Below are 496,499 nucleotides of genomic sequence, written 5' to 3' on the forward strand. Positions count from 1 at the left end.
ATATTCAGAACGGTACTAGACAAGGCTGCCCGTTGTCGACCCTATTATATGTTTTAGTTATTGAGCATTTGGCTAAGGCTATCCGAGTTAATGACAGTATCTCAGGGATTCAGGTTGGAAACTCTAACCATAAAACGGCCCTATTTGCCGACGACATCCTCCTCTTCGTCTCTAACCCAGTCGTCTCTTTTCCAGTGCTTATGAAGGAGTTCGAATCCTTCGGGGATTTAAGTAACTTCAAAATTAATTACTCCAAAACTGAGGTCCTAAACATTTCTCTATCTTCTTCCGTGGTGGCTTCCTTGAAGCGGGCCTTCCCCTTTAGATGGCAACAGGATCAGATTTCATATCTCGGGGTGAACCTCACCTCGGATCCTCTTCAATTATTTTCTTTGAACCATCAGGTCATTTTGAACAGGGTGGGATCCCTTCTGGAGTCTTACGGCCCATTGAGGCTGTCGTGGCTTGGTAGGATTCAGGTGGTTTAGATGGATATCCTGCCGAGATTTCTTTATATCTTTCAGGCGATTCCCATTTGGCCGCATAAATCGTTTTTTATTAAAATACAGTCCTTGATTTCCCGTTTTATCTGGAAGGGGAAAACACCGAGGGTGAGTTACAAGGTTTTATCTAGGCCACGCCAGTTTGGTGGGGTGGGTCTACCCAACCTCCGAAACTATTGCAGGGCGGCCATATTAGTTCGCCTCTTGGACTGGAAATATTAAATTAAATTTAAAAAATGGGTAGAGTTGGAACAAGAATGGTCCGATTTGCCTCTTCATTATCTTCAGTGGATCCCAAAGCAATATGCTCTTCAACGGGGGAGATTTTCCTTCCTAACCTCAGAGGCTATGAGGGCATGGCACTGCAGTGGTGTGAAGGGGTCCGCTCCTCTTGGGGCCAGCCTTCTTACACCTATTTTTTGCAACCCGGCATTTCCTCCGGGCATTCACAGGAAAGCCTTCATGGGATGGAAATACGAGGATGACATACGGGTTGGTGATATCTTACAGCGTGGCGAGATTCCCACCCTCTGTTCCCTCCAAACCCAATCTCCCTCCACTAAACTTCTTTGGTGGGAGTACTTGCAGGTCCTGTCCTTCCTGGCCTCTTTGAATTTGCCAAGGGGTTCGAACTGTAGACTCTCTCCCTTGGAACTGTTGTTTGCCAGTGGAGACGCCCCGAGCAGGGGAATCTCTTCCCTCTACTCAATTTTTTCAACACCTGACTCTGACGCAAGGCTCTATTTCCAGTCTGCTTGGGAGAAGGATTTAGGGCGGACTTTGTCGGATGAGGAATGGGAGCGTTGCTTCCTGATGAACCATAAACTCCCAAGTTCCAGTGAGGCCTCGGAGAAGGGGTATAAACTGCAATATAGGTGGTACCTCACACCTGACAGGTTACACAAATTTTCTCCCTCAATTTCAAACTGCTGCTGGAGGTGTGGAAATGGCATTGGCTCCCTTTTGCATATCTGGTGGGGCTGCCCCTTGATTAGAACATTCTGGGACCAAGTGTTCCGAAATTATGGTTTGATCACAGGCAAGCACATCACCGGTACTCCGGAGATGGCATTGCTCTCCATGATTCCCGGTTCGGTGGGATCTCAAAAAAAGGACATCCTTAAATTTTGCCTAGCGGCTGCTAGGACGGTGATCCCCCGCCGATGGCGAGACCCGGTTCCCCCCAATGTTGTGAAGTGGTTTTCAGAATTTGAAACCATCTTTAGGATGGAGGAAATTGATGCAGACCTTTCACAGACAAGGGTCTCCTTTTTAGGTATCTGGACTGAATGGATTCTATTTAAAGATTCTGCTCGTTTCCCTGACCTGTTTACCTGAATACACCTGTCTATTCTACAGTCGATTACTAAGCTACTCTTCTTTTCTTTTCGTGTTCTCATTTTATATTTCTTTTCTTGAGCCCCACCTACGTGGGCTCCCCCCTCTATTTCCTCCTCTTTCTATCTCCCCCCTGGGTGAGCTGTTCACCTTCCACCAGCTCGGTGTGATGGGTCTGTACCATGATTTACCAGTTACTTTTATAATGTTACTATTTGCGTGCATGTCTCGCTCTAGGGGACATGGGCGAACTGATTTTAGGTATGCTTTCTTTTATTCACGGTAATGAAAGTCCTCGCCTGTTGCGGGGGCAAGGAGTTATTGCTTATATGTTAAAGTTACCGTTTTTTTTTTTCTTTCTTTTATGTAAGATTTATGCAAGGTTTGTGAACGAGTGTTTTTTGTGTTACTCTTCTCGAATTGTATATTATAAGAAAAAGTACTTTGATCATTGTCGTAGTTTTCAACTACTGTTTTTCTTGTAAAATTCTCTGCTCTTTAATAAAAATATATTTACCCAAAAAAAAAAAAATGATGGAGAATTGACCCCATAACTGAGCGTATTTACACCATTGTATAATAATTGGGAATATCCCTTTAAAAAAATAAAAAGCAATATCTGCAGATTTTTACCTTATTTTTCCCCCTACGGTTGGACTTTTTTTTTCAATTTTTGCAAGGTTGTTTCCACCAATTTCTCCCATCGGGAAACAATGTACAGTCTGAGTTATGTCAACGCTGCAGTTTTTTTACTTGAAACCAGAGGTTCCTCCAGGTCACCAATAAGCTGCAACCTTACAAAGGAAGATAGACTTTTCAATGACTATCCAATAATATGGAAAATCTGATGGTTCAGAACCTGTCCGGTCCCTTTTAGGCTGCATTCATTTATATCTTCAGTTTTAAAGCTGAAGTCTTAAACAGGTAAAGTTTTACTTTTATTCTACTTCCACTTATGTAGCAAATATTTTATATGTATCTGCCTGAAATCGGCTGGGCAAGGAGTACGGCAAGCTGGAAAGCCCCCAAGGCAAATGTTAGGATTTGTTTCAGCTTTGTGGTATTGTGCTTTGGGGTAGTGTGGTGCCACCTGCATGTCATTTTTCCTTACTGCAGTTTTCTGAAAATTAATGTTTAAAATGTATTTTGGGATCACATCATGGATGTGTGGTTTGTTTGCCTATTTTCTTGCTGAAGGGGGCAAGTTTACCTTTCATTTGTGTGTGGGTGCAGTATGAACAGAGATAAAAAGAAATCACCGAAAGAGTGTTTTGAAATAATATAGAAGGATTGTGCAGTAGCTGCTTTTTTTTAATTTATATTTTCTGTTTCATGGGCCCTAGTAGAGAGGAATTTTTATTGGACAAGTAATAAAAAGAGTATTTTTATCACATTTTTTCACAATTAATTCTAGGACTTGATCACACATATGCCAGATTCTCATCCACATACCCTCATTTGTATACTCCAGAATGTGGACCACGCAAATGTTCTTGAAAAAAGGTCAATTTTTACAATTAATTCCAGGACTAAGTTACTCACATAAACATTTTTGACCATTCAACTTAATTTGACTGTTTTTACGACTATGTCTTGCCACACAAAAATTTTGTTTTAATTTATATTACTTATATATTATTTATATTGGTGACATGGGCATGATCATTTTATTGGAGGATCTCTAATGAGTCTGTTCTGTACTTCCACACTATGGGATTTACTGCATGATTCTTACTGAACCTCTTGGTTGTTTTGTACACATAGCGGTCCCTACCTTTGTGGGAGGTAGCCTACTATGGTGTACCACGTCTATTGGCACATTCGTCCCTCATATAGGAAATTATGGAGCTAAACGGAAGTTGTACGACCAGTCTCTTTTAAAGATAAACCTGTCATTCTAGCCCTGCTGGTCAACAAACTCCGCTTTGCCACATAGCTAGATGCATTTTCCTCCACATTTTGAACATATTGCGTTTTATTCTAGTACAGTTTACTCTTCCTGCTATAACATACGCAATTGCGGGACAACTGTTATAATCAGCAAATGTGATTAATAATTCTTTAAAGGATTTTCTTGTTCGGTAGCTCATTGTCTCTAAGCTTTGAACGGGTCCTGGAATTCCATCATTTTTACCATAAACACCAAATGGTGCACCATCTATTATTATAGACACAGCCGTGTGTCCAGTACTCACATTGGTGCCATATTGGATGAACACCTGAAAAGCTAAAATTTGAGGTGTTCCTCAGAACGTACAAAAAAGATTGATTAAAGTGACAGTGAAAACAATGCAAATTGCAAATTTTCAAACTTGTGTTGCATCAATTGCATAAAAATCGTAGTATCAAGCTACTCACTATCCCCTAGATAAATACGTTAGAGGGTATAATTTTTAAAAAAAAGACATAAAAAAGACATATAAGGGGGATTTCTGTTGCTCTTGAATCACATAGCAAATATGACAATCTATTCCAAATAGAGCAAAATTTGTGTTCCAATATTTACTTTGTACCCCTTCTGTTCCCCACCTTGCCATTTGTTCAAACCAAACTTTTTGACTATATGTGGGGTATCATCGCTCTTGTAAGAATGTGGGTGGCAAATTTGAGTCCACTTTTTGGTTTTACATTTTGCAGAAGTGAAAAATTTTGGCTAAAGCAAGACTTTTGTGAAAAAAAAATGAACTTTTTCAATATGACAACCTATAAGTTTATCAAATTTTGTGTCCTACCTGTGGGTTCAAAATGCTCACTATACCCCTATATAAAATCCTTGAGGGGTGTAGTTTCCAAAATGAGGTCAGTTGTGGCGGGTTTCTGCTGTTTAGGCACCTTGGGGGTCCTGCAAATGTGACATGGTGCCTGCTGTCTCTTTCAGACTAATTTGTGTTCCAAAATTCAAATATTGCTCCTTCCCCTGCGAGTCCTGCCGTTTGTCCAAACAGAACTTTGCCACGGGGGTACAACGTGGCAAAGATCGTGTCAGGATCTGGTGAGCCCTTCCAATGGCAAAGAAAGAGAATAGTGTATCCTTGACAAACTTTGCATTCAGCTGGGTATCAAAAAAGTCAAAAGGATTGCAACCCTCTGCTTTCGCAGGAACTCCTACTATCCATATATTATTTTACCAAAGCCTGTCCTCCAGGTCAGAACTTGTTGAAGATTACATTAATATTCTGTATACCTCTCCAAAGATCTTTTTACATTTAGGGCAACTTATCTTCTATAATGCTGACCTTCAAGCTCAGTGACTCTGTTGTTAGTTCTCTATATTGATATTGCAACACCAAGAAGCTAAAGTTGTAGAAATATAGAAATTACTGGATGAATAGACATGTAAATGATATGCAAGTTTAGAAAAATATGCAAACAAAATTTTAAAAATACTTCAATTTATTCAGTATTGAATATGAGCGCCATGCACTGAAATATTAATTACGATTTGCCAATAAAGGAAACTGATCCATAACTAAAGACAGTTACAAATTTACTTTTAAAATGAACTTTTAATTAAACTAATTTTTAACCGTCTTTAGTTAGGGATCAGTTGCCTTCATTGGCAAATCATAATTAATGTTAACGCCCTACGCTGACTGTGTGAACTGCAATTTTGTCTGTATGCACAGAAATACACACATACACTTACATGTGCTGGCGGGCCATCAATGAAGTTATTAATGGTTGTCTGAGGAATGTATGCTGAATGTACTTGGACATGCAAGTCATCAAAATCCTCTACTGACAGCTGCCTTTGGAATTGCCAACCAATGACATCCCAGATGTCCTTAAAGAGGTGGTCTAGACTTGGAGTTCAAGTCTACAGTCACTTTATGTGACTACAGATTTGTGAATCCTCACAGTGCATGCTGTCAAGATTCTCAATTGCTGCTGCTTCATTTGACCTTACATCAATATAACAGCTCTTCCTCTTCTGGTCTGTACTTTTGATGGAGTATGACTGCCAACATCATGCTGGTTAACAGCTGGCTCCCCACTGTTAGGCAGCTGGGAGGCCAGATATCAATCAGCATGAAAATGGCACTAAATCCTCATCTACACAGTAGAAAAGTAGCTACTTAGTCAACATGTCAGAAGAAGCCGTAGATGTGCAGGCAGGAGCCGTGTGTGATCACTGTGCCAGCCGAGATCAGCACTGGACACAACAGGCATGGAGGGAGCAACCACCTGCCTGTAAGCTCTTAGGCCCATAGGAAAACAATAAAATAGTCCCGGATAACTCCTTTAAGTATAGACTCCTGTTCAGAGTTGTAATCTGGCCCTAGGCTTGGAGGCTAGCTTGATAATTCAGTCACTTATATTCATTCCAAGTCCTATGACAGCCTTGCAGTGTTATCTCGAATGTCTTAATAATATGACTTCAGCCATGATAAATCTGTCATCAGCTCCTCTCACAAATGAATTCTTGTAGTGGTTAGATTGCTTCTTGTCTGTGCACCAAAGCTGTTCTAGAAGTCACGCTATGAAATCTCGATATTTTATATACCGTATTCATTATATATATTCTTGGGGTTCACGCTCTCAGGTAGCTGATTGGATACACGTGACACAGGGCTTTGTCCATCATAAATTTTACAGCTACAAAACGACAACAGCCTTCCTTCAGTATCAATGGATAACATAAACAGCCCTTTTCTTTTTGCTTGTAGTTTTCCATATTACCAGAGTAACCACAAAATCTGGTGCGATTCCCTTTTCTGAGGTATGCCAACTGTGAGCTGGAATGGAAATGAAACGTCAAAACTGGCAGGATTCAGTATGAACAGGTTAGTTCCAATGTTTTGTCCAATTGCTGATTCATGGAACAGAATGGGAGAATGGATACACCGATTTTGAAGTACACATGTAGTGAATTAACTAATCAATGCATCACAATGGGCAAATAAGTAAAAGAGAAATAAAGTGAAAATATGTCTTCTGCCAGGAACTTAATTTGTGCGACCTATCGAATCTGGCTGTTTATCAGACATGTACTAAAATATTTCTGCATTATGCAGCCGAGATAAAAGGTGGGGAAGGATACAACTGTTTGTGAAGAGTTGTTCTCGAAGAGCGAGGACATATCTTCATCTAAAGCATTATTCTGCAAGATGACATAGCTGCTTCTAAAAGGTAAATCTGCACTTGAAAGAAATGGCCTCTCAAGGGTTACACAGAGTCTCTCACTACATACAGCAAGCAGCAGAAGCAATGAAAATAATGCTGCACAGGTTGTACCCATGTTGCCTTTTCTAGCTTATTTCTGCTGCACATCATTAAATTAGAAAGGATTTATTTTTACTTTTTCTAATTACGGTATTTATATTTGAGAAATGCTTCTCATTTTAGTTTTCATTTACTTCTTTAAATCCTCCTGGTCCTTTTTGTGTCTTTTTTTTCAGAAAGGTATGCAGGCCAAGGGAATACTTATAAACACTCATGCACTTTTGTATTGATACAATAAAAATATAATAAAATGCCAATAAAATATTGTAAAAAAAACTGCTCGTGAAGCATTCATTGCTAGGAAAACACGCACAGTAATGTTGTGAGGTCTGGGAAAAGATACAAGTACCATAATCCTCAGTCAAAAATAGGAGAAAAAGGAGCAAACTGATTACATCTGGTAAAAATAGTCATATAACTTTATTAATTCGTAGAAAAGATAAAACATCTCAACAGTACATAAAGAGCCATAAACAATGCAGATTGCTATATACCCCACCCCTCACCTATCACCACCTCACATTGCACATGAGTCCCTGAAAAAATAACAAAGGTCCAAAGACCATAACCCTGAGGGAGCAGTGCATCCAAAAGTGGACACCTGGAGGTCAGCATGCATCCATAAAGTGACTAAGGATAAAGTAACACCTGTCTATCTTTCATATAAAGTGCGGAAGTAACAAGCAAAAGGTGCAATGCTTACCAGCAGATGAGTGGGAACAAGGGGTCGGATGGAGGGTCCCGACGCACGTTTCGCGGCTACTTGGGGCCGCTTTCTCAAAGGAGTATACCTCAGGCCCTTACAGGACCTTCAAATAACCCGGTGAACTTGGTCACATGACCAAATGTGGCCAATCAGGATGGCTTTCGTCTGCACATGCGCACTGCGGCCGCCAGGTCCTGGAGTGCGGGTAAGGCGTCATGGAAAGTGCGCACGCGCCGGGGAAAGATCCACCATAAAGACGCCCACCCGCAGACAGCAAACGGCAAGTCACAGCGCGATGCGCACAACCATCCAAACATTCAAGTGAGCAACAGCCAGAATGGCAAACAGAGGAACCACCACATATGATATGACATCACAGATAACATTAACAGATGGCAAATATTCAGTTCATCCGCAATCGCTGTGGTCGCTGTGCTTTTCCCATATAACATAATGGAAGTCCAGGGTCATTTTCTGGTCCAAAGGAAGGGTTGGATAAAGAAGTATAAAAAAGCGCTATAGATCAGCAGAATCACAACCACTAGATAAACAAAAAGACAATCATATTAAAATAAAATTAAAAACACGAAAACACATCTGCAGGGTTAATAGACATGGGGGCATGTGGGAACAGGAGGCTGAAGAGCCAAGAGATATGTATTGGGAACACTATAAAAAAGGGGCAAAACTCAAAGATTCATTGAGACCTTTCGGTGTCATGGTATCTAGTTGGACAATACACCTTGTCTCAATTTGTGCGAGGAGTTTTTTATTGTCACCTCCTCTTATGCCCAAGTGAAGGGCATCGATCCCCCTCACCTTCAAAATTCTTACGTCACCATTGTGATATAATTTAAAGTGACAGGGGATTGTTTTCAACTCCGAAATATCGGACACTGTCTTGGCCGCGCCAATGTCCCGCACATGCTCACGCACCCGTATTCTCAGTTCTCTTGTGGTAAGACCCACGTATATCTTGGGGCATGAACAAGTGGCGTAATAACAATATTAGAAGTACCACAAGAAATACGTTGTCTGATTTTAAATTCCTTTGACCCATCTGATGAGACAAAGGAAGAGCAGCGTAGAACATTGGCGCAGGCAAGACAGTGCCCACATGAAAAAGATCCAACCTGAGGACCACTAGTGCCAAAGGGATTGCATGGAGCTGGAACGTAGTGGCTCCTAACCAGTAAGTCACCAAGATTTTTGGATTTTTTGGGAGTCATCAGGGGAGAGTTACCCAGGGAGGCCCTCAGGGTGGAATCAGCCCCCAAGATGGGCCAGTGTTTATTAAGAATAGCACGCATACTGTGCCATTCATGGTTGTAGGTGGAGATGAACCGGATTTGTCCATTGCCACCCACAACCTTACACCTCTTCACTGGATGTAACAAACTATTACGTGAGGTTTTCCTTGCATGATCATACCCAGTTTTGACACATCTGTGACTATAGCCACGGGCCAAAAAACGTTGTTTAAGGTCCGAGGCCTGTACCTCAAATTTGGAGTCAGTGGAACATATTCGTCGCATCCTAAGGAACTGTCCGACCGGGACGGCTCTCACTGTGGACGGATGATGAGCTGAAGAAGCGTGTAGCAAAGAATTAACAGAGGTAGACTTCCTAAATACGTCCGTCTGGATGCGCCTTTCACCATCAACCTCAAGACGGACGTCCAGAAAGTCAACCCTCCTCTCATCAAAAGTATATGTAAGTCGAATGTTAAAGGTATTGTCATTTAACATCCTCATAAAATCCTCAAGCTGACAGGCCAGCCCGTCCCACAACAAAATGATGTCATCAATATAGCGGTACCAGCACAGCACATGGGAGACGGTCGGTGGGCCCCCATCGCCGAAAATACGTCTCTCCCAGGCGCCTAGGAAGAGATTTGCATACGAGGGTGCACAGGCCGCCCCCATGGCTGTGCCCCGCTTCTGCAGATAAAAATTGTCTTTAAAGACAAAAAAGTTGTGGGACAGGACATAGCTCAGCAGCTTGAAGATCAAACCTGTTATGATCTGGTGACCTTGGAGCCGCATGAAAACTTTCTCTGGAGTCGGTAGAACCTGTACTGACCGCAAATCCTGAACTAACACCGCAACTAGAAGTAGCTGTGGGGTGTGCCTAACAAACCCTAGACACCTCGACACAGCCGGAGGACTAAATACCCCTATAGATTGAAATAGGAATGCTATCTTGCCTCAGAGCAGACCCCCAAAGGATAGTCAGCCCCCCACGAATAATGACTGTGAGTAGGAGAAGAATAGACACACGCAGGTAGAAAACAGGATTTAGCAAAAGAGGCCACTCTAGCTAAATAGGAAAGGATAGGACAGATTACTAGGCGGTCAGTATTAAAACCCTTCCAAAAATATCCACAACAGATAATACAAAAAGTTCCACAATCTAACTAAAGACATGGAATGTATATCTGCCACTCCAGAGAATCCAACAAGACTGAGAAAATACTGACACAATCTAAGCTGGACAAGAAAACACAAAGAATAGCACTGAATTGTGAAGCACACAGCATGTGTGAAACAGGAAAAAAAAACAGACACTTATCTTTGCTGATTTGGCAGAAAGGCAGGAGGAACCAGGCAGAGGTCCTACACCTCCCAACAACAATTGACAACTGGCAAGGACTAATGAATCCTGCACACCTAAATACCCCAGTCAGAACTGCAATCAGCAGACACACCTGACCAGGACTGCAACCCAGGGACAACTGCATTACCACCTACTACCACCGGAGGGAACCCAAAAGCAGAATTCACAACAGTACCCTCCCCTTGAGGAGGGGTCACCGAACCCTCACCAGCGCCCCCAGGCCGATCAGGACGAGCCAGATGAAAGGCACGGACCAGATCAGCAGCATGGACATCAGTAGCAAAAACCCAAGAATTATCCTCCTGGCCATAACCCTTCCATTTGACAAGGTACTGAAGCCTCCGCCTCGAAAAACGAGAATCCAAAATCTTCTCAACCACATACTCCAACTCCCCATCAACCAAAACAGGGGCCGGAGGATCAACAGAGGGAACAACGGGCACCACATATTTCCGCAATAAAGATCTATGGAAGACATTATGGATAGCAAAAGAGGCCGGAAGCGCCAATCGAAAAGACACCGGATTAATAATCTCAGAAATCCTATAAGGACCAATAAACCGAGGCTTAAACTTAGGGGAAGAGACCTTCATAGGAACATGACGGGAAGACAACCAAACCAAATCCCCAACCCGAAGCCGGGAACCAACACACCGACAACGGTTAGCAAAACGTTGAGCCTCCTCCTGAGACAACACCAAATTGTCCACCACATGAGCCCAAATCTGCTGCAACCTATCAACCACAGAATCCACACCAGGACAGTCAGAAGGCTCAACCTGCCCAGAAGAAAAATGAGGATGAAAACCAAAATTACAAAAAAAAGGCGAAACCAAAGTAGCCGAACTAGCCCGATTATTAAGGGCAAACTCGGCCAATGGCAAAAATGCCACCCAATCATCCTGATCGGCAGACACAAAGCATCTCAAATAAGTCTCCAAAGTCTGATTAGTTCGCTCGGTCTGGCCAGTTGTACTGTTATGATCTGGTGACCTTGGAGCCGCATGAAAACTTTCTCTGGAGTCGGTGGAACCTGTACTGACCGCAAATCCTGAACTAACACCGCAACTAGAAGTAGCCGTGGGGTGTGCCTAACAAACCCTAGACACTTCGACACAGCCGGAAGACTAAATACCCCTATAGATGGAAGTAGGAATGCTATCTTGCCTCAGAGCAGACCCCCAAAGGATAGGCAGCCCCCCACGAATAATGACTGTGAGTAGGAGAAGAATAGACACACGCAGGTAGAAAACAGGATTTAGCAAAAGAGGCCACTCTAGCTAAATAGGAAAGGATAGGACAGATTACTAGGTGGTCAGTATTAAAACCCTTCCAAAAATATCCACAACAGATAATACAAAAAGTTCCACAATCTAACTAAAGACATGGAATGTATATCTGCCACTCCAGAGAATCCAACAAGACTGAGAAAATACTGACACAATCTAAGCTGGACAAGCAAACACAAAGAATAGCACTGAATTGTGAAGCACACAGCATGTGTGCCACAGGGAAAAAGAACCAGACACTTATCTTTGCTGATTTGGCAGAAAGGCAGGAGGAACCAGGCAGAGGTCCTACACCTCCCAACAACAATTGACAACTGGCAAGGACTAATGAATCCTGCACACCTAAATACCCCAGTCAGAACTGCAATCAGCAGACACACCTGACCAGGACTGCAACCCAGGGACAACTGCATTACCACCTACTACCACCGGAGGGAACCCAAAAGCAGAATTCACAACACAGATCACATAGAGAGCCGTCCAGGTCGGAGGCCCCCAGGAAGAGATGAACAGCCTCCAGACCCTGGGCATGATCGATGCAAGTATAAAGGCTCTCGACGTCAATGGTGACGAGGAGAGTATTGGTGTCCACAAGGATGCCATGAACCCGTTTCAGGGCGTCCGCCGTGTCACGGATATGGGAAGGCAGTAATTCCACAAGTGGTTTTAAATGGAAATAAACTGACATACAAAATCACAAATGTTCCCTATTCCGGACACGATATCACGACCCCGGGAGGTCGAGGGCATCCTTGTGGATTTTTGGCAGCAAATAAAACATTGGTACCTTTGGGGACCTAACCATCAATCCATCAAAAACTCTCTTAGTACCATAATCCTGTGTGATAAAAAGGCTGCCTAATTGCTGATTAAAGTGCAGTGCACAACTTTCACTTGTGGCGAGTGCCTGTTTGCAAATGATGAGTGATGTTTTATTTTATTTAAATTTGTATTGACACAATATAGAGAAGATATAGACAATAGAGAACATTTTCTTGGTCTGCACAGTCTCTGCAATGTCTTTCACGTAAATTTGGCTATGGTGTTGTAGTATATGCTAGCCAACTTTCAGAAAACATCACATATCAGTTTTCAAGATATGTTATTTTCCTTGCAAAAAATATAGAATATATTGCTCAATGTTGTTTTTACTGATGTTAATGTAAAATGACAGCGAGCGGTAGCCATGACCGAACTGCTGTCTCATTACGGCCTGAGACTTTACAGGAAAACCGTGTCCCAGTCCCAATGTGCTGTCCAGTGTGGGGTGCATCGCAGTCACGTGTATGCCACAGTCCTCCACTGCTTCCAGGCCTCAATCTTCCAGAGCTGCCGCACATAACTCAGAGGACACGCAGTTCGTATTACCCAACAAAAGTTTATTGGACAGTTCTTCTACAGTTTATAAACAGTATATATGTTACACTCATGTATTACCTCTACATTAATCAGGCACCATACATTACCACAATACATTACACAAGATATACAAAATACACATAACACTATATACATGACGTGATTGGTGACTTCAGGAGTAGGAACGCGTTAGTACAGTCCACCACCCTTACACTTAGAATTATTGCTAACATATATTAACATATTATACCATCATGTGTAATAGTCTCTCTGCATACTACATGAGTTTGTGTTCAACTCGCCCTGTAATCCTCCATATTAGGCCTTATTCACACGTCAGTATTTGGTCAGTATTTTGCATCAGTGTTTGTATGCCAAAACCAGGAGTGGAACTTACAGAGAAAAGCTATCATTGAAAGATTGATATATGTTTTCTGCTTTGGATATGCAAATTGCCTCTTCTGAGAAAAAGAGGACTTAACTCTATAGCGCCACCTGTTGGAAGTAGCGATCCTACAAGTCGCAATCAACCCTTTAACGTGTGGTGCAATATGCCAAATCAGTATTTCAATTCGCAGACACGGTGTTGTGCTTTGGAGACACTCTTGGTTTTGGCCTAGAAATACTGATGTATGAATAAAGCCTTAGGATGATGCAAACAATGGTTGCTGCATTTCCCAAGTAAATTACTTCAATGTCTCAGTACTAATTGTGCTGAAGGCTGAAATCTGCAATACAGGTGACCATATTCTTAACCATGGACTGCCTGACTCTAGGACATTAATTCCACTGGTGGAGAAATCCTGCTAGATGAGTGAGTCTTGTGCTATCCTAGTCTATGGAGTTGTCACACAGGGCTGTCCACACAAAATAGAGAAGATATGACTGATATTGTTCCAAGTGTCGGATCAAAATAGCCAATGCAAATCTATGGGACCGTGATATAAATGGATAACATTTTCATGCCATATGTGTGCTCTCTCTTTATGGACTGTTTAGGGAGAAGCTTTTTTTTCTCCATCTGAGAAAAACTGATGAAACTCTGACCAAAATCTTATGGTAAAAACTGACACTGAACAACCCCCGATGAAGCTCTCATAATATTGATGAAACTTGTACCAATTTCTTATATGAGAAAATCCGTGGTATCTTAATGAGCTCTTAGACTGGATTCACATTTTTGTGCACCGTGGGTTTTTTATGTGTTTTTTGAGCCGAGATGTATTTTAGCCCTTCACGGTTTTTGAGCTGTAGTACATGTTTTTATAAAAAGGCAGTATGTCAATTCTTGTAGAGAATGTGCACACGTATTTTTTAGGGCTGCGGATTTTTCCGCAACGGTTTTTTGAAATCCACAGGTAAAAGGCACTGCGTTTTACCTGCGGATTTACCGAGGATTTACCGCGGTTTTTATGTGGAATTTGTGCGGATTCCACCTGCGGTTTTACACCTGCGGATTCCTATTGTGGAGCAGGTGTAAACTGCAGTGGAATCCGCACAAAGAATTGACATGCTGCGGAATGTAAATTGCAGCGTTTCCGCGCGTTTTTTTTCGCAGCATGGGCACTGCGGATTGCGTTTTCCATAGGTTTACATTGTACTGCAAACGCATGGAAAGCTGCTGCGGACCCACAGCTGCAGATCCGCTGCGGATATGCAGCAAAATCGCTACGTGTTAACATAGCCATAGGGTATGTTTCCACGTTCAGGAAATGCTGCGTGTTTGACGCTGCGCAGAGCCGCAGCGTCAAACACGCAGCGTCCAGTTGTTACTGCATAGTGGAGGGGATTTTATGAAATCCCGTCTCCACTATGCGTGGTAACACGCACCCAGCGGCCCTGCGATTCCGGACATGCGGCGCGTCTTTTAAGATCGCAGCATGTCTGTTTACCTTGCGGCGACGCTGCGCCGCCGCATGGTAAAACACAGGGCCCTATGTATGGGGTGCGATGATGTGTGCAATGAACACATCCGGCATAATCGCGTCACAGAAGGGGGCGGAGCTTAGCGCCGAGCGGGTTTGCTGCTCTGTCCAAACCGCCGGCCATCCTGAAGGTGGACACGTACCCTCAGGGTATGTGTCCACGTTCAGGATTACCTCAGGATTTGGTAAGGATTTTCTGCAGGTAAAATCCTGACCAAATCTGCACCTGAGGTCACTGGCAGGTCACCTGCGTTGTCCTTGCGTTGTTTCAGCAATGTAAGGACATGCTGCGTTCTTAAAAGACGCGCCGCATGTGCGTTTTCGCGGGACTGCCGCATGCGTTTTTTACTGCATAGTGGAGACGGGATTTCATTTAATCCTCTCCACTATGCTTTAACATCTGGACGCTGCGTTTTTGACGCTGTGGCTCAACGCTGCGTCAAAAACGCAGCGTTTCCTGAACGTGGAAACATACCCTTAGAGTTTTCTTGCTGCTTTTTTACCTATTCAATTGACTACATAAAAAATACAAGTTTTTGACACTTTTTTTAATGCATGCAGCATTAATCCTGCCAACACTGCATTTTTCATGCAAATAAACACTGCAAAAAAGAACCATATGAGCATACCCTCAAGCTGTCCAATTGGAGTCAGGTGACTCACAGCCAATCTGTTTATCGCGGTCCATACAGAAAGTGAAAAACATGGATTTTGAGTCCAGCCTTATGTGGACACGATCGCAATTGTTAAAAAAAAGGGCTTTTACATACTTTCACAAAATGAGCACGATTTATCATACATTTATATGGTTTTAGCTTCAACAAGTGAAAACACCAGAACTTCAGCATTTGGTCAGTATTTTACCTCAGTATGTGTAAGCCAAAACCAGGAGTGGAACAATCAGAGGAAAAGTATAATAGAAACACATCACCACTTCAGTATTTATCACCCACCCCTGGTTTTGGCTTATACATACTGAGGTAAAATACTGACCAAATACTGATAGTGTGCATGTGGTCTTATTGTCCAAAGTCAGCAGCTGATTCCACCTTTCAAAATAGTTAGAAATGGGAAGGATCTTCCCTAGAATCATTGGGTGTAATCTTGACATGTTTTATCATGCAATAAGGGTATATATAATCCCATTTTAGGAGAAAGCCACTTTTACTGGATACAAAGGGTACAAATTCCACATTAGGGCGCGTAAGCTATATCTCCCTACAACTATTACAGCTGCTATTTCAATATACAGGGTGATATTTGGTAATATGAATAATGTAAGATGGGATCGCGGATGTGAGGGCAAAAATTTCAAAGTGTTAAATCAAATGAGTTGGAGAAAAACAAAGGTTGGACTAAAGAATAACATCAAATACAATAAGAATGACAATAACAATGAGAATGGGCAAAATATAGAAAAAAACCTGGCAAGAGGATGGGATAGTAAGTAGGAATAGGGTAAGAGATAACAATAGGATGGTTACTAACACAACTGTGAGGCACCCCCTAGTTGTTGGTGTTGCGCACCTATGGGGAAGTGATTTTATACTTCAAAGGCCGTTCTTATGCTGTGACATTCTCTGGCTTAGCAATGGTACAATTGGGAACAACATTTTAAAACTGCACATATATTTAGCGATTAATAATTGGCGATTGTAAAGTATAAAAATGGCGTATTCATGACTGTATATTTAGTTCACATTTTTTATCAAGTAGAGATTCCAGTCCCTTCCTATTAGCACTGAAGTGGAGAGTGATAAGGAAATATTTTGGGAGCCATGGTGTACACATTTTATCACAAGTGATTAGGGAAAACAATTTCTCTGTTCCATTAGGTCATTTATCAACAATGTACCAACAATCAAGTGAAGAGACAAGCATGAGCCAAAAAACACGTCCCTATAACATGTATGCTTAGTGTCACCAATCTACACCCACCAGACTAATATAGCATCACATGAGAGGTCCTTGGACTCGCTGACCTTGGAGACCTCATATAAAAGGTAGACCTCATCCTGCACGGGGCACTGAATCAATCACTTGACAGGGTATGTAATAATCATTACACTTCCTTGAAATGGCTTATAATAATGCATAATGTATATATTTAGTTATTTTTTACATGTATTATAGTCAATATCATAAAAAAAGGTTTGTTTTATATTTGTAGTGGCTGATTTTGTATATCACATCAAGCTGTCAAGATGATGGACATGTCAGATTTCGGGGAGGCAGCTCCCTTTCTGAGGAAGAGTGAGAAGGAGTTAATGGTGCAGCAGACTGTGGCTTTCGATGGCAAGTAGATTTTATATATTTTAGGATTTACAGTGAGAGCAGAGACATTTTATATTTTATTTTTATTTCATAAATCAACGCATTTCATCAGTTACAGCTTTTTTATTTTGCTGTCAACAAAACTGCATGAAAGCTTGTTTTATTCTTCCTCTTTTGGGGTGCGGGGGGTTTGTTGTGGGAGGAACGGCAGTTTGGGGACAAGATAAGGATAAACTAATTATTTTTACATGTATGGAATAAGAAAAAGTCATCATTATTCTATAACACATTAATATGGTAATATCTTTGCAGAATAAAGGCATGCTTTAAGGAAAAAAAAATATGTCGCCACTTTCGAAAAACAAATATTTTCTCATTGTTCTATTGTATATGAAAGCAAAGGAGAACTTGTTTTTTTTTTTGCAGAATGTTATAGTTTTTATTAGTATCATGATGGGTTACATGAAGTTTATTGATTGGTCGTATTTTTTTTTGTATTTTCAATATTCATCAATAAAAACAAATTGGACATAGTTTATTGGTTCACTTTAATCATGTCTTTGTAATTATGTCGGTACTAAGTCTAAAAGTTGGTTTACTATTTAAGAAATATATATATATTTTTAATGGGTTTTCTGTGGTCAGAACGCTGCAATTAGAATGTAGTAAAACTATTGTTCCTACAGTACATCACAGTAGTTGCATTTTTTTTAGATTTGGCAGTTGTTCTCTGGAGGGATTTTTTTGTTTGAAAGATCAGGAAAATGTTTAATTAGATTAATATTTATTTTCTAGCTGTATTCACGACCAATTTTTTTTTTTCAAATATTTTTATTTATTCAATGCTGCCTTATAGCTACTGTACTTAGTGCCAACAGGTTCCACAGCACTTTAAAAATCAGGGTACATATTCAGATGCAAATCACAAACATCTGAGGGACAGCTTCTGATAATAACACACTACATAATCGTATTTCCAAGTTTTATTTGTATTTTCTGATCAAGTTTTCTGATAAGTACAGTAAGATACATGCTGGAGATGATCGAATCTGCTAAGATTCTAATTCCAGATTTCAGGCAAATTCGAAAGAGGATGCACAAATGGTTCAGCAAGATGTTGACCGTAGCTGGCTGCCATTTTGCTGAATTCAAGCAAAACAAATTGCAAAAAAATCCATATTCTGGGGAATGCTAATTTCTGTAAAAGTTGAGAATTTCCATTCCACTCAAATTTGCTTATCTCCAGTGAAAGGTTTTCTTTTGAAGATTACAGGCATAGCTGGACAGTAGTGCAGTAACAGAGAAGATGCTGAGATCTTTGGTCAGATTCAGACGACTGTACGTGGACTGAACTCGGTTTAGTCTAGTCATACGCTGTTCAGTTGTAGCTTACTGTATCTGTAGAGAATTAAGCCGAGGTTCTGTTTCCTGAAGGAGAGAAAAGAGTCTGAGGTTAAAACATTTCTGCCCTATGAAGCATATGCTGGATCATGTACTATGACGTGTATTAATGCGGCACAAAGAGGTAAAGGGAAAAATGATTAGAGAATCAGTTGTTGTTATACACATAAACAATAAAAAATTAATTCATACATATGAGAAGACAGTAACCAGAAGTGGTCAGAGGGCTGCATTGCCTTTATTTGCATCAATTATATCATAGGGTTGCACATTCTTTATAGGGGTTCTCGGAGAAATGTAATAAAATAAATAAATAATACACATTTAAATACCGTTTTTCTCAATACCTTTATTTAGCAAAAATCCATGATTTACCTACTGCAATCTGTCAGTATTTTAAAGATGGCAACTTCCATCAACCACAGCTTGTCCTAGATTTCAGAGCACACGTAGTAGGACAGGCTGTTTGAAAAACATTTCTTCACTTATTAAGTAAATTAGGTTACTTGCGGCTTCTCATTGCGTTTTTGGGCGCATTTCTTCTCATGCGTTTTTGATGCTGCAATTTTTGACTCTTTTTGGTATGTCATGTTTTAAACAAAGCTGCTTTATTTTGAATATGTCCTGGTATTTGGCTTTGATAAAACTTTATTGATATACTAATGTGGAGATTACATTTTGTTTTTGATGCATTTCCGCTGCAGGAACTCACTAAAAATACATGTGCATTTTTTACCGGTGTCGATCAATACACATGCGAGGCCGTGCCCATCAAGTCAGAATGTGGCCAGGAGTATGCATATCGCACACAAGCGGTCACACACCCACCGCTCCCTGTGCCCGCACCAAAGGGTCCTCACAGCGCATAGTGCGCAGTGTAAGGATCTGCAGTCACATAGAGTGATATAGTGTGACTGCAGACTTGTAGTTTAAGATTGGACAACCCTTTTAACTTCCATCTTTAAAATAAAAATGCTACCATTCATTATAATCCTGTTTGAGATCACTGCAGTCTCAGCTCCTAACCAAATCTAAGAAGTGATCTCTGCAAAATGGGAAATGTCAATCTATTGTGCAGAAGGTGTCTAAAATAAACATTTTAAACAATAGTAATGGTATTTTCCAAACATCCCCCATGTACAATAGATAGTTGTTGGTATAACGAACAGCAGAATGTTTGGACTGACAGCTATCTCCCCCAAGTCCCCCATACACAGGAATGCTCAGCCAAGCACTCCTCTGGTAGTGGCTTCAACCTCGGGGAATAAAAGGATCAGTGATCTAAATTCTGATGGGCTGGATCCTTCTGTTCCCTGACATCATCTGTCTGGGGCCAGTAGGGAGGTTCTCATACATGTTACAATGTCGGCCAACTCTGAGGATTTCAGCATGTTCAACCAAGATTAGTCTAGTGTGTATGGGGGCTTAATAATGATTTCCCCAGTGCTTTTGACAATCTAGTTAGCAGAAATGGTTGAAAAATCTGCACTCATCCTCTCTTCTGGTTTGTCAGCTGTATTAGAGAACAGGACAACTGACCCGCAGTTATAAAATTGTCTGAGCAGCTGCAATTCTTTTGCAGCATCACAATGTGGAGTAAAAAACCCCAGAAAATTCATGTTGAAGGCAGCAGAAAGCAGTGCAGCTCGGAGAACACATGCTGTGTCACGCGGTCATAATGCTGGATATAAATGAAAAAAAAAAAAATGAAATATATTGTAACTATGCACTTTACATGTTTATTGTAACAGGAAAAAAGAAATGTTGGATTCCTGATGAAAAGGAAGCCTATCTGGAAGCTGAGATCAAAGAGACGGGTGGAGGAAAAGTGACTGTTGAACTGGCAGATGGAAAGGTGAAATATACCGTATTGTTCTTAGTACATTAAATAGAATGAGACATAGAAATAAATAGACACACTTAAAGGGTTTCACCAGTTTGGTCCTGAAGTGAACGTCTAAAGAGAATCTGTTACAAGGATTTTGCTACACCATCTGAACACATCATAGTGTAGGGGCAGAGACCCTGACTCCAGTGATGTCACTTACTAAGCTGCATGCTCATGTTTTAATGTTGAAATTAACCTACCCTTAAAATTATAGACTGTTCACGTCTTTGTCAGTGGGCAAACTTACAAAATCAGCAAGGGATCAAATACTTATTTCCTTCACTATATGGTCCCCTCATCCCCATCCTGGTATGCATAGCCCCCTCATCCCCATCCTAGTATGCATAGCCCCCTCATCCTTATCCTGGTATGCAGGGCCCCCATCTCCGTTCTAGTATGCATGGCCACATCCTTATTCTGGTATGACTGGCCCTCATCCTCATCCTGTTATGTATGGCCCCCATCAGAAAAACACTAAAAAGAAAAAAAACTTAAACCACTATACTTCATACACTCCAACGCCCCCTCGCAGCATCTTGTTCTGATGCCAACAGCTGCTTTATGCTTGCAAGCAGCCCAATGCAGTGACGTCATGCGCTGCTTACAAGCTGAGGACTGCTGCCAAAATACTTAAGTAGCGGGGACACAAGAAAGCCCGGTAGCTGCAGGAAACCAACTGCTGCGGCTAACAGCGTGTCCGCTATTGAAGAGAAATGAATATTCTCTGTCGTCCACTCCCTGGGGCGTGGAATGCAGAGAATATTCATTTCTCCTAAGCAGTGGGTACAGGAGTTAGCAACAGCCACTGGCTCCTGCCTCCTGTGACCCATTTCTCCGCCACTGCCGCTCCCCCACCACCCCACTACAGCCAGAGCTGTGAGCCAGAATACATCCGTACTATAAGATGCACCCCCATTTTCTTACACATTTTTGGAGGAAAACGGTGCATCTTATAGTCCAAAAATACAGTATATTATAGTTTTCTCCTTGAATTTTTCAGTGAATCAGCCATTACAACAGCATGTGGCAGAGAGCTCCATAATCTCACTGCTCTCACAGTAAAGTCCCTTTAACACCTACTGTGGATGTTCACAGACCAAGAATTTTCTGTGCATACAGTATGAATGTAAAAATACACATACATGGGAAATAGTAGCCCTGGATCAGTTTTGTCATGCATGGCATACATGGCAATAACATTAGAAGCACAGTTCTTTGCATAACTCTATGTGCCAAGCCATTTTCCAGGATCTATGTGCAAATTTGACACAGACATTTTGCTTTGCAAACTTTTAAAAAATATATATTTTATGGGGTAAATCTGAATCCCGGACTGCTTTGGTACCTGCAATGCATTTTTCCATATACGAGTTGTGTCATACAGATATTTTGTCAGTATTTTTGTATGCAAGGAAAGTAAGAAATTCAAGTTACTGGTTTCTCCTTTTTAGTCGGTGATTGTAAAGGAAGGAGATGTTCAGCAGATGAATCCTCCAAAGTTTGACATGATTGAAGACATGGCCATGCTGACACATCTGAATGAAGCCTCAGTGCTATTTAATCTGAAGAAACGCTATGCTAACTGGATGATCTATGTAAGCCCAATCATTGCTATCTACTGTATTGTTGATTAGTCGCATTTCAGGTCCTCAAACATTTTATCTTTTCTGCATTTAAATACAAAACCTTCATTTTAAATTTTACATTTTAGATTGATTTTAACATGTTGAAGCGGTTTTATTACAGGAGGTTCTTTTTTATTTATTTATTTTTTTTACTATGTTAGTTTCTAACTACCTGCCTATTCTACCTTGCACCGGCTCGGTCACTGATGCTCCTGCCAGCATTTTAGCTGCTCCACGTCTACAGGGCTGCTCTGTCAACAGGACATGATTGCAAATAACAGGCTCCCTGCAGTTAGGCAGCGGGGAGCCAGCTGTCAATCAGCAAGATGTCAGCAGTCACACTTTCGACAGAGCACAAGAGAAGTCACTGCTCAGTTGATGTGATGTCAGCTGAAGCCACTGCATCGCCGGCAGGAGTGGTCTGTAGTGATGAGCGAGTATATTCGTTGCTCGGGTTTCCCCAAGCACGCTCAGGTGGTCTCCGAGTATTTGTGGCTGCTTGGAGATTTAGTTTTCCTTGCCGTAGCTGCATGATTTGAGGCTGTTAGACAGCTTGATTACATGTGGGGGTTCCCTAGCAACCAGGTAACCCCCACATGTACTCAGCCTGGCTAGCAGCTGTAAATCATGCAGCTACGTCAACAAAAACTAAATCTCCGAGAAGTCACAAATACTCGGAGAATACCCAAGCGTGCTCGGGGAAACCCGAGTAACGAGTATACTCGCTCATCACTAGTGGTCTGTGACCACTCTGTGCCGGCAGAAATCGGTGCTGGGCACAACTGGCAGGAAGTTAGCAACTACCTGCCTGTAAGTTCTTAGGACCACAATTAAAAAAAATGACCTGGATAACCCTTTTACCTGCTATTATACCATAATTATCACTTATAATATACATATTATTTATTTTATTGTTTCCTTACATCATTATTTTCTTTAAAGCTTTACTTAGGATTGTGTTTATTAAAATATTTTATTCCAATATTTTAATGATAAGTAGATGTAATAATTATCATCATCATTTTTTTTTGTCTAAATTTCAGACCTATTCAGGCCTTTTTTGTGTAACTGTGAATCCATACAAATGGCTTCCCGTCTATAAAACTGAAGTTGTTTCTGCCTATAAGGGCAAGAGACGTTCGGAGGCCCCTCCTCATATCTTTTCCATTGCTGACAATGCTTACCATGACATGTTGCGCAGTAAGTAGCATTTTACCTTTGTACTTAGTAAGTTCTAGTGACCTATATCTTAAACTGGTAAATGTTTGGGGGTCATTGCAAATTTTGTGAGATTTATGGGGAATAATAACAATACATGCAGCGCTATTCTTCCAATCCAATCATCAGCCATCACTAATGTATATGATGCACTCCTTTATAAGTCATTGGGATCCTTCAGGTGCCAATAATATCTGTCATACTATGGATTCAATACTGCCTAAAGGTTACCATTATAAACTACGATGGTGCGTTATTTTGCCTTGCTTTTCTGCACAATAATAGAATCTATTTTTAGTAATCCGTTACTAAAAGCGTAAGGTGAGATCTATAAATGATAATGTCCCTCAGTCATGACATAATTATTCTCCCAACCCACCTATACAATAGAATATTCTCAATTTTAGAATTTCCCGGTATTGGACCACTTTTCAGATAACGATATAGGCAGCTTATTCTCTTGTGAAAAGCCATGCTAAAACATAAATTTGCAACAATGTTGTATCCACATGCTGGGAATAAGTTGATATATAAAACCTATGCAGTAAAAACAAGTCATTAGCACATATTTTATGTAATTATAAGCATCTTTTGTCTCTTAGATCGGGAAAACCAGTCAATGCTGATCACGTAAGTAGGCTGTATATCTAGATTATCTGTCTATCTTTAAAAAAAAACTGGACTTTCCCAGCCAGCACTCCGTACCTCATATGCACTAAGTAGCCACTGTAATATGAGCTCCCTCTGACCCTTCTACTAATGGAGCTTTTTATTTTGTAAAGGGAACCTGTCACCAGTTTTGTGACATAGCAGCTAAAAATATCACCTTATTCAGCGTCTGCTATGCATTCCCTAAATCCTTATATAACCCCCTGAGTCCCCTTGTATACTCCCAAAAAACCTTTTTAATTTCTCCCGTTCTGTTTGGTAATCTTCTCAGTCCGGTCCGATGGGCGTGGTTTCGGGGCTCTACATCACTCCCATCGGCTTCTGCTCACCGTCCTACTTCATGGATGTGTGACATCTCGCGCCTGCTCAGAAATATTGCGCTTCGCACGTGTGCAGTATACTTTGCCCAACTGCGGGCAAAGCCAAAAATCATAAGTGTCATGCGCCGACACATGCACTTCCGTCTCAAGATTACCATACAGAACGGGAGAAATTAAAAAGGTTTTTTGGGAGTATACAAGGGGAGTTAGGGGGTTATATAAGGATTTAGGGAATACATAACAGACGCTGAATAAGGTGATATTTTTAGCTGCTATGTCACAAAACTGGTGCATGGCAATGTGCATTGTTATCCATGTTGGGAGGATGGCAAGCAGAAGCCAGGGGAGGGATGCAGAGGCTCGAAACCTCTGTTGAGGGCAGAGCAAAGTACTGCAGTGCTCAGGCAGTAAGAAAGGTCTGAGAGGCCCGGCCATTCCTTTTGTAGGTAATAAGATGACAGTCATCCCGGTCAGTGGAGAGTCATTTTCGCCCTCTGCCGGTCTGTAGCTTTGTTGTCCCCAATGTCTGCTGCTTGACCTTGTTGTAATGGCTGCCGTCTTAGAAATATTAAGGATGGAGGCAACATGATGCTCACTGTGTCCCTCTGCTAGTAAAGCCAGAATTGAGGCCTTCTTTTCCTCACTCAAGACTTTTCTTTTCAACTCCTGTGGCACGGTTAAAAGTTATTTTTTCATTCCTATTACTTTTGGGATATTACTAGCACTTGTTTTGCCAACCAGCTTGTCCTATTGCAAGAGGATTGTGAACACCACAGCAGTGTTTTTTATACTTTCCCTCCTTAAATAAGATTTGGTTCAGGTGATCACCTAATCAGAAGCACATTAAGTAGAATGAGGTGTACTCTGGTTGGAATTCAACTGACTCTGGAATGGACTGGCTGTCAGACATGTAGAGAAGCTGAATTTTATAAAACTGTGCAGTGGTCTCTTAATTTTTGCCAGAGCTGTATTTGGAGGATTGGTCTTTGATTGGGGTTTGGTACTGTTAACTCCTTGCTGGTGCTGCAGCTATGTCTATCTATCTATCTATCTATCTATCTATCTATCTATCTATCTATCTATCTACCTATCTATCTGCTTATCACCCATCTAACTAATTATTAATAATCTATTGTAGGTATATAACCAAACCATCCCACCATACTTACCACATAATCATAGCACTGTCTTTGCGTTCTCTGCATGTATTTATGGTTTTGTAATTACCACTTTATTCTCACCTGTATTTTAGTGGAGAATCCGGTGCTGGTAAGACTGTCAACACGAAGCGTGTAATTCAGTACTTTGCCACAGTAGCTGCAATTGGTGACGTTTCTGGTAAAAAGAATGTAAGTGTTGGTTTAGCTATTGTTATTTCATGTCTGCTAATCATCAGTTTATAGAATACTGCAAATGGTTGATTTATAATGCAATATTTACCCCTTTACTGTTTTGCCGTTTGGCTGTTGCACTTTGTGGTTATCATTCTTGCATTTAACACATGTTCATGTGAAGCGCCCCCACTGCCGCAGGGCCGAGGGGTACCCGGTACCGGGCCTCTGAGTCTCTGCTTCTGGGGTTGTCACGGCGGCTAGGCCCCGGTCCGTGACCCTGCCGTGGGGCGCACAGTGAATGATAGGTGTGGATGTTGGTGGTGCAGTTGTGGGGGTGCAGGTCGCGGTAAATAACGAGGACACCAGGTTGCAGTCTCTTTACCTCTTTACTGGAGATCTCTGAGTCCTCAGTCCAGAATATGGTTCACCAGGCTGCGCAAGTCGGGCCGGTCAAATGGCACCTACAGAGTTCACTTCACAGGTGGAAATCGGTGCCTTCCTTCTTAGCGCTATGTGTTGTAGTCCTTCCCTGCTATGCTTACGGAAAGTACCCCACAACCGTTGTGTCTGTTTCTCGTGTTCCCTCACAACTCGATTAACTGATCTTCTGCTAATCTTCCGTCCCTTCCTGATGTTACAGTTAGAACGGCACCCGTTTGTCGGGTAGGCCTGGAGTTCTTCCGGGACCCTAGAGATGCCTCTCTCCCGCAATTGCCTCCCAAGACTTCATAGGTGATTTAGGTGAGACAGCCCGCCTGAGACTGACTGTCCTGCGGCTGTTTAGAGTATTGCTTGAAGCTCTCTGATGAAATACTCCCTCGGCGTTCCGGCCACCGGTAATGCGCCTCAGTAGGGTGTTGCTCCGGTCTTACAGCATGACCCCTACTGGTATTCTCCTATTGCTTGATCTCGTTTCTCACTCAGCACAATCTATCTCGCTTCTAGTCCTTTCTTGGGTCCCGCCGCTTCCTGGAGCTGGCGCGGACCCGTTACGTTCTTTTTCAATGCCAAGCCTCTGTCAGGATCCCACCCCTGACGGAGACCCTACTGTCTCTTCCTCCACAACACCCTCTGCCACCAGGTGTTGCTTCGTTCAATCCAGTCAGCTTTCTCTCCTAACTTCCTGCCTGACCCCCAGTTTACCCACTATGGTGGGGAGTGGCCTAATGAATAGAACGCTTAGCTCCCCCCGGAGGCCCAGCTGTGAAATCTATTGGTGTCTGTGATACCTGATCAGATGAACTCCTTCAGTGCCATCGGACGCACCGTAGCTCCCCATAGTGGCGGAGCCACAGTACTGCAACGACCAGGACTCTGGGGCGCTGCACTCCCCCCTGGTTAAACACAGTACTCCGGGACTGGGAAGAAAACAACAATACAAGTTAGCAAAAAGACATACAGTTTCGTTGAGTGTAATAACAATAAGTATACTTGAACAGGCTTCCCTTTATGGGAGGTGAGAACACTTAAACGTTACAAACATGGTTAACATTATAAGTTACAGGTTATAAATAACTCCTGTTACCCAACCGGGTATTCTACTAAGTGCAAAATTGTTGAACAATAATTTAACTTTGCCTTTAAGGACATACACTCTTTATCCACTAAAGACCTTCCTATAATCACATTATAAGGTATTTTAACTTTTACATTCTCCTACTTTGGATCTGCAGGACCGCCTGTCCTATCGGCACCAGACCTACTGCCTCTCCTTTCTATTACAGGACCGCCCCGTTCAGCCAGGGCCTACTGCCTTTTCAACTACTATACACAGTATAGAACATAACATTACTTTCAGTTTTAAGAGCACTGAGCCATCTCTACATGACTCCTATGAGGACTCAGGGTTTACCTTCTATCCTAACTATCTATCAACATTATCAAGCATTTTCTTCTGAACATTAAGCCTTCTCATTATCTTTCTTTCTATCATGCATGCTGGACACCACGTCTATCCCTACGGGTCCACTGCATCCTTCTTCTATCTTTCACCTTTTTCTTCTCAAATAACATCATTAACATTTCTTCACAATTAACCAATTGAACACATATAACTTTTCTCGTACAACATTATCATCACTTTTCTCTTCATCAACGTTATTGCTACTTGTCTTAAGCAATATTACTATCAAAATGCGGCAAATGAACATCCCCTTTAAGAGGGGATCAAGTCTTTCTGAGGTAGCTCGTCTTCTCAGACTACCAGTCCATGCTCAGCAAAGGTTCCAGTGCGGTATCTTCGCAAAGAGTCTTTAAATAAAACCAGTAGGGAGCGCCTTTAATAAGGTGCAAACTATTTACAAAAAGTTCGGATCATGCACTGTTCATGATTTCACAGTTTTAGAAGTAACGTAGAAAAATAGAAATTAACCAAAAACAATAGGGATCCCGGGTCAACAAAGGGATCCCTTTAGGAGTTTACCCGGAGCGGGTTTAGCAGGACAACATGAAAGCAGTAAAACAGTAACTATTTACAAGTAAGAAAGAACAGTAAAATCTTACTGTGGTGGTCTCCGATCTGGCCTCACCAGGCCAACGGATCGCACTGGTGAGCCAGGAAGCGGTTCCGGTCCCAGCAGTGATAAAATCCCTCGCCGGGAGGCCCTTCTCACTGGCAGGTGCACACGTTCCTCCGGGGCACGGCGAGGCCGGGCTTCTCGAGGTTCTGCGGGGCCGGGCTCGGCTGCTTTCCCCACGGGATCATCTTCTTCCGGTGTTCCGGCAGCAGCCTGGAGGGCAATGCATCGCTGCACGCCTCGCGCCATCCAGCCAGCCTCTCCCGTAGCCCTCCTCCATCTGGTGTAAGTCACCGCATCACCTGGCTCCAGGTCGCGGGGAAATCTTCCGCTGCAGGGCTCCACCTCCTCCCGATCCACATGAATTTGTAGCGGCTCCCCGATTTCCTGGATAACCCCGCGCCCATATCGGGGGTTGAAGGAGACCACTACACCCCAGTGGGACATCGGGATCTCCGCAGCTCTGACCAAGTCAATCGATGCTGCAGGCTGGGGCCGGTTCCGCCATGCTGTCATCAGACGCCGCAGATGTTCGGCGTCCGGCAAGATCTTCAGGTCCGGCGTCTGTAGCGTACCTTCAGCCGCGGCCAGGCGGGAAGGAACAGGGGACACTGGGGACAAACGGATCTCCGTGGGCTGGCCTAGCCGAGTAAGCACGCGGGCATCAGCCTCCAGCCGGCGGGCTAGCTGTCGGGCCTCGGCTGCAGCCACACACTCCTCAGACAGCGGCAAAGGGGGTCGGCCCATCGGTGGTTCCGTAAGGGTCAGATCCCGCAGCGTCGGCGCTTCTGGGGCTGTGTCGGGTTGCGCAGCCTCAGGCCGGATCGGGTCAGTCCCACGCGGGGTTCCTGGTGTCGCCATCTTTGCCTTCTCTCCAATGTCCTCTTCCCGCGGTCCATGTCCATGTCCATGGTCTCCACCCTCCAAACAGGATCAGGAGGCGGACCTCGTCCGTTGACGGACACGTCCTCAGGACCAGGAAATGTTTAGACTGGGCGGCCAATGCCCTTCGCGCTCTCTAGCTTGTCTACGCCCATTCCACGCCCCTCTTCTTCTCCTGCGCTCTCCTCAGCGCTGCAATGGCAGCGGATTTTGGCGGCAAGTGGCGCAGCACACAGTCTTTGCAATAAAGTACAGTCCAAGCACAGTACATCACAGTTCCAAGGCACACATGACCTGATTCTTCAGGCTTAAGTAGATCCTGTTCGTGACGCCAAATTGAAGCGCCCCCACTGCCGCAGGGCCGAGGGGTACCCGGTACCGGGCCTCTGAGTCTCTGCTTCTGGGGTTGTCACGGCGGCTAGGCCCCGGTCCGTGACCCTGCCGTGGGGCTCACAGTGAATGATAGATGTGGATGTTGGTGGTGCAGTTGTGGGGGTGCAGGTCGCGGTAAATAACGAGGACACCAGGTTGCAGTCTCTTTACCTCTTTACTGGAGATCTCTGAGTCCTCAGTCCAGAATATGGTTCACCAGGCTGCGCAAGTCCGGCCGGTCCAATGGCACCTACAGAGTTCACTTCACAGGTGGAAATCGGTGCCTTCCTTCTTAGCGCTATGTGTTGTAGTCCTTCCCTGCTATGCTTACGGAAAGTACCCCACAACCGTTGTGTCTGTTTCTCGTGTTCCCTCACAACTCGATTAACTGATCTTCTGCTAATCTTCCGTCCCTTCCTGATGTTACAGTTAGAACGGCACCCGTTTGTCGGGTAGGCCTGGAGTTCTTCCGGGACCCTAGAGACGCCTCTCTCCCGCAATTGCCTCCCAAGACTTCATAGGTGATTTAGGTGAGACAGCCCGCCTGAGACTGACTGTCCTGCCGCTGTTTAGAGTATTGCTTGAAGCTCTCTGATGAAATACTCCCTCGGCGTTCCGGCCACCGGTAATGCGCCTCAGTAGGGTGTTGCTCCGGTCTTACAGCATGACCCCTACTGGTATTCTCCTATTGCTTGATCTCGTTTCTCACTCAGCACAATCTATCTCGCTTCTAGTCCTTTCTTGGGTCCCGCCGCTTCCCGGAGCTGGCGCGGACCCGTTACGTTCTTTTTCAATGCCAAGCCTCTGTCAGGATCCCACCCCTGACGGAGACCCTACTGTCTCTTCCTCCACAACACCCTCTGCCACCAGGTGTTGCTTCGTTCAATCCAGTCAGCTTTCTCTCCTAACTTCCTGCCTGACCCCCAGTTTACCCACTATGGTGGGGAGTGGCCTAATGAATAGAACCCTTAGCTCCCCCCGGAGGCCCAGCTGTGAAATCTATTGGTGTCTGTGATACCTGATCAGAGGAACTCCTTCAGTGCCATCGGACGCACCTTAGCTCCCCATAGTGGCGGAGCCACAGTACTGCAACGACCAGGACTCTGGGGCGCTGCACATGTATCAAGTAAAGCTGATATATTAGTAAAAAAAAAATCAAAGGACATTTTCTATGGGGTTAATGATTTTATCAGTTTTGATTAGAAAGCAATACAATTGTACACAGTGAAACCAGTAAAACTATGTGCAGGGACCCTGTGAGATGGTACTACTTAGTCCTTACAGATTTGTTCTACTCTATGTGCCATTGTATAGTGATTTCTTGAAGTACCATTTCCTTTTCTTAGATGCATTGCTTCCAGAATCTCACATGAGCTAGAATGTGGCACCAATGTTTTTGTCACAGATTCTTACAGGGGACAAACCTTTGTATATCCATATCAGAGGGAAATGGGAGTGTAGGATAGGTCCAGACCAGGATAAGGGTGCTGTATGATGGATTTCTATAACTTCACTCTGTGGTATGGTCATGTGTATAAACCCTAGGATGTTTCAAGGTCAGAATGTAAAATAATAATTATATGTATTTGGCACAAAACTTGACTTTTATTTTGGTTAGTCTATTTGCAGTAATGAGCATGATACAAATGCTATGTCCGCTATAGGCCTGCCAATATCTATTTGAAGCTTAAATGGGTTGTCTGGGCACCTAGTATTGATGACGTTTCCCCAGAAATACAGTCATGGCCGAAAGTGTTGGCACCCTTGAAATTGTTCCAGAAACTGAAGTATTTCTCCTAGAAAATGATTGCAATGACACATGTTTTGTTATACACATGTTTATTTATTTTTTGTGTATTGGAACATACGGTAATTTCTCACAAAATCCCAAAAATGGTCTGGACAAAATTGTTGGTACCCTCAGCTTAATATTTGGTTGCACATCCTTTGAAATAAATACAATCAATCGCTTCCTATAACCATCAACAAGTTTCTTACACCTCTCAACTGAAATTTTGGACCACTAATTTTTTTAAAACAGCTTCAGGTTTCTCATATTTCTCTTCTCTCAACAACAGAGTCAACTTCTACCCTTTTTTATCTGGTTTCTGTTGTGATTGTTTACCATCAAATTTTGAAAAGTTGCTAACAATTGTGTCCGGCTCATTTTGGGGTTTTTGTATGACATGATGTCCAGTTTGCCTTTTTTTTTCTCTCTCTCTTTTTTTTATTGTTCCTGTACACACAAAGGAAATAAACATGTGTATAACAAAACATGTAATTGCAATAATTTTCTGGAAGAAATACTTCTTTTTTGGAACAATTTCAAGGGTGCCAACACTTTTGGCCATGACTGTAGGTCATCAATATTAGACATTCAGCACCCCCATCAATTAGTTGTCATTAGGTATAGCAATTGTCGGATGTAAACATTGAAAGGAGCTGAATAGTGCAACTCTGCTCAATATGTGCCGGCAGCTGCCGAGAGCTGCACATCAGCTCATATTCTCTTGAAACTGCTGGACTAGATGCTGATCTGCAGTTTGCTACTTGGAGCTGTGTGATTGGAGCTGTGCTGTTCAGCTTCGGTTACAGTTAATATCAAACATCCTACCGCTGCCAAAGCTAATAACTGCAGATCAGTGCCAGACCACCACCAATCTGATATTGATAACCTATCCTATAGAAAGGCCATCAATATTAGATGCCCGTACAACCACTCTAACTTGATATAATTCAGTATTCAAGTGTGCATGTGTTACAGACATATGATCAGGCACATTATGTGAAGTATTGATTTGATTTGAACTAAACAAAATATTTGACTTTTTGATTACAGCAACCAGCAACAAAGACCGGGGTAAGTAGAAAAACTTGACTTCAAAAATTAACAGATTTGAGTTTTGAAAACTACAAGCTTTACATATACATACACACAAAAACTAACTGATACTGATAGATTTAGATTTATGAAAATGACAGACTTTACATATACAACCACGTACTTTAGAGCTACTTTTTAACCAGTTAATGAAATCTGGCATTGATTGAATAATATGTGTTTTGTAGAAAATTTCACAACCCCTTTTGAAAAGTACATAGTGGTGCACACACAACTGCAAGGTGCAATTTCCAAACTTGACCAGTGTCTCTCTATAAGGCATACTTTACAACTATAGATACTGGCAAGTTGGCATTGACAAAAAAATGACATTTCTATCATTCGCATATTCAAGACAAATATATAGAAAAAAAATATCTGCTCATATAATCAACACAACGAATATGTATAGTAATTCTATGGGGGTTGTTGTATAATAGGGAACACTGGAAGATCAAATCATCCAGGCAAATCCTGCCCTAGAAGCCTTTGGGAATGCCAAGACTCTGAGAAATGACAACTCTTCTCGTTTTGTAAGTTTCTCTTTGTTTTTTGTTAAAACCTTCCTAGAAAATTCTATAGATATACTGTAAACTTGTTTTCTATTATAATTGTTATATCTAAGAACTGTCTGGTCAGAAATATTACCTTATATCTGGCAGTATGTATTGCAAGCAGTGTCATTTAATTGAATTAATCCTTATGCATGCAACCCTGGGCCGTCTCATTCCAGTTTCCCCGACCTACAACTGAGATTGACAGTTGAACTGCATTTTGGAACACCCTAGATATAAAAAGGGGGTAGTTTCAAATGACATGTTTCTGAGATATTATAAAATTGGCAACAGTTAAAACCAAAGGACAGATTCCCACCTTATTGTTATGTAAAACAGCCACAACTCTCTGGATGCGTAGAGCCTAGGTGATCAGATTGGCTACATTAGAGCACCACTCCGAGTCCAAAGTTTTTTTTATTGCAGAGTTGGAGTGGTGCCACTAATCTAAGTTCCCTGACCCTAGTCTCATACTCAACAGCCACCGTCTTGCTCTGTTATCAGTGCCGTTCCAGTCAGTCTCCATCAGTCTGTGACCTGCCGGATCGCTCCAGTGTTTGCTGGGCAATCAGAAGTCACAGCTCAATGTAAGTTTATGTGAACCAGAATGAGGCCTTCAGACTTGCATTGAGAGCTTGTGACGGTTACCGCTGACTTTCTTTTAGTCAGAAATAGCGGTCACAAGCTGGCGGCGCGGTACCAGAGCAGTGCTGGGAAAAGTTGAAGACAGCGGCTGGTAAGCATAATACTAGGGTCAAGAAATGAAAATGAGTAGTACTCAAGTGGTGCTCTAATTCAACTGAAACCTCTTCCCACTGTCACTCCATCAGTCGATAAATAAGACAGTATACATTTTCTATATGTCCGCAACAATACAGAAGAGCCACTCCTATTGTTTTATGACTTTTTTTTCTATGGGGTTTGGAATTTTTTGGACCCATATTGCCAGAGTCTAACAACCAGAGTGCAGTATGTCGCAGCAAGCAAAGTATATTTCCCTAATCTGCTTGCATTGACAGACAGTAACTCTTTCCCCCAAGGTAACTGTGAAGGAAGAACTGTTCAGGTCATAAATGTATTTGTTTGTTTTTTCCAAGTATAAGACATCACAAATGCAATACATCAGATAAATGTGCTCCTCTTCCCACAGTTGCCTAATTGCCATATTTTTCCAATCTAATAGCAATGCTTGGTCGAGGCAATTTTAAAACATGGGAAATTTCAAGATATGGTGATTACATGGTCAAATCCAATTCGATTACTGGGAATGATGAGAAAAAGATTAGAACAGTCAACCAAACAGGAGATACACTTTTAGTAAATTACCATTCTATTGCTTATTAATAATAAAAAAAAAAGCGCAAACATTTAATTAAACTCTTTTTCAGGGTAAATTCATCCGAATCCATTTTGGTACAACTGGCAAGTTGTCTTCTGCTGATATTGAAATTTGTAAGTTTACAATGCCTTCAGGGTCAGTCTGTACACTATTGTACCCTTATATCACATGCTACTTATTTTTATACTAGAACCCTAAAAACCTGAATTCTCCCTCCCCCATTAAAAACGCACTTTTCCTAAATTCTAGAAAAAAGCATCATGCCAAAATAAACGCATTGCCTGGAGACATTCCACGTCTTCTCCCGGATCCTCCCCAACTTCGGCCATTTTGGCAAAACTGCAATAACTTAAGTGAAAACGCAAAAGATCAGAACATTTTTGCAACTTTTCAAATTCTTTTACTCCAGTTTTCTGGTACAAATACCATGAAGAATTGGTGTCATGACATTTATCTTAATGACTGGAAAACGGAATATTAAAAAAAGCGTATAGGATTTAACTGTTCTTCAAGATAATGTTGCCATAATACATGTAATTCTTCTAAACCATTTAAAGAGAACTTGTTTGTGCTTTTATTTTCCCTACCCTTCTTCCAAGATTCATAACTTTTTTATTTCTTTTATTTACTTATTTATTTATTTTTGGCTGACAAATCCATGTGAGGGCTTTTTTGTGGGACTAGTTGTACTTTTGTATGACACCATCCATTTGATCATACGGTTTACTGGAAAATGTGAAAAAAAAATCCAAGTGAAGTGAAATTGCAAAAAATGCAATTCCACAATTGTTTTTGGGTTTTGCTTTGTCAGTGTTCATTCTACAGTCGCAATGACCTGTAGATATGATTTTCCATTTTAGTACGATTACGACAATACCAAACTTGCATATTTTTTATTTAAGTGGAGAATAAAAATTCTGAAATTCATAAAACAAACAAAAATTAGCTTGAGTCGTCATTTTTCCAAACATTTTTATTGTTCGGTTGATGGAGCTGTGTTAGAGCTCATTTTTTGCGCAGTGAGCTGTTGTTTTTATTGAGACTATGTTTTTGTGGATACAATGCTTTGTACATCTTTATGCATTTTGTTTGTGGAGTTGCGACAACCAAAAACCCACAATTCTAGCATTTTGATATTTTTTCTCATTAGTTTTTACAGATCTAGTTAAATAGTTTTATATTTTCATAGATCAGACTTTTCTGAACAAATATGTGTATTTTTGATGTTTTACCTCTCTTTATTGTTAACCGGGGTAAAACGGGGTGATGCAAATTTTTATGTGTTTTTTTTAGTTATTTTAAAACTATTTCCTTCCATGGGTCCCTGCCATCGTGTCACAGGGAAGCCTATGGCCGCCTGAGCCGACGCCTAGGCCGGATGGCAGCGCTTAAATTAAGAGGATAACAGATCGGCGGGCATGCTGATCACCACTGTTAGCGGCAGATGTCTCCCTCTGCTTCTCATTTAGCTCAAAAGTCCCTGACATGCTCCAAGACGGATATATCCATCATGTGGCATTAAAGGGTTAATTAAGTTAGTATTATTCATCAAAATTGCTGCAAAAATGTTAGTTGTGGTTTTTGTAACGTTTTTCACTTACGGTACTCATTACTTTCTATGGGTGAAAAAACTGCAAAAAAAATGCTGAAAAAATTGACATGGTACAGAATAACAAAACTCTGCAGTTCTCAAATTCAGGAAGGAGAAAAAACAAGCGTGTGTTTGAGATTTCTGAAATCTCATAAGTGTTGCTGGTTTTGTAAAATTCAGCTTTTAATTTGCATTAAAAAAGGTCTGCAAAAACGTTGCATGTGAACATGGCCCAAATATGAAACCATAAATAATAAACAGCTTAGCAGCATCTGATATCATTTCTGCATTTTATACATATACTTATGGCAAGATAAATTGTTACAATTTAACAAAATATATTTTCAGATCTACTGGAAAAATCCAGAGTCATTTTTCAACAGCCAGGAGAACGAAGCTATCACATCTTTTATCAGATAACCAGTGGGAAAATGAGTGAGCTACTAGGTGAGATACGATTTCTAAAACAGCACAACAGACCACCACAGCTAAATCATAACATATGACTACAGCGAGATTGTTTATTGGAAGTGTAAAGAATTAGCAAATAATACAAGTGCACACATAGATTTTACTAGCTTTAAATTCACAGCAGAATAATACATGTTTTTGCATTGAGACTGATCTGATCTCATGGGAATAATTTGTCCCCTGCACACCTGGCAGATTTGCTAAATTTTTGCAAAATCAATGCAAATTGTTACTTGTAAGTTGTTCACCAGATTTGATTTGATGTGGAATTGCCACAGACTTCATCCTATGGTGAGAATTGATGAACGGATGGTTTGGGGTTTGAATTAATTGAAAATTGAATGTTCCTTATTATGTTCTGGGGTCTGTCCAGCCAGAGTGTACAAAATGCTGCCCCTGCTGCTCGCTTCATTCTGCCTTTTGTAAGGTTGCAGCACACATCGTGACATCACAAAGTCACAAACTTATGACACACAGTGACCCCCAAAGCCTGATCACAGCTGTAAGTCCTGATCTATAGTGAAAAGCTTGGAAATGCGGCTTGTAACGGTAGAAAGAACATACAGTTGGCCGCAAGCAGCAGGGCTGCCGTAGTGGTGAGCTGTGAGGGTTTTTTCCAGACCTTAAATGGTCCACTAAAATGGCGGCCAGAGATTTCTTTTTTTGTCAAATCAAATTGCAAAGTATTCAACTTTGTGTACAACTGCGAATTTCAGGGAATTTGACTCAATCTCAATCCTCTCGGGGTCGATCCATTCATATCTAATGGCTCTATTCACTTGTATTCACTATTCACTCATATCTTTTTTTGTATTTTAATGCTAGAGCTTTCTATTGTTTATGTGTTGTAGATATGCTGTTAGTGACCACAAACCCTTACGATTTCCACTTTAGCTCACAAGGGGTTGTTACAGTGGACAACTTAGATGATTGTGAGGAATTAGTTGCAACTGATGTAAGTATTCACTATCCAAATTCTAGAAGTTTACAAAAGTTGAGTTCGAAACTATCGCTTTGTGATCTGAAATGAGTCTTGAAATACGGCCTTATCTTTGTGTATATATTTCCATAGCAAGCGTTTGATATATTGGGATTTATTCCGGAAGAGAAGTATGGAGCCTACAAACTGACAGGAGCCATAATGCATTTTGGAAATATGAAATTTAAACAGAAACAAAGGGAAGAACAAGCAGAGGCTGATGGCACTGAAAGTAAGATCAAAGGGGAACATCAATGTATTTATAGGATTTGCATGCTGATCACTGGAGGTCCAACAAGCTGTGACCCCAGTGATCCACAGAACTGTCTTAAGTGGACCTGAGGTGCACATACTCAACATCCGTTCCAAACATTGTTATTAGGACTGCTGAAAACAGAGTGATGTACTTGGCTTTCTCTAGTAGTCCAATAGACAATGAATGATACAGAAGCACTGCTCCATTCATGACAAAGCTCTGAAGACCGCCTAAACAACTATTTTTTCTGCAATTTTGGCTAATGATTTAAGTGTATACACCACAAGTACGGTTAACGTGTTATTCCCAAAAGAGCGAGTTAATCCTTATGCGAATTGCTGATCGCTGGCGGACAGTTTAACTATTCATATTTACTCACTGAAATGAATAGCCAAAATAGCAGCAAATAAAATAGTTTTTTTTAAGGGTGGTCTCTAAAATCTGATTTCCAGTATACTGTATATAGGGTATAAATGAATTGAGAACATGCAAAAGAAAAATCTATTCTGGCCTATAGAAATGTCATGCCACATTGCTTGGTTAAAATGGTAGGCTAAGAGTGGAGAAAGTGACAACTTGCTGTAGGAAATGTTATAAAATAAAGAACACTAATATCACTTAGTTGTTGCAGAAATGGTTTTCCAAGTCACAGGATATATCCAAAAGAAAATTCCTTAAAAACAACTTCATTATTAAATTAAAAACATGACAACATTTTGGCCATAAATGGCCTATTTCAAGACAAACACTAAAAAACAGAACCAACTGTAGGAAAATATTATAAAATAAAAAATAAAACCTTTGCTCAACTGTGAAAGTCCCTGTGACTGCAGGGCCGAAACTGCATCGTTCTCCATCAGTCTTTATTTTCCTAGAGTGATGATATCACATACACAAATCTCCAATAAGATTTCTGCAACAAACCACTAACTTCAGCAGCGGTAACAACATGATGGCAAGTGACTGCTAAGAGACAGTTCACACACATACAATGCTCTCCGCTGAGTTCTGTAATCCCCAGAAAGCAGGAGTCCAATGAAAATCCCACTGCAGAGCTCAGTACAGAGCACTGTATTATGTGCGAACCTAGCCTTAGGACTTGTGCAGATGACCGTAGTTTTGTTCCGAGTGCGATCTGTCAAAACATTGAATGGAACCAATGTTATTCAATGAGCGGTGCATGAGTACAATGTTTTCTTCGGATTCAGTGGTCTGAGGAAAAAATTTGCCTCAAAACATCGGTTGGCACTCACCAATTCATGTCTTTGGGTCCGTGAAAAACATTGGACAACACTCGGATGACACGGACTGACTGAATGGAGAAGATGGAGAAAATTATTTTTTTTAATACTCCACGTCCAAGAAAAACGGGTCCCACTCTGATCAGAGTCTAATCAGAGTGCGATTAGCATAATCAGACCATTTTTCTCAGATGTCCATAGGCTGGTGATTTGCTGAAGCAGTCACATGCTAGTATGGCACATCATCGCAGCTGGAAAAAAAAGACCAGAGGGCACAACCATGGTGGAGAGGGATTTACCTAGCATTGTTTTTTTGTATTTTAGTTTATAGCATTTCCTGCAGATAGTTCAATTTCTTTAAAGGGGATATCCAGGACTTAAAAAAGGCATGTAGTTGTTAACAGTGGCAATTACCCGTCTTTTGTTCCTGGCACTGGTTATTGACCGCTCCTGCCAGAGATTCAGACGCTCCCTGTCAACAGATCAGCAGTTTCTCTTCCAGTTGACAGGGCGGGACTACTGGTGTCATGCTGATTGACAGCCAGTTACCCCCAATTAGGCAGCGGAGAGACGGCTGTCAATCAGCATAACACCAGTAGTCCCGCCCTGTCAACAGGAAAAGAAACTGACGCTCTGTTGAAGTGAAGTCAATGGAAGTCTGTGACTGGAGAATGACACTGGGCACAACAGCAACAACCCACATGTTAGGTTATTCTGAATTCAGTGACCATGTGAGAGCCAGTGGGCAAATATACATGTCAAAAATGCATATAATGGCCAAAAATAGTATTATTCCCATGTGCGCGCATATTAAATCTGATCCAAAAAAAGTAAATAATTGTAAACAATCTGTGATTTGGACCATGGCTTACTTTGGAAATAAGAAGCGACATGTTTGGTCTGGTTCATAATGATATTGTAACAATGTGCGGGTGTCTTTCATTTATATTAGATACAGATAAGGCTGCTTATTTGATGGGCATCAGTTCCTCTGACTTGGTGAAGGGGCTACTGCATCCCCGAGTGAAAGTGGGGAATGAGTATGTGACCAAAGGACAAACTGTAGAACAGGTAAGACCACCTAACTAAGTGGTAAACATACATGATCTATACCATACATTTTACTTAAATACATGTATTTTTCACACAAAAAAATAAATTTGCAATTGGGCTTCATTAAAAATGATGCACCGTTTGCCTTCTGTAGCCTGTGTGCTGCTCTGTCTATTGCTGGCTGCACAATCAATTTGAAGGGTTTTCTGGTTTTGGAAATCGCTGTCCTCCAGCTGCATCTTACTCTCCGTCCCTGGAGTCTCAGCTGCTGCTCCAGGTGTCTGTTACTGACTACAGTGCTGATGTCACGTCGACATCACTGCAATCAGTGAACTCAGTGGCTCTGAACGGCTCATGCTACCAAATCTGAGCAGAGCTCACTGATTGGATGCAGCGATATGGACATGACATCAGCAATACAAACAATGAGAGATATCGTGAGCAGCGGCGGAGACTCAGCGCTGGAAACAGGGTAGGTGAGTAAAGTATTATCTGTTTATTTAACATAAAAACTGCAGCTGAAGGACAGGCATTTTTAAGAACTGTTACCTCTTTGGCCACATTCACACTTACCAGTATTTGGTCAGTATTTTACATCAGTATATAAGCCAAAATCAAGAATGGAACAATCAGAAGAAAAGTATGATAGAAACACGTCACCACTACTGGATTTATCACCCACTCCTGGTTTTGGCTTACATATACTGATGCACAATACTGACCAAATACTGAACGTGTGAATGTGGCCTTTAACTGATAATCCATCAGTGAGCCATTCTGAAGGGAGAGTTTATAACTGTTTTTTTTCTTCTTATGAGTGTGACGGGGTGTACGGCAGAGCAAGAAGGGACAACAGGCCGAGGGACGATCCAACGAGATTTATTAAAGCAGGGAGCATACAACATCAAATATCCATAATGTCCTTCAAGTCCACGAGAAGTCCACAATGAGTCCAAGTAAAGAAACAGATCTGGAGGTGCTTTCCAGTAATCCCGCACCTGATAAACGAAACAATAGTCCTTCCACGAGTCCAACAGATTCACCACAATCACACGGATACCGATTGCTTCCTCAGACAGCTTCAGTTCCTTCTCTTCCAGTATCCAAAACACAACTGGCTAGTGTTAAGGCTGCGACCACAAACGTGGCCAAGCCGACACCTCCACGTCGCCAGACCATGACGACGTGGGCGAGCGTCCCAAAAAGGAACGTAATGTGGACTCACTGGACCACATAGAGTAACCTGGACCTACCCAGACTAGGAAAGGGCAGCGAGCAGGGTCTGTGGCAGCTGAACATGATGTCAATATGCAGAACTAGACTGCACCGCACAACTTCAGGTATGAAGAAACAAAGTTTACTTAAATGACAGCACAGTACATAACAAAACATAATGATGTCAGGATCCCGATTCCACATGTCAAGGAAGGGTACACGACTCAGACGTCAGACGATGGCAGGAGTCATCACGGGTTGATGCAGTCCAGGTTCATCTGGCATGGGCATACTAGGACGGCCTCTCTCTCAGGCCTCAGGCGTAGCACAGGCTCAGCAGGAGAACATCAGACACCGATCCCAGAAGGACGTCTTCACTGGGTGAACCGCGGGACATCAGGATCACAGGTGGGACATCAGGATCACAGGTGGGACATCAGGATCACAGGTGGGACATCAGGATCACAGGCGGGACATCAGGATCACAGGCGGGACATCAGGATCACAGGCGGGACATCAGGATCACAGGCGGGACATCAGGACCACAGGCGGGACATCAGGACCACAGGCGGGACATCAGGACCACAGGCGGGACATCAGGATCACAGGCGGGACATCAGGATCACAGGCGGGACATCAGGATCACAGGCGGGACATCAGGACCACAGGCCTAGATGGACGTCTGACGATGGCAGGAGTCATCACGGGTTGATGCAGTCCAGGGTCATCTGGCACGGGCATACTAGGACGGCCTCTCTCTCAGGCCTCAGGCGTAGCACAGGCTCAGCAGGAGAACATCAGACACCGATCCCAGAAGGACGTCATCTCAGGGTGGACCTCAGGACACAGGCAGGACATCTGGACACGGGCAGGACATCTGGACACGGGCAGGACATCTGGACACGGGCAGGACATCTGGACACGGGCAGGACATCTGGACACGGGCGTGGCAGCCCAGGTCATCGGCTGGGACACTGGCGTGGCAGCCCAGGAATCAGGAAATCGGACAACGAAAGGACATCGGGAATACCGGAAAGACATCTGGGACACTGGCGTGGCAGCCCAGGTCATCGGCTGGGACACTGGCGTGGCAGCCCAGGAATCAGGAAATCGGACACCGGAAGGACATCGGGAATACCGGAAAGACATCTGGGACACTGGTGTGGCAGCCCAGGTCATCGGCTGGGACACTGGCGTGGCAGCCCAGGAATCAGGACATCGGACACCGGAAAGACATCAGACACAGGCTGGACATCAGGAATACCGGAAAGACATCTGGGACACTGGCATGGCAGCCCAGGTCATCGGCTGGGACACGGATGGCACCGGACCAGGTAGCAGAGGTCATCAGGTTCGTAACTATGGCCGTCAGGCTCCGGGCATCAGACCTAGGAAGGAACTCAAGCGTGATGGTGCTAGCTCCGCTGGACTGGAACTGGGCCAGACGGGGTTAGCACCGCATGGAAGGCTGAGCACAGAATAGTAAGAGCTCAGCAAGAACACCGAACTCCATCTTTAAATGATGAGCCCGGAAAGTTCAGTCACTGGGTGCGGGGTGTCAGACACAATGGGACTTCAGAAACATAACACAGACAGGTTCAGACAGGATCAGGTACTGGATATGCAGCCTCCAGGATAGGCGGATCTGGGTACTCTGCCCCAGAACAGGCGGGTAAACAAGACACAAACGGATCTGGATATACAGCCTCCAGGATAGGCGGATCTGGGTACTCAGCCCCCAGAACAGGCGAGAGACAGGTATCAGATATCCCAGAACATACTGCAGACAGAAAGGGAGCTGGATACCTCACAAGGCAAGACACAGAAACACAATGCAATGCTCTGGCAATGCCCAGCAGCAAAGAGGAAGTTTATATAGGAGCTGCTCCTCAGCAATAGGCTGAGGAAGCAACACAGGTGCACACTCAAACCCTGATAAAAGCAGGGTAGGTGTGGCCGCGCGCACCCTAAGCACAAACAGAAACCATTACAGCACTGACAGCACAGGAACTGTGGCTTAGGGCACCTGGCAGCGGCTGCTAGCCTGGACACACGCGGAAAGCCATGCACCAGCTGCAGAGGACCTCGCAAGCCGTGGCTAGCTTCCAAGCAGCAGCCAGGGACCGCACATGCGAGTGGCCATGCAGCAGAGCAAAGTCATCACAGCACATGTACAGCTACGCAGCGGTGGCAGGGAACTGAGCAGCATCCATACAGGTAACAGACAACAGTATCCCTGCACATTAGGGGGAGAGGAGCAAGGGTTAAAGCAGAGACATGCAAAAGTAACGCCGAAGAAACAAGGTATAAACCCAGCGGCGTTACAGCTAGATCACACATGGGTCTCTTGTCTGTGCTTCTGGGATCTGCCCATGAAGGGGGTAGGGGGTCACACCTTCTATTCAATGGTTGTGTCCACCAGAAGATTCTAGACTGGTCGGCTCCACTAAAGGTACCGTCACACTAAACGACTTACCAACAATCACGACCAGCGATACGACCTGGCCGTGATCGTTGGTAAGTCGTTGTGTGGTCGCTGGGGAGCTGTCACACAGACAGCTCTCTCCAGCAACCAACGATCAGGGGAAGTCCCCCTGCAGCATCCGGGTAACCAGGGTAAACATCGGATTACTAAGTGCAGGGCCGCACTTAGTAACCCAATATTTACCCTGGTTACCATTGTAAAAGTAAAAAAAAAAACACTACATACTCACATTCTGATGTCTGTCAAGTCCCCCGCCGGCATCCACAGGGTTAAAACTGCTTTCAGCAAGAGCGCTGCTGCCGAGAGCTTCCCTGCACTGAATGTGTCAGCGCCGGCATTAACAGCGCTGACGTCACCGCTGTGCTCTGCTTTACGGCCGGCGTTGACACATTCAGTGCAGGGAAGCTGCCGAAAGCAGTTTTAACCCTGTGGACGCCGGCGGGGGACGTGACAGACATCAGAATGTGAGTATGTAGTGTTTTGGGTTTTTTTTACTTTTACAATGGTAACCAGGGTAAATATCGGGTTACTAAGCGCAGCCCTGCACTTAGTAACCCGATGTTTACCCTGGTTACAAGTGAACACGTCGCTGGATCGGTGTCACACACGACGATCCAGCGATGACAGCGGGTCATCAGCGACGAAATAAAGTTCTGGACTTCTAGCTCCGACCAGCGATATCACAGCGGGATCCCGATCGCTGCTGCGTGTCAAACACAACGAGATCGCCATCCAGGACACTGCAACGTCACGGATCATTATCGTTCTCGTTGCAAAGTTGTTCAGTGTGACGGTACCTTTAGTCTATCTAGTATGTACATTTGACTAGCCACCTGCTGTGAGGAAGAATGGCTATTCTTCACTAGTGGTGTTGACAAAGCTTAATTACATTATAGCTTAAGGCCCCGTCTCACATAGCGAGATCGCTAGCGAGATCGCTGCTGAGTCACAAGTTTTGTGACGCAACAGCGACCTCAGTAGCGATCTCGCTATGTGTGACATGTACCAGCGACCCGGCCCCTGCTGTGAGATCGCTGGTCGTGTCGGAATGGCCTGGACCTTTTTTTGGTCGTTGAGGTCCCGCTGATATCGCTGAATCGGTGTGTGTGACACGGATTCAGCGATGTCTTCACTGGTAACCAGGGTAAACATCGGGTTACTAAGCGCAGGGCCGCGCTTAGTAACCCGATGTTTACCCTGGTTACCAGCGTAAAAGTAAAAAAAAACAAACAGTACATACTTACATTCCGCTGTCTGTCCCCTGGCGCTGTGCTTCTCTGCACTGTGAGCGCCGGCCGGAAAACACAGCACAGCGGTGACGTCACCGCTCTGCTTTCCGGCCGCTGTGCTTACACAGTGCAGAGAAGCAGAACGCCGGGGGACAGACAGCGGAAGGTAAGTATGTACTGTTTGTTTTTTTTTACTTTTACGCTGGTAACCAGGGTAAACATCGGGTTACTAAGCGCGGCCCTGCGCTTAGTAACCCGATGTTTACCCTGGTTACCTGGGACCTCGGCATCGTTGGTCGCTGGAGAGCGGTCTGTGTGACAGCTCCCCAGCGACCACACAGCGACAAAACAGCGACGCTGCAGCGATCAGCATCGTTGTCTGTATCGCTGCAGCGTCGCTGTGTGTGACGGGGCCTTTAGGGCTGCAAGTATTGGGGGAAGGAGACATATTGTTACAGGTGAACTCCCAGCACAAGAAAATACATAAATTACAGCTAATAGAAACCAGAGAGCAGTTACATACATCAAATGGCATATTATTCAAATACAGGACAGGGCAAAAGTACATATCATGACAATGAGCTCCTCTCAATTGATTTATGACCACATGACAGTTAAGCTTTTGGTCAAAAATCAATTGAGAGGAGCTAGGAATAAAGAAGATAACTGTCCTTCCTTCTGCTCACTGATAAACTCTTAATTAACTCCTTCCGTACCCATCAATAGGCAGTGCAACTATAAAAGTAAACGGTGCAAAATGTTTAATGAAACCAAAATGCAAAAATGATTTTTAGCCCCAAACATTTTTTTAACCAATTTTTTACCCCAAAAATGTCCCCAAAAAGGTCTTCATATCCTATAAGTGGACTGTAGTTATTTTTCTATCATAATTACCCGTGCTAATCTCAAAATGTGAATTTTTGAAGACCTAGAAGAGTACATTATAGCAACTTATGTTATGTCAATCTTCTTTTTATCTAAATTTGTAAAATATATTTTGTTTATTTTTTTTATTACATATTCATAGCAGTTCATTATTATTGTTTAGAGCTTTAAGATAATAATGTGAGCACTTGCAGCCACGGCTAGAAGAAATTTATGCACGTACTTCATTGGACCCAATAATCAAACACTATGCAAAGCTTTCTGTAGTGGTGGCTGCAGGCTATTGAAAAAAAGCACTCCGAGTGAAAATTGTATCTACTAATATGTATTTGATGTGGTAGTGTAGGTGTATTAAAGGGAACTTGTCACCAGAAAAAAAGCTATTAACCTGCAGATATGGGGTTAATCTGCAGATTAATAGCGTTATTAAACTGCCTGGCACTTGGCACTGCCAGACACTGCAGGGAAAAAAGAACATTATCCCCCCCTGGCAGCGTTCCGGTTTCAGTCACAGGTATAGCGGTGGCTGTAACCACGCCCCGACTCGGTACCGTTGCTAAACTTCCTTTAAATCAAATGTCTTTGTGTTTATATTACTTTTCATTGGAATCTGGGGCCCAAAATTCTAAAACAAATTGCTTCATACCCTATCCCTCCCCCACAAAATTTGACAGCATCTAACACATCCAAATTCCTCCATCAGACCGCTCCAGAATAGAGTGTTTTACACCAGGAGAAGAAGCTTTGTTCTGTAGAATGACTCCTTTTGGCATACATATGTTCATTCATACTGACCACTTTAACAATTTTTCCCATGCTGTTCTTTGCTGGTTTACTTATGGCAATAAAAATTATTAGCCCTTTAATGTTTCTTTTTCTCATAGGTTGTTTATGCAGTTGGTGCATTGGCCAAAGGCATATATGACCGAATGTTTAAGTGGCTCGTGATCCGTATAAACAAAACTCTGGACACAAAGTTACCCAGGCAGTTCTTCATCGGTGTGCTTGACATTGCTGGATTTGAAATTTTTGATGTAAGTCATATATTCCAAGAATGCTCATTTTCAAACAATCTAGCCCTAGTGTATACTAAGGGGGGATTAGCTGGACACTTTGAATATAGCATCTGAGAAAGCAACTGTGGCTAAGGGTGTTTAAAAAATACAATTTTACTAATGGTATGATCCAGTTTTTTTATTTAACTAATTATCTGAAAATAAGCCCACTAATGAGTGATGTAAATTTAGACTAGTCCAAAAATGAACCATATTCATCATTTCGTATATGGCAATGTCATAACTTTGGTGCATTTTAAGCCTAAATTGACATTGTTCAACTATTACACAAGATTAATAAATCAGTCCCTAAGTAGATGGATCATGGACTGTCTCATGCCGGGTTCAGACCGCCATACTGTGACTGTCTCTATGTGCAGCACTGTAACACTAATTGGTAAAAGTACCAATTCCTGGTTTAAAAACAACAGTATCACTGTGCTTAATTGGCCAGCAAACTCGCCTGACCTTAGCTCCATAGAGAATCTATAGGGTATTGTCAAGAGGAAGATGAGAGACCCCAGATCCAATAATGCAGACGAGCTGAAGGCTGCTGTCAAAGCAACCTGGGCTTCCATAACACCTCAGCAGGGCCACAGACTGATCACCTCCATGCCACGCTGCATTGATGCAGTAATTGATGCAAAAGGAGCCCTGACCAAGTATTGAGTGCATTTATTGAATATACATTTCAGTAGGCCAACATTTTGGATTTTAAAATCATTTTTTCAAGCTGGTGTTATAAAATATTCTAATTTACTGAGATAATGACTTTTGGGTTTTCATTGACTGTAAGCCATAATCATCAACATTAACACAAATAAACACTTGATATAGATCACTCTGCTTTTAATGACTCTATATAATATATGAGATTCACTTTTTGTGTTGAAGAACTGAAATAAATTAACTTTTTGATGATATTCTAATTTTGTGAGATGCACCTGTACGTGTTCTATTCCTGACAATTGTCTCTTCAGAGAGGAAGAGGACTAGAACTCTAGTGCCACCTATTGGAAGTAGTAATACTAAAAGTCAATATCGACTCTCTAACGAGCTTTGCCACGTGACTAAAGGTACCTTCACACTAAGCGACGCTGCAACGATACAGACAACGATGCCGATCGCTGCAGCGTCGCTGTTTGGTCGCTGGAGAGCTGTCACACAGACAGCTCTCCAGCGACCAACGATGCCGAGGTCCCCGGGTAACCAGGGTAAACATCGGGTTGCTAAGCGCAGGGCCGCGCTTAGTAACCCGATGTTTACCCTGGTTACCAGTGTAAAATGTAAAAAAACAAACAGTACATACTCACCTTTGCATCCCCCGGCGTCCGCTTCCTGCACTGACTGTGAGTGCTGGCCCTAACAGCAGAGCGGTGACGTCACCGCTGTGCTGTGCTTTCACTTTACGGCCGGCACTCAGTCAGTGCAGGAAGCGGACGCCGGGGGACTCGAAGGTGAGTATGTACTGTTTGTTTTTTTACATTTTACACTGGTAACCAGGGTAAACATCGGGTTACTAAGCGCGGCCCTGCGCTTAGTAACCTGATATTTACCCTGGTTACCATTGTAAAACATCGCTGGTATCGTTGCTTTTGCTGTCAAACACAACGATACACGCCGGTCTGACGACCAAATAAAGTTCTGAACTTTAACCAACGACCAGCGATATCACAGCGGGATCCTGATCGCTGCTGCCTGTCAAACTCAACAATATCGCTAGCCAGGACGCTGCAACGTCACGGATCGCTAGCGATATCGTTTAGTGTGAAGGTACCTTTAGAATAAAAGGAGCATTGCAAGTCTGAAAAGTCACCTCACCTTGGCATGTCAGGCTTGTCATGTCACTCTCCACAAGGAGAAACGTTACCCCCCCTATACGAGTGTAAGGGCCTTGAATCAATATACGCACTTCATTACTTGTTAAATAGTATGGCTCCCTTTCATATCGCAATTCCATAATATGTCAGTAGGTCAACTGAATCCTCTAATATCAGCATTAGCATGCTCGCTATACTTACTTGTGTAACTATACAAGGAGAATCCAATTGTTTGTATTTATGCAGTTTAACAGCTTCGAACAACTTTGCATCAATTTCACAAATGAAAAGCTGCAACAGTTTTTCAACCATCACATGTTCGTGTTGGAACAAGAGGAATATAAGAAAGAAGGTATTGACTGGGAGTTCATCGACTTTGGACTTGACTTACAGGCCTGCATTGACCTGATTGAAAAGGTAATGATTGTATTTTATAAATTCACATTCTATTAAAGTATCAATACTTGATATCAATTCCTTATTCTATGTTATATTTTTTGTATTCATTGGTTGCATATACAATATTAACCCATTTGATATCTCTCATGTGATAGCCCATGGGGATTATGTCAATCCTTGAAGAGGAGTGCATGTTTCCTAAGGCTACAGACATGACATTTAAAGCTAAGCTTTATGATAATCATCTTGGAAAATCACCTAATTTGCAAAAGCCGAGACCTGACAAGAAGAGAAAATATGAGGCGCATTTTGAGCTTGTACACTATGCTGGAGTGGTAAGTAGCCCCGAGTAATAGTCTACACGATAAATATCTGCACGTGTTATGGCATCATACCACTATATTATATATACATTACAAATATTATTTGTTTTTCACATGTAGGTTCCTTATAATATTAGTGGTTGGCTGGAAAAAAATAAGGATCCACTTAATGAAACAGTGGTGCAACTCTTCCAGAAGTCATCCAACAAACTTCTGGGCTGTCTGTTTGAAAACTACATCAGCTCAGACAGTGGTTAGTACCCTTACACATGTCTACTTGCTGCTAATAGGGAGCTCAAATGGCCTATGTGCAAAACTTAAAGGGGTTATTCCAGAATCTATGAAGTTTTTTTTCAAGCTCCTTGTCTCTTAATAATAGTAATAATAATAATAATAATAATAATAATAATAATAATAATAATATATGTAATAACCAAAGCCTTCACTAGCTAATTATTTTTTAATTTTTTTCTGGCTCCATGTCCTCCATAATTGTGTCCCTCTGCTCATTGTGAAGTGGGCGGTCCTTCAGTGCTGCTCATGTGACCACTGTAAAGTACAATTCCCACAAACCTCTGCTTCTTCTCCAGGCACCCTGATCTCCCCCTTTCACAGATAACACTAGCTACTCCTCTAAACGCTCTTTTAGGGCCACCGAGGCAGAGCTGATAAGAGGAGACATGGTGCTGTGCACAGTTTCTAATAATATATCAATACAAGTAATTCTTGTCTGCCCCACCACGTTTCTATTCCTCTGTCCTCCAATTCTGTTTTTTTTAGTTAAATACCCACTGTTTGACAACTTCTAGCTCCAAAACCTGTCTTTGTTGCCCATAGCAAGCAATCACAGTGCAGCTTTCATTTTACTGGAACTGTTTAAAAAATGAAAGCTAAGCTCTGGTTGGTTGCTGTGGGCAGCAGACAGTATAGATAAAAGTTCTGGTGTATTTATAGTAAGGAGGTGTCCATTATAATAATTAAGGACACAAATACTTATGCTTTTAATGAGAAATAAGAGGGGTAGTGGCTTGTACGTCCGTGCTTGTATGGCTTTATCTATCACACAGACAAGCAGCGCAGTCTGAGAGGAGGGGAGCTGATCCTCTTTTGACAAGTGTCCATGCCCACCTTGTGCAGTGAGGACTGTGCAATCGCGCAGAGGATGCTTACTATATAGGACTAGCAGATATCTACTGAGCAAGTGCGACCGGCCATGAAACAACTACAGGACATATCCATGGGCACCCAGATAGGGGAAATCCTCTGGTATGCAGATTTTCAGGCTGTGATATCAGGATCAGCTAACATTTTTGGAAACTAATTTAATTTGAAAACTTTATTTTATCATTTTACGCTAGTGAGCTATGACTGATATTGCATGAATAATTTTAAAATTAAGAATATACTGTAGCTGCATGCTGTGCTATTCAAAAGTAAAATCCTACTTCATTGCAGATGTTATTGAAAAGATAGCGTACAATTTTTTCAATTTTTTAACCTTCTGCTCTAGATGTCTGGTATAGTTCCAACAAATATAGTATTAAGTACATAAGTGCAGATTACTATTATACTTGTTCTTGAATTCACTGTTTTATTCAATATTCACAGCTGATCAAGGTGGGGAAAAGAAACGCAAGAAGGGAGCTTCATTCCAAACTGTGTCCTCCATGCACAAAGTAATTTTTTTTCACACTCCTAGCTTTCTGTAGAGTACAATATGGTATATTGTTATTATGCTGAATAACAGAACATATATCTATGAATCATAAGAATTGGAATTTTTTGTTACCCTACAGCTGTTCCTGACGCCGCTCTGGTTCTGTGCCGCCATCTTGTGACTGCCACTCCTGACCGACCGTACAGTTATAAGCTCTCAGTGCAAGTCTTATAAGGGTCTCTTTATCATAGACTTACATTGAATTGTGACTTTCGGATCGCTCCAGCAAACACTGGAGAGATCTGGCAGGTACAAACGGATTAAGACAGACAAGAGCGGTGCCGACAGATAAAGACAGCAGCTGGTGAATATAAGGCTAGGGTCAGGGAACTTAGATTAGTAGCACTACTCCAGTGCTGCAATAAAAAAACACTTGAGTGGTGCTTTAATTAAAGAGACAGGAAACGCTGAAAAGGAAGGAAGGTGATTGCCCCACCAACAAGGTTATATGAACAGGGCACTTGCAATTCTAAAGATCTATAGGGGGTCTTCAGAGAAAGGCTCTTCTCCCTTTGTTGTGTGCCCAGGGTGGAGACAGTCACTCATGAGCAGTCTAGGAACCTGTACAGGAAATAATGATCTACATGGCAGGAACCAGTTATACCTTTGAGGGTGGATGAATGGCTTCCATGTAGACAAAACAACATTGTTATTGTTTAGTGAAACTTTAAGTACTTTCTACATCTACATATTTTCCTCTGTTATAGTTCTTATTATAAAGGCATAAAAATAATTCCATTAGAGTCATCAACTCATTTTATTAGTAACATAAATTGTCTTTTGCTTTAGGAAAATCTGAACAAATTGATGACCAATCTTAGATCAACAGCTCCACATTTTGTGCGCTGCATCATTCCTAATGAAACGAAGACTCCAGGTAATTTCGCACATCATTTAGAGCCTTGTGTCAATATTTCAAATAATGCTTTAGTGATATGAATACACGCTGTATTTTATGCTAGGTGCTATGGACCCATACCTGGTGCTTCATCAACTCCGCTGCAATGGTGTCTTAGAGGGAATACGTATTTGCCGCAAAGGCTTTCCAAACAGGGTTTTGTATGCTGACTTCAAACAGAGGTATGTTATCAGTCATAGAGAATTCCTTATGTTAGCTAATTAACTACCAATAATCATGATGGGAATATAGATTCCTCAGATTATTATAGTAGATGAAGTCAGATATTTATCAACTAAATATAAATCCTCTTTTGTGGAGTATAGAAGCAGTGCCTTATATCATCTGTTTCAGTTCAGCAGCACAAAGAATACATAATTAAAACTCAATCACAAAAGTAAAAACTGTTATCCTGGTTAAAATAGGATCAGGGTATTCAAAACAACTTTATAAATGACTAAATTTGGCCGGAAAATATTCAGATTTGAGAGTCCTAAATATTTTTCTATCTACAGGCTAACACGGTACAAAGATATATATCTTTTTGTATCTAAATTTGGCAAGAAAACTAGTAATTTTTCAATAAAGGTGTTATCCATTATTTTAAAATTGATGGCACGTTTTCTGCATGGGCCAACAATATTAGATCAGTGGGAATCCAACTTGGCACCCCAAGTGATTTTCTGTTTGAAGGGGGTGCAGGTTCACGTGCACCAATTTCTTTATTGTTCACATTTGGTCTCGGCTTAGCTCATATTAGCACATGATCTACTTTTTGTGGTACCTGTGTTTGGCAATGCAGCATTATCCCACCTCTTCATTTTTATTTTTTTGTTCCAAGCTCCATAAAAGCTATAAATATCCCCAATTTAATCACAACTTTCTAATTTGTTTTTACAGGTACCGTATTCTGAATCCTAGTGCCATCCCAGAGGACAAATTTGTGGACAGCAGGAAAGCCTCTGAAAAACTCTTGGGAACTTTGGACATTGATCACACACAGTATCGTTTTGGGCATACCAAGGTTAATATTACATTAACTTATTAATATGTAGTCTAAGAATTTATAGTATTAATAAGTATTTTTGCTGGTGATTCTCAAATTAAAAGTATTTTCTAGGACTTTAATATTGATGGCCCATGTAACTGCTAGACCATTAATATTAGATTGTGTAGGTGGCGAGTGTTGGAAAACAACCAATTAGTTTGCTTCTTCTGACTGGAGGTGCACAGTGTAGTGGCTGTTCTCAGGTTTTGTAGTTCGGCTCCTATTGATGTCAATGGGTGCTGAGCTGCAGTGTCCACTTCAAAATGTCTCACCCCCACCAAGGTAATGTTGAGGACTTTTCCTGAAGAAAGGTCATCAATATTTTCACCTTGCACAACCATTGCAATATTTGTATTAAAACACATAATTTACTTGAAAAAATGAAATTTCGCATTTTAACGGCAAAAGTAATCTCCTTCATAGAGAACTCTAAAGTTAGCTCAGTTCTTTTGAATAATATAATAGGTTTTACATAGGGCTTACTCCTAGAAGTGATGGAATAATTTCTTTGAAATGGCACAATAATAGACTTCTTGATGTTAGCAATATTACAAGAAATAAAATGTTGTGATTATCAAGTCTGTCCTTCCTATTAATGTCTAAAATGGTGTGGTAATGTTCCAGCCAGATAAAAACATACCATGCCACTACAAGGCTTCCTCACCGTTTTTCATTGTTCACAGCCCTGCAGCAGTGGCATCCTGGTTACAACACATAGCCATTTTTGACAATCAATTTTCTTAGAGGAAATGCTGACATAGATGACACTAGAATGCTGCAGCCAGTGATTGGTTGCAGTGGTCACAAGTTGTAGACAGGACATCACTGCTGCAGCACTTTCACAAATGACCAACAAGGAGTCAGTACATGAGCTGAAGGGCCTTCAACAGGTAGGTAATTTGGATTTTTTTTTACATTTAAGCATTTCAAACTTTTTCTCCACATTTCAGGGACAATGAAAAGCCCGTAAAAAGAGGTTATTGCACCACATTCATTATACAAGAGTATAATCTCCTAAATGTTGTGCTCTTATCATCAGGTGTTCTTCATAATAGAGAAAATTGTAACATACTTTTATGTGCACTAGGTATTTTTCAAGGCTGGTCTCCTTGGACATCTTGAAGAGATGCGAGATGAAAGATTAGCTAAAATTCTCACACTGATTCAGTCAAGAGCCCGGGGAAAACTAATGAGGATTGAATTCCAAAAGATTCTTGAAAGAAGGTAAATTAAAATTAGCAAAAGAAAAATTAATGCAAATTAAAAACTGATTTTTCTTATCTAACCTGAACTTACGATAAAGCTTGAGTTAATATTCCAGATCATATATGCCATCTATGTTTCAAGAGTTTAAGTAATCTAAATTACCTTAAAGTAAATTGAATCATAAGTCCATACCTGGATAATTACTGTTGCTTAACAGAAATTTACATTATAAAAGTGTACCTTAAAATGCAATCAGATAATGTAAGCCAGCCCTAATCTTGATATAATTGTCAGCTGCTATCCCCACCAACTCGATCACTGATGTGCACACTTGTTTTGGCTTACCATGGATGTTTTCCTCAATGGAAAGAGAGGAAAAAGCCACTGTTAAAATTCAATATGATCATTCTGATTATTCTTTCCTCTAGATCTGCTGTCAAGAGACAATTTGGAAACCCCTATACACATAAGATAGTCATATAAATCCAGACTTACCGTAATCAGCAGGTTTAGCTAGTTTTATCTAAGAGGTGTCAAAAGCTGTAATTTTAGTTGACAGTCATACTTATACAACAGTTTTAGTCACTTTTATTTAAAGCGTTACTAAACATTTGTTCTTATTTAATTAAACTCCAGCCTTTGCAATGTTAGGATTTTTTTTAAATTTGCTTCATAATCATTACCTTATTTTGCATTCATCTCTCCCAGTCAATAAAAAGAATAAAATAATAAAGAATAATTACATGTTTAAGTTTTTTTTATACTTTGTTGGCACTTTAAATGTCTGTGGATTTGTGGGGGTCCATATCTGGAGAACTGCACCAATTGCTCAAAAGACGGCTGAGAAGTGTGCAGCTTCAGAGGCAAAAGTGCACAGAAAATGCTGAAGTCAGGGCACATAGAGTACGGAATCAATGGAAAGTTATAGGATTTATATTGAATCAATACTCCATTCTGTACACTCAGGTAGGGGGTGTGCGCTCCTGCTTCCCGAGTTGCACAGTTCTGAACCATTTTTTGAGCTATTGGTGGGGGTCTCAGGATCCTGAACTCAGCATTTTCTGTAGGCAATAAAGTCCCTACAAAATACAAAAAAAAAACAGTTAAAGGGAACCTGTCAGCAGTTTTGGCCGATATAAGATACAGCCATCACCTTTCAGGGCTTATCTACAGCATTCTATAATGGTGTGTATCTGCCCCAACCTGACCTGGAAGAACTAAAAAATAAGTTTTATTATACTCACCTCCGGTGAGTCCGGTCAGATCCGATAGGTGTTGCTGGTCTTGGTCCAACTCCTCCCATCTTCTTATGATCGCCACCCTCCTGCTTGCTTCATGTGGATAAGAAGATGGGAGGCGTCGGACCAAGACCAGTAAACAGTAAAGACCAGTGACACCCATCGGACCGTATCATTCCCTGGTGAGTATCATAAAACTTATTTTTCAGTTCTTCCAGGTCGGGTTGGGGCTTATATACAGCATTATAGAATGCTGTGTATAAGCCCTGAAAGGTGATGGACGTATGTTATATCAGCCAAACCTGGTGACAGGTTCACTTTAAATGTTTAATCTAAGAAAAAATATTTAATTACTGACAATTCGAGGTACAAAGTAAATCTTCATAGAAATTACAAAACCACTGAAACTGTTAGTGTCTACTAAATATGGTAATAAGAAAGTATATTTTATTTCTTAGGGATGCACTGCTTGTTATCCAGTGGAACATTCGTGCTTTCATGACTGTTAAAAACTGGCCTTGGATGAAGCTCTTCTTCAAGATTAAGCCTTTGTTGAAGTCTGCAGAAACAGAGAAGGAAATGGCAAACATGAAAGAAGAGTTCCTCAAGCTAAAGGAAGCTCTGGAAAAATCAGAAGCCAGGAGAAAAGAACTGGAGGAAAAACAAGTCACATTAGTACAGGAGAAGAATGATCTAACACTTCAGCTGCAAGCGGTGAGAATGAATAAAAGCCTGAACATAAATAATTATGAAACACATTGATGCATCCTGCAACTGTCTTTATTACACATTAGTAATGAGCGAATGTGCTTGGATAAGGTGTTATCGGAGCACGCTCGTGTGCTAACCGAGTGACTTCAGCGTGCTCAAAAAATATGTTTGACTTCCCGCAGCTGCATGTCTCGCGGCTGTTCGACAGCCACAACACATGCAGGGATTGCCTGTTTTTGTTTGTGAAAATACAGAAAGTATTGATATGCTGCATCTGGGGATGCTTCAGCAAGGCTGGAATTGGGCAGGTTAATCTTTGAGAAGGACGTATGAATCAAGCCACATACAAGGTTATCCTGGAAAAACAGTTGACTCCTGCTCAGGCAATGTTTCCCAACTCTGAGGACTGGTTTTTCCAGCAGGACATTGCGCCATGCCACACAGCTTGGTCAAACAAGGTGTGGATGAAGGACCACCACATCAAATCCCTGTCATGGGCAGCCCAATCTCCAGACCTGAACCCCACTGAAAACCTTTGGAATGTAATCAAGAGGAAGATGGATAGTCACAAGCCATCAAACAAAGAAGAACTGCTTACATTTTTGTACCAGGAGTGGCATAAGGTCACCCAAAAGCAGTGTGAAAGACTGATGGAAAGCATGCTAAAACTCATTAAAGCTGTGATTAAAAATTATGGTTATTCCACAAAATATTGATTTCTGAACTCTTCCTGAGTTAAAACATTAGTACTGTTGTTTCTAAATGATTGTGAACTTGTTTTTTTTTTTTTGCATTATTTGAGGTCTGCAAGCAATGCAATTTCTCATTTTTAGAAAAAAAATACAAAATGTATTGCTTGGAACTTCGGAGACATGTTGTCAGTAGCTTATAGAATAAAAGAGCAACTTAAATAAAAACATTACAACAAAAACATACCTACAAAGAGAAAAATCCGACAAACTGAAAGTTTTGCAGTGGTCTCTTAATTTTTTACCAGAGCTATATATATATATATATATATATATATATATATATATATATATATATATATATATATATATATATATATATATATACATACCGTATGTATATATATATATATATATATATATATATATATTCACATTACACGCAATCTGTGATACATTTGTCATCCTAATTAAAAAATATATATCTTTACCTATCATTTCATGTTAGGGATTTATACTATATCAAAACACCAAATGTCAGAAGGTCAATCATACAGTAATAAAATATAAGTAGTAGTTTAGTATTGAACCTAACTTGTGTAAGTTCATTTGATTTTGAAATATCTCCCCATAGGAACAAGACACTCTGGCTGATGCTGAGGAAAGATGTGACCTGTTAATTAAAACTAAGATTCAAATGGAAGCCAAAATTAAGGATCTCACCGAGCGTATAGAAGATGAAGAAGAAATGAACTCAGAACTCACATCTAAGAAAAGAAAACTAGAAGATGAATGTTCAGAACTTAAGAAAGACATTGACGATCTAGAAATAACATTAGCTAAAGCAGAAAAGGAAAAACATGCAACAGAGAATAAGGTAAATGGGGTATTCTGTTTTTGTGATAGCTTATGAAATCTGATGAAAAATGCAATAAAGGTCATAATGTTAACAGCGTAATGTGTGTGTAATAACAGGTTCCTATGGCAAGCATTATTTCTTTTCCACTCATTTCCAGGTTAAAAACTTAACAGAAGAAATGGCAACTTTAGATGATACTATTGCCAAGTTAACGAAGGAGAAAAAAGCTTTACAAGAGGCACATCAGCAAACTCTGGATGATCTCCAAGCAGAAGAAGACAAAGTCAACAGTCTGACCAAACTCAAAACGAAGCTGGAACAGCAAGTAGATGATGTAAGATCGGATATTTTTAACTTTTTATATTTGTTTTTAGCGATTTTAATACAAAATCTGTAAGCAGAAGACATGTAGCAAGAAGTGTTTATACAGTCCAGTGACCATCATTGGGTCAACATGTAAATTAGACAAATTTGATTATTTTGCCATTTTTTTTTTGTTTAAACTGCAATATTGTTAGAGAACTGTTTGCTATGAAGCTGTTACTTACAGCCATATGAAATAGATAGAGTACGTGAATTAAACAGTAAACCCAATACACAATCACTATGTTGTTTTCTTTTTTGTAGCTTGAGGGTTCCTTAGAACAGGAGAAGAAAGTAAGAATGGATCTCGAAAGAGCAAAACGCAAGCTTGAGGGAGATTTGAAGCTGACACAAGAGAGTCTTATGGATGCCGAAAATGATAAGCAGCAGATGGAGGAGAAACTAAAAAAGTGAGCTTAGGATTCCATTAGAGGAAGCCTATTAACTAAATGAAAGTCCCATTGGAAAACCTTCCCAATTAGTCCAAATTCAATCCTTCATTATTGAAAAAAAAATAGTACCGATGCCAGTCATAAAACGTGCAGATGGCAGTCATCCTGTAAAAACATTTATATGTTTAACTTAATATGCCATTTTTCCAACGGTAAAATGTGGTCCTGATTCATCAAGGTGTTTACGTCAGATCTTTGCCATAAAACATCTTAAAATGTCAACTCAGAGTCATGTAAAAATGTAGCGCCTTTTGGTACATTTATGCTAGTACCAACTAGCTTCACCAAAGTTGGAGCAATTGCAGTCGGATGAGGCTTGGCAAAGGCCGCCCGGTAAATTAATCAAAAGTTACACTACTTTATGGCATAACTTACGTCAGAAATGTACTCTTGTCCGTGGCTTGAGTAACTTGTCTGGCAGAGGTGAACAATGGTTAGTTATACAATGTGCCTAATTCATTAAGTGGCAAGGACCTCATCTCCCTCCAGTGCTCCCAATATTAAGACCAGCATGCACAATGCCAGTCTTAATGAATCTGGCCCGATATGTATACTATTCTATGTCAAACATAGATTTTTTAGGAGTTATAAAAATGTAGCCAAGAGCAGGGAATTTCATATTAAAAGAAAAAAAAATTATCCCCAAATCTTCAGTTTCCCGACACTTCAGCACCAGTGGTCCCTTGCCATCTCTGCATACATACTGCAGCAATCTAAAGCTGTACATCATTTATGCGACTGCTGCAGCCAATCATTGGCATCAGCGGTAATGTCAGCATGTATTCAGGAAAATAGCATATACTAGCAGGGACAACTGGAGTGCAGGTACGACACTGGTGGGGAATTGAAAACGTGAGTACAATTTTGATTAATTTTAACCATTCTTTGCTATTACCTACATTTCTATAAATTATGTAAAAATGTTTTTAAGGTAATTTTTCTTTTGTTATAGCTATATGTTATTATTTTCTAATTTTTGGTTTTAATAGGAAAGAATTTGAAATCAATCAGATGTCTTCTAAAATTGAAGATGAACAAGCCATTATAACCCAACTTCAGAAGAAAATAAAGGAACTTCAGGTAAGTAAAGTACTATTAATTACAAGTACTTTCATAAATGGCCAGACTAATCCATTGATAGGTAATAGCTTAATATAAGCATACATTTGTGTGTTTGCATATTATAATACCATTGGTTGTCTAGTTGACTATAAATGCCATGCAAAATTCAATTTGATTAATGTTTAGTTTATAGACAAAGGTAAGAATGGTATGGAACAAGTAATATAGCAAATATGATGCAGGTTAGCAAAATGCTGTAGACAAAAAGAAAATGGAATTGTAGTGATATTTGGCATTTCAGGCTCGAATAGAAGAGCTAGAAGAGGAACTGGAAGCTGAACGGGCAGCACGTGCAAAGGTAGAAAAGCAGAGGTCAGATCTCACAAGGGAGTTGGAAGAGTTAAGTGAAAGACTAGAAGAGGCTGGTGGAGCAACATCTGCCCAGTTGGAAATGAATAAGAAACGAGAAGCAGAGTACCTGAAACTACGCCGAGATCTAGAAGAAGCCACTTTGCATCATGAAGCTACTTCGGCAGCTCTAAGAAAGAAACATGCAGATGCCGTCTCAGAACTAGGAGAACAAATTGACAATCTTCAAAGAGTGAAGCAAAAACTGGAGAAGGAAAAGAGCGAACTCAGGATGGAGGCGGATGATCTGTCTTCAAATATGGAGCAACTAGTCAAATCTAAGGTGTGTTTTAGAAAATGCAACATATTATTTTACCTGTTAAAAATGCTTGCATTTTTGTAAAAAAATTTATTTACATAAAACAGAATTTTTTATTTTTTTTTCATAGTATGATATATTAACATAACTTATTAGTTTAGTGGATGCCAAGCATTAGACTCATTTAAATGCTATAGAATGAGTGTGTTGTCTGCAAATTGCCTGGCAATATTAGGGTATGTGCACATCATGTCTTTTAGATGCCACAATACCCTTTTAATTTTTCAAGCAGAAAACACTTAAGTAAAATGCCAGCGATATTTTTTTAAAATTATTTTTGTGGCGGTTTTGCTGCCAATGTCTTTTTTTTTACTTTATATATATAGACGCAGACCTGATGAAGAATGGTCAGTACACTTCTTTTAGCCACTTTGCAGCTTTGGAAGCAAACAGCGGTTAAAAGAAGTACAAAAAGACTAAACAAAGGTATAGCAAGTGGTTTTACATTGTTATCCATTTGTTCATTCCTATTGGAGTTTTTCTTTTCAGCTCTTTTTCAGGTGAGTTCCAGGCACAAAGCATCTGAAAAAGTACACATACCTTTAATGTGGCCCTCAGAATAAAATATGTCGGGTCAAGGGCATTAGATTCATTATGACCCAAATGTGTTATTTTTTTAAAGATCTGAACCAATTGTTTCTGTAAAAGTTCTGTATCCTGATAAAGTATATGTCTATAGTGAACTGTCTCAATACAAGAATGCTTGACTATGTGACTATATTTTAGGGTATATCAGAAAAACTGTGCCGCACTTATGAAGACCAGCTTAATGAAGCAAAAGCTAAGTTGGACGAAATGACCCGTCAATTAAATGACCTCACCACTCACAGAGGAAAACTTCAAGCTGAAAATGGTGCCCGTGACTTTTTGTACCATTAACATTAATAAAAGTAGCATATGGTTATAGGTAGTATAAAGCTATTGCCATTGTATATACAGTTAGGTCCATATATATTTGGACAGAGACAACATTTTTCTCATTTTGGTTATAGACATTACCACAATGAATTTTAAACAAAACAATTCAGATGCAGTTGAAGTTCAGACTTTTAGCTTTCATTTGGGGGTATCCATATTAAAATTGGATGAAGAGTTTAGGAGTTTCAGCTCCTTAACCTGTGCCACCCTGTTTTTAAAGGGACCAAAAATAATTGGACAATTGACTCCAAGGCTATTTCATGGACAGGTGTGGGCAATCCCTTCATTATGTCATTCTCAATTAAGCAGATAAAAGGCCTGAAGTTGATTTGAGGTGTGGTGCTTGCATTTGGAAGGTTTTCCTATGAAGTAAACATGCGGTCAAAAGCGCTCTCCATGCAGGTGAAACAAGCCATCCTTAAGCTCTGAAAACAGAAAAAACCCATCCGAGAAATTGCTACAATATTAGGAGTGGCAAAATGTACAGTTTGGTACATCCTGAGAAAGAAAGAAAGCACTGGTGAACTCATCAATGCAAAAAGACCTGGGCGCCCACGGAAGACAACAGCGGTGGATGATCGCAGAATAATCTCCATGGTGAAGAGAAACCCCTTCACAACAGCCAACCAAGTGAACAGAACTCTCCAGGAGGTAGGGGTATCAATATCCAAATCTACCATAAAGAGAAGACTGCATGAAAGTAAATACAGAGGGTTCACTGCACGGTGCAAGCCACTCATAAGTGTCAAAAATAAAAAGGCTAGACTGGAATTTGCTAAAAAACATCTAAAAAAGCCAGCACAGTTCTGGAAGAACATTCTATGGACAGATGAAACCAAGATCAACCTCTACCAGAATGATGGAAAGAGAAAAGTATGTTGAAGGCGTGGTACAGCTCATGATCCAAAGCATACCACCTCATCTGTAAAACACAGCGGAGGCAGTGTGATGGCTTGGGCATGCATGGCTGCCAGTGGCACTGGGTCACTAGTGTTTATTGATGATGTGACACAGGACAGAAGCAGCAGAATGAATTCTGAGGTATTCAGAACCATACTGTGTGCTCAGATCCAGCCAAATGCAGCCAAACTGATTGGTCGTCGTTTCATACTACAGATGGACAATGGCCCAAAACATAAAGCCAAAGCAACCCAGGAGTTTATTAAAGCAAAGAAGTGGAATATTATTGAATGGCCAAGTCAGTCACCTGATCTCAACCCAATTGAGCATGCATTTTACTTGTTAAAGACTAAACTTCAGACAGAAAGGCCCACAAACAAACAGCAACTGAAAACCACCGCAGTCAAGGCCTGGCAGAGCATCAAAAAGGAGGAAACACAGCGTCTGGTGATGTCCATGAGTTCAAGACTTCAGGCAGTCATTCCAAACGAAGGGTTTTCAGCCAAGTATTAAAAATGAACATTTTATTTAAAATTATTGAATCTGTCCAATTACTTTTGGTCCCTTTAAAAACAGGGTGGCACATATTAAGGAACTGAAACTCCTAAACCCTTCATCCAATTTTAATGTGGATACCCTCAAATGAAAGCTGAAAGTCTGAACTTCAACTGCATCTGAATTGTTTTGTTTAAAATTCATTGTGGTAATGTCTATAACCAAAATGAGAAAAATGTTGTCTCTGTCCAAATATATATGGACCTAACTGTAAATCAGCCAATATCTATGTCATTCAGTGAGTAGGGAGAATAATATGGTGTTGTAAGCAACGCAAAACATTTTCCATAAATGTTCATAAGATGTTCTCTACCTATATTTCAGATAGAAAAAGATTAGATGCAGAAATAAAAGTTTGCAGGCAATGTACTAGTGCAAATGTCACTAGAACACAATTTGATTGCTGACATTTAATATATTTGTCTCATAAATGTTAAAAACAGGGGAATTTTCGAGACTTCTTGAAGAGAAGGAATCTTTAATAAGTCAGCTGTCCAGAGGAAAATCTTCATTTACTCAACAGATAGAAGAGCTTAAAAAACAACTTGAAGAAGAAACAAAGGTAATGTAGTTTTGTATTGCAATGCTTCAGCTACAAGATGACGTCTACATGGTTTAGATCACCCACATTTCTTCTACTACCGGTAGATAACAATGGAATTGTGGTGCTACCGTCAGGCAATACTGTAAACACTTGGCGCTTTGTGAAAATGCCGCTCACCATTTTAGAGCTGTAGGATTCTTCATGCAATCTTGCATCAAAGTGTAAATGAAAAAAATAAAGCAGAGAAATTCAATTTTGTGTCTATCTGTCTGACCCAACCAGAAACAGAGACCCACAACACTTAAAGTGAACTTGTCATGTTGAAAATCATTGGTTGTTATAAAACAGGCGGTGCCGCTTAGATTGATATACATTTTCAGTAAAACTTGCATTATGTTCATTGAAATTCCTGGTGTTAGTATTTATATGGGTCCAGTGGGTGGTCCTATTCAGTGATTGATGGTCTTCCCTGTATGCCTATGAATGCAGACATACCCGTCAATCACTGAGCACGGCCTCCAACAGGACCTATATGCATACAAACAACAAAGTATAATGAATCTTTTCCATCAAACCTATCTATAATTCTGCTCAGCTTCTTCTTCTCTATATCATGATATCCATAGATTCAGACAGTATGTACAATGTGACAGGTTCCCTTCAAAAATACAAGCCTGTAATGTCCAGACTTCATGCATGACACTAATTCTGACATCTACATGCGCAGGTCTTACACCATTTGGCTCATAGAATAAGTAAATGTTCTGCTCAGGGCTGATTACTTGTGTAACTGTACATGTTCTCTCTCTTTAATTCAAATTAAACACACACTCGTGCCTAAATGCGACAATAGAGAAGCATGGAAAAAAATTCCCTGGGGGACAATACAGCGGCAGCCATGTAGTAGTAGGTTGCTATCATATTCTGTTTCTTCTCCCAGCCATTCAAAATGTTCATGTTGTCCCTCAGCTTCAGATTAGTGGCCTTATAGACTATCTATGGCAAATGTTCCAAATCATGACATTAGGCATTCATACTGTAATACATTAATTTTGTTCCTCAGGCCAAAAACGCACTGGCTCATGCTCTTCAGTCTGCCAGACATGATTGCGATCTTCTCCGCGAACAATTTGATGAAGAACAAGAAGCTAAAGCCGAGCTCCAGAGAAGTCTGTCCAAATGCAATGCCGAGGTGGCTTTATGGAGGAATAAATATGAAACAGACGCTATTCAGAGGACAGAGGAGCTGGAAGAGGCAAAGTAAGATTCCTAAGTACTGTGCACTTTTTATAAGTGAGTAAAACCTGTTGGGCGCAGTCAGTGTTCGTCTTGTGACAGAACCGGCATTATGTGGAGATTTGAACACAGTCTTAATTGTAAAGGCCATAGCAAAAGAAAGCAATATTTCTCATTTATATTTGTATGTACTTTATGTGATTGCTTTTAAATGTTTTCATAGAAAAAAATTAGCTACAAGGCTCCAGGAGGCTGAAGAGGCCGTTGAAGCTGCTAATGCTAAGTGTGCTTCTCTAGAGAAGACCAAACATCGCCTGCAGAGTGAGCTGGAAGACATGATGATTGATCTGGAAAGGTCCAATGCTGCTGCTGCTGCCATGGACAAGAAGCAGCGCAATTTTGACAAGATTATATCTGACTGGAAACAGAAGTATGAGGAGGCCCAGGCTGAGCTTGAAGGCTCACAGAAGGAGGCCCGCAGCTTGAGCACTGAACTGTTTAAGTTAAAGAATGCCTATGAGGAAGTGCTGGATATCTTAGAAACCGTGAAGAGGGAAAATAAGAATCTGCAAGGTTTGTGATTTATATTAAAAAATCTATATCTAATATTTAAAGTGTTCCCCCATAGTAGTGAAATTCCCAAACCATGGTGTCACTAGAGCAGTCTGGGAATTGGTAATTGTAGATTAATTCAGAGGGGACCGGGAAGTGGTTGATCTGTTGCTGGCATCAAGTAGGAAGAGCACCAAGAAAAAAAATCGATCTGCAATCAGACAAATATTATTTAGTGGGGCAGTGCAGATGATTTTTTTTTCACTGACCAAATCTACGTGTGAAAAAAAAAATGACAGAATGCACTAGTTTATTCCATGTGTGAGATGAGACTCGTCCTTTCAATTCTATTGGTGCACAAATAAAAAAACAATCTGATTCCATAGAGCGTAACAGTATAGCACCCATTTTTTACGGATAAATTGCAAATTCTGAACATAGGAATCTGTAAATCGTCTTGTAAATCTACTATATAATTGTCTAAGGGTCACTTCCGTCTTTCTGTCTGTCTGTCTGTCTGTAATGGAAATCCCAAGTGGCAAAACAGCCACGACCAATCAGCAACGAGCACAGTCCGGCGGCAAAATGGCCGCTCCTTCCTCCCCGCAGTCAGTGCCCGCTCCATAATCCCCTCCAGTCAGCGCTCACACAGGGTTAATGGCAGCGTTAACGGACCACGTTATGCCGCGGTGTAACGCACTCCGTTAATGCAGCTATTAACCCTGTGTGACCAACTTTGTACTATTGATGCTGCGTTTACAGCATCAATAGCAAAAAAGTCTAATGTTACAAATAATAATAATAAAAAAAAAAGGTTATTCTCACCTTCCAACGTTGCACGCTGTCCTCGGCAGTGCAAGCGGCAGGTTCTGGTGCCAAGGATGCTATGCGAGAAGGACCTGCCATGATGTCACGTTCATGTGACCGCAATGTCATAAAAGGTCCTGCGCTCATACCAACCCTGGGACCGGAAGCTGCCGCGTGCACCGCACACAGGCGCCAGGACTTCAAGGGGCCTTCGGAAGGTGAGTATATGTTTATTTTTTATTTTAAGTCTTTTTTAACCATGCATATAGTGCCTACATTGCTATATACTACGTGGGCTGTGTTACATACTGCGTGGGCTCTGTTATATACTACATCTCTGTGCTATATACTATGTCGCTGGGCAATATACAACGTGACTGTCCAATATACTACGTAGCTGTGCAATATACTATGTGGCTGTGTCGGTTCTGTTATATACTACGTCGACTGTGCAATACACTACGTGGCTCTGTTATATACTACATGGCTGTGCAATATACTACGTAGCTATGCAATATAATGCCTCTACAATATACTACGTGGCTATGTTACATACTATGTGGCTCTGCTATATACTACGTCGCTGACCAATATACTACATAGCTGTGCAATACACTACGTGACTGTGTTATATACTACGTGGCTGTGCAATATACTACATGGCTCTACAATATAGTACGTACGTGGCTATGTTATATACTACGTGGCTCTGCTATATACTACGTGGCTGACCAATATACTACATGCCTGTGCAATACACTACGTAGCTGTGCAATACACTACGTGGCTATGTTATATACTATGTGGCTGTGTAATATACGTAGCTCTGCTATATACTACTTACGCTGTGTTACATACTATGTAGCTCTGTTATATGCTACGTAGCTATGTTATATACTACGTCGGTTGTGTTATATACTACGTCACTGTGCAATATAGTATGTAGTCTGTGCTATATACTACCTACATATTCTAGAATACCCGATATGTTGGAATCGGGCCACCATCTAGTTATTAATAGTTGCTGTTTTAAAAAAATGGATTGCTTACAGACAGATTGCAGTTTTCTGGATGAAACTTTGATGATTTAATTTATACGGTTGTGTGAATCTAGCCTTAATGTGATATCTACCTATTGTGAGCTAATAATTGCCTACACAGATTTCCCATACAGCTTGTAAAAAGCTTTCATCTCAATTTAGACTGCTTAAATAGTTATAAATATAACTATAAAGTATACCTTTTGCAAAAAAAGCTTATGCAAACTCTGCAGTTTATAGAAAATATTCAGTATAATCTGTGATTTATTCATTTAAAGCTCTGCTTTTTCTTGGATGTTGGGTCCAGTGGGCGGTCCTATCAATGACTGACAGCTATATCTATATGCAAACATATCCAAAAATAGCTTTTAGTCACTTATAGGACCGTCCACTGGACCCAAAATCCCAGAAAAACAGATTATTAATTGATGGAAACACAGGTTAATCTGAATCTTTTCTCATAAAACTTTACATCATATTACTCAGCTCTCCTTGCTCTGTGCCTTAAGATTGGACTGCAATTTCATGGTGAGGGGTCCCCTTTAAATAATTAAAAAAAAATACATAGATGTAATCGTACTCATGTGAAGAATCATGTTGCCAAGTAATTTTTGATGGTAAAATGAACACTAATAAACCCAAAACACAAAAGCAGAATTGCATTTTTATTTTGCCATTTCACGGCACTTGGATTTTTCCCCCCCTATTCTAGTACATTATATGGTAAAATTAATGGTATAATTAAAAATTACCGCTGATTCTGCAAAAAACAATTCCTCATACAACTATGTCAACAGGAAAATAAAAAAAGGTATTTTTTTTGGCCACGAGGGAAGAAGTTAACTGCAGGAGCTAAAAATGTCTCTCTATTACATTAAATGGTAATGTCTAGGCTGTAACCTATAGATATTTGATTTTCAGAGGAGATTTCTGATTTGACTGACCAAGTCAGTGAAGGCAATAAGAATTTGCATGAAGTAGAGAAAGTGAAGAAACAAGTAGAACAAGAGAAGTCAGAGGTTCAGGTGGCCTTGGAGGAAGCTGAGGTGAGGACAAGCCATACTATATACATATGTGTAATTGTGTTATATACTGTGTGCCATATGAGGAATTGATTGGTTGTCGGACAATATGATTCTCTGGTATCATGACGGAATGATTTGTACTGTATGTTATATAGAGCATCTAACCCACTGATTGTATAGCCTGTGAGAGCTATTGGTTAAAGGCTAATGGCCTATGCTGGATTAAATGGGTCTCACCATGAACAAAAGTTCATTTTAGTCAATAGATCTTGGAATAATAATAATTTCCACAATAGGATGTGTTTAAATAAAATGTTCCTGTGCTGAGATAATCTTATAGATGTTCCCCTGCTGTGTTCTGTGCAATGGATGTGCCTGACCGTACAGGGACATGGTCAATGAAAAAGAAGCAACACGGCACTTGTACTAATCAGTATAAGTGCTCAAGTAGGGTATCCAACTCAGGAATCCAAAATAAGAAAAAAACTTGGCACTCAAGAAGAATTTTAGTGTAAAGAAGAAGATCCTTTAACCCCTTAACGACCGCCGATACGCCTTTTAACGGCGGCCGCTAAGGGTACTTAAACCACAGCGCCATTAATTAACGGCGCTGTGGAAAAAGTGAATAGCGCCCCCCAGAGTCGGATTTTCTCTGGGGTCTCAGTTGCCGAGGGTAGCCGAGACCCCAGAGAACATGATTCGGGGGGGTTTTACCGACCCCCGAGTTGCGATCGCCGGTAATTAACCGTTTACCGGCGGTCGCAACAAAAAAACCAACGCGATTTGCCATTTAATTTCTCTGTCCTCCGATGTGATCGCACATCGGAGGACAGAGAAATAGGGTTCCCGATCGCCCCCAATAGCCCCCCAATACTCACCTATCTCCCTCGGTGCTCCTCGTGGCTCCCGATGGGCGCTGCCATCTTTTTTCCGGGGAAAAAATGGTGGGCGCATGCGCAGTGCGCCCGCCGCCCGGCACCCGGAAGATCTTTGGGGTCTCGGCTGCCGGGGGTAGCCGAGACTCCAAAGAACATGATCGGGGTCGGTTTTTACCGACCCCTGTTTTGCGATCGCCGGTAATTAACTGTTTACCGGCGACCGCAAAAAAAAAAGCAATCTGTAATTCTCTGTCCTCTGATGTGATCGCACATCAGAGGACAGAGAAATAGGGGGATTCGGGGACCCTATCATACTCACCCGGTGTCCCTGGGTCCTCCTGCGTCTCCTCCTGCCGGCCGGCTTTTTCCTCGGGAAAGAAAATGGCGGGCTCATGCGCAGTGCGCCCGCCATCTGCTGCCATCTGCCGGCCGGCAGGAGAGACGAGTTGGGGCTAAAATTAGGTTTAGGGTTAGGGCTAGGGTTGGGGCTAAATTTAGGGTTAGGGTTGGGGCTAAATTTAGGGCTAGGGTTAGGGCTAGGGTTAGGGATAGGCTTAGACTACTTTCACACTAGCGTTTTTTGGCTTCCGTCGCAATGAGTCGTTGGAGAAAAAACGCATCCTGAAAAAGTGCTTGCAGGATGCGTTTTTTCTCCATTGACTTGCATTAGCGACGCATTGCGACGGATTGCCACACGTCGCATCCGTCGTGCGACGGATGCGTCGTGCTTTGGCGGACCGTCGGCACAAAAAAAGCTACATGTAACTTTTTTGTGCGACGTGTCCGCCATTTCTGACCGTGCATGCGCGGCCGGAACTCCGCCCCCGCCTCCCCGCACCTCACAATGGGGCAGCGGATGCGTTGAAAAAACAGCATCCGCTGCACCCGTTGTGCGGCGCTTACAATGCTAGCATCGGTACGTCGGCCAGACACACTGCGATGGGCCGAGTACGACACTAGTGTGAAAGTAGCCTTAGGCTTCTTTCACACTTGCGTCGGTACGGGGCGGTCGCAATGCGTTGGCCCGACGTACCGACGCACGTTGTGAAAATTGTGCACAACGTGGGCAGCGGATGCAGTTTTTCAATGCATCCGCTGCCCAGTCTATGTCCTGGGGAGGAGGGGGCAGAGTTACGGCCACGCATGCGCGGAAATGGCGGACGCGACGTACAAAAAAAAGGTTACATTGAACTTTTTTTGTGACGACGGTCCGCCAAAACACAACGGATCCAGTGCACGATGGACGCGACGTGTGGCCATCCGTTGGTAATACAAGTCTATGGGCAAAAAAGGCATCCTGTGGGCATATTTGCAGGATCCGTTTTTTGTCCAAAACGACGGATTGCGACGGATGCCACACGACGCAAGTGTGAAAGTAGCCTTAGGGTTGGGGCTAAATTTAGGGTTAGGGTTAGGGCTAAAGTTAGGGTTAGGGCTAGGGTTGGGGCTAAAATTAGGGTTAGGGTTGGGGCTAAAGTTATGGTTAGGGTTGGGGCTAAAGTTAGGGTTAGAGTTGGGATTAGGGTTAGGGTTTGGATTAGGGTTGGTATTAGGGTTACGTTTGGGATTAGGGTTGGGATTAGGGTTACGTTTGGGATTAGGGTTGGGATTAGGGATAGGGTTGGGATTAGGGTTAAGGTTAGGGTTGGGATTAGGGTTAGGGGTGTTTTGGGATTAGGGTTAGGTTTGAGGTTAGGGTTGAGATTAGGGTTAGGGGTGTGTTGGATTTAGGTTTTTGATTAGGGTTATGGTTAGGGTTGAGATTAGGGCTGTTTTGGGGTTAGGGTTGTGATTATCTTTAGGGTTGTGATTAGGATTATGGATCGGGTTGAGATTAGGGTTAGGGGTGTGTTGGAGTTAGGGTTGGAGTTAGAATTGGGGGGTTTCCACTGTTTAGGTACATCAGGGGGTCTCCAAACACGACAGCCAATTTTGCGCTAAAAAAGTCAAATGGTGCTCCCTCCCTTCTGAGCTCTGCCGTGCGCCCAAACAGTGGTTTACCCCCACATGTAGGGCATCAGCGTACTTGGAATAAATTGGACAACAACTTTTGGGGTCCAATTTCTCCTGTTACCCTTGTGAAAATAAAAACTTGGGGGCTAAAAATCTTTTTGTGGGAAAAAAAAATATTTTTTTATTTTCACTACTCTGCATTATAAACTTCTGTGAAGCACTTGAGCATTCAAAGTTCTCACCACATATCTAGATAAGTTCCTTAGGGGGTCTATTTTCCAAGATGGGGTCACTTGTTGGGGGTTTCTACTGTTTAGGTACATTAGGGGTCTGCAAACGCAACATAACGCCCGCAGACAATTCTATCAAAGTCTGCATTCCAAAACGGCGCTCCTTCCCTTCCGAGCTCAGCCATGCACCCAAACAGTGGTTTACCCCCACATATGGGGTACCAGAATGCTCAGGACAAATTGGACAACAACTTTTGGGGTCCAATTTCTCTTGTTACTCTTGTGAAAATAAAAACTTGGGGGCTAAAAAAATCTTTTTTGTTAAAAAAAATATATTTTTTTATTTTCACGACTCTGCATTATAAACTTCTGTGATGCACTTGGGCATTCAAAGTTCTCACTACACATATAGATAAGTTCCATGGGGGGTCTAGTTTCCAAAATGGGGTCACTTTTGGGGGGTTTCTACTGTTTAGGCACATCAGGGGCTCTCCAAACGCGACATGGCGTCCGATCTCAATTCCAGTCAATTTTGCATTGAAAAGTCAAATGGCGCTCCTTTGCTTCCGAGCTCAGCCATGCGCCCAAACAGTGGTTTACCCCCACATATGGGGTGTCGGCTTACTCAGGACAAATTGTATAACAACTTCTGGGGTCCATTTTCTCTTGTTACCCTTGGTAAAATAAAAATTTGGAGGCAAAAAGATCATTTTTGTAGAAAAAATGCGGTTTTTTATTTTCACGGCTCTACGTTATAAACTTCTGTGAAGCACCTGGGGGTTTAAAGTGCTCACCACACATCTAGATAAGTTCCTTAAGGGGTCTAGTTTCCAAAATGGTGTCATTTGTGGGGGGTTTCCACTGTTTAGGCACATCAGCGGCTCTCCAAACGTGACATGGCGTCCGATCTCAATTCCAGCCAATTCTACATTGAAAAAGTAAAACGACACTCCTTCACTTCCAAGCTCTGCGGTGCGCCCAAACAGTGGTTTACCCCCACGTATGGGGTATCGACGTACTCAGGAGAAATTGCACAACAACTTTTGTGGTCTAATTTCTCCTGTTACCCTTGTAAAAATAGAAATTTGGGGGCAAAAAGATCATTTTTGTAGAAAAAATGCGATTTTTTATTTTCACGGCTCTACGTTATAAACTTCTGTGAAGCACTTGGGAGTTCAAAGTGCTCACCACACATCTATATAAGTTCCTTAAGGGGTCTAGTTTCCAAAATGGTATCACTTGTGGGGGGTTTCCACTGTTTAGGCACATCAGGGGCTCTCCAAACGCGACATGGCATCCGATCTCAATTCCAGCCAATTCTACATTGAAAAAGTAAAACGACACTCCTTCTCTTCCAAGCTCTGCGGTGTGCCCAAACAGTGGTTTACCTCCACATATGGGGTATCGGCGTACTCAGGAGAAATTGCACAACAACTTTTGTGGTCTAATTTCTCCTGTTACCCTTCTGAAAATAAAAATTTGGAGGCAAAAAGATCATTTTTGTAGAAAAAATGCGATTTTTTTATTTTCACGGCTCTATGTTATAAACTTCTGTGAAGCACCTGGGGGTTTAAAGTGCTCACCACACATCTAGATAAGTTCGTTAAGGGGTTTAGTTTCCAAAATGGTGTCACTTGTGGGGGGTTTCCACTGTTTAGGTACATTAGGGGCTCTCCAAACGCGACATGGCGTCCGATCTCAATTCCAGCCAATTCTGCATTGAAACAGTCAAACGGTGCTCCTTCACTTCCAAGCTCTGCGGTGCGCCCAAACAGTGGTTTACCTACACATGTGGGGTATCGGCGTACTGAGGAGAAATTGCACAACAAAATTTGTGGTTAAATTTCTGTTTTTACACTTGTGAAAAATAAAAAAAATGGTTCTGAAGTAAAATGTTTGCAAAAAAAAGTTAAATGTTCATTTTTTTCTTCCACATTGTTTCAGTTCCTGTGACGTACGTAAAGGGTTAATAAACTTCTTGAATGTGGTTTTGAGCAGCTTGAGGGGTGCAGTTTTTAGAATGGTGTCACACTTGGTTATTTTCTATCATATAGACCCCTCAAAATGACTTCAAAGGTGATGTGGTCCCTAAAAAAAACATGGTGTTGTAAAAATGAGAAATTGCTGGTCAACTTTTAACCCTTATAACTCCCTAACAAAAAAAAAATTTGTTTCCAAAATTGTGCTGATGTAAAGTAGACATGTGGGAAATTTTATTTATTAACTATTTTTCGTGACATATCTCTCTGATTTAAGGGCATAAAAATACAAAGTTTGAAAATTGCAAAATTTTCGCCATATTTCCATTTTTTTCATAAATAATCACAAGTAATATCGAAGAAATGTTACCACTAACTTGAAGTACAATATGTCACGAAAAAACAATCTCAGAATCAGCGGGATCCGAATAAAGCGTTCAAGAGTTATAACCTCTTAAAGTGACAGTGGTCAGAATTGTAAAAATTGGCTCGGTCATTAAAGGGACACTGTCACCTGAATTTGGAGGGAACAATCTTTAGACCTAGGGTCGGGGTTTTCGGCAAGGCAAGATAGCCTTGTGCAGGCATGTACTACGGAGGACAGAGAATGAACTTCAATCCAACATTGCAGCCAGCATGCAGCCGGCGGGTAAGGAAAGGGTGCATCAAACACCCGAAAACCCCGCCCCTAGGTCTAAAGATTGTTCCCTCCAAATTCAGGTGACAGTGTCCCTTTAAGTACCAAATTGGCTCTGTCACTAAGGGGTTAATGTGCATCCACAAAGATATAGGTTTGAACGTTTTCGGTCCACATCTAGACCTTCATCAGAACAATTTCACTGGATGCAATGGGAGATCGTGTGGATGTCAGCGCTCATAGAGGCGCGTCTCTGGGCAGGAGGGGGGAAAAAATAGTGTACAGACATTATAGCACGGAACCACAAATGATTTTTTATTTGAAGTAAAATATTGTTTAAAATAAGGCAGGTTAATGTTTTCCTCCACAAAAAGAATCAGCTGCGATCCCCTGCAGTCCTGTCTGTATACTCTTTTGCTTCCTCCCCTGGCCAGGAGCTGTGGTATGATCAGCCATGTCCCTGTACGGTCAGACACAGCCATTACACAGCACACAGCAGGGGCACAGTTATAGATTATCTCAGCACAGGGACATTTTTTTAAACCCATCCCATAGAGGACATTATTATTATTCCAACAATCTATTGATTAAATGCAACTTTTGTTTGTGGGAAAACCACTGTAAAGTAATAAAATTTGATGTTACCTTCCCCAGTACAGCGCTGCCTCTGTGCTGCTACCAGTTTCTGTTTACTTGTTGCAGTGCTGAAATCACAACGGAAGCACATATCACTGCTGCAGCCAATCATTGTGCTTAGCACAAAGCTCCACAAGAATGAGAGATTCACATGTGGCTCCAGTGGAAAATTCAGTGCCCACCCATGACATATCTCATATACAGTATACAATAACACACTGCTTATATATTGGGGAATACAAAAGGAAAAAGTGTCAAACACCATTTAAAAATGACATGTTGGTAAAAAGTGCATGTGGGCTTTATATGAATTAAGCCCTCAATTCATCAAGACTGCTGATTTGTACAGAAGCCTTGATGAATAGTGCACTGGAGTGAGATGTGATAGAATTCATTAAGAGTCATTTGACTCTTAAAGGGAATTTGTCAGCAGGATTTAATCCCCTCTCCAAACTATTTATATGTGCATCAAACACAAGCTCAGCAATACCTTTAAATTACAAGTCTGTTCCTAGGTTACTGAGAAATCAGTTTGAATTGATATACAAATGAAGCTGAAGAGCTATTGTGATCTGAAGCTTCTGTCACTCCAGCTCTATTCTCCACTTAGCACCACGTCCTTCTGTTTGTTTGAAAGGCAAAATGCTGTGTAGGAGCCATCAGTCAAGCAGGGCAGGTAATAGAGCTCGAGTGACAGAGGCTCTCATATATCCACTTACATTCATACATCTACAGACTAATTTACATATCATTTCAAACTCTGATTTCACAGTAACAGAGGAAGGGACTGGCCATGTAAAGATATTGCTGGACTTGTCTTTTAAGGCGCTACATGCACATATGAATAATTTGGGGATTGCTGCTGTGTGCCATTTTAGTAGCATAAATTATGCCCCCTCCTGCCTAAGCCCTGCTCTGCATTCAAAAAGATACTGGGGCTGGCATAAAAACCACAACTTTTTTTTTGTACAACCATGAGTTGCGCAAAAAAAAAAATTAAATTTCAAACAGATTTTTCCAACAACTATTTGGTGATTCGGTGGATTATATTTTTCTGTATAAGCATTCAAAAAAAGTTTATATATGATTTTTCCCCATTCTTATAAGGGCGCCCTTGAACATGAAGAAAGCAAAACCCTCAGGTTCCAGCTAGAAGTATCTCAAATAAAAGCAGATTTTGAAAGAAAACTGTCAGAAAAAGAAGAAGAGACGGAAAATATAAGGTATCATCTGCAGACGTGGCCACTGTCCTGTGACTCTTGTGTGTACACGAAAACTAAAGATCCCCCCTTATACTTAATCTCAATCGGCAGTTCTCTATTGTGGGACCACCGGTCTCATGTATGAAGTCTGGTGCAGGCAGGTACTTGAGTGATTGCTTGCCATAGCTTTTATTTTCAGACCTGAATTTCGGAAATCTGACTGGTTTATACGGCAAATACCTGTAGTACTTACTTAGCAATCATTTTCATGCGTGAGCCCCCATCTGCCCCCATCTGTCACCGATTTATATGTCAATGGATTCGCGTTTTACAGTATTAATTCTCACTGGACCAAATTTCACGCCTAAAGAGATTATTATCTGGTCCTGTCTTATTTAGAGCAAACAACCTTCATAGTACAAATTTTGCTGAACGCTGAACCTTGAAGATTGCATATGGTAAATAGTCAGTTTCACAGAGACTCTGTCATACAGCACATATATTTAGGAGGAGCTGTCATTTCTCCTGACATGTCTAATTTTAGTAAATATCTGGGTGAAATTTGCTTAATGTGCCAATTTAAGCTTAAAGGAAATCTGCCACCAGGTTTTTGTCATTTGATCTAAGAGCAGCATAATGTAGGGACAAAGACTCTGATTCCAGTGATGTGTTACTTTCTGGGCTGTTTGGTATAGTTTTTATCAAATCACTGTTTTATCAGCAGGATATTACCACTATAGGACTAGTAAGCCTGTTACCAGGTAGTCCTCCATATTCATCAGCTCTGTATAACCCTTCCCCCACTACTGATGGGCAGTTTTCTGTCTATGAACAGTATATACAAAAAGCTGCCAATCTGTGGTGTGAGCAGGGTTCTATAGAGCTCAGCATTCAGAGAACTGCTAGATCTGCAGCAGATAAGACAGAGATTTCATCAGAACTGCAGCATCAGCCCAGTAAGTGATATATAGCTGGAATTGGGGTCTGCACCCCTACAGCATGCTCTCAGATTGGGTACCAAAAACCACTGATAGATTCCTTTTATATGTTTAAATGTGCAGAAGTGCAATTTATTGCCTCTCAGTTAATGTTGGCACATCTACTAGCACCAGAACCAATTTGCTGCAATTGAAGGCATTAGTGATGGGAAATCTGCCTGTCCTTGTGAGGCCTGTCCCTCTGCAGCTGATCTCATTTTCCAGATACATTAGAAAAATGGTGAGATGTGTGAAAAATAACAAATTGCTGTGCAAATATACTATGCGCCATCATTAGCAAATTGTCATCACCATAAAAGTAGAATTCCTTGATGATTTCCCCCCTCTTGCTATGTTGTTCCTGTTATTCCTCTTAAATATTTATAACTAAATTGACAAGTAGGTGTTACCATTCTTCTTATCAAAGAACATGGTGTGAACATTCCTAGTTCTGGCAATGTAAAACTGTCTAGATACCAAAGTAATCATTCTTACATTCACTTCTCATGTATTTAACAAAAACCAGGAGAAACCAACAGCGTATCATTGAGTCACTGCAGTCTAACTTGGATTCAGAAGCGAAAAGTAGAAACGAGGCAGTCCGACTTAAGAAAAAAATGGAAGGAGACCTGAATGAAATGGAAATTCAGTTAAGTCATGCAACTCGACAAGCTACTGAGGCGACAAAATCCATGCGGAACCTACAGGCACAGATGAAGGTATGTGGCGTGGGAATAGCAGAGTTCAGCTAAATGTGTCAGGAGACAATATGGTTTGATATACTAGTGATAGGTATATATCTTTTCTGAATAGATGAAATACTTCTCAAATGAAACTGAGATTAATACAGATTACTACAGATGGGCAATACGTAAAGGACTTGCCCACCATTTGGAAACCCCTTCTTAAATGCCGTTTTCCACCATGTAAAATGTAAAAAGACAGGTTCTCACCCGCCTGGCTGTCTGCCGTTCCAGTGATGTTGGTGCTAGGTCTGATGGTGCTGGCCTGACATTGTTATGCTACGTGAGCACTGCAGCAAATCAACGGACACGCATGGGCTACAGCTTTCACACTTTCCTCGGACATCTGAGTTTTATCCTAGGAAAGTGTGAGCGCTTCATCCTGTCAGCATTTGCTGATTAGCTGTACAGTTCACATGGCGCAATAATATCACGTTAGAGCCAGCAGACACATTGGTCCGTGTGCTGTTCGAGTGTGGTTCATTTTCCAAACAGACAACTTGGGCACTGAAGGTACTTTTGTGTAAATGTATCATACAAATCTTCAGAATGTTGTAAGAAGGTAGAAGTTTTGCCCACGTTCCCCTTGAAGACACGTGTATTAATGTAATGTGATGTAAGCTTAGTGATGCATGTTATTAGTCGTAGAGTAGTGTGCTGCCCAGCACTAGATAGATATAACATGGAGAGACAAAGTTAATGTTTGGAACTAGCCCAGAGTGTGAGGGGCTAAAGTGAAGGGACAGCGGTAGCGCCCCATAACGAAAGTCCACACACCCAGCCAGGACCCCCATTTTCCTGTAGAGTGCCGGGGCGCAGAATACGAGCACCTTACCTACGGCTACCACCCCGCGCCACGTTACAGTGTAATAGTCAAAAGAATAAAAGAGGTTTGGTATAGTGTTAGCCTGTAGAAAAAATAATGCTATCAGTGTGAAAAACAAGATAATCCTGCAGTTATGATATCTTTTAATGGCTAAAAAAGATAAAATACCATACCTCAGAGGTCCTGGAAGCTTGCTTAGTAACATCATTTATTTTATACAAGATTACCGGTATCTTGTTTTTCACATTGAGAGCATTAGTGTAATGGTCGAGTCTGGGCTGCAAAAACGGATGAGAGTCACATGCTGTGAGTCACATGGATCAGGGACACTGTTTGTAAAACTGATATGTATATGGAGCGATGAAACATGATGGGTGCTGTCTGAGAAAAAAATAAATAGCACTTGGACCCGTCACATGAGGTGTAAATGTTCCCAAAACCCATAAGATCGCGCTGGTTATCACAAGACCTAGAAGTTGAGATTAAAGAGTGCTGCACTTACTGTGTATATATATATTACAACTATTGGTTTATATATGTGTATACACTGGTTGTTGTTATATAAATATTAGGTAGATCACTCAGTCTCAGTGTTTATGAATCTTACAATGACTTATGGGACAGACTGAAATGTGTCCTATACTTTTTTCATAACAGTTTTTATATGGTACAGGACACATTTTTGCCTTTTCCACAAGCCATTCACAAGTCAACAGTATTCTATACCTATACTATATGACTACGGGCAGCTGACTGATCCAAAAGTGCCACAAGCAGCAGAGCGCCATCCACTGCTAGCTAGTTAGCAAAGAATGGCACAAAAGCAACTGGTACATTCCATCAATTGTGTTTTTAGTGTTTACAAAATCACTAAGGAGCTAAAACTTGTCTACGGTTCATGGTTTCATTTCTTATATTAATTCTAACATTTTTGCCTATTGATTGAATTTTTGATTCTTGTCTAAGTCTATTTAATAGGCTTAGTAATCAGTCATGTGATGTCTTTAGGATTATCAAGTCCAGCTAGATGATTCGATACATCTTACTGAGGACCTTAAGGAACAGGCCGCAGTCAGTGAGAGAAGGAGCTTTCTGCTGCAAGCTGAGCTTGATGAACTGAGGGCAGCTCTGGACCAAACTGAACGTGCCAGAAAACTGGCAGAGCAGGAACTTCTAGAAGCTACCGAAAGGGTCAACTTGCTTCATTCACAGGTCACCAATTCATGTTCTTCAACAAATTATTTGATGTTATGTTCTACTGAAAATTATTATATTATATATTCTAAGAAATTCCAGAGGAGATAACAATAATTTAGAATTTTTACCTAATTTAAATAGCATTTTTAAACATTAGTAGCCATGTTACATGTGTGTGAAGCCTATAAAGCACTGAAGATTGGATTGTATTCCATATTCTAATAAGTATGTATTTACAGAATACCAGCCTCATTAATCAGAAGAAAAAGCTGGAAACTGATTTAACTCATATGCAGAACGAAGTTGAGGAGTCCATTCAAGAATGCAGAAATGCAGAAGATAAAGCTAAGAAGGCTATAACTGACGTGAGTCTACCCTTACAAATATGTACATATATATATATATATATATATATATATGTATCCACATTTTGCAGTGAATTATAGGGGTGAATAGAAAGTAAAAGAACTTGCCAATGTCATTGTTCTGTTTTGGAATTACAAAACATAGTCTATCGTGAATTCTTGAGTTATGGATTGATTTCTGACTGTAGTCTGTATTGTGTTTTATGTATATTTAGGCTGCCATGATGGCAGAAGAGCTCAAGAAAGAACAAGATACCAGTTCTCACTTGGAGAGGATGAAGAAAAACATGGAGCAGACTATTAAGGATTTACAGAAGAGACTGGATGAAGCAGAACAGATTGCACTCAAAGGGGGCAAGAAGCAAATTCAAAAACTTGAGTCACGGGTATAGACAGATTTGCATTTACACATTTAAGTATTATATTTTAGGAAAGTTCTGAACCTTAAAATACCTTCTGTCTTAGATACGTGAATTGGAAAATGAACTGGAAACAGAACAGCGCCACAATTCCGAGTCACTGAAAGGATTCCGCAAGTTTGAGCGCCGCATCAAGGAGCTAACATATCAGGTATTGTAAATTGCATAAATTGAGAGAAATTAAAGATAGGTACATTTTAGCTTTATTGCAAAAAAAAAATAAAGTGTGTTTTTTAAATATAAAAGGGTAAATAGTTTTTGGGGTTATGCACGTATTGACAAAGCTAATAGTGCGCTTTGGTTTTAATGGGCCTTATTATATTTCAATATAAAGCTTGTCTTAGACCAGTGATGGGCAACCTTTTGAGCTCGGTGTGTCAAAATTCGCCAAAAAACCGAGCATAACTTGGGTGGTGTGTCACCTTGATAAAAAAACATAATTTTGCGACATGTATAGTTTAAATAACAAATATGTATAATTAGAATTAACTTACCTGCTTAGTGACTTCTTTGTTCATCTGTCAGTTGGTTTCTTTTGTTGGTCTTGCTATTATTTAACTTGTGTGGGGTGCCGTGAACTAAGATAAGTGAGGGGGAGGGGGAATTCTTCCAGTGATGGCGAACCTGTGGCACTCCAGCTGTTGCAAAACTACAATTCCCATCATGTCTTTACAGCCAAAGCCTTTGCTTTGAATGGCCAGCCATGACGGGAATTGTAGTTTTGCAACAGCTGGACTGCCACAGGTTCGCCATCACTGATGCCTCCCTCTCACTTATCTCAGTAATGGCCAATGACACCCCACAGTTCACTGGATGATGGTTGCTGTAGTAGTCACAGGGCCTCCAGACAGCAATCACAGGGCCTGAGTCCAGACAGCAATCACAGGGCCTGAGTCCAGACAGCAATCACAGGGCCTGAGTCCAGACAGCAATCACAGGGCCTGAGTCCAGACAGCTATCACAGGGCCTGAGTCCAGACAGCTATCACAGGGCCTGAGTCCAGACAGCAATCACAGGGCCTGAGTCCAGACAGCTATCACAGGGCCTGAGTCCAGACAGCTATCACAGGGCCTGAGTCCAGACAGCTATCACAGGGCCTGAGTCCAGACAGCTATCACAGGGCCTGAGTCCAGACAGCTATCACAGGGCCTGAGTCCAGACAGCAATCACAGGGCCTGAGTCCAGACAGCAATCACAGGGCCTGAGTCCAGACAGCTATCACAGGGCCTGAGTCCAGACAGCTATCACAGGGCCTGAGTCCAGACAGCTATCACAGGGCCTGAGTCCAGACAGCTATCACAGGGCCTGAGTCCAGACAGCAATCACAGGGCCTGAGTCCAGACAGCTATCACAGGGCCTGAGTCCAGACAGCTATCACAGGGCCTCCAGACAGCTATCACAGGGCCTGAGTCCAGACAGCAATCACAGGGCCTGAGTCCAGACAGCTATCACAGGGCCTGAGTCCAGACAGCTATCACAGGGCCTGAGTCCAGACAGCAATCACAGGGCCTGAGTCCAGACAGCTATCACAGGGCCTGAGTCCAGACAGCTATCACAGGGCCTCCAGACAGCTATCTCCTCAGGCCTCAGAAGTGCAGCCTGGGACTTCTGGTCGGTGCAGCCTGGGACTTCTGGCCGGCGCAGCAGGGAGCAGGGAGCAGCGCAATGTCGCCCAAACAACACAGATCCGACGCAGAGGCCTGGGACTTCCGGGAGCTGCGCCTGGCCTACCGGAAGTCCCAGGCCTAGACGCTCTGCACCGGAGCTCTGTTGTTTGGACCCACAGACCTCCTGCATGGCATCCGATCCGATAAAAAATCGGATCGGATGCCATTGTTTAGTATTCCGATACCGCAAGTATCGGGTATCGGCCGATATTTGCTGTATCGGAATTCCGATACCGAGATCCGATACTTTTGTGGTATCGAGTATCGGTATCGAAACAACATTAATGTGTGTAAAATAAAGAATTAAAATAAAAAATATTGCTATACTCACCTCTCCGACGCAGCCTGGACGTCCGCGAGGGAACCGGCAGCGTTGTTTGCTTAAAAATCGCGGTTTTCCTTCCTTACTTGAAGTCCCGGCTTGTGATTGGTTGCGTGCCGCCCATGTGACCGAGACGCGACCAATCACAGCAAGCCGTGACGTAATTTTAGGTCCTTCAGGATTTTAAAATTACGTTCCAGCGTTGTGATTGGTTGCGTGCGGTCACATGGGCGACGCAACCAATCACAACGCCGGAACGTAATTTTAAAATCCTGAAGGACCTAAAATTACGTCACGGCTTGCTGTGATTGGTCGCGTCTCGGTCACATGGGCGGCACTCAACCAATCACAAGCCGGGACTTCAAGTAAGGAAGGAAAACCGCGATTTTTAAGCAAACAACGCTGCCGGTTCCCTCGCGGACGTCCAGGCTGCGTCGGAGAGGTGAGTATAGCAATATTTTTTATTTTAATTCTTTATTTTACATATTAATATGGTTCCCAGGGCCTGAAGGAGAGTTTCCTCTCCTTCAGACCCTGGGAAAGAAGCAATTTCTATGGGGCCGCGGCCGGCGGCCGGCGTGTCACTGAAAATGACTACGCGTGTCAGCACTGACACGCGTGTCATAGGTTCGCCATCACTGTCTTAGACTATAGACTGCTGTGGATAATCTAGTTTACAGGGGGTGTTATGGCCCCCATACACTTTAGATTACAGTTGATGCAAATGACCAGTTTCAACCAAAATGATAACTTATCAGAGAAAACACATGATTGTATTACCCAACTGATCACAGACCATCATCGATTGAAATGAAGTCGGCTGACACATAGCTCATTAGAAGATAGATTGCCTGTCCATGAACGATCATTTTTTGAAAGAATATTCCTTGAAGGATCGTTCTTTTATTGTCCATTGTCACTAAATATGTATGGCCAGGCTGAACAGCTGTAACGGGCAATATAGACTAAAATTTGTATGGCTGATTTAGCATTATGATCGTTGAATGATTGTTCAAACAGCAACATACTTAATCTAATATGTATGGAGCCTTCATGCTAGGGTCTGTTCTGAAGGTAAAAATAAATTGAGAGCAGAAGTAGGTGGTGTGAGCACGCATTATGTATTGTCTAGATTAGTATATTTATGCTTGCCAAAACATGAAATATTTCCGTATTGTTGTACCTTTTCTTCCCCCCGAAGGCAGAGGAAGACAAGAAAAATCTAATTCGTATGCAAGACTTGACTGATAAATTACAGCTAAAAGTCAAGAGTTACAAGCATCAAGCTGAAGAGGCTGTAAGTAAACCTTGTACGGTTAATGTAAAAGCAATAAAAAAGCCATCAAATAATGTAGGATATTGAACTGGAGTCCAAAAGTGTGATAATTGCTGAGTGTAACAGTGCTGTAGAGCTGGGACTAGCTGGAGACTTTTTGTATTGTATCTGTCCAAGCGTGATGCAATTAGAAAGATGTACAAAAATCTCCATGTGGCTCCAGTCCAGAAGTAAGGGTTTCTGAAAAGATATGTACACATGTAGCATATTGGTTGCCAAAATCTCTGTAACTGTACAAACATTATTATTATTTATTTATATAGTGCCTACATATTCCGCTGCACTTTGCAGACAATACTAAGAGGCTCACAATCTGAACCCCTTATCAGTATGTGTTTGGAGTATGGGACATAACCAGAGTATCCAAAGTAAACCCATACAAACTTCCTGTAGATGCTTCCTCTTGGTGAACATAGGACAGCAGAGCGGCAAAGCGACAGTGCTAACCACTGAGCCCCTGTGCTGCCCCCTTGAATGGGGTATGTAAAAATATACTGTATGTACAATGCACAATTTGTACAAACAACCCAATTCAGATGCATGGAAACCTGTCACATGTAAACATATTTTTATTAGTGATCAGCGAATATACTCGTTACTCGAGATTTCTCGAGCACGCTCGGGTGTCCTCTGAGTATTTGTAGGTGCTCGGAGATTTAGTTTTCCTTGCAGCAGCTGAATGATTTACAGCTACTAGCCTGCTTGATTACATGTGGGGATTCCCTAGCAACCAGGCAACCCCCACATGTACTTATGCTGGCTAACAGATGTAAATCATTCAGCTGCGGCGATGAAAACTAAATCTCCGAGCACTAAAAAATACTCGGAGGACACCCGAGCGTGCTCGGGAAATCTCGAGTAACGAGTATATTCGCTCATCACTAATGTTTGTTCATATATTTCCTCTAAAGACTAAAGCCCCTTATGTTAAACTATGCTTATTACTATTTTGGAATGGTAGAATAATTCACTGTCTTTCAAAGGAACAACAAGCCAATCAGTACCTGACCAAATACAAGAAACTGCAGCATGAACTGGATGACGCCCAAGAGCGGGCTGATATAGCCGAATCACAAGTTAATAAACTGAGGAGCAAATCAAGAGATGGTGGGAAGGTGAGATGTCATCCACTGGTCACTGTGGCTTATTGGTATAACCATGCATGTACATGATTTCTGGTGACCGAACTACATGCATGAAGACTATATACACCATTGCATATCCTGTTAATATTTCATTTAAGTTGAGAAACCTGTAATGTGAAAACACGACTAATTGATAATATTTAAATATATATTAGCATATTCACGAATATGCTAATTTATATTAAAATGTTATCAATTAGTCGTGTTTCACATTATAGGTTTCTCATTTCCAATGGTCAGGCGACAACTAGTATTAAATTATATATGCTACTTTAAGTTGTTTGACATCATTTCTATTTTTATTAAAGTAATATTTTACTCTCTTGAAATTCATGTACCTATTTATTTCTAATCAATTAATTGTTGAACCTAATAACATATTTGAACACAATTGTACTTATATTGCGACAATCAATGAAAACTCTTATATCCAGTTTTATATACACATTGCGTATTTTATCTCTAGGTGCGTGAAGAGGAATGAACAGAAGACGTGTGAGGCTGCACTTTCCGAAACATTGAAGCAATTTATCCTGATGCTGAAAAGCGACATAAGCATGCGACTACATAAAATAAATCTTAGCACATAAATGTATCTTTTATTGTCATTTTTTCTTGCTTTATAACATGCAGAAATCTGTAAGATTTGGTCCTTTCCTCATAATCATAATGATTATTGTTTATTGTAAGAGCAAAAAAAGGTCAATGACATTAAAAAAATATCATTTTTATTCAATATTAAAATCTAAAAAAAAATAAAAATCACATTAGTAAATAGGAATGAGACCAAATAAAAAGTTCCGAAAACATAAACAATCACAATAAACAGTAGGTGCAAAATGAAAGGCAACAAAAAACGTAAACTCCTGGGCAATAAAACATCAGAACAGAGTAAAAACGCTAATAAATGCCAATCACAGCTCACTGACTGACCTCAGAGATGAATACTGCAGCCGTTTTAGGAGAAAAAGTATTACATATCTGATCATCTTATTTGTTTTCATATACTAAAGAAGTCTACAAAATGTGGCTCAATATCAATTCATTTTTGCCCAGAGATGATGCCACAGATGACTTCTAGTGCCTAGAGATCACCATAGTGGACATAATAGGAAATATTCTTAGGAGACCTCTCCTAAACACTGTAAGAATAACAGACAATGATATATTCTGTCCACCTCCTACATGGCTTTAAAGGTCACTTAAAAGGCAGTGCACAGGGTAGTCAGATATTACAAGTTGTAATGTGGGAAAAAGGGGGTGGGGAAAAAAGAAAGAAAATAAAAAAGTGCAAAAATCATCACTAAAAAAAAGGAAAAAAAAGTAGATATATTGAGTAAAAAAAAAATTATCGGTTGTCATGTCATGCCAGGGCAACATGGAAGATGGGTGAACATGAGAAAGCCTATTCGATCCATAATGTCAAGGTCTGAACAAATTTGTCATGTTTAATAAAATGCTGAACTTGACTTCTTGTAGAACAAATTGTGTCTTCCAAGAATGCGCAACAATCTGTTTTTCAGCCAAAAGTAAGAAGTTGAACTTGTGCACGAGTGAGGTCTGCAATGTCGTAATGTAGGATGAACTAGGGATCATGTCATAATATGACATTAAAGAAAGTTTGTATAATACCATAGAATCTAAACTAATCTGGATAGTTTAGGACATGTTCACCAAGTTTTAGCATGGCTATGTGCACACATAGCGGTTTTACCGCGGATCTGCAGCTTTTTTGCAGCTGCCATTGCGTTTACAGTTACATGTAAACCCTATGGAAACCGCAATCCGCTGTGCACATGCTGCGGGAAAAACCGTGCAGAAACGCAGCGGTTTATATTCCGCAGCATGTCACTTCTTTTGTGCAGAATCGCGGCGATTCTGCACACATAGGAATGCATTGATCCGCTTACTTCCCGCATGGGGCTGTGCCCACGATGCGGGAAGTAAGCGGATAATGTGCGGATGGTACCCGGGGTGGAGGAGAGGAGACTCTCCTCCAGGCCCTGGCAACCATATTTGTGTCAAAAAAAATAATTAAAATAAAAAATAATGCTATACTCACCTCTCAGCGCTGCACGCGGCCGTCCGGTCTCAGTTGCTGTGCGAGCAGGGACTGCGGTGACGTCGCGGTCACATTCTCGCACAGCATCTTTGGAACCGGACCGCCGCGTGCAGCGCCGAGGAGATCGGGACGTCAGAGGGTGAGTATATAACCATGTTTTAATTATTTTTAACATTACTATTGATGCTGCATATTGCTGCATATGCAGCATCAATAGTATAGGAGTAATCCCGCAGCGGAAACCGCAAAACAAACCGCGATAATTCTGCAGGGATAACTGCAGCGGTTTTGCCTTGCAGATTTATCAAATCCGCTGCGGGAGAACCCGCAGAGGACGCCGCAAAGTGTGAACATGGCCTTATATTTTCACACAGCAACTATTTTTCTGGAATAATCTGGTTCAGGTATATGATGACCCCGTCACATGACCAGCCCGGGGCCCTGGCTACCCTTAATCCACCCCTGTAAACAACTGATGATATAGTACGATCGTATAAACACCTGACGACATAGTATGGTTGTATAAACACCTGGTGGCATAGCACGGTCTTACAAACACATTTTTGATAATACTTTTATTACATCAGCTGAATTGTCCACTGTCAGTATCCGAGTACAACAGCCTAATTAATATACACCCTCCCTTTAATAAAAGCATAAGACATCTTCTATTTGTACGCTCCGCACAGCTGAGCTATACTGCTATCCATTACACCCTGCACCTCGCACTCCATATGTATTCCACTGCCAGCACCAAACATGGCGGCGCATGCCGAGTCACCTGACACAGGGAGAGTCGCGCTGCATGACGTCATCGCGCGGTTGCCTAGAGAAGAAGGTAACGATAGCTGATGCGCTGGCAGAGAGAAGCGGAGGCTGCGGTGTCATTACCGGCTGTCACCGAGCTCGGTGGGTCCCACTTCTGCCCTTAGTGTATGTTCTCCTGTGGCCGGGGATTCTCACTGGGCGCTTCCTCTATAGCTGCTATAGATCGCACTGTGTCACCTGTAGTAAAGGGGCTTGTAGCGAGATGGATCCCGGTGTGCACAGTCTCTACCGTAGTACAGAAACATTTAAAGGGAACGTGTCAGTGTGGCAGCCTCCGGGTGTGTCCCCATCAGTCACTGGCACATTAGTAGTGGGGCCGTAGTCCGTTACTGCAGCGATATGTGACACAGATGCGATCCCTCACAGCCCGTCCCCATTACCCTCTCCCTGACACGGCTGATGTTGTTTCTGCACTTTTTTCTTCTCCCGTTCTTCCAAAAACCATCACCCTTCTATTTCTCCTTCATCAGCCATATGAGGGATTGTTTGTTGCTGGACTGGGTGTAGTTTTGAGTGACACCATCCAATTTAGCATCTAATGTCCTAGAAAATTCCATGTACCGTATGTCACATGCAAGCTAAGGGACATTAGATGCTCTAAGGGGTTAAATTAGGGTTACACGGGACTGTGGTGGTGACCCGATGATTGCAGTATGATCACATGATGACACTATGTGACCGCAGTGCAGCCATTGCCATCAGTCGATATTTCCGAGCAGCGATTTAGCTGTCGATTTGCAGACACGTTCAGATGTTTTGTGTCGCAGGTCACAGTGTGACCCCGGCGCTAACTATCATTAGATGCAATCCTGACCTTCATGATCCTGTGTAGCCCCAAATTAAACATCCGTGTAGGTCAGACGTAATTTCATCTCACATGTGACCCATCTATGATTGTACAGCCAGACGCAGCTCTAATATTGGCAAGTCCCAGACAGCACGCTCATAAAGTCATTCCAACCCCAAATCAGACTTACCCCGTCTTCCCCTCCTCAGCTCCAGACCTGTAGAATATCATGTGTACATGTCAGTAAGTTCTGCGGTGCCTCCCATGGGTTTATGGGTCTCACTGGTACTTGCCATGACACTGTGGCAATTGGCCATTAAGCCTGTGCGGATTGTTCTGTTCTCAGCCGCTTAGCAGTAGCCACAATGCTGGCAGAACATCTGATTGTGTCTCTCACAAACACCTCACCTCCCTGCCGGGTTGCAGAAGTGGTCGCCATTTTATCCTCCTCCCTGTCTGGTTGGACTGCTGGAAGCAGTGTGCAGGGACAATTACTGGGGTAGCGAGGCTTCAGGGAGCCACAGTGGGGAGAAGGGTTAGATTGGGTCTCCATTGGAAGCTCCAGGCCGGGCTGGTGGGAACTATGGGAACACATAAACCGCCTCAATAGTGTGAATAGTGCCAAGGCCTGTCACATCCAGACTCCTATGGCAGCCATGACTAGAATCAGCTGACAATAACATGGAGGGTAGGTTCAATGCCAAGGCCTGCCACATCCAGGCTCCTATGGCAGCCATGACTAGAATCAGCTCACAATAACATGGAGGGTAGGTTCAATGCCAAGGCCTGCCACATCCAGGCTCCTATGGCAGCCATGACTAGAATGAGCTGACAATAACATGGAGGGCGGTTCAATGCCAAGGCCTGCCACATCCAGGCTCCTATGGCAGCCATGACTAGAATCAGCTGACAATAACATGGAGGGTGGTTCAATGCCAAGGCCTGCCACATCCAGGCTCCTATGGCAGCCTTGACTAGAATCAGCTGACAATAACATGGAGGGCGGTTCAATGCCAAGGCCTGCCACATCCAGGCTCCTATGGCAGCCATGACTAGAATCAGCTCACAATAACATGGAGGGTAGGTTCAATGCCAAGTCCTGCCACATCTAGGCTCCTATGGCAGCCATGACTAGAATCAGCTGACAATAACATGGAGGGCGGTTCATTGCCAAGGCCTGCCACATCCAGGCTCCTATAGCAGCCATGACTAGAATCAGCTGACAATAACATGGAGGGTGGTTCAATGCCAAGGCCTGCCACATCCAGGCTCCTATGGCAGCCATGACTAGAATCAGCTGACAATAACATGGAGGGCGGTTCATTGCCAAGGACTGCCACATCCAGACTCCTATGGCAGCCATGACTAGAATCAGCTGACAATAACATGGAGGGCGGTTCAATGCCAAGGCCTGCCACATCCAGGCTCCTATGGCAGCCATGACTAGAATCAGCTGACAATAACATGGAGGGCGGTTCATTGCCAAGGCCTGCCACATCCAGGCTCCTATGGCAGCCATGACTAGAATCAGCTCACAATAACATGGAGGGCAGTTCATTGCCAAGGCCTGCCACATCCAGGCTCCTATGGCAGCCATGACTAGAATCAGCTGACAATAACATGGAGGGCGGTTCAATGCCAAGGCCTGCCACATCCAGGCTCCTATGGCAGCCATGACTAGAATCAGCTGACAATAACATGGAGGGCAGTTCATTGCCAAGGCCTGCCACATCCAGACTCCTATGGCAGCCATGACTAGAATCAGCTGACAGTAACATGGAGGGCGGTTCATTGCCAAGGCCTGCCACATCCAGACTCCTATGGCAGCCATGACTAGAATCAGCTGACAGTAACATGGAGGGCGATTTATGTGACTATGGGCCACTGGGAGCCTCATCCACCGAGCGGCCTCCTACCATATGTGCCGTATATACGGGTGCTGAGAGCAGATCTCTGGGACACCACACAGTTTCCTCATCGCTAGACATGGCCGACACACAAAGGAGCCCCTGTGCCAGCAATTTCCATAAGTAAACTATGGGAACTATCACTTTTATGTATTTTTATCTTCAGGGCATTGACCAGGGACTCGCGGTTTATACCATAATTTCAAGTAAACCGTCTGTGGAGTTCTCATTGAAATGACTGAAGATGGAAGGAGAGTGGAGGAAGAGGAGCGCGGCCCTGGAGCCGCCTTCCAGGTTTTCATCCTCATGGAGGATTTACTGGAGAAATTGAAGCTGCTTGATTATGAAGAGGATTTACTAAGGAAGCACAATATGAGGCCGATATCCCGGTAAGTGTGCAGTAGACATATTGGCCAGCCTTCACTTTAATGTTTGAGTGTCGCTTTCTAACACCAAAGTTCACCCCTCTCCTAAAGAAGTTTCTGATTGGTCACTCTACACCCCTGTAAGCTTTTTAACCTCTTCACGACAATTGACGAATATTTGTTATATGTCGTGTCCCTGATTGTGATGCGGGCTCCGACGCTGAGCCCGCATCTTTCCCCGCACACGACAGCTGATTTAATCAACTGTCATATGCTTTTCTCTGCCGCGGGTGGATCAGAGCACCACCCTCAGCTGTTCAACCAGTTAAATCCCGCATTCATTCTCTGACAGGTCTGCAGAAGACCCCCGTGCCGATACACCTGTGTGTGTATAGATAGATGTATAGATAGATATCTTCTGATAAAAAATAGAAATAAACTCAAAGACGAAGCAAGTATTTATTTATAAAAAAGACAATGGCTAAATCGCTCTATCTACAGGGTGGGTCATTTGTATGGATACACCTGGGTGGGCCATTTATAAAGTTGAATCCAAAATGCCAACTTCAAAGTGGCCCCCATGATCACCACCCATCTTGAAAAGTTTTTCCCCTCCCATATACTATTGTGCCACAAACAGGAAGTTGATATCACCACCCATTCCCATTTTATTTAGGTGTATCCATATAAATGGCCCACCCTGTACAATCATAGATGTGATTGTTTCATTGTTAATTAAAGTCTATATAAACAACCTGCATGGTAAGAGAGAAAAAGAGAGAGAGGAGACCAAGGGAGGCCCATTTGTTTCGCCACTGTGTGGCTTCTTCAGGCGCAGAGATGGCTATCTACCCCAACCATGAGCTGGTTATACTATAGTTACGCTGTGTTGTGACTGTAGGGACATGTACAAGTTTGCTAAGCATACCCACTTTTTAAAATGGTACCAGGACTGTCGTTCACAAAGTTTCGGGCCTCCTTGCCATATTGTATTGTCGGCTGTGGTCTGTGCGTGGCTGCAGCATAATGTGTTTTCTAATGTTCTCTTCATAGGTTATATTTCGCAATGCCGACCAACCCCGGGGAGCAGTTCTACATGTTTAGCACTCTCGCCGCTTGGCTTATAAATAAAGCTGGACGCTATTTTGAGCAACCCCAAGAATACGATGATCCAAATGCTGTCATTTCCAAAATCCTTACAGAGCTGCGTTCATTTGTAGGTTTCATGGTGTTTTCTTATGTGGATTTGTTGGGTGTAAATCAGCATTCAGAAGTGGTGATGGTATATTTTGATTTCCTAAGGGTGGCACCGCGGATTTTCCTCCCTCTAAGCTGAAGGCAGGCTGTGGAGAACAAGTCTGCTATGTTCTTGACTTCCTAGCAGAAAACGCCTTAAAGCATATAGACTTTACATGGAAGAGGTAAGTTTGTCTTAGTGTCTCCCAGCTTACTAACCTATACTCACCCTCCCCTGGTCCTGTTCAGTCTCCCCCCGTTTCTCCCAGTGCAGCGCTGACATCACATCGACAGCGCTGCAGCCAATAACTGAGCTCGGCAGCTCTGCCCAAGTTGATGCCATGAGCCACTGAGTGCACTCCATGAGCTCAACGCTGTGAACACTAAGACACTGGGAGACAACAAATGTATAAACCAGCAATTTGAAAATGTTTTGCTTTTGGATCATTTCAGACCAACCTACCCGTCAGACGAACTGGAAGAAGAAGTTGTAGCAGAAGACGATGCAGAGTTAACAATAAATAAGGTTGAAGATGAAATTGTGGTAGGTTCTGCCCTCTTAGTGCTATTCACACTTTTGCTTGGCATGTCATGGGTATGGCAACAAATTAATATTTTCTTATTATTTTTTTTTTAGGAAGAAGATTCGGACAATGATGAGGAGCAGTTCATAGATTTAAATGCCCTGAAGGCACAAACTAGCAAAGTGGTAAGTACTATTATTTTATATTCTGAGAAGTATGTCATCAGTGGTTAGCTGCCTATATGCTTCTGCTGTACTGATGTCTTGCCCACATCGGTGCTGAGAAACCTTTAAAGCGCCGCTCCAGTCTTTGGTTTTGATTCTTTTGTTAGGCAGTGTTGCTGAATGTAGATACATACTCACCGGTCAGCTTCTTCATCTGTTTTGAGCCCTAGTCTAGTCGCTTCCTCACAAAGTAACGGCTTTTTTTTTCCACTGTGTTCCAGAAGTCATTTTTCTCAATACAACTCTATGGGACTCAGAACAAGGCTACAAAGTGTCATTCTGAATTCCCATAGACTTGCATTGGGAAGATTTACAAAAGTGACGTCTACGTCAAACAATAGCCGCTGTATGATTTGGCCGGCCACCACTGGAGTCATTTGGTTTCTGGGACGGGGCTGAAGACGGGTGAAGACTGCTCTTGGTGACCATACGTGATCCCTAACACAGGGATAAAGAAAAAGCACTTAAAGTTTGGTCACAGTGTAATTATACCTAAACATTATTTTGAAAAATCATTGTTTTATTTACCTGTAATATTGGAAATTATAGGACGTGAACTTATTGCTTTTTATGAATAAAACTGACTATTCTGGTTTTAACACTTTTTTTTTTTTTTAATCTAAAGTCTTTGACCCGGTAAGAGCACATTGGTAATCCTGATATGTCTCTTTTAGTAACTAATTATATTTCATATATTACCCCTTTACGACCATTGATGTGTAGGTACATCATCGGTCGTGTCTCCGCCTTTGATGCGGGCTCCGACGCCGGGCCTGCATCTTTCCCCGCACTTGATGGCTGATTTAATCAGCCATCAAGTGCCTCTAACAGCCGCGGGTGGATCTCTGAGCCACCCATGGCTGTTAGCCAATTAAATGCTGCTGTCAATCAATGACAGCGGCATTTAACATGCACTGTCCAGAAACGCATCTCAAGTCCCACCCATTTCCTAACCTGTCATGTGATCGCGAATCACCGATGCGTTGGCATGCCAGCCGGGGATCTGCAGAAGACCTGCGTGTCTGTCATTATGAATCTCGTATGAACGCTGCCTCATTGTGTTTTTTTGCTACACATAGTAGTGCTGGGGCAGTGCTATGTATAGCACAAGCGATCGGATGGTCGCGGCTTTAAGTCTCTTAAGGGGACTATTGCAGTCAGTAAAAAGTAAAAAAAAAATACAAGTTCAAATCACCCCCCTTTTGAAAATAAAACCGTTTAAAAAATAAAAAATACCTTTTTGGTATCACTGCGTTCAGAAATATTTGACCTAGCAAAATATAAAGTAAATTAATCCAATAGGTAAATGGCGTAATGAGAAAAAAAAATGGAAAAAATGGAAATGCCAGAATTACGGTTTTTGGGCCTCTGCAACATTGCAGCATAATGCCATAAAAGGCAATCAAAACTTTATATGTATCCCAAAATATTATCAATAAAAACGTCAGCTGAAGGGGCAAAACATAAGCCATCAACCATCCCCAGATGCCAAAAAATGGAGACGCTATAGGTCTTGGAAAATGGCGACATTAGCAAATTTATTTATTTTTCTTAGAAACTTCAGATTATTTTTTCATCACTTAAATAAAAAAGAATCTATACATGTTTGGTATCTGCGAACTCTTAATGACCTGGAGAATCATAATGGCAGGTCAGTTTTAGCATTTAGTGAACATGGTAAGTAAAATACCCAAAAAACCATTGTGATATTGCACTTTTTTTGCTCTTGGAATTTTTTTCCCATTTCCAGCACACTATATGGTAAAATTAATGGTGTCATTCAAAAGTACAACTTGTCCAGCAAAAAATAAGCCCTCATACGGCCATATTGATGGAAAAATAAAAAGTTATGGCTCTGGAAATGGAAAATCGCAAGGTCATGTATGGCGGATGTTGCTTGCGTGTGAATGGGGCGGAAAAAAAACCCTGATAAAGTAATTAAAAAAGTTTTAAACTATGTCCAAACAAATAAACAGTTTGAATTACCTCCCAATACAGAAATTAAAACATATACCGTATTTTTCGGATTATAAGATCCACTTTTTTCCCCCCAAATTTGGGGGGAAAATGGGGGTGCGTCTTATAATGTGGCTATATCTTCCCGGCCGTGGTGGGGCAGGGTCCCAGGGTCGCTGCTGGAGGAGGCAAGAGTGGAGCGTTTCTGCAGGCTGGGATGAGGGGGTATTCGGATGTGCAGCGCGCCGCTGTGGGTGTTCGGTTCTGCGGGGGACTCTGCCGACATTTTGTGAAAGCCCAGAGCCCCCGCAGTTACATGGTTTCCTATGCGGTGGAATCTTGGGAGATGAGTGCTGAGATCTCATCTTATTAAAATAAAGTTTTTTTTTCCTATTATTCTCCTCAAAATTTGGTGTGCGTCTTATAATCCGCAAAATACGGTACATATATTTGTTATTGCCACTTTTGCAAAATTCTGATTAATGAAAATCTCAAATTAATTAACCTATTCAGTAAGTGCTGGAAAAAAATCAAGATGCTGAATCAATTCAAATACAGCAATACAGCGATTTTCCAGCAGTATTACACATTGCTTGTTTCTATAGCCATACTTTGCACATAAACTGACCGACATACAATGTCACCGCACAGTATGCGTTTCTCCGCACTGTAGAGTAATTACATCTTCTCTTTCTCAGATCACCGGTGAATCCTCTAAGCCGGGAGAGATTTTGGAATCCAATACTGATGCAGCAGAGTGGTACCTGGAAGTGGAGCGGGTCCTTCCTCAGCTAAAGGTCACGGTCAGAACTGACAATAAGGTGAGCCGTTAGGGATGGACACTGGTTTGTTAATCATCTGTGCGTAAATTGTTGGAAGGGCTGAAATATTTTAGTTTTTTAATTTTAGGACTGGAGAGCTCATGTGGATCAAATGCATCAACACAAAGATGGCATGGAGACATCCTTAAGTGAGACTAAGGTGAGATTGGCTCGGCAGAGAATCTTTAGGCAAAACTAATAGGAAGGCAGCATGGCTCAAAGCTGGGATCAGAGGCTTTGGAGTTTTCAGAGAGGGGCTGTCGGAAATGTAACAGTCCTTTCTTATACAGTCGGCTTACGTAGCCTGCAGAAGGTTTTTTTTTAACTATAAAATAATACATTATTATGCTGTATGAAGATCTCTCTGTTAAATAGATGAGAGCCATTCCAATCCCTGACACATGGGTTCCAATGTCCTTGTTCCTCTTCACCAGTGTTAACCTATAGATCCTTCATAACTTTGTGTACCATGAACACTTTTTATCAGTATGGGTATTACACATGAAATGAGGCTGGATGATGTTGCTTCAGAGATTCAGAAGTTTCCTAAACCTCCTGGTGATAGCGCGTGGCCTAACACACACACCAGAATAAAGTCCTTTAATTGAAAGAATGACAGACACCTTTAAAAAATCTTAATTATACCATACTTACAGAATCGCCCATTCCAGTGACGCAATTGTCCCCTTCAAAAGAATTAAAATAAAAAACAATCCTGTCCGTCGTTCTGTCCATGCCATAATCCATGTCTGGGGATAAATAGTTTTCCAGGACGTCCCTACTGACAGCACATTGGAGGACGTCCTCCTCCTCCTTCCAGGGACAGGAAACACACGAGAGTTTAAATATCCGGCTCCACCCTCTAATCCTCAGTGTTTTTCCTGTCCCTGCATGGAGGGACACACGTAGAGAAGCAGCAGCTTACCGAGCTCAGGGGGATCGAGCGGTCCTCCAATCCTTCCCCCTGTCAAGCGGCTCAGGGTCGAAACTCCCCGGAGGGGAGTCCCTCTACCCCAGAGGCCCGGAGCGGGACGATGCTCCGGGAGTGAACCGCTCCCCCCGTTGGGGGGCTCTCGGTTCAGGACGCGGCGGCGATCCAGGCAGCCTCCATCCGGCAGAACGCGCGGTCAGGAGACGCTACAGCCAGTCGGCACTTCCGGGTTCTGGGGAGCCGCGTCACTTCCGGTCTCAGGAGCCGGTGAAACGTCACTTCCGGTGGCGTTCTATGAACGGGGAACAGACGCTCCAGACTGGAGAACGCTGTCAGAGCGGTCGCTTCTGCGTTAGCGTCCAGCACCTGCATCAGGAGTGGTACCGTCTGCATCTGGAACCGGCTATGGAGGACAGAAACGACGAGGAAGGGGTAAGCCTGCCCTGGGCAGTATACCCTTTGTACTATCTAAGCTCCTCGCTCCCTCTAGCCTATTACTCCCTATCTTATACCGTATAGGATAAGGGAAACCCCGCTGCTCCCCCTGCCACGACTAAAAAATCTGGGAAGGCCACAATGAAGAGCATCAGATGTCCTGTATGCCATATTATTTTAGAAGAAAACAACCGCACTCAAAATGTAGATTTGCGTCATAAGTGTAAAGAGTTTAATGGGGACACCACAGTGATACAATCAATTGTTCAAGTATTGCAGAGGTAGGTATTGTAGAGGTAACGTTTCGACCCTTACGTGGGCCTTTGTCAAACCTCACTGACCTTCAGGAAGGAAGAGAAGAGAGCAACGCGGAACGCGATGGCTCCAATGAAACAGGAAAACTTAGAAAATCCGGAACGGCACGGATAAAGGGTAAAGTCCCTGGAAGAGCTGTGGGTCCAACGTCCAGGAGTGGCGGCAAGGGTGTGACCTTTATCCGTGCCGTTCCGGATTTTCTAAGTTTTCCTGTTTCATTGGAGCCATCGCGTTCCGCGTTGCTCTCTTCTCTTCCTTCCTGAAGGTCAGTGAGGTTTGACAAAGGCCCACGTAAGGGTCGAAACGTTACCTCTACAATACCTACCTCTGCAATACTTGAACAATTGATTGTATCACTGTGGTGTCCCCATTAAACTCTTTACACTTATGACGCAAATCTACATTTTGAGTGCGGTTGTTTTCTTCTAAAGTTATCCCTCCGGGTTCAACCAGCACCTACCATACGACTTCCAGAGTGCACGTCTTGTTTCTTTATTGCTGTATGCCATATTAAACTCCCAGACTCCCATGGCAAGACGCTCTGTGCCACCTGTACGTCTAAAGTTATGAACGACGAGCAGTCATCAATGTTCTCCGAGATGAGATCCCTTATACGGGAAGAGGTGCAGGCTTCTATATCTAGCCTTTCGCATTCTCGGCCTGCCAGTCCCATAACCGGTCGCAAGCGCGCCAGGAAGGAGGAAGTCCAGGGGGAGCCAGAATATTCTTCTGATGAAGGTTCCGAACTTAGGGATTCACTATCAGAAGAGGAAGGTGAAATTCCCGTAGAAAACCAGGACAGAGCCAGGAAGTATCTCTTCCAGTCTGAGGAGACAGACGAACTTGTCCAGGCTGTTAGGAATACGATGCAGATCGAGGATACTGCTAAACCACAGTCCAGGCAGGACTTGATGTTCGGGGGACTCGTGGCACGAAACCTGACTGTGTTTCCCATTAGTGATCATATCAAGGCTATGGTCATAGAAGAATGGAAGGAGGCCGAGCGCCGATTAGTGCTTTCTCGTGACTTCAAAAGCCGCCTGCCGTTCGATCCGGAGGAAGTCAAGCTATGGGAAGAGATCCCAAAAATTGACGTTCCCGTAGCAAAGGTCACTAAAAAGACTGCGATACCCTTCGAAGACTCCTCCAGTCTTCGTGACCCTATGGATAGGAAGGACGACATCCTCCTTAAAAGGGCCTGGGAATCTTCTGCAGCTTTGATTAGAACGAACATAGCAGCCACTTCGGTGGCCAGGTCTATGTACTTATGGATGGGGAAGTTAGAAGAGCAGTTATCCAATAAGACACCCAGAGCTGATATTCTGCACTCCTTTCCTATAATGAAGTCCGCAATGGCCTTCTTATCTGATATGACGGCTGAATCTGTCAGATTTTCAGCCCGTAATAGCTCACTATCTAATGCAGCTAGGAGGGCGGTCTGGCTTAGGTCATGGTCTGGTGACAATGCTTCCAAATCCAAACTCTGCTCTATTCCATTTTCAGGACAGAGGGTGTTTGGACCGGCTTTGGACTCTATCCTCGAGTCAGCGTCCGATAAAAAGAAAGGTTTTCCGGAGGACAAACCTAAGCGTCCACAGCCCTTTCGGAGAGGTTTCTTCTCCAGAAAGCAGTTCGATCCTAAAAATCAGGGTCGGTCCAGCAGGGGATCCTACAGAGGCTCCCGTGGACAGAATAATAGGAACAGAGCTTCTTTCTTTAGCCCATCCTATAAAAATAAATCTCTATGACGCCACTCACATTGGGGGGAGGCTCCGTATGTTCACAGGAAATTGGGCCCAGATTACTCAGAATCAGTGGATTCTCAGTACTGTTTCCGAAGGTTACAGCATAGAACTTTACTCACCTCCCCCAGAAAGATACATTACACCTACGGCAGTCAAACCAGATTCGGCTATACTAAAGGACTTACAGGACATGCTCAGGACAGAAGTAATAATTCCTGTCCCTCAGTCAGAGTTGGGGAAAGGCCACTACTCTTCCCTGTTCACGGTCACGCGGCCATCAGGCGACACCCGCACAATAATAAATCTAAAGCCTTTGAATGCATGGGTGAGATACAGAAGGTTCCGCATGGAATCCATTCGGTCAGCAATTCCGCTTATAAACCAAAATGCGGTCATGTGCACTATCGACCTAAAAAGGGCCTATTACCAGGTCCCAGTACATCCCTCATCTCAGAAACTGCTGAGATTTGCCGTAGCTCTGCCCACCCGGACCTGCCACTATCAGTTTCAGGGCCTTCCCTTCGGTCTGGCTTCCGCTCCTCGCATTTTTACCAAACTTGTATCAGAGATGGTGGCCTTCCTAAGGAAACAAGGCATCATAATAATCCCGTACTTGGACGATTTCCTGCTTGTGGCAGATTCCGTAAAGCTCCTGGAAGATCACCGAGAGCGGACTATCGCACTGATGGAGCATCTCGGCTGGGTACTGAACCGGCAGAAATCCGACCTTCTACCAGAGCGGAAGAAAACCTTCCTGGGTGTGTAACTAGATTCCAGACGCAGAATATCGTTACTACCCGGTGCCAAGAGGAAGATAATTCAGACTCAGGTCCGGTATCTATTGGAACATCGAGTTACCATAAGAATGGCTATGAAGGTTTTAGGTCTTATGACGGCCTGCATACCATCCGTCAGGTGGGCGCAGTCTCACACAAGACACCTACAGAAACAGATCTTATCAGCTTGGGATCGCCGCCAGTCTTCCCTAGAAGCTCCTCTGAGATTGAACAATCTAACGAGAAGATCTCTCGTCTGGTGGACACGTTCGGAGAACTTAGAGGTGGGAGTCCTATGGGTCACCCATCCTTACGTAGTTATCACTACGGACGCCAGCGCCTGGGGCTGGGGAGCTCATCTGCAGGGCCGAATCTTGCAAGGCAAGTGGCCAGAAAGCATAAGAAGCAGATCATCCAACTTCAGAGAGCTCTACGCTGTATGGCAAGCACTAAAGCACAATCAGTCCATACTCTCGGACCAGCACGTAAGAATATTCTCCGACAATGTAACAACAGTTTCATTCCTGAACCATCAGGGAGGTACCAATTATCAACCACTGCAGGATCTAGCAGAGATGATCTTCAGGTGGGCAGAGGACAACGTTCTATCCATTACAGCTATCCATCTGGAAGGATCCCAAAATGTGATAGCAGATTACCTAAGCAGACGAAATCTGTGCCCAACAGAGTGGGAACTGGAACAAAGCATCTTCCAAGAATTATGTCGCAGATGGGGAACCCCCAACATCGACCTATTCGCGAACAGGAGGAACGCGAAGACCCCAAGGTTCTTCTCCCTGAACCCCTCGGACCTTCCAGAAAGGGTAGATGCCCTGAGTCAGCAGTGGAACCAACCGCTGTCATATGCATTCCCACCCCTGGCACTAATTCCAGCCGTACTTCGGAAGATCAAGGAAGATCGGGCTATGGTCATCTTAATCGTCCCGTTTTGGCCGAGACGAAGCTGGTTTCCGGTGTTGGGGTCGTTAGCAGCCGACAACCCAGTCGAATTACCCATCAAGGGGAGAGTCATCCATCAAGGTCCAGTGTATCACCCAGACCCAAGCAGACTCCGTCTTTCAGCCTGGATCCTGAAAGGGACATCCTGAGGTCCAAAGGATTGTCTGGCCAAGTCATCTCTACCATCCAGGGTAGTAGAAGACCCGTTACCTCAGCCATTTACCAGAAGATCTGGAAGCGTTTTTGTTTAGAAGGTGGCAGGTCCAATGCGGTATCAGGTTCCCTGGACATCCCTGGTATCTTGGACTTCTTACAAAAAGGGTTTAACCTGGGCCTCCGACCCAGCACACTGAAAGTCCAGGTGTCTGCGCTAAGCTCATTTCTGGACTACCCTTTGGCATCTCACCCATGGATAATAAGGTTTATTCGGGCCACTCAGAGAATGCGTCCCACTATTCGGCAGCTTTCCCCATCCTGGGACCTTAACTTGGTTCTTAGGGCACTATGTAAAGGTGTTTATTCTTCCGGGGATAGTATGCCTATTTCTACTCTCACTCGTAAAACCGCGTTTTTAGTGGCGATAACTACAGCCAAGAGGGTGGGAGAGATTCAGGCTCTATGTATCAGAGATCCTTATCTGCAGATCAGGGATGACAGTCTAATTCTCAGATTAGATCCAGCCTTTATCCCAAAAGTAGCCTCTATTAAAAATAGGAATCAGGAAGTAATTCTCCCTTCATTTTGTAATAACCCTGCTAACGAGAAAGAGAGGGCCCTCCACTCATTAGACGTTAGGCAAGGGGTTCTAGATTACCTAAGTGCTACAGATTCTTGGCGTACTGATCCAAACCTTTTTGTTCTGTTTGGGGGAAAGAATAAGGGGAAGAAGGCTTCTAAGGCCTCAATTTCTCGTTTGATCACCGAAGTGATCACAGACGCCTATCGGTCAGAAGGTATGCCCCCTCCTATAGGCTTAAAAGCCCACTCTACCCGTGGGGTGTCCGCCTCCTGGGCGGAGCGTGCAGGAGCTTCTGTAGAACAGATCTGTAATGCCGCAACATGGTCCAGGGCTGACACTTTTTGTAGACACTATAAACTTGACGTTACATCCGGTCAGCACACGGCTTTTGGGAGGAAAGTCCTCCAAGCAGTAATCCCACCCTGAGGAGGTCCTTTGGTACTCTCCAATGTGCTGTCAGTAGGGACGTCCTGGAAAATCGGTATTAGTCTTACCGGTAATTATGTTTCCAGGAGTCCATACTGACAGCACCGGTAGTTCCCCCCCCCCGTTCATGTAATATTCTCAAGTATATTCGGATTTTGCCTATATACTATTTGTATTATAATTCTGTCATTAAAGATATTTTATTTGCATGATTCCATGATTGGTTCTTGCTACAACACTGAGGATTAGAGGGTGGAGCCGGATATTTAAACTCTCGTGTGTTTCCTGTCCCTGGAAGGAGGAGGAGGACGTCCTCCAATGTGCTGTCAGTATGGACTCCTGGAAACATAATTACCGGTAAGACTAATACCGATTTTCAACCTGGATGGTGCCAAGATGTGACCATCCAGGTTGAGAACCACTGGTGAATGAGCTGCATCAGTGAACAACAGTGGTCTCTGGATTGTAAGCTAGGGCAGGTGTTTCTGCTTATTGCAGCTCTATTAGCTATTTAGGTGTGTAGGATCCATCAATCCCTGCCAGTTGTCCATTGTATCTTGGAGGGATTGCATCTCTGTCTGGCTTCACTTGCCCTGCTGTCATTTCAGCTAAGATAAGTGTCTGGTTTTTGTTCTCTGTAGCACGCATGCAGTGTGCTTTTATGTGCAGTGCAATCTATTGTGTTTTTGTCCAGCTTAGACTTTGTTTGGATTTTTCTGTCATGCTGGATTCTTTGGAGATGCAGATATACATCATATGTCTTTAGTTAGATGTAGTAGATAGTATATTCTGCTGTGGATTTTTCTAGAGTTTTAATACTGACCGCTTAGTACTCTGTCCTATCCTTTTCTATTTTAGCTAGAAGTGCCTCTTTTGCTAAACTCTGTCTTTTCTGCCTGTGTACGGATTTCCTCTTAAACTCACAGTCAATATTTGTGGGGGGCTGCCTATCCTTTGGGGCTCTGCTCTGAGGCAAGATAGGATTTCCCATTTCCATCTTTAGGGGTATTTAGTCCTCCGGCTGTGTCGAGGTGTCTAGGCCATGTTAGGTACATCCCACGGCTACTTCTAGTTGCGGTGTCAGTATTAGGATTGTGGTCAGTTCAGGTACCACCTACTCCAGAGATAGTCCCATGCGGCTCCAGGGTCACCGGATCATAACAGTACAACTGGCCAACAATGAGTTAAATGCATCTCAGAAGAAGGGAAGAAAAGTGCTGAGACATTTTTTTTTCTGTAGTCTGTTTTGTCTTTCCTTCCCTCTTTACCTCTGGGTGACTGAAGAGCTGTGTGCTAGCATGGATGTTCAGGGATTGGCTTCTCGTGTAGACCAGCTGGCTGCTAGGGTACAGGGTATTTCCGATTATATTGTTCAGACTCCGATTTTAGAGCCTAGGATTCCTACTCCTGATTTATTTTTTGGGGACAGGTCTAAATTTTTGAGTTTTAAAAATAACTTTTGCTCTGAAACCTCGTTCTTCTGGTGATTCCATTCAGCAGGTAAAAATTGTCATCTCCCTGCTGCGTGGCAATCCTCAGGATTGGGCATTTTCCCTGAAATCTGGGAATCCTGCCTTGCTTAATGTAGAAGCTTTTTTTCAGGCTCTAGGGTTATTGTATGATGAACCAAATTCTGTGGATCATGCTGAGAAGACCTTGTTGACCCTGTTTCAGGGTCAAGAAGCGGCAGAATTGTATTGTCAGAAATTTAGAAAATGGTCTGTGCTGACTAAGTGGAATGAGGATGCTCTGGCGGCAATTTTCAGAAAGGGTCTTTCTGAATCTGTTAACCCCTTCCCGACATGCGCCGTACTAGTACTGCGCTGCCGGCACTGCATTACTGACAGCCGCAGTACTAGTACGGCGCCCCGATCACCGCGGTCTCGCGCTGAGCGCCGCGGGGATCGGGTGCGGGTGTCAGCTGTATATGACAGCTGACACCCCGCAGCAATGCCCACAATCGGCGCTATCGCCGATCGCGGGCATTTAACCCCTCTGATGCCGCTGTCAATAGTGACAGCGGCATAGAGGGGGATTGCGCAGGGACGGGGGCTCCCTGCGCTCTCCCACCGGAGCAACGCGATGAGATCGCGCTGCTCCGGTGACCTGGAAGGAGTCCCCGGATCCAAGATGGCCGCGGGACTCCTTCCGGGTCATGAGATGACCCTGCTTGCTGGCGTCTGTTGAGAATTCCTCATAGCAGGCGCCGGCAAGCCTCTGGAACGTGCCTGTCAGATCGATGATCTGACAGAGTGCTGTGCACACTGTCAGATCACCGATCTGTGATGTCCCCTCCTGGGACAAAGTAAAAAAGTAAAAAAAAAAATTTTCCACATGTGTAAAAAAAAAAAAAAAAAATTCCTAATTAAATTTAAAAAAAAAAAAAAAAAAAAAAAATTCCCATAAATACATTTCTTTATCTAAATAAAAAAAAAATCACACAATAAAAGTACACATATTTAGTATCGCCGCGTCCGTAACGACCCCACCTATAAAACTATATCACTAGTTAACCCCTTCAGTGAACACCGTAAAAAAAAAAAAAAAAAAAAAAACAAGGCAAAAAACAACGCTTTATTCTCATACCGCCAAACAAAAAGTGGAATAACACGCGATCAAAAAGACAGATATAAATAAGCATGGTACCGCTGAAAACGTCATCTTGTCCCGCAAAAAAAAAGCCGCCATACAGCATCATCAGCAGAAAAATAAAAAAGTTATAGCTCTCAGAATAAAGCGATGCAAAAACAATTATTTTTTTATATAAAATAGTTTTTATTGTGTAAAAGCGCCAAAACATAAAAAAATTACATAAATGAGGTATCGCTGTAATCGTACTGACCCAAAGAATAAAACTGCTTTATCCTTTTTACCAAACGCGGAACGGTATAAACGCCCCCCCCTAAAAGAATTTCAGGAATTGCTGATTTTTGTTCATTCCGCCTCCCAAAAATCGGAATAAAAAGCGATCAAAAAATGTCATGTACCCGAAAATGGTACCAATAAAAACGTCAACTCGTCCCGCAAAAAACAAGATCTCACATGACTCTGTGGACCAAAATATGGAAAAATTATAGCTCTCAAAATGTGGTGATGCAAAAACTATTTTTTGCAATAAAAAGCGTCTTTTAGTGTGTGATGGCTGCCAACCATAAAAATCCGCCCAAAAAACGCTATAAAAGTAAATCAAATCCCCCTTCATCACCCCCTTAGTTAGGGAAAAATAATACAATTTGAAAAAATATATTTATTTCCATTTTCCCGTTAGGCTACTTTCACACTAGCGTCGGTACGGGGCCGTCGCTCTGCGTCGGCCCGACATACCGACGCATACTGTGCAAGCGCCGCACAACGGGGGCAGCAGATGCTGTTTTTCACGCATCCGCTGCCCCATTGTGAGGTGCGGGGAGGTGGGGGCGGAGTTCCAACCGCGCATGCGCGGTCGGAAATGGTGGACCGTCGGCACAAAAAAAGTTACATGTAACGTTTTTTGCTGCCGGCGGTCCGCCACAACACGACGCAACCGTCGCACGACGCTTGCGACGTGTGTCAATATGTCGCTAATGTTAGTCTATGGGGAAAAAACGCATCCTGCAGATGACTTTGCAGGATGCGTTTTTTCGCCAAAACGACGCATTGCGACGTATGCAAAAAAATGCTAGTGTGAAAGTAGCGCTAGGGTTAGGACTAGGGTTAGGGTTGGGGTTAGGGCTAGGGTTAGGGCTGGGATTAGGGTTGGGGTTAGGGTTTCAGTTAGAATTGAGGAGTTTTCACTGTTTAGGCACATCAGGGGTTCTCCAAACGCGACATGGCGTCCGATCTCAACGCGTTTGTTTGCGTTAAAAACGCATGCGTTTTTATAGAAAAAAACCAGAACACACTGAAAAGTCACCCACCACCATCAAGGTGATAAAGGGATCCAAACCCTAACCCTACCCCTAAACTCACCCCTAACCGTTTAATGAACATTTTCTGACAGTCATAGTGCCACGTATTTCAGTGCCACGTATTTCAGTGCCACGATATTTCAGTGCCACGTATTTAAGTGCCACGATATTTCAGTGAAATACGTGGCACTGAAATATCGTGGCATTTACGTGAAATACGTGGCACTTATATACGTGGCACTTATATACGAGGCACTTATATACGTGGCATTCAGTGCCACGTTATTTCAGTGCCACGATATTTCAGTGCCACGATATTTCAGTGCCACGTATTTCAGTGCCACGTCTTTCAGTGCCACGATATTTCAGTGCCACGTATTTAAGTGCCACGATATTTCAGTGAAATACGTGGCACTGAAATATCGTGGCATTTACGTGAAATACGTGGCACTTATATACGTGGCACTTATATACGTGGCACTTATATACGTGGCACTTATATATGTGACACTTATATACGTGGCACTTATATATGTGGCCACTGAAATATCGTGGCACTTATATACGTATATACGTATATAAACGTATTTCAGTGCCACGTATTTCAGTGCCACGTATTTCAGGTTAGGGTTAGGGGTAGGGTTAGGGTTTTTTGTTTTTTTCTCGTTTTCTTGTGTTTTTCTATAAAAACGCATGCGCCTAAAAAACGCATGCGTTTTACCGCGTTTACATGCGTTTTTTCACACAAGCGTTTTTTAAAAAAACGCATGCAGATAAAAACGCAAGTGTGAAACCAGCCTTACCCTTGGGAAAATAAAAACGTGGGGGCTAAAATATAATTTTCGTGGAAAAAAATATATTTTTTATTTTCACGGCTCTGCGTTATAAACTGTAGTGAAACACTTGGGGGTTCAAAGTTCTCACAACACATCTAGATAAGTTCCGTGGGGGGTCTAGTTTCCAATATGGGGTCACTTGTGGGGGGTTTCTACTGTTTAGGTACATCAGGGGCTCTGCAAATGCAACATGACACCTGCAGACCAATCCATCTAAGTCTGCATTTCAAACTGCGCTCCTTCCCTTCCGAGCTCTGCCGTGCGCACAAACAGTGGTTCCCCCTCATATATGGGGTATCAGCGTACTCAGGACAAATTGGACAACAACTTTTGTTGTCCAATTTCTCCTGTTACCCTTGGGAAAATAAAAACGTGGGGGCTAAAATATAATTTTCGTGGAAAAAAAAATATTTTTTATTTTCACGGCTCTGCGTGATAAACTGTAGTGAAACACTTGTTGGTTCAAAGTTCTCACAACACATCTAGATAAGTTCCGTGGGGGGTCTAGTTTCCAATATGGGGTCACTTGTGGGGGGTTTCTACTGTTTAGGTACATCAGGGGCTCTGCAAATGCAACATGACACCTGCAGACCAATCCATCTAAGTCTGCATTTCAAACGGCGCTCCTTCCCTTCCGAGCGCTGCCGTGCGCCCAAACAGTGGTTCCCCCCAATGTATGGGGTATCAGCGTACTCAGGACAAATTGGACAATAAATTTTGTGGTCCAATTTCTCCTGTTACCCTTGGGAAAAAAAAATTGCGGGCTAAAACATCATTTAGTGGAAAGAAAAAATGATTTTTTAATTTTCACAGCGCTACATTCTAAACTTTAGTGAAACAATTGGGGGTTCAAAGTGCTCACCACACATCTAGATTAGTTCCTTAGAGGGTCTACTTTCCAAAATGGTGTCACTTGTGGGGGTTTCCACTGTTTAGGCACGTCAGGGGCTCTCCAAACATGACATGGGTTCCGATCTCAATTCCAGCCAATTTTGCATTGAAAAGTCAAATGGCGCTCCTTCCCTTCCGAGCTCTGCCATGCGCCCAAACAGTGGTTTATCCCCATATATGAAGTATCAGCGTACTCAGGACAAATTGCACAACAACTTTTGGGGTCCAATTTATCCTGCTACCCTTGGGAAAATAAAAAATTTGGGGCAAAAAGATCATTTTTTGTGAAAATTAATATATTTTTTTTACGGCTCTACATTATAAACTTCTGTGAAGCACTTGGAGGTTCAAAGTGCTCACCACACATCTAGATTAGTTCCTTAGAGGGTCTACTTTCCAAAATGGTGTCACTTGTGGGGGTTTCCACTGTTTAGGCACGTCAGGGGCTCTCCAAACATGACATGGGTTCCGATCTCAATTCCAGCCAATTTTGCATTGAAAAGTCAAATGGCGCTCCTTCCCTTCCGAGCTCTGCCATGCGCCCAAACAGTGGTTTATCCCCATATATGAAGTATCAGCGTACTCAGGATAAATTGCACAACAACTTTTGGGGTCCAATTTATCCTGCTACCCTTGGGAAAATAAAAAATTTGGGGCAAAAAGATAATTTTTTGTGAAAATTAATATTAATTTTTTTTTACGGCTCTACATTATAAACTTCTGTGAAGCACTTGGAGGTTCAAAGTGCTCACCACACATCTAGATTAGTTCCTTAGAGGGTCTACTTTCCAAAATGGTGTCAATTGTGGGGGTTTCCACTGTTTAGGCACGTCAGGGGCTCTCCAAACATGACATGGGTTCCGATCTCAATTCCAGCCAATTTTGCATTGAAAAGTCAAATGGCGCTCCTTCCCTTCCGAGCTCTGCCATGCGCCCAAACAGTGGTTTATCCCCATATATGAAGTATCAGCGTACTCAGGACAAATTGCACAACAACTTTTGGGGTCCAATTTATCCTGCTACCCTTGGGAAAATAAAAAATTTGGGGCAAAAAGATAATTTTTTGTGAAAATTAATATTAATTTTTTTTTTACGGCTCTACATTATAAACTTCTGTGAAGCACTTGGAGGTTCAAAGTGCTCACCACACATCTAGATTAGTTCCTTAGAGGGTCTACTTTCCAAAATGGTGTCACTTGTGGGGGTTTCCACTGTTTAGGCACGTCAGGGGCTCTCCAAACACGACATGGGTTCCGATCTCAATTCCAGCCAATTTTGCATTGAAAAGTCAAATGGCGCTCCTTCCCTTCCGAGCTCTGCCATGTGCCCAATCAATGGTTTACCCCAACATGTGGGGTATCGGCGTACTCAGGACAAATTGTACAACGACTTTTTTGGTCCAATTTTTCCTGTTACCCTTGGTAAAATAAAACAAATTGGATCTGAAGTAAGAATTTTGTGAAAAAAAAGTTAAATGTTCAATTTTTTTTTAAACATTCCAAAAATTCCTGTGAAGCACCTGAAGGGTTAATAAACTTTTTGAATGTGGTTTTGAGTACCTTGAGGGGTGCAGTTTTTAGAATGGTGTCACTTTTGGGCATTTTCTGTCATATAGACCCCTCAAAGTCACTTCAAGTGTGAGGTGGTCCGTAAAAAAAATGGTTTTGCAAATTTTGTTGCAAAAATGAGAAATCGCTGGTCAACTTTTAACCCTTATAACTCCCTAACAAAAAAAAATTATGTTTCCAAAATTGTGCTGATGTAAAGCAGACATGTGGGAAATGTTGTTTATTAACTATATTATGTGATATAACTCTCTAATTTAAGGGCATAAAAACGAACAATTTGAAAATTGCGAAATTTTCATAATTTTCGACAAATTTTTGTTTTTTTCACAAATAAATGCAAGTCATATCGAAGAAGTTTTACCACTATCATAAAGTACAATATGTCACGAGAAAACAGTCTCAGAATCACCAGGATCCGTTGAAGCGTTTCAGAGTTATGACCTCATAAAGTGACAGTGGTCAGAATTGTAAAAATTGGCCGTGTCAGTTAGGTGAAAACAGGCTTCGGGGTGAAGGGGTTAAAGATGTTATGGTGGGGTTTCCCACGCCTATTGGTCTGAGCGATTCTATGTCTCTGGCCATTCAGATTGATCGGCGCCTGCGTGAGCGCAGAGCTGTGCGCGCTGTGGCGTTGTCCTCAGAGCAGACACCTGAGCCTATGCAGTGCGATAGGATTCTGTCTGGAGCGGAACAACGGGGATTCAGACGTCAGAATGGGTTGTGTTTTTACTGTGGTGATGCTTCTCATGTCATTTCGGTCTGCCCTAAGCGTACTAAGAGGATCGCTAGTTCAGTTACCATTGGTACCGTACAACCTAAATTTCTGTTATCTGTGACATTGATCTGCTCATTGTCGTCATTTTCTGTCATGGCGTTTGTAGATTCTGGCGCCGCTTTGAACTTAATGGACTTTGAATTTGCTAGATGTTGTGGTTTCCGCTTGCAGTCTTTGGAGAACCCTATTCCTTTAAGGGACATTGATGCTACACCTTTGGCTAAAAATAAACCCCAGTTTTGGACACAGGTGACCATGTGTATGGCGCCAGCCCATCGGGAGGATTGTCGCTTTCTGGTGTTGCATAATTTGCATGATGCTATTGTGCTGGGTTTTCCATGGTTGCAGGTACATAATCCGGTGTTGGATTGGAAATCTATGTCTGTGACTAGTTGGGGTTGTCAGGGAGCTCATGATGACGTTCCTTTGACGTCAATCTCCTCTTCCCCCTCTTCTGAAATTCCAGAGTTCTTGTCTGATTTTCAGGATGTGTTCGATGAGCCCAAGTCCAGTTCCCTTCCACCGCACAGAGACTGTGATTGTGCTATTGACTTGATTCCAGGTTGTAAGTTTCCTAAGGGCCGACTTTTCAACCTGTCTGTGCCTGAACATACCGCCATGCGAAGTTATATTAAGGAATCTTTGGAGAAAGGGCATATTCGGCCATCTTCTTCACCATTGGGAGCGGGATTTTTTTTTGTTGCCAAGAAGGATGGCTCCTTGAGACCCTGTATCGATTATCGCCTCTTGAATAAGATTACGGTCAAATTTCAATACCCTTTGCCTTTGCTTTCCGATTTGTTTGCTAGGATTAAGGGGGCTAGTTGGTTTACTAAGATTGACCTTCGAGGAGCATATAATCTTGTTCGTATTAAGCAGGGTGATGAATGGAAAACTGCGTTTAATATGCCCGAGGGCCATTTTGAATACCTTGTGATGCCTTTCGGGCTCTCTAATTCTCCATCTGTTTTTCAGTCCTTCATGCATGATATCTTCCGGAATTATCTTGATAAATTCATGATTGTATATTTGGATGACATTTTGATTTTTTCCGATGATTGGGAGTCTCATGTGAAAAAGGTCAGGATGGTATTTCAGATCCTTCGTGATAATGCTTTATTTGTGAAGGGGTCTAAGTGTCTCTTTGGAGTGCAGAAGGTTTCTTTTTTGGGCTTTATTTTTTCTCCCTCATCTATAGAGATCGATCCGGTTAAGGTTCAGGCCATTCATGATTGGATTCAGCCCACGTCCGTGAAGAGTCTTCAGAAATTTTTGGGCTTTGCTAATTTCTATCGCCGTTTCATTGCTAACTTCTCCAGTGTGGTTAAACCCCTGACCGATTTGACGAAAAAGGGCGCTGATGTGACGAATTGGTCCTCTGCGGCTGTCTCTGCCTTTCAGGAGCTTAAACGCCGATTCACTTCTGCCCCGGTGTTGCGTCAGCCAGATGTTTCTCTTCCATTTCAGGTTGAGGTTGACGCTTCTGAGATTGGGGCAGGGGCTGTTTTGTCTCAGGGGAATTCTGATGGTTCCTTGATGAAACCATGTGCCTTCTTTTCCCGAAAGTTTTCGCCTGCTGAACGTAATTATGATGTCGGCAATCGGGAATTGTTGGCTATGAAGTGGGCGTTCGAGGAATGGCGACATTGGCTTGAGGGAGCCAAGCACCGTATTGTGGTCTTGACCGATCATAAAAATCTGATTTACCTCGAGTCTGCCAAGCGGCTGAATCCTAGACAGGCTCAATGGTCTTTGTTTTTCTCCCGTTTTGATTTCATGGTCTCATATCTTCCGGGTTCTAAGAATATTAAGGCTGATGCCCTCTCTAGGAGCTTTTTGCCTGATTCTCCAGAGGTCCTTGAACCGGTCGGCATTCTAAAGGAAGGGGTGGTCCTTTCTGCCATCTCCCCTGATTTGCGACGGGTTCTTCAGGAATTTCAGGCTGACAAACCTGACCGCTGTTCAGTGGGGAAACTGTTCGTTCCTGATAAATGGACTAGTAGAGTGATTTCGGAGGTTCATTGTTCTGTGTTGGCTGGTCATCCTGGTATTTTTGGTACAAGAGATTTGGTTGGTAGGTCTTTTTGGTGGCCTTTTTTGTCGTGGGATGTGCGTTCTTTTGTGCAGTCCTGTGGGACTTGTGCGCGGGCTAAGCCTTGTTGTTCCCGTGCTAGTGGGTTGCTTTTGCCTTTGCCGGTCCCTGAGAGGCCTTGGACGCATATTTCTATGGATTTTATTTCAGACCTTCCGGTTTCCCAGAGGATGTCGGTTATCTGGGTGGTTTGTGACCGGTTTTCTAAGATGGTTCATTTGGTGCCTTTGCCTAAGTTGCCTTCCTCTTCTGATTTGGTTCCATTGTTTTTTCAGCATGTGGTTCGTTTGCATGGTATTCCGGAGAATATTGTGTCCGACAGAGGTTCCCAGTTTGTTTCTAGGTTTTGGCGAGCCTTTTGTGCTAGGCTGGGCATTGATTTGTCTTTTTCTTCCGCATTTCATCCTCAGACAAATGGCCAAACCGAGCGAACTAATCAGACTTTGGAAACTTATTTGAGATGGTTCGTGTCTGCTGATCAGGATGATTGGCCTCTCCTATGTATAGCACTCATGCTCTGTTCACATTGCTTAACAGTACAGATCCATTCAGTCCCACCATCCAACACAAGAGACGCTCTCACAAATCACTTAACCATCTGCTCACTCTTTCTATCCTCCTTCTCCTAGTTGCTGGAGACATCTCTCCGAACCCCGGCCCCCCATGTTATAGCCAGTCAAACCTCCCAACTGCTACACCCAGAAACCCCTCTAACCTTATTAATATTCCATGCATGCCTTCTGTCTCTTTCAATTGTGCTCTTTGGAATTCTCGCTCTGTGTGTAATAAACTCTCCTTCATTCATGACTTCTTCCTTTCTAACTCTCTTAATCTCCTGGCTCTTACTGAAACCTGGATCCAGCAGTCAGACACCACCGCTGCTGCTGCTCTCTCATTTGGTGGACTACACTTTTCTCATACCCCAAGATCAGACAACAGAGCAGGTGGAGGCGTTGGTCTGCTCCTTTCACCCAAATGTACCTTCCAAGTTATCCCCCAAGTACCCTCACTTGTATTCCCTTCCTTTGAGGTCCATGCTGTCAGATTCTACGTCCCCTTCTCCATGCGAGTGGCGGTGGTGTATCGTCCTCCCGGCCCCTCTCACCAGTTCCTGGATCATTTTGCCACCTGGCTTCCACACTTTCTCTCTTATGACACCCCCACCCTCATCATGGGTGATTTCAATATCCCAATTGCTTCTCCCCTCTCCCCATCTGCTTCTCACCTTTTATCTCTAACCTCCTCTTTCGGCCTCTCGCAGCATACTAACTCTCCAACACATGATGATGGAAACTCCCTTGATTTGGTCTTCTCCCGGCTTTGCTCACTGGATGATTTCACAAACTCCCCTCTCCCGCTCTCTGACCACAACCTTCTTTCATTCTCTATCAAGAACTGCCATCCCGCTCAGGTCATCCCCACTTTCCACACTTATAGAAACATACAGGCCATTAACACCCAGAAACTTATGAAGAACTTGCAGTCTTCATTGGCCCCAATCTCCTCCATCTCTTGTCCTGATTCTGCTCTGAAGCATTACAATGAAACCCTGCAAAGTGCCCTGGAAGAAGCTGCACCTCCTATACATAGAACAACTCGGCACAGACGGCGACAACCGTGGCACACGCTGCAAACACGTTTCCTGCAGCGGTGCTCCAGGTGCGCCGAACGTCTGTGGAGAAAATCTAATCTGCCCGAAGATTTCATCCATTATAAGTTCATGTTAAAAACATACAACTCTGCCCTTCACCTCTCCAAACAAACCTATTTCAACACCCTCATCACCTCGCTGTCCAATAACCCTAAACGTCTCTTTGACACTTTCCGGTCCCTACTCAACCCAAGAGAGCAGGCCCCAACCACAGATCTCCACGCTGACGATCTGGCCAATTACTTCAAAGAAAAAATTGACCACATTCGACAGGAAATCATTTCCCAATCTCTTCATACCAAGCACTGTCCTCCCTCCCCCACTGCATCTAGTTCACTCTCTGACTTTGAACCAGTTACAGAAGAAGAAGTAAGCAGGCTCCTTGCATCTTCTCGCCCGACCACTTGCACCAGCGACCCCATTCCGTCGCATCTCCTCCAGTCCCTTTCCCCGGCTGTCACCTCTCACCTAACAAAAATATTCAACCTTTCCCTCACTTCCGGTATTTTTCCCTCCTCATTTAAGCATGCCATCATACATCCACTACTTAAAAAGCCCTCCCTCGATCAAAATTGTGCCGCTAATTATAGACCTGTCTCTAATCTTCCCTTCATCTCTAAACTCCTGGAACGCCTGGTCCACTCCCGTCTTACCCGCTATCTCTCAGATAATTCTCTTCTCGACCCTCTTCAATCTGGTTTCCGCTCTTTACACTCTACTGAAACTGCCCTCACTAAAGTCTCTAATGACCTACTAACAGCTAAATCTAATGGTCACTATTCCATGCTAATTCTCTTGGATCTCTCCGCAGCATTCGACACTGTGGATCATCAGCTCCTCCTCACTATGCTCCGCTCCATCGGCCTCAAGGACACCGTTCTCTCTTGGTTCTCCTCCTATCTCTCTGGCCGATCCTTCACTGTTTGTTTTGCTGGTTCCTCCTCCTCTCACCTTCCCCTTACTGTTGGGGTTCCTCAAGGATCAGTCCTAGGCCCCCTCCTCTTCTCTTTGTATACTGCCCCTATTGGACAAACAATCAGTAGATTTGGTTTCCAGTACCATCTCTATGCTGACGACACCCAATTATATACCTCTTCTCCTGTTATCACGCCGACCTTTTTAGAAAACACCAGTGATTGTCTTACCGCTGTCTCTAACATCATGTCCTCCCTCTATCTGAAACTGAACCTGTCAAAAACTGAACTCCTCGTGTTCTCTCCCTCTACAAACCTACCTTTGCCCGACATTGCCATCTCTGTGTGCGGTTCCACCATTACTCCAAAGCAACATGCCCGCTGCCTTGGAGTCATCCTTGATTCCGAGCTTTCATTCACCCCCCACATCCGATCACTGGCTCGCTCTTCTTATCTGCATCTCAAAAACATTTCCAGAATTCGCCCTTTTCTTACTTTCGACTCTGCAAAAACTCTTACTGTCTCACTTATTCATTCTCGTCTGGACTATTGTAACTCTCTACTAATTGGCCTACCTTTTACCAGACTCTCCCCGCTCCAATCTGTCCTGAATGCTGCTGCCAGGATCATATTCCTCGCCAACCGTTACACCGATGCCTCTACCTTGTGCCAGTCATTACACTGGCTACCCATCCAATCCAGAATCCAGTACAAAACTACTACCCTCATCCACAAAGCACTCCATGGCTCAGCACCACCCTACATCTCCTCTCTGGTCTCAGTCTACCAACCTACCCGTGCCCTCCGCTCTGCTAATGACCTCAGGTTAGCATCCTCAATAATCAGAACCTCCCACTCCCGTCTCCAAGACTTTACACGTGCGGCGCCGATTCTTTGGAATGCACTACCTAGGTTAATACAATTAATCCCCAATCCCCACAGTTTTAAGCGTGCACTAAAAACTCATTTGTTCAGATTGGCCTACCGCCTCAACGCATTAACCTAATTATCCCTGTGTGGCCTATTAATAAAAAACAACAACATAATCACGTTCCTCCATCATGTTCTCATACACTTTATGCAGTTAATAGCCTCTGTGTCTGTACTGTTACATACTTAGGCTGATAACTGGTTCATGCAGCTTTACATGAACACCCGAGCCTTACACTATGGCTGGTCCAAATAACTAAAGCAATTGTTACCATCCACCTCTTGTGTCTCCCCTTTTCCTCATAGATTGTAAGCTTGCGAGCAGCAGGGCCCTCATTCCTCCTGGTATCTGTTTTGAACTGTGATTTCTGTTATGCTGTAATGTCTGTTGTCTGTATAAGTCCCCTCTATAAGTTGTAAAGCGCTGCGGAATATGTTGGCGCTATATAAATAAAATTATTATTATTATTATTATTATTATTATTATGATGATTGGGTGGCTTTCTTGCCATTGGCCGAGTTTGCCCTTAATAACCGGGCTAGTTCAGCTACCTTGGTTTCGCCCTTCTTTTGTAATTTTGGTTTTCATCCTCGTTTTTTTCTTCAGGGCAGGTTGAGCCTTCTGATTGTCCTGGTGTGGATTCTGTGGTTGACAGGTTGCAGCAAATTTGGGCTCATGTGGTGGACAATTTGGTGTTGTCTCAGGAGGAGGCGCAACGTTTTGCTAATCGTCGTCGGTGTGTTGGTTCCCGGCTTCGGGTTGGGGACTTGGTCTGGTTGTCTTCCCGTCATGTTCCTATGAAGGTTTCTTCCTCTAAGTTTAAGCCTCGGTTTATTGGTCCTTATAGGATTTCTGAGATTATCAATCCGGTTTCTTTTCGTTTGGCCCTTCCGGCATCTTTTGCCATCCATAATGTTTTCCATAGATCTTTATTGCGGAAATATGTGATGCCCGTTCTTCCCTCTGTTGATCCTCCGGCTCCTGTGTTGGTTGATGGGGAGTTGGAGTATGTGGTTGAGAAGATTTTGGATTCTCGTTTTTCGAGACGGAAGCTTCAGTACCTTGTCAAATGGAAGGGTTACGGCCAGGAGGATAATTCTTGGGTTTTTGCCTCTGATGTCCATGCTGCTGATTTGGTTCGGACCTTTCATCTGGCTCGTCCTGATCGGCCTGGGGCTCTGGTGAGGGTTCGGTGACCCCTCTTCAAGGGGGGGGTACTGTTGTGAATTCTGCTCTTGGGCTCCCTCCGGTGGTTGTTAGTGGTAGTGCAGTGGTCTCTGGATTGTAAGCTAGGGCAGGTGTTTCTGCTTATTGCAGCTCTATTAGCTATTTAGGTGTGTAGGATCCATCAATCCCTGCCAGTTGTCCATTGTATCTTGGAGGGATTGCATCTCTGTCTGGCTCCACTTGCCCTGCTGTCATTTCAGCTAAGATAAGTGTCTGGTTTTTGTTCTCTGTAGCACGCATGCAGTGTGCTTTTATGTGCAGTGCAATCTATTGTGTTTTTGTCCAGCTTAGACTTTGTTTGGATTTTTCTGTCATGCTGGATTCTTTGGAGATGCAGATATACATCCTATGTCTTTAGTTAGATGTAGTAGATAGTATATTCTGCTGTGGATTTTTCTAGAGTTTTAATACTGACCGCTTAGTACTCTGTCCTATCCTTTTCTATTTTAGCTAGAAGTGCCTCTTTTGCTAAACTCTGTCTTTTTCTGCCTGTGTACGGATTTCCTCTTAAACTCACAGTCAATATTTGTGGGGGGCTGCCTATCCTTTGGGGCTCTGCTCTGAGGCAAAATAGGATTTCCCCTTTTCCATCTTTAGGGGTATTTAGTCCTCCGGCTGTGTTGAGGTGTCTAGGCCATGTTAGGTACATCCCACGGCTACTTCTAGTTGCGGTGTCAGTATTAGGATTGCGGTCAATACAGGTACCACCTACTCCAGAGATAGTCACATGCGGCTCCAGGGTCACCGTATCATAACAAGTGACGTCATCGAAGTTACTGCCGGTCACTGAGGCTGCGTTCCCAGCCGGACTGAATTGCGGAGACCTCGGTGAGATCCTCGCTAGCACCATGAGAAAGTCTCACTGTGCAGAAGCGAGTTCACCGCAGTTCAAATTCACGACAGTAAAATTTTTCCAGTGAACTGCGGTGAACTCGCCTCTGCACCGTGTGAGCTGCTCAGTGTCTCTGCTGAATGACAGGTTGTATGGTCACATTATGCAACCATCTATGCATTATTCATGCCATCTAGATTGAGAGACCATTTTGCTCCTCACACTGAGGAATCTGTTACTACATTTGTTACTACTGGAGGTTATGTCTGTCACTGCATAATACCCCCTCTAACCTGGGCAACTTCCCCTGATGAACCCCCTGAACAGGGGAGGAAACGGGTTGGGAAGAGTTAGGGAAACACATTTCCAGGGTGGCTACATTTGCCAAGGGTATCACTCTAACAGGCTCATATTTGGGTACTGCCCTTGTGAGGGCGGGAGTTTTTTCACACAGGGCACGACAGGGAAAGTAGGTCCTGTCCCCTCTCCCCCCTCTGTTGTATTTTCTTCTCCCCATGATTAAAAGTTTCACGGATCCTGAGGCCACAGGAACCTTCAGAAAATCGAGAGGCAACAAATGGGTGAGATCGTGCCATTTTTTTTAAATGCACTGGTAATCATGAGCACTGTTCTCAATTGATTGATTTTAAACAAATTTATTCCTTTTAGGTATGCATATTAAAGGTTAAGTTTTAAGAATAATTTCTGTCTATGCTGAAGTATATGCCATCTAGATGCAGCAGTTACAGACTGTGAGGTTGCATCCTGCTGTCCTTGACTTTTCTGCAGCAGAAACGCTACAAAAGATGATACCTGCGTTTTTGCAGCGTTTTTTAACCACCCATTCAAGTCAATGGGTGGAAAAACGCTGAAAGAAGTGACATGCTCTATGTCCAAACAGCCAAGCAAAGCACAAAATACTGATGACAAAAAACAATGTATGTGCAGGAGATTTCTGAAATCTCACAGGTTTTGCTGGTACTGTAAAAAGCCGCTGAAAATTAGCATAAAAAAGGCAGCAAAAATGCCTAGTGTGAACATAGCCTTAATCTGTACTTAAAAAGCAGGGCTAGACCCAGCTGAAACAAACACAACAAACACAAAATATAACATTTCTGGATGTCCACTTGCTAATCAGAGAGTGGACATGCACGAACCAAGTGAAATAAATGTTTTAGATCTGATCCAGCCCAAGCATGAAGAAATCATCCTTCCTGGATTCTCGTGGGGGCTTGTATCAGATGGGGGAGTTGTCTACCCTTGTCATGTCCCATTCATATGCTCCCGCCCTGACAAGGGCAGTACCCAAGTGTGAAGCTAAATAGAACCCCACAGAAAAATAACATATAGTTCCCGCCCAACGCGTTTCTGCCCTAGTTTTAAGGTGTCATCGGAAGTGGACAAATGGGGAACAAATTAGAGGGTACCATATTACATTAAGATGCCGGGATGGATTTCAATTTCCGGAGGGCACATAATAAATAAGATTATGCCTTTGTGGCAGAGTCCTCTGGTGTGGGGTACTCCCATTCGGTGTGTAGAATGCTGCATCACCTGCCTAATAATGGAGAGGAGCCCTTAATGAAGGGCTCGCTGGATTACAATGCGCCACATTCATTGAGAGGCTCCCACTAGCTAACAAATTTGTTTGATTCACTTACTTTGTGGTGTGCCCCAGAAAAGTTTCTCCAGTCAGAGATTCGAGTAACATTTCTTGCTCAAAAAAACACCTCCATTTTAGCTGAATTTGAGGGGCGAGCCATTTTGGCAGAGCTGCTTCAAAGTGAGATGAAAATGGCAAAAGTTACAAAATTCTTGTACAAAAATTGTGAGATTTGTCAAAGCTTTTTACACCACAAAAGAGATGAGATGGAGTATGCTGACAAAATGTTGCAGATGTGACTATTATCTTCATGTACATATTAATCTCTCTCTTAAGGATTTGTGTTTTGTAATATTGAGTCTCGGGTTACAATAAAGTGTGTGTATTTGCCTCCCCAAATTTAGCACTGATCTGTACGTGACTCCTATAATGCTTTTTCTTATATGGAAGTTGATTGTGTATAATATCGGGTTGATATTGTATCGCCTGCAGACTTTTCCAGTATAGTAAAACCATTTATTGGTTCCTGCTTACATTGTGTTTCCAGGGACATCTGGACAAGCTTCATAGTGAAGTGAGCAAGACGTTGGAGAAGGTGGGCAGTCGTGAGAAGTATATCAACAGCCAGCTAGACCCCTTGATCCAAGAATATCGAGCTGCACAAGCCCAACTGAGTGAGGTAATACTAATAGTTTATTAAATGAGTTATTACCGTATATACTCGCGTATAAGCCAACCCCCCCCTAATTTTGCCCAAAAAAACTGGGAAAATTTAATGACTCGAGTATACGCCTAGGGTGGAAAATGCAGCAGCTACTGGTAAATTTCAAAAATAAAAATAGGTACCAATAAAAGTAAAATTAATTGAGACATCAGTAGGTTAAATGTTTTTGAATATCCATATTGAATCAGGAGCCCCATATAATGCTCCATACAGTTCATGATGGCCCCATAAGATGCTCCATACAAAATACGCCCCATATAAGGCTAGGGTCACATTGCGTTAGGGCAATCCATTTAGCGCTAGCGGATTGCGCTAACGCAATGTCTTTTTCGGGGTCGCGTTAAACGTCCCCGCTAGCGCAGATCCCCGATCTGCGAGAGCGGGGAACGGACCTCGGGCGCGCCGCGGACGCTGCAAGCAGCGTCTGAGGCGCGCTACAACAGACCGGCACATCGCTAGCGCGTGCCGAAAATGACACGCGCTAGCAATGCGCTTTAACATTGCGGGCAATGGGAGCGCTAACGGACGCGGTGCACGGCGTTAATTTCCCCGTGCAACGCTGTCCGTTAGCGCTCAGCCATAAACGCAATGTGACCCTAGCCTTATGCTCCAAACAGTTTATGATGGACTCCATAAGATGCTCCATATTAAAATATGCCCCATATAATGCTGCACAAATGCTGATTATGGCCCCATAAGATGCTCCATAGACACATTTGCCCCATATAATGCTGCACATGGCCCCACAAGATGCTCCATAGAGATATTTGCCCCATATGATGCTGCACATGGCCCCATACAGATATTTGCCCCATATAATGCTGCACATGGCCCCATAGGATGCTCCATACAGATATTTGCCCCATATAATGCTGCACATGGCCCCATAAGATGCTCCATACAGATATTTGCCCCATATAATGCTGCACATGGCCCCATAAGATGCTCCATACAGATATTTGCCCCATATGATGCTGCACATGGCCCCATACAGATATTTGCCCCATATAATGCTGCACAGGGCCCCATAAGATGCTCCATACAGATATTTGCCCCATATAATGCTGCACATGGCCCCATAAGATGCTCCATACAGATATTTGCCCCATATAATGCTGCACATGGCCCCATAAGATGCCCCATACAGATATTTGCCCCATATGCTGTTGCTGCGATTAAAAAAAATTAAAAATTACATACTCAACTCTCAGGCCCCCGGCACTTGCTATATTCACCTGCTTCCCCGTTCTAGCGCCGACCGCCGCTGTGTCTTCCCCGTCTTCTGCACTGACTGTTCAGGCAGAGGGCGGCATGCACACTAATCGCGTCATCGCGCCCTCTGACCTGAGCGTCACTGCAGAGGACGGGGAAGACGGAGCGGAGCCGACGGTGGAACGGCAAGCAGGTGAATATCGCGCACTGCCCCCCGTCATACTCACCTGCTCTTGGTGTTGTCCCTTCACGTCTGTTCCCCGACGCCAGCAGCTTCTTCCTGTAGTGAGCGGTCACATGGTACCGCTCATTACAGTAATGTATATGCGGCTCTACCCCTATGGGAGTCCATATTCATTGCTGTAATGAGCGGTACCATGTGACCGCTCACTACAGGAAGAAGGTGCCGGGGAACCAGGGACGTGCAGGGACCGCGCCAGGAGCAGGTGAGTACAATTACACAGCTGCCGCTCCCCCTCCCCTGCCGGCCCCTGGGTATGACTCGAGTATAAGCCGAGAGGGGCAATTTCAGCCTAAAAAAATGGGCTGAAATTCTCTGCTTATACTCGAGTATATATACGGTAATTCTTCATTACCCTGGCCTGAGAAGAACCTTTCACCTGTTTGAGCATGTTAAACTGGCTGTATCATGGAATAGTGGCTGTAGAGCTGAATAAATATAGTTTTATTTATTTAGTTTTTCCTCTCTGTTGCAGATATATTAACTTGTAAAGTTTAGATTTGTAATAAGCTCAACGGAAATAGTGTGGAAGGAAAGGCAATAATGCAGTGCTTTGTCTCATTGCAAACACATCTAGCAGCTCTTCCTCTCATTGTGCTGTCATCTAATGTGAACTGCCCCTCCAACCCCCATAGTGACTGCCATGAGATGAAAGCTGAAAAATTGTTAGTAATCACACTCAGCTCTGCTCCTGACACTTTGTAATCACACACAGCTCAGCAGTGAGATCAATGAGGAAAGCATACCGTCATTCATTACATGTCTCACACTGAAAACCCTGTTCTAAGCTATTGCAGTGGCATGTTCTTTTATCCCCAGTATATTGCTGCCTGCTTATGATTGGTCGCCCATATACAGGTGAAGAAGTACACATCTCCAGTAAAAACCCTGTTCGGCAGATTATAAATTATAATCTAAACTTTACAAGCTAATTTCTCTGCAACAGAGATGAGAACATTTTTTGTCAGCTCTGCAGATACTATTCTATGATGTGTGCAGTTACATGTTCAAATTGATAAAGCATTCTTTTATTAACATTTTACTAATTATTTTGTTTTTCCAACAAATTGTATTGATTTTATAAATTTAATAGAGGTAAAGGGTAAGGGGAAAAAAAAGGTGAAAAGAAAAGACAGGTGTGTGTGTGTGTGTATATATATATATATATATATATATATATATACAGTATATATATATATATATTATACTGTAGCTTACACAAACCTAATATAACTGTCGCTTCTCGATAAAAATGTAAGTACGTTGTATGATGTATATAAGGGCCTGTCCTGTCTGGAATCACCTAAAGGTGATCCTAGGACTTTGTGGGGGCAAAGTACGGTTCATTTACAAGCCACAATTGAGGAATAAATGGAAAACCGCTTTTCTAGGAACTTGAATAATAAAGTTACCGACTTCAATAAATGTTGATTGTAGTATTTTTAACTTGGGACATAGGTTTGATTTGGACATAGAAAGGAGACCAGGAGAGCCCACGGAGGAAACTATGCCGGCACATTTCAGGAAGTCAACTCCTTCCGTTGGAGAAGAAATAGTAATCAGTTTAGATGCAAATTTAATTTGTAGCGTAGAGAACTGAGTCCAATTGTAGGGTATTCTGGCTTTTAGAAGCTCAGGTGTAGTGGATTGAAATAATTTCCGCTCTTGCAGAGTTTCTTTATGTAGGTCTTTAAAAAAGGTTAAATGATTATACGGAGAAGAGAGGAATCTTGGCTCTTTTGATATACCCAATAGTGTGTTTCTTACCCAGTTGGGGTAAAATGAGACAATAACATCTGTAGCAACATCAGATGGAACAGCAGATGGCCTGCGTACGCTAAAGGCCTTTTCAATTAAGTTTTCCCCTTTGGCGTTAGAAATTAGATGAGAAATTAGCGAAGAAATGTAATCCCTTAACTGGAAGTTTTGGACCGACTTCGAAATCCCACTGATCTTCACATTGTTTTTCCTTTTGAAATCTTCCAAATTAGCTAGACTGTTTCTGAAGGAAGTAATATCCTTCTGGATGTTTTCCAATGAATCTGAGATTGTAGGGAGATCCTGCATTCCTTTAGTGTGTGAAGTTTCGTAAATTTTGTATGAGGAATTCTTTCTGTGACATCGGAAGATCTGTTAGATGCCCCTTTAATATTTGAGAGTGTAGCATCAGCTATGTGCAAAAAAGTATCTTTAAAAAGTTTCTTGATGAAAGTCTCTGATGCCTTAGCTATATTCAAATGCATAGAATCTACTAATTCTGTTTCGCTTTCAGAAGATATTTTTGAGTTGTCATCTTTAATAGAATCTTTTCTTAGAATATTCACCGATAATAAAAGGGCCTTGCACATGTTGATCATGAAATTTTCTGATGGATGATCCTCAGTGGCTCGTATATTGTCTATTACTGAATTATGAGAAGCGCATTTCCCTTCTAGTTCTGTTTGTACCAATTTTCCAGAATCATTTTTTTGTGGAAATTCTCCTATGGTTTCGGAATTTTCACAACTTTTTGAATCTTCTGCGGAAGGAAATGAATATGAATATAAGGATGAGATATCATCGGGACCAATGTCGTCGGATGAATAACCACCTATATAACCAAAAGAATCCATCTCTTCAAAAAATTACTCAGAGTGAATACTCTCCAAATGTCCCAATAAGTTGAGGGACCCATTTGATTGATCCAAATTATTTTCTAAATCTTTATGAGATAAAATATATTCATCTTTGGAGAAGGTATTTATTGTTTCTTTAGCATATTTAGGAGAGCAGGAAGTTACATTGGGAAACATCCCTTTAATTTTCTCCAAATTGTAGTCTCTGGTAATATGTATGGAATTAGAAAGGGTATCTTCTCCTGGTAAATAACCTAGTTGCAAACTTGCATCATTCCCATTAGGTAGACGTTTGGCCCCGTTTAACCGTAGTTTAGTCATGTGTCCTTTAGTAGTGTTCTAGCTCAATATATTAGGTGGTTGATGAGGAATTTTGGATTTAAGTATTGGTATTCTGCTTATCTTATCAGATGGTCAGCGAGAAGTGTCATTCCTGAGAACCTTTCTCTGCTTTCCTTCATTTTGTGTAAACAAGATAACCTTCCCCTCTGGGACCTGCTGTATATGATGAGCCTCTGAGGATTCTCTCATTATCCTGTCAGAATGGAATTCCTTTGACAGGCTTCGCTGCTTTGCAGCACTCCCTTCCCCCTTTATAGCAGGAGTCTTCACTACAGATGTGGACAGGTCTTCTTAGATCTATAAGGCTTTGATACCTTTGGGTTTTGGCAGTGATCCAATTTATGAGGTAAATGTCCAGTCACTTTTACCTCAGGGGAGCTCAGGCCTCCATTAGGCTTCCCTCTGGTACCTCCCGGTCTCGGCAAAGGAAATTTTTTTTTATGTGTCATCTTTTATTTTTTTATTTCTCAGTCCAGGCATATTCTTACAGGTTTTAGGACCAAGTATACCCCAAATAAGTAAGCTGAAGTATCTGAAAATAGGGGATTATCAGGAGCTATGCAGAAGCACGTCCGCTCCTGTCCCCTGCAAACCACGCCCCCCTTTACTTATTATTTTGTCTCCTCGAAAGTTAGCAGCCATAACTTAAAAAAAAAAAAAAATACATTTTTATTCTTGCACTGTCATGACTGTGTTGGACCTTGCTTTATGTAGGAGAAATTGTTTTTTTTAGGGTTGTTAGCCAAGGATATGACCCACTCTTGCTATAGATCAGGAGCAGGCAGAGGCCGTGAACTTAAAATGGTACAGGACTAAATTCTATGACCAAGCGTCATAAATTTATGGCACTTGGTCTTCATTAGGTTAAAGGTATTGTGATTAAAAAAAAATATATTATCTTTGTAGAACTGGGAAGTATCAATAGATTTTATGAACACAATATTTAGTAAGGTATGCATAACAATGTAGGGGTTGCATTAAAATGATTATCTACAATTTTGGTTCCCTGGAATATTATGGGCAGCAGTCTGTATACCTTGCATACCGTCTGGCTCCAGATTAGTGTACTATGTGGATTAATTTTTAGCACTGAGTGTATTCTACTGCATCACACTGTTGACTTGTGCAGTCTGTGATCTATCAGTATACCCAAGTCTTTTTCACACATGTTGCTGCTTAGTTCTATTCTTCCCATTCTGTAGATGTAATTTTCATTTTTCTTGCCCAGATGTAGAATCTTGCATTCCCCCCTGTTAAATACCATTCTGTTAAGGTACCTTCACACGAAACGACTTTGTAACGATATCGCTAGCGATCCGTGACGTTGCAGCGTCCTCGCTAGCGATATCGTTTCGTTTGACACGCAGCAGCGATCAGGATCCTGCTGTGATGTCGCTGGTCGCTAAATAAAGTCCAGAACTTTATTTGGTCGTCCGATCGCCGTGTATCGTTGTGTTTGAAAGCAAAAGCAACGATACCAGCGATGTTTTACACTGGTAACCAGGGTAAACATCGGGTTACCAAGCGCAGGGCCACGCTTAGTAACCCGATGTTTACCCTGGTTACCAGCGTAAAAGTAAAAAAAAAAAAACAGTACATACTCACCTGCGCGTCCCCCAGCGTCTGCTTCCTGACACTTACTGAGCGCCGGCCCTAAAGTGAAAGTGAAAGCACAGCGGTGACGTCACCGCTGTGCTGTTAGGGCCGGAGCTCAGTCAGTGTCAGGAAGCAGACGCTGGGGGACGCGCAGGTGAGTATGTACTGTTTGTTTTTTTTACTTTTACGCTGGTAACCAGGGTAAACATCGGGTTACTAAGCGCGGCCCTGCGCTTAGCAACCCGATGTTTACCCTGGTTACCCGGGGACCTCGGCATCGTTGGTCGCTGGAGAGCGGTCTGTGTGACAGCTCCCCAGCGATCAAACAGCGACGCTCCAGCGATCGGCATCGTTGTCGCTATCGCTGCAGCGTTGCTTCGTGTGAAGGTACCTTTAGTCGCTGCCCATTGTTCAAGCTTATCTAGATATCTAGATCCTTCCAGAATCCTTTCTCTGTCTTCTCTGTCTTAGCCATCCCTCCTAGACATCATTCTGCCCAATGCTCAGCACAGAGTTCTGTTCAAGTCAATCACTACATGATCGCACAGTATTCAGACACATTTGAATAGATCTACTGGAACTAGGGGTTATCAGGAAATGCTAAAATATAAGGCCAACATATATAGTGGAGTTACAGTACGGCATGAAGATCTTCAAATCTTCCTCTACTTTATATTAAGAAAATGACTTTGTGCAAAATTGCCATGGTCACTCCTTCATTACATGGAAAGCTGGATTGCATTTAATGTGTTCACTTCTTCTTTTTACTTTCATAGTTAAAAGAGCAACACCAGCAAGTAACTGAAAAGGTAACGGAAAAGACAAGAATTCTGTCTGAGGTAAGCACTTCAAATTGGGGCGGTGTATATATACAAACACTTTCTGGAAGCTTTTATTTTTTTTTTTACATAACTGCACAATGAGATTATAATATATAAAATCTCATTGTACAGATCTGTAAAAATAAAAAAAAAGCTTCCAGAAAATATTTGTATGTGGTCAGTTCATTTATATCAGGCTGAGCTGTGATCACTTGGCAGTACAGGCCCAAATCCTGAGACATTTATTTCAATTTTCATCAAATACAGGGCTGTCAGTTATATTGTGGATATAATCCATCATCCTCATTACTGCCTACACTTTATGTTGCTTACAAATTGGTAGTTACGTTTTCATGTATGGACATTGTTAGGAATGGTGATTTGGAGCCTTACAAATCTGGAAATGTTGACTTGAGGGTGACAGTGCTGCTGACAGATATTGGGCATAAAGTCAATATCATCTGACACTCATACATTATATATTTGTTCATATGTTATAGCCAAATGCGCAAAGTCAAGGCTATAGTGGATAATCCACTTGGACACCCCCCAGCATATATTTCCTACAAGAAACACGGAGTCATGGACCATAAACATTTAGATCACCAAAATTTATTAACGTACAACAAAACAGGGCAGGATACATTACATTATTATAAAAAAGTCAAAAAGAGTGATGACACACGTGTTCTGTTACAACTGTACATATCTGCATTGTACAAGCCGACTGTGGATTAAATAATAAAGTGCAAGTGCATAAAGGATGAGGCTATATATACAATAGATCAAATATATCTGCCAGGTATGTAACACATATGCTAGTTTGTTATTAATCGTGAGAATCAGATATATAGACATAGATATGCAGAATGTGTTACAAGATGTAATGGGGAGAGAGACAATATTAATCAAAGGGGGACACCTTACCCATCATGAACCTGTGTGGACCTGTACTGCCAGCTACTAACCTATATAGTTACAGTATGTTTGTTGTGTTTCCCCCTTCCTGATTTCCTATTCTTTTGCATGTTTGTCACACTTAAATGTTTCATATCACCAAACAAATTTAACAGAAGAAAACACAAAATGCAGTTTTTTAAATGAAGGTATTTATTATAAAGGGAAAAAGAAATCCAAACCTGCAGGGCCCTGTGTGAAAAAGTGATTGCCCCCTAAACCTAATAACTGGTTGGGCCACCCTTAGCAGCAACAACAGCAATCCAGTGTTTATGGACCATGACTCCGTGTCTCTGTGATATTGGGTGTGGAATTTTAAGAACTCCTATCTATGCCCAGAAGTAGCATTGTAGCCAAAAAAAGTCAAATATAAAATAGGTCAATGGCCAAACTCATCTGTGCTAAAAAATAGGAAAATGTGAAATATGTGAAGTGTGAATAGCATACTGGCTTATGAACTTAATGAACAAACACATGAGATTTTTAGCACAAGATTTGCAAAAATTGTGAGCCCATTCACCAAAACGTCAAGGTAATCTCAGATCGAATGGGTAACTACACTGACTGTCTGGTGTGAACACTTACCTATGGTTTCTGAGCTGAATGCCTAATGTGAACACTTACTTGTGGCTAATGAAAGGGTAAAGCCATTTATATAGGAGGCTCAGAACCAATAGTGTTGAGATGTAATTAAAACATGGAGAAGGGCAGGACGTTCAAGTCAGAAAATAATATATAGTAAATAGATCAACTGACCGAACAATATATATATATATATAAATAGTTTGTAGCCAAAAAAAGTCAAATATAAAATAGGTCAATGGCCAAACTCATCTGTGCTAAAAAATAGGAAAATGTGAAATATGTGAAGTGTGAATAGCATACTGGCTTATGAACTTAATGAACAAACACATGCTAAAAATCTCATGTGTTTGTTCATTAAGTTCATAAGCCAGTATGCTATTCACACTTCACATATTTCACATTTTCCTATTTTTTAGCACAGATGAGTTTGGCCATTGACCTATTTTACAGAAGTAGCATTGTACATGTGTCAATTGCCCACCTACCTTTAAAGCTTAGGAGCTGACGTCTAGTGTTACACATTGAACTCTGTAATAGGACAGTTTGGAGAATATTCTTTACCGTGCCAACTGCTGGTCGCCATTACATTAAGGTTTAAATCCATTTCTATCAGAGATTTTGAGCTGTCTATCAGAAAAACAACTCCAACACCTATAAAGGTATAATAATTACTGAGTTTTGACCCATAAATTAGATGTTGATAAATGTGGAGATTCGTTTTAAGTTATTATACTTTCCTTTCCTGTACACTAATGACATGTATATTAATAGATCTACTAGCATGTCTGTTTTTAATGTTTTTTGTAACAAATTTCAAACACATCACTTTGAGTGAAGGCCAAGAAAGAAGGAGAATATTATGCTGTAAAAACACACCTCTATTATAACTGTTCCCTGTTCTCCCTTCCTAAATTTTCTTGAGACTCTGGTCGCTTGTATCGCCTGTTTACAAAGTCTGCATGTACTCAATAGCACTTTGTTTCTGTACTTGTACACTTACTGGCTGGGGACTGGGTCGTGCTGTGTTATTTGAATGCGCTATTTCTCAGATTCATTGGGGCACACAAGAAACATGAGATATATGCTGCCACCTGGAGGATGACACTGAGGCTATGTTCACACTTTGCGGTTTTTGCTGCGGATCCGCAGCGGATTTGCCGCTGCGGATCCGCAGCAGTTTTCCATGCAGGGTACAGTACAATGTTACCCTATGGAAAACAAAAATCGCTGTGCCCACTTTGCGGTTTTCCGCTGGAAAATCCGCGCGGATTTTCTGCGGAAAAAAAGAAGTAGCATGTCAATTCTTTCTGCGGATTCCGCAGCGGTTTTCCACCTGCACCAATAGGAAAGTGCAGTTGGAAAACCGCAGTGGAATCCGCAGTAGAAACCGCACAAAAAAACGCAGTGAAAACCACTGCGGTTTTGCACTGCGGTTTTTGCAAATCCGCAGCGGAAAAATCCGCAGCTAATTCCGCAAAGTGTGAACAAGCCCTAAGAATACATCTTGGAAAAAAGCTGATTTCTCCCCAACAGCCTACACCTGGCCATCTGACACCCAGGTATTCCATTTAGATTGGTGTCACGTTTGAAGCAGACACAGGTCTGAGTTTTAGGCCTGTCTTTGCCTTGGATTTATTAGGTTAGGAATTAATCTCTCTTTTTTCCCACTGTAGCACAGATTACAGATCGGAATGGTACTGTTCTATTTCATCCCACAGAGCAGCGTGCAGAACGGCCTGTAAGTGGTCAGCCTGTATCCTCTCTCATCGCTATAGCAGGACTTTGTACCTTGACACAGCTGGTGATTAAGGCTACTTTCACACTAGCGTCGTTTGGCCTCCGTCGCAATGCGTCGTTTTGGAGAAAAAACGCATCCTGCAAAAGTGCTTGCAGGATGCTTTTTTTCTCCATTGACTTGCATTAGCGACGCATTGCAACGGATTGCCACACGTCGCATCCGTCGTGCGACGGATGCGTCGTGCTTTGGCGGACCGTCGGCACAAAAAAACGCTACGTTTTTTTGTGCCGACGGTCCGCCATTTCCGACCGCGCATGCGCAGCCAGAACTCCACCCCCTCCTACCCGGACCTTACAATGGGGCAGCGGATGCGTTGAAAAAATGCATCCGCTGCCCCCGTTGTGCGGCGCTTGCACAGTATGCGTCGGTACGTCGGGCCGACGCAATGCGACGGCCCCATACCGACGCTAGTGTGAAAGTAGCCTAAGTATCTTGGTCCTTTTGTATTTTAACTCCTGTCTGCTCCATAATATAGCATGTTACATGAGGAAAAGATGGAGTCTGGACTTCCAGACGCTTAGCCACAGGATTAAACCTCTTCAGGACAGTTAAATATGTCCTTTGCTGTGGTCCTTCCTTGTGCTTGCTTCCTTCTGCCCGCGTTCCAGCATTGTTCTGGCATGTGGGCCCTGGCTGGACACTTGTATAGATGCCCTCTCCTAAAGTCACGGATCTTTCTGCATACTGACGCGGTCCCCTCTCCTCCCCTGGGTCTATAGTAGGTTTGTTGGGTCCTCATGACGGGGTCTTTCTTTCCCCTATCGGGTGTTAACTCAAGTTGGTGCTGCATTCTCGGGGCTTCCAGCAGAGCTGGGATTCTAATTGAGTCCCCAGGTTTCCTGTGGCATAGCCGGCTCTGACAGCCACAGCCCCCTTCACTGGCCAATAAGAGCGGTCAACGAGCTCTCATCAGCCATTCAGAGCAGCCGACAAACTCCCTTCAGCCGGCCAATCAGAGCGGTCATAGGGCTCCTGCCTGGTGGAAGCTCCGCTTCTTTTGTTTCTTGTGGACTGATTGGTACAATTTTCCTGGATTGTTTTACTGGGGCTTTTTGCAGTGGATGCTGGCAATGCCTCCTTGGCTCTCCACTTCATCAATCAGCAGTCAAGGCTGCATCAGTCGGCTATTGGGCTGCACTTTCACGGACCCCTGCCGACTTTCGGAGGCACCTCACCACTGGCATCTCCACAGTTGCCATCTGGCCTATCTGCAGGCAAACCTGCACTCAATCTCTGGGCTCCATTATGGTCTGTTCTCGGGCACCATCCGTCAGGAAGACAAGGAGCCTCTCTACAGTTGCTGCCTGGGCTCAGTTTGGCCTCCCCAGGCAGCCATACAGTCTCAGCTCACACCACTGGTCATCTGCAACGAAGTATAATCTCAATCTTGGAACAAGTCGGCTGTTGGTTGGCCAGGCGACTAACACTAGCGATAACCCATCAACTCTATCGCTCCTATCAGGTTCCAACCTAATAAAGATTGTGTTTGCCAGCCTACTCTAGTTAGCCTCATGTAAGCACAGGTTTCCATCGGTTTAATCTGTGGTGATTTACATTGCTGCCACCCACCTCTGTTGACGCGTAATCAGGAGCCGCACATATTGAGAGCGCACCTCCCCTCCTAAGGCCATGTGCCCACGCTGTGGATTCCGCTGCGGAATTTTCCGCAGCGGACTTGATAAATCCGCAGTGCAAAGCCGCTGCGGTTTTTACTGCGGATTTATCGCGGTTTCTAGTGCGGTTTCCTCTGCTGGTTTTCGCCTGCAGATTTCTATTGGAGCAGGTGGAAACCCGCAGCGGAATCCGCACAAACAATTGACATGCTGCGGAATATAAATCGCTGCGTTTCCGTGCGTTTTTTTCCGCAGCATGTGCACTGCGGATTTAGTTTCCCATAGGTTTACATTGTACTGTAACCTTATGGGAAACCGCTGCGGACCCGCAGCTGCGGAAACGCTGCGGTTCCGCAGCGAAATCCGCAGCGTGTGCACATACCCTAAATGTGCCATAGCTCTGCCTCAGTCGGAGGTTACGTTTGTCAGGGTGTCCTTGTTCATAGTTATGGTTGTGAAGCATCTAACAATTTCCTCACTGTCCCTGGTACTCTGACCACCTCCCAGAATCAGTCAGACCCACCAAGTGAGGCCGTATAGCCAGGCAAAGCCCTCATAGGACCCTGCAACCCAGATGCTTCTCTCACTACCTCAGACCTACCAGCTGACCCCTCGCAACTCAGCGAATCTCGCAGAGGACCACATCCACATGTGACTCTGACCACTTTCTAGAGCAAGTCAGATCCTATAGATAACACATGACATCCAAACGTATTCTGTAGGTGAACCTGCAAACTGGATGCTATTTGACCACCTCCCACAGCAGGTAAGTTGGCGCATTGCATCTAGCAGAAACCACTTTGTTGGTCAGTTTGCATATACGTACCAGTGGTTACTCTTACCTTGTCACCCACTCAGACCCCTTAGTAGGGTGTATTTCACAGGTAATTGACAGGTTTCTGACCTCATTCTAGGTGAGAGTCAGGCCTATTGAGACCTCTCAGTTTGGTGAGGCCGCAGACTTCTGTGCATTTCAGCTACAAACTTTTTCCCTGACAGAGACCTTTTAGTATAGTGCATTCATGGATCATTTCAGGTAGCTTTGCTCCAGCATCTCGTGCTGAACGAGGATAGCTCGTCTTTGGTTATTGTTTCCAACCTTTAGCAGGAACATTTCCTTTAATTCTAGAGATAGGAGTTCCTGCCTCACTCAGCTAGTCTTTTTTTAGTTTGCCATGGGGACACTGGCAGGTCACACTCGTATAGCGTTCTTCAGACAGTAGGAGTCATTTGTATGTGGTATCTTAGACCATTGAATAGATACAGTGGTATTGATACCCCTTAAGCCGTAGTCGGGTCACATTATAACCTTTTCATAGTCTGACCTTCTTGCCAGTGGGCTGCACTTTTTTCAGAGAGCCCCCAGATTTTCTACCCTTGAGGATTCCTTTTCCCTGGGGAGAGCGCCGCTTTAGACCCATTGAATGGCTACTAAAGTCTCATCTTTAGGTGTTTAGTTGTATCGTTATGATCTCTCTGTCGCAAGGGTGGCCTCCATGTTATCCTAGCTTTTTTCACTTACGGTCCTTGATGGCTTTTTCCAGTGATTTTGCATCGCTGATAGGCTTTTTGGGAGGCCATCTCCTCCACTAGCCATTCGGCTGGTAGTTGTTGGGTGAGGGCGAAGTTCAAGGCTCTTCTAGACTCCAGGGGAACATTGGTTTTTCACTATCAGGACAGGATTCTTCTTCCCCAGCTTCGTCTGAAATTTTAGAATGCCTGCTAAGCTCAGGATTTTGCAGATTAAATCCAGAATTTGCGGTTATTCATTGCAAATGTCCACGGGCTCCACATATAGCGTCCAGATAGACCTATAGGAACAGTCTCAATTCCTACCCGACTTCTTGGTCACTTAATTTACTGGCAGGACTGTTGGGTCATCAGGTTGGAAGGCTTAGGGCCTTTCTGCCCTCATCCGAGGATTAAGTATCATTGACCTTAGATGTCACGTTTCTACCATTTCATTTTAGAAAGGCTCATATTCCCATTCCCCATGATAGCACCATGGAGAGAGCCCAATCTTTGAAGAAGACCCTAAGACTCCCCTGTGCTGCCAATAAAGAGTGAAGATTACCTGGATTGAGGTCCCAGCAGAGCGGTGTCCAGGGCGGATGTAGCAGCCGATGTTCGGGGACATCTTCCCAGGAGCTCGGCTGGACCAGGCTTGTTACATCCCTTGGAGCCGGCGGAAGAGGACCGATGTCAGTTCCGGGGACACAGTCTGGTATGGCACGATGCTTCCCCCGAACCCAGCTGAAGTCATATCCGGTGATGCAGTGCATCGCCGGGAGCTGGCATAGTGATGCATTCTGGGGGCACGGCCTGGTATGGCATGATGCTTCCCCACAATGGAGTTGGGCGTCTTCTGGGGCACAGTCTGAAATTGCATGGTGCACTCCCAGCAACAAAACTGCAGCAGCAATAGATCCAGGGTTAAGATCCAATCCCTACTCCCGGCTCGACCCGGGAGGGGTACAGGATAAAATCCTCTTCCCACCTCTGAACCATGCTGTGGGAGGTATTCCAGATGGAGGACGTCAACCAGCCAGGGGAACCTTCGAAGCAACCCCTCTGACCTCGGTAGTCCACCATCAGGTGAGGTGAGTAAGGGTTGAATCCCAGGAGAAAAGCCTTTCTAAGTGCCTGTATTTTTCTTTTACCTGGATGTTTCATAGGACAGGCTTAGGAAAGCGCAATCTAAAACCAAGTACAAGGAATGTGCTTTATGCAGGAATAGATATGCAGCCACCTACACTAAAAGACTATGTAAGGAGAGCATTGAGAAAACCCTGACAGAAAAATCCCCTTCCCTGAATAGTATGAGACACATGATTAGGGACCCGTCGGAAGATATAAGTAAATTAGTGAAGGCTGTCAGAGTAACCATGAAAGTTGAGGAAATTAGGGAACGAAGATCCATACGGTATCTGATGTTCGGGGGGCTAGAGGTTAGAAAACATAGATGCTTTCCTCTACATGAGAACATAGCCTCACTGATTAAGGAGTGGAAAAAACCTGACGGAAAGACTGTCACCCCAAAGCAGATTCAGAGAAAGTGTCTATTTGAAACAGGGGATTCAGAAATATGGGATAAAGTGCCCAGGGTTGATGTGCAGTGTGTAAGGTGTCCCGCAATATGGCAGTTCCGTTTGACGATGCAGGACTGCTTAAGAACCGCATGATGGGAAAGCAGGGAGCTTTCAGAAAAGAGCCTGGGAATCCGGGGCCGCAACATTTAAACCAAATATAGCTGCCACATGTACTGCAAGATCCCTACGCGTGTGTAGCTTAGCCAGCTGTAAGAACAAATTAGAAATAAATGGCCAAGGGATCAATTACTTGCTAGTTTACCAAACATAGCAAAGGTGGCAGATTTTCTGGCAGATGCCTCGGCGGATGCTGTCCAACTAACAGCGCGGGCCTGTGCCTTTTAAATTCAGCTAGAAGGGCCCTCTGGCTAAAAAATTGGATTGGGGACTTCTACTCTTAATCCATACTCTGTGGTATTCCCTTTGAAGGGGGATACCTCTTTGTGTCATCGCTGGACGAGATCCTCGATTAAAAGCATCCAAGAAAGCTTTTCCTCAGACCAGTGCCTCAAAATTTAAGAGACCCTTTCGTCCATCAAGGAAAGGGACTCCTAAACAAAGAGACAGAAGATGGAAGGAATACAGAAATAAAAGAAAAACCTCACAAGATCGTTTTTTATCTGTGTTCCCAAAAAATATCGGGGATAAAATGATGCCAGTTTCCAGGTACGTAGAAGGCACTCCGCTTTCCACTTACCAGTTTCTTCCTGACTGGTAAAGGATTTTCCTGAGCTCTTGGATATTAGGCACCATACATGAGGGGCTAAAACTAGAATTCCTCTCTCACCCCACCCCAGAAAGATATGTGAAGGCTACAAGAAAGATTTAAAACATGTTTTAAAAACACTTCTCTTTAGACAGGCCTATCACCTCACTTCACTAATCTAACTCTTTCCTATTCCTTTGTAATCTCTGTATTGTCTGAAGAGGTCCCCAATTAATTGTAAAGTTCTGAGTATGTTGGTGCTATAGAAATAAAATTATTATTCAACTAATTAAGAGATGTAATTGTAATGCAAAATGATAACTAGTTCTATATTTCTTTTAAGCTAAATGAAGAGTTAGAAAAAGTAAAGCAAGAAATTGAAGAAAAAGGCAGCAGCATTACAGACGGCGGTAAGTGTGCGTGAGCATGATTGACATGTCCACTTCTGATTTTTTGTGATGACATTGCAAATATAATTGAGGAGAGTGATTCACTGGGATAGATTTTTTCATGTTAGCAGGCTAGTAATCCCTGTATGAAGACCACTCATGGCTTGCAAATGTTAAGAATGTGTGACAGTTTAGTGTTACACAAGTAATTTATTGTTAATGGTGTATAATGTTGTTTTATGTGTCGTATCACAAGACGTTTGAAGTGAGTTGATTCCTAGGCTATGTTCGCATGTTGCGTTTTTGCTGCGTTTTTTTTCTGCAGGCTAAAACCTGCTCTCTTGGTAGTAAAGAAGCTTGCTTACAAAAAGAAGGTTTTGCTCCATTTTTTGCTGCATATTTGCTGTGTTTTTGTTGTCTCTTTTTCACACTGATAATGTTTAGTGCACCCCCCCAAAAAAACATGATGCAACTTCCTTAAAGGTTTTTGCACCAAAAATGCTGCAAAACCTGATAACTGCGGGTTTTTTTGTTGAAAAAATGCTGCAAAAACACTGAAAGAAGTGAAATGCTGCAGTTTTCCAAATCAATCAAGAACAAAAAAAACAATGTGTGTACATGAGATTTCTGGAATCTCATAGCCTTTGCTGTTACTGTAAAATGCAGCTTAAGATGTGCATTTTAAAAGCAGTAAAAACGCATTGAATGAACATAGCCTTACACCCTCCCATAAACCTGTATATTAGTCGAGAAAATGTATAAGATAGGTTTACCTATGTATTGTTCAAGATTTGCTTTAATGCGCTGATATGGATGGTTCACATGTTGTGTTTTTGGCTTTTTGCCGCGGAGAAAAACGCTGTGTTTTACAGTAAAGTAAATGAGATTTCTGATATCTTATTCATCTATTACATACTTTTTCTTTGCAGATTTCACTCATCAAAGCTTTTTGTTTTTTAAATCTGCAGCATTTCATTTTTTCAGCAGTTTTGTAGTGTTTTTCATCCATTTAGATGAATGAGGAAAGAAAATGCATCAAAAACTCGAAACTCATAAAATATGTAAGTTTTTGCTATCAACACTCTGGCATGCCCATAATCGTATACTACATTGCTCAGATAAATAAAGGGAACACTTAAAGGGAACCTGTCACCTGAATTTGGCGGGACCAGTTTTGGGTCATATGGGCGGGGGTTTTGGGTGTTTGATTCACCCTTTCCTTACCCGCTGGCTGCATGCTGGCCGCAATATTGGATTGAAGTTCATTCTCTGTCCTCCGGAGTACACGCCACCGCAAGGCAATATTGCCTTGCGCAAGCGTGTACTCCGGAGGACAGAGAATGAACTTCAATCCAATATTGCGGCCAGCATGCAGCCAGCGGGTAAGGAAAGGGTGAATCAAACACCCCAAAACCCCGCCCATATGACCCAAAACTGGTCCCGCCAAATTCAGGTGACAGGTTCCCTTTAAACAACAGAATATAACTCCAAGTAAATCAAACTTCTGTGAAATCAAACTGTCCACTTAGGAAGCAACACTGACAATCAATTTCACATGCTGTTGTGCTAATGGAATAGACAACAGATGGAGATTATTGGCAATTATCAAGACACATTCAATAAAGGAGTGGTTCTGCAGGTGAGGACCACAGACCACATCTCAGTACCAATGCTTTCTGGCTAATGTTTTGGTCACTGTTGAATATTGGTTGTGCTTTCACACTCGTTGTAGCATGAGACGGACTCTACAACCCACACAAGTGGCTCAGGTAGTGCAGCTCATCCAGGATGGTACATCAATGCGAGCTGTGGGAAAAAGGTTTGCTGTATCTGTCAGCGTAGTGTCCAGAGGCTGGAGGCACTACCAGGAGACACGCCAGTACACCTGGAGAAGTGGAGGGGGCCATAGGAGGGCAACAACCCAGCAGCAGGACCGCTACCTCAGCCTTTGTGCAAGGAGGAACAGAAGGAGCACTGCCAGAGCCCTGCAAAATGACCTCAAGCAGGCCACAAATGTGCATGTATTTGCACAAACGGTTAGAAATCGACTCCATGAGGATGGTCTGAGTGCCAGACATCCACACATGGAGGTTGTGCTCACAGCCAACACCATGCAGAACGCTTTCCATTTGCCACAGAACACCAGGATTGGCAAATTCACCACTGGTGTCCTGTGCTCTTCACAGATGAAAGCAGGTTCACACTGAGCACATGTGACAGACGTGACCGAGTCTGGAGACGACGTGGAGTGCGAGCTGCTGCCTGCAACATCCTTCAGCATGACCAGTGTGGCAGTGGGTCCGTAATGGTGTGGGGTGGCATTTATTTGGAGGGTCGCACAGCCCTCCATGTGCTCGCCAGAGGTAGCCTGACTGCCATTAGGTACCGAGATGAGATCCTCAGACCCCTTGTGAGAAGATATGCTGGTGCGGTTGGCCCTGGGTTCCTCCTAATGCAGGACAATGCCAGACCTCATGTGGCTGGAGTGTGTCAGCAGTTCCTGCAAGATGAAGGCATTGAAGCTATGGACTGGCCCGCCCGTTCCCCAGACCTGAATCCGATTGAACACATCTGGAACATCATGTCTCGCTCCATCCACCAATGTCACGTTGCACCACAGACTGTCCAGGAGTTGGCGGACATTTTAGTCCAGGTCTGGGAGGAGATCCCTCAGGAGACCATCCGCCGCCTCATCAGGAGCATGCCCAGGCATTGTAGGGAGGTCATACAGGCACATGGAGGCCACACACACTACTGAGCATCATTTCCTTGTCTTGAGGAATTTCCACTGAAGTTGGATCAGCCTGTAATTGGATTTGGAATCCCACTCAAAATCAAAGTGGAAAATCCAGACTTCCATTGGTTAATAAATTTTATTTCCATTGATGATTTTTGTGTGATTTTGTTGTCAGCACATTCAACTTTGTACAGAACAAAGTATTCAATAATAATATTTCATTCATTCAGATTTAGGATGTGTTATTTGAGTGTTCCCTTTATTTTTTTGAGCAGTGTATAATCCAGATGGGCAGTACCAGGAGCTATAGTGTATACAGGTCCTTCTCAAAAAATTAGCATATAGTGTTACATTTCATTATTTACCATAATGTAATGATTACAATTAAACTTTCATATATTATAGATTCATTATCCACCAACTGAAATTTGTCAGGTCTTTTATTGTTTTAATACTGATGATTTTGGCATACAACTCCTGAAAACCCAAAAAACCTGTCTCAATAAATTAGCATATTTCACCCGTCGAATCAAATAAAAGTGTTTTTTAATAACAAACAAAAAAACCATCAAATAATAATGTTCAGTTATGCACTCAATACTTGGTCGGGAATCCTTTGGCAGAAATGACTGCTTCAATGCGGCGTGGCATGGAGGCAATCAGCCTGTGACACTGCTGAGATGTTATGGAGGCCCAGGATGCTTCAATAGCGGCCTTAAGCTCATCCAGAGTGTTGGGTCTTGCGTCTCTCAACTTTCTCTTCACAATATCCCACAGATTCTCTATGGGGTTCAGGTCAGGAGAGTTGGCAGGCCAATTGAGCACAGTAATACCATGGTCAGTAAACCATTTACCAGTGGTTTTGGCACTGTGAGCAGGTGCCAGGTCGTGCTGAAAAATGAAATCTTCATCTCCATAAAGCATTTCAGCCGATGGAAGCATGAAGTGCTCCAAAATCTCCTGATAGCTAGCTGCATTGACCCTGCCCTTGATGAAACACAGTGGACCAACACCAGCAGCTGACATGGCACCCCACACCATCACTGACTGTGGGTACTTGACACTGGACTTCAGGCATTTTGGCATTTCCTTCTCCCCAGTCTTCCTCCAGACTCTGGCACCTTGATTTCCGAATGACATGCAAAATTTGCTTTCATCAGAAAAAAGTACTTGGGACCACTTAGCAACAGTCCAGTGCTGCTTCTCTGTAGCCCAGGTCAGGCGCTTCTGCCGCTGTTAGCCCATTTCCTGCACACGCCTGTGCACGGTGGCTCTGGATGTTTCCACACCAGACTCAGTCCACTGCTTCCTCAGGTTCCCCAAGGTCTGGAATCGGTCCTTCTCCACAATCTTCCTCAGGGTCCGGTCACCTCTTCTCGTTGTACAGCGTTTTCTGCCACATTGTTTCCTTCCAACAGACTTACCATTGAGGTGCCTTGATACAGCACTCTGGGAACAGCCTATTTGTTGAGAAATTTCTTTCTGGGTCTTACCCTCTTGCTTGAGGGTGTCAATGATGGCCTTCTTGACATCTGTCAGGTCGCTAGTCTTACCCATGATGGGGGTTTTGAGTAATGAACCAGGCAGGGAGTTTATAAAAAGCCTCAGGTATCTTTTGCATGTGTTTAGAGTTAATTAGTTGATTCAGAAGATTAGGGTAATAGGTCGTTTAGAGAACCTTTTCTTGATATGCTAATTTATTGAGACAGGTTTTTTGGGTTTTCAGGAGTTGTATGCCAAAATCATCAGTATTAAAACAATAAAAGACCTGACAAATTTCAGTTGGTGGATAATGAATCTATAATATATGAAAGTTTAATTGTAATCATTACATTATGGTAAATAATGAAATTTAACACTATATGCTAATTTTTTGAGAAGGACCTGTATATGACCAAATAGATGGATGGTCTGGTAAGCGGTGGAAAAGACTTCAAAAGAGGTCTTTGTTATTGGGGTATAAAAGGAGTTGTCTGGGACCCAAAATCATATTTCACATTTCTCACTTTTAGGCATTATTTTTAATTTATAGTGATTAAAAATTCCCTACAGTTCCCAAAATACAAGCGCTTCCAGGATCTTCAGTTTCTTGTATCCCATGATTTTGTCAGCATGAATCAGGTTCACTTTCAGGGACATAAAGCACCCTGTATACATACAGGGACAGAAAGCACCCTGTATACATACAGGGACAGAAAGCATCCTATATACATACAGGGACAGAAAGCACCCTATATACATTTGTTGCTATGGTAAGTGCAGTCTGTTGCTACCTGTTATCAGCCATTTCACACCAGGATGCCTGTAGTAGTCTTTATTGCAATTACTGACCGATTTCTGCCCCATTGATGATTGTATCTTTTATATATGTCCAGTTTCACACTCTTGTAGAAACATGTTGCAGTGAGCAGTTTTATTAGCTGCATTTTCATAAGTTCAGGTGCTCAGGGTTGACTGCAGATTATCGTACTACGTTTTTGTGTCCCGGTGAACGATGTTGGTTGTACCAGCTCCATTTGTGTTTGTGAATCTTATATCGTAAGAACATGAAGCATTAAAGAATAGGACTTTTCTGACATGTCTGTTGTAGAGAAGATGTGGCAAGCGGCCCTGTGCCATCTGCTGAGTCCAGACATGTGACCGCTGCTGCCAATCGATGGCCTCAGTGGTGACTCATTGGTCCTCCAAGCAGGCAGTGCTTCTACACCATACAGGAAGTGAGGAGACCGGTGGGGGCTCAGGTAGTGTAGGGACTCGTGCGGCTGGGAATCAGTAAGGTGAATATAATTTATTTTAGTGTTTTACTGCAATTTGAGAGGCTTTTTAGCAACAACCCCATTATTAGGGACATTCTCCAGCTATAACACAGTTAAAACAATAGAATGAACAAAGTATTTAAAAAAAATTAAACTTTAATAAATAAATCATACAATAAATAAACTTACATAAATTTAACAACTTAACATTAACATATTCTTTGAATCGGATCTGATGTGCAGTACCCAGGGGAACCACTAAGTGGTGTGTAGGAGCAGAGCTGGGTTTCCCCATACACTATTTGCATCCGGTAGCTGGCGGACCTGGTGACAGCTGATTAGTGGGTTGCTGGTTGTTGGATCCCCTGCAGTCTATTATTGATGATTGAGGTGTACGAAGAGTAGATCATCAGTATCCTAGTAGTGCAAAACATCTTTAATCATTAACTTTTTCTTTGCAGCCCCACTTGTGAAGATGAAGCAAGCCTTAACAAAGCTCAAGCAGGAGAACGTACAAATGGACATTAGGATTGGGGTGGTGGAGAATACGCTGCTTCAGTCAAAGCTGAAAGAAAAATCAAACATGACGAGGGACATGCACGCTGCAGTAATGCCAGAATCTTCCATTGGGGACTATTAATTGCGACAAGGCTCTGTACACTTATGTATATACCATATATTTATACAGATAATTGCACTTCTTTTCCCCAGGCAGGTCTCCTTACAGGTCCGTTATTTTCTGTGATGTCCGGCTATGTACCTCCCCTCCCCACCTCCAAAATGAAAATACAGCAGCAGGTTTTGTGTATATCACAAGGCTCCAATGGACGATGTGTATATGATGATGTTCTACCCTAAAGTACCTACTAGTACATATGCGCTAGGTACACAGTGCACTTGTTCCCATGTCGGCCACGACATTGCCCATAATACGAATGCCGGGGCATCCGTCGACCATAGGGACCCTGTGCTTTCCTTTACAGTATGCAAACGCTTATGCAGGCGCATCCCGGCCAGGCAGAAGCCAACAGAACAGACTTTTGGCCACCGTCTACTGTATGGGGGCCTGTGGCGTGTTCCAAACCTATACTGTAAGCTGGGTGCACAGACACTGTATATACCTGGTCCTAGGTACCGAATAGCAGAGAGGTGAAGCCTTATTCAGAAATACTATCCTGCTTTCTTTTCTGTTTTTTTTGGAGGGTTTTAGAAAGTGTATTTGGTGTAATCATTTCATTTTGAACGTCATTTTGTAAGTGTTGATAATAAATCAATTTTATTTAATGTCTGAATAAAATATTCTCTTTTTAATGTAACCAAAATACAGTGAGTTTCTTTAGATATCTGTACTTAAAGTGACGCTCTACCCTGAGGCTAAAAAATGACTGCATTTCTCATGTATAGTCACCCTACCTGGTGCCACCTACGTAGACTTCCCACTGCACTCCTCATGGCACTGTGGAGCCATTTTAGAGGTAGGAGGAATTGAGGGAGGATCTGAGCAGAAGAGGCTGAGGGAGGGAAACGACAACAGGTAGGGGGAATATATATGAGACAAACATGCTCATTTTTCAGCCCCAGGGTGGAGGGATGCTTTAAAGGGGGCCTCCTTCTGTAGCTTACCCCAAGACAAATCAACATGGGGGATTCTAGCTTATGATAGGTGGGTGTGTGCTAAACAAGGGGCTTCCCAAAATCCGCAGATTCTCTGTATTGATGTTTTATGTTATACATATCTCTGACCCGGACAGGCTTTGCTGTACAAATTTAGTTGTGTATAGAAACCTACATGAATAAGGTCACTGGCCACCTGGACCGTGAGTAGCGAGACTCAACCCTGGACCATGGGTAGCGAGACTCAACCCTGGACCGTGAGTAGCGAGACTCAACTCTGGACCGTGGGTAGCGAGACTCAACCCTGGACCGTGAGTAGTGAGACTCAACTCTGGACCGTGAGTAGCGAGACTCAATTCTGGACCATGAGTAGCGAGACTCAACCCTGGACCATGAGTAGCGAGACTCAACTCTGGACCATGAGTAGCGAGACTCAACCCTGGACCATGAGTAGCGAGACTCAACCCTGGACCATGAGTAGCGAGACTCAACTCTGGACCATGAGTAGCGAGACTCAACTCTGGACCATGAGTAGCGAGACTCAACCCTGGACCATGAGTAGCGAGACTCAACCCTGGACCATGAGTAGCGAGACTCAACCCTGGACCATGAGTAGCGAGACTCAACCCTGGACCATGAGTAGCGAGACTCAACCCTGGACCATGAGTAGCGAGACTCAACCCTGGATCATGAGTAGCGAGACTCAACAATATTTTTCTTTTTTTTGCCTTGGATTTCATGAAGTTTGTATACAGTATTAAGCTCTTCCCATAGGCACACCAAGCGTTCCTTTCTTCAGAAGGTCATTATTCGCTAGGAAGTCCATGGATATGAACCGTATGTGTGAAAAGTTTATACCTCTCATTAATTCCATATACCACGATCGTAGGTAAACCTCCCAAGCTAAAGTCATACACAAATCCATGGGGTATAGATAACAATGTGGCTATACATGCTACATTCTGCAAGAAATGTGTAATGTGCCTTTAAAGCAAAAGCTCTAACATTGTTGGTCTTTTGTCAAAAGGAAAATAAAACTGGTTATAAACTGGATATAATGCAGCGTTTACAACTAGTCATGTTGGCTACAGAAATGTAATTAATTGGAATCTTAATATCCACATATCTCATTCATTTTTTGTTGTAAATTATAATGACTTTGTAAGGTGGGCAAGGCTAGGTCATGCCCAACCCATGCCCACATTTCAAAAAGTTGGCAGAGCTGGTCACGACTGGTGCAAGACTGAAAGTTATACAATATCAAGATGCAAGAAAAAAAAATTTGCGACATTTAAAGCAGTTTTATGCCAGAAGACATAAGTGATTGGTGAATCAGGACCTTAGATTCTATTTCTACATAAATGCGAATTGAACTCCGTTTTGAAGAGCCATTTTGTCACACTCATCTCAGTCATGGGATTTGATATTCCCTCTCGCCTCAAGATACAGAGTTTGTTTTATTAGAAATGTATTATTTTTCTGTCAAGTTGGCTGTGTGGCGGCTTGACCATATTTTCCAGTTGTACCATTTTAAGTTACATATAATTTGTTTTTCTTATACAAAGGGAATAATAATAATTTTATTTCTGTAGCGCCAACATATTCCGCAGCGCTTTACATTATAGAGGGGACTTGTACAGACAATAACAGACATTACAGAATAACAATAATCACATAAATCAACAGATACCAAGAGGAGCGAGAGCCCTGCTCACAAGCTTACAATCTATGAGGAAATAGGGGTGACGCCAAGGGTGGATGGTAAAAAGTGCTTGTATTGTATGGTCCAGCCATCAATATGATAGATATTGTATACACATACCGCTGCATTCAGGATGGATTGGAGAGATGAGAGTTTAGTGAGAGCGAGACCGAACAGTAGAGGGTTGCAATAGTCCAGACGGGAATGAATAAGAGCAACAGTAAGAGTTTTTGTAGAGTCAAAGCTAAGAAAAGGTTGAATTTTTGAAATATTTTTGAGATGTGGGTGACCTGAGCGAGTAACAGATCAGATGAAGGGAATTAATTAAATATCTGAATCAAATATGACCCCAAGACAGCGGGCTTGTTGCTGGGGAGTAATGATAGAACCACACACGGAAATGGCAATGTTGGGCATAGGTAGGTTAGTAGAGGGAGAGAACACGAGGAGTTCAGTTTTTGACATATTTAGTTTTAGATAGTATGTGGACATAATTAGAGACAGTAGTAAGACAATCACTGGTGTCATGTAATAATTCAGGCGTGATGTCAGGAGAAGAAGTGTATACCAGCATAGAGATGGTACTGGAAACCAAATCTACTGATTATTTATCCAATAGGGGCAGTATACAAGGAGAAGAGGAGGGGGCCTAGGACTGATCCTTGAGGAACCCCAACAGTGAGGAGTAAAGAAGAGATGCTGGTGGTCCACAGTGTTGGATGCTGCAGAGATCCAGGAGAATTAGCATGGAGTAGTGACCATTAGATTTAGCTGTTAGTAGATCATTAGAGACTTTAGTGAGGGCAGATTCAGTAGAGTGTAAAGAGCAGAAACCGGCTTGTAAGAGGGTCGAGAAGAACGTGATCTGAGAGATAGTGGATGAGACGGGAGTGGAATACAAAAAACAGTAATTAAATTATATCTACTGTGTGGCCTAAATATCATTTTACCTTTAGTGTAGGAGAAGTAATATTCTTTAATAAAACCTTTTTGGCTCTGTTCAACAAATCATTTGGGGAGAGTATGAAAAGTAATAATTTCAATAGTTTTTTTACATCATTCACTGCCATTCATATCAATATACAGGTACTTATCGTTTACCATATATGTGGTTTTAAAATATAGGTATGTATGTATTTTTACTTACAAAACCACTTTTTTATTATGCCTTTTAAATATTTAACAGACTTTGTCTCTCTAGCCTTGTCACAGTACATCCATGGGATGACGCAGGAACAGAAGCTGTGCTTGCACATCTGCAACAAGGTGACATCTGACACCTTGTTACAGCAGTCAGAATTGGAGGTATTCAACATGTAATCTTTTTAAAGGAATCTGTCACATCGTGTTTGTTGTCCTTTCTGAGAGCAACATTATGTAGAGCAGAGACAATAATTCCAGTGATGTATCACTTACTAGGATGTTTGCTGTAGTTTTGATAAAATCCCTTTTTTATCTGCTGCAGATCCAGCAGTGCTCTTCTGAATGTGGAGCTCTGTATAACCCCGCCCACAGCACTGAGCATAGTTTGAAAGCTGCCAATCGGTGGTGGGGATAGGCTTCTATAAAACTCATGAATATGGAAGCCTACATGGAAGTATATTTACAGGTTCTCTAGTGATAATCTCCTGCTGATAAATCAGTGATTGTGTCAAAACCACAAGAAGCAGCCTAGTGATACATCCCTGGAATCAGGGTCCCTTTCTCTACATTATGCTGCTCTCAGATTAGGTGGCAAAAATCTGGTGGCAGATTCCCTTTAAGGCCCCTATACATATTAGACTACAACCAGGACTACATCCAAGAAAAACACAGCTTTTGCTGTGAACATTCATACAGGATATCTGTCAGGAATCAGCCCCATTACCCTTCGTATAGAGAAGGACACAGACAGCAGAGTCCCCTGGGCAAAATTTGAGTATGGCCCCTCTCATTTCCAACAGCTCATCACATAAAGTACATAACTATTTCTCTCTAACAATCCACCAGTACTCATGAGCGATGAAGTTTAACAGCTCGTGTCCCCAACGAGTAATCTAACTGATGGTAGGAAACTGCTTTAGCGATTGACAATGGGCCCCCCTAACCTACTGGTTACAATATTATTGATCCTCTCCTTGTAGAGGATGCTGCTGTTCTAGATATATTGTTGGATTCATTGTGCTGTTCATTTGTCTTTTCCTACAGCACTGGAAGCAGCTATCGAGCCCATAAGCAACTATAAGGATCACCACCAGAAGTCCTGCAACGACGCCGATCCACACTGCCCAGTGATGTGTTTCTGGAAGAAAAAAATATGACAACAATTATCAAATTGTTAATAAACAATGTGAATTAATAATACCAATGATTAAACCCAAAAATAAGACCTGTAGAGGAAGCAAAAATGCAAACACCATAATGTAATAAATATTATACAAAGGTATGAAATAGTAAGTATAAAAAATATTCTTTATTAAAGGGGGAGGGGGGGGCATGGCTGGGCATGTAGCAGGGCGTACGCGGTGAGTAGCTCTGCCGGTATATGGACTTTTATCCCTCTTACCGGGGGATTTTGAGCTCCTGTACTGGGTGCAACACTGGAGAAAAATCTGCTGCTTGTCTGGAGTCGGAAAGGACCAAAGTCCTGCATGATATGGCAGGACAGGAGCCAGAAGCAAGCGGCCCAGGCGGGAACTGCGAGCCAATATGGTGCCACAGCGGGCCCTGCCACAGTGACAGAGGACGCTAAGCGTCTAGACATTGTGGTGTGCCTGGAGCAGTATGCCAGGATGCCTACAACCAGGGGAAGCCATCTAAACTCTGGACTGGCTCCCAGCCCTGCCAGTGGGTCGCACAATGAGGCTGCTCCACCCCAAGATAAGAGCAGCGCCATGCTGATGGGCATCCTCCCCAGTGCCCATATTGATTTTTCTGATGTGACTGTGTCTGAGGGGATCTTTGATAATGTGTGAGAAGCTGCAGAACCAGGGGGAAATTTGTTAATTGTTTAATGGTGAATCTCTGGAATTATATGCAATTGGCCATATATTGCAAGATGCAATAGAGAATGTGCTTTGAAATATACAGTTGAACGTAACAATGGAGGGGCAAGTTAATCTGGTTTCATGGAATGAAAAACAGGCCTTGGATTTATGTAAATGTTTCAGAGATCGTGGCTATGGCAAAAAGAATAATTTGTCGCTCCTATCAGAGAGCGTATCGAAGTGAAAGGAGAGTACTCTTAAGGTACCTTCACACTAAGCGACGCTGCAGCGATACAGACAACGATGCCGATCGCTGCAGCGTCGCTGTTTAGTCGTTGTTTGGTCGCTGGAGAGCTGTCACACAGACGGCTCTCCAGCGACCAACGATGCCGAAGTCCCCTGGTAACCAGGGTAAACATCGGGTTACTAAGCGCAGGGCCGCGCTTAGTAACCCGATGTTTACCCTGGTTACCATTGTAAAAGTAAAAAAAAAACACATACTCACATTCCGGTGCCCGGCGTCCGCTTCCCTGCACTCCTCCTGCATCCTGTGTCAGCGCCGAACATCTCTGGCATCTCCCACAGAGCAGAGCGGTGACATCACCGCTCTGCTTTACGGCCGGCACTTACACAGGATGCAGGAGGAGTGCAGGGAAGAGGACGCCGGGCACCGGAATGTGAGTATGTAGTGTTTTTTTTACATTTACAATGGTAACCAGGGTAAACATAGGGTTACTAAGCGCGGCCCTGCGCTTAGTAACTCGATGTTTACCCTGGTTACCAGTGAAGACATCGCTGGATCGGTGTCACACACACCGATTCAGCGATGTCAGCGGGAGATCCAGCGATGAAATAAAGTTCTGGACTTTCAGCAACGACCAGCGATCTCACAGCAGGATCCTGATCGCTGCTGCCTGTCAAACACAACGATATCGCTAGCCAGGACGCTGCAACGTCACAGATCGCTAGCGATATCGTTGTAAAGTCGCTTAGTGTGAAGGTACCTTTACAAAAACAGAGAATGGAGAAAGGAACAGACCAGGTATGTTGTAATTCTAGGAGTGATGAGATCAGGCGAGCGATTACTAAACATTAGCCGATTCTAACAACTGATAATACAATTTCCACGTTTATTGGGAAAACCCCTACAATTACATTAAGGAAATCACATAACTTTAAGGACCAACTTGTTCATAGTTATCACAAAGGTGTTGGCCCAAAATTAATTTTTGGGTCCAAGGGTCCCAAATGGAGTTGTACTAAATGTGGCAAGTGTGTAGCCTGCCAGAATATTAGGAATACAACAGAGTTCACAAATTCAAGGAAGGACATAATGTAACAAATTACACATACCATTACTTGTACCACTAAGGCGGTAGTATATCATGCTACCTGCCCTTGTGGGCTTATTTATATTGGTACTAGATGGCAGCCCGATTCTAAAGAATCGGGAGTCTAGAATCCATATATACTTTATTTATTCAAATGTAAGAATAATACAATTAATAAATAATAGTAAGAAAGAACAAAAAATGGCTGCACTCACCAGCTCTTGACAATTCTTGTTATTTAAGGTACAGTTACACAGGATCCATGAACATGCTTATGAGGGGAGTGATGAAAGACATCAGACAACAACTTTGCGTGTTGTGGCAAATGCCACAACAACGGTTCTTTGCTTAAGAACAATAATGTAAATAATAAATAATATGTATCAATAACTATGTATATTGGTATGTTCTTTCTTGGCACAAATTGCAGGAAGTAGTATTCTAGGCAATTATATATTAGATGGGCATTTCCTGAAGGAAATACATGGTGCTTGAACAGCGCTACCAGCTTTACAGCAGCACTTTTCACACACGGGACTGGGGGGCGCGCTTACTTTTGCACCCGGGGCCGGGGGTGCACTTACTTTTGCACCCGGGGGCGCACTTACTTTTGCACCCGGGGGCGCACTTACTTTTGGGGCCGCACTTACTTTTGGTGGGTGGGGACCCTCGGCCTCCAATTTGGTGGGCGGGGACCCTCGGCCTCCGATTTGGTGGGCGGGGCCCCTCGGCCTCCGATTTGGTGGGTGGGGTCCCTCGGCCTCCGATTTGGTGTGCAGGGACCCTCGGCCTCCGCTTTGGTGGGCGGGGCCCCTCGGCCTTCGATTTGGTGGGCGGGGCCCCTCGGCCTCCGATTTGGTTGGTGTGGACCCTCGGCCTCCGATTTGGTGGGCGGGGACCCTCGGCCTCCGATTTGGTGGGCGGGGACCCTCGGCCTCCGATTTGGTTGGCGGGGCCCCTCGGCCTCCGATTTGGTTGGCGGGGCCCCTTATCCTCCGATTTGGTGGGCAGGGACTCTCGGCCTCCGATTTGGTGGGTGGGGACCCTCGGCCTCCGATTTGGTGGGCGGGGCCCCTCGGCCTCCGATTTGGTTGGCGGGGCCCCTCGGCCTCCGATTTGGTGGGCGGGGACCCTCGGCCTCCGATTTGGTGGGCGGGGCCCCTCGGCCTCCGATTTGGTTGGTGGGGACCCTCGGCCTCCGATTTGGTGGGCGGGGACCCTCGGCCTCCGATTTGGTGGGCGGGGACCCTCGGCCTCCGATTTGGTGGGCGGGGACCCTCGGCCTCCGATTTGGTGGGCGGGGCCCCTCGGCCTCCGATTTGGTGGGCGGGGACCCTCGGCCTCCGATTTGGTGGGCGGGGACCCTCGGCCTCCGATGTCGTGGGCGGGGCCCCTCGGCCTCCGCTTTGGTGGGCGGGGCCAGGCCCCTCGGCCTCCGCTTTGGTGGGCGGGGCCGCTCGGCCTTCGATTTGGTGGGCGGGGCTCCTCGGCCTCCGATTTGGTTGGCGAAGCCCCTCGGCCTCCGATTTGGTTGGCGGGGCCCCTCGGCCTCCGATTTGGTGGGCGGGGCCCCTTATCCTCCGATTTGGTGTGCAGGGACCCTCGGCCTCCGCTTTGGTGGGCGGGGCCGCTCGGCCTTCGATTTGGTGGGCGGGGCTCCTCGGCCTCCGATTTGGTTGGTGTGGACCCTCGGCCTCCGATTTGGTGGGCGGGGACCCTCGGCCTCCGATTTGGTGGGCGGGGACCCTCGGCCTCCGATTTGGTTGGCGGGGCCCCTCGCCCTCCGATTTGGTTGGCGGGGCCCCTTATCCTCCGATTTGGTGGGCGGGGACTCTCGGCCTCCGATTTGGTGGGTGGGGACCCTCGGCCTCCGATTTGGTGGGCGGGGCCCCTCGGCCTCCGATTTGGTTGGCGGGGCCCCTCGGCCTCCGATTTGGTGGGCGGGGACCCTCGGCCTCCGATTTGGTGGACGGGGACCCTCGGCCTCCGATTTGGTGGGCGGGGCCCCTCGGCCTCCGATTTGGTGGGCGGGGACCCTCGGCCTCCGATTTGGTGGGCGGGGACCCTCGGCCTCCGATTTGGTGGGCGGGGACCCTCGGCCTCCGATGTGGTGGGCGGGGCCCCTCGGCCTCCGCTTTGGTGGGCGGGGCCAGGCCCCTCGGCCTCCGCTTTGGTGGGCGGGGCCGCTCGGCCTTCGATTTGGTTGGCGAAGCCCCTCGGCCTCTGATGTGGTGGGCGGGGCCCCTCGGCCTCTGATGTGGTGGGCGGGGCCCCTCGGCCTCCGATGTGGTGGGCGGGGCCGCTCGGCCTTCGATTTGGTGGGCGGGGCTCCTCGGCCTCCGAATTCGTGGGCGGGTACCCCACCAAATCGGAGGCCGAGGGACCCCACCCACCAAATCGGAGGCCGAGGGTCCCCGCCCACTAAATCGGAGGCCGAGGGTCCCCGCCCACCAAATTGGAGGCTGAGGGGCCCCGCCCACCAAATCGGAGGCCGAGGGGCCCCGCCCACCAAAGCGGAGGCCGAGGGTCCCCGACCACCAAATCGGAGGCCGAGGGTCCCCGCCCACCAAATCGGAGGCCGAGGGTCCCCGCCCACCAAATCGGAGGCCGAGGGTCCCCGCCCACCAAATCGGAGGCCGAGGGTCCCCGCCCACCAAATCGGAGGCCGAGGGGCCCCGCCCACCAAATCGGAGGCCGAGAGTACCCGCCCACGAATTCGGAGGCCTAGGGGCCCCGCCAACCAAATCGGAGGCCGAGGAGCCCCGCCCACCAAATCGAAGGCCGAGCGGCCCCGCCGACCAAAGCGGAGGCCGAGGGTCCCTTCACACCAAATCGGAGGATAAGGGGCCCCGCCCACCAAATCGGAGGCCGAGGGGCCCCGCCAACCAAATCGGAGGCCGAGGGGCTTCGCCAACCAAATCGGAGGCCGAGGAGCCCCGCCCACCAAATCGAAGGCCGAGCGGCCCCGCCCACCAAAGCGGAGGCCGAGGGGCCTGGCCCCGCCCACCAAAGCGGAGGCCGAGGGGCCCCGCCCACCACATCTGAGGCCGAGGGTCCCCGCCCACCACATCGGAGGCCGAGGGTCCCCGCCCACCAAATCGGAGGCCGAGGGGCCGCGCCCACCAAATTGGAGGCCGAGGGTCCCCGCCCACCAAATTGGCTCCTCGGCCTTTGATTTGGTTGGCGGGGCCCTTCGGCCTCCGATTTGGTTGGCGGGGCCCCTCGGCCTCCGATTTGGTGTGTGCTCTGCCTGGGGCCACTGTGCTCTGCCTGGGGCCCCACATGCTGCCTGGGGCCCCTGTGCTCTGCCTGGGGCCCCATATGCTGCCTGGGGCCCCTGTGCTCTGCCTGGGGCCCCATATGCTGCCTGGGGCCCCTGTGCTCTGCCTGGGGCCCCATATGCTGCCTGGGGCCCCTGTGCTCTGCCTGGGGCCCCTGTGCTCTGCCTGGGGCCCCATGTTCTGCCTGGGGCCCCTGTGCTCTGCCTGGGGCCACTGTGCTCTGCCTGGGGCCCCATGTTCTGCCTGGGGCCACTGTGCTCTGCCTGGGGCCCCATAAGCTGCCTGGGGCCCCTGTGCTCTGCCTGGGGCCCCATATGCTGCCTGGGGCCCCTGTGCTCTGCCTGGGGCCCCATATGCTGCCTGGGGCCCCTGTGCTCTGCCTGGGGCCCCTGTGCTCTGCCTGGGGCCCCATGTTCTGCCTGGGGCCCCTGTGCTCTGCCTGGGGCCACTGTGCTCTGCCTGGGGCCCCATGTTCTGCCTGGGGCCACTGTGCTCTGCCTGGGGCCCCATAAGCTGCCTGGGGCCCCTGTGCTCTGCCTGGGACCACTGTGCTCTGCCTGGGGCCCCATATGCTGCCTGGGGCCCCTGTGCTCTGCCTGGGGCCACTGTGCTCTGCCTGGGGCCCCATATGCTGCCTGGGGCCACTGTGCTCTGCCTGGGGCCCCATATGCTGCCTGGGGCCCCTGTGCTCTGCCTGGGGGCCCCATATGCTGCCTGGGGCCCCTGTGCTCTGCCTGGGGCCCCTGTGCTCTGCCTGGGGCCACTGTGCTCTGCCTGGGGCCCCATATGCTGCCTGGGGCCCCTGTGCTCTGCCTGGGGCCCCATATGCTACCTGGGGCCCCTGTGCTCTGCCTGGGGCCCCTGTGCTCTGCCTGGGGCCCCATATGCTGCCTGGGGCCCCATATGCTGCCTGGGGCCCCTGTGCTCTGCCTGGGGCCCCATGTTCTGCCTGGGGCCCCTGTGCTCTGCCTGGGGCCCCTGTGCTCTGCCTGGGGCCCCATATGCTGCCTGGGGCCCCTGTGCTCTGCCTGGGGCCACTGTGCTCTGCCTGGGGCCCCATAGGCTGCCTGGGGCCCCTGTGCTCTGCCTGGGACCACTGTGCTCTGCCTGGGGCCCCATATGCTGCCTGGGGCCCCTGTGCTCTGCCAGGGGCCACTGTGCTCTGCCTGGGGCCCCATATGCTGCCTGGGGCCCCTGTGCTCTGCCTGGGTGTAGGACACTGGTGACGTCACTTATCTCCGGACATTAGCTCCGGACATTAGCTCCGGACATTAGCTCCGGACAAAGCCACGGAAGTTGGCACAAATTGCAGGAAGTAGTATTCTAGGCAATTATATATTAGGTGACCACACGGGAACTTAGTAGGGGAGTCCGCAAACATATACTGGACATCGAGGGTGCGATGACTGAAGATGACCTCCAGAAACTCAAACCAATTTCACGACACTTTAAGGGCTTGTTCACACGATCCTTTTTTTGCTGCGGTTTTTTTCAGGTCCTGATTTGGAAAACCCGCAGTGCAAAACTGCACTGCTGATTTTCCTGCTTTTTCTTCTGCGGATAATTTACCATTATCATAAAGTATAATGTGTCATGAAAAAACAGTCTCAAAATCACTAGGATTTGTTGAAGGGTTGCAGAGTTATTACCACTTAAAGTGACACTGGTCAGATTTCAAAAATTTGGCTCCGTCACTAAGGGGTTAAAACCCTTAGACTATAAGAATGTGATATTTTAACTTCAAGAAACACGTGTGACACCTGAAAGTGCTCAGTCGCTGAGCAAATGGTGGGGAGATCCATCGTTTTATGCTACCTATAGATCCCACGCCAGAGGCTTCAGTATATTTATTCACTAAAATATTTCCTTTTCATGAAAAATCCTGGATAGACCCGTAGTGTAGATTTATTTGTTTAGAGTGCTTACTGTTTGTGGTCCGGGTGTGTATTGGGGCAGTGTATGTTCCACCGCCATTCACAGTGAAAATTGTACAAAGGCCTGTTTCTTACTGAGTTCCAATCTATTCCGATTGTTATGATGGGAGATTTCAATACTTATCTTAACCTGACACTAGATAAATATCATGGAGACACAGTGAGTAGGGAGGGGAGAGAGACAACTCTGGGTAAGATATTGGGGGAATTGCAATGGTATGACATTTGCATTAAATTTCCAACATCACGCCAATATTCTTGTTTTTTGGCCTCTCACTCCTTTCTGTCGAGAATTGACTTGGCTAAATGAAATCAGTTCTTGCTGCCATTGGTGGAAAATGTAGAACATCTTACAAGACTGTTATCGTGCCATTCCCCTCTGCGATTAGTCCTTAGCGTCCTTCCAGCAGTTAATAAATCTTGGACAATGTGTAAGCTCAACCTTTATTGCTTGGCTGTATTGAGAGATAAGGCAGGTCTGTGGGAAAAACTAAATAACTTTTTCCAGAATAATAATGGCTCTGCTTCCCCACTAAAAGTCTGGGACACGATGAAAGCTTTCCTAAGGGGTATTCTTATTAAAGAAATTTCTTGTATTAAATCAAAGAGTAGGGAGTTATAGGTAGATGAGGGAGAAAAGTGTAGAATCTCCCACTCAGGAGCACAAAGAAACTTGGGTGGGGGCACAAAACTTACTAAATAACCATCTTCTTGAACAAGCGGAAAATAAGAGGTTCTTTATTAAACAGAATTATTACACAGAAGGGGAAAGTGTGGGACATCTTGCTATGGTGGCTATAGCACAGCAGGGCTCCCCAGTTATATCCGCAATTAAACGGAGGATGGGTCCATGATCGCTGCTTTAAAATGATATTGTGGGTGAATTTTTTCCAATTTTTTAATCATTTATATTCATCTAAGTTTTGCAAGACACCGAGGACTATTGATAGTTACCATGGCCTTTTGTCATTGCCACAGTTAACTTTAGTTCAAAGAGGCCCTGGATTCCCCACTTTCAGTAGAAGAGGCTCTGAATACTTTTCAACCAAATGACGCCGTGGGTACTGATGGTCTCCCAGTTGAATTAAGGATTTGAGCTCCGTATTATTGCTCCAACTGCTGGAGGTCTTCTGGGTGTCCCTGGAGACGGGTAGACTAGCTACCTCAATGTGTGAAACTGCAATAGTTCTGATTCAAATACAGGGGATGGATCTTGTCTATAATGACTGCTATAGACCTAGCTCGTTGTTACAGGTTGATGTTAAGATTTTAGCTTAGATACTGGCACTGAGGCTAAAGTTATTACATTCCTGGTTCATGAGGATCAGATGGGCTTTATGCCAGTCAAGTCTACTTCTATAAATATAAGATGTCTGCTTCGTAATCTACAGATAGTCATTGAGTGTTGTAGAGCGTGCAGTGCTTGACACCAACAGTGTCGAGTGGGAGTACCTTTGGGCAGTAATGAGGGGCATAGGGTTTGGGGAAAACTTCATGGCCTGGGCCATATTATTATATGCTAATCCGTGTACGCAGATTAAAGCTAACTGGGCTGTGTCAAGACACTTTAAATTAAGTAGGGGGACGAGGCAGGGGTGTCCTTTGTCCCCTCTGTCATTTGCATTGGCCTTGGAGCCACTGGCTATTAAACTCCAGGCTAGCAGGTACATTGAGGGTTTTGTCTTCCAGCCTGTGGACCAAGAGATCGCATTATATGTGGATGATTTTCTTTTGTTCCTTGGTGATACGAAGGACTCTTCAGTCAATGCCAAGCTATGATTGATGAATTTGGTGATTTTTCAAGACTGCGTATTAACTGGGAAAAATCTATCCTTTTGTTGTTAGATCTCTCTCGGGCGTCCAAGGTGGAACAGACATGGTTGAGAGTGGGGAAGGAGTTTAAGTATCTGGGTATTCAGATATCCGCTAATGTTTTTTCTTTCATACTCCTGAACGTAGATCCATTATATACAAAATTTCAGAAAAAGATTAACACTTGGTGCAATTTACCTCTCTCAGTAATGGGGCGCACAAATCTAGTAAAAAGTGGTGTTGATGCCGCAATTGTTATATATAGTTCATAATACTCCAATATGGCTCCCCCTGAAATACTTCTTTAAATTTAAGCCATGATTAGGGAGTTAAAAAGGTATAGCCCAAATCAAGTATTTGCTTCTACGTTTGGAGGAAGGGGTATAAAGATACCACAGGGCTGTGCATAAATATCACAAAATATGGGAAGCTTGGAGAAATTACCACGGAATGTCTATATTATTCTCATTGGGCTGAATTGTATGTATATTTTAATACCTGTTCCACCTCCTGTTGAGTCACATAGGTGTACGAAAATGCTTTATACATACAGTATATTTTTTTACAGATCTGTTTTCATGGGGGTGCATAATGAGGTTGACTTAACACAACTTTCTGTTAATCTTTACTTCTTTATTTTCTGTATCTACTGATTGTAATGATGGTCTGTTTCATGTATGGTGGGATTGTAAACTATACAGAGATGAGTAAGGGGGGACTTGCTTGCTTTTGTTGTATTATTAAAATAAAATCTTAATAATAAGTTATCCGATTAAAAAAAAGGTATCTATTAAAAAGAAGATACCGATATTTGTAAAAAGAAGATACCGATATTTGTAAAAACTAAGTCATCACAGAAAGTAAATGCAGCAGCATGCTGCTTCATGTTGTAACACTGAACTTTTGGGTCCGAGACGCCATTGTCCATGGCTGGTTGTGACACCAGGTGAGATTGATCACTCGTACAATAGTACTGGGTTGATTAGCGCTGTTACCAGTCAGCCACTGGTGTTTGTGCATCTGATTGTGTTACACTGAAGACTGCATGCTACAAATTATATATATTTACTGTATATGTATTTAATGCAGCAAAGTGGTGCAACCGTGCTGGGGATCGTTTGTGATGGATATATGGTGATTGATTTTGGCAAAACAAAATGTACATATTTACACAGCAGGGGTGCACTGTGTGGGGTAATATAACCTGGGGTGGGCCAACTAAAGAGTCATTCTCAAAAAAAAGATAATATACACTTTTCAAAGAATAGAAGGTAAATTGCTGATTGGTGGGGGTCTGCCCATTGGGACCCCCAACAATCCTAAAAAACCTGAGGAATAAGTCTGATGACTTTGAAATGTGTAGATATTAAAACTGCATTGCTTGATCCCTTGTGTGTCATGGATCCTTCTTGTGGGATTCTACCAGCAACACAGAAAAATCCTCAATAGTCCATTTCAGTTGCTCTTGGTTTTTATGACCCGTGGATCTGCTGCAGGTGATTATTTTATTATTATTTATTTATATAGCACCATTGATTCCATGGTGCTGTACATGAGAAGGGGTTACATACAAATTACAGATATCACTTACAGTAAACAAACTAACAATGACAGACTGATACAGAGGGGCGAGGACCCTGCCCTTGCAGGCTTACATTCTACAGGATTATGGGGAAGGAGACAGTAGGTTGAGGGTTGCAGGAGCTCCGGTGTTGGTGAGGCGGTAGCTTCGGTAGTGATGAGGAGGCCGCGGGGTCAGTGCAGGCTGTAGGCTTTCCTGAAGAGATGGGTTTTCAGGTTCCCTCTGAAGGATCCGAATGTGGTTGATAGTCGGACGTGTTGGGGCAGAGAGTTCCAGAGGATGGGGGATATACGGGAGAAGTCTTGGAGGCGATTGGATGAGGAGCGAATAAGTGTGGAGGAGAGAAGGAGGTCTTGGGAGGACCGGAGATTACGTGAGGGAAGATATCGGGAGATTAGTTCAGAGATATATGGAGGAGACAGGTTATGGATGGCTTTGTAGGTCAGTATTAGTAATATGAACTGAATACGCTGAGGGAATGGGAGCCAGTGAAGAGATTTGCAGAGGGGGGAAGCGGAGGAGTAGCGAGGAGAGAGATGGATTAGTCGGGCAGCAGAGTTAAGGATGGACTGGAGAGGTGCAAGGGTGTTAGCAGGGAGGCTGCAGAAAAGGATGTTGCAGTAGTCAAGGCGGGAGATGATGAGGGCATGCACAATAATTTTAGTAGATTGAAGGTTGAGGAAAGGAGATATTTTTGAGCTGGAGGCGACAGGAGATGGGAAGAGCTTGGATGTGCGGTTTGAAGGACAGGGCAGAGTCGAAGGTTACTCCGAGGCAGCGGACTTCCGGCACGGGGGAAAGCATGATGTCATTGATTGCGATAGATAGGTCAGGTAAGGAAGATCTGTGGGATGGAGGAAAGATGATGAGTTCAGATTTGTCCACATTGAGTTTGAGGAAGCGAGAGGAGAAGAAGGAAGATATGGCTGATGGGCACTCTGGGATTCTGGACAGCAGAGCAGTGACGTCTGGGCCAGAAAGGTAGATCTGAGTGTCATCAGCATAGAGGTGGTACTGGAATCCATGGGACTTTATGAGTTGTCCCAGGCCATGTGTATAGATTGAGAAGAGTAGGGGTCCTAGAACAGAACCTTCGGGGACTCCAACAGAGAGAAGGTGGGATGAGGAGGTGGTGTGGGAGTGGGAGACCCTGAATGTGCGGTTGGAAAGGTAAGAGGCGATCCAGGATAGGGCGAGGTCTTTGATGCCAAAGGAAGAGAGGATCTGTAGTATGGGGCAGTGGTCAACTGTGTCGAAAGCAGATGACAGGTCTAGAAGGAGAAGTACAGAGTATTGTCCAGTAGCTTTGGTGGTAAGTAGGTCGTTAGTGATTTTGGTCAGGGCAGTCTCAGTTGAGTGATGGGGCGGAAACCAGATTGTAGATTGTCGAACAACAAGTTAGATGAGAGGTGGGAGGAAAGTTTAGCACTGCAAATGTGTTGGTACCTGCTCAACTGGTAAAGTTGTGCACTAATTAGACCTTTACAAAAGTTTTCTCCCTCAGAAAATTTTGAGAGTTCCTGATAGATTGTTTTCATGCTGATTTCAGAAATGAAGGTTTTTGAGAAATGATGCGAAACATTATAATATTGTGTTATAATTCTACAAACTCATATATGAACTTTTTCTGAAACAGTATATTCATAATTTTCCACTGAAATAACATAAATTGCTGATCTATACATATGCAAGTACTTATTATGTGAATTCTGCGCAGGCACAGTGAATCATTCAGCTGACCGTGTGCGGAGCATGCCACATCTCCAGGGCAGGGGAGGAAGCAAAAGAGAATACTGACATTACAGCAGGGGATCACAGAGGATTTCTTTCGTCAGGTATTCACTGACTGTTTTTAACTCCTTTACCCCACATCATTGGCAACAGCAGGGCACTGATCTCTGAACAGCTCGTGGACAACATGCTCACAGTATATCATTTGATGAAATGCAATATGTCACTAAAAATGCATTTTCTACATTCTCACTTGGACTTTTTTCCAGCCAATCTTGGTGCCGTTAGCGATGAACATGGTGAAAGATTTCACCAAGACATTGCGCTGATGGAGAAAAGGTACCAGGGAAAGTGGAGTACGTCAATGCTGGCTGACTATTGCTGGAATCTTATTCGAGAAGCATGTGATATGGATTATAAAACGAAAGTCGACTGCAAAACACTTTTGAAGAATTGCTTTTGCTACTGACATAGAGGCACATGTATGTAGTGTGTCGGATGTCATAATGTAGACTATAACTGTTGTTTCTTAACCTCTTACTGCCAGCTGATGGAATAGTACATCAGCTGGCAGTATCCCCCGCTTTGAGGTGGGCTCCGGCAGTGAGCCCATCTGAAAGCCGCGGCATGTCAGCTGTTTTTAACAGCTGACGTGCCCGCTATAGGCACGAGCTGAACCACCCACACCTATTAAGTGGTTAAATGCTGCTGTCAAACTCTGACAGCGGGCATTTAAATGCACTTCCAGATGCCGGTCCGGAAATACACGCAGCGACGACCCCAGTCACTTGATCGGGGGTCATCGCTGCGTTGCCATCACAAACAGAGATCTCCTCGAAACCTCTATAGTTGTTGATGGCAGATTGCTATGAGCGCCACCCTGTGGTCGGCGCTCATAGCAAGCCTGTAATTCTGCTGCATAGAGGTGATCTGAGCATCACCTCTATGTAGCAGAGGAGATCGCGCTATGGCAGATCCTAGCCTCCTATGGAGGCTATTGGAGCATGCCAAAAGTAAGAAAAAGTGTTTAAAAATATAAAAAAAAAAAAAAGCATAAAAGATTCAAATCACCCCCCTTTCGCCCCAATCAAAATAATTAATATTAATTTTATTTCTCAATTATTTTAATGTGTTTATACAGTAGAAGACATTATCTGACACTATGACTTACAGTTACCCCTGAGGAAGCCACAGAGCAGGTGGCGATACGTGTAGCGTCTTTTCGTCATCTTATAATTTTTTGCCTCAACTCACAAGTTCCCTTATACATGTGCTTTGCCGTTTCATTTATCATGGTAGTTACCATTATGGTCATAGGCACCGAACCATGCTTTTAGAGTGTGTTGTGCACTGATACATATACAATTCTATATAATAAAGCTTAGTTATACATTTGTTGTATTTGATTTGGTAACTTGATATGTCAAAGTATTTTTTTATTATTTCATACTGATTTGGATTCCATTGTACATGGATTGTGTATTGAATAATAAGTAAAATCCTTACCAGAAGTAGTAAGATACAGAGTATCCTATAATACTATTTCTCCCTAGATATTGTATTTTGACATTTGTATTTGGGCAAATGGCAAGGCTCAGAAGAGAGAGCCCACCATTTGGCTTTTGGTGCTTAAGCTAAGTGCGCACGTTGCGGAATTGCCGTGGGTATATCGCATGCGGAATTGGCATGCGTATTCCCGCTAAACACTAGCGTTTTGCAAGCGTAATTAGCTTGCAGAATGCTAGCGTTTTCCAAGTGTTCTGTAGCATCGCTTGGACAACTGATTGACAGGTTGGTCACACTTGTCAAACACTGTTTGACAAGTGTGACCAACTTTTTACTATTGATGCAGCCTATGCAGCATCAATATTAAAAAGATCTAATGTTAAAAATAATAAAATAAAATAAAAAAAAATGGTTATTATCACCTTCCGACGTCACCCGATCTCCTCAGCGGTGCACGCGGCAGCTAGGATGCTGTGTGCGAAGGACCGCGACGTCATCCCAGATCCTTCGCACACAGCACCCCGGGGAACTGAAGGCGCCGCGTGCACCGCTGAGAGGTGGGAGGACTTCGGGGGCCATCAGAAGGTACGTAAATATATCACAATTTTTTATTTTATTTCTTTTTTTTTTAACAATTATATGGTGCCCAGTCCGTGGAGGAGAGTCTCCTCTCCTCCACCCTGGGTACCATCCGCACATGATCTGCTTACTTCCCGCATGGTGGGCATAGCCCCATGCGGGAAGTAAGCGGATCAATGCATTCTAATGTGTGCGGAATCCCTGCGATTCTGCAAATTAATGAACATACTGCTTTTTTCCCGGAATGTGTTTCCGCTCAGGGAAAAAACGCAGCATGTGTATACAAAATGCAGATTGCATTATTTTAATAGTATGCTTATTGTGAGCGGTTTTTTTTGCGTTTTTATAGCAAAAAAACGTGAAAAATCCGGAACGTATGCACCCAGCCTTACAGTTTTCTGTAGTAGTTAGTAAGCACCATTTGTAGAGACGCTAAGCTACCAAAACAGAAGTCCCAAAAACATGGCCCCGTTTTAAAAATTACACTCATGGAATTGATATACTGGTGTAGTGACTATTTTGACGCCACTGGCGTTTCCAGAAATTAGTGCACAGTGGGTGTTGAAGATAGAGAATTACAAATATGCCTTTTAAGTGTGCAATGTCTAGGGCTTCTCTTATTGAGAAAGGTCATCAATTTTTATTAGTTGTGGTCCCCCACGATCAACTGAAATCTGCTCCGGTAACTGACTAAACTAAGTGATTAACAGCAGCCCAGTACTTTCCTTGATAACTGCAGCCCAGCACTGCAGTACTTTTACTTAAATGGGAGATTTAAATTAGATTTGGTTTGGGTGTGTGTATTTTACTGGGTTTTTTTTTTAACTACCGTATATTACTTTTACAGTGTCTTTGAGCTTTTTTTTTGCGAGATGATTTGAAGTTTTTACTGGTGGACTTTGGGGGTGCCAAAACCACGAGTGGGAGAAAAATACAGAAGTGGTGACGTGTTTCAAATAAACTTTTCCTCTGATTGTTTTTCTCCAAGTTTTAACTTACAAATACTGAGGTAAAAATACTGACCAAATAACGTGTGAACGAGGTCTAATACAGGAAGAGATGACACACAGATATATACTATATACAGCGGAGATGACATACAGGTATATACTATATACAGGAGGAGATGACATTCAGGTATATACTATATACAGGAGGAGGTGACACACAGGTATATAGTGTATACAGGAGGAGATGACACACAGGTATATACTATATATAGGAGGAGATGACATACAGGTATATGCTATATACAGGAGCAGATGACACAGACACATACTATATACAGGAGGAGATGACACACAGGTATATACTACATACAGGAGGAGATGACATACAGGTATATACTATATACAGGAGCAGATGACACACAGGTATAAACTATATACAGGAGGAGATGACATACAGGTATATACTATATACAGGAGTAGATGACATACAGGTATAAACTATATACAGGGGATATGACATGCAGGTACATACTATATATAGGAGAAGATGACACACATGTATATACTATATACAGGAGGAGATGACATACAGGTATATACTATATACAGGGGAGATGACATACAGGTATATACTATATATAGGAGGAGATGACATACAGGTATATACTATATACAGGAGGAGATGACATACAGGTATATATAGGGGAGATGACATACAGGTATATACTATATACAGGAGGAGATGACATACAGGTATATATAGGGGAGATGACATACAGGTATATACTATATACAGGAGATGACACAGATATATACTATATACAGGGGAGATGACAAACAGGTATTTACTGAGGGGGAAATGACAGGTGTGAGGTCAAAATGACAGGTGTTAGGGGGGAAGATGTGAGGGGAAAATGAGAGGCGTGAGGTGCTATAACTAACCACAGTTAGTTACTATGCCCGGGCAACGTCGGGCTCTTCTGCTAGTACTATATATATTTTTTTTCTTTTCTTTTTAACCCCTTCACCCCGAAGCCTGTGTTCACTTTCCTGACCAGGCCAATTTTTACAATTCTCTACAATGTCATTTTGTGAGGTCAGAACTCTTTAACGCTTCAGTGAATCACACTTATTCTGAGAATGTTTTCTACTGACATATTATACTTCATGATAGTGGTAAAATTTCTTTGATATGACTTGCGTTTATTTGTGAAAAGGATCGGAAAATTGGTGAAAAAAATTTGAAAATTTAGCAATTTTCAAACTTTTAATTTTTATGTCCCTAAATCAGAGTCATATCGCACAAAATAATTAATAAATAACATTTCCCACGTGTCTACTTTAGATCAGCACAATATTTGAAACAATTTTTTTTGTTAACAAGTTATAAGGGTGGATCAGCGAGTTCTCATTTTTACAACAAGATTTGCAAAATCAATTTTTTAAGGACCACCTCACATTTGACGGTACTTTGAGGGGCCTATATGACAGAAAATACCCAAAAGTAACACCATTATAAAAAATGCACCCCTTAAGATACTCAAAACCATATACAAGAAGTTTATTAACCCTTTAGGTGCTTCACATGAATTAATGCAATGTAGAAGGAAAAAGTAAACTTTTACTTTTCTTTCACAAAAATTTTCCTTTAGACCTAATTTTTTTTTACTTTTGCAAAGGTAACAGGAGAAAATGGACCTTACAGTTTGTTGTGCAATTTCTCCTGAGTACACCAATACCCGATATGTGGTGGAAAACAATAATTTGGGTGCACTGGAGGGCTTGAAAGGAAAGGAGCGCTATTTGACTTTTTTAATGCAAAATTTGCTGGAATAATTAGTGGACTCCGTGTCGCGTTTGGAGAGCCCCTGATGTGCCTAAACAGTGGAAACTAGACCCCTTATGGAATTTATCTAGATGTATATTGAACATCTTTAACCCCCAGGTGCGTCACAGAAGTTTAGAACGTTAAGCCCCAAAAATTAAAAAAAATCGCATTTTTCCCACAAAAATCTTTTTTTAGCTACAAATTTTGTATTTTCACAAGGATTACAGGATAAAATGGACCCCAAACTTTGTTGTACAATGTCTGCTGAGTTCACCGATACCAAATGTGTGGTGGAAAACTACTTTTGATGCATAGTGCAAAGCTCAGAAGAAACACCATATTACAGTGCCAATTTTGCTGCATTTGTTTGAGGGTGCCATGTTACATTGGCAAAGGCCCTGAGGTGCCAACACCGCAGAACCCCCTATAAGTGACCCCATTTTACAAACTAAACCTCTCAATTAATTCATCTAGAATTGTAATGATTATATATTTTACAGGTGTGTCACAGAGTTTTATACCATTGGGCAGTGAAGTAAAAAATGTTTACATTTTTACCACCAAGATTGTGTGTTAGCTCCAAGTTTAAAATTTTCATACTGGGAAATGGGTAAAAATGGCACCACAATTTGTCCCACAATTTCTGCTGAATATAGAGATTCCGCATATGTGGCTGTACAGTTCTGCTTTGCCATACGGAGAGACTCAGGAGGGACTGAGCACTATTTGCCTCCTGGAGGCAGATTTCCCTAGAATAGTTTTCCCCCTCAATTGACCCCATTTTGGAAATGATAACCTATTGGGAATTTATCTAAAGATGTAGTGACAATTTTGACTCCATGGGTGTTTTCCAGAAACAAACAGCAGTGGATGTTGTGGAGTGAAAATTGCAAACTTCCGTTGTAGTGACCAGTATGCTATAGTGACCAATACCTTTAGCCCTGCTCATGCTTCTGGAGACACGCACCTGTATACAGTGGGGCAAAAAAGTATTTAGTCAGCCAGCAATAGTGCAAGTTCCACCACTTAAAAGGATGAGAGGCGTCTGTAATTTACATCATAGGTAGACCTCAACTATGGGAGACAAACTGAGAAAAAAAAATCCAGAAAATCACATTGTCTGGTTTTTTATCATTTTATTTGCATATTATGGTGGAAAATAAGTATTTGGTCAGAAACAAACAATCAAGATTTCTGGCTCTCACAGACCTGTAACTTCTTCTTTAAGAGTCTCCTCTTTCCTCCACTCATTACCTGTAGTAATGGCACCTGTTTAAACTTGTTATCAGTATAAAAAGACACCTGTGCACACCCTCAAACAGTCTGACTCCAAACTCCACTATGGTGAAGACCAAAGAGCTGTCAAAGGACACCAGAAACAAAATTGTAGCCCTGCACCAGGCTGGGAAGACTGAATCTGCAATAGCCAACCAGCTTGGAGTGAAGAAATCAACAGTGGGAGCAATAATTAGAAAATGGAAGATATACAAGACCACTGATAAACTCCCTCGATCTGGGGCTCCATGCAAAATCCCACCCCGTGGGGTCAGAATGATCACAAGAACGGTGAGCAAAAATCCCAGAACCACGCGGGGGGACCTAGTGAATGAACTGCAGAGAGCTGGGACCAATGTAACAAGGCCTACCATAAGTAACACACTACGCCACCATGGACTCAGATCCTGCAGTGCCAGACGTGTCCCACTGCTTAAGCCAGTACATGTCCGGGCCCGTCTGAAGTTTGCTAGAGAGCATTTGGATGATACAGAGGAGTTTTGGGAGAATGTCCTATGGTCTGATGAAACCAAACTGGAACTGTTTGGTAGAAACGCAACTTGTCGTGTTTGGAGGAAAAAGAATACTGAGTTGCATCCATCAAACACCATACCTACTGTAAAGCATGGTGGTGGAAACATCATGCTTTGGGGCTGTTTCTCTGCAAAGGGGCCAGGACGACTGATCTGGGTACATGAAAGAATGAATGGGGCCATGTATCGTGAGATTTTGAGTGCAAACCTCCTTCCATCAGCAAGGGCATTGAAGATGAAACGTGGCTGGGTCTTTCAACATGACAATGATCCAAAGCACACCGCCAGGGCAACAAAGGAGTTGCTTCGTAAGAAGCATTTCAAGGTCCTGGAGTGGCCTAGCCAGTCTCCAGATCTCAACCCTATAGAAAACCTTTGGAGGGAGTTGAAAGTCCGTGTTGCCAAGCGAAAAGCCAAAAACATCACTGCTCTAGAGGAGATCTGCATGGAGGAATGGGCCAACATACCAACAACAGTGTGTGGCAACCTTGTGAAGACTTACAGAAAACGTTTGACCTCTGTCATTGCCAACAAAGGATATATTACAAAGTATTGAGATGAAATTTTGTTTCTGACCAAATACTTATTTTCCACCATAATATGCAAATACAATGATAAAAAACCAGACAATGTGATTTTCTGGATTTTTTTTTCTCAGTTTGTCTCCCATAGTTGAGGTCTACCTATGATGTAAATTACAGATGCCTCTCATCTTTTTAAGTGGTGGAACTTGCACTATTGCTGACTGACTAAATACTTTTTTGCCCCACTGTATTAGGCAGACTCTCATCATTTCAGAAATGCCAAACGTGGGCACTAAATGTGGTTTAGGCACACTAGGGCTCAGAAGGGAGGGGGAACATTTGGATTTGGGAGTGGAGAATTTGCTGAATTTCTTTTTGGGTTTAGGGGGGCAAGGAGCCATTTATCTTTTCTAGAGCCTTTATGCTACCAGTAACGTGGAAGCCCACTATATTTCTATTAACAGATGACAGATCTGAGTGAGGGCTTGATTTTTTTTGTAAATTAAGTTGAAGCTTTTATTGGGATCATTTTTCATAACGTTTGGGATCATATTTATCCGGCACTCTATGCTGAGCACTTACAGGTGCATCTCAGAAAATTAGAATATCATCAAAAAGTTAATTTACTTCAGTTCTTCAATATAAAAAGTGAAATTCATATGTTAGATAGTCATTACAAATAGAGTGATATATTTCAAGTGTTTATTTCTGTTAATGTTGATGATTATGGCTTACAGCCAATGAAAACCCAAAAGTCATTATCTCAGTAAACTACAGCGATACAGGAAGCTGGGTTCCCTCTGCAGCTTATTCGGTAAGCTGCGATTACAGCTGCAAGTCGCTTGGGGTATGTCTATCAGTTTTGTACATCGAGAGACTGAAATTCTTGCCCATTCTTCCTTGGCAAACAGCTTTAGCTCAGTGAGGTTGATGGAGATCATTTGTGATCAGCAGTTTTCAGCTTTTTCCACAGATTCTCGATTGGATTGAGGTATGGGCTTTGACTTGGCCATTCTAACACCTGGATATGTTTATTTGTGAACCATTCCATTGTAGATTTTGCTTTATGTTTGGGATCATTGTCTTGTTGGAAGACAAATCTCCGTCCCAGTCTCAGGTCTTTTGCAGATTCCAACAGGTTTTCTTCAAGAATGGTCCTGTATTTGGCTCCATCCATCTTCCCATCAATTTTAACCGTCTTCCCTGTCCCTGCTGAAGAAAAGCAGGCCCAAACCATGATGCTGCCACCACCATGTTTGACAGTGGGGATGGTGTGTGACAGTGGGGATGGTGTGTTCAAGGTGATGAGCTGTGTTGCCTTTACGCCAAACATATCTTTGGCATTGTTGCCTAAAAGTTAGATTTTGGTTTCATCTGACCAGAGCACCTTCTTCCACATGTTTGGTGTGTCTCCCAGGTGGCTTGTTGCAAACTTTAAATCACACTTTTTATGGATATCTTTGAGAAATGGCTTTCTTCTTGCCACTCTTCTATAAAGGCCAGATTTGTGCAGTGTACGACTGATTGTTGTCCTATGGACAGACTGTCCCACCTCAGCTGTAGATCTCTGCAGTTCATTCAGAGTGATCATGGGCCTCTTGGCTGCATCTCTGATCAGTCTTCTCCTTGTTTGAGATGAAAGTTTAGAGGGACGGCTGGGTCTTGGTAGATTTGCAGTGGTATGATCCTCCTTCCATTTCAATATGATCGCTTGCACAGTGCTCCTTGGGATGTAGTGACGGAGCCAAATTTTTGAAATCTGACTAGTGTTACTTTATGGAGTAATAACTCTGCAACGCTTCATCAAATCCCAGTGATTTTCAGACTGTTTTTTCGTGACACATTATACTTTATGACAATGGTAAATTTAGGTCGATATGTTTTGTGTTTATTTATAAAAAATATCAAAAGTTTGAGATAAATGTTAAAAAATTAGCAATTTTCAAAATTTGAATAATTATCCCTTTAATCCAGATAGTCATACCACAGGAAACCATTAATAAATAACATTTCCCACATGTCGCCTTTACATCAGCACCATTGGTAAAATGTTATTTTATTTTGTTAGCATTTTAGGAGGTTTAAAAATGTAGCAGCAATTTTTCATTTTTTCAAGGGACGTCACAAAATTTATTTTTTTAGGGACTTATCCATGTTTGAAGTGACTTTAGGGGTCTCATATATTGGGAAACCCCCAACGTGATACCATTTTAAAAACAGCACCCCCTGAAATATTGAAAACTGCTGTCAGGTACTTTATTAACCCTTCAGGTGCTTTACAGGAATTAATGCAAAGTGGTATGACAGAAATGAAAATGTGTATTTTTACCACCTAAATGCCTCTAACTTCTGAACAGAATACTACAGCCGTCAGACTCTAAGGCCGCTATTTGGTCGTGAATTGCAATTGCAAACATCAGGGCCACACAATCATGATCTGAGGGCACCAATTTGGATAAAGAGGAAGCCCACACACTCTGTTATCCATTTATAATGATATAGTCACTATTGACAGCAGCATCTAAGGGGTTAAACAGATTTGGACAGTGCAAACACTGATCGTGGCTGATGCAGCAAGTTGTCAGCTATAGTGTACAGTGGACAGCTGCTGGATTGTCACCTGTATGGGGAGGCTATGCTCTTATATCTCAGGTCAGTTAAAAGACGTATTGGCTGTCACTAAGGGTTAAAGTTTTGCAAATCATTTTGTATCCAAATCCGGCTTTAAACTTCTCCACAACAGTATCACGGATCTGCCTGTTGTGTTCCTTGGTCTTCATGATGCTCTCTGTGCTTCAAACAGAACCCTGAGACTATCACAGAGCAGGTGCATTGATACGGAGACTTGATTACACACAGGTGGATTATATTTATCATCATTCGGCATTTAGGACAAGATTGAATCATTCAGAGATCCACAATGAACTTCTGGAGTGAGTTTGCTGCACTGAAAGTAAAGGGGCCAAATAATATTGCACGCCCCACTTTTCAGTTTTTGAATTTCCACAAAAATATAACCCTTTCATGACATGCGTCATACTATTACTGCGCATGCCTTGTCACCCCCTTTGATGTGGGCTCCGGCGTTGAGCCCACATCAAACTCGCGACATGTCATCTGTTTTGTACAGCTGTCATGTGCGCGCAATAGCGGCGGGTGAAATCGCTATTCACCCGCCGCTATTAACCTGTTAAATGCCGCTGTCAAACGCAGACAGCGGCATTTAGCTACCGCTTCCGGCCGGGCAGCCGGAAATGAGCGCATCGCCGACCCCTGTCACATGATCGGGGGTCGGCGATGCATCAGGATGGTAACCATAGATGTCCTTGAGACCTCTATGGTTACTGATGCCGGCCTGCTGTGAGCGCCCCCTGTGGTCGGCGCTCACAGCACACCTGCATTTCAGCTACATAGCAGCGATCTAATGATTGCTGCTATGTAGCAGAGCCGATCAGGCTATGCCAGCTTCTAGCCTCCCATGGAGGCTATTGAAGCATGGCACAAGTAAAAAAAAAAAAATGTTTTTAAAAATATGAAAAAAATATAAAAGTTTAAATCGCCCCCCTTTCGCCCCATCCTAAATAAAACAATAAAAAAAAACCTACACATATTTGGTATCGCCGCGTTCAGAATCGCCCGATCCATCAATAAAAAAAGTATTAACCTGATCGCTAAACAGCGTAGCGAGAAAAAAATCCGAAACGCCAGAATTACGTTTTTTCGGTCGCCGCAACGTTTTTAATGATACCATTTCGGTGCAGATACGTTCTTTTGATCGCCCACATCAGAGTTTACCTCAAAAGTGAAAAGTGTTTTTCACTTTTGAGGTAAACTCTGATGTCCCTATTAAGTTGCGGTTCACCCATTGCATTTTGATAAATTATAGCTACTTAATTGCACCTTGGTGCATTGTAGCACCTCTGGTCATCGTTGTAGTCATTTATAATTGACATTGCTATTTCGAGTGGATCGCGATTTTCTAGTTCAGCAATCCTCTCTTCCACTATTTCAAATTCCCTCATCATTGTGAAGGCTCTTGCGAGTGGGTTAATTGCTTTCATTTTCTCTCCAAGAGATGATAGCAGTGCTGGGAGGCACTTTTTTTTGCTTGACTTTTTGTACTTAATGCTTCTTCACAGTCCAAGATATAAATCTGGGCAAACTTGGGAGTACTACCCACAGCAGGATGCAATGGGGCAGTTCTGTGGTAAATTTGTCCATGAATTCGAAAACAGTATGGACCATGCCCAGGAGGTGGCGCTACTTGTGCTCCCATTGATGCCAAAGCAAGCGAGCTATTGTATTGCCTTATATTAGCCATAAAGTTATTGGAGTGCTGATGCTCTCCTTTCATCAACTTGACTAATTGATCATCCATACTGTTCAAATCAGCTTTCTTCACAAAAAGTGTGATGCAATGACATATTCCCATATGGGGTCAGTGGATGGACAATAAATTTGACAACTCCAATGCCCTAAGTGTGCAACATCAAGGAATTGGTGACATTCATCTACCATCCATACCAGTGGATCAAGATCGACAAGAAAAACTCACCCTGTTGCAGTACTATGCATACAGGTTTGCCATTCGTGATGAGTTCAATCCCCTTTTAAATGCTGGGAAGTTGACGCAACAATTTATCGTTGACAGTTACGTCAAAATTGAATCCGACAGGATAGAATATATAAAACAAAATCAAAAGGCATTACGCGTTGACAGTTATGCCGGTGTTATGAATCACATCCATAATGCTGCATTACACCAAGGGCTAAAATCTGGGACACCAGTAATTTTACCATCCACTTTCATTGAAAGCCCAAGAACTATGCAGCAAAATTAACAAGACGCCGTGACAATTGTCCAAAAATTCGGAAATCCAGATCTTTTTGTTACGATGACCTGTAACCCAAAGTGGAAAGAAGTTACTGAAAACTTAGAACTATGGCAAAGGCCAGAGTTCAGACCAGATTTGGTTGTACAAGTATTTAAAATCAAACTCCAAGCCGTGCTTAACGAGATTTTGAAAAAACACATTTTTGGCCGTGTAGTTGCCTATGTGCATGTAATAGAATTTCAAAAGCGTGGACTACCACACGCTCACATGCTCTTAATCCTCGGAGAGGAAGATAAACAGAGGGACAAATAAATAATTGACGAATTGGTCTCTGCTGAAATCCCAAATGAGACAGCAAATCCAAAACTGCATGAGGCAGTGATGAAGCATATGATTCATGGCCCATGTGGCGAATATCAACCCGGTGCTATATGCATGACAGATGGTCAATGCGCAAAAAAATTCCCAAAGGAATTTAATACAGAGATAAACCCCAATGTTGAAATGTTGATGGTTATCCACAGTACCGTCGACACAATACTGGGAAAACCAGATGAGGAACGCGAGAAATCGACAATAGATGGGTAGTTCCATACAACCTTTATTTATTACCCAAGTACAATTGCCATATCAATGTTGAGATATGTGCTTCAATAAAAAGTGTTAAATATCTTTTCAAATATGTATACAAAAGACATGACTGTGCAAATATCAAGTTTGATACATTAAACTGGAATGAACCAGCCATGTACCTAGATTCTCGGTATATAAGCGCCCCTGAGAGCATGTGGAGAATCAGAAAAAATAAAATACATGATGCTTCACATACCATTAAAAGGCTTGCTGTTCACCTTGAAAACATGCAGCAAGTGTTTTTCAAAGATGGTAATGTGGATATGGTCATTTCAGACTCAAAAGCTTCTACTCTGCAGGCTTATTTTGATCTAAACAGAATTGACGCTTCCCCCCATCAGTATTTGTACAGTGAAATCCCTGAACACTATGTCTGGGATAGAAAAGCTGTACTAGAAGGATGGAAAAAACAATGGGCTCAATTTGGGAAAACTATTGCCCAAATGTATACAGTCTCTTTAACAAATGGTGAGCAGTATTACCTAAGACTCCTTTTACTTCACGTAAGAGGAGCAAAGTCTTATGCTGACTTAAGGACTGTCAATGGAGTCGTACATGACGCGTATAAAAATACGAGCATTGATCTTCATCTTTTGGAAGACGATTCCCAATGGGAAGACGGTATAACAGATGCAATCACTTTCCAAATGCCCTACCAACTTCGCAAATTATTTGCTATAATTTGTGTATATGGGGAACCAGCTAAACCATTGGAATTATGGCAAAAATATAAAACCAAATTTATGGAGGATTACACCAGGTGGTATACTCCAGAAATTGCTGAGCAACTGGCTCTTCGTGATATTAATGAAGTGCTCTTAAGCAATAAAAAGTCCTGTGCTGACTACGGATTGCCAACTCCAGTAAATGTTCCAGATGAAATACTGAACCAACTGAATTATGCTGTAATAAAGCAGGAGGCCGAGCAATTGAAAGCTATGCTTAATGAAGCTCAGAAATCAGCGTTCGATGCAATTATGCAAGCAGTCAATGCTGCATCACAGCCAGACGACACTAGCTCACACTGTTTTTTTCTGGGTGGCCCAGGAGGCAGTGGGAAGACATTTTTGTACAACTGCTTGCACAAGACACTACAAGCAGAAAAGAAGTCTATTTGCTCAGTAGCCTCCACTGGATTGGCGGCTACATTACTACAAAACGGTAGCACCTACCATTCCAAGTTTGGCCTTGGAATTACAACAAATGAGACCACAGTGTGAAAAATTAAGCCAACCTCACTTCAAGCAAAGAGCTTAGGGAGTCATCTGTTGTTATTTGGGATGAAGTAACAATAACTCCCTGTTTTAATATGAACGCTGTGGAGAATTTGTTCCAAGAAATATGTGGAAAAAAAAGACCATTTGGTGGAAAAGTTTTCATAAACGGTGATGATTTTCGTCAAACCCTACCAATAGTGGAAGGTGGAAAAAGAGCCCAAATTGTACAGTCCACCATTAAATACTCAAAATCCTGGAATCAGTTTTCACGGTTCCAGTTACAACAGAATATGAGAACGTCTCAGGATGAAGTTGAGTACAACTCATGGTTACTGAAACTTGGCAATGGAGAGTTGTCAAATGTATATGGTCTACCAGAAGACACAATTGAAATCCAAAATTATTTTATTGAGGAGGGTGATTTAATTACAGCAATTTTTGGCGACTCAATTGAGATTACCGATGCAACGGTAGAAGCAATTGCCAATAAAGCAATTTTTATGCCATTGAATGATGACGTTCACGCCTTGAATGACAAAATTCTTAGTCAAGTTCAAGGTGAACACTCAACATATCGCTCGGTGGACACAATTGCTGAAGAGGAGGGTGTGATTCCCACAGATTACCCTGTAGAGTTTCTTAACTCTTTGAATCCCACTGGGATGCCTCCTCATGAACTAAAGCTGAAACCAGGAGCTGTAATTATGCTCCTGCGTAATCTTAACAGAAAGTGTGGCCTTTGTAATGGCACAAGGCTTTATGTGAAAAGCTTAAAAGCAAACGTTATTCATGTCATTGCTTTAAATGGAAAAGCAAAGGGTCAGACAGTTCTTATTCCAATAATTGACCTGATTTCCAAAGATATAAACTTGCCAGTCCAGATGCAAGGACGTCAATTTCCTGTCATGTTGGCTTTTGCAATGACCATCAATAAATCTCAGGTACAGTCCTTGGATATTGTAGGAATTTATTTGCTTCTCCCAGTGTTTTCACACGGGCAGTTATATGTGGCTTTCTCCAGGGGAAGGAAAAGCCAACAAATAAGAGTCAAAATATTTGAGACACAGAAGCAAGGTAAACTTATTCCTAACAGTGACAAATGGTTTAGTGTCAACTGTGTGTACAAAGAAGTCTTTTATTAAGCTTTTTAACAATTGTAAAAGCCAAAAAATGTACACAAAAGCGGGACTAACTCCTAGCCGCGGTCTACGGACCAAACATTGGGCATGGGCAGGGCCTTGGGGGCAGATCCCAAGTGCGCTCAACCATGTGAAATAGCTTACACTCAGGAACATTGAGGAATAGTGCTATCGGATAGCTCTACCCGTTCATTTCCTTTAGGAATAGGGCTATGGGATAGCTCTACCCTTTCACTTTCTTCATGGATAGCGCTATCGGATAGCTCTACCCGAACACTATTAACTATAGATCTTTTTCATAGACAAGGTAGGAGTGGCAGGAGAGGTACACCAGGTATTTTTGTTTGCTATTAGTCTGCACATATGCCAGTCTGGTGTGTGGGTACACCAAATTGCGTGCCTCTTAATCACCGCTCACGCCCGAAGGGCGCGCAATCACTTGTTAAATCTTGTTGTCAATCCCTGACAGTGGGATTTAACACGTGCCAGCTGGACTCACGTCATTGATCCCGCACATCAGCACCCCTGTCACGTGATCACGGGGCGCCAATAGGTTGTTATTATAGCCAGGGGTCTGCTGATGACCTTCGTGCCTGTCATTACGAGTCCCCCCCGAACGCATATGAAAAAAAGCAACAAGTATTGCCACATTAAAAATAAAACAATTAAAAAAAACCACACTTATTTAGTATTGCTGAGTTTAGAAATCTTTGATCTATCAAAATATAAAATAAATTAGATTGATAAACGAGGTATCGAGAAAAAAAACACTGTACAACATTGCAGGGGTGAAGGGGTTAAACTGTCAATTTGAGCTTTCTTTATTATGTACAGGCATATTCTACACTGAATCTGCCCTCTGATAAATTAATCAGTTATTTGTTTGATGCACACGTTATATGCGAGTGTGGATTACTGCTTTACTCTTAAGAAGACAATGGAAAGCTTACCTGTCTTTGCAGTGATGTTAACGCGAGTCATTTCTATGCTCACTTTCTCTTCTGTTTTAATTAAGCAGATATAGAGGCCATTATCTTTTGCACTAAGCCTGGATATATTCAGGTTGTGTTCTTCATAGACTACTTTGGTTTTATAAGCTGTAGATATATTAGTCCGTGAATTGTTCATTGTGGCTATTAGCACTTCATTTGTTTCTTGAGAAAAATTCCATTCCGTATAGAAATCAGTGTCTGCATCTTCACAAAACGTACATCCACATGTAACACTGTCATCCTTCCTTTTGATAGACTCTAAAATTCAAGAGGAAATATAATTACAATGTAACTGTTAATTGCCACAAAACAATTTTAAGAGTTATCCTCATGTTGTCTCTTGAGCAGCACTCAGTTTTAGAGGCTGTGTACCTTGATGGTCTCTGTGTTGGAAGGTACTGTGAGTGGACCAGATTCCTGAATAGCACATAGAGAGACCATGTAATCCCTCACAGAGTCTGTGACGGCACTGCGTTGAGGAAGCTACGGACCTTCTGAGGGTCTGGACTGTCGGGAGTGCCCTTGTCCCAAGGCATCAGATGAGATGGTGATCCCAGTAAGGCAGCATCCCTAGAAGCCAGGACTGACGAGGAGTCAGCTTGTGGAGCAAGAGCTCCTGTAAGGTAACTCTAGACAAGGCGGTTATAGTAAGGGCAGACAAGTATCTGCCATTGGAACAGACTGTTGGTGCTTGTGATGTTCTGTGAATGTTAATGAACTGTGCGGTCACCCACTGGACGAAGTGAGGTCCAGCGTGCTTAGAGACTGCAACCTACTGTCGTGTGTCGTCGAGTAAAGTTGTGAGAGACGTTGGCATGGTGTGCAGTCACCCACCGTAACTGGACAAAGAGAAGTCCGGCATGTTTAGGGACCGTGATTCAAAGCCGTATACTACGAAGTGCTATGGACTTTGTGAGGTCTGTGATGTGTAACATGGCCTAAAGAGGTTTATGAGTTCCATAATAAACCCCATAGACTTTTTGAGTGATAAAAATGTGCCTGTGTGCTTTCATCCCGTTGCCGAGCGAGTGTCCCCCAACACATGCAGTAAGCACTGTCTTACACCCCATAATCCAAGCTATTTTCTAATATAATTGCTTTCCAAATTCCCTACCGTCTCCTAACTACACTATCTAACTGCTTTTGTATTTTTTTTCCTATTTCCTCTCTGATGACGATTCATTGAGTATTACAGTGCATGCTGGGATAAACAAATGAAGCATCATCATGGGGGCAAAGGCTGCCGTCACTGTCACAGCCCCTGCCCCCTCCCTGCTCTGTCCTCGAGTGTTCCCCTTGTGCAGTGTCTCTCCCCCTGTGCGATGAGTGCACCATCAGGTCTGTTGTCGGCTTATATGAATTGTAATAAGCTGGCAGCAGAGCTATACTAGGTTTAAGCCACATAGCGCTTGTAACGCCGCTGCCAGAATTCCAGCATGGCTCCCCTTCCCCCTCCATGCTGTTACGCCGGTCTACTCATCCAGAATTAGTTTGAACGGAGTCCTAGTCCTATCTTTTTCTGTGTACCTGACCCTTGGGGTCAGCAGCTGCAGTATCAGTGACTGCCCGGGGCTACCTGCAGCCAAGCCTGACTCTACCATCAGGAACTTCAGTGAACACCTGGTAGCCGCTTAGCTATGCCCCTTCTTGTTAAGCCTGGCCCCATGACATAGTGGGTCCATGAAACCACATACGCCACCTTCGTGTGTAGCAAAGCTTAGATATATAGTTTTTGAATTTACATACCCAAGCCAAGATTTGTAAGATGTGTACCATTGAATATTCCAGGGAAGCTAATTATCATATAATCATGTAATTGTGTGTATGTCCTCACTTAGGTTGCCAGGTTGTCCTGGACCCGTTGAAGCGTTCACTGCACGAAATGGCCGTTGTCCATCTGCACTCTCCCTGCATGCCTCCCTGACCCGCAAATCATGTCAATGATGTAAAAAGAGGTTGGATGTAAGACATGAACACTTCTGAGCATTTTGTCTTTTTCTTTTTTTTGCTATGGTTTATTTAATGATTGACTAAACTATTATAAATCACGGGTGCAAAGAGATATTCTCATCACAGAAAGATATGGTAGAGGATATGCTAGTTATAGAATCATAGAATGGTAGAGTTTGAAGGGACCTCCTGGGTCATCTGGTCCAACACCCTGCTCAAAGCAGGATTCACTAATCATCCCAGATAGATGTCTGTCCAGCCTAGTTATCTAGCTATATACCTGACAGATGCAGATTTTACCTATCCCCATAACAGGGGGACCTGTCACATTCAAACTACTGCCATGGCTGCTGTGAATAGAGAGTTATTATATATGCCTACATTTACTTACTATAGGAGTGCCAAGTATAAAAGTGATCAGAGCTGCAAACGCCCAAATTCCAGACAGTCTCAATACCAGTTGAAATAAGGAATCAGGGTAACCCCCATTGTGGAGATAGGTATGGGTCCCTCAAATGGCACCTGCAGCTCTCATATTTAGGCCATACCCTCTGGATAAGGCATACATATCTGTGATGAGGATACAGCTTAGGATTCAGTTCGCAAGTGATCAGGCAGCACAAATCAACATTTTTTTAATATGTTATACATCTTACAAATATTAACCTGTGTGGGAAAATCGCTATTTACAGCTAACAAAAGATATGAAGACATACAGTTGAAGCAACATAGAAAAAGGATTTCACAATGCAGAAAGTTGACATTCATTAATGCTGTAGGCAAAATAAAGATGAAAGCAAATCTTACCCTTTGTTGTCCAGGTCCCTGTCCAGCTGCTTTGTACAGTGGAGTGGTCAACAGTGCACTGATATTTCATACTATTATTTCGGACAGGATAGGTGCTATGAGTGCTTTCATCTTCTTGAACCTTTAGGTCATCTTCATACCACTTTATTATAAAGCCTTCCGAAAAAGGGGCAGTAACAGTGCATGTGAGATTTATCCGATCATTATCATCCCGATTATATTCCATTGTGTGTTGAACATCTGTAAGACATATGATATTACTACTGCATGCGACCCTTGGACAAAACCGCTCAAAGCCCCCTGTGGTTTTCACATTGCATTTTTTGCAGTGGAAAGAATGATAATTGTAGACTATAAGGGCTCATTTCCACATGCGAGTCACACGTCCGTATCTCGCATGTGGAAACCAAGCTCTGGCGCCGGCACTCAGGAGCGGAGCTGTGCGGCTCCATGTGTTCCTACGCGGCCGCACGCTCCGCTCCTGAGTGCCGGCTCCACAGCTTGGTTTCCACATGCGAGATACGGACGTGTGACTCGCATGTGGAAATGAGCCCTTAATGTGATTAATAAACAGTGACCCTGAGGCTAGAGATGTCTGCTGTTCTTGGAATGATCCTATGAGAAGTTTGTGGCTTCCAAAATAAGTTGTTAGTGCGTTCTAAGGCCCCCTACACACGTTCAGGAATTGATGCAGAAAATTCCTGTGAAAATCCGGACATTTCTGCCGGATTTCCGCATGAAAACCGCATGCGTTTTTTAGCGCGGTTTTTGCGCGGTTTTGACGTGGTTTTGACGCGGTTTTTCCCTGACATTTCCCAATGCATTAGACAGTGGGAAAACCGCGAAAAAAACGCAAAATTAATGAGCATGTTCATTATTTTTCCGCAATGCGTTTTTCATGCGGAAAAACACACATGATGTGCACAGAAATTGCGGATTTCATTAAAAATGATAGGATGCTTAATGTATGCAGATTATTTGCGGTTTTATAGCGTTTTTATAGCGCAAAAACGCTAAAAAAACGCAAATAATCTGCAACGTGTGCACATAGCCTAAGAGTTTTTTTGGGGGGGAAACTTGTGTTTAAAACTATGGCCCGAATGATCAAGACCAGCATTGTTCTTGATGAGGGAGTGTGGCGGAGTTGAAGGCATCTAATTAAAAGATGCATGCCTCTTAAAGGTGGTGTGCACCTCCAGACACCTCACAAGAAATCTTATACCAGTCACAGGTACACCACATCTTGTCAGGATGTCACCACACTGTTCTGTCTTCATTCTGCCCCAACTCTGCACATTTTTGGGAATCTGACCGAGACTGGCTTGAAAACACCAAAAGTCTTAAAAGTTTTGTTCACTTTAAAAGGGAACCTGTCATGTTCTATAATGCTATTAACCTAATGCAGGGTTAATTTGCAGGTTAATAGCGTTATCAAGGTTCCCAGCTGCTGTACTGAAAGCGGGGCATAGCACCCGTGAGGAAATGAACTTTATTTCTACCGAGATCCAATAACTAGTACAAATTCAAACCAGTATTATAGAGGTTGTGTATCCACTGAAACAGCCCAAAACCTATAAATTTGATGCACAACTGAGATTTTAGAAAATAGTTTTTATTTAATTATAAGGCATAACAAAGAAAAAGACTAAAGGGAAAAAACAAACAGGTGGAAAAAACGTGCAAGGGAGTACGGGATAAGTATATGCACCAATAAAGTATTAACAAACACCAATGATAAAATCCAGTGATATAGGGAGCATCTTATGGGGCCAGTGATATAGGGAGTATCTTATGGGGCCAGTAATATAGGGAGCATCTTATGGGGCCAGTGACATAGGGAGCATCTTATGGGGCCAGTGATATAGGGAGCATCTTATGGGGCCAGTAATATAGGGAGCATCTTATGGGGCCAGTGATGTATGGAGCATCCTATGGGGCCAGTAATATAGGGAGCATCTTATGGGGCCAGTGATATAGGAAGTGGAGCACCCCCACTACCACAGGGCCGAGGGGCACCCGGTACCGGGCCTCTGTGTCTCGGTTCTGGGGTTGTCACGGTGGCTAGGCCCGGTCCGTGACCCTGCTGAGGGGTGTCCAGTGGAAGTTGCCAATGTGCAGATGTTGTGGTGTGGTGTAGGTCGCGGTGAATAAAGAGGACACCAGGTTGCAGTCTCTTTACTGAAGGCTTCAGGATCCTCAGTCCGGAATACGGTCAACCGGGCTACCTGAGTCCGGCTGGTCCGATGGCACCTCCAGAGTTCCCTTTGCAGGTGGAAATCTGTGCCTACCTTCTAGCGCTTGTGTGTTGCAGTCCTTCCCTGCTGTGCTTACGGGATAGTCCTCACAACTGTTGTGTCTGTTTCTGAAGTTCCCTCACAACTCGATTATGATGTTCTTCTTCGTCCCCCCAGATGCTATGGCTAGGACGCACCCGTATGACGGGTAGGCTCGGAGGTCTTCCGGGACCCTAGAGTCGCCCCTCTCCAAATGTTGCCCCCTGTTGTCTGCTTAGGTGATGTTGGTTGAGACAGCCCGCCTATAACTGACTGTCCTGCCATAGGTTTGAAGTAAGGCCTGGAGCTCTATACTTTCTCGGCGTTTCCAGCCACCGGCTGCGCGCCTCAGTAGGATGTTGCCTCATCTTACAGCACGACTCCTACTGGTGTTTCTCCTTGTTGTGTTGATCTCGTTTCTCACTCAGCACTATAAACCTCGCTTCTTGTCCTTTCTTGGGGTACCGCCGCAATGACGTGCAGGCGCGGTCCCGTAACGTTCTTTCTGTTTGCTAGGCCTCTGTCAGGATCCCACCCCTGACAGGGACCCCACTGAATCTTCCCCTGCAACACCCTCTGCCACAGGATGTTGCCTGGTTCCAACCCAGTCAGCTTCTGTCTAACTTCCTATCTAACCCCCAGTTTTACCAGACTGTGAGGAGTGGCCTAATCATAGTACCCTTAGCTCCCCCTGGAGGCCAGAACGTGAAGTGTATTGGTGTCTGTGATACCTGGTCAGGTGAACTCCTTCAGTGCCATCAGACGTACCATAGCCCCCCTTAGTGGCGGAGCATCAGTACTGCAACGACCAGGACTCTGGGGCTCTGCACTCCCCCCCGGTTAAATCCAGTACTCCTGGACTGGGAAGAAAACAACAATACATGTTAGCAAAAAGACATACAATTTTTGGAAATGCAACAATAAGTAAATTTGAACAGAGCTTCCCTTTATGGGAGGTGAGGACACTTGAACGTTACAAACATGGTTAAATATTTTAAATAACATACTATAAATAACTTATCTTACCCAACCGGGTATTCTACTTAGTGCAATTTCTGAACAATAATTTAACATTGCCTTTAAGGACGTATGAGCTGAATCCACTAAAGACCTTCTTATAAAACGCTATAAGGCTAATCAACTTTTCTTCATTTTCCATCTTTACATCTGCAGGACCGCCTGTCTATCTGCCCCAGACCTACTGCCTCTCGCTCTGTTGCAGGACCGCCCCATTCCTCATCCGGGCCTACTGCCTTTCTGCTACTATACACAGTATAGAACTTATCAACCTTCTCTCAGTTTAGGATCGCTGAGCCATCTCTGTACGGCTCCTAGGAGGACTCACCAACTAACCCCATATGGGTTCACTTCCTGTCCTCATTCTCTAACACATTATTAAGCATTTCTTACAATTAACTAGCTAGCTACATATAACTTCGACATGTAAGCATCATTCAACTTTAAGTGCTATTGGTGAATGTCCCTTAAGAGGGGACCAAGTCTCTCGGAGGTAGTGCAACTTCTCAAGCTGCAAGTTCGTATTCAGCAAGGACTCCAGTGCTGTTTCCAAGAGCAGTTTCTTCGCAAAGAGTCCTTTTCTTTGTAAAACCAGTAGAGGGCACCTTTAAGAAGGTGCAACTATGTACAATAAGTTTGTAATCATGCAGTGTTCATTATCCAGCAGTTCTTTTCAACAATGATGAACGAGAAACAAAAACAAAAGCAAAAGTAGGGATCCCGGGTAAACTAAGGGATCCCTTTAAGAGTTAACCCTAGTCGGGTTTAAAGCAGCAAAAAGCAGGGAAACAAACAGTTAACTATTTACATATCCATGGCATCGAGGTTTACTCTCGCTCTGGCGGCCGTAGCTCCGCATAGACCTCGATCGGCAAGGTGATCGGCGAGATCGGGGCCTTTAAGAAGAGCTCCATACCCGTGGCCCGATCCCAGGGTGTAAGGCGCCGGAGTCTATAGGTCCCAGGGAGAGGGGGCACCGCGACAGGGCCTATCAGCAGGTCCTCTGCTGTCGAGGCAGGGTCGTTCTTCATACCTGCTTCAGATGCGGTCCCTCCAGTGCCGATCTGCTCCGTCTCCACTGGGATCTGGAACGCTGGTTGCAGGGCCTTGCGCTGCAGCGTTGTCATCTCCATTTGCAGCATCTCGCTTTCCGGCAGGGCCTTGCTTTCTGGCTTCGGAGCGCTGGAAGTTCTTTCCTGTTCCGGACCAGACGAGGCTGCCGACAGACGTCTGGTGAGGCTCCCGATGAAGGTCTTCTTCCACCCGGCCTCAGTGTTCAGCTGCGTCCACCGGAGTTGGTCGCTGAGCTCATCCACCCCGGCCTGCAGGAAGTCAGTATCAGCGGTGGAGGCCTGGTCACGGTGTCCCTCCGGGTAGCTGGGGGAGTCCTCTGCTCCGACCCCACGCTCCGGTTCCGAGCAGCTCGCCATAGCGTCCTCCACGTGGTTCGCTTCTTGTTCCTCGTCCTTTTCCCGCTCTCTCCTTCGTGGGCGGTTTCGCTTTCTTTGTCTCTGCCCACCATTGAGGATCAGGAGGTGGATCTTGGCTGCTGACGGACACGTCCTCAAGGGGCCGAAATATTTAGACTGGGCGGCCATTGTCTTTCGCGCTCTTCAGCTTGTTCACGCCCACTTCCACGCCCTTCTTCTTCTCCTGCACTCCTCGTGGCGCTGTAATGGCGGCGGTTTTGACGGGAATCGGCAATGCACAGTCTTCGCAATAAGTCACAGTTCAAGCACAATAAATCACAGTTCCAAGGCACATATGACCTGATTCTTCAGGCTTAAGTAGATCCTGTTCGTGACGCCAAGTTGGAGCGCCCCCACTACCGCAGGGCCGAGGGGCACCCGGTACCGGGCCTCTGTGTCTCGGTTCTGGGGTTGTCACGGTGGCTAGGCCCGGTCCGTGACCCTGCTGAGGGGCGTCCAGTGGAAGTTGCCAATGTGCAGATGTTGTGGGGAGGTGTAGGACGCGGTGAATAACGAGGACACCAGGTTGCAGTCTCTTTACCTCTTTACTGAAGGCTTCAGGATCCTCAGTCCGGAATACGGTCAACCGGGCTACCTGAGTCCGGCCGGTCCGATGGCACCTCCAGAGTTCCCTTTGCAGGTGGAAATCTGTGCCTACCTTCTAGCGCTTGTGTGTTGCAGTCCTTCCCTGCTGTGCTTACGGGATATTCCTCACAACTGTTGTGTCTGTTTCTGAAGTTCCCTCACAACTCCATTATGTTCTTCTTCGTCCCCCCAGATGCTATGGCTAGGACGCACCCGTATGACGGGTAGGCTCGGAGGTCTTCCGGGACCCTAGAGTCGCCCCTCTCCAAATGTTGCCCCCTGTGTCTGCTTAGGTGATGTTGGTTGAGACAGCCCGCCTATAACTGACTGTCCTGCCGTAGGTTTGAAGTAAGGCCTGGAGCTCTATACTTCCTCGGCGTTTCTGGCCACCGGCTGCGCGCCTCAGTAGGATGTTGCCTCGTCTTACAGCACGACTCCTACTGGTGTTTCTCCTTGTTGCGTTGATCTCGTTTCTCACTCAGCACAATAAACCTCGCTTCTTGTCCTTTCTTGGGGTACCACCGCAATGACGTGCAGGCGCGGTCCCGTAACGTTCTTTCTGTTCGCTAGGCCTCTGTCAGGATCCCACCCCTGACAGGGACCCCCCTGAATCTTCCCCTGCAACACCCTCTACCACAGGATGTTGCCTGGTTCCAACCCAGTCAGCTTCTGTCTAACTTCCTATCTAACCCCCAGTTTTACCAGACTGTGAGGAGTGGCCTAATCATAGTACCCTTAGCTCCCCCTGGAGGCCAGACCGTGAAGTGTATTGGTGTCTGTGATACCTGGTCAGGTGAACTCCTTCAGTGCCATCAGACGTACCATAGCCCCCCTTAGCGGCGGAGCATCAGTACTGCAACGACCAGGACTCTGGGGCGCTGCAGAAGCATCTTATGGGGCCAGTGATATAGGGAGCATCTTAAGGGGCCAGTGATATAGGGAGCATCTTATGGGGCCAGTGATATAGGGAGCATCTTATGGGGCCAGTGATATAGGGAGCATCCTATGGGGCCAGTGATATAGGGAGCATCTTATGGGGCCAGTGATATAGGGAGCATCCTATGGTGCCAGTGATATAGGGAGCATCTTATGGGGCCAGTGATATAGGGAGCATCTTATGGGGCCAGTGATATAGGGAGCATCTTATGGGGCCAATTGTATAGGGAGCATCTTATGGGACCAATTTAATAGGGAGCATCTTATGGGGCCAATTGTATAGGGAGCATCTTATGGGGCCAATTCAATAGGGAGCATCTTATGGGGCCAATTCTATAGGGAGCATCTTATGGGGCCAATTTAATATGGAGCATCTTATGGGGCCAATTCCATATGGAGCAGTATATGGGGCCAATTCCATATGGAGCAGTATATGGGGCCAATTCCATATGGAGCAGTATATGGGGCCAATTCCATATGGAGCAGTATATGGGGCCAATTCCATATGGAGCAGTATATGGGGCCAATTCCATATGGAGCAGTATATGGGGCCAATTCCATATGGAGCAGTATATGGGGCCAATTACATATGGAGCAGTATATGGGGCCAATAATACATGAAGCATCTTATGGGACTGTTAAAGGGTATTGACTTTTAAGATTGCTACTTCCAATAGGTGGCACTAGAGTTCAATTTGCATAACAATAATGTAAAATACATAAGGATAGAGTGAAAGCGAAAATCTACATGTTATTATTTGTGCCTTCTCTAGGTTTTTCTATGATTATCTGCATTGTGGCTCTCGACCAACTTTCATAGCGGAATGTGGCTCTCAAGGTAAGAAAGGTTGGGGACCCCTGACATACAGTATAAGGTGCCTGAATATAGTAATAAAGTGTGGAGCGCCCCCAGACGCAGGGCCGGGGGGTACTCGGTACCGGGCCTCTCTGTCTCGGTCCTGGGGTGGTCACAGTGGCTAGACCCGGTCCGTGACCCTGCTAAGGGGCGACCAATGAAAGATGAGATGATGATGCGTGGTGCAAGGTACGATGAATAACGAGGACACAGGGTTGCAGTCTCTTTACCTCTTTACTGAAGGCTTCAGGATCCGCAATCCAGAGCACTGCTAACAGGGCTGGCTGAGACCGGCCGGTCCGAAGGCACATCCAGAGTTTCCTTTGCAGGTGGAAATCAGTGCCTACCTTCTAGCGCCTTTGTGTTGTAGTACCTCCCTGCTGAGCACCACGGGATAGTCCTCACAACTGTTGTGTCTGTTTCTGATGTTCTTTCTCACAACTATCGTTTCTGTTCTGATGTTCTTCTCTGTCCCCCAGATGATATGGCTAGGACGCACCCGTATGACGGGTAGGCCTGGAGTTATTCTGAGACCCTAGAGACGCTCCTGATTGATTTAGGTGAGACAGCCAACCTATAATTAACTGTCCTGCCGCTGTTTGAAGTAATGCTTGGAGCCCAATACTTCCTCGGCGTTCCGGCCACCGGCTACGCGCCTCAGTAGGATGTTGCCACGATCTTAAGGCACGACTCCTATTGGTTCTATTCTCCTTTGTGCTGTGATCTCGTTTCTCACTTCTCCACAATAAACCTCGCTTGGTGTCCTTTCTTAGGATGCCACCGCAACGGGTGCAGGCGCGGCTCCGTAACGTTCTGTCCTTTTCGCTAGGCTGCTGTCAGGATCCCACCCCTGACAGAGACCCCCCTGAATCTTCCCCGCAACACCCTCTGCCACAGGATGTTGCCTGGGCAAAACCCAGTCAGCTTCTCTCTAACTTCCTATCCAACCCCCAGTTTTACCAGATTCTGAGGAGTGGCCTAATACATAGAACCCTTTGCTCCCCCTGGTGGCCAGAGTGTGAAGTGTAATGTGTGACTGTGATACCTGGTCAGGTGAACTCCTTTAGTGCCATCAGATGTACCATCACTCCCCTTAGTGGCGGAGCGTCAGTGCTGCAACGACTAGGACTCTGGGGCGCTGCAAGTGCATATGCAAGAAATAAGCAGCAGTATACTGGCCGACAGAGGGACCTCGCAGCAGCCGGCACCTGCCTGAGCTTTGACGAGGGGAATAGTGTGCAATGTCTGCAGCCATGCCTGCATGACTGAAAGCCGGTGGCTCTTGATAAAAATAAAGTTAATTTTCTCTCAAGTGCTGCCCTTTTAGTACAGCAGCTGGGTGCCTTATTAATGCTATTATGTGGCAGATTATGCTAATATCTGCAGGTTAATAGTAGTGTTGAGCGATACCTTCCGATATGCAAAGGTATCGGTATCGGATTGGATCGGCCGATATCCAAAAAATATCAGATATCGCCGATACCGATACCCGATACCAATGCATATCAATGGGACACAAAATATCGGAATGGTTCCCAGGGTCTGAAGGAGAGGAAACTCTCCTTCAGGCCCTGGGATACATATTCATGTATAAAATAAAGAATATAAAAAAAAATATTGATATACTCACCCCTCCGACGGCCCCGGCTCTCACCGGTCCAAGTGTCTGCCTCCGTTCCTAAGAATGCAGGGAGTGAAGGACCTGCGATGACGTCGCGGCTTGTGATTGGTCGCGTGACCGCTCATGTGACCGCTCACGCGACCAATCACAAGCCGCAACGTCATCGAAGGTCCTTCACTCCCTGCATTCTTAGGAACGGAGGCACCGCTAAGGTCCAGGGTCCGCCGGAGGAGTGAGTATATCAATATTTTTTATTTTTATTATTTATGTTTTACATGAATATGGATCCCAGGGCCTGAAGGAGAGTCTCCTCTCCTCCAGACCCTGGGAACCATACGCACCGCACACTTCCGATTCCGATTTCCGATATCACAAAAATATCGGAACTCGGTATCGGAATTCCGATACAGCAAATATCGGCCGATACCCGATATTTGCAGTATCGGAATGCTCAACACTAGTGTTGAGCATTCCGATACTGCAAGTATCGGGTATCGGCCGATACTTGCTGTATCGGAATTTCCGATACCGAGATCCGATATTTTTGTGATATCGGGTATCGGTATCGAAACAACATTAATTTAAAAATGTGTAAAAGAAAGAATTAAAATAAAAAATATCGCTATACTCACCTCTCCGACGCAGCCTGGACCTCAGCGAAGGAACCGGCAGCGTTGTTTGTTTAAAATTCGCGCTTTTACTTGGTTACGTGAATTCCCGGCTTGTGATTGGTCGGGGCGGCCATGTTGCCGGGACGCGGACCAATCACAGCAAGCCGTGACGAAATTACGTCACGGCTTGCTGTGATTGGTCCGCGTCCCGGCAACATGGCCGCCCTGACCAATCACAAGCCGGGAATTCACGTAACCAAGTAAAAGCGCGAATTTTAAACAAACAACGCTGCCGGTTCCCTCGCTGAGGTCCCGGCTGCGTCGGAGAGGTGAGTATAGCGATATTTTTTATTTTAATTCTTTCTTTTACACATTTATATGGTTCCCAGGGCCTGAAGGAGAGTTTCCTCTCCTTCAGACCCTGGGAACCATCAGGGATACCGTCCGATACATGAGTCCCATTGACTTGTATTGGTATCGGGTATCGGTATCGGATTGGATCCGATACTTTGCCGGTATCGGCCGATACTTTCCGATACCGATACTTTCAAGTATCGGACGGTATCGCTCAACACTACTCAACACTAGTTAATAGCATTATTGGACATGACAGGTTCCCTTTAATAAAACACTAATCCCTCAACACCAAATAAGTAGAATCAAAAAGTAAATGGAATAAACGACTAGTATTCACAATGCGGAGAACATATGCAAAATTAATTAAAGGGATCCTGGCACCTTATAAACCCTTCCCATCACCTTGTAAAGCATGTAAATGGGATTGTTGCAACCCGAGACTCCCATTGGGATGGCACCAAACCTAATGCTCATTAATAGTGATGAGCGAATATACTCGTTACTTGAGATTTCTAGAGCATGCTCTCGGGGGTCCTCCGAGTATTTTTTAGTGCTCAGAGATTTAGTTTTTCTTGCCGCAGCTGAATGATTTACATCTGTTAGCCAGCATAAGTACATGTGGGGATACCCTAGCAACCAGGCAACCCCCACATGTACGTGCTCGAGAAATCTCACGTAACGAGTATATTCGCTCATCACTACTAGACATTACAAAGTACAATTCTATTGATCACACATGTGCTATCTAAAGTCTGAGCGCTGTACACGTGGAAATCAGATAGCAGATGGACAGCACAAGCGCCAATGCGCGTAAATGTGGCAGTACACATGAATGTTTTTAAAAAAGCGCAGCATGGGGAACATTTTTTTTTGCAACATGAACTAATGTATATTTTCTGACATGGAATGGTTCTTCTTACCTATAACTTGCAAAATTGTGTTATTTTCCATATTTCCTGCCTTTGTCCCCACGTAACATTTATACATATTTTCATCATTTTTCCTCAAGTTTCTTATTTGTAGAGAGGCATTTCCTTTACTTATTTCATCCAGAAACAGCCATGTTCTGTTGGCATAGCTTTTGTCTTGGTCTTCCAGTTGGTCTGTAGTCCTAAAATATGAATGCACATTTTTGCTGTCTCTAGTGTTCCAATGAATGACCACATCCTCCCCAGGTTTAAAAGTACACGGCAAGATGACATTTCTGTTTTGTTCACCTAAAATCGCACCTGTTATATATGAAAAGGACACATTGTTAAAGAAAGACACAAGCAGTTTTTTTGCACATAAAACACAAAGTTCTAGTTGCGGAATTTGTTTCATATGATTACAGTTGCATCCATACATTATTATCTCTTACATTATGAGTTGCAGTGTGAAGTGACCACCATCGCTAATTTCTTGTGAACTACAGGATTACATTATCATTAGTGAAACTGACAGAATGTCTGTTTGTTGAATCCCCATATCTGTTGAGGCTGCAGCCGCAGGGACTCGAACATAATATATGAGCCTGACCACAAGCTCAGATAACACCTGAGCATGCTCGGATAAGACGTTATCCGAGCATGTTCACTCATCACCAATTATCATCTAGTATATCCATTTTGGCCACTCGTTATCCATTTCTCTCTATCCCCCCTCTACCCTTCTTATATCTCACTAGATGGTGGCCCAATTCCAACGCATCGGGTATTCTAGACTATGTGGACTGACAGAACTTGTTCAGTAAACGTGAGTGAACTATGTGGCACTGTGACTGACAGAACTTGTTAAGTAAACGTGAGTGAACTATGTGGCACTATGACTGACAGAACTTGTTCAGTAAACGTGACTGAACTACGTGGCACTGTGACTGACAGAACTTGTTCAGTAAACGTGAAAGAACTATGTGGCACTGTGACTGACAGAACTTGTTCAGTAAACGTGAGTGAACTACATGGCATTGTGACTGACAGAACTTGTTCAGTAAACGTGAGTGAACTATGTGGCACTGTGACTGACAGAACTTGTTCAGTAAATGTGAATGAACTATGTGGCACTGTGACTGACAGAACTTGTTCAGCAAACGTGAGTGAACTACGTGGCATTGTGACTGACAGAACTTGTTCAGTAAACGTGAGTGAACTATGTGGCACTGTGACTGACAAAACTTGCTCAGTAAACGTGACTGAACTACATCACACTGTGACTGACACACTGTGACTGCGCCTGTCACTGATTGGTCGTGAGCTGACCAATCAGCGATGCGGGATTTCCATTACAGACAAACAGACACTTAGACGATTATATACTGTATATAGACTAGATGGTGGCCCGATTCTAATGCATCGGGTATTCTAGAATATGTATGTAGTTTATTTATGAAGATGTAAGAATAATGCAATGAATACACAGGATTTTCCAGGTAAAATATATACATTATCAGTGAAGTGTTGTTTAAATCCCGCGTCAATATCACTGATTGGTCGTGGCCAATCAGCGCAGCGGGGTTTAAATCCCGCGCCAATATCACTGATTGGTCGCGGCCGGGCGCAACCAATCAGCGAAGCGTGGTTCAAATCCCACGCCAATTCGCGGCCGGACTGCGCCTGCACAGCCACATAGTATATTGCACAGCCAACGTAGTATATAGCACAGCCATGTAGTATATTGCACAGCCACATAGTATATTGCACAGCCACGTAGTATATAGCACAGCCACATAGCATATAACACAGCCACGTAGTATATTGCACAGCCACGTAGTATATTGCACAGCCACATAGTATATAACACAGCCCACATAGTATATAACACAGCCCACATAGTATATAATACAGCCCATGTAGTATATAACACAGCCCACGTAGTATATCGCACAGCCCACGTAGTATATAACACAGCCCACGTAGTATGTAGCACAGCCCAGGTAGTATATAGCACAGCCCACGCAGTATATAACACAGCCACGTAGTATATAGCATGTTGGCACCATATCCTTGTTAAAAAAAAAGAATTAAAATAAAAAATAGTTATATACTCACCTTCCGGCGGCCCCCGTATCTAGCCCAGGCGTTTAGCGATGCTCCCGCCAGATCTGTTCCCAGTGATGCTTTGCAGCAATAACCCGTGATGATGTAGCGGTCTCGCAGGGCATTACTGGGAACGCTAGCTGCCGGCAGCATCGCGAGCATCAGGATAGCTTCGGGGGACGCCGGAAGGTGAGAATAGCATGATTTTTTATTTTTTGTTATTTTTAACATTATATCTTTTTACTATTGATGCTGCATAGGCAGCATCAATAGTAAAAAGTGAAGCGGTGTTTAAATCCCGCCGGGCGCGACCAATCAGCGACGTGGGATTTCCGTTACAGACAGACAAACATATTGCATATTTCCCATAAGGGATGGGGGCAGTGTTCTGGATCACTGCGTTGAGAAACACGTGATGGTGTCTCCGCAGTGTTGGATGTTTTGGTCTCCCCGAGGTCATTCATCTGTTCCTTCACAGACAGACAAACAGACGGAAATGGACCTTAGAGGATTATATAGATTATGTCTCCCATAGAGCTGAAAATATAATTTCTGATTTATGTAAGGGCTCATATAGATGTAATAATTGGATCATGTTCCTCATTTTAAAAGACAACGGCCAATACTAATTTGCGTTTTTTTAAGCCACTTTTCTATTTGGTCTTGTGTTATTAACTGCTTTTTTTGGCTGCAAATTCATCAAAATGGTGCACGTGATTCACGAATTTAAACTTGTTTTGTGAATTCTGGCACCAAAAGTCACAATTTGGTGCGAAAAGAGGCAAAGTGTGCCAAAGCAGTAGCATACTTGGAAATACAAAAGACAGGAACTGGAGTGAAATTGAGAAATTTTGTGACATTTTAAAAAGTCGCAATTGATGAATCAGAGAAAAACATCTCAAATTGCTAACTCAGTCCACAAAGTGGAAAACATAAAAAAAAAGTGAGCACATCTAATATATAAAGCTGAATGTGTGTGTGTATGTGTGTGTATGTCTGGGATTGGCATCTGCACCGTCGCAGCTACAGCCACAACATTTTGCACAGTCACATGTCTGGACCCCGAGAGCGTCATAGGCTATGTTGTGAGGCGAAATTTTAACCCCGCGCATTCCAATTCACCAAACAATTTTGCCCCTATCTACATAATGGGGAAAAAGTGAAAGGAAAAGTGTTGGAGGCAAATTGACAGCTGCCAGATGTGAACAAGGGGGACTTAAAGAGTGAGAGCGATGGCGCCAAAGAGTGTATACCGTACAGTTGCTAAGGTGGGGTATGAACATACACATAAAATGCGTCACACACTACCACGTGCTTGAACACATATATCACCCTCAATACACATTTCACCACACATACACCAACCTCACCACACAAAAGTCGCCGCTCAAAACTCACCACGCGCAAAACTCGCCACATGCAAAACTAGGCTCACGCAAAACTCGCCACATGTACAAAACTCACCTCATGGAAAACTCGCCACACGCAAAACTTGCACATGCGGAAAAATTGCCACATGCAGAAAAGTTGCAACACATGCAAAAGTTGCCTCACACAAAACTTGCACATACTCAAAATGCACCACACATAAAGCTCGCTACGCGCAAAACTCGCCATGCGCAAAACTTGCTGCACACAACTTGCTACACTAACCTGTCACATGCAACTAGACACGCAAAAAGTTGCTACACGCATGTCGCCACACAAAACTCATCTCACAAAAGTCGCTACATGCATGTCGCCACACGTGTCATGATTCTCAATGGCGAGAGAACATAGCCCAGCATATATGAGAACTAGCTCTTGGAAGATGGAAACTATACTGACCATGAACTAAACCTGCCGCACAACTAGAAGTGGCCGGGTAGCATGCCTACGTTTTTTTTATCCCTAGATGCCCAGCGCCAGCCGGAGAACTACCTAATCCTAGCAGAGGAAAAGACAGTCCTGGCTCACCTCTAGAGAAATTTTCCCAAAAGGCAGACAGAGGCCCCCACATATATTGGCGGTGATTTTAGATGAAATGACAAACGTAGTATGAAAATAGGTTTAGCAAAATCGAGGTCCGCTTACTAGATAGCATGAAGACAGAAAGGGCACTTTCATGGTCAGCAGAAAACCCTATAAAAACACCATCCAGAAATTACTTTAAGACTCTAGCATTAACTCATAACACCAGAGTGGCAATTTCCGCTCACAAGAGCTTTCCAGACACAGTAACGAAACAGCAGCTGTGAACAGGAACAAAATGCAAAAACACACAAGGACAAAAGTCCAACTTAGCTGGGAGTTGTCTAGTAGCAGGAACATGCACAGAAAGGCTACTGATTACATTGTTGACCGGCATGAAACTGACAGAGGAGCAAGGTTATATAGCGACTCCCACATCCTGATAGGAGCAGGTGAACAGAGGGGATGATGCACACAAGTTAAATTCCACAAGTGGCCACCGGGGGAGCCCAGAATCCAATTTCACAACAGTACCCCCCCCTCAAGGAGGGGGCACCGAACCCTCACCAGAACCACCAGGGCGATCAGGATGAGCCCTATGAAAGGCACGGACAAGATCGGAGGCATGAACATCAGAGGCAGTGACCCAAGAATTATCCTCCTGACCGTATCCCTTCCATTTGACCAGATACTGGAGTTTCCGTCTGGAAACACGAGAGTCCAAGATCTTTTCCACAACGTACTCCAACTCACCCTCAACCAACACCGGAGCAGGAGGCTCAACGGAAGGCACAGCTGGTACCTCATACCTGCGCAACAATGACCGATGAAAAACATTATGAATCGAAAAGGATGCAGGGAGGTCCAAACGGAAGGACACAGGGTTAAGAATCTCCAATATCTTGTACGGGCCGATGAACCGAGGCTTAAACTTAGGAGAAGAGACCCTCATAGGGACAAAATGAGAAGACAACCACACCAAGTCCCCAACACAAAGCCGAGGACCAACACGACGACGGCGGTTGGCAAAAAGCTGAGTCTTCTCCTGGGACAACTTCAAATTGTCCACCACCTGCCCCCAAATCTGATGCAACCTCTCCACCACAGCATCCACTCCAGGACAATCCGAAGATTCCACTTGACCGGAGGAAAATCGAGGATGAAACCCCGAATTACAGAAAAACGGGGACACCAAGGTGGCAGAGCTGGCCCGATTATTGAGGGCGAACTCCGCCAAAGGCAAAAAAGCAACCCAATTATCCTGATCCGCAGACACAAAACACCTCAAATATGTCTCCAAGGTCTGATTAGTCCGCTCGGTCTGACCATTAGTCTGAGGATGGAAAGCAGACGAAAAAGACAAATCTATGCCCATCCTAGCACAGAATGCCCGCCAAAATCTAGACACGAATTGGGTCCCTCTGTCAGAAACGATATTCTCCGGAATACCATGTAAACGAACAACATTTTGAAAAAACAGAGGAACCAACTCGGAAGAAGAAGGCAACTTAGGCAAGGGAACCAGATGGACCATCTTAGAGAAACGGTCACACACCACCCAGATGACAGACATCTTCTGAGAAACAGGCAGATCCGAAATAAAATCCATCGAGATGTGCGTCCAAGGCCTCTTCGGGATAGGCAAGGGTAACAACAATCCACTAGCCCGAGAACAACAAGGCTTGGCCCGAGCACAAACGTCACAAGACTGCACAAAGCCTCGCACATCTCGTGACAGGGAAGGCCACCAGAAGGACCTTGCCACCAAATCCCTGGTACCAAAGATTCCAGGATGACCTGCCAACGCAGAAGAATGAACCTCAGAGATGACTCTACTGGTCCAATCATCAGGAACAAACAGTCTACCAGGTGGGCAACGATCAGGTCTATCCGCCTGAAACTCCTGCAAGGCCCGCCGCAGGTCTGGAGAAACGGCAGACAATATCACTCCATCTTTAAGGATACCTGTGGGCTCAGAATTACCAGGGGAGTCAGGCTCAAAACTCCTAGAAAGGGCATCCGCCTTAACATTCTTAGAACCCGGTAGGTAAGACACCACAAAATTAAACCGAGAGAAAAACAACGACCAGCGCGCTTGTCTAGGATTCAGGCGCCTGGCAGACTCAAGGTAAATTAAATTTTTGTGGTCAGTCAATACCACCACCTGATGTCTGGCCCCCTCAAGCCAGTGACGCCACTCCTCAAAAGCCCACTTCATGGCCAAAAGCTCCCGATTCCCAATATCATAATTCCGCTCGGCGGGCGAAAATTTACGGGAAAAAAAAGCACAAGGTCTCATCACGGAGCAGTCGGAACTTCTCTGCGACAACACCGCCCCAGCTCCGATTTCAGAAGCGTCGACCTCAACCTGAAAAGGAAGAGCAACATCAGGCTGACGCAACACTGGGGCGGAAGAAAAGCGGCGCTTGAGCTCCCGAAAGGCCTCCACAGCATCAGGGGACCAATCAGCAACATCAGCACCCTTCTTAGTCAAATCAGTCAATGGTTTTACAACATCAGAAAAACCAGCAATAAATCGACGATAAAAGTTAGCAAAGCCCAAAAATTTCTGAAGACTCTTAAGAGAAGAGGGTTGCGTCCAATCACCAATAGCCTGAACCTTGACAGGATCCATCTCGATGGAAGAGGGGGAAAAAATAGATCCCAAGAAGGAAATCTTCTGAACCCCAAAAACACACTTAGAACCCTTCACACACAAGGAATTAGACCGCAAAACCTGAAAAACCCTCCTGACCTGCTGGACATGAGAGTCCCAGTCATCCGAAAAAATCAGAATATCATCCAGATACACAATCATAAATTTATCCAAATAATCGCGGAAAATGTCATGCATAAAGGACTGGAAGACTGAAGGGGCATTTGAAAGACCAAAAGGCATCACCAAATACTCAAAATGGCCCTCGGGCGTATTAAATGCGGTTTTCCACTCATCCCCCTGCTTGATTCGCACCAAATTATACGCCCCACGGAGATCAATCTTAGAGAACCACTTGGCCCCCTTTATACGAGCAAACAAATCAGTAAGCAGTGGTAACGGATATTGATATTTAACCGTGATTTTATTCAAAAGTCGATAATCAATACACGGCCTCAAAGAGCCGTCTTTCTTAGACACAAAGAAAAAAACGGCTCCTAAGGGAGATGACGAAGGACGAATATGTCCCTTTTCCAAGGACTCCTTTATATATTCTCGCATAGCAGCGTGTTCAGGCACAGACAGATTAAATAAACGACCCTTAGGGTATTTACTACCCGGGATCAAGTCTATGGCACAATCGCACTCCCGGTGCGGAGGTAGTGAACCAACCTTGGGTTCTTCAAAAACGTCACGAAAGTCAGACAAGAATTCAGGAATCTCAGAGGGAATAGATGATGAAATGGAAACCAAAGGTACGTCCCCATGAGTTCCTTTACATCCCCAGCTTAACACAGACATAGCTCTCCAGTCGAGGACTGGGTTATGAGATTGCAGCCATGGCAATCCCAGCACCAAAACATCATGTAGATTATACAGCACCAGAAAGCGAATAACCTCCTGGTGATCCGGATTAACACGCATAGTCACTTGTGTCCAGTATTGTGGTTTATTACTAGCCAATGGGGTGGAGTCAATCCCTTTCAGAGGTATCGGAGCCTCCAATGGCTCCAAATCATACCCACAGAGTTTGGCAAAGGACCAATCCATAAGACTCAAAGCAGCGCCAGAGTCGACATAGGCGTCCGCGGTAATAGATGACAAAGAACAAATCAGGGTCACAGATAGAATAAACTTAGACTGTAAAGTGCTAATTGAAACAGACTTGTCAGGCTTCTTAGTACGCTTAAAGCATGCTGATATAACATGAGTTGAATCACCACAATAGAAGCACAACCCATTTTTTCGTCTAAAATTCTGCCGCTCGCTTCTGGACAGAATTCTATCACATTGCATATTTTCTGGCGTTTTCTCAGTAGACACCGCCAAATGGTGCACAGGTTTGCGCTCCCGCAGACGCCTATCGATCTGAATAGCCATCGTCATGGACTCATTCAGACTCGCAGGCACAGGGAACCCCACCATAACATCCTTAATGGCATCAGAGAGACCTTCTCTGAAAATCGCCGCCAGGGCGCACTCATTCCACTGAGTAAGCACAGACCATTTGCGGAATTTTTGGCAGTATATTTCAGCTTCATCTTGCCCCTGAGACAAGGACATCAAGGCCTTTTCCGCCTGAAGCTCTAAATGAGGTTCCTCTTAAAGCAACCCCAAGGCCAGAAAAAACGCATCCACATTGAGCAACGCAGGATCCCCTGGTGCCAATGCAAAAGCCCAGTCTTGAGGGTCGCCCCGGAGCAAGGAAATTACAATCCTGACCTGCTGTGCAGGGTCTCCGGCAGAGCGAGACTTCAGGGACAAAAACAATTTGCAATTATTTTTAAAATTTTGAAAGTGAGATCTATTCCCCGAGAAGAATTCAGGCAAAGGAATTCTAGGCTCAGACATAGGTGCATGAACAACAAAATCTTGCAAATTTTGTACCTTTGTGGCGAGATTATTCAAACCTGTAGCTACACTCTGAAGATCCATTTGAAACAGGTGAACACAGAGCCATTCAAGGATTAGAAGGAGAGGAAGAGAGGAAGGCTGCAGTATAGGCAGACTAGCAAGAGATTCAATTAAGAGCACACTCAGAACTAGAGGGAAAAAAAAAAAAATTGTAACAGACTTCTTTTTTCTCTCCTTTCTCAGCCAGTAATTTAACCCTTTTTTGGGCCGGTCAAACTGTCATGATTCTCAATGGCGAGAGAACATAGCCCAGCATATATGAGAACTAGCTCTTGGAAGATGGAAACTATACTGACCATGAACTAAACCTGCCGCACAACTAGAAGTGGCCGGGTAGCATGCCTACGTTTTTTTTATCCCTAGATGCCCAGCGCCAGCCGGAGAACTACCTAATCCTAGCAGAGGAAAAGACAGTCCTGGCTCACCTCTAGAGAAATTTTCCCAAAAGGCAGACAGAGGCCCCCACATATATTGGCGGTGATTTTAGATGAAATGACAAACGTAGTATGAAAATAGGTTTAGCAAAATCGAGGTCCGCTTACTAGATAGCATGAAGACAGAAAGGGCACTTTCATGGTCAGCAGAAAACCCTATAAAAACACCATCCAGAAATTACTTTAAGACTCTAGCATTAACTCATAACACCAGAGTGGCAATTTCCGCTCACAAGAGCTTTCCAGACACAGTAACGAAACAGCAGCTGTGAACAGGAACAAAATGCAAAAACACACAAGGACAAAAGTCCAACTTAGCTGGGAGTTGTCTAGTAGCAGGAACATGCACAGAAAGGCTACTGATTACATTGTTGACCGGCATGAAACTGACAGAGGAGCAAGGTTATATAGCGACTCCCACATCCTGATAGGAGCAGGTGAACAGAGGGGATGATGCACACAAGTTAAATTCCACAAGTGGCCACCGGGGGAGCCCAGAATCCAATTTCACAACACACACGCAACTCAACACACACTACTTGACACATGAAACTTGCCCTAAAAGACACACAAGTCTGGTATTATCCTTCAAAAATAAAAATCTGATTAATAAGCAGACAAACTACAAGAGCAACAAATGTACCATATAGGAGATACGGCAGCTGTCAGTCTGTCAGTCACATGACCTGTCTATTATGTGTATGTGTGAGCTAATATATACTGCCGGGGGGGTGCTTCCTGTTGGCTGGGGATTTATCAGGCTGCCAATTTAGCTTACAAATACTGAGGTAAAAATACTGACCAAATAACGTGTGAATGCGGTCTAATACAGGAGGAGATGACATACAGATATATACTATATATAGGGGAGGTGACACACAGATATATTCTATATACAGGAGAGATGACACACAGGTATATACTATATACAGGAGAGATGACACACAGGTATATACTATATACAGGAGGAGATGACACACAGGTATATACTATATACAGGAGGAGATGACACACACATATATACTATATACAGGAGGAGATGACACACTGGTATATACTATATACAGGGGAGATGACATACAGGTACATACTATATACAGGGAGATGACACACAGGTATATACTATATACAGGGGGGATGACACAGGTATATACTATATACAGGAGGAGATGACACACAGGTATATACTATATACAGGAGGAGATGACACACAGGTATATACTATATACAGGGGAGATGACACACGCATATATACTATATACAGGGGAGATGACATACAGGTATATACTATATACAGGAGATGACACACACATATATACTGTATACAGGGGAGATGACACATTGGTTTATACTATATACAGGAGGAGATGACACACTGGTATATACTATATACAGGGGAGATGACATACAGGTACATACTATATACAGGGAGATGACACACAGGTATATACTATATACAGGGGAGATGACACAGGTATATACTATATACAGGAGGAGATGACACACAGGTATATACTATATACAGGAGGAGATGACACACAGGTATATACTATATACAGGGGAGATGACACACGCATATATACTATATACAGGGGAGATGACATACAGGTATATACTATATACAGGAGATGACACACACATATATACTGTATACAGGGGAGATGACACATTGGTTTATACTATATACAGGAGGAGATGACACACTGGTATATACTATATACAGGGGAGATGACATACAGGTACATACTATATACAGGGGAGATGACACACAGGTATATACTATATACAGGGGAGATGACACACAGGTATATACTATATACAGGGGAGATGACACACAGGTATATACTATATACAGGAGGGGATGAAATACAGGTACATACTATATACAGGGGAGATGACACACAGATATATACTATATACAGGAGGAGATGACACACAGATATATACTATATACAGGAGCAGATGACACACAGGTATATACTATATACAGGAGGAGATGACTTACAGGTATATACTATATACAGGAGGAGATGACACACAGGTATATACTATATACAGGAGGAGATGACACACAGGTATATACTATATACAGGAGCAGATGACACGCAGGTATATACTATATACAGGAGGAGATGACACACGTATATACTATATACAGGAGATGATATACAGGTATATACTATATAAAAGAGGAGATGACACATAGGAATATAGAGGAAGAGATGACATACAGCATGTATATACTATATACAGGGGAGATGACATACAGGTATATACTATATACAGGAGATGACATACAGGTATATACTATATATAGGAGGAGATGACATACAGGTATATACTATATACAGGAGGAGATGACACATAGGTATATACAATACTGGAGGAGATGACATACAGCAGGTATATACTATTTACAGGGGAGATGACATACAGGTATATACTATATACAGGAGATGACATACAGGTGTATACTATATATAAGGGAGATTACAAACATGTATATACTGAGGGGAAAATGAGAGGTGTGAGGTGAAAATGAGGGGTGTGAGGTCAAAATGAAAAGATGTGAGTGCAAAATGAGAGGAGTGAGGAAAAATAGTGGAGTGATCGGAAAATGACAGATGTGAGTTCGAAATGACAAGTGTTAGGGGGAATGAGAGGAGTGAGGGGGAAAATAAAAGGAGTGAGGGTGAAAATTAGAGGTGTAAGGGAGAAAATTAGAGATGTGAGGGGGAAAATGAGAGGCGTGATGGGAAAATAAGAGAAGTGAGGTGCTATGACTAACCACAGATATTTACTATGCCCAGGCAACGCCAGGCTTTTCAGCTAGTATAAAATAGACTTCAATAAAGGCGCAAAGAGAAAAATGAATTGGGTGCTACTCACAAAACAGGCACAAAACACATAACACTAGACAAAAAACAGACATAAAGACAATGATAAATAGGTGACAAGGTCTAAATATTTCTGACTCGTTTGTTTGATATAGTTCTACTTTTCTAGTAGATTTAGCGCACATTTTTTCACTTTTACAATGGGTATTAAAGGGAACCTCTCATGTACCCATACCCTCCAACCCAGCGACATTCACCTATGTGTATAACATAATTCAGTTAAATAAATGCTTTAAAAAAACATTTATAATTACCCCGTTTCATATGCTAATGAGGGCTTTGACTAGTCGATGGGCATTAGTTGCCCCAGACTAGTCAGCCCTCTTTTCATGTTATCATGCCCCTGTGGAGTGATAACATAGTTTGCTCAAGCTGCGTCATCATCACCATATCATGCAAATCTAGCCCATGTACATTGCTTATTTTGGCAGCATCAATGCATTTCTGAAGCCCGGTGTACGCTTCCCGACTTCAGAGTGGCATTACACATGACCAAAAGTTCAGAAGATGGTCAGCTCATGCAATTTATATTGTCACTAGACTGTGGCCCGATTCTAACGCATCGGGTATTCTAGCATATGCATGTCCCCGTAGTATATGGACAATGATGATTCCAGAATTCGCGGCAGACTGTGCCCGTCGCTGATTGGTCGAGGCAACCTTTATGACATCATCGTCACCATGGCAACCATTATGACATCTACGTCGATACTGTGCCCGTCGCTGATTGGTCGAGGCCTGGCGGCCTCGACCAATCAGAGACGCGGGAATTCCATTATGACATCATCGTCGACATGCTGTGCCCGTCTCTGATTGGTCGAGGCCTGGCGGCCTCGACCAATCAGAGACGCGGGATTTCCAGGACAGACAGACAGACAGACAGAAAGACATTCTAATGCATCGGGTATTCTAGAATATGCATGTCCCCGTAGTATGTGATTCGCGGCAGACTGTGCCCGTCGCTGATTGGTCGAGGCAACCTTTATGACATCATCGTCGCCATGGCAACCATTATGACATCATCGTCGCCATGCTGTGCCCATCTCTGATTGGTCGAGGCCGCCCGACAAACCGTCGACCACTCCATATAAGGTATGGTCTACAAACCGCCGACCACTCCATATAAGGTATGGTCTACAAACCGCCGACCACTCCATATAAGGTATGGTCTACAAACCGCCGACCACTCCATATAAGGTATGGTCTACAAACCGCCGACCACTCCATATAAGGTATCCTGTTTGTAGACCATACCTTATATGGAGTGATTTCCAGGACAGACAGACAGACAGACAGACAGACAGACAGAAAGACAGACAGACAGACAGACAGACAGACAGACAGACAGACAGACAGACGGAAAAACCCTTAGACAATTATATATATAGATGCCCACAGAGGCATGATAACATGGAAAGAGGGGTGGCTAGTCTGTGGAAACTAACGCCCCATCGACTAGTCAAAGCCCTCATTAGCATAGGAAAAGCAAAGGTTATAAATGCTGTTTTTAAAGCATTTAACTGAATTCTCATATACAGGGCTGGTTAGGCAGGAATCATACATAGGTGAATGCTGCTGGGTTGGAGGGCATGGGGGACCTGATAGGTTCCCTTTAAGACAAAAAGTGCTGTATAATTTATTGATCAATTTATCTTGTGCACTGCAGTACCGCATATGTGGTCGTATAGTACTGTTATAGAACGTTTATAAAAATCTCATGTACTTTTAGGTCAAATTTATTCAGATATATGGAAAATTCTGAAAGGTTCACAATCTTTCAAGCACCATTTTATATGAATGGACAGTACAGCAAAGGCTTTAAAATGGCCTCTTTAAACCTAGACCTATAATCATGACAAGGTGCATCCTCAATGTCTAAAGGAAAGAAGGTTTAAAGAGGACCTATCACTTGGTCAAAAAATTGAGTTAAAGGGGTTGTCCCACAAACGGAAGGTCCTTTTAATCAATAGATCTTGGAATTATAATAACTTCCACAATTGGATGTGTTTAAATAAAATGTTCCTGTGCTGAGATAATCTTATAAATGTGCCCCTGATGTGTACTGTGTAGTAGTTGTGTCTGACCGTACATTGACATAATCTGAACACACCACATCTCCTGGGCAGGGGAGGAAGCAAAAGAGTATACAGACATTATAGCAGGGGATCACAGCTGATTCTTTTTGCAAGGTAAAACATTTCACTGCATGTTTTTAAACTAAGTTTTATTTCAAAGAAAGACTCATCTGTGATTCCCTGCTGTAATATCTGTATAGTCTTTTGCTTCTCCCCCCTGCCCAGGAGATGTGGTATAATCAGACCATGTCCCTGTATGGAGAGACACAGCTATTACACAGTACACAGCAGGGGCACATATAAAAGATTATCTCAGCACAGGAACATTTTTTTAAAACACATCCAATTGTGGACGTTACTATTTCAAGATCTGTTGCATAAAATTAACTTTTGTTCAAGAGAAAACCCCTTTAAATTGTATCCCCCAAGCTCCTCTGATTCTATCTCGCTTTTCCTTTTTATGCTGCATCACTCCATTGCAGAGATATTCACATTTGTTTCTTCTGGAGCACGCTATGTGAAATCTCTGCTTGCAGTACAAATTAGTGTTTCTTCACAGACTTTTCTGGGGGCATGTGCTTTTTACTCCTCCCTCCCAGACACTGCCAAACAGAGCAGTCTCAGGCCACGTTCCCACAAAGCGCTTTGGTTAGTTTTTGATGATTCAGAAGTTCTGCACCATTTCTGCACCCATTAAGTAAAATAGGTTACTTGCATTTTTTTGAAAATATGCAGTATAAAAAATAGACCAAAAAGTTATTATGGGAACATAGCCTCAAACGCTGTTCACCTATGACTGGCAATATCTGAAAAGAAAACTGTGAAGAACCGCCCATTTGAACTGCAATCAGAGATTTCACATACAGCGAAGAAACAAATGTGAATGGAGTGACAGTGTAAAAACTGAAAAGAACAGTAGAATCAGGAGCTTAGAGATTTTTATGATGTATTTAGCTTTTTAATATTTCATTTTTTTGAGCAAGCAGATTTTTATCCATCCTTTTTATCCATCACTACAAATAGTAATTCTATACTGTAAGAGCAATGAGACTAAGTAACTTCTCATTTTGTGAGTCTATTCCAGGGGTGCACAACTCCAGTTTTCTTAGTATTGCACAGCAACTTTTGCAGGACTAGTTGATGCTTTCGTACCATTTTCAGGCACATGACATTTTTTGATCACTTTCTATTCTGATTTTTGGGAGGCAGAATGAACAAAAAACAGCAATTCAGGATTTTTTTTTTTATTTATGCAGTTCTGGGTATGGTAAAATTAATAAGGCAGTTTTACCCTTCGGGTCAGTACGATTAGAGCAATACCTCTTTTATATTCTTTTATGTTTTGGTCCTTTTACACAATAAAAACTGTTTTATAGAAAAAATAATTATTTTTGCATCTCTTTATTCTGAGAGCTATAACTTTTTTTATTTTTCAGCTGAAGGAGCTGTATGGCACATTTTTGTGGGTATTATGTTTATTTATATCTGTCTTCTTGTTTTTTTATGGTGCTCACTAAAGGGGTTAACTACTGGGACAGTTCTATAGGTTGGTTTGTTGTGGATGCGGAGATACCAAATATGTGTACTTATTGTGTTTTGTTTTTTATATACAAATATTTATTCATAGATACAATATCTTTTTTTTTTTTTTTTTAAACTATTTTTACAATTATTACAAAAAATTGTTACTTTCTTTTTACTTCTTTACTTTGTCCACTATGGGACTATCATTTTTTGCAGGCTGATCGCTTGTACAGCATGGGGATGCAGCAGCATCTCCATGCTGTATAAACTGCTAGCTCTGCACTGACAGAGAAACTAGCTCTGGTGACCTGATCCTGTTATGGATGTGTGTGTTAACTTGTTTAAATTTTTTTGGTTCTTGGAGAAACACTATTTTGGTGTTGTCTGTTGACTTTGTTTTATCCTGAGGAGCACACTCCAGTACAAGGTCTACAACATCATCCTATCACGTACATAGCAAGCCCCCTTTCACCTCCATCAGCACAAAAATAAAAAGTTATAGTTCTTGTAATTTGGTGGAGCAAAAACAATTTTTTTTGTATAAAACTTTTATTGTGTAAAAGTAGCAAAACTTATATAAATGTAGTATTATTGTAATCATATTGACCTGAAGAATAGCTGTCATCACTTTTACCACAAAGTAAATAGTATAAATAAAATAATTTTTTAATTGTTATTCTTGGTTCAATCTGCTTCACAAAACTCAGAATAGAAAGCGATCAAAAATGTTATGGCCTCAAAATGGTACCAATAAAAACTTCAACTCTTCCAGCAAAAAAAATGTCCACACATGACTGTCAGCAGAAAAATAGAAAAAATTACAGCTCTTAAAATATGGGGATTGAAAACTTTTTTTTATAATAAAAAAGCATTTTTTAGTGTGTGATAGCAAAACCTAAAAAGCTGATATAAATTTGGTATAGCTGTAATCATACAGCCCCACAGCATAAAGCCGTCTTATCACTTATTCTGCACTGTGAACTGGAAAGAAAAAGTAGCTTTGGAACAACTGTTGATTTATTCATTCTGCCTCTCAAAGATTGCAATAACATGCTCAGTTCACATTTATCCTGTGATCTATGCTGACCACCTATAACAAGTGTTGAGCGATACCTTCCGATATTCAAAAGTATCGGTATCGGATTGGATCGGCCGATATCCAAAAAATATCGGATATCGGATACCGATACCCGATACCAATACAAGTCAATGGGACACAAATATCGGAAGCTATCCTGGATGGTTCCCAGGGTCTGAAGGAGAGGAAACTCTCCTTCAGGCCCTGGGATCCATATTCATGTAAAAAATAAAGAATAAAAATAAAAAATATGGATATACTCACCCCTCTGACGGACCCTGGCTCTCACCAGTACAAGCGTCTGCCTCCGTTCCTAAGAATGCAGTGAGTGAAGGACCTTCGATGACGTCGCAGTCACATGAGCAGTCACGCGACCAATCACAAGACCGCGACGTCATCGCAGGTCCTACACTCACTGCATTCTTAGGAACGGAGGCTGCCGCTTGCACCGCTGAGGTCCAGGGTCCATCGGAGGGGTGAGTATATCCATATTTTTTATTTTTATTCTTTATTTTTTACATGAATATGGATCCCAGGGCCTGAAGGAGAGTCTCCTCTCCTCCAGACCCTGGGAACCATACGCACTGCACACGCCTGGGAACTTATAGGAACTTCCGATTCCGATTTCCGATATCACAAAAATATCGGAACATGGTATCGGAATTCCGATAAAGCGAATATCGTCCGATACCCGATATTTGCAGTATCGGAATGCTCAACACTACCTATAACGAGTTTCCATCTAAATCTCTGAAAAACATGATTCAGACAAAACCTGTTATGGGGTTGCTTTGCTGCATCTGGCACAGGGTATCTTGAATCTATGCAATATATAGTGCAACTCAAGACTATCAAGGCATTCTGGAGTGCTGCCTAGTGTGAAAAAGCTTGTTCTGAGAAGCAGGTCATGGGTCCTCCAATCTACAGGATAATGACCCAAAACACACTGCTGAAAACATCCAAGAATGGCTAAGCATAAAGCATTGGATTTTTCTGAAGTGGCCTTCTATGAGCTCTGATCTAAATCCTGTTGAACATGTGTGGAAGGAGCAGTAGCATGCAGTCTGGAGAAGGCAACCTTTGCAAATGCGACTGCCAGAACAGTTTGTTCATCAGGAATGGGCCAAAATACCTGTGGACAGTTGCAGAAGGCTCATTCTGAGTTACAGAAATTATTTATTTGCAGCTATTGTCTCAAAATCTTGTGCCATTCCCATTAGTTTTTTTACATTTTCTGTTGAACCAAAATTCAAAAGCAATGACTGATCTTTATTAGCTGATATTCAGTAAATTGAAAATTGCTTTTGTCAGTTTCGTCAGTTTCGAGTGCATTCAGTCAACAGTGTAGGTTTTTCTTACTTTAACAGAAGGGTAACAACAATTTTGTCCACGTCTGTAGACTGGGGAGGGGGGTTTCTACTATTCTAGCATATAGGGACTCTGGATAGGTCACCAGTGTCTGATCGGTGGCGGTGCAACACCCTGCACCCCTGCCGATCAGCTCTCTCTGTGTTGGTGGCAGTTGGAACTGCTCAGTTTCGGAGCTGCACAGCAGAGGGGGATGTTCAGTACTCTCCTGCAGTCACTATACACTAGATGGAGTAGTGCTGTGCAGCTCCATAACTGAGCAGTTCTGTCCGCCGTCATCAAGAACAGCTGATTGGCAGGTGTGCAGGATGTCCTATTCTAAGAACAAGTCATCAATGTTAAAGTAGTGGACTACTCTTTAACCCCTTCATGACCCAGCCTATTTTGGCCTTAATGACCTGGCCATTTTTTGCAATTCTGACCAGTGTCCCTTTATGAGGTAATAACTCAGGAACGCTTCAACGGATCCTAGCGATTCTGAGAATGTTTTTTCGTGACATATTGGGCTTCATGTTAGAGGTAAATTTAGGTCGATAATTTCTGAGTTTATTTGTGAAAAAAATGGAAATTTGGTGAAAATTTTGAAAATTTTGCAATTTTCACATTTTCAATTTTTATTCTGTTAAACCAGAGAGTTATGTGACACAAAATAGTTAATAAATAACATTTCCCACATGTCTACTTTACATCAGAACAATTTTGGAAACAAATTTTTTTTTTGCTAGGAAGTTATAAGGGTTAAAATTTGACCAGTGATTTCTCATTTTTACAACAAAATTTACAAAACCATTTTTTTTAGGGACCACCTCACATTTGAAGTCATTTTGAGGGTTCTATATGGCTGAAAATACCCAAAAGTGACACCATTCTAAAAACTGCACCCCTCAAGGTGCTCAAAACCACATTCAAGAAGTTTATTAACCCTTCAGGTGTTTCACAGCAGCAGAAGCAACATGGAAGTAAAAAATGAACATTTAACTTTTTAGTCACAAAAATGATCTTTTAGCAACAATTTTTTTATTTTCCCAAGGGTAAAAGGAGAAACTGGACCACGAACGTTGTTGTCCAATTTGTCCTGAGTACGCTGATACCTCATATGTGGAGGTAAACCACTGTTTGGGCGCACGGCAGGGCTCGGAAGGGAAGGAGCGCCATTTGACTTTTTGAATGAAAAATTGGCTCCAATCTTTAGCGGACACCATGTCGCGTTTGGAGAGCCCCCGTGTGCCTAAACATTGGAGCTCCCCCACAAGTGACCCCATTTTGGAAACTAGACCCCCCAAGGATCTTATCTAGAAGCATAGTGAGCACTTTAAACCCCCAGGTGCTTCACAAATTGATCCGTAAAAATGAAAAAGTACTTTTTTTTCCCCAAAAAATTATTTTAGCCTCAATTTTTTCATTTTCACATGGGCAACAGGATAAAATGGATCCTAAAATTTGTTGGACAATTTCTCCTGAGTACACCAATACCTCACATGTGGGGGTAAACCACTGTTTGGGCACATGGTAAGGCTCGGAAGGGAAGGATCGCCATTTGACTTTTTGAATGAAAAATTATCTCCATCGCTAGCGGACACCATGTCACGTTTGGAGAGCCCCTGTGTGCCTAAACATTGGAGCTCCCCCACAAGTGACCCCATTTTGGAAACTAGACCCCCCAAGGAACTTATCTAGAAGCATAGTGAGCACTTTAAACCCTCAGGTGCTTCACAAATTGATCCGTAAAAATGAAAAAGTACTTTCCTTTAGCATCAATTTTTTCATTTTCACATGGGCAACAGGATAAAATGGATCCTAAAATTTAGGAGAAATTGGACCCCAAATGTTGTTGTCCAGTTTGTCCTGAGTACGATGATACCCCATATGTGGGGGTAAACCACTGTTTGGGCGCACGGCAGGGCTCGGAAGGGAAGGCATGCCATTTGGCTTTTTGAATGGAAAATTAGCTCCAATCATTAGCGGACACCATGTCGCGTTTGGAGAGCCCCTGTGTGCCTAAACATTGGAGCTCCCCCACAAGTGACCCCATTTTGGAAACTAGACCTCCCAAGGAACTAATCTAGATGTGTGGTGAGCACTTTGAACCCCCAAGTGCTTCACAGAAGTTTATAACGCAGAGCCATGAAAATTAAAAATAATTTTTCTTTTCTCAAAAATGATTTTTTAGCCCACAATTTTTTATTTTCCCAAGGGTAACAGGAGAAATTGGACCCCAAAAGTTGTTGTCCAGTTTCTCCTAAGTACGCTGATACCCCATATGTGGGGGTAAACCACTGTTTTGGCACACGTCGGGGTTCGGAAGGGAAGTAGTGACGTTTTGAAATGCAGACTTTGATGGAATGCTCTGCGGGTGTCAGGTTGCATTTGCAGAGCCCCTGATGTGCCTAAACAGTAGGAGCTCCCCACAATTGACCCCATTTTGGAAACTAGACCCCCAAGGGAACTTATCTAGATGTGTGGTGAGCACTTTGAACCCCCAAGTGCTTCACAGAAGTTTATAACGCAGAGCCGTGAAAATAATAAATGTGTTTCCTTTCCTCAAAAATATTTTTTTAGCCCAGAATTTTTAAATTTTCCCAAGGGTAACAGGAGAAATTTGACCCCAAAAGTTGTTGACCAGTTTCTCCTGAGTATGCTGATACCCCATATGTGGGGGTAAACCACTGTTTGGGCAGATGCCGGGGCTCGGAAGGGAAGTAGTGACGTTTTGGAATGCAGACTTTGATGGATTGGTCTGCAGGCATCATGTAACGTTTGCAGAGCCCCTGATGTGCCTAAACAGTAGAAACCCCCCACAAGTGACCCCATTTTGGAAACTAGACCCCCCAAGGAACTTATCTAGATGTGTGGTGAGCACGTTCAACCCCCAAGTGCTTTACAGAAGTTTACAACGCAGAGCCGTGAAAATAAAAAATAATTTTTCTTTCCTCAAAAAAGATGTTTTAGCAAGCAATTTTTTATTTTCACAAGAATAACAGGAGAAATTGGACCCCAATATTTGTTGCCCAGTTTGTTGTGAGTATGCTGATACCCCATATGTGGGGGTAAACCACTGTTTGGGCGCACGTCAGGGCTCAGAAGGGAAGCAGTGACATTTGAAATGCAGACTTTGATGGAATGGTCTGCGGGCATCACGTTGCATTTGCAGAGCCCCTGATGTGCCTAAACAGTAGAAACACCCCACAAGTGACCCCATTTTGGAAACTAGACCCCCCAAGGAACTTATCTAGATGTGTGGTGAGCACTTTGAACCCACAAATTCTTCACAGAAGTTTATAACGCAGAGCCGTGAAAATAAAAAATAATTGTTCTTTCCTCAAAAATTATGTTTTAGCAAGTAATTTTTTATTTTTGCAAGGGTAACAGGGGAAATTGGACCACAACAGTTGTTGCCCAGTTTGTCCTGAGTACGCTGGTACCCCATATGTGGGGGTAAACCACTGTTTGGGCGCACGTCGGGGCTTGGAAGGGAGGGAGCACCATTTGGCTTTTTGCACGCAGTGGAAACCCCTCAATTCTAACTTCAACACTAACCCCAACACACCCCTAACCCTAATCCCAACTGTAGCCCTAACCCTAATCACAACCCTAACCCCAACACACCCCTAACCACAACCCTAACCCCAACACACCAGTAACCCTAATCCCAACCCTAACCCTAATCCTAACCCTAATCCCAACCCTAACCACAACTGTAACCCCAACACACTCCTAACCCTATCCGTAACCCTAACCACAAGCCTAATCTTAACCCTATTTCCAACCCAAGCCCTAATTCCAACCCTAACTCTATTTCCAACCCTAACCCTAAGGCTATGTGCCCACGTTGCGGATTCGTGTGAGATTTTTCCGCACGATTTTTGAAAAATCTGCAGGTAAAAGGCACTGCGTTTTACCTGCAGATTTACAGCGGATTTCCTGTGTTTTTTTGTGCGGATTCCTATTGAGGAACAGGTGTAAAACGCTGCTGAATCCGCACAAAGAATTGACATGCTGCGGAAAATACAACGCAGCATTTCCGCACGGAATTTTCCGCACCATGGGCACAGTGGATTTGGTTTTCCATAGGTGTACATGGTACTGTAAACCTGATGGAAAACTGCTACGAATTCGCAGCGGCCAATCCGCTGCGGATCCGCGGCCAATCCGCTGCGGATCTGCGGCCAATCTGCTGCGGATCCGTGGCCAATCCGCTGCGGATCCGCAGCCAAATCCGCACTGTGTGCACATGCCCTAACCCTAACCCTACCCCTAACCCTACCCCTAACCCTAACCCTAGTTCTAACCCTAACCCTAGTGGAAAAAGAAAAAAAAATATTTTCTTTTTTTTATTATTGTCCCTACCTATGGGGGTGATAAAGGGGGGGATCATTTACTATTTTTTTTATTTTGATCACTGTGATAGGTTTTATCACAGTGATCAAATTATATCTGGAACGAATCTGCCGGCCGGCAGATTTGGCGGGCGCACTGCGCATGCGCCCGCCATTTTGGAAGATGGCGGCGCCCATGGAGAAGACGGATGGACACCGGGAGCCTCGGTAAGTATAAGGGGGTGGAGATCGGGGCATGGGGGGGCGTCGGAGCACGGGGGGTGGCATAGGAGCACGGGGGGAGCGAACAGGAGGACGGGGGAGCGGAGCACAAGACGGAGGGGAGCGGACCACAGATCGGTGGCTTGGGGGGGCGATCGGTGGTGTGTGGTGGGGGGTCACATCAGTGTTTTCAGCCATGGCCGATGATATTGCAGCATTGGCCATGGCTGGATTGTAATATTTCACCAGTTTTTTAGGTGAAATATTACAAATCGCTCTGATTGCCAGTTTCACTTTCAACAGCCAATCAGAGCGATCGTAGCCACGGGGGGGTGAAGCCACCCCCCCTGGGCTGAAGCACCACTCCCCCTGTCCCTGCAGATCGGGTGAAATTGGAGTTAACCCTTTCACCCGATCTGCAGGGACGCGATCATTCCATGACGCCACATAGGCGTCATGGGTCGGATTGGCACGGGTTTTCATGACGCCTATGTGGCGTCAAAGGTCGGGAAGGGGTTAAGCAAGCGTGTAACTTCACCCAATGGACAAACGTTTTGCTCATGCATCAGATGATTCCCAGCTTGTTTGTGTAATGCTTGGTGACTTTGTCGGGGCTTACGTCTGAACCCCTGCAACACAGAATTCTGTAATATGTTCTGACGGGGCCATTGACTATAATGATGCAGATGAAGTCATCATGTACTCCGTTGAACATTATTTTCGTCCACACACGCCTAGTTGAGGCATGCGGCAAGATGATCAAGGAGGCGTCTGACTGGTTCTAAATTTATTTTTGCAGCAGGACAACAAACCCAAAGATAGCCAATGTATTTAAAGAGATTGTCCACACTTGGAACAAAAGTCTGCATTCACTATATGTGACTGCCGAATTGTGACAGTTTCTGGTGTGCATGCTATTACTATTCCTTGATGCAAGAAAGTGGTTATGTGATTTGTATACCTAGGGATACGTGCTGACTAGATGTATTCAGCTTCTCTCAATAAAAGTGAATGGAGAGAAGCCATCTGAATCTAGTAAGCACGTGACAGAAAGCATGTAAAGGTACCGTCACATTAAGCGACGCTGCAGCGATAACGACAACGATGCCGATCGCTGCAGCGTCGCTGTTTGATCGCTGGAGAGCTGTCACACAGACCGCTCTCCAGCGATCAACGATGCCGAGGTCCCCTGGTAACCAGGGTAAACATCGGGTAACTAAGCGCAGGGCCGCGCTTAGTAACCCGATGTTTACCCTGGTTACCAGCGTAAAATGTAAAAAAAACAAACAGCACATACTTACATTCACGTCCCCCTGCGTCCACTTCCTGACTGACTGAGCGCCGTACAGTGAGAGCAGAGCGGTGACGTCACCGCTGTGCTGCTTTCACTTTCACTTTGCGGCGCTGAGTCAGAGGAGGAAGCAGACTGCAGGGGACGCAATGTGAGTATGTGCTGTTTGTTTTTTTTACATTTTACGCTGGTAACCAGGGTAAACATCGGGTTACTAAGCGCGGCCCCGCGCTTAGTTACCCGATGTTTACCCTGGTTACCAGTGTAAAATATCGCTGGTATCGTTGCATTTGGTGTCAAACACAACGATACACGCCGGTCTGACGACCAAATAAAGTTCTGGACTTTATTCAGCGACCAGCGACATCACAGCAGGATCCTGATCGCTGCTGCGTGTCAAACTAAACGATATCGCTAGCGAGGACGCTGCAACGTCACGGATCGCTAGCGATATCGTTATAAAGTCGTTTAGTGTGACGGTACCTTAAATCACATACATGAGGTCAAGTAATTACCAGCTCGCACTGTGAATACTGGGGAATTCTGATAGTGTGCGCACCACACACTATACAATTTGGCAGTCTGCAGTCACATAAAGTCTACGTCAAAAAGGGGTATTTGGCCAAAAGTGATGTACGACACAGCACACTGTGCCTCCTTGTGCATCAGTACTGTGAATGGGCTGTCGCTCAGTACATTCTGAATCCTGTTTTGTTATGGACATAAGCCCCGATGGAGCCAATGAACATATAGACTCATATATGTTATGTTAAAATAGCCTTACTAAACTTTTGGGACATTGTTCTAATTGTTTTATCCCTTTCATTCTGAGTTGATTGGTGGAGATCCGGGTCCTGAGACTCCGACCAATCTGTTCAGAATAAAAGAACATAATACATATTAAAAAAAATCTAACAAAATTTAACGGTACTCTTTAAATGTTCAACCACTCCATATTTCTTTCCCATTTACAAGGAAGTTGCAGGCTTTTATGATGCAAGGGTATTTGTCGGCGGTGACCTGCCATTGCAATTGATCACTGTAATAAACTTGAAACGATAATTTTAGGGTCCCTGTGCTGTTTATAGTACATGAACAAAGACAAAGACTATAAAAATACAGCCGTCTAAACGAGGCCTATATACAGTATCTGCCGAACAAATGTTTGACTAAACTCACAAATACTATAGATAACTGCCGGCTAAACAGTTGATAAACCATCGTTCAGCTGACAGCTATCTCAGTCATTGATCCCATTACACAGTAGCGCTCGCTTTGCCGAGCGCTCCCGTGTTCCCTATGAGACAGCCACTGCCAAACTTGTCTGGTGGCAGCCTCTCTCTTACAGGGCCTCTGTCAGCACTGAATGACTGTTCAAACCAAGTACAGGTGCTCGGTGCATCATGGCGGAGCCAGTCATTTATGTGCACCTTCCCACCTGCTTGTTTTCCCTCTGTCTCTGCCCTTCTCTGGGGCACTGGGCCCCATAGAGTAGGATGGATGTATTCATACATCTGTTAAGTTACGGATCCATGTTTGAGATCCGTATGACTTAAAGCAGGTCCTATTCTGATCCAATTTGCAAATTAGATTTGGATATTGAAGTCTATAGGGAGCTGTGAAACACAGATTCAAATTGGATGGCTTCTGCTTTGCATCTGTGTCATACAGATCTGTTGCTTAGTTTATAAACTTGAATAAAAACGTGATCTTCCAAGGGTTTTGTATTGGCTGGAAGCGAGCACCTCTTCAGTGAAAAAAATAAATAAATAAAAACGGAAGAAAAAAAATAGAAGCAACTAGGATGATAACTGAGAAAAAAATCAGTCCGTTTCTCTCGAACTGTAACAAATAGATGTGTGAAACGGTCATCAGTCTCTTGACGAGCACGTTACCAACGGTATGTTTGGCTTGCTCACCTTAGTCTATTGTGTGTGGAGACCTTAACATCTAAAGGGAATGGGTACTTTTAGGCATCATTCAATGTGTTTAAACACATACATGTAAAAATGGTACTGGTGCCATGTGCCTGTTTTTACCATCAGTGTCATCGGTGGTTTTCACAGATGGATAAATAAATTACAAAGCTTATCCTTTTCTTTCCAATGCTAATCACAGACAGCACACGGACTGTAAACGGACTGTACGCTGATGATATCTGTGTGCTGTATGTGTTTTTTTCTGGACCATTAGACTTGTGTTAGCACTTTTCATACGTTATACTGTAAAAAAACAGACATGTCTCTGTGAGTTTTGTACGAGCACACAGTCTGTGAAAAATAACATGGCTATGTGAACTGCCTCATAGACTATAATGGGTACCTGCTTTATCCGTGAAAAAAACAGATAGAACCTATAGGTGTAACACTGATGGCTGCATGAGGTCTTAGTCTGACTTAACAAGTAAGGAGCGTGACCACTTAAAGTGCCTAGGGCAGCATGAACACCAAATACCCTGGGTGTCAATATGCTCACTGCATTCCTAGATTAATTAATTAATTAATGGTTGTAGTTTGAAAATGAAGGTCACTTATGGGGGGGTTTCTACTGTTATGGCACCCCAGAGTCTTTGCCAATGTGACATGGCACCCAAAAACCATTCCAGTAAAGTTAACACTCCAATGGGGAGCTGCTTCCCTTCTAAACTTTGCCCTGTGCCTGAAAAGTATTTTCTGACCACATTTGGGGTATTGGTATACTTAGGGAAAGAGCATAACAAATTTTGAGGTCCATATTATCCATTTAGTCCTTTTGTAAATTAAAAACTTGAGGCTAAAATATTGTAGTGGAAAAAAATGTGATTTTCATTTCCACAGCCCAATGATATACAGTTACATTAATCAGCTGTGGGTTTAAAATGCTCATAATACCCTTAGATGAATTCCTTGAGAAGAGTAGTTTCCATGATGGGGTCACATGGTGTCTGCAATCTATTCTAGCAAAAATTGCGCTAAAAAGTCAAATGGCGTTCCTTCCATTCTGAGCCCTGCGATATGCACAAACAAGAATTTCCAACCAAATATGAGATATTTGAGTACTCAGGAGAAAAAGGACCCACAATCTATTGTGTAAAATCTCTTGTTTCCACTGTGAAAATGTGAAATTTGGGGCTAAAGCAATATTTTTGTGGTAAAAAACATCATATTTAAAATTCATGATCCAATTATATAAAATTCTGTAAAGCACCTCTAGGTTTAGGACAATCATCACACCCATCAATGAATTCCTTGAGGTATATAACTTCTAAATTTGGGTCACATGTGGAATTCTGCCTTTTTGGCACCTCTGGGGATCTGAAAATGCAACATGACATCCACAATCTATTCCAACCAAATTTACACTGCAAAAATCATACAGTGCTTCTTCTCTTCTACTGTGTGCCCAAACAGTAGTTTCCAACCACATATAGGGTATCGGTGTACTTCTTAAAAACTGCACAACAAATTATGTGGTCTTTTTCTCCTTTTACACTTGTAAAAGTAGGATTAAAGCAGGGCTTGGGAACCTCAGGACCGTGGGCCATTTATGGCCCTCGATGACCTTTAATCCAGCCCCTGAGCAGATTCCCAGGGACCACAGTGCTTGGGACTGCAGCTGTTTTATTGACAGACGCATTCCCACCAATTTATTTTGCTCTGTGAGAAGGTGCATGCAGTGATCACTGCTGAAGGCTGAGACGTGTGCAATGAAAGGTTACGTCCTGATGTGCAATGAAAGGTTACGTCCTGACACCAGTGCCAGCGTCAGGACATTCTTTGTAGGTGGAGTTAGCAAGCAATTTGTATGGCCCCTGAAGGATGGTATAAATATCCAAATGGCCCTTGGCAGAAAAAAAGATTCCCCACCCATGGGTTAAAGCTTCATTTTAGTTAAAAAAAAATGTCATTATTATTTATTTTTCCAGTTTCCATTAATTCCAGTGAAACACCTAAGCGGGTCTTGTTTGTGTTTTTTATGACTTATAGGTCCCTCAAAGTCACTTCAAAAGTGGATGTCTATAAAAATATAGCTTTTGTAAATGTAATTTTTTAAAAATTAAAACTTTCTGCTATTTTTTTTAACCCTTCTAACATCCTAACAATTTATTTTCAAAAATGATGCTAATTTTCAGTAGACAATTGGTAAATGTTAAAAAACGAAGTAGAAAGCACTGGCGCTCCTGATAGTTCCTAGTGGGGGAACAAAATTGCTGAATGTAGAGTGCTGCTGGTGATTGTGATAGGTTCTGTGTAGACCTGTAAAGTATATCAAATGAAAAAAAGTGGTATTCACCTGCGCTGTCTACAAAAACGAACAATAAAATGAAAAATAGATGATTAAATGAATAAGAGAGCACTTACTTAATGAGTAATCATTGGTTATGCAGTGGATGTTGTAATAGGTCCTTAAAGTACTACCAGAATCTTAGAGGAATGAGAAAAAAAAAAGTGTAAATGTTTGTATTGGTGAATGTAGTGAGACTAAATAGATTTATAATATATACTCACTCAGATATTAAATGGAAATGTGCAATGAAGAGACGTGATCCCTGTGTATCTGCAATTGATGCGGGTATTGTGATGACCACGGTTGCTTAGTCTTCAGAGGTTTATAGTAGATGCCCCTGCTTAAATAAATGTACAACCTTTATATAGGTATGGTTTTAAATAAATGCGGTCTAGTTTTCCCAGTACACAATAAACTTACTGCTGGTGGGAATAGCGCAGGATTCCATTAGGTTAAGGTACTAAGATGACCGTCAGGTGCTGGCTGACAAGGATTACTGTGATTAGAATTGATTGCCCATATGTTGAGATGAGGAGAAATGCTCCCCTAGTATGTTGGAGCACTAATATGCCACAATTGCTATGTGCAGGGTTTAACCCTGATGAAGAGGGCCAGAGCCCTTGCAACGCGTTGGTTGGCTGACTAGCTATACTAGCACACCTGTCCTCTTTAGCCCCGTAGCGTGGTGACGTCACCAGTAGCTCCGCCCACCCTCTCCGCCCGCTACCTCAGCGCTGCATCCGGCCGGGGCGGTCGCGTGGCTTCTGCCGCCACTCTCTCCTTAACCCACCGCTCTGCCATAGGGGTACACCTAGCGGTGGCTCAGACTGTACTCAGTACAGCATATTTTATGTGCACATAGCAATTGTGGCATATTAGTGCTCCAACATACTAGAGGAGCATTTCTCCTCATCTCAACATATGGGCAATCAATTCTAATCACAGTAATCCTTGTCAACCAGCACCTGACGGTCATCTTAGTACCTTAACCTAACGGAATCCTGCGCTACTCCCACCAGCAGTAAGTTTATTGTGTACTGGGAAAACTAGACCACATTTATTTAAAACCATACCTATAAATTTTGTACATTTATTTAAGCAGGGGCATCTACTATAAACCTCTGAAAATTAAGCAACCGTGGTCATCACAATACCCGCATCAATTGCAAATACACAGGAATCACTTCTCTTCATTGCACACTTCCATTTAATATCTGAGTGAGTATATATTATAAATCTATTTAGTCTCACTATATTCACCAATACAAACATTTACACATTTTTGTTTTCTCATTCCCCTAAGATTCTGGTAGTACTTTAAGGACCTATTGCAACATCCACTGTATAACCAATTGGTAAATGTTATTTATTTTGTGTGGTAAGACTGTTTTATCCCCTTCCCTCTGAAACCTTGTTTTACCTTCTGCACCAGTGCAAATTTAATTTTTCAATTATGACCAGTGTTACTTTATGTGGTAATAATTCTGGAATGCTTCAACATATCCCAGTGATTTTGAGATTGTTTTTTCCTGACATATTCTACTTCAAGATAGTAGTAAAGTTAGGTAGATATGATTTGCGTTTTTTATGAAAATATTGAAAATTAGACGAAAAGAAAAATTCTAAATTTTTGAACTTTTAATTTTCATGCCCCCAAAACAAGTAATAAATAACATTTACCACATGTTTACTTTATGTCACTATCATTTTTTAAATATTTTTGTTAGGAAATTGGAGTTAAACAATTAGCAGCAATTCATCTTTTTTTCCAAGAAAATATACAAATACTATTTTTTAGTGGCAACTTTATTTTTGAAATTACTTTGAGAGCTCTCTGTCATAAAATCCTCAAGCAAGACGCTATTGTAAAAACGTCAACCTTCACGGCATTCAAAACCAAATTCAGGAAGTTTCTTAGCCCTTCAGGTGCTTCATAGGAATAACAGCCAAGTTGAAGAAAATAATTAAAAATTACATTTTTTCACTAAAATGTTGTTTTAGCTCCAAATTTTTCATTTTCACAAGGGTAACGGGAATAATTAACCTTCCAGTTTTTTGTGAAGTTTCTCCTGAATACGCTAGGATGCCTCAAGGTATGGTACAGTATAATGAGCCACATGAAGGGAAAAACTACCTTTTGGGCACATGGCAGGGTTCAAAATGGAATGATTACTAAAAGAGGCGCTATGGTGCTAACACAGCAGAACAAAACCCAAATGTGACACCATTTTGGAAACTTCACTCCTCAAGGAATTTATGAAAGGGTGTGGTGAGCATCTTGAACACATAGGTGCTTCACAGAATTTTAAAAACATTGGACTGTTTTATCCACAATAATATTGCCTTAGCCCAAAGTTTTTCATTTAAAAAAGGATAACATGAGAAAATTAACTGCACAACTTTTGTGTAATTTCTCCTGAGTATACCGATGCCCCATATGTGGTTGGAATCTACAGATTGGGTATACAACAGGGCTCAGAAGGGAAAGAGCTCTATTTGACTTTTCAAGTGCAGATTTTGCCAGAAAAGACTGTGGACACCTTATCACATTTGAAGAGCCCCAATGTATCACAACAGCAGAAACTTCCTACAAGTCACCCTATTTTGGAAACTACACCCCTCAAGGAATTTATTTGTGGTTGTGGTGAATATTTTGAACTCATAGGTGTTTCACAGAATTTTAAAACATTACCTTTTTTTTTTCCACATAAATGTTGCATTATTCCCCCATTTTTCATTTTCACAGGGGCAACAGGAGAAATTGAACCTCCCAATTTGTTGTATAATTTCTCCGGAGTTCACAGATGCCCAATATTTTTGGGAAAACTACTGTTTGGGGACATTTCAGGGCTTGAAAGGGAAGGATTGCCATTTGATTTTTCGAGTGCAAATTTGGCAGGAATGGACTGCGGGTACCATCTCATATTTGAAGAGCCGCTGACGAGACAAAACAGCGGAAACCCCCTCAAGTGACCCTATTTTGTAAACTACAACTCTTTAAGAATTAGTCTAGGGGTGTACTGAGCATTTCAAAACCAGAGATAATTCACAGAATTGTGTAACATTGGGCTGTGGAAATGAAACATTTTTTTTTCCAATAAAATGCTGTTTTAGCTCCAAGTTTTTAATTTTCAAAGGGCTATTTGGAGAAAATTGATTACATAATTTGTTATGCAATATCTCCTGAGTATGCTAATGCCCTATATTTGGTCAAGTACAGTGCAAAACTGTAAAGGGAAGGTGCGCCATAATGGTGTGCAGATATGGCGGGAATAGTTTGTGAATCCCATTTCACACTGGCAGAGCACTTGAGATGCCAAAACAGCAGAATCCTCCATAAGTCAATCCATTTTATAAACTACATCCTTCAATGAATTCATCTAGGGGTACAGTGAGCATATTGACACCACAGGTGTGTCACAAAATGTTAGAATATTGGGCAGTGAAAACTATTTTTTTTATTTTTACCACTAAAATGTTGTTTTAGACTCAAGTTTTTAATTTTCAAAGGGGCTAATAGGAGAAAATGGACCACATTATTTGTTACACAGTTTCTCCTGAGTACACCCACCCAAGGAGAAGGACTTGGGGATACTGATAAACTTATCTGGAGCAGTCAGTGCCAGGCAGCAGCTGCCAAAGCAATCAGAATCATGGGGTGCATTAAAAGAGGTCTCGATTTTTCATGATGAGAGCATACTGCCTCTGTACAAATCCCTGGTTAGACCGCACATGGAGTACTGCGTACAGTTTTGGGCACCGGTGCTCAGGAAAGATATAATAGAACTATAGCGAGTACAAAGGAGGGCAACAAAATTAATAAAGGGGTTGGGGGAACTACAATACCCAGAGAAATTAGCAAAATTAGGATTATTTAGTCTAGAAAAAAGACGACTGAGGGGCGATCTAATAACCATGTATAAGTATATAAGGGGACAATACAAATATCTCTCCAAGGATCTGTTGATACCAAGCAAGGTGACAGTCATAAAGGGGGCATTCTCTGCAATGGGAGGAGAGAAGGTTTTTCCACCAACATAGAAGAGGAATCTTTACTGTAAGGGAAGTGAGAATCTGGAATTCCTTGCCTGAGGAGGTGGTGATGGCGAACTCACTCGAGGGGTTCAAGAGAGGCCTGGATGTCTTCCTGGAGTGTAACAATATTGTATTTTACAGTTATTAGGTTCTTTAGAAAGACGTAGAGGTGGGGATTTATCCTGATGGAATATAGGCTGAACTGGATGGACAAATGTCTTTTTTCGGCCTTCCTAAGTATGTTACACCAATACTTGTATGTTGTAAAAATCAACTTTTTATGCATAGTGCAAAGCTGAAAGGGAAGGAGTGCTTTATTGAAATACTGATTTTGCTGGAATGGTTTCCAGGTGTCATGTCACATTGGCATAGTCCCCGAGATGCCAGAACAGCAGAACCCTCTACAAGGGACCCCATTTTATAAACTGCACCCTTCAATGAATATATCTAGTGATGTAATAAGCATATTGATACCACAGGTGTATCACAGAATTTTATACCATTGGGTCATGATGAAATAATTACATTTTTTTCACAAAAATACTGTCTTAGCCACAGAGTTTTCATTTTCACAAGGGAAATGGTTAAAGGTTACCTCAATTTGTGACACAATGTCTCCTGAATTTGGCAATACTCCTGATGTGGCTGTTTGGCTATACAGCAAGGCTTAGGAGAGAAGGAGTGCTATTTAACTATTGTGGCCTAGATTTTCTTAGAATAGTTTGCAAACTCCATTTGCAGAGCCCTTAAGTGCTAGAACACCAGAAACTACATCAAATGACCCCATATTGGAATTTACACCCCTCTGGGAATTCATCTGCGGTTGTAGTGACTATTTTTTTTCCAGAAATAAACATGCAATGAAAGATGCAGAATGAAAATGCAAATACACTACTGTAGTGCCCAATACATTGTAGTGCCCAATATATTATGCCCACCTTGTAGTTCATGAACGATGTACCGATAAATTAGGCAGACTTTCCTCACTACAATAATGCCAAATGTGGACATCAGAAGGAGGGAGGTAAATGGGTTTGGAAGTGCAGATATAACTGTTTTTTTTTTTTTGGTGGGAGCCATGTCGCATTTCCAGAGCCTTTGTGCTACCAGTAATGGGGAAATCCCCTATATACAGTGGGGCAAAAAAGTATTTAGTCATTCAGCAATAGTGCAAGTTCCACCACTTAAAAAGATGAGAGGCGTCTGTAATTTACATCATAGGTAGACCTCAACTATGGGAGACAAACTGAGAAAAAAAAATACAGAAAATCACATTGTCTGTTTTTTTATCATTTTATTTGCATATTATGGTGGAAAATAAGTATTTGGTCAGAAACAAAATTTCATCTCAATACTTTGTAATATATCCTTTGTTGGCAATGACAGAGGTCAAACGTTTCCTGTAAGTCTTCACAAGGTTGCCACACACTGTTGTTGGTATGTTGGCCCATTCCTCCATGCAGATCTCCTCTAGAGCAGTGATGTTTTTGGCTTTTCGCTTGGCAACACGGACTTTCAACTCCCTCCAAAGGTTTTCTATAGGGTTGAGATCTGGAGACTGGCTAGGCCACTCCAGGACCTTGAAATGCTTCTTACGAAGCCACTCCTTCGTTGCCCTGGCGGTGTGCTTTGGATCATTGTCATGTTGAAAGACCCAGCCACGTTTCATCTTCAATGCCCTTGCTGATGGAAGGAGGTTTGCACTCAAAATCTCACGATACATGGCCCCATTCATTCTTTCATGTACCCGGATCAGTCGTCCTGGCCCCTTTGCAGAGAAACAGCCCCAAAGCATGATGTTTCCACCACCATGCTTTACAGTAGGTATGGAGTTTGATGGATGCAACTCAGTATTCTTTTTCCTCCAAACATGACAAGTTGTGTTTCTACCAAACAGTTCCAGTTTGGTTTCATCAGACCATAGGACATTCTCCCAAAACTCCTCTGGATCATCCAAATGCTCTCTAGCAAACTTCAGACGGGCCCGGACATGTACTGGCTTAAGCAGTGGGACACGTCTGGCACTGCAGGATCTGAGTCCATGGTGGCGTAGTGTGTTACTTATGGTAGGCCTTGTTACATTGGTCCCAGCTCTCTGCAGTTCATTCACTAGGTCCCCCCGCGTGGTTCTGGGATTTTTGCTCACCGTTCTTGTGATCATTCTGACCCCACGGGGTGTGATTTTGCGTGGAGCCCCAGATCGAGGGAGATTATCAGTGGTCTTGAATGTCTTCCATTTTCTAATTATTGCTCCCACTCTTGATTTCTTCACTCCAAGCTGGTTGGCTATTGCAGATTCAGTCTTCCCAGCCTGGTGCAGGGCTACAATTTTGTTTCTGGTGTCCTTTGACAGCTCTTTGGTCTTCACCATAGTGGAGTTTGGAGTCAGACTGTTTGAGGGTGTGCACAGGTGTCTTTTTATACTGATAACAAGTTTAAACAGGTGCCATTACTACAGGTAATGAGTGGAGGAAAGAGGAGACTCTTAAAGAAGAAGTTACAGGTCTGTGAGAGCCAGAAATCTTGATTGTTTGTTTCTGACCAAATACTTATTTTCCACCATAATATGCAAATAAAATGATAAAAAAACAGACAATGTGATTTTCTGGATTTTTTTTTCTCCGTTTGTCTCCCATAGTTGAGGTCTACCTATGATGTAAATTACAGACGCCTCTCATCTTTTTAAGTGGTGGAACTTGCACTATTGCTGAATGACTAAATACTTTTTTGCCCCACTGTACATGTTAACAGATGACGGATCTGAACAGAGACTTATTTTTTGTTTGTTTTGTTGAAGCATGGTGGCATTTAGGGGTACTGAACATTTTGTATCAGCACTCATTTATTAATTTATCCTGTGCTAGATCTACGCTGAGCACTTTAGAGGTTTCCATCTAAATATCTGAAATACGTGATTCAGATGAAACACCTGATGGATCCATTCACTATAATGAGGCAGCAGAGTTACTCCAGACTCCGTTTAACTTTTGTTCAGTGGTTTCTGGCTTTTCGGAGGTACACAAAACTGTGGCGAACCTCGCTTTTTGGCATGCCTAAAAAGATGGACATTGCAGGATCATACATCAGATAGAGTCCAAAATGACTCCGCCTACCTCTTTATAGGGAATGATCTGTTGAGAATTTTGTATGAACCACATATTTCAGAGATTTACACAGAAACGCTGATGTTTCGCTTTCACTTAAGCCGAGTTCCTGGATTATGTGCCCTCATTATTACCATGATGTAACTGTACGTCAATTTGCTGGAACCCCTTTCCGATCGTAACATCATATGTGATAAAGGGGTTAAGAACCTAAAATGTAATACTTTGAAAACGCAAAAACATGTTTCAAACTTTAGTACTGACATGAACTAAAATGTTTGTCATGAAAAAACATTCTCAGAATCTCTGGAATATGTTGAAGCATTACAAAGTTATTACCATATAAAATGAAATACGTCAGATTTGAAAAATAAGTCTATGTCTTTAAAGCCAAAAGTGTCTCGGTACTTACAGGGTTACATTAAAGATTTAGGTTGAGATTCACCCAGTAATGAAGCAGGTATTGGCTTCTGGATTCCTAAATACCTCTTGACAAAATCTCAAGTCACACACTTAAGACAAACCAGACTTTAGTCAAAACATTCACAAGCTTATTCACTCGCTTTTTCAGATACTTTTCCTTAGCTGCAGTGCAGACCACAACTGAATGCAATATTTGTAATTAGTAATGTCCTAGAAAACTCAGATTTTCATGATACATATTGAGTCTCCCAGCCAGGGCAGTGGGGTACTCATTACAGGTCCGGTCTCAAGGGAGATGTCACGGTGGCTGCGACCCGGTCCATGGCCCTGGGGGTCAACGTTAAAGGGGGACGGTCTTTAAAGGGGAAAATGTTTATAAGTCTGTCGTGACCCCCACCTGTGGTGTTCGGTCAGTAGTGGGATTGACGCTGCACTGAAGGGGTCCCCTGGGGGATGTTGCGGCAGCACGGGTATTACACTTCCCACAGGTGAAGCGGGGTCCCCAGGGGTCCTATGGTGTGAGGTGTGGATAGTATTTGCCCGTGAATAAATGGAGGAGGCAAGTTGTAAGTCTTCACCTGGTTTACTGCAGATGGTAGGCAACAGTCCAAGGCACCAGCAACAGGTACATTAGGAGTCCAGGCAGTCCATAAACAAGTGGAATCCCCTTGGCAGGTCAGGTTGGAGGCCTTCCACTCTGCGCTTGATGTGTCTGAGGTCCCTGCTGCCACTAAGTGCTCCAAACAAGGTCCTAGTAGTTTCCCCTGTCCTGGGATAGGTACCTGTATGGTAGGCAGCTTGAGCTGTCCCTTCTGGGGGTCTCCGCACAGTGACTTCAGGCTCCAGGGTGCTGTTGTACCACAGGTGCAAATAGGCAATGTCCGTGTAATCCTATGCCCTCCGGTTCTGCTCTGTGTCTTAGAATTCCACAAAAGCCTCGGGCTCCCGGTACCCGGTTTCTGCGCACTGACTCATTGGAGGCCTACTCGTAGCCTCCTTGAGTCCTGTATCGCCTCTCTGCTCCCTTCCTGTCTGTCCTCGCTCACAAACTGTCTGTACAACTGAACTAGCTCCTCCTCCAAACCAGGATCTTTATCCAGAGAAGCTGCCCTTAAACAGGGTTTTGAGCTCCCCCTCCTGGCCTGGATTTGGAAGGTGCTGTGTGTGTGATAACCTGCCAAAGGGATTCTCGCTTGTCTCCAGGCATAGCGCTACCCTCCCCGAGAGGAAGGCAGCACTACTGTGGTACCCGAACTCCTGGGGTGCCACAATATCACTTCAATACAACATGAAAAAAGTAATCTCTGAGATACCGTTGTAATCACAAAGAGATAAGATCTATGAAGTAGTATTAAAATATCAAAGATTATTTTAAATAATTAAACACAGAAATAAAATAAACAATATAAAACATGGAGTTCGTATATTGAGGGACACTACAAATGCTTGGGCAAAAGCTCATCAAATCGACTACCATACATAGCAAAGCATTGAAAAAAATAGAATAATGTCATGCCGATGCATATGGATGAAAGGAGCCCTCCCATTAAAGTATTAGTTATCCAAAGTCTTAATATAAAGATAATCTCCCAAACAGCCCCATTAAACCTAACAGTAATGGTTTACTCCATGTAAGTGGTATAAATACCTTCAATAGGGAGATCACTGCTGCTGGGATATGTCAGACTGCTTGTCACCCTTCCAAGCAGCATGTCTCTGCGTGGACATGCAGCTTGGAGGGAGGGACATTGACCATCAGTAAGAGGTACTCCATTTTTCCATACAGTTTCTTTTACATCTGCTTTTTATTTATTTGAAATGATCTTTGATATTTTAATATCACTTCTTTGATTTTTTCTTATTTCCTTGTGATTACAATGGTACCTCAGACATTAGTTTTTTCATGAATGCAATATTTGCAAAGTCAAAGTTCTTTATTCATTTTGTTTCCCCACCATTCACAAATATAATAAATAACATGAAAAATGTATAATTTGGGTTGTTCCGGGCATGATGTTATCAATTACGTTAGGTACATTTTAAAAATATTTAGAATTGAGAGTCCTCAGTGGTTGATACCTTTTAATGGCTAACTGAAGTTAAGTACATTTTTAAATCTTTATGTATTTAAGCCCTTTTTTACATTTTAAATTTTTTTTGTGTGCAGCTATCAAACCAATAAAGTCGCACTCTGTAGTACTAAAGCATGTAAATATGAAATATATGAAATATGAATAGCATTACTGCTCTAGATAATAAGAAAAGATGGAGAAACTTTGTACATAATTTGGCCAATTCATGCATGTCCAGCAACCAAGAACAAGGCGATCTCTGGTTTGCTGGGACCCTGACTAATGTGAATACCTCTATTAGGTTACAACTTGAATTTATGGGTAGGTAGGATCCTACTACAATTAAAACCGCCACAGGCTGGAATGCGGTGTGCTCGGTCAGAGGGCTGATACACAAATAACAATTTTACAAATTGTCATTTGTTATTAGTTATTTGTTTATATTCTAAAAGTAAAAAAAAATGTTTACTTTTTAGTTGATGGTATTTTACAGTGACTTTTTTTCATTGGACAAGATGTTTTTATTGGTATTATTTTGCGGTACATGTGATTTTTCTATAGTACTTAGGTAATTGCATTTTTTTCAGAAGGCGCTGTGACTAAATCCCTGCAATTCTGGCTTAGATTTTTTTTTCTATTTTTATTATATACAGTGTTCACTGTGTTGGATAAATGGCAAACTAATTTTATAGTTTAGGTCATTACGGACATAGTGAAGCCAAAAAAGGTATAGATGTTTTTACTTTAATAAAAGCAACTTAAAATAGGTAAAGGAAATGAGGCAATTTACTTTTTTTTGTGTGGCGGGTATATGTGATGTTGGGCTCACTTTTTACACATTTTCACCATTCTCTTTTTACATCCAAGGGTCGATTGTGCCAATTTGTGAAGCCTCTGAGCATATACATGATCATTATTCTATAACAACCTATTGGACTCTGGCATGTTTCTTACCTATAACCTGCAAACTTATTTCCTGTTCCGTACGGCCTGCCTTTGTCGACACATAGCAATTATATGTATTTTCATCACTTTTCTTCAAGTTTCTTATTTGTAGAGAGGCATTTCCTTCACTTATTTCATTCAGAAAAAGCGAAGTTCTTCCGTCATAGCTTTTGTCTTGGTTTTCCAGTTGATCTGTATTCCGAAAATATGAATGTACTGTTTTGCTGTCTCTAGTAATCCAATGAATGACCACACCCTCCTCAGGTTTAAAAGAACACGGCAAGATGACATCTTTGTTTTGTTCACCTAAAATTGCACCTGTAAAACATATAATTGTGGAATACTAATTTAGAAAAATGTTCGGAACATGGTTCAACATCTCCTATTAATATAAACAAGATATAGCTAATAGAAAGCTTTTTTGAATAAAGGATTGTATTATTTTCATTTTTCATAGTTTTAGGAGTTTAAAGTCAAGGCTACAGTACTCATAGCCTCCATTCATTTCTCTTGCCTACACATGGATATTTTGCATGTCAAAAACCCTTCCCCTTTAATCATTGCAGCATTATTGGCTAAAACAAGCATTGAAGGATTACCTGCCAGATTCAACACCCCAGGTGATTACTTCACAACAACAGTCAATCCAGCATAATAGATTAGGCATTGTGAGCTTTTTTCTGGCTGGCATTCACTGTATTTTCCTTCATTTCTCCAGTGGCTGATGTTTTAGTCTTCTCTTGATTCCCCATTTGACACCATGTTCTTTCTCCCTGATTTTAGGATAAAGTCACGCTGTACCAGAACACTATCACAGCATTGTCTTTGTAGGCACGTTATATCTGCTTCACGGCACTTCTAGTTGTCAAGGAGAATATGTTCCATATCACCGACCAATAAGGAGCACGTATATCCTTTTTCACCACAATATCCTTTTTCTCACCTTCCATTAGTTATGGGACTCAATACTGTACATTTGTATAAACCTGGTCCCGTGGGACTTTATGTATGCTGCTGCAACCACCTTTATGTTGCTGCTAGTCATATTATCATATATCCTTTGGACCTAATTGTAACATTATAGATGTTTTTTGCACGTTGTAATTATTTTACACATCTATGGATATTATTTACTTTTTGTTTCCTTTGCTTAAAAAATTGTATTAGTTTTGTACTAGATAAATTCACTTGCTCTGAGGAAGGTCCATGTAGGACCGAAAACGTTTAGCAACTGATTTGTTTATCTGGATGTGAAATAAATAACCTTCATCTTTCTTCAAAAATGAGTGCCAAGTTTATCTACTTATTTGACTGAACGGGCTGGAGACCCTACTTGAGCACCTATACCCAGTTTTTTAGAGAGTGCCGTGTATTTTCATATACGCCATATAAAGGCCAATCAGATTAGTTCATTGGTTCAACGTCCCATCTCCACAATCTACTACCTATAACCTGTATTATAACCATATTATACAGCACTCTGTACTTACAATTGCTCACTTTGCCTTTCTACCCAGCTAATACTTCTCTTTTTTTCTTTTCTCTGCTCTATGTAGAAACAGAAAGTCTCTTTTACCTGCATGAGTCATTCCCCTCTTCAACTCTTTTTCTAGCTGCTCCACTCACCCCCCCCCTCCCGCCATGGACATTTGCAGTGACGACTCATGAAGTGAAAAGAGAATTCCCTTTTCTAGATAGTGCTCGGAAGGATTCGGTTAGTTTGTTTTTAATAACATGATGTCATAAACCTAATAGAAGAGAAGTATTAACTGGGTAGAAGGGCAAAATGTGCAATTGTAACTACACAGTGCTATATAATTTGATGATATATTAGCGAATACAAATTTTGATAAAAGCACTGCTTTAAGCAGAAAATTATCTTCTGTGTGATGATATACTATGATGGGCGTAGCTTTGATAACTTACAGAAAAATTGCAGACTCACCAATTTTTACCAGTGGTAAATCACATTCTTGTAGTCAGATTACTGCCCACTTCCAGTGCAGCCATTGGAGAATCCTCACAGTGAGTGATGTGAGGATTCGCAAGTTTGCAGTCACATAGAGTGACGGTAGACTTATAGTCTAAGGCCGGACAACCCCTTTAATAAACTTGGCCTGTCTTAATCCTTTTAACCCTTAACATACGTCAATACGCAATAAATTGTTGGCCAGCAAGGGGTCTTATTCTAAACCGCCGTTTTAAAATGGCGGTGAGAAATAAGTAAATTGCACCCCCAAGCGGGAAAAAATCCAGTGAGTGACAGCTGTATATGACAGCTGACACCCTGTGGCATCAACTCCAACCAGCTTTGGAACCAATCAGAGCAAATTAACCACTGCCACTCTTAATGGTGGCAGCAACATCTAAGTGGTTAAAAAGGGGCTAAAACTCCCCCTTTAACACTATAATAATAATAATAATAATAATAATAATCTTTATTTATATAGCGCCAACATATTCCGCAGCGCTTTACAGTTTAACAGTTTCAAACACAACAGTCATAGGTAACAACGTTAACAATACAGTAATAAAGCAAAATAAGACAAAATAAGACGACCCTGCTCGTGAGAGCTTACAATCTACAATGAGGTGGGGGAGATACAAAGTACAGGTGTGTATTTACAATGATGTATTTACAATGATGGTCCAGCCATCTTCAGGGGGTGGGGGGTAGATGGAGATAGAGAATGGGCTAAACACACACAAATATAAAATGACTTTGATTAGGGAACATGATAGGCCGCTCTGAACAAGTGTGTTTTGAGCGAGCTCCTAAAACTATGCAAGTTGTGGATGGTCCTAATATCTTGAGGTAGAGCATTCCAGAGGATTGGCACAGCACGGGAGAAGTCTTGGAGTCGGGAGTGGGAGGTACGGATTAGTGCAGAGGTTAGTCGAAAGTCGTTTGCAGAGCGCAGTGGTCGGCTAGGCCGATAGACAGAAATGAGGGAGGAGATATAAGGGGGTGCCGCACTGTGGAGAGCTTTGTGGGTGAGAAGAAGTACTTTGAATTGTATCCTGTAATGAATGGGCAGCCAGTGTAACGACTGGCGAAAAGCAGACACGTCTGAGTAACGATTAGCCAGATGGACGAACGACCCTAGCTGCCGCATTAAGGATAGACTGGAGAGGGGAAAGTCGCGTGAGGGGGAGGCCAATTAATAGAGCATTGCAGTAGTCCAGGCGGGAGTGGATTAGGGCGACAGTGAGAGTTTTTGTTGTCTCCATGGTGAGAAAAGGGTGGATTCTAGAGATGTTCTTTAGGTGTAAGCGGCACGAGCGGGCAAGAGATTGTATGTGGGAGGTGAAGGAGAGATCGGAGTCAAACATAACACCCAGACAGCGTGCCTGCTGCCGGGGTGTTATTATGGTGCCACCCACGGAGAGGGAAATGTCAGATTTAGGGAGGTTAGTAGAAGGCGGGAGCAGAAGAAGTTCAGTTTTGGAGAGGATGAGTTTCAGATAGAGAGCGGACATGATGTTGGAGACTGCAGACAGACAGTCAGTGGCGTTCTGTAGTACAGTGGGGGTAAGGTCAGGGGATGACGTGTATAGTTGTGTGTCGTCAGCATAAAGATGGTACTGAAAGTCAAATCTGCTGATGGTCTGTCCAATTGGGGCTGTGTAGAGGGAGAAGAGAAGGGGACCAAGGACTGAGCCCTGAGGTACCCCAACAGTGAGAAGAAGAGGAGATGAAGTGGAGCCAGAGAACAGAACACTGAAGGAGCGTTCAGAAAGGTAGGAGGAGAACCAGGAGAGAGCAGTGTCCTTAATGCCTAGTGACTGGAGCCTAGAGAGTAGGAGAGGGTGGTCAACAGTGTCAAGAGCTGCAGAGAGGTCAAGGAGAATGAGCAGAGAGTGGTCACCATTACATTTTGCTGTCAGAAGGTCATTGGTCACCTTGATGAGTGCAGTTTCTGTCGAATGTAGGGGGCGGAAACCAGACTGTGAAGGGTCTAGGAGGGAATGAGGGAGAGGTAACGGGTAAGGCGGGAGCAGATCAGGCGCTCCAGGAGTTTTGAGATGAAGGGGAGATTGGAGACCGGTCTGTAGTTTTTTGTGCATGATGGGTCAAGGGTGGGGTTTTTTAGTAATGGAGTAATGATAGAGTGTTTGAAGGAGGAGGGGAAAATGCCAGAGGAGAGGGAGAGATTAAAAATTGTAGTTAGGTGAGTTGTGACGACTGGAGAGAGAGACTGGAGGAGGTGTGAGGGAATGGGGTCGGTGGTGCATGTAGTCGGACGAGATGAAGAGAGGAGCTTGGAGACTTCTTCTTCTGTGATGGGATCGAATGTGGAGAGTGAGCCGGGGGAGATGCAGGGAGGGATGGGAGTCATTGCACTTGGTGTCTGGGAGCGGATTTCCTGATGGATATTGTCTATTTTCTCTATAAAGTGGGAGGCCAGGTCATCAGCACAAATGTCTGTGATAGTGTCTTGTGCTTTTGGCCTGAGGAGGGAGTGAAAGGTGTTAAAAAGTTTCTTGGGGTTGTTGGATAGTGAGGAGATCAGGGTGGTGTAGTAGGTCTGTTTGGGGAGGTGAAGGGCAGAGTTATAGGTTCTTAACATAAATTTGAAGCGGATGAAGTCTTCTGGTCTGCGAGTTTTCCTCCATAAACGTTCAGCACACCTAGAGCATCGCTGGAGAAATCGGGTTTGCGATGTGAGCCAGGGCTGTTTCACTCTGTGTTTGGAGGTTCTGAGGGTGAGGGGAGCTACTTGGTCTAGGGTGCTTCTAAGAGTGGCGTTGTAGTGATGTACAGCCAGATCAGGACAGGAAAAAGAAGAGATTGGGGAAAAGGATGAGTGTAAGGAGTCTGAAAGTGTATGAGGGTTAATGGCTTGTAGATTTCTGAATGTGTGATAGGTAGGAGAGTGCTGGGGTAGGCGAGGAATTGTGAGTGTGAAGGAGAGAATGTTGTGGTCAGAGAGGGGAAGCGGTGAGTTATCTAGGTAGGAGATTAAACAGAGCCGGACAAAGACCAGGTCCAGGGTGTTACCGTCTTTGTGTGTCTCAGAGGTTGAGAGCTGTGAGAGGCCTAGAGAAGTGGTTCGTGATAGAAGCTGGGATGCAGATGTGGAAGTGGGGCTGTTAATGGGAATGTTGAAGTCTCCCAGGATAAGGGTTGGTAGTTCTGAGGACATGAAGTGCGGCAGCCAGGCTGAGAAGTGGTCCAGGAAGTGTGTGGGTGAGCCTGGGGGCCGGTATATGGCCGCTACTCTGAGGGAGAGGGGACAGAAGAGCCTGATGGTGTGGACCTCAAAAGAAGGGAATGAGAGTGATGGAACTGGGGGTATAACCTGGAACGTGCATTGTGGGGACAAGAGTATGCCGACTCCACCACCAGGTCTGTTTGTGGGTCTTGGGGAATGGGAGAATTGAAGGCCACCATGGGAAATGGCAGCAGGGGAGACAGTGTCACAGTCCTGGATCCAGGTTTCAGTGAGGGCCAACAGATTTAGAGAGTTGTTCAGAAAGTAGTTGTGCAGGAAAGGAAGCTTGTTACATACAGACCGTGGATTCCAAAGGGCACAATTGAAAGGGAGAGATGAGGGAGTGCAAGTAATATTAATAAGGTTAGTATGGTTTTGATATGAGGTAGGGTAGCGGTTGAGGTTGGGGGATGGGGGCCGGGGTTTGGGGAGATGTCCCCTGAAATCAGAAGGAGTAAGAAGATAAAAAGCAAGTAGTTTTTGGAAGTGTATGAAGTTTTTTTGTGCAGTGTGTTTGAGTCGATAGTTTGCTGAGAGACCTTGCTTATAGTTGAGTCTAACAGCCAGTGTCAGTGGCACACTGAGAGGTGCTGCAGTGTATGAAACCAACAAAGTAAAAAAATATTAATGTCCCATAGTGGGACTAAGGGTACCGTCACACAGTGCAATTTTGATCGCTACAACGACACGATTCGTGACGTTCCAGCGATGCCAGGGGTGGGATTCAGCCGGTACGACCCGGTACGGGGCAGCCGTTTACTAAAATTTCTATCTGCCAGCGTTCCGGTAATTGAAAATGCCATTTTCAATTACCGGAACGCTGGCAGATAGAAATTTTCAAAATGGTTACCACTGGCAGTGGCGTAGGAAGGGGGGGGCGGGGGGGCGGGCCGCCCCGGGCGGCACAATGCGGGGGGCGGCACAATACGGGGGGCGGGTCGCCGGCGGCGCAGAATTTACCTGTCCGCATCTCGGCTTCAGAAAAATGGCCGCCGCAATCTCCATCTGCGCATGCGCGGCATCCCGCGGCCATTTTCCTGAAGCCCCGGTCAGCAGAGCACTCCACCTGCGCACGCGCGGCCTCAGGAAGATGGCCGCCCCCACCGATAACCAGAGAGAGCAGGATCGCGGTCAGGTAAGCAGAACTTTTTTTTTATTTTTTTTTTTATTGAGAGCGGCGATCGGGGGGGCCCAGGGCAGAAAGCTGGACACAGGGGGTCAGAAAGCTGGAAACAGGGGGTCAGAAAGCTGGACGCTGGGGCAGAACGATGGACGCTGGGGCAGAACGCTGGACGCTGGGGCTGAAAGCTGGACGCTGGGGCAGAAAGCTGGACACTGGGGCAGAAAGCTGGACACAGGGGGGCAGAAAGCTGGACACAGGGGCAGAAAGCTGGACACAGGGGCAGAAAGCTGGACACAGGGGCAGAAAGCTGGACGCTGGGGTCAGAACGATGGACGCTGGGGTCAGAACGCTGGACGCTGGGGCAGAACGCTGGACGCTGGGGCAGAACGCTGGACGCTGGGGCAGAACGCTGGACGCTGGGGCAGAACGCTGGACGCGGGGGCAGAACGCTGGACGCTGGGGCAGAACGCTGGACACGGGGGCAGAACGCTGGACGCTGGGGCAGAACGCTGGACGCTGGGGCAGAACGCTGGACGCTGGGGCAGAACGCTGGACGCTGGGGCAGAACGCTGGACACGGGGGCAGAACGCTGGACACGGGGGCAGAAAGCTGGACACAGGGGGGCAGAAAGCTGGACACAGGGGCAGAAAGCTGGACACAGGGGCAGAAAGCTGGACACTGGGGTCAGAACGATGGACGCTGGGGCTGAACGCTGGACGCTGGGGCAGAACGCTGGACGCTGGGGCAGAACGCTGGACGCGGGGGCAGAACGCTGGACACGGGGGCAGAAAGCTGGACACGGGGGCAGAAAGCTGGACACGGGGGCAGATAGCTGGACACGGGGGCAGAACGCTGGACACGGGGGCAGAAAGCTGGACACTGGGGCAGAAAGCTGGACACAGGGGGTCAGAAAGCTGGACACGGAGTCAGAAAGCTGGACGCTGGGGCAGAACGATGGACGCTGGGGCAGAAAGCTGGACGCTGGGGCAGAAAGCTGGACACGGGGGCAGAAAGCTGGACACGGGGGCAGAAAGCTGGACACAGGGGGGCAGAAAGCTGGACACGGGGGTAGAAAGCTGGACACAGGGGCAGATTGCTGGACACGGGCAGAATGGAGAAACGGGGCATGATTGGAGACACAGGGGGCAGGATGACAGACATGGCGGCATGACTGGAGACACTGGAGGCAGGATTGGAGACAGATGGGGCAGGATCATGGGGCAGGATGGATACGATGGAGACAGATGGGGCAGGATGGGAAGATCATATGGGGCAGGATGGATACTCATTAGGGCAGGATGGGAGAACATATGGCTGACGCCAGGAATGAGACACACAGGGGCTAGGATGGCGAATATTATTACCATAGGGGGCTAATTAAGGGATATTATTACTGCAGTGATGTATTTATTTTATTTTTTGAGTACACTGTTTTAAATGGAGGGGCGGTCCTATTACTGTGTAGAGTGATACTATGTCGCCTTCTTCGTGTGGTGTAATGTAAAAGTTGGGAAAATTAAGTAATGTGTTCTGCAAGTGGAACTCGAGATAACTGTGTTATTTCCTGCAGAGACGAGTCCTGGCTGGATGAAGTGATGGCGGTCTGTGCGGGATGAAAGATGAAGGACTTCACCTAGAGACGTCACTGGTGAGTCAGTGTGTTACCTATACACTGACACTATACACTGTATACTATATACAGAGCTCCTGTGTATAATGTCACTGGTGATCACTGTATTACCCATACACTATATACAGAGCTCCTGTGTATAATGTCACTGGTGATCACTGGATTACCTGCACACAGACACTGCATACTAAGTACAGATCTCCTGTGTATAATGGCACTTATGGTGATAGTATTGTGGGGGTTTTTTTTATTATTGATCAGTACTATAGTATTCAGTCACTATGTGGTGGTAATATGTGGTCTGGTCATGATGTTTTGGTATTTGTTCCTTGTATTTGATATTATTCGATTACTGTGGTGGTAATATGTCATCTGGTCATGGTGTGGCGGTATTTGTGCCTTGTAGATAGTATTATAGAGGGGGGGGGCGCCCTGTAGCCTCCCCCTGGGCCCTGCAGCCCCAAGTCCCCACCAGCCTCCCCCTGGGCCCTGCAGCCCTCTAGCCTCCCCCTGGGCCCTGCAGCCCCAAGTCCCCACTAGCCTCCCCTTGGGCCCTGCAGCCCTGTAGCCTCCCCCTGGGCCCTGCAGCCCCAAGTCCCCACCAGCCTCCCCCTGGGCCCTGCAGCCCTCTAGCCTCCCCCTGGGCCCTGCAGCCCCAAGTCCCCACTAGCCTCCCCCTGGGCCCTGCAGCCCTGTAGCCTCCCCCTGGGCCCTGCAGCCCCAAGTCCCCACCAGCCTCCCCCTGGGCCCTGCAGCCCTCTAGCCTCCCCCTGGGCCCTGCAGCCCCAAGTCCCCACTAGCCTCCCCCTGGGCCCTGCAGCCCCCAGTCCCACTAGCCTCCTGCTGGACTCTGTAGCCTCCCCCCTGGGCCCTGCAGCCCCCAGTCCCACTAGCCTCCCGCTGGACTCTGTAGCCTCCCTCCTGGGCCCTGCAGCACCCAGTCCCCACTAGCCTCCTCCTTTGCCCTGCAGCCCTCTAGCCTTCCCTGGGCCCTGTTGGATGTGGCAGCCAGTCATGGACTATATAGGAGGGAGAAGCTGATGTGTATATGACACGATCGTGTTCATATAGACATCACAGTGCCCCTAACACTTTCTCTCTTATTTTTAGCTACCAGCTGAAGCTGCTGGCTAGAAACACAGTGGATGCCACGTTGACATCATGGAAGACTCCTCAAGGTTTGTTTGGTCCTTGAATAATGTATAGAGAAATGCAGAGCTGTAGTACACAACCCGTATAACACCCCTCTCCCATATACAGTATCAGCGCCCTGTTCTTTGGTGCTAGCATTCTTAGAATTATAAAATTGTAGAGTTGGAAGGGACCTCAAGGGCCATCGGGTCCAACCCCCTGCGAATGCAGGTTTACCTAAGGGCAGGCGCACACGGACGATTTTGCTGCGATTATACGGTGCGTATAATCGCAGCAAAGCGGCTGTCAAACCTGCCCTGCGAGTGGGTCTGAGAGTGCTGGAGGGAGCGCATACCTGCGCTCCTCTTCAAAGCCCGGAGTCGACCGCAAGTGTCCTGAACGGGACTCAAAGAGGCAGCATCGCGCTGCCTCTCTGAGTCCCGTTTAGGACACCTGCGGTCGGGGCGGGCTCTGTAACAGGAATGACTTTAATACCGTATGTCACAACGTATTCTTGTAATTAAGGGAGACAAACTGCTTCCAAAAATATGAATCGTGCCACTGGGCGTGGCTTATTAGTATGGGCGGGGTTATTGAAAATGGGCGTGGCCAAAATTACGGCCGCCGCGACTAAGAGGACCTGTTGTTAAAAATTTGAATCCCACCCCTGAGCGATGCATTTACGATATCGCTGTGTCTGACACGCTACTGCGATCCGGATCCCCGCTGAGAATCGTACGTCGTAGCAGATCGTTTGAAACTTTCTTTCGTCGTCTAGTGTCCCGCTGTGGCGGCATGATTGCATTGTGTGACACAGGTTGTATACGATGTGCGCACAGTAACCAACGGCTTCTACATCGCAAATACGTCATGAAATTATCGCTCCAGCGCCGTGTATTGCAACATGTGACCGCAGTATACGACGCTGGAGCGATACTTATACGACGCTGCAACGTCACGAATCGTGCCGTTGTAGCGATGAAAATGGCACTGTGTGACGGTACCCTAAGGCTGGAGTCACACTGCCGAATTTCTCGTGGGATAATTGCATGGCACTGCACAGACTGGCCGGCACCTCTCCTGACCTGAGCATGACAGCGTGATTGATTACTATGCAGCTGTCAAGCTCAGGTCAGGAGAGCCGACAGCCAGTGCAGTTTTACGATGCGATTCTCACATGAGAAATACAGCAGTGTGTCTCTACCCTAATAGAAAAAGTAACAAAATACGAAAAAAAGTAAAAAAAAAAAAAACAACAAATCACGAAAACTTTTTTCTCCACTAAAAACACAGCTTTGTGGTAAAACAAAAATAAACAAAAATCTGTACAAATAACTAGTATCGCCGAATTCAGACCGACCTGATTTATAAAACTGTCTTGTTATTTATTCTGTATGGCGAACACTGTAAAAAATTAATAATAACACACTAAAAATGTAGCTTTTCATGAAACTGGCCCACAAAAAATGTAATAAAAAGCTATCAAAAATCACCTGTGAAAAAAATGGTATAAATGAACATGCCAAATCATCCCATAAATAAACTAGGTTTAATATGGCTTGTTCAGCAACTAATAAAAAAAGTTACAGCTCTCAGACTATAGTGATGAAAAAAACAAATTAATTTTTATAAAATATTGTTTTTAGTATTTAAAAATAGCAAAGCCTAAAAGACTATATAAAAACTATGCAAATCTAGCATTGCAATAATCTCACTTTTACCGCACGGTGATCTGAGTAAAAAAAAACAACAAAAAAAACCTGAAATAATTATTAAGAGATAAAAAAAACGTATATACCCCAAAACAGTACTCCACAAAACTTCAACTCATCTAGCAAAAAATAAGCCCTCGCACTGCTCTGGTTGACAAAAAAATTAAAAAAGTTAAAGCTCTCAGAATATGGAGACAAAAAAACTATTTTTTAATGAAAGGAATATTTAGCATGTGATAGTAGCAAAACCTAAAAACTATATTAATCTGCTATAGTTGTAATTGAATTGACTCGAAGAATACAGCCATTACTAATACCGCAAGGTGAACTGGTTAAAAAAAACCCTATTCTTGTACTGTGATATATTTGTTCATTCTACCTCCCAAATGTCAGAATAAAGCTTGGTTGACATTTACCCTGTGCTCTCAGCTGAGCTCTTAAATTGGGGTTTCCATGTAAATCCCAAAAAACATGATTCAGGCAAAACCCCTGATGGAACCACTCATGATAATGAGGCAGGTGGAGTCACTTTGGACTCCGTGTGGTCTATGTTCCAGTGATGTCCAAGCATTTTAAGTGTCTTTTTAGCACACAAGTTTGGTCTACCACTGTTTTGTGCAAGTCTAAAAAGATGGATACCACCGGAGAAGATGCCAAACGAAGTCCAAAATGACTCCATCTGCCTCATTAGATTTTCACGGAAACCCTGTCGTAAGTGCTCAGCATAGAACACAAGAATGTGATCCTAGAACCGATTTTAAAAATGTTTTGTACCCCAAAATGTTACAAATAAAAACCCTAAATAATCTCGTACAAAACCAGCCCCCACTCAGGTCCATCATTTGTTACTGGAATTATAGGGGGGTACGTTACTGGTAGAATAAAGGCTCTGGAATGTGATATGGCTCCTACCACCTCAAGTAAAATCCAGTCAAATCTGCATTCCCAAATACAAATGCCTCCTTCTTTCTGAGCCCCATTATACCTAAATTGTAGTAAGTGCCACATATTTGGCATTATTGTAGCGGGGAGATCCCAATTAACAATTTAATTTGCAGGGTGCTTGTCGTTAGAAGCACAGGCTGGGCACAATGTATAGGCATATTTGCAATTCTTACAAAAAAACAATGGTGGTGAAGTTACAAAACAGTTACTGCAGAAGTAGATTAATTCATTGAGAGGTGCAATTTCTAAAATGGGGTCAGTTTTAGTGTTTTTCTGTTGTTCTGGCACCTTAACCCCTTTCTGACCTCGAATGGGATAGTACGTCCGAGGTCAGATACCCCGCTTTGATGCAGGGCTCCAGGCCCCGATCATGTGCCCGCAATAGCGGCGGGTGAAATCGCGATTCACCCGCCGCTATTGTCAAACGCAGATAGCGGTATTTAATCGGCGCTTCTGGCCGGGCGGCCGGAAATGAGAGCATCGCCGACCCCGTCACATGATCGAGGGGTCAGCGATGCTTCTGTATAGTAACCATAGAGGTCCTTGAGACCTCTATCGTTACTGATCCCCGGTAGCTGTGAGCGCCACCCTGTGGTCGGCGCTTATAGCACACCTGCATTTCTGCTGCATAGCAGAGATCTGATGATCACTGCTATGTAGCAGTGCCGATCGCGTTGTGCCAGCTTCTAGCCTCCCATGGAGGCTATTGAAGCATGGCAAAAGTAAAAAAAAAAGTAAAAAAAATGTGAAAAAAATAAAAAAAATATAAAAGTTTAAATCACCTTCCTTTCGCCCCATTCAAAATAAATCAATAAAAAAAATCAAACCTGCACATATTTGGTATCGCCGCGTTCAGAATTGCCCGATCTATCAATAAAAAGAAAGTATTAACCTGATCGCTAAACAGCGTAGCGATAAAAAAATTTGAAACGCCAGAATTAACTTTTTTGGGTCGTCGTGACATTGCATTAAAATGCAATAACAGGCGATCAAAAGAACGTATCTGCACCGAAATGGTATCATTAAAAACGTCAGCTCGGCTCGCAAAAAATAAGCCCTCAACCGACCCAAGATCATGAAAAATGGAGATGCTACGGGTATCGGAATATGGCCCAATTTATTTTTTTTTTTAGCAAAGTTTGGAATTTTTTTTCACCACTTAGATAAACAATAACCTAGTCATGTTAGGTGTCTATAAACTCATACTGACCTGGAGAATCATAATGGCAGGTCAGTTTTAGCATTTAGTGAACCTAGCAAAAAAGCCAAACAAAAAACAAGTGTGGGACTGCACTTTTTTTGCAATTTCACCGCACTTGGAATTTTTTTCCCGTTTTCTAGTACATGACATGCTAAAACCAATGATGTCGTTCAAAAGTACAACTTGTTTCACAAAAAATAAGCCCTCACATGGCCATATTGATGGAAAAATAAAAAAGTTATGGCTCTGGGAAGGAGGGGAGCGAAAAACAAACATGGAAAAACCTAAAATCCCAAGGTCATGAAGGGGTTAAGGGCCCTGCAAATGTGACCCGCAAACTATTCTAGCAAAATCTGTGCTCCAAAAGCCAAAAATTGCACCTTCCCTGATGTGTCGCCAAACATAAGTTTCTGATGACATATAGGGCATCACCGCATTCGGGAGAAATTGTGCAATAAATTGTGGGATCCGGTTTCACCTGTTAAGCCTGGTAAAACTGGCAAATTTTCAGCTAATAAAAAATACATTTTTACCACTAAAATTTTATATTTCCATGCCCCAATATAACAAAATTCTGTGAGGAACCTGTGGGTTCAAAATACTCTCTACATCACTAGATGAATTCTTCAAGCAGTGAAGTCTCCAATATGCGGTTACTTGGGGAGTTTTATGCTGATCTGACACCTCAGGGGCTCAGCTAATGAAGTCCACAATCTATTCAAACACAATCTGCATTCTAAAAGCCAAGTAGAACTCCTTCCTTTCCGATTCATACCGAGCTCCCATACAGTAGTGTACAACCACATATTGGGTACTGCCACATTCGGTAAGTATTGCATAAAAAATGGTCCTGTCCATGTTTTCCTATAGCCCCTTGTACGAATTAAAACTTTGAGGCACAGACATAGACCACAGTTGCGGTTGAAACGCGTTGCTTTTTCTCGTTGTTACTATGCCTAGTGCCATGCTATTTTTAGCAATTACTAAATAAAAAAATAAAACTTTTAAAATTGTCCTGGAGCTGGAACATATTCTTACTTTTTTGTTGTTACACGTGTGATCAGAAGGGAGTTCCGTGCACCTGGAGGATTCAAGTTGGTGAGCTGACCTCTCTCCCCTTCCATTATGTACTTGAACTTTCCAGTAAAGTTGAACTTTTTATAAGGACCCAGGTTTCCCCTGATGTGTGTGCCGCATATCCTGGACTTAAGGACGTGGATGGAGCGCAGGCCTAAGGCCTGGAAGTGAGTACAATGCAGGGTACACAGTACAACACTAATGGACTGTGACACTGTGGGATGCCAGGATGTGGAGAAGCAGCAGCTTGCCCACGGCTACCGCCCTGGGCACCTTACACTAGACTCAAGTCCCTTACCATCCTTCCTTAACTTGTATAGGTACTGAATAGGAGAGCTGACTCATTGGAAGAAGGCCTGTCAGTACTTTTTGTAGTGACCCGGTCCAAACTGTGTATGTCCCTTTAAGTAACCCTGGACTGTGAGTAGCTGCTTTACACTGCAACTCACTCCTAAGTTATTCTTTCACTGTTATACGGTTTAAATGAATCCAAAACTCACTAATCTCATATATTACTCGGGTATGTGTTTCAGTGTTCTATTAAGTGCATTTTTCACCATTTGCTGATGAAATGCATGATTTATATTATTCTCAATGTACGATCTCACACAGACTTGGGTATAGATCTTATTGGTCAGTGACCCTGTCACCAAGACTCAAAAGGAAGAGCTACCTACAGTCTCTGTCTAGACAAGACTGAGATCTGGAAAGTTCCCAAGGAGTCTGGTACAAGATGTGACCCAGAGCAGACCTCATGTGAGGGGTCCCCTCACCCCCTCCAGGCTCCATGCCTGTAGGTTCATCCTTCTCTTCATCTTATTCATCTCAAGACTTACAGCCAGGCCTAATGCCTAGGATTCTACTCCTGGCTTCTACAGCCAAGAAGGCTAAAGACTTTTATTTTTTTTTCCCTGGGTTTTGCGCTGTCTAGATTTACCTGTGCTTGTTCAGCATTAGGTCACACTGAAGTGCAGAAGAACCTATTGCCCTGTGTATTGAGGAAATTGAGGGTCTCCCCCGCCTCACTGCAAATTATCCGTTATTTACTTCAATTATATTTCTGCACAGACCGTGACAAACTGTGAAATGGATACTCTGTCAGCCTCTAAGTGTAAACTGTATTTGCCGTGGACTACCTACGAGAGACTGTTCCATATTTGTTCCAAGTTATATTTCCCGTTCCTGCTGAAGTAAAAGCAACTGTTATCCCTGCTCATCCAAGCTCATAAGAAGAAAAGGAGAAAGATGACTAATCTGTTGAGCAAAACTAACAACATATCTGCATCCCATGTTAGCCATATCATACCTGCCAGTATTGTGAACTAATGTGGCTAAAGATTATATATATATATATATATATATATATATATATATATATATATATATATATTGGGACGTATTGCACAGAAATGTGTGTAAACATGTCTGCAAGTGTAGAAATACTAGAGATGTTCGAACATTGACAAGCAAAAGGTATGTATACGTCTTTTCCTTCAACTCTACCCACAGGTACTTGATTGGGTTGTGGTCTGGAGTCATTGGGAGCCAATTCAGCACCTCAAATTCATTCTAAAATAACTATTTCAGCGCCAATCTTGATGTATGATTTGAGTGGTTGCCCTGCTGGAACACTATGTCGTCCTTTTCAGACCCATAGTACTCGAGTGTACGAAGTAACTCATTTTGTAGGAAACTAATATATAGCTCAGCATTGAGATCACTATCAATTCTTGTCAAGTATCCAAGCCTTTGGCTGTTAAACAACCCCATATCATAAGACTTCCTCCGCCGAACTTGACAGTTCCTTCAATTTCTTGATCTGTTAACACCTTTTTCCCATTTTCTTCCAGACTCATTTACACTAGTGATGAGAGAGTGTGCTTGTAACTCTGTTTTTCCAAGCATGCTAGGGTGGTGTCTGAGTATTTATGGCGTGCTCGAAGATTATGTTTGAGTCACAGCAGCTGCATGATTTGCGGCTGCTTGATAGCCTGAATACATGTGGGGATTGCCTGTTTGTTAGAGAATCCCCACATGTATTCAGTACACCATAAATACTCAGAGACCACCCAAGCATGCTCGGAAAACCCGAGTAACGAGCACACTCGCTCATCACTAATTTACACCCATCAGAGCCTAGTCTATTGACTTTTGTCTCATCACTCCAAATCACTTGTTTTCAATCTTATACTGTCCACTTTTCTTACTTTTTTGCAAAAAACTGACACTTCTATTGAATTCGAGAACTCTTCAGGCCATTATTCCAGACTTCTGTAACATGCATTGCACGGTGCTTGTATGGACATCTGTGATCTCACTATTATGAGGCATACAAGACACCTCCACTGCCAAGTTTGTCGAGCCAGAAGTGATAGACCTTGTGATTAGCCAAATTGTTGACTGATATTTTGCCTTGACGTCTACCTCTTGGCTTTTGAATGGACAGACAGACTTATTTTCATATTCTTCCAACTGTCATGGCACTCACATGATGCAATTTGGCAATTTTCTCATTTTCGATGAGCTGGGTGATGCAGTTTCTCTTTTATTGGGAAATTTTCTTCATAGCTACGTCTCAATTCGAACAAGTGATCTTTCGCTTTGGAATCAACTTAATAACATACTGAGCTATTAGGAAATGTGAGAACAGGTTGCAATTTGTAGTATATAGGAAGCAATAAAAATTCCACCACCAGGAGCAAAACAGTAGCAATGCAGTTACCTGACAAGAATCTGCATAACTAATCATATTCAAAATAGTTGCAGGTCAAAATTATATATGAGATGGCCAAGATGATTGCCTATAAAATGATGGTAGTGCATTATTCGAAGAAGTAGCGGATGGTGAAATATGGAGCCTGAAGGTCAAAAGTTCAAAACATGGTTTCTCTTGTTCTCTTGTGCTAGTCTGTGTAAGGCCAGTCTCACACGTCCAGATAATTCCGGTACCGGAAAAATCGGTACCGGAGTTATCCGTGTCCGTGTGCTCACGTGGCACATCAGTGTGACACACGTGCGGCAGCCGTGTGCCGCCTGTGTGCCGACTGAGGACCACACGGACCGTGCAGGAGACAGCGCTAGAGTTAAGCACTGTCCCCTGCTTTTGGTGCTGAAGCCGGCATTCATTCCTTCTCCCCAGCAGCATTCGCTGGAGAGAAAGAATGAAAAATCAAGGGTTTTTTTTGTGTTTAAAATAAAGTTCGTGGTTACCTCCCGCCTCCCACCCCCTGTGCGCCCACCCGCTTGCATTAAAATACTCACCCAGCTCCCGCGATGTCTCCTCTCAGCGCCGGCAGCTTGTCCTGTTTGAGCGGTCATGTGGTACCGCTCATTACAGTGATGAATATGCGGCTCCACCCCTATGGGAGGTGGAGGTAACCACGAACTTTATTTTAAACACAAAAAAAAATAAAAACTTGATTTTTCATTCCTTCTCTCCAGCGAATGCTGCTGGGGAGAAGGAATGAATGCCAGCTTCAGCACCAAAAGCAGGGGACAGCGCTTAACTCTAGCGCTGTTTCTCCTGCGGCGGTACGTGCACACGGAGGAGAGAGCACACTGTTCTCCGTGTGCACATGTGTGGGACGCTTTGCGGACCGTGCTGCGGGGAAACGTAGACATGTCTCCGTGTAAAAGCATGCCCGAGTGTAGAAATAAAATGTACATGAAATGAAGTTGGGATCAAATATAACACTCAGCGCACTTGTCGCTGACATTTGAGGTGATAAAATACAAACTGATAATATGATATTATAACTAAGAATTGCTAAAGCTCCTAACTTCTCTTCTTCATTAGCCTTGCACCCATCAATTGGTGCCCAGGTATGGTTAAAAGTATAAACTTGTTATTCTTGATTACATAAAACCTCATTAGAATATTTAACCAATCAGATACATAATTAACCTGAACATTTATGAATCTAAAGGAGGTGAATTTTGATATTTAATATATCATCTATGCACTTACCGTGAATGACTGTGCAGCCCCAAAAAATCTGAACTAAGAAAATCATTGCAAACATTCAGTAGACCTCCAATCCTTGTAACCTTTGGTCCTTCACTCCCTTAGATCTTCTTTTGTGTGACATACTGAAAACAAAACACAATAATCCCCATAAGATGAATAAATATTAATATCTAAATAGCTTCAAATAAGAATATTAGTGAGAAGACAAATGTCAGTGACTATTGCATCCTGGACGACTTGATGAATAAATAGTTTTTAGGTGCTTGATTTATTTAGCCCTACTCAGATATCACTTACTGGAAATAACATTCTAAGAATATCACCATGTGTGCGAGATATTTATTAGTGGGTATGTATTATAGAAAATCTCTATTAGCAACAAAGGACCCATATATCAACCACACTAAAGGGCTAAACTCTTTTATTATATTACAACAAAAGAAAGTAGGAAGAACACCTACAGAGTATACTTATCTGTTTAAAAAAATGCTTTATTGACTTGATACATACATAGACAAAAAAATAAGGAAACGGAGGCTGCTAAGCACACATGCAGAGAAACATAGGTATATGCAAGAGGTGAAAGGACATGAAAAGTGTAGCATTAGTATGGCATAGTCCCCTAAATATATTGTGATTAATTGGTTAAAACTTTCCAACACATATATGCAGCAGAAGAGGAGCTATAGTAACGGCATTTAAACGTACATGTGACTGTCACCAGCTGTCTGCAGCGTTCCCACCACCCCAATGCACGTTTTGTTAACTCTTCAGCAGGAGCCGTGATGTTCCCCTGCATGTGTGTTCAAAGTGTTTCTTTCTCCACTTTTCAGCCAGTTCTTTTTTTTTATCAGAGTCAACAGCTGGTCAAATCTGTCAACATTTCGGTCCTCAGATAAGGATCAAATAACATCTGCTGCCTTAAAAGACATTTATGAATAGCTGAGAAGGAAAGGAAGGAGCTGGTGAGAAAAACAAACAGAGACACAAGAGGAAACTGCTGAGGCTTTCAGTGCAGAAGTAAAAACTGCTAAAAATACGTCCTATAATGGCCAATATGGTCAGGTGTTCCCCATATTCACATACATAATTCATTCTGCCTAACAAAAATCGGAATGAAAAGCGATCAAAAAATGTCATGTGCCCAAAAATGGTACCAATAAAAACGTCAACTCTTCCTGCAAAAAACAAGACATCACATGACTTTGTGCACCAAAATATGGAAAAATTATAGCACTCAGAATGTGGTAACGCAAAAAATATTTTTTGCAATAAAAAGCATCTTTTAGTGTGTGACAGCTGCCAAACATAAAAACCCGCTATAAAACCCACTATAAATAGTAAATCAAACCCCCCTTTATCACCGCCTTAGTTAGGGAAAAAAAATAAAATTTAAAAAATGTATTTATTTCCATTTTCCCATTAGGGTAATGGTTAGGGTTGGGGCTAAAGTTAAGGTTGGGGCTAAAGTTAGGGTTGGTGCTAAAGTTAGGGTTAGGGTTGGGGCTAAAGTTAGGGTTAGGGTTGGGGCTAAAGTTAGGGTTGGGGCTAAAGTTAGGGTTGGGGCTAAAGTTAGTGTTAGGGTTGGGGCTAGAGTTGCAGTTTGGATTGCATTTACAGTTGGGTTACGGGTGTGTCAGGGTTAGGGGTATGGTTAGGGTTGGGATTAGGGTTAGGGATATGTTGGGGTTAGGGGTGTGTTGGGGTTGGGATTGGGGTTATGGGTGTGCTGGGGTTAGAGGTGTGGTTAGGGTTGGGATTAGGGTTAGGGGTGTTTTGGGGTTAGGGGTGTGTTGGGGTTAAGGGTGTGGTTAAGGTTGGGATTGGGGTTAGGGGTATGTTGGGGTTAGGGTTGGAGTTAGAATTGGGAGGTTTCCACTGTTTAGGCACACCAGGGGCTTTGCAAACGCAACATGATGTCCGATCTCAATCCATACAATTCTGCTTTGAAAAAGTAAAGCAGTGCTCCTTCACTTCTGAGCTCAGCCGTGCGCCCAAACAGTGATTTACCCAAACATATGGGTATCAGCGTACTCAGTACAAATTGGACAATTGGGGTTCAATTTCTCCTGTTACCCTTGGGAAAATGCAAAACTGCAGGCTAAAAAATCATTTTAGTGAAAAAAAAAGGATTTTTTAGTTTCACGGCTCTGCTTTATAAACTTTAGTAAAACACTTGCGGGTTCAAAGTTCTCGCAACACATCTATATAAGTTCCTTGGAGGGGTCTAGTTTCCAATATGGGGTCACTTGTGGGGGGTTTCTACTGTTTAGCTACATCAGGCACTCTGCAAACGCAACGTGATGCCCGCAGACCATTCCATCAAAGTCTGCATTCCAAAATGCCACTTCTTCCCTTCCGAGCTCTGCCATGAGCCCAAATAGTAGTTTTCTCTCACATATGGCGTATCAGCGTACTCAGGACAAATTGGACAACAACTTTTGGGGTCCAATTTCTCCTCTTACCCTTGGGAAAATACAAAACTGGGGGCTAAAAAATCATTTTTGTGGAAAAAAATTTTTTTTTTTAATTTCACGGCTCTACATTATAAACTTCTGTAAAGCACTTGGGGGTTCAAAGTGCTCACCACACATCTAGATAAGTTCCTTAGGGGGTCTACTTTTCAAAATGGTGTCACTTTTGGGGGGTTTCCACTGTTTAGGCACATCAAGGGCTCTCCAAACAAGACGTGGCGTCCTATCTCAATTCCAGCCAATGTTGCATTGAAAAGTCAAACGGCTCTCCTTCTCTTCTGAGCTCTGCCATGAGCCCAAACAGTGGTTTACTCCCACATATGGGGTATCAGCGTACTCAGGACAAATTGCACAAAAACTTTTGGGGTCCAATTTCTCCGGTTACCCTTGGTAAAATAAAACAAATTGAATGTGAAGTAAATTTTTTGTGAAAAAAAGTTAAATGTTCATTTTTTTTAAAACATTCCAAAAATTCCTGTGAAACACCTGAACAGTTAATAAACTTCTTGAATGTGGTGTTGAGCACCTTGAGGGGTGCAGTTTTTAGAATGGTGTCACACTTGGGTATTTTCTATGATATAGACCCCTCAAAGTGACTTTTAAATGTGATGTGGTCCCTAAAAAAAAATGGTGTTGTAAAAATGAGAAATTGCTGGTCCAATTTTCACCCTTATAATTCCCTAACAAAAAAACATTTTGGTTCCAAAATTGTGCTGATGTAAAGTAGACATGTGGAAAATGTTACTTATTATTAAGTATTTTGTGTGACATATCTCTGTGATTTAAGGGCATGAAAATTCAAAATTGGAAAATTGCGAAATTTTCAACATTTTCGCCAAATTTCCATTTTTTTTCACAAATAAACTCAAGTAATATCAAAGAAATTTTACCACTAACATGAAGTACAATATGTCACGAGAAAACAATGTCAGAATCACCGGGATCCATGGAAGCGTTCCAGAGTTATAACCTCATAAGGCCGGCCTCACACTAGCGAGTTTTACGGACGTATGAGCGCATAAACTACGTCCGTAAAATTCGCATTACACACGGCCCAATGAATCTCTATGGCCCAGCTCATATCTGCCATATATTACGCATCCGTAATATACGGTCTTGTACGGCCGTAGAAAATCGCAGCATGCTGCGTTTGTCACCGTATTGCGCAAAAAAATCGCCAATGAAAGTCTATGGGGGCAAGAAAAATATGGATTCCACACGGACCAGCAGTGTGACTTGCGAGAAATACGCAGCGGTGTTAGTGAAAAGCCGGTAATTCAATTGCCGGCTTTTCATTTCTCCTTCCCAAACCCGACAGGATATGAGACATGGTTTACATACAGTAAACCATCTCATATCCTTTTTTTTTTTGCATATTCCACACTACTAATGTTAGTAGTGTGTATGTGCAAAATTTGGGTGCTGTAGCTGCTAAAATAAAGGGTTAAATGGCGGAAAAAATTGGCGTGGGCTCCTGCGCAATTTTCTCCGCCAGAGTGGTAAAGCCAGTGACTGAGGGAGACGCGGGATTTCCATTATGACATCATCATCGCCATGCTGTGCCCGTCGCTGATTGGTCGAGGCCTGGCGGCCTCGACCAATCAGACGCGGGATTTCCAGCACAGACAGACAGACAGACAGACGGAAAAACCCTTAGACAATTATATATATAGACTAGACTGTGGCCCGATTCTAATGCATCGGGTATTCTAGAATATGCATGTCCCCGTAGTATATGGACAATGATGATTCCAGAATTCGCGGCAGACTGTGCCCGTCGCTGATTGGTCGAGGCAACCTTTATGACATCATCGTCGCCATGGCAACTATTATGACATCTACGTCGATACTGTGCCCGTCGCTGATTGGTCGAGGCGAATTCGCGGCAGACTGTGCCCGTCGCTGATTGGTCGAGGCAACCTTTATGACATCATCGTCGCCATGGCAACCATTATGACATCTACGTCGATACTGTGCCCGTTGCTGATTGGTCGAGGCGAATTCGCGGCAGACTGTGCCCGTCAATGATGATTCCAGAATTCGCGGCAGACTGTGCCCGTCGCTGCTTGGTCGAGGCAACCTTTATGACATCATCATCGCCATGGCAACCATTATGACATCCACGTTGATACTGTGCCCGTCGCTGATTGGTCGAGGCCGCTGTGCCCGTCGCTGATTGGTCGAGGCCTGGCGGCCTCGACCAATCAGAGACGCGGGATTTCCAGGACAGTCAGACAGACAGACAGACAGACAGACGGAAAAACCCTTAGACAATTATATATATACTAGACTGTGGCCCGATTCTAATGCATCGGGTATTCTAGAATATGCATGTCCCCGTAGTATATGGACAATGATGATTCCAGAATTCGCGGCAGACTCCAGATTCCAGATTCCAGGACAGACAGACAGACAGACGGAAAAACCCTTAGACAATTATATATATATATATATATATATATATATATATACTGTATTTTCTGGCGTATAAGACTACTTTTTAACCCCTGAAAATCTTCTTAAAAGTCGGGGGTCGTCTTATACGCCGGGTGCCGTCTTGTACGCCGAGTGCAGACACCAATGTGTATATGGTGGGTGGGGGGGAGTGGTCCTGATGACGAAGAGGGGGCGTCTCACAGGAAAGTGTGAGTGGAGTGTCCCCCATTACCTCATTGTAGCTGCAGCATGGGGTCTCTGTGCTGGGGAGAGGCGGCAGCTGCTGCTCCTCTTTGTGCCGCATGGGTGCTGTGCTGTGGGGCGGTGGCCGCCGCCGCTCCCCAGCACCCCACACTGCAGCTACAATGAGGTAATGGGGGATACTCCACTCACACTTTCCTGTGAGATGCCCCCTCTTCGTCATCAGGACCACTCCCCCCCAAAAGGCACATTAGTCACCGGCCCTATAAGACGACATACGGCGTATAAGAAGACCCCCGACTTTTAAGAAGATTTTATATTTTAACTGGAAAAGTTGGAGGGTCGTCTTATACGCCCAGTCGTCTTATATGCCGGAAAATACGGTATATATATATATATATATATATATATATATATATATACTGTATATATGTTTTAACGAACATTTGAGCACATAAATCCATTAGATGTCGGTTTTGCAAGCCTACGAGAAAATATCGCAGTACGGATGCCATACGGATTACATACGGAGGATGCCATGCGCAAAATACGCTGACACACCCTGCCTACGGATGACATACAGACCACTATTTTGGGGACTTTTCTGCGTATTACGGCCGTAATAAACGGACCGTATTTACATACGCTGAGTGTGAGGCCGGCCTAAAAGGACAGTGGTCAGAGTTGTAAAAATTGGCCCAGTTATTAAGGTGCAAACCACCCTTGGGAGTAAAGGGGATAAAGAGAAAAATCAGACAAACAGAACATTTTTCCATGGTCTCTTAATTTTTGCCACAGCTGTATATATAAAAAGTTTAAATCACCCCCCCCTTCGCCATATTTAAAATAAAACCATTAAAAAAAACATACACATATTTGGTATCGCTGTGTTCAGAATCGCCCGATCAATAAAAAAAAAGCATTAACCTGATCGCCAAAAGGAGTAGCGAGAAAAAAGTAAAAACGCCAGAATTATGTTTTTTTGGTCGCTGCGACATTGCATTAAAATGCAACAGCGGGCGATCAAAAGATCATATCTGCACCAAAATTGTATCAATAGAAACGTCAGCTCGGCACACAAAAAATAAGCCCTCACCGAACCCATGATCACAAAAAATGGAAACGCTACGGGTCTCGGAAAATGGCACTTTTTTTTTTTTTTTTTTTTTAACAAACTTTGAAATTTTTTTTCACCACTTAAATAAAAAAAGAACCTAGACATATTTGGTGTCTATGAACTCGTAATGACCTGGAGAATCATAATGGCAGGTCAGTTTTAGCATTTGGTGAACACAGTAAAAAAAAAAGTTTAAACAAAGTTGTGGAATTGCACTTTTTTTGCAATTTCACCGCACTTGGAATTTTTTTCCCCATTTTTGAGTACACGATATGGTAAACGAATTGGGTTGTTCAAAAGTACAACTGGTCCTGAAAAAAACAAGCCCTCACATGGCCATATTGATGGAAAAATATGGCTCTGGGAAGAAGGTGAGCGAAACAAATGCAAAAATGAAAAAGCGCAGGGTCTCTAAGGGGTTAAAAAAATCATAGAATGTGGTTTTTATTTTATCTTCTGTCACTCACAGTTGAAGTGTGCTTACTATAAAAAAAAATTCAGATCACTCTATTCTTTGTAGGTGGGAAAACTTGCAAAATTTTCAGTGTATCAAATACTTATTTTCCCCACTGTACCATTTCTCACAATACCGTGGGAGAGGTATATAGTGCAATATAGCCTTGCAATAAGATTTTTGTGGGGCTCATAACATGGAAATTGGGCAGTGAAAAGAGTTTTTTTCCACGTTGTACTCAATTTGCTGTCACGTTTCACTTACACTTGCTATTCTTTATTTTCACATACAAGGTAGTCAGCAATAATTCATGTCACATTGAGTGCTCGAGCTTGCTATTAAACGTAAATGGAAAACCCACTTGCCTCTTTCTTAAGACGCCTTTTGTTTATGTCTCCTCCCTTTTTCAGTGGTTTTACTACATTTATACTCAAACTTCGTCTCTTTAGGGTATGTGTCCACGTGCCGTTTTACATCAGGAATAGCAGCGGATTGAACGCTGCGTGGAGCCGCAGCGTTCAATCCGCAGCGTCCAGATATTACAGCATAGTGGAGGGGATTTTATGAAATCCCGTCTCCAATATGCGTGGTAACACGCACCCGGCGGCCCTGCGATTACGGACATGCGGCGCGTCTTTTTAGATCGCAGCATGTCCGTGTACCTTGCGGCGACGCTGCGCCGCCGCAAGGTAAATCACAGGGTCCTATGTGTGGGGTGCGATGATGCCGGATGTGTGCAATGAACACATCCGGCATCATCGCGTCTCCAGAAGGGGACGGGGCTTTGGGCGGAGCAAGTTTGCCGCTCTGTCCAAACCGCCGGCCATCCTGGAAAGTGGACACATACCCTAAGAATTTACTATGTGAAAATTCACCACACATTTCTCAATTAAATTTGTATACCATTGCTAAGAATGAAAAAAAAAACACAATGAAAGGGTTTGTAAGTCAAGTTATAAAGTCTATTAATTTTCTATTACTATTTTTTATTGAGCATTTCATGTAGGTTCAGCACCTAAAATAAATCAATAATCACTGACCTACTACTAAGTAAAATATCACATTCCATTCCTCCTATTTTACTATAAACATTTGAGATAGAACATGTTTTTTCCTTAATATTGTCCATATGAATCATCAATTTGTCACATGGCTGTTAGCAGAAATCTGTATGGTATCCCATTTAAACTATTATCAGAAAACATAAAAGTTGCCTAAAGTTCCTTTGCAACTCTTGGTTACTGCGATGGAAACCTTTACTTTTTATTTGTTCCAGAATTACCTGAAGACGTAGAAAATGGCGAACAATACATATCTCAGAGACAATTTAGCTGATAAGGGGCTTGGGAGACTGACTCCTATAGATCCACAGGTGTCTATGTCTGTTGGTACAAATTACACAGATGCAAAGGCTGTTTACTGTGTAGTACTTGTTCTCCTGCCCCCCAATCTAAAAATATAGGAAGACTTTTGGAGGTAAAAAATACAGATATTTATTATACGCACACAGGCAGGAATTAATCAGGTCTATTAACCCCTTCACCCCCAAGGGTGGTTTGCACGTTAATGACCAGGCCAATTTTTACAATTCTGACCACTGTCCCTTTATGAGGTTATAACTCTGGAACTCTTCAACGGATCTTGGCGATTCTGACACTGTTTTCTCGTGACATATTGTACTTCATGTTAGTGGTAAAATTTATTCGATATAACTTGCGTTTATTTGTGAAAAAAATGGAAATTTGGCGCAAATTTAGAAAATTTCGCAATTTTCCAACTTTCAATTTTTATGCCCTTAAATCACAGAGATATGTCACGCAAAATACTTAATAAGTAACATTCCCCACATGTCTACTTTACATCAGCACAATTTTGGAACCAAAATTTTTTTTTGTTAGGGAGTTATAAGGGTTAAAAGTTGACCAGAAATTTCTCATTATACAACACCATTTTTTTTTAGGGACCACATCTCATTTGAAGTCATTTTGAGGGGTCTATATGATAGAAAATACCCAAGTGTGACACCATTCTAAGGCCGGCGTCACACTGGTGAGTTTTACGGATGTAAGAGCGCAGAAACTACGTCCGTAAAACTCGCATAACATACGGCACAATTATTCTCAATGGGGCTGCTCCTATCAGCCGTATATTACGGTTCAGTATTATACGGCTTTCTACGGCCGTACAAAATCGCAGCATGCTGCGTTTGTCAGCGTATTGCGCAAAAAAATCGCCAATGAAAGTCTATGGGGGCGAGAAAAATACGGATTCCACACGGACCAGCAGTGTGACTTGCGAGAAATACGCAGCGGTGTTAGTGAAAAGTCGGGAATTCAATTGCCGGTTTTTCATTTCTCCTTCACAAACCCGACAGGATATGAGACATGGTTTACATACAGTAAACCATCTCATATCCCCTTTTTTTTTGCATATTCCACACTACTAATGTTAGTAGTGTGTATGTGCAAAATTTGGGTGCTGTAGCTGCTAAAATAAAGGGTTAAATGGCGGAAAAAATTGGCGTGGGCTCCCGCGCAATTTTCTCCGCCAGAATGGTCAAGCCAGTGACTGAGGGCAGATATTAATAGCCAGGAGAGGGTCCATGGTTATTGGCCCCCCCGTGGCTAAAAACATCTGCCCCCAGCCACCCCAGAAAAGTCACATCTGGAAGATGCGCCTATTCTGGCACTTGGCCACTCTCTTCCCACTCCCTGTAGCCGTGGGATATGGGGTAATGAAGGGTTAATGTCACCTTGCTATTGTAAGGTGACATTAAGCCAGATTAATAATGGAGAGGTGTCAATTATGACACCTATCCATTATTAATCCAATTGTCTGAAAGGGTTAGAAAACACACACACATGATTTAAAAGTATTTTAATGAAAGAAACACAGCGGTTGTTTTAATAATTTATTGCTCTCTCAATCCATTTGCAGGCCCTCGCTTGGCAAAATAATAAACGCACAAGATACATACCCTCAGCTGAACCGTCACGTCCCACGAAGTAATCCATCTGAAGGGGTTAAAATATTTTACAAGCAGGAGCCCTGCTAATGCAGCTGTGCTCCGTGCCTGTAATCCCCGGCGAATGAATGTATGACCTATATTTCCTTCAGTCGCGGTGAAGCGCCCCCTGGTGGATGTCCTCATATGACCTGGAGCGTGGGAAAAAGTTCCCAGGCTGCAGTTCATGAGAACATCCAGCAGGGGCGCATCACCGCGACTCAATGTAAGTACAGATCCAGCTTTCCTTTCAGCACCCGGGGGATTACAGACACGAGCGAGTGGTTTATCGCAGCTCGTGCCTGTAATATTAGTTAACCCCTTCAGATGGATTACCTCGTTGGACGTGATCGGACATCAGAAGGTATGTATATTGTGTGTTTATTATTTTGCCAAGCGAGGGCCTGGAAATGGATTGAGAGAGCAATAAATTATTAAAACAACCGCTGTGTTTATTTCATTAAAATACTTTTAAATCATGTGTGTGTGTGTTTTAACCCTTTCAGACAATTGGATTAATAATGGATAGGTGTCATAATTGACGCCTCTCCATTATTAATCTGGCTTAATGTCACCTTACAATAGCAAGGTGGCATTAACCCTTCATTACCCCATATCCCACCGCTACAGGGAGTGGGAAGAGAGTGGCCAAGTGCCAGAATAGGCGCATCTTCCAGATGTGACTTTTCTGGGGTGGCTGGGGGCAGATGTTTGTAGCCTGGGGGGGCCAATAACCATGGACCCTCTCCTGGCTATTAATATCTGCCGTCAGTCACTGGCTTTCCCACTCTGGCGGAGAAAATTGCGCGGGAGCCCACGCCAATTTTTTCCGCCATTTAACCCTTTATTTTAGCAGCTACAGCGCTGAAATTTTGCACATACACACTACTAACATTAGTAGTGTGGAATATGCAAAAAAAAAAGGGGATATGAGATGGTTTACTGTATGTAAACCATGTCTCATATCCTGTCGGGTTTGTGCAGGAGAAATGAAAAGCCGGCAATTGAATTACCGACTTTTCACAGATATCGCGCTGAATGAAATCTAAATACAGAATATATATATATATGTGTCTCAATGACATATATATATATATATATATATATATATATATATACTGTATATATGTTTTAACGAACATTTGAGCACATAAATCCATTAGATGTCGGTTTTGCAAGCCTGCGAGAAAATCTCGCAGTACGGATGCCATACGGATTACATACGGAGGATGCCATGCGCAAAATACGCTGACACACCCTGACTACGGATCACTATTTTGGGAACATTTCTCCGTGTTACGGCCGTATTACGGCCGTAAAATACGGACCGTATTGTCTTACGCCGAGTGTGACGCCGGCCTAAAAACTGCACCCCTCAAGGTGCTCAAAAACACATTCAAGAAGTTTATTAACCCTTCAGGTGTTTCACAGGAATTTTTGGAATGTTTAAATAAAAACGAACATTTAACTTTTTTTCACATAAAATTTATTTCAGCTCCAATTTGTTTTATTTTACCAAGGGTAACAGGAGAAAATGGACCCCAAAAGTTGTTGTACAATTTGTCCTGAGTACGCTGATAACCAATATGTGGGGGTAAACCACTGTTTGGGCTCATGGCAGAGCTCGGAAGGGAAGGAGCGCCATTTGACTTTTCAATGCAAAATTGACTGGAATTGAGATGGGACGCCATGTTGGGTTTGGAGAGCCCCTCATGTGCCTAAACATTGAAACCCCCCACAAGTGACACCATTTTGGAAAGTAGACCCCCTAAGGAACTTATCTAGATGTGTGGTGAGCACTTTGACCCACCAAGTGCTTCACAGAAGTTTATAATGCAGAGCCGTAAAAATAAAAAATCATATTTTTTCACAAAAATGATCTTTTCGCCCCCAATTTTTTATTTTCACAAGGGTAACAGGATAAATTGGACCCTAAAAGTTGTTGTCCAATTTGTCCTGAGTACGCTGATACACCATATGTTGGTGTAAACCATTGTTTGGGCGCATGGCAGAGCTCGGAAGGGAAGGAGCGCCATTTGACTTTTCAATGCAAAATTGACTGGAATTGAGATGGGACGCCATGTTGGGTTTGGAGAGCCCCTCATGTGCCTAAACATTGAAACCCCCCACAAGTGACACCATTTTGGAAAGTAGACCCCTTAAGGAACTTATCTAGATGTGTGGTGAGTACTTCGACCCAACAAGTGCTTCACAGAAGTTTATAATGCAGAGCCGTAAAAATAAAAAATCATATTTTTTCACAAAAGTGATCTTTTTGCCCCTAATTTTTTATTTTTCCAAGGGTAAGAGAAGAAATTAGACCACAAAAGTTGTTGTGCAATTTGTCCTGAGTACGACGATACCCTATATGTGGGGGTAAACCACTGTTTGGGCGCATAGCAGAGCTCGGAAGCGAAGGAGCGCATTTTACTTTTCAATGCAAAATTGACTGGAATTAAGATGGGACGCCATGTTGCGTTTGGAGAGCCCCTGATGTGCCTATACATTGAAACCCCCCACAAGTCACACCATTTTGGAAAGTAGACCCCCTAAGGAACTTATCTAGATGTGTTTTGAGAGCTTTGAACCCCCAAGTGTTTCACTACAGTTTATAACGCAGAGCCGTGAAAATAAAAATTCTTTTTTTTTCACTAAAATTATTTTTTAGCCCCCAGTTTTGTATTTTCACAAGGGTAACAGGATAAATTGGACCCTAAAAGTTGTTGTCCAATTTGTCCTTAGTACTCTGATACCCCATATGTGGGGGGGAACCACTGTTTGGGCACCTGGCAGAGCTCGGAAGGGAAGGAGCGCCATTTGGAATGCAGACTTAGATGGATTGGTCTGCAGGCGTCACTTTGCATTTGCAGAGCCCCTGATGTACCCAAACAGTACAAACCCCCCACAAGTGACCCCATATTGGAAACTAGACCTCCCAAGGAACTTATCTAGATGTGTTGTGAGAACTTTGAACCTCCAAGTGTTTCACTACAGTTTATAACGCAGAGCCGTGAAAATAAAAATTCTTTTTTTTTTTCACAAAAATGATTTTTTAGCCCCCAGTATTGTATTTTCACAAGGGTAACAGGATAAATTGGACACCAAAAGTTGTTGTCCAATTTATCCTGAGTACGCTGATACCCCATATGTGAGGGGGAACCACTGTTTGGGTGCATGGCAGAGCTCGGAAGGGAAGGAGCGCCATTTGGAATGCAGACTTAGATGGATTGGTCTGCAGGCGTCACGTTGCATTTGCAGAGCCCCTGATGTACCCAAACAGTAGAAACCCCCCCACAAGTGACCCCATTTTCGAAACTTGACCTCATAAGGAACTTATATAGATGTTTTGTGAGAACTTTGAACCCCCAAGTGTTTCACTACAGTTTATAACGCAGAGCCGTGAAAATAAAAAATCCTTTTTTTTCCCACAAAAATGATTTTTAGCCCCCAAAATTTTTATTTTCCCAAGGATAACAAGAGAACTTCGACCTCAAAAGTTGTTGTGCAATTTGTCCCGAGTACTCTGATACCCCATATGTTGGGGTAAACCCCTGTTTGGGCGCACGGGAGAGCTCGGAAGGGAAGGAGCACTCTTTTACTTTTTCAATGCAGAATTGGCTGGAATTGAGATCGGACGCCATGTCGCGTTTGGAGAGCCCCTGATGTGCCTAAACAGTGGAAACCCCCCAATTCTACCTGAAACCCTAATCCAAACACCCCTAACCCTAATCCCAACGGTAACCCTAACCACACCCCTAACCCTGACACACCCCTAACTCTAATCCCAACCCTAATCCCAACCGTAAATGTAATCCAAACCCTTACCCTAACTTTAGCCCCAACCCTAACCCTAACTTTAGCCACACAACCCTAACCCTAACTTTAGCCCCAACCCTAGCCCCAACCCTAGCACTAACCCTAACCCTAGCTCTAACCCTAACCCTAGCTCTAACCCTAACCCTAGCCCTAACCCTAGCCCTAACCCTAACCCTAGCCCTAACCCTAACCCTAACCCTAGCCCTAACCCTAACCCTAACCCTAGCCCTAACCCTAGCCCTAATGGGAAAATGGAAATAAATACATTTTTTAAATTTTTTTATTTTTCGCTAACTAAGGGGGTGATGAAGGGGGGTTTGGTTTACTTTTATAGCGGGTTTTTTAGCGGATTTTTATGATTGGCAGCCGTCACACACTGAAAGACGCTTTTTATTGCAAAAAATATTTTTTGCGTTACCACATTTTGAGACCTATAATTTTTCCATATTTTGGTCCACAGAGTCATGTGAGGTCTTGTTTTTTGCGGGACAAGTTAACGTTTTTATTGATAACATTTTCGGACACGTGACCTTTTGATCACTTTTTATTTCGATTTTTGTGAGGCAGAATGACCAAAAACCAGCTATTCTTGAATTTCTTTTGGGGGAGGCGTTTATACCGTTCCACGTTTGGTAAAATTGATAAAGCAGTTTTATTCTTCGGGCCAGTACGATTACAGCGATATCTCATTTATATAATTTTTTTATGTTTTGGCGCTTTTATACGATAAAAGCTATTTTATAGAAAAATAATTATTTTGGCATCGCTTTATTCTGAGGACTATAACTTTTTTATTTTTTTGGTTATGATGCTGTGTTGCGGCTCGTTTTTTGTGGGACAAGATGTCGTTTTCAGCGGTACCATGGTTATTTATATCCGTCTTTTTGATCGCGTGTTTTTTTTTTCTTACGGTGTTCAGTGAAGGGGTTAACTAGTGGGACAGTTTTATAGGTTGGGTCATTACGGACGCGGCGATACTAAATATGTGTACTTTTATTGTTTTTTTTTGTTTTTTTTTAGATAAAGAAATGTATTTATGGGAATAATTTTTTTTTTTTTTCTTTATTTAGGAATTTTTTATTTTTTATTTTTTATTTTTTACACTTGTGGAAATTTTTTTTTTTACTTTTTTACTTTGTCCCAGGGGGGGACATCACAGATCGCCCATCTGACAGTTTGCACAGCACTCTGTCAGATAGGCGATCTTACTTTCATCGGAGCAGGCTGCTCTGCAGCCGGCTCCAGACCCTGACCCGGAAGTACTCCCTGCAGGACCCGGATGCAGCCCCGCGGCCATTTTGGATCCGGGGCCTGCAGGGAGAAGACGCTCGGTACAAGGTGAGTACATCACCTTGTACCGATTGTCTCAGGGAAGCACGCAGGGAGCCCCCTCCCTGCGTGATGCTTCCCTGTACCGCCGGTACACCGCGATCATGTTTGATCGCGGTGTGCCGGGGGTTAATGTGCCGGGGGCGGTCCGTGACCGCTCCTGGCACATAGTGCCGGATGTCAGCTGCGATAGGCAGCTGACACCCGGCCGCGATCGGCCGCACTCCCCCCGTGAGCGCGGCCGATCGCATATGACGTACTATCCCGTCGGTGGTCATACGGGCCCACCTCGACGGGATAGTACGTCAGATGTCAGAAAGGGGTTAAAATGTAGCACAATGTCACAGCTAGGTTTCTTTCATTGCCACACCAGGTCTGTCTGACATCACTGGGGAGTTTACACTGCAAGTCATCTGGTTGACTCATGTATTTATGAGGACTAAAAACACAGTTCTCTACGATAACAATAAGTATACAAGTGCTTCTCACAAAATTAAGAATATCATCAAAAAGTTAATTTATTTCAGTTCTTTGATATAAAAAATGAAACTCATATATTACATAGAGTCATTACAAACAGAGTGATCTCTTTCAAGTGTTTATTTCTGTTCATGTTGATGATTATGGCTTACAGCCAATAAAAACCCAAACATCATTATCTCAGTAAATTAGAATAATTTAGAACACCAGCTTGAAAAATTATTTTAAAACCCGAAATGTTGGCCTACTGAAATGTTTGTTCAGTAAATGCACTCAATACTTGGTCGGGGCTTCTTTTGCATCAATTACTGCATCAATGCAGCGTGGCATGGAGGTGCTTAGCCTGTGGAACTGCTGAGGTGTTATGGAAGCCCAGGATGTTTTGATAGCAGCCTTCAGCTCGGCTGCATTGTTGGGTCTTGTGTCTCTCATCTTCCTCTTGACAATACCCCATAGATTCTATGGGGTTAAGGTCAGACGAGTTTGATGGCCAATCAAGCACAGTGATACTGTTGTTTTTAAACCAGGTATTGGTACTATTGGCAGTGTGGACAGGTGCCAAGTCCTGCTTGAGAACAAAATTTCCATCTCCAAAAAGCTTGTCAGCAGAAGGAAGCATGAAGTGCTTTAAAATCCCTGGCAAATGGCTGCACTGACTTTGGTCTTGATGAAACACAGTGGACCTACACCAGCAGATGACATGGCTCCCCAAAACATCAATGACTGTGGAAACTTCACGCTAGACCTCAAACAGCTTGGATTGTGTGCCTCTCCACTCTTCCTCCAGACTCTGAAACCTTGATTTCCAAATGAAATGCAAAATTTACTTTCATCTGAAAACAACACCTTGGACCACTGAGCAACAGTCCAGATCTTTTTCTTCTTGGCCCAGGTAAGACGCTTCTAATGTTGTCTATTGGTCGCGAGTGGCAATCCACTCCTTGTGAATCCCCCCCAAAGTTTTGAATGTCCTTTTCTTAACAATCCTTTCAAGGCTGCGGTTATTCCAGTTGTTTGTGCACCTTTTTCTACCACACTGCTTCCTTCCACTCAACTTTCCATTAATGTGCTTGGATACAGCACTCTGTGAACAGCCAGCTTTTTCAGCAACCTATGATGGCGGAAACAGAAATACTGAAACAGAATAAGGGACCTTTTTAAATGCTTGGGAAGCCTCTGCAGGTGTTTTTTGTTAATTATTCTAATTTATTGAGATAACGACTTTTGGGTTTTCATTGACTGTAAGCCATAATCATCAACATTAACATAAATAAACACTTGAAATAGGCTATATATGACATATGAGTTTCAATTTTTGTATTGAAGAACTGAAATAAATTAACTAAATTAATGATATTCTAATTTTGTGAGAAGCACCTGTATGTGGCTGCTCTGGATTCTCAGCATATTTTCTGGATGGTGATAAGGGAAGGGAGTTTTCATTTATAAAATCATCTGAAAAAGTGCATCTGAGGGGTATAAGCCTTTTCTTCACTCTTCACTTTTGAATACATCAATGGCAAAAAGAAAAAAAAGGATGGTATCGGCCCCTTTAAAGACAATAATAAGAGGATAATTATAGTGGACAAAGAAAAGGCTGAGATATTAAACAGGTACTTTTCATCCATTTTCACCAATGACTGGTTTGTTCCAGTGATCTTTCAGCAAAACAAAGATCAAAGTTCACCAGTGATATACTGTAACTAGTTTAACCCATTATTTTTTTTTTGTAATGACAGATTTTTAATGATTTGGGTCCTAATGAATCAGAAACATAATTTGCAAAATTTTTTCAAGTACGGATTTTTCAGAAAAGGGCATCCCAATATTCAGTTAAAAATGACAATGACATGATTTCCTATTTTGTAAACATTCATTTTCCAAACACAACACAAAAAATTGGACCTAATTATAAAAATTAAAAAATCTTAGTTGCTAGAAGCTAAAGATTAGGCGTCCCAAAAAAAGGACATTGGTAGATAGTGGGTTAACAGAAAAAGAAGTACGCTTGTGTTTGAGCAAATTAAACATTGACAAATCCCCTGGCCCAGATGGCATTCATCCACGGATACAGAGGGAATTGCGTTCAGTAATTGACAGATCGACGTATATCATAATCTTATACTCTCTTGTAACAGGGGTGGTGCTGTGGTTCCGATAATTAAGAAAAGTTAGAAGGTGGATTCAGTGTCATGACTGTTGTTGAGTGTCCCATGACCAGGGGCTCCTTCCCTGTCTCTAATGCTAGGGGCAGCCTAGCTAGCCCTGTTCCCCAGATTACGTCTGATGGTGAAGATGCCAGGACCACATATCTTGTTTTAGCTCCTGAACATGCCCTCAGTCTGTACCCTTCCACCACCCAGGGAAGAGGGGAGCAGTTGTGTACCGTAATACACCAACCAGACTAACACTGTAATACGAACAGTTATAATGAAAAATACCAAACATACACACATAAACAACAGAGGTAAACACCGGGAAGTGGAGGATGGTGTTAACCCAAAGTAGGAGAAGAAAGGGAATTATCACACACTCATAATCTAGCAACAGTCACAGATAAATTCACTAAATGCCTTCTCCAATAACAACCACCATCAACCTACAGCAATGCAGCATAAGCTAGCTCTGCAAATGATTGCTAGCTAGGACCCTTATTATAAAGGAGATGAGAGTGGCTAACAGTGCACAGCTGAGAGCCTTAATGCTCCAGGATCTCTCAACAGAGCAGATTAACCCCTGCACTGCTAAAGTAAATTTACACCATGTAATATGAAGGTGAAGTGCTTCTAATCAATGCAGGAGTAGGAGAAATCAGACGCTGTAGTCTTCTGGCTCTTCTGTCACGGTAAACCCATGACATCCAGGCAACTACCATCCGGTATGTCTGACATTACTAGTGTCAGAGAGGCATTATAAGAGATGACCTGCAGAAATATATCGTAGAGAATAATATAATAACTGACAACCAGCATGGATTCATAAAGTATAGGTTGTGTCTAACTAACATGTTGGTTTTCTATGAGGAGGTAAGTGCAAATCTGGATATTGGTAATGCGACTGATGTGATTTATCTGCACTTTGCAATGGCATATGATACTGTACCACATAACAGCCTTATACTGAAGATAAAGAACCAAGGACTGGGGGAAACTATATGCAGATAAGTAATGAATCGGCTGAATGACAGGAAACAAAGTCGTCATAAATGGTAAATGAGATATAGTCTCTAAATGGGATATACCGTATATACTCGAGTATAAGCTGACCCAAATATAAGCCGACCCCCCTAATTTTGCCACAAAAACTGGGAAAACTTAATGACTCGAGTAGAAGCCTATGGTGGAAAATGCAGCAGCTACTGGTACATTTAAAAAATAAAAATAGATACCAATAAAAGTAAAATTTATTGAGACATCAGTAGTTTAAGTGTTTTTGAGTATCCATATTGAATCAGGAGCCCCATATAATGCTCCATACAGTTCATGATGGGCAATATAAGATGCTCCATATTAAAATATGCCCCATATAATGCTGCACAAATGTTGATTATGGCCCCAGAAGATGCTCCATACAGTCATTTGCCCCATATAATGCTCCACAAATGCTGATTATGGCCCCATAAGATGCTCCATAGAGATATTGCCCCATATAATGCTGCACATGGCCACATAAGATGCTCCATAGAACATTTGCCCCATATAATGCTGCTGCACATGGCCCCATACAGATATTTGCCCCATATAATGCTGCACATGGCCCCATACAGACATTTGCCCCATATAACGCTGCACATGGCCCCATAGGATACTCCATACAGACATTTGCCCCATATGCTGTTGCTGCGATTTAAAAAAAAAAAAATCACATACTCACCTCTCAGGCCCCCGGCTCTTGCTATATTCACAGGTCCGCGTTCCACCGACAGCCGCCGCTGTGTCTTCCCCATCCTCTGCACTGACGTTCAGGCAGAGGGCTGCACGCACACTAATCGCGTCACCGCGCCCTCTGACCTGGAACAGGGAATAGGTGAATATCGCGCACTGTGTTATACTCACCTGCTCCTGGCGCGGCGCAGTCCCTGGCTCTCCGGTGCCAGCAGCTTCTTCCTGTATTGAGCGGTCACATGGTACCACTCATTACAGTAATGAATATGCGGCTCTATCCCTATGGGAGTGGAGCCGGGTCCATATTCATTATTGTAATGAGAGGTACCATGTGACTGCTCAATACAGGAAGAAGCTGCTGGCATCCGGAGAACCAGGAACCTGCAGGGACCAAGCCAGGAGCAAGTGAGTATTATTACACAGCTGCCGCTCCCCCTCCCCTGCCGACCCCTGGGTATGACTTGAGTATAAGCCGAGAGGGGCAATTTCAGCCTAAAAAAATGGGCTGAAATTCTCGGCTTCTACTCGAGTATTTACGGTAGTCAGCAGTGGGGTACCACATGGATCTGTGCTAGGACTGATTCTTTTTAACTTCTTTATTAATGACCTTGTGGATGGGATTGAGAGTAAAGTGTCAGTCTTTGCTGATCTGACCTTGATATTACAATATTGCAAAAAGATCTGGATAAGATGACTGAATGGGCAAACACTTGGCAGATGAGGTTCAATGTAGATAAATGTAGAGTTATGCCCCTAGGACGGAGTAATACTGTTGCTGCATATACATTAAATGGGAGTATACTCAGGACTACAGAACAGAAGGACTTGGGTATTCTGGTTACAAGTAAGCTGAGCACCAGTACTCGATGTCAAGCAGCAGCCGCAAAAGCAAACAAGATTTTACGATGTATAAAAACAGAGATAAAATCCTGCGATTCCAACGTATTATTTCCCCTTTATAAATCACAGGGAGGCCACATCTAGAATATGGAATCCAGTTTTGGGCTCCACATTTTAAAAAGGATATTCAGAAGTTAGAATCGGTTCAACGACAGGCAACTAGATTATTACAAAGGATGGAAGGCCTCTCATAAAAGACACCTCGGAGGGGATCTTAATTACATGTATAAATATATGTGTAGCTAGTACAAAACACTGGCACGTGACTTATTCCGTCCAAAGACCGTACTGAGGACTTATTACTGGTGGAAGAAAGGCGATTCCGGCAGTTAAACAGGAAAGGGTTCTTTCCAGTTAGAGCAGTCAGACTGTGGAATGCCCTACTACAGGAGGTAGTAATGGGCACTATGACAGCTTTTAAAAATGGCTGGATCGTGTCATCAATACACATAACATTTTGAGTTATAGTTAATTTAGTGACGAAATGTATAATTGGTGGAGGAAGGTTGAACTTGATGGACATAGTTTTTTTTTTTCCAACCTATAAAACTATGTAATATGTTTGAGAAGCTATTATGATAATTTTTGACAATAACAACATGTTTAGTACTGAAGCTGAAGGTTAAACGCTAAAAATAAAAATCTACTAATCTACTTGTTTGTTCTTTGGACAATCATTATTCCAAATCTATCTACTCTTAGGGCTCGCTCACACGAGCGTATATATTGGACAAATGCTATCGGATGTTTTATCGGATAGCACTCAGATCAATGTTATTTCATGGGGCAGCGCAGATCAGTGTTTTTTTCTTCTCATGCTAATATAAGAAAGAATTTGCAGCATGCTGTGATTTGCTGCACAAATCAGATAGCCCTCACCCATTTAAGTCTATGGGTGCTGTTATGATCTGGTGGCCTAGGAGCAGCATGGGACGTACTCTGGAGAAGGTGGTACCTGTACTGACCGCAGACCCTAGAAGTAGCCGTGGAATGTACCTAACACTCCCTGGACATCTCGACACAGCCGGAGGACTAATTACCCCTAGAGATAGAAAAGGGAAAACTATCTTGCCTCAGAGAAAATCCCCAAAGGATAGACAGCCCCCCACAAATATTGACTGTGAGAGGAGAGGGAAATAACATACGCAGACTGAAATCAGAGTTTAGCAAAGGAGGCCACTTCTAGCTAAATAGAAAGGATAAGACAGAGTACTATGCGGTCAGTATTAAAACACTAGAAAATATCCACCACAGAAAATACAAAATCTCCACATCTAACTAAAGACATGGAGGGCATATCTGCATCTCCAGAGATACCAGCTTGGCTGAACAAATCCTTATACAGACCAAGCTGGACAAAACAAAACATGGAAAATAACTTGAACGATCAGGCCCACTGCATGTGGACTGCAAAACATGGAAATTAATGACAAATCCGCATCTGAATTGTCATGTTACAAGTTTGATAATTGGCGTGGAATCGGATACATGTGGATGGGATGTAAAACCACATCTACATCTATTGTAATGTAAATTTTGGCAAAAAAAAAAAAAAATTTCTTGTGATCTTATAATGTTATAATTTTGGCAGCATATCCATTTGGCAAGATTTCCATACAGGTATTGGCCTGGACATTTTATACAAGCCAATTATGTTAAACTAACTTAATTAGCTCTTTAATTAAATTGACTCCATTATGTATGTGTGTCGGATAAGGAAAAGCTAGATTGATCTGAATCATGACATTTGAAGCCAATTCATTAAAACTTGTGGTTCGTACACTAGTCTTAATGACAAGTAAGAAGGAATAAGTGCATCTTATCACTGGTGTGTGCCTCGCAAGGGATGCTACTCCAATCAATGACTAGAGTAACATTTATGGCGTAACTTATGCCACAAATTTTGATGAATTTATTAGTTGGGCTTTGCCATACCCCATCCTGGTCTACTTTTGCCTGTTTTGGCCGAGCTGGCCAAAACTGGTGTAAAAATGCCAAATGTTGCTAATTTTTTGTTCGACCTAGTTTTGCACAAAATTTCACTACCTTTTGAAGGTGTTTTACTTTAGCATTCTGGCAAAAACCTTAATCAGGCCCCAATGTATAGTGCTACTGAGCTAATAAAGATGCATAAATAAAATGGGAGAAAAAAACAATACAAAATGTCATATCAAGAGGATGCTTGAGAAAAGCACAGGAAATTTTATGAAATGAATAGAAAATTGCAATTTTTAGCAAATTCACCCCTTATTATGAAAATCATACTGACCCACTTCTCAGTTGAAAACTAGAATCAGACCGTTCTCAAGTCAGGTAGGGAATTCCAGCAGTAAAACTTTCTGAGCTATGTGTCCTAGAAATTGGACATAATTCCTTTAAGTATTTATTAAGAAATCCTACCGGCTGGCTGCCACAAGGTACGTGACTTATCGGCATGACAATGCTATAAACATTCCTCAGACCCGCCTCATTCCTCATACCAGTGCAATTTGATAAGAGATAAACAAATTATGTTGTCTCATCTTGTTATACCATAAAAAAGTATTTTGCGTATTAATCTATAAACCCTCCATTATAAAGCTTAAAAAATATGGAGTTTCATCAAAACCAGTGTAAAGTAAAAGACAAAGGTCACATAGAAGAATCAGAATTTCAATCAGAAGCAAAACTGAAAGAGGTTTCTTGCGTGACTACAATCCAGGTAGGACACACCTATAAGTAAATGCTTTGCATTCTGATAAGTCTCAAGAAACTTCCTGGAAACATTCTTGAGTAAATTGGCCAGATTTACTGAAACCACACCATGAATTAGAATAAACAGGCTTTGCTGTATAATTTAGCTAATTAAAAAAAACAGCAAAAAGCCTCATTCAGAAGTCGGTGATTTCTCATATTTAAGAACACAAACCGTTGTTCATCGGTGTTTTTCATCCAATTTTCATCAGTGGTTCCGTTTTTACTATCAGCGTTTCATCAGTAATTTTCAGGTATGACTAAACAAATACAATAATGACAAAGCTTCTCCTATCCATTATTATGCTAACCTATGGGTCTATTATAATCACGGACAGCGCACATTGGCATCCATGTACGGCCCGTGTGCTGTCCGTGATTTTAGGAACCATTGACTTCTGTTAGCAATTTTGATCGGTGTGGCGTTTCAAAAAGGGACATATCTCCATGATTTTTTTTTGTGGACACGTGAACAGATCCATAGATTATAATGGTATGTGTATGCTGGATAATAAATTTGGTACCTTCTAGACACTTTTGCCTAACTTGACTCCTTTTTTTGACGTAAACAAATTTAACACATTTTTCATGTGAGTATTTGAAATACGTAATAAATTAAAGTTTAACAAGATCCCAAATTTGGATAATTTTTTCAGTCAACATAGTAACATAGTAATTAAGGTTGAAGGAAGACTTTAAGTCCATCTAGTTCAACCCATAGCCTAACCTAACATGCCCTAACATGTTGATCCGTAGTCAAGGCCCATTAACAATAGTAAATCTGATGTATGCTTAATATTCTGATATATTTTCTTCAATAGTCTACATATCATGAAAAATTATATACATATTTTACGTCCGTCAACCCCAACAGAAAAAGGGTGGCAAATTAAAAGGTCCATTTTAATTATCTTCCCAAAGCTTACTTATCAGCAGACCGAAGGTTGCTCTGTGCATGTGGGGGGTAATGCATCTTCTATCTCTCCTAATTTCTCCATACACATGAATGTACACTTTATTCCACTTTTTGGCAGTATGACGAAAAAGCATTGTTTTTTTTGTCTTTTTTTATTTTTATTTTTTTACAGTGTTCATTGATGGTATTAACCAGTGAACAAGTGGAACCGTTTTATAGGTCAGGTTGTTCCGGATGCGGGAATACCAAATATCTGTACTTTGGAAAAAAAATATATATATATATTTAAGGGTACAATCTATTTAAATTTGTTTTATTATTATTTAGTGATTTAACCCCTTTCTGACATTAGATGCAATGATCTGTCCATGTGCCCTGGGCCTATTTGACCAGTTACAGATCATTACGCCATCGCGATCGCCCGCGCATACAAGGGGTGTGCGGGCAATCGCCGCCGGGCGTCAGTTGATCATGACAGCTGACACCCGGTACTAAGTGACAGGAGCAGTCACAGACCGCTCCCAGCACTTTAACCCCCGAAATGCTGCGACTGAACAAGATCGCAGCATTCCGGCAGCGGGCTGGTAGCCCCTCTGCCTTTGGATCAGAGACCCCGCGGCGTGACGCAAGCTAGGAAGCTTACTGATCATGCACAGTTTTAGGCTCTCCAGGAATGTGTTGTGACAGTGACACAGCCGCGACACATGCAGCTGATTATCGGGAGCACACCAAGTATCCAGGTTACCGATGCAGCTATTTGGGAAGCGCTATAGCTATTCGGATAAGCTCTTAACTGAAGTTATTCGATCATCCCTAGTATTATCATAATGAAGAGGGGAAATGTATTGCAAGGTCATTTTTATGACACAATGTACACTGTAAAAACAATTCCCCAAAAATAAAGTCAGAATTGCGTTTCATTTCAGACTTTCTCCCAACTTGGATTTTTTTCCTGTCTTCCAGTACACTATTTGGTAAAATGAATGCTGTCATTCAAAAGCACAAGTCGTCCCGCTAAAAATAAGCCCTAATACTGTATGTCTGTCTATGTGGGCACAGAATAAAAATAAGTTATGGCTCCGGGAAGCAAGAAAAAAAAACAGAAACGCAAAAACAAAATATGGTAGCATCGTGAAGGGGTTAAACACATGCAGCCCGACTCCGAAATAACTTTTTTTTTACTAGGCATGGATGCCCTTAAAATAATAAAGAGGGACACTAAACTTGCAGTGACCCTGCGGATCCAGCACAGGCTGCTCTAGAAGTCTGCATCGGCTGCAGATGCGATGTCTACTCCGGTCGGAATCAGATTGTGATTGTCTGAAGCAGTAAGGGGACTAGAAAAATGCATCTTTGGATGTTTGTCTAATGATGCACTCTTCTAATCAAATGACTGCTGCAACAAATCACACAAACCACAGGTTGTGATATATTTAGATCCAGCCTGATGAAGGGTTTTTCCACCTGAAACGTTCCGTAATACTTTACTTACCGTGGTGTAACCAATGGATATGAAATACTGGAAATAAATCCTATTTGATCATCGTCATGTATCTTCCTTCACTCTATCTATTACATTGCAGCAATCTCATGACTTCTAAATGGAGCAGACAGCTTCCAGAGCCATCACAGACCACTAGAGTGGCCCGCGCTGGATCTGTGGGAGCCCTGGAGGGTAACTAAGCTTTTGTTTACTATTTTAAAACCATCAATGTCTAAAAAAAAATATTTTGTTATCAGACAACCCATTTTAATGTTCCAGTCTGAATTTTCCCAGTCATCCTTTCAATGCGCCTGGTCTTCTGTAACAGCAAAGACTTCTGGTATCACCTCAGTCTTTGATCTATCAACTTTTCTGCATCCCCACTATATATACTTGCTATAAACATGTGACAACTCCTCTAAATATATTATAACAACCCAAGAGAGAACATCTTACCTTCTCACCACACTCAAGTATGAAGGTTTCATAACAACACAAACAGGTTTGTTCTGTCCTATGGCTACAAACTGTATCTATCGCAACTAATTCCAACCTATAAGTTAGTACCGGGTGGAGCAAAAGTACCTTAGAATAAAAATGAATGACCTGCCTGCTATGTACACTGTACCGTAATCAAAAGATATATTTATCCTGTGTAATCTGTCCTTCCTAGAAGGTTGAAGTCTACAGTCAGCTGATCACACAGTGCAAAGTTAAAATATGTTTTGTGATCTCTATCTGCAATACAGATTAAGGGTCTCTAGCCTGTTCACATAACCAAATCTGCGCATAACTAGCGTTTAGTCTGAGATCTAATAAAATATTCTCATATCACTATATTACCACAGAACGCTTTACTTATGTGTCGTTGTTGACACCTGTGACCATAACAAATCTTTTCTCCTTTGAGAAGAAAAATCAAACAGGGGAATGCTAGTGTTAGGATTGGCGGATTGCACTAAATAAAATATAAAATAAAGTGCAATCACAACCCGGGGTCCACTGTGGAGAAATTAGTCCATCCTGGATAGGACCTGTGCACAGTATATACCGTATGGGAATAAACATGCTAGAAATAGGAGGAAACCAATATGGCTAAATAGGGCTGTAAGGGGCGCAATAAGTGACAAAAAGAAAGCATTTAGAGAATTAAAGGAAGTAGGTAGTGAGGAGGCATTAAATAAATATAGAAAATTAAATAAATTCTGTAAAAAGCAAATCAAGGCAGCAAAGATTGAGACAGAGACTCATTGCCAGAGAGAGTAAAAATAATCCCAAAATATTCTTTAACTACGTAAATAGTAAGAAACTAACAAATGATAGTGTTAACCCCCTTAAAAATAGTCTGGGTGAAATGGTGGATGAGGATGAGGAAAAGGCAAATCTGCTAAATCACTTTTTTTCATCAGTATTTACTCAAGAAAATCCCATGGCAGACAATATGATCAGTGATAACAAAAATTCCCCATTAAATGTCACCTGCTTTACCCAGCAGGAAGTACGGCGGCGTCTAAAAATCACTAAAATTGACAAATCTCTGGGCCCGGATGGGATACACCCCCGAGTACTGCAGGAGTTAAGTACAGTCATTGATAGACCATTATTTTTAATCTTTAAAGACTCCATAATAACAAGGTCTGTACCACAGGACTGGCGTATAGCAAATATGGTGCCAATATTCAAAAAGGGGACAAAAACTGAACTCGAAAATTATAGGCCAGTAAGCTTAACCTCTACTGTGGGTAAAATCCTGGAGGGCATTCTAAGGGATGCTATGCTGGAGTATCTGAAGAGGAATAACCTCATGACCCAGTATCAGCACGGGTTTACTAGGGACCGGTCATGTCAGACTAATCTGATCAGCTTCTATGATGAGGTAAGTTCCGGACTGGACCAAGGGAACCCAGTGGACGTAGTGTTTATGGACTTTTCAAAAGCTTTTGATACGGTGCCACACAAAAGGTTGATACATAAAATGAGAACAATGGGGATACGGGAAAATATGTGTAAGTGGGTTGAGAGCTGGCTCAGGGATAGGAAACAAAGGGTGGTTATTCATGGAGCACACACGGACTGGGTCGCAGTGGGGTACCACAGGGGTCAGTATTGGGCCCTCTTTTTAACATATTTATTAATGACCTTGTAGGGGGCATACAGAGCAGAATTTCAATACTTGCAAATGAGCTTTAACCCATTATCTACCAATGTCCTTTTTTGGGGACGCCTAATCTTTAGCTTCTAGCTACTAAGATTTTATAATTTTTATAATTAGGTCCAATTTTTTGTGTTGTGTTTGTAAAATGAATGTTTTCAAAATAGGAAATCATGTCATTGTCATTTTTAATTGAATATTGGGACGCTCTTTTCTGAAAAATCCGTACTTGTAAAAATTTTAATTTGGCAAGTAATGGGTTAATGGGGATAAATGCAAGGTCATGCACTTGGGTAGAAGTAATAAGATGTATGACTATGTGCTTAATTCTAAAACTCTGGGCAAAACTGTCAATGAAAAAGACCTGGGTGTATGGGTGGATGACAAACTCACATTTAGTGGCCAGTGTCAGGCAGCTGCTACAAAGGCAAATAAAATAATGGGATGCATTAAAAGAGGCATAGATGCTCGTGAGGAGAGCATAATTTTACCTCTATACAAGTCACTAGTTCGACCACACTTAGAATACTGTGTACAGTTCTGGTCTCCGGTGTATAAGAAAGACATAGCTGAACTAGAGCGGGTGCAGACAAGAGCGACCAAGGTTATTAGAGGACTGGGGGGTCTGCAACACCAAGATAGGTTATTACACTTGGGGCTATTTAGTTTGGAAGAACGAAGGCTAAGGGGTGATCTTATTTCAATGTATAAGTATATGAGGGGACAGTACAAAGACCTTTCTGATGATCTTTTTAATCATAGACCTGAGACAGGGACAAGGGGGCATCCTCTACGTCTGGAGGAAAGAAGGTTTAAGCATAATAACAGACGCGGATTCTTTACTGTAAGTGCAGTGAGACTATGGAACTCTCTGCCGTGTGATGTTGTAATGAGTGATTCATTACTTAAGTTTAAGAGGGGACTGGATGCCTTTCTTGAAAAGTATAATGTTACAGGTTATATATATTAGATTCCTTGATAGGGCGTTGATCCAGGGAACTAGTCTGATTGCCGTATGTGGAGTCGGGAAGGAATTTTTTTCCCCAATGTGGAGTTTACTTTTTGCCACGTGGGTTTTTTTTTGCCTTCCTCTGGATCTACATGTTAGGGCATGTTAGGTTAGGCTATGGGTTGAACTAGATGGACTTAAAGTCTTCCTTCAACCTTAATAACTATGTTACTATGTAGTCTGCTGCTAGTGTGAACATTGATGGAACAAAACAGCGAGTGTTACTTTAAACACTATGTTTGCACCACACACGGTGTGGACGGAATACTGAGTACCAAGCTCAGTGACTTCACCGAGAGGTACTGCACTAAGAATGCTAAGTACTATACCCTGCTAACGTCACAGGGATGAAGGATATGGGTTGAGCTTGCTCTGTAACTGAACTGTGCCAATCGTGCACATGAACGAAACAGATGCTAAGCCAAGCGGCTAGTTACCCCAGTCCTGATGCTACCGAACTTGTGCCTGACCGGCACCCAAGCAAGTAGCAAACTAGAGACTCAGGCGTAGAGCCAAGGACACGGAACCGCATAAGTGTGCTACCTGCCTGCCAACGTGTACAGTCTTAGAGCATAGACAGACTCACACAAACATGTAGACAGCGCGCACGAACGACACTAGCGCACCCTCGTGTGCCGCTGAGAACCTTTTATATGCTAAGCTCCACCCCAAACACTCTTGCCCAGTGGCCAAAACATCGCCCACGAGCCAATCCGGGACTGCCACATCATCAGAGCAGCTAACGTCTGACCACCAATGAGAAGCCGCACATCACAGACTTGCTCAGTAAAGTGATCTCTGGACTTAAACTCCAGAGCACAAGGCTACAACCGCCTATCACTGGTTACCATAGACTTGACTCGAGCACCAGCAGTAACCAACCATATACCACGAGCCTGAGCAAGACGCTGGGACCGATGTATGTGCTGAGCAGCAACTGGACCTGAATGGGAGACCGCAGAAGCAGACAATGCTTGGGATCTATCCCACGCAGTGGGAGAATCCCGACGCCTAACAGTCAGTCCATGTCGAATAACATCGGAAACTTTGTGAATTTGAGGACAGTCCCTCTTTCACACATTCCTGGACAGTGCTAGGACATTTTGGTTTAGGTACTTGATATGGAAGGATTCCCACATTCATATTTTTTATAGCTTTATTCACTTACGTAATTTGTTTCTGGCGCATGCAGAATGGTTTTTACATGCCTGACAGACAACAAACTGTGACATTTTACTATATCTTAAAGGGAACCTGTCACCAGAAAAAATGATATTAACCTGCAGATATAGGGTTAATCTGAAGGCTAATAGCATTACTAACCTGCCCAATGCCTCCACTTATTCGTACGCCGCGGGGAGAAAACAAACTTTAGTCTTTCTGCCAATGTTTCGGTTTCAGTGACAGAGGCGGCTACTAATGCTATTAACCTGCACATTAACCCCATATCTGCAGGTTAATGGCATTTTTTCTAGTCATAGGTTCCCTTTAAAAGATACTGTACATTTACATTTGGTGGATACACTGCAGATACCTAGCTTAAATTTTTCCAGGCCGAAAATACCAGTGCTGTGAATGAGATTCTATCAGACCTCATCTATGTATGGCGGGAGAAATCGATACAGATTCCAGACGGTAATTGGCTTGTGGTGCCGACTTTAAATCCATATATGTTACTCTTTTAAGACCTGATTCAGATGTCCATTTTTCACATAAATGCTCTGTGTTTTTCCCAGATAGGAATATAAGGCCGGGATCACACTTGCGTGTGCAATGCGAGGAATTCGGGACCGGAGCGTGCGGCTGCATAGAAATACATGCAGCTGAACGCTCCGGTCCTGAGTGCCAGCGGCAGTGCCGGGTATTGATGTGAGAAACTTGTGCGAGTTTCTTGCATTGCACACGCAAGTGTGACCCTGGCCTAAGGGGTAATATTTCTTCTTGTGTAGAGTGATAAGCAAGGCCTGGCATGTCATAGTGATTATATGCATGGCCGGTTTTAGGCAAAGTGGGGCCCTAGGCAAAGTTTAAAATGGGGCCCCAAATGCTAACATATTGCACATCATACAGAAGCATTTCAGTTGTACAGTTATATGGAAAAGTTTGGGCACCCCTATTAATCTTAAGCTTAATGTTTTATAAAAATTGCTTTTTTTGCAACAGCTATTTCAGTTTCATATATCTAATAACTGTTGGACACAGTAATGTTTCTGCCTAGAAATGAGGTTTATTGTACTAACAGAAAATGTGCAATCTGCATTCAAACAAAATTTGACAGGTGCATAAGTATGGGCACCCTTATCATTTTCTTGTTTTAAATACTCCTACCTACTTTTTACTGACTTACTAAAGCACTTTTTTTGGTTTTGTAACCTCATTGAGCTTTGAACTTCATAGCCAGGTGTATGCAATCATGAGAAAAGCTACTTAAAGTGGCCACTTGCAAGTTGTTCTCCTCTGAAGAGTGGCATCATGGGCTCCTCAAAACAACTGTCAAATGATCTGAAAACAAAGATTATTCAACATAGTTGTTCAGGGGAAGGATACAAAAAGCTGTCTCAGAGCTTTAACCTGTCAATTTCCACTGTGAGGAACATAGTAAGGAAATGGAAGAACACAGGTACAGTTCTTGTTAAGGCCAGAAGTGGCAGGCCAAGAAAAACATCAGAAAGGCAGAGAAGAAGAATGGTGAGATCAGTCAAGGACAATCCTCAGACCACCTCCAGAGAGCTGCAGCATCAACTTGCTGCAGATGGTGTCACTGTGCATCGGTCAACTATACAACGCACTTTGCACAAGGAGAAGCTGTATGGGAGAGTGATGCGAAAGAAGCCATTTCTGCAAGCACGCCACAAACAGAGTTGGCTGAGGTATGCGAAAGCACATTTTGAGAAGCCAATGTCTTTTTGGAAGAAGGTCCTGTGGACTGATGAAACGAAGATTGAGTTGTTTGGTCATACAAAAAGGCGTTATGCATGGCGGCAAAAAAACACAGCATTCCAAGAAAAACACTTGCTACCCACAGTAAAATTTGGTGGAGGTTCCATCATGCTTTGGGGCTGTGTGGCCAATGTCGGCACCGGGAATCTTGTTAAAGTTGAGGGACGCATGGATTCCTCTCAGTATCAGATTCTTGACAATAATGTTCATGAATCAGTGACAAAGTTGAAGTTACGCAGGGGATGGATCTTTCAGCAAGACAATGATCCAAAACACCGCTCCAAATCTACTCAGGCATTCATGCAGAGGAACAATTACACTGTTCTGGAATGGCCATCCCAGTCCCCAGACCTGAATATCATTGAACATCTGTGGGATCATTTGAAGAGGGCTGTCCATGCTTGGCGACCATCAAACTTAACTGAACTGGTGTTTTTGGTGGGGGTGGGCCGCAGGCCGCGGACCATGTGCGGTGCTGGCTGCGTTACATTGATGACCTGTTCATTATATGGCAGGGGTCCGAGGACACTCTTCATCAGTTCATGCAACAGTTGAATGACAACACACTCAACATCAAATTGACATATCAGGTGAGTAAGACCGAGGTGGACTTTCTTGACATCAAAATTCAGGTGGATAGTGAACTTTATTTACAGACTGATGTCTTTAGAAAGTCCACGTCGGTCAACTCCCTGTTACATGCCAGTTCAGGTCACCCATATAGTACCATCGCAGCCATCCCAGTTGGTCAGCATCTTAGGATGAGGCGGATCTGCTCCTCAGCCACTAAATTTGAGGCACAGGCAGCTGACCTTAGGGTCAGGTTCCAAAATAGGGGATACAGCAATCGAAATATAAGAAAGGGATACCGCAGGGCAAAATTTATGACGCGTGATGAGTTGCTGTGCCCTAGAGGTAATTATAAAAATGTATCTGAACAACAAGGCACAGTGCGTTTCATCTCCACCTTTAATGGCGAATGGGCCACGATGAGGAGTTGTCTCCAAAAACATTGGGGCATCCTCACAAGTGACCCATTATTTTCCAAATGCCTTAAAGAATATCCCTCAATGACGGCTCGAAGGAGCAGAAATTTGAGGGATTTCCTGGTGTCCAGTCACTATGTTCCCAAGGCCATGGGATATAATTTTGGATCAGGTGGACCACCAAGGGGTTGCTTTCCGTGTGGCAGCTGCGTCTCATGTTCCAACATCAGTCGCATTGCCACCTTTGAATCTGTCGATAGTACAAGGACTTTTAAAATCAATTATCATATAACCTGCAATACTACGCAGGTTATATATTATGCTGTGTGCAGTTGTCCCAAAATATATGTTGGGCTCACCTCTCGCCGACTGGGTACGCGAATACGCGAACATGTGCGCGACATAATGGTGGCTAGAGGTGAGAAGGAACCCTTGAAATTGAAGACCATACCACGGCACTATAGACAGTTTCATGATTGCAACCCCAAATCCTTCATGGCACGTGGGATTGATCGTGTTTCTTGTGGCATCAGAGGTGGTGATGTCAAGCGCATTTTAGCACAACGTGAGTGCCGCTGGATTAACACCCTCGGAACCATGATACCTAGGGGCCTGAATGAGGCACATGGATTTTCTTCCTTTCTCTAAGCTTAGTGCCCGGGGTTATTATTTCACCCCTTTGTCTCTGTTACTTACCTGTCAGTTTTTAATTCGGTATTTCTGATCTTGTTATTTTTAGTGTGCTCATACCTTCGGTCACCTTTTCACATGACTATTCATGCCGGGAGGATACATGGGGAGAGAAAATATATGGATGAGAACATCACTTACCACTTGGAAGAGGAGAAGATTGATAAATGAAAATGGACTGTGTTGTTCATACATAAAAAATAATAATAATATAATTTCCTCTCCAGTATTTGTATATTCATTTATAAGTGTTGTATTCATGTGATTTGACATGCATAATATCCTCATGCCTAGATATATATCCTCTACATTTGGTTTTTGGGTAGATTCATACTGATTATGACCGCAGTGTATTTTTATGGTTTTGGTTCTTTTTCTTTTTTCTTTTGTGTGAGTCATAGTAATGTAATTAGTTTAATATTATATATAGTGGAGTAAGCATGATTTTATTTATCACGGTCTAGCGCACTTATTGCACTTCAACATGCATGGTTTGTTCCTAGGTATGTTCCGTGTCTCGATACGGTGGACACGGGTTGAGCTAGGGAACATAGTAGATTATTATGCATGTTTTTATGTAAATTACTGCTCACGCATGCGCACTATTGCCTTAATGCCTAAATATTTTTAGGCTCTTAGTATGTTTCAATTACTGCACTGAATCAATTACCTCACTAGCACTAAGTCACTTTATACGTGGGAATGCATCTTTTGCTGTTCCGGGCTCCTTTTTCGGCGGCGATCCTGTGTTGTGTGGTGTGGGCGTGGCGCCGACCCGCTCACATGACCAGGTCCTGCTGCTGAATCTGAGGCTTGGAATACAGCGATGACGTATTTTCTGCGTTCCACGTTAACGCACCTGTTGGTCACATGACCGGATTTGGTCATGATATATACTAGATTGGGATCCCGTATTAGCCACGCCCCCTGAGGAAGCGGTTATACACAGACGCGAAACGCGCGTTGGGGTACACATCCAGGATCCAGACGGGCTCACCTGAACATTGATGGGTAACTAGTTTTTACATTCTTATGCCCTATATGTTGCAAGGCATATATGTATGTATGGTAATACGGTCAGCACCATGACTAGCTGCTAATATTTACTCTAGCTACCATGCATCAGATTTAACTCTCCACACATATATGGAGTTCATTGTTATTTATTGCTGCAACATATAACTTATACTATGATTACAACCGTGCCCGGATCTGTGAACCTGGTGTATTGGTTGCACCAATGGACACAGTCACAATTCACTTTTTCATAATATGAAGTCTTTTCCATATGTGCTATGTATGTGCTTTTATGCAAGTTGAATTATCAATAAACATGTTTTAATGTTACTTTTTGGGCCACTTTTTTGACTCTTTGTCCTCCAAAATTAGTTAACTGAACTGGAATTGTTTTGAAAAGAGGAATGGTCAAAAATACCTTCATCCAGGATCCAGGAACTCATTAAAAGCTACAGAAAGCGACTAGAGGCTGTTATTTTTGCAAAAGGAGGATCTACTTCCGCAGGACTGGCGCATAGCAAATGTGGTGCCAATATTCAAAAAGGGCTCTAAAAGTGAACCTGGAAATTATAGGCCAGTAAGTCTAACCTCTACTGTTGGTAAAATATTTGAAGGGTTTCTGAAGGATGTTATTCTGGATTATCTCAATGAGAATAACTGTTTAACTCCATATCAGCATGGGTTTATGAGAAATCGCTCTTGTCAAACCAATCTAATCAGTTTTTATGAAGAGGTAAGCTATAGGCTAGACCACGGTGAGTCATTGGACGTGGTATATCTCGATTTTTCCAAAGCGTTTGATACCGTGCCGCACAAGAGGTTGGTACACAAAATGAGAATGCTTGGTCTGGGGGAAAATGTGTGTAAATGGGTTAGTAACTGGCTTAGTGATAGAAAGCAGAGGGTGGTTATAAATGGTATAGTCTCTAACTGGGTCGCTGTGACCAGTGGGGTACCGCAGGGGTCGGTATTGGGACCTGTTCTCTTCAACATATTCATTAATGATCTGGTAGAAGGTTTACACAGTAAAATATTGATATTTGCAGATGATACAAAACTATGTAAAGCAGTTAATACAAGAGAAGATAGTATTCTGCTACAGATGGATCTGGATAAGTTGGAAACTTGGGCTGAAAGGTGGCAGATGAGGTTTAACAATGATAAATGTAAGGTTATACACATGGGAAGAAGGAATCAATATCACCATTACACACTGAACGGGAAACCACTGGGTAAATCTGACAGGGAGAAGGACTTGGGGATCCTAGTTAATGATAAACTTACCTGGAGCAGCCAGTGCCAGGCAGCAGCTGCCAAGGCAAACAGGATCATGGGGTGCATTAAAAGAGGTCTGGATACACATGATGAGAGCATTATACTGCCTCTGTACAAATCCCTAGTTAGACCGCACATGGAGTACTGTGTCCAGTTTTGGGCACCGGTGCTCAGGAAGGATATAATGGAACTAGAGAGAGTACAAAGGAGGGCAACAAAGTTAATAAAGGGGATGGGAGAACTACAATACCCAGATAGATTAGCGAAATTAGGATTATTTAGTCTAGAAAAAAGACGACTGAGGGGCGATCTAATAACCATGTATAAGTATATAAGGGGACAATACAAATATCTCGCTGAGGATCTGTTTATACCAAGGAAGGTGACAGGCACAAGGGGGCATTCTTTGCGTCTGGAGGAGAGAAGGTTTTTCCACCAACATAGAAGAGGATTCTTTACTGTTAGGGCAGTGAGAATCTGGAATTGCTTGCCTGAGGAGGTGGTGATGGCGAACTCAGTCGAGGGGTTCAAGAGAGGCCTGGATGTCTTCCTGGAGCAGAACAATATTGTATCATACAATTATTAGGTTCTGTAGAAGGATGTAGATCTGGGGATTTATTATGATGGAATATAGGAATATAGGCTGAACTGGATGGACAAATGTCTTTTTTCGGCCTTACTATGTTACTATGTTACTATGTATGTTACTAAATATTAATGTCACTTTTCTGGTGAGGTGCCCATACTTATGCACCTGTCAAATTTTGTTTGAATGCACATTGCACATTTTCTGTTAGTACAATAAACCTCATTTCAAGTCAGAAACATTACTGTGTCTAACAGTTATTAGATATATGAAACTGAAATAGCTGTTGCAAAAAAAAACAATTTTTATAAAACATTAAGCTTAAGATTAATAGGGGTGCCCAAACTTTTTCATATAACTGTATCTACATGTGCTGATCTCAGGCCGCTAAACGAGTGTGATCGACAATACTGAATTCGTTGGACGCTTGTTTCCCGGCCTCTTTCCACCGTCTGAGGGTACGTGTCCACGATCAGGATGGCCAGCGGTATCGTCGGAGCGGCAAAGCCGCTCGGCGCTAAGCCCCGCCCCCTTCTGGGACGCGATGATGCTGGATGTGTTCATTGTACACATCCGGATCATCGCACCCCTCGCATAGGGCCCTGTGTTACACGGACATGCTGCGGTCTGAAAAGACGCGCAGCATGTCCGGAGTCGCAGGGCTGCCGCGTGCGTGTTTCCACGCATAGTGGACACGGGATTTAAAAAAATCCCCTCCACTATGCTGGAACATCTGGACGCTGCGTGTTTGATGCTGCGGCCCCACGCAGCGTCAAACACGCAGCGTTTCCTGACCGTGGACACGTACCCTGAGAAAGAATGAAGGGGACAGAACGATCACTAAGGGTATGTGTCCACGTTCAGGATTGCTTCAGGATTTGGTCAGGATTTTATGCAGGTAAAATCCTGACCAAATCTGCACCTGAGGTCACTGGCAGGTCACCTGCGTTGTCCTTGAGTTTTTTCTGTAATGTAAGGACATGCTGCGTTCTTAAAAGACGTGCCGCATGTGAGTTTTCTCGGGTGTGCCGCATGCATCTTTTACTGCATAATGGAGACAGGATTTCATGAAATCCCCTCCACTATGCTGTAACATCTGGACGCTTCGTTTTTTATGCATGCTGCTCAATGCTGCGTCAAAAACGCAGCGTTTCCTGAACGTGGACACATACCCTAATAGATCACCATACAGTATCATGTTATCAGCAGCACATCTACAGTTTACACCGGTGATGTGCTGCTGAGAACAATGATTTTTATTCCAGCATAAACAATCCAATCACCCAATGAATATGCAGCATTTTGCTTGTTTAGTATAATACACCCCATAGTCCTCCATATATTATAATGTGCACCACAGTCCTCCATATTGTAAAATGCCCACCCCATAGTCCTCCATATAATATAATGTGCCCCATAGTCCTCCATATAGTATAATACACTCCTCATAGTCCTCCATATAGTATTATACACTTCCCATAGTCCTCCATATATTAAAATATACTCCTCAGTCCCCGATATAGCATAATACACTCCTCACAGTGCTCCATATAGTATAATGCACCGCCATAGTCATCCATGTAGTACAATTCACTTCCCATAGTATAATGCACCCCATAGTTCTTCATATAGTATAATGTACTCCCCATAGTCCTCGATACAGTATAATTCAGCCCACATATAGTATAATGCAGCCACCACTCCACAGAGTATAATGCAGCCACCCCAGAGTATAATGTAACCCCCACATAGTATAATGTAGCCCCCTCATAGAGTATGATGCAATCACCCCTCATAGAATATAAATATAATACAGCCCCCCCATAGAATATAATGTAGCCCCGAACAAGATATAATACAGCCCACCTCCCCATAGAATATAATGTAGCCCCATCAAAGGGTATGATGCAGTCATCCCTCATAAAATCTAATAAAGCCCCCCACAGAATATAATGCAGCCCCCCATAGTATATAACACAGCCTCCTCCATAGAATATAATGTATAATGTACCCCCCAAATATATACAACAGCCACATAAGGTATAACACAGCCTCTGTTATGACCCCAATGGCGAGGGTCTCAGAGGAACGTGGAAGTCTGCAGAATACAAAAAACCAGCTCATAGGGCAGTGGTAACTGGGTTGACCATATATCTACTCCTAACGCCAACACTAGAAGTAGCCGGGGATCATTCCTACGATGATTCTAGATGACACGCTCCAGCCGGAGAATCTAACTACCCCTAGTAGAGGAAAAACAAAGACCTTTCTTGCCTCCAGAGAAGGGGACCCCAAAGCTGGATAGAAGCCCCCCACAAATAATAACGGTGAGGTAAGAGGAAATGACAAACACAGAAATGAACCAGGTTTAGCACAGAGAGGCCCGCTTACTGATAGCAGAATAAAGAAAGGTAACTTATATGGTCAACAAAAACCCTATCAAAATCCACACTGGAAATTCAAGAACCCCCGAACCGTCTAACGGTCCGGGGGGAGAACACCAGCCCCCTAGAGCTGCAGCAAAGATCAGGATATGGATTAGGAACAAGCTGGACAAAAATACAAAACCAAAACAAATAGCAAAAAGCAAAAAGGCAGACTTAGCTGATATAACTGGAACCAGGATCAGTAGACAAGAGCACAGCAGACTAGCTCTGATAATTACGTTGCCAGGCATTGAACTGAAGGTCCAGGGAGCTTATATAGCAACACCCCTAACTAACGACCCAGGTGCGGATAAAAGGAATGACAGAAAAACCAGAGTCAAAAAACTAGTAACCACTAGAGGGAGCAAAAAGCGAATTCACAACAGTACCCCCCCCTTAGTGAGGGGTCACCGAACCCTCACCACGACCACCAGGGCAATCAGGATGAGCGGCATGAAAGGCACGAACTAAATCGGCCGCATGAACATCAGAGGCGACCACCCAGGAATTATCCTCCTGACCATAGCCCTTCCACTTGACCAGGTACTGAAGCCTCCGCCTGGAGAGGCGAGAATCCAAGATCTTCTCCACCACGTACTCCAACTCGCCCTCAACCAACACCGGAGCAGGAGGCTCAGCAGAAGGAACTACAGGCACAATGTACCGCCGCAACAAGGACCTATGAAATACATTGTGAATAGCAAACGACACAGGAAGATCCAGACGAAAAGATACAGGATTAAGGATTTCCAATATCTTGTAAGGCCCAATAAAACGAGGTTTAAATTTGGGAGAGGAGACCTTCATAGGAACAAAGCGGGAAGAAAGCCATACCAAATCCCCAACGCGTAGTCGGGGACCCACACCGCGGCGGCGGTTGGCAAAGCGCTGAGCCCTCTCCTGTGACAACTTCAAGTTGTCCACCACATGATTCCAGATCCGCTGCAACCTATCCACCACAGAATCCACCCCAGGACAGTCAGAAGGCTCCACATGACCTGAAGAAAATCGAGGATGGAAACCAGAGTTGCAGAAAAAAGGCGAAACCAAGGTGGCGGAACTAGCCCGATTATTAAGGGCAAACTCAGCCAACGGCAAGAATGTCACCCAATCGTCCTGATCAGCAGAGACAAAACACCTCAAATAAGCCTCCAAAGTCTGATTGGTTCGCTCCGTCTGTCCATTAGTCTGAGGATGGAAAGCCGACGAAAACGACAAATCAATGCCCATCCTACTACAAAAGGATCGCCAGAACCTGGAAACGAACTGGGATCCTCTGTCTGACACAATATTCTCAGGGATGCCGTGCAAACGAACCACGTTCTGGAAAAACACAGGAACCAGATCGGAAGAGGAAGGCAGCTTAGGCAAAGGAACCAAATGGACCATCTTGGAGAAGCGATCACATATCACCCAGATAACGGACATGCCCTGAGAAAGCGGAAGATCAGAAATGAAATCCATGGAGATATGTGTCCAAGGTCTCTTCGGGACAGGCAAGGGCAAGAGCAAACCGCTGGCACGAGAACAGCAAGGCTTAGCTCGAGCACAAGTCCCACAGGACTGCACAAATGACCGCACATCCCTTGACAAAGAAGGCCACCAAAAGGACCTGGCCACCAGATCTCTGGTGCCAAAAATTCCCGGGTGACCTGCCAACACCGAGGAATGAACCTCGGAAATGACTCTGCTGGTCCACTTATCCGGGACAAACAGTCTGTCAGGTGGACAAGACTCAGGCCTATCCGCCTGAAATCTCTGCAACACACGTCGCAGATCCGGAGAAATAGCTGATAAGATAACTCCATCTTTAAGAATACCAACAGGATCAGCGACTTCAGGAGCATCAGGCACAAAGCTCCTAGAAAGAGCATCGGCCTTCACATTCTTTGAACCTGGTAAATACGAGACAACAAAATCAAAGCGGGAGAAAAACAATGACCAGCGGGCCTGTCTCGGATTAAGGCGTTTAGCAGACTCGAGATACATCAGATTTTTGTGATCAGTCAAGACCACCACACGATGCTTAGCACCCTCGAGCCAATGACGCCACTCCTCAAATGCCCATTTCATGGCCAACAACTCCCGATTGCCCACATCATAATTTCGCTCGGCAGGCGAAAACTTCCTAGAGAAAAAGGCACAAGGTTTCATAACAGAGCAACCAGGGCCTCTCTGCGACAAAACGGCCCCCGCTCCAATCTCTGAAGCATCCACCTCAACCTGAAAGGGAAGTGAGACATCGGGCTGGCACAAAACAGGCGCCGAAGTAAACCGGCATTTCAACTCCTGGAAAGCCTCCACGGCAGCAGGAGCCCAGTTGGCTACATCGGAGCCCTTCTTGGTCATATCCGTCAAAGGTTTCACAATGCTAGAAAAATTAGCGATAAAACGACGGTAGAAGTTAGCGAAACCCAAGAATTTCTGAAGACTCTTAACTGACGAGGGCTGAGTCCAATCAAGAATAGCTCGGACCTTGACTGGGTCCATCTCCACAGCAGAAGGGGAAAAAATGAACCCCAAAAAGGGAACCTTCTGTACACCAAAGAGACACTTAGAGCCCTTGACAAACAAAGAATTTTCACGCAAAATTTTAAAGACCAACCTGACCTGCTCCACATGTGAATCCCAATTATCAGAAAAAACCAAAATATCATCCAGATAAACAATCAAAAATTTATCCAGATACTTCCGGAAGATGTCATGCATAAAGGACTGAAAAACTGAAGGCGCATTGGAGAGCCCAAAAGGCATCACTAAGTACTCAAAATGACCTTTGGGCGTATTGAATGCGGTTTTCCATTCATCACCTTGCTTAATGCGCACAAGGTTGTACGCACCACGAAGGTCTATCTTGGTGAACCACTTGGCACCCTTAATCCGGGCAAACAAGTCAGACAACAGCGGTAAAGGATACTGAAATTTGACAGTGATCTTATTTAAAAGCCGATAATCAATACAAGGCCTCAAAGATCCGTCCTTTTTTGCCACAAAAAAGAATCCCGCACCAAGAGGGGAAGAAGACGGACGAATATGTCCTTTCTCCAGAGACTCCTTGATATATGAACGCATAGCGGTATGTTCGGGTACCGACAGATTAAACAGTCTTCCCTTAGGAAATTTACTGCCTGGGATCAAATCTATAGCACAGTCACAGTCCCTATGAGGAGGCAGTGCACTGGACTCAGACTCACTGAAGACATCCTGATAATCAGACAAATACTCAGGAACTTCCGAAGGCGTAGAAGAAGCAATAGACACAGGCAGGGAATCCCCATGAATACCACGACAGCCCCAACTTGAGACTGACATAGCCTTCCAGTCCAGGGCTGGATTATGGGTCTGTAACCATGGCAGCCCTAAAACAACCAAATCATGCATCTTATGTAAAACCAGGAAACGTATCACCTCGCGGTGTTCAGGAGTCATGCACATGGTAACTTGTGTCCAATACTGCGGTTTATTTGCTGCCAATGGCGTAGCATCAATACCCCTAAGAGGAATAGGATTTTCCAATGGTTCAAGAGTAAAACCACAGCGCTTAGCAAATGACAGATCCATAAGACTCAGGGCAGCACCTGAATCTACAAACGCCATGACAGGATAAGACGACAGTGAGCAAATCAAAGTTACAGACAGAATAAATTTAGGTTGCAAATTACCAACGGTGACAGGACTAACAACCTTAGCTATACGTTTAGAGCATGCTGAGATAACATGTGTAGAATCACCACAGTAGTAGCACAAGCCATTCTGGCGTCTATGAATTTTCCGCTCATTTCTAGTCAGGATTCTATCACATTGCATTAAATCAGGTGTCTGTTCAGACAACACCATGAGGGAATTTGCGGTTTTTCTATCACATTGCACCGAATTAGGTGTCTGTTCAGACAGCACCATGAGGGAATTTGCGGTTTTGCGCTCCCGCAACCGCCGGTCAATTTGAATAGCCAGTGCCATAGTATCATTCAGACCTGTGGGAATGGGAAAACCCACCATAACATTCTTAATGGCTTCAGAAAGGCCATTTCTAAAATTAGCGGCCAGAGCACACTCGTTCCAATGTGTCAGCACGGACCATTTCCGAAATTTTTGGCAATACACTTCAGCCTCGTCCTGTCCCTGAGACATAGCCAGCAAGGCCTTTTCTGCCTGAATCTCAAGATTGGGTTCCTCATAGAGTAAACCGAGCGCCAGAAAAAACGCATCAATATCAGCCAATGCCGGATCTCCTGGCGCCAGCGAAAAAGCCCAATCCTGAGGGTCGCCCCGTAAGAACGAAATAATAATTTTTACTTGCTGAGCTAAGTCTCCAGATGAACAGGGTCTCAGGGACAAAAACAATTTACAATTATTCACGAAATTCCTAAACTTAAACCTGTCTCCGGAAAACAGTTCAGGAATCGGTATTTTAGGTTCTGACCTAGGATTTCTGATAACATAGTCTTGTATGCCCTGCACACGAGTAGCCAGCTGATCCACACTTGTAATCAAGGTCTGGACATTCATGTCTGCAGCAAGCTTAGCCACTCTGAGGTAAAGGGGAAGAAGAAAAAAAAAAAAAAAAACTCAGAATCTTCTTTCTTATAATCCCTCTTCTGCAATGCATTAAACATTTAATACTGGCCTGGCAAACTGTTATGACCCCAATGGCGAGGGTCTCAGAGGAACGTGGAAGTCTGCAGAATACAAAAAACCAGCTCATAGGGCAGTGGTAACTGGGTTGACCATATATCTACTCCTAACGCCAACACTAGAAGTAGCCGGGGATCATTCCTACGATGATTCTAGATGACACGCTCCAGCCGGAGAATCTAACTACCCCTAGTAGAGGAAAAACAAAGACCTTTCTTGCCTCCAGAGAAGGGGACCCCAAAGCTGGATAGAAGCCCCCCACAAATAATAACGGTGAGGTAAGAGGAAATGACAAACACAGAAATGAACCAGGTTTAGCACAGAGAGGCCCGCTTACTGATAGCAGAATAAAGAAAGGTAACTTATATGGTCAACAAAAACCCTATCAAAATCCACACTGGAAATTCAAGAACCCCCGAACCGTCTAACGGTCCGGGGGGAGAACACCAGCCCCCTAGAGCTGCAGCAAAGATCAGGATATGGATTAGGAACAAGCTGGACAAAAATACAAAACCAAAACAAATAGCAAAAAGCAAAAAGGCAGACTTAGCTGATATAACTGGAACCAGGATCAGTAGACAAGAGCACAGCAGACTAGCTCTGATAACTACGTTGCCAGGCATTGAACTGAAGGTCCAGGGAGCTTATATAGCAACACCCCTAACTAACGACCCAGGTGCGGATAAAAGGAATGACAGAAAAACCAGAGTCAAAAAACTAGTAACCACTAGAGGGAGCAAAAAGCGAATTCACAACAAGCCTCCCCCATAGAATATAATATACCCCCATAGTATATAGCACAGCCCACATAGTAGTATATAGCACAGCCCACATAGTAGTATATAGCACAGCCACTTAGTATATAGCACAGCCCACACAGTAATATATAGAACAGCCCACACAGTAGTATAAAGCACTGCCCACACAGTAGTATACAGCACAGCCCACAGAGTAGCATATAGCACTGCCCACACAGTAGTATACAGCACTGCCCACACAGTGGTATACAGCACAGCCCACAGAGTAGTATATAGCACTACCCACACAGTAGTATATAGCACAGCCCACATAGTAGTATATAGTACTGCCCACACAGTAGTATACAGCACTGCCCACACAGTAGTATATAGCACAGCCCACACAGTAGTGCATAGCGCAGCCCACACAGTAGTGCATAGGGCAGCCCACACAGTAGTGTATAGCACAGCCCACACAGTAGTGTATAGCACAGCCCACACAGTAGTATATAGCACAGCCCACAGTAGAATACAGCACTGCCCACAGTAGTATACAGCACTGCCCACACAGTAGCATACAGCACTGCCCACACAGTAGTATACAGCACTGCCCACAGTAGTATACAGCACTGCCCACAGTAGTATACAGCACTGCCCACAGTAGTATACAGCACTGCCCACACAGTACTATACAGCACTGCCCACAGTAGTATACAGCACTGCCCACAGTAGTATACAGCGCTGCCCATACAGTAGTATGCAGCGCTGCCCACAGTAGTATACAGCGCTGCCCACAGTAGTATATAGCGCTGCCCACAGTAGTATACAGCACTGCCCACACAGTAGTATATAGCACAGCCCACACAGTAGTGCATAGCGCAGCCCACACAGTAGTGTATAGCACTGCCCACACAGTAGTATATAGCACAGCCCACAGTAGAATACAGCACTGCCCACAGTAGTATACAGCACTGCCCACACAGTAGTATACAGCACTGCCCACACAGTAGTATACAGCACTGCCCACAGTAGTATACAGCGCTGCCCATACAGTAGTATACAGCGCTGCCCACAGTAGTATATAGCGCTGCCCACAGTAGTATACAGCGCTGCCCACACAGTAGTATATAGCACAGCCCACACAGTAGTGCATAGTGCAGCCCACACAGTAGTGTATAGCACTGCCCACACAGTAGTATATAGCACAGCCCACAGTAGAATACAGCACTGCCCACAGTAGTATACAGCACTGCCCACACAGTAGTATACAGCACTGCCCACACAGTAGTATACAGCACTGCCCACAGTAGTATACAGCACTGCCCACAGTAGTATACAGCACTGCCCACAGTAGTATACAGCACTGCCCACACAGTAGTATACAGCACTGCCCAAAGTAGTATACAGCACTGCCCACAGTAGTATACAGCACTGCCCACACAGTAGCATACAGCACTGCCCACAGTAGTATACAGCACTGCCCACACAGTAGTATACAGCACTGCCCACAGTAGTATACAGCACTGCCCACAATAGTATACAGCGCTGCCCATACAGTAGTATACAGCACTGCCCACAGTAGTATACAGCACTGCCCACAGTAGTATACAGCGCTGCCCATACAGTAGTATACAGCACTGCCCACAGCACTGCCCACACAGTAGTATACAGCACTGCCCATACAGTAGTATACAGCACTGCCCACATCCCCCCTTCCCTCCCCGCCTCTCTCCTCCCGAGAATGGCCGCACAGTCCAGTAAAAAAAAACAAAAAACACAAGCTCCTTACCTCTCCGGAGCCCGCGCTGCTCCCTGCTCCTTTGTCGGCAGCTGCCGCCGCACTGCCTGACACACAGCGAGTGCGCGAAGACGTGTGTTGTGAATTTGCTTTTTGGCTCCCTCTAGTGGTCACTAGTGATTTGACTCTGGATATGTCAGTCATTCCTTGTATGCTCACTGGGCCGTTAGTTCAGGGGTGTTGCTATATAAGCTCCCTGGACCTTCAGTTCAATGCCTGGCAACGTTGTAATCAGAGCTAGTCTGTCGTGCTCTTGTCTACTGATCCTGGTTCCTGCTAGATTAAGCTAAGTCTGCTTTCTTGCTTTTTGCTATTTGTTTTTTGTTTCCATTTTTGTCCAGCTTGTACATTATCTGTATCCTAACCTTGCTGGAAGCTCTAGGGAGCTGGTGTTCTCCCCCCGGGCCGTTAGACGGTTTGGGGGTTCTTGAATTTCCAGCGTGGATGTTTGATAGGGTTTTTGTTGACCATATAAGTTATCTTACTACATTCTGCTATTAGTAAGTGGGCCTCTCTTTGCTAAACCTAGTTCATTTCTATGTTTGTCATTTCCTCTTACCTCACCGTTATTATTTGTGGGGGGCTTGTATCCTACTTTTGGGGTCCTTTCTCTGGAGGCAAGAGAGGTCTTTGTTTTCCTCTTCTAGGGGTAGTTAGTCCTCCGGCTGGCGCGAGACATCTGGCGACCAACGTAGGCATGTTCCCCGGCTACTTCTAGTGTTGGCGTCAGGAGTAGATATATGGTCAACCCAGTTACCACTGCCCTATGAGCTGGTTTTTTGTACTTCGCAGACATACTTATTCCTCTGAGACCCTCGCCATTGGGGTCATAACAGTTTGCCAGGCCAGTATTAAATGTTAAATGCATTGCAGAAGCGAGATTATAAGAAAGAAAATTCTGAGTTTTTTTTTCTCTCTCTCATTTTTTTTTCTTTTCCCCTTTACCTCTGAGTGGCTTAAGCTTGCTGCAGACATGAATGTCCAGACCTTGATTACAAGTGTGGACCAGCTTGCTGCTCGTGTGCAGGGCATACAAGATTATGTTATCAGAAATCCTATGTCAGAACCTAAGATACCGATTCCTGAATTGTTTTCCGGAGACCGATTTAAGTTTAGAAATTTCAAGAATAATTGTAAATTGTTTTTGTCTCTGAAACCCTGTTCATCTGGAGACTCCGCTCAGCAAGTGAAAATTGTTATTTCTTTTTTACGGGGCGACCCTCAGGATTGGGCTTTCTCGCTGGCGCCAGGAGATCCGGCATTGGCCGATATTGATGCGTTTTTTCTGGCGCTCGGTCTACTTTATGAGGAACCCAATCTTGAGATTCAGGCAGAAAAAGCCTTGCTGGCTATGTCTCAGGGCCAGGACGAGGCTGAAGTGTATTGCCAAAAATTTCGGAAATGGTCCGTGCTGACTCAGTGGAACGAGTGTGCACTGGCCGCAAATTTTAGAAATGGCCTTTCTGAAGCCATTAAGAATGTGATGGTGGGTTTCCCTATTCCCACAGGTCTAAATGATTCCATGGCCCTGGCTATTCAAATTGACCGGCGGTTGCGGGAGCGCAAAACCGCAAATTCCCTTATGGTGTTGTCTGAACAGGCACCTGATTTAATGCAATGTGATAGAATCCTGACTAGAAATGAGCGGAAAATTCATAGACGCCAGAATGGCTTGTGTTATTACTGTGGTGATTCTACACATGTTATCTCAGCATGCTCTAAACGTCTAACTAAGGTTGTTAGTCCTGTCACCGTTGGTAATTTTCAACCTAAATTTATTCTATCTGTAACTTTGATTTGTTCACTGTCGTCTTATCCTGTCATGGCGTTTGTAGATTCAGGTGCTGCCCTGAGTCTTATGGATCTGACATTTGCCAAGCGCTGTGGTTTTGTTCTTGAGCCATTAGAAAATCCTATCCCTCTTAGGGGTATTGATGCTACGCCGTTGGCAGAAAATAAACCGCAGTTTTGGACACAGGTTACCATGTGTATGACTCCTGAACATCGGGAGGTTATACGTTTTCTTGTTTTGCATAAAATGCATGATTTGGTTGTTCTGGGGTTGCCATGGTTACAGACCCATAATCCAGTCTTGGATTGGAAGGCCATGTCAGTGTCAAGTTGGGGATGCCGTGGAAATCATGGGGATTCCCTGCCCGTGTCTATTGCTTCTTCTACGCCTTCGGAAGTTCCGGAGTATTTGTCTGATTATCAGGATGTCTTCAGCGAGTCCAGGTCCAGTGCACTGCCTCCTCATAGGGAATGTGACTGCGCAATAGAGTTGATTCCAGGCAGTAAGTTTCCTAAGGGAAGATTATTTAACCTGTCGGTACCTGAACATACCGCTATGCGTTCATATATTAGAGAGTCTCTGGAGAAGGGGCATATCCGTCCTTCTTCTTCCCCTCTTGGTGCGGGATTCTTTTTTGTGGCCAAAAAGGACGGATCTTTGAGGCCTTGTATTGACTATCGGCTCTTAAATAAGATCACTGTCAAATTTCAGTATCCTTTGCCGCTGTTGTCAGACTTGTTTGCCCGGATTAAAGGTGCCAAGTGGTTCACCAAGATAGATCTTCGTGGTGCGTACAACCTTGTGCGCATTAAGCAAGGAGATGAATGGAAAACCGCATTCAATACGCCCGAAGGTCATTTTGAGTACTTGGTGATGCCTTTTGGGCTCTCTAATGCGCCTTCAGTTTTTCAGTCCTTTATGCATGACATTTTCCAGAAGTATCTGGATAAATTTTTGATCGTTTATCTGGACGATATTCTGTTTTTTTCTGATGATTGGGACTCGCATGTAGAGCAGGTCAGGATGGTTTTCAAGATTTTGCGTGAAAATTCTTTGTTTGTTAAAGGCTCAAAGTGTCTCTTTGGTGTACAGAAGGTTCCCTTTTTAGGGTTCATTTTTTCCCCTTCTGCTGTGGAGATGGACCCAGTCAAGGTCCGAGCTATTCATGATTGGACTCAACCCTCGTCAGTTAAGAGTCTTCAGAAGTTTTTGGGTTTTGCTAACTTTTACCGTCGTTTTATCGCTAATTTTTCTAGCGTTGTTAAACCTTTGACGGATATGACCAAGAAAGGCTCTGATGTGGCTAACTGGGCTCCTGCTGCCGTGGAGGCTTTCCAGGAGTTGAAACGCCGGTTTACTTCGGCGCCTGTTTTGTGCCAGCCTGATGTCTCACTTCCCTTTCAGGTTGAGGTGGATGCTTCGGAGATTGGGGCAGGGGCCGTTTTGTCACAGAGAGGTCCTGGTTGCTCTACTATGAGACCTTGTGCCTTTTTCTCTAGGAAGTTTTCGCCTGCAGAGCGAAATTATGATGTGGGCAATCGGGAGTTGTTGGCCATGAAGTGGGCATTTGAGGAGTGGCGTCATTGGCTCGAGGGTGCTAAGCATCGTGTGGTGGTTTTGACTGATCACAAAAATCTGATGTATCTCGAGTCTGCTAAACGCCTGAATCCTAGACAGGCCCGCTGGTCATTGTTTTTCTCCCGTTTTGACTTTGTGGTCTCGTATTTACCAGGTTCAAAGAATGTGAAGGCCGATGCTCTGTCTAGAAGCTTTGTGCCTGATGCTCCTGGAGTCACTGAACCTGTGGGTATTCTTAAGGAAGGAGTTTTCTTGTCAGCTATTTCTCCGGATCTGCGACGTGTGTTGCAGAGATTTCAGGCTGGTAGGCCTGACTCTTGTCCACCTGACAGATTGTTTGTACCTGCTAGGTGGACCAGCAGAGTCATTTCCGAAGTTCATTCCTCGGTGTTGGCAGGGCACCCGGGAATTTTTGGCACCAGGGATCTGGTGGCCAGGTCCTTTTGGTGGCCTTCCTTGTCAAGGGATGTGCGGTCATTTGTGCAGTCCTGTGGGACTTGTGCTCGAGCTAAGCCTTGCTGTTCTCGTGCCAGCGGGTTGCTCTTGCCCTTGCCTGTCCCGAAGAGACCTTGGACACACATCTCTATGGATTTCATTTCTGATCTTCCGGTGTCTCAGGGCATGTCTGTCATCTGGGTGATATGTGATCGTTTCTCCAAGATGGTCCATTTAGTTCCTTTGCCTAAGCTGCCTTCCTCTTCCGATCTGGTTCCTGTGTTCTTCCAGAACGTGGTCCGTTTACACGGCATTCCTGAGAATATTGTGTCGGACAGAGGATCCCAGTTTGTTTCCAGGTTCTGGCGATCCTTTTGTGGTAGGATGGGCATTGATTTGTCGTTTTCGTCCGCTTTTCATCCACAGACTAATGGACAAACGGAGCGAACTAATCAGACTCTGGAGGCTTATTTGAGGTGTTTTGTCTCTTCTGATCAGGATGATTGGGTGACCTTCTTGCCGTTGGCTGAATTCGCCCTTAATAATCGGGCTAGTTCCGCCACCTTGGTTTCGCCATTTTTCTGCAACTCTGGTTTCCATCCTCGTTTTTCCTCGGGACATGTGGAGCCTTCTGACTGTCCTGGGGTAGATTCTGTGGTGGATAGGTTGCAGCAGATCTGGAATCATGTGGTGGACAACTTGAAGTTGTCACAGGAGAAGGCTCAGCGTTTTGCCAACCGCCGCCGCGGTGTGGGTCCCCGACTTCGTGTTGGGGATTTGGTATGGCTGTCTTCTCGATTTGTTCCTATGAAGGTCTCCTCTCCCAAATTTAAGCCTCGCTTCATTGGTCCTTACAAGATATTGGAAATCCTTAATCCTGTGTCCTTTCGCCTGGATCTTCCTGTGTCGTTTGCTATTCACAACGTATTTCATAGGTCCTTGTTGCGGCGGTACGTTGCGCCTGTGGTTCCTTCTGCTGAGCCTCCTGCTCCGGTGTTGGTTGAGGGCGAGTTGGAGTACGTGGTGGAGAAGATCTTAGATTCTCGTCTCTCCAGGCGGAGGCTTCAGTACCTGGTCAAGTGGAAGGGTTATGGTCAGGAGGATAATTCCTGGGTGGTCGCCTCTGATGTGCATGCGGCCGATTTAGTTCGTGCCTTTCACGCCGCTCATCCTGATCGCCCTGGTGGTCTTGGTGAGGGTTCGGTGACCCCTCACTAAGGGGGGGGTACTGTTGTGAATTTGCTTTTTGGCTCCCTCTAGTGGTCACTAGTGATTTGACTCTGGATATGTCAGTCATCCCTTGTATGCTCACCTGGGCCGTTAGTTCAGGGGTGTTGCTATATAAGCTCCCTGGACCTTCAGTTCAATGCCTGGCAACGTTGTAATCAGAGCTAGTCTGTCGTGCTCTTGTCTACTGATCCTGGTTCCTGCTAGATTAAGCTAAGTCTGCTTTCTTGCTTTTTGCTATTTGTTTTTTGTTTGCATTTTTGTCCAGCTTGTACATTATCTGTATCCTAACCTTGCTGGAAGCTCTAGGGAGCTGGTGTTCTCCCCCTGGGCCGTTAGATGGTTCGGGGGTTCTTGAATTTCCAGCGTGGATGTTTGATAGGGTTTTTGTTGACCATATAAGTTATCTTACTACATTCTGCTATTAGTAAGTGGGCCTCTCTTTGCTAAACCTAGTTCATTTCTATGTTTGTCATTTCCTCTTACCTCACCGTTATTATTTGTGGGGGGCTTGTATCCTACTTTTGGGGTCCTTTCTCTGGAGGCAAGAGAGGTCTTTGTTTTCCTCTTCTAGGGGTAGTTAGTCCTCCGGCTGGCGCGAGACATCTAGCGACCAACGTAGGCATGTTCCCCGGCTACTTCTAGTGTTGGCGTTAGGAGTAGATATATGGTCAACCCAGTTACCACTGCCCTATGAGCTGGTTTTTTGTACTTCGCAGACATACTTATTCCTCTGAGACCCTCGCCATTGGGGTCATAACAGACGTGCACCCGCTGTGTCAGAGGCAGAGCGGGGAATGATGGGAGAGGGAGCATCAGGTGACGCTCTCTCCTCCATCATTGCTTTGAACTGTACCAGCAGTCGCAGACGCCGGTATAGTTCAATGCGGCGAGGGAGTCAGCGCTGGCGGCAGGCGGGCCTCCCTGCCTCACAGGGGCCCCATAGTGGCTGCGTGACTTGCCGCTAGCTGGGGGCCCCTGGAGGAGCGGGGCCCCTGGAGGAGTGGGGGCCCCAGGCAGCTGCCTGGTCTGCCTGCCCCTATCGCCGGCCCTGGTTAGACCTCTACTTTGGTCAAGCCAGACGGTTTTAGTCCTTGGTCATTTTAAGGCAAATAACTTTTAGTGCAAACAACAAACGGTATCTTCGCTGGTTACCTATAAAACCAGTAAGAAGCACCTTCAGAAGTGCTAATTATATACATGATAGTTCTGACCATTCACTATCCATGTCCTCAATGTCCTTTTGAACAAGTTAACTCTTTAAACAGGAATGGAATCTTTCCAGGTTAATTGAACTTTAACTGCTTACAGTCATACTTTTATTTATAGTTTTATTAAGCTTCGTTGTTTCCAAGGTAATACCTGGACGTTGCATTCTCCTTGCCGAGAGTTCAGTCTTATTCCAGGTAAGACAAAAAGCTGATCTTTTCCCTCTATGGGAGTCTGAGTGCTCCAAGACCGCATTTCCACAGTGGTCTGCGTGGCCCTGGAGCATACTATAGTCAGAGTTTTTGTAGTTGCAGATACTGATGCTACCCTCTCAGGTAGTGGAACTGCACTGGTTTCAAGTGGCTTGAGTGCTGCTGTGGGTTGCGGCTCAGGCTCACATGCGGGTGGCCTGGGTGCTGCCCCATTTGATGTACATTTGTAGATGTGCAAAGCATACCACCCCTTTTCACCCCAGTGTCGGGTGTAGGTGACACGGTCTCCTGGGTAGAGGTTCCTATCCGGGTGTCCCTCTAAAAAGGTGGAATTTTACGTCACGTCGGGTGACTAAGACTTCTGCCAGCACCCCGGGTTTTTTAATGAACCCCCAGCCTGCATTTATATGGAAAGCCACCACTGTCACTTGTCTCCGTGGGCTCCGTTCTTCATATTTGACCTTACGGGCCTGGGCCTTTGCTTGCAGGTTCCGTTCTTCTATGGCTCTGCGCCGGAGGTCCTGCTTTCTGTCCCCCTGCTCCCACTTGAGCATTTGTTGATGGTAACACTCCTCCTTGCTATTGACCTCCAGTCACTCCCCCTCAGCCTGGGCTCCCCCGGGAAACTCCATCAGATCAGTGCTGGAGTGTTCCCACGGGAACGTCACCCATTCCCCACTCACTTCCTAGAGCTCTTTTCTCAGCTGCAATGGGGCTATTAAGTTGAGTACCATACCTGAGGGCTGCTCCCAATCCAGGTGCCTGTATACCTGGTCGGGTGGGGAGGTTGGCGCAGCATCAAAGGGTCCTATGAGGGTGTCCTCAACTACCGGGGCAGGGTCGGTCTCCTTACCTCCCACCATTGTATGTCCCGTGCCGGACTCATCCTTAGTGGGCTGAGATACTGGAAGCTTGGTCCTCTGCTGCTTCCATGCCTTCTCTGCCACAATGAACCAGGACCACAGGAGCTGACAGCATAGCTCCTCCACATCGGCTCCAAGTACCTCCGGGTTTGATGCTGACGGGCGGTCATATCTCTTCTCCCATTGGCTGAGGCAGCCTCCTGATTCCTCCCCATCCTCTGGGTGACCTCCGCTCACCATCTTGCCTGCTGGGTTCTTGGTCACACCTTCCTGTTATTCCCACGTTCTCTTCCATGGGCAGTCCCTTCTTCTCCGCTTCCGACATCCCAGACCAGGAGGTGGATCTTTTTTGTGGACGGACATATTTTTTCACATAGTAGTATTTGTGAGGGACGGTCATAACTTTTGCGTTGTTCTTCCAAGCTCCACCCAAGACAGCACGCTCTTCTCCTCCTGCATGCCAAATGGTGCTGTAATGGCGGCAATTGCCCCATTCAATGATTTGTTAAACAGTCTTTGAGGCACACAAGACCCATTTTAATGGGTCGGTCCATCCTGTTCTTGACACCAAAATGGAGCGCCCACTAGCAGGTGCGTAGGATGCAGTGACACACAGGAAGCACGAGATGTTGTTAGAGGTGTTGGTCCGTGGCACAGCGGACGTAGCAAACAGTTCAGAAGACAAGGCCACAGAAGTAGTATGCAGTCCAGTGGTCACGGCCACAGGAACAGGTCGGCACTCAGTAGGCACCGCAGAGATAGGACTGAGCGGTGCCTCTGCGGTGGTGAGCGGAATGATGCTCTGAAGTCTGTACTGGTCACTGTACAGTGTGGGGATCTCTCTGGGATCTGTGTCATCAGTCAGGATGGCACTGCTAACCGAGTGAGTAGGTACGGATAGCTTGCGTGGGTAAGTCGAGAGGGGATCAACTGTCTCTGTGCTCTCACGCTGATTCCCCGCCAAAAGCCCCGCCTTCCTGAGCACACCACCATTTAAGTCGGACCCGCCCCCATCAGTCAGGTGTCCTGAACTGCTCCAGTCAAAAATCTCTTCCCCCCGGAATAAGGGTGACAGCCCCAACAGTTCCAGCCCAGACGCAAGAGGGACTGTTAGCCTGGCTCTCCTCCTTACACTCCCCCACTCTTTTTCCTCGCCATTCCACCGGGAGACTCTTCGAGGAGTGTGTGACTGTCTCTTCTTCTGTGTGGATTGTTGCCAGCTGAAATTTTCTTGTTCATAGCGATTGGGGGCTTGCCAGCTGTTGTTCACTCGGAGCGTCTCAGATCAGGAAAATTAGTGGAGCTTTCTTGTGGGACAGAATCCAGTTGTGAGGGCAGAGCCATGGGTAAGGCTGTATTCTCTGGTTCTAACTTCTCAAAACCCTCAAAGTTCAACTCTTCACCCCCTTCTTCTTCTTCTTCTGCTACCGGTGTCTCGATCATTTCAGGAGCCTCGGGCTCCTCTTCCACCAGTACAGGGTTTTTAGATAAGCAGTGTCAGAGTATATTCCGGTGCAGAGTTCAACTGGGGGCAACCACCTTTCCCTCAGGCTACACGTCATACACGGGTCCCTCAGGACTGACTCTTCTCTTTACCCAATACGGGTCTTTCTCCCAACCGTTTTCCAGTTTGTCCCGAGGATGCTCCTCACGCACTAAGACACGGTCTCCAACTTGTAACTCTGTTGCTCTGGATGGGGTCTTCTCTGCATATTCTAGCTCCTGCAGTCTAGTCTGAACCAATCGATGTAAGGTTTGTAGGCGATGTCGATGTCGATGTCGAACTCAGGAGGACAAGGGTAGTCCGATACTATCCAATACCGATACTTTCAAGTATCGGAAGGTATCGCTCAACACTAATCAAGAACAAAAAATGTGTTAGTCAGTAATGGTTACTTTTTTTAACCAAGCATAGGGGAAAAATTATGGAATCACTCAATTCTGAGGAAAAAATTATGGAATCATGAAAAACAAACAAAAAAGCACTCCAATACATCACTAGCATTTTGTTGCACCTCCTCTGGCCTTTATAACAGCTTGCAGTCTCTGAGGCATGGACTTAATGAGTGTCATGCAGTACTCTTCATCAATCTGGCTCCAACTTTCTCTGATTGCTGTTGCCAGATCAGCTTTGTAGGTTGGAGCCTTGTCATGGACCATTTTCTTCAACTTCCACCAAAGATTTTCAATTGGATTGAGATCTGGAATATTTGCAGCCATGACATTGACCTTATGTGTCGTAACATTATGTCTGTGGGTCCTACTCCCATGCCATCTTTTCTAATAATCACAGTGTGTAGCTCTTGCAATGCATTCATATATTGGGCTACAGTCTCCCCCTCCCACTGCATTCTACTAAAAAGAAGTGTTCTCAGTTCCCCTACGTAAGTGGGGTCTCGGTAAGTTACTTCCAAGATCTGCAACACCTTATTAAAGGTATCTCGGTCTCAGAGAGTACGAAACATCATTGAATCCCTGACTTCTCCATCCAGTGCCATAATAGCCACCTCAGCCTCCAGCGCAGGGGTCATGTGGTGCATTCTCATCATGCCTCTAAGACGTTCAGTCCAGCTTTACAGCATAGTGTTGCTCCTCGTAAATTTGGGCAAATTACTCAGCATGGCCCCCAGGGAAAGGCTGGTCCTGGGGCCACCCCCAACTGTTTGATCTGCCGCTTGCATGCTATTGGACTGCATCCTGCTGACTACGCCAAGTGTAGGATGCTACCATGTGCGTAGGATGCAGTGACACACAGGAGACAGAGCAAGGGTTAACAGGGATTTTATGTAACACAATAATAAATCAAGCAAGGGAAATTATTATAAAGGTAGCAACAGTTCAACTTATCAGTCTCTGGGCCTTGGTATGAGGTGGCTGGAAGACCCCTCAGTGGTGCCGCAGGCAGCGCGAGAAGTCTCCAATCCGGTCCTGCAGAAAGGCGATGCACTGGTTCCTTGCGGTGGTGAATCATCCGGGTCCATCGGCATGCGGTCTCCTGGTCCAGGCAAGAGATGTTGTAGAGGTGTTGGTCCACGGAACAGCTGATGTAGCAAACAGTTCAGCAGACAAGGCCGCAGAAGTAGTATGCAGTCCAGTGGTCACGGCCACAGGAACAGGCCGGCACTCAGTAGGCACTGCAGGGATAGGACTGAGCGGTGCCTCTGCAGTGGTGAGCGGAACGATGCTCTGAAGTCCATACTGGTCGATGTATGGTGCGGGGATCTCTCTGGGCTCTGTGTCATCAGTCAGGATGGCACTGCTCACCGAGAGAGTAGGTACGGATAGCTTGCATGGGTAAGTCGAGAGGGAGTCAACCGTCTCTGTGCTCTCACGCTGATTCCCCACCAAAAGCCCCGTCTTCCCGCACACACAGCTATTTAAGTCGGACCCGCCCTCATCAGTCAGGTGTCCTGAACTGCTCCGGTCAGAAATCTCTTTCCCCCGGAATAAGGGTAACAGCCCTGACAGTTCCAGCCCAGACACGCAAGAGAGACCGTTAGCCTGGCTCTCCTCCCTACATACTGACGGTAAAAATTTACACTGTCGAAACACTGATAAGAATCTGATCTAAAACACTGATGAAGCTTAGACTGATTTTTGTGTACGAGTAAAATCACTAATGTTTGAATGAGCCTTATTAAGAGAGTTGAATTCAGTGATGAAATGGCAGCAACATAAGCATATAAGGTTTTAGTCACATTGCTGTATTTTTTTGTCAGTAAATTCATCAGTATTTTATAAGCCAAAATTAGTAGTGGAATCTACACACAGAAAACGTGTAATTAAAAGATTCACCGTGTTCTGCATTTTGGAAGCACTTCTGATTTTGATTTACAAATACTGATGAGAAAATCTGACTTGTGAATAGGGTCTAACTTATGCAAGCTTTGAATAGGATTAGTTGCAGCTATTGCACTAAATTTGAAGCAAGATGTGCAGATTTTTTTTTCCCAGTAATGAACCCCTTTACCTCTTTAGGTGGTTTGCACGTTCATGACCAGGCCAATGTTTACAATTCTGACCACTGTCACTTTATGAGGTAATAACTCTGGAATGCGTCAATGGATCCCGGTGATTCTGAATTCTGAAAATGATTTTTGTGACATATTGTACTTCATGACAGTAGTAAAATTTATTTTTTTTGTTAGGAAGTTTTGAGGGTTAAAAGTTGACCAGCGATTTTTCAGCACAAGACCCCCGCAGCGTGCCACACATCGGAGCCCCCCCTCATCCCTGCCTTTTGGCCTGCAGCATCACCCCACTCCTGCCTCCTCTAGCAGCGACCCTGGGACCCCGCTTCACCGCAGCCACCAACCCCGGTAAGCAATAAGATGCAAGGATTATGAGAAGCATCACCATTTTATTAAATAATATTTTTTTCTTATTTTTCTCCTCAAAATATGGGATGCGTCTCATAATCAGGAGTGTCTTATAATCCGAAAAATATGGTATACGTGTAGCAGTACCAGAAAATACAGTAGTGATAATACACCAAATTGTGTAGCAGTACCACATTAAATAAACATATTAAGGCATAAAACATATCAATATCACACCCCTTACATTCCCCCTTTCTTTTAATATGGTTGCCCTCAACCACTGTAAAACTTTCATAATATATACAGATATATACAGTATGTCATGCTCGCACCTTGGCTGGGTGGCGTGAGCGAGGGGATTGTGGACCCACTGTGACACTAACCAGGCTACCCTGGAAGGGGCATGACTAAGCAGCTACCTTGGTGTTCACTGGAGCCTCTGATGGTGAGGTCAGGCTTGTGTGGCAGGTAGCTGCCAGGTACCACTCCAGGGTAGTGTCTGGCTGTGGCTGCTGATCCTACCGGGGGACGAAACGCTAGGACAGGAGCAGGCAACGGGCTTGACTGGCAGGTGGGCACGGCTGAGACACAGGCAGGCGGGTACGGCTGAGACACAGGCGGGCATGGCTGAGACACAGGCAGGCAGGTACGGCTGAGACACAGGCAGGTGGGCATGGCTGAGACACAGGCAGGCACAGCTGAGACACAGGCAGGCGGGCACGGCAGAGACACTGGCAGGTGGGCACGGCTGAGACACTGGCAGGACAGGCGGACATGGCAGGTACTCTGGCAGGACAGGTACTGACTTGGCAGGGACAGGAATACTGGCAGGTATATGAAAACAGGTAGAGACCTGTTCAGACTGGAGGGTACATGGGAACAGGTAGGAACCTGACCTGCAGGTTGCAGAAAGGAAGTAGAGCAGAACAGCAAGGTTGCAGGACAGAGAGCAAAGCAGAGACGCTAGTTCCAGGACAGCGAGCTGAACCACAAGAGGCGGAGCAAAGACCAGAACCACAGGAGGTGGAGCAAAGACCAGAACCGCAGGAGGCGGAGCAAAGCCAAAGGAGGCGGAACAAAGAGCAGAGCCGAAGGGGTGGAGCAAAGAGCAGAGCTGAAGGGGGCAGAGCAAAGAGCAGAGCTGAAAGAGGCAGAGCAAAGAGCAGAACAGCTGGAGGCAGAGCCAAGAGCAGAACCGCTGGAGGCAGAGCCAAGAGTAGAACCGCTGGAGGCGGAGCCAAGAACAGAGCTGCAAGAGGCGGACCAAGGAGCAGATGGCAGGAGGTGGAGCTAAGAGCAGAACTGTGGGAGGCGGGGCTAAGAGCAGAAGCACAGAAGGAGGCGCTAAGAGCAGAACGAATTAACACAAAGAAACACACAGCGGAATAGGAAAGCCTACAGACAGGGATACAAATGGACACAAGTATAGGACTAAATTCAGACAGGGTCAGGAACGGGACAAGGCACAGAAACAAGGACTCCGACCAGGATACAAAGCCCCACTGGGTGGCTGACACAAGAGACATGGGTACAGGCCAGTGTACAAAGCCCCACTGGGTGGCTGAAACAAGAGACACAGGTACAGGCCAGGGTACAAAGCCCCACTGGGTGGCTGACATAAGAGTAATAGCAAGACAGGACCTGGCACCTCAGCAGCAAGACACTAACTGAGGAAGTAAGTTGCTCAGGCATCCCCTAGGGGTGGGAATGTTTTAAGCACCTGATGCCTCTTGGCAATTGGCAGGGGACACCTTAGGAAGGTGCACACAATCACTATAAGAATCTGGAAGTGCCGCGGCCGCTCTAAGCACACAGCCAGGAAGTATGCAAAAAGCAGGCAGGAGACATGAGATTCACAGCATGGAGCAGACAGAGAGCAGAACTCAGAGCATGGCGTGGAGAGGTAAGTAAGACGGTGTATCTGCTTAACGGGAGATGGAAAGTCATGCAATGATGCCGGCAGGGTTGTTACAATATATATATATATATATATATATATATATATATATATATGTATATATATATATATATATATATATATATATATATATATAACACCATACTTTAATAACAAAGAGGACTCAGTATGAGTCAAGTCCATATATCTATTTTTGTCATTGGGAGATACTTCCCCCTTTCTTTAAATGTGGTACTCTTGTACCCTGGGACACAATTCCTAGAATACTTCTGCTTTTCCAGCAGAATGGGCACAACAGGTGCAACAAAAACAAAAGAGTCCATAGGTTCTATATAAAAACACCCAGCTTGCAGTCCTCTGGATCAAACTCACATACAAAAAGAAAAACTGTCCTTATGACCGCTTCTGGCCACGAAACTCCCCTGTCTCTGGGGAAAAACTCCAGGGCATATTCCTCTGCCCAGAAGGATGTGGAACAGTCCTTCATTCCACTTTGAGGTCCAACAGCACAATAAGGACCAAGGTCCTGTCTCTACTCATCTCAATCCCATCCCGGACTTCGGGACAAGGGTGGCTCTGCAGCCACAGAAACCACGGGCTGCCCCGGAGGAGCAGTTGCAGTGGGGGCTTAAGGAATAACAAAAACTGTGCGGGACTAGGCCGAGCTCAGTCCCGTGTGTTGTTTCACCTCCTCCGGTGTACACAGGGTCACAGCCACCGCATAATAGCCCCAAGGACAATTTTCTTTGTGGAAGGAGACCCAATCCCCTTCCTTCAGGGATCTCCCAAATTTTACGGAGGCAGCATTTACATAAATGTTCTGATGGGTCCTGACTTCGCAGATGAAGCCAAAACCTTGACCTAACGCCACATAGACAAGCTGACCGAAGGTGCGGCACCCGGCCATAGCGTCACCTCCTGGCTGGCGCAACTCAGCCCACACCTCCTTCTCTTTCTTTTGCTCCACCACGTCAGCTATCCAGGCCAGCTGGTCGGGAGGAGGAAATGGGCCGCAGATGACATGGGCATGACCTGCGGCCCCCTGAGATGCCTGAGCACTCGTGATGCCTGCAGCACCCAGCGAGCAGTTGTACGCTCCTAGACTTCTGACTCATTTGGCGCAGGTTGGTCGGCCGCGGTGGGGGTTTACGACTTGGGTCGGGCTCCAGGGGCAGGTGATTGGGAAGGGATCTTGCTCTCTTGGGCCATGGGTCCAGGCACACTCACCGACCCAGGTTGTCATCTCCGGATCACGTCCTCTCCGACCGCTGTATCCTTCCGCGGAGGTGGTGCAGACTGGTTTTTCTGGAAGTAGTTCCAGCTTCGGCCTTGCTTCCGGTTCAGGCTCCTGTGAACATGAGGACTCCGGCCTTTCAGCAGATGACCCTGGTCTCGACGGACGTCTAGGCTCTGACTCCACAGGCTCCCGATGTTGGTCGCTTCGTCCCACCGGGTTTCGTCGCTTGTCATCATCTCCGTGGTGCACGACCTCAAGCAGCCACTGAGGTCCTCTGGCTTCAGGTAGGGGTAACGTTCCCCACTCCTCGCTGCTCCACCACACAGACTGGGCCCGCCCTCTTTCCTTCTTTCCTGTAGCCATTGCCACTCTAGGCAGCTCACTCCTCCAGAGCCACAAGACCAATGCATTGCTGCCGGGTCACATAATGATACTGCGCAGCAGCACCCGTGACTCTTCTGGGCCCCACCCATTCCAGGGCAGGGTCGCTTCCAGTTGCTCCTCCCATTCTCTCTCAAGTAGTCCCAGGAAACGTGGCACTAGGTGTCTTCGGCGCATTCTCTGGAGGTGCCGCCTGAAAGATCTTCGTGCCATTTCTGCGCAGGTACGCCCACGAAGGGTGCAGACACAGCAGTGACCTCCCACTTTGGAGCTATTCTCCACCACCTCAGCCACGATATTAGTCATATCAGTCCTTTGCAAATTTCTTGTCATCTCCAGGGCATTCGTTCCTCCTGAACTCTCGGCTTTAGGCACATCCAGTATAGTTAGTCTTTTCTCTCCTTTCCTCCGTGTCGGCTTCACCGCCATATGGGGCAGTGAGATCCTGCTGGCTACGCCAAGTGTATGAAGCTGGGTCCTGGGCCACAGTCATGGCTGACAGCAACCCTTGTATCACTCCCTGGCCCCCTCCCAGCACTAGATCATGTTTTCTTCTCTGATTACCTCGGTGCTGCTTCTCTATGTCATCTGGGATCTCCCGGTACGAGAATGTATTCTCTACAGACGGTTCTGCAATTAAAGAGTCACAGTCTGGCTTCACTTCCCCAGGACAGATCGTTTCCACCGGTCCCTCAGGGTCCTCAATGCCCAGAATTCCTGATTCTCGTGGGGGTATTCTCTGCCATTTCGCCCTGGTCCTTAGAATAGCGGCCCACACAAAAATCTGCCACATATTGGATACCTTGCTCCCATTCTGCTTAACCTTCTTTCTGTAGCAAGTGCAGTCCCACTTATACTGCACCGCTATCACTGGTGCCGCTGTACTTTGTTCTGTGCTCTGGCCCCATGGATGCTAACTGCTGGGCCCACACTTCTGACAACTTTGCGGTGCACGTGTTACCCTGGGCTTGCCAGCCCTATGTCCTACACGGGCGCCCGGCCCCAACTTACTAAAACTGGGAAAACCTCCCTACTTATCCCACCATGTCCCTTCTACAATTAACTATTTGCTATCCCAATAATAATGCCCCGATCTAGTGGTCAACTTGGGGTACTACTCCCCCTAGCACTATATCTGATGAATGGCCCTGGTAACTCACTTTCCCTGTCATACTATTACTGTGCAAACATATAGACAATCAGATAATCATATATACAGTACAGACCAAAAGTTTGGACACACCTTCTCATTTAAAGATTTTTCTGTATTTTCATGACTATAAAAATTGTAAATTCACACTGAAGGCATCAAAACTATGAATTAACACATGTGGTATTATATACTTAACAAAAAAGTGTGAAACAACCGAAATTATGTCTTATATTCTAGGTTCTTCAAAGTAGTCACCTTTTGCTTTGATGACTGCTTTGCACACTCTTGGCATTCTCTTGATGAGCTTCAAGAGGTAGTCACAGGGAATGGTCTTCCAACAATCTTGAAGGAGTTCCCAGAGATGCTTAGCACTTGTTGGCCCTTTTGCCTTCACTCTGCGGTCCAGCTCACCCCAAACCATCTCGATTGGGTTCAGGTCTGGTGACTGTGGAGGCCAGGTCATCTGGCGTAGCACCCCATCATTCTCCTTCTTGGTCAAATAGCCCTTACACAGCCTGGAGGTGTGTTTGGGGTCATTGTCCTGTGAAAAATAAATGATGGTCCAACTAAACGCAAACCGGATGGAATAGCATGCCGCTGCAAGATGCTGTGGTAGCTGTTGTGAAATTGGATTCTGGGCTCCCCCGGTGGCCACTTGTGGAATTGATCTTGTGTGCATCATCCCCTCTGTTCACCTGCTCCTATCAGGATGTGGGAGTCGCTATATAACCTTGCTCCTCTGTCAGTTTCATGCCGGTCAACAATGTAATCAGAAGCCTTTCTGTGCATGTTCCTGCTACCAGACAACTCCCAGCTAAGTTGGACTTTTGTCCTTGTGTGTTTTTGCATTTTGTTCCTGTTCACAGCTGCTGTTTCGTTACTGTGTCTGGAAAGCTCTTGTGATCGGAAATTGCCACTCTGGTGTTATGAGTTAATGCTAGAGTCCTAAAGTAATTTCTGGATGGTGTTTTGATAGGGTTTTCTGCTGACCATGAAAGTGCCCTTTCTGTCTTCCTGCTATCTAGTAAGCGGACCTCGATTTTGCTAAACCTATTTTCATACTACGTTTGTCATTTCATCTAAAATCACCGCCAATATATGTGGGGGCCTCTGTCTGCCTTTTGGGAAAATTTCTCTAGAGGTGAGCCAGGACTGTATTTTCCTCTGCTAGGATTAGGTAGTCCTCCGGCTGGCGCTGGGCATCTAGGGATAAAAAACGTAGGCATGCTACCCGGCCACTTCTAGTTGTGCGGCAGGTTTAGTTCATGGTCAGTATAGTTTCCATCTTCCAAGAGCTAGTTCTCATATATGCTGGGCTATGTTCTCTCGCCATTGAGAATCATGACAGTTTGACCGGCCCAAAAAAGGGTTAAATTACTGGCTGAGAAAGGAGAGAAAAAAGAAGTCTGCTACAATTTTTTTTTTTTTTTTTTTTTCCTCTAGTTCTGAGTGTGCTCTTAATTGAATCACTTGCTAGTCTGCCTATACTGCAGCCTTCCTCTCTTTCTCTCCTTCTAATCCTTGAATGGCTCTGTGTTCACCTGTTTGAAATGGATCTTCAGAGTGTAGCTACAGGTTTGAATAATCTCGCCACAAAGGTACAAAATTTGCAAGATTTTGTTGTTCATGCACCTATGTCTGAGCCTAGAATTCCTTTGCCTGAATTCTTCTCGGGGAATAGATCTCACTTTCAAAATTTTAAAAATAATTGCAAATTGTTTTTGTCCCTGAAGTCTCGCTCTGCCGGAGACCCTGCACAGCAGGTCAGGATTGTAATTTCCTTGCTCCGGGGCGACCCTCAAGACTGGGCTTTTGCATTGGCACCAGGGGATCCTGCGTTGCTCAATGTGGATGCGTTTTTTCTGGCCTTGGGGTTGCTTTATGAGGAACCTCATTTAGAGCTTCAAGCGGAAAAGGCCTTGATGTCCTTGTCTCAGGGGCAAGATGAAGCTGAAATATACTGCCAAAAATTCCGCAAATGGTCTGTGCTTACTCAGTGGAATGAGTACGCCCTGGCGGCGATTTTCAGAGAAGGTCTCTCTGATGCCATTAAGGATGTTATGGTGGGGTTCCCTGTGCCTGCGGGTCTGAATGAGTCCATGACGATGGCTATTCAGATCGATAGGCGTCTGCGGGAGCGCAAACCTGTGCACCATTTGGCGGTGTCTACTGAGAAAACGCCAGAAAATATGCAATGTGATAGAATTCTGTCCAGAAGCGAGCGGCAGAATTTTAGACGAAAAAATGGGTTGTGCTTCTATTGTGGTGATTCTACTCATGTTATATCAGCATGCTTTAAGCGTACTAAGAAGCCTGACAAGTCTGTTTCAATTAGCACTTTACAGTCTAAGTTTATTCTATCTGTGACCCTGATTTGTTCTTTGTCATCTATTACCGCGGACGCCTATGTCGACTCTGGCGCTGCTTTGAGTCTTATGGATTGGTCCTTTGCCAAACGCTGCGGGTATGATTTGGAGCCATTGGAGGCTCCGATACCTCTGAAAGGGATTGACTCCACCCCATTGGCTAGTAATAAACCACAATACTGGACACAAGTGACTATGCGTGTTAATCCGGATCACCAGGAGGTTATTCGCTTTCTGGTGCTGTATAATCTACATGATGTTTTGGTGCTGGGATTGCCATGGCTGCAATCTCATAACCCAGTCCTCGACTGGAAAGCTATGTCTGTGTTAAGCTGGGGATGTAAAGGAACTCATGGGGACGTACCTTTGGTTTCCATTTCATCATCTATTCCCTCTGAGATTCCTGATTTCTTGTCTGACTTTCGTGACGTTTTTGAAGAACCCAAGCTTGGTTCACTACCTCCGCACCGGGAGTGCGATTGTGCCATAGACTTGATCCCGGGTAGTAAATACCCTAAGGGTCGTTTATTTAATCTGTCTGTGCCTGAACACGCTGCTATGCGAGAATATATAAAGGAGTCCTTGGAAAAGGGACATATTCGTCCTTCGTCATCTCCCTTAGGAGCCGGGTTTTTCTTTGTGTCTAAGAAAGATGGCTCTTTGAGGCCGTGTATTGATTATCGACTTTTGAATAAAATCACGGTAAAATATCAATATCCGTTACCACTGCTTACTGATTTGTTTGCTCGTATAAAGGGGGCCAGGTGGTTCTCTAAGATTGATCTCCGTGGGGCGTATAATTTGGTGCGAATCAAGCAGGGGGATGAGTGGAAAACCGCATTTAATACGCCCGAGGGCCATTTTGAGTATTTGGTGATGCCTTTTGGTCTTTCAAATGCCCCTTCAGTCTTCCAGTCCTTTATGCATGACATTTTCCGCGATTATTTGGATAAATTTATGATTGTGTATCTGGATGATATTCTGATTTTTTCGGATGACTGGGACTCTCATGTCCAGCAGGTCAGGAGGGTTTTTCAGGTTTTGCGGTCTAATTCCTTGTTTGTGAAGGGTACTAAGTGTGTTTTTGGGGTTCAAAAGATTTCCTTCTTGGGATACATTTTTTCCCCCTCTTCCATCGAGATGGATCCTGTCAAGGTTCAGGCTATTCGTGATTGGACGCAACCCTCTTCTCTTAAGAGTCTTCAGAAATTTTTGGGCTTTGCTAACTTTTATCGTCGATTTATTGCTGGTTTTTCTGATGTTGTTAAACCATTGACTGATTTGACTAAGAAGGGTGCTGATGTTGCTGATTGGTCCCCTGATGCTGTGGAGGCCTTTCGGGAGCTCAAGCGCCGCTTTTCTTCCGCCCCAGTGTTGCGTCAGCCTGATGTTGCTCTTCCTTTTCAGGTTGAGGTCGACGCTTCTGAAATCGGAGCTGGGGCGGTGTTGTCGCAGAGAAGTTCCGACTGCTCCGTGATGAGACCTTGTGCTTTTTTTTCCCGTAAATTTTCGCCCGCCGAGCGGAATTATGATATTGGGAATCGGGAGCTTTTGGCCATGAAGTGGGCTTTTGAGGAGTGGCGTCACTGGCTTGAGGGGGCCAGACATCAGGTGGTGGTATTGACTGACCACAAAAATTTAATTTACCTTGAGTCTGCCAGGCGCCTGAATCCTAGACAGGCGCGCTGGTCGTTGTTTTTCTCTCGGTTTAATTTTGTGGTGTCGTACCTACCGGGTTCTAAGAATGTTAAGGCGGATGCCCTTTCTAGGAGTTTTGAGCCTGACTCCCCTGGTAATTCTGAGCCCACAGGTATCCTTAAAGATGGAGTGATATTGTCTGCCGTTTCTCCAGACCTGCGGCGGGCCTTGCAGGAGTTTCAGGCGGATAGACCTGATCGTTGCCCACCTGGTAGACTGTTTGTTCCTGATGATTGGACCAGTAGAGTCATCTCTGAGGTTCATTCTTCTGCGTTGGCAGGTCATCCTGGAATCTTTGGTACCAGGGATTTGGTGGCAAGGTCCTTCTGGTGGCCTTCCCTGTCAAGAGATGTGCGAGGCTTTGTGCAGTCTTGTGACGTTTGTGCTCGGGCCAAGCCTTGTTGTTCTCGGGCTAGTGGATTGTTGTTGCCCTTGCCTATCCCGAAGAGGCCTTGGACGCACATCTCGATGGATTTTATTTCGGATCTGCCTGTTTCTCAGAAGATGTCTGTCATCTGGGTGGTGTGTGACCGTTTCTCTAAGATGGTCCATCTGGTTCCCTTGCCTAAGTTGCCTTCTTCTTCCGAGTTGGTTCCTCTGTTTTTTCAAAATGTTGTTCGTTTGCATGGTATTCCGGAGAATATCGTTTCTGACAGAGGGACCCAATTCGTGTCTAGATTTTGGCGGGCATTCTGTGCTAGGATGGGCATAGATTTGTCTTTTTCGTCTGCTTTCCATCCTCAGACTAATGGCCAGACCGAGCGGACTAATCAGACCTTGGAGACATATTTGAGGTGTTTTGTGTCTGCGGATCAGGATGATTGGGTTGCTTTTTTGCCTTTGGCGGAGTTCGCCCTCAATAATCGGGCCAGCTCTGCCACCTTGGTGTCCCCGTTTTTCTGTAATTCGGGGTTTCATCCTCGATTTTCCTCCGGTCAAGTGGAATCTTCGGATTGTCCTGGAGTGGATGCTGTGGTGGAGAGGTTGCATCGGATTTGGGGGCAGGTGGTGGACAATTTGAAGTTGTCCCAGGAGAAGACTCAGCTTTTTGCCAACCGCCGTCGTCGTGTTGGTCCTCGGCTTTGTGTTGGGGACTTGGTGTGGTTGTCTTCTCGTTTTGTCCCTATGAGGGTTTCTTCTCCTAAGTTTAAGCCTCGGTTCATCGGCCCGTACAAGATATTGGAGATTCTTAACCCTGTGTCCTTCCGTTTGGACCTCCCTGCATCCTTTTCGATTCATAATGTTTTTCATCGGTCATTGTTGCGCAGGTATGAGGTACCGGTTGTGCCTTCCGTTGAGCCTCCTGCTCCGGTGTTGGTTGAGGGTGAGTTGGAGTACGTTGTGGAAAAGATCTTGGACTCTCGTGTTTCCAGACGGAAACTCCAGTATCTGGTCAAATGGAAGGGATACGGTCAGGAGGATAATTCTTGGGTCACTGCCTCTGATGTTCATGCCTCCGATCTTGTTCGTGCCTTTCATAGGGCTCATCCTGATCGCCCTGGTGGTTCTGGTGAGGGTTCGGTGCCCCCTCCTTGAGGGGGGGGTACTGTTGTGAAATTGGATTCTGGGCTCCCCCGGTGGCCACTTGTGGAATTGATCTTGTGTGCATCATCCCCTCTGTTCACCTGCTCCTATCAGGATGTGGGAGTCGCTATATAACCTTGCTCCTCTGTCAGTTTCATGCCGGTCAACAATGTAATCAGAAGCCTTTCTGTGCATGTTCCTGCTACCAGACAACTCCCAGCTAAGTTGGACTTTTGTCCTTGTGTGTTTTTGCATTTTGTTCCTGTTCACAGCTGCTGTTTCGTTACTGTGTCTGGAAAGCTCTTGTGATCGGAAATTGCCACTCTGGTGTTATGAGTTAATGCTAGAGTCCTAAAGTAATTTCTGGATGGTGTTTTGATAGGGTTTTCTGCTGACCATGAAAGTGCCCTTTCTGTCTTCCTGCTATCTAGTAAGCGGACCTCGATTTTGCTAAACCTATTTTCATACTACGTTTGTCATTTCATCTAAAATCACCGCCAATATATGTGGGGGCCTCTGTCTGCCTTTTGGGAAAATTTCTCTAGAGGTGAGCCAGGACTGTATTTTCCTCTGCTAGGATTAGGTAGTCCTCCGGCTGGCGCTGGGCATCTAGGGATAAAAAACGTAGGCATGCTACCCGGCCACTTCTAGTTGTGCGGCAGGTTTAGTTCATGGTCAGTATAGTTTCCATCTTCCAAGAGCTAGTTCTCATATATGCTGGGCTATGTTCTCTCGCCATTGAGAATCATGACAGGTAGCCATGCTGGTTCAGTATGCCTTCAATTTTGAATAAATCCCCAACAGTGTCACCAGCAAAGCACCCCCACACCATCACACCTCCTCCTCCATGCTTCGCGGTGGGAACCAGGCATGTAGAGTCCATCCGTTCACCTTTTCTGCGTCGCACAAAGACACGGTGGTTGGAACCAAAGATCTCAAATTTGGACTCTTCAGACAAAAGCACAGATTTCCACTGGTCTAATGTCCATTCCTTGTGTTCTTTATCCCAAACAAGTCTCTTCTGCTTGCTGCCTGTCCTTAGCACTGGTTTCCTAGCAGCTATTTTACCATGAAGGCCTGCTGCTCAAAGTCTCCCCTTAACAGTTGTTGTAGAGATGTGCTGTCAGCTACTCTCTGAATTTCAAATTGTTGTAGAGATGTGTCTGCTGCTAGAACTCTGTGTGGCATTGACCTGGTCTCTAATCTGAGCTGCTGTTAACCTGCGATTTCTGAGGCTGGTGACTTGGATAAACTTATCCTCAGAAGCAGAGGTGACTCTTGGTCTTCCTTTCCTGGGGCGGTCCTCATGTGAGCCAGTTTCTTTGTAGCGCTTAATGGTTTTTGCCACTGCACTTAGGGACACTTTCAAAGTTTTCCCATTTTTTCGGACTGACTGACCTTCATTTCTTAAAGTAATGATGGCCACTCGCTTTTCTTTACTTAGCTGCTTTTTTCTTGCCATAATACAAATTCTAACAGTCTATTCAGTAGGACTATCAGCTGTGTATCCACCAGACTTCTGCACAACACAACTGATGGTCCCAACCCCATTTATAAGGCAAGAAATCCCACTTATTAAACCTGACAGGGCACACCTGTGAAGTGAAAACCATTGCCGGTGACTACATCTTGAAGCTCATCAAGAGAATGCGAAGAGTGTGCAAAGCAGTCATCAAAGCAAAAGGTGGCTACTTTGAGGAACCTAGAAGACATATTTTCTGTTGTTTCACACTTTTTTGTTAAGTATATAATTCCACATGTGTTAATTCATAGTTTTGATGCCTTCAGTGTTAATTCACAATTTTCATATTCATAAAAATACAAAAAAATCTATATATGAGAACGTGTGTCCAAACTTTTGGTCTGTACTGTATATGTACAGAGTAATACACTTCAGGTGTAGCAATACTCTTATACACGGCTGGTAATACACTTATACGTTTAGCAGTACCAGAAAATACAGTAGTGATAATACACCAAATAGTGTAGCAGCACCACATTAAATAAACATATTAAGGCATAAAACATATCAATATCACTCCCCCCCCTACACTATCCTATTTTAATATCCCTTTTAACTACTAGCTTAGAGCTCCATGGTAGCTTTTGATTTATAGGACCTAGACATTTCAGCTTATCTTTGTTCCAAAATTGGCTGAAAACATATGTACAATAGTGAGTACACCACAGAGACAGGTAAAGAGGCTGATATGGGGCAGATATTAGGCTTCAGTCCTGGTCTAAACTTACTCTGTTGAGTCAGTTCCGCAGATGCGAAATCTAGGTAATGCCCTTTTGTCACTAATGTGAAAACATGCATCTATTTGGGGAAAATATAATATATACGTTTTTTGTACATACATAGGCAGGGACTAATCAGATGCATCACAATGTAAAAGCCTTAGCTAGGTTTCTAGAATTCCTGACTGGAGCTTGGCTGACCTCACCTGGGGTGTGTACTTGTTTTCATCTGGTCGATACCAAGCACCTGCTGGGGATTCCCTAATGACCTGAAGCCTCAGTGATCTGAAGACTCATGAGAAATAAATATCAATCTTAAATAAGGCTTAACTGGCAAAATTCAACTTGGGAATCAAAGAAATATAATTGTGAATCTTACTTTGCAAGTCATCTGATTAATTCCTGTCTTTGTGAGTATAACAAATGCATGTAGGATACAGTTCTTATTGGTATCAGGTAATAAGAAGCATCTGCAGTGCATTAGGAGTAAGCCTGATCTTCACCTCTGAATATACGTTAGGTACGCGTACCGGTTCAGAAAAAGGATACTCTCAATGTAATCAATCTTTCTGATCATATTTTCAGTGAAGATGAATTGTCTGTTCTTTCTAAAGGCCTCACTTTTTCACCCAGCATGCGGTTTGACCAGTTAACTGCGCTGAAGGATTTGCATATTTTGGCGAGGTCTCTTCTTTTTAAAAAATGGCATCATAATGAAGACATTCAGAAATTATTTACCATGACAAGTGAAGAAACAGCCTAACAATCATTAGAGGAATTGGCTGTAGAACATGGGAATCCTTCACTGGGTAAGCTTCCGGCCTCTTTACGACCAAAATGAAAAACATTTCTGCCTATCTCTCTTTGCCCCAATGTTGAAATTTTTGTCAAGCTGGTATCTGATGATTTAGAAAAAATTCCATCTTGTGTTTATCAAAATAATTTAACAAAGACTGAACAACAATGTCTTAATTGGCTCAAAAAAATAAAAGATGTTGCTTACAAGGCGGCAGACAAGGGTGGCAACATTGTGATTTGGCTTGCTAAATTATTTGAATTGGAAGCCTATCGTATGTTAACCCTTTCGTGCCCGGGCCTGTTTTTACCTTCGTGACCTGGCCAATTTTTACAATTCTGACCACTGTCAATTTATGAGGTCATAACTCTGGAACGCTTCAACGGATCCCGCTGATTCTGAGACTGTTTTCTCGTGACATATTGTACTTAATGGTAGAGGTAAAATTTCTTCGATATGACTTGCATTTATTTGTGAAAAAAATGGAAATATGGTGAAAATCTTGAAAATTTCGCAATTTTCAAACTTTTAATTTTTATGCATATTACACAAAATAGTTAATAAATAACATTTCCCACATGTCTACTTTACATCAGCATAATTTTGGAACCAACATTTTTTTGTTAGAACGTTATAAGGGTTAAAAGTTGACCAGCGATTTTTCATTTTTTTCAACAAATTTTACAAAACCATTTTTTTTAGGGACCACCTCACATTTGAAGTCACTTTGAGGGGTCTATATGAAAGAAAATACCCCAAACTGACAACATTCTAAAAACTGCACCCTTCATGGTGCTCAAAACCACATTCAATAAGTTTATTAACCCTTCAGGTGCTTCACAGGAATGAATAGAATGTGGAAGGAAAAAATACATATTTACTTTTCTTTCAGAAAAACTTTCCTTTAGACCTAATTTTTTTTACTTTCGCAAGGGTACCAGGAGAAAATGGACCATACATTTTGTTTTGCAATTACTCCTGAGCATGCCGATGCCTTATATGTGGGAAATATCTACTGTTTGGGCGCACGGCAGAGCTCGGAAAGGGAAGGAGCGCCATTTGACTTTTTGAATGTAAAATATGCTGGAATAATTAACGGATGCCATGTCGCGTTTGGAGAGCCCTTGACGTTCCTAAACAGTAGAAACCTCCAACAAGTGACACCAATTTAGAAACTAGACCCCTTAGGGAACTTATCTAGATGTGTAATAAGCATCTTGAACTTACAGGTGCTTCATAAGTGATCATAAGGGAAGTAGCGCCATTTGACTTTTGGAATGCAAAATTGGCTGGAATCGATAGAGGACACCATGCAATTTCTCCGAGTATTCCAATACCCAGTATGTGGTGGAAAACTACTGTCTGGGAGCACGGCATGGCATGAAAGTGAAGGAGCGCCATATTACAGTGCAAGTTTTGCTTCATTGGTTTGAAGGGGCCATGTAACATTGACAAAGCCCCTGAGGTGCCAGAACAGCCGAAACCCCTGTATGTGACCCCATTTTACAAACTACACCTCTCAATGAGTTCATCTAGTGGCACAGTGATCATATTGACACTACAAGTGAGTCACAGAATTTGATACCATTGGGCAGTGAAGAAAAAATTGTTTTAGCCCCAGATTTTACATTTTCACACGGGAAAATGGGTAAAAATTGTGCCAAAATGTGTTGCACAATTTATTCTGAACTTGGCAACATGTGGCTGTACAGTACTGCTAAGCCACACAGCAAGACGCTGGAGGGACGGAGAGATATTTGGCTCTTGGAGAATAAATTATTATAGAATAGTTTCCAGATTCTATAAAAAGAGCCCCTAAATGCCAGAAAAGCAGAATCCCCCCTCAAGCAACTGGTTTGGAAATTATACCCCTTTAGGAATTTATCTACAAGTGTAGTGATGATTTTGACTCCATGGGTGTTTTCCAGAAACATGCAGCCGTGGATGTTGCTGAGTGAAAAATGCAAACTGCTGTCGTAGTGACCAGTACGCTGTAGTGACAAGTACGTTGCAGTCACCAGTACGTTATGCCCAGCCCGTGCTTCTGGATACATGCACCCATAAATTAAATGGGCTCTCATCACTACAGAAATGCCAAACATGTGGATGATATATGTGGTTAAGGTACACTGTGGGGCTCAGAAGGGAAGGGGGCATTTTAATTTGGGAGGGCAGAATTTATTTTAGGGGGGTGAGTAGCCATAACGCTTTTCCAGAGCCTTTGTACTAGCAGTAACGTGGAAGCCACCTATATTTCCGTTAACAGATGATGGACCTGAGTGAGGACTTGCTTTTTTGTGGATTGAGTGGAAGCTTTTATTGGGAACATTTTACATAACGTTTGGGATCACATTTATCTGGAGCTCTACGCTGAGCACTTACTTTGGGGTTTCTATCTAAATCGCTGAGTGACGTGACAAATGAAACCCCCAATCCATTCACTATAATGAGGCAGCAGAGTTACACTGGACTCCGTGTGGCCTCTGTTCAGTGGTGTCCTTCTTTTCAGAGGTGCACAAAACTGGCTGACTGCGCTTTAATGTATGACTGAAAAGACGGACACTACCAGATCACAGGTCTTATGGCGTTCACAGTGCCTCCATATGCCTCATTATAGGGAATCTTCCAAAGGGGGTTCCGTCTGAATCACGTATTTCAGAGATTTACACGGAAACTCCAGTGTAAGCGCTCAGCGCAGTGCGCGGGATAAAATATGATCTTTGGGAGGCAGAATGAAAAAATCAACAGCATGTGAAGAATTGGTTTTATTCATTTTTTACGTTCATCATGCAGTATAAGTGATTAGGTGACATTATTCTTTGGGTCGGTGCGATTACAGCGATATCAGATTTATATTGGGCTTTGATGTTTCGCTGCTGTCACACACTAAAAGACGCTTTTTATTGTGCATCACCATATTTTGAGAGCTATATATTTTTCATATTTTGCCTGACCCAGTCATGTGACAGCTTGTTTTTTGTGGGACGAGCTGACGTTTTAATTGGTACCATTTTCAGGCACATTACATTTTTTGATAGCTTTCTATTCTGATTTTTGGGAGACAGAATGATCAAACACCAGGAATTCAGGAATAGTTTTTTTGTTTTTTTTAATGACGTTCCGTGTGTAGTAAAATTAGTAAGGCAGCTTTATTCTTCTTGTCAGTACAATTACAGCGATACCACATTTATACACTTTTTTACGTTTTGCCGCTTTTTGACAATAAAAACTATTTTATTTTGAAAGCTGTAACTTTTTTATTTTTCTGCTGTTGGAGCTGTATGGTGGCTTTTTTTTCGGAAAAAGATGACGTTTTTAGCAGTACTATTTTTATTTTGATATGACTTTTTGATTGCGTTTTATTCTACTTTTTGTTTGGCAGCATGATGAAAAAGCAAAGGTTTTTGCTCCATTTTTTTTTACGGTGTGCACTGAAGGAGTGAACAAGTGTGACCGTTTTATAGGTTGGTACGTTACGGATGCGGCGATGCCAAATATGTGTACTTTTTTGTTTCTATATATGTATATATTGTAGTATAGTGACCTATGTTGTAGCTAGGGGGCGCTGTATGAGCTTCCCAGAGTGTGCATAGAGGCGTATGGAGGCCATAGGAATGCATGATAATCACAACTATAAGCGTGGTGGTGAGTCAAAGTCCGGCATTATGGTGAATGGCCTTTGTGTGTGTCGCAGAGGGAGACACTCTGCACTGTCAATCTGAAGCAAGGATGATGATGACAAGTGAATTGTGTGTGTTGTTTAGCTAGGGAGATTGGCAGGGCTAGATCGGAGAGATGGGAGGGTCAGACTAGCCAAACACACTCCCATCTAGGGGAGTGGTTAGTAGCATATAATGTGACTGAGGTATGGTCACATGGGCTCTGAGTGTGGATCTGAATGGTTTTGTGCTGGAAGGTCCTGGAGAGAGCCCCATGTGTTGGGAGTGTCGGCTCCCTGAAGAGCACATGGCAGGGGCTCTGGACCTCGCACAGACCAGGCTGTGGAACGGATGGAGATCTGTGGTGTACTGACCGGGGTCAGTGTGAGAATGTCGGAAGGATGCCTCTAGTGGAGAGAGGTATCCGACAATCTGTGCAGCAATTGCAGGTAACGAATGGAGATTTGTGTATATTACTGACCGGGGTCAGAGAAAAGGGAAGACTGAGTGTGAACGTCTGAAGGGTACCTCTGTGGAGGAGAGGAATCCGAGAATCTGTGCGGCACCAACAGGTAACGAATGGAGATTTGTGTATTGTACTGACCGGGGTCAGAGTGAGAGACATTGTGTATGGGCACCTCAGAGGCCAAGAGGTGTCCAGGAACCCGTGAAGGTTGCCAACGGGTAATGGTCTGAAAACCGTGTATAATGCTGACCGGGGTCAGAGACGGACTGTGGTAAAGTTGAATATGTCCAGATACTGTTCAAGCTGTTACTAAGTTCCTGTGGATGTGGTTTATGTGGTGTAAAATAAACCTAAGAGACTGTGTTTTAATAGAAAACCGTGCCCGAGTGCTTTAATCCCATCCCAAGACACGTAGTAGGCGCTATGCTACAATATATATATATATATATATATACACAGTATATATGTATTTATTGGTTTAATATATACAGTATATATTTTTTTTTATTTTGTGATTTTTTTTTTTAATAGTTTTAAAGCCTTTTTTTTTAAAAAAAAAACTTTTTTACTTAGTCCCTGTATGGGAAATCAATTTTTATTTGTCTGATCACACGTTTCTTACAATGCAATACATACTGTATGTATTGCATTGCAAGAGACCTGTTAGTGATACACTGTGAAAACACTTGTTAGACTCAGCTGCAGGCTGACCTAACATCCCCCCCATGAATATCTCCGCCTTCAATTATTAGTCAAACATTTTTAAGGTATAGGATTGCATCCGCTGATTCTCTGTGGAAGATACCACTGAGTATTTTCGAATTGTGACCTAAGTTTGTCTCTAATGTCTTGAGACAATTATAGGATAAACAGTGACCAAGTACTCAAGAATTTCCCAGTTAATTTTTCCTTGCTCCTTAAGGTGTCTAACCCATCTATCCGAAAAATAAACATTATTTTGGAATGTATAAGGAATTTAGTTTGGAGCAATGGATTCAACCAATGTTGCAAAATACATTTTCTTGTAGCTGAGGCCCAAATAATCAATATGGCCTTTACATGTTTTGGGAATTTAAGATGAATGTAAACTAAGATATTAAATATTGCCCATTGTGGCATTAATGGAAAAAATATCCCACAGTAATTCTGTAACTCAACATGAATAGATCTCCATAATCCTTGAATTTTGATACAACCCACATATGATAATAAATACAGTATCAGTGTTTCCCTCACCACACTTAGACCAAACAAATGCACCCGTGGGAGACATTTTAAACTTAATGTGTGGAGAAATATAAGCTCTGTGAAGGAGTAAAAGAGACTTGTCTGTGTAGCTACTAGAGGAGAGGACTTTTTGTTGCCCTGCAGTAGCTTCTAATATGTCGTGAACCGTAATGTCTTGTATGTCATTAACCTACCTTGCAGGGCCTGTGTTCTTACCTTCCCATGACAACCGTTTGCGTAATATTACATAAATACTGCTTGCTGAAGCTGTTTGGATTCTGGCGGTCCTAAGGAATCCATCTAAAATATCCCTCCCCCTCCCTCTACTCTTATCGCTATACTTTTTAAAGTTAAACTTCTTGCCTGAAGAAAAAGGGATTATTTGCAAATGTTGTAAAACACTGTGCCCCCGTGTCAAATGAGATCAAGGAAAGCCTATCATCTAACAAATCAACTGCTAAAGTGCATAGGACAGAGGTGGATTAGCTCCTGCAAAATCAGGGTTACCCAGAAATGGTAGAAAGGGAGAGGAGTCATGTCTCAGATAGCAAAGCCTTCTGCATTTCCTCCACACCTGTATAGTCTTCCACAAGGTGGGATGGTTTTTTATGTCTTTCAGAAGGTCATTATTGGTCGAATGTAATAATGCTGGTAGTGAGATATGGAGGCTTAATTGTTAATCTAAAAATACATTAGCAAAATGTGAGCTACCTCTTATCCAATCTATGGTATTTACACCTTTGGCCTGGGACAGCTCATAGAATCTCATGGCTTTCAGTATCACCTCTATGCTGATGACACACAGATCTACATCTCTGGACCAGATATCACATCCCTACTAACCAGAATCCCTCAATGTCTGTCCACTATTTCATCCTTCTTCTCCGCTAAATTTCTGAAACTTAACATGGACAAAACAGAATTCATCATCTTTCCCCCATCTCACGTGACCTCCCCAACGAACCTATTCATTACAGTAAATGGCTGCCCACTCTCCCCAGTCCCACAAGCTCGCTGCCTCGGGGTTATCCTTGACGCTGATCTCTCCTTCAAACCACATATCCAAGCCCTTTCCACTTCCTGCTGACTTCAACTCAAAAATATTGCACGAATCCGTTCATTCCTCAACCAAGAATCTACAAAAACCCTAGTCCATGCCCTCATCATCTCTCGCCTTGACTACTGCAACCTCCTGCTCTGTGGCCTCCCCTCAAACACTCTCGCACCCCTCCAATCTATTCTAAACTCTGCTGCCCGACTAATCCACCTGTCCCCCCGCTATTCTCCGGCCTCTCCCCTCTGTCAATCCCTTCACTGGCTCCCCATTGCCCAGAGACTCCAGTACAAAACCCTAACCATGACGTACAAAGCCATCCACAACCTGTCTCCTCCTTACATCTGTGACCTCATCTCCCGGTACTTTCCTACACGCAACCTCCGATCCTCACAAGATCTCCTTCTCTACTCCCCTCTTATCTCCTCTTCCCACAATCGTATACAAGATTTCTCTCGCGTATCACCCCTACTCTGGTACCCTCTACCACAACACATCAGACTCTCACCCACCATCGAAACCTTCAAAAAGAATCTGAAGACCCACCTCTTCCGACAAGCCTACAACCTGCACTAACCACCGATCGACCAAACCGCTGCATGACCAGCTCTACCCTCACCTACTGTATCCTCACCCATCCCTTGTAGATTGTGAGCCTTCGCGGGCAGGGTCCTCTCTCCTACTGTACCAGTTATGACTTGTATTGTTCAAGATTATTGTACTTGTTTTTATTATGTATACCCCTCCTCACTTGTAAAGCGCCATGGAATAAATGGCGCTATAACAATAAATAATAATAATAATAATAATGGTATATCTGAAATTTGCAGCTAAATTGTACTTCCCAATATCTGGGTAATTTATTTTATGCCACCTTCCTCTTTTGAGGCTTGTCATTTTATTAAACCTCTTCGTGTTCTTTTTTCTCCCCCCAAATAAAATTCCTAAAAGCTACATTTAAGGTTTTAACATCCGCTTGCGACCATAATAAAGGTAGTGGTTGGAATACATACATTAATTTTGGAAATATCACCATCTTAATAAGATGGCAACGTCCCGAAAATGACAAGGTAAAATGCTTCCAAGAATTTAAAAGGCTAAGTGTTGATGTAATTAAGAGTCTTATAATGATACTGTATAACAGAGACAAATCCGCCGGAAGGTGGATACCCAAATATTTAATGGAAGATGTGCTCCATTGGATTATCGTTTCATATATTTATTTGAATTTATATTTATTTTTCATATACAAGTTCTCTGATGTTTGGTCCAATGTATTTACTATTTAGATCTTTTTGATCTGCGGTTCTACGATATAGGGCCATGATCTACTTGCTTCGTGATCCTATGTGACTTCTGCTTCACTGCTACAAAGTCCGTAATATATTACCCTGTTGTCCAGTGCGCATGTCGGCTTGCGGCCCGTTGCTGGGCATCGCTGATGGCGTCTCCTCTGGGGCAGGGGTACCGTGTGACTGCAGGCCTGCTCATGTGACCAGGTGGGTGATTCTGTATGCTACGTGCTTCCCTCTCCTGGTGACGCCTTCAGCCATGTCAGCTTTTGGAGGCGCCGGCAGTACATGCGCCAATGAAAGGCAACGTGACATTTTGGTGGATTAAGCCATGATCCATCATTGGTCCATGATCACTATTTAATCCTCTGTGATTACTGCAATGCCACTCCCCCAGAAGGGGGCACGGAAGCCAAAATGCACGTTGGGGTGGTGGCACCACAGCTCTTAGGTAATACAGCTTTGCACATTTTTTTACAAAAGTTTTTTTACTTGACTTTATTTATGTGTGAGTTTCCCCCTTGGTACTGTGGTTTTTCCACAATTGGGTATAGTTTCTTACACGTTTCTAATACAAGTGCATCTTCAATTGTATCTACTACCATTTGTTCTTTCCTGTTTGCTGTGGTGTTTCCTTGTTCTCCTGACCGGACACTGTTTTCATTTTGCAACCCTCTGTTTATGCACTATTTTTTTAGATTGTTTTAAATATGTCTAATCAATTTCATGTTTTACATTTATGGTTTCCTGTGCATTCCTTTTGTATGTTCTATTTAGGGAGACCATGAAGATCAAATGTGACAACCTATTGATTGCTGGAGGCTTCATATTTGAAAAAGAAAAATCTACTACTCTGGGGAATTAATTCTAGGAAGGAAACTTTCACCAGCTATATGTCATAAACGTAATTTATGGGACAGCTCCTTAAAGTATTGTTGTATTTATTAAGTAATGTATTTTAATCAGCTGGTTGTCACAAAGTACGTGACATTTCTCCATAGTGCCCAGCTGATTATCTGGATAACGCTACTGGAACACCTACCTCACACCTTACACACTGCTTTACTCTTATCAATTTGAACTTTGTGCTGAGAAAATATTGTGAGCAAATGTCATAACTAAAGATTTTCCGCATTCCCCTCTAAACTTTAAAAGTGCAAATAAAAATAAGGAGAGATTTAACAACACTGTACTTTACTCAGAAACAAATCTGACTGTTTCCTCAATCACTGAGGTTCAGGTGAATCACACCTTGAATCAGTGATATGCATTTAATATATCATGAGACTAATGTTTCTGAGATATTCCAGGGGTGCGAGTCATCAAAAATAGTTCCATGAATTAGCACAGCTACTGCTGGACTTAGGTAAAAGCCTTAAAAGGGTTATTCTCAATATCATAATGTGGTCTAAGTTTTCTGTACATAATGGGCCCGATTAATCAATGCTTTCTCAGCCGAATTCTGGCGTAAAAGTTGTGAAAATATTTGTATTTTTTGTGGAAAACGCCTTTAATGTTAAATAAGTCACATGCAGCCTGTTCTATTGTCGAAAGCACTATTCCCCATTTTCTTTGGGGTGCCAAGACCTGCATTTGGCAGGAATAGGGTTGGGAAAATTTTCTTAAAACTGCTTCTTTGAAGGAGCCACCATGTCAGAAAGAGCACACGTGCCAGCATTAGCATGTGTGCGGAGGATTTACCAAAACGTTGCTTGTGTAAATCCCCATTACATTGGAAAATAAATGTCTGTTTCTTTGACTCACTACACAGACTGTACAGTCACCATTAAGTGACTGCTATGTATAGCGTTAAAATAGCTTCACTTTACAAGATTAGCCCAATGTGCCTCGAGCATACTCACTGTAATGATGTCTGTAGCACTTGTCATCATACAATAAAGGTGAAATGGAGACATAAGCGATTATAATAAAGATCAATACACTTTCAATTCTGCATTTTCCTGCCACTTCTGTGTTCCTTGGTCTCCTGCAGTAACAGATAAGACTTCTGGTATTACCGCAGTACTGGCTCTACCTGATCTATATATCTACACTTATACATACTATAGGAATAAAGGTATATTCACCTGTAAAAAGATTATACATTTTCAAGAGAGATCGTCTTATCTTGTTCCTTGTTAAGTCCAAATTCATCTGTCATGATCTTATGACACCACAAACAGGTAATGAACTATGACCACGTAGTAACTAATCATTATTCTAAGTGTGTACTGGGAGGAGCCAAAGTGTATTACAATAAGGATTACCTGTTTTACAGTACCGTATTCCAAGACCTGTAATCTTAACCCCTTAGTGACCGGGCAAAATTTTTGAAATCTGTGGTAATAACTCTGGAACACTTCAACAGATCCCAGTGATTTTCAGAATGCTTTATTTTTTTTTTAGACAAGTTGTACTTTATGTTAATGGTAAATTTATGTCTATATGTTTTGTGTTTATTTATAAAAAAAAAAAGTCCGAAATTTGACAAAAATATAACAAAATTAGCAATTTTCAAACTTCAAATGATTATCCCTTTAATCCAGATAGTCATACCACACAAAAACATTAATAAATAACATTTCCCACATGTCTGCTTTACATCAGCACCATTTGTAAAATGTTATTTTATTTTGTTAGCCTCTAGGGGGTTTAAAAATGTAGCAGTTATTTTTCATTTTTTCAAGCAAATTTACAAAACTCATTTTTTTAGGGACCAGGTTTGAAGTGACTTTTGCGGTCTTAGATATTGGAAAAAAACCCCCAAAGTGATACCATTTTAAAAACAGCACCCCCTGACATATTGAAAACTGCTGTCAGGTAGTTTATTAACCCTTCAGGCGAAGATTAGGAATGAATGCAAAGTGGCATGATGGGAATAAAAAAAATGTATTTTTACCACCTAAATGCCGCTAACTTCTGAACAGGCAACTGTAGCCGGCAGACTCTAAGGCCACTATTTGGCTGTGAACTCCCATGGCAAACATCAGGACCACACAATCATGATCTCAGGGTGCCAATGGGGATAAAGAGGGAGCCCCCATACTCTGTTAACCAGTCACTATTGACAGCAGCATCTAAGTGGTTAAATAGATATGGACGGTGCCAACACTGATCGTGGCTAATGCAGCAAGTTGTCAGCTATAGTGTACAGCCGACAGCTGCTGGATTGTTACCTGTATGGGGATGCTATTCTCTTACACAGTGCCTTGCGAAAGTATTCGGCCCCCTGGAACTTTTCAACCTTTTCCCACATATCATGCTTCAAACATAAAGATACCAAATGTAAATTTTTGGTGAAGAATTAACAACAAGTGGAACACAATAGTGAAGTTGAACAAAATTTATTGGTTATTTTAAATTTTTTGGGAAATTCAAGAACTGAAAAGTTAAAGCCGGGGTGACACTTGCGATTGCAGATTTAAATGCAGATTCCTAGAGGACAACCAGGCCATGTCCCCAACTGCAAACAATGCCTCCCTTCTTTTCTTTTCAAAATATTTCTTTGACCTCCTATTTGCCTCTTTCAGATTATGGCGTACATTGGTCCAAACCCTGTCCAAATTTCCAGAAAAACTCTCCTCCTCAGGCACCGCTGCCCCAATCTTTGAAAATGGACCGAAAAATGGATGCCTCCCTGTACAGCAAAAAAAAGGAGAACACCCAGCCGAGGAAGACGTATGATTATTAAGAGCAAACTCATCTAATGGAAGATATTCTGACCACATCTCCTGATTGTCTGCTACAAAACATCTCAAAAACTGCTCGATGTCCTGGTTCTTCCTTTCGGTCTGTCCATTGGACTCCGGATGATAACCTGACGAAAATGACAAATGAACCTTTAGTCTGTCACAAAAAGCACGCCAAAAGCGAGCCACAACCTGTGGTCATCTATCGGAGACAATGTCCGTGGGAACCCCAGAGAGCCTGACAATCTCTTTCACAAATGCCTTAGCTAGAGTCTTGGTGCAGGGTAATTTATTGAACGGGATCAGATGACACATCTTACTAAACTGGTCCACAACAACCCAGATGACAGAAAAACCCTCAGAGACCGGCAGATCGGTGATAAAATCCATAGCTAGATGTGACCATGGCGAACTAGGAACCTCCAAAGGGCACAGCAACCCTGCAGCCGGGGCATGTGAGGCCTTTGACCTAGCGCACACAGTACACTGACGCACCCACTTGATGATTTCTCTTTGCCACCCTGGCCACCAGAAACTTAGACTAATCGACTTTCTAGTTTCCAAATCCTTGGATGACCCACCAACTGAGACTCATGACATTCAGCAAACAAAGCTCTCCGCAAGGCTCTAGGCACAAATAATTTACCATACGGAGTGTTAGTTGGTGCAGCATTCTGGGCCTCTAGGATGCTACTCTCCAACTCAGAACCCAATGCTGCCATCACCACCCTTCTCTGCAAAATACATTCCTCCTTCTCAGTATTAATGTAGCGCCCCCACTGCCGCAGGGCCGAGGGGTACCCGGTACTGGGCCTCTGAGTCTCTGTTCTGGGGTTGTCACAATGGCTAGACCCGGTCCGTGACCCTGCTGAGGGGCGTACAATGATAGGTGTGCGTGATGGTGATGATGTTGTGGTGGTGCGGTGCAGGTTGCGGTAAATAACGAGGACACCAGATTGCAGTCTCTTTACCTCTTTACTGAAGGCTTCAGGATCCTCGATCTGGAATACGGTTAACCGGGCTGCGCAAGCCTGGCCGGTCCGATGGCACATCCAGAGCTCCCTTTGCAGGTGGAAATCTGTGCCTACCTTCTAGCGCTTGTGTGTTGTAGTCCTTCCCTGCTAAGCACCACGGGATAGTCCTCACAACTGTTGTGTCTGTTTCTCGTGTTCCCTCACAACTCGATTCTGATGTTCTTCCACGTCCCCCAGATCTTATGGTTAGGACGCACCCGTATGACGGGGAGGCTCGGAGCTCTTCCGGGACTCTAGCGTCGCCCCACTCCTGTTGTTACCCCCCTGTGTCTTCCTAGGTCAATTGGGTGAGACAGCCCGCCTATAACTGACTGTCCTGCCATAGGTTTGAAGTTTGGCCTGGAGCTCTATACTTCCTCGGCGTTCCGGCCACCGGTTACGCGTCTCAGTAGGATGTTGCCTCGTCTTACAGCACGACTCCTACTGGTATTCTCCTTGTTGCGTTGATCTCGTTTCTCACTCAGCACAATAAACCTCGCTTCTTGTCCTTTCTTGGGGTACCGCCGCTATATCTTGCAGGCGCGGTCCCGTAACGTTCTCTCTGGTTGCTAGGCCTCTGTCAGGATCCCACCCCTGACAGGGACCCCTCTGAATCTTCCCCTACAACACCCTCTGCCACAAGGTGTTGCCTGGTTCCAACCCAGTCAGCTTTCTGAACTAACTTCCTATCCAACCCCCAGTTTTACCAGACTGTGAGGAGTGGCCTAATACATAGTACCCTTAGCTCCCCCTGGAGGCCGGACTGTGAAGTGTATTGGTGTCTGTGATACCTGGTCAGAAGAACTCCTTCAGTGCCATCAGACGTACCATAGCCCCCCTTAGCGGCGGAGCATCAGTGCTGCAACGACCAGGACTCTGGGGCGCTGCATTAACTGCTGGAGAGAAACTACGAGACAAAGCATCAGCTTTAACATTCTTCGTCCCAGTGATATATGTTACGAAGAAATGAAACCGGGCAAAAAACAGTGCCCACCTAGCTTGACGGGCATTCAAACGTTTAGCAGCATACAGATATATCAGATTCTTATGATCAGTAAAAACCTGTATCGGATGTCTAGCCCCCTCCAAAAAATGTCGCCAATGCTCAATCGCAAGTTTAATAGCCAGCAACTTTCTGTTCCCAACATCATAGTTGAGCTCAGTCTCCGAAAAATTTTTAGAAAAGAAAGCACAGGGATGCACATCCTCTCCCTCTTGGTACAGAACTGCCCCCATCCCTACTGAAGAGGCATCAACCTCTACCAGAAATGGCTTGGCCTCATCTGTCTGGATCAAAACAGGAGCAGAGCTAAACCTCACCTTGAGATGCTCAAAAGCCTTAACAGCCTCAGAGGACCATTGGACAGTATTGGAACCCTTCTTGGTGAGATCAGTTATAGGTTTAGCGATCACAGAAAAATTCTTTATGAATTTTCTGTAATAATTAGGAAACTCTAAAAATCTCTGAACCGACTTCAAACATTCAGGCCTAGGCCACTCCAGCACTGCCTGAACCATCACCGGGTCCATCTCAAACCCATCACTGCAGACAAGGTACCACAAAAAACCTCATTTTCTGTACTGCAAACTCGCACTTCTCCAATTTAGCAAAGAGTGAGTTTTCGCTCAAAATCTGTAGAACTTCGCGGACTCTCTGCCAATGTGACTCCAGATTGGACGAGTAGATCAAAATATCATCCAAATAAACAATAACACTCCTACCGATCAACGACCTCAGAATGTCATTAAAGGGAACCTGTCACCCCCACACCAGTCTTTTCAAACTAAAAGAGCCACCTTGTGCAGCAGTAATGCTGCATTCTGACAAGGTGGCTCTTTTAGTTCTGGGGCCTGTAACTTGAGAAATAATCAGTTTTATAATTTGTCTGAAGTACCTGGTCCTCAGTCAAGTGGGCCGGCGTTTCCCCCTGCTTCAGACAGCACACTGCTGTCACTCACATCTTCTTGGCGCCGGGCGCTGCCTCCTCCTCACCGCTGTTTTCAAAAGTAGCCGGTGCCTGCGCTCTTTTCACCTGCCTGGTGCAGGCGCAGTGAGCGCTGGCCGTCTTTCCTCATATGCAGCCCAGCTGACTGCGCCTGCATGGCCGCCCTGCCTGTGATTCTCAGCCCCGCAATGTGAATAAATCATAAGTCACTGCGGGGCTGGAATTCACAGGCAGGGCAGCCACGCAGGCGCAGTCAGCTGGGCTGCATATGAGGAAAGACGGCCAGCCTGAGGTGGCTCTTTTAGTTTGAAACGACTGGGGGGGGGGTGACAGGTGATCTTATTAATCTCCCGAAAATCCAGACACGGCCTAAGGCCCCCATCCTTCTTTTTGAGAAAAAAGAATCCTACAGCCACCTGGGACTTAGAGGGTCTTATATGACCTGCAGGTAAACTGGTCTGTAGGTATTCCTTTAAGGCCTCCCTCTTGGGAATCGTCAGACTAAATAAACAACTCTTAGGAAGTGTGGCACCTGGGACGAACACAATAGCGCAGTCGTAATCTCTATGGGGTGGTAGAGCTTGAAACTCAACCTCCGAAAATATCCTCCAGAAATCCTGAATGGCTTCAGGTAGCTCCTTCTTCACAACAGCAGCAATGTGAACATTACAACAATTACCATAACACCCCTGACCCCAGGACCTTATAGAACTAGACGATCAGTCCAGCAAAGGATTGTGCATTTTTAACCATGGTAAACCCAGGATGACTGGGCAAGGTAATTTAGCAAGGACAAACAAGTAAATACACTCCTGATGTTCCATATTCACAGTAAGTGGGAACCCGGCAACCTTTCGAGAAATACACCCATGTTCCAGAGGAGTGTTATCAATAGCCACAACAGGAATAGGAGATGACAATGGTTCAGAATCAAACTTATATTTGTCTAGGAATTGTTGATCAATCAAATTAAGTGCAGAACCACAATCCACCATTACCTGAAAATCAATGGAATGACCACGATATGTGGTATTACCAGTAGTGTTGAGCATTTCGATACTGCAATATCGGGTATTGGCTGATATTCGCGGTATCGGAGTTCCGATACTGAGTTCTGATACTTTCATTATATCGAATACCGGAATCGGAAGTTCCCATAATGCAATGACCCAGTTTGATTTGATTCAGCCAATGAGGAATCCTAAGAAGTGTGGGCACATCTTGTTATGCATGTTAGGCATGTAAGTAATGGCATGGCTGTGATTGTCTGCTGAAATGATGTCATGATGCACTATAAAAGCCACCGCCGCCATTTTGGGTTCACTCTATGAATTCAGTTAGGGAGAGGACACTGCTGTTCTGACTGAGGGACAGTTTGAGATAGTGATTTGCTTTATTTTGCTTTACACAGGCTACTTTAGCAACCGCTGTGTGAGAAGCTTTTTGTTGCCTTGCAGCGCTGTTCACGGCTGTCTGCAAGGTCTCTGTGAGAGCAGCTCACGCTGTAGTCTGTTCTGCAGCCACATCTGGTTGTAGTCTGCTCAGTGTGCGTCACTGCCTCATACTGTTACATTGTCCTTTTTTGCATTAGTGCTGCTGCACTTTTTTTGCTGATTTCTCCTATTAGTGTGGTTCCACCCATATCTAGCTAGATTGCGTGCAAACACTATATAGGAGTAGATAGAGGAGCTTTTCTGCAGCCTTGCAGCGCTGTTCATGGCTGTCTGTGAGGTCTCTGTGTGTGAGTGCTGCTCGCGCTGTAGTCTGTTCTGCAGCCACATCTGGTTGTAGTCCGCTCAGCGTGCGTCACTGCCTCATACTGTTCCATTGTCCTTTTTTGCATTAGTGCTGCTGCACATTTTTCCTGAATTCTCCTATTAGTGTAATTCCATCGGTATCCAGCTAGATTGCGTGCAAACACTATATAGGAGTAGATAGAGGAGCCTTTCTGCAGTCTTGTGCCCTGCAGCCCCATCCAGATTAGTATTAGCCAATTTTTTGGAGCCTCATCTATTGCATTGTACTGTAGGTTACCTTCCTGCATTGTAATAGCTACAAAAAGTTTGGAATACTATCGGTTTGACATCTTTGGACACATCCAGTGTCTTTTTGTTAAAAAAACCTACATAAAGTTCACCAAACACTCCACTCTACAGTTGTGTAGGCCACATTAGCTCATATTAAAGTCTAGTCCACACTTTATAATATTAGTGTCTCTTATACCTGTTAGCAGCTGTTCAGGAATAAGCACACTAAGCCCTTAGTACTTTTCTGCCTATCTTTATCAGTCTACCAAGATGAAGAAGGCAGGGAGTAAGGCACGTGGTCGTGGGCGTGGAGTTTCTGCAGGGAGAGGACGTGGGGATTCTGTGCCTGCTGCGGGCACCAGTGACTCAGCTTCCCCCAGTTTTACCAGGGAACAGTCCTTTATGCGCAGCTTTGTATGAGCTCGCCGTACCCCACTGCTGCGGGACGAGCAAATTGAAGCCGTTGTCGGATGGATGGCAGCTAATGCATCGACTTCAATTAGTGCCACATCCTCTCAGGTCCAGTGCACTGAAGAGCATTTATCTGTCTCTTCACCACCCGCCAAATTGCCCAGGCAATTTCTTGGCTTGGAAAGAGGGGGCCAGCCAAGCAGCATTCGAGAAATTGAAGAAGAGGCAGTATGCAGTGATGCGCAACTGCTTTGTCTCACTGAATCTGAAGAGGCGGGTGGGCCAGTGCCTACGGTCAGCACACCTCAGTACACATCTGATGATGAGACTCAGGTGCCACTTTCTGGTGCGTACTGTGCTGCCGAGACTACCCAGGAGAAGCAGTCATTTGAAGAGGGTAGTGTAGATGATGAGGTCCTTGACCCATCATGGCGTGAGGTTCAGGAAGGTGGTGGGAGCAGCTCTGAGGAAGAGATTCCCCAAACGACCCAAAAAGGAGGGAGAGGGAGGCGGCAGACTGGGTTGCCTGTAGCCTCCATTTTGGCACCCATTAGGAGCATGCCTCTTCCAAAACCCAAAACGGGCGCTTCCAAGACTTGCAGTGCCTGGTCCTTTTTTGACACAGTTGCAGATGACATTTGCTTTGTCAAATGCAAGCTGTGTAATCAGAAAGTCAAAAGAGGGAAAAGTGTCAGCAACCTCAATACCGCAAATATGTGGAAACATGTGCGGCCAAGCACGTGGTGGAGTTACAAAGACACACTGAAGACCTAGGCCAACCTACAGCACCATGGACAGGGATAATACCTTTCCCTCACTGCCCATTGGGTAAATGTTGTGGAGCTGGGTACAGATCTTGAGAGTGGCGCTGTACGTGTTCTGCCAACTCCAAGGATTGCAGGAATCCAGTCTGTACACATTGACTCCTCCTCATACTCCAGTTCCTCTGAATCAGCGCTGCAGGAGCCATCACAGTCTACATCCACATGGACCCATGAACTCTTACCTGTTATGACTGATATGAGCACAGCTGTGGGGAATCGAAGCCACACAGCACAGGAGCTCTGGAATGCCATCACAGCGACGTGTGGTTTGTGTCAGCGAATCTCCAGCCAGGCATGGTAGTGTGTGACAATGGCCGAAATCTGGTGGCAGCTCTGGGCCTAGGCAACCTCACTCACATCCCATGTCTGGCACATGTGCTCAACTTGGTCGTGCAGAGTTTTTTGAGGGACTATCCGGATCTTGATGCACTGCTGCACAAGGTCCGCCTAGAGTGCGCTCACTTGCGGTGTTCCAGCATGACAAGATCGCGCATTGCAGCTCTGCAGCACCGATTCCGCCTTCCGGGACATCGCATCATATGTGACCTACCCACCAGGTGGAATTCATCCTTACATATGTTGGAGCGGTTGTGTGAGCAGCAGGCAGCAGTAATGAAGTACCAGCTGCATCAGGCTCAAACAAGTCACACTGCGCGCCGTTCACACTTCACCACCACTGAGTGGGCCTCTATGAAGGACATCTGCCACGTTTTGCGTGCCTTCGATGATTCCATGCAGATGGCGAGTGCAGATGATGCACTAGTCAGCATGACTATCCCCCTTATCTGCCTGCTTGAAAAAACACTGCAAGCACTAAGGGAGGAGGTTGTGGAAGAGGTGGAGGATGAGGAGTCACAAATGCCATCTGCTTCTGGATAGTCTGCGCAACGTGGTTCCTCACAAAGGCCTAGGCAGGGGACACTTTGTGAGGAGGATGAGGAGGAGTCAATGGAGGAGGAAGACATCTGTCCAGAGGAGGGAGGTACACAATGCTCTAGAAGTCGGTATGTAGAGCGAAGGTGGGGTGATGCAGAGCAAGCAGAGATGGCGTCTCAAGCAGGGGACAGCGTTTCTTGGCCAGTTGGCAGTCTGCAGCACATGGTTGATTTCATGCTGCAGTGCCTGAGAAACGACCGCCGCATCGCCCACATTCTCAACACGGCTGATTATTGGGTGTACACCCTCCTAGATCCTCGCTACTGGGACAACTTACAAAGCCTCATAACACCGTTGAACCGAGAGCGTAAAATGCGGGAGTACCAAGACACACTGGTGCATTCCATCATGTTCTCCATTCCAACCGAGAGCAGTGCTGCTAGTGCTTTACAAAGCAGCTCAGTGCGTCGAGGCACTGGAGGAAGCTCTGCACAAAGAGAGAGCAGAAGCAGTGCCTCAGCACAAGGCAAGACCAGTATGGCCCAAATGTGGCAAAGTTTTGTGTCTCCGCCACAAATGTCTACACTGTCACAGACGGCTCCAGTCATCAGGAGGCAACGTTTCCGTCAGATGGTGACAGACTACATGTGTTGCCCTCTCAGTGTTCTCCCACACGGCTCTTCCCCCTTCAAATTTTGGGTCTCTAAGCTGGATACATGGCCAGTAGGGTTGAGCGAAACGGGTCGGCCATTTTCAGAAGTCGCCGACTTTTGGCAAAGTCGGGTTTCATGAAACCCGACCCGACCCCTGTGTGGGGTCGGCCATGAGGTCGGCGATCTTCTGAATCTGGTATCGGAATTCCGATACCGAGTTCCGATATGTTTGCGATATCGGAAATCGGTATCGGAATCCACATTTAAGTGTAAAATAAAGAATTAAAATAAAAAATATTGATATACTCACCTCTCCGACGCAGCCTGGACATCGCCGCTGGTAACCGGCATCTTCCGTTCCTAAGAATGGCGCTTGAAAGACCTTTCGATGACGTCACGGCTTGTGATTGGTCGCGGCGGCCCACGTGACCGCTCAGCGACCAATCACAAGCCGTGACGTAATTCTCTCAGGTCCTAAATTCCTCATTCTAGGAATTTAGGCCATGAGAATTACGTCACGGCTTGTGATTGGTCGCTGAGCGGTCACGTGGGCCGCCGCGACCAATCAAAAGCCGTGACGTCATCGAAAGGTCCTTCACGCGCTCATTCTTAAGAAGGAAGGCTACCAGAAAGAAGCAGGGCGCGTCCGAGGGTGAGTATATACCTAATAGGAATATACTCACCCTCGGCTTCTTTCCGGCAGCCTTCCTTCTTAAGAATGAGCACGTGAAGGACCTTTCGATGACGTCACGGCTTTTGATTGGTCGCGGCGGCCCACGTGACCGCTCAGCGACCAATCACAAGCCGTGACGTAATTCTCATGGCCTAAATTCCTAGAATGAGGAATTTAGGACCTGAGAGAATTACGTCACGGCTTGTGATTGGTCGCTGAGCGGTCACGTGGGCCGCCGCGACCAATCACAAGCCGTGACATCATCGAAAGGTCTTTCAAGCGCCATTCTTAGGAACGGAAGATGCCAATTACTACCAGGGCGCGTCAGAGGGTGAGTATATCAATATTTTTTATTTTAATTCTTTATTTTACACTTAAATATGGATCCCAGGGCATGAAGGACAGTTTCCTCTCCTTCAGACCCTGGGAACCATAGTATCCCATTGCACTGCACTGGGTTTCGTGTTTCAGCCGACCCCGACTTTTTTATAGGATCGGCCGATTTCACTCGACCCGACTTTTGAGAAAGTCGGGTTTCGTGAAACCCGACCCGATCCTATAAAAATAAAAGTCGCTCAACCCTAATGGCCAGAGCTTAGCCAGTATGCATTGGAGGTGCTGGCTTGCCCTGCTGCTAGTGTATTATCAGAACGCATCTTTAGTGCCACAGGTGGTGTACTAACAGACCATCGCATGCGACTATCCTCCGATAACGTTGACCGGCTTACTTTTCTGAAAATAAACAAGGCCTGGATCTCGCAGGAATTTGTCAGTCCTCTTCCAGATTAAATAATTGGGTGCCAACAGTATCCAGGTCTCCTGTTGTATTCATGTTTCTACCACCTGAACTGTAATCCCTGGGCTCCAACACCGCCAGTTGCTGCTCAGAAGTGCCGTCTGCACAGTCAACACATGCTCCAGTGTTATTGTGGTTCAGTAACGTCAGCTGATCCCCAGCTGTGTGTCCGGCAATTTCTCCTGCTCTGTCCACATTCACACTACTACAGATTTTAAACTTGCTCTAATTAGGCCTCTGGCTACACTCTGCTTGTAGCATTGACCATGGGCTCCAACACCGCCAGTTGCTGCTCAGAAGTGCCGTCTGCACAGTCAACACCTGCTCCAGTGTTATTGGGGTTCAGTAACGTCAGCTGATCCCCTGCTGTGTATCCGGCAATTGCTCCTGCTCCGTCCACACTCACACTACTACTGATTTTAAACTTGCTCCAATTAGGCCTCGGCCTACACTCTGTTTCTCCTGTAATCCCTGGGCTCCAACACTGCTAGTTACTGCTCAGAAATGCCGTCTGCACAGTCAACACCTGTTCCAGTGTTATTGGGTTCAGTAACGTCAGCTGATCCCCTGCTGTATATCTGGCAATTGCTCCTGCTCCGTCCACACACACTACTACTGCTTTTAAGCTTGCTCCAATTAGGCCTCAGCCTACACTCTGTTTTTCCTGTAATCCCTGGGCTCCAACACTGCCAGTTGCTGCTCAGAAGTGCCGTCTGCACAGTCTACACTTGCTGCCCTGTTATTGGGGTTCAGTAACGTCAGCTGATCCCTTGCTGTGTATCCGGCAATTGCTCCTGCTCCGTCCACACTCACACTACTACTGATTTTAAACTTGCTCCAATTACGCCTCTGCCTCCAGTCTATTTCTAGTATTTACCCTGGGCTCCAACACTGCCAGTTGCTGCTCAGAAGTGCCATCTGCACAGTCAACACCTGCTCCAGTGTTATTGGGGTTCAGTAACGTCAGCTGATCCTCTGCTGTGTATCCGGCAATTGTTCCTGCTCCGTCCACACTCACACTACTACAGATATTAAACTTGTTCCAATTAGGCCTCGGCCTACACTCTGTTTCTCCTGTAATCCCTGGGTTCCAACACTGCCAGTTGCTGCTCAGAAGTGGGGTCTGCAGAGTCCACACCTGCTCCAGTATTACTGGGGTTCAGTAACATCAGCTGATCCCCTGCTGTGTATCCGGCAATTGTTCCTGCTCCGTCCACACTCACACTACTACAGATATTAAACTTGTTCCAATTAGGCCTCGGCCTACACTCTGTTTCTCCTGTAATCCCTGGGTTCCAACACTGCCAGTTGCTGCTCAGAAGTGCCGTCTGCACAGTCAACACTTGCTGCCGTGTTATTGGGGTTCAGTAACGTCAGCTGATCCCCTGCTGTGTATCTAGCAATTGCTCCTGCTTCGTCCACATTCACACTACTACTGATTTTAAACTTGCTCCAATTAGGCCTCGGCCTACACTCTGTTTCTCCTGTAATCCCTGGGCTCCAACACTGCCAGTTGCTGCTCAGAAGTGGGGTCTGCACAGTCAACACCTGCTCCAGTATTACTGGGGTTCAGTAACATCAGCTGATCCCCTGCTGTGTATCCGGCAATTGTTCCTGCTCCGTCCACACTCACACTACTACAGATATTAAACTTGCTCAAATTAGGCCTCGGCCTACATTCTGTTTCTCCTGTAATCCCTGGGCTCCAACACTGCCAGTTGCTGCTCAGAAGTGGGGTCTGCACAGTCAACACCTGCTCCAGTATTACTGGGGTTCAGTAACATCGGCTGATCCCCTGCTGTGTATCCGGCAATTGTTCCTGCTCCGTCCACACTCACACTACTACAGATATTAAACTTGCTCAAATTAGGCCTCGGCCTACATTCTGTTTCTCCTGTAATCCCTGGGCTCCAACACTGCCAGTTGCTGCTCAGAAGTGCCGCCTGCACAGTCAACACTTGCTGCCGTGTTATTGGGGTTCAGTAACGTCAGCTGATCCCCTGCTGTGTATCCAGCAATTTCGCCTGCTCTGTCCACATTCACACTGCTACAGATATTAAACTTGCTCCAATTAGGCCTGGGCCTACACTCTGTTTCTCCTGTAATCCCTGGGCTCCAACACTGCCAGTTGCTGCTCAGAAGTGCCGTCTGCACAGTCAACACCTGCTCCTGTGTTATTGGGGTTCAGTAACGTCAGCTGATCCCCTGCTGTGTATCCGGCAATTGCTCCTGCTCCGTCCATACTCACACTACTACTGATTTTAAACTTGCTCCAATTACGCCTCAGCCTCCAGTCTGTTTCTAGAATTTACCCTGGGCTCCAACACTGCCAGTTGCTGCTCAGAAGTGCCGTCTGCATAGTCAACACCTGCTCCAGTGTTATTGGGGTTCTGTAACGTCAGCTGATCCCTTGCTGTGTATCCGGCAATTGCTCCTGCTCCATCCACATTCACATTACTACAGATATTAAACTTGCTCCAATTAGGCCTCAGCCTACACTCTGTTTCTCCTGTAATCCCTGGGTTCCAACACTGCCAGTTGCTGCTCAGAAGTGCCGTCTGCACAGTCAACACTTGCTGCCGTGTTATTGGGGTTCAGTAACGTCAGCTGATCCCCTGCTGTGTATCTGGCAATTTCACCTGCTCTGTCCACATTCACACTACTACAGATATTAAACTTGCTCCAATTAGGCCTCGGCCTACACTCTGTTTCTCCTGTAATCCCTGGGCTCCAACACTGCCAATTGCTGCTCAGAAGTGCCGTCTGCACAGTCTACACTTGCTGCCCTGTTGTTGGGCTTCAGTAACGTCAGCTGATCCCCTGCTGTGTATCCGGCAATTTCGCGTGCTCTGTCCACATTCTCACTACTACAGAAATTAAACTTGCTCCAATTATGCCTCTGGCTACACTCTGTTTCTAGTTTTTACCCTGGGTTTCAGCACCGCCAGCTGTTTCCCAGCAGTGTCTTTGGCACGGGTACTCCCTCCTGCCCAGCCTGGTTCCAGCACGCCAGCTGTTTCCGGGTAGTGTCAACGTCACTTTGCCTCCATTACGTTATCTTGTCGCGTTGCGGTCAGGTTAGCCGACTCTATGGTGCCTGCAGTTTAGGTGCTTCCTATGTGGGCTGCGGGATCTGGCAATCAAGGCTGGTTCTGTAGTGCCAATAGGACAAGCTCCCCCTGTAGGACTGTGGGTTTCGGTAACTGCGGCCGGCTCACGGCCTTGCTACTTTTTTTTTCATGTGGACCTTCTGCTGCCTATCTGAGTTCCAGCATCATTAGATGGTTCTTTGGAAGTCAATCTTGAATAGTTCCCCCTGGGTTCCAGTACCATCAGCTGGTTCCTGGCAGAGCCTTTGGCTTAGGTGCCTCCTTCTCGGTATCCGAGTTCCAGCAACGTCTGCTGGTCCTTGGTAGTGCTTTCTGGCACGGGTACCTCCTGCTTAGTAACCATGTTCCAGTACCGTCAGCTGGTCCTCGGTAGTTCCATTGGCTCTTGTACCTTCTGCTACCCATCTGGGTTCCAGTACCGTCAGCTGGCTCCTGGCAGAGCCTTTGGCTTAGGTGCCTCCTTCTCGGTATCCGAGTTCCAGCAACGTCTGCTGGTCCTTGGTAGTGCTTTCTGGCACGGGTACCTCCTGCTTAGTAACCGGGTTCCAGTACTGTCAGCTGAACCTCGGTAGTTCCATTGGCTCTTGTACCTTCTGCTACCAATCCGGGTTCCAGCACCGCCAGCTGGTTCGCCGCAGTGTCTTTGACACGGGTACTCCCTCCTGCCCAGCCTGGTTCCAGCATGCCAGCTGTTCCCGGGTAGTGTCAACGTCACTTTGCCTCCAATACATTGTCCTGTCGGGTTGCGGTCCGGTTAGCCGACTCTATGGTGCCTGCAGTTTAGGTGCTTCCTATGTGGGCTGCGGGATCTGGCAATCAAGGCTGGTTCCGTAGTGCCAATAGGACAAGCTCCCCCTGTTGTACTGTGGTTTTCGGTAACTGCGTCCTTGATACTTTTTTTTTTCATGTGGACCTTCTGCTGCCTATCTGAGTTCCAGCACCATTAGCTGGTTCTTTGGAAGTCAGTCTTGAATAGGTCCCCCAGCTGGTTCCAGGCAGAGCCTTTGGCTTAGGTGCCTCCTTCTTGGTATCTGAGTTCCACCAACGTCTGGTGGTCCTTGGTAGTGCTTTCTGGCACGGGTACCTCCTGCTTAGTAACCGGGTTCCATTACTGTCAGCTGGTCCTCGGTAGTTCCATTGGCTCTTGTACCTTCGGCTACCCATCCGGGTTCCAGTACTGTCAGCTGATTCTCGGCAGTTCCTCAGCCTTCTTGCACCTTCTGCTACATTTCCAAGTTCAAGCTTTTTGAAATGCTTTTTGGTAATCACTCTGGATCTCCCTGAAAACGACCCTAAAGACGACGACCCTGAAGACCACCCCAAAGAAGACGACGACCCCGGAGACGACGACCCTGAAGACCACCCCGAAGAAAACCAAGAAGATGACCAAATGGACAAAGAACAAGAAGACAACCACCAAGATACAGAAGAACAAGAGACAGAAGACCAAGAAGCTGCAGAACAAAAAGCAGAGGAACATTAAGCATAAGACTAAAAATCAGAGCAAAAGATATTATCTAAATTATAAGCAAAAGAAGACTAAGCAGTGTATGGGGTGAGTCGATTCCTCCTCGTGGTGCCCCTGAAAAAAACCTGCTGCTGCAGGCAAAACTGAACGTGGACAAATCCTGTTGTAAATCTTTTGGGACAGGCAGAACGGAAGGTGTAATCTTCAAACTTTTATAGATAACAACTACAGGAAGGCCTGTCACAAATAAGAATATGATGAAGAAGAATATGAATAAGATGAAGAAGTAGAATATGAAGAATAATAATAGTTGAATAAGAAGAATATGAATAATTTAAAAAAAAGAATAATAGGAAGAAGGTGAAGAAAAAGATGAATAAGGTGAAGAAGAAGTTGATGAAAAAGATGCTGCTGCTGAGGATGATGAAGGAGAAAGTGTGGGAGAAGTAAAAAAGAAGGTCAAGAGCATGGAAGTAGTGAAACATAAATATCTGACAAAATATAAAAAAGCTTAACATAGTCAATATCTTTGTAACTCCGAACGTCTTAAAAAAAAATTAATTCCTGCTATTCCATTTGATTGGGCTAAACCTCTATGCCTTTAATATCTCCTCTACCTCCCTCAATACATTCTACATTATTCTTAGCTGTTTTCCTTCATGTAGAATTACCCTACAAGGAAAGAAAGGGTTTATTTTAACCCCTTCATGACCCAGCCTATTTTGACCTTAATGACCTGGCCATTTTTTGCAATTCTGACCAGTGTCCCTTTATGAGGCAATAACTCAGGAAAGCGTTCAACGGATCCTAGCGATTCTGAGACTGTTTCTTCGTGACATATTGGGCTTCATGATGGTGGTAAATTTAGGTCGATAATTTTTGCGTTTATTTGTGAAAAAAATAGAAATTTGGCGAAAATTTTGAAAATTTCGCAATTTTCAAATTTGGAATTTTTATTCTGTTAAACCAGAGAGTTATATGACACAAAATAGTTAATAAATAACATTTCCCACATGTCTACTTTACATCAGCACAATTTTGGAAACAATTTTTTTTTTTTGCTAGGAAGTTATAAGGGTTAAAATTTGACCAGTGATTTCTCATTTTTACAACAAAATTTACAAAACCATTTTTTTAGGGACCACCTCACATTTGAAGTCAGTTTGAGGGGTCTATATGGCTGAAAATACCCAAAAGTGACACCATTCTAAAAACTGCACCCCTCAAGGTGCTCAAAACCACATTCAAGAAGTTTATTAACCCTTCAGGTGTTTCACAGCAGCAGAAGCAACATGGAAGGAAAAAATGAACATTTAAATTTTTAGTCACAAAAATTATCTTTTAGCAACAATTTTTTTATTTTCCCAAGGGTAAAAGGAGAAACTGGACTACGAAAGTTGTTGTCCAATTTGTCCTGAGTATGCTGTTACCCCATATGTGGAGGGAACCACTGTTTGGGCGCACGACAGGGCTCAGAAGGAAAGGAGCGCCATTTGACTTTTTGAATAAAAAATTGGCTCCAATCTTTAGTGGACACCATGTCGTGTTTGGAAAGCCCCTGTGTGCCTAAACATTGGAGCTCCCCCAAAAGTGACACCATTTTGGAAACTAGACCTCCCAAGGAACTTATCTAGATGCATAGTGAGCACTTTAAACCCTCAGGTGCTTCACAAATTGATCCGTAAAAATGAAAAAGTACTTTTTTTTTCACAAAAAAATTTTTCAGCCTCAATTTTTTCATTTTCACATAGGCAACAGGATAAAATGGATCCTAAAATATGTTGGGCAATTTCTCCTGAGCATACCGATACCTCACATGTGGGGGTAAACCACTGTTTGGGCACACGGTAAGGCTCGGAAGGGAAGGAGCGCAATTTGACTTTTTGAATGAAAAATTAGCTCCAATCGTTAGCGAACACCATGTTGCATTTGGAAAGCCACTGTGTGCCTAAACATTGGAGCACCCCCACAAGTGACCCCATTTTGGAAACTAGACCCCCCAAGGAACTTATCTAGATGCATAGTGAGCACTTTAAACCCTCAGGTGCTTCACAAATTGATCCGTAAAAATGAAAAAGTACTTTTTTTTTTCACAAAAAAATTCTTTCAGCCTCAATTTTTTCAATTTTACATGGGCAACAGGATAAAATGGATCCTAAAATTTGTTGGGCAATTTCTCCTGAGTACGCCGATACCTCATATGTGGGGGTAAACCACTGTTTGGGCGCACGACAAGGCTTGGAAGGAAAGGCGCGCCATTTGACTTTTTGAATGGAAAATTAGCTCCAATCATTAGCGGACACCATGTAGCGTTCGGAGAGCCCCTGTGTGCCTAAACATTGGAGCTCCCCCAAAAGTGATCCCATTTTGGAAACTAGACCTCCCAAGCAACTAATCTAGATGTGTGATGAGCACTTTGAACCCCCAAGTGCTTCACAGAAGTTTATAATGCAGAGCCGTGAAAATAAAAAATATTTTTTCTTTTCTCAAAAATAATTATTTAGCCCAGAATTTTTTATTTTCCCAAGGGTAACAGGAGAAATTTGACCCCAAAAGTTGTTGTCCAGTTTCTCCTGAGTACGCTGATACCCCATATGTGGCTGTAAACCACTGTTTGGGCACACGTCGGGGCTCGGAAGGGAAGTAGTGATGTTTTGAAATGCAGACTTTGATGGAATGCTCTGCGGGCATCACGTTGCATTTGCAGAGCCCCTGATGTGCCTAAACAGTAGAAACCCCCCACAAGTGACCCCATTTTGGAAACTAGACCCCCAAAGGAACTTATCTAGATGTGTGGTGAGCACTTTGAACCCCAAAGTGCTTCACAGAAGTTTATTACGCAGAGCCGTGAAAATAAAAAAGAATTTTTCTTTCCTCAAAAATAATTTTTTAGCCCGCAATTTTTTATTTTCCCAAGGGTTACAGGAGAAATTGGACCCCAAAAGTTGTTTTGCAGTTTGTCCTGAGTATGCTGGTACCCCATATGTGGGGGTAAACCACTGTTTGGGCACACGTCGGGGCTCGGAAGGGAGAGAGCACCATTTGACTTTTTCAACGCAAGATTGGCTGGAATCAATGGTGGTGCCATGTCGCGTTTGAAGACCCCCTGATGTGCCTAAACAGTGGAAACCACGCAATTCTAACTCCAACACTAACCCCAACACACCCCTAACCCTAATCCAAACTCTAACCATGACCCTAATCACAACCCTAACCCCAACACACCCCTAACCCTAATCCCAACCCTAACCATAACCCTAACCACATGCCTAACCCCAACACACCCCTAACCCTAATCTTAACCCTAATTCCAACCCTAACTCTAATTCCAACCCTAACCCTAAGGCTATGTGCCCACGTTGCGGATTTGTGTGCGGATTTTTCAGCACCGATTTTGAAAAATCCGCAGGTAAAATGCACTGCGCTTAACCTGCGGATTTACTGCGGATTTCCAGTGTTTTTTGTGTGGATTTCACCTGCGGATTCCTATTATGGAGCAGGTGTAAAACGCTGCGGAATCCGCACAAAGAATTGACCTGCTGCGGAAAATACAATGCAGAGTTTCCGCGTGGTATTTTCCGCACCATGGGCACTGCGGATTTGGTTTTCCATTGGTTTTCCATAGGTTTACGTGGTTATGTAAATGTGATGGAAAACTGGTACGAATCCGCAGTGATCAATCCGCTGCGGATCCCCAGCCAATTCCGCACTGTGTGCCTATTTCTAATCCTAACCCTATTTGCAACTCTAACCCTAAGTGCAACCCTAACCCTAATTCTAACCCTAAGTGCAACCCTAACCCTAAGTGCAACCCTAACCCTAAGTGAAAACCTAACCCTAAGTGCAACCCTAAGTGCAACCCTAACCCTAAGTGCAACCCTAAGTGCAACCCTAACCCTAAGTGAAACCCTAACCCTATGTGCAACCCTAGCCCTAACCCTAGTGGAAAAATAAAAATAAAAATATTTTCTTTATTTTTTTATGCTCCCTACATTTGGGGGTGATAAAGGGGGGGTTTATTTACTATTTTTTTTATTTTGATCGCTGTGATAGAACCTATCACAGCGATCAAAATGTAACTGGAAAGAATCTGCCGGCCGATTCGGCGGGCGCACTGCGCATGCGCCCGCCATTTTGGAAGATGGCAGCGCCTATGGAGAAGACAGACACCGGGAGGGACAGCGGAGCTCGGTAAGTATGGGGGGGTGGGATCGGAGCATGGAGGGGATCGGAGCACAGGGGGAGCGGACAGGAGGACGGGGGAGCGGACGGGAGGACGGAGGGGAGCAGGGGACATGACAGGATGGAGAGGAGATCGGTGGCGGTGGGGCAGATCGGGGGTCTCCAGCCATGGCAGATGCTATTGCAGCATCGGCTATGGCTGGATTGTAATATTTCACCAATTTTCATAGGTGAAATATTACAGATTGCTCTGATTGGCTTTTTCACTTCACTTTCAACAGCCAATCAGAGCGATCGTAGCCATGGGGGGGTGAAGCCACCCCCCCTAGGCTGAAGTACCACTCCCCCTGTCCCTGCAAATCGGCTGAAATTGGAGTTAACCCTTTCACCCGATCGGCAGGGACGCGATCCCTCCATGACGCCACATAGGCGTCACGGTCGGATTGGCACTGACTTTCATGAGCGTCAAAGGTCGGGAAGGGGTTAATTCCGATATTTGAGTCCCATTGACTTGCATTGGTTTCCGTTTCCGGTATCGGAATCGGCGATACCCGGTATTTTTTGGGTATCGGTCCGATCCAATCCGATCCGATATTTCCTGATATCAGAAGGTATCGCTCAACACTAATTACTAGAAAAAAAACTCCTGCGGATCGTAAAAACGCAATACGAACTGGAGTGTTACTCCTACTGACCTTTTTTTTTTCTTTCCTTATGCAAGCCTCACATTGCTTAATAAAATGTATTACTAATGTATTATTAAGCATTACCACAATACAAGCATAGCCTTTCAGAAAACCTCTTCTCCCTCTCCTGGGAACGAGAGGACATCGCCCCAAGTTGCATCGGTTCCCCGCTGTCGACGGGGCTATCCTGAGAGACTGGGTTCAGCATTATAAGAGCCTTCTCTCCATTCTGTCTCTCAATCTTCTATCCACATGGATAGCTAACTGCATAGCAGTTTCCAAAGTATCAGGTGCAAGCTATGCAATGAGCAAATCTTTAACTCTTTCACACAAACCTGCTAAAAACTGACTCTTGAGAGCTGGGTCATTCCATGTGGACCATCGTCTGAACTGGGTGCAATACCTCTCAGCATCAAGAGAACCTTGTTTAAGCTGTTTGAGCTGTGCCTCAGCTGATTTGACCTGATCAGGATCATCATATCACAACCCCATAGCAGAAAAAAATGCTTCTACTGATGTCAAACAAGGATCATCAGGATGTAATGAAAATGCCCAGATTTGGGGTTCATTTCGCAATAAAGACTTAATAATCCCCACACGCTGTAATTCACTCCCTGAGGATCTGGGTCTAAGCCAAAAATATAGTAATCATGCATTTTTAAACGTAAAAAATTCCTGCCATTTACCAGAAAAAAAACTCAGGTAATCCTACCATAGGTTCTTCAGAGCCTGCTCCAGAGTAATTACTCACGTGCTGTTGCAAGTCAGCTACTTCTAAAATTAACCCTTGTAAGCGTTGAGCAAGTTCTTGGACTCTGCACATATTAATCCGGGAGAGAATTTTTTTTTTTGTATGGCTGGACAAACTGCTACGGAACTGCAACACAGAACTAGGATAGAAAGGGGAATACTGACCCTGCACTGAGACTAGGCTGATACCCTACGATGGAGTGGGCGACACATTCCTTGCGAATAGACCCACCGATGATCCTAGGTTAATCTCAGCGAAGACCTAAAGGAGGTCCCTGAAAGATCTAATGACTGGGTATAAAAACAGGTCACCTCCTAATAGAAACACAGAGATGGCTGCAGAAACAAACTGAAAACAGAAACTAAAGATAGCAGAACCAGAGATCCCAGAAATGCACAATATCAAACACAGAGAGCTATCAAAGCATCTAGCCAGAACTCAAGCGGATTAACACTGTTGTCCAGCAAGGAATGGGAGACAGGTGCTGGGTAATAAAGGGTGATACAGTCACCTGACCTAAGACAACCGAGCACCAGGGGAAAAAGACCAGCAGGAAGAAAACCACAACAAGATGGTGGATGGTCAAAAAAAAAAACAGATTCTAACACTGGCCTTAAATGCAATATCTGTTTAATTAAAAAAAAAAAAAAAATTTTTTACAAATGGTGTGGGCTCCCATGCAATTTTCTGCATAAGAGAGGGAAAGCAAGCGACTGGGGGACCGATGTTTGTAGCCTGGGAAGGGGTTAATACCCATGGAGCTTCCCAGGCTATGAATATCAGCCTGCAGCTGTATATTTAGCCTTTACTGGCTATTAAAATAAGGGGACCCCCCAAAAAATGACATGGGGTCCCATTATTTATAGCCAGAAAGGCTACGCAGACAACTGCGGGCTGATATTCATAGCCTAGGAAGGGACCATGGATATTGGCCCCCGGCTACAAATACCAGCTCCCAGCCGCCCCAGAAATGGCGCATCTGTAAGATGTACCAATTCCAGCGCTTAGCCTCTCTCTTCCCACTGCCCTGTAGTGGTGGCATATGGGGTAATAAGGGGTTAATGTCACCTTTGTAAGGTGACATTAAGCCGGCTTAGTAATGGAAAGGTGTTAATAAGACACCTACCATTACTAATCCTATAGTTAGTAAAGGGTTAATAAAACACACACATGCAGAATAAAGTCTTTTAATGAAATAAAACACCCACAGTTTTGACATCTTTATTACAGTGATAATCCAAGCGAAGCCATCGATCTTCTGAAAAAAATAAAATAAACCAACAGTATACTCCCTGGTCTGACGCAGTCTTTAATAACGAGTGTCCCACAACGAATCCAGCTCTGCTACATTTGGATGCCTGACATTCAGACATAGCAGAGCTTGTAGATGACCATCAGAGATAACTCTCCGGCGATCACCTACACTCTAGCTCTTGCAGTCAGCTTACCGTGAGAACCAGCCTAGGGTGACCAGAGATAACCCCTGGTCATGTGCACGGCCATTCTCGCTGTAAGCTAAGTTATTGCGAGAACTGCAGTGGACGCGGACTTCCGGCGGTGTGACAGGTAAGAGATTATTTAAATTAGTAGACATGCATAGTAAGCTGCGTTTACACAGTTACTACGCATCTGACTAATCATTAGATGCGGTTTTACAGCATCTAATGATAGTCTATGGGAAATTTATGGTGTGGCGACGGAGCGTCGCCGCATTGTAAACAGACATGCTGCGTTCTGGAAAGACGCGCCGCATGTCCGTTTATGCCGGGTCTGCCGCCTGTGTCTTTTGATGCATAGTGGAGACGGAATTTCATGAAATCCCCTCTACTATGCTTAGAGTATGTTTTCACGATCAGGAATTGCTTAGTATTTGCTCAGGATTTGATGCAGGTGAAATCTGCACCAAATCTGCATCTGAGGTCACTGGCAGGTCACCTGCGTTTTTGATGTGGTTTTTCTGCATGTGTTTTTGATGCGTTTTTTTCATTGCATGTGTTTTTTTTTGTCACTTGAAATAAATCTAATTGAAAGTTGCCTTCTGGGAAGGAAAAAAAAGGGATTTCCTGTTTGCAGATATATTGGAATATGTTCCCACGGTCAGTATACACTGCGGTTTGGATGCTGCGTAAATCTGCAGCGTCCAACCCCCAGCATCCAGCTGTTACAGCATAGTGAATGGGATTTCAGGAAATCCCATGACCACTATGCGTGCACCAATGCCCACGGCTCACCCGCAGAGATGGACATGTGGCGCGTCTTTCCAGACCGCAGCATGTCAATTTATGTAGTGGAGACACTGTCTCCGCTGTGTAAATTACCCGTACTCTTTCATTAGATGTGGTAAAACCGCATTATCTTCCTAGTCACGTGCATATTAAGTGTGGTAACGCAGCTTACTACGCATGTTTACTAATTTACATAATGGTTAATCTTGTGACACAGCTGTACATACATGACACAGAAAGTGGAGAAAAGCACAGAGAGAGGTCCCCTCCTTTTTAATAAATAAATAATAATTTAAAAAAATAGCCTGGGGTCCCCCTATATTTGTTAACCAGCCAGAGTAAAGCAGACTACTGAGACTGGTATTTCAGGCTGGTAAGGATCCAATATCTATGAACCTTACCAGCCTAATGCCAGGCCGCAGCAGTCTGCTTACCTTGGATGGTTAGCAAAAATAGTGGGATCCCCTCCAAAAAAAAGGTGTGGGATCCCTCTATTTTTGTTAACCAGCCAACGAAAAAGCAAACAGCTGCGACCTGGTATTCTCAGGCTGGCAAGGCCCATGGATTTTGGCCCTCACCAGCGTAAAAATAGCAGCCTGCAACCACCCCACAACTGGCACATCCAAAGATGCATTAATTCCTGTGCAGCAACTAAAAGGTTAAAAAAACCTGACAGCAGTATTAAAGTATTTGAGGGGTGTTTTTTAAAATGGTGTCACTTTTGGGGAGTTTCCAATATGTAGGCCCCTTAAAGGGAGTCTGTCGCCCCTTTTTTTCGATTTGAGATAAAAATATAGTTCATGCATGAGCTCTGCATTACAGCAGTACCTTTCATATCCCCCGTTTCCCCACTTTTGCTGAGAAAATTGCTTTGTAATCTCTCCATTGTCCTTTTTAAATTACCCCGGTCCGGTCCGATCGGCGGGGCCTATTAGCCGTCTCTCTCCCCGCTCCTCGGCGTTCACTTTCCCAGTGGGTCATTACACCCCCAAACCAGAACAGTAAAATCTCCTTCCCTTCAGAGTTTTGCACTGTTCCTCAAAAGTAGTTCCCAATTAAATGTAGGATATTGGCGTACACAGGAGAAATTGCACAACAAACTGAGAGGTCACTTTTTTCCTATTAGACCTTATCAAAATTAAAAATGTTGGGCTAAAACAATATTTTAGCTATATAAATTTTATATTTCTTTCTTCACAGTCCAATGGTATAAATTTCTGTGTAGCACGTGGTGTCAACATGCTCATTGCACCCTCAGATAAATTCATTGAGAGGTGGTTTGTGAAATGATATAACTTATGGGGGGTTTCTGATGTTCTGACACCTCAGGGGCTCGGCCAATGTGACATGGCACCTTCAATGGATTCCAGTAAAATCTGAACTCCAGTATGGCACTTCTTTTCTTCTGAGCTTTGTACTGTGCCTCAAAAGTAGTTTTCAACCACATATGGCATATCGTGTGCTCAGAAGAAATTTCACAACAAATGGATTGGCAAATTTTGTTTAGCTAATCTTGTGAAAATGCAAAATTTGTGGCTAAAAGAACATTTTTGTGGAAAAAAATATTTTTTTTTCAGAGCTTTACATTATGAAGTTCCTTGAGGGGACTGGTTTCCAAAATCAGGTCACTTGTTGGGGTTTCCACTGTTTAGGCACATCAGGGGTTCTCAAAAAGGGACATGGCGTACACTATTTTTGCATTCAAAAAGTCAAAAGGTACGCCTTCTCTTCTGAGTCCTGCCATGTGCTCAAACAGTAGTTTTCTCCCACATATGTGGTATCGGCTTACTCAGGAAAAATTGCACAACAAATGTTGTGGTTCATTTTCTCCTGTTACCGTTGTGAAAGTAAAAAATTTGGGGCAAAATTTTTTTTTTTTGTAAAATGTTTATTTTTTTATGTGGTTTTGAGGACTTTGAGGGGTGCTGTTTTTAGAATGGTGTCACTTTTCGGTATTTTCAGTCATATAGGCCCCCCAAAGTCACTTTAAATGTGATGTGGTGCCTAAAAAATGGTTTTGTAAAAGTGAGAAATCGCTGGCCAACTTTTAACCCTTTAACTTCCTAACAAAAAATTATCCAGATGTAAAGTAGTCATATGGTAAATATTATTTATGAATTATTTTGTGTGGTATAACTATATGACTTAAGGGCATAAAAAGGTAAAATTGAGAAATTTTTTGTCAAATTTCCATTACAATTATTAATACAGTGCCTTGCGAAAGTATTTGGCCCCCTGGAACTTTTCAACCTTTTCCCACATATCATGCTTCAAACAAAGATACCAAATGTACATTTTTGGTGAAGAATCAACAAGTGGAACACAGTTGTGAAGTTGAACGAAGTTTATTTTTTTGTGGGAATTCAAATACTGAAAAGTGGGGCGTGCAATATTATTCGGCCCCTTTAACTTAATACTTTGTTGCGCCACCTTTTGCTGCGATTATGGCTGCAAGTCGCTTGGGTATGTCTCTATCAGTTTTGTACATCGAGAGACAGAAATTCTTGCCCATTCTTCCTTGGCAAACAGCTCGAGCTCAGTGAGGTTTGATGGAGATCGTTTGTGAACAGCAGTTTTCAGCTCTTTCCACAGATTCTCAATTGGATTGAGGTCTGGACTTTGACTTGGCCATTCTAACACCTGGATACGTTTATTTGTGAACCATTCCATTGTAGATTTTGCTTTATTTTTGGGATCATTGTCTTGTTGGAAGACAAATCTGTCCCAGTCTCAGGTCTTTTGCAGACTCCAACAGGTTTTCTTCAAGAATGGTCCCGTATTTGGCTCCATCCACCTTCCCATCAATTTTAACCATCTTCCCTGTCCCTGCTGAAGAAAAGCAGGCCCAAAACATGATGCTGCCACCACCATGTTTGACAGTGGGGATGGTGTGTTCAGGATGATGAGCTGTGTTTATGCCAAACACATCGCTTGGCATTGTTGCCAAAGTTTGATTTTGCTTTCATCTGACCAGAGCACCTTCTTCCACATGTTTGGTGTGTCTCCCAGGTTGCTTGTTTCAAACTTTAAACAACACTTTCTATGGATATCTTTGAGAAATGGCTTTCTTCTTGCCATTCGTACATATAGGCCAGATTTGTGCAGTGTACGACTGATTGTTGTCCTATGGACAGACTGTCCCACCTCAGCTGTAGATCTCTGCAGTTCATCCAGAGTGATCATGGGCCTCTTGGCTGCATCTCTGATCAGTCTTCTCTTTATTTGAGATGAAAGTTTAGAGGGACGGCCAGGTCTTGGTAGATTTGCAGTGGTATGATCCTCCTTCCATTTCAATATGATCACTTGCACAGTGCTCCTTGGGATGTTTATAGTTTTGGAAATTGTTTTGTATCCAAATCCAGCTTTAAACTTCTCCACAACAGTATCACGGACCTGCCTGTTGTGTTCCTTGGTCTTCATGATGCTCTCTGTGCTTCAAACAGAACCCTGAGACTATCACAGAGCAGGTGCATTTATACGGAGACTTGATGACACACAGGTGGATTATATTTATCATCATTAGGCATTTAGGACAACATTGGATCATTCAGAGATCCACAATGAACTTCTGGAGTGAGTTTGCTGCACTGAAAGTAAAGGGGCCGAATAATATTGCACGCCCCACTTTTCAGTTTTTGTATTTCCACAAAAATTTAAAATAACCAATAAATTTCGTTCAACTTCACAATTGTGTTCCACTTGTTGTTGATTCTTCACCCAAAATTTACATTTGGTGTCTTTATGTTTGAAGCATGATATGTGGGAAAAGGTTGAAAAGTTCCAGGGGGCCAAATACTTTCGCAAGGCACTTGAGGTCCTGCAAGAGCTGAGATGTACAATAGGGGAAATAAGTATTTGATCCCTTGTTGATTTTGTAAGTTTGCCCACTGACCAAGACATGAACAGTCTATAGTTTTAAAGGTAGGCTAATTTTAATATTGAGAGATAGAATATCAAAAATAAAATCCAGAAAACCACATTGTATAAATTATATAAATTTATTTGCATTTTGCAGTGAGAAATAAGTATCTGATCCCTCTGGCAAACAAGACTTAATACTTGTTGGCAAGCATAGCAGACTTTTTTTTGTAGTTAATGATGAGGTTTTCACACGTCAGGAGGAATTTTGGTCCATTCCTTTTTGCAGATCATCTCTAAATCATTAAGATTCTGATGCTGTCACTTGGCAACTCAGAGCATCAACTTCCTCCATAAGTTTTCTATGGGATTAAGGTCTGGAGACAGGCTAGGTCACTCCATGACCTTAATGTGCTTCATTATGAGCCACTCCTTTGTTGTCTTGGCTGTATGTTTTGGGTCATTGTCTTGCTGGAATACAAATTTCAAAAAACTGACCGTCACATCCAAACATAGACTAAGTGTGAACAGGTGCTGAACCTAGAGTCACCAACTTGTACACAGTACACATTAAAAATGGGTTGTGGCTGGGTCTTCCAGCAAGACAATAAGGCAGCACACTGTAGCGCCAAAACCTGCAAACATGAAAATTGAATTGCATTACTGCACTTTCCTCTCTGAGAATTAAGTCTTCATCTGAATGGGAAAGGCATTGCCCTTGTATATCAGAAATGCCTTATCGTGGCTACAAGGTACACATCAATTGGCCAATTATGCGCTAAACTTTCTCAATTTTTCATATTTCTAGTGCAGTAATGCAATTCAAGTTTCATGTTTGCAGGTTTTGGCGCTACAGTGTGCTGCCTTATTGTCTTGCTGGAAGACCCAGCCACAACCCATTTTTAATGTCCTGGCAGAGGGAAGGAGGTTGTCACTATACTATAATCTATTTAAAATCCCTGGTCAGGAATCTGCACATCAAATAGACCTCTAAACTTACCCTTACAGGGGTATTCGCATCTTGTACATTCATGGCATATCGACAGGATGTGTCACGTTGCACAGATGGTGTTGCGCCAGCCCTGACAACTCAAATGTTGCACCAGGGATGTTGAAAGGCAAAAGATTCATGGGCCTTTGGTCTACATGCCAGGTACCACTAACATGGACGCTGGAGTCCTGTGAATCGATACACTCATCTCTACCCACAAGCGTAGAGGATGCCCCCGAGTCCTGTTGTAGGCCTAAGTGTAAAAATGCTTTGTACTGTCCTCATATATTTGTACATTGAAAAAAGGACTACCCAATCATTTTTCCAAACTGAATAACCCAAGTTTAATAACCTACCTTGGTATTGCAGTCCACTCATTCCGTTAATGATCTTGGTTGCTCTTCTCTGCACCTGCCTTAGTTTAGCTATATCCTTCTTAAAATATTGTGTATAAGTATGTCCACACTAGTCTAGACTTGTAAAGAGGCAAAATGGGCATCTATGCCTTTTGTAAGGTATCCCATTATTTTATTTGCCTTAGCAGTAGTTGCCTGATACTGATCATTAAAGTGGAGTTTGCCCAAGTTTTTTTTCAGTGACAGTTTTACCCTGTGCTTTACAATTTAGTACATAATTATACATTTTATTTCCTCTGCCCAAGTGCATAATCTTACATTTCTCTACATTAACTTCAATTGTCATTTCTCAGCCCATGCCTCCAGCTTACATAAATCCTTCTGTAATATTAAATTATCCTCCTCTCTCCATTCACTTGTATTGAGCCGAGGCAGCGCCCTGTCTATTGATGCGGACAGTGGGCATGTCCAACTAGAGGGCACGACCTTGCTCCATACAAGTGTATGGAAAGCGAGGCCATGCCCACTGGTCGAGGGTATGTAGAAACTCATTCATACCCTCCAGTCCGGGGTCTGAAACTGGCGGGTGGGGTCGCACACACAAAGTGACCGCAGACTTATTGGTATTGGTTTTGACCTGTCAACCCCTTTACGGTCTCTGCCCCTACATTATGCTGCTGTCAGATATGGGGGTAAAAACTTGGTGACAGATTCCCTTTAACTTGCATCTGTTTTGAAGTTATAAAGATACACAAGGTGGAATTCCCCGTTGGATGTACTTCTTTCATTATCTATTCATTCTTCTTAGTTTCATTATCACTTTAACAAAAAAAATAACACATTTCCTAACCCTAAACAAGTATAAGGATGAAAGGTTTGTTTGGTATAGAAAAAGGCCATATTACAAGTATTCCAGTTACCAGTTTGTGATCAGTCAAACATCCAGTGCATGTCTATCCTCTGCTCCACTGTGGGACAGGACATGCTATATTGGTTGTAGAGTGCTGGGTAAGAGGTATCTGAGACCAAATTGAGGTGCGCAGCGTTAAAATAAACTTACCATAACATTTTCCTTCTCAAACCGATGTCCAAAATGTCAGATAATTATCAAAAACAGACAGGTCTCTTATGTGCAATAAGCATCTTAAACTCTCAACAATACATATGAACATACTGTAAAAACTGGAATAATCAGAAGGTCAGTTACTGAAACATTTTATTACCATCTCAAATAGTTTAAGAAATCTACACGGAGCTTGACTGGGAAACAAAATAAGATCATTACAGCTGTATAAAACATTAGTTCATTGTTATTTAATAAATATAAGTTTCATTTTGGAGCATAGCATTGGGATGGGTACATCGACAAACACAAAATGCTTCATCGCAGCAAAGAGATTCAATGCTTTTGGTCTCATAATTGGAACTGATATCTAATTTTTAGAAAAATAAAATAATGACATGGAATGAAAAAAAAAAAAAACTGGGAATTTCTGGAACACTGTGTTTTATGGCACAAACCACAGCACAAATGACAAAGTTAAAAGCAAACAAAAAATGCAAAAAAACTAACTGGAACACTGTATAATTTATAAAATATTTGATGTCGCACGGACACCTTTTTGTTTTTATTATTTTTGTTTAACTTAATCACAGGTTTACTACAGTACAGTTGATTTAAAGGGTCAAATAATTGTGGGTACAACACACATATGCAGACATATCGATGTTATAAGTGGTTTAGTAAGCAAAAGCAAAATATTGCAAACAGAGCGGATAGGTTTCTATTTTGGTATTCAAAAGGGTTTATAAGGTGCAAACATTTCCCATGAGGACGTTTAGCGACATCTTGATGACACTGCTGTGAATATGATCATGTGAGTATTTATGGCAATATTGTGGCATTTCCACATAAGCCCTGTTTATTACAGTTTCTATAGAGCCGAAGTAAGCCATGGTGTCCTCCATGGTCTCAAGAATGAAAAACAAGGGTAGTTAAGGGTTTTCCATCTTGGGAATACATTTTGCCAGCTCTTGGATAACATATTAGACTTGGATATGCTCTATGTATATACACACATACAAATTGGGAAATGATGGAGTGAAATATTAAGTTGTGCTAATATTGGTTACCTGATTATACCAATGCCTGCCTTAAGGATTCAGTGCATTAGCAAATAGATCTACTGAAAATCACTTACTCAGAGCCAACAATGGCCAATATCTTAAAAACTAACTAAAGCTTTGCAGGATTTCTGCTACTCTTAGTGCCTAGCAGCTTAAAAATTAAGCAATATCTACAAAAGTTTCTGAAAACAGTCACTACACTACTCTAAGGGAAAGCCACTTAGGTTTAGTAACTCAGTATTCACATATAAAATAAGATAATTTTTCTCTCCTTTTTTTCCAAAAAAAAGGTACCATAGTTATACAGAAATAGCTAGAAGCAGTATTGAAATGTTATAAGGGGCAATCCGACAAAAATAGATATATCTAAGGGGATCACAAGAAGGAGGATTTTATGACCACTGATAATGTGCGGGACCAAAAATAGAGTAATACAATTCTGAATTTCAACATATTATAATTCCTGAAGTGCCATACCTAAAATAGGAACACCCTGATCTAACACTTTGTGACAAGCAGTAGTGCCGATCTTATGTTGGTTTAAAGCGAGGGTCCCCAAGTCATATACACTGGTGAGGCACATTATACCAAGTGATACTCAGCAACATTAAAGGGAACCTATCATTTGATTGATTCTTCCCAAACCACAGGAAGTATGGATCAGAGCCTGGCTGTACGATATCAGCCAGGAACGTTACTTTCCGAAAAGCTACGGTGTTGAAGATCCGGCAGAGACGAGATCCAGGAGACTTTTCCAGGAGAGTGACCGGTCTCTCCCGAAGTACGCATACGAGAGAGGCCTGACAATCACCTCTAGCAGTGCCGGAATATTCAAACTATGTAGTGAAAAACATATCTGGCTGCAATTGTGCACCCAGACTCTGATTCATGCTGCTCATGGTTTGGGGCAGCATGAGTCAGCGGACAGGTTCCATTTAAGCGTTTGCTCCACTTTGTTTTTTGTATTGATAACGCATCCTAAGGATAGGTCATCAGTATCAGACCCGGTGGATTGAATGAATAGGAATGGATCTGCAGTACCAAGTCGAGAGCACTAAACAGTTGACGGAGCTGTACTGTTCAACGAAAACAGCTGATTGGTGAAAGGCGAAGGACCCCACAAATTTGATATTTTTGACCTATCTTTTGGATAGGTCAACAATATAAAAGTAGTGCAGCAGTCCTTTAAAGTAGACCTCCAATTATGGGTTTGCCACCAGAAGCTTAAAACTGATTGTAGCAGGGAGCAGGTGGTCTTATTGACTAGGCAACCACATGACACCAGAAGCTACTCTTAATGGCCCTTTTACATGAGGCTGCTTCAGGCTGGTAAATGACCACGGGTCAGCTACATGCAGGCCAATTGGCGTTTAATTACTTGCCTGTTCACACAGAACATCAAATATATGGGCATAGAACAATCAATTCAAGATGATAATTCCGTGCATAGACTATCATGTCATTGGCAGCCCATCCTGTTTTCACAGGGGACGATGTGCTGCCAACAATGATTTTTAGGTGGACGTAAAAATAATTGCAACTGATGATCAACAAGCGTTTTCCACGCTCGTCACGTGATTGCCGACCTTTTTAGGGGATCTTATAATCTGGAATGAGTGCTCCTATGAACACTCATTTGTTAATTAGCAAGAATTTTCTGGCATTTAACATTGTTGACAACCAGACTGCCTACTTTCTATGCTGTGCTTTCTTGTTGTCAATTATACATTTCTGGTGAGAGATGCGCCCACACTAGTAACAATAGGAACCTGTTATTAAAGACTGCACTGAAATAACCCTACTCTAATACATGATAACTGTCACTTTAAACTGGTCCTAATTAACAGTAAAGCAAAAAGAATACTTTGTGTAAAAAAATAAAAACTCCCCTAGGAAATGTAATGTTGCTTGTTCCTGTCAAGTGGCTGTCATACGATCTTGAAGCCAAAATTGATAGCCAACTGTACTGCCACATAGTAATGTGATCTGCAGCACACAGTGAAGCACCTAAGCAAAGGAAGCACATGAGACTCCTGAGCCATCAGCTGGGGAACACTGCCTTACATTCGGTCTTGTGCCAGATATACATTTCCCGAAAAGAACCTTGATGACCTCACTATTGCTCGAGCTGAAAGTGTACAGACTGTACAAGCAAAACCAGTATCTCCACCTTAAATAGTTCTGCTAAGGATAGGCACCACAGACGACTATCAAGTTCATCAATGCTGTTGGAAGTCAAAAGCTGGAAATGTCCACTGCAAACAGTGATGATGACCTAATCTTATTTACCTAAGGGTCACTTACAATTATATTTAGACTACAAAACCGCAGTCAGAGTATTTAAGATCAGGATCATTTCAAATGTGTAGTTTTGAGGTCCTACTGAAAATCGACCAGCCGCATCCAACCTTCTGCAGCGCACCATAAAGCCACCTTATGGACTACAGTATCATGATCAGAGGTCTGGTATACCAAGGGTCTACATAAAGCTAGGTGTTTCTATATTAGAAAGAAGGCAAACATGTTTATTGCTGTAACAGTACCCCAAGCTCAACGTTTGAGCATGGTCCACGTAAGAGGACAATACAACACCCTGCTGGAAGAAGATAGCGGGGCAGTAAAAGGCTTTCACTCATAATATGCAGGCAGTGGTTTAACAAAAAAGTCTCATATGGAAACAACCTTATCTAGTAATTTCATATGTAAAAGACACTACTGAAATTTCTTAAGTTTCATATTGTTGATGTTGCTGTTAAGTATTTGACACCACAATCATTAAAACAATGGCTTTATATCGCCTAAATTAGGCTAAGTGGGTTATCACAAACTGACATACACACCGCTGTGATTAAAACACAGGAGAAACCTTCTTTAAAGAGGCCTTTTAGACGTGGATGTCAGCAAATCACGGTATTCCACATAATACAACAATTCTAGAGCATCTGCTCTTAGCCTGCAATGTGCCATTCCTCTTAGAAATGTATGAATATATTGACAACTAGGTGTTACCGGTTGGGGGGTGTTCCTACACGCTGTGACACTGGCCAATCATGTAGGGACACACCCCATTTGGAAAAAGAAAGGAGACCACCCCAGTTGTCAATGTATTCATAACTTCCAAGGTGTAGCTGAGGAATGCCATACAAAGCTATAAGAATAAAAAGGATTTAAAATTGCTATTTAATTGGGAATACAACTATTTGGTAAAACTGTAAGGTCAGGGGTGACAAATTCTAATTAACTGGAAGACATTCACATTATACATTGCTACAGAATAATAACAACGTACTTTTGGAGATTTCATTCTTGAGTGGTAAATTTTATCAGATTTTTTAAATCAGACAATAGATTTGTATATTAGGAACTTGCATATATACCTCTCTCTCTATTACATACAAAAAAACAGAAAGGAGCATAAAACAATCACCTTCAGCCTACTCTAAGCGCCATGTAACGAGGCACTGGGGAAGGCCATGTGAAGAGGAGGACAGCCCTAGCTCCGGGAGGGGTCTGCAAGGGCAAAGGACACAAGGGCAAGGACACTAGGTCAGCAAACACTTGGTTAGTTATGTCCAAATTGCCTGTTCGGGTTAGTACTGCCTATATAAATCCCTAAAATATGTTTACAGGTTTACCAAACCTACATACTATGGCTATGTTCACATGCAGCATTTTTTTCTCTCTTTGGAGTAAAAACGCTGCATTCAAAGTGCTATTTTTTTTTATAGCTTTTGCTGGGACTGTAACAAGAAGCTTTGACTTTTCATATATAACACTGCAAAAACGCTGCATGTGAACATGGCCTAAGGGACAGCAGGCACAGTTAGGGCGGCTGTACACAGGTTATCACGTCTTTAAAAGCGCATTGTAAAGATCAGCTAAACATAATCCTTACAGCGACATGTCACATCTATATACTATGAACAGAAATGATTTTTGGGGTTATTATTTTGCATTTAGAACTGAAACTCAACATGTTGTTTTGCTTACATTAAAGCCTTTTACAAAGTGATTCCTAGATGGAATGGAGGACAAAAGTACGGACAAATACTGCTCCCCTTAATCATGACGAGGTGCATGCTCAGTGCTAGTGCATAGTTATGTATTACTTCCCTGGAGTGACCTGGGTAATAGGAATCCCTGATCTGGATGCTCCGGTCATTACCCTAAAGTACAGTATCGATGAACAGCATTACTGCTCAAATTGCACGGCAGCTCCGTAACGCGCCACAACCCTTCATACCTTCAAATATAAACAGTGCACAAAATAGCCATCAACTATTACACAGGGTTAATGACCGCATCTCAGCTTCATTATGCTTCCAAGTAAAAGGCTTAAAGTGAAATGCACATCCACATAAAGCAGGCATTAAAGGAAATATGTCAGCAGGTTTTTGTGGTGTAATCTGACAGCAGCATGATAAAGGGACAGAGGCACCAATTCCAGCGATGTGTCCTTTAGTCTACTGGGTGCAACAATTGTGATATAATCAGTTTACTTTGCTGCAGATATAGCAGTGCCTGGTATACTGAGCTTTATATAACCCTAACCACTCCAATGATAGTGGGGAGGAAGTGGTTGGACCAGAAGGCACAAGACACCTAGTCCTGTAGCAATATTCTCCTGCTGATAAAACACTGATTTTATGGAGACAGCAATACACAGCCCGGTAAGTGACACATTGCTGGAATCAGTGTTTCAGTCCCTATATCATTATGCTCTCAGCTTAAATAGCAAAAATCTGGTGACAGATTCCCTTTAATCACAAACAAACATGTAAATTGTAATGCCACTATGTTATGATTCGTTCTGAAATCTGCCCATTTTACATAAAGTTCATACCCAAGAACCAACCGATACTTACATGTATGTCTATGATGGGTAGAAAAATGCTATTTTATACAGGGTCACTTCATTTTTAGTATTCCATGGAAAAAAAAAAGTTGTAAGCATGTAGAGAGAGAGCTAAGGACCATCTATTAAGGCTTATTACTGAATGTGTGCATATCAGTGTCTGTTCAGACTATGTCAGTACATTAAGGATGACATGGAGTAGGTGGCATTTAGATAGCCTGTGTTTATGGCACATGGCGTGAGCTGAGGATATGAAGCAGGGTCTATAGTCTACAGAGAACTAGAGAAGTGCAGAAGGCAAGGGTCGCAGACAAGACACACAACAACCCTAACATTGGTACACCTGAGCCTACGGATTATATCCTCCTGGAACAACTTTTACACTCAGTCTCAATATAAATGTAAGCATAAACTATTATATAAACCATTTTTGGAACGTATATCTTCATTTACAAAAATGACCAAGCATGTCTAGTATCTAGTGCAGTGCATCAGTATTTCATTTCTTAGTAACTATAATATGAAACTAGCATCACACTCCACGTCACGGCGCTTCTCTACGGAGACACAGCACAGGCGGCTTCTTCGCCTTCACTCTTCATTATTCCATAGTTAGCCTCAGCTGAAAGCAACCATGACCGTAGCGCCGTCTTCCTCCATCATTAGGCCAAGAACAAGCTGAGCTTTAAGGACAAAACCCAAGCTTTTGGCTTCAAGTGAAACTCTTATCTGCCCATTTTGTCCTCCATTTAATGGATAAATTTAGCCTTCCTAAGTAAGGCTCAAGGCTTATATTTCAATATGGAGTCAGGTTTTGCCAGAAAGTGAAGCTTCATTGGTCAGCACAGGATATAAGCACAGCTGCCTGGGACATGTCTTTCTTCTGTCCATCTCTTGCATGGGTAGATTTAGGACTTCTGAAGAGAAAACAACAGCCTCGTTAGAATAGTTGTCACGCATGTTCCCTGCTGTCTCATCCTAACACCCCAGCATTGTGTAACCATTTCCAAGACATAACATCCATATACAAAGCTGTCATGGACCATAGTCTAAAAATTATGAATTCCCCTCCCAAAAAACATTTGAAATGGAGCTGTCACATTATCCAGGGCTTCAACACAAGCCAGAACTGCCAAAGAACTGGTGGAAATGAAGAGAGAAAAAGAAATGGCAGGACTTGCAGACTCTAACTTCAGCATAAGGCCTTATTCAGACATCTGTCATTTATCATATACACACAAAAAAAACAGTCCAAGGGTCATCAACGTTTTGGATCCAAGCTTCATCAGTGTTTGGGTTTTTACCATCTATGCGCCATCTGCGATTCTCATAGATGGTCCAAAAAACCCCCCACAGACATAAGAATAGCACCACAGACTTTAATGGGTACAAGTTCTAGCCATCAAGTCCACAACTAGAACTTGTACGTCAATAAATGGGTATCTGGAGGTCTTATCGGTATTTTTATAAAAACAAAGACACATTTATGAGATATGGAGTCTGCAGAAGAAAACAGAAGACAAAACACTCCAAAAAATCTGACCTGTGAACGTTTTCCATCGCTGCTACCTCCGCCAGAGCAGCTAGGCTAAAGAAAGCAGACACAGCTGGTATGTCTTGGGTAATACTGCAGTTCTGGTCAACACCCGCTTCCCCAGAGATTGTGAGCTCTGCTCTGCAGGTTTCCTCCACGCTGCAACTACTATGATAACTACTTGGAGGACTTTTTTCATCTGGAAAAAAAATAAATAAAAACACACTTAGAAATATGTAAATGTTAGTTTTTTTATTCACAATCAGACACATTTCCATTAGGAGATGATATTTTTATAGATCTTATTAGCTATTTATTGTCTATATTTCTTTCACCTATTGGGTTGCTTGCCCCCCTAGTATAGCCACTCTACTCTGAACACAGAAGTATATATACACAACGGGCAGCATAGTGGCTCAGTGGTTAGCACTGCAGCCTTGCAGCGCTGGGGTCCTGGGTTCAAATCCCACCAAGGAGTTTGTAGGTTCTCCCCGTGTTTGCGTGGACTTCCTCCGGGTTCTCAGTTTCCTCCCACACTCCAAAGACAGATAGGGATTCTAGATTGTGAGCCCCAATGGGGACAGCGATGATGATGTATGTAAAGCACTGTGGAATTAATGGCGCTATATCAGTGAGTAAAATAAAACCACATGAAATATATTCAGCACAATGTATAGGTGCAATGCATTTAAGCTTTCAATCTTCCGAGGCTTTAAGAGTGACCAACGTTTTAATCTTTTTTCATAAAGCAACAATGCATAGTACACATGAAAATAAGAAATTCTGTAATATAACTGGAACAATAAGAGAATTCAGTTTCTTTCTCTATCGCTTCATTGGGGGACACAGGAAACCATGGGTGTAAAAAAGGCTAACTCTTCCCCAGCAGGCTTCACCCACCGACTGGCAGAGAGCCAGTCCAAGGAGGCAGACATGGGCCTGCATTCAGACCTCTCTCTACCATCTTGTTGTGTTTTACTAATGATTTCCTTCTTTCTTTCAGATACAGCTTGTGACTTCAGGCAACAGAATGTAAATTATCACCCTGATTTCCCACCTAAGAGAGAGAGAGAACAGTGTGGTGCCATCCTGCAAGGACCCGTAGAAGCGCTCGTCAGCGTGAAACGGCCGTCGGCCGTCATCCTCCACTCCCCTCCCTGCTAAGTTTATCCATGCTGCAATAAAGGATTGGATTTTACCTGCCCGGTGAGTGCGTTCCTCTCTTCTTATACATTTGGATATTTATCGTCTGTTTTCCTTGGATACTGCACCACTGGAGCTGCCGTGTGGGACTCTCAGCATTATTTTGATTGTTATGCTAGGTGGTTAGTTTGGCTGCAGCTGTGCGGAGGTGATCTTTTCTCTTTTTTTCTGGATACATTGTGATAGGACAGTCGCTTACTCTTGGCTCCTTTTTTTTCCCCAAAAAAATATAGGCCCATGCTTTGGCCTATTCCCATCTCTGTACAGGCCATGTCCCCACCTCACCTTAGCGTCCCTTTTTGAACTAATCCCTGCGATTTTTACTGCCTCTTCAGCACAGGCTTTATGTGGCTCCACTCCCTCGCTCTCCCATCCGGCTCCATGTGGCCTGCAGTTCCTTGCTGAGCTTCAGCTGTAGCTGCCTGGGGTCCCTGACACAGCTCCAGCCGCATATGCCTTCAGTCCCTGGCATAGCTCCAGCCGCGACTTACTGGTTCCTGGCACAGCTCCAGCTGCGAGTACCTGCGGTCCCTAGCACAGCTCCAGCTTCGAGTACCTGCGGTCCCTAGCACAGCTCCAGCTGCAAGTACCTGCGGTCCCTGGCTATCTCTAGTTGTCTCTGGCAGTTCCAGCCACAGCCTCACACATGTTCCTCCTCCAGCACTCAGGTCTCCTGCGCACCGGTGTCTTCACACAAGACAAGGTAGGCCTTGCCCAGGATTTCCGTTTTTCAGACTCAGCCCCTCATTTGTCCCCGTCTAAGCGGCCAACCCCCAGTTTCTAACTTAGGGAGTCTCACTCCCCCTCTTTTATTATCTTCCTTGCAAGGTCAGTAAATGGTGTGAATATGGCCTTAAAGGGAACCTGTCAGCAGGATTGTGCACAGTAGCCTAAAGTGTTAGGTCGGTGCCATTATACTGATTAAAATGATACCTTGGTTGATGAAATCCGTCTTGTGGTTGTTGTTTAATCTTTATTTTCAGTTTTAAGTTAATGATATGCCCGTGCCCCCGGGCGGCCTGGGGGGGCTTCATGTGGTGCTCTGATTAGGTATTCATAATACAGACTGCTGACAGGTCATTGATCCTTCACTGACCTGCCCCCTAGTTTGCATAATGAATATCTGTATATACTGAAGAAAAAAAAAGCCCTTCTGCAGGCCAGTGCCAGCCGTGGCACCTGTGCTGCAGCATAATTGCATATTTACTGTCTTAATAACTGTGCTTGATGTTGTTCAGATGGTACAAAAAATATATTTATACATTTTAAAATGGCGCCCACCGCGCCCGCGCAGTAGCACCTATCGGTGTACATAGAGGTGATCTGATAGCTGCTGTTGCGCAGGCATCGGCGGCGCCATCTTGCTGGAGAAGAAAAAAAAAAGTCCTCGTCTAAGATGGCACCGCCAGCGCCTGCGCATCTATTTTGTTTCCACAGAAACAGACCATCTCAAGTTTTCAATAAGCTAACAGACAAGGTGGTGTTATAGACAAGGTTCGAGGGAGTGAATAAGTCTCCGATCGTTAGGGAAACGGATTCCTGTCATCCTGTAGATCCTGTTGCCTTTTTCAGTGGCCCTCACCCGCTTATGGTAGTTGTTCCACAACATTAACCTCAGGCTCAACGCAGCCTCACCCAGGCAGACCACAATCGTGTCAGATCCGCGTGGCTACCTCTGCCCTCGCACGTCTCAGGACCACCCCTCAGGAATAGTTTTACTGCTATTGGGTTGGTAGTATTGTCTCCACTATGGGAGTGGAGATGCGTCCATATTCATCACCTTAGTGAGTGGTACCACGTGACCGCTGAGCACAGGGAGAGCTGCAGGCAGGCGCTGGTGGCCGGAACAAGATGCAGTGCCAGCACCGAGGGTGCGCAGGTAGGTGAGTATTATGTGTGCGCCGGCTCTTGGCACCCGCTGCTCTGCCACCCCCTCCCCCGACTGCTTTCTGTACCGTGACTTGTGTATAAACGGAAGGGGGTGGTTTTAGCACAAAAAAAGGTGCTGAAAAACTCGGCTTATACACGAGTATAAAATATGTGGTTTAAGTCTTAAGAGGGGTGGCCCGGGCAAGATAGTTCATCAATATCAGATTAGTTAGGGTCAGACACCCGGCTCTCTCACTGGCAGTCAGAAGTAAACACTTTGGCCCCGATTCATCAAATCGATTACGTTCTGCGTAAATAATTTTGGAAAGTCGCAACATTTTTGCACGAGTAGCTGAGCAAAACTTTTGTAACTTTTCGTGTTTTCAATCGAGTTTTGACCAGTTCAGCAAAAATGGGTGAAGATGTGGAGGGACAGGAGTGTGATAGGGGCATGAAGGTATAGATCGTCAAATTCTAAAGTGTTTATATCAGGCTGCCACCAGAGCAATAAACAGATGATCAGTAGGAGTCCGGGTGTCAGTCCTCCATTGATCGGCTATTAATGACCTTTTCGATAGATAGGTCATCAAGTCACTGACCACAGACAACCCCTTTAAGCGTATCGTTTTATTCTAATATATACGGGATTTGGCCTTTTTTATTTTTATCAAGTCAATTATTATTATTTTTTTAATTAAATTTAAAAAAAAAAAAAAAAGCAGGGGACAATATTAAACAGCAAATGCATAGAATCTTGCTAGGTCAATATCATACAATTTGATACAGGGGAAGGTACTGGAAGAACTATAGTGAACTGCTGAATAGAAAAGCAAACAATCATGTATCAAAAATTACCGCACACTCAGAACTGGTATGATGCAAAAGGTATTCAACAACTTTATTAGGATAAAGAAAAGGTTGCCACAGAAAAATACGTGTAGATAGAAACCCAACGTTTTGACCCTAGCGGGTCTTACTCATGGGGTTACTTGGTTTCCGAATAAGTAAGTATAAGTGGCAAAAGTAGAGGGCAGGAGGACAATCCCCTTAATGCATATCCTGTCACTTAACACGAAGCGAAGAGGGGTCATCCGTGTCCCTAGTAGATATTAAATGTTGAATGGGATGGCAGTCATGTCTGTGGTAGGCCTGTGGTGTCCTGAGTCTCCTGAATAGGTGGCGCTCCCGCGCCCTGCTTGATGTGTTGTGCACACACGTGACGGCCATCCCATTGGACATTTACTATACTTACTTACTCGGAAACCATGTAACCCCATGAGTAAGACCCGGGAGGGTCGAAACGTTGGGTTTCTATCTACACATTTTTTTCTGTGGCAACCTTTTTTTTATCCTAATAAATTTGTTGAATACCTTTTGCATCATACCAGTTCTGAGTGTGCGGTAATTTTTGATACATGATTATTTGGGCCACAAGGTCCGTTTTACCAGCCCCTCCCTGTCCTTGACCTGAGTGCGCACCATTATCCCCTTCTAGCAAAGCAAACAAAACAGAAAAACAAGTAAAGAAACCTGGGGGGGGGGGTACACGAGTTTGATCCGAATGCTCTCTGTGTGAACTGCAAAAATCGAACATCAGACTATCAAATAGGTATAAAGTTTAGGCACAACAGCTGTTACAAAAAAAAACAAACAAACAAAACAAAACAAAAAAAGCAATAAAAGTGTTTCTTACCTAAAGCTGGGGCAGATGAAGGCTGACCGTCCAGAGACCTGACCAGATGTGTTATTTTAGTTTTTCTTGCTTTCCTCTTCTGACTTCCCACCAGAGGTTCCTGTGTTGCTGTAGGCTCTGGAATGGCAGGGACAGGATTGGAATTGTTCCTCAGTGCATCATCAGTGGTGTTCTTGTCTTCTGCTATGGCTAAACCAAAAATAAAAATGATACACATTAACTTAAATAAAGAAGCTAAACCGCTAATCACCAGCGATTTAGGCTTTGAAAATGCAGCTAGAGAAAACTTGCTCATAGAGGAGACACCTCTGGCAGTGGCTAATCTTCCCTGAAAACAAAAAGATCAAACATTGAAATTCAGCGTGTTTGGATGACTTCTCTAAATGTGTATAGGTGAGGCCTTTATAAACAATGAATCCAGTTCAAAATTATAACACTGACCTACAAGGCCATCCATACTCTGTTTCCTCCATATACAGAGGCATGTAAACGTTAAGGGCACCCATGGTCAAAATTAGTGTTAGGCAAGTTGAAGATCGAATGATTTCTAAAAAGGCCTAAAGTTAAAGATACATTTCCTTTGTATTTTAGGCAAAAAAAAATAAAAAAATTATATATATATATATATATATATATATATATATATATACGGTACATATAATTTTTTTTCATCTGTTACATTTTAAAAATGTAACAATATAAAATGGACTGTAGCAGAAGTTTGCACAACCTTGGAGATTTGTGTGCTCAGATAACATTGACTAGGGTTTCAGATCTTAATCAGCCTGTTAGGGTTATGGCTTGGTCACCATCATCGCTAGATAATGACAGGTGATGCAAATTTCCCAGCTTTATAAAAACCCAGCCTCCTCCACCCTTGTGCCAAAAACAGCAGCCATGATTTCTTGTAAGCAGCTGCCTAGCACTCTGAAAATGAAAATAGTGGAGGCCCACAAAGCAGGAGAAGGCTATAAGAAGATAGCAAAGCGTTTTCAAGTTGCTCTTTCCTCAGTTTGTAATGTAATTAAGAAATGGCAGTTAACTGGAAAAGTGGCATCAAGATAAGGTCTGGAAGACCAAGCAAAATTTCAGTGACAGCTGCTCCTAGGATTGCTAGACAGGCTAATCAGAACTCCTGCTTGATTGCAAAAAACTTTCAGAAAGATTTAGTAGACTCTGGAGTTGTGGTTCTTTGCTCTGCTGTTCAGAGACACCAGCACAAATATGACCTTCATCAAAAGAAAACCTCTCCTGTGTCCTCACCATAAAATTCAGCGTCACTAGAATGCAATAAAAACCCCACCTAAACAAGTCTGATGCATTTTGGAAACAAGTCCTGTGGACTGAGAGGCTCACAATGATCAAGGGTATGTGTAGAGAAAAAAAGGTACAGAATTTCAGCAAAAGAACATCTCGCCATACATTAAGCATGGGGGTGGATAAATCATGCTTTGGGGTTGTGTTGCAGCCAATGGCACTTGGGAATGTTTGACTGGTAGGAGGGAAGAATGGATTAAATTACATTTCAACAAATTCTTGATGCAAACATAACACCATCTGTAAAAAATCTGAAGTTGAAAAGAGGATGGCTTCTAAACTAAAATGGATAATGATCTTAGACTACACACACAATAGACGACCTGAAAAGGTGCAAGCTGAAGGTTTTACAATGGTCCTCACAGTCCCCTGATCTGAACATCATTAAAAATCTGTGGCTAGACTTCAGATTAGCAGTGCATGCAAGGCAACCCAGGAATGTCACAGAACTGGAAGAATTTTCCAAGGAAGAATGGATGAAAATCCCTCAAACAAGAATTGAAAGACTCTTGGCTGGCTACAAAAAGTGTTTAAAAGCTGTGATACAGAGTCTTTGACTGTAATTTATATTTATTTGTTATGTAACTCTTTCTCACCATTGAATAAATGGTACTCTAATAATAATAATAATAATAATAATAATAATAGATACAGCAGTCTGACGGGTAGACATTGGTTAGTCACACAGGTTAACCACAAGTCCTAAGAACAGCCAGTACAAAAAGCAAGCAGGAGCAGCAGGAAGAGAAAACCCCCTACAACTCCTCACCAATAAGGCGGGGGAGGAAAGGTGTTGTCCATTCAGAAAACTCATGACTGAACAATGGGAAACACAAATAAGGCAATATTATTATTGCCCATGTGATGGTTATATGATCATTGGCTTTTTTGTGGTTCTTGATTTTGAATGCTGCAGTTGGATGTAGGAGAGCTTAGACATAGGCAACATCTAGTGCTGGAGAATACAATGGAACCATGACACTGCATGGCACACTTTCTACATGGTGAAGGGTCCTCAGGTAGTTGTACACACACAACTTACTTATACATGCCATACTTATTGCATTCTTCAATAAGATGAACGAAGTAAACGTGTAAAAGTGCTTTATCTTTTAATGACAGAATATAAATGAAGCTAAAGTTCACAACAAGACTTGTGGGGTTGCTGAGATAATGTCTCAACGATAGAGTGAAGAAAAAATGGTATCTCACAAAAGGTTTAAACTTAAGACTTACAACTGTAGAGGCCCCATGTATCAGCTAGAAATCAAATGACCCCACAAGTGAGAGATTCGGGTGCTAGACCAGATGTATGCAGCCATGATGCCCACATCTTTTCCCATTTAGCCATTGCTCTCCTCTTACAGTAAACTTACTTCTCCATATGAAGCGACCAATTTATTTTACTCTTGAAGTCAGTTGTGATTGGTGGCGATTCCTGCAGCCAGTGTTGTGCTATCAGCTTCCCAGCTATAGGATCTCTTATTCTTGGGGTGACACATCTTCATCTTGTCCAAGAATGGATACATAGGGCAGTCGCACCCTGATAAATTGTGCTTATTACATCTACTACTTTCCCTCAAAAAATTTCAGAGTTTGGAACACCACATCATATGAAGAATTCCAGAGTAAGTCTGACATCTAACATAATAGCGAGTGCTTCATAGACTGTACTATAAAGGACAATACTAAATTATTTATTTATATATCAATAGGGAAATTGGGGGTGATTCAAACCTTTCTAGTCAAACGTTTCTTTTTTTTATTATTTTCTTTTTATTCTATGCTCTAGTCCACTGGCAGACTTAAACCCAAGATTATTTGATCTTTTGTACTCTATACTGCAATACAGGAGTACTGCAGTATGTAGGGAAATTAAATGGGGTTCCACTTTCAGGAATGAGGGCCCCAAACAATTAGATGCTTGGAACAGAAAAACAAAGAGAGGTACCTTTCACCGATCCAGGAGCATGGTCTAAGAGGCTTCTGTCAGTACAGCACTGACAGGTATAAAGCAATGCAATGCCGTATACCGTATTTTTCTGACTATAAAATGCACTTTTTCCCCAAATTTGTTTTTGGGAAAATGGGGGTGTGTCTTATAGTCAGAATATACTTCCAAAATACTGTGGTGGCGATCCCGGTCCGACGCTGCAGGGAGATGCAGCCTCCCTTCCCAGGCTGGTGCGGAGGTGGTGTGGGGGGACTCCGCCGACATTTTGTGAAAGCCCGGGGGCCCCCGCAGATCTTAATCTGCTGCGATGTGGTGGCCTCCAGGAAAATGGCCGCCGTGGGCGGCGCATGCTCAGGACGAGACCGTTGACAAGATCTGAATCTGAGCATGCGCCGCCCCCAGTGGCCATTTTCCCGGAGGCCACCGCATCGCAGCAATGGATCTGCGGAGGCCTCCGGGCTTTCATAAAATGTCGATGGAGCCCAGCTGCACCACAGAGTATCACTGACGCACTTGTCGCAAAATGTCGGCGGAGCCCCGCCGCACCACCGCCGAGCCTGTCGCAAAATACTGGCGGAACCACCGGGAACCCCAGAGCACCACCGCCGCTCCAGCCTGGGATGGGATTTAACAAGAGACCACCGCACCAGCCTGGACCACCGAACAACCCCTGTGACCACTCCTCCAACTGTGCCGATCCCCCCCCGGTAAGCTGAATTCGGACTGTAAGGCGGATCCCCATTAGACACATTTTTTTCCCCCTATTTTCCTTCTGAGAATTTGGGGTGCGTCTTATGGTCGGCTGCATCCTATAGTCCGAAAAATACGGTTCCAGCTATTAGAGTAAAATAGAATCTCATAAAGGGACCAAGTACAAAAAAAAAAAAATGTATACCAAAAAATACCGTATTTTTTGGATTATAAGACGCACTTTTGTTCCCCCAAACTTTGGGGAAAAGTGGGGGGTGCATCTTATAATCCGAATCTCTGTGATGTGCTGTGCTGTAGAGCGGGGGGGGGGGCTCTGAAGTGGTGTCAGGGGGCTCATTAGCCTCATGTAATATTCACTGCACCCGCTGTCCATCACCTCGGTGCTGAAGCCACCAAGTTGCTTTACAGGGGGGCAGTGCATATTACATGTGCCTGCACTCCCCCTCCTCCTATCATGAATATGCCCCCCTGCAGGCACACACATAGCCCCCCTCAGTCACTACATGCAGTGATGTCATCACTGTGTGCCCAGGTCACATGATCTGATGCCTGGGAAACAGGAAGTGCAACCGAGGAGCTGGGAGCCATCATCAGAAGGTGAGTTAAGTGTTTGTTATTTTATCATGTGCCTGCCAGCAGGGGGGCATGTGTGTGCCTGCAGGGGGGCATGTAGTGACTGGGGGTCTATGTGTATGCCTGCAGGGGGCATGTAGTGACGGGGGGGGGGCCATGTGTGTGCCTGCAGGAGGGCATGTAGTGACTGGGGGGCCATGTGTGTGCCTGCAGGGGGGCATGTAGTGACTGGGGGGCAATGTGCATGCCTGCAGGGGGGCATGTAGTGACTGGGGGGCCATGTAGTGACTGGGGGGCATGTGCGTGCCATATAGAGAGGGGGGGCCATGTGCGTGCCAGCAGGGGGGCATATAGAGAGAGGGGGGCCATGTGTGTTATGATCCGGTGACCTTGGAGCCGCATGAAACTTTCTCTGGAGTCGGTGGAACCTGTACTGGCTGCAAATCCTGAACTAACACCGCAACTAGAAGTAGCCGTGGGGTGTGCCTAACAACCCTAGACACCTTGACACAGCCGGAGGACTAAATACCCCTATAGATGGAAATAGGAATGCTATCTTGCCTCAGAGCAGACCCCCAAAGGATAGGCAGCCCCCCACGAATAATGACTGTGAAAAGGAGAAGATTAGACACACGCAGGTAGAAAACAGGATTTAGCAAAAGAGGCCACTCTAGCTAAATAGGAAAGGATAGGACCGATTACTAGGCGGTCAGTATTAAAACCCTTCCAAAAATATCCACAGCAGATAATACAAAAAGTTCCACAATCTAACTAAAGACATGGAATGTATATCTGCCACTCCAGAGAATCCAGCAAGACTGAGAAAATACTGACACAATCTAAGCTGGACAAGAAAACACAAGGAATAGCACTGAATTGTGAAACACACAGCATGTGTGTCACAGGAAAAAAAAAACCAGACACTTATCTTTGCTGATTTGGCAGGAAGGCAGGAGGAACCAGGCAGAGGTCAAACACCTCCCAACAACAATTGACAACTGGCAAGGACTAATGAATCCTGCACACCTAAATACCCCAGTCAGAACTGCAATCAGCAGATACACCTGACCAGGACTGCAACTCAGGGACACCTACAACCACCGGAGGGAGCCCAAAAGCAGAATTCACAACACATGTGCGTACCAGCAGGGGGCTTATAGTGACGGGGGGCCATATCCAGGATGAGATAGGGGGCAGTGTGCCAGCAGCACAGGGGGGCAATGTGCCAGGATGGGGGTTATATAGATACCAGGATAAGGGACATATATATGATTTGTAAGACGGACACTGGCATTATAAGACAGACCCCCATTTAACATAAAATTATTTTTTTCTCTTTCTTCACCAAATTTGGGGGTGCGTCTTATAAAGCGAAAAATACGGTACATATATGTAAGAACAAAAACAAAAGTACACATTTATTATCGCCGCGTCCGTAATGATCCAAACTAAAAAAAAACTTTCCTCCAGTTAACCCCTTCAGTGAACACCATAAAAAAAATTAAAATGAGGCAAAAAATGATGCCTTTTCATCATATCGCTGAACATAAAGTGGAATAAAACACGATCAAAAAGTAAATAAAAATGTTAACGCTGAAAATGTCATCTTGTCCTGCATAACCAAGCCTTAATACAGCTCCGTCAGTGGAGAAATAAAAAAAAAACCTTATAGCTCTCAGAATAAAGTGATGTAAAAACAATTATTTTTTCTAAAAAATATTTTTTGTGTAAAAGCAGCAAAACATAAAAAAAATGATATAAATGTGATATTGCTGTAATCGTACTGACCCGAAGAATAAAGATGCCCTATCACTTCTACCACGCGTGCATTGGCATAAAAAACCCTCAAGAAACAATTCCTGAATTGCTCGTTTTTGTTCATTCTGCATCCCAAAAATCAGAATAGAGAGCGTAAAAAAAATTAATTAATCTAATACATGGCCAATTGGCTATGTTTATTGTGAATTGCCATTTTTTTACTCATTTCATATCCGATTGCTTTTAAGGTGGTGGTTTTTGGTTTGTTTTTTGTTGGTTGTGTATCATTTTCTGGCCTAGGTTGTGCAGTTGTCCTCTTGTGGCCTCTGCTGTCTGTTTGGCTATATTTTAGCCATTTTTGTATGTATAAACCAAAATAGTAAATATGTGGTATTATGTTTTGTATAGGCCCATACATATATATACTACACATATTATGGTAGCTACATCCCTATAGTTTAGATACATAGAGGAATAGTTATATGAGCAGGGTATTCTCTCTGTTGCAGTATCTAGGCCTAGATTTGTGAGGGCACAGAGAGATAAAATAGACATTTCTCCATTGTAAAACGTTATTTATCATACTTAGTTTAAATCACAGATATATCTGGTTTGCAGAGGTATATTAGCAATATTTACACAATTGAGGACATTTTGAGGAGCGGGGGCGCCACTGCGCAGGTTAGGGTGCCAACCTCCGCAAGTAGGCAGGTTGAGATAGGCCAGTTTAGGGATAGGCACCCCCTTGGTTGTGTTTTTTTCTTTCTGTGGTGCTGGTGTTATGTTAATCTATTTATATATTAAGGTTTTTATTGAGATTTAATAAAGATAAGGAGATTTTTGTGTACTCACCGTAAAAATCTTTTTCTCCGAGTCAATCATTGGGGGACACAGGACGAATGGGTGTTATGCTGCTGCCACTAGGAGGACACTAAGTTAAACACACACAAAAGATTAACTCCTCCCCTGCAGTATACACCCACGGGCTGGACAATCCAGAGCCAGTTCGGTAACAAAGCAGTAGGAGTAAACCAGTTAAAAACAGTAAACATGTTATAGTCAAAACACGGACTGAAGAGAATAACCGAGCCAACTAGGCTAACAGGGAGGGTGCTGTGTCCCCCAATGATTGACTCGGAGAAAAAGATTTTACGGTGAGTACACAAAAATCTCCTTTTCTCCTACGTATCATTGGGGGACACAGGACGAATGGGACGTCCCAAAGCAGTCCCTGGGAGGGTAACAAGAAGTTATAAATGCTGTGCGTGCCTACGAGCTACAGATGAGACACTGCCGCTTGTAGGATTCGCCTACCGACGGACGCGTCTGCCGAAGCCTGAGAGTGCACATGGTAGTGCTTCGTGAATGTATGCAAGCTGGACCATGTAGCAGCCTTGCAGACCTGTGCAGCCGATGCCTGGTGCCGTATGGCCCAGGACGCGCCGACTGACCGGGTAGAATGAGCCTTGATCCCCGGAGGTGCGGCGTGACCCTTGACACGGTAGGACTCTTGGATGGCGGAACGAATCCACTTGGCAATGGAGGCCTTGGAAGCGGGCAGACCCTTCCGTGGCCCCTCCGGAAGAACGAACAAGGCGTCTGACCTACGGAGAGACGCCGTTCTGGAGACGTAACGTTTGAGACCCCTCACTAAGTCCAAAGTGTGGAGAGCCCTTTCCGTGCGGTGGGAAGGAGCAGGGCACAGTGAGGGAAGGACAATTTCTTCATTAAGATGGAAAGAGGAAACACCTTCGGAAGAAAAGTCGGACATGTCCGCAGAACTACCTTGTCCTGGTGGAAAACGAGGAAAGGCGGTTGGCACGACAGAGCTGCCAGCTCAGAGACACGTCTAATAGACGTGACAGCCACGAGGAAGGCGACCTTCCACGACAAGAACAGCAAGGACACCTCATGCAAGGGCTCAAAGGGGGGCTCTTGAAGAGCACAGAGGACCAGATTCAGGTCCCATGGTTCCAAGGGCATTTTGTAAGGCGGAACCATATGAGAAACTCCCTGGATGAAGGTTTTGACTTGCAGTCTGTTTGCAATCCTTCTCTGGAAAAGAACCGAGAGAGCAGAAATTTGGCCCTTAAGAGAGCTAAGGGCAAGGCCCAAGTCTACGTCTGATTGAAGGAATTCCAAAATGTGAGGAATAGAAAAACGGAGGGGAGAACGTCTCCGATCCCTGCACCAGGCGAAGTATGCCTTCCAGGCGCGGTGGTAGATGCGCATGGAAGAAGGCTTGCGTGCGCGGAGCATGGTAGATATAACCGTCTGGGGCAGCCCCTTCTGCCTCAGTACCCAGGACTCAACGGCCACGCCGTTAAACACAGGGCCTCTGAGTTCGGGTGGTAAATGGGCCCTTGAGACAGGAGGTCTGCGCGGCTCGGCAGCCTCCAAGGTACGTCTGAGACCAATTGTACCATCTCGGCGTACCATGTCCTGCGTGGCCAGTCCGGAGCGATGAGAATTACTGGAATCCGTTCTGCCTTGATCTTCCTGATCACCTTCGCCAGAAGGGGAATTGGAGGAAAGATGTATGGGAGTCTGAAACCCTGCCATGAGAGGACGAGAGCGTCGGCTCCAAGGGCTGAGGGGTCGTGAGACCTGGCCACGAAAACGGGAACCTGGCAATTGAGGTGAGATGCCATTAGATCCACGTCCGGAGTCCCCCATCGAGAACATATCTGGTGAAAGACTGCGGGATGGAGAGACCACTCTCCGGGATCGAGACTGTGGCGACTGAGAAAGTCCGCTTCCCAGTTTTCCACGCCTGGGATGTAAACTGCTGAGAGTATGGAGTGGTTGGTCTCGGCCCAGCGGAGAATGAGCGTTACCTCGGCCATGGCCGCTTTGCTGCGAGTGCCCCCTTGGCGGTTGATATAGGCTACCGCAGTGGCGTTGTCGGACTGGACTCTGACCGCGCGGCCGGAAAGGAACGGATGAAACTGGCGGAGAGCCAGTCTGATTGCCCGAATCTCTAAGATGTTGATGGGCAGCTGGGATTCCTGCAGGGACCAGCGACCCTGAGTCGAGTGGCGTTGGAACACTGCACCCCATCCGAAGAGACTGGCGTCCGTCGTGACAACCAGCCAGTGCACCGGAAGGAAAGACTTCCCCCGAGTCAGGGAGGACCTCTTGGTCCACCACCTGAGAGACTGCCTGATTGGGCGAGAGAACAGGAGACGGCGGTCGAGCGAGGCGAGATTCCTGTCCCATACTGCTAGAAGGGCGTGCTGTAGGGGACGGAGGTGAAAAACAGCAAAAGGCACTGCCTCCATCGCCGCCACCATCCTGCCGAGTACCCTCATGGAGAAGCGTAGGGAGTGAGGGCGAGGTTGGATAAGCTTTCGGACTTCTCTCTGTAGAGTGGAAACCTTTTCCGGAGGTAGGAGTACTAGACCCTGAGAGGAGTCTAGGATCATTCCCAGGTAGGATATGGTTTGAGCCGGGACCAGGGAAGATTTTTTGAAGTTGATCTTCCAACCCAGGCGCAAAAAGGTATTTATGGTGACGTCTACTGCTTCTGAGCAGGATCGAAAAGAGGAGCCCTTTATGAGAATGTCGTCCAAGTAGGGCAACACCACTATGCCTCGAGCATGGAGAATGGCCACGGCAGCTGCCATGACCTTGGTAAACACCCGAGGAGCGGTGGCCAGCCCGAAGGGTAGGGCGACAAACTGAAAATGGTGCCCCTGGACCGCGAAGCGGAGGAAGCGCTGATGAGACGGTAGGATGGGAATGTGCAGGTAAGCGTCTTGAACATCTAGAGATGCAAGGAACTCGCCCTCTTCCAGAGAGGCAATTACCGAGCGGAGGGACTCCATGCGGAATTGACGTACGCGAACGTACTTGTTGAGAAGCTTGAGGTCTAATATTGGACGTACTGATCCGTCCTTCTTTGGTACGATGAAAAGATTGGAATAGAAACCTTGGTACCTCTCGTTCTGAGGTACCGGGATGATGACCCCGTCTTCCCATAGCGACTTTATGGCCTGGAAATACTGACGGACCCTTGCTCTGGGAGGAGGGGACTGGAAGAAACGAGATGGGGGACGAGAGACAAACTCTACCTTGTAACCGAAGGACACTAGGTCGCGGACCCATCGGTCGGGAACTACCGAGAGCCACGCGTCCCGAAAAAAAAGTAGGCGGCCGCCAACTCTGTCGGTGTCCTTCGGCATTTGCCAAAAGTCATTGAGGTGGAGACCTGTTAGGTCTGGGCCCTCGGGATCCCTGTTGTCTGGGTCTGCCTCTCCAGGAGGGAGAAGGTTTGTAAGACGGCTGGGAGGCTCTGTCCTTGCGCTGACCTCTCCCGACGCCGGGTGGCGCGGAGGAGGGATTGGACCAATTGGAGCTAAAACGGAAATATCGGCCTCGGCCCTGTTGGTTGCGAAAGGGCCGAAAAGTTCGTTGCTGGGGAAGGAATTTGCTCTTTCCTCCTGTGGAGTCTGCGATTATTTTGTCTAGTTTGTCTCCAAAAAGGCGTTCGCCCTGGTATGGAAGAGACGTGAGGGATTTTTTGGAGCCCGAGTCCGCCTTCCAGTCCCTGAGCCAAAGGGATCTGCGGATCGTGACAGCATTGGCCGCTGCCTGAGAGGCACAGTTGGCCGCGTCTAAGGATGCGGAAACTACGAAGTCCCCCGCTCTGGCAATCTGAGTGGTCAGGTGTGAAATTTCGGGGGGTAAGTCGGCACGTAGTGCTGTAGAGGTTAAAGACTCGGCCCAATGGGTCATGGCCTTTGCAACCCACGTGACGGCAAAAGAAGGAAAGAGAGAAGCCGAGGAGGCTTCAAAAGCCGAACGAGCCATCTGTTCAATTTGTCTATCAGTGGGATGCTTGATGGACGCACCCTCGGAGGAAGATAGAACCGCCTTGGTGGCTAGCCGAGACACTGGCGGGTCCACGGAGGGTGACTGAGACCACTCCTTAGCTAGGTCCTGAGCAAACGGATACTTCAATTGCATAGCCTTCTGACCTGAGAAACGTTTATCCGGACGGACTCTATGGAGATCGACAATGTCCTTGAATTGAGGGTGCGTAGGAAAAAATTTATGAGCCTTTGTGGTTCGCCCGAATGACACGGGATGAGCCGCCTTGGACGGGGTTTCCTCCTCTAACTGTAGCGTCTGACTTACAGAGTCTATGAGAGAATCTAGGGTCTCTTGATCGTGATGATACTCTGGGGAACAGGACGCGTTGGATGCGTCGTCCAGGAAGGATTCCCTGCTATGAGTCGGGGATGAGTGGCGAGAGACATCGCTCTCTGAGCCGGAGGGCTGATCACGGACCGGAGATATTACCCTGGACCTCTTTTTAGATGAGTGAGGGCTTCTGGAAGCGGTACGACCTCTAGGCCGAGAGGGGTTCTTAGACCGCGTTACATCATCCGTGGAAGAGCCCTGGGTAAGGGACGGCTCACGGAGGGACTGTATCGTCCTTTCCAAGGATGCCACAGATCGAGCAAGGGAGGACGCCCATGCGGGGGTACTAGGCTCGCTACATTCCGGGACAGAGGCCGGAGTATCCTGTGCCGCAGACATTTCGCAGGCGGTGCACAGCGGAGCAGTGTGACCTCGGGGCAGAGATACCTTGCAGGAGGTGCACACAGCAAAAATAACAGAGTGGGTCTTTCCAGTCCGTTTTTGCTTAGACTGTGACATATTTGTGATTAAGAGAGCGTACTGGCAGGGGGGGAGACAATCCTACTGAGTGCGTCTCACCAAAGTCCTGCGGTGGCCTGGCAGGTAGATCCTGAAGTCCTGTGCGCTGCGGAGCTGCAGAGCCACCAGCGTACTTCCCGGTCCAAGATGGCCGCCGAGATGTGAGAAGGGCGCTTCTCGGGAACGAGAAGCGCCCAGGGAGGGGGCGTGTCATGGGCGGGCGTTGGCGTGCATGTAGGCGGGCGCTGGAGTCCGGCCCGGGCCGGGTTGCCAATGCGCCAACGGAGCGCCGGATTGCCCGCCGTGCCCCCTCAGAAGTACAACGCTGCCCCGCGGCTGCAGAGCCGCATTAGTAAGAGAGTAAGGGGCCCCCTCCTGTCAGCTCGTCGGTCCCCGCACTTACCCTGTGCGATGGAACCGATGCTCCATCCACCTTCACCTTGGTAGGGAGAGGGTGGAGAGCTTTCTGCCGCCGTGCGTCATCCGCTATATTCAGTGGTGATGCAGTGGGCGGCTGCACGGATGCCATGTCAATCTGTCCGGCTGTGCCCTGGCTCCAGGAAACTTAGGTGGATGATTAGTCCCCGTGGTCGCCTGAGAGGGAGGGAGGGAGATCGGAACGCTAAGGAACCGTCGCCACACTGAAACGTGAGCCAGGGCTGGCATCCATCGTCGCGGGAAAGGATACAGGAGGAACGCTCCATGTACTTGCCCGTTGTTGGTGCGGGAGAGATCAGAGCTGAAAATTTGCCTGTCGCTCCCTTCTCTCCGTTAAATCCAAAAAATTGGTGGGGTCCAGAGGACCCAAGTGCCTCCTGAGACACTAAGTAAGAACTGGCTCTGGATTGTCCAGCCCGTGGGTGTATACTGCAGGGGAGGAGTTAATCTTTTGTGTGTGTTTAACTTAGTGTCCTCCTAGTGGCAGCAGCATAACACCCATTCGTCCTGTGTCCCCCAATGATACGTAGGAGAAAAGTATTTTTAATAAATAGGGGTGTATTTCTGTGAGAAAAATATGAATAATCCCTCTGATTCAATTACGTATAACCTATCACCTCAACCACGCGTGCATTGGCATAAAAAACCCTCAAGAAACAATTCCTGAATTGCTCGTTTTTGTTGATTCTGCATCCCAAAAATCAGAATAGAGAGCGTAAAAAAAATAAATAAAAAAAAATAAAATAAAATGGTACCAATAAAAATACGTCAACACGTCCCTCACATGACTGTCAGAAAAAGGTATCGAAAAATTATAGCTCTCAGAATATGGCAATGCAAAATCTATTTTTTGCAAACAAAAAAGTCTTTTAGAGTGTGGTAGTAGCAAAACAAAAAAACTACAGGTGCTTCTCACAAAATTAGAATATCATCAAAAAGTTACTGTATTTTGCGGATTATAAGACGTACCCAAAATTTTGAGGAGAAAAATAGGAAAAAAAACCTTTTTTTTTAATAAAATGGTGGTGCTTCTTATAATCCATGCATCTTATTGCTCACCAGGAGTGGTAGCTGCAGTGAAGCGGGGTCCCAGGGTCGCTGCTGGAGGAGGCAAAAGTGGACCGTTGCTGCAGGACTCAGGCTGGGATGAGGGGGTGTTCGGATGTGCCAGCGGGGGTTCTGACGACATTTTGTGAAAGCCCAGAGCCCCTGCACTTACATAGTTTACTATGCGGTGCACTCCGGGAAAATCGCACTGGGGGCGGCGCTTGCGCAGATGGATATCTCGGCACCAAGATCTCGAGAGATGAGATCTCAGCGCTGAGCGCTATTTATAATGACTCTATATAGTATCTGAGATTCACTTTTTGTATTGAAGAACTGAAATAAATTAACTTTTTGATGATATTCTAATTTTGTGAGAAGCACCCCTGTATATAAACCTGCTCTTGCTGTAATGGCACACAGACCCAAAGAATAAAGTCATCTAATCACTTATACTGCACAAGGAACGCCATGCATAAAAAATAAATAAAACCAATTCTTCACCTGCTGTTGACTTGTTTATTCTGCTTCCCAAAGATCACAGTAAGGCTCAGCTCACATTTATCCTGCGCACTGAGCTGAGCACTTACACGGGGTTTTAAGTGTAAATTTATGAAATACGTGATTCAGACAGAACCACAGATGGAGGAGTCCCTATAATGAGGCAGATGGAGGCATTGTGGATGCCGTCTGTCCTATGATGGTGTCCATCTTTTTAAGTGTGCACAGTTTTGTGCACCTCTGAAAAGAAGGACAATGCTGAACAAAGGCCAGACGGAGACCAGAGATACTCTGCTGCCTCATTATAGTCAATGGATCCCTTGGGTGTCTCATCTGAATTATGATACAGGAAAGAAATATAGTCTCGAAAGCTTGCAATTTGTTACCATCTTTTCAGTTAGCCATTAAAAGGTATCAACCACTGAGGACTCTCAATTCTAAATATTTTTCATCTGAATTATGTAATTTGGAGATTTAGATGTCGACTCCGATGAAACTGCTCAGTATTGTGATGGAAATATATAAAATATAGATTCACTTGCATAAATACATTATATACTAACAGCTAATATATACATTATAATCAATTGCTTAAAATGGCCGCTGCAGAAAAGACATCTTTCCAGAGATGGAGATGAACACAAGATTTCAACTTTGGCCTGATTACAGAAAATCGACATTTATACGTTAATTGCTTAAATCAGTCTGTTGCTATGCCTTAACCACAATATTTCATATATTTAGATAACCAATAACAGAGAAGCGTGACCGTATGATCATTAATTAACCTCCCCTTCTATATTCAACTATAAAAGCATATGCTACCATAATAAAGCATTGAGAGAATGTTATTCTGTCACCTTGATGTTCAGTGTCATCCTTCTGAGCTCGAATACTTAAGGTACTTTCACACTAAACGATATCGCTAGCGATCCGTGACGTTGCAGCGTCCTGGCTAGCGATATCGTTTAGTTTGACACGCAGCAGCGATCAGGATCCTGCTGTGATATCGCTGGTCGTTGAACAAAGTTCAGAACTTTATTTGGTCGTCAGACCGGCATGTATCGTCGTGTTTGACACCAAAAGCAACGATACCAGCGATGTTTTACACTGGTAACCAGGGTAAACATCGGGTTACTAAGCGCAGGGCCGCGCTTAGTAACCCGATGTTTACCCTGGCTACCAGTGTAAAATGTAAAAAAACAAACAGTACATACTCACCTTCGCGTCCCCCAGCGTCCGCTTCCCACACTGACTGAGCGCCGTAAAGTGAAAGTGAAAGTACAGCACAGCGGTGACGTCACCGCTCTGCTGTTAGGGCCGGGCTCAGTCAGTGCAGGAAGCGGACGCCGGGGGACGCGAATGTAAGTATGTACTGTTTGTTTTTTTTACATTTTACGCTGGTAACCAGGGTAAACATCGGGTTGCTAAGCGCGGCCCTGCGCTTAGTAACCCGATGTTTACCCTGGTTACCCGGGGACTTCGGCATCGTTCGTCGCTGGAGAGCGGTCTGTGTGACAGCTCTCCAGCGACCAAACAGCGACGCTGCAGCGATCAGCATCGTTGTCGCTATCGCTGCAGCGTCGCTTCATGTGAAGGTACCTTTAGCCTAATTGGGAAGTGACACAGCACACGGGGATAGATTTATCCAAACAAATTTCTTTAACAATATAGAGCACAGGATAAATATAGTCTAAAATTTTATGTAAACTGATCCCAATAAAAGCCTCCGACAATGGGCACAACATGGCTGATGCTTCCATATAACTGCTATTTACCTCTATCTAAGGAGAACATATATCTTGACAATAATATATATATATATATATATATATATATATATATATATATATATATATATATATATATATATATATATATATATATATCAGTTATATGAAAAAGTTTGGGGCACCCCTATTAATCTTAAGCTCAATGTTTTATAAAAATAGGTTTTTTTGCAACAGCTATTTCAGTTTCATATATCTAATAACTGTTGGACACAGTAATGTTTCTGCCTTTAAATGAGGTTTATTGTACTAACAGAAAATGTGCAATCTGCATTCAAACAAAATTTGACAGGTGCATAAGTATGGGCACTTCACCAGAAAAGTGACATTTTTGCAAAAGGAGGATCTACTAAATATTAATAACAGCCTCTAGTCGCTTCCTGTAGCTTTTAATGAGTTCCTGGATCCTGGATGAAGGTATTTTTGACCATTCCTCTTTACAAAACAATTCCAGTTCAGTTAAGTTTGATGGTCGCCGAGCATGGACAGCCCTCTTCAAATGATCCCACAGATGTTCAATGATATTCAGGTCTGGGGACTGGGATGGCCATTCCAGAACAGTGTAATTGTTCCTCTGCATGAATGCCCGAGTAGATTTGGAGCGGTGTTTTGGATCATTGTCTTGCTGAAAGATCCATCCCCTGCGTAACTTCAACTTTGTCACTGATTCATGAACATTATTGTCAAGAATCTGCTGATACTGAGAGGAATCCATGCGTCCCTTAACTTTAACAAGATTCCCGGTGCCGGCATTGGCCACACAGCCCCAAAGCATGATGGAACCTCCACCAAATTTTACTGTGGGTAGCAAGCATTTTTCTTGAAATGCTGTGTTTTTTTGCCGCCATGCATAACGCCTTTTTGTATGACCAAACAACTCAATCTTGGTTTCATCAGTCCACAGGACCTTCTTCCGAAAAGAAATTGGCTTCTCCAAATGTGCTTTTGCATACCTCAGCCGTCTCTGTTTGTGGCGTGCTTGCAGAAACGGCTTCTTTCGCATCACTCTCCCATACAGCTTCTCCTTGTGCAAAGTGCGTTTTATAGTTGACCGATGCACAGTGACACCATCTGCAGCAAGTTGATGCTGCAGCTCTCTGGAGGTGGTCTGAGGATTGTCCTTGACTGATCTCACCATTCTTTTTCTCTGCCTTTCTGATGTTTTTCTTGGCCTGCCACTTCTGGCCTTAACAAGAACTGTACCTGTGTTCTTCCATTTCCTTACTATGTTCCTCACAGTGGAAATTGACAGGTTAAATCTCTTAGACAGCTTTTTGTATCCTTCCCCTGAACAACTATGTTGAATAATCTTTGTTTTCAGATCATTTTCAGCCCATGATGCCACTCTTCAGAGGAGATTCAAACAGGAGAACAACTTGCAAGTGGCCACTTTAAGTAGCTTTTCTCATGATTGCATACACCTGGCTATGAAGTTCAAAGCTCAATGAGGTTACAAAACCAAAAAAAGTGCTTTAGTAAGTCAGTAAAAAGTAGGTAGGAGTATTTAAAACAAGAAAATGATAAGGGTGCCCATACTTATGCACCTGTCAAATTTTGTTTGAATGCAGATTGCACATTTTCTGTTAGTATAATAAACCTTATTTCAAGGCAGAAACATTACTGTGTCCAACAGTTATTAGGTATATGAAACTGAAATAGCTGTTGCAAAAAAAAAACAATTTTTATAAAACATTAAGCTTAAGATTAAAAGGGGTGCCCGAACTTTTTCATATAACTGTATATATATATATTAATTATCCAAAGTGAAAAAGCTGTGTTGTTTATTCAGACCCACATGTCTGGGCAACGTTTCGGCTCACATTTTTTTCTACTTTGTCTAATTTGGGCAAGTGTTGGACCGTCTTGCCCAGGAGGCCTGGCACCCGCCGGTGAGCATTGCGCTGTTCCATTATATATATATATATATATATATATATATATATATATATATATATATATATATTGTATCAACGTAGAGGTGATAACGTAGATTCAGCAGTGGGGTTGGACCAAATCACACACAATTTTCCACTCACTCCCAGGACACAGGGGTATTCAGGGGGTTCAATCCAGGAGTCCTTTCCTTCATAAACCCTAAACATGTGGGTGTACCCTGAGGTACTCTCACATAGTAGAGTTTGATTCCGTACCTCTTTCTGGGCAGGTATTGCCAGAATTTGAACCTCCCCTTGAAATGTATTAGGGACTCATACACACAGATGTACCTTTGGGGCATGTACACCTCTGCAAACTGTTGCTGAACTGCTCAATGACCGGCTGAACTTTGAAAAGTCGGTCAAAGTTGGGGTCACATCAGGGAGGACACCGTGCAATATGGGTTGCAAAAATTTTTGGATGCCCTCAAAACTTTTACGGGTCATGGCAATAGAGTGTTTTATAAAACATCAACACTCAAATACTGCTGAAGTTCTAGCTTTTTCACGATCCCCATTTGAAGGACCAATCCAAAAAACCATCATTTCTACTTCGTCTACAGGGGTGCAGTTAGAAAATCAAGGGAGGTTTTGTGCCAAAATTGCTGGGCTTACAAATTTGTTTGGGCCACCATGAGATTTATAAAAGAGGAGAAAAAGACTTTGAAAAAGTCCATTTCTGTGAGCCTGGTGGTGTCAAATTTGATTCCTGATTGCGTCACAAAATCAGGAATCAGTGACTCAATCTTTGGGGTGGTGAGGTTCATACAGGGTCAGTGACGATGGGTGCTGGTTCAGTTTCTGTCCTGGAGCGTCTATGTGGTGGTTCAGCATCACTTGAGGAAGAGGAGGAAAAATAAAGGAAGGTGGGATCCTCACTATCAGTGTCGGAAGCAAGGAAGGCATATGCCTCCTCCTCTGAATACAGTGAATGGGATGAGCAGGACAGTGAGCACCAAATTTTATTCAGGTGTGTGTGTGTGTGTGTGTGTGTGTGTGTGTGTGTGTGTGTGTGTGTGTGTGTGTGTGTGTGTGTATGCTTGGTGTATTTTTTTTCTTTACTTAGAAGAGAAAAAAAAAAATTAAAAAAAATCTAGAAAGAAAAAGATTAAAATAGAAAAGCAACAACCGGAGGTTGATCACTGATGTGCGTCAGTGATCACTGCTCGACGGCTGTAGGAAGCATGGATGTGATTCTTTTTTTACGAATGCTCTGACACTAACTGTAACTCAATTCAGTAAAAGATACTGCAGTAGATGACAATTACTACGTTATATTTTCACTGTCCTTAATCTAAATTATTTTTTTATTCTTTTTTTTTAAAAAAACAAACAAAACAAAAATAAGCCAACAACAAGAGAAAAAAAAAATCTAGAAGGAAAAAGATTAAAATAAAAAAGCAACAACAGGAGGTTGATCACTGATGTGCATCAGTGATCACTGCTTGATGGCTGTAGGACAATCGCAGAGATTTGATTATTTTTTTTCGGGTGCTGACCCCAACTCAATTTAGTAAAACATACTGTAGTTTGCAAAGGTTACTGCAATATATTTTACTGTCCCTAATCTAAATTATTTCCTTTTTTGTGAAAAGAGAAAAAACAACAACCACCAGAGTCCGGTCATTGAAGTTAGTCACTTCACTTGCCCAGGAAGACAAGTTGGTTTATTGCATCAATGTCAAAGGTTGATGGGTCAATGCAAAATCCAATATGATTCAGTGCAATGGCATATTTTTATAGATTCTTCAAAAAGAGGTCTCAAAGCAGTTTTACTCCACAATGGCGGTTTTTACACTTCCATCCCTGTAGGTTATTCCATACACTTGAAGGAAACCTATGAAAACTTGGAATTGGTTCTTTGTAAACTTAAATATGAAGATCACAGTTGGCAAGTGAATGGGGTTTTAGAGTATGCGCACACGTTCCAGATTTTGCTGCGGATCCGCAGTGGATTTGAGGCTGCGGATTCACAGCAGTTTTCCCTAAGTTTACAGTACCATGTAAACGTATGGAAAACAAAATCCGCAGTGCACATGCTGCAGAAAAAAACGGGCGGAAATGTAGCGTTGCATATTCCGCAGCATGTCAATTCTTTGTGCAGATTCCGCAGCGGTTTACACCTGCTCCATAATAGGAATCCGCAGGTGTAAAACCGCAGGTGGAATCCACAGAAAGTGCGGTTTACCTGCGGAATTACAAAAATCAGTACGGAAAAATCTGCACCACTTTCCGCAACGTGTGCACGTGGCCTTAAAGGTCTTGTGCATGCTGCTTGGGCAACAAGCTGGGTTTACCAAATACCCTTGTTATCTGTGTCTGTGGGACAGTCGAGACTGACAAAATCACTGGACCAAGAAGAGTTGTCAGCCAAGGGTGCTTGTAGTCTGTGAAAAAAATGTCCTCCGAGAAACTTTGGTAACGCCCTATAAAGTTCTTCTACCATCTCTCCACATAAAATTGGTCTTGATGAAGCAATATGTAAAATCACTTCCAAAAGTTGGGGAATGCTTCAAATACTTGGTCATCAAGCTTCCAAGCCTCTCGGAGGCAAAATTGAAGGAAGGTGTGTTCGTTGCATCAGACATTAGAAGGCTTATAGCTGATAAAGAGTTTGTCAATACCATGACAGATCCTCAAAAAGAAGGGTGGATTGCATTTAAAGAGGTTGTAGAGAAACTTTTAGGCAACAAAAAGATTATGACTACAAAAAGATCGTCGGACGAATGCTGAAAGCCTGAGGAGTTTGAAAGCGCGTGTTAGGGGTCGAGTTCCCGCCTCTGCACAGGGGGAATCTCGGTCCATCTCCACTGCGGTCTCCCATTCTTCTCCTGCCGCAGTGGAGTCTGCTCAGCGGAGACGTCGGTCCCAGTGTCTCGCTCAGTCTGACTCTGTGCAAAGGGTTACGGCTGCTTTTCCAGCTTCTGCCATTGAAGCCAGTGCTGGGCAGCGGCGAGCAGACGCTTTTGGGACTAAGTTCCGCTTTTCTCCTTCTGAGCATGCCCTGAGTAAGATCTCTCATTGGAGATCAAGGGTCACATGCTTAGATACTGCAGCAAAGGCCATTGGTTCTCCTGGAAGGTCCTGACGGTGCTCAGGCTTTGTGGCAGCTTCTCATTGGTCCTTCTAGGAAGGTCTTGTTCGTGCTTCAGCTATAAAAGGCTTGCATGGCCGCACGGCCATGCGCTAGTATCAATTCAAATATGTGCTTTGCTCCAGTATGGTTATGCATGAATGTGTTCAGGGACCCGGCTGAAATAAGCCCCTAGAATACCGGCTTCTCCGGTGAGGAGATTGTGTGTTTGTATTCAGGGACCCGGCTGAAATAAGCCCCTAGAATACCGGCTTCTCCGGTGAGGAGATTGTGTGTTTGTGTTCAGGGACCCGGCTGAAATAAGCCCCTAGAATACCGGCACCTCCGGTGAGGAGATTGCGTGTGTGCATAACCACTGACTGCTATCAGTTCGGCAGCAAGCTTGTGCTCCTGTGAGGCTAACAGGGTGCAGTGGTTTCCTCTCACGGCTGCTCTGTGAGGTAACAGAACTAGTCTATACCGCCAAACAGTGCCACCATTCACTAGCAGCAGGTTCTCCTGCACGGTGGACCCCGGGCTGCGAACGCACCATTTATAATAAACATCTATTTTTACTCGGTGCGTTCAGCTAGCCCTAACAGCGCGTTTCCTCCATTCCCACCTTGACTACTTTCCTGAAAATTTGTGAGCTGTGAGTGAAGAGCAAGGTGAACAATTCCACCAGGACATTAAAGAGATGGAAAGAAGATACCAGGGAAAATGGAGCATTACAATGATGGCAGACTACTGTTGGACGCTTCAGAGAGACATTCCAGATGCTACTCACAAGCTTAAATAGGAGCCTCACAGGAAAAAAAAAACGATTTTAGTGAGCGTTAATTAGCTCAATACAGTTCAAAAATGATTTTCAAAAAAAATTTGTAATAAAAAATTAATTTTGTAAGTTTATTTTCATTTATTTTGCGGCATTGCCTTATTTAACATAGGTACCTAAATTGTCAAAAGGGGATCATTTTTGGATTCAGTGCACCAAAAAACAAAGATTACGTGGAATAACCAAAACAGCACTTTTTGCAGAATTGTGTAATCAGTGGTGTGCGTCTGATCAGCGGCTCGGCAGGTGTAGGACGCACACGCAGAGTGGTGGTGGGGGAAAATAGTGAAGAAAAAAAAAAGATGTTGAAAACAGAATGCATGAGTGCGGACAAGAGATTTAATCAACGCTCGGCGGCTGCAGGATGCACACACGGAGGTGGTGCAAAGAGAAGGGGGAGTTAAAAAATGGACAAGGACAGTGATCAAATACTGTTCAGTGCTCTGCTGCAGAAGGGGGGCGGTGAGAGGGAAATGGGGGGAGGGATCAGGGTGGGTTAGGAAAGATCAGGGAAGGATCAGGGAGGGATCAGGAGCTCTTCATTCTTATTCTTCAGCAGCAGCAGCAGGAGCACGAACACCAGCACTGATGCACAGGCTTCAAAAAGTCTGTGGCACCACAAGGCCCAGCATGACGCACAGAACGACACACTGACCTCGCTGTACAAATCCACAGCTAGAATGAGGAAATACAGGTCGGTCACAGAGGTCAGATGTCGCCTGTGTTATCTGATTGGTGCGATTGATAATTGTTGATAACACCAATCAGAGCTGTCCCTGGTGACTCCATGGTTGCTAGGCTCACGCCTATGATCGGTGCTCTTACAGTACCGATCGTAGGCTGGATATCAGTGTTTCAAGCAATCTGATTGCCTGAAACACTGAGAAACGCTGCAATTGGCTGTTTAATTATGAACAGCCAATCACAGTGATCGTAGTTGTGGGGGGGGTGTCGCCACCACCCGTTACGACGACTCCATGTAGCCTGCTGCAAGATAGCACCGGCACTTTAATGTCATCACCGCAACTAAAGTCATGGTGCTGCATTAAAGCTATGACGTATGCATGCGTCCAAGGTTGGTACGTAGCAGCCATCCTGGTTGTAAAGGGGTTAAAATGGTGTCACTTTTGGGTATTTTCTGTCACATAGGCCCTCAAAGCCCCTTCAAACGTGACATGGTCTGTAATAAAATTGGTTCTGTAAAGTTTGTTGGAAAAACAAAAAATTGCTGACCAACTCTGAACCCTTCTAACTTCCTAACAAAAACAAATTACGTTTAAAAGATGTTGTTTATTTAAAGTAGACGTGGGAAATGTTATAGATCAGCTATTTCTCGTGACAGCATAAAAATTAAAAGTTTGGAAATTGCGAAATTTTCATCCAAATTCCAATATTTCCACAAATAAAAGTATAAAATATCGACCTGAATTTACCACTCCGGCGTTTCAGAGTTATTAACACAAAGGGACAGTGGTCAGAATTGTAAAATTGGTCCTGGTCAGGAAGGTGAAAACAGGCGCGGGGGTCAAGGGGTTAATGTCACCATACAGCTATGACAGTAAACGCATACCTTTATCTGACGTACTTGGTTTCTCCTTTTTCTGCTTGTATTTGTTTACAATTTTATGAAATAGATTCTTCTTCGGAGACTGTAAAGCAGCTGCTATAAAATACAAGAAGATCCCAGTGTGGTTATTACATCTCACCCAATTACTGCCATACACTGGAAAGAAATATTTACTCATTTACATTATACTCTGGCTTCTCTTCAGAACGTAAAAATCTTTCGCCTTTTACTCATTTACATTTATATATTAGTTCTTCCTTTGAAAGTAATGACAGCTGATTCGTGAAGCTCAAGTAAGGGTTTAGGCAGTATGTAGGTTTTACTCTGAAAAACTGTGGCATTTCAGAGAAAACATACTTTTAAAAGATGGTGGGAATGACACTAGGATTATTACTTCAAGGCACAGGACTAGCAGCTTCTCTCCACTTATTTACTGCGAAAGACCTGCAAGTCATGGGAAGTGTGGCAGGGAAATTCTGTCATCTGAGCAGCATAGTCCCCAACCGGCTTTTCCAAGCATTATTTCTCAAAATTGCTGCAAAGTTTCGGAGTAAAGCATATACAACCCCTGGCAAAAATTATGTAATCACCGGCGTTGGAGGATGTTCATTCAGTTGTTTAATTATGTAGAAAAAAAGCAGATCACAGACATGGCACAAAACTTAAGTCATTTCAAATGGCAACTTTCTGGCTTTAAGAATCACTAAAAGAAATCAAGAACAAAAAATGTGGTAGTCAGTAATGGTTACTTTTTTAACCAAGCATAGGGGAAAATTTATGGAATCGCTCAATTCTGAGGAATAATTATGGAATCACCCCGTAAATTTTCATACCCAAAAATAACACCTGCATCACATGACATCTGCTCTTTAGTCTGCATCTAAAAAGGAGTGATCACACCTTGGAGAGCTGTTGCACCAAGTGGACTGACATGAATCATGGCTCCAACAGGAGAGATGTCAATTGAAACAAAGGAGAGGATTATCAAACTCTTAAAAGAGGGTAAATCATCACGCAATGTTGCAAAAGATGTTGCTTGTTCACAGTCAGCTGTGTCTAAAATCTGGACCAAATACAAACAACATGGGAAGGTTGTTAAAGGCAAACATACTGGTAGACCAAGGAAGACATCAAAGCGTCAAGACCAGAAATTTAAAGTAATATGTCTCCAAAACAGGAAATGCACAACAAATGCGGAACAAATGGGTGGAAACTGGAGTCAACGTCTGTGGCCGAACTGTAAGAAACCACCTAAAGGAAATGGGATTTACATACAGAAAAGCTAAACGAAAGCCATCATTAACACCTAAACAGAAAAAAACAAGGTTACAATGGGCTAAGGAAAAGCAATCGTGGACTGTGGATGACTGGATGAAAGTCATATTCAGTGATGAATCACAAATCTGCATTGGGCATTGTGATGATGCTGGAACTTTAGTTTGGTGCCGTTCCAATGAGATTTATAAAGATGACTGCCTGAAGAGAACATGCAAATTTCCACAGTCATTGATGATATGGGCCTGCATGTCAGGTAAAGGCACTGGGGAGATGGCTGTCATCACATCTTCAATAAATGCACAAGCTGATGTTGATATTGTGGACACTTTTCTTATCCCATCAATTGAAAGGATGTTTGGGGATGAAGGCACTAATTACCGTATATATCTCACGGACATCTATCTATATGTTTCATATCTATCTGTTTATCTATCTGTATCTATCTTTGCACATCTTTAACAAAAAATCATTAATTTCTACTCTGCATTCTATTCTGGCACCTATATATTATCCGTGTTCGCGTATTGTCAACCGTGCTACCAGAAAAAAACAGACGTGTCTTCGTGGGTGTCACACATAAACGGGTTCTAAGGGTATGTGCACACAACAACTTCAAGACTAAGCCGCCGGCGGTCTCTTTCCTGCAGCGGCATTCCTGGCGTCTTTGCATCTTTTTTTTTTCTATTATTTAAATTGTAGCTAGCAAACAATGAACATGCTACTTCTTGTAACCCACTTTATGGTTTCCAGACCCATGAGAGGTTCAAAAGTAACAAACACAGCAATGTCGTTTCTACATTGCTCTGCAGTATGTTCATTTTTTGTAGTGGCGCTTTTTCAGATGGAATCCGCCTGAAAAAGATGTTGTGTGTAAACTAACACTGCCCAGGTCTCTCCAGAGTTTCCTCTATGCCTCCTCTGGCAGGGCTGGCGTGTGACCCCTGCAGCCAGTCAGTGATCACAGTGTTGCTACACTGGTATGGTCACTATTTGGCAACTGTGGTTACATGCTGACTCCGCTGGAAGGGAAAGGACTATTCAGAGTCAGTTTATAAAGTAAAAATTAATTGGGAAACCCCAATAAGATAAGTAGCTCTCTCTATATAATAGTGGGGTCCCGTTGTATGGGAGAAAAAAGTATACAAATCTATACAGTGGTGGCTATGGTTCTCCAAAGAGAAGCACATATCACAGCCAAACTCTGTGCGGGATAGTAATTGTAGCCACCAGGACATTTCATTAAAAACATGACATATACTACTGGTACCTTTGTTTACTTTCTGTTCCTCCGCTTGCTCATTTTTGGGCTTCTTCTTCTTCCTCTGTAATGAAGCATTTTTGCGGTCAAACGTAACTGGACTATACTGAGGAAGACTATTGAATTTCTTCTCAAATTCTTCTTCTAGCTTTGCCAAACTATAAAACACAGCACAGTTAGTCTCTTATATGTAGGAATGTGATTAATCGCAATTACAGCTATGGATTATACATAATTAAAATCACAATTATTTCTATCGCCCAGGAAAAATACAAAACCATTGTTCTTTCGTTCCTAGCTTATTTTAGATGGATCGTGGCTTACTCTTTACCGGGACCTGTCATGTGAAAAAACACTATTAACCAGCACATAGGGGGCTAATCTGCAAGTTAATAAAGTTCTGAACCTGCCTGGAACTGACACTTAGTACCCTACTGCCAGGAGAAAATTAACTTTATTCCTCCTGGCAACGTTCTGGTTTCAGTCATGGTGACGGAGCAGGTTAAGTCACTGTGTATAGTGAGCGGCCACAATGACTGGCAGCAAGCCCTAATGTTGAGCTGTTGTCAGTCAGTGCTGGAGGCACGGTTCCAGCCGCCACTCTACACACAGAGCGGTGACTGAACCAGCACTTGCACCGCCCCCATGACGGAAACCAGAATGCTGCCAGAAGAAAGAAAGTTAATTTCCTCCTGGCAGTGGGGCTCTCAGTGCAGGCAGCAGGCAGGTTCAGAACGCTATTAACCTGCAGATTAACCTGATATCTGCAGTTTAATAGTATTTTTTCATGATCACTTTAAAGAAGTTTCTAAGTTACATATTTAGGAACAAAACACTTGGTGGATGTTTCCTGTGCAAAAAATGAGTTATGTCCTTCCAATAGAAAAGTCGAAGGTCCTCAAGACTTCCCACAGAGGCTTCAGTGCAAAATAGACCTCAATAAGTGACATGTCAGTGACAAATTTTAATTCCCTTTGCGCTATTTGTTGTCTGGAGATATCACTGTGGTATAAACACATTTCACAAAAATTTACCTTTAGTATGCTAATGCTGAAGTCCAACCCCTTTCTCACTGAAGCCTGTTCTCACCTTGATGATCAGGCCAAATTTTTCAATTCGGACATGTTCTTTTATGTGACAATAACTCTGGAAACACTTCTCTATATCTCAGTGATTCTGAGAATGTTTTTTTGTGACATATTGCATTTTATGTTACTGGTAAATTCAGGTTGATATGATGTGCGTTTATTTCTGAAAACATCTAAAATGACAAAAATCTAGAACAATGTGCAATTTTCAAACTGAATTTTTTTTTTTTTGGAAAAGATCGTAATACCACACAAAATAGTTAATAATAACTAGTCTAAGTTGGTGAAGTGAAGTGAGAAAAATAGACATAGATTAAATTTATGTGATCAAATAACTAAAAATTGGCATGTGAATATGTATTCACCCCTTTTGCTATGAAGCCCCTAAAAATTTCTGGTGCAAGCAATTACTTTTATAATTCACATGCTAAGTGATATATTGCACATAGAAAGTAAACCTAAGTGTCACATAGTCGGTCAGTACATACACACCTATTCTGAAAGGCCACAGAGGCTGCTGCACCATTAAGGCCACGTTCACACGCTGCGGGTTCCTCTGCGGGTTAATCCCGCAGCGGAATTGAAAATCTGCAGGGCAAAACCGCTGCGGTTATCCCTGCAGATTTATCGCGGTTTGTTCCGCGGTTTCCGCTGCGGGATTACTCCTGTACTATTGATGCTGCATATGCAGCAATATGCAGCATCAATAGTAATGTAAAAAATAATAAAAATTGGCTATACTCACCCTCTGACGTCGCGATCTCCCCGGCGCTGCAAGCGGCTGTGCCGACAAGGACCTTCGTGACGTCACGGTCATGTGACCGCGGCGTCATCACGGTCATGTGACCGCGACATCACCACAGGTCCTGTTCGGCACAGCAACTGAGACCAGACGCCGCGGGCAGCGCTGAGAGGTGAGTATAGCATCATTTTTTATTTTAATTCTTTTTTTTACACCCAAATATGGTTCCCAGGGCCTGGAGGAGAGTCTCCTCTCCTCCACCCCGGGTACCACCCGCACATTATCCGCTTAACTTCCCGCAACGTGGGCACAGCCCCATGCGGGAAGTTAGCGGTTCAATGCATTTCTATGGGTGCAGAATCGCTGCGATTCTGCACCAAGAAGTGACATGCTCCTTCTATTTTTCTGCAGAAAATCCGCGCGGATTTTCCACAGAAAAAAAGGATCGTCGGCACAGCGGGTTTTGTTTTCCATTAGGTTACATTGTACTGTAACCTACATGGAAAAAGGATGCGGACCCGCAGCTGCAAAACAGCTGCGGGTCCGCAGCAAAACCCGCAGCGTGTGAACATAGCCTAAGCAAGAGTCACCACTAACCAAACCAAAACTAACCATGAAGACCAAGGAGATCTCCAAACAAGTCAGACACAAAGTTGTTGAAAAAGTACAAGTGTCAGGGTAGGGTTACTAAAAAAAAAAATCCCCGAAGCACCATCAAATCCATTATCATTGAATGGAAACCTGCTAAGAGAGGGTCGCCCACCAAACCTCTCAGCCCGGCAAGTAGGGCATTAATCAGAGAGGCAGCAGAGAGACCCAAGATAACCCTGAAGGAGCTGGAGAGTTCCCAAGAAGAGACGGGAATATCTGTCCATACGACCACAATAAGCCATACACTCCATAGAGGTGGCCTTCATGGAAGAGTGGGTAGAAAAAAAGCCTTTATTTACACACAAAAATTGTAAGGCTTGTTTTGAGTTTGCCAAAAGACATGTGGGAGACTCCCCAAATGTATGGAGGAAGGTGCTGTGATCAGACAAGACCAAAATTAAACTTTATTTTAACCTTCCAACGAGACAATGACCCAAAGCATACTGCTAAAAGCAATACTCGAGTGGTTTAAGGGGAAACGTGTAAATGTTTTCGAATGGCCTAGTCAATGCACAGACCTTAATCCAATTGAGAATCTGAGGTCAGACTTGAAGATTGCTATTCCCCAGAGGAAACCATCTAACTTGAAGGACCTGGAGCAGTTTTGTCTTGATGAATGGGCAAAAATCCCAGTGGCAAGATGTGGAAAGCTCAAAGAGACTTATCCAAAGGAACTTGAAGCTGTAATTGCTGCAAAAAGAGGCTCTACAAAGTACTGACTTTAGGTGGGGAGGAATAGTAATGCACACTGAAGTTCAGTTATTTTGTCTTATTTGTTGTTTGCTTCACGATAAAAAAAAAAAAAGAAAAGTTCAAAGTTGTAGGCATGTTCTTTACATGAACTAATGTATAATGTTACAGGGTATATATACTAGATTCCTTGATAGGGTGTTGATACAGGGAACTAGTCTGATTGCCGTATGTGGAGTCGGGAAGGAATTTTTTTCCCCAATGTGAAGCTTACTCTTTGCCACATGGGTTTTTTTTGCCTTCCTCTGGATCAACATGTTAGGGCATGTTACGTTAGGATATGGGTTGAACTAGATGGACTTAAAGTCTTTCTTCAACCTTAATAACTATGTAAGTATGTAATGTAAACCCTCAAAAAATGGGAATTTCCAGGTTGTAGCAAAATAGGAAAAATGCCAAGGAGGAGGTGAATATTTTATCAAGCCACTGTATGTCAGCATAGTTCTTGAATCGTCTAAACTTGAAAATTTTAAAAACCTGTGTTCTTAGGGACCATCTTTTAAAATGACTGAGGGGCTCTGAAGAACCCCAAACAAGACCCTATGAGAAAAAAAACGTATTAAGGTATTCAAAACGGCATGTTAAAAAGTTGTTAACCCTTTAGGTGCTTCACAGGAATTAATACAAAGTGGAAACTATGTAAAATGCTACTTTAATCCCAAATTTTTTAATTTATGCAAAGGTGACAGGAAAAAATGGAGGCAATTTGTTGTGCAATTTCTCCTGAGTATGCCGATACCCCATATGTGATTGGAAACTACTGTAATGGCACATGGTAAAGCTTGAAAAGGGGCGCTATTTGAATTTAGGAGTCCAATTTTGTCTGTAATAGATTGTGGATAACATTGCATTTGTAAAGCCCCTGAGAGGCCAATACAGCAGAACCCCCAGAAATGACCCCATATTGGAAACTACTCTCAAGGAATTCATCTAGGGTTGCAGAGAGCATTTTCAACCCACAGGTAAAATTACTTTTATAATAGTGGGACGAGAAAATGAATGATTATACTTTTTTCTACTAAAATATTACTTTTGCCACAAATGTTTTATGTTCACAAGGGGTAATAAGAGAACATAGACCCTATATGATGTTACACAATTTTTGCAATATGTGGTTAGAAACTGCTAATTTGGCGCACAGCATGGCTCAGAAAAGGAATTAAAATTTGCTTGGAAACGATGGATGCTATGACGCATTGGAAGAGCCCCTGAGATGCCTAAACAGGAGAAGCCCCTTACCTATGACTCCATTTTGGATACTACATCACAACCCTAAAGGAATTAATCTAAAGGTGTAATAATATTTTTAAACAGATTGGTGCTTCACAGAATTTTATAGAACATTGGGATATGAAATTAAAAAAAAGGTTTCCTTTCCAGTAAAATGTTGTTTAGCCACAAATTTTGCATTTTCGTAGGGGGTAAGAGGAGAAAATGGACCTTGTAATTTGTAATGCAACTGCACCTGAATAAGCCAATATCAATGTGCTCAGAATCTACTGTTAGGGCACACTAAAAAGCTCAGAAGGGAAAACACGCTGTTTTGTGGTGCAGATTCTGTTGGAAAGGTTTGCGACTGCCATGTCACTTTGGTAGGGTCCCTGAGGTGCCAGAACAGGACGCTGACACAATTTTACAAACTAAACCCGTCAATTAATTCATATGGATGGGGTGAGGAGTTGCCAGCACAGGTGTCTCAATGAATATTATAACTTTGGGACATGAAGATAAAATAAATAAACTTTTAAAACTAAATGGTTGCTTTAGTCACAGATTTTTCATCTTGAACCCACAGGTGTTTGACAGAATTTGATAATGTTGAGCCCTGAAAATGAAAAAAATAAAATTTTCTCTCCCCAAAAAATGTTGGTTGTGCCCCACATTATTTATTTAGGGTAACAGGAGAAAAAGGACCATATGATTTTTTGTGCAATTTTTCCTGAGTATGCCAATGCCCCATAAGTGGTGAAAAACTACTGTCTGGGCGCACATCAGGGCTCGGAAGAGAAGGAGCACCAATTGAATTCTGGAGCTCAATTTTCCCTAGAATAGATGTCAGAGACCATGTCTCATTTGAAGACAAAACAGCATACATCTCAATAAAACGCAGGGACTTGAACATATCATTTGAGCACGCCCAAGATACTCAGATAACACCAGAGCATGCTCAGATAACACATTTTCTGATCACATTCGTTCATCACTAATAGCAGGTGAAAAGGTGGATTGAAAATTAGTAAATGAATTGCCAGAGGGGTTTCATTTCTAAAATGGGCTCACTTGTGGGGATATGCTGCTGTTCTGGTACCTTAAGGGCTCTGCAATGGAGCCTGTAAACCATTCCAGCAAAATATGTGCCTCAAAAGTAGCATTGGCATACTTAGGAGAAATTGTGTAAAAAATCGTACAGTTTATTTTCTATTATGAAAATCTTGGGGCTAAAACAACATTTTAGTGGAAAAAATTGTAATTTTTTATTTACTCAGACCAATGTTAAGCAATTCTGTGAAACGCTTGAAGGTTAAAAATGCTCACTACAAGACATTCCTCAAAAAGTGTAGTTTCCAAAATGGGGTCACTTATGGGTGTTTTTCCTGTTTTGGCATGTCAAATGTAACATGGTATCCGCCATCTATTCCAACCAAAATTTAGCTTCAGAATTCAATTGGCGCTTCTTCCCTTCCAAGCCCCGCCATGCGCCCAAACAGTGGTTTTCCCCCACATATGGGGTGTCAGCGTACTCAGAAAAAATTTGTATGGTCAATTTTCTCCTGTTACCCTTGTGAAAATAAATAATTTGGGGCAAAACCAACATTTTGGGGGGAAAAAAATGTATTTTTTCATTTTCAGGGCTCAACATTATAATAGTACCGTATTTTCCGGCGTATAAGACGACTGGGCGTATAAGACGACCCCCCAACTTTTCCAGTTAAAATGTAAAATGTTCTTAAAAGTCGGGGGTCTTCTTATAAACCGTATGTCATCTTATAGGGCCGGTGACTTTTGTGCCTTTTGGGGGGGGGGAGTGGGCCTGATGACGACGAGGGGGCGTCTCACAGGAAAGTGAGTATCCCCCATTACCTCATTGTATCGCTGCAGCGTGGGGTCTCTGCTGGGAGCGGCGGCTGCTGATCCTCATTGTGCCGCGTGGGTGCTGTGGGGCGGCGGCTCCTCTTCTTCAGTGTGGGGCCTCTGTGCTGCTGGGCGGCGGCTTATCTTCAGGCAGTCGGGGCTCCTCCGGTATCTCCTTAAAGCCCGGAGGCCCTGCCGGCAACTCCATCGGTGCAATGCAGTGGCCTCCGGGAACATGGCCGCTGCTCAGATTCAGATCTCGTCCCGAGATCTCGGGAGACGAGATCTGAATCTGAGCAGCGGCCATTTTCCCGGAGACAGCTCCATTGCTGCTATGCGGTGGCCTCCGGGAAAATGGCCGCTGGGGGCGGCGCATGCTCAGATTCAGATCTCTGAATCTGAGCAGCGGCCATGTTCCCGGAGGCCACTGCATTGCACCGATGGAGTTGCCGGCAGGGCCTCCAGGCTTTAAGGAGATACCGGAGGAGCCCCGACTGCCTGAAGATAAGCTGCTGCCGCCGCCCAGCAGCACAGAGGCCCCACAGTGAAGAAGAGGAGCCGCCGCCCCACAGCACAGCCGCCGCCGCTCCCAGCAGAGACCCCACGCTGAAGGATACAATGAGGTAATGGGGGATACTCACTTTCCTGTGAGACGCCCCCTCGTCGTCATCAGGCCCACTCCCCCCCCACCCACCATATACACCCGGCAAGGCGATACCTGGCGTATAAGACGACCCCCAACTTTTAAGAAGATTTTCAGGGGTTAAAAAGTCGTCTTATACGCCGGAAAATACGGTAGTTTCCAAAATGGGGTCACTTCTGGCGGGTTTCCACTGTTCAGGCACATCAGGGGCTCAGCAAAAGCGACATGGCGTTGGCTCTCAATTCCAGGCAATTTTGTGCTCCAAGTCAAATGGTGCTCCATCCCTTCCAAGCCCTCCTGTGCACCCTAACAGTAGTGTTCTACCACATGTGGAATATCGGAATACTCCAGAGAAATTGAATTTTCTCCTACTACCCTTGTGAAAATGCAAAATTTGGGGCTAAATCAACTTACTGTGGTTAAAAGTACAATTGATATTTTTTTTCTTTCCACCTTGCTTTAGTTCCTGTGAAGCACCAGAATGGTTAATAAGAACTTTGAGGGGTAAAGTTTTTAAAATAGTGTCACTTCTGGGTATTTTCTGTCATATTGCTGATAAACTTTCAATAACTAAATTCCTAAAAATATTGGGGTATAACTTTCAGGTTTAAATGCATAAACATTAAAAGTTTGAAAGTTGCAAAGTTTCAAAAATGTTTGCCAACTTTCCGATATTTCATAAATAAACGCAAAAAATATCGCCCTAAATTTACCACTAACAAAGTACAATGTGTCACCAAAAAACAATCTCAGAATCACTGGGATAAGTTGAAGCGTTCCAGAGTTGTTACCACAAAGTGGCAGTGGTCAGAATTTTGGCCTGGTAAGGAAAATGGAAACAGGCTTGGGGGTGAAGGGGTTAACCAGTGTAACTATTTTACAGCTCAGGGCCTTCCGGATGCTGCGATACTTTATTCCTTATTTTTGTTTTTCCATAAAAAATACATTTTTATTGCTGGAGTTGAATTCTGTGAAGACGTCCAGTCCAATTCTACTTTTCATAGTGTGGATTGGGTCTTCCCACCAGCAAGATGTCAATGACACCCTTGTAGAGAAATGGCTGTAAAGACTTGGCTTCCCAGATCCATGATACAGTGAGCTTGGAGTTCATATGTACTGTTGCCTGGGACATTTTTCTGCAGTAAGTCACATATGATGCCTAAGACAGTTCTCATCCAAAAAGTAAGGTATAACTCGTCATAGCTTGAACACTTACTCCGGACCCATGGTATGGAAAGCAGAAACACTAGTGTCTCATTCAGACATACATTTTTTTTCATGTATGAGAAAACGTACTTATTATTCTGATAAGACTGTGGTTTTAATTGGATGTGGAGAAAAAAACATAAGGAAAAAAAAGTTTCTCCACCTTCTCCTTTCTGACAGTCTGTGATAATCAAACCGCACTCAACCAATTGCAGTTCGATTTTTTTTCAGACCCATAGACTTAAATTGACAATTTTGATATGACCCTTGGATCAATATTGGACATGTCTACGTTTATTTTTTTAAACGGACCACTCAGCTCAAGGAAAAAAAAAAAATTGGACATGTCAACAGCCCCATAGACTATCATACTTCAAAAAGGAATCATCCAGTGTTAAAGCATGAATAAAACTACACATTTATTGTAAATCTTAGTAGTAGTGGAAGAAAATCTAATTACAGACTGGTAAACCTACGCGTTTCGCTATAGTCAAGCTAAGGCTGTATGCCAAAACCGGTATGTTTACCAGGCTCTAAGTGGATCTTCTTCTACCACTGTTTTAAAGATTTACAATAAATGTGAAGATTTATTCAAACTTACTACTTCATCGCTGGAGGTTTCCTTTTTGAAGTTTGGCATGTTGCAGCCCTGACTAGGGCCGTTCCATGTGATGAATTCCTGGAGTGGATACAGGTGTGCTGGCTATTGGTGAGCTGACTCTTCTTTGCCCACTTTCCCTTCTATTCCCATTGATTATGAAATTGTGAAAAACATAGATCGCACTTGTATGGGAAAAACCGATGTCTGAAAGAGGCCTAACAGTGAGACACCTACTGCACTGTTATGTATGAGAATTTTCTCTGCCTAAAAGCCTCAATTTACATAAAAGTTTGAGTAACAATAAAAAGATTGTTGTACTTGAATGTTGAATATAGGAAAGTGAGAAAAAATGTTTGGCTGTCTGAACAAGTCTATGTAAAAGGAATTTAAGGCATACTCTTAAGGCTATGTGCACAAGTTCAGGATTTTTCGTGTTTTTTTCGTGGTTTTTCGATATAAAAATGCGATAAAACTGGAAAAAAAAAACCCCGCATACATTAAGCATCCTATTATTAGAATGCATTCCTCATTTTTTGTGCACATGCTGCGTTTTTTTCAGCGGCGGAATCGCATTCCGGAAAAAAACGCTGCATGTTCATTCTTTGTGCGGAATCGCAGGGATTCCGCACACATAGGAATGCACTGATCCGCTTACTTTCCGCATGGGGCTATGCCCACCATGCGGGAAGTAAGAGGATCATGTGCGGTTGTTGGTACCCAGGGTGGAGAGAAGACTCTCCTCCAGGCCCTGGGAACCATATACCTGTAAAAAAAAAAGAGAATTAAAATAATAAATCGTAATATTCTCACCTTCCGGCGTCCTTCGCAGCGTTCCCGCTCCTCGCAATGCTCCGTTCCCAGTAATGCCTTGCGAGAATGACCTGTGATGAGGTAGAGGTCTCGCGAGACCGCTATGTCATCTGAGGTCGCTGCCGCTAGGCATTATTGGGAACGAGAGCATCGCAAGGAGCGGGAAGGCTGCGGGGGACACCGGAAGGTGAGAATATCACAATTTATTTTTTTTTTAATTATTTTTAACATTAGATCTTTTTACTATTGATGCTGCATAGACAGCATCAATAGTAAAAAGTAAAAAGTTGGTCACACTTATCAAACACTATGTTTGACAAGTGTGACCAACCTGTCAATCAGTTTTCCAAGAGATGCTATTGATCGCTTGGAAAAAGCTAGCATTCTGCAAGCTAATTATGCTTGTAAAACGCTAGTGTTTAGAGGGAAAACGCATGCCAATTCCGCATGCATTTCACCCGTGGCACAGTTGCGGAAATTTCCGCGGCAATTCCGGGCGTGTGCACATAGCCTTAGGCTGTCTTTCTCCTTTTTATGGCATATTCACACATGGGAAAGTGGGGAGTATGTTTTAGTCTTGATATGGTAAACAAAAAAATGACAGCACAATATATTTATGTCTTATGCTAATTTTTACACATGTGAAAGTCTGTTTAAATCTGCATGCTTATAATGCGTATGTGTGTATATATATATATATATATATATATATATATATATATATATATATATATATATATATATATATATATATATATATATATATATATATATATATATATACACACACACATGCATGTGTTCATGCTCACGTGTTTAAGACATTAGGATATTATTCTAGCAACACTCTTGTGGTTTACTTATTATGTTTTGCTTATATAATGCCATCATATTCCACAGCACTATGCAGATATTACCGGCACTGTCCCCATTGGGCTCACAATCTAGAATACCTATCAGTATGTCTTTGGAATGTGGAAGGAAACCGGAGGACCCGGAGGAAACCCACAAACACGGGGAGAACATACAAACTCCTTGCAGATATTGTTAGGTAATATTTTTCTAAAATCCCAGACAACTCCTTTAAAAGGACGGTCGAGTTATGGAAAAAATGGTTATTGCGGGACAAAAAGGACTTCGGTAGAGAAACATTTACTAACAACCTTAACAGTCAATCTGAGATCGCTCAGTTAAGCTTTGGTGCAAAGTAAATGAAACAGAGGCATCAAATACACAATGTATCAAACATACCCAACGTTTCCGTCATCCTTTGGTTTGGTCTTCTTCAGTTTCTTACTTCCATTTTGACTAATGGTCCATGTGTCATCATTCCAACTGCCTTCATGGTCAGAAGACCCACCTTTCCCTAGGTTTCTTTTCCCTAAAATATTTTGAACAGGTCACAATTAGAATAGATACATAGCATTATTAACCCCTTCATGACCGGAGCTTTTTTCGGTTTTGCGCTTTTCGTTTATTGCTCCCCTTCTTCTCAGAGCCATAACGTTTATTTTTCCGTCAATATGGCCATGTGAGGGCTTGTTTTTTTGTGGGACGAGTTGTAATTTTGAACGACACCATTGGTTTTACCATGTCTTGTAGTAGAAAACAGGAAAAAAATTCCAAGTGCAGTGAAATTGCAAAAAAAGTGCAATCCCACACTTGTTTTTTGTTTGGCATTTTTACTACGTTCACTAAATGCTAAAACTGACCTGCCATTATGATTCTCCAGGTCATTATGAGTTCATAGACACCAAACATGTCTAGTTTCTTTTTTATGTAAGTGGTGAAAAAAAATTCCAAACTTTGTTAAAAGAAAAAAAAAAAAATTGCGCCATTTTCCGATACCCGTAGCGTCTCCATTTTTCGTGATCTGGGGTCAGGTGAGGATTAATTTTTTGCGCGCCAAGCAGACGTTTTTAATGATACCATTTTGGTGCAGATACGTTCTTTTGATCGCCCATTATTGCATCTTAATGCAATGTCGCGGCAACCAAAAAAAAGTAATTCTGGCGTTTTGAATTTTTTTCTCTCTACGCAGTTTTTCGATCAGGTTAATCCTTTTTTTTTTAATCGCTAGATCGGGCGATTCTGAATACGGCGATACCGAATATGTGTATGTCTGATTTTATTTTTAATGGGGCGAAAGGGGGGTGATTTTAACTTTTGTGTATATATATATATATATATATATATATATATATATATATATATATATATATATATATATATATATATATATATATATATATATATATACACATACATACATATATACATACACACATATATATACACACACACACACACACACACATATATTTTTTTTTTTTTAACTTTTGGCATGCTTGAGTATTCTCCATGGGAGACTACCACAACCCGATCCACTCTGCTACATAGAGGCGATGTTCAGATCGCCTCCATATAGAAGAATTGCTCACTTGCTATGAGCGCCGACCACTGGGTGGCGCTTACAGCAAGCCGGCACTGACAACCATAGAGGTCTCCAGGAGACCTCATGTTGTCATGCCAACACACCAGTGACCCGCGATAACGTGAAATGGTCACCAGTGTGCGTATTTCCGGCACGATTGCTGGACATGCAATATAAATGCTGCTGTCAAAGTTTGACAGTGGCATTTGACTAGTTAATAGCTGTGGGTGGATCGTGATTCCACCCGCGGATGTTGCAGGCACATGTCAGCTGTTCAAAACAGCTGACATGTCCCCAGAAAGATGTGGGTTCACCCCCGAAGCCCACATCAAAGGGAGGGACTCCGACATCGGCATACTATTACGACCGATGTCGAAAAGGGGTTAAAGGGAAACTATCAGCAGGATTGTGCACAGTAACCTACAGACAGTGTCAGGTCGGCGCCGTTATACTGATTAAAATGATATCTTGGTTGATGAAATCCGTCTTGTGGTTGTTGAGTTAATGATATCCCCGTGCTCAGGGGCGGCCTGTGGGGGGTCTTCATGTGCTGTTCTGATTAGATATTCACCAGTATGGCTTCTGATAGGTCTCTGATCCCTCAGTGACCTGCCCCCTAGTTTACATAATGAATATTATATATATTGAAAAAAACTAAACAAAAAACACACCTTCAGCAGGCAGGCACTAGCGCTCCAGCATGATCATACGATCATGTATAATGTGCATTTAATTCTTTTAGTTGATGCAGTTTGGTGCTTGCGGCGCCATCTTACTAGAGAAAAAATTAAAATTGCCTCCTGCAAGATGTATCTATCGGATCACCAATAGATGCCACTGCGCAGCTGGCGCCATCTTAGTGGAGACGATTTTGTTTTCTCTAGCGAGATGGCACCGCCGCTGCCTGTGCAGTAGCATCTGATGGATCGCCGATAGCTGCTACTGCGCAGGAGCGGCCGGCACCATTTTTAGACAGATTTTATATATATATATATATATATATATATATATATATATATATATATATATATATATATATATATACCACATGAAGACCCCCACGGGCATATCATTACCTCAATACTGAAAATAAAGATTAAACAACAACCACAAGACGGATTTCATCAACCAAGGTATCATTGTAATCAGTACAACGGTGCTGACCTGACACTGTCTGTAGGTTACTGTGCACAATCCTGCTGACAGGTTCCCTTTAATATTAAATGAATAGAGGGCCTCTGTGATGCCATATGGTCTGCAGGGAACTCCCTGCACTAGCCAGAATAGTAGAAAGTGATCCTGTAGGGATTGGTTATGAGTTCTCGTATTCAGAATGGTATGTGCAGTTCAAGCATTAGTGTTCTAGATTATTTCTATAAAATAAATGCTCTTTTAGGCTAAGTTCACATTTGCGTATGTGTCCGCAGCGTATCAGTTGAATGCGCAAACGCATGCCAAATCGCATGCAAAAGCATGGTTACGCCTGCTCATCATCTTGCGCATGACGCAAACCAAAACGCTGCGTGTGCATGCATTTAAATGCGTTTTGGCATGCGTTTGTGTTTTTTATGCGCATGGTGGGGGCGGTGACATCATTTTCTGGACATTCACAGTCTAAAGTACGCATGCGTATTGAACGCGTACGTATGCATGTCTTTGCATACCAATGCGTTCCCATAGACAGTAATGCATTTTTTGATGCAACCATCCGAAATTGTCCGCATGCGGACAATTGCGAAAAATTTGACACCTCAAAAAATGCTCACCGGACCCCGCCGCACACCTCAAAACGACGCATGTGTACGCATCCGCAAGCGAGTGCATGCAAAAACATGTCACTGCGTACATAATGTTAAAGATATGCATGTGTGACGCATGCAGATCATACTGTACGCTGCACACACAGACGTAAATGTGAACCCGGCCTTACCTTTGCCAGTTTGCAAAAATGATTATTAACTGACTGCAAAACAATAGTCTATTCTGGTCACCTTCCGCCTATTTTTAGACAGAGCAGGTTAGGCTATTTAGCTCCTCCAATGCTTTGCATATGGCTGCTGTAAGGAAGACAAACAATTTCCACTACAGTAATACCATACTGCTTATCTATTTCCTTATATAGCCTTGTTTCTTGAAGTTTATAATTATAATCTATAAGAAAAAAGGCTATGGAAGGAAAAACATAAGAATTCGCACAATTATTTTTTATTATTTATTTATATAGCACCATTAATTCCATGGTGCTATGTATGAGAAAAGGGGTTACATACAGAGTTATAGATAACATTTACAGTAAACAAATTTACAATGACAGATTGATACATTTACCTAACTATTGGACAACTGGCCGCATTAAAATGCTATATATGTGTGTATGTATATACACACACACACACACCTCTCATTCAGTGTATATATATATTTATATTATATTTTTTCCCCAACTAACTATACTACTAAACCTATGAGAAAAGGAGATTTTTGTTTACTTACCGTAAAATCTTTTTCTCCGAGCCATTCATTGGGGGACACAGGACCATGGGGTATATGCTTGCTGCCACTAGGAGGACACTAAGTAGACAGAAAGATTAACTCCTCCTCTGCAGTATACACCCCATCACTGGATACAATTTCAACCAGTTCGGTAGTAAAGCAGTAGGAGCATGAACAAAGACAACTATGTCAAAACCAAGAAGTAACAACAAGCCAAAACAGGCTAACAGGGTGGGTGCTGTGTCCCCCAATGAATGGCTCGGAGAAAAAGATTTTACGGTAAGTAAACAAAAATCTCCTTTTCTCCTACGCCTCATTGGGGGACACAGGACCATGGGACGTACAAAAGCAGTCCCTGGGTGGGGAGCAATATGCTAATACCCCATGTACCACTGGCTTACGGCTTAAGGAACTGCCGCTTGCAGAATACGCCTGCCAAGGGCGGCGTCTGCGGAAGAAATAGAATGAATGTGGTAATGCTTGGTAAAGGTGTGCAAACTGGACCACGTCGCAGCCTTGCAGACCTGTTGTGCCGACGCCTGATGCCGAATGGCCCACGAGGCGCCCACCGACCGAGTAGAATGAGCCTTGATCCCAGCTGGGATAGGCACACCCTTGACACGATAGGATTCTTGAATGGCTGACCGAACCCATTTTGCCAGAGTGGCTTTTGAAGCAGGAGAACCCCTCCTGGGCCCCTCTGGAAGTACGAACAGGACGTCTGACGTACGAAAGGGAGCCGTCCTCGAGACGTACCGACGAAGAGCTCTCACCACATCAAGAGTGTGTAGAGCCTTCTCGATGCGATGGACAGGTGTCGGGCAGAACGAAGGTAAAACAATCTCCTCATTTAGGTGGAAAGAGGAGACGACCTTGGGCAAAAAGGTGGGAGAGGTCCTCAATACCGCCTTGTCCGGATGAAAAATTAGGAAGGGAGGGCGGCAAGAGAGCGCAGCCAACTCCGAGACCCGTCTGATGGACGTGACGGCCACCAGGAAGACTACCTTCCAAGAAAGGAGGGTTAAGGAAACGTCCTGCAGCGGTTCGAAGGGAGCCTCCTGAAGTGCTCCGAGAACTAAGTTGAGATCCCACGGATCTAAGGGTGACCTGTAGGGAGGCGCCACACGGGAGACTCCCTGGAAAAAAGTTTTCACCGGCAACCTATTGGCAATCTTCCGCTGGAAAAGAACTGACAATGCCGAAACCTGACCCTTTAGGGAGCTAAGGGCAAGTCCCGACTCTAGTCCGGACTGAAGAAACTCCAGTATGGAAGGAACAGAAAACACTAGAGGGGACCGTCCCTGTGCCTCGCACCATGAGAAAAAAATTCGCCAGGTACGGTGATAAGCACGCATGGAAACAGGTTTCCTAGCTCTGATCATGGTGGAGGACACCCTGGGAGAGAAACCCGCTTGGCCTAGAATCCAGGACTCAACAGCCAGGCCGTCAAAGACAGGGCCCCTGAGTTCTGATGGTAAATTGGGCCCTGTGAAAGAAGATCCGCGCGATCTGGAAGACGCCAAGGGACGTCGGTTACCAGCTGAACCATTTCGGCGTACCATGCCCGACGCGGCCAGTCTGGCGCGACGAGAATCACTGGTACCCCCTCTGCCCTGATCTTTTTGATGACCCTCGGTAGTAGGGGAAGAGGAGGAAAAATGTACGGGAGTCGGAATTGGCGCCAAGGCAGGACCAGGGCGTCCACTCCGAGGGCCCGTGGGTCGAGGGACCGAGCAAGGAACTGAGGAACCTTGTTGTTCATCCTGGAAGCCATGAGATCCACATCCGGAGTCCCCCAGCGATGGCAAATCTGCTGGAAGACCTCCGGGTGGAGGGACCATTCTCCGGAGGCGATGCCCTGGCGGCTGAGGTAGTCCGCCGCCCAATTTTCCACACCTGGAATGTGGATCGCCGAGATGGTCGAATGGTTCGACTCCGCCCAATGGAGGATGTGAGACACCTCGAGCATGGCCGTCCTGCTGCGGGTTCCGCCCTGACGGTTGATATACGCCACGGCCGTGGCGTTGTCGGACTGGATTCTGACTGGATGACCTGCCAGAAGACGGTGAAACTGGTACAGTGCTAGCCTGATAGCTCGAATCTCGAGGATGTTGATGGCAAGGCGAGACTCTTGAGCGGACCACCGCCCCTGGGCTGTGTGATGGTTGAAGACCGCTCCCCAGCCTATGAGACTGGCATCGGTGGTCACCACCAGCCATCGTACTGGGAGAAAGGACCTTCCCTGAGTTAGGGAGGACTTCAGCGTCCACCACCTTAGGGTCTTCCTGACCCGAGGGGACAGGATAAATCGGCGATCGAGGGAGGACGGTTTGCCGTCCCAAGCCGACAAAAGTGCATGTTGCAGAGGACGGAGGTGAAACTGCGCAAATGGAACCGCTTCCATGGCCGCTACCATCTGTCCGAGAACTCGCATGCTGGCGCGAATGGAGTGGGATACTGGGCGAGAAAGACGCTGGGCTCCCTGCTGCAAGGCCAAAACCTTGTCTTGAGGGAGTATGACCAGACCGCGGGAAGTGTCTAGTATCATCCCCAGGAAGGAGATTTGTTGAGCCGGAATTGGAGAAGATTTTTCGAAATTTATCTTCCATCCCAGACGAGAAAGAGTATCCACCGTGAGAACGACGGACTCTTCGCACGCCGGGTAGGAAGGACCCTTTATTAGGAGGTCGTCCAAGTACGGAATTACCACCACTCCCCTGGAATGAAGAATGGCCATGGCAGCCGCCATGACCTTCGTAAAAACTCTGGGGGCGGTGGCGAGACCGAAGGGCAAGGCCACAAATTGGAAGTGTTCCCCGCAAAAGGCGAAGCGAAGGAACTGCTGATGCGGAGGGAAAATCGGTATGTGCAGGTAGGCATCCTTGATGTCTATGGATGCCAGGAATTCTCCCTTTTCCATAGACGCGACCACAGAACGGAGGGATTCCATCCTGAAGTGTCTGATTTTTATGAATCTGTTTAGTAGCTTCAGGTCTAGGATCGGACGAAGTGATCCGTCCTTCTTTGGGACCACGAACAGATTCGAATAGAAACCCTTGAATCTTTGTTCTAGGGGGACCGGAATGATGACTCCGTCCCTTTGTAGTGCCCGTATTGCCTGGAGAAATGCCGTGGTCTTTGACCTTTGAGGGCAAGATTGGAAGAAGCGTGTAGGGGGGAAGGAGGAAAATTCTATTTTGTATCCGGTGGACACCAGATCTCTGACCCACTCGTCGGAAACGACTGAGAGCCAGGTTTGATGGAACAAAAGTAGACGTCCGCCTACTTTGTCGGAGTCCACCGGATGGTGCAAGGAGTCATTGGGCGGAGGATCCCTGGGATGCTGATCCCTTAGATCCGGGAGGTTTAGGCCTGGGTCTCCAGTTACGATTAGGTCTGTAAGAGACCTGGGTGCCTCGGCCACCGCGCGAACCTCGGCCTGATGCGGGGGTAGGAGATGAGGAAGACCAGTTGGTATTGGGCCGAAACGGCCGAAATGGAGGTTGCTGCTGGTACCGAAAGGGCCGGGTAGGCTTTTGCTGGGGGAGAAATTTACTTTTCCCTCCGGTAGCATCCGAAATCATTTGGTCCAATTTTTCTCCAAATAACCGACCAGCCTGGTAAGGCAGGGCTGTTAGAGAACGTTTAGAAGCCGAATCTGCTCGCCAATCCCTGAGCCACAGGGCTCTCCTGATGGAGATTGCATTGGCGGCTGCCTGTGCAGCGCAATTAGCTGCGTCCATAGAGGCATTGACTATGAAGTCTCCGGCCTGCACTATCTGGTTAACCAGGATGCTGGCTTCTGGAGGTAAATCACTGGCTTGGATGTTAGAGGAAAGAGTCTCAGTCCAAGAGACCATAGCCTTAGCCACCCAGGAGGCGGCGAAGGATGGGAAGAGAGACGCTCCTGTGGCCTCGAAGGCGGAACGAGCCAGATGATCAATCTGGCGATCAGAGGGATTCTTAACTGAGGAACCGTCCGAAAGAGACAGGATGGTCTTGGACGCGAGGTGTGACACAGCAGGGTCCACCGAGGGAGACTGTAGCCAGTCTTTGACTAATTCCCGAGAAAAGGGGTATTTGGCCTCTATGAACTTTTGACCTATGAAGCGTTTATCTGGACGATCCCTATGTTTTTGTACAACCTCCTTGAAGTGAGGGTGAGTGACAAAAACCTTTTTAACCCGTTTAGTTTTTTTGAAAGACACCGCGTATTCGGGTTCCGATGCGGAGTCTTCAGTCACCTTCAGGGTCTGATTTACCGCCTCAATGAGAGAGTCGAGAGACTCCTGGGAGGAGGGGGGTTCCTGAACGTAGGAAATGTCGGACTCATATTCAGAGTCATCCGATTTAGGAGAAGGGGACCGAGAAGCAGAGCTTGCGGGTACTGAAGGGCCCGCTAGCTGATGGTCAGGGGATGAAACGCGAACACGTTTTTTAGAGCCCCGGGTGGAAAGTGACCGGTTACGCCCCCTGCTGGTAGACGAATCCATATCGTCGTCTGAATCCTCCACGGTCCGACCTGGAGGGGGGCCCCGGAGGGAGTCAATTGCCCTGGCTAGGGAAGCCACAGATCGTGACAGAGAGGTTGCCCACTCAGGGGGGCTAGGCTCTACCGGATCAACGGGAGCGGCATCGGCGACGGTACCGGCGTCGGCAGGGGGCGGCTGCACAGAGGGTGAGACGCAGTCTACACACAAAGGGTTAGTGTGGGCTCGGGGCAGGGCCGCATTGCAAGTGGCACATACAGTGAAAAACATTGTATGCTTCTTGTTACCCTTTTTTGTCTCCTTAGATTGAGACATAGTGCCTTGGGGACAGAGCGGGCAGTATGCGCAGGGAAGGGGTTAAGCTTTCTTGAAGCAGCTTACCCACGGTCCTTTCTGTGTCCCCAGAGAGAGATGGCGGTTCTGTTGCAGGAATTCTCCTTTGAGCGCTGCAGAAGCGTGGGCTCCGTACAGAGAGAGAGTGAGAATATGGCCCCCGAGATTTGGAGAGCGCTTCTCGTCCCAGACGAGAAGCGCCGGTGTAGGGGGCGGAGCTACGGCCGTGGGAGGAGATTTTTCCCCTGCGGCCTACTCCGGCTGAAGAAGCCGGGGACTAAATTTTTAGGGCCTGCCGACGAATGTGCGGCGGCGGCCGCGACGTAGCGCCGCCGAGCACCACCGACCCCCGGTCGGCGGTGCCTCTCCCTGGGGACCCGGACCGCAACGCTACCGCTAAGAAGGAGCAGGGGGGGTCCCCTGAAGGTACTTACAGCCCCTTGTCCCGGTTCTCACAGCGGACACCTCTGTGAAGATGTGCACTCAATCCATGCACCCAGGATGGGGATGGAGAGGCCCCTGATGCATCACGCTGCAGTGATGTGCACTCAATCCATGAGCAGAGGGGACTGCGGCACAATATCCCCTCCGGACTGCATTCTTCTTACATTGCTGTAAAGCAGGGTCCTGGAGGGGATTGGGGGAAAGCGGGACCGTATAGGAACCGTTGCCCTGGCGCAAACCTTTTGTGCGCCATACGTCGCAGGAGAGGGACGGGGAGGTATACTCGCCGTGCTCGCCTGTTGTTGGTTCGGGGGAGAGCGGACCTTATGAAAAAAAGGACCCGTCGCCCCCTTCACTCCGTTAAATAAAAAATTAAAAATTTACAGAAAATTCAAAATGAAAAATCAAAATAAATAAAGTTGGGGTCTGGAAAAAAGACCCAAGTGCCTCCTAAGACACTAAGCAAGAACTGGTTGAAATTGTATCCAGTGATGGGGTGTATACTGCAGAGGAGGAGTTAATCTTTCTGTCTACTTAGTGTCCTCCTAGTGGCAGCAAGCATATACCCCATGGTCCTGTGTCCCCCAATGAGGCGTAGGAGAAAAAAGAGCAAACACCCTGTAGTAAGTAAATACATAAATAGTAATAGTACAAGTAATAGGGTACTTAGGTAACACTTTTGATCAAAAAAGCACAACACTTACCGAGTTTGATACTAGATATATCACAGCACTGGTTGGGTACACCTTCTTGTGTACATGTATGTCATGGTGAAATGTTATTTGACACACATGGACGGCGCAAGAATGAAGTGGGCACAGGAAATGCACCCATGCCATACACAGCACAAACCAACTGCTACATACAACTGGGCTCCCACTACTGCAATAGCTGGGATCACAGCTAAGTGCGATCCCGGCTATTAACCATTTACATGCCACAGTTGCCTGCAGCATCATTGCAGGGTGCCAATGTCTTGCTATGGCAGACTGAGGCCTAGAAATAACCTCCAGGTCTGCCATGTTTCCAAGTCTATCAGATGTTGGAGATGGGTTCTGATAGGCTACCTGCCAAAAACTGCCAGGTTAGATAATGTACTGTTTAACCGAAGTTGTACAGTGTATTATCAATGTTAACAAAGAATCACATTAAATGGCCACAGTGTGAACATGCCCCTACACACTGCACTTATACCAAAACATCTGTAGTTTTTTGTACTTTGTACAAACAGGGACATGGTTCCCCCTTTTTGAGCTGGGCATTTTGTCTATACTGTACATCTTTCCAGGGGCAGGCGTCTGAACAGCTGGGTCTGGGTCCTGCTCTGCCCCCATCTATTTTGAGGTCTGCTGGCACATAGAAAGGCTTAATACTAAAGACAGGGCAGTCCTGATAGGGCTCACTTTGTCGTGGCGGGATGGTTGTCACGCTTTTTTTTTTCCCACTCAAAATAGTTTTAACTAAGTTATTTACATTACTGTATATTTATTTACTACAGGGTGTTTACTCATATTGATTTTTATCTTAGGGTTTGTTATTATCTATAGCAGGGGTGTCAAACTGCATTCCTCAAGGGCTGCAAACAGGTCATGTTTTCAGGGTTTCCTTGTATTGCACAGGTGATCATTTAATCACCTGCACAGAATGATTCCAGCACCTTGTGCAATGAGAAGGAAATCTTGAAAACACGCCTAAAAATATTTAAAAAGTTATAACTCTCACAATGTGATGCCCCCTCTGCTAAAGACCCCTGACTCTGCCCTCACGTTGCTCCATGAAACCAAGGATGTGCTTCAAAGCCCCCATAATTTTTTAAAAGTACTGCTTTATATAGCACAAGTGATCAGACGATCAAAGGTTCAAGTCCCCTAAAGGCTCTAATAAATGAAGTAAAAACCATAAACAGAAAAATAATTCAAAAACACCAGCAACAAGCAATCAAAACATAACTATACTAAAAAAGTATCAATAAAAATGCATCTTGCCCCGCAAAAAACAAGCCCTCAACACCGCTTTATTGGTAGAAAGATGAAACTGCTTTGGGTTTCGAAGAATGGCGACACAATTAAATGTTTTAAAAAATTTTTTTTTTACAAATATTTTTTTACCCTCTAAAATATTTTAAAAAACTGGACAAGTTTGTTATCGTAATTGTACTGATTTATAGAATCATGCTGCCAGGTCATTTTACCACACAATGAACACTACAGAGTAAGTGTATGTCATATATCCATATCTTACAGATACAATCTATCAGTACATAGCTAAGTATATATAGCTTACCTCGGTCAACATTTGCTCTCAGAGTGGTCAACATTCCCTCGGAGACTAGCGTTTTATACAGAGCCCCTTTGCAGGACCGTTCTGACTTCCGTGATCCACATGATTCGGACTTTTTGTTACTGTCACAGTCCTCAGATTTTGGCATTTCTGGTAGCGGTGACTGGAGAACATCCTCTGTAGGAGATAGTGGTTCATCTTTTATGTCTTCCCTCAGTTCGGATTCTGTGGCATGTGTCAATATGATGGCCGCCTCTGGCTCCATCAATTCTTTGGTGGACTCTGTAGCTTTCTCTTTCTTCTCTTTCGATTTCACTTTTTTCTTTGTTGGCTTTGCCTCTGAGAAGTCATGTTTTGGACTAGCAGCAGAACGTACTTTTTTGCATGGGGAAGATGACGGCGTTTCGGCGCTCCAATCACCCTTTGCAACAGCTTCAATGGTGTACATGACACTTTCTATGTCCGATTCTGACGACTGTCGCTTTTTACAGCTCTTCTTTGGAGATCCTTTGTCAGCAGCATCGTGGTCGGTTTTGTTTTTCTTCTTTTTCTTTTTAATTTTGTCCCTTTTCAGGAATCCTACAAAATGTGCATCTACATGCTCGGCGGAAGGCGACCCGTGGGTTTTAATTGTAACATTACTAAGTCCTTCCTCTTTGCAAACCGTGGAACATTCTTTCTGGCTGTTACATATCACAACTTCATCTTCGTCAGTCTCTTCAACATTCAATGCTTTCAATTGTGCTGGATTTATATTTCCGGAAATTTCGATTTTCACTGCTTCTGATGCCACGCACATCTACAGAAGAACAATCAAAAATCAGATACAATATCGTGATGCAACAATACGAATGTATCATATCCCAAATTTTAAAAAAAGAATTTGTATATGACCACCAAATTACACTGTGGTCTGGCAAATCTAGAGGCAAAAGTTACCTTGCTGCCATATGGACTGCTGCCCAAATTTATAAGTTACAGGTCCTTGCTGTTGTCTAGAAATCTCTCAATCTACCTGCTATGCAGCGACTTTAATTATTATTTTTTTTACTAGCTAAAACCAGATGCTGATACATATTAATCTCCTATTTTCTGATTGTTGACTCTTTCACTCTATTTTCTGTACATAATTATTCAAGATTCCATCTTCCCCTAGCTTTTGTTAAACACATTCAGAAATATGCTTTACATAAAAAACAACAAACTGAAGATGTACACTGATTTCTACAGAAGAGCTTCCTAGGCATGCTCTGTGATCTGTGCAGAGAGCGGAAGGAGCTGAGGGGAGACAAATACGGATTTCTAAAATAAAGATAAGGACATAAAAATGTCATGGAACAATAGAAAAAAAATCTAAAAAAAAAATATGTCTTTAATGTACAACTCTGGCGATAAATTCCATTAAGGAAGTGTGTTTGGAAAAATGAATACAGATTATACACAAAAGGATGGGCAGAACAAGAAACTGGAGCCCAGGGGAACTAAAGTTTGTGTAAAATTTAAGATGATGCATCTTCATTGCTCACTTTGGACACCTTCTTCTTAGGTTCTAGGTCCTAATAACAACCAGTCGCAATCAGAATGGCATCAGAAGCAGACGCTCGTCCTGGCTATGCAGGGTAGAGAAAACATTGCAAGGAGACAAGATGAATGGCCATTCTGAGATGTACTAGGACAGAAAACTGTACTAAAAACAGTTGGTGGCTTTAGCTAAAAAAGTAAAGTGCTGGGTTAATCACACATTTTTAGAGGATTTTAATGTGTTTCTATGTAAAAACTGAGCTACACCCAAAATAAAACAAACCTGCGTCAGCGACCCATGGACAGCAGAGATTCTGCAGCTGTGACCATGCAGTCCTTGTGAAATACACGGCCAGCCCCAGGGAATCATGGCAGTATTTTCCTGCAGCTGGCCTGTCCTTGCAGTGCTTGGTAGGCATTAGGACTGACTGAGTTCATCCATCGCCTGTGTTCTCAGGAACTTACTACACTATTACCACAATTTCTCCATGAAGATATGTGCAGTTATTCTAAACTCCTTAGGCAATGTGAGAGTCTTGGTGGCAGGTTCATTACCAGCTAAAACGCAAAGTAGCTTGTGCGCTGCACAGACTGATGCTGTGCCCTGCTCCTGGGCATCTAGGGTGGCAGCTGCCAGGCAGATAGGGTGGGCGCTGCTTTTTCACTCTACACTAGACCCCCTTTTACTGCCCCACTGACTTAGGACTATAGAAACTTTTAGCAAGATTTTTTTTCTAGTTAAAAAAAATACAGAACTTACCTTGCAAAAAAAATGTGTTTTGTGCAATTTTCACACATTGCATTTTTGCATGCAGGCAAAACCTGCGCTCCTGGCAGTAAAGAAACGGCTTCCAAAAAGCAGGTTTTATCATATTTTTGCTGCTTGTTTGGTGCAGTTTACATGTGCCATGTGTCTACAGTACATGTTTAACAAAGTTAGTTTTATTCACCAACAAAGCAACAAAAACGCATGGTTGTGTTTTATGCGCTCTCTCACTGCACTGTATGGTGGAAAAAAGTTTCAGTAATACTGAAAAAATTGATATGCTGCAGATTTAAAGAAAAAAGTAGCAGTTTTCCAATTCAGTGTACATGAGGTTTCTGAAATCTCATAGCTTTTGCTGGTATGGTAAAAAGCAGCTTTTAATTTGCGTTAAAAAAAAGGAGATTTTTGTGTACTCACCGTAAAATCTCTTGCTCTTAGCCTCTAATTGGGGGACACAGGACCATGGGTGTTATGCTGCTGTCCACTAGGAGGTGACGCTATGCATAATCTGAAAAAGATTAACCGTGGCTCCTCCTCTGCAGTATACACCCCTGGATGGCGTCAGCCTTCTCTAGTTTTGTGCAAAAGCAGGAGGAAGAATGTAACATGAATAACATAGACATGCCTATAAGAAGGTCACTATGTACGAGCTCAAAGAACAATATGAGAACTCAACAGTAACAACGGCCCGAAAAGGGCAACAGGGTGGGAGCTGTGTCCCCCAATTAGAGGCTAAGAGAAAGAGATTTTACGGTGAGTACACAAAAATCTCCTTTACTCTGTCGCCTCATTGGGGGACACAGGACCATGGGACGTCCCAAAGCAGTCCCTGGGTGGGAAGCAATGGACGAATATTGTGCAGACAGGCCCCTATACTTGGGGCACCGCCGCCTGCAGAACACATCTACCCAGGCTCGCTTCCGCTGAGGACTGGGTATGAACCCTGTAGTGTTTAGTAAACGAGTGTGGGCTAGACCAAGTGGCCGCCTTACACACCGCCCGTGTAGAGTGTGCCATAATACCGGCTGGAAGAGGAGAATTCTTAAGGCGGTAGGCCTCTTGTATGGTGGATGTGATCTTCCTGGCAAGCTGGAAGCTGGCAGACCCTTGCGGCCGCTTTCCGGAAGAAGGAAAAGGGATCAGACCTCCGGAAGGACGCAGTCCTAGACACATATATACGCAATGCCCTGACAAGGTCAAGCGCATGCAGAGCCTTCACCACTCTATGAACCGGGACCGGACAAAGGGAAGGCAGAGAAATTTCCTCATTGAGGTGGAAGTTGGACACAACCTTCGTAAGGAAGGATGGGACCGTACAGAGAACTACCTTGTCCTGGTGAAAAACCAGGAAGGGCCGTTTGCAGGAGAGTGCTGTCAGTTCAGACACACTGCGTAGCGAGGTGATTGCCACCAGGAAAAAAAAAACCACCTTCTGGGAGAGAAGGCAGAGCGGGACCTCCTTAAGGGGTTCGAAGGGTGGTTCCTGCAATGCTGTCAGGACCAGGTTGAGGTCCCACGTTTCTAGTGGTCATCTGTAGGGGGGAACCAATCGGCAAACCCCCTGAAGAAAAGTCCTTACTCGCAGCTTGGTAGCAATGTGCCTTTGAAAAAAAAGCACTGAGAGGGCTGACACCTCGCTCTTAGGCGAGCCCAGGGACAGCCTGGCCTCCAGACCTGATTGGAGAAAAAAAACAAAAAAACAGGTAGTTCGGGGAGGGAAGAAGGGAATGGGGTCTGGCCGCGAGATTCGCACCAGGTAAAGAAAACTTTCCAGGTACGGTCATAGATCTTGGCAGAGGCTGGCTTCCGTGCCCTGATCATGGTCCTAATGACGTCCGTCGAGAGCCCTGCCTGGGTTAGAACCCAGGTTTCAAGGGCCATGCCGTCAAATTGAGAGCCCCTGAGTTCTGGTGGTAGAACGGGCCTTGTGATAGAAGATCCGGGCGGTCGGAGAGGTGCCAGGGGGCGTCTGCTGAAAGTTGTACGACGTCGGCGTACCATGTACGTCTGGGCCAGACCGGTGCGATTAAGATGGTTGGAACTCCATCTTGCTTGATCTTCCTTACCACTCTGGATAACAGGGGGAGAGGTGGAAAAATGTACAGAGGCTGGAACTGGGTCCAGTCCTGAACCAGAGCGTCTGCTCCGAGCGACCGCGGATCATGTGTTCTGGCCATGAAGTTGGAGACCTTGGCATTGAAGTGGGATGCCATTAGGTCCACATCTGGGGTCCCCCAGCGATGGCAGATCTGACGAAAAATTTCGGGATGGAGAGACCACTCTCCCGAATCTATTCCTTGTCGTCTGAGGAAGTCTGCTTCCCAGTTGTCCACACCCGGAATGTGGACCGCCGAGAGAACTGAGCCTGTGTCCTCCATCCAGTGGAGGATGTGTGACACTTCTTGCATCGCCTGGGTACTGCGGGTCCCCTCTTGGTGATTCACATATGCCACAGTGGTGGCATTGTCCGATTGTATTCTGATGTGAGAGGCTGCCAGTAAGTGATGGAAGGCCCTCAATGCCAGGAGGATGGCACGAATTCCCAGGATGTTGATGGGCATGGTCGCTTCCACTGGGGACCACTTGCCCTGTGGTGTAGGTGCACTGCACTCCAACCCGTCAGGCTTGCATCGGTGGTCAGAACCTTCCACTGACCTGTGAGAAAAGATTTCCCCTTTGCTAGCGAGGTTGGATTGAGCCACCAGTGCAGGGACCTCTTAATTGACGACGTTAGCCGGAACTCCCTGTCAAGAGAGAAAGGGATTCCTGTCCCAGGACATGAGAATGGCTAGTTGGAGAGGCCTGAGGTGAAACTGGGCCAAATTGGGACCGCTTCTATTGCTGCCCCCATCCTGCCGAGGACTCATGGCAAACCGGAGAGATCGAGGGGGTTTGCGGAAGAGGATGCGAACTCCTAGGCGGAGAGCCAGCCCCTTGGAAAGAGCACTAGACCCCTGGAGGTGTTGTATAGCATTCCCAGGAAGGTCAGAGACTGACTCAGGGTTGGTGATGACCTTTGTAGGTTGACTAACCAGCCCATGCGACTCAGAGTGTCGATTGTGATTGATATGCTGAGCTCGCAGTCCTTGAAGGTAGCAGCCTTGATGAGTAGATCATCCAGGTATGGAACGACTACTATGCCTCTGGAGTGTAGGACGTCCATGGTGGCTGTCATGACCTTGGTAAACACTCTGGGAGCTGTGGCGAGTCTGAATGGAAGAGCCATGAACTGGTAGTGGTCCTGGTCGATTGCGAACCTGAGAAAACTCTGACGAGCAGGTGCAGGTATATGCAGGTATGCGTCTTGTATTTCTATGAAGGCGAGATATTCTCCCTTCTCCATGGACGCAATGATGGACCGAAGGGGACTCCAGCGGAAGTGACGATCCCGTACATATTTGTTGAGTTGTTTTAGGTCCAGTATGGGCCGTACGCTGCCTCCTTTCTTGGGGACTACGAATAGATTGGAGTAGAACCCTCGGAAGCGCCCGGCCGTGGGAACCGGTACTATGACTCCTGCTTGAAAAAACGAGGGAACCGCTTGGTGGAAGGCACGAGCCTTGGCTGGCGGTTTTGGGGGAACAGAGAGGAAGACTCGATTCGGTGGGTTGGAGGTTGAACACTATCTTGTATCCGGAAGACACTAGTTCCCTGACCCACCTGTCTTCTGTAGTAGGCATCCAGACTTGCTGGAAAAGCAAAGTTGGCAGCCTACGGGTGGGATGTCTTCCGGGGTCCGTGAGTCATGAGGAGGAAAAAAATCTGAGGTTTACCTCCTTCGGGCTTTGACTGGCCTGCTTTTAACTGCCAGGTCTTGTCCGACCTTTGCGTCGACCATGAGTTGTCCCTGTGTGGGGAACGGTTACGATTTTGTGCTGGACGTGAGACGGACCAGCCCGAGGAATTCCGAAAGGATCGGAATCGGTTTTGTCACACTTGTTGTAAGTGCGTATAGGTTTCAGTTGAGGGAGAGAGGTACTCTTCCCCCCCCAGTGGTGTTGGGTATCAGTGTGTCCAACTTTTCACCGAAAGGTCACCCACCGAGATACGGGAGGTGCGTGAGGGACTTCTTTGAGGCTGCGTCCGCTTTCCATTCCACGGCCAGAGGATACGCCGAATTGTGATCGCGTTTGAGGCTTTCCCCGCTACGCCCCTTGCTGAATACTAACAACCCAGACACCCCAATATGGATCACCAGAGAACACCAAGACAAGAAAGTGTATAGAAGTTGATACTTTATTTAATACACAAACAAATAACTCAGTTTATACATTAAAAACAAATTAAAATTAATTAAAAAATATATATATAGCACAGGACAAGAAGATGATAATATACAGTATAAAATGTACCGGCCACATTTATATAGAAAATCCCAGAACCTCACAACTTATATATGGACATACTCCAATAGCCAAAAGTGCAAACGTGATGCAAATAATAATTAGCAGCAAACACAATAAAAAATAAATAATGAAAGACCCTATTTTTGGTCTAAATATTGCAGTGATATAGGGATCAAAAAAGTGCAAAATGTGCAGAAAGATTGTATGAGCAAATAAATTGCAAAGGTGCAAGGTGCTACGGCATTAATCAGCCGATTCAAAACCACACGATGTGTGCAAAAATATAAGGAGAGGTTTAATCAGAGATTTGACAGGTAAATACCTATGGGTGGCCGTGTCCTGTGTCTGCGTACCCCTACGCACGTTTCGGACTCTTTCCTTCGTCAGGGGGTCCTGTTTTGTGGTCCGAAAATGTACCCTTTATATATGTTATTCCATCCTATGTCTATACCTCTGGTTGCGCCGGCGCATGCGCAGTCAGGAGGACCCGGAAGTGCGCGATCACACCCCACGTGACCGGACGCACAGGACAAAGTCCCGGCGTTGCCAAGGTCACAGGGACGCCAATCCCGCACCCCGGGCCGCAAATCCCTATATCACTGCAATATTTAGACCAAAAATAGGGTCTTTCATTATTTATTTTTTATTGTGTTTGCTGCTAATTATTATTTGCATCACGTTTGCACTTTTGGCTATTGGAGTATGTCCATATATAAGTTGTGAGGTTCTGGGATTTTCTATATAAATGTGGCCGGTACATTTTATACTGTATATTATCATCTTCTTGTCCTGTGCTATATATATATTTTTTAATTAATTTTAATTTGTTTTTAATGTATAAACTGAGTTATTTGTTTGTGTATTAAATAAAGTATCAACTTCTATACACTTTCTTGTCTTGGTGTTCTCTGGTGATCCATATTGGGGTGTCTGGGTTGTTAGTTTCCATTAGGTGGCGGCAGTCATTCACTTGCACAGTATACCAGGAATAGGTTGATTTTGAGGATTGATAAGGATATATAAGGCATTCCCTATATTGGTGGTATAACTGTGTATTTAATATAGCCCCTTGCTGAATACAGAGCTGCATGAAGCATGTAATCTGCTTCAACTGCTATTCGAACCGCTTGGTCCGACAGCTCAGGAGCAGATGCTTGGAGGCCAGCTTGTAAATTTTTGGCCCAAGCCAGTATGGCCTTGGCAGCCCAAACTGAAGCGAACGCGGGAGCCAGGGAGGCCCCTGCCGCCTCGAAAATTGAACGAGCCATGCGTTCTAACTGCCGGTCTGCTGCGTCCCTGAGGGTTGAGCTATCTGGCAGTGAAAAGGAGAGTCTGTGCTGCTAGTCTAGAGACTGGGGGGTCCACTTCGGGTGGATCTGTCCATTCCTTGGTGTCCTTCTGTGGGAAAGGGTACCTTGCCTCCAGATATGTGCGATTAGCGAATTTTTTCCCAGGCTGTGAGAGCTGCTCTATAAGGATCACTTTAAACTCTGGGTGGTTAGAGAAAACCTTACGTGGCTTCAGAGGTCCTTCAAAGGAAATCCTTTGGTGGCAGATTAGAAATGTCCAGCACCCGATGGATGGAAGAGATTATGTCCTCGACTAGCGCTGTATTGCTAGGGGGGATTGGGATCAGGGACCCCTCCGTTTCCCTGTCTGAGTCGGAGTCGCAGATGCCTTCCGAATCCTGTGCATCACTGAGGCGTCCCCTGCTGGGTGAGCTGGGGAGAAGGCCTTCTCTGGTCGGGGACTGCAGAGATCAGCATTGTCTGCCCCTGGAAGGGGACGGTCTAGATGACTTGGAACTACGATATCTCTCCCTAGAAGGGGATGACCGTGTGCTATGGGATGACGCAGATGGACTTGACCTATGGGTCCGCTTGCGTCCTGACCTAGACGTGGATGTGCCAAGTCGTTCTGTTCCTGAGTCAAGCTCTCCCTTTGCTGAGTAGCGGTCATGGCCGAGGCATGACTCTGCAGAGCCTGAAGCAATGTGGAGGTTTGTTATCTATAGACTGCGTCATAGATTGCGACCTCTGAGTGGCCCATTCCGGCGTGGCATTAGACACCGAGGCATTGGCAGGGGCTTCTTGGGGCTCTGACGCAGTAGTCTGGATGCAGTCCTGGCAGCGCGTTACGTGCTGCCACTGGGGAGAGCGGTCCAGCAGGCTGTACAGAATGCATAATAGCAGTCCTGCCTGGTTCTCTTGGACCTTGAGCCCGGCATAGTGCACAGAGTGCAGAAGGGCTGCTATGCAAAGGACCTTACAGGGGTAGAGAAACCTATAGGGGAGCCTTATAGGTAATATGGATTCACAGCCGAGTAAAACAACCCAGCTGTGATCTTACCCCACCAGTATGCCCCTAGGTCCAGCGCCGAAGATCCAGTCTTGTGCCCCCCCCCTGGAGACTGGCTGGCCTGGTCCTGCTGACCGGGAGATGCAGGGTTAATCCTTGCTGCAGTAGAAATGGCCGCCGAGGAGAAGAGGCAGGGGGAGAAGGGGGCGGAGAGCTGAGAAAAAGGCGGCAAAGCTGTGTAAAAACGCGCCCTTTCTGTCTCGATCCACCCCCTTAATGACACTGTAGAGAGTCATATTTGTCATCCGGGGGGCGGGCCGGAGGGGCGGAGGCGGCTACAGCTAGGCCAAAAGCCGGGGCCTAAATTAGATGCCTGATGCCCAGAAAGGCTCCAGGCCGGCGCAGAAGTCCGGGGGGGGGGGGTTCGGATCTGAACCGGACCTCCCCCCGGGTTTAAAGGCAGGATAGCGGTGGGGCTGTAAGCGGGAGGGGTGCCCTGTGAGGGGTCCCCCTGAGGCAGTATAGAGCTGGTGCTGCCGCAGAGACAGGTGCTCCCTGTGTCTGTATGTGCCATGCCTGTCTGCACTCCCCCGGCCCCGACAGGAGCCCGCAGCTGGGCTGGGGTCCCTGGATGCAGGCGCAGAGGGCTGGCCCATTGCTGGGAGCAGTAGAATGCTGCCTGTACAGGCCCTACCTGAGGCGTCTCAACCTAATGTCCCCAGAGGGAGATTAGGGAGGGTGCTGTTGTCGCCTTCAGGGGCCTTTATCCTCGCCTCGACCTCAACCCAGAAACGAAAAGGAATTGGGGAAGGAGGGGGGTCTCGACTTCGAACCAGCACCCGAGGGTCTGGGGAAGGAGCAACATGGGGAATAGACATCTCTACTTCAACCGGGCACCCCGTGATAGGGGGCCGAGGAAGGAGCCATGCTGGGAGTCTCACAGGAGACCCACTTTTCTTCATCTGTAATCCGTTGGAAAAAAACAGAGTAAAAGAAAAAATCTTAGGTGTGCCTCCTATGCGACACTAAGCAAAAACTGGAGAAGGCTGATGCCGTCCAGGGGTGTATACTGCAGAGGAGGAGCCACAGTTAATCTTTTTCAGATTATGCATAGTGTCGCCTCCTAGTGGACAGCAGCATAACACCCATGGTCCTGTGTCCCCCAATGAGGCGACAGAGTAAACATGCTATCCATGAGGCTGATCATCGGGAGCGCTCCAGGTATCCGGGCTCCCGATGCAGCTTTTCAGGAAGGGCTATAGCTATTCGGATAAGGAGTTTTCTAAAGCTATTCGCTCATCCCTAATCCTGACCTCTCATTCAAAATAGAGAGTGATTACAGTGGGTCTCTCTCTCTCCCTGGAAGATTTGTCATGGAAAAACCCACCAATCTGAATAGGCACCGAGAAATGCATCATGTCCCCTGCAGGGAAAGAGAACACCAAAGCCTGTTCTCACCCTAGATTACAGCTGATCATTGGGAGCATCATCAGAGCAGACAATTGTGATCCGATTATTGACAAGGGAACCTTCTAATAAATAAGGAGTGTCCAAAGTGGAGAAACTAAGAAAACTCTGATTTAAACATTTCCATCCAATATAAAAGGTAGCATTAGATATTTTCTTCCTCCACTGTGTAGCATGGATAGAGAAAGCAATGCACAATTATAATTTAGTAGTAGAGCAACATAACGTAGTCACGTTCACGACTTAAAATCATCAGGTATTTTGCGGTTGTTACCTCTGCCAGCTGAAACAATGCTGATGTCCCACACTGCTTTGCTGATACAGATGAATCGGAATGTGATGAGCTTGAGGAAATCTACACTCAAAACCAACAAACACATCAGTCACACAATGGACAAAAAAAAAGTAGTGAGGTGTATTAATAATATGGCTAACGAAAAGTGATGGAGCAAACCTGACAGACAGTGACATCTCATTAGTGCGGCTGTCCGAGGACAGTTACCAATCTGACAACACTTCATTTCTGACTTGAGCATTCACAATGTCAGGTATCCTAACAGAAGAATTGCCAGTGTGTCTTACACACAGGCTGGTAATGGTTACTGTTATTAATTTTATAAATAAGAAATCTATAATAAAACTCAGGTTAAATAAAGTATATTACCAACATGTTATTCACACAGTCTCAGTCATTTAATAAAGGCACAGACCCTAATAACTATCATAGGCCATATTATATTACCTCTGCTAAATGGAAAAGTGCAGACTTTCCACAGCGCTTTGTAGGTTCAGGACTGGCAATTTTTAAGGTACTTGAAGAGATCTAGGCATGATAAAAAAAAATAAGCAAAATGGTCATTCCCAACACATATGTATGCTACCAATTACATATATTGGTCACGTTTAGGACATATGCAAATTTTAAAAATGAGATCTTTGCTTTAATTTTCTAACACTTATGTGACATATGGAATTTACTGACATCTTAGCTAGCGCTGCAGCCTCTTCTGTTCTACGCTTACATCTCAGTGAGTGCTGCAGCCTCTTCTGATCTACACTGAGATCTTAGCAAGTGCTGCAGCCTCTTCTGATCTACACTGACATATTAGTGAGCACTGCACCTTCTGTTCTACACTGACATCTTAGCGAGTGCTGCATCTTCTTCCATTCTACACTGACATTGTAGCGAGTGCTGCAGCTTCTTCTATTCTACACTGACATCTTAGCGAGCGCTGCAGCTTCTTGTTCTACACTGACATCTTAGCGAGCGCTGCAGCTTCTTCTGTTCTATACTGACATCTTAGCGAGCGCTGCACCTTCTTGTTCTACACTGACATCTTAGCGAGCGCTGCAGCTTCTTCTGTTCTATACTGACATCTTAGCGAGCGCTGCACCTTCTTGTTCTACACTGACATCTTAGCGAGCGCTGCAGCTTCTTCTGTTCTATACTGACATCTTAGCGAGCGCTGCACCTTCTTGTTCTACACTGACATCTTAGCGAGCGCTGCAGCTTCTTGTTCTACACTGACATCTTAGCGAGCGCTGCAGCTTCTTGTTCTACACTGACATCTTAGCGAGCGCTGCACCTTCTTTTCTACACTAACATCTTAGCGAGCGCTGCACCTTCTTGTTCTACACTGACATCTTAGCGAGCGCTGCACCTTCTTTTCTACACTGACATCTTAGCGAGCGCTGCAGCTTCTCCTGTTCTACACTGACATCTTAGCGAGCACTGCAGCTTCTTCTGTTCTACACTGACATCTTAGGCTAGGTTCACATTGCGTAAACGGACTGCGTTAACGCAAGTGCAGAAAAAGATCGCGTTATGCGATCGCACTAGCGGTGACGGACCCCGAAACGCTGCACACCGCGTCCGAGGATCCGTCATAGAATGATGGCACATCGCTAGCGCATGCCCATTATGGCATGCGTTGGCGATGCACCCGATAATAGCGGTTAATGGCAGCGTTAACGGACTGCGTTGCACCGCGTTATGCCACGGTGTAACGCAGTCTGTCTAACGGACTGCCATAACGCAATGTGAATCCAGCCTTAGAAAGCGCTGAAGCTTCTTCTATTCTACACTGACATCTTAGTGAGCGCTGCACCTTCTATTCAACACTGACATCTTAGCGAGCGCTGCACCTTCTGCTCTACACTGACATGTTAGGGAGTGCTGCAACTTCTTCTGTTTTCCATTGACATCTTAGTGAGTGCTGCAGCCTCTTCTGATCTACACTGACATCTTAGCGAGCGCTGAAGCTTCTTCTGTTCTACACTGACATCTTAGTGAGCGCTGCACTTTCTGTTCTACACTGACATCTTAGCGAGCGCTGAAGCTTCTTCTGTTCTACACGGACATCTTAGTGAGCGCTGCACTTTCTGTTCTACACTGACATCTTAGTGAGCCTTCCATCCTCTTCTGATCTACACTGATATCTTAGTGAGCGCTGCAGCTTCTTCTGTTCTATACTGACATCTAAGGCTACTTTCACACTAGTCAGTCGGTACGGACCGTCGCAAACAGTTGGCCCGATGTACCGACTGACAGTGTGTTATTGTAGCACAACGTGGGCAGCGGATGCAGTTTTACAACGCATCCGCTGCCCATTGTGAGTTCCGGGGAGGAGAGGGCGGACTCGAAAATGGCGGACTCGACGCACAAAAAAAGTAACATGGAACTTTTTTTGTGCCGACAGTCCGCCAAAACACGACGCATCCATCGCATGACGGATGCGATGTGTGGCAATCCGTCGCAATGCGTCGCTAATGAAAGTCTATGGAGAAAAAAACGCATCCTGAGGGCAACTTTGCAGGATGCGTTTTTTCTCCCAAACGACGCATTGAGACGTGCGGCACACGACGCTAATGTGAAAGTAGCCTTAGTGAGCGCTGCACCTTCTGTTCTACACTGACATCTTAGCGAGAGCTGCAGCTTCTGTTCTACACTGACATCTTCGTAAGCACTGCAGCTTCTTGTGTTCTACATGGACATCTCAGCGAGCGCTGCAGCTTCTTCTGTTCTACATGGACATCTTAGTGAGCGCTGCAGCCTCTTCTGTTCTACATGGACATCTCAGCGAGTGCTGCAGCTTCTTCTGTTCTACACTGACATCTCAGCGAGCGCTGCAGCTTCTTCTGTTCTACATGGACATCTCAGCGAGCGCTGCAGCTTCTTCTGTTCTACATGGACATCTCAGCGAGCGCTGCAGCTTCTTCTGTTCTACATGGACATCTCAGCGAGCGCTGCAGCTTCTTCTGTTCTACACTGACATCTTAGTGAGCGCTGCAGCCTCTTCTGATCTACACAGACATCTTAGCGAGCGCTGCAGCTTCTTCTGTTCTACACAGACATCTTAGTGAGCGCTGCAGCTTCTGTTCTACACTGACATCTTCGTAAGCACTGCAGCTTCTTGTGTTCTACATGGACATCTCAGCGAGCGCTGCAGCTTCTTCTGTTCTACACTGACATCTCAGCGAGTGCTGCAGCTTCTTCTGTTCTACACAGACATCTTAGTGAGTGCAGCAGCTTCTGTTCTACACTGACATCTCAGCGAGCGCTGCAGCTTCTTCTGTTCTACACTGACATCTCAGCGAGCGCTGCAGCTTCTTCTGTTCTACACTGACATCTCAGCGAGCGCTGCAGCTTCTTCTGTTCTACACTGACATCTTATTGAGTGCCCCAGCCTCCATGCTAACATAGGAAAAACCAGAGAACTAAGATTTTGCTTTGCATCTGTCTCTGTGTATATGTATACATGTGTGATCCTCTATCCACATCTAGAGAATATGTGTGTGTGTGTGTGTGTGTGTGTGTGTGTGTGTGTGTGTGTGTAAAAAAATATGCAGGATGCTGAGCTAACAGCCACATTAGGCTACTTTCACACTAGCGTTGTTTGCTGTACGTCGGAATGCGTAGTTTTTGAGAAAAAACGCATCCTGCAAAGTTGCCCGCAGGATGTGTTTTTTCTCCATAGGCTTGCATTAGCGACGCATTGCCACACGTCGCATCCATCGTGCGACGGATGCGTCGTGTTTTGGCGGACCGTCGGCACAAAAAAACGTTACATGTAACGTTTTTTTGGTGCTTCGTGTCCGCCATTTCCGACCGAGCATGCGCGGCTGGAACTCCGCCCCCTCCTCACCGGACATTACAATGGGGCAGCGGATGCGTTGAAAAACTGCATCCGCTGCCCCCGTTGTGCTTAATTAACACACTGTCCGTCGGTACGTCGGGCCGACGGTCCGTACCGACGGACTAGTGTGAAAGTAGCCTTAGTCTGTGGCCTGTAGTCTGTGATATTTTACAAAATTTCCTAGCCTCAATATTTGTCAGTCAAAATAACAGTCTACAAAAATTTCTCTCATAAACAAAATTCTAGTATGAAAGCACGCACAGGTACTTCTCACAAAATTAGAATATCAAAAAGTTAATTTATTTCAGTTCTACACTACAAAAAGTGAAACGCATACATTATATAGAGTCATTATAAACAGAGTGATCTATTTCAAGTGTTTATTTCTGTTAATGTTGATGATTATGGCTTACAGCCAATGAAAACCCAAAAGTCATTATCTCAGTAAATTAGAATACCTTATAACACCAGCTTGAAAAACTATTTTAAAATCTGAAATGTCGGCCTACTGAAATGTATGTTCAGTAATGCACTCAATACTTGGTCGGGGCTCCTTTTGCACCAATGCGGTGTGGCATGGAGGCGATCAGCCTGTGGCACTGCGAGTAGTTATGGAAGCCCAGGTTACTTTGATAGCAGCCTTCAGCTCGTTTGCATTGTTAGGTCTGGTGTATCTGATCTTCCTCTTGACAATACCCCATAGATTCTCTAAGGGGTTAAGGTCAGGTGAGTTTGCTGGCCAATCAACAACATTGATCTTGTTGTTTTTAAACCAGATATTTGGTACTTTTGGCAGTGTGGACAGGTGCCAAGTCCTGATGGAGAATGAAATTTCCATCTCCAAAAAGCTTGTAAGCAGAGGGAAGCATGAAGTGCTCTAAAATTTCCTGGTAGACGGCTGCGCTGACTTTGGTCTTGATAAAACACAGTGGACCTACACCAGAAGATGACATGGATCCCCAAACCATCACTGATTGTGGAAACTTCACCCTAGACCTCAAGCAACTTTGATTGTCTGACTCTCCACTTTTCCTCCAGACTCTGAGACCATGACTTCGAAATGAAATGCAAAATTTACTTGCTTGGATACAGCACTCTGTGAACAGCCAGCTTCTTTAACAATGACCCTTTGTGGCTTACCCTCCTTTTGGAGTGTGTCAGTGACTGCCTTCTAGACATCTGTCAAGTCAGCAGTTTTCCCCATGATTGTAGAGCCTACTGAAACAGACTACGGGACCTTTTTAAGAGCCTAGGAAACCGATGCAGGTGTTTAGTTAATTATTCTAATTTACTGAGATAATGACTTTTGGGTTTTCATTAGCTGTAAGCCATAATCATCAACATTAACAGAAATAAACACTTGAAATAGGTCACTCTGTTTGTAATGACTCTATATATGAGTTTCACTTTTTGTATTGAAGAACTGGAATAAATCAACTTTTTGATTATATTCTAATTTTGTGAGACGCACCTGTACCATATACTTTAATATCATGAAAGATTTTTTTCTGGAGCAAGGTCTCCACCTAGTGGACAGTAGTTATTCCTAATGAACCCAGATACAGAAAAAAAGGGTTGAAAATTCAGACACAAGTGTTTATTAAATTATCAATTAATAAAGTGACAGTGCTCATGTAAACGTTCAAAACTATTGTAACTACTAAATGCTATAAGCCTGATTCCATAAGGCATGTAAGAGATTATGTGCATTGTCACTGCTTTGAATAAAGTATTAAATCCATTTGAAAAAATATATATAATTACCCCGCTGCACCCTTTACGTGCGTTTCGCTTGTAAGGCTTCCTCAGAAAGGATTTCAGAAAGGGAAATCCGATGATTTTTCTCTGTATAACCGCTTTATGCGTTTATTGTCTCAATGAAGACATGTGCTTTCATACTAAAATTTTGGTTATGGGAGTAATTTTTTGTAGGCTGCCTTCTACTCCAGAATACGTATAGGACCTTGTCTGGGCTTCCATGAAAACAATCAGACAAGTCACAGTCAGCACTTTTATTAAATGAAGCTTTAAAGAACTGGATACAATGAAATGCAGCTTTTGGTTTTATCACTTACTTCTGCAAACTGGAAGAGTGCAGACTTGTCGCATCGCTTAGCAGGTGAAGCAACATCTGAGTCGGATGTGCTTGAAGAAAACTAAACATAGAATACATTAATAACCTATAATTCGGACATTTCCAAAACAATTGCAAACCAATACAAGTTTAGTGGTGGCTCCAAAATGAAGACGCTGACATATGCAATACATGACAAAGTTTACTTGGCTATGAGACATTATAGAGGCTGAATGCTGGTTTGAAAAAAATATATGGTAATAGATGAAAATAAGTTAAAATAATAATAATAAAAAAAAAATGTATTACATCCCCTCTGCAGTTGGTCGTACACGTGACCATGGCGGCCAAACACTAGTCTCTGTGTCACAAGGCACATCCCATACATGCGACTATACTGAAAGGTGCTGTTTTAATACTTTTCAGTGATTTAGAGAACTAGTTCCTTATTTTTAGGTGCTCATATTACAGCCTGCTATCACCACTAGGGAACAATTCATAGACTACTGTATTGGCATTACTTCTTTAGAAAGGGAAAAAAAAACACTAAGTTATGGGTCAGGGAATGAGATGATTTATTCTGGCTGTACCCAAATAGGTTACTTTTAAGATATAAATTTACATTGAATATTGCGATGGGTCATCTGTATTAGAAATACATACAGTGCATAAATGAGTACACCCCAACAGATTTGTTAGAAAACCTTTAGTTTCCTTAAAGAATCAACATTTTCAATGGCATATCATGCTACAAAATACTCCCATGGGCCATTGACCGCAAACACGATTCGTTATTATGCACACCCAAAATAAAGTAATTTTCCTACCAAATTCATTCAAGAGCATGTTGAGAAAATGAGTACACTCTAATGAAAGTCTTAGTAGGAAATCTAAAGTTTAGACTAAAAAAAAATCTAATTAACAAAAATTCAACCACAGGCAAGTCTAATTTGTAATTAAACAGATGTCCAGCAGTCAGTGAAGTATAAAAGGGCATTATATAAGAAAGAAAACCTCTTCCTATTTCATGCTGTTAGCAATGGCACCACATGGAAGAGAAATGTCACAAAACCTGAGAAAAAGTAATTTCTTCATACAAGACTACAAGAAGATAAGCAAAAGTGATGCAAAAATTTAACAAAGATGGAAACGCAACCATCTCACAGAGATGTCCAGGCCGACCACAGAAGTTAACACCTAAACAGGAGTGTCTTTAGATGATTCACATAAAAAGTGTTGAAGAAAAGTGATATGCAAGTTCACAAAAATTAGCTGAAGTAGTAGATATCCAAACCGAGGTGTTTCCCATTACACAATACAGCATGGATGGGTGTCGTTCACAAACGAAGCTTATCCTAAAGCCAATGCACAAAAAAAAGCTTGCCTACGATTTGTCATGGCCCATGGTAAAAAAATTAAAGATTAGTGGGATTCTATACTTTGGAATGATGAGACCAAGACATATGTTTTTGGAAGTGATGGCTTCAAAACTGTTTGGTTTCACAAAGGTGAGGAGTATAAAGAATAATGCATGGTGCCTACAATCCCTTGTCTTCATGTGGGGCTGCATGAGCGTTGCTAGTGTCGGGCAGCCAAATTTCATTGATGATCATGATCATGAATTCACAGATATACTGCTCTATATTGAATAGTAAGATACTACCATCAGTTTCTGCCCTTTTCCAACATGACAATAGTCCAAGAAACACATCTAAGGCCACTGTCGCATTTCTGGAGAACAGGGTGAAAAGTAATGCACTGGCCAAGAAGGTCTTCGCTATTCATGCTATTGTTACATGCTACTATGCATTGTTCAGCCAGTATTGTTTCCACTGGCATTTCTCTAGGTGATTCTGTGCTGTCAGTTAGGAAAATATCCTCATTTTTACATTTTGGCTATTTCTTTTGGCATGGAAAATACCTTAAAAGGGGATTACGCAGTAAAAACAAGGGGAAAACTTGTTCCATCAATGGGGTCAGACAGCTGGGATCAGCACCAATCCCATTAGATTGCGCTCCATTCACTCCCTATTGGGCTGCCAAGCACTGTGCTTGGCTTTTTCCAGTAGCCCCCCAAAAATTAATGGAGCGACGGTTGATCCTCAAACCTGCCGTTCAATTTTCTAATGAGGATAAAAGTGCCCCATGAGGATAAAAGTGCCCCGTCTGAGATAAAAATGTTCAATTCTATTGAGTGGTGCAGGTCCCAGACGTTGGACTCCCATTGATCAGTAAGCTATCACTAATCATTCGGATATACATTATGATAACTTGTTTTCACCTAAAAACCCCTTTAAAGGATTCAATTGATGCCAGTGGATCTGGAATATGTCCAATCTCAGTAATAAACAGATCTGTTGTGGATCCGTCAGAAGCCATGATGCAGATATGATCAAAGCCATAATGAATATGATGGACACTATGATCATGGTTTATATGGGGAACAAGGGCATAACGCTAAGAATAAAAAATGATTGTTGCTCATATCGATAAGATATAAATGGCGGAGTTTCATACCTCAGCAAGTTCAAGTAATGCAGACTTCTTTGTGGGCAGAGAGCAGTCCGACTCCTTTGACTCAGTAGGACTTGCAGACTCCTGTGCATATAAAGTAAGTTCAATATAAGTGGTTATCCGAAAAATAACATTTCCCATCTATCCATGGGATAGAAAATACAGCTCTGGCAAAAATTAAGAGACTACGACATCAACACCCTGTCATGGGCAGCCCAATCTCCAGACCTGAACCCCCGTTGAAAACCTCTGGAATGTAATCAAGAAGATGATGGATAGTCACAAGCCATCAAACAAAGAACTGCTTACATTTTTGCGCCAGAAGCAGTGTGAAAGACTGGTGGAAAGCATGCCAAGACGCATGAAAGCTGTGATTAAAAATCATGGTTATTCCACAAAATATTGATTTCTGAGCTCTTACTGAATTAAAGCATTAGTATTGTTGTTTCTAAAAGATTATGAACTTGTTTTCTTTGCATTATTTGAGATCTGAAAGCACTGTTTTTTTATTTTTTATTTTAACCATTTCTCCTTTTCAGAAAAAAATAAAAAATTTATTACAGTACTTAGAAATTCGGAGACATGTTGTCAGAAGTTTATAGACTAAAAGAACAATTTACATTTTGCTCAAAAATATACCTATAAAGAGAAAAATTAGACAAATGAACATTTTGCAGTGGTCTCTTAATTTTTGCCAGAGCTGTATGTCATAAAAGCTCTTGTTAATGATGTTCAATAGGTTTATACTAAAAGTGGACAAAATTATGCATAATTCAGAAAACAACCAGAAACACACTGTTGCCAGAGAAGACAGGCTCTTTACAAAGTCATTATGTTATATTGCTAGTGATGTGCGCGTAGGTCCCACTATCATCTCTGCCTAGTAATGCAGACCTTACACTCATTCCCAGTCATTACAGACCTCCAGCTCTTCATTCTCTCCATCAGCAGCCATCACTTGATCCTTGTGTGCAGTCAGGGCATGTTCCCCAGCCAGAAGCAGCATGCTCAGTCCTCCCATCTGTGTCGGATCTTGGGAGGAAACACGTAAAATGCTTAGAAATGAGCCAGGATAGAAGCTAACAGAAATCATCTACATGCACATCAAAGCGCACTGGATTCATTTTTAGTATTGCTGCAGAAGTCGTTGATGAAATCATCCAGGCACAGATATTTTTTAGTGAAAGTGCAAAATCACATGGATCTGGATTAAGCAATGGACAAACCGGAACATTGAGTGACTAGGGGTAATGCACTGAGTACTTGTACAATATGTTTAGGTATTGCAGTATTGGACTTGGAGTTACACACTTTTTTCATTGTTATATTTTTTCCTAATAGTATTTACTGTATTTGCTTTCCATTTTACTGTATTTATTTACTTTCTCTGGTGTCTGTAGCTTCATTCACACCTGATTGGTTCAGGTCCCAATAATGCCACACGTTAAGTACTGTCAGAGCTGTGCGGTTGGAAGTGTTGATCTCAGGACACAGGTCTGACAGCAACTAGTAATCTCTGGTTGGGGTGCGATGACAAAGACAGAAGTTGGGCTTCATAAGACAGCACGGAGACCACAGAATGAGAGCTGCATGTAGGGCTGGGCATGGCTGCACTGCTAGAATCCGGGGGTTGCTGCACCAAAAAGAGGGCATGCACCATCCTGGCAGCTACCAGATCTAGATTTACTATTATGTAATCTACTACTAGTGAATGGTTCCGTATCTCCAGTTATCACTCACAGCAAAGTTCCCTCTGCAGAAAATACCTTATCACTACACTGGGTGAGTTCAGGCCGTTAAATGAACTGCCGATCAGCTACATGGAGGCCACTTGGCAGTAGTTAGTCTTTTAGACAGGCCGACCAAACATGTCCTGTTTACACAGCAAACTTAAAAGGAATCTGTCAGTAGGCTTTACCCTCCTAAGCCATCTATACGGACATGTAGGTTATAGATGCCGAATAAGATGATACCTTGATACTTGCGATGAGGTCTTATTACAGAGAAATCCACATGTTTCGTATATGTAAATGAGCAGTTAAGATCTATGGGATGGACACTGATCTGCATGAAACTCCGCCTCCAGAGCTTATTATAGATAAAAGGGGGCGTTACCAGTGTGAGGCACATAGAATAGGAGAGCAGACTGTCAGTCATTACATGTCTCACACTGGTAATGCCCCCTTTCATATAAAAGAAGCGCTGGAGGCAGATTCTCAGGGAGATCAGAGTCTGACCCAAAGATCTTAACAGCTCATTATCATATTAAGAAAAATGTGGATTTCTCTGTATAAAGAAATTGGATCACAGATACCAAGGCATCATTTTATTCAGTTTCCTATGACCTACATACCCATATAGATGGCATAGGAGACTGACAGATTCCATTAAATAATTATTTCACCTTTCATATATGGTTCAGTGAGAAGGATAATTATGTGAAGTACACTCTAGCCGATAGATGTGGGAGGGTAAGAGGGAATATAACATGGAGTCTCGCGACTGACAGAAAGTAACGGTCAGATTTTTCATGCTCCAAAAACTGAAAGCAGAAGCTCTGCCTACTCAGAAATATAGTAATAAGTGCTGGTTTGAGTGCCCATTACCTGCTATGCTAAAATTTAGCTGTGGCATTTCTTCTTCCTTTGAGGCTGTCTTGGAACTTGCTATTTCTTTGACTGCCTCTTGAGGGTAAGGCCAAAGTTTTTTCCTGGTTGTGACTGTTGTGGGGGTTTTCACGGGTTTATTAGTTGTTGGGCACCATTTATAACCAGGGTGTGCTTTCATAAACGCATCCTTGTACTGGAAAGACAAAAAGTGGAAAATGGATTAATTGCAAATATCCAGCAGATTAAGGAAAAATAAGAAATTACTAGAGTAGGAAAACATACATATAACTAAAATGAAAAGAAAAACAAAGGAGAGCTATCTACAATTCTATCTTTTATAGAAAAAAAGATATGAGTCGCTGTGAATACCGGCCACCTGTTATGGATCCAGTGCTTGGTTCTGCATCTTCCTTCCGAAAGGCTTCCTCTGCCCTTGTGAATGCCAGGTTACCATGGTAACCAACCCGCACACACCCCTGATGTTACCCGCTAAGGCCATTCCAGGCCAGATTAAGGAACATTCTGTTAGTTAGGTGTGCTTGTCATTACTAGCCCACTGGACCGTTTCTACAGTATACCTTTTTACAAATTCTGGCCAGACATTCTGTTGAGCTCTGTCGCATCTATTGCCAAGTGGGTCACCAGAAAAAACCCAGCCCTGCTGTTCAATTGGGCACTGTTGCCTAAATTCTAAAATTAGTCTCTATATAATCTTAACTCTGCTTGACCACTTAGATCGGCTGTCTGTCTGCATACTCGTTTCGGCTGCTCCTAGGTGCTTGTCCACGTAATAGACTCTGCCAGTCTGCATAGTTGGCTCTGTTGCGCCAAGATGCCTGTTCGCTAACTTGGCTTCGCTACTCCAAGGTGTCAATCTGCACACTCGGCTCTACAGTTCCAAGGTGTCTATCCCCATACTCCTCCAAAGTGCCCGAAATCATACTTTGCTCTGCTATTCCAAGGTGCCTGTCTGCATATCCTTATCTGCAGTTCCACGACTTGCCATCCGCTATAAATGAACTTTGCTATTCCATGCCTCAGGTGCCGTCCAATTTTTCAACAAAAAACAATAATCTGCAGATATGATGTTAATCTACTGGTTAATAATAGCGTTCTGAACCTGCCCGGCGTCTGCACTTAGAGCCCCGCTGCCGGGAGGAAATTAACTGTATTCCTCCAGGCAATGTTCAGGTTTCAGTCACTGGGCCGAAGCCTGCTTGGGTTCAGTCACCGCTCAGTGTATAGAGAGCAGCGGCTGTATCCGCACACTGGCATTGACTGACAGTCGGCCCTAATGATGAATGAGCAGTCAGTCAGTACCAAATGTTGAGTTTTATAGAACATTCTTTTAACCCAAAACATGAAAGTAGGGTTAATAGCATAAATACATACACTCCAATTATATTAAGAGATAGATAAATTACATTCGTATGAAGTCATTAAATCAGGATACAGCTGACCGCACCACCAGAACGCTAAATGAATAACCAGCTGAACTCCACAGCTATCAGCATCAGCAGGCCGCTTGACCTCGGGTGCTGAACCGAAGAAACACAACAGTGTAAAGATGCAGACGAAAAAAGAGACGGCAGCACAAACCTGTTGAAGCGCTCGAGTAGCGCGAAACGGCCATCGTTTGACCTGCACACTCATCTGTACATGCACCCCCGAGCGGTGAAGATTTTATAGCAATAAAGTGTTACCTGCTTTGAAGACCGGTGAGTGCTGCCGTCTCTCGTTTCGTCTGCACAGGTAGATAAATTATATCAGCACATCCACATGAATTGAAATATAAAATCTTTATTAGAATTCCATATAAAAGGTATAAAAAGATATTCACCATAAGTAACAGACTGACGTGAATGTTATTTTATGCCTGTTAATGGAATTCTAATAAAGAGGATTTGATGTTTCAAGTAAATGTGAGTCTACCCTTTTGAAAGTTAATGTGTGCATATACACTGCTCAAAAAAATAAAAGCAACACTTAACACAATGTAGCTTCATTTCAATCACACTTCTGTGAAATCAACCTGTCCAGTTATGAAGCAACACTGATTGTCAATCAATTTCTCCAGACAACAGGTAAAAATGATAGGCAATTAGCAAGACAACCTCCATAAAAAGGAGGGTTATGCAGGCGGTGATTACAGATCATTTCTCTGTTCTCATCCTTTCTGGCTGTTTTTTTGGTCATTTTTGCATTTTGTCATTGCTCTCACCCCTAGAGGTACTGTACAGTAGCATGAGGCGCTGTCTACTGTACAACCCACAGAAGTTGCTCAGGTAGAGCAGCTCATCCACGATGGCACATCAATGAGAGCTGTGGCAAGACGGGTAGCTGTGTCTGCTAGCACAGTGTCCAGAGAATGGAGAAGATACCAGGAGACAGGACAGCACACCAGGATATGTGAAGGGGGCCGTACGAGGGCAACAACCCAGCAGCAGGACCGCTACCTCCGCCTTTGTGCAAGAAGGAACAAGAGGAGCACTGCTAGAGCCCTGCAAAATGACCTCCAACAAGCCACAAACATCCATGTGTCTGCTCAAACTGTCAGAAACAGACTCTGAGGTTGGCATGAGGGCCCAACGTGCACAAGTGGGTGTTGTGCTTACAACCCAACACAGTGCAGGGTGATTGGCTTTTGCCAGAGAACACCAAGATTGGCAGATTCGACATTGGCGCTCTGTGCTCTTCATAGATGAGAGCAGGTTCACACTGACCACATGTGACAGACGTGAAAGAGTCTTGAGACGCCGTGGAGAACGTTTAGCTGCCTGCAACATCCTAGAGCATGACGGGTTTGGCAGTGGGTCAGTAATGGTGTGGGGAGGAATTTTTTTGGAAGGTCGCACAGCCCTCCATGTGCTTGCCAGAAGTAGCCTGACTGCCATTAGGTACCGAGATGAGATCCTCACACCCATTGTGAGACCAAATGCAGGTGCAGTTGGCCCTGGGTTCCTCCTAATGCAGGACAATGCTAGGCCTCATGTGGCTGAAGTGTGGCAGCAGTTCCTTCATGATGAAGGTATTGATGTTATGGACTGGCCTGTCCATTCCCCAGACCTGAATTGAGAACATCTGGGACATCATGTCTTGTTCCATCTACTAATGCCACATTGCACCAATGACTGTCCATGAGTTGACTGATGCTTTAATACAGGTCTGGGAGGAGATCCCTCAGGAGAACATCCGCCGCCTCATCAGGATCATGCCCAGGCGTTGTAGGGAGGTCATACAGGAACGTGGAGGCCGCAAACACTACTGAGCATCATTTCCTTGTCTTGAAGTATTTATACTGAAGTTGGATCAGCCTGTAAATTGATTTTCCACTTTGATTTTGAGTCTCACTAAAAAACTAGACGTCCATGGGATAATTTTGATTTACATTGATCATTTGTATGATTTATTGTTCTCACTATGTAATGCATAAAGAAAGATTTGGGTTTTCATTGGCTGTAAGCCATAATCATCAACATTAACAGGAAGAAATACTTGAAATAGATCACTCTGTAATGACTCTATCTAATATGTGTTTCACTTTTTGTATTGAAGAACTGAAATAAGTTAACTTTTTAATGATGTAGAATCCAAAGAAAGCATGAATGGTAAAAGTCACACTGTTTTAAATTTCTTGTTAAAGTTATGCATCCTGAAAAAAATGGGAGATACATCAATGACTTGTTTCGGATCAAGCACACTCCTTATTTGCAGCTCATAGAGCTATCACTCAAGCTTTGAGTAAAGATCGCTTTTGATGTCTTTTTTTCAGGATGCACACCCTATTAATGATGATTTGAACAAGAAGCTTTAAGAAATGTGGATTTTAAATGTCATATTGATGGGAGCTGCTGCAATGTTCCTCTGCTTGATTTCTTGAGAAGTGGCTTAAAGTTTCCTCTGCACTCCCTGATTATGAGTTTGCTCTGACTGGGCCCAGAAGAAATACACTTCTAGTACATGGTGAGAGGGTTAATCTTCAGCTCCCATTTCTCAGAGTCTGTTTAAAAAGTAAAAACAGAAACTCGATTTCCCGGCACTAGTTTTACGAAATCTCTTAATGTAAGACGACGTGATATCCTGGCTGACCATCACATCAGGTTAGTGTGCCTGCGTAGTTGTGCCTTGCACAAGGGAATGGGGCTGGGCTACAGGACCAGGCACAGCTAGTCGTGTGGACGAGCCACAATATGACCCACATATTACATTAACGGCCTGATCTCACAAATCCTCTGGCATCAGGTTTATATTCTGCCTAAAAAAAAAAAAAATCAAATACATCAGAGAAGAGAACCCGGCTGACAATAAGCGGACAGGATCAGTCTGCATAATAGGCAATTCATGAAACACTAATAGAGCACAGTCATCATACACATCGCTTGGGGTGAGCTGGTATCTCCAGATCATGCTGCAGGCATCATCATTAGCACATCGGTACCGGGCAAGGTTAACCCTCTACATTCAGGCCTGCAACTGCACGAGAAAGGTCTATGTACAGCACAATGCACGAAGATGCCCGCTGCACGCACAGCCCATGACATTTCCTCACTCTGACACATTTACTTCCTGATGACATGTTACCGAACACAGTCACTTTATACACAGGACACTAATATGATCAAACACACAGACCTGGGCCCTTTGCTACGATTAGCCATCAAGTTTCTCTTTCAGCTTCTACAGAAAAAGAAAAGAGGAAAAAAAAAAAAAAAAAACCCTTCCGTCTGAAGTCACGTTCACATGACCTCATAGCACCCCCTAGTGACAGGCTGCGGAAAGCCCGGCCTCAAATAATCACTTGGATGGTAAATTAGTCATTGCTTGTGTTCGTAAATCTGGATGACAAGCGATACCTCCAACATTACACCTCTAGTGGGGGTAACATAGGGTGTGGTGGGTAGTGTCTATTAAATGCAGACTGTCTCTTTACCATCTGCCTTTGAAATGATGTACAAAAGGCCATAGCTCCTATATATATAAAATACTTATAAACCCAGACAAACAGTCACAGATGGAGAGGTGGGAATCTTTCCTAGGAACCTCACGTCCCCAGACACATGGCTAGTGATATGGAGACAAGTGACAAAAAACATAGATTTTCTCCACTCAAAGTACAGTAAATCAACAGAAGCGGTTAGTGCTTTGGTATCACACTCCTACATTCCCTCACAATTTAAATCCCTCCATTCCAGATAGATGTTGGCGATGTGGGTCCCCGGGGAGAAACCTACCCCACCTGCTCTGGACTAGCCCTCAGCTGTCAGCTACAGACTTTCCAGGACACATGCACGCTTGGATTGGATGAGCTGGCACAGGAATAGGGGGAATATGCCCCCATACTATGACAACCTAAACAGGGGGCGTCAGCATGGCTTCTTCACTGGGACATGTACTTTTTCCCCTGCACGTTGTCATGCTGTGAGATAAGAAGTGTAGTGTGCGGTTAGCGCTTGTCACAAACACAGCTCTGCATACGTCCCATGTACCGTGTAGCCCCGATACATTGCTCTGCATCCATCCCAGGTATGAAAAACACAGCTCTGCTCCCCTCTCCCTGCACAGTATGGTCGGCAGTTAGGTCTGTGTGTCCTGGTTGGACGGGAGTCATCAGATCATACACAGGAAGCCGGTTCTGACCTTCCCAGGGGAGCTTTCTTTTCTTCCTCTCAATGTAAGGGTATGTTCCCAAAGTCAGTAAACGCTGCGGGTTGGACGCTGCGTACATCTGCAGCGGCCAGATGTTGCAGCATAGTGGATGGGATTTCAAGAAATCCCATCCACTATGCGTTCAGAGACGCCCGCAGCATCCCTGCATAAACGGATATGCGGAGCTTCTTTCCAGACCGCAGCATGCCTATCTTGCGGAGACGCAGCATAAATTACCCATAGACTATCACTTGATACGATAAAACTGCATTATCTTTATAGTTACATGAGTATTAAGTGCATTCTGTAATGCTGTAGATAAGCCCCCGATGTATCCGGAAAGATGAGAAAGAGAGGTTATATTATACTCACCCAGGGGCGGTCCGATCCGATGGGCTTCGCGGTCTGGTCCAGCGCCTCCTATCTTCATAGGATAACGTCCTCTTCTTGTCTTCACGCTGCGGCTCCGGCGTACTTTGTCTGCCCTGTTGAGGGCAGAGCAAAGTACTGCAGTGCGCAGGCGCCGGGAAAGGTCAGAGAGGCCCAGCGCCTGTGCACTGCAGTACTTTGCGCCGGAGCCGCAGCGTGAAGACAAGAAGAGGACGGGATCGTAAGAAGATGGGAGGCCCCGGACCGCGACACCCATCGGATCGGACAGCCCCCCCAGGTGAGTATAATCTAACCTCTTTTTCTCATCTTTCAGGATACATCGGGGGCTTATCTACAGCATTCCAGAGCAGAGCAGAGCTCCGTCCACAGCTGTAAACCTGTTAATGCAGCGGCCAATCTCGGACTGGCATGGAGACGTGCCATTCTATGCATCAGCGCTCCAGTGACGAGATCGTGGGGTGCCGTTGGGTTAAAATGACAGCCGAGAGCCTGTTGAAGACCTCTGTGCCTCTAACTATGGAGCATGCGGGCCGGGCTTCAAAGAGACCGTGATTTTGACTATATGCAACAATACTGGGGTAATGCTGTGTATAGTACAGATGATTAGACGAGCGCTGGGCTAATAAATATAGTGAAAACTATAAAAAAGTAATTAAATAAAATAAATTTTCAAATCAAATTTCCAGTACACTAGGTGGCATTCTAAGTTACAACTCATCCTGCAAAAAACAAGCCCTCATTTGTGTATGTGGACAGAAAAATAAAAAAAAGGTTATGGCTCTTGGAAGAAGGGAAGGAAAACTTGAAAAAGAAAACGAAAATTGGCTGTGGCAGGAATTGTTAAAGGGTAAATACCTCCTATAGAGGCAGGGCGGTCCAACCAAATGATGTGCCAATCATGAGTATCTCATAAGATAAAAAATGGGTGATGCTCTGCTGCCATGTGTACTGGACACTAAACTTAAAGGGGGTCTCTGGGAATAGGAAAACAAAAATAAGTAAAAAAAAAAAAGTCATTATAAATACATTTTAATAGCAAATCACAATTGTTTTTGTCCAGAGAGGTAATCACTATAGAACAAAATGGCGGCTGTCCTGTTACACGGAGAGAATCCTGTCCTGGAATATTAGGAGAGGTGACTGAGCACGTGCAGTAGGAAGCTTCACCCCCTCCCTTCATATGTGGGAAGATGTGCTCCCCTAATACGGCGATACCAAATATGTGTATGCTTGATTTTTTTTTTTTTTTATTATTTTGAATGGGACAAAAGGAGGGCGATTTGAACTTTTATATATTTTTTTATTTTTAAAACCTTTTTTTATTCTTTTGGCATGCTTCAATAGTCTCTATGGGAGACTAGAAGCTGCCATAATTTAATCAGCTCTGCTACATGCAGGCGATTATCAGATCGCATGTATGTAGCAGAATTACTCACTTGCTCATTGCAATCCGGCAGTGACAACTATAGAGGTCTGCTGGAGACCTCTGGTTGTCATGCCAACCCATCGGTGACCCGCGATCATGTGACGGGGTCACCGATAGTCAGGATTTCCGGCGCTCTTGCCGGAATCACGTGTTAAATGTTGCTGTCAGAGATTGACAGCGGTATTTAACTAGTTAAAAGCAGCGGGAGGATCGCAATTCCACCCGTGGCTGTGAGAGGCACATGCCAGCTGTTCAAGGGAGGGAGTCCGACATCGGCGTACTATTACGCCCGATGTCGGAAAGGGGTTAAAAGGTTTGTCAGCACAGAATGACTGTTCAAACAAAGTCCCGCTGTTTGGTACTTAATGGCGGGGCCAATGATTTATATACACCTTACCACCTGCTTGTTTTCCCTTAAGCCAAACTACCGACTCCGACTGACTCCTCAAATTTCCTGACTCCGACTCCCCAGCACTGCCTCATTACTGAAATTGCAGCACAGATTCATCTCAACTAAAAGCAGAGATCCTTAGATCAGGAACAGAAGACATTTATAGGATATTTCATAACTTTCCCAGATTCTTATGGAAACATTTACAGCACATCCTGCACTGTGCTACTGTACCCAATTTATTATATATTTTAGGAGTCTGACCATTTTATACCGACTCCATCAAAATCAACACCGACTCCACAGCCCTGCTCTAAAGGGAAGGTATCACCTATAAGTTAAAGAAGTTGTCCACTACTATAACCTTTTTTTTTTTTTTTTCATAAATCTTGCTATTATGGGCCACTGAAAACATCTACTGTGTTTATTTTAGCAATATTACCTTTTATCATGCTGTAGCAGCACATCTTTAGTGCTGATTCAGCTCTCATGGGGTTAATCGACAACTTCCTTTCTCCTGAGTTACTGTGCTCTAATACTACAAGTTCCATGATGCATTGCACTGCTACTAAGCACGAACCTACCACACCCACTCCAAAACACACCCAACCCCTCCCTCCTCTAGCTTCAAAAAGATTTATGATGTCATTTCTGTCCAACCTCCTCTTTTACATTTGTCCAACCCACACTCCATTACACACAGATAGATAGATAGATAGATAGATAGATAGATAGATAGATAGATAGATAGATAGATAGATACAGATATATCTATATATCTATGTCTATTTCCATAGGTATGTCCATATCCATGTTTCTAAACCCCTTCACCCCCTGGAGCTTTTTTGTTTTCGTTTATCGCTCCCCTTCTTTCCAGAGCCATAATTTTTCCGTCAATATAGCCATGTGATCTTTTGCGGGACAAGTTCTACTTTTGAACGACACCATTGGTTTTTACCATGTCGTGTAGCAGAAAATGTGAAAAAAATTCAAAGTGCAATGAAATGGCAAAAAAGTGCAATCCCACACTTGTTTTTTGCTTGGCTTTTTGGCTAGGTTCCCTAAATGCTAAGGCTGTGTGCACACGTTGTGGATCTGATTGCAGATCAGCAGTGTTTTTTGCTGCACTGAATTGCATCAAATCCGCAGTGTAGTGTACAACCAATGTAAGTCTATGGGAGCCGCAGACTTGTTGTGCACATGCTGCGGAAAAAGCCGCACCAAAACCACACCAAGAACTGCATCAAAACCGCACCAAAAACTGCATCAAAACTGCAAAACTGCACCAGGTTTTGATGCAGTTTTTGGTGCAGTTTTGATGCAGTTTTTGGTGCAGTTTTGATGATTTTTTTGGTGCGGTTTATGCGCGGTTTTAATGCCATTTTTGGAAATAAGTAAATAAACGGAAAATGTGCATGATTTGAATGGAAACATGCATGAAAAAACGGATTCCAAGGCCGGATTCATCATTTCACAGCTCAGTTTCATACGTTTTTTTGCCGCAAAAATGCATTGCTGTCTATGTAAACGCATGCGTTTTTAAGCACATGCGTTTGTTTGCGTTAAAAACGCATGCGTTTTTATAGAAAAAAACAGAAAAAAACACTGAAACACCACCCACCACCATCAGGGTGATAAAGGGATCCAAACCCTAACCCTACCCCTAACCTCACCCCTAACCGTTTAATGAACATTTTCGGACAGTCATAGTGCCACGGTATTTCAGTGCTACGTATTTCAGTGCCACGTATATAAGTGCCACGTATATAAGTGCCACGTGCCACGTATATAAGTGCCACGTATGTAAGTGCCACGTGCCACGTATGTAAGTGCCACGTATGTAAGAGCCACGTATATAAGTGCCACGTATATAAGTGCCACGTATATAAGTACCACGTGACACGTATTTCAGTGCCACGTATTTCAGTGCCACGTATTTCAGTGCCACGTATTTCAGTGCCACGTATTTCAGTGCCACGTATGTAAGTGCCACGTATATAAGTGCCACGTATGTAAGTGCCACGTATGTAAGTGCCACGTGCCACGTATGTAAGTGCCACGTATATAAGTGCCACGTATGTAAGTGCCACGTGCCACGTATGTAAGTGCCACGTATATAAGTGCCACGTATATAAGTGCCACGTATATAAGTGCCACGTATATAAGTACCACGTATATAAGTACCACGTATATAAGTACCACGTATATAAGTACCATGTGACACGTATTTCAATGCCACGGATTTAAGTGCCACCTATGTAAGTGCCACGTATTTCAGTGCCACGGATTTCAGTGCCACGGATTTAAGTGCCACGGATTTAAGTGCCACGGATTTAAGTGCCACGTATGTAAGTGCCACGTGCCACGTATATAAGTGCCACGTATGTAAGTGCCACGTGCCACGTATGTAAGTGCAACGTATAAGTGCCACGTATATAAGTGCCACGTATATAAGTGCCACGTATATAAGTACCACGTGACACGTATTTCAATGCCACGGATTTAAGTGCCACCTATGTAAGTGCCACGTATTTCAGTGCCACGTATTTAAGTGCCACGGATTTAAGTGCCACGTATGTAAGTGCCACATATGTAAGTGCCACGTGCCACGTATTTCAGTGTCACGTATTAAAGTGCCACGTATTTCTGTCACGGTTAGGGTTAGGGTTGATGTCACCGCTCTATAGGACCCTCAGTGACACACTGACAGGAGGCAATGGCTCCTGCAGTGTATCACTGAGGTTACTAAAGTTCACTGGTCTCACTTTATGGCAAAAAGCTGCGTGGGAACTTTCTCATACAGCATGCCATAAAGTGAGACTAGGGACTATTCTCACAGGGGCGTAGGAATACATTGTGGGGAATACATTGTGGAAGGATACCTTCCTCCCCTCATTGTGTTCCTGGAGCCCCTGGTGAGTGGTTGCGTCAGCTGATGCTGCTGTTCTCCACGGGAGATCGTCGTGGGACACTCGTTTTAATTGGATTTCTGCGGATCAGGGAGTATAGTGTTTGTTTATTATTTTAATATTTTTTACAGATGACAATGGCTTCGGGGATCAAAGTGACAAGTGATGGTGAGTATGTAATCTATGTTATATGTACTGTATGTCTATATGTATGTATGTAATGTATGTATGTATGTACTGTATGTAATGTATGTATGTACTGTATGTCTGTCGCATGGCGCATGTCGTCGCATGCCGCATGTCGTCGCATGGTGCATGTAGTTGCATGGCGCATGTCGTCGCATGGTGCATGTCGTCGCATGCTGCATGTCACATGTCGTCGCATGGCGCATGTCATTGCATGGTACATGTCGCATGCCGTCGCATGTTGCCGCATGGTGAGTGTCGTTGCATGGCGCATGTCGTCGCATGGTGCATGTAGTTGCATGGCGCATGTCGTCGCATGCTGCATGTCGCATGTTGTCGCATGGCGCATGTCGTGTGTTGTATGTATGTATGTATGTATGTATTTTTTTTTTACATTCAACACATTAGCCGGATGATGGGACTACTACTGTCCCATCATTGGCTAATGTGTCACTCACTGCCACTGTAGCAGGCAGAGCCCGATGGGACTTGTCCCATCGGATGATGCCTGCACACAGAGACAGACACACACACACACACCACCCCCCAGCACATACCGGTACGCACAGCGCCGGGGACCGGGACCGCAAAGCGCCGGCGACCGCACATCGCCGGCGCCCGGGACCGCACGGCGCCCGGGACCGCACGGCGCACGGCACCGGCGCTCGGGACCGCAAAGCGCCGGTGACCGCACATCGCCGGCGCCCGGGACCGCACAGCGCCGGGGACCGAACAGCATCGGCGCCCGCCCGCACATCCCTGCCTAGCCCCGCCCGCCCCCAGCACGGCCCCGCAGGCAGCCTCAGCCCCGCCCACAGCCCAGTCACTCTTTATGAGTGACTGCTGTCTGTGGAGCCTGGGGACACGCCTGCTACTGACGTCACGTCAATTTCCAGAGTCTGGAAATTGACGTGACGTCGGCGGAAATGAGCGGCGGCTGAAGCCTGGGGGTCACGTGACCCGGACTCAGGCACCAGCATAGCGCCGCTCACAGGCGAAAACGGCTAAAGAAGGTATTTACACAAATCATCAGGGGCCCCGGGGGATACATAGGGGGGTTAATTGAAAGTAGTGGACAACCCCTTTAAACCACATACTAATACATAGTCCTTCCTCTAATCTGTTTTTATTTTTTGTATGTAGATTTTTTTTTCTATCCTTGATTACAGGGGCAGCCATTTTCTGCTAACAGCATTTGGAAATATGCTTTATGGCAAGCACACAAGCCCCAGACAATAAGGCCACGTTCACACGTTCTGTATCTGTAAATATATATTGCTCAAAAAAAATAAAGGGAACACTTAAACAACAGAATATAACTCCAAGTAAATCAAGCTTCTGTAAAATCAAACCACTTAGGAAGCAACACTGACAATCAATTTCACATGCTGTTGTGCAAATAGAATAGACAACAGATGGAAATTATTGGCAATTATCAAGACACACTCAATAAAGGAGTGGTTCTGCAGGTTGGGACCACAGGCCGCATCTCAGTACCACTGCTTTCTGGCTGATGTTTTGGTCACTTTTGAATGTTGGTTGTGCTTTCACACTCGTGGTAGCATGAGACGGACTCTACAACCCACACAAGTGGCTCAGGTCGTGCAGCTCATCCAGGATGGCACATCAATGCGAGCTGTGGCAAGAAGGTTTGCTGTGTCTGTCAGCGTAGTGTCCAGAGGCTGGAGGCACTACCAGGAGACAGGCCAGTACACCAGGAGACGTGGAGGGGGCCGTAGGAGGGCAACAATCCAGCAGCAGGACCGCTACCTCAGCCACCTGAGGAGGAACAGAAGGAGCACTGCCAGAGCCCTGCAAAATGACCTCCAGCAGGCCACAAATTTGCATGTGTCTTCACAAATGGTTAGAAACTGACTCCATGATGATGGTCTGAGTGCCCGACGTCCACAGATGGGGGTTGTGCTCACAGCCCAACACAGTGCAGGACGCTTGGCATTTGCCACAGAACACCAGGATTGGCAAATTCGCCACTGGCGCCCTGTGCTCATCACAGATGAAAGCAGGTTCACACTGAGCACATGTGACAGACATGACAGAGTCTGGAGACGCCGTGGAGAGCGATCTGCTGCCTGCAACATCCTTCAGAATGACCAGTTTGGCAGTGGGTCAGTAATGGTGTGGGGTGGCATTCCGGAGGGCCGAACAGCCCTCCATGTACTCGCCAGAGGTAGTCTGACTGCCATTAGGTACTGAGATGAGATCCTCAGACCCCTTGTGAGACCATATGCTGGTACGGTTGGCCCTGGGTTCCTCCTAATGCAGGAGAATGCCAGACCTCATGTGGCTGGAGTGTTTCAGCAGTTCCTGAAAGATTAAGGCATTGAAGCTATGGACTGGCCCGCCCATTCCCTAGACCTGAATCCGATTGAACACATCTGGGACATCATGTCTCGCACCATCCACCAACGTCACATTGCACCACAGACTGTCCAGGAGTTGGCGGATGCTTTAGTCCAGATCTGGGAGGAGATCCCTCAGGAGACCATCCGCCGCCTCATCAGGAGCATGCCCAGGCGTTGTAGGGAGATCATACAGGCACGTGGAGGCCACACACACTACTGAGCATCATTTCCTTGTCTTGAGGCATTTCCACTGAAGTTGGATCAGCCTGTAACTTCATTTTCCACTTTGATTGTGAGCATCATTCCAACTCTAAGCCTCTATGGTATATTAGTTGTGATTTATGTTGATCATTTTTAGGTTTTATTGTTCTCAACACATTCCACTATGTAATTAATAAAGATTTACAACCGTAATATTTCATTCAGTGATTTCTAGGATGTGGGATTTTAGTGTTCCCCTTATTTTTTTGAGCAGTAGTATGTATGTATGTATGTATGTATGTATGTATGTATGTATGTATATATAGTTTTTTAAAACTTGATTTAACCCCTTCATGACCATGGGATTTTCCATTTTTCCGTGTTCGTTTTTCAGTCCCCTCCTTCCCAGAGCCATAACTTTTTTATTTTTCTGTCAATTTGGCCATGTGAGGGCTTATTTTTTGCGGAACAAGTTGTACTTTTGAACGACATCATTGGTGTTAGCATGTCGTGTACTAGAAAACGGGAAAAAAATTCCAAGTGCAGTGAAATTGCAAAAAAAGTGCAGTCCCACACTTGTTTTTTTGGTTGGCTTTTTTGCTAGGTTCACTAAATGCTAAAACTGACCTGCCATTATGATTCTCCAGGTCAGTACGAGTTCATAGACACCTAACATGACTAGGTTATTTTTTACCTAAGTGGTGAAAAAAAATTCCAAAGTTTGCTAACTAGACTCGTAGCGTCTCCATTTTTCATGATCTGGGGTCGGTTGAGGGCTTATTTTTTGCGTGCCGAGCTGACGTTTTTAATGATAGCATTTTGGTGCAGATATGTTCTTTTGATCGCCCGTTATTGCATTTTAATGCAATGTCGCGGCGACCAAAAAAACGTAATTCTGGTGTTTCAAATTTTTTTATCGCTACGCCGTTTAGCGATCAGGCTAATGCTTTTTTTATTGATAGATCGGGCGATTCTGAACGCGGCGATACCAAATATGTGTAGGTTTGATTTTTTTTTTATTGATTTATTTTGATTGGGGCGAAAGGGGGGTGATTTAAACTTTATATATTTTTTTATTTTTTTCACATTTTTTTTTACTTTTGCCATGCTTCAATAGCCTCCATGGGAGGCTAGAAGCAGGCACAGCGCGATCGCCTCTGCTACATAGCAGCAATCTGCTGTTCGCTGCTATGTAGCAGAAAATCAGGTGTGCTGTGAGCGCCGACCACAGGGTGGCGCTCACAGCTGCCGGGGATCAGTAGGACCTCAAGGTCTCAAGGACCTCTATGGTTACTATTCTGAAGCATCGCCGACCTCCGATCATGTGACGGGGGTCGGCGATGCCATTATTTCCGGCCGCCCGGCGGATGCGGTAGTTAAATGCTGCTGTCTGCGTTTGACAGCGGCATTTAACTAGTTAATAGGCGTGGGCAGATCGCGATTCTGCCCGCGCCTATTACGGGCACGTCAGCTGTTCAAAACAGCTAACATGTCCCGGCTTTGATGCGGGCTCACCGCCGGAGCCCGCATCAAAGCGGGGCTTCTGACCTCGGACGTACTATCCCGTCCGAGGTCAGAAAGGGGTTAAACAAGCTTTTACAAGTGTTCCCTTTAAGCCCGCATTCTGAGTTACTCCAAAATATACACTAAATGAGCAGACCCATGAAACTATTTAAAATATAAAATTAACTAAAAATATTTTGACATTTTCTCTAACACCCTTAACGCCAATGACGGTTACAATGCAGTAAGAGGGTTTGTCTTTTGTGGGACGAGTTGTAGTTTAAATGGCATCATCTAGTTTAACAAAACGATTACACAAGGATCCCTAAAATATAACTTTTAATGAAAAAGTCTTTAAAAAAAAACATGTTCCAAGTTGTGGACAAGATAAAAATGTCAAAATAAGGGACAGAAAAGGTATGGGTATAGAAAGGTATATACAGTTATATGAAAAAGTTTGGGCACCCCTATTAATCTTAAGCTTAAATGTTTTATAAAATGAGGTTTATTGTACGGAAAATGTGCAATCTGCATTCAAACAAAATTTGACAGGTGCATAAGTATGGGCACCTCACCAGAAAAGTGACATTAATATTTAGTAGATCCTCCTTTTGCAAAAATAAAAGCCTCTAGTCGCTTCCTGTAGCTTTTAATGAGTTCCTGGATCCTGGATGAAGGTATTTTTGACCATTCCTCTTTACAAAACAATTCCAGTTCAGTTACATTTGATGGTCGCCGAGCATGGACAGCCCTCTTCAAAAGATCCCACAGATGTTCAATGATATTCAGGTCTGGGGACTGGGATGGCCATTCCAGAACAGTGTAATTGTTCCTCTGCATGAATGCCTGAGAAGACTTGGAGCGGTGTTTTGGATCATTGTCTTGCTGAAAGATCCATCCCCTGCGTAACTTCAACTTTGTCACTGATTCATGAACATTATTGTCAAGAATCTGCTGATACTGAGAGGAATCCATGCATCCCTTAACTTTAACAAGATTCCCGGTGCCGGCATTGGCCACACAGCCCCAAAGCATGATGGAACCTCCACCAAATTTTACTGTGGGTAGCAAGTGTTTTTCTTGGAATGCTGTGTTTTTTTTCCGCCATGCATAATGCCTTTTTGTATGACCAAACAACTCAATCTTGGTTTCATCAGTCCACAGGACCTTCTTCCAAAAAGAAATTGGCTTCTCCAAATGTGCTTTTGCATACCTCAGCCGACTCTGTTTGTGGCGTGCTTGCCGAAACGGCTTCTTTCGCATCACTCTCCCATACAGCTTCTCCTTCTGCAAACTGCGTTGTATAGTTGACCGATGCACAGTGACACCATCTACAGCAAGTTGATGCTGCAGCTCTCTGGAGGTGGTCTGAGGATTGTCCTTGACTGATCTCACCATTCTTCTTCTCTGCCTTTCTGATGTTTTTCTTGGCCTGCCACTTCTTGCCTTAACAAGAACTGTACCTGTGTTCTTCCATTTCCTTACTATGTTCCTCACAGTGGAAATTGACAGGTTAAATCTCTGAGACAGCTTTTTGTATCCTTCCCCTGAACAACTATGTTGAATAATCTTTGTTTTCAGATCATTTGACAGTTGTTTTGAGGAGCCCATGATGCCACTCTTCGGAGGAGATTCAAACAGGAGAACAACTTGCAAGTGGCCACTTTAAGTAGCTTTTCTCATGATTGCATACACCTGGCTATGAAGTTCAAAGCTCAATGAGGTTACAAAAACAAAAAAAGTGCTTTAGTAAGTCAGTAAAAAGTAGGTAGGAGTATTTAAAACAAAAAAATGATAAGGGTGCCCATACTTATGCACCTGTCGAATTTTGTTTGAATGCAGATTGCACATTTTCTGTTAGTACAATAAACCTCATTTCAAGGCAGAAACATTACTGTGTCCAACAGTTATTAGATATATGAAACTGAAATAGCTGTTGCAAAAAAAAACAATTTTTAGAAAACATTAAGCTTAAGATTAATAGGGGTGCCCAAACTTTTTCATATAACTGTACTATGTATCCTAATACGCCCTTGCAGGTCCACTATACTGACTCCTGCCTGTCAGTGGAGGTTGGCACCCTAAGTTTCTGCGGTAGGCGCCCCCACTCCTCAACAATTTGGAACATGTTTTTAAGACTTTTTCATGAAAAGTTATATTTTAGGGAACCTTGTTTTATGGTTTTGTTGTTGTCTAGGATCCTGTCTTATTGGTTCTTTCATGATCTAGTTTAACATCTAATGTATTGGGAAAAAAAAATCCAAATGCGGTTACATAGTAAAAAAAAAAAAAAAAATCCACCATTGTTTTTTGGATTTTTATTCACCGTTCATTGTGCGGTAAAATACAACCAGGAAACATGATTCTCCATGTTACGATTATGGCATTTATGGCACTACCAAACTTGTGTATTTATTTTATTTTATTTTCGTGGTGGAAAAATATGAAAACAAATTGTAAAAAAAACATAAAAAATTGGGATGTCTCATAATTTTTTGCGATGCGCAACTTTCATTTTTCCATAAGAGGGATTTTTTGTGTGCTGAGCTATCGTTTTACCTTTACTATCTTGGGGAACATTTGATGCTTTGATTGCTTTTTGTGTAACTTTTTTGGCGATAGGTAGCATGAACGAAAAATTATCAATACTAGTTTTTCCATTTTTTTTTTTTTTTTGCTGTATAGCGTGTAACATACAGGTTTAATTTTATATTTTGATAGATAAGACTTTTAAGATAAATATATACGGCATATAGTTTTTCATGCCTTTATTTTTAATGGTGGAATAGGGAAGTATTTTGAGTTTGAATGTATTTTTTTTTATTGTTTGAAATATCTATGTATTTTTTTTTAAATGCAGTTGAGTTTCTCATGCGTACCTACATGGCAGCGATGATGGCCTTCAGCAGCCATGAGGGCCTTTACCATGGCACACCAGCAGCACCCTGACAATGCACTGCGCCGTGAATGCCAATGTCAGAGACTGAGCGCAGTAATGGCGGTAGCTTTGGTCTGTGCTGCTACAGGCAGATGCCGGCTGTTGCCCATGGCAGAGATGCTATCACTGCATGACAAATCACCTGTTCGATACCTTGACAGTGCCAACTGAATGCCAAAAGTCACATGGCAGATGCCATGTTTAATACAGTACACAGAATACGTTAGTCCATGGACCATACCATCTATTTCAGATAGGGGTCAACAGAACCTATTGAAGTAAAGTATGTGAGCAGAATTTATATTTATATGAGAAAGTTCTATTATTCCCTATCCTATAAACAAAAAATCTGCACTACCCCTTTAAGTAATACAAGTAATAAAAGCCAGTAGAGCAAATAGGACTTCCAAAGAAAAGTCTTCTTCTTTTCAAAGAATCCAGATCCCTTTGGTTTGAAGACGTACACTCATCACAGGTAATAGAGGAACGGATTAAAGGCAGAAACAAGATTGATATTAAACCATACATACAAATCTGTTAACAAACCTCCTTTGCCATGTCGGTGTACTTCTGCTTCTCATGAGGGTCCAGATATGCCCACCAATCGGCCAATATTTTTGTAGCACCGCGGTTATCCAGACGAGGATGCTCTTGGCGTACAAGAGAACGGTGACGCTTACAGAACAAAAGGAAAGCATTCATGGGTCTCCGGGCTCGCTGTTCAGGGGACTCACTGTCTTCTGCTTCATCCACCTCATGTTCTAGTCCATCAGTGTCTAGGAGCTGAACCTGCAGGAACATGGTGCAAAACATTATAGTAATGCATAGTATATGTATGTAACAGATGAGAAGTCTGTGGGTATGTGTTATACCTATGAATTATGCTTAGAATCACATAGGTTGAAAAAATAAAGACATGGGCTGATCAAGTGAATACTAGTGAAATACTATTTAGATGTAGACTGCAAAATATGTAGAGGCTGCTAAGGCTCAATGTATATACAAGTATTCACTTGATACATTTTGATATCATGCCGTTCTCTTGGTGCCTACGTTTGCTTAGGACAGGGCCTAGTGATTCCTGTGAGGAAAGCTGCAGTAATGTGTACGAGTACGAATTCACGAGGAACGGGGCACCCCTAATCTCAGACTCATTATGGCAAGACTTTATCTAAGGGAAAGTGGAATTACCTGAATTAGGATGCTTGCCGGAGGAAATAATGTGGCTGCATGTCAGCACCTATATTAGGCCATGTTCACACGGTCAGTACTTTACCTCAGTATTTATAAGCTCGGAGGAGTCTCGCACGTCAATACCCGGCACTCAGGAGCGGAGCGTGCGGCTGCATGTATTCCTATCTGAGGAATACGTTCACGCTCCAATCTGAGTGCCGGGTATTGACGTGCGAGACTCATCCGAGTTTCTCACAGGCGAGTATGAGCCCTTAGTATGCGGCCATGTTCCCTCAGTGAGTGGTGAGTTTTTGATGTTGCAGATCTACTGCTACATCTCTGCACATATTATGTAAATTCAGTTATTTGTGGGGGGAGTTCACTGCGTTTTTGACGCTGCTACTTTTGTCTCTTTGTAATGTAATGTTTTAAATAAAGCTGATATGTTTTTGATACTTCCTGGTATTTGGCTTTATTGATACAATCATGTGAGGATTACATGCATTTTTTGTACACAATGAAAACTCACTTTCCGAAATCTAAAGTAATTCTATGGGGAAAATTTAAACAAAAAACTCAGCGTACCGCAAAGAGAAATTGACATGCTGCGGATCTGAAACGCGCTCCGCAGGTCAGTTTACTCTGAGCAAAAAAAAAAAAAGCGCAGTTTGCAGGAGATTTCTATAAATCCCATCCACTGGAACTGTAAGACGCTGCGGGTTTTGTGCAGCAAAATATAATAGAGTTAAACACTCATTGTGGGAACTTTGCATAAGAAACCTGGGGGGGATCTATCATTTGCTGTATTTTATAAGCTGGCTTGCTGTGAGTAACATAGCTATAATTTTCGACAAACTAATGAAAAATGTACAGGTTTTTTGAATGCTCAAAGTGTTTCTATCCACTTACTAGAGTGACATTACACCAAACTTGTGTGACTTTAGAAAAAATAAAATATTGCATCCATTAATGAGTCCTAATTAGTGAAGAGCAAATGTGCTGGGATAAGGTGTTATGTGAGCATGCTCACGTGCTAACAGAGTGACTTCGGCGTGCTCGAATAATATGTTCAAGTCCATGCGGCTGCATGTCTAATCTGGGTGACAATCACAACACATGCAGGGATTGCCTAACATACAGGCTGTCGAACAGCTGCAAGATGTGTAGCTGTGGGGACTCGAACATATTATTGCCAGCACCTGAGCCGGACACCTTATCTGAGTGAGCACACTCCCTCACCTAAAGTCTCACTCCTGTCTTTTAGCCTCATCTGCAATCATTGATTACGTGTCACAGCAAGGTTAGACATTATTTGGTGTACAATGCACCAGAATAGAGGCCCATGTTGACAAATGTGGGGGTCCTAGACTCATCAAATTCATGTGAACTGAACTTGGAGCACCCCAGAACAGCGAGAGGTCCGAGTGTTGCAGAGATTATGTGCCCAAAAATGTCTGGGTGCAGGATCGTAGCTGTGTATGTCTCCCTCTGAAACGCTGCGATGTTTCAGAGAAAGTAGTCTGAAAAGCTGTGTGTGTCCGTAAGGGGAGACCTGTCAATCAACCGAAACGGTGCGGGGAGGATCCATCCTGGGACCACCAGCAGTGGACTAGTCACGTCTCTCCCTATAGTCCACAGCCGACTTTTTAACCTATGTTTTCCCTGAAACACTGAGCATTTTAGAGTAAGGGTCTATTTACACCGGCCGATTAGTCGCACAAATGACCGTTAATATGTAAACCTTCGTCAGTCATTACATAGCCCGCTTACAGCCGCCGACCGCAGTAATCTGTGGTAGATCGCTCAGTGGGCAAAGGCTGCCATGGCTCTCGGCAGCACAAGTTCTGGTTACACAGAAAGATGACCCGCCAAAAATGATGATCTCTTGTGAAAACCACTTCACCCCTACCACAGAGCGTTTAGCTTATTCACTGGGTGATCAGCAACCTGTTTACACAGCAAGATAATCGTGGAACGAGCGTTTCTAAGGCTACTTTCACACTAGCGTCGGGAACAACCCGTCGCTATGCGTCGGGCCGAGGTTCCCGACGCTAGCGTGGTCTCCGCCGCACAACGGGGGCAGCGGATGCATTTTTCCCACGCATCCGCTGCCCCATTGTGAGGTGCGGGGAAGTGCGGGGAGGTGGGGGCGGAGCTCCGGCCGCGCATGCGCGGTTGGAAAAAGCAGACCGTCGGGAGCAAAAAACGTTACATGTAACGTTTTTTTCTCCCGACGGTCCACTACCACACGCCCAAGCGTCGCAAAACGGACACAACGTTTGGCAATGCGTCGCTAATGTTAGTCTATGACGAAAAAACGTATCCAGCAAGAACTTTTGCTGGATGCGTATTTTCGGCAAAACGACGCATTTGCGACGTATTGCAGTTAACGCTAGTGTGAAAGTAGCCTAAGGGTATGTGCACACGCTGCGGATTACTCTGCAGATTTTTCCGGACTGATTTTAGTAAATCCGCAGGTAATCCGCACTGCCTACTATTAAGCAGGTGTAAACCTCTGTGGAATCCGCACAAAGAATTGACATGCTGCGGAATAAACAACGCTACGTTTCCGCACCATGTGCACTGCGGATTTTGTTTCCCATAGTTTTACATGGTACTGTAAATGTATGGAAAACTGCTGAGAATCCACAGAGGCCAATCTGCTGCGGATCCGCAGCATGTGCACATAGCCTAAGAATGCGTGTTCACCATAAATGGCTGCAATGGTGCAGAAAGGCTCCGATTCACGCTGCGGGGGCTCGGGCACCAAGGATCTAATGACAGGATCACAATATATTCTGGCTTTTGTTGAAAGAAAAGTTTCTAACTAACATAAAATGAGACAGTCAGAGTGCGATTACCGGCCCGCCAGGGAAAGGCGATGCTAAATAATCCTAAACCTAGGAGCAAATTCTAAGCAATGTATTTTCCAATGCGGTCACATCCTTCGGCCCACCTGTGACCATCAGCACTACCTCTCCCTATAGCCGGGCTCGGGTCACGTTTGTCCCATCTTCGCCTGCCTCCATCAGGCTCCTTCCGGGACACAGCCACCATCTATGGCTCTGAGGCCGTGACAGTGATGTGAGACGCTTCCATTAGCTCTGGGACTGCCGTGGGTTCCTGCCTGGCACACTGGCAGCAGTAGTACAGCAGCCCCGTGCTTTCCCAGCGAGCACTGGCCACATGCTGACGAGCTGGCAGTGATTGTGCGCCCTTATGGCTGCCCCCGGCTCGGGCCTAAGTGGTGGCACTGGTGGCCGCGGGATCAGCTGTGTGCACGGCCGAGCTCAGGACAAGTTGTCAGGCAGGAGCAGACCTGAGAAAGTTTGCACCGTGCAGTGCAGGAGCTGGCGGCTGCACACATCTCTCCTGTGATGCTCGGGTGCAGGGCTCATGGTGCCAGCAGCTGTGTACAGTGATTGCCAGTGAGCGCCCCTCCTGCCCTCCGTCTCCCGGCTCATCTCCTGCCTGTGCCCCCTGCTCTCACTCCTCTTCCACCGTCTTACCGGGACGCGAGATCTGATGTCCGCCGGACAGTTCTCACACAAGTACCGTCCGGGCTCCGGTAAAGGCTCCGCCATTTTCCGCTGCCCTGGAGATGACGCACGGCGACATCAGCACGCTGCGACCGATAGACGGCGAGAGAGAGGGGCCAAACGCGATGGAGCCGAGAGCTGGGGTCCGAGCTGAGGGGCGGTTGGGTGGCACTGGCTGCCGCTGATACACACCGTGCCCGGACCTGGGCCTGAGGACACTTACTACAGAGCGGTGTGATCAAACCACGGGTGACATGGCCGTGGGAACCATCCTCCCGGAACAGCTCGTCCTGGTCACATGGCCGGGGGTCTCTTACACTGCCTACAGACGTGATGCACCCAGGGCCAGTCATAACCTGTGCCAGTACTGCCTATAGAAGTGATACACCAGAATGCCAATACTGCCCACAGAAGTGATACACCCCAGTGCCAGTAATAACCTGTGCCAGTATTGCCTATAGAAGTGATACACCAGAATGCCAATACTGCCCACAGAAGTGATACACCCCAGTGCCAGTAATAACCTGTGCCAGTACTGCCTATAGAAGTGATACACCAGAATGCCAATACTGCCCACAGAAGTGATACACCCCAGTGCCAGTAATAACCTGTGCCAGTACTGCCTATAGAAGTGATACACCAGAATGCCAATACTGCCCACAGAAGTGATACACCCCAGTGCCAGTAATAACCTGTGCCAGTATTGCCTATAGAAGTGATACACCAGAATGCCAATACTGCCCACAGAAGTGATACACCCCAGTGCCAGTAATAACCTGTGCCAGTATTGCCTATAGAAGTGATACACCAGAATGCCAATACTGCCCACAGAAGTGATACACCCCAGTGCCAGTAATAACCTGTGCCAGTATTGCCTATAGAAGTGATACACCAGAATGCCAATACTGCCCACAGAAGTGATACACCCCAGTGCCAGTAATAACCTGTGCCAGTACTGCCTATAGAAGTGATACACCAGAATGCCAATACTGCCCACAGAAGTGATACACCCCAGTGCCAGTCATAACCTGTGCCAGTATTGCCTATAGAAGTGATACACCCCAGTGCCAGTAATAACCTGTGCCAGTATTGCCTATAGAAGTGATACACCAGAATGCCAATACTGCCCACAGAAGTGATACACCCCAGTGCCAGTCATAACCTGTGCCAGTATTGCCTATAGAAGTGATACACCCCAGTGCCAGTAATAACCTGTGCCAGTATTGCCTATAGAAGTGATACACCCCAGTGCCAGTGATAACCTGTGCCAGTATTGCCTATAGAAGTGATACACCCCAGTGCCAGTCATAACCTGTGCCAGTATTGCCCATAGAAGTGATACACCCCAGTGCCAGTCATAACGTGCCAGTACTGCCTATAGAAGTGATACACCCCAGTGCCAGTCATATACTGCCCATAGAAGTGATACACCCCAGTGCCAGTCATAATAACCTGTGCCAGTACTGCCCATAGAAGTGATACACCCCAGTGCCAATACTGCCCACAGAAGTGATCCACCCCAGTGCCAGTCATAACCTGTGCCGGTCCGGCCTTAGAAGTGATACACCAAAGTGCCAATACTGCCCACAGAAGTGATCCACCCCAGTGCCAGTCATAACCTGTGCCAGTACTGCCCATAGAAGTGATACACCAAAGTGCCAATACTGCCCACAGAAGTGATCCACCCCAGTGCCAGTCATAACCTGTGCCAGTACTGCCTATAGAAGTGATACACTCCAGTGCCAGTCATAATAACCTGTGCCAGTACTGCCCATAGAAGTGATACACCAAAGTGCCAATACTGTCCACAAAAGTGATCCACCCCAGTGTCAGTCATAACCTGTTCCAGTACTGCCTATAGAAGTGATCCACCCCAGTGCCAGTCATAACCTGTGCCAGTACTGCCCATAGAAGTGATACACCAGAGTGACAATACTGCCTATAGAAGTGATACACCCCAGTGCCAGTCATATACTGCCCATAGAAGTGATACACCCCAGTGCTAATACTGCCCATAAGTGATACACCCCAGTGCCATTCATAACCTGTGCCAGTACTGCCCATAGAAGTGATACACCAAAGTGCCAATACTGCCCACAGAAGTGATCCACCCCAGTGCCAGTCATAACCTGTGCCAGTACTGCCTATAGAAGTGATACACCCCAGTGCCAGTCATAATAACCTGTGCCAGTACTGCCCATAGAAGTGATACACCAGAGTGACAATACTGCCTATAGAAGTGATACACCCCAGTGCCAGTACTGCCCATAGACGTGATACACCCCAGTGCCAGTCATAAGCTGTGCCGATACTGCCCACAGAAGTGATACACCCCAGTGCCAGTCATATGCTTCCCATAGAAGTGATACACCCCAGTGCCAGTACTGCCCATAGAAGTGATACACCCCAGTGCCAGTCATAACCTGTGCCAATACTGCCCATAGAAGTGATACACCCCAGTGCCAGCCATAACCTGTGCCAATACTGCCCATAGAAGTTACACCCCTATGCCAGTCATATAATGCCCATAGAAGTGATATACCCTAGTGCCAGTCATAACCTGTGCCAGTACTGCCCAAAGAAGTGATACACCCCAGTGCCAGTCATATAATGCCCATAGAAGTGATACACCCCAGTGCCAGTCATAACCTGTGCCAATACTGCCCATAGAAGTTACACCCCTATGCGAGTCATATAATGCCCATAAAAGTGATACACCCCAGTGCCAGTCATAACCTGTGCCAGTACTGCTCATAGAAGTGATACACCCCAGTGGCAGTCATATAATGCCCATAGAAGTGATACACCCCAGTGCCAGTCATAACCTGTGCCAGTACTGCCCATAGAAGTGATACACCCCAGTGCCAGTCATAACCTGTGCCAATACTGCCCATAGAAGTGATACACCCCAGTGCCAGTCATATAATGCTCATAGAAGTGATACACCCCAATGCCAGTCATAACCTGTGCCAGTACTGCCCATAGAAGTGATACACCAGTGCCAATACTGCCCATAGAAGTGATACACCAGAGTGCCAGTACTGCTCATAGAAGTGATTCACCCCAGTGCCAGTCATAACCTGTGCCAATACTGCCCATGGAAGTGATACACCAGAGTGCCAGTACTGCCCATAGAAGTAATACACCCCAGAGCCAGTCATAACCTGTAAAAATACTGCAACAGGGAATCCTGAGGCCCAAAGTGGTTTCTGGTAGAAAACCTCATAGTATGTATCTTCGAATCTCAATGTGAACACAGCATAACCCTCGTCACAGACGACATGGATCTACAGTTGTGCTCAAAAGTTTATATACCCCGGCAGAATTTTTGCTTTTTTGGCCTTTTTTCAGAGAATATTATCATTATACATTTTTTCTAGCTCCATTTATTCCATGGCGCTTTACATGTGAAAAAGGGGGCAAATTAGACAAATACAATAAACGGGAGAGGTAAGAGGAGAGTAGAGAAGGAGATCTTGTGAGGATTGAAGGTTGCGTGCAGGTAAGTAACGGGTGACCAGGTCACAGATATACGGAGGACACAGGTTGGGCATGGCTTTGTATGTCATGGATAGGGTTTTGAACTGGAGTCTCTGGATGATAGGAAGCCAGTGGCATAGGGGAGAGGCTGGGGAATAGTGGGGAGACAGGTAGATTAGTCGGGCAGCAGAGTGAAGGATGGATTGGAGTGGTGCCAGAGGGGAGGCCAGAGAGTAGAAGGTTGTAGTAGTCAAGTCGGGAAATGATAAGGGCGTGCACTAGTGTTTTTGTGGTTCCATGGTCAAGGAATGCGCGGATCCGGGAAATATTTTTGAGTTTGTTATGACAGGAGAAGGCAAGGGCTTGGATATGTGGCTTGAAAGAGAGGGCAGGGTCGAGGATCACCCCGAGGCACCGAGCATGCGGGACTGAGGAAAGTGAACAGCCATTGACATTGATGGATAGGTCTAGTGGAGGGGTAGAGTGAGATGGGGGAAAGATGATGAATTCTGTTTTGTCCATGTTCAGTTTTAGAAAGCGAAAAGAAGGCCGAGATAGCAGACAGTGTGGGATTTTGGTGAGTAAGGAGGGGAGGTCAGGTCCGGATAGGTAGATCTGCGTGCCATCGGCATAGAGATGATACTGCAAACCGTGGGTTTCTATGAGCTGTCACAGGCCGAAGGTGTAGATAGAGAAGAGTAGGGGTCCTAGAACTGAGCCTTGAGGAACACCGACAGACAAGGGGCGAGGTGAGGAGGTGGTGTGGGAGAGGGAGACACTGAATGTTCGGTCTGTTAGATATGATGAGATCCAGGATAGGGCCAAGTCTGTGATGCCAAGAGATGATAGAATCTGTAGCAGGACAGTGTCAAAGGCAGAAGACAGGTCCAGGAAAAGGAGGACAGAGTAGTGTCGCTTGCTCTTGGCAGTTAGTAGGTCATTGGTGATGTTAGGGCAGTTTCAGTTGAGTGATGGGGTCGGAAGCCAGATTGAGCAGAAGTGGGATGAAGACTGTGGCGAGGTTAGGGATGAGGTGGGACGGGAGTGGATCAAGCCTGCAAGTGTTGAGGTGTGATCTTGACAGGGGGTTGGAGAGCTGGTCTTCTGTCATGGTGGAGAAGCTGGTTTTGGAGGAACAGGGTTGGGCAGCTAAGAGGGGCATTGGGCCCTGTGGGCCAAAGCTTTCTCTGATCGTATCGATCTTCTGTTTAAAGAAAGAGGCAAAGTCTTCAGCAGAAATGAGAGGGGAGGTAGGAGGTGCTGGGGACAGAGTAGCGAATTGAAAGTGTTGAAAAGCTGTTTAGGGTTGTGAGACAGGGAGGATATGAGAGATGAGAAGTTTGGTTTGCGGCAGTGAGCATGGACTTGAAGCTGGCAAGGGACTGCTTGTATGCGATGAAGTGCTCGGCAGAGTGAGATCTCTTCCATCTCTGCTCAGCAACCCTGGAAGCCTGTCTCAGTTCTTTGGTCAGGCTGGTCAGCCAGGGGTGTCTGTTGATTGTACTAGTTTTGCTATGCATGAGGTGGGCGGCCGAATCGAGTATCACTTTTATTGTGGTGTTATAAAAATTTGCAGCAGCATCTGTGTCATTAAGGGAAGCTAGGTCTGTAAGAGGGAGAAGGGACTCAGAGAGTGATTGCAAATTGAGGTGTTTGAGATTTCTGTGAGGGTGAGTGAGTTTGTGAAGTGGGGGTTGAGCACTAGGAGAGGAGAGGGAAGAGAATGTCAAGTAGGTTGTGGTCAGACGGGGAGAGGAGAGTTAGTGAGATTAGTAAGGGAACAGAAGCGTGTAAAGATAAGGTCTAGTGTGTGACCATCTTTGTGAGTGGCCGCAGAAGACCGTTGAGTGAAGCCGAAGGAGGCAGTGAGCGATAAAAGCTTAGAGGCAGCTGAGGTGGAAGTGTCAATGGGGATATTGAAGTCACCCATGATGATAGTGGGGATGTCAGCAGAGAGGAAATGAAGTAGCCAGGTGGTAAAGTGGTCGAGAAAGGTGGAGGTGGCTAGTAGTGATGAGCGAATATACTCGTTACTTGGGATTTCTCGAGCATGCTCGGGGGTCCTCCGAGTATTTTTTTAGTGCTCGGAGTTTTAGTTTTCCTTGCCGCAGCTGAATGATTTACATCTGTTAGCCAGCATAAGTACATGTGGGAGTTGCCTGGTTACTAGGGAATCCCCACATGTAATCAAGCTGGCTAACAGATGTAAATCATTCAGCTGCGACGCTAAAAACTAAAACTCCGAGCACTAAAAAATACTCGGAGGATCCCGAGCATGCTCGAGAAATCTCGAGTAATGTGTATATTCGCTCATCACTAATGGCTAGTTCTGGGGAGGGCGGTAGATGACAGCCAGCTGGAGGTTGGAGAGGGGAATAGATGCGGACAGAGTGCACCTCAAACGAGGGAAGAGTAGCGGAAGGTGGTAGTGGGATTGGAGTAAAGGAGCAGGTGTTGGACAGGATATGAATGATAACACCAAAACTTGTTCTCCACTCATGGTTAGTGGTTGGGTGAAGCCATTTATTGTCAATGTTTGTTTTCTCTTTTTAAATCATGAGAACCCAAAACATCCAAATGACCCTGATCAAAAGTTCACATACCCATTTCTAAATACTGTGTATTGCCCCTTACATCAAGGACAGCTTGAAGTCTTTTGTGGTAGTTGTCTCAGATGGTAAAGCTGCCCTCTCTTCTTGGCATAAAGCCTCCAGTTCCTGTAAATTCCTGGGCTGTCTAGCATGAACTGCGCGCTTGAGATCTCCCTAGAGTGGTTCAATGATATTGAGGTCAGGAGACTGAGATGGCCACTCCAGAACCTTCACTTTGTTCTGCTGTAGCCAATGACAGGTCAACTTGGCCGTGTGTTTTGGATCTTTGTCATGTTGGAACGTCCAAGTATGTCCCATGTGCAGCTTCCAGGCTGATGAGCGCAAATTTGCCTCCAGTATTTGCTGATAACGTGCTGCATTCATGTCTCTTTCAACTTTGACCAAGTTTCCTGTGCCTTTGTAGCTCACACATCTCCAAAACATCAGCGATCCAGTAGGAGTGGTGTTCCTTTGATCATAGGCATTGTTGACTTCTCTCCAAATGTAACGTTTAGGCTATATGCGCACGTTGCGGATTTGCTCGTGTAAAATTCTGCACGGTTTCTGCCTCTCGTGGCAGAAAACGCAGTTAAAAATTCACATGTTTTTTATGCGGATTTGATGCTGCTTTTCATGCGTTTTTGTAAATCCATAGAGCTAAATACAGTAAAGATAGATAAAAAAAAAAAAGATTTCTGATGTAATTGCTTTGTTCAACCTCTTCAGCCAGATACCCTCATTAATATTAAATAAAGACAGATACACACGCACACCTCTCTATGTAGAAAGATAAACTACATATGCTGTAGCAAAAAAAGCAACTGTCAGAAATCTGCATGAAATGCAATATTTGTTTATTTTTCAAAACTTTTTTTTTTTAAATTGCGTGCGCTCCCTCATAATTTTAATAACCAGCAGAGGGAAAGCCGACGGCTGATGTTAATATTCTGGGAAAGCCAATAGCCATGAAGGTTCCCAGGCTATTAATATCAGCTCACAGCTGTTTGCTTAGCCTTTCCTGACATGACATGGGGGCCCCCCTATAAAATCAAACCAGAAAAGGCTAGGCAGACAGATGCGGGCTGATATTAATAGCCTGGGAAGGGGCCATGGATATTGGCACCCCCCCAGACTAAAAACATCAGCACTCAGCCATCCCAGAAATGGCACATCTTATAGTGAGTATGCATCGGGAATGTAGTTATGTAAAATTTAATTTTCATATATACAATTAAACACAGGCGCCGGATGATGGGACAACTCTCCCATCATCGGCTCAAGCTGTCACTGTTATATGTGACAGCAGACATAGCCGGGTGGGAGTAGTAGCCCCAACAGACGCCTGGGTACACGCACACCCGTGCCAGAAACACACACAGACACGCACAGCCAGACGCCCACACAGACACCCACAGACACACCCACCCATATTCTCATACATTCTCCGACCACACTCTTCCTCCTTCTGACATAATTTCCTTTCTGCAGCTTTTTTGGCACTCAAATCCGCAAACCTTTTTACACTTCCGGTTTGGCTGCGGATTTGACTGACTCAATGGGTGCAGAAACACAGAATGAGCCCCATATATTGTTCCATACAGTATTATGGATACCACATAGTGCTCCACACAGAATAATGAGCCACATATATTGCTCCAATAAGAATAATGGACCCCATATAATTCTCCATACAGTATAATGAACCCCATATATTGCTCCATACAGTATGATGAACTCATTTTACTGTTTGGAGTATTATATGGGACAATATAATGGGCCCCATATAATACTCCAAACAGTATAATGAGCCTCATATATTGCTCCATACATAATCGACCCCATATAATGCTGCATACAGAATGGGCTCCATATAATGCCCCAGTATATAATGGGTCCCATATATTGCTCCATATACAGTGGGGCAAAAAAGTATTTAGTCAGCCACCAATTGTGCAAGTTCTCCCGCTTAAAAAGATGAGAGAGGCCTGTAATTGACATCATAGGTAGACCACAACTATGAGAGTCAAAATGAGAAAACAAATCCAGAAAATCACCTTGTCTGATTTGGCAAGAGTCATTTTGCAAATGATGGACCCATATTAACCCCCTTTACAGGATGTCAACCAACGCCTTAACCGTCTGGAAGTCGAGACCAGCACACCATTTTTTAATCAGATAGAGAGGGGCATGTCGGAACACCTTACGCCTGAACTCCAGCTCAATGTGATGTAGGCCTGCAATGCTGCTTACGTTCAAGCTATGCAGCAGACTCGGTACTTACAGCAGCCACAGTTGGTATTTCCACCTGTGCCACAAATTACACACAACCTCAATACTGAGTTCTGCTGCATACCACTGTACGGCCACCACCATGCCCAGTCCTGCCGCACACCACTACACCGCTACCACCATGCCGGGTGCTGCTGAAAGCCACTCCACCACCACCACGCCGAGTCCTGCTCCTGCATGGCTGTCAAACAAATACAGCAAAGTCAGCCCCTTGAATCTCAGTTAAAACTTAGCATTTAATATATATACCTAAAAAAGAAAACATGAATAAACATTATATACATAAAGTGCTCGTGATTACCAGTGCACTAGATAAAAAATGGCACAATCTCACCCAAATTACTGTTAGCTGGCACTCGGAATTTTGCTCCAAATATCATGAGACCAGACGATGGGAAGAAAGGACATCAAGACCAAACAACAACAGAGGGGGGAGAGGGGGAAACACGGGGGCCTATTTACCCTGTCGTGCCCTCTGCAGCCAGCTCCCGCCCTTACAAGGGCAGTACCCAAGTGTGAGCCTGTTTTTTGGTGCCCCTGGTCAAATATAGCCTCCCTGAAAAAATTGTGTCTTCCCTACGCGTTTCCCCACCCGTTTGGGGGGTTCATCAGGGGAAGTTTATCCAGGCTAAAGAAAAACGTACGAAGTCACCTGCAGTGGCAGGGTATGACCTCTCTGTATGCCGAGATCCTGTGTGTAAGGAAAAAATGGTCTCTCACCTGTTCAATGTTAACCGCCATTATATAGAGAGGGGAGATAGGTTGGAGGGTGGTGCTAAAATTAAGCGTCTGACATCACTTCCTCCTTTATTCCAAGAAAAAATATATTTCTTTCTTTATGCATAACCTTCTGTTTTCTATAAATTAATTTCGTAGCCCTTATTTTCGCTTACTTCTCTCACAAATACTAGCGTTCTCTTTATTATCTGATTATACACATTTCCCTTTTTCATTTGCTAAAACTTGCGCAGGCGCCATAGCGACCGTACCATGTGACCAGAGGTCCTGGTCGGCGTTAGTTTACTTCTGCGCATGCGTTCTGGATAAAGTACAGGAACCCGGTCAGCTGATCTAAGGTCCTGAGCGTCATGCATTCTCGACGGTTTCCTTTATCATTTGCCAGAAATTGCGCAGGCGCCATGGCGACCGTACAGCCCATGTGACCACAGGTCCTGGTCGGCGCTAGTTTCCTTATGCGCGTACGTTCTAAAATTAATACAGGACACCCGGTCATCTGATCTCAGGTCCTGATCGTGGTAAATTCATGACGGTACACGTGCACGCCCCTACTACCATTTCCCACCCGATGTATCGTCGAAGCTACTCGGGTGTACTCTATGGATAGTTTCGGCACCCCCGGGGCTGACTTTGCTGTATTTGGTTGATATTTGGAGTCAGAGACATTCAGAATAGAACTTCTGGGTTGTTGTACTGCTTATATCCTGCATGGCTGTCCACCGCCACCACCACTAGGCTGCGTCCAGATCCTGCACTGCTGTCCACCGCGACCACCACTAGGCCGCCTCCAGATCCTGCACGGCCGTCCACCGCCACCACCAGGCCGGGTCCACATTCTGAACACCCAGCTGACCCCACCACTCCCACCCTCTAAAGGAGACACAAAAAAAGGCAGCCGCCTAAGACGTGACAGAAAGCAACATGTCCATCTTGAACTGTCCTCCCACCTCTCCTCCTGCTTCCTCTTTGACCGGATACAATCTGGCTTCCGACCCCATCACTCAACTGGAACTGCCCTAACTAAAGTCTCCAATGACCTACCTGCCAAGAGCAAGCGACACTACTCTGTCCTCCTTCTCCTGGACCTGTCTTCTGCCTTTGACACTGTGGACCACTCCCTTCTGCTACAGATCCTCTCATCTCTTGGCATTACAGACTTGTCCCTATCCTGGATCTCGTTGAAGTAAACCTAGCATTCAACTTAAATGCGTGAGAAGAAGTTTATATAAGTTTTAATAAACTTATTCTCACGCATTTAAGTTGAGTGCTAGGTTTACTTCAACTATATTGACGGTTTGGGAACCTAACCTTAGCACCACCCCTTAGCTGTGCACACGGTGTTTTTTCTATCCTGGATCTCGTCATATCTGACAGACCGAACATTCAGTGTCTCCTTCCCCCACACCACCTCCTCACTCCGCCCCTTGTCTGTCGGTGTTCCTCAAGGGTCTGTTCTAGGACCCCTACTCTTCTCCATCTACACCCTCGGCCTGGAACAGCTCATAGAATCCCACGGTATGCAGTATGATCTCTACGCTGATGACACGCAGATCTACCTATCTGGACCTGACCTCACCTCCTTACCAAAATCCCACACTGTCTGTCTGCTATCTCTGCCTTCTTTTCTGCTCGCTTTCTAAAACTGAACATGGACAAAACAGAATTCATCATCTTTCCCCCAACCTCACTCTACCCCTTCACCAGACTTATCCTTCAATGTCAATGGCTGCTCACTTTCCCCAGTCCCACACGCCCGGTGCCTCAGCTTGATCCTCGACTCTGCCCTCTCTTTCAAGCCACATATCCAAGCCCTTGCCTCCTCCTGCCATCGCAAACTCAAAAATATCTCCCGGATCCGCACATTCCTTGACTGCGACACCACAAAAACACTAGTGCATGCCCTTATCATCTCCTGCCTTGACTACTGCAACCTCCTACTCTCTGGCCTCCCCTCTAGCACTCTGGCACCACTCCAATCCTACACTCTGCTGCCCGACTAATCTACCTATCTCTCCGCTATTTCCCAGCCTCTTCCCTATGCCAAGCCCTTCACTGGCTTCCCATCGCCCAGAGACTCCAGTTCAAAACCCTTACAATGACATACAAAGCCATCCACAACCTGTCTCCACCATACATCTGTGACATGGTCTCCCGGTACTTACCTACACGCAACCTCCGATCCTCTCAAGATCTCCTTTTCTACTCCCCTCTCATCTCTTCTGCCCACAGCCGCATCCAAGACTTCTCCCGTGCTTCCCCCATACTCTGGAACTCTCTACCACAACACATCAGACTCTCGCCTACCATAGAATCCATCAAAAAGAACCTGAAGACACACCTCTTCTGACAAGCCTACAGTCTGCAGTGATCCTCAACCTACTGAACTGCCGCACAACCAGCTCTACCCTCTCCTAGTGTATCCTCACCTATCCCCTGCAGACTGTGAGCCCTCGCGGGCAGGGTCCTCCCTCCTTATATACCTGTGTGCCTTGTTTTTTGCTCATGTTTATTGCATTTGTCTGTATTTGCCCCCTTTTCACATGTAAAGCGCCATGGAATAAATGGCACTAAAAAAATGTATAATATTAATAATAAATAAGAGTCGTGCCACCAGAAGTGTCGTACTACCTCTACCCTAACCTCCCAATGTGTCTGTTGTCCAGTTTTTCTCTCCCTTCCAATGTGTCTTTTCCGTCACATGCTTCCACTCCTAATGTGTCTACTTCCATCCTTGACCTCCCAGACCCCACAAGTTTAGTTAGCCCTGGAACCCCTTCATTGTCCACCCATAGCCAATCCTCCCAGCTCCACACCCACCAGGTCCATAACATTTCCCCCTCATTGGTTCATAAAAGCTAATTTTTTGTTGTTGTTTTTTTAAATAAATTTGTGTTTTTCCCCAATCACTGCTTGTTGTTTGTCTCCTTCGTCGCCGTGAACACACGTCGCCGTGTACACACACTGTTTTTGCCACCTCACAGCTCCATGACACACAATCTGCTGCCCCTCTTCTTTATTTGCTTTACACTGCAGCTTTACTTCTTGTGTTTGTCATGGAGCTATGAAGTGGCAAAAAAACACAAAGAGGACTGAAAATCTCCAAAAATATATATTAATACAGCAAAAAAGGTCAGGGGTCAACAATGCTCACCTGCCCAGGTGTCAGCACTAGTGCACTCAGGATGCAGTGTTTTCTGCATCCTGAGTGCACTAGTTCTGACACACAGGCAGGTGAGTAAAGATATGACGTGGATTAGTATAATCTCTACAGTCTCCATTAATATATAGAACTATAGAAATGCAGACTGAAGAGACGATAGAGCTAATCCAAAGTCACCTACCATAGCACTGACCTCAGAGAGAAGGTGTAGTGTAAATCATGGGTTACATAACCCAATTTGGTTATAATCCAATCCCTGTCTCATGCAATCTGCATGATACAGCGGGTGGATTTTTATAAAAACTGTAGTTGTGAACCGGTGATCACCTTAAATAACTAATATAGAGGGCACTTGGAACAGGTGTTTAACTAGAGGTGTTTTAATGTCAAACATTAAAGATGCATTTTAATAATTACAGGTACATAACATTACACAACATTACAAGAACACTAAGGCCATGTTCACACTTTGCGGGGTGCTCTGCAGGTTTATCCCGCAGCGGAATTGATAAAATCTGCAGGGCAAAACCGCTGCGGTTATCCCTGCAGATTTATCGCGGTTTGTTCAGCGGTTTCCGCTGCGGGATTACTCCTGTACTATTGATGCTGCATATGCAGCAATATGCAGCATCAATAGTAATGATAAAAATAATAAAAATTGGTTATATACTCACCCTCTGATGTCCGGATCTCCTGGGCGTTGCACCCGGCGCTCCAGTTCCAAAGATACTGTGCCGAGAAGGACCTTCGTGACGTCACGGTCATGTGACCGCGACGTCACCACAGGTCCTGCTCGCACAGCAAACCGAAGACCGGACGGCCGCGGGCAGCGCTGAGAGGTGAGTATAGCATTATTTTTTATTTTAATTCTTTTTTTTTTACACAAATATGGTTCCCAGGGCCTGGAGGAGAGTCTCCTCTCCTCCACCCCGGGTACCACCCGCACATTAACCACTTACTTCCCACAACGTGGGCACAGCCCCATGCGGGAAGTAAGCGGTTCAATGCATTCCTATGGGTGCAGAATCGCAGCGATTCTGCACAAAGAAGTGACATGCTGCGGGTTTTAAACCGCTGCGGTTCTGCGCGGTTTTTCCCGCAGCATGTGCACAGCGGTTTGCGGTTTCCATAGGGTTTACATGTTAATGTAAACGCTATGGAAACTGCTGCGGACCCGCAGCATCAAAATCGCCGCGGATCCGCAGTAAAAACTGCAAAGTGTGAACATGGCCTAATCCATTTCATCTTGCCAGGACAGACGTCCACTCTCAGAAACAAAGTAGGATGCAAATGTATCCCTCATTTGGGCAACTTCAACTGTTGTCCTGGGAGGGTGATGATGGTAATCTGTCCGGGGAGGGTGATGATGGTAATCTGGCAATGGATTACTTACAGGTTCATCAAGTTTAACATTGGGTCATTCTTCAGCCATTATGTAGTTGGGCAGAACCACACACGCCTTGACAGCCTCATCGACTGTCTCAATTTTGAGATTAATGGCTGTCCCTAAAATGCGCCATTTCGAGAAAAGGATACCAAAGGCACACAACTGTTCTTCATGCCCTGGTCAGTCTAATTAAAAATGCTTTTTTTGTGTGTCAAGTCCCGACTGGAGTATGGTTTAAGGAGGTTTCCATACATCTGAAAAGCCTCATCCCCAACCACAACAAATGGCATTGGTGGGCCTTGAGTGTTGGGAAGAGGTTGTGGCAGGGGGAAATTGAAATGATTGCCATACAACTGTTGGCCCATGTCCGAGGTTTTAAATGTCTGGGAGTCATTACCAGAGCCAAATGATGCAATGTCCATGGCGACAAAAGTACAGTCCGCAGCTGCAATTGCCATGAGCACTATGGAAAAATATATTTTTTTATACTTAAAGTACTCTGATCCAGTCCAGGTTTGGTAATTCTAATATGTTTTCCATCCACTGCTCCCAAACAGTTGGGAAAATTACAAATTTGCCAGTATTTATCGGCATTTTCCTGCCAGATTTCCGTGGTGGGTAGGATAAATTCCTCACGGAGAACATCCCACAAAGCCCGGCAGTTGTCTGCGACAATCCCAGATAGTGTGGAAATTCCTATCTGGACCTGGAAATGGAGCGATGATAGGCTCTCTCCGGTAGCCAGGAATCTGCCTAACAGAGAAAGAAAAAAAAAATTCAGAACAATATTTATGACTGGGGTTTTGCAAAACAAAGAAAGAAAAAAAATAAATAAAAGGACATGGCTTTTATAACAATAATATTTAGGACAGTTTTTTTGCAAAACAAAAAAAAAAAGGGAAACATATTAAGTACATTGAAGAACAATAAGAATTGTGAAAGGCATTAATGTTTAAATATTACGAACCTTAGTGTCACCAGCAGACGTTCCTCAGCAGGAATCGCTCTACGGAGCTGGGTGACCTGCCTGCTTATGGCTCCTTGTACTCGGACCAGAAATTCCATGAAACTGTCGATCCTCGTGTACTCAAAATGTTTCTCCTGGTTTTCACAGAGGTCACTGAATAAGGAGTGGTAGGCTCCATGGCTCTGTCGTAGTTCAAGAATTGGGTGCTGCCAAAAGCGCCGACACCGTCTTCTCTGTTTTTCTCTTTTCCGTTCTTGCTCACAAGCAAATGCAAAGGAAAGAAACAAGTTGACATCCAAATCCAGATTCCGATAGAAACTCTCCATGCGAAGATTCATCTTGACGCAGGATACAGGAGCAAAATCTGAGGATTTCATCTGTACAAGGGTGAAATCCCATGATCCACGCCCATTTGGCGCGACGTGTTTCAAGGAAATTCTCCTTGAAACATTTTTTCCTATCAAACGCATGGGCATAAAAACCGCTAACGCCTGCAAACGTTGCGTTTTTTCTCGTCATGCATAAGCTGATGCGGATAAAAAATGCTGCATTATCATGAGTTTGCATGCGATATGCTGCGGACTCAACTGCAAATGTGAACCTAGCCTTACCGATGCAGCTATTCGGTAAGCGCTATAGCTATTCAGATAAGGAGTTATCCAAAGCTATTTGCTCATAGATATTTATAATGTTGAGCCATGAAAATAAAAAAAAATATATATAAAAATTTTCCCCACAAAAATGTAATTTTTTCTCAAAATTTAGCAGTTTCATAAAGGTAACAGGAGAAATTGCACCATACAATTTGTGGTACAATTTCTCTTGAGTACGCTGATACCCCTTATGTGGGGGAATACTACTTTTGAGGCACAGTGCAAAGCTCAGAAGGGAAGAGTCGCTATATTGGAGTTCAGATTTTTGCTGGAATGGATTGATGGTGCCATGTCACATTGGCAGAGCCCCTGAGGTGCCAGAACAGCAGAAACCCCCTATATGTGAACTCATTTTACAAATTACACTCCTCAACTAATTTTTCTAGGGGTGCAGTGATCATATTAACACCACATGTGCCACACAGAATTTTATACCACTGATCGGTGAAGAAAGAATAATTACATTTTTACCACTAAAATGTTGTTTTAGCACCAACTTGTAATTTTTCTGAGGGCTAATAGGACAAACTGAGGTCCTTTTTTTCCTGAGTGTGTCAATACCCTACATGTAATTGGGAAATATTTTCCAGGCACAGTGCAAAGCTCAGAAGGAAAGGAGCACCAGATTTTACGGTTATGGTTTGCAGGTGCCATGACCCACTGGGAGAGCCCATAAGATGCCAGAACAGCAGAACCCCCTCATAAGTGACCCTATTTTACAAACTACACCTCTCAATAAATTCATCTAGGGCAGCAGTGATCATATTGAAACAATGGGTGTGTGTAGAGGGGTAGATTCAGTTTAGCACGGTTGTCTGCATGTTGATTGCATGGTATTGTGTTTTTTAAGTGAATAAATAAATACTGAGTTTTATCTTAACCCCTTCCTGACCTCCGCTGTACTATTACTGTGGAGGTTGGGTCCCCTGCTTTGATGTGGGCTCCGGCAGTGAGCCCGCATCAAAGCCGGGACATGTCAGCTGTTTTGAACAGCTGACATGTGCCCGCAATAGCGGCGGGTGAAATCGCGATTCATCCGCCGCTATTAACTAGTTAAATGCCGCTGTCAAATGCTGACAGCGGCATTCAACCGGCGCTTCTGGCTGCGCGGCCGGAAATGCTCGCATCGCCGACCCCGTCACATGATCGGGGGTCGGCGATGCGTCTGCATAGTAACCATAGAGGTCCTTGAGACCTCTATGGTTACTGATGCCAGCCTGCTGTGAGCGCCATCCTGTGGTCGGCGCTCATAGCAAGCCTGCAATTCAGCTACATAGCAGCGATCTGATGATCGCTGCTATGTAGCTGAGCCGATCCAGTTTTGCCAGCTTCTAGCCTCCCATGGAGACTATTGAAGCATGGAAAAAGTAAAAAAAAAAAGTTTAAAAAAAATATGAAACAAATATAAAAGTTTAAATCACCCCTCTTTCTCCCCATTCAAAATAAAACAAACAAACAAAAAAATCAAACATACACATATTTGATATCGCCGTGTTCAGAAGCGCCCGATCTATCAATAAAAAAAAGGATTAACCTGATCGATAAATGGCGTTGTGAGAAAAAAAAATTGAAACACCAGAATTACGTTTTTTTGGTCACCGCGACATTGCATTAAAATGCAATAACGGGTGATCAAAAGAACTTATCTGCACCAAAATGGTATAATTAAAAACGTCAGCTCGGCTCGCAAAAAATACGCCCTCACCCGACCCCAGATCACAGAAAATGGAGACGCTACGGGTATCGGAAAATTGCGCTTTTTTTTTTTCCTATTTTTTAAACAAAGTTTGGAATTATTTTTTAACACTTAGATAAAAAGTAACCTAGACATGTTTGGGGTCTATGAACTCGTAATGACCTGGAGAATCATAATGGCAGGTCAGTTTTAGCATTTAGTGAACCTAGCAAAAAAGCTTAACAAAAAAACAAGTGTGGGATTACACTTTTTTTGCAATTTCACCGCACTTGGAATTTTTTTCCCGTTTTCTGGTACGCGACATGCTAAAACCAATGATGTGGTTCAAAAGTGCAACTTGTCCCGCAAAAAACAAGCCCTCACATGGCCATAAGTTATGGCTCTGGGAAGGAGGGCAGCGAAAAACGAGAACGCAAAAAACGGAAAAGGGCAAGGTCTTGAAGGGGTTAAAGGTGTAGCAATAGGATACAAGGTTCTTTTGGTGTTTCTTAGTTTTTGATCCTTGGTTACTAATTTTTCTTGTTTTTTGTTTTTATACCATGGGTGTGTCACAGAACTTTATACCAATTGCCAATGAAGAAAAATAACTTAATTTTTACCACCAAAATGTTGTTTTAGCCCCAGATTTTACATTTTCGCACAAGAAATGGTTAAAAATGGCACAATCATTTGTCCTACAATTTCTACTAAATGTGGCAATACCCCATATGTGGCTGTACAATACTACTTAGTCATACGGAGAGACTCGGGAGGATCGGATCGCTAGTTGCCTCCTGGAGCGCAGATTTTCTAGAACAGTTTGCAGAATCCATATACAGAGCCCCTAAGTGCTGGAAGAGCAGAATCCCCTCCCTCAAGTGACCCCATTTTGTAAATTATACCCCTTTGGAAATTTATCTACAGGTGTAGTGACTATTTTGACTTCATGGGTGTTTTCCAGAAACAAGCAGCAGTGAATGTTGCCGAGTGAAAATTGTAAACTGCCGTTGTAGTGACCAGTACATTATGGCCAAGCCCGTGCTTCTGGAAACATGCACCAGTAAGGCTTCTTTCACACTAGCGTCGGGCTCGGTCCGTCGCAGTGCGTCGGGCCGAGGTCACCGACGCTAGCGTTGTCTCCGCTGCACAACGGGGGCAGCGGATGCATTTTTCCAGCGCATCCGCTGCCCCATTGTGAGGTGCGGGGAAGTGCGGGGAGGTGGGGGCGGAGTTCGGACTGTCGTGAGCAAAAAACGTTACATGTAACGTTTTTTGCTCCCGACGGTCCGCCACAACACGGCGCAACCGTCGCACGACGGTTGCGACGTGTGTCAATGCGTCGCAAATGCGTTGCTAATGTTAGTCAATGCAGAAAAAACGCATCCTGCAAGCACTTTTGCAGGATGCGTTTTTTCGGCAAAACGACGCATTGCGACGTATTGCAGTTAACGCTAGTGTGAAAGTAGCCTAAGTTAGGTGGACTCTCATTGTGTCAGCAGTGCCAAACATGTGGGCACGATATGTCATTTAGGCACACTGTGGGGCTCAGAAAGGAGGCATTTGGAATTGGGAGCAGAGAATTTGCTGAATTTCTTTTGGCGGGTGAGGAGCCATTTCGCTTTCCAGAGCCTTTGTACTACCGGTAACGTGGAAGCCCCCTATATTTCCATTAACAAATAACAGACCTGAGTGGGGATTTGCTTTTTTTGTGGATTGAGTTGAAGCTTTTATTTGGAACGTTTTACATAATGTTTGGGATCACATTTATCCGCGCGCTACACTGAGCACTTACTTTGGGGTTTCCATCTAAATCTCTGAATGACGTGATTCAGATGAAACCCCCGATGGATCCATTCACTATAATGAGACAGCAGAGTGGCAGACGGCACTTTTAGGGTATGTGTCCACATTCAGGATTGCATCAGGATTTGGTCAGGATTTTTCAACAGTTTTTGTAAGCCAAAACCAGGAGTGGAACAATTAGAGGAAAAGTATAACAGAAACATATGCACCACTTCTGCATTTATCACCCACTCTTGGTTTTGGCTTACAAATACTGATGAAAAATCCTGACCAAATCCTGATGCAATCCTGAACGTGGACACATACCCTTATGCAATCCTAAAAAAAATGGACACCGCCGGATCACAGGTCAGACTGCGTCCAAAGTGCCTCCATCTGCCTCATTATAAGGAATTTAGCAGATGGTAATTCCAATTTTGTTTAGTAAGGGTTAGCATATCAGAATTTAAATAAAAATAAATATACTTTATTGCAAATCTTTAACCCCTTTACCCCCAAGGGTGGTTTGCACGTTAATGACCGGGCCAATTTTTACAATTCTGACCACTGTCACTTTATGAGGTTATAACTCTGGAACGCTTCAACGGATCCCAGTGATTCTGACACTGTTTTCTCGTGACATATTGTACTTCATGATAGTGGTAAAATTTCTTTGATATTACCTGCGTTTATTTGTGAAAAAAATGAAAATTTGGCAAAAATTTAGAAAATTTCGCAATTTTCCAACTTTGAATTTTTATACAATAAAATCACAGAGACATGTTACACAAAATACTTAAAAATTAACATTTCCCACATGTCTACTTTACATCAGCACACTTTTGGAACCAAAATTTTTTTTTTGTTAGGGAGTTATAAAGGTTAAAAGTTGACCAGCAATTTCTCATTTTTACAACACCATTTTTTTTTAGGGACCACATCTCATTTGAAGTCATTTTGAGGGGTCTATATGATAGAAAATACCCAAGTGTGACACCATTCTAAAAACTGCACCCCTCAAGGCGCTCGAAACCACATTCAAGAAGTTTATTAACCCTTCAGGTGTTTCACAGGAATTTTTGGAATGTTTAAATAAAAATGAACATTTAACTTTTTTTACACAAAAAATTTAATTCAGCTCCAATTTGTTTTATTTTACCAAGGGTAACAGGAGAAAATGGACCCCAAAAGTTGTTGTACAATTTGTCCCGAGTACACCGATACCCCATATGTGGGGATAAACCACTGTATGGGCGCATGGCAGAGCTTGGAAGGGAAGGAGCGCCATTTGACTTTTCAATGCAAAATTGACAGGAATTCAGATGGGACGCCATGTTGCGTTTGGAGAGCCCCTGATGTGCCTAAACATTGAAACCCCCCAAAAGTGACACCATTTTGGAAAGCAGACCCCCTAACGAACTTATCTAGATGTGTGGTGAGTAGTGTTGAGCATTCCGATACCGCAAGTATCGGGTATCGGCCGATATTTGCGGTATCGGAATTCCGATACCGAGTTCCGATATTTTTGTGATATCGGAAATCGGAATCGGAAGTTCCCAGTGTATGGTTCCCAGGGTCTGGAGGAGAGGAGACTCTCCTTCAGGCCCTGGGATCCATATTCATGTAAAAAATAAAGAATAAAAATAAAAAATATGGATATACTCACCCCTCCGACGGAGCCTGGACCTCAGACGTGCAACCGACAGCCTCCGTTCCTAAGAATGAGCGAGTGAAGGACCTGCGATGACGTCGCGGCTTGTGATTGGTCGCGTGAGCGGTCACATGAGCGGTCACGCGACCAATCACAAGCCGCGACGTCATCGCAGGTCTTTCACTCGCTCATTCTTAGGAACGGAGGCTGCCGGTTACAGCGGTTACTACCAGGGCGCGTCAGAGGGTGAGTATATCCCTATTTTTTATTTTTATTCTTTATTTTACACATGAATATGGATCCCAGGGCCTGAAGGAGAGTTTCCTCTCCTTCAGACCCTGGGAACCATCCAGGATACCTTCCGATACTTGTGTCCCATTGACTTGTATTGGTATCGGGTATCGGTATCGGCGATATCCGATATTTTTCGGATATCGGCCGATACCATCCGATACCGATACTTTCAAATATCGGAAGGTATCGCTCAACACTAGTGGTGAGCACTTTGACCCATTAAGTGATTCACAGAAGTTTATAATGCAGAGCTGTAAAAATAAAAAATCATTTTTTCACAAAAATGATCTTTTCGCCCCCAATTTTTTATTTTTCCAATGGTAAGAGAAGAAATTGGACTCCAAAACTTGTTGTACAATTTGTCCTGAGTACGCTGATACCCTATATGTGGGGGTAAACCACTGTTTGGGCGCAAGGGAGAGCTCGGAAGGGAAGGAGCGCTGTTTGACTTTTCAATGCAAAATTGACTGGAATTGAGATGGGACGCCATGTTGCGTTTGGAGAGCCCCTGATGTGCCTAAACATTGAAACCCCCCACAAGTGACAACATTTTGGAAAGTAGACCCCTTAAGGAACTTATCTAGATGTGTGGTGAGCACTTTGACCCACCAAGTGCTTCACAGAAGTTTATAATGCAGAGCCGTAAAAATAAAAAATCATATTTTTTCACAAAAATTATCTTTTCGCCCCCAATTTTTTATTTTCCCAAAGGTAAGAGAAGAAATTGGACCACAAACGATGTTGTCCAATTTGTCCTGAGTACGCTGATACCTCATATGTGGGGGTAAACCACTGTTTGGGCGCATGGCAGAGCTCGGAAGGGAAGGAGCGCCATTTGACTTTTCAATGCAAAATTGACTGGAATTGAGATGGGACGCCATGTTGCATTTGGAGAGCCACTGATGTGCCTAAACATTGAAACCCCCCACAAGTGACACCATTTTGGAAAGTAGACCCCCTAAGGAACTCATCTAGATGTGTTGTGAGAGCTTTGAACCCCCAAGTGTTTCACTACAGTTTATAACGCAGAGCCGTGAAAATAAAAATTATTTTTTCCCACAAAAATTATTTTTTAGCCCCCAGTTTTGTATTTTCCCAAGGGTAAGAGGAGAAATTGGACCCCAAAAGTTGTTGTCCAATTTGTCCTGAGTACGCTGATACCCCATATGTGGGGGGGAACCACCGTTTGGGCGCATGGGAGAGCTCGGAAGGGAAGGAGCGCCATTTGGAAAGCAGACTTAGATGGAATGGTCTGCAGGCGTCACGTTGCATTTGCAGAGCCCCTAATGTACCTAAACCGTAGAAACTCCCCACATGTGACCCCATATTGGAAACTAGACCCCCCAAGGAAGTTATCTAGATGTGTTGTGAGAACTTTGAACCCCCTAGTGTTTCACTACAGCTTATAACGCAGAGCCGTGAAAATAAAAAATCCTTTTTTTTTCCACAAAAAAGCTGGATTACTTACCGGTAATGCTCTTTTAATGAGTCCACGACAGCACCCCACATGAGAGAGAGGGATCTGCCTATAGGAACAGGAAACCTACAGAATAAAAGGAGGCGGTCCCCTCTCCTCCTCAGTTTAGTTTTCAGAGTATAAGGGGAACCGCAAAGTTTTAGTATTAACTCATAATCAGCAATTAAAATTGTCTTAAACTCTATACAACCATTATTTGTGAGCTTAAAAGAAGGAAATTGTGCAAAATTTGGGAGGGTAGTAAATGGGTGCTGTCGTGGACTCATTAAAAGAGCATTACCGGTAAGTAATCCGGCTTTTTACCCTTCACCACAACAGCACCCCACGAGAGATTTTCATAGAGTCATTATCTGGGTGGGATTACTGTACTAAGAACAGCTCTACCAAAGGTCAGGTCAGAAGATGTAGATAGATCAAGTCTATAATGGTTGTAAAAAGTTGAAGGTGTTGACCAGGTTGCGGCCTTACATATTAAATGGATTGGTACATCTGCTTGTTCCGCCCAGGAGGAAGCCATGGCTCGTGTTGAATGTGCTTTTATACCCACTGGAGGAATCTCGCCTTTTGATGCATAGGCCAAGTAGATAGCTTCTCTGATCCACCGAGATATGGTAGATTTTGTGACCCCATGTCCTTTCTTGTGGCCCTGAAAGGAGACAAACAGAGCCCTACTCTGCCTCCATTTCTGAGACCTTTCTATATAGGTCTCTAAGGTGTGGAACTTATGTTGTTCTGGAGTTACAGGGGAATCAAAAAAGGAAGGGAGAAAAATTTCCTGTGATCTGTGGTAGGTGGGTGCCACCTTAGGGAGGTATGAGGGGTCTGGTTTTAGGACTATCCGATCTTGAAATATTAGTAAGAAAGGTGGGTCTAACTCTTCTAGCTGAGGTTAGGGCTACTTTATATGTTAGGACATTTAGAGGTATGGAATCTAGTGGCTCAAATGGGGAGCTGGTTAAGGCCTCCAGTACTAGATTTAAATCCCACGGAGGTAGACGGGGAATATGGACCGGGTTACTACGTTCACAAGACTTTATAAATCTGGAGATCCACCTATTAGCTGCTATATTGCATCCATATAGGGCTCCTAATGCTGAGACCTGAACTCATAAGGTGTTTACCGATAACTCTAATTCTCGTCCCTTTTGTAAGAACTCTAGAATAGGTGTCACCGGAACTTGCTTAGTGAACGGTACTGTATAAAAGTTTAAGAATTTATTCCATACCCTACTATATATTAGGGTGGTAGATCTTTTTCTACTTAGTAAAAGGGTGTTTACTAGTTCCACTGAAAACCCCCTTGACCTTAATAGTTGCCTCTCAAATTCCACGCCGTCAAGTGAAGTCCTTTCACTTGCGGGTGGAAAAAGGGGCCCTGGAACAGCAGCTCCTTGTCTGATGGAAGAATCGATGGGTCGCATAGACACATGGTCTGGAGACAAGAGAACCATGGTCTCCTTGGCCAAAAGGGTGCAATAAGGATTACTCTTGCTCGTTCCCTTCTGATTTTTCTGATCACTAGTGGAATCAGAGACATCGGAGGAAAGGCATATGCCAGTTTGAACTTCCAAGGGTGGTGAAGAGAGTCCAACATGTCTGGATGATCCATGAAGTTCAGGGAAGCGAACCTTTTTACTTGTCTGTTGTCTCTTGTGGCAAACAGATCTATTTGTGGTATACCCCTTGTTCTTGTTATCATTCTGAATATGGTTCTGTTTAAGGTCCATTCCCCTTGGCGTAACATGTTTCGACTGAGGCAGTCTGCTTTGATGTTTTCTACACCTCTGATGTGTAGGGCTTTTAGGGATGCGAGATGAGTCTCTGCTAGCTGGAAGATGTCTGCTGCTATGGTCATCAGACTTCCTGACCGTGTACCACCTTGACGGTTCATATATGCCACTGTGGTGGAATTGTCCGAGAAAACCCTTACATGTGCTCCTTGAATCTGTGGAAGAAAATGATTTAAGGCATATTCTACCGATCTTAATTCTTTACAATTGGAAGAACATGTTAATTCTGCCTGATCGCAGGTATCTTGGGCCAGACTATCCTTCATATGTGCACCTCACCCCATAGGGCTGGCGTCTGTGGTAATTATCTTAGAAGGGTCTATTATCCATGGTACACCCTTTGAAAGGTGCTCCATATCTAGCCACCAGGATAGGGATTCTATGACATCTCTGGAAAGAGTTAGTTTACTTTCCAGATGTCCTTCTTTTCCCTGAGCCGACAATACTTCATACTGTAATTGACAGGTATGAAATTGAGCCCACGGCACAGCTGGAATACACAAGGATAATGATCCCAGTAAGGACATAGCTTTCCTTAGTGTCATGTGTGGGTTTTCCATTGCCTGACACTTTTGATTGTATAGTCACTCTTTTTGACTGTGGGAGGAAGCATTTCTGACTTACGGAGTCTAGCTGGATTCCTAGAAATATTTGAACGGTTTCTGGATTCAGCCTGGACTTTTCGAAGTTGACGATCCAACCTAAAGGTACCTTCACACTGAACAACTTAACAACGATAACGATAGCGATCTGTGACGTTGCAGCGTCCTGGATAGCGATATCGTTGTGTTTGACACGCAGCAGCGATCTGGATCCTGCTGTGATATCGCTGGTCGGAGCTAGAAGTCCAGAACTTTATTTGGTCGTCAGATCGGCGTGTATCATTGTGTTTGACAGCAAAAGCAACGATGCCAGCAATGTTTTACAATGGTAACCAGGGTAAATATCGGGTTACTAAGCGCAGGGCCGCGCTTAGTAACCCGATATTTACCCTGGTTACCATTGTAAAAGTAAAAAAAAAAACAGTACATACTCACCTTCTGATGTCTGTCACGTCCCCCGGCGTCCACAGGGTTACGCGCTGCTGCTCAGAGCTTCCTGCACTGAATGGGTCAGTGCCAGCCGTAAAGCAAAGCACAGCGGTGACGTCACCGCTCTGCTTTAGGGCCGCCGCTTACACAGTGCAGGGAAGCGGACGCCGGGGGACGCGACACACACCGGAATGTAAGTATGTAGTGTTTGGTTTTTTTTACATTTACACTGGTAACCAGGGTAAACATCGGGTTACTAAGCGCGGCCCTGCGCTTAGTAACCCGATGTTTACCCTGGTTACCCGGGGACTTCGGCATCGTTGGTCGCTGGAGAGCTGTCTGTGTGACAGCTCTCCAGCGACCACACAATGACGTAACAGCGATGCTGCAGCGATCGGCATCGTCTATATCGCTGCAGCGTCGCTTAATGTGATGGTACCTTAACTCCTGTAGGGACGAGATCGTATTAGATAATCAAATCTTACATTGAGGTATAGAATTTCCTACTACTAGAAAATCATCTCGGTAGGGAATTATTAAAGTGTCCCGTTGGCGTAGATGAGCCATCACTTCTAATATCACTTTTGTGAAGATGCGGGCAGCCATAGAAAGCCCAAAGGGCATTGCTACGTATTGAAAGTGACGAACCTGTCCTGCCAGGATGACTGCTACCCTTAGGTACTGCTGGTGTTCGGCATGTATGGGAAGATGATAGTAGGCATTTTAGGTCTATCCCGGCCATGACACATCTAGGGAACAAAAGTTTGATTACGCAAAAAATAATTTAATTTTTTGAGATTTATGATGGTTCTGAATGAACCATCTGGTTTATTGATCAAGAATAAAGGGGAATAGAACCCTCTCCCTTCTTGATCCTGGATCAGGACTCTTTTAGATAGAAGAGATAGGACCTGATTCCAGAGCCCTTTGTTGTTCCCGTCCTTTTGGTGATGTTACTAAAAAAATTTAATCTGCCGCCCACTTAATGGTCAGCGGTATTTGTTACGCTTTGCATTATAGGATCCGCTAAACAAAGCACCTTTTTGTTTTGGATCTTTCGTCTCCCATCGCTCCCTTTGCTCAAACGGTTTGTTTCTGGTAAAGGGGCGTCTTCTGAAGGCTCTCCTGTAAGATGAAAGAGAATGAGTAGGGAAGCCTTTCTTTCTCTCCCGCTTTATTCAGGAGTTCATCCAATGTTTTCCCAAAAAGGAACTCACCCTGGCAGGGGATCGCACAAAGTTTTGCTTTTGCCTGTGCGTCCCCTTTCCAGTTTTTTAACCAGAGTGCTCGCCGGGCTGTGTTCACTAGGCCGGCTGATCTGGCTGCTAGGCGTAGCGAATCCAGAGGCATCTGTCAGGAATGCTATCGCTTCTTTAATTAGAGGGATTTTTAGCAAGATTAATTCTCTCGAAGTTCTACCTCTAATTTGTTCCTCCAGCTGTTCCATCCACACTAGAAGTGACCTTGCAGTGCAGGTACTAGATATAGCTGGCCTGAATGCCCCCGTGTTAGCCTCCCACGATCTTTTTAGTAAGGCTTCTGCTTTACGGTCTAACGGGTCTGTCAGGACCCCCGAATCCTCAACCGGTAAGACTGATTGTTTAGACGTGGAAGCGACTGCGGCATCAACCTTTGACCAGGAATTTAGTTCCTCATCGCTGAAGGGATAGCGTCTCTTAGAGGATGATGGTAGGAAACCTCTTGTATTTTGCTTATCCCATTCTTTTTTAATTGGGTCCTTAATAGTGGGTATGACGGGGAAGGATCTACGTTTTTTCTGTCCTAACCCTGCAAACATGATGTCTTGAGCCGATTTTTTCCCTTTCTCGTCAGGGCACCCCATTGTGCTCCTGACAGATTTTACTAAGTTGATACATTCTGAGCGTAACCTTTTGGTATAAGAATCCGGAAGGGGCTGCGTACATAAGGCACATTACTTGTGCTTGGACTTGTGTGTCCTTTTCTTAGTCTAGAGGAAGGGGATACAGGAGGAACATAGGAACATATATCAGCATATAGGAAGAGGCTTTTTTAAAAACTCACCCAGTGAAGCTGACAGGTACCGGTTCTGGAGGCGGATTTTTTGGCAAGTGATTCTTGTTTGGTGGTAGATCGTTTCTCTGGAGGCCGACCACCACTCTTAGTGCTGCTCCTAGCGCTTCTCTCTTTACTGGGAGAACGCTGCTCTGCTGCCTGCCTCCCCGGACCTAACCCGGAAGTGCTCCGGCGACTTCCGGGTTAGACGCGCCGCTCTCTCTCACCATGCGGCGGCCGGAGATATTAAGCCAGCCGCTGCAGCGCGCGCGCCCTCATGGAGCCGGGCGGACCAGCGGTGACCGGACCCGGACCATGGATGGCTGACAGACGAAGGGGGAGGCTGAAAGCAGGGGCTCCCCCGCCCTGCTTCTGGAACCGCAGCCCCTGCCGTTCCCACAGAACCGACGCAGGCGGGTGCATGGCCCAGGAATCCTCTTCATCTGTAGGTAAGCAGGAATTCCTATAGGAACAGGAAACCTAAACTGAGGAGAGGGGACCGCCTCCTTTTATTCTGTAGGTTTCCTGCTCCTATGGGCGGATCCCTCTCTCATGTGGGATGCTGTCGTGGCGAAGGGTAAAATTAATTTTTAGCCCCCAGTTTTGAATTTTTCCAAGGGAAAGTGTAAATTGAACCCCAAAAGTTGTTGTCCAATTTGTCCTGAGTACACTGATACCCAATATGTGGGGGGGAACCACCGTTTGGGCACATGACCACAGAGCTCGGAAGGGAAGGAGCCCCATTTGGAATGCAGACAGATGCATTGGTCTGCAGGCGTCACGTTGCATTTGCAGAGCCCCCGATGTAACTAAACAGTAGAAACCCCCCATAAGTGACCCCATATTGGAAACTAGACCCCCAAAGGAACTTATCTAGATGTGTTGTGAGAACTTTGAACCCCCAAGTGTGTTTCATTAGTTTATAACGCAGAGCCGTGAAAATAAAATATATATATATATTTTTTTTTACACAAAAATTATTTTTTAGCCCCCAGTTTTGTATTTTCCCAAGGGTAACAGGAGAAATTGGGCCACAAAAGTTGTTGTCCAATGTGTCCTGAGTACGCTGATACCCCATATGTTGGGGTAAACCCCTGTTTGTGCGCACGGGAGAGCTCGGAAGGGAAGGAGCACTGTTTTACTTTTTCAACGCAGAATTGGCTGGAATTGATATCAGACGCAATGTCGCGTTTGGAGAGCCCCTGATGTGCCTAAACAGTGGAAACCCCCAAATTATAACTGAAACCCTAATCCAAACACACCCCTAACCCTAATCTCAACTGTAACCCTAACCACACCCCTAACCCTAATCCCAACCCTATTCCCAACCGTAAATGTAATCCAAACCCTAACCCTATCTTTAGCCCCAACCCTAACTTTAGCCCCAACCCTAACCCTAACTGTAGCCCTAACCCTAACTGTAGCCCTAACCCTAGCCCTAACCCTAATGGGAAAATGGAAATAAATACTTTTTCTTAATTTTTCATAACTAAAGGGGTGCTGAAGGGGGGTTTCATTTACTATTTTTAGCGCATTTTCTAGCGGATTTTTGATTGGCAGCCGTCACACACTAAAAGACGCTTTTCATTGCAAAAAATGTTTTTTGCGTTACCACATTTTGAGAGCTATAATTTCTCCATATTTTGGTCCACAGAGTCATGTGAGGTATTGTTTTTTGCGGGACGAGTTGATGTTTTTATTTGTAACATTTTCGGGCACGTTACATTTTTTGATCGCTTTTTATTCCGATTTTTGTGAGGCAGAATGACCAAAAACCAGCTATTCATGAATTTCTTTTTGGGGGGGCGTTTATACCGTTCCGCGTTTGGTAAAATTAATAAAGCAGTTTTATTCTTCGGGTCAGTACGATTACAGCGATACCTCATTTATATCATTTTTTTATGTTTTGGCGCTTTTATACGATAAAAACTATTTTACAGAAAAAATAATTATTTTTGCATCGCTTTATTCTGAGAACTAACTTTTTAATTTTTTCGCTGATGATGCTGTATGGCAACTCGTTTTTTGCGGGACAAGATGGCGTTTTCAGCGGTACCATGGTTATTTATTTCCATCTTTTTGATCGCATGTTATTCCACTTTTTGTTCGGCGGTATGATAGTAAAGCGTTTTTTGCCTCTTTTTTTTACGGTGTTCACTGAAGGGGTTAACTAGTGGGAGTTTTATAGGTCGGGTCGTTATGGACGCGGCGATACTAAATATGTGTACTTTTATTTTTTTTTTATTTAGCTAAAGGAATGTATTTATTGGAACAATATTTTTTTTTATTATTACTTATTTAGGATTTTTTTTTTTTTACATTTTTACTTTGCCCCCGGGGGGGGGGGCATCACAGTAAAGTGACAGATCTCCGATCTGACACTTTGCTGTGCACTGTGTCAGATCACCGATCTGACGTGCACAGCTCCAGGCGTCTGCTCTGAGCAGGCGCTGTGAAGCCACCTCCCTGCAGGACCTGGATGCAGCCCCGCGGCCATTTTGGATCCGGGGCTTGCAGGGAGGAGACGCTCGGTAGAAGGTGAGCACATCGCTTTGTACCGATCATCTCAGGGAAGCACGCAGGGAGCCCCATCCCTGCACGATGCTTCCCTGTACCGCCGGAACACTGCGATCATGTTTGATCGCAGTGTGCCGGGGGTTAATGTGCCGGGGGCGGTCCGTGACCACACCTGGCACATAGTGCCGGATGTCAGCTGCGATAGTCACTGATCGCACTGGACGTACTACTCAGTCCTTGGGAAGTAGGGCCCACCCCACATGGACGGAATAGTACGTCCAATGGCAGAAAGGGGTTAAAATATAAAAACTTACTAAAAGGTGCACGTGCAAAGACAAACAAAATACTCAGTGGTATACACACAAGAATGAATCCAGCCACTACACTCCCTGACAGAAGTTATGTCGCTTATCCATGTTATGTAAATAAAAGCTTATAACCTGACAAATTCATCCATTGGTTGTATAAATTATTCTTTTGAAAGCTGAAACCCTCCGAAATGTGGTTTAGGCCGGAGACACACTGGTGCGAGAGACGGCCGAGTCTCGCTGGTTAAAAGCAAGCTGTGGCACCTGCATTCCGGAGCGGAGCGTGCAGCTCCATGTATTGCTATGGAGCCGCACGCTCCGCTCCGGAGTGCAGGTGCCACAGCTTGCTTTTAACCAGCGAGACTCGGCCGTATCTCGCACCAGTGTGTCTCCGGCCTTAGGTTAAGAAAATAAATTGGCATCAATGCAGAAATATTGATCAGTTAATGGACACAGAATGGTCAGATTTTGGCAAGACAAAAGTTTTGTCGCCCACAGAAAGTAATGTGATATTCAAACAAATAATTAACTTAAAATACAAATATATGTTGCATAACATTGGTGAATGAAGTTGTGGTACTATTAGAGTCATATTTAATATTTTGTGTGACTTCCATGAGCTTGAAGGACTGCATCCATGTGGTCCAACAATGATTCATACAATTTATTAATGACGTCATCAGGAATAGCAAAGAATGCAGTCTTACATGCCTCCCAGAGTTCATCTAGATTCTTTGGTTTTGTCTTCCAAGCTTCCTCTTTCATCCTACCCCAAACATGCTCAATGATGTTCATGTCTGGTGACTGGGCTGGCCAGTCCCCGAGCACCTTGATCTTTTTTGCGTGGAGGAACTTTGTTGTAGAGATGGATGTATGAGATAGAGCATCATCCTGCTGCAGAATTTGACCCTTTTATGATTTGGAATATAAGAGGTAGCTAATACTTCTTGATATTTTAGGCTATTGCCTTCCACCTTGCAAATGTTTCGCACACCTCCATACTGAATGTAACCCCAGACCATGATCTTTCCACCACCAAATTTAACTGTTTTCTGGGTGTATTTTGGATCTATATGGGCTCCAGTAGGTCTCCTGCAGTATTTGTGGTGGCTGTGGTGTATCTATTAAACACAGTTGTGTGTGAAATCCACTTAGGTACAAAAATAGCACTGCATACCTGGTTATTGGATATGACTGCCATTCATATCACATCTTCCGTAGCGAGTTAATGCATTCGTACCCCTATAACCATAGTGCAGAAATTGCATAAAAGAGTGGCTTCACCACTGTAATCAGAACTCTAGTAGACCATGGATTCAGGCTGCATACCTCTAGTGAGCCCTGGATGGAGGTTGCAACCTATATCCTCATAGGTCACTGTGCAGCACATATACATAGGTATTCATAGTATGGCAAACATAAATAGAGAGAGTCTTTGGACATTAGTCGAGCAATCATTACTCAGATGTCAATTTCATCCATAGTTATGCCCAAATCTTTAACTCCCTTAAACTCTTTTTAACATTACATATATAGATCAATGCAACAGTTTCAAAATACAAGGAAAGGTCTCATCAGATTTTGGGGGCGGTGTAAATACCCGGCTGCTGTATTCCCTCCTAGTAATCGGTAGTGAACTCTATTCCCTTTTACCTCCCTTCACCTGATGCATTTTGTCACCACTCACCATGGAAGTACCTCGGGATGTACAGTATGTGACCATGTCGCTGAATCAATTGCCATCATGTCACCATGGCAACGATAGGGACCCTGAAGCATCTCTGATCCATGGACAGAGGGGGCTGCTATCCCTCTACCGGCTCCCGGATTGCTGCCATCGCAGCATTTAGGGGATTAAAGTGCTGGGAGCGGTGCAGCATGGCTCCTGGCATTAAGTGCCGGGTGTCAGCTAGCAGAATCACCTGACTGCGATCGCGATGCAGTAATAATACGTCATGCGTAAATAAGGCAGAGAGAGCGTGGATGTATTATTACTGCAAATATCAGAAAGGATTTTATGACAACTTATCCCTCAGGGAAAAAAAAATAAAAAATCAGGAACACTCAATAGGTCGACCGTTACTAGCGCTGAACGAACGAGCTCGGAGTGTCTTCGGCATGCTCAAGAAAATATGCTTGATTGTCCGCAGCTGCATGTCTTGCGGTTGTTTGAGCATGCACAGATAACACTAAGAGCACGTGCGTTCATCACTATTTTTAACCCTTACACATGATGAGACATGTCCAGTCAGCTGTCCAGTCTGTCAGGAATCAATGTGCTCGGCTAACTTTGGAGACAGAGGTGCCTTTACCCATTAAAGTGATTTCCGGACCAGCAAATTAAGGGTACATTCACACTTGTTTCTCATTCGTATGCAATCCATTTTTAAACAGCAGCGGTTATTAAAAATTTACAAGACTAAATACAGTGTCCTATGTCAAAGAATAGCAATGTATCTGTAAAAAAAAAAAAAAAATCAGATGTTATACGCTGGTTCTGTACGGAACAATTTTTTTCAGACACCCATACAGTTGATTAGGGGAGTCTTATCTGACAGATGGAAGAAATTGGCACAGGCTGCAGTTTTTTTTTTTCAGGAGCAGATTTGATCTGAGAAAAACAACAACAACAACAAAAAAAGTTAATTAGCACTGGCCCACAACATTGCTCGGAATGCTGTTCTGTTGATCACGAACAGCACTTGGACCGAAACGACACTTGTGTGAACTTATGGAGATTACAACCTAGCAAACTTCTCATGAGCTGCCCAGGAGTTTAGTAGCTAAAGTATTTCCCATACAATGTACAATTGTACTGAGAACAAAGAAACGATGGCACTCACCGTCCCTTTTAAAAGTCCTTCATTGTAGGTTGTTAAAACATGATAGCAAGAGAATTAAGTGGACACTTGATGGACGATGGCCATTTCAATCCTCAATGGGTCCTGCCCGATCTCACAGGACCGGTTGAACGCAAAACAGCAGTCGGTCCTCAAGTGCCTACTTAATTCTGTCAGTCATGTTTTAACGACCTACAATAAAGGACTTTCAAACAAACAAACAAAAAAAGACAGCGAGCGCCACCTTTTCTCTTTTATCAGGACAGTTGTACAGAGATTGTTTTTCTGGTGAGCACCTGGATCCCATTAGACCGGGAGTGTTACACTGTTCTATGAGGCAATTTTGGTGATAGGGGAGAGTGATTTTTGGTTGCTTTTTTTTTTCTTTTTTGATATATTCCCCATACAGTGACTTCAGACACTGGTGCAAGACCAATTTACAAAAAAAAAAGCCAATACCAAAAAAAAGGATTTCAATCAAGATGAAAACCTCTCCATGAATGCCGTGCACCAGCAGCCCCTGACGAAACCTATCGACTATAATGTGGTCTGTTGACTTTCCACCATAGTGACCATGATTTTACCAAAACACTGAAATGTCATTTTCAATGTAAAACTATGTGCAACGTGTTTTATTTGTGTGGAAAGATTACCAAATCTGTAGCGTATTATTTATGAGAAATAAGAGTTCTAGTACAGTGTTTCCATAATCTGTAGAAGATTGCCGTGGTTGGTTTAAAGAGAACCTGTCACCATGAAAAAGCCCTCCAATCTGCATGCACCATGATCTAATCTAGAGCATGGGGAGCGGAGTAGATCAATACATAGTTTTTTGAGAAAAGATTGTGTAACCTGTGTTACCATCATTTAAATCTCTGCTCTTTCTGGGATGTTTGGTCCAGTGGGCGGTCCTATCAGTGATTGACAGCTACCTCTGTATGCACACATATACAAAGAAAGCTGTCAGTCACTGATGGGACCGCCCACTGCACAGAAAATCCCAGAAAGAGCAGACAAATAAATGAGGGAAACAGGTTATACTGAATATTTTCTCACAAAACTGTATCGAACTACTCTGCTCCCCCTAGAACATGGTGCCTGCAGATTGGAAGGCTTTTTCATGGTGACAGATTCTCTTTAAAATTTTGAGTCAACATTTCAGGGGAAGGATCTTAACCCTAGAACGCATACCTGGGGCCTCGCAGGCCTGCCAGGTTACTTGTTTTCTATTTTCTGTAAAAGAACTTTAGTTACAATTTTGAAAATCTAGGTAATCCTCAGGTATATAGTTGTTAGTAATTTCCAGTTATTCATATATTTTTATGTTACAGACATTTCGGTATAACAACCTTTTTTTGGGACTACCCCACATTCACGCACCTGGGGCCTTTTAGGCCTGTACTAGGTTTACATGTGATACACAGATTTGCTTATCAAGGCAAATTACGGAGGCAATGATCCGATGTGGAATACGCTTTGTGGAACATCCAGAGCAAAGAGAAAAAAAAAAAGAAAGCGCTGCTATATTTGTCCAGCAAAGAAGGAAAGAAAATCGGAGCGTTTCTGTTCTACTTGCGGACAAAGTGAATGCAAGGAACATTCAGCCGAAAAAATAATATGCGAGAATTGTCGGGGGAATATGTAAAGTGGAAAATAAATATTCCTGCACCAAGTTTGCTACAACCAAAAAATGTTTTCATAAAAAAATTGCATATAGAATGCCTATATTTGGCGTGCCCGTTTACTTACTTTTTTGTTGTTTTATGCACATAATTATGTTTTGAAATATACACATCTTAGGCTGTGTTCCCAGTAGCGCTGGGGTCCGCCAGAAGGGGATCTGCAGGGCCCCAGAGTCCTGGTCGTTGCAGTACTGACGCTCCGCCACTAAGGGGAGTGATGGTACGTCTGATGGCACTAAAGGAGTTCACCTGACCAGGTATCACAGTCACACTTTACACTTCACACTCTGGCCACCAGGGGGAGCAAAGGGTTCTATGTATTAGGCCACTCCTCACAATCTGGTAAAACTGGGGGCTGGATAGGAAGTTAGACAGAAGCTGACTGGGTTGGATCCAGGCAACATCCTGTGGCAGAGGGTGTTGCAGGGGAAGATTCAGGGGGGTCTCTGTCAGGGGTGGGATCCTGACAGTGGCCTAGCAAAAAGAACAGAACATTACGGAGCCGCGCCTGCACCCGTTGCGGTGGCATCCTAAGAAAGGAAACAAAGCGAGGGGTTTATTGTGGAGAAGTGAGAAACGAGATCGCAGCAAAAAGGAGTTAAACCAGTAGGAGTCGTGCTTTAAGATCGTGGCAACATCCTACTGAGGTGCGTAGCCGGTGGCCAGAACGCCGAGGAAGTATTGGGCTCCAAGCAATACTTCAAACAGCGGCAGGACAGTTGATTATAGGTTGGCTGTCTCACCTAAATCACCTAAGCAGACATAGGGGGCAATTGTGGGAGAGGAGCGTCTCTAGGGTCCCGGAAGAACTCCAAGCCTACCCGTCATACGGGTGCGTCCGATCCATATCATCTGGGGGACGGAGAAGAACATCAGAACAAAATACGAGTTGTGAGAAAGAACGTCAGAAACAGACACAACAGTTGTGAGGACTATCCCGTGGTGCTCAGCAGGGAGGTACTACAACACCCAGGCGCTAGAAGGTAGGCACTGATTTCCACCTGTAAAGGGAACTCTGGATATGCCTTCGGACCGGCCGGTCTCAGCCAGCCCTGTTAGCAGTACTCTGGATTGCGGATCCCGAAGCCTTCAGTAAAGAGACTGCAACCCTGTGTCCTCGTTATTCATCGCGCCTCGCACCATCATCACACCTTTCATTGGACGCCCCTTAGCAGGGTCACGGACCGGGTCTAGCCACCGTCACAACTCCAGGACTGAGACTGAGAGGCCCGGTATCGAGTACCCCGCGGCCCTGCGTCTGGGGGCGCTCCAGATCCATAATGGATCTGACCTCCTGGTAACTCCAGGATTCCGCCAGCCTTAGCTGGGGTCACCAGGAGGTCAGATCCATTATGGATCCCCTCCTGGCGGACCCCAGCGCTAGTTGGAATGCATCCTTACCTTGCAATTCTAAAATAAATTTTGAAAAGTATTTTTATTTGAGTTATTCCATGATAATTGTAAACAGGCCTAAAAGGCCCCAGGTGCGTGAATGTGTAGATTTCTATGGGTATGCGTTCTAGGGTTAATACCAGGCCAGCAAATCCACAACCCTATGTGAAAGACTAGAAATATCTGAATTAACATGTGATTCAATGGTTTTTCAAAATGGACAACCATCCACCAACTATAAGTTGGGCCAACCCCTGCATCAGAACAGCCAGTGAACTGCTGACCAGTAGAATAGAGGTGGGTGTTTTTTTTGTTTTTTTTTGAGAAGCAAGACTTGTCTTCTCTCTGTTGAACTCAGACCACAGATTGAGCTGAACGGGGTGGTGAAAGCCTCTGTTTTAAGTGGAGCAAGGTTTAATGCAGGTACACAAGAGACAACACACAAACTATTCAAAGTATTTATTTCTCCTTAAAACATTAAGTATTTCTGTAAAACATTAATAACAGTAATAGTAAAAACAAACAAACAAAACCTTTGTTTTACCAATTCATCAGTTATGCCTTAAAATACCTAGAGCCCAACTGCAATCAAAAATCAGCACTCGACAGGTCCTAAATAGTGATGAGCGAACGTGCTCAGATGTCTTCTCCCATCTGCGTGTGCTCGTATATTATATTCGAGTCTCTGTGGCTGCATGAATTGCAGCTGTTAGACAGCCTCAACACATATGGGGATTGCCTGTTTGTTAGGGAATCCCCACATGTGAGGCTGTCTAACAGCCGTAAATCATGCACCAAAGACTCGAACATAATTTCCGAGCACGCCCAGAAGCTCAGCTAACACCTGAGCATGCTTGGATAAGAGGTTATCTGAGCACATTCACTCATCACTAGTCCTAAACAACGTTTTCCACTTCCAAATTGACGACATGGAGATATCAGTGTACATTACAGATTACCTGTGCAGTATTATGACTTTTCAGGTTTCTGATGTGCTGGTTTCACAGGTTTGACATCTCAATCTGTGTATAATATATATATATATATATATATATATATATATATATATATATATATATATATATATATATATATATATATATATATATATATATATATACACACATACATATATATATATATACACACATACACACACACACATACTATATACTATATATATATATATATAGTATGTGAACATCTCAACCGGCAGACGGTCGTTGAATCAGAGCTCACCAGCCCTATAGGTATATGTGGCTGATGAAATCAGGTGACCCACGGCTGGCCCAGACTCAGGACATTAATGTTGGAAGTGTTAAATCAGCCAAGGTTCCAGTACCTCTAGTGTAAAAAGTAGCTTTCCCCTGTTTTAACAGTGGTCATATGTCCAGATAGACCCAACTAATAAGCCAAAGTAATGCACCATTTGCTTCCAAGTAGAGCAGAAATACTGTTAGCCATGTGTTCACAGAATTCTTCTCAGAGGTAATCATTATTCCGTGCGTGGATAAGATCTAAAAGGATTAAGGGGATTTATAGAATTTAAGGAAAACAAATTTTTCTTCTCCTTCCTGCTTGTGCTTTATGATGAAGCTGTGTTGTCCACAGCACTTACAGTAAGAATGGCAAAACAACCGCAGACGGGGAAAACAGACGATGGATCACAATCAACGTGCAACAATTTAAACATTAATTTTAAAACTTTACCTCTTAATATTTTTTTAAAAATTCCACTTAAAATTTAAACATGGCCACATAATACATTTTATTTTACAGCAGTAGCCAAAAGTTGTGCCACTTTGTCAACAGGAAGTGCAGCCATATTGGTTGTCACTAATGAATTTGCTTTTCAGCAGCTGCATTTTTGGTAGAATAGGCCACCATAATAGGAAACAATGGGTGCCCCCAAAGGCTCTTTGCCAAGTTACCCCTCCTCAGT

The 496,499-nt window shown here is 43.9% G+C and overlaps 4 protein-coding genes and 1 long non-coding RNA gene across 13 annotated transcripts; 2 read left to right on the forward strand and 3 right to left on the reverse strand.

Moving 5' to 3' along the window:
• Window positions 1-17,128: 17,128 nt before the first annotated feature.
• Window positions 17,129-85,787, forward strand: MYH15 (myosin heavy chain 15). Its single transcript, XM_077296809.1, has 42 exons — window positions 17,129-17,254; window positions 20,386-20,489; window positions 21,974-22,117; window positions 23,191-23,347; window positions 23,968-23,995; window positions 25,607-25,703; window positions 32,298-32,318; window positions 32,780-32,872; window positions 34,282-34,345; window positions 36,172-36,270; window positions 37,146-37,249; window positions 37,367-37,505; window positions 39,723-39,841; window positions 46,522-46,671; window positions 48,759-48,929; window positions 49,067-49,246; window positions 49,355-49,487; window positions 50,843-50,910; window positions 51,741-51,828; window positions 51,914-52,031; window positions 52,750-52,873; window positions 53,985-54,121; window positions 55,800-56,055; window positions 57,376-57,618; window positions 57,758-57,934; window positions 58,228-58,373; window positions 59,405-59,495; window positions 59,779-60,168; window positions 60,931-61,057; window positions 63,021-63,139; window positions 64,185-64,381; window positions 64,581-64,930; window positions 67,678-67,802; window positions 75,202-75,317; window positions 76,800-76,992; window positions 78,851-79,054; window positions 79,279-79,404; window positions 79,620-79,790; window positions 79,870-79,974; window positions 83,014-83,109; window positions 84,132-84,263; window positions 84,760-85,787. Exons 1-42 carry the CDS (start codon window positions 17,164-17,166, stop codon window positions 84,775-84,777), a joined length of 5,811 nt encoding a protein of 1,936 aa, XP_077152924.1. The 5' UTR covers window positions 17,129-17,163; the 3' UTR covers window positions 84,778-85,787.
• Window positions 18,146-54,626, reverse strand: LOC143816443 (uncharacterized). Its single transcript, XR_013223944.1, has 5 exons — window positions 54,344-54,626; window positions 53,970-54,110; window positions 32,988-33,088; window positions 25,596-25,689; window positions 18,146-18,661 (listed from the first exon to the last, which is right to left on the reverse strand). It is a non-coding gene; the product is annotated as an uncharacterized LOC143816443 (long non-coding RNA).
• A 1,346-nt stretch (window positions 85,788-87,133) lies between the features above and the next one.
• IFT57 (intraflagellar transport 57) lies at window positions 87,134-141,358 on the forward strand. Of its 3 annotated transcripts, none has more exons than XM_077296818.1 (12): window positions 87,134-87,264; window positions 90,044-90,266; window positions 91,296-91,458; window positions 91,545-91,663; window positions 91,932-92,022; window positions 92,116-92,187; window positions 94,881-95,003; window positions 95,092-95,163; window positions 119,085-119,216; window positions 126,044-126,106; window positions 135,180-135,246; window positions 141,180-141,358. In XM_077296818.1, the coding sequence occupies exons 2-12, from the start codon at window positions 90,112-90,114 to the stop codon at window positions 141,356-141,358; spliced, it is 1,236 nt and encodes a 411-aa protein (XP_077152933.1). In that variant the 5' UTR covers window positions 87,134-87,264; window positions 90,044-90,111. The 3 variants fall into 3 exon arrangements, with proteins under 3 accessions (XP_077152933.1, XP_077152936.1, XP_077152934.1); XM_077296821.1 differs by having other exon boundaries at window positions 87,161-87,264; window positions 90,084-90,266; XM_077296819.1 differs by having other exon boundaries at window positions 87,188-87,288.
• On the reverse strand, window positions 140,857-325,053 carry HHLA2 (HHLA2 member of B7 family). 2 transcript variants are annotated; one of them, XM_077296816.1, is made up of 7 exons: window positions 324,963-325,053; window positions 244,751-244,872; window positions 226,758-227,066; window positions 188,085-188,393; window positions 177,440-177,679; window positions 174,641-174,940; window positions 140,857-146,315 (listed from the first exon to the last, which is right to left on the reverse strand). In XM_077296816.1, the coding sequence occupies exons 2-7, from the start codon at window positions 244,803-244,805 to the stop codon at window positions 146,137-146,139; spliced, it is 1,392 nt and encodes a 463-aa protein (XP_077152931.1). In that variant the 5' UTR covers window positions 244,806-244,872; window positions 324,963-325,053; the 3' UTR covers window positions 140,857-146,136. The 2 variants fall into 2 exon arrangements, with proteins under 2 accessions (XP_077152931.1, XP_077152932.1); XM_077296817.1 differs by lacking the exon at window positions 324,963-325,053 and adding an exon at window positions 270,434-270,505.
• A 29,556-nt stretch (window positions 325,054-354,609) lies between these two features.
• BBX (BBX high mobility group box domain containing) lies at window positions 354,610-459,165 on the reverse strand. 6 transcript variants are annotated; one of them, XM_077296814.1, is made up of 15 exons: window positions 459,043-459,165; window positions 454,654-454,896; window positions 436,152-436,347; window positions 434,468-434,577; window positions 433,549-433,629; window positions 431,033-431,113; window positions 425,564-425,644; window positions 425,096-425,176; window positions 414,427-415,222; window positions 403,201-403,330; window positions 392,396-392,544; window positions 389,854-389,946; window positions 366,692-366,880; window positions 361,936-362,125; window positions 354,610-361,309 (listed from the first exon to the last, which is right to left on the reverse strand). In XM_077296814.1, exons 2-15 carry the CDS (start codon window positions 454,807-454,809, stop codon window positions 361,225-361,227), a joined length of 2,418 nt encoding a protein of 805 aa, XP_077152929.1. In that variant the 5' UTR covers window positions 454,810-454,896; window positions 459,043-459,165; the 3' UTR covers window positions 354,610-361,224. The 6 variants fall into 6 exon arrangements, with proteins under 6 accessions (XP_077152929.1, XP_077152926.1, XP_077152925.1 ...); XM_077296811.1 differs by having other exon boundaries at window positions 389,854-389,943; window positions 458,790-459,101; XM_077296810.1 differs by having other exon boundaries at window positions 458,790-459,101.
• Window positions 459,166-496,499: the final 37,334 nt, after the last annotated feature.

This window comes from Ranitomeya variabilis, chromosome 3 (assembly GCF_051348905.1).
Source record: "Ranitomeya variabilis isolate aRanVar5 chromosome 3, aRanVar5.hap1, whole genome shotgun sequence".
NCBI lineage: Eukaryota > Metazoa > Chordata > Amphibia > Anura > Dendrobatidae > Ranitomeya > Ranitomeya variabilis.

Bases quoted from the DNA above. Each gene is read 5' to 3' on its own strand.
- MYH15 (XM_077296809.1), top strand. From the start codon at position 17,164: ATGATGGACATGTCAGATTTCGGGGAGGCAGCTCCCTTTCTGAGGAAG. The intron at 22,118-23,190 runs GTAAGCCCAATC...TCTAAATTTCAG, and splicing joins ATGCTAACTGGATGATCTAT to ACCTATTCAGGCCTTTTTTG. The intron at 23,996-25,606 runs GTAAGTAGGCTG...CCTGTATTTTAG, and splicing joins AACCAGTCAATGCTGATCAC to TGGAGAATCCGGTGCTGGTA.
- IFT57 (XM_077296818.1), top strand. From the start codon at position 90,112: ATGACTGAAGATGGAAGGAGAGTGGAGGAAGAGGAGCGCGGCCCTGGA. The intron at 91,459-91,544 runs GTAGGTTTCATG...TGATTTCCTAAG, and splicing joins TTACAGAGCTGCGTTCATTT to GGTGGCACCGCGGATTTTCC. The intron at 95,004-95,091 runs GTGAGCCGTTAG...TTTTAATTTTAG, and splicing joins CGGTCAGAACTGACAATAAG to GACTGGAGAGCTCATGTGGA.
- HHLA2 (XM_077296816.1), bottom strand. From the start codon at position 244,805: ATGTTTGCAATGATTTTCTTAGTTCAGATTTTTTGGGGCTGCACAGTC. The intron at 177,680-188,084 runs GTAAGAAGAACC...TATGTCTTACAG, and splicing joins CACAATTTTGCAAGTTATAG to ATGTTCAACACACAATGGAA. The intron at 146,316-174,640 runs GTAAGCTTTCCA...TTTTTCTTCCAG, and splicing joins TAACATCACTGCAAAGACAG to AAACACATCACTGGGCAGTG.
- BBX (XM_077296810.1), bottom strand. From the start codon at position 458,864: ATGGCGGAGCCTTTACCGGAGCCCGGACGGTACTTGTGTGAGAACTGT. The intron at 433,630-434,467 runs GTCTGTAATGAC...TTATATGCACAG, and splicing joins GAGAGAATGAAGAGCTGGAG to GAGTCTGCAAGTCCTACTGA. The intron at 392,545-403,200 runs GTATGTTTGATA...TGTGTTTTATAG, and splicing joins AAGGATGACGGAAACGTTGG to TTTGGCAAAGCTAGAAGAAG.